General features: G+C 45.4%; 6 protein-coding genes, 5 long non-coding RNA genes, 5 other non-coding genes and 2 pseudogenes across 33 annotated transcripts in view; 5 read left to right on the forward strand and 13 right to left on the reverse strand.

The window, feature by feature from the left end:
• Positions 1-10,919: 10,919 nt before the first annotated feature.
• Positions 10,920-129,504, reverse strand: Bmpr2 (bone morphogenetic protein receptor type 2). Its single transcript, XM_006975028.4, has 13 exons — positions 128,649-129,504; positions 76,857-77,027; positions 75,510-75,680; positions 49,187-49,297; positions 48,025-48,116; positions 45,612-45,842; positions 43,643-43,757; positions 39,857-40,017; positions 38,496-38,643; positions 32,977-33,113; positions 25,477-25,649; positions 19,843-21,122; positions 10,920-18,270 (listed from the first exon to the last, which is right to left on the reverse strand). Exons 1-13 carry the CDS (start codon positions 128,722-128,724, stop codon positions 18,023-18,025), a joined length of 3,114 nt encoding a protein of 1,037 aa, XP_006975090.1. The 5' UTR covers positions 128,725-129,504; the 3' UTR covers positions 10,920-18,022.
• LOC121822131 (poly(rC)-binding protein 1-like) lies at positions 62,245-73,977 on the reverse strand (annotated as a pseudogene).
• Positions 84,479-88,938, forward strand: LOC143268339 (RUN domain-containing protein 1 pseudogene; annotated as a pseudogene). Its single transcript, XR_013044196.1, has 2 exons — positions 84,479-84,572; positions 86,570-88,938. The product of XR_013044196.1 is annotated as an RUN domain-containing protein 1 pseudogene (transcript).
• Positions 111,456-258,784, forward strand: Sumo1 (small ubiquitin like modifier 1). 4 transcript variants are annotated; one of them, XM_076550340.1, is made up of 6 exons: positions 111,456-111,460; positions 236,391-236,502; positions 248,928-249,002; positions 254,250-254,327; positions 256,849-256,920; positions 257,938-258,784. In XM_076550340.1, the coding sequence occupies exons 2-6, from the start codon at positions 236,491-236,493 to the stop codon at positions 258,004-258,006; spliced, it is 306 nt and encodes a 101-aa protein (XP_076406455.1). In that variant the 5' UTR covers positions 111,456-111,460; positions 236,391-236,490; the 3' UTR covers positions 258,007-258,784. The 4 variants fall into 4 exon arrangements, with proteins under 4 accessions (XP_076406455.1, XP_006975093.1, XP_042116245.1 ...); XM_006975031.4 differs by lacking the exon at positions 111,456-111,460 and having other exon boundaries at positions 236,332-236,502; XM_042260310.2 differs by lacking the exons at positions 111,456-111,460; positions 236,391-236,502 and adding an exon at positions 245,308-246,947.
• LOC143268320 (uncharacterized) lies at positions 158,179-171,002 on the reverse strand. Of its 2 annotated transcripts, XR_013044139.1 has the most exons (3): positions 170,919-171,002; positions 159,081-160,209; positions 158,179-158,459 (listed from the first exon to the last, which is right to left on the reverse strand). It is a non-coding gene; the product is annotated as an uncharacterized LOC143268320 (long non-coding RNA). The 2 variants fall into 2 exon arrangements; XR_013044138.1 differs by having other exon boundaries at positions 158,179-160,209.
• Positions 186,833-213,516, reverse strand: Nop58 (NOP58 ribonucleoprotein). 5 transcript variants are annotated; one of them, XM_076550338.1, is made up of 16 exons: positions 213,246-213,482; positions 208,886-208,962; positions 206,948-207,000; positions 206,628-206,742; positions 203,683-203,804; positions 201,346-201,482; positions 198,309-198,373; positions 196,933-197,067; positions 195,504-195,649; positions 194,667-194,793; positions 193,273-193,436; positions 191,879-192,013; positions 191,529-191,590; positions 189,307-189,440; positions 187,535-187,704; positions 186,833-187,089 (listed from the first exon to the last, which is right to left on the reverse strand). In XM_076550338.1, exons 5-16 carry the CDS (start codon positions 203,788-203,790, stop codon positions 187,039-187,041), a joined length of 1,434 nt encoding a protein of 477 aa, XP_076406453.1. In that variant the 5' UTR covers positions 203,791-203,804; positions 206,628-206,742; positions 206,948-207,000; positions 208,886-208,962; positions 213,246-213,482; the 3' UTR covers positions 186,833-187,038. The 5 variants fall into 5 exon arrangements, with proteins under 5 accessions (XP_076406453.1, XP_076406454.1, XP_042116241.1 ...); XM_076550339.1 differs by having other exon boundaries at positions 206,628-206,815; positions 213,246-213,309; XM_042260307.2 differs by lacking the exon at positions 213,246-213,482 and adding an exon at positions 212,619-213,225 and having other exon boundaries at positions 206,628-206,815.
• Positions 194,522-194,602, reverse strand: LOC121822158 (small nucleolar RNA SNORD11). Its single transcript, XR_006063177.1, has one exon. It is a non-coding gene; the product is annotated as a small nucleolar RNA SNORD11 (small nucleolar RNA).
• Positions 195,365-195,446, reverse strand: LOC121822159 (small nucleolar RNA SNORD11B). The gene has a single exon (XR_006063178.1). It is a non-coding gene; the product is annotated as a small nucleolar RNA SNORD11B (small nucleolar RNA).
• Positions 206,762-206,846, reverse strand: LOC121822154 (small nucleolar RNA SNORD70). The gene has a single exon (XR_006063175.1). It is a non-coding gene; the product is annotated as a small nucleolar RNA SNORD70 (small nucleolar RNA).
• LOC121822156 (small nucleolar RNA SNORD70) lies at positions 207,768-207,852 on the reverse strand. The gene has a single exon (XR_006063176.1). It is a non-coding gene; the product is annotated as a small nucleolar RNA SNORD70 (small nucleolar RNA).
• A 1,041-nt stretch (positions 258,785-259,825) lies between the features above and the next one.
• Positions 259,826-377,718, reverse strand: Kiaa2012 (KIAA2012 ortholog). Its single transcript, XM_076550341.1, has 23 exons — positions 377,223-377,718; positions 375,767-376,033; positions 361,016-361,175; positions 357,881-358,042; positions 357,254-357,276; positions 353,311-353,430; positions 351,902-352,064; positions 350,726-350,868; positions 345,449-345,617; positions 342,391-342,639; positions 338,748-338,915; positions 335,109-335,219; positions 317,635-317,714; positions 293,604-293,676; positions 273,806-273,896; positions 271,745-271,913; positions 270,922-271,036; positions 267,926-268,248; positions 265,764-265,966; positions 264,659-264,831; positions 263,750-263,969; positions 261,247-261,405; positions 259,826-261,050 (listed from the first exon to the last, which is right to left on the reverse strand). The coding sequence occupies exons 1-22, from the start codon at positions 377,304-377,306 to the stop codon at positions 261,267-261,269; spliced, it is 3,405 nt and encodes a 1,134-aa protein (XP_076406456.1). The 5' UTR covers positions 377,307-377,718; the 3' UTR covers positions 259,826-261,050; positions 261,247-261,266.
• LOC121822091 (uncharacterized) lies at positions 310,331-314,652 on the forward strand. The gene is made up of 2 exons (XR_013044140.1): positions 310,331-312,712; positions 314,305-314,652. It is a non-coding gene; the product is annotated as an uncharacterized LOC121822091 (long non-coding RNA).
• Positions 333,301-339,661, forward strand: LOC143268321 (uncharacterized). Its single transcript, XR_013044141.1, has 2 exons — positions 333,301-335,226; positions 335,580-339,661. It is a non-coding gene; the product is annotated as an uncharacterized LOC143268321 (long non-coding RNA).
• On the reverse strand, positions 358,734-358,806 carry Trnaa-agc (transfer RNA alanine (anticodon AGC)). Its single transcript has one exon. It is a non-coding gene; the product is annotated as a tRNA-Ala (tRNA).
• Positions 377,719-395,260: 17,542 nt separating the features above from the next.
• LOC121822092 (uncharacterized) lies at positions 395,261-416,022 on the forward strand. Of its 8 annotated transcripts, none has more exons than XR_013044143.1 (6): positions 395,354-395,686; positions 395,819-395,914; positions 396,095-396,191; positions 399,180-399,255; positions 411,926-414,189; positions 414,871-416,022. It is a non-coding gene; the product is annotated as an uncharacterized LOC121822092 (long non-coding RNA). The 8 variants fall into 8 exon arrangements; XR_013044145.1 differs by lacking the exon at positions 414,871-416,022 and adding an exon at positions 405,146-405,182 and having other exon boundaries at positions 411,926-414,730; XR_013044146.1 differs by lacking the exon at positions 414,871-416,022 and having other exon boundaries at positions 411,926-413,267; positions 413,875-414,730.
• Positions 416,023-421,052: 5,030 nt separating this feature from the next.
• On the reverse strand, positions 421,053-423,631 carry Fzd7 (frizzled class receptor 7). Its single transcript, XM_042260312.2, has 2 exons — positions 423,149-423,631; positions 421,053-422,871 (listed from the first exon to the last, which is right to left on the reverse strand). Exon 2 carries the CDS (start codon positions 422,836-422,838, stop codon positions 421,120-421,122), a length of 1,719 nt encoding a protein of 572 aa, XP_042116246.1. The 5' UTR covers positions 422,839-422,871; positions 423,149-423,631; the 3' UTR covers positions 421,053-421,119.
• A 132,895-nt stretch (positions 423,632-556,526) lies between these two features.
• On the reverse strand, positions 556,527-561,127 carry LOC121821948 (uncharacterized). The gene is made up of 3 exons (XR_013044150.1): positions 561,027-561,127; positions 558,924-559,019; positions 556,527-558,282 (listed from the first exon to the last, which is right to left on the reverse strand). It is a non-coding gene; the product is annotated as an uncharacterized LOC121821948 (long non-coding RNA).
• An 11,928-nt stretch (positions 561,128-573,055) lies between these two features.
• Positions 573,056-576,716, reverse strand: part of Cdk15 (cyclin dependent kinase 15) — a 101,656-nt gene continuing 97,995 nt past the window's right edge. For both annotated transcript variants that reach the window (XM_006975033.4, XM_015993943.3), the window contains exon 14: positions 573,056-576,716. This exon is cut by the window's right edge and continues 2,073 nt beyond it. The gene's annotated coding sequence lies outside the window, so the exon portion shown is untranslated.

Genomic DNA, 576,716 nt, shown 5'->3' on the forward strand with positions numbered 1-576,716 from the left:
TCCAGTGTACTTAAAATGCCAAGCATTTCCTCTGGGCTTTGTAGTCATGTTATGTCTGGAATAAAGGTTCTTGGAGCAGGTACAAACTAAAAGCTTCCAAAGACTTGGACGTAACATAAATGACTAAATCTTGCAGAGTGTACCTCAAGAGTTGCTGGGTCTGGGGAAAGTCCTGCTCCCACACAGGAGGCATTCACATAAAAACACTTTTCAAATATTTTGTAGACCAAACAAAACCCAGCTGGCCGGGTCACCCCTGTGCTCACCACAGGGCTTTCTTCCTAGAGGACAGACTCTAGTGTAATCACCAGTAGTTGTCGCGTGTGTAAAGACACAGAAAATCAAAAGTCATCGAGAGGACAGTTCTAGAGCCAACACGATTTGCTGAGATTTTAAGAATTCTATCCCAGCTGAACTGAAGAGTCCAGCAGCCGGGCGGTGGTGGCGCATGCCTTTAATTCCAGCACTCGGGAGGCAGAGCCAGGCAGATCTCTGTGAGTTCGAGGCCAGCCTGGTCTACAGAGTGAGTTCTAGGACAGCCAAGGCTACACAGAGAAACCCTGTCTTGAAAAAAAATAAACAAACAAACAAAAAAAGAGTCCCAGTTTTGGTGGCCTGTCTGAATTCTTCAAATCCTCCTTGGATGGGGAAATAGCAAACATGTCCTTGTAAACCCCTTGGGAAGCCTTCTTTATAGGTCAGAGGTCACTACTTGCTGAGCCAGATACAAATGGAGAAGCTGACTCTGTCGTCGAAGGGGTCTTGTTTACCAGGAGCCATGTCTCTTTATGGAGTTACGGCCCCAAGCACTCTGTTGTTGAAATAGAAAGCTGACTAGTACACTGTCCAGTGGTTGTGTGTGTGGGCATGTGTGCACATCAGGGCGTGTGCAGGCTGACGTGTGTGTCTGGGTTCACACACACGGAGGCTGGAGGACAACCCTGAGCGCCATCTCTCATGAGCCACCACCCTGTGGGTGTGAGGGGACAGTGGTGCAAATTCGATATGGTGACTCTGCGGAGGAGTGGACAATCATTTGCAGTCTCTTCTTCTCCCGTGAGGATCCCAGGGATCCCGATCAGGTGGTCAGACTGGTGGTCAATCACCTGACCGCCCGAGTCATGCCCCGCCTGACTTAAGGGTGTCTCTCACTGCTGGTACGTTGTCAGGTAGGCTCGTTAGGCTGGCTGGCCCGCAGGACCAAAGGATGCCCTGCCTCTGCCTGCCCGGCCGGGTTACAAGTGTGTACCCACACACCCAGCTTTGTTATGTGGGCTCTGGGCACTCTGGCCTTCCCTCCTGCAAGGCTTGAGACACCTGGCCAGCCCTGTTCTTCCTTTTTTTCTTTTGGTTTCTCCAGACAGAGTTTCTCTGTGTAGCCCTGGCTGTCCCAGAACTCGATCTGTAGACCATGCTGGCCTCGAACTCACAGAGATCCACCTGCCTCTGCCTCCCGAGTGCTGGGATTAAAAGTGTGCGCTACCACTGCCCGGCTCCCAGCCTTGTTCTTAATGTTGGTGCATATGTTATTTTAAGGTAGAAAGAAAAAAAGGCTTTTGAGACAGGTTCTCCGTATGTAGTCCTGGCTGTCCTGGAACTTGTTCTGTAGATCAAGCTGGCCTGGAACTCACACAGATCTGTCTGTCTCTGCCTCTGCTGAGGCTGTGTGCACCACCATACAGTGCCCTTAAGGTAGAAATTTTAGCCATAAAAAATATACCACAGTAACCAAAAACTACTTTCTCAAAAAATTGAATATTGAGAAAGCCAAAGTCAATTAAAAACAAACAAACCTCTAAAACCTAACTTTGCTTTTATTCTCATAGAACTTGGCTAAACGTTGACAGAATTCTGCCAAATGCTGGAGTCCTATGAAAGCCACCTTTTCTGATGTCTCAGAAATTGTAAATGAAGGGCTGGGGAGATGGTTCTGCTGGTCAAGCCTGATGACCCGGGTTCTGTCCCCTGGAGCCCACAAAAAACCGGTCCACATCTGTATGTGATTCTTGTACGCCCAAGGCAAAAATGGGAGGCAGAGACAAAGGAAGCCTGTCCGCCAGCTTGTCTGGAGTACACAGTGCAGGTACAGGCAAGAGAGACCTTGTCTTGGCGTGGAAGTAAGAATTGACAGCCAAGGTACTCTGTCCTTCACTCATGTGCCATAGCTCACACACAGATGTACACACATCCACACACACAAAAATAAACTGTAATTTACATTTCATTGCAAAACTCAAGTGAAGTCTGAGAACATGTTAAAGTCTGGCTTTAGCCTATACTCTTCTGGAGAGGACCAATCTGTAGGCTTTCCACTGGGACCCACAGAGGTTTCCTAGTGAGCACTGAGCTTGCTTTACCCAGCAGGACTGCATAAGAGGATGATTGGACCACGGGCCTGGGGACCAGGTGCTTGGAAGGTTCTACACTTGGCTGTATCTAGCGGAGGAGGTCTTTTGTCTCGCCCCTTGGCATTGTTATAAAAAGCACTTTGGAATAAAGTTCTGGGCCATTGGGTGTTGACCCAGGTCCTCCCGAAGCTGTCCTGTGTTTCTGTCTTTTTTCTTCTTCTTGGCTAGGTCTATCATTCTATCTACAAGTTCCTTATTCCTCTCTCCTCCTCACAGGAACCCTGGAAAAGGTGGGGGCTGGCCCCCCACATTCCACCTAGTTCAAACCTCAGCCGGTGGAAAGCACTGGACCTCCATGTACACTGCGCACAGGGCCTGCCCTGCTAGCTGGATATTGATAATCAAAAGGAAAACATGGCAGTTCAGCGGGCAAAGGTACTTGCCTCCAACTCCGAGTTTCAGTCCTGGAACCCACCTGGTAGGAGGAGAGAACAAAGGCAAGTTGTCCTTTGCCCTCCATATGCAGACATGTCACCTGTGTGCTCGAGTGCACGTGCACACTCACAATAAAGAAATGTAATAAAAAAGAGAAGGCGGAGCCGGGCGGTGGTGGTGGCGGCGGCGGCGGCGGCGGCGGCGGCGGCGGCGGCGGCGGCGGCGGCGGCGGCGGCGGCGGCGGCGGCGCACGCCTTTAATCCCAGCACTCGGGAGGCAGAGCCAGGCGGATCTTTGTGAGTTCGAGGCCAGCCTGGTCTACAGAGCGAGTTCCTGGGCAGCCAGGTTCACACAAAGAAGCCCTGTTTCAACCCCTGCCCCCACAAAGAAAACATTACGAACAAAAGGAGAAAAACAAATGTTCCAGCAATCAGAACATGAGCTCGGAGCGCCGCCTAGTGGCCAGGTGGCACATGGACATCTCCTTTAGGGTAACTGCTGCTTGAATGAAAACATCTTGTAAAACTGTCTCAGGAACGGCGGCGTCTGGTCCTGGAGATCACGGCTGGATGTTGCCCCCTGATGATAAACTTGCGATTGACTTCTGTCATCAAGGCTGACAAAATTTCCTTGTCAACCTCCTTTTCCTACATCCACGGAGATTTGTAAAGGTTGAGGACTTTGCAGATTTCTCATTTTACCATAAAAATGGTAACAATAAAATGTAAAAAAAAAAAAAAAAGCACTTGAAATGCCTGAAAATCAAGGCTCCCTCTTCTGAAAGCCATGTGCTGGTTGGAGTCTGTGGGCAGTGTAGTCGTACGCACATCGCAGCCACACTTTCCCTCAGTGCTGATCATTCTGTCCACCTCGGCATACATGCCACACATCCTGCAGCCTAATTCACAGGTGACTCCTTGCAGTTAAGTTGCTTTCAAGAACCCAGAGTAACTCAGAAGGACTAAGACGGCTGATTTATATATGCAGGCATGCATGTATATAGTTAAGTGGTGCCAGGGACCGAACTTAGAAAAGCACTCCACCGCTGACCTCCATCTCCAGCTACGAGGCCATGTTTACAGAAGCTAAATAAGAAATATACCTTGAAAATGACAAAAATAAGTATTTTGGCATCAGCACAGCAGTTAATGAAACACTGTTATTTCAGAGACAAGGAAACTGATGGGACTCACCCTGTCCACAAAAGGCTGGTAGACCCACTGAGGAGACGGGACCAGCAGCTATAAGCTTCAGGGTGATGAAGGAAGGTGAAATTGAATGTGTGTGGCCACCACAGGTAGATAGTGGGAAACTCAGGTCGAAGATCATGAACCTGGTGGTCTGTTATGGTCACTGACACAGTGGACTGTTTGGAGGGAAGACCAATTGTCATAGTAGGGTTTTCTGGTCTTTTTTTTTTTTTTTTTTTTTTTTTGGTTTTTCAAGACAGGCACTTGTCTAGACCCACCTCATCGCCTCCATTACCCACCCCCTCAGTACTGGGGGGAACCCAGCACCTCACACATGCGAGGGAAGCAGTCTATCATCACATCTCAGCCGTTTAAAAATGTTATTTGTATATATGTTTGTATCTTTTTATTTTTGCTACTGCAGACATTGTAGCTTTTTGCTCAAGTAGCATACACTGTTGATATTATAGCCAATTCATCATTTCTGAAATGAATCTAGTTCCTTTGAGCTTTATTAGGTGTTATAAGAGCAAATCTCTGGAGAGTTTTAGACAAGGTCTTGCTAAGTTACCCAGATTATCCCAAACTTGCTCTATCTCCCTGCTTCAGTCTCCCAAGTGTTAGGGTTATAGGCCTGCAACCACCAAAGCCTCTCTTTTAAAATTACTTTTCTAGAAGTGAAAAGATACAACTTGAAAAAAAAGAAGACTTATTTTTATGTGTATGGCTGTTACGGCTGTTTTGCCTGCGTGTGTGTGTGTGTGTGTGTGTGTGTGTGTGTGTGTGTGTGTGTGTGTGTACCACATGCATGCAGTCCCCAGAAGAGTGTGTTAGATCCCCTGGAACTGGAGGTACAGATGGTTGTGAGCTGCCACGTGGGTGCGAGGAATCAATCCTGGATCCTCCAAAAGAGTAGCCAGTATTAACTGCTGAGCCATCTCTCCAGCCCCCCAAAGATAGGATCTTAAGGGGTATTTCAGTTTTCAATGTAGACTGTCCCCCAGAGGCCTAAGAGAAAGTGGGTCACTGGTGAGGGGCCTCATGGGTACAGTCCAGCTCCATCCTAACCTGTCTCTGTTTCCTGTTCACAAAGGCGTGAGCAAGCCCCGCCACAAAAAAAAATTGCCGGAGAAAGAAACAGGCCCTCCTTCACGCTGCTCTTCTCGGGTATTTGGCCACAGGATGAGAAAAATGATGGACACACAGGGCATCACCCACTGTCATGGGTGAGCCAGCTCAACAAACCCAGTTACTTGAAAAGAAAACGTTTAAAGACCAGGGTACTTCTGAAGTTCTGCATGACCCCCTTAAACATTCTCCCCCGTAGGGACTGAAGCATATTTCTCATGACATCATATATAGAAGATTGATGACTCAGCTGGGTGGTGGTGGCGCACACCTTTAATTCCAGCACTTGGAAGGCAGAGCCAGGCAGGTCTCTGTGAGTTCGAGGCCAGCCTGGACTACAGAGCAAGTTCCAGGAAAGGCGCAAAGCTACACAGAGAAACCCTGTCTGGGGGGGGGGGGGAGATTGATGACTTAAATGCTACTTGAAAAGTTGATAAGAAAGGAAAACTTCACTTTTTTCTGTTTATTTATCACAATAAAAAAATAAACAAACCCACAAGCATGCATACAAAGGCGGTTTGTTTCCTTAAACAGGGTTTCCCTTCCCAGGAGACAGGAGGAGGATGCAGGCTAGGAGGGGAAGGAAGCTGGATGGCACCGTCTAAACTCCATGACAACTTTGTCCTTGCCTGTTTCTCTGTGGCCTCGCGCACAGAAAGCACACATCTGCCACCCAGTCACCTCTGCCGAGCCTCGCCTTTCTTCCTGAGGTGCTCTGACCCATTCAAACTAAAGAGAAAAAAGGGGTAAGTGTGTGTAGTGGTGGTGGTGGGCGTGCCACAGCAAGCCTGGGGACGTGAGGGGACAACTCCAGGGACTCAGTTCTTCGGGGACCAAATGCAGGCACCAGGTTTGGATGGTCAGCTCACTTCTTTTTTTAGCTTCTGGAAACAGTTTTGCCATGTAGCCCTGGCTGCTGGCCTTGAAGTTTTGTTTGTTTGGTTTTTTTTTTTTAGTCAGGGATTCTCTGTGTAGCCCTGTCTGTCCTGGAACTCACTCTGCCCACCAGGCTGGCCTCGAAATCACAGAGATCTGCCTGTCTCTGCCTCCTGTGAGATTGGATTGAAGGCGTGCGCCGCCACCGCCGCCACCACCTGACTCTGACAATGTATTTCAGCATCCTGAGTGTTGGGGCTGTTGTCATGTGCCACCATTCCCAACGTAAGGCTGTTGCTTATTTATTTTAAAAGGGCAAGACTAGAGCCACCCTCACCCCCCGCCCCCCCAGATGCCTTAATGTACTATGTGAGACAAGCTAACCATCAAAGTATCCATCTAAAAATAATGGACCTTCTCAAAACAAATTGACTTTCCACGTCTCACTCAGGAAAGCCCTATTCTTGAGACATTTCTACAGAAATAATAGGTGAACAGGGACTGCATGGGAGTTTGGAGCCCAAAATTCAATTTTAATAACAGGATATAATATATCAGAACTTCTTTTTTTTTTTTTTTTTTTTTTTTTGGTTTTTCGAGACAGGGTTTCTCTGTGTAGCTTTGCGCCTTTCCTGGGACTCACTTGGTAGCCCAGGCTGGCCTCGAACTAACAGAGATCCACCTGGCTCTGCCTCCCGAGTGCTGGGATTAAAGGCGTGCGCCACCACCGCCCGGCTATATCAGAACTTCTAAAGGGAACCTCTGTCATCTGAACACTGAGATTTTTCTCGTCCCCACGAGAGACGATCATTTCCTGGCCTCACCAGACCCCAGACGCCGGGCCTTCTGATCTGGCCAACCCTGACCTGGCCTGCCGCTGCCTCCCTTCCAGCACTGACTCACCTCGTGCAGGTTCTCACTGTCTCCTGTCAGTGCTTGTCTTCATGACTTCATTCACAATCCCCTTCCTCTCAGCCCTTCCTTTACACTACCAATAGGGTCGGCTGCTTTGAAACCTGCTGAGTCAATTCTTTCACTGACTCCCAGGGTGAGCCCAGACTTGCATGCTCGCCTGTCTGGGAGAGCAGCGTCATCCCCCGCCCCCTCCCTCCCTCCCTCCCTCCTCTCTCCCTGTCCTCCCATTCAATATCCTCAACCCTGCTTTTTGCTGTGGTGTGTGTGTAAGCCAGGTTAATGTCAGCTGTCTTAATTTGCTTCTCCACCTCATTTTTGAGACAGCATCTCCCACGGAACCTGGAACGCGTTGGTTTGGCTCAAATGGTTAGTCAGCAGGCCCCAGGACCCTCCTGTCTCTATCTCCCCTGTCCTGGGGTTACCAGTGCGCCCCACAGCCAGCTGGGCGCTGGGTATCTGGACTCAGGTCTCCACACTTGTATGGCAAGCACTTTCCCCATCTGCCCAGCTCCATCATTTAATTTTTTGAGATGGGGTTTCACTATGTTGCACAGATTGGCATGCTGGGCTCAACAATTCTGCTGTGGCTTCCAGAGTGTTGGCAGTACAGACGTAAACCGCCATGCCTAACTTCTCAATCCAGCCTTAAGGTTTTCACCCTCCCTGCAAAAGCTCATTCTCCAGAACCCAGGGCTGTGCATGTTGTGGAATATTAGCTTAAGATGTATTACATTTGTTTATGCTGTGGAATATTTGCCGGGCGGTGGTGGCCAGCACTCAGGAGGCAGAGGCAAGTGGATCTCAGTGAGTTCGAGGCCAGCCTGGTCTACTGAGCTAGTCCAGGACAGGCTCCAAAGCTACAGAGAAACCCTGTTTCGAAAAACAAAAAAACAAAAAAACAAACAAAAAAAAAAGTATTTGTTTAATGATGTAAAGAAGTGTTCACACCTTTATGTTGCATTTGTTGAACTCTGTGAAGCTGTGTTACTGTGCCTGTCTAAAACACCTGATGGTCTAATAAAGAGCTGAATGACCAATAGCGAGGCAGAAGAAAGGACAGGCAGGGTTGGCAGAGGGAATAAATAGGAGAAGAATGTGAAGAGGGGAGCGAGAAAAAGGAGGAGAGGACGCCAGGGGCCAGCCAGAGTAAGAGGGAAAGAAACGTGTATAAAATAGGGAAAGGTAAAAGTAGACGGGATAAGTTAAGAAGAGCCGGCTAGAAATAAGCCAAGCTAAGGCTGGGCATTTGTAAGTGAGAATAAGTCTCTGTGTATTTATTTTGGAGCTGGGTGGTGGGATTCCAAAAGAGCAAAGAGTGAAAAACAAAAATAAAAACAAAAACCCAACCAGACAAAAACAATTATGTGTGTGGAAGTGGCAGTGTTCCTCTTAACTAATTCCTACCTATATCCAGGAGGACCAGTGCTCCTCTTAACTAATTCCTACCTATATCTAAGATCTGTCATTAATGGGAAACTGCCCCAATTCATTAAGACTGAAGTGGGCTTTTAAAAGAGATTATTTTATTATGTGTATGGGTGTTTGTCTGTCTGTATGTCTGTGTGCTGCCCCGGAGGCCAGAAGAGGCATCGGATCCCCTGGGACTGGAGTTGGCTGTGATCAGCAAGTGGGTGGTTGTGAGCTGTGACGTGGGTGCTGGAGATGGAGCCTGGGTCCTGTGGAAGACCAGCCAGTGTTTGCACTGAGGAGCTGTCTTTCTAGCCCTCGAAGGGTTGTTTTTAATCTCCAGTATCTGTCACACACTAGTGTTCAAAACCTTTTCTCTCCCTGAAGAAATAATTTTCTGGGGCTGGAGAGATGGCTCAGCAGTTAAGAGCACTGGCTGTTCTTCTAGAGGACCTGAGTTCAATTCCCAGCAACCTCATGGTGGTTTACAACTGTCTGTAACTTCAGGTCCAGGGGATCTAACACCTTCACACCAATGCACATGAAATAAATTAAAAAAAAATAATTTTCTTTGTATGACTGCTTTAACTACATGTATGTTTGTGCACCATATGCATGGCTGGTGCCCATGGAGATGAGAAGGTGTCAGGTTCCCTAGACTAGGAGTTATAGTTGAGACACCATGATGGAAACCAGGAAACCCAGGTCCTCTGAGAGAGCAGAGTGCTCTCAACCTCTAAGCCATCTCTCTCTAGCCCCCCTTTCTTCATAGTTCTAAAAACTTTGTTGGTTTGTTTGTTTTTGTTTTTGTTTTTTTGAGACAGGGTTTCTCTGTAGCTTTGGAGCCTGTCCTGGACTAGCTCTGTAGACCAGGCTGGCCTCGAACTCACAGAGATCCACCTGGCTCTGCCTCCTGAGTGCTGGGATTAGAGGCGTGCGCCTCCGCTCAGCTAAATATTGTATTTTTATGATCGGTTGTCCTTGGGGTCTTTCGCTGGAGAACCTGCTCAGGAAGCACTCCTGTTCCTGTGGGTCATCGGTGAGCTCACTGTGTGCTGAGCAGGATTCGGACACCGTCACTCCATTGGTCAGCTGGTGCCCTATCAGTGCCAACAGGCATCCCCTGTGCTTCCCTAGGACAATCACACACCACTGTGGAGACCTCTCTGCTTCTGGAGGAGTTATATCATACTTTTCGTTATCTCTCAGTTCATCTTTTCATTTCTGAAGAATAAATCATACCAATAAATGAATGAAGAGTTTGGCCTTTAAAAAGCACTACAGAACAAAGAGAAGATTAATCACTGGCCGAAGGTAGTTCCTTGCAGAGGAGTATAAACTGGGGAGACAGACCAGATAGGCACAAATGAGAATTAATTTTACTTTTGGTAAGTCATTAAAAGGTCCAATGGGTCACTATTACATGCTTATCCTAAGTTACCACATTTCCTCTACGGATATACAGCTATCATCTTACACGGCCCACAGCAGGGTCTATGGAGAACTCCAGCAGTGTCCCTGTAACAAAAGGAAAAAGACACCTCAAATCTATGACCCCTAAAGCATCACTGAAGAGGATACCAGGGTCTGTGGGAGCAGGCTGCATTTGTTCTCCCAGAAGAAATGCCCCTGGCACCTGGCAGGGTAAAAGCACACCCCTTGAACATGCTTGCCCCCTAGACTGGTACAGGACTCCACTGCAGGACAGGGAGCCAGCACACCGAATCCGTCCAGAGCCAGACACAACATGTGCTCTCCAAGCACAGGCTCCCTTTTAAGTCAGTGTTCTAGCTGGCAGGGCGGCAGAAGCTTGCAGTCCCGGCTACTCTGGAGACAGAAGCAGGACAACATAGAAAGACCCCAGAGGAGGAAGAAGAAACTCCCTAAAACACAAGGATCTAACCAAAAAGACTACTGCACAACCTGGGCACAAAACAGCATTAGGTGACTGAAGGAGTTGAGAACCCGAGGCTTTGGGCACCACCCTAACCACGGAGCAGACTTCATTTACGTTTATGAGTTTTCCTTGCCACAAGCCAAGTTCCAAGGCTGTAGTTCAAGCAAAGTACAAACTGTATCACTGGGATCCCATTCACCACTTACCAGCTCTGTGCTTGCAGAACGGCATTCAAATTTTCTGAACGTCCATTTCTTCACTTATAAAGAGAGAGAACATGTATTTGTAAGACAGCTGTGAAAACTGTCAGCTGTACACAGCGTAAGTAACACGGTGTTTGGCATATTGTAAGTAGCTAGGGAGCGGCAGCTATGATTCTAATTGCAGCTGATATTTCATACCACACTAAGTGATACAAGTCATGTGAGAGCACAGACTGACTCGACTGCAAGGTCTCTGCGATATCAGATCAGCAATAACGATTTCTGGAGACTTCATAAAATAAAATAAAAACATTTACGGGGCTGGAGAGATGGCCCGGCAGTTAAGAGCACTGGCTGCTCTCCCAGAGGACTCGGGTTCAATTCCCAGCAACCATATGGTAGCTCACAAACACCTGCACCTCCAGTTCCAGGGGATCCACCACACTCACACAGACACACATACAGGCAATACACCGATGCACACAAAATAAATAAATAAATAGGTCTTTTTAAAAATTAATGTTGTCATTAATATGATCTTTAATAAATGGAATAATGCACCATTTTACAGCAAGCCTTTTTAAACCTAAAGAACTGCCTTAAAACTTCCTTTGCCAATGTCTCTGTCTCAATACAATCTTTTTATTTAGGTTTATATATATCAAAGCATTTACTTACACTTATTCATAGAAAACTCTTTAGTGGCTTAATGTCAGCGTTCATAGTGGCATCCATAGATAATACAGAAGAAAGTGATCTGCTTTATTTCAGACTCACACTGCTCCATCAAACACAACTTACACAGCTTAGCAAGGTCTCAGATGGCTTATACAAAAGCAAAGTAAATCAAAGTAATTATTCATAAATTCACACACGATATTCTATCTGCAATGTAAGAACCAAATACACCAACGAAAGATACCCGTTAACAAGAAAGAGGGTTCTGAGGAAGGGCCAACACTGTCAGCCTTTCTTTTCCTAAAAGGCATCCTCAGAAATGAATACTCGGTAGCTAGTGTTTCTCCTGTCCATCAGGAAAAAACAAGGCAGCTACACATCTCCATGTTTCAGCTATCACACCCTAAGAGTTAGTGTATTTTACAGTTATCCATGTAAATTCACTTGAAAAATTAGCAACAGAAAATTCAGGATGATTCCAGCTTATACAAACACTTATACAATACAATCTCTATAGAAATGAAGACATAACATACAATATCGCTTAAATAAATAAATGTTACCAGGAAAGGAAAAAAAAAAAGCCACAGAAGTCAAGCAACTCAATAATATTAAGTTGAAACCTAATTGCTTTGAATTGCATTTTTTAGTCATTAGTTTTCTTACTCTTATACATCTTTACAAATGTTTCTTTTATATACTTAAGACTGATAACAAGGTAGGGAGCCTGAGACAAGAGACTGATTACAAATAACTCCACTGCTAAGATTTAAATATACAGCAGACCAATTAGAGCTTAAGTCTGTCTGACTTAAAGAGAAGTTGTTTGGCTCTGACAGTGTGAAAAACTGGTTACCATAGATCACCTTCTCAAGCCATCTCTAAAGCTAGTCATCAGCTCACTTTTAGAAGAAAGGTTTATAATGCTAATTATCTCTTCAGAAAATTCTATCTCAGAATTACTTTCCTAAGCTCTGTTATTAAAAACAAAACCAAATGAACATTTGTTCCGTCAGGTACAACCACAACCAAGAACAGAAGGTGTGTAAGCCGGCCCTGTAAGGCCAAGGCTTAAATCTGCTGGAACATGTGGCCAATGAGTTGAGTCATTCCTTCTAGTCAGTAATTACAGAACTGGGCAAGTTTTTATGACTAATGAAATCAAACATCATGTTGATGTGAATTAAGTCAAATAATATGATGACATGTCACTATGCAACAAACACTTTTCAGTATCCAACTAGATCTAATTGCTTGTTTGCTATCAACTGAACGTTTTTCAGTGTACAAACAGATAAAAGGCGCCCTGAGTTTTTAAGTAATACTATGTCTAAAAGTGATTATAAACCAGGAAGGTATTTCTGAAATTGAAAATACAAATAAAAAAAGGGGGAGGACCTTTTAAAAAGAAAAACAGTCAAGTTGTAATTTCAAGTACAGTCAATTATCGTGAAATTCAGTCACAAACTGGGCGTCCTAATGAAGCAATTTAGTTCTAAAGATTCTTCCTGCTCCAGATTTTAATGTGGGCTGCAAACTAAGTTTTACAAATGAGTGTGCATTTTTACAATGTTCATTAGAAACACCTCAAACATCATAGTACTAATAAAATTGGAGTTTTTAAAAAGATTCAATAGATTTATTTGGGGCATAATTTTAACATACAGTACAGCTTCTCAAATACTTACTTCCAAACCTCTATGCCACGAGATCAATCTTACAGATTTACCCTCTATGTAGACCCAGCTTTAACCACTTAAAAAGTTAAATGAAAATTGTTTTAGTCCACCCACTCTATGCTGCGAAAACAATGGTAAGCATCTCAAAAGTGGTCTACAAAAAGACAGAAATATCGATGGGTAATACCTGATTTTTGTAGGGTCTGCTTTTGAAAGTTAATTTTACATTTAGTGTTTAATACGATATTTGATATGGAGAAACATGTATAATATTAGTTGTGGCTCAGTCGTGAAACTCAAACTCCCCGCGACACAGGTGAAAGTGTAATGAAAATGATACACAATTACATATGCATGGCTTCTTAGTTATATCTGTGCAGACATGAAATCATAAAACACACTTCAATAGAAAATGTAGATAATACAGAAATTAAGTGCTGGTTTTGGGGTGGTCTGATGATTAAATCCAAATCAAATGGTAACATCTTTACTCTGAATTCTATCAAACTACTGTGCTATAAATTAACTGGAGCAACTAATTTGAATATAACATAGAATTTTATGTGCTCTTAAATATAAATAAAGTAATTAAAATAGATTTGAGGAGAAAAGGACCTATAGGAAGGGGACCGATTTTATCTGATGAACTGAGAAGCTGGAAGCCGACTAAAGAGCGCTGGAGAGGAGGACCATTTATTCTCTTTTCCCTCTCAGGGATGAGAGACACTTCAGATCAAACAAGAGAGCCGGAAGAGGCATGAAGGAAACTTTCCTGACACACAACTGCCAGTCAGTGGAGGGACAGTCGGCACAAACCATGAGGGGTCTATGGAGAGGAAGAGCAGGTGCTGCTGTGGACACCTGGGGAGACCCTCCTCTTGATAACAGCCTTTGTGTACAGTCATCGCTCAGGAGGTAACGGGCCAGACTCACATAACCGATGAGCACGGTTAGGAAGGGATCATGTAAGGTAGTTTTTGGACAAAGTTTGCATAGTTCATAATCTTAAAAAAAAGTTAAAATGCAACTTTATCTCCTGGAAAACAGAAGCACCACAGCCCACTGCTAGTTAAGGGTGTGAATACTGAAAATTATCATAGCCCAAAAGAGATTCCTGGGGTCCTGTGGGTGTGTTACACACTTCCCAGAACGGCGGTCTAAGGACCTCAACTAGCACGCGTTCAGAATCTGTCTTTTAAGGAGTTTGGGATATAAAGCAATCATATATTTTTAAAAAACCTTGTGGATAGTCATACACATGACCAGTACTAAGTCAACACAGGCTTATAAAATATGGTATAAAATATTATACAATATCAAATACTAGTGAGTGACTCCCAATGAAATATTCATGTCCATAAATATGAAAAAAGGAAACAAGCGTTTATTGATTTTTTTCCATTTTAAATGACTAGTTAATAGAGACTAGATGTGCAGTGTAACGGTTGCAGACTACCAGGTATTCCTTTGGGATTTAGAAGTCAAACTTGAAAATATCTTAAATAAAAATATCTGCCAAAATTTGTGATAATTCCCCCCCACCGACTGACTACTCCAGTGTACCTTCTCTGGTTTCTCATCCAGAACCAACATACAGTTTCTGGAACATACACACATGGAAGGAAGCTACACCAACCTGACTTATAAAAAGGGTATCATCTTGTATTTTCCCAACATCTTACTTGGTTCTCTGGCTTGACAGTTTTTCTAACATTGTTAAAGCAGAAATTTTAAAGATGGAGGCAAAGCGTTTAGAAGAGTGCAAATGTATATTTAACTCCTGTTTCCAAATCTAGTACGGAATCACTTTAGGAGTCTGCTCCCACGGCTTCCTCGCTTTTCTCTGAAAATTTCCTTTGCCTTTAGTTCTGCAATGTAAGAATATTAGAAGATAAGCGAAGTGATTTTAAGATGTAGGTTGAATTTTGTATTGAATTAGTAACTGTCTTTTAAGCAATAATGATTACAGACTTTGTTATGCTGACCTAACTTCTCAAATCATTAAGGTATCTGGAGTACAAAGTCTGCTGGAGTACAAAATGTCAGTTCGTTACACACCTGTCCATAAAGAATGTAACCATGTGTGTGGATGAAAGAGATGTACAGAAACAGACCTGGGATTTTACCCCAGGTAAACTTGGACAAATTAATTCTCTGAATTTTTGTTTCCTTGTCTGTAAAATATGAGTATGAATTAAAATATGGTTGCTCTGAAGATGAAAAAGACAGTGTATGTACATGCCAGTTTTCAGTATATGTCTTTTTACAAATTTCTACAGTAAAAGTGTTTTTCAAATTATACACTTAAATTCCTTTTTAGGTTTTAATTTAAATCATTTTATTCTATATATAATTCAAATCAAGTTCTTTCCATTACTTAGTTCTGGTATACAATTAGGATTTTAAGATTTTTTTTTTAATTATGTGTATGTTGTGTGTGTGTGTGGGGGGTGTTATGCGTATGTCAGTGGAGGTCAAGAGAGGGAACTGGATTCAGGGAAAGTCGTGAGCTGCCACGGAGCTGCTGTGAAGTGGACTTGGTCCTCTGTAAGAGCCACAAGCACTCTTCACCGCCTTGCCGTCCCCCAGCCCACAACTGGCATTAAGGGGACTGGCACTACACTCTGATGTCCTAATAAGATTATAACATTGTGCAGAGAAATATTTTTGAACTGAATGACTTTTATTCAAAAGGTCCCCAAATAATTTTTTTTTATGTGAAATGTGGTCAATTCAGTGCCAGCTTCAAGAATCAGATAAAGCTAACAAGTAATTGAAGTTATTAAAGGGATTTCTGCATACTGTGTATTATGGTTTTCAAAATTTATTAAAATGACCTATACTTTCTACCTTTCCTATTTTTCAAGCAGTTACGATATATCAGTGAAAGGAATTATTTGTTTTAAATATATTTGCATGAGATGGAAAACTATACTTGTTTCTTTTAATTTGGCATATTAATTTTTAAAGCATTTTATAATGTATTAATCATTAAAGACTGTTGGAGAATTCACAGTTGACTGCCCCCAATACAAACTATGTCTGCCTGTAGGACAGTGTTCTGACTGGAAGAGACAGTTGGACTCACAGGGTTGTTTGTTCTCAATGCTTCAGATTAGAGATGGAAGGGATATAAGTTATTCTGATTTAACGTCCCATAACTGAAAAACAAAAATCCTGAAATGCTTCTGAAAGCCATTTGGACAAGAGAAATAAGTGAAAGACACAAGTTATTTGTTACGTAGCTAGAAAATAGTGACTGTCTGAAAGAAACTGTATGCTAGAAGACAAAAATATATATTAAGAATCCGAGTTCAAAGCTAGCCTGGTCTGCAGAGCAAGTTCCAAGACAGCTAAGGCTACACAGAGAAGCCCTGTCACAAAAAAACAAAAACAAAAACAAAAACAACAATCTAAACCACCAGAAGGGCCAATAAAACACAAAAGGGAGAAGGGAATCCTGGGCACGAATGAGCTAATCTTAATCCTAAGAACTGAGAACTCCATAGTCAGCAATCCAGCTGAATAAATGTTCTAAATGCTGTCACATCCGGGCAGCAGAGCAGATGGCAGGTCAGAGGAGGCTCAGACAAGAAGTCACCAGCTCTGGGACATGGGGAAGTGGGCTGGCTTCAGTAAACTGTAAGGCTGGAGGATTACAGATGAGAAAATGGGGTTCAGGACATGAGAACTGACCGAAATTAGGAGTTTGGAGACTTCTACTTAACTTTTGTATCTCCCCCTGCAAAAATGTAAAACTTAATTAGATAATGGATATTAATGGATGAGAATGTGAAAACATGAGAACAATTTGTTTGCAAACTGGCGGGAAACAATGTTTAGGGGAAAGTCCCGTAATGACAGAAAGTGCTTTTCTGAAAGACACAGAGCCTGTTTCAGAGATCATTAGTGACATCATTAGAAGCAAAGGAGTGTGACAGTGACTTCCAGTGCCGTCACTAGAGGGCATGCTCGGCTACAACGTGAACACTAAACACTGCTCCAAGGTGGAGAGCGCGTGAAGCCAGTAAAAGGAGAAAACATGAAAACAGGATCAGCAAAGACAGTTAGCAGAGGGAAGAGGGTCAACCTTAGTCTGCCCGACAGTCTCCAGTCTGGCAGCAAGCCCTTCTTCCGAGGACTGGGCATGCTGGTTGACTTGAGCTTTCCACACAGTGTTTTAGGTCATGGGAAGAGGAACCGTTTTCACAGAAAGCTGCCAGGCTTTGCTGGGAAACAATAAGAGATACTATAAATTCAAAACTATGACTTTTTCTGAAGTTATTATAAATAGGAAATGAAATTTAATTTGTGATGGTCAGAAAATCAAAGTTCCTACACTCTATCACCTTGCCCATCTACTTACTTAAAAATTCCATATAAGTTTGGCTCTATAAATTTTCTGATAAAAAGCATTTCTTAAATAAATGAATATGGAACATGAACACACGTAGAAAAATAAAATGGAAAGGCTAATATCTGCTTCCTTCTGTTTTGTTCTATGCTCTCATGAACTTCCCAAATCAGAACCCACATGCTTATTGAACCGCCTGGAAGGAGACACTTTGTGTTTGGAGGATAAAGACAACGGCATCCCAGAAAGGGTTGGGAGTCCTTCCTGGAGCCTCTGCACGGTGCCTGTGCATTCTCTTCAAGGAGAAAGCAAGAGACCGGTCATCCTATCGAAGAACGGGGGAACGTCTCCACAGTGGAAGATGCGTGCCCTGCTAGGAAGAGAGCCGGTGAGGAACTTCTTTGTGGTCTAAAGACTATTGCACATTCAAATAAAATACAAGAGAGAAGAATGTCCAACAGACAACATGTTCAAAACACATCGACATATAAACTAGCTTGTGCCCAGAAATAAAACATGGGTACCAGACACCACTGCAGTCAAACCTGTCTTCATCTGCTTCTGTTTTAATGACCTCTAGAAAATGGTCCAAACTGATTATCAGCAATACACTGTTTTTGCTTTTTTCTTAAAAAAATATTTTGAGACCACTTTTGATATGCACACATATAATGTGGTCATAACAGACAAATATAACTTTCGCAAGACTAAACAAAAGTGCAAAACTTAAAAAACAAAATTAAAAAGTATGGAAGCATAAGCTAAAATGTCTGCATAGCTGAGCCCATTTCAAGCAAGTCCTGCTGCATGAGTGGGAGGGGGCTGACAGGGTGAAGCAGTTTGTTTTTAAATGTCTTCTGCACGCTTAAATGATGCAAAAAAATAATTTCACTCCGTGAGCTTGACAACGCCTCACAGACAATCCATCCCCATATCCTTAGACACCATGGTTGTGGCGGTCCCCCCCTCCGCGAGGTACACAGCCGTGCTCGATTTAGAGTGCACGGCCCTGTCGCTGCTGTTGTTGACCTCCCAGTCCAGGGGTTCAGTGGAGATGACCCAGGTGGAGGGGCGCCACCGCTTAAGAGAGTACGGCGTTTTCACGCGTTTCTTGATCTTCTCACCTGATCCTGATTTGCCGTCTTGCGTCGACTCACCTACTGAAAATCAAAGTACAAGAAATGAGCTCCAGGGAAGGACGGTATTCAGAAGTGGAGGGGCGGGCTGGGCATCTAAAGCAGTCGACAGAGTGCTTGTCTGGCGCGCACCAGGCCTGAGCTCACCCCCAGCACCACACAGACCCCGGCAGTGGCGATTATCTGTAACCCTAGCACTTTGGAAGTGGAAGCAGAGGTGTCAGAAGCTCAAGGCCATCGACTCCACAGCTACCACACGGGCCAGCCTGAGCTACATAAGACTCCAACCAAACCGAACCAAACTGGATGGGAAAATAAAGGGGCTGAATTTCACGAACAGGTCCAACCAGAGTCTGTAGAATTGAATGATAGACGTTTCCTGAAATATGTGATGCTCAGCAATGTTTTTCTAAGCAAAATTCAACCAACTCATTTTTGAGACTTAATTTAAAAAATAACTAAAACTCACAGGAACTGAGAAAATTCAAAATTCTTCTTCTTTTTTTTTTTTTCTTTTGGTTTTTTGAGACAGAGTTTCTCTGTGTAGCTTTGCACCTTTCCTGGATCTCACTCTGTAGACCAGGCTGGCCTCAAACTCACAGAGATCCGCCTGCCTCTGCCTCCTAAGTGCTGGGATTAAAGGTGTGCGCCACCACTGCCTGGCTTAGACTTTCTTTTCTTTGTGGTGCTGGAAATGAAAACCTGGGCCTTGTGAATAGTAGGCCAGTGTTCTACCTCTGATCTACATGTCCAGCAAAGGGGCTAGATTTACTGTTTTGAGACCTTCTTTCAGCCCATTCTGTAGTTTAAGAAAGCATAAGACATGACTCCTTTTCTTTCATAAATGCAAACAAAAGGAGAAATCCTTTTCTGTACTCATGACTGTGAGGAGATTCTGAAGGTGAGCTCTCCGGTCCTGGGCTGGGTCCCAGTGGGGCAGGGACCACGCAGCAGCTTATCTGTCTAGGTCCCCCACTGCACTGCTCTGTTGTATACGAGACTCAACACCAACATGACATGAAGGAACTGAAAACAACTTTAGTTTTCTGAAACTTCTCTTGACTTGTATGTATGACTTACTAAGAGCTGGGTATGGTGGCACATGCCTTTAATCCCAGCATGCTGTGAGTTTAAGACTAGCTTGGTCTATATAGCAAGTTCTAGGGTAGTCAGGGCTACATATACCTTGTCTGAAATAAACACACATAAAATACAAATAAAGACTTATTAAGTTAAAACTAAATGTAGATTAACATATTAATATGTATAGCAAATGTTTCAGAAGTAAAAGTGGTATAATGTTGCTACTTGATGCTCTGACACTAACTAATAAGTATTGTTTAATGTCATCTGTCATAACAAGCATGTGAACTACATCATAAAGAAGCAATCAAGCAAAACATAGATTAAGTTGGTAATTCTTCTGACTATCGTGATAGTAGCTTCTTAATTATCAATGACCAAAAGGAAAAGAAAGAAGAAAGAAGAGCAAAGCCCATTTTCCCTACTTTACAATAATCAATTACTGCCCAGGCCCAGTCACTCTGTCTCTGGGAGTGATAAAGGTTAAGGACACGCTACGACCCCTCCACTTACTCTGTATACTGCCACCATCCAGGATATTTGTGGCGGAAAGATCCAGAGAATTGGGCCTCTGTGCTCTTCTGGGCTTTGATGGCCCAGGATCTGGAGCTGTGCTTGTAACACCCTGTGTAAGTACATCTTGTTCTGAACACGGATTGCTGTTGTTGTTATTGGAATTAGTTCGGCCACCTTCTAGCGGCCGTTCCCTCCTGTCTACTAAGCGATCCAGAACCCCCTCGTCATGGCCAGCCTGCTGCTCCCGTCTCAGCAACGGTTCGTGCTCGTCAGGACTGGAGTTGATGTTCAGCCGGGTGTCCTCGCCGACGAACTGATTCTGCAGCATTTCTTGAGCCCTGTGCGCCGCTACGTTGGCTGCCTGGCCGGATGGCACTGCCCCGTTGGCATACTGGGTTGTGGCAGCATGGGAATTAACACTGTGGCTTCTACCTGCCACACCATTCATAGTGACTGTCACCACGTGAGGTTCCGCTGCATTGATTGTATTCATCTTGGCAACTCCAGTTTCTACTTGTTTCAAGTTTGATTTGTGCTTGTTGCCAAATTTTAGCCGGGGTTCTTTTGTTGAATTTTTGGTGTTCAAAGGTAAACTAGTAGGTCTCTTAGGAAGGTTCTGTTGCTTGGGGAGAGGATAGATCTGAGCAGGTGGGACATCGGGAATTAAACATGCTTGGCCATTAGCAGCCTGTGTGAAATCCTGCTGCCCAGTCACCTCCACGGCAAGCTTTATGAGCGGATAAAGCAGGCTAGAACTCGTACTGCTCAGTGGGTCTGGCCCACTGAACTGCTTAAGCGAATGCTCCATGAGGTTCTCGTCAGAGCTTTCCTTGAGGTTCTTATCAACTTCTTTTGGGTCCAGCTTATTGGTCTCCAAGTCTTCTTCTGTCAGCTGTAAGCAGACAGGGGTTGGCCCAAGGGACTGTGCGACATTTGTGGCGTGCAGACCAGTTTCGTCTGGGTACGGCATCTCAGATATGGTGGTCATGCCGGTACTTGGCGTGAGGCCAGCGGTGTTTGTGGTGGTGGTGTTTGTGGACAGGCTGGTGACGCTCGTCTCAGGGCTGGGGATTCGAGCTTGTGCTTGCTGCCGTTCGTAATTAATGGAGTTCCGGTTCTTTTCTCCTACGGCCAAAGGTGTGCTGGACATCGAGTGCTCAGAGGAAATATTCTTCACAATGCTGTCAGTGTGATGGATGGAGTCTTCAATGTATGAGGAAGAAGAATAATCTGGATAAGGCCCCATTTTTGGCACACGCCTATTGTGTGACAGGTTGCTTGAAGAGAGAAAAAAAGACATGACATAGAAGATAAATGATGACAAACTGTCTACCCCAAGTGAACACCACAGACTTCAAGGTCCCACCGCTTTTTATGTTACACTTTGTATTCTTTTATTGCACTTTTTTATTTAGTACATGTGGGTGCGTGTGGAGGTCAGAGGTCAACTTGTGGGAGCCACTTCTCTTCCAACATGCGGGCCTCAGGAACCAACCCAGTTGTCAGGCTTAGAAACAGGCTTTCACCACCAAGCCCTCTCACTGGCCCTATTTCACTCTTAACTCACATTTAAGAGGTTGTTTCAAAATCCCAGTAAGTGTTAATGGCTTGCTGAAGACAAATTTTATGAGATTTTCACATGAAATCTGTAAGAGTATGTGAAAAATCCATGTGGTTCCAGAGAGAATCTCTATGGATGCTCATTATTTTGGCTGACAAGAGTTAATTTAGGGGCTGGAGGGATGACTCCGTGGTTAAGAGGCTCAGCTGCTCTCTGATTCCCAGCACCTACACGACAGCTCACAAACGCCCGTCATCCCAGGCCCTGGAGAGCCAGTGCCATCTTCTGGCCTTGGCAGGCACTGCAAGAACATGGAGCACACATGTTCAGACACTCATATACATAAAATAAAAAGAAAATCTCAAACCAGGTGATGGTGGCACATGTCTTTAATCCTGGCACTCTGGAAGCAGAAGCAGGCAGATCTCTGTGAGTTTGAGGCCAGCCTGGTCTACAGAGTGAGATCCAAGACAGGCGCAAAGCTACACAGAGAAACCCTGTCTTAAACAAAAACCAACCAAACAAAAACCACCTCAAAAAATACATAAAAGAGTTAATTCTAAAAAATCTCTCCAGGCTGGAGAGATGGCTCAGAGGTTAAGAGCACTGACTATTCTTCCAGAGATCCTTAGTTCAGTTCCCAGCAACCACATGGTAGCTCACAACCATCTGTAATGAGATCTGACGCCCTCTTCTGGCCTGCAGCTATACATACAGAACATTGTATACATAATAAATAAATAAATCTTTAAAAAAAAACCTCTCCTATAATTTTATTATATCAACAAATACACTCTTTATAATACATATACTTACACAAGTAACATTGTTTTGTAACTATAGGAACCATGGGGTATATGTATTTTCATTCCTGTAACCCTAGGTCCAATAGTATATGCACAACAAATATGTTATAAACCAGGTTAAATAACCAAGTGATAAAAGAACAAGTTTGTTCATGTTTCCAAAGCATCCTCATTTAAGAGGCACAGACTAACCACAGAACACCTTCCTGGGGTGGCCACTACCAGTGTAAGCTGTAGAGCTAGGGTATGAGGCAGAGGACAACACCAGACAAAGGAACAAAGAGCTGAATGCCAATAGCTAGGCAGGAGAAAGACTAGGCGGGGCTGGCAGGAGAGAGAATAGGAAGAGAATCTAGGGAAGAGAATAAGGATTGGGAAAAGGAGAAGAGGAGGACACCAGGGTCCACTCAGCCACCCAGCCAGCCACAGACTAAGAAGGAAAGAAAGATAGATAGAAAAAAGAATGGTAAAAGCCCAGAGGCAAAACACAGTTGAAGAGAACAGGATAACTTAAGCTAAGAAAAGCTGGCTAGAAATAAGCCAAGCTAAGGCCGGGCATGCCTAAGTAAGAATAAGGCTCTATGTATTTATTTGGGAGCTGGGTAGCGGGCCCTCCAAGAGTGAAAAACCAACCACAATTCAGGACTGCTCTTCAGTCACTGAGGACAATGGGCACCATCACTCCCGGGAAGTGACAGCTCTGGACTTTTATATAATTATTTGAAATCTCATTACAGAAAACATTAGGGACAGCCTTCCTGAAGTGATCAAGGCACTGGGAACATTAACAGATGAAAGTATTCCAGCAGGGAGTCAGCTGAAGGAAAAGAGGGGTTATAAGGGAATGACAGAGGGAGTCTAAGGAGCTATGGGGAGGCTAAGGCACAGTCAGATGGAGCCTACAGAGACTATTGCGTGAACTATCTTTAAGAGGAGCTTGGGAGAGACTGGAGGGGAAAAGAGACATCCCAAGTAGAAATGAGTAACGTAAGGGGGAAAACCAAAGAGAGACACAGGGTTTCTTTTTATCAGCCAGGAAAAATCCAACAGTATTTAAAGTAGGAGCTTCAGCTGACTCTGTATGTGTGCACCATGTTCGTGTGTGGTGCCTGTAGAGGTTAGAAGAGGGAGTTACAGATGGGTGGGAACCCCCATGTGGGTGGGTGCTAGGAACTGAATCAGGGTCTTCTGAAGGAGCAACACGGCTCTAGCTGAGCCATCTCTCTAGTCCCTAAATCGGACTCCTGACAGATTTTTAAAGTGCATGTTTTACAGATTATGGGGTAGCAGAAGTACAGAATGAAGCTGGAAGCAGAAGACTTTTCTAATATTTGTCAAGTGAGATGTCTATTTAGAACAGCTAGTCTCTTTCTACTTTGCTTGATTTGTGATATGCAAGGTATACAGCTGAGGCTCATGCCACCTGTTTATAAATAGTGCAAACAGCACACGATACAAATTGTTCTTATAAAGGAGAACAGAAAATGGGGGAGGGGGTTAAGAATGAAGTACACTTTTATCTTTATGACTCCTGGTAATAGTTTTCCTGGATATCTTTCTGAAACTTTTAAATATGTATTAGATAAAATACTAAAGTTGTTATTTTTGCTCCCAAACACAGAACCAAGGAATATAGTTGACCTATTTACAAGTGCCAAGTTATAGGATGTTTTGGCTCTTCAGTTTTTGAGACAGGGTTTTAATCTGCAGCCCAGACTGGCCTGGGACTCATCATATAGTCTGAGTTGCCCTTGAACTTTTGGCAATTCTCCTGCCTCAGCCTCCAAGCTCTGAGATGACAGACCTAAACTACCATGCCTGGCTTAATTTCTTTTAAAAAAGTCTTTAAAATAAAAAAAATTGTATAACGTTCTGCCTGCAGGCCAGAAGAGGGCACCAGATCTCATTACCATGTGGGTGCTCAAATTTGAACTCGGGACCTCTGGAAGAATAGCCAGTGCTCTTAACCTCTGAGCCATCTCTCCAGCCCCATGAATAATAATAATAATAATAATAATTCTTCTTCTTCTTCTTCTTCTTCTTCTTCTTCTTCTTCTTCTTCTTCTTCTTCTTCTTCTTCTTCTTCTTCTTCTTCCTCCTCCTCCTCCTCCTCCTCCTCCTCCTCCTCCTCCTCCTCCTCCTCCTCCTTTTCTTTCTTCTTCTTCTTTTTTTGAATGCTTATTTTTATTTTATGTGTATGGGCATTTTATCTGCATACCACATATGTGCCTGCCAGAAGAGAGCATTAAAGCCCCTGGAACTGGGGTTTTAGATGGTTGTGAGCTATCACGTGGGTGCTGGGAATTGAACCTGGGTCCTCTGCAAGAACAGCCAGTGATTGAGCTGTCTCTTCAGCCCTGAAAGGCCTTTTTATTTAGGATCTAAAATTAGAGTTCTAACAAGGGAAATGTCTCGTGAGTCAGTATTCACAGTGGAGTAGGAAGAAGTATTATTACTGTACTCTTTAAGAAAGAGTATCAGAGAGGCAGTCTGGAAGTCTTGGTGCCCAGTGAAATGGAGTAGATATGCGGGCAAAGTCCCAGCTCTACGTGCTTTAAGAAATGAAAGAACACTAATAAAAACAAAAGACATACCGCATAACATATGTAGAAGTAGTTATAAACTTTTTACAACTATGAAACTGTTTTATCTTTAACATTAAAGGTAAGCCACATTCATTTCTACCCCTACGTCCCCTTTTGGATTTTTGAGACAGAATTTCTCTGCATAGCTCTGGCTGTCCTGGAACTTGCTCTGTAGCCCAGGCTGGCCTAAAACTCAAGAGATCTGAGTGCTAAAGGCGAGTGCCACCATGACCAGCTAATAGTCATTTAAAACTGTATCTTTAGATATAAAATTAGATTCTGTCTTGTATTCATACCAAATAAATATTTTCAGTACAAGAATGGAAACAGAGGGGCTAGAGAGAAGGCTTAGTGCTAAGAGTGCGCCTTCTTCTTGTAGAGGACCCGAATCAGTTCACAGCACTACAGCTCACAACCACCTAAAATCCTAGCTCCAGAGGGATCTCGTGCCCCCAGACACCTTAACTCATGTGCACATCACTGCTCTCACTCCATACACACATAACGAAAAATAACAAAAATAAGTATTTTTAAAAGACTTGGACTACTGACAGAAAAATGATACCCTTGTCCTATATGAGCTATCACACTATTAGGCTTATTTATGAGTGTTTTTTCCCGTCCTTTCCTTGGTCTCGGTTACCAACAACATGTGATGGCTGTAACCCCCAGGTCTTACCGCTCATTCTGCATGGCGGTGGACATCGGGTTGACCGTTGGGCTCACAGACTTGTTTCTCTCCCATATCATCATAAGTTCAGCCATTCTCTCCTCAGCACACTGCGCAGTGAGCCGAGCCTCTGCATCCTGGTCCCAACAGTCTTCAATCGTTTCCTTGAGTGATCTCACCGCCTAAAACACAAAAGAGACATCAGACAGCATGCTGTTCTTAACTGTATCTAGGATTTTAATTTAAAAGGTCAAAGAAAATCAGGATGTATGTATGTATGTATGTGTGTATATATATATGGTTTTCTTGTTTGTTTTTTTTTAAAGACAGGGTTTCTCTGTGTATCCCTGGCTGTCCTGGAACTCCCTATATAATCCAGGTTGGCCTCGAACTCAGAGATCCACCTGCTGGATTAAAGGCAGCCACCATGACAGGCTCCAAACTAATATTTTAAAAAATATACTAAAATATTCTTCTAAAAAAGTGAAAACAAGGGCCCTCAAAGCTCAGGAATAAGTAAACAAGGAAGCCTCAATTTAGCTCCTTGAAGAATTACTCAAAGGACTAAGCAACTACGAGAGCGGAGCACGTTTCTTCAAGGCCCGGGGTCCACGAGTGCGGATTCACAGCGCACTCCAAAAGTCAGTTTTCAGGGCCATTGCGAGCCAGCTCCGAGAGTGAAGTCACTTGCTGCACACGCTTGCTGATCTCAGCTTGGTCACCAGAGCCTGAGTAAAGGCGGAAGGGGAGCGCCGAGTCGTCCTCTATTCCTCCACAGGCACCACGGAGCTTGTGCACCCACATGCACACCATCCACACAAAATTAATGAAATTCAAAACGTACTAAAAATTTTGTCATATCTATCTTTTACACACACACACACACACACACACACACACACACACACACACACACACCAGGACTTTTTAAGCTTCAAGCTTTGCGTCTGGGTTGGACAGATGGGTCACAGGGCAAAGCACCCTCAGGTTGCAAACAAAGGCTGAGCGGGCAAGCCAGCCCACCTGCAATCCCAGCATATTGGAGGAAAAAACGGGGCTCCCTGGAGCAGGGGGCCAGCCGGACTAGCCAAAGCACCAATGCCATGTTAAACGACACAGCCTGCCCCAAATTAGGGTAAAGAGTGACAGAAGACGACACTCAATGTCAACCTCGGGCTTCTGCATACACCCACACCCATGCAAACACATTCACACCCAGGCACAGTGTGCTCCCCTCCCCAACACACATGAAAAAAAAAAGGGGTTTTGTTTGCTCTGATATTTACTTACTCTACCTCAAAAACATATATAGGTTAAGGGTGGCAAAAATGGGCGATGGAAATACAGAATACCAAGTTCAATTTGAACTTCAAGTGAATAAGAACATTTCAGTGTGTGTGTGTGTGTGTGTGTGTGTGTGTGTGTGTGTTTGTATGTATGTATTTACCATGCAATATTTACAATGAGTATTTTATCTGAGAAGCCTATTTTAGGCTAAAATTCTTGTTAGCACAATCTTTTTTTTTTTTTTTTCTGAGATAGGGTTTCTTGAAAACCCTGTGTAACTTTGGGTTTTTCTTTTTTTTGCAGAGCTGAGGACCGAACCCAGGGCCTTGTGCTTGCTGGGCAAGCGCTCTACCACTGAGCTAAATCCCCAACCCCGGGCTGGAACTCACTTTGTAGACCAAGTTGGCCTTGAACTCACAGAGATCCACCTGGCTCTGCCTCCTGGGATTAAAAAGGCGTGCGCCACCACCGCCTGGCTAATCTTGGTGACTTTTAAAAAGATTTATCTCTTTATTTTGTGTGCATTGGTGTTTTGTCTACAGGTATCTCTGTGTGAGGGTGCCAAATTCCCTGGACCTGGAGTTACAGGCAGTTGTGAGCTGCCATGTAGGTGCTGGGAATTGAACCAGGTGTATAAAATGTGTATAAAACACCCATTTATTATATTGTATTGTGTTACATGGTGTGTGTATATGTAATATTATACTTAAGATTTTTTTTTTTTGCCCTGCAACATTCAAAATACCTAACTTTATTTTATTTATCTATTTATTTAGTTTTGGCTTTTTGAGACAGGGTTTTCTCTGTGTAGCCCTGGCAGTCCTGGAATTCTTTCTGTAGTCCAGATTGGCCTCAAACTCAGAGATCCCCCTGCCTCTGACTCTGCTTCTCAAGTGCTGGGTTAAAGATGTGTGTCACTGTGCCCGGCTGCTTATTTTATTAGTTATTATAATATTTATTTCTTTATTTGGGTTTTATGGACTTAGTAAGCTAATCTACAGCCCCAAATGTTTCAAACAAAAAGAAATTACAAAGGAAGCCAAGTACAGTGCTATATTTGAAATTTTAGCACTTGGGAGGTAGAGGCAGGAGGATCAGGAGTTCAAGATATGCTTGATCCTAGAATAAGTTCTTCGAGACCAAACTGGGATACATGCGATCCTGCCTAAAAACAAACAAACAAATAAAAAGAATGCAAAGAAACCAAGACTGTATTGTCTATTTATACTTACAGGAAGCTAAAACCTTAAAAGAAATCAAGGAAGTACAGACATTAGAGGTATCAAAAAATTTCAAGTGAGCTACCTTAAACATGCTCAAAGAACTAAGAAAACAATGGGTGAAGAACTAAATGCACAAAATCTTTTTTTTCCCCAAGACAGGGTTTCTCTCTGTAGTCTAGGCTGTCTTTGAACTAAAGGTGTGTGTCACCACACCTGGCCTACGAAAACAATTCTTAAAGAATTTATTTATTGGGGCTAGAGAGATGAGATGGCGCAGTGGTTGAAAGCTCTGACTATTCTTCCAGAGGACCCGGGTTCAAATCCCAGCACCCACATGGCAGCTCACAACTGCCTGTAACTCCAGTTCCAGGGGATCTGACACCCTCACACCAACACACATGCAGACAAAACACCAATGATATAAAATAAATAAATAAATCATTAAAAAATACTGTATTTATTTATGTTGTGTATATGGTGTTTTGCCTGCATGGATGTGTGTACTGTGTGTGTCTGGGGCTTGCAGAACCCAGAAGGCACTAGACCTCCGGGAATCGATGCTCTGAACAGTTCTGATCTGCTATGTAGTGCTGGGAACTGAACCCAGATCCTCTGTAACAGCACAAGTACTGTTAACTACTGACCCTTCTCGTCAGCACCCCCGCCCTAAGATTAAAGTAATGTTTTAACAAACAGGAAATCAATAAAAGATAGACATTATTTTTTAAAATACTTAAAATGATACTTTAAAGCACAATATTTTGATATTTAAGTATTTATATGAAAGACTCAACAGCAGATAATAAGCAGACAGAACAAAGGACCTGTGAATTTGAGATGGAAAAACAAAGCTGTTCAGTCTGAGGACAGGAGTCAGAAGAATGAGAGAAAAGGAATAGAAACCAGAAGACTTCTGAGAAGTAATTCCCAGCACAGGAGCAAACATATTAGATACACAAAACAGGAATTCCTGAAGGGGAGGAGAAAAGGGCAGGAGGAATACTTGAACACACAATCTGAAACTCCTCAAATTTAGTAAGTGAATCCATAGACCCAAGAAACCTGATGAACTCCAAGCAGGATACACCCCATAGCTCCATGGTAAGACAAGTTAAAATCGAAGTGCCATCCAAAACTGCACAGAGATCCTGACAATAAGAAACTAAAACAGATTCCCCGACAAGATCAAAAGCCAGCATTCAATGGAAACCAGAAAGCACAGGTATGGCATATTTAAAGCATTGAAAGAGAAAACAACTGTTAAGAAGAATTACGTATCAAATATTGAATTATTGAAGTTATTCTTCAATAATGAAGAAATGAAGATAGTCCCAGATATATCAAATCTGAGGAAGTCACTGTTGTAGACTTGCCCTGTAAGAAAGTTAAATGGGGTTCTCACACTGAAATTTAAAAAGTAATTAGTAGATAACTATAAGAGTCAATAAGCTTTTTTTGTTTTGTTTTGGTTTGGTTTTATTTCAAGGCGGGGTCTCACTATGTAGCTCTGGCTGTCCTGGAACTCACTCTGTAGCCCAGGCTGGCCTCCAACTCACAGAGATCCGCCTGCCTCTCCCCAATGAGTGCTGGGATTAAAAGCGTGCTCCACTATGCCCACCTAAACTGCATTTTTTTTTTAAAAAAAGTTCTTCCTTTTTTAAAGAATTAGTAAACCTTTAGTCATTTTAATAAACTATATACTTCCTCCCTAACTCTTGTACTGTATTGCTATTGAAGAGAAACCAGGTTGTGTTTTTTGTTTGTTTGTTTTTTTTTTTCTGTACCATATCAAGTTTAAATGGACTTGTTGGAAGTAAACCAAGTATTAAAAATCCCTTACTTAGCAACTTCATCTAAATTAGAAGTAAAAAGTTTTCAGGTAAATTTGTGTATGTTATATATCTCACAATGGTAGGGTTGCCAACAAATACTTCAAAATTGTTGTAGTGAAATGAAACAATTTAAGGAAGATGAAAAGATGAAGTTGTAATTTATTATACCAAATTTTCAGATTTCATAGACATTTTTCATGAAGTTGGCAGCTCTGGGAAATCCTGGCAGAATATAATTCATCCTCTAACCCACTACCAGGGCCTCTTAAGGAACTGCCCAAGCTTGCAGAGCAAAAACTGCAATTTGGAGGCAATTGTGACTATGAACTTAACAAGCTCGTCAACAGCCAGATGCTTGAAGATTCCAGTATCATTTGAAACATAGGCCAGCTTGAGGTGATCTGTCAACAAAGATGACCAATAAGATAAAGTTCAAACCAGTTGAATGGAAATACACAGGGTCTCTCTAGTTCTTCTCTGATAGGACACAATGAAAATATTCTATTCTACTGAGGCGATCTGTAACTGGGATGGGAAAATACATAGTAAAATTATTTAAATTACAAAATTTCTTCGTTTGTTCTTTAATTATAGTTAAGAAAATTAATATGAACTAAGTATAAAGATGTACTAAATACCTTCAGAAGTAATCATCATTACTACCTTAAGAAGAGACCACTGAGGAAATGTAAAGCAATACAACCTTCTAGAAATAATAAAAATTTAATTTATTTATTGGGGAGAATGGCAAATGTCATGGTGTGCACATGGTGGTCGGAGGACAACTTTCAGAAATTAGTTCTCTCCTTCCACTCTGTGGGTTCCAGGGATCGGAAGCCATCATCAGGTCTTGGCAAGACCTTGACCTGAGGAGCCATCCTGCCATCCCAGGAAATTAAATATATAATGAACAAATGATTGATGTGACAGTGTTGTGAGAACTTAACGGCTAGCTCAAAAGGTGGGGGAGCAAATGCTGAGCATCGAGGACAGCGACGGAAGCCGGACAGAAGCTGGATACGGCTCGGCTGGTGGTGCTAGCGGACACGAGACCTCGAGTCAGGTCACAGCACCACGTAAGCTTGGCTGTGCACACACACTTCAGAGGTGACGACGGGAGTTCAAAGTTACCCTCAGCTATGCGGTCAGTATGGACTCGTGCAGCCCTGCTTCCCAAACAAAAGACAGATGGGAACTACAAGGAAGAATATCAGACTTGGACCATCAGGTGGTTCAAAATTCGTTTAGTGAGAATTCAAGGACAAAGAAATGTAAGGAAAGAAGTAATTTTAAAATAAACACTGGAGAAGTCCCGACTGAGGACAGTATTTGGATTTTCAAACTTAAAAATCTATCCAATATCCAGGAAAAAAAAATGTATGAAAAGATCCATGCTAACATATGCCCAAGTGAAATTTCAAAATTGCAATGGCAAAGTAAGTCTTAACAGCTTACAGAAAAACAAAAACAAAAACAAAGCACAGGGCTGGAGAGTTGGCTCAGAGGTTAAGAGCACTGGCTGCTCTTCCAGAGGTCCTGAGTTCAATTCCCAGCAACCACATGGTGGCTCACAACCATCTGCAGTGAGATCTGGTGCCCTCTTCTGGTGTGCAGGCGTACATGCAGGCAGAACACTATACGTAATAAATAAGTCTTTCAAAAAACAAAGCACAAAACCGGGTGTGGTGGTATATGCCTGTAATCCCAATGTGGTGGCTTGAATGAGAATAGCCTCCATGGGCTCATATGTTTGAATGCTTAGTCCTCCGTTAGTGGAACTGTTTGGGAAGGATTAGGAGGTGTGGCCTTGATGGAGGAAGCGTCTCATTAGGGGTGGGCTTTGAGGTTTCAAAAGCCCACAGCAGGCTCTGTCTCACTCTCTGCCTGCTGCCTATGGTTCTGATGTAAGTTTTCAGCTACTGCTCCGGTGCCATGCCTGTCTGTCTGCCACCATGCTTCCTGCCATGATGATCATGGACTCACCCTCTGGAACTTAAGCAAGCCAACAAATAATGTTTTATAATTTGCCTTGATCACGGCGTCTCTGCATACCAACAGAACAGTAAGACAGCCAACATGCGAGAGGTGGAGGCAGGAGGATGAGGCATTCAAAGTTGTTCTCAGCTATGTATGAAGTGTAGGGCAGTCTGGGCTTAATGAGATCCTGTCTCAAAAGAACAAAGAAAAGAAAATGATAAAACAAAACAAAAAGCAATGGAGGTCTGAGTGAGATGGGTTGGTGCGTAAAAGCACTATTCCTGCCAGCCTGACGACCTGAGTTCTGGGTTCAATCCTTGGAACCCATTTAAAAGCACTCGGTGTGATTAACACATGACCCCAGCCAGCACTTGTACTGGGAGACAGGACTGCCTAGAAGCGCATGGGCAGGTACTCCGGCGTAAGCAGTGTGGCAGAAAGAAAGAGGACCCTATCTCAACAAGGCAGGAGGTGAAAACAGACTGCCAGGTTGTCCTATGACCTTCAAATGTGCACCACAGCATACACTCACCTGCCCCAACAATGAGCGAGACTGGAGGCCGGAGAACAGCTTCAACCTTGAGACTATTACTCTGGCAATGTACCACTCATGTGTGATACTAAGATGGAAAGGTTTTAAACATGCAACGATTTGTAATGTCTAACACCTAACACACACAGTAATACACATTTCTTAAATGGAACATCATCAAAAGAAGAAAATTATAAGAGAAAGACAAAGATTAAAAGAAATGTTTCTTCTAGGTAGAACCTAGAAAGAATGAAAAAGAAAGATGACAAGGAGCCAGGGAACCCACTGGATGGTGCTTTAAAAACAAGCTTTCCCAAATGGCAAGAGCCTAGAGCAAAGAACAAAGTATGTGTGGTTCTTGTGAGTACAAGCTCGGTATTTTGTTGTATAGGAAACACTTATATAAACACAATTCTGATGTTTTTACTTTATTTAACTTTTTAGATCAAGTTGGTTATATAGCTACCTCTGTACCACCACCCCCAATCTGTCTTTGGCAATGTTTTACTGAAGCCCAGGCTGGCCTTGAACGTGTGATTCTTTTGCCTCACCCAGGGGTAGGGTACAGGCATGAATCACCACAGCTAGGCGGCTTCTATTCTTGCTTCAAGAACATTGAGACTTATCTAGTTCTAGTAAGAAGTCCTCATTTTCTTACCAGGCTGTTTTCTTTCCAGGCTTCTGGGAACTTGGGTCTCTGCTTTTCTCTCGACACAAGAACCTGCATATCCTCAAAAGTGGGGTGGTTGCCAACTTCCGTCTGAAAAGCCATCTGGTGTTCTGGGACAGATTCACCTGTGTATTTACAGAAAGGATGACAGAATTTCTAATTATCATAGAGGACAGACTAGCAGAGGTATTTCTAGTACAAGCACAGAAATCATATGTATTAAACCCTTTCAAGCATACATGTAAATGTCTTTATTGTTTTTAAATTCAGTGCAGTATTCTAAGAACTTGGGCTCTGTTGCATAAGTTTTAAAAATATACAATTAATTTTTGCAAATTTTAAAAGTACGGATAGAGGGTAAGAATGTATGGACTGTTTTGACTATTCAAGTAGAAACAAAATCTTGCCATGTTTTATGGAGGTTTTTTTCATCTGGGTCATTATAACTCTTTTATTGTGCCAGTGAGATAAGGAAGGCAGACGTCACTGTTCTGCTGACAGGAAGATTGAAACACACAAGAGTTAAGTGACTTTTCCAAGGAAGAGATGAAGCCAAGATTAGAACGGAAATGCGCTAACCCCATCCCTCCTAATCTACCTCGTTATTTTAATACATTAGAGTAGTGGTGAGGAGCCAGGAAGACTGCAGTTCTCCTGTCCTTGGCCAAGATTCCTCCGGGCCAGCGGTTCTCAACATGAGGGTCGTGACCCCTTTGGCAAACCTCTATTTCAAAAAATATTTATATTATGATTCCTAACAATAGCAAAATTATAGTTATGAAGTAGCAACAAAAATAATTTTACAGGGTCAGGCGTGGTGGCACACACCTTTAATACCAGCATTTGGGAGGCAGAGGCAGGCGGATCTCTGTGAGTTCGAGGCTAGCCTGGTCTACAGAGAGAGTTCCAGGACAGCCAGGACTGTTACACAGAGAAACTCTGTCTCAAAAAACCTAAATAAGTAAGTAAGTAAGTAGGTAAGTGATTTTATGGTTGGTGGTCACCACAGCGTGAGGAACTGTATTAAAGGGTCTCAGCATTAGGAAGGTTAAGAATCACTGCTGTAGGCCATTGGATTTTTATGTGTTAGTCTTATGGGATCTTCCGTATGGCTCAGTATGTTTGTTTATTTATTTATTTATTATTTATTTATTTTTTATTTTATTATATTTTTTTTTTTTGGAGAGTTTCTCTTTGTAGCCTTGGCTGTCCTTGAAATTGTAGACCAGGCTGGCTTTGAACTCACAGAGATCCACCTGCCTCTGCCTTCCAAGTGCTGGAATTAAATGTGTGTGCTGCCACTGCCTGCTGAATTTACTTTTTTTTTTTTTGCTTATTTGTTTTTCCAGACAGGGTTTCTCTGTGTAGCCCTGGCTGTCCTGGAACTCTCTCTGTAGACCAGGCTGGCCTCGAACTCAGAGCTCCGCCTGCGTCTGCCTCCCCAGTGCTGTAATTAAGGGCGTGCACCACCACCGCCTGGCCTGACTTCACTCTTTTTTTTAATTTGTATGCTGTGTGGATGGGTGTTTGCCTCCATGGATGCTGTGAACTAAGTGGACCTGGTGCCAGCAGGGGCCAGCAGAGGGCATTAGATCCCTGGACCCAGAGTCACCCGTGGTTGTGAGTCACCATGTGGGTTCTGGGACTAGAACCAGGGTTCTCTGGAAGACTAGTCAGTGCTCCTGACCAATGACCCACCTCTCCTGTCCCTGACTTTATTCTTAATGTGCTCTTCTTATCTACTTCTATGGCAAGATTATAGGTGTTATAATATTTAATTAATCTTGATCATCAACTTGATTGGATAAAGAAAAGCCTAGGAGAGTCAAACATTCTGGGGTGTCTGTGAGGGTATATCCAGACATACTTAGATCATGAGAGCTGACTCATATGTGACATTATTGGAAGGTGGTAAAATATGAGGGGTGGGATCAGTAGAAGGAAGTGGTTGTGGGAGGGTACCCCCGGGGTCGTATGTATTGCCTGGACTATTCCTGTTTCCCATCTCCCACGAAGAAGCTCCTTTGCCACATGCTCCTGATACTATGATCTGCCCAAACACACAAGGCAACTACGGACTGAGATCTCTAAAACTTGTCAAAATTTCTTCTTTTGTTTTTCTCAGGTATTTGTATAGCAATAGTAAAATTACTGTAAGCATCTCAATGTAATTTCCTTATTCTTATTTTTTATTGTTGCAAAACAACACAGAATACAAAAATCTATTATTTTGATAATTTTTGAGTGTACAGTTCTGTGGCATAAAATACAGTTCCCGTTGTACAACTATCACCATTATCCATCTCTAGAACTCTTCATAATGCTGAGACTCTAATCACGAAACAAAAATATTTACCTGAGTGTTAACCTTTTATAAACCTTTCTATTTTATTTACTAGTTTTTAAAGTTAATATACAAAGTTATGTGCTGCTGCTGCTTCCTCCTCCTCTTTTGTTTTTTCCAAAACAGGGTCCCACTATGTAGACCAGGCTGTCCTGGAACTCTCTCTGTAGACCAGGCTGGCCTCGAACTCAGCTATACACCTGCCTCTGCCTCCCAAGTGCTGGGATTAAAGGTGTGCGCCACCATCCTTGACAGGGATGGGTTTCATTTGGCATTTCCATACATACTTTGCTCTTCATATTTCCCCCCCTCTTCCCTCCTCCATCATTTCCTCTCCCTATCCCTACCCCTTGGTCTCCTCTATTCACATGTCACATGTACTATAATTACTCTCTCCTTTTCTCCCCTTCCCTCCCTTGAGATCTCTTCCTCTCCTCTCATAAACCCTTTTCTAGTTTCAGAATCTAAGTCCACACCTGCCCCCATGAATAAAAATTAGTATTTAGAATAAGCATATGAGAGAAAGCATGTGGTATATGTTTGAGGTGGCTTATTTTGTATGGCACAATCTTCTCCAGATTCATGAATTTTTTTAGTAGTATCATGATTTCATTTTTCTTCATGGATGAATAAAATTCCACTTCACACACACACACACACACACATTTTCTTTTATCCGTTGTCTGGTTCCAGTTCTTAGCTATTATGATTACTGCAGCAAATACAGAAATGGGTAAATATCTCAATCATGGGATTTAAAAATACACCAAAAGTGGTATTGCTGTGTTGTGGAATCATCTTTTTGTACACTGTAAAGATGTGTCACTCTGACTGGTTTAATAAAAAGCTGAATGGCCAATAACTAGGCAGGACTTCCAGGCACAGAGGATGCTGGGAAGAAGAAGGGAGGAGAGTAGGCAGCATGGGCATTACAAAGTAAAGGTAACCAAGTCACAAAAAAGAACATAGATTAAAAGATACCGGTTAATTTAAGTTACGAGAGCTAGTTAGAAACAAGCCTAAGCTATTGACCAAGCTTTCATAATTAATTAATAAGTCTCCATGTGGTTATTTGAGAGCAGGACAGAAAAACCCACCTCAATTGCTTGGTCATATAGCAGAGTTGTTTTTGTTGTTGTTACTAAGTTTTATTTATTTTGTGTGCATGTGTGTGTGCCCATGACAGACAAGTTTATAGAGTTACCACTTCCATCGCTACATGGGCTCTGGGGATCGAACTCAGGTCATTGGGTCTGTGCAGCAAGAGCCTTCAGCATCTAAACCATCTTGCCAGCCCATATGGTAGTCCCATTTTTACATTTCAAAGAAACCTCCATATTGAATTCTACAGTGTCTGTGCCAATTTACTCCTGCCAGTGGTAATAATCTATTTTATATTTATATTACACACACACACACACACACACACACACACACACACACACACACACACACACGTTTCTCCTGAAGTGGTGCGCATGACTGTAAAACCTGCACTCAGGCCAGGTGGCAGTGGCACACACCTTTAATCCCAGCACTTGGGAGGCAGAGGCAGGCAGATCTCTGTGAGTTCGAGGCCAGCCTGGTCTACAGAGCGAGATCCAGGACAGGCACCAAAGCTACACAGAGAAACCCTGTCTTGAAAAACCAAAAAACCAAACCCAAACCCCCTGCACTCAGGAGGAAGAGGCATGGGGAGTTCTGCAAGTTAGAAACCAGCCTGGGTTACACAGAGAGCACCAGTAAGTCAGTGCTATACAGTGAGCCCTGTACTAAACAAACAACAGACAAAACTAAAAAAATAAATAAGAAGAGGCTGCTGACTATATTATGCTAATATAATAAAGGAGTAAATTAGACATCCTTCTAAAACTAAAGCTATATTACAATGTTAAAAAAAACAAACAAACCAAAAAGGTGTGCAATTACTGCTGTTTCCAGAAAAATGTCTTGATTAACTCTCTGTTCTTCTAATTCATTAAATATATACTTTAAAAACATTTATTTTCTTTAATTATATGGATGTGTGCATCTGTGTGCAGATATGTGCATGTGGGTACAGGTGCCCAGAAGGACCAGTGGAGTTGGACCTCCTGGAGCTGGAGTTACAGGCAGTTGTGAGCCGCCTGAGAGGAATCCTGGGGCTTGAATTTGGGACCTCTGGAAGAACCCACTCTTAGCTCCTGAACCTTCTCTAAAGGTCCCAGAAAATATACTTCTAAGTATAAAGTGGCTGACTTTCCAATCCATGCAAACACCAATAACAAAACCCTGAATCAAACTAGGCTGGCCTCCCTCAACTTGCAGTGATCCCCCTGCCTCAGCCTTTCAGGTGCTGGCATTATAGGCATATGTACCATGTCCCTCTTTAAAATTCCTTTTATAAAATGATACAGTATTTGCATATAACCTATGCAAATGACCCCACATACTTTAAATCATCTCTGCATTCCTTACAATACCTAATAAAATGTAAATGCTATGTAAAAAAAAGAAAGTGGCTGGCTTTCTTACTAAGTTAAATAATCCTTGGTTCATTTAATCATATATTAGAATTATAACTAATTTTATGTGTGTTTGTGTGTCTGTATGCCACACGTATGTGGGTGTCTGGGGAAGCCAGAAGAAGGTGCTGGATCTCCCTGGAGTTGAAGTGAGGGTGGAAGACCTACGAATGGAATAAAACTACTTAGATGAAAACCTGGGGTCATTTTTAACTATAAAAAAAAAAAAAAAAAAAAATCTAATTTATTTCATTCTGTGAATGATGTTTCTATTCTGAATACTCCATATTCAGATGGCAATGAACTGAAGGTTTAAAGGAAAAAAAAAGATTATTACATCCAAATGAGTTGCTGACTGTAAGTGAGAAAGAAGATACAACTGTTATCACTTCACAGAAACTGATAAAGCACTGGGTGGTGGTGGTGCACTCCTTTAATCCCAGCACCTGGGAAGTAGAGGCAGACAGATCTCTGTGAGTTCTAGGCCAGCATGATCTACAGAGCAAGTTCTAGGACAGCCAGGGCTATGCAGAGAAAGCCTGTCTATAAAAAGCAAACAAACAAACAAACATATACATACATGCATACATACATACATACATACATACATACATACATACATACAAAAGAGCCCTGATAAATTTCACAGCAGTTCTTACCGGGGAAGAGGTCTGTACATCTCATAAACACCTCCCAGTAGATGAGGCCAAGTGCATACATGTCTACTTGCTTCAGAGCTGACTCACAGTCCCTCAGGTTCACAGCTCCTTCTAGCACTTCCGGTGCCATATAGCGAATTGTGCCAACCTGGTAAGTCAAGAGCGGTATTTTTAAAAAATAATGCAACATATCCTGAAGGGCAAACATCAGATGAAAAATCCTATGTAAAATTGACTCCTGTTAAGGAGACTACCCAGCCCTAAGCAGGCCACTGAGCCCTGTGTATCTGTTCTTTAAAATCTCTCTTCTTGCCTGGGCTACAGAGCGAGATCCAGGACAGGCATCAAGACTACACAGAGAAACCCTGTCTCGAGAAAACCAAAATCAAAAAACCAAAAAACAAAACAAAAACTCTCTTCTTAATAATTAAATTGTATTAAATTTGCCCTAGTAAAAACTACTCATTAATGAAAGAATAAAGTAAACATTCCTATGCCAACTTTAAAAAAATCTGGCTGGACTGTGGTGATGCACACCTTTAATCTCAGCACTTGGGAGGCAGAGGCAGGGGGATCTCTGTGAGTTCTAGGCCAGCCTGGTCTACAGAGTGAGTTCCAGGACAGCCAGGGCTACACAGAGAAACCCTGTCTCAAAAAACAAAACAAAACAAACAAACAAAAAAACCAAAACCAAGCAAGCAAGCAAACAAAACCCCATAAGGCTGCAGGCTGTTCTGTAGTTAACTATCTAATGCATTAACCACTTTCACAGTGTAGTCAATAAGGCAAAACGAAAACTATCAAATGTGGCGAGAAAATTGCGAAGCAATATTACATCATTGAATATTTTTAAAAACTGCAAATCTGCACATAAAACTATGTATGTGAAGGCAGAGAAAAGCGCCAGAAAGGATATGTTAACACTGTAACCACAGAGCAGACTTTCCTATCTCAAACTTGGTAACCTGACTCTTGCTCCAAAAATCAATTCCTGGCTGGGTCTGGAATCAGCACTTGCCTGAAATCTCAGCCCTCAGAGGACAATGGTAAACTCAAGGTCAAATTGGGCTATATAAAGAGAATCTGCCTCAAGAAACAAACAAATTAAAAAACAAAGCAACAAACAAAAAAGCCAATCTAATAAGTTCCCTTTTATAACAAAAAATAAAAAGTTAATTTCTAGATACTTTTCCCTAATGTCTGTTCAAATGAGCTGGAATTTTCAAAATGAACTGGTCACTTTTACATGTATTTGGCATTTCCTAGTTTTCTAACTGCTAACAGTCTGTGGCTACAGTACCCAGGGTAACTGCTGTGAGTTAGGATTTTGTACTATGGCAGTGTGACTCGTGCAGACTCACCTCACTTATAGCCGCATTCTCTTCTTCCCCTGGGCGCACCAGTCTATTTCCAGTCAGCCTCATGGACAGACCAAAGTCACTAATAACACATGTGCCATCATTTTTCACCAGCACATTTCTGCTGTTTAAATCTCGATGGGAAATTGCAGGTTTATAATGATCTGTTTGAATAATTTCAAATACTTATTAATGTTGGAGATGAAATTAACATGCAGGATAATGGGGGGTACACAAATACAAATAAAAGACGATGCTATTTTCCACCCATTAGTAACCTAAAAAATGGGGTGGGGAAAAGAAAGCTTGTTGTCAAGGCACGTGCCCGAATCCTAGCACGTGATCATGAGTGCAGGAAGATCGTAAGTTTGACACTGACATGGGTTACACAGCAAGGCTTGAACTCAACCCAAACCAGAACCCCACAACTTCAACGTGTTACCACTTTCTAATAACCCCACTTACATACAGGGTTAACCAATATTACTACTTTCTAATAATTCCTCTTACAGTTTTTTTATTCCTGGTTTTTTCGAGAAGGGGTTTCTCTGTGTAACAGTCCTGGTTGTCCTAGAACTCACTCTGTAGCCCAGGCTGGCCTCGAACTCACAGAGATCCACCTTGGGTCTGTCTCCCGAGTGCTCGGATTAAAGGCGTGCGCCACCACCGCCCGGCTTACATACAGAGTTAATCAAGCACTGAGCAGTCAACTGAATCTAATAGTAAGCACAGCTCTAACTATAGTAGAAACTTGTTTTTTCTCTTCATTTCTTTCTTTTTTGTTTTGTTTGCATTGTTGTGGTTGGTTGGCTGGTTGGTTTTTTCGGGCAGGGTTTTATGTAAATCCTGCTAGTCTCTGTGTAGCTATCACTCACCATCAAAGAAGCTTCTTTTTGCAGCAGATGGAGACCATTACAGAAAGCTACAACTGGTCAAAACGTGGAGACCTGACCATGAGGTGCCTGGGTGCAACTGATAAAAGCACAGCACAACTCCTACACCTAAGACTCAACATTACAAGAAGGGCGGATAGAGGACCAGGACACCTTGTAGGAGACTATCTTCTATACAGGACAGGTAAGCTGCACCATGAGACCCCAACAATATGGTAGCCTAAAGAAGACCTGAACATATGTACTCACTCATAAGTGGATTCTAGATATAAAGCAAAGAACAATCGACTGCAACCCATAGAACCAGGGAGGCTACATAGCAGGAGGGACCCTAGGATGACTTTGGCTTAGAATAAGTTTTGGGTTTACTCAATTACTGGGCAAGCCTCAATGAAACATTTCACTATTAGGATAAAAATTTATATTGTATCAAGCTGATAATAGAAAAATAAATAAATAAATAAATAAAAATGAGAAAAAAGAAGACCTGAACAATGACGACATCAGATGATATGCCATAAAAATGGGGGAACTCGAACACAACTTCATTCTAGATGAAGAGCTATAGGTAATTAATGACTGCTGAGACAGGGAGAAACAGTTCTCCCACAGAATGAGCCCCGATTGGTTATCTAATATCAAGTGGTCAGCCCTAAAAAACATATACATATGAGCAACACTAAATGGATTCAGCAGGATGTTTTATTTATTTATTTATTTGTTAATGCTTTTTCAAGATAGGGTCTCACTATGTAGCTCTAGCTGTCCTGGAACTTACTATGTGGGCTGGCCTCGAACTCACAGAGATTTGCCTACCTCTGTCTCCTGAGTGCTGGGGTTAAAGGCATGAGCCACTGTTTCAGAAAAATAGCTTTGTTTAAGTAAAAAAAAATTCAGCCAGTGTTTTACTTAAAAACTTGCTGAATCATGCAAATCTTGAAAAGGGAATTAGGATGATATTTTAAATTCTGCTTTAAGCCAGTTTCTAAGAGGAGTTATAATATTTAAGAGTAAAGAAATGAGGTCCAATGGCTGATATGCTAAAACACTGGAGCAGGAGTATCCAGTTGCTGATACAGGCAATAACAGGTCAATCTTGTACCCAGGGAAGGATGTCAAGTAAATGAGCCAATAAATTATTCAGAAGAAATTATTTATATATGAAGCATCAGCTAGAAAAGATGATCCATGCTATTATATAATGGAACAAAGATCTAAGAAACGGATACATTAAAGTCTCCTCCCTAAAGAGGTCAGGGAAACTACAGGAACAGTGACAGGTTATGGTATGACAAAGTGTGGTACAGGGAGTGAAAACCTGAGAAAGCACAAAGACAGGATTTTCACAGCCACACTAATTTAGGGGTGCCTGTGATCTGAGTATATATATATTGAAACAAAGTGAGAAAGCGAATTATTTAAAAGAGGTGCTTTGAACAACTAGTAAAAGAATGCATGAAAGCTGAAGACTTAAGTTATAACAGGAAATATAATGCAGTTTCAAAATACTGGCCAAGACTGTCTTCCATTCCTATTTATAACAGAGCCCTACATTGCCTGAACAGCAATTCACTCAACAAAAACAAAATACAACAACTATATTTTTGGTCTCCAGTGGGTAAGTGTGGATGAGTTCTAAGAAACAAAATGTGTGTGAGAGGAACGTCTGGAGTTAGAAAGGGACAACTCCTTTTCTCCTCTTTTTCCCCTTGCCACCTAGAATACAGCACAGTGGACAAGGAAATAACTATGAAAATGAAAGCCACATGCAAACGATGACAGAGAAAAAACACAGGAGCTTTGTGTCCAACATCATGCCGCCAAGCCAGTCCTCGATACTCGCGCTCGAGGTTCCGGTTTTGTTTGTTGCTGGGGACGGAACCCAAGGCCTCGTGCACACCAGTCAAGTGCTCTGGGCTCTCCCACGGGCCTGTAATCTCAACCTTCTCTTTGGTTGTTTCATCTTCCTCCTCCTCCTTTTATGAGACAGGGCTCACTATGTAGTCAAGAGCGGCTTAGAGCCACTAGGTACCCAGGTCGGCCTTCAACTCACAATCCTCCTGTTCCAACCTCCTAAGTACGAGGATTATAATTAGTATATGCTATCTTACTAGGCCTCTCTTTAGATTTTTTTAAAAAACGGGATCTCACTATATGACCCTGGTTGGCCTGGATCTTGTTATGGAGACTTAGGCTGGCCTCAAACTCAGATCTACCAGCCTCGGTCTCATGATTGTTGGGATTAAAGGCATGAGTCAACACACCTGGCTCTCTTGAGATTCTTCTATGTATATGAGAAAGAAAAAAATTTTCTTTATTAATAAAGCCACTATTATCTCTTCCCTCCCCTGGCTCTAGATAGCAGAATATTAATTTATAAAAAGATGTTTGAGTATTACAACTTAAGGAATAAAAATCCATGTAATATTAAAACTAATACACTGTAATTTATTCACATAAACAAAATAAACACAAGGAAAATATAGCCTAGTTAAGAGTATTAACCTGAGTTGGGTATAGTGGCTCACGCCTTTAATCCCAGCACTTGGGAGGCAGAGGTGGATCTCTGTCAGTTCGAGGTCAGCCTAGTCTACAAAGTGAGTTCTGAGACAGCCAGGGCTATTACACAGAGAAACCCTGTCTCAAAAAACCTAAAGAGTATTAACCTAAGGTTCACAAATAGACTTCAAGAGGTTTGAAAAAATCTCTAGGATTTTCCTTGTCTGGTCTTACGATATTAGGGATCTAATTTAGGGCCTTACGCATGCTAAGGAAGCATTCTATCACTGAGATACACTCCACCTCTATATAACTGAATATAGCTGGTTAATATTCACATTTTAACAATATAAATTATGGGTCTTCTAAAATATGATTAAAATTTCATTTATCTTACCTCCTCGTGGTAGTTCTGTGTGAAGATAAGCTAATCCTCTTGTCACAGAATGAGCCAGACGGCAAGAGCTTACCCAGTCACTTGTATGGAGACTCAAATATTTGCACAGAGATCCCTATATTAAAAAAAAAAGTATATCAAAAAATGAAATGTATGCGCTTCAACAAGAAGAGGTAAGTTAGGCAACCTTATGAAGGATTTGCATAGGCTAGGATTCCAGGAAGAGCAAATGGTAACGATAAGGTATTTCTGGAAAGAAAAGAGGAGAGGGTGTGCTGGCTAGTGTTACGTAAACTCAGACACAAGCTGTAGTCCTCTGGGAAGAGGGAACTTAACTAAGAAAATGCCTCCATATAATCAGGCTGCAGGCAGTCTATAGGGCATTGTCTTAATTAGTGATTGATGGGAGAGGACCCAGCCCATTGTGAGTATGGTCACCTCTGAGCTGGTGGTCTTGAGGTTTTATAAAAAAGCAGGATGACCACAAGACAAATAAATGAACAAGCCAACTACAATGGCCCACACCTTTAATCCCAGCACTTGGGAGGCAGAGGCAGGTGGATCTCTGTGAATTTAATGCCAGCCTGGTCTACAGAGTTGGTTCCAGGACAGCAGGGCTACATAGTAAGAACCTGTCTGGAAACATTAATAACAACAAAGGAGGATGAGCAAGCCAGCCTCCGTAGCCTCTGCATCAGCTCCTGCCTCCAGGTTCCTGCCCTGCTTGAGTTCCTGTCCTGACTTCCTTTGATGATGAACGATGATGTGGAAGTGTAAGCCAAACAAACCCTTTCCTCCCCAGCTTGCTTTTGGTCATGATGTTTCATCCCAGCAATATTAGTCCTAACTAGGACAGGGGAAAGGAGGAACTTAAATATCATTTTTTTTTAGGTTTCAAATATTAAAATTAAAGACAGTTATTTCCTTTTAAACATTTCTTTGGACTATCAGACTAACTTGGGAAAAAATTTTTAAACCAAAATTTTACAAACAATATTGTCATGGTTTGTAAGTAGAACACATATATCTCTTGTAAATCTACACAGTCAGTCCTCTATAACTGCAGGCTGCACATCCTAGGGTTCAATTAACTATATAAAAATATTTAGGGATGGGGATATGGCTTGGTGGAAGAGTACTTGCTTAATATACCTACACCCTGGTTTTATCTCCAGTAGAGTCAAGAAAACAAATAATAACCCAAAGAACCTTTGCATCTGTACACAGTTACTTTCTCTTGTCATTGTATGACAACTATTAACATGGCATTTACACTATATAATCAAGAAATGATATGAAAGAGTTACATGCAAATGCTACACTACATGGCATTTTATATAAGAGACTTGAACAGCTGTCAATTTTGGTGTGTGTGTGTGTGTGTGTGTGTGTGTGTGTGTGTTTGGAAGTTATCCTAGAAGCAGCTGCCTGAGGATACTAGGGATGACTGTATGTAGCTGTTCATCTTAAAGTATTCAACCACAAATTCCAATGAGCTTCTGATGAGGCAAGAAACTTACACCAGAGTGAATGTCAATCAAAGCACTGCTAGATCTGATGAAAAAGGTCTGGCAAAAGAAGCAGAAAGTTAAAGAGAAGGGAAGAGGGACGGGAAAGGAAGGGAGGGCATAGGGAGGAATAGGAAGAGTGAGGAAAAGAAGGGAAAGTGAGAAAAGAGAGATGAATAAAGAGAATTATTAGTGTTTTGCTGTTGTTTAAGATAGGGTCTTAGAATAACAGCCCAGGCTGGTCTTAATTCGCAATCCTCCTGCCTTAGCCTTCTTTCTGGGTGCCAGGATTACAGACATGTGCCATGATACCTGGCTGAGTGATATATTTGATTCAAATTCTGGCGTGAGATCCTTATTTCATTGCAGAACACTAATAACAAGTTTATAAACAAGCAACGTTTATAAAAATCTGGTGGAAAGTACAATAAATGACAGCATCTCTTTTATGAAGAACTTACGTTGGGATAGTACTCCATCACAAGCAAATACTCCATGCGTCCATCTGCAGTGAGTCTCTCATCTCCAACTATAAAGCGAGCAATGTTGTCATGCTCCATCAAAGGCACTCTGTAAATGTTCTTTTCATTTATAAAATTCTGACGGTTTGCAAAAGAAAATACTTTCACAGCAACTGGACGCTCATCCAAGGAACCTTTATATACTGCTCCGTAGCGACCCCGTCCAATTAGCTGTAAGTTTGTTTTTAAAAAGGCAAGTTATTAATTCATATTAAAACTGAACAATTAAATTGTAAAACACAAACAAACAAACTATAACTCCCACTATATGCAGCGGCTCTTCTGGTTTCAGTTCATTCCACTACCAAGAAGCAACTGACGTCCGCATATGGTATGACCGAGGAAGCTCCTACCTGACTATCTTCCAATAGATCAGAGCTAAACACTCTGGACAGAATGAAAAGAAAAACCTAAATACACTGAAAAAGAAGCAAAAGCAATTAAGAGTCTAAAAGGCATCAAGGCACAGAAAAAAGGAATGCATGCGGTGAGTTACCCGTTTCTATGGTTTTAGCTTGAAGGTAGACTAAAATCAGCTCTGAGTAGTGGAACTAAAAATGGTGGAAGAGGGTCTTTCGAAGCAGAGGATGTAATCTGCAGCAACGAGAGCTTCTACAGAGTGCGGGAAGAGCCTCCAAGGCAGAAAGCCGGGACAGGGGACTCAGCGAACACAGGACAGATAGACTCTGGTTAAATGGAGAACTGGACTGAGATGTGAGCTTCTGCTCAAGCGACATGCTTGTAACAAGTGTCCAACCAAGTTGATTGCTTACAAATACAAGTAACAAAAATCAACACACAGGGCTGGACCAACACTCAGTGGTTGACAGCATACACTAATCTTCCAGAAGACCTAAGTTCGGTTCCCAGCACCCACCTCAAGTGGCTCACAGCTGCCTACAATTCCAGTTCCAGGAGACTCAACACCCCTCTCTAGCACCCACAGGCACTGTACTGACATGCACACACACACACACACACACACACACACACACACACACACACACACACAAAATTAAAATAAATTAAAAAACCTCAGTAAACACTAGAAATTAGTAAGAGTCTGGGAGCTCCACAGTTTTACTGATACACAGTATCTAGGAGAGAATAAAAATCTACTCAGTGTACAAAAAAATAGCAAAACAAAATGTAAATGGTTCTCTTTATTTGGAGCTTCTGGGGAATTTTCATTAAAATAGGTTGGGGAATCTATTGTCATTTCTTTATACACATTTATTGTATTTTCTTTTTTTTTTTTTTTTTTTTTTTGAGACAAGGTCTTACTATGTAGCCCTGGCTGTCCTGAAACACTTACTGTGGACTAGGCTGGTCTCAAACTCATGGAGCTCTGTCTGCCTCTGCCTCCAAGGAAATGGAATTAAAGGCCTGGGCCACCACGCCTAACCTTGTTTGTATCCTTCCTTCAAGGCAAAGTTCACCATACAAAACAAACACAGCCCTTCAAGAAAAGTGGTAGCAAATATAGTTAAGCACATGCCTTTAGTGCCAGCACTCAGAAGGAAGAGGCAGGCCGGCCACAACCTCTGTTGTAAGTTTGACGGGCCACCCTGGTCTATATTGCAAGTTCCCGGACAGCCAGAGCTACAGAGACCCTATCTCAAAAATAATTTTTTTAAAAGATTTATTTATTTATTATGTATACAGTGATTTGTCTGCATGCATGCCTGCAGGCCAGAAGAGGGTGCCAGATCTCACTACAGATGGTTGTGAGCCACCATGTGGTTGCTGGGAATTGAACTCAGGTCCTCTGGAAGACCAGCCAGTGCTCTTAACCTCTGAGCCATCTCTCCAGCCCCCAAAATAAAATTTTATATATATATATAAACAAAATAAAATCCTGGGCAAAACTTCATGTTTTAATTGGTACTTCCCTCAATGGTAAACTGCACAACATTTAGACCTTAGATCTTCTCCTCTACTTATTTTTCCCCTTTTGGTTTTATGAGACAGGGTTTCTCTGTGTAACAGTTCTAAGCTGTCCTGAACTCACTCTGTAGCCCAGGCTGGCCTGGCACTCACAGAGATCCGCCTGCCTCTGCCTCCCAGTGCTGTGATTAAAGGCGTGAACCACAGCCTGGCTGTCCCTCCACTTTACTTTTAAAACGGTCTCAGTATGTTGCTCTGGCTGGCCTGGAACTTGCTACATAAACCAGGTTGGCCTGGGACCTGAGGAAATCCTCTTGCTTCTGTTTCCTGACTACTGGAATTAGAGGTGTGCACCACCAGGCCCCGAAAGTCTTCTCACCAGCTCCTGAGACACTGCCAGGAGAGACAGTACTAGTTAGGAAAGCAGGGGAGAAGGGTGCCAGCCAACTGTCTAACCACAACCCACCTCTAGCAGCTTCAGATTGTCCAAGTCCAGAGAAGGCTCCGACGCGGCTGCTTCCATCATGTTCATACTGTGAAGACCTTGTTTTCGGTCTCCTAGAAGAGCAAGATGGAAATGTCACCTTTAACACTGCAGTGAAGAAGAGCTGCACCAGGGGTCGAGACAACTAAACAATGTACTGCAAGAGGGCAGAACTGTGCGAACTAATTCCATGAGGACTCAGTACTAAAAGTGTAAAGCCCTAATACTGGATTTTCAAGAAAATGTTAATAGAATTATTCAAATGAATGAAGTGATGATTTTCTAGACAACTCATCATATATCTAAAATTGATTAGAACTGACCCAATACCAGATGAGAAATTACTGGCTTTTTCCTTAAAAAGTTTTTAAGTTGTTATATCACAGAGATGCTGCTAACGTGCTTACATCTATGGTAGCTGTGTTTTGATTAATAAAAGAATTCAGTGGTATAAAAGGAGTAGTGAGTGGGGATTTAGATTTAGGTCACATTGCCTGTAAGTTGGGTGACAGACATTTTGGGCAACTTCTTGTTGGGGCTGAAGAGATGGCTCAGCTGTTAGGAGAGCTTGCTGCTCTTTCAAAAGAGCTGAGTTCAGTTCCCGCTACTCACACTGGGTGGCTCACAACCACCTGTAACTCCAGCTCTAAGAGGTGCAATGCTATCTTCTGGCCCCTTCAAGGAACACACACTTCACGACATACAGACACACAGACACACACACACACACACACACACACACACACACACACACACACACACAGAGAAATGAAAGTGATATTTCACAAACTTCTTGTAAAACCCGGGGGACTGTTTGTTGAAGCTATGGTACACGGTTGTGTAGTTTGTAGAAACATTTTCCACGGAGATTTTTAAAAAGGAAACAGAAGGACTGACAAGATGGTTCATCTGGCAAAGGTACTGGCCACCAAGCCTGATGACCTGAGTTTGGTCCCTAGAATCCACATGGTTGAAGGAGAGAACCACCCCTGTATGTTCTTTGATCTCCATACATGGATGATTCCCCCCACACTCATTATACAATAAGTAAGGAAACAAATCAATGTAAAAGAAATTTTTAAAGAAAATAAATTCTGATTAAATGATATGTTTGCTAAATGAGACAAAAAGAATTTTCCTTTACCTGTCAACATTCTGTATCCAAAACATAAGGCGACTATCAAAACAGCTAATACGGAGACTGATGCCAAAGCAATGATTATTGTCTCATCTCGATTAAATGAATGAGGTGGACCTAAAAGAAAACAGAAAAGTATATTATTAATACTAACAAAATACTCTTTAGAAAGACTACATTGCTATATAATCAAATCAGTAATATTTTTGCATGAAAAGAAATTAGAGAAAAAAATCAATTTGCGATAGTTATAAGTGACATGTTTTTATCACATAGAGATTATCTTATCTAAACTTAAAATACTTGTCAGGTATGGTCCTAGTTACTAAAATATCGACTAGACAAATGGAAGGATGGCTCACCGATTAAGAGTATACACTGTTCTTTCAGAGTCCTAGCATCAACATCATGCAGTTCCCAACCACCTGTCCACCTGTACCTCCAGCTCTGTATGATCTGACACCTTCTCTGGCTTCTCAGGGTATCTGCATTCATACACACACATCCTGGCCCCAACATTCACACCTAATTAAATATATATAAAATATCAACCATGTCACAGAACAAGACAGTGTATTTAAGCACACAGAACTAGAACTTTGGATTATATTACTTTTTCTTTTTTTTTAAAGGAAGGGGATCTTTCCATGTAGTTGTGGTGGATTGAATGAGAATGGCCCTCATAGGCTCACACATTTGAATACTTGGTCCCCAGTTGAAGGAACTGTTTGGGAAGGATTAGGAGGTGTGGCCTTGTTGGAGGACGTGTGTCCCTGGGGGCAGTCTTTGAGGAGCTTTCCTATCTCAACAACAGAAAAACAACTGAGGCAGTAGCTGAAGCTGACCTTGAACTCATGGCAATCTTCCTCCTCTGCCTCCTGAATGCTGGGACTACAGGTGTACGCCTCAACTTACTACACTAAGGTTACAAGCATGACTATAACTCGTTTTGAAGATTAAACAGGAAGAAGAAAATTAAAAGTATAGAGAATCTAAAACTTACACGCTGCTGATGGGAATACGAAATGGTATAGATGTAGTAAGCAATTTAGTAGGTTCTCAAAAGGTTATCAGAATGTTCATAAAATTCAGTAGTTTATTCCCAGAAATATACACAGGGAACTGGAAAAATAGGCATTCAGACAATAACTTCTACAGAAACATCAACAGCATCCCTAGGTACCACAGCTATAAGCAGAAATGCAAATGTTCACACACTTGTGAATATAAACAAAATAATAATTGTTTGTGAATAAACAAAATGTGGGATACCTAAAAAATAATATATTAAAGGTCAGATATTGTATGATTCCAATCATATGAAATATCCAGAACAGGCAAATCCATAGAAACAAACAGCAGGTTAGAAGTTGTTAGGCACAGGAAAGGGGAAAGGAAGCTACTTCTTACTAGACAGAGGAGTTCCCTGGTGGGGGGATGAAAATGGTTTGGAACTACACAGAAATAATAGTTGTACAATATTGTAGAGTATTGAACAGTACATGTTGAACCTAGTTCTTCCTGTTACAAAACTCTACCCCAATAAAAAAAAAAAACTCATTTAAGAATTTGTTAAATTTGCCAGGTGGTGGTGGCATACACCTTTAATCCTAGCATTTGGGAGGCAGAGGCAGGCGGATCTTTGTGAGGTCGAGGCCAGCCTGGTCTAGAGAGCGAGATCCAGGAAAGGTGCAATGCTACACAGAGAAACCCTGTCTCAAAAAACCAAAAAAAAAAAGTGCCTATAGATTATCTTCTCTTATTAAGACTATCAAACATGGAGCTGGAGAGATGGCTCAGAGGTTAAGAGCACTGGCTCCTCTTCCAGAGGTCCTGAGTTCAATTCCTAGCACCCACATGGTGGCTCCCAACCATCTATAATGAGATCTGGTGCCATCCTCTGGTGTGCAGGCTTACATGCAAACAAAATTGTATACAGAATAAATTAATAAATCTTAAAAAAGAAAAGATTATCAAACACCAGGCTGGTAAGACGGCTCAGTGGGTAAGAGTGACGGCCATCAAGCTTGATGACCTGAGTTTGGTCCCCAGGACCCAAATGGTGGAAGGAGAGATCCAATTCCCCAAATATGTCCTCTGATCTCTACATATGTACCAAGGCACAGTACCCCCTTCCATATGCACACACACACACACACACACACACACACACACACACACACACACACACACTCACACACACACTAATACAGTACACCTCCCTGTCCATGGAGATAGAACATTACAGGAGGCTTAGTGGATGCTGCTGATAGCACTGAACCCTACAGAATTGCTTCTCCTAATTTGTGGGTTCCAGATTTGTATATACAACATGTGAACTAAAAATATTTGGGAGAAATACAGAAAATTTCAAAAAACATAACTTCAGTTTGCCACACACTAACTACTACCATGAATCCACATGAAGGAAGTGATGTTTAAGATGACCAGCTGCGGCTCCTGCCATTCCGCAGACCCTCAGTCTCTCCCCAGGTCTCATTTCTATAGTCCACAGATCTATGACGTTTTGTTCGTATTGCACATGTGAAGAGTTTTTTGTCTTTCTAAACAATATAACAACGAGAACTACTTACACAGCATTCACATTGTATTAGTTATCATTAAAAGTAATCTAAGGATGATTTTTAAAAATAGAGAAATTTAACGTATTTGGGAAGGTATGTATGGATTGCATGTAAATGTTTTGCAATTTCATAGTTTACACAGTCATGCTTCAGGGCATCCTCTAGGTGCTAAAGAATGTGTAGGTTTTTCCTTATATCACTGATAACTCACACGCCATAACACTTGTTCTCTTAGGGCACACAGTCCAGTGGTTTTTTAGTTGGTTTCCACAGTCATGCAGTTGTCACCAGTACCCAAGTTTAGAACATCTTCATTCCACCGAAAGAAGTCCTGCACTCTTTTAACCGTCAGTCCTTCCCTCGGTCCCTTGTAACTGAAAATTTCATGTTTCTGTCCATTTGCCTATTCTAAATATTTCATATTAATATGATTATACAAAGCATTTTTTATGACGGACTTGTCATAGAACATAAATTTTCATACCTATTATAGCATATACCAGTCCTTCATCCTCTTTTTAAAAAATTTGTGTAAACTCTATTACAAAAACAAACTTTGCAAATAAACATCATACATTAAAATTTAAAAAAAAAATTATAATTAGGCATAGCAAAAGGTGGACAATAAATAATAACAAAATAACCAACAAAGACAGAGAGTGAGACAACTGCCAGCATCACTCTGACTCGTTGGACCGTTACTAAATCAAGTGATGGGTGGACACAGGCACTCGTGACACACCAGTCTGACAACGGAAGCAGCTACTAAGCGACTACAGTGCAAGTCTTAGTCACTGTCCTGTTGAGACACTACGACCAAGGCAACTCTTAGAAAAGAACGCATTTAACTGGGGCTTGGTTACAGTTTTAGATCAGTCTGTGATCATTATGGTGGGAGGCAGACAGACATGGTGCTGGAGCAGTAACTGAGAACTTTATATCCTGACCCACAGGCAGCAGGCAGAGAGAGACGGGGCCAAGTGTGGGCTTTTGAAACCTCAAAGCCTCCTCCTACATGGCCACACCCCCAATCCTTTCCACTCACTAGGGATCAAGCATTCAAATATATGAGCTTGTGGAAGCCATTCTCTTTCAAACCACCACAGAATACATGCCACATGAATACACTGGAAAAACAGCTGGCTCTGCCTCCAGAGTGCTGGGATTAAAGGCGTGCCCCACTTGTGGAATGGTGTTTTACTTAACATTATTCTGAACTGTGCACAATTAAAAACTAATGAATTATTCATTTCTAGATTTTATCATTTAATATTTTTGAGCTAAGGTTAACCATAAACAACTGATACCTCAGAAAGTGAAACCTTGGGTAAAGTGGTCTTTAATGCCAGCATGGTCTCCAGAGCTAGTTCTAGAGCAGCCAGGGCTACATAGAGAAAGCATGTCATGAAAACCAAAGCCAAAACCAAAACATCTCAGCTGGACATGATGATATATACCATCTTACAGTTGGGAGGTGGAAGCAAAATAGTCAAGAGTTCAAGACCATGCTCATCAATATAGGAAGTTTGAGGTCAGCCTGGGCTACAGAATGAGACTTTTTCTCAGAAAAACAAAACAAAAATAAATAAAACCAAATTTTAAGAAAAAAAATCTAGGTTATTCTCAAATTAGAAAGAGAAGGCATATAATATTTTGTTTTAAATATCAATAAATAGGGGCTAGAAACGTGGTTTAATGGTTAAAAATCACTTGCTGCTCTTACAGAGGGTGCAAGTTTAGTTACCAGCACCCACATGGCTCACAGCTATAACTTCAGTTCTGGGGCATCCGATGGCCTCTTCTGGATTCTGAGGGCACCAGGCATGCATGTGGCACACACACATACATGCAGGCAAAACATTCCTACACATAATAAATGAGTATCATCAAATAATGCTCATTTTATTTTGTTATAGTCAAAACAAAAGAAAGGCAGAAGATTAAGGACAGGACAAAAAGAAGAAACGCCAAGGTAGCAAGAAGAGTGACATTTGAGACAGAGACGACGACGAGAGGAGAAAGGAACAGCAAAGGACCGAGGACCATGGTGAACACTGGCTTGAAATACTTTCTTCAGGTCAGGTCTGGCATTCTATTACGTAACAGGTACCAAAGAAACTATGAATTTTCTTGCTGCAGACCGCAGGAATATATCATAAGAACACAGCTGGGTATGGCAAAGTCACTACCTGGGGGAATCAGGGAATTCCTCCAGAGGAAGCCAAATTCCAAGGAGCTTTTGGTGTTACTTGGCTTGTTATATGTCAGCTGTCTTCTGTTATGAAAATCATGTGTGCCTTCATAGTTTTCCCAACTGACTTTTCCCTAAGAAGGACTAACAGTGTAAACTGATCACTCCCTGGACATACACATTCCAGGTATTTGGAGAACAGCCTCAGGAAAGGCTTCCTTCCCCCAAGCTCATCTGTTTCTCCCTTTCAGCACTGAAATCAGATCTCTCCCTTAACTACTTTCAAGGACTAACAGTAATAACAGCCCACATGCAAGTCTCCAGATTTAAGGGAAATTCCACAAGGAGACACCACCTAGGTCAGATGGGTGTTAAGTAATAGCTTTACACAATTTAGCTCAGACCCTCCTTTCTTACAGCCTTACTAACTTCATAGACCTTTAACTCCCTACCTAACCACTTCTAGGAATGTTTAGATAACCTTCTGAGCTGACAGCTATGCTCAGCCAGAACCCCAGTTCAAGCCTCCCTGTAATTATCGTCATTGGCAGCATCCGGCCAGATCCATCCCCAGATGGAGGAAAGTACCTTATCAGACATACCTCTGTACTCACTAAGAACAGACTTAAGCATCCAGACTACTTGTTTGAGAAGGCCTGGCGGATGTGCCGATTAAGCTTAACTTCCTCCTTTCCCAAACCTTACCTCTAGTTCCAGATTTCCCTTTAACTATCACCAGATGCATCTAGCTGTACAGGTTGCCTAGAGACGGAGCACACTTTCCCCCACCCTGCAGAAAAACAGCAGATAGCTTGGACAGATCTGAGCCATAAAAAAAAGAAGACAGTTTTATTTTCTCCCATTGACCTAGCAATGTACAGATTCTTAACATTTTTCTACCAATCACGTTTAAGACTATAGTTGAGCACATAAGATCCCTCTTCTTAGATAATTGCCCAAATTTAGCCTTTAGTTAATTCATTTATCCATTGGTCACTCCCCTTTGGGGTTGCAAATGATAATTAACAGTTATTGCCCCTCTATGTGATTCTTATCACCCCTCCGTTTGACCCTGGAAGCCTGGCTTTGCACTGCCAAGAGATTACTGCTTGTAAGTGTATATATACCGGGACTCCCAGGGCACGGGGGTGGGGGTGGGGTGTGTGGAGAAGAAGATTTGAAAGAATAAATAACTGTACTAAAAGCTCCGTGTGCTGAGATTCTATTTCCCAAAAATAGTCACAGTTTCTCTCCTGAGCCCCTGGGACGTATAATATTAAGGCTGGTCCCTCTAAAATTATACAGGATTTTCTGAAATTTAAATTAGGAATCTTTCGTCTTCCCTTTGTAGTTATTTTTAATATATTATTATTATTATTATTGTTACTATAATAATAATATTATGATTGTCTCACTATGTACCCCTGGCTTTTCTGGAACTCACTATGTAGACCAGGCTAGTCTCAGACTCACAGAGATCTACCTGCCTCTCTCTCCCTTGGGTGCTGGGATTAAGGTGTATACCACCACACCTGTCAGATTTAATTTGTTAGAGCAGTTTTAGGTTTCTAGAAAAGTTACCCAGAAGCTCTAAGTTTCCACATACCTACTCTTTACCTCCTCTGTAACTTTCTCCTGCTAGATCTCCCATGAGTGTGAGCCAGGGACTAAACTGTACCTTCCCCAATACTCACACCCCAGTGTAATGGGGTTCAGAGAGGCTCTGTGGTAGAACTTTCATGATGGATCAGTGCTTCAGAAGAAGAATTATTAGACGGGAGGTAGTGGTGGATACCATTAACCCCAGGACTTAGGACTTGGAAGCAACAGGATCAGGGGTTCAAGGCCAGTCCTGCCTCGAGTTTGAGGCCAACTGGGGCTACACCAGACCCTGCCTCAAAGCATATTTAGAAAGAAAAAGAGGTTTCAATTTCCTTTTTACGTCCAGTGTTTTACGATGCTAAGTAAACACTCTATCGTTGAGCTACAACCCCAGGACCCAGCATGACTTTTTCATAATTCATCTAGTTCTAAACTGTAGAGGTGATTTTTTCTCTACTTCATAATGTCTTTTGAATTATACAAAATTTAACCTCCAAGTACAATCTGTTTTCTTCTTTGGTTGCCTGTTATTTTGGTGTCGTATCTAGAACTGCTTACACAGGTACATTCAGTCACAAAGATTAATCCCACTCACACATCACACATGCAGACATGCGGAAAAACACACTATGACGAGGCTGGGGAAACAGCTAAGCAGGAGAGTACGGGGGTGAACATGCATGCCTAGCAAAACAGGAAGTATTTTATTCTCAAAGCACACCGACATCTCCAGGGACTGAGAATAGTTCAGTACAGCACTTGTCTAACACATGAGAGCTACTGCTCGTTACTTAGGGGCTGGGAGGATTCCTTTCCTGTGGCTGGTGGTTCTAAACACTTCGTAGTTTTCCCCACAGAATAAAAGGTATATAAATATACAACTTAAAATGGAAAAATAGGAGCATTAAATTCATTAACTCAAAATAGAGAGGGTGAAAAGGTGTTAAGGGACTTTTAAACATGTTAAATACCATACTAATGGTTAAATGTCTCAAATTAGGAACATTCCAGGTTATGTCATATGGTCTAAAACCTTGACATCACTGAAAAACTGCCAGGAAAAATACTTTAATATGTGTATCCGTGTGTGTGCAATAAAAGGAGCTTTTTACTGGAAAACTTCTCATTTTTAATTCTTTAAATAACTCTTTTTTAAAAGATTTTTGTTTATTATTATGGGTATGTATGCATGTCTGTCTGTGGGGATGTGCATATGAGTGTTGGATCCCTCAGGATTTGAGAATAGGTAGTTGTGCTACCTGATGTGGGAGCTGGGAACTAAACTTGAGTTCTCCACAAGAGTGGTATGAGCTTTTAAAAAAAATTAATTAAAATATAATCACACCCCCTGAGTGGGCTCTTAAGCATCTCTCTAGCCATTACAATAATTCCTTTTATGTAATACATGTTATACAGACCATACCTGAAACTTCTTACTCCTCGGCCCTATTAGACCCTCTTTTCCTCTTTAAGTTTCCTCGGGTAAATACTCAGCCAAACATAAACAATGCTGAGCATGCCTATGTGCAAAGCTGGGCTTTCACAAGCAAGTACTTCCTGAGTGCAGAACAGACAGGGACCCGCTGTCTGCCTCATTGGAGCCTGGGATGTTTCTGTTTACAGATCCTGGAGCCAGGCGGGGGCTCCTGCTGGAGGCGGGCTGTCTGCTTCCTCACTACACTCAGCTTTTGTGTGGGTCTGTGTCAAAGAAAGAACAACATTGTTCCATGTGCAGCAACCAGCAGGGAGAAGTTCAAATAAAACACACTAGTGGTTATGTCAGCGGCTTCATCTTCAACCACTCTGTGCAGAGAAGCAAGTCAGGGCTTAGATTTTTGTTTTCAAGGAATATATTTTTCATAAAAGCAAAGGAATACAGTTTCAACATTAAAAAAATTAATGTAAGAAGAGTTTAAATAATTTCTAAGATAATAATTAAGAATGCTAAAATACTTCCATACTATATCACATAGCTCAGTATTTAACAAATATTTTTATAAGGAAGAACAATGTTGACTTAGCTAATGTGCCTGGAATGGTACCTGTACAATGATCACAATCAGATTAATGTTCATGTTTATTATTTTTTTAAAAATTGAATAGGGGAAGACTTCACATTTCTTTTTACTTTTCAATCAATTTTTTAACACTGAATATTTAAGGCCAGTTTTAATTTAACTTGTCTGGTTAAACATTCTGACTAGCTCTTAGATTACACAAAACAAAAATAACAATAAACAAAAACGAGCTATGGCTTGCTAATTTTCAAGACACTATGTCCCACTTACAAAAAAACAGAAGAAGAATGAACACACACACACACACACACACACACACACACACACACACACACACACAAGATAAAGTTAAAACAAAAAAAGGAAAGAAAGAAAAAGGTCATAAGAGAGTAGAAAAAACAAAAACAGAAAGACATCTAATATTTGATCTCTTTACCTTTTAGCTTCATTATTTGTAGGTTTTTTTTTTTTTTTTCTAAAAAAAAAAAAATATGTGTTTTATGGGGTTGGGGATTTAGCTCAGTGGTGAGCGCTTGTCTGGCAAGCACAAGGTCCTAGGTTCGGTCCTCAGCTCTGGGGAAAAAAAAATGTGTTTTATGTACCAGCACGTACGCCTGACTGTTTTTAGAGTGTAGACATACTTACAAGCGCTAAGCTTTACACTTAAAAATGGTTGTTTGTGGGGCTGGAGGGATGGCTCAGCAGTCAGAGCTCACTTTTTTTTAGAAGAGAACTTACTTTTTAACTATTGATTATATGCATATAAATAAAAATAAAATTCAGTAGTACAAATTTAAATATTTATAAAGTACTGATAGTGTTAGCATTTCATAACATTGCAATTATCTAGTAAGTTAGATCCTGAAATGTTTTACACTCAAAATATTTCTTAAATTTATGTGTCTTAATTTTTGAATGAGCAATACACTGACATTGTCCGGGTATAAAAAGTACAGCAGAGGGAGTTTTAGAATGTGGTGGCTTCTTGGGCATGGCAATGTGATTTTTAAGGTGGTCAACTTTCTGCACCCATACATTAACTTTCTTGGTGGTCTGATTCTATGACGAGGCTTTGGAAGAAACTCCTGAAAGCTCTAGCTAAGTGTTGTTTCTCCATCCTAGTGGTCTGCCAAGTGTGGTCCCTGGAATACCATCACCACTGCCTAGGAGGTTGTTAGAGACACAAGGCAGAAAGCTGACGGTGGAGCCAGCGGTCTGTCTTTAAACTGCTCCTGAAGATTCTGAGGAGGTTAATGGTTGGGAATTGCTGGGGCCTGAGTGCGGTTTATCTCTTCCAAAATTCCTGTTAAAATTTAATCTCTACAACCAGACACAGTGCACATGTCTTTAATCCCAGCACTCAGGAGGCAGAGGCAGATAGATCTTTGTGAGTTTGAGGCCAGCCTGGTCTATGCAGAACGCTCCAGGCTAGCCAGCACTACATAGTAAGTGAAACCCTGTCTTAAACAAACCCAAACAGAAAAAACAAAACAATTTATTCTCCATTATGAGATATCATTAAGAGCTAGGACCAGATACAATCTTTCAGAGTTTTAAGTCTCTGCTTTCATGAATGGATAACTTCATAAATTAACTAATGGATCGGTGGGGTTAATGAGACACCTCAGGAGTGGGTCTGCTACATAAATCCAGCTCTTCCACGAGCTCTCTTGTCTCCTGCCCTGTGATGGCCTACTGAGCCCGAGGACTCTGCCAGCAAGAAGGCCACCTCAGGGTGGTTCTCTCTGAACTTGGATCAAAGCTGAGAGTCACAACAAACCCTTACAAGTCAGCCACTCTATCTACCATGCTTTGGAGAATGGAAAGGAGAGTGAGGTGAGGCTCATTATTCTTGTCCTAGTAACTATTCTGTTCCTTACTTAATAATTTGCTGTCACCTTTGACATTGAGTAGATAGGTTAGGACTCTCTTCTCCTCAACTGAAACTTGATCAGTTCAGGAAAGTATAGGAAATCCAACTTAATTACAGTTGAGTGGTGCACACCTTTAATCCCAGCAGCAGGAGGCAGAGACAGGAGGATCTGTGAGTTCAAGGCCAGCCTGGTCTACAGCGTGAGTTCCAAGATAGCCAGAGCTACATAGTGAGACCCTCTCTGGGGGGAATGGGGAGAGATGGCAAACAGGGACAACATGACTCTTTAGAAAACATGGCTTTACAGCAATATTTTATGTTTAATTGTGATAGTCAAACAACCTAAAAGATTATCCTTTAAGTTCACTTTATTATAGTCTTGAAGTATAACAATCATTATTTATTACCAAAACAAAACTGGTCTATTGACTCTCCCAAGGAAATTATGATGCATGTATTCTTGCTGGTATTTGTTCTGAAGTATGAATCAAGGTTCATATAGACTTCTCAGTTTTTGTCTACAAATTCACTCCTTAGGGGTTGTCTTTAGCCATTAAGTTTCTAAAATAAGTCATTTTTAATATTAGAATTTCATTTGAAAATTATGCTAACAAGGCTACATACAAATAAATGTCAGATATGTTTGCTTGATGAACTATTATTTACAGAATATAATTAAAATAATTGGTTCTCACGACAAAATACTCTAGTTAGGCAAGGATATCTCTCCTTTTTTTTTGGTTTTTTCGAGACAGGGTTTCTCTGTGTAGCTTTGCGCCTTTCCCGGATCTCACTCTGTAGACCAGGCTGGCCTCACCGAGTTCCGCCTGCCTCTGCCTCCTGAGTGCTGAGATTAAAGGCGTGGGCCACCACCACCGCTCTCTTTTTTTTTCTTTAAAGATTTATTTTGACTTTCTAGTTATGTGTGTGTGCACATGCACCCCATTGGTGTACAGTTGTCCAAAAAGGCCAGAGGAGGACATCTGAAGAGTTGTTTACGGGGGTTGTGAACTGCCTGATGTTGGTGCTGGGAATCAAGCTCATCCTCTGGAAGAGTAGGAAGTACTCTTAAGCCGTTGAGCTGTCTCTCCAGCTCAGGAATAGTTCTTATTTGTAAAAATATGGTAGGAAAACCAATCATGATAACTGTAATTTATAGAGTACACACACTCTCAAAAATTCTCAAACCACGGCATTATGATAATACATTTAAGAGGTCTTTGTTTTTTATTCTCACTATGGAGCTCAGGCTAGCCTCGAACTTGCAATCCTTTGGCCTCAGCTTCTCAAGTGCAACAGGTATATACTGCCATGTCTAAAAGTTCTCGATCCCAAACAGAATGAATGGTCTATTTAACTCATTCTGGAGATAAGTAAAAATTGGATTAAGACAGAGACTGTGAGCACTAGGTTTTTGATATAGATTTCATTACTTTGCATTTCAAAATAAACTGAGTAGTTCAGAATTTATATTGATAAATAAGACAATCTGAAAAGAGACACAAATTCTGTGTTTGCCTGCTTCCTTTGTGTATGTGTGTGCGAGATGCTCAATCTAGGTTGTCAATTTAACAGGATTTTGAATTACCATGGAAACAAATCTCTGAATTTATCCATTAGGAATTTTTTAGAGCAGTTAAGAAGAACAAACAAAAAATGTAGGTAGTGCAATTATGTAGTCTGCAGCTCATGCCTAAACAAAAGGAAAACACAAAGTGAGCACAAGCATTGATCACGCTGCCTCCTGACTGTGCATGTGACCAGCTGAATTGCTTCTGTGACTATAAATTCCCTGTTATGATGAACTGTATCCTCTGGATTTGTAAACCCAAATGAACCCTTCTTTTAGTTGCTTTGGTCAAGTATTTTGTTGGATAATGAGACAAATGACTAAGACATGTGTGTTCTATTACCATGGAGACGTGGGGGAATGAATACATTTATTTTCTTTTTCAAGACAAGCCTGTAACAGTCTTGTAACTGGTACAATCAGGGTCTTACTGTAACTTCCATTAGCAACTCTATTGAGAAATGCTCCGGCCCCTGACTTTGTCCTGGGACTAAGCCCTCATCTAGCAATTAGGAGTTTTGAGACATGGTCATCGCAGTAAGAGCTGATCTTAAATTGAGTGACAAATGTCTTTAAAAAAAAAAATGAGACTGGGTCTCATGTAATTTGTCTGGCCTGGAACTCAATATGTAGATCAGATTGGCCTTGATCTTGACCAGATTGGCAAAGATCGACTACTTCTGCCTCCCCAGGGCTGGGATTATAGGCATGTACCATTAACCATGTCAGACAGTAAGATCATTTTTTGTTTTTTGTCTGTGATTTCTTTGTTACGTTTGCAGTGCTATGGAGTGTATGTAGGGCTTCATGCATGTTAAGTAAAGTGCTCAACCACTGAGCGGTATTCCCCGCCCAACAGATGTCCTTGTAAGAAAAAAATAAAAGGAGATTTGAGGCACTGAAGTGAAGGCCATATGATGTGAGGAACAGAGGTTACAAGTATGCAGCTACCAACCCAAATATCAACTGCTACCAGTCAGAAACATTAAAAACAAGCCGGGTGGTGGTGGTAATCCCAGCACTGGGAGGCAGAGGCAGGCGGATTTATGTGAGTTCAAGGCCAGCCTGGTCTACAGAGAGAGTTCTAGGACAGGCTTCAAAGCTACACAGAGAAGCCTTGTCTTGAAAAACCAAAAAGAGAAAGGAAGGAAGGGAGGAATGGAGGGAGGGAAGGAGGGAGGGAGGGAGGGAGGGAGGGAGGGAGGGAGGGAGGGAGGAAGATGGATAGATAGATAGATAGATAGATAGATAGATAGATAGATAGATAGATAGATAGATAGATAGATTAGAAACTAGGAGAATAACACTGAATAAGTTCTCCCTCTCAATCCTAGAAGGAATCAACTCAATAAACACCCTGGCTTCAATCCTTTGGCCGCCAGAGTTGTTACTGGACCTTTTTATGTGGCTTTAGAGAAAACTCTAAAGGATATATATTTTTATTGACTTATTTTGATTTTATGTGAGTTGGTGTTTTGCCTGCATGTATGTTTGTATGAGGGGATCAGATCCCCACGAGCTGAAGCTACAGATGGTTGTGAGCCGCCATGTAGGTTCTGGGAATTGAACCCAGGTCATCTAGAAAAGCAACCAGTGCTCTAAGGGTTATATTATATTATAAGGGTCATATTATATCCTAAGGGATATAATAATATAATAATCTTATGCCTTCTACTAAACCATGACATTTGTATTTGGCAGGCAACTTAAATCTATCTCCTATGGACCTTTTATTAACTTCCTATTTATGATACAAGATATTCTCCAGTAAATGTTGTTCATCACTGAGTGTGATTCTTTTACATTAGTAGACATTAGCCTACTAATCACACAATGTACTGAACCCATATAGATAAATTGGGTGTAGGTCTTTTGCTTTTATTAAAGTGACAATTTCATATAGTATGATTTATTTCCAATGATATAAAACATGTTGAAAAAATGCAAAACTATGTGCAGATACATTTATACCATCAGCACTTGAATTTACTCACCTACGTTACAATTCACTGTGTGTTACCATGGTTTGAATGTGACCTATGTCCACACAGTGAAACATAACATTCAATGCAAAGGTGGAATCTTTAAAAGGTTGCTTAAGTCATGAGAATTTTACCCTTATGAATGGCTTAATGAAGTTATAGGCATTTGTTCCCTATAAAAAGGATGAGTATGGTTGCCTTCCTCTCTCATTCTTACGTCTCTTGCTTTTTTGCTTTCTACATTGGACAGACTTATTTTCCAACTTCCATATTGTGAGCCAAATACATTTCTCTTGGCTGTAATTATCCAGTCTCATGAACTTTCATACTGCAACACAAGACTGAGAGTAAAATGTGTGTATTTCACTACCCTTCCCTGTGCCTCAATGCCTCCATCACAGAGTAAAACAGGGATATATATATGGCTCAGAATCAGAACACATCGTGAGAACTTCAAAACAGCCTGTGTAACTACAAAAATCAATCGTTTTCTTATTATTTTCTAAAATAAGAGTATCAGTGAAGTGACAAATGACAAGGAAACATGAAGAAAGGACTACCAGTCTATAGAGAACACAGCTTTAGTGCTGAGCCATCTCCCTCTAAGTGGATTTTTGAGACTATGACTGCTTAAGTGGGGCTTAATGGGCCATCTTAGTAGGAACGTGGAAGACAGTGGTGTTGAGGGGATTTGAACTGTGGGAACCTGGCTCAAGAGGCTTCAGAAGAGAATAATATTAGTATGTGGCCTTCAGACTGATCTTGTGATATTTTGGCAAAGAATATAGCTGCTTTCTGCCCTTGTCCAAAAAAATCTGCCTGAGGCTAAAGTGAAGAGTTATGGATTACCAGTTTTGGCAGAGATTTCTAAACAGCCTAGTATTGACGGTTGCTTATTAGTGGCCACACTTATGCAGGTCTATAATGAAAAGGAGCAAGCTGAGCAAGGAAAAATGCAAAGGGTACAGACTGAGGAGAAAAGGGTCACCAGGGAGTACAAAGGAGCTGAGTCCTGGGTTCAAGGAGATAAATAGATTAAAGAAAAGCCTGATGCTAAATGGAACAGAGGGACTGGTGACCTCAGGGCAAGACCCCACCCAGCTAAGCTTCCAATCTGTGAAAAGGAATTAAAGAAAAATTTAGGGCCTGGTATGGTGGCACAGTGCCTTTAATCCCAGCACTCAGAAAGCAGAGGCAAGGGGACTTCAGAGTTCACAGTCAGCATGGTCTACAGAGCGGGTTCCAGGACGACAAGCTTAGGCCATGAAGGAAACCATCAAAACAAAAGGCTGGTGAAAATATATTTGAAAGAGGGGGCCACGTACTGGCCTCAGAAAGCAGCAGAATTTGACACCTTTGGCCACATGGTTTTGGCTTTAGAGTCAAGGATACAAGGGGCTCTGGAATCTCCCTCCATGACTAAGGAAAAGCCACTGAGGCCCAGCATGTGTCCTTGAATGGAGGCCCAGAGAGGCCACTGCATAAAGCTATGAAATTGAAGCCTGGATTGCCTTGGAGACCCCAAGATACTAGAGATGCCAGAGTCATGGGACAGCTGCATTGGGAAGCTGCTACATGGAGTGGAACCAGCCCAAGATAAAGAAATGGGTTGCAGTCAACAAAGCTGAATGGAGTTGGAGACCTGAAGAGCACTTTGACATCTGATATGGAAATGCAGAGTTTAGAGTTTGCCCAATGGTTTTGGTCTTGCTTTGGTCCAGTATTTCCTCACTATGCTCCATTTCCTCCCTTTTAGAATAGTAACGTACATCCTGTGTCATTATATGTTGGAAGTATGTGCTGGGATTTTTCATTTTGATTTTACAGGGGATTGCATTAAAAGATTACATGAGTCTCAGAAGAGACTTTGAACTTTTTTGTTGTTGTTGTTATTTTTTTCCAGACAGGACTTCTCTGTGTAGCTTTGGAGCCTGTCCTGGAACTCACTTTATAGAGCAGGCTGGCCTCGAACTCACAGAGATCTACCTGCCTCTGCCTCCTGAATGCTGGGGCTAAAGGCGTGCGCTACCACCACCTGGCGAGATTTTGAACTTTTAAACAGTGCTGATACTGTGATAGACTACGGGAATTTTGAAGTTGGAATAAATGCATTTTGTATTATAATATAGTTTCAAGCCTATGGGGGCCAGGGAGTGGAATGCCAAGGGATACCATTATAGGTGGCTGTGAGCAACCATGTGGTTGCTGGGAATTGAACCTGGGTCCTCTGGAAGAGCAGCCATTGCTGTTAACTGCTGAGCCATCTCTCCAGACCCATTCTTAATTAATTTTAAATAATCAATTGTTTTTCTAAAATATGCACTTTTTGTTCTTTCTACTTTGAATAAGTATAAAATGTAATTGTTATTTTTCACTAAACAAGCATCTTGAGTCATCCTTACTTCCCATTTTTCTGTTTAATTAACGCCCTTACAGAAGCAGCACTAGACACTGGAGCATTATAAAGTTACGGTAGCACACAGCCTACTTGTGGCCCCATGCCAGCACTGGCTTTTCTGATTGGAGGCTTTCTTTCCGAGCTTGGTGTGAGATGAAGACATCTGTTGCCAGATACCAGAAATTATAATTTCTAATCTTAACAACACAGAATAAATTATAATGTTATTTCCTAAACTTGGGTTTAGATGCAATTCAATCTTTGTTTCTCATTGTTTGGCCCAACCTCAAAGTAATGAATAATGTAAGTAAAGGAAAAATAAAAAATAATTCTACATTTATATTCTAGCATTCACACAAGAACTGCGAAGGTTCAATAAAATGAATTAGGTTTATTTAATTAAACATATATGTACAGTTTTTTGCCTGCTCTTCTACTAACTTAATTATCTTGTTTAAACAGTTAGGGAGGTTAACTATAGCAATTCCAGATATCATGAAAATGTTCTAATAAATTTCCAAAAATTATAATAATTATATATTTTCAAATTGTTAATTTACAAATACATAAAAAAATTCTTAAAGGTATAAAATGATAAATATTATAGCTTAACTGAATTTTAGGAAACATGATTGAGTATTTTCAAAACAAGAATCTAGCCCATAACAAAAAATAAACGGGCCCATTGTTTGTGGGCTGATCAAACATCCTGGAGTAAGAACAAGACTTCAATCTCGGCTCTATCACTTGTTAGCTATATGACATTAGCTGTATAACATTACATACCTGAGCTTAGTGTCTTCACTATAAAATAGGAAGGCAATAGTAACTATTTCATAATGCTTCTAAGAGGGTTAAGTTAAAAATTTAATGCATATAGAGTAATAAGAGAACAGTGTCTGCCGTATTAAGTGTTCAAAGATGTCCAGCTGCCTCAGAGTCCCTATGAAATCACTAAGCACCTTACAGGTATACTGAAGAGGCTGCTCAATCTATTAACTCTATAATCCTGGATAAAGTGAACTAGTTTAATCGCTGGGTTTATCCCATATGGAATAACATTCTTGACCATCTTAAAGTTTAATACAAGTATTTTATGAATAAAACCCCATTAAATAATTATCTATAATTACTGTCTTAAGACCAGTGGGAAACCATGCAAATAACAGGACTGTTAAAGAGTGAAGAAAGAAGCCGGGTGGTGGTGGCGCACGCCTTTAATCCCAGCACTCGGGAGGCAGAGCCAGGCGGATCTCTGTGAGTTCGAGGCCAGCCTGGGCTACCAAGTGAGTTCCAGGAAAGGCGCAAAGCTACACAGAGAAACCTTGTCTCGAAAAACCAAAAAAAAAAAAAAAGAGTGAAGAAAGAACAGTATCCAGAAAAAGTTAACAGATTCAGATGGGGACACTAGGCACAAGATCAACTGTACATTCCTTCTTCATAAAATAAGCTCTCAAAGGGAAGAAAAGAACTTCATTTTTCTTAATTTCATTATTTTGTTTGAAGACAAATCTCCTTTAAATTGTATATTAAATAGGTAAGAACTACTTAGTACATTTTTTAAAATTCAGATTTATTTTTATTTCATGTGTATGAGTACTTTGCCTGCAGGCCTGTATGTACACTACAGTGGTGTAGTGCCTGCAGAGGCCAGAAGGGGCGTATATCCAGTTGGAGTCATAGGCGGTTGTGAGCCACCATGTGAGTGGTGGATGTTGAACCTGGGTCCTCGGGTTAGCTCCCCAGCCTCAAGAACTACTTAGCATTTTTTAAGGTTCCCATATAATAATAGCAATCCAATATGTTCTAAAACTCTGAAATAGGCTAGCAACAGGAGAAAAATCTTTGAAAAATGAAAATTGAGGTATGAAAAACCTAAGGCAGTAGTTATGAACCTTTAAACCTTATTATCTACTAACATTCTCTTGATTAAACAGACTTTCAGTATCTGATTGTAACCTCAGATCTCAACTACTAGGAATTACAGAAAAATAATTACTTGGATTTCTAATTACAAAATAATTTTTCTTAATGATAGTAATTAATCTCCAAGGAAGATACAATAAGTAACTATGCTTCAACTGCCAAAACTGAAAAAAGCAATGTTTTTTTTTTATTTTTCTAATGGAAAATGAATGTCCTTATGAACTAGAAATAGTTGGTAGTCCATAGTAAGAGTAGAATCTACACTGTGAATAGAATATAACAGTGCTCACATAACTCTGTTCAACATTAATAACTGTCAGTATTTAATTACTTTAAAATACACTGCATTTATGTCTCCACAAAAGCACCAGTAGACTTTTTATCCTTCTAAATCTTTTGATAACAGCTCCCAAAGAAACAAGTGGGATGGAGAGTCTGTAGCAATTTTATTTATATGTGCTTATCTTATTGTTTCTAAAAAGCCATGCAATACAGTTGTATAAGAATTCACAAAAATCACTGGGCCTAGTGGCGCATGCCTTTAATCTCAGGACTTGGGAAGCAGAGGCAGGTGAATCTCTGTAAAACTGAGGTCAGCTTGGATTAGGTAGAGAGACCCTGTGTCAAAAATAAAAACAAAACCAAAAATAGACCAAAAAAAAAAAGAATTCACAAAATCTACATGTTTAAAGTACAAACTAAAGGTAAACAAAATAACCTTCCTCCATAATCCTAACTTTACATCAAAGTAATCTCTGAATGACTGTGTGGCTCTATGGCTCAGCCCAATTAAATACTCATTCATGAACATACCATTGGTCTGTCACATTTCCCAAGAAAAATCCCATCACATCTTAAAAATCCATTGGTGTACATGCTTTCGTTAATTAAATAGACATTCCAGGGTGTCTAATGAAGTCAGGAACTGTTTTCTTCTGAAGAGAGCTATTTTCTTTTTTAAATTCTTAAATTCTTTTTTTTTTTAAAGATTTATTTATTTATTATATATACAGTGTTCTGTCTGCATGTATCCCTGCAGGCCAGAAGAGGGCACCAGATCTCATTACAGGTGGTTGTGAGCCACCATGTGGTTGCTGGGAATTGAACTCGGGACCTTTGGAAGAGCAAGCAGTGCTCTTAACCTCTGAGCCATTTCTCCCTAATTCTTAAATTCTTGACATTACAGAACTAAACTGAAATTTATTAACATTCCACTCTTACATTTCTTACTGACAAACAGAAATAAATCCATATGCCAAAAAACCCAAACAAAACTAAAAACAGGGAAAAGCTTATAAAACTAAATATGGATCCCAGCATTAATAGCTGAACAGAGATTGTGATTTTCTTTTTAAATTCTTAGTGGATGATAAAGTGTAGAAACTGAACACTTACAAATTATTTAAAACCTGGAATCACTGACCAGAAATTACACAGTTGGATCATGGGAAAACAGCAGAAGGAGGTTACCAGTGAACCTACACTGTTCTAGCTGCACCCCATGCTCTTCTCAGAGGAAAGCCTGGCACTGATTAGATACTGGGCCAGGCTAAAACTGGCAGCCGAGTCAGTGATAGTGACCTGCCTTCTAGAAGAGCCTTCCACCGGGTTGGCAATTTTGATCTGAGCCCTGGACATCTGGCAGATCTCATTGATGTTGGCGCCTTGGTGCCCAATTATGCAGCCGATTAAGTCATTTAGAATGGTGAGTTCATGGGTGGTTTGAGTAGATGCATCCAAACTTGCCCAACAGCCTTTTACCTCTGGAGAGCTGGAGTCAATTCCGGCAAATGCCGCTGTGCATCATGGCAAAGTGAGACTGTTGTCACGCCACCAGGCAGATCTGCTTGACACACTTGGTGACCGACTGCGGCATGCGGGCGATCGTGATGGCCCACTCCGTCGAAAAGGGCAGCATATCACCCGCCACCTGAATCTGGGTCCCCCTGCTCTCGTGAATCTCCTTGATCTTGCTGCAGCCCTTGACGATCAGGGAGCCACACTGGGTGACGGGGGGCTGCTGGCCGCCATACTGTTGGTCACACAGCTGTTGACCTCCAGCTTGTCCAAGGTCTTTTGTTTGTTTGTTTTGTTTTGTTTTGTTTGAGACAGGGTTTCTCTGTAGCTTTGGAGTCTGTCCTGGAACTCACTTTGTAGACCAGGCTGGCCTCAAACTCAGAGATCCGCCTGCCTCTGCCTCCTGAGTGCTGGGATTAAAGGTGTGCGCCACCACCGCCTAGCTCTTGTTGATGGTCTTAAAGATGGCATTGGTAGGCCTGGTCAGTGTGATGATTTAGAGAGCTATTTTTTCTTTTTCTTTTTTTTAATCCTTTAGAAGATTTTTTTTTCTTTCATTTTTCTTTATTAAGAAATTTTCTACTCACTCCACATATTATCCACAGATCCCCCTTCCTCCCTCCTCCCACCCCGCTTTCCCAAGCCACCCCGCATCCCCACATCCCCCAAATCGAGGTCTCCCATGGGGAGTCAGCAGAGCCCAGCACACTGAGCCTAGGCAGGTCCAAGCCCCTTCCCACTGCACCAAGGCTGTGCAAGGTGTCACATCACAGGCACCGGATTCCAGAAGCCTGCCCATAGAACAAGGACAGATCCCTATCCCCTTGCCTGGGTACCCCCCAAACAGTTCAAGCCAAACAACTGTCTTCTGTATCCAGAGGGCCTAGTCCAGTCCCACGGGGGCTCCACAGCCACCAGTCCACAGTTCATGGGCTTCCACTAGTGTGGCTGGTCATCTCTGCACATCCTCCCATCATGATCTCGACGTCCCTCGCCTTCCGTATCTCTCCTCTCTCTCATCAATTGGATTCCTGGAACTCAGCCTAGTGCCTGGCCATGGATCTCTGTATCTGCCTCCTTCAGTCACTGGACAAAGGCTCTGTGATGACAGCTAGGTTATTTGCTAGGTTGGTCACCAGAGTAGACCGGTCCAGGCACCCTCTGGACCACTGCCAGCAGACCAAGGTGGGGTCAACCTTGTGGATTCCTGAGAGCCTCCCCAGTACCCTGCCTCTTCCTATTCCCATGATGTCCTCATCTATCATGGTATCTTCCTCCCTGCCCTCCCACTCTGTCCCTGTTCCAGCTTGACCCTCCCTTTTCCCTATGTTCTCATCCCCGACTCCTCGCCCTCTGCCACCCCCCCCATACCCAGTCCACTCATTTAGATCTCATCTACGTCTCCTTCACAGGGTCATGAGAGAGCTATTTTCTTATCCCCAGTGAACCATATATTCTTACTGTTGCTGGGTCAGTTAAGAGCACTTGCTGCTCTTCCAAAAGACCTGAATGCAGTTCCCATGACCCACATCAGGTGACTCATAACCCCCTTAACTCCAATTCTAAGGATCTGAAACCCTCTTCTTGCCTCTGTGGGCAACTACACACATGTGGCAGACACTCACACAGGAACACATATACACATAAATGAAAGTAAAGTATAGCTGGGTGGTGGTGGCCCACGCCTTTAATCCCAGCACTTGGGAAGCAGAGTCAGGCAGATCTCTGTGAGTTCGAGGCCAGCCTGGTCTACAGAGCAAGATCCAGGACAAGCACCAAAACTATACAGAGAAACCCTGTCTCAAAAACCAAAAAGTAAAGTATAGTTTTGGGGGGATAGAGAAATGGCTCAGCAATTAAGAGCACTCATGGCTCTTCCAGAGGACCCACATGGTGGATCACAACCATCCTGTAGCTCCAGTTCCGGGGGATATAACACCCTCTTCTGGCTTCTGCAGACACCAAGCATGGTGCACATACATAAGAGTATACACATAAAAATTTTTAAGTGTTTTTTTTTTTAAAGAAATAAGCTGTTCAGGTAAAAATATTTTCAAGGAAATGATCAGAATAAACAAAGAATACTAAGTACTCTCTGCTATTACCTAGAATGTAGCATTATTATGTAGTCATGAAGTGTTTTCTTTTTAAATTCTAAAAGAGACTACAAGTATATTTTTCAAGGATGTTTGTTTGAAAATGTGATCATATAATGGCATCTAGTGAGGTAAAGTTTTCTGGGTCCTACTATTACTTTAAGAATTAAAATTAAGTGCCTAAAATATTCTGATACTTTTTTTTTTCCTGAGACAGGGTTTCACTGTGTAGCCCTGGCTGTCCTAGAACACTTTGTAGACCAGGCTGGCCTCGATTTCAGATATCTATCTGTCTCTGCCTCCTGAGTGCTGGGATTAAAGGTGTGTGCCACCACTGCTTGGCATGATGCTTGATTTATGAGGTGGAGAGACAAGGAACTAAAAGTAGTGTGTTGTACCTAACAATGAATATAAATAAGGAGCCAATAATTTTTGTTTGGGTCTGCACTGTTCTTATAACGAGACAGTCTTTGTCTTTTTAGCAGAAAGCAGCAAGCAGCTTTCAATAGTCATAACTCTCTCCATTATATAGGGGTAAATTTTTAATTTTATTATTTTATGTGTATGGAAGTTTATAAATGTCTGTGTACCACGTGTACAAAAGAGGGGCATCAACTTAATTTCTTCAAATATGTTTTCAGATTAAAAACAAAATTCCTTTCAACCTTTTGACAATATTTCATATTTTACCCATTTATTTATTTATTTATTTATTTATTTATTTATTTATTTACTTACTTATTCAGCATTTACTACATTTTCACTATGTGCCCAACACTATAATGGTTAGTAGGAACAAAAAGGCAATTTTTAAATTTTTCTTTCTTTTTTTTTGGTTTTTCAAGACAGTTTCTCTGTGTAGCTTTGCGCCTTTCCTGGAACTCACTCGGTAGCCCAGGCTGGCCTTGAACTCACAGAAATCTGCCTGGCTCTGCCTCCTGAGTGCTGGTATTAAAGGCGTGCGTCACCACCACCTGGCAATTTTTTAATTTTTCAATTTTTTATTTTATGTGTATGGGTATTTTACGTGCATATGTCTGTGTACAATATACACGACTATGCCCTCAGAGGTCAGAAGACAGCATCAGTCCTTTGGGACTAGAATTACAGATGGTTTGAGCCACCATGTGGATGCTGGAACTCAAAACTGGAACCTCAGAAGAGCTGTCAGTGTTCTTACCCACTGAGCACAAAGAAACCAGTCTGTACAGTAGTCCATACCTGTAACTGCAAGGCTTGGGAGGTGAAAACAGGAAGATTTTGAGTTTAGCTAGCCTGGACTACATGGGGAGTTAGAGGCCAGTCTGGGTTAACACAGTGTTCCAAGAGAGACAGAGTGGGGAAACGACATAGGTTCTTTGTAGTCTCTCAAATCTTAGTAGGGTTAGGTCAGTTAGATGCAATTATTATACTCCTACATTTTTCCTTTCTCATTTTACTAGTCTAGGTGCTTTGTTTGAATATATGTTTGTGCACCACTTGTACAGCTGGTGTCTGTGGAGGCCAGAAAAAGGGAACAGAGCTCTGGAACTGGAGTGACAGACAGTTGTGAGCTACCACGTGGGTGCTGGGAATCAAGCTTAGGTCCTCTGCAAGGGCAGCCAGTGTTCTTAACCACTATGCCATCTCTCTAGCCCCCAGATTTTTTATTTAGAACAATAAGTATTTTCAAGATCGTTATGCATTTTTCCTAATATTTATTGATATTTACTTATTTACTCAGCTTTTTTGAAACAGGATCTCATCATGCCCAGAGTGGCCATGAATTTGCTAAATTAGCTGAGATGTGCCTTGAGCTTTGAATCCTCCGTCTCCACTCCTCCAAGTGCTGGGATTACAGGGGTGCAACACTTCACCTGAATTTACAGCTGTTTGCTTCAACAGTTACACAATCTCTCACATGAAACAGATATTTTCCTCCTCTACTCTTACCAACTATTTGACTACTATTAAACTACAACATTGTTACCCTGAAGTTCACACTGAGACAATGCTAAAGCGACCATTTATTCTCTTGACCCACATTGGCCTTCAGCACACGTGTGTATGTTGAGTGTGTGTGTATGTTGAGTGTGCTCACGCGCGCGTGTGTACACATGTAGGCACCTGTGTACATACAGCTGTGTGTGCACTTATGTGTATGGAGGCCAGAGCATAGCTTGGTGTGATTCTTTCTCGGGCACTGTCCAGTTTGTTTTCTGGACAAGGTCTCTCACTAGGACCTGGGGCTTTCTTATTTAGCTAGGCTGGCTGGACAGCGAGCCCCATTCTCTGCCTGTCTATCTCCCCAGAGCTGAGACTGCAACCTCATGCCAACATGCCCAGCTTTTATATGAGTACTGAGGATGGAACATTTTTGCCATTAATTAGAGGACAATCTTGTCATTACAGCAGTTCAGCTACTGCTTAGGTGAAAAGTCCTTTAGCACTTAAAAAAATGTCCTACAGGGCTAGAAAGACGGCTTGGGGGTTAGAGCGTCTAACGCTCTTGTAAGAATCCAAATCTTGGATCTCAGCACCCACATGGAGCACCTTACAACCAGCTGGAACTTTACCAATTCCTTCTTCTGGCCTCCTGTGGCACCTGCACTCATATTCTCACACAGATTCTTAGTACAAGGGCAAAAAGCAGCCACATTCTTATCACGAGGATGGACTCTAGGCCGGCTGCTAATCTTGTTCCCTGTGAAACCTCTCGAGCTGGGCTCTACAGTCCACATTGCTCTCAGCACCACTGTCTTCCACGCTCCTGCTAGCATGGCCATTCAACCACGCTCTTAATACAAAGTCTCATACACTCCTCCAAAAACACCACGGCAGGCCTGTCACAGCAGTGGGCCACTCCCCGGTACCAACTTCTGCCTTTACGACTTTTCTATTGCATGAAGAGACAATGACCAAGGTAACTTACAAAAGCAATCCTGGGTTGGGGACCACCATGGTGAGGAGCATGGGGGCACGCAGGAATGGTGCTACAGCAGTAGCTGAGCGCTTACATCTGATCACAAGCACAAGGCAAAGAGCTAACTGGGAATGGTGTGGACTTTTGAAACCTCAAAATCCACCCCCAGTGACACATTTCCTCCAACAAGGCCACACCTTCTAATCCTTCCCAAACAGTTCCACCAACAGGAGACCAAGCACTCAAACATGGAAACTTATAGGGCCATTCTCATTCAAACCACCACAGTATGTATGCTTAAATTTTTATACACATTAAAATATATGCTCATATATATTATATATGACTATATAAACATGCATGTAATGCATGTGATGCATGTACACATATTTAAAAATTCCTGTCTATATCAGTAAGTTGTATGGCAGGTTTCAATTACACAGTCTTATCTTCTTCCTCTATTCTACACTTACATGTCTATCCTCTATGAAGGACTTTGTTGCTAATTTTCATTTTGGTTGGTTGGTTTTCTGTTTCATTGTGGGTTTTGGTTTTTCATTTGAGACACGGTATCACCATGGAGCTCTGGCTGGTCTAGAGCTTGCTAGGTAGACCAGGCTGGCCTCAAGCTCACACAGACTGACCGGCCTCTGCCTCCAAGTGCTGGGATGAAAAGCATGTGCCCCCATGCTGGCTGTTGTCCGTTTCTTGAGTTAGGATTTCTCTGTATTTCCCACACTAGACTTGAACATGTGACCTCACGTGACCCACCTTCCTCGGCCTCCAGAATAAGTGGGACAACAGGAATGGGCCACTGAACTATAGCTATACTTTCCTTTTTATTTTTATTTATTTATTTGTTATTGTTTTATTTTTCAGACAGGGTTTCATTTGTAGCCCCAACTGGCCTAGAACTTGCTATGTAAAGCAGGTTGGCATCAAACTGACAGAGATCCACCTGCTCCTGCCTCCCAAGTGCTGGGATTAAGGGCAAGCACCACCATGCCTGACTTATAGTTTTCTTGATATCACTAATTCCCTTCCTTAAGAGGGTTTTGAGTTTTTGTTTGTTGAGACGTGATCCTGATATGTAGTCTAGACTGGCCAAGAAATTACCATGTAGCTCAAGCTAGCTTTGAACTTGCAATCCTTAAGTCTCTGGAATTCTGGGATACCACCATTTCCTGACAAAAGGAAAACTGTATCTTGATTCAGACTTAGTTGGTGATACACTGATGCTTTTCTGGTGCTGGTAAATCTCTTCTGGGATTTTAGAAAAAAGTTTACAACATTGGAATTCTCCTCACTTTTATTAACCTTGGTTATCTACTTTATATTTTCAAAACTTCTAAAGCAAGGAATTATAAAGAAGTTACTGTAAATACTTACTGAGTGGTGTTGTATCAGGAGGTGGAAAATTCTCAGTAAAGTTGACATTACATAAATCTGTGCTACAGCAGCAAAAACGGTATGTTCCATTCTGAATAGAGGGTGGGGTGGTAGTGACTACACATTCTTCATAGTGACACTCTTGGGGATCACCAATGTGAGACCAACATCCTACAAGTCAATATTAAAATGTTAGGAAAGAATACAATAAGTAAAAGAACAAACTATGAAATAATTGCAGTAATATAAAACTCCGTAATATATGTCATTAAACAACCTGGAAAATAATGGCAAAGTATACAACAGACATTTCATGAGGAAAAAGTGACCAGCATGGTTATGATTAACTGCAAAGTCAAACTGTTTAGATTTAAATTGTCCTAATTTTTAAAATAGCAATATGAAATCATAACAAAGTGTTAGTGACAGTTATTCTCATACAATTCTATAATAAATGTATTATGCATACTGGTAATTTTGGAAAAAACCACAGCAATTTTAATGTAAAACCTTTAAAATAATCATACATTTCATGATCTACTAATTCTACATCAAAGAATCTAATGTTTATGTTTATGTATGTATATGTTTAAAGTTTTTTACTGCAGGATAAAGCATTTCAGTGAAAACTTAAAACAGCATAGTATCCAAAGTGTGTAAGTAAACTGTGATGCATGTACATAGTGTAATGCGGTGCTGAGGTACATTTTCAGAAATTATTTACAATAGCATTGGGGAAAAGAGCATGGAATTATTATATAGCATTATCACAATTGTCAAAGAAGACGTACACATGTAAACATTAAAGTACATGGAAAATGTACTTAAAGGGAACAAATCAATATAAAAATAATGTTTTTTAACAGAATTGAGTTGTAGATCTTGGTTTTTTTAAGTAGTTTTTTCCAAACTTCATTTACATATATTAACTTATAAAGACAAAAATGTTATTAAAATAAGATGTTATTAAAAGGCCAGGCGTGGTGGAGCATGCCTTTAGTCTCCACACTTGGGAAGCAAAGGAAGGCAGATCTCTATGAGTTCTAGGCCGACCTGGTCTATACAGTCAGACCTTATCTCAGTCAGTCAACAAACAAACAAAAAGTAAAAGTTCTTTTACAAACTTGGAGCTTGTGGGTGAACAGATAGAGATATGTGTGTGTTTACATTCTTAGTTACCACTTTTCTGGATAGGGTCTTTTTCAGATTGAAAACAATGCTGAGGACAGGGCCCTGTGGCCGAGAGCTTGCTGCCTCCGTCATGACATTCTGTGTTTTTGACTCTCAGCACCCAAAAGCAAAGAAAACCACAGAGCAATGTTGAGTGAAGACAGAAGTATTACTCGCCTTGCTTCACGAGGTTGATGTCCCCTTTTGACTTCTCCCACAGACCATAGCACGTGCTCCCTTTGGAGCACAGTATTGTCCCGTTTTCATGAGAGATTCTGCTCTCACCTATCCCAAGGTCTTGTTGATACGGGTCTTTAAACGCACACAGCCTTTCTTGATTCTGGGAAGCTAAAAAAAAAAAGGAAATAACACAACCATAAATTGATGTTACTTTGATAATACTACTGATTATGAAAATCTTTGATTTCTTTATTAATATATAATACAATTTGAATAAAATTATAAATTCTCCTACTAAATTCTTCAAATTTAATTGTTGAATAAATCTTTAATTTTACAATTACCCAATAATTTCCTTTTTCAAGATTTATTTTTATTACTGTAAGTGTGTGTGAGTGTGTATGTGTACAGATATCCAGAGAGGCCAGAGGAGTTGGATGCTCCTGTAACTGGAGTTACAGGTGATTATGAACTGTCTGACACAGTTGCTAGGAATTGAACTTGGGTCGCCTGTAAGAGCAGTACACGTGCTTTTAAACACTGTATCATCTCTTTATACACACCCTCGGGCAATTTCCTTTTGCACAATTTCCTTACATCCAAGCAAAAAGAAATATTTTAAAATGTTTCCTGAAGACAGTCTTCTTTTTTTACTCATGTAACTCTTAACACTATTTCCACTATTGAGTATTTTTGCTGTTCAAAAAAAGAAATACCATGTTCAGTGAGGCATGGTATTGTACACATTTATTCCCAGCACTGGGGAGGCAGAGGCAGGCAGATCTCGTGAGAGTTCTAGACCAGCTTGGTCTACATAGTGACTTCCAGGCTAGCCAAGAGCTACAAAGTGAGACCTTACTTCAAAAAAAGAGAAAGAAATACCATGTTCTAAATCAACCTTTAAAACAAACAGATAGGCTGGGCGTGGTGGTGCACACCTCTAATGCCAACACTTGGCAAGCAGAGGCAAGGGGATCTCTGTGATATGAAAACCAGTATAGTCTATTAGTTCCAGGCCAGCCAGGGCTACATAGAGAGACCCTGCCTTAAAAACAAACAACCAACAAAAACAAACAAACCCTAAAAGTGTAAGAATGCTGGCAAACTCTACAGTATTCAATTCTATCATTTTACGGTCATTTGTATAAAGTTACTTTACTAGACATGATAGGCTGAGGTGTGAAAATAACTGTGGGAGGCCAGCTCCCACCTTTTAAAAGGGTTCCTATGAGGAGGAGAGAGGGATAAGAAACTTGGATAGAAAGATTGCGAAGAAGAGAAAGACAGAAACACAGGATAGCTTCGGGAGGACCTGGATTAAAACTTAATGGTCCTTTCTGACTCTTCAAAAGGTTTTTGGTTTTTTTTTTTTTTTTTTAAAAAGATTTATTTATTTATTATGTACACAGAAGAGGGCGCCAGATCTCATTGCAGATAGCTATGAGCCACCATGTGGGTGCTGGGAATTGAACTCAGGACCTCTGGAAGCTGGAAGAGTAGTCGGTGTTCCTAACCTCTGAGCCTCTCTCCACCCCCAAAAGGGTGTTTTATAACAAGGCCAAGGGGCAGAGCAAAAGCCCTCCCCCTTGCTAGATCAAAGCACACCGCACAGCCAAGTGCAGAGCCTTCCAAACACCTGGAAACCACGCCCATGGTCAAATTACCCTTATGCAGCCCTGCTGGGTAAAGCAAGCTCAGATTCTCGACTCTGAGTAAGGTCTCACTAGGAAACCTCTGTGAGTCTCTACAAATAACGAAAAATGTGTATGTAGTTTCTTTTCAGAGTGATATATATGTGTGTTCTAAAAGTACGCTGTGGTAACAGCTACTTAACTATCAAATTAACAGAAAGAAATCTTGGAATTCTTGACTTCAGATGAGTGAATTTCATGATATGCAGATCATGTCTGATTACATATGCATGTATATATGTATTTTTTTAAGGGTCACTCTTATTTTGTAGCTCTGACTGGCCTAGAACTTGATATGTAGAGCAGCTCTGGCCTCAAACTCAGAGATCCGCCAGTCTCTGCCTCACAAGTGCTGGGATTAAAGGTGTGCGCCACCACTCTCGCTAAATCTGCCTTTAAAACTAAGACCACCTCTGAGCAAAAGAACATGATTTTGCATTACTTGAAATAGCCAGATGAAGAAATTTTCAACAGCCCCTCACTTTTAAGGGGCAATCTAATGCAATTTAATGCCAATCCATCTTTCTTCATATATATATATCAAGAGATTTAACTGATACCAATAGTGCATTGCCATGAAACTCACTGATTAACAAACATAAGCCAGCATTGTGGAAAATACCAAAGTAAAAGGTTATCAAAAATCAACATCTGATCTTTAATTTCTTTTTTTGTTTGTTTTGGTTTTTCGAGACAGGGTTTCTCTGTGTAGCTTTGGAGCCTGTCCTGGAACTCACTCTGTAACCCAGGGTGGCCTCGAACTCACAGAGATCCTCCTGGCTCTGCCTCCCGAGATTAAAGATCTGGGATTAAAGGCGTGCGCCACCACTGCCCTGCAATCTTTAATTTCTTAAAACAGACTTTCCTAATGTTTGAGTATCAAGGATAATCACTAAGGATAACCAATAATTTCTTATGACCTTCTGAATCAGTTTTTGATTTGAGGTGTACAAAATTGGGACAGTATAATTCAGAAGCATTTTAGCAATGCATATTATTTATTAAAATAATGTTTCTAAACATAACAAAGAAGTCTAGAAAAGGAATGACAGGGCTTAGCAACTGTGTGTCCAGCCAATTCACATAACGGACCTGCTACATTTGTTACTATGACAATACTTTCCAAGTCCTGGCCAGGTGACAGAACAGTTACAAGTAGATACAGAGCTGCAGTTATCAGATCTTTGGTAATATGTTTTATTCAGACAAACCAAACCACAGACAGTAATCAGTGGGAAAGAAATGTAGCTTGATTTTTAAACTACTTTGCAATCTTCTGGAAGATATTTACCAATATCTAAAGAGCACAATATATATGTAGTGCTGCCAATCTAGAAAATGCGCCAGAAGCCAGCATTACTGGCACAGTGGCACAACTTTCCCTTCAGATGAACCTAACAGTTAAGAAGAAAGAACATCAGGAAGTAAGGGTTCAGTTTAAACCTACAGTAGCTGCTCAGAAAATGAGAATGCAGACTCCAAATCAGTCCTTCATAGCTCATGAAAGACCAGTACACTAAAGAAGGGAAGTAAGTCTACGTTATCAGAGATTGGTAAAAGCTGAAAAAGTAAAACAAATTTGCAGATCAAACAGGATTTCTAAGGCATCTGGGAGTCTGAAAGGGAACACAATGAGAGTTGAAACTGGGATAAATGAGAAATGATTGTTTACATGGACAGCATTCTGTTCGGGGGGGGGGGGGGGGGCGGCGGGGTAACTAGATGGAAGCTCAACCCCAGTTTAGCAGAGGAGAATGAGACCTCAACCTCAACAATCTAATCGCTTCTTGAACATTGCAAGCAGTTCCACTGAAAGAACAAGGATGATAAAAACAATGAAAAAATTCTAACCAATGACTTAACCCCAGATGTTCAAGTTCTAACACAAAAACACAAGAAACACGAAAAATACAAGTAACATGAGTCCTCCAAAAAGTACTAACTCCACAGCAATGGCTTCTAGAACTTCTCAAACTATTCCACAGAATAGAAATGTAAGGAATACTACAAAACTCTTCTTATAAAGACATAATAAATAAGGAAAAATTACTGACCAATTCCTCTGCTAAACACAAATGCAAGATTCCGCCCCCCCCCAAAAAAAAAATGCCTGCAAACCAAATTGAAGAACACAACAAAAAGACATTCACCACGACCAAGTTTGGCTTCACAGCAGAGAAACAGGGAGGATTCAACATACGTAAGCCAATATACATAAAACAATCCCATCAATGGCCTCAAGGAGAGAAATCACAGTTTCATCTCAACAGATGTAGAAAGAGTATTGACAAAAATCCAACATCAGCCCTGGAAAAACTAGGAATACAAAAATATATACTTAATCAAAGATATTTATGACAAACATATAGCCAACATTAATTATACTAAATAATAAAAACTCAAAGCATTTCCACTAAAATCAAGAACAAGACAAGGGCATTCACTTTTTTCTTTTTAAGTTGTTTGGAGGTGAGAAAACATCGTGAGAACATGTGGGTTGTGAGGATCAAACTCAGGTCGTAAGTCTTGGAGGCAAGTACCTACACTTGCTGAGCCATCCTGCAGGCCAGAGCGTCCACTTTCTCCACTTTTTCTTCCCCCCGAGACAGGATCTCACTATGCAGCCCTGGCCATCTGGGAACCCCACGGGTCCCCAGTGCTGGTATTAAAGGTGCGCGCGTGTGCCACACCTAGCTGGCTTTGTCCGTTCTTACTCAATAGACTGCTGGGTGCCTTAGCTAGATAATGAGCCAAGAGAAGGGACGGGGACACGAAAAGGAAAGGAAAAGGTCAAAATACCCTAGTGCAGATAATAAATATTCTACAGTTCTTAGACATATGAAAAAAAAAAAAAAAGCTAAACCTCTTAGGCATTAGAGAATGCAAATTAAAACCACACTGAGATTATATCTCACCAAAGTCAGAAAGGGTATAGTTTAGAAAACAACAGCTGATGAGAAATTAGACAAAGGGAACCCTTCTTTATACTGCTTCTAGAGGTGCAAAGTCATCTAGTAACCGTGGAAACCAGTGTGGATGCTTCTAACAATGGACCTACCTGACGGCCCCACTACACCACCACTGAGTTTTACACGAGGACTCCACGCACATCACAGGGATATTTGCATACCAATGCTTGTGAAGCATGCACACAAGAGCTAAGTTAGAGAACCAATATAGGTTGGTTCTGTGTATGTGACAGAGACAGAGAGAATTTTTTCAGCCATGAAGAATAAAGTTGTTCCTTGTAGGAAAATAGATATAACTGGAGATAATCAAATTAAGTGAATTAAGAGCCTGGTGATGGTTGCCAGGCATGGTGGTGCACTCAGGAGGCAGAGGCAGGTGGATCTCTGTGAGTTTGAGACCAGCCTGGTCTACAGAGGGAGATCCAGCACAGTCAGGGCTACGCAGAGAAACCCTGTCTCAAAAAAACCAAAGAAAGATTCTAAATGTTGTTCCATCTTTCATGATATATAGTCTTTTGTCATTTTTACTGAACAGACATAAATAACAATACACGTTTGCCACAGTTATATATTAAAATACAGATAAATTTGACAAATAACTAAAAGCAGACAAAAGAAGACGTACAAATGAGCTGCCTGGTGGTTACTGGCAAATGCTTAATGAGCAGGCATCGATTCACAAAACCATAAACTTAGAAAGTCAAAGAATAGAGTTTGCTCAATCAATGAGGAAGACTTAAAATAAGGAGGGAAAAGGAGGATTTCAACAGAGACAAATAAAAACAACCTTGGGCTTATCAACAGGATATCTTATTTAATCTGACATTTTGAGAAGAGCCTATATCTTTTCTGTCTACAAAATATGGCATTTATAAATCTAAAGTTCTAGAAAGTACACATAATTATAGAGAAACGGTTTTCAGATTAATTCTACAAAACTTTTTCAGAATCCAGAAATAGCCAATTTATATACTGAAAAGATTTAGGAGGCAAAAACATTGCAGTGATAAATAATAGTTTACTCACGGGTAGATAAAAATTGGGGGATAAAATGAACAAGATATTTGGTTTAGAGAATGCAAATAAAAATGAAGCTGTTTTAATAAGGCAAATGCGGAAATTAAAAAATGACTACTATTCTGAACATCTGTTAAACTGACTGCGAATGAATATAAATTTCTCTGAAAGACAGCATCCCATTGAAGCCAGACTGGCCTGGAACACACTGTGTAGCCCAGACTGGTCTTGAAATCACAGATCCTGCTCTAAGCCTAAGTGCAGGAAGTACTGGCGTGAGCCACACCCCCTAGTCCGCAGCCTCTTTCCAGCTTCCCTGCCATTTGGCGTCTCAACAACCCAGAAGTCCCACACCACTTACCCCTGGTAGCTGTGATGCACTTATCTGCACTGCAGAAGTCTAAGCGGCTTATCTCTGCCCTGGGAACAAAGTTCAGGGACGAATTCTGGGTATGCTTATGTGCTTGGCTTCTGTTTATCTAAGTGTCAAAATGAACTATCGAGAATAAACAGCACAGAAACCTTGCAGGCATGGGACAAATAACTGAATAACTGAAGCAACAATATCCTTTTCCCAGAACACCAACGCCTAAGGACACACTGAGCTATGATTTCAGAGCAGCACTAGAGTAGTTCTGTTAGAGAACAGATGAAGAGTATATCCCTATCGTCGGTGTGTGTGTGTGTGTGTGTGTGTGTGTGTGTGTGTGTGTGTGTGTGTACGTTGTAGGATATGTTCTTCAATCACTGCCCACCTTGTTCCATTTTTTTGAAAAAGGGTCCCAGAACGGAGAGCTCACCACAGACGAGGCTAGCTAGCCTGAATCCAGGAAGCCACCCGTCCTTGCCTCCTCAGCAGTAGAATATTACTATACTATGTGTTGTTGTTGTTGTTGTTTTTAATTTGAGTACTAGGGATCTCAACTCAGGCTCTCATGCTCATTTTATGAACACAGTCATCTCCTCAACCCCATATCTTCTTTTAAAGATTCGTTTATTTGTATTTTTTATGGCTGTGCATGTTTTTCCCCAATGCCTGGTACCCTTGGAGGCCAGAAGAGAGCATCACGTCCCCTGGAACTGGAGTTACAGGTGGTTGTGAACCATCATGTAGGTGCTGGGAATTGAACCTGGGGCTTCTGCAAGAGCATCAAGAGCTCTTAATCCTGAGCCATCTCTTCAGCCCCACAGATATATTATTTTAACAGAAATTTACTATGAACTTAAATTTTAATTCAATTACAATAAATCAAGCAAAGAAGACCCTTGTTTTCCAATGTTACAATGAATCATTTGTAAAGTAAATAATCTTTTTAAATGTATTAATTATGCCCTCCTTTTCTTTATGCAATACTAAAAAAACGGACCTAGGGCCTTGCAGGTACTAGGCAAGTACTCTACCAAGCTACATCTCAGCCCTTAGTTTATATATTTTATACCCAGGTTGCAACATATTTAAATGTTATCCTGCTGAGCACTGTCATAATTTCAAATCAAGAGCGCCTTGGGAGATTAAAGTCATCAGAAGACACCTCTTTAGCATTTTCTTGAGTTTAATGCTATGCTGAGGACTCCTGAGATTCACAGAACTCAGCACGTAGTCATATTCAAAGCTGTAATTTGTCACAGCAAAATAGCAAACCAAAACTAACAAGAGGAAAAGTTCTCAGAGCCAAAGTCTGGAGGAAACAAGGTCCAGACGTCCTTAAGTCTCCACAGCATCACACAGCACACACTTAGTACCCTGCTGCTGAATTCTGAAACACATGAAATACTGTCTAAGGACAAGTGTTCCAAGTTTTATTGAATAGCTTGGTCATGTAAGCATTTTTAGTCTGGCACCAAAATCCCAGGTTCACAGAAGAAAAGGAGAGGGTTAACATAAACCATTCTGTTTGCACACACAACGTAAGTATGGGAAACTCTCCTTGTTAGTCAGGAAATGGTGGAGTACTGGGAGCTGGAGATCCTCGCACCCACAGACATCCAGGGGAACCAGGAGTGTCAATCACGCAGGGTGTCTCCTCAATGGGAAGGTAAAATAAAACACCTGCATTCCATGCAGAAACTGGGGGTGGATTTGTTAACAATCTGTAGACCTTTTTGCTATCTGTGGAGGCAGACCTCACCCACCTTTTGCTATAGAGGCAGGCCTTACCCAAACTCCCCAGAATGATTATTCCCCAGATGATTATCCCAGACTCTCCCTCCCTAGACCCTTATCTTTAGCTCCCAAAGTTAAGAGAACTTAACCTTACTGGAGATGTCACATGTATTTTATAGCCTGCTAACATCTATGCTATTGGTCAGAGACCACCCTAGATTCTAGGCCTCTTAGCTATAGAATCCATGCTCATGGTCACATGTACTTTGTAAAGGTGTTTCTACGCAGTCCCACCTTAAGCTTTATTGTGCACCTGGAACTGAAATGATTGTTGCCTGGAAACCTGGAATGAAAATGATTGTTTCCTGGAAACTTTTCTCCAAATTGTACTGTTTTTAAATATGCTGACAATGAACCACCTGGCTTTCGACTCCCGAAGTCCCTCTGCAGGCTCCCTCCCTTCCCTGCCTGGACATCTGCAGGGTCCCCTCAGTGGGAGCACTCCCAAACACAATTTCCCATATGCCAACCAATGGCCAACTTAGAATGCAGGGCTTTCTAAGAACAGCAGTCTTAGGCCTGTTATTTTAACTCTTTCTCTGCACAGATTCTAAAAGCTAATTAACACACATGCACAAAACACATCTCAAGCAGAAAAAAACAAACAAAACATACTGTTCATAAGCCAGAGCACCAGTGAAACTACACAAAAGCAAGTGAGACTGTCCCAAGCCTCTAAGAGGCTTCCTATCCTGGGGCGGGCATAACAGCCATTAAAGAGTCCAATATTATTAAGTGCTTGTTATGTGGGAGCAGAATTCTAAACGTGGGGATACTGCACGAGTAAGACAGTGTTATTCCCTCAAAGTACTTGTATCCTACTGATATAAATAGATAAGTAATGAGTGCATAAATAAATATGCTTATGGGAAGACTTTGAGTAGCTCAGGGTTTCCACCCACATTGCAATGAGTGGTCATTCTGTGTCGGAGGGTGTGTGTATAGATCAGGTGTCTTCCACCCACAATGCAATGAGTGGTCATTCTGTGTTCAAATAGTGTTTCGAATGTCAAAAACTGTATCACGTTGGGCTCAGAACAGAAAAGAGAAATGAGAAGAGAAGACAATGAAAGATTATCATAGCCGGGTGGCGGCGGCACACACCTTTAATCCCAGCACTCGGGAGGCAGAGGCAGGCGGATCTCTGTGAGTTCGAGGCCAGTCTGGTCTACAGAGGAGATCCAGGACAGGCGCAAAGCTACACAGAGAAACCCTGTCTCGAAAAACCAAAAAAGAAAAAAAGAAAGAAAAGATGTTAACTCCTTCAATTCTACTGAGCACCGTGTTAGGAAAGTCTGCAAAAATTGAAGACAAAAAGCAGAAGATGAGGTAGGCAGTGGTGGCACACACCTTTAATCCCAGCACTCAAGGATCCCTGAGTTCGAGGCCAGCCTGGTCTACAGAGTGAATTCCAGGACAGCCAGGGCTACATAGTGAGACCCTGTCTTGGAAAAACAAACAAACAAAAAGCAGAAGACAGCAAATTTGGAAGGAAGAATCGAAGACGTTTGATCGCAGGTGACATGTTCTTGTACATAACAATTCATAAGGAACCCTCTTTTATTCTTAATTTTTTTTTTCATTTTATATGTTTGGATGTTTTGTCTGCATGTATATACAACATGTATATACAGTGCCTGAGAAGACAAGAAGAAACCAGATCCTCTGGGCCTCAAATTCCATGTTGTGAACCACTATATGGGTGCTGGGAATTGAAACCAGGACCTCTGGAATAGCAGTCAGTGCTCTTAGCTGCTGACCCATGTCTCCAGCCCCAGGAATCTCTTTTAAAAATAAATTAGAGCTAATAAACACACTCAGCAATGTTCCAGAACATAAGATCAATATATAAAAATCAACTGTATTGAGTGCGCTGGGCCCCCGTGGGGGCGGTGGCCGAGGCCGGGCCTGGGGCGGCGGCGTTCTCGGAGGAGGCGGCGGCGGCGGCAGCCGAGGAGCCGGGAGCGGCCCCGGGCTCCCCTCCGGACGCCACCGTCCGCACGCTGCGGCGACTGCAGGCCGAGCGGCGGCAGCTGGACTCGGCGCTGCTCGCGCTGTCCTCGCACTTCGCGCAGGTGCAGTTCCGCCTGCGCCAGGTAGTGCGCGGGGCGCCGGCGGAGCAGCAGCGGCTCCTGCGCGAGCTGGAAGACTTCGCCTTCCGCGGCTGCCCTCACGTCCTGGGTTACGAGGGGCTGGGAGACCCCTGCGGCGGCGGCGGCGGCGGCGAAGGCGGCGATGGGCTTCCGGAGGGCCGGCCCCGGGTGCGGGGCGAGGACCAGAGTGAACAGGAAAAACGAGAGCGTCTGGAAACCCAGAGGGAGAAGCAGAAAGAACTGATTCTGCAGCTCAAGACCCAGCTTGATGACCTGGAAACCTTCGCCTATCAGGAGGGCAGTTATGACTCCCTGCCGCAGTCCGTGGTCTTGGAAAGACAGCGGGTGATCATCGATGAGTTAATAAAGAAACTGGACATGAATCTGAATGAGGACATCAGTTCCCTGTCAACCGAGGAGCTTCGTCAGCGTGTGGATGCAGCAGTGGCTCAGATTGTCAACCCAGCTCGAGTGAAAGAACAGTTGGTTGAACAACTGAAAACCCAGATCCGAGATCTTGAGATGTTCATTAGCTTCATCCAAGATGAAGTGGGAAGCCCCTTGCAGACAAGTGGACACTGTGAGTGCAAGGTCAGCGGGAAGACAGGAACCGGCTCCACCAGAACTGGCAGCAGCACACTGCCCCCAGGAGCCAGCAAAACAGCAAAGGCAGAAGACGTGAAGAGAGTCCGGGAAACGGGGCTACACCTGATGCGTCGAGCGCTGGCTGTGCTCCAGATCTTCGCTGTTAGCCAGTTGGGCTGTGCCACAGGCCAGATCCCTCAAACCTTGTGGCAGCGGGGCCAGGCCGACAGAGACTACTCCCCCTTACTGAAAAGGCTGGAAGTGTCAGTAGACAGAGTGAAGCAGCTAGCCTTGAGACACCAGCCACATGACCATGTCATCACCTCAGCCAACCTCCAGGAACTCTCTCTAGGAGGCAAGGATGAGCTGACCATGGCTGTGCGGAAGGAGCTGACGGTGGCGGTGAGGGACCTGCTGGCGCATGGACTGTACGCCTCCTCCTCTGGGATGAGCCTGGTCATGGCCCCCATCGCTTGTTTGCTGCCAGCCTTCTCCTCAGCCCCTGAGACCATGCACCCCTGGGAGCTCTTTGTAAAGTACTATCATGCCAAGAATGGCCGTGCGTATGTGGAATCCCCAGCCCGGAAGCTCTCGCAGTCCTTCGCCCTTCCTGTAATGGGTGGCACCGCTGTGACTCCCAAACAAAGCCTTCTGACGGCCATCCACCTGGTGCTGACGGAGCATGACCCTTTCAAGCGCAGTGCTGACTCAGAGCTGAAGGCGTTGGTGTGCATGGCACTGAATGAGCAGCGCCTGGTGTCCTGGGTAAACCTCATCTGCAAGTCAGGGTCGCTCATCGAGCCCCATTACCAGCCCTGGAGCTACATGGCCCACACAGGTTTCGAGAGCGCCCTCAACTTGCTCAGCCGCCTCAGCAGCCTCAAGTTCAGTCTTCCTGTAGACTTGGCCGTGCGCCAGCTCAAGAACATCAAAGATGCCTTTTGATGAGAATGCCTGACCTTAGCACCCCCACACACACACCTTGCTCTGAAGAGATAGATGTCCTAGAGTTCTAGAGTACAAGCCGGGAGTTAGAGGAAGGAAGGGTTAGAGACATTTTCTCAAATGCTTTTCAGGTGGTCAGCCTGATGGAGGCAGAGTCTGTTTTTCTCTTAGTATATTAAAAAGATGTGCCAGAGACTCTCAGCAGAAATAGTGTCAGGGGCCTTGAGAGATGGTTCACCAGGTAAGGAGGTTTGCTATCACACCTGGCAATCTGAGTGATCCTGGGGACCCACCTGGGACAAGGAGAGAAGAGACCTCTCACAAATTGTCCTCTTACCTCCACACACGAACTGTGGCCCCTGTGCATGCCTCAGGTGCCCAAACACAAGTCAATTTAATAATATAATCTAAACCAGTGTCAGGACTAGAGGTGTCGCTCAGTGGCGTGGTGCGCAGAAAGCGTGCACACAGCCAGGGCTGAGGACGTTAAAAGCAAGCAGAAAGAGCCATGCCTGGCCCACCACAGTGTACCAGTCCCACTGGGTAGGAACCTTGTTAACAAAATGAGTTACCACACATAGCTAATGCCCTACTCACTATGGCATGTCTGATTTTTAGAAAATTCAGGTTGTGCCCACCATTCTCTTCATGGCAGCAAGTCACTGTATGAGGGAGTTCTGGAAGACACTGAACTTTAGGCTCCTGCTAGTTAAGTTGGGAGCAGTCTTCTTTATCAGAAGCATCTGTGAGAGCCCCCGAGGGCCAGAACTGTAATTCCAGGTAGGAATTCTGATTCCCCTTTTTTCTGAGGGAGTTTTAATGTGAGTCTAAGATGAGAACAGCAATCTCCCTGCTGAGGTAATCCTCACACAGAGACAGTGCTGTCCTGGTCTCGAAGAATGACAGCTGATGTTAGGTACCATCTCTAGAAAGTCACTTTCCTCTCTGAACCTCTCAGGGCTGACAGTCTTTGGAAGTGAAAGCATTCAAAAAAATCCTTGCACTCAAGAACACACAGTACCACAGTGCTGAGCGGTACAGCCTCTTGGCTTATGGCCCACGGGCACCACTTATCTGAAGAATGGCTGGCGGGGAAGGTTTGATCCTGCAGTGTGGTCAGCAGCAGGGCCAGGAATTACTACCGATCTCCATACAGACCAGGCCCTGCACATCTGTGAGAGTGATTCCCTTGTCTTTCAGCATGCAGTGAGCACATGCTACAGGACTCACCAAGGATGGGTGAACTAAACTGCTACTTGCATTTTGTTCCTGTGAAGTACACTTTAACTTATCTCAGTGACGTGTCACTTAAGATGCGTCATTGACATTTAATGGAAATACATGCAGTTTCCCTATGAAACACAGTAGTGTTCCGGGGCGTGGGATGCAGCTCAGTGATGGAGTGCTTGCCTGGCATGTCTGAGACCGTGTTTTTATCCTCAGCACCACCCCAGGGGAAAAAAAGATAATTGTAAAATATCATAATGATATATCTGTGATTGATAATAAAATTACAGTATTTTGTGTAGCTTCTCTGCAAAAAAAAAAAAAAAAAAAAAAAAAAAATCAACTGTATTTCTACCCATTAGTAGTGCACAATCCAAAAGTAATACTAGTAAGTGCAAGATTCATACACTGAAAACTAAAAACATTACTGAAAAAAAAAATTAAGGCCCTTAGCCAACATCTCATTTGCATAAAATGTCAGGAATATGCTGTGGGTGACAAAACTTCCCAAACTTATCTGCTTATTCAATGTAATTCCTATCAAACAGCAGTTTCCTTTCTTGCAAAAACTAGCAAGTGGCTTTTGAAATTTATACTGACATAAAAAGAGCCCAGAATAGCTAAAATAATCTGACCAAAAAATACAAAGTTGGATGACTTATATATACTGATTTCCAAACCTACTACAAGTCATTCAATGAAGACAGTGTGGTATTCTCATGAAATACGAATGTATATCTGTGGAACAGAAACTGGCCGTTCAGACATATACCCCTAACTTATGTGGTAAATTAATTAATAAATTTTCTTGTCTTGAGACACACACAAGTGCATGCACACAAACACGTGCACACACACAAACACAGACACACACACAAACAGACACACACACAAACACAGGCACACACACACACAAGTGCACACACACACACACACAAACACAGGCACACACAAGTGCACACACACACGAACACAGGCACACACAAGTGCACACACACACGAACACAGGCACACACACACAGGAAAAAAAGGAAGAGGGGGACACAGAATGAGCAGATAGCTATGACTTATGGACTCAGCTTTTTGTACATGAACCTTACACAATTCTTGGCTGTGGGGTGTTCCATGAACTGTTAAGAAGTTCGGCAGCGTCTATCGAGCTAATTAAGCAACTTGTAGTCACTACAATCAGTAACACCTCCACACACGGTCAATGTTTTACTCACAAAATCACCCCTGGTTAAAGCCACTGTGACAGTCTGGGCACAGTGCTGACTGGACTTTAATCCCAGCACTGCACCCCTAAGGCAGAGGCAGGCGTGTCTGTGAGTTCAAGGTCAGCCTTGTCCACACAGTAAGTTCCAAGCCATCCAGGGCTATAGAGAGGGGATCTATCTCCAAAAAGAAGAAAAAAAGAAATACCCACTACTGTAATGGAATGAAACAGTATGTTACAGAATAACCTCAAATCACCAATAATAAACCATTACCTCATGTTAGATATTAAGGATTTACTACTTACTTATAAACATAGTTAACCTTTGTGATTTAAAAATAATATTTTCAACTACAAAATAAAAACAATATTAAGGAACTTTCTAATTGCAAAAACCCTTCAGAAGTCATCTCTTTCTTCATTTGGGGGGGCACTAACAACTGTCATTTAAAATCCAACTTACTGTATTACATTATGCTAGTTCATATAACTCATTGTTTTTAATAATCCTCATACACAAACACATATGTAAACATGTAAGTACTGGTACTTACAAATAAATAAAATACTTTTGAAAGTATATAGAAACTAATAAAAATAGTTGCAAAAACTTCACTATATATTCTCATACTATTAGAATTTTTAAAAAAATGTATATTTTACATGTTCATTTAAAAGTCATTTCAATAAATCCAAACTGTAATATAAGTTATTCTCGTATAGACCAAAACTCGAAGAGGCTCATCATTTGCCAATTTTACTAGAAAGTGATACAAAATTCATATTTATGTTATTCTAAAGACTCAGTGCCAGCACCACCCTAGTTTTCTATGTACTGTATATATGCTGTTATACATAAATACACTTGTTTTAAGACAGGATCTCAGCCAGTCAGTGGTGGCTCACACCTTTTATCTCAGCACTCCAGGAGCAGAGGCAGGTGGATCTCTGTGAGTTCAAGGCCAGCCTGCTCTACAGAGTAAGTTCTAGGACAAACAGGACCACACAGAGAAATCCTGTCTCAAAAACAAAGAGTTAATACAACAGGCATTTAGCCTGAGCTGAGCTATGACAGACAGTTCATGACTCATGGCAGAAAAGGAAATCCTGAGCAAGAGAAATGCCATGAATGAAAGTTGGGTAACCTGTGCTAAGTTCCAATAACCATAAAGAGTTCAGTGTTGCTGGAATGCACACAGGGGAAGGACATTAGAAAACAGTGCTGCAGATTCAGCAGGAGCTACGTGACAGTCTGCCACAAGTAAATAATTACAGATCCAGATGAACCAGAGTAGGGTTTGACATCACACACACAAAATGAACATCTATCTTGCACAAATTCCTTAGCCTCTTCGAACAGCTCAACCACACAGCGGGGATGAGAACAATCTCCCCAGGGAAGGTTACTAATGTAATTTCTAGACATCACACACACTTCAGTTGTTTCTAGATAATGTTACTTAGAACTGACAGGATTGTCGAAGTGCCCAGTTGGACGTTCTGGGAAGAGTAAACATGTGGGAAAGAATGAGGGGAATAATCAAGAACCAAAGATCATTCTAGAAACCTAAGCAATCGTGAACAATACTATTAATAACTAAGTCAGAAAAAAAAGAATAGTTTGGAAGGGAAAGTGGCAGGATAGAAATAAACACAATGTTTTGGGCATATGAAAACATTTCTATGAGCACAAAAAAATGGAGTATTTACGATGGATCTGAAGAAAAAAACAAAAGATACCCAAAAAACTTAAAGGTGTTCAAGAACAGCATCACCAGAACCACAGGAATAAAAGCTGCAACTCTTCCATGTGTGAGTCCATGTAAACAGGAAGGGTTAGGGGTGGGTAAATTAGCAAGGCTGAATGTATGCAGCTCCTCTTTGAGGATGTAAGATGTACGACAGTTATGCTTGGGTAAGATCAGGCTGTTCGAAACCACAGCAGTAGTAGACAAGATGAGTGAAACAGTAAGAATTATTTCTTAAAGACAGTTATGGTGGTGCACACCTCTAATTCCAGCAATTTGTAGGCAAAGCCAGGAGTATCCAGAGTTCAAGTTCATCCATGACTACACAAAGTTCAAAGCTAGCCTGGGCTATAGGCGACTCCATCTCTAAATTAAATAAATAATTTCCTATAATGGTACATTATTAGTATAACACAATTTTTAAGTAGAGAAGTGCTGTAAAGATGGGGGAATATGTAAATGAAGAAAAGAAATGCCAGTATAAAGATTAAAAAAGGTTTAATGCTCAGCAGTAATGAAATCTTGCTGGTAGCCTACTCTTTTTTCTTAATAACTATTTGGAGCCTATAAAAAAATTGTGTGTTCACTGTAAAATTTACATTGCAGAAGCAAATAATATAGCTACTTAATCAATAAATCCAGTGGATCGTACCTTCTATTTATCTCCGGACTGAACCTATGTCTATTCAATATGCCATCCCAGTCTGGGCTGTCCTGCCTGCCCCACTTCGGCTGCTTCTTTACTGATTTATCACATTCTCCCTAAATCTAATGTTTATATGCTAGCCAGAGCATTATCACTATTTAAAATAGTAATACACGTCCACAGTAAGACAATTTAGTCACACCGGTGTGACAGGCTTCACGTCTTCCCTTTAAACCAGTTCTCAAACACTATACTTCAGTTTACATCAGGTACAGTAACAATCCCCAAATCCCACTGGCTTTAAACAGGGGTTTATTTCTGCTCAAGCTTCATATTCTACAGGTCAGCAAGCATCTCTGCTGTCCATGCTTCAAAATGAGTTCTTTTTGCTAAAAAGAACTGATCTGTCACTTGGGTCCACACAGTAACTAAAAGCAGGACGGAAGCCTGGCCTTCCTGTCTCCACTTCCGATCTATTTCTTTAGGTCTCCTTAGTTAGGCATCTTATTGTCACAACTTCTACAATGTCCTGGACCAGACCCCCAAAAGGCTCCCACCCATCTTCATCTAAATCCTAAATTGTGATTTCCTTGGATCCTAGAACAGGACTGACAAATCCTTTTATGATAAGGGGCCCAAACTACCCTGGAGCAACAGAGCAACTAAGAAATAAACAGAAACACACAATTCCTCCGTTTAAAGACAGCTACATAATTTTTTCCTCCTTAATTAGATCACTCATACACACACACACACACACACACACACACACCACAATGATTAAACACTGCCTTAAAAAACTCCAAGGCCAGCACGGTGGTACACAGCTTTAATCTTAGTACCTTCGAGGCAGAGACAGGCAACCTCTGTGAGTTCCGGACACCCAGGGTTATGTAGAGAGACCATGTCTCAAAAACAAACAAGCAAACAAAACAAAAAACAAAAAATCTTCATCTGAGGGTTTACAAAACACTCTTCCCTGGACTCCATACAACTAATGTAATCATAAACTCACATCAGCCCAGTCACTTGTACTGGGTCTATGCAAGACCAGCCTTATCAGTAATCAGCCAAGGAAGACAGAAGGGTCCATTGGGCCCTACCCTTTATTTCTGAATTATTGGCTTTCAATCAATGCTAGGAAAGAAGGGACTCAGTCTTTAACTGGGGTCCCTCTACTGAGACCACCAGACTCCAACGGATAACTCCAAACCCACAGTCACAGAGACGGCCCTGGCTATCTTGGTGGTTCACCAACAGACACGGATGTGAGAAATCTGTGGAGGTGGGGGGTCTGAGCAGGGAAGGCAGCGAGCGGCACTAGGAACCACACTCAGGTCACCTCAAAGAGCAACACGACACGGTGATCACTGGGCTGTTTCTCCAGCTCCCTTTTTGCATTTTGCATTTTTATATTTTGCAATGCTGGGGAATCAAACTCAGACCTTCGCATGCTAAGCAAGCACTCTACTACTGAGATACGCCCCAAGTCTTCTTTACTAGTTTTAATTAGTCTATTAAATTTTTGTTACATATACCTTAATTCCTCTATCATAAATAATAAGCAAAATAGGAAATTAACTATTCAATTCCCATTTTAAGAATGCAGGGGATAAACAAGCCTTCTTAAGGAGATCTAAATGCTTTTGGAACAACTGTGTATCAGGCCATTCCTCTTTTTATTTTTCCTTTCCTTTTTCTCTTCTAATTTAAAACTTCTGCAAGTGCTCTACTACTGACTGAGCAGTTGCTGACCTGTACCCTCTACCCACTTCCTTTTGTTTTTTGGGAGGAGGGCGTTTCGTTCTTTTATTTTTAAACAAGGTCTTACTATGAGGTCTAGACTCACCTCAGATCCCTAATCTTCCTGCCTCTGCCTGGGCTGCGCCAGGCCCAAAGTTTAATGTAAACCATGTTTTCCTCCTAACTCATTATATTGCTGGGGGGGGGGGGGCTGGAGAATCGGCAGGATACCATTTTCTTCTAGAGACAATTAGATATTCTAAACATACAAGATCTAATCTAGGAAAGTGAAACTCTGCTGCTTCCTATTTCCCAGTCAAAACTGCATTTAACAAAAACCAATCAAGAAGATTTTACTTTGTATACTAATTGGTACTTACCATTTACATATATATATATATATATATATATATATATATATATATATAGAGAGAGAGAGAGAGAGAGAGAGAGAGGTGGGGGGTTCTCTATGTAGCGTTGACTGTCCTAGAACTAGCTCTGTAGACCAAGCTGGCCTCAACTCAAAGAGATCCACCTGCCTCTGTCTCCCAAGTGCTAAGATTAAAGGTATATACCGTCACTGTCTGGCATTCTCCCTGAATTAAAAATAAAAAAATTCTTTTAAAATTGTGTGTATGTATGTGTATCTGTGTGGGGATATGTGTATCTTTAAGTGCAGGTATTTAACATGAGAAGCCATCTCTTCTCTCGTGTCTGTTTATGTTAGTATGGATTTGTCCTGGCTCTAGCCTACTTGAAGTACCTCTGAAAGCTGGCTCTGTACTTCTATATACCCACATAATGTTTTGAGTACTTCCTAACTTTGCAGTATCATTAAATGGTCCAGCTATATCTTGTTTTTCTCTTCCCTCATCTAGTAATAAACCATTTCTCCAGGGTTTTTTTTTTTTTTTTGGGGGGGGTGTTTCAATTGGAGAATGTTATGAGAATCAAGATCTGCGCAATACTATGGGTGCCCACTGGAGAGGGCTGGGAATCCTGATCTCATTACCCACACACTGTTACATTTCTTTGTTAATACAAGGACACATTTCAAGTCAAATGCTAGAACAACTCAGAATTGCTACCTCATGCCTCTCTGATAAGAAACTAACCCAGCACCTGTGTCTGTGTGCACTCCATACCGTCTTTAATCTTAGTTTTCTACACAACTCAGGGTAGTCTTTTCTTCCGCAACTTTTTCAGCATGGTTGTTATTCACTTACAATCAGCTTCATTTGTTACTGCTTATCTAACTTTTGTCTTCTCCCCACATCCTGGCTGATCTGCATGATTTATTTATTCTAGAGCTCACATACCTGTTTTAATGAACATTTAAGAAGAGAATTGCTCCTTTAGCTAATAATTTGGAAATAGGAAGAAAAGTTAGTATCTTTTTTTTCTTTTGAAAAGTCTATCTTTTTGACAAACATTCATTTAGTTCTTAACAATAATGGATCAACTTGAGACATTCCAGACATGTCCAGACATAAAAGATTCTGTCCCCAGTGTCCTAAAATGTTAATGCAATAAAAACAAGATAAAGACACAGATAAAAACACAAAAAAAAAATACTTAAACAACCATTGTTTTATGATTCCCTTGTGTTTCCAAGATAGTTCAAATGGAATGCGAAATAAAAACATGGGTAATCTTCCTGTTTCCTTGTAGATCCTACGCCCTATTTCCTGTTTCTTTAAAATCTCAAGATAGAACATTGATTAGAGTGTCTGGAAAGGCCTCACTCTTCCAAGAGTCTGAATTGTATTTAAAACACGTGTGTGTATCTTACACGCTAGGGCCAACGCCAACGGTTTCATGTGTACTTGTCCAACTGAGTGTTGGAAGAGACTCATTAACTCCGGTACACAGGACTCACACGGGCTTGTCCAATGCCTCACCCTATCTTTAGACCCCACTGTGTCAATATAGTCAACATCTGATGATAATAAAAAGCTAAAAACAAAAATTTTTAAGATGAGGGATGCATGACTGTAGTCTCAGCATTCAGGAAGCTGAGGCAGGAGGATTGCTATGACTCTGAGGCCATTTGGGGCTATACAGTAAGTCAAAGTCAGCCTGTAATACAGAACAAAAGTGTCTCAAAACAATAAACAAAAAACTGTCAAGACCAATCTTATATGGGAAGGAATTTAATCTACTTGTATGACTAAGTAGATATTTAACAGTGGGAACTAAGAAGCAGCCATAAATATATGCTTCCTGTAAAGAAGTAAGAATATGAAATTATTTTGCCACCTAAAAAGTGCAAAGGTAAAAATCACTCGAAAAAAGTTAAAGCTCTTCCAGTATTTTACTGATCATCCCAGGCTTGATTATAGCCAAGAATATATCATTATCTTCACACAATAGAGGGATTTTGGTTTTTCTCAATCAATCCTGTTTAAATACTGTTAAAAGAATCTTTGCACAATAAAATGTGAACACAGTATTACTAAGAAATACATTGAACAAGGGGACCTAAAAGCACATGCTGCTCTTTCAGAGGACCTGGGTTTGGTTCCAGCCACCCACATGACAGCTCACACCCTCCTGTAATTCCAGTTCCAAGGGTTCCAACACCTTCTGGCCTCTTCAGGTACCAGGAATGCATATGGTGCACATACATACATGCAGGCAACACACTCATACACATAAAGTAAAAGGAAACTTTAGATATCTTTAAAAGTAAAAGTATCTGAACAAGATAGATGGTACCAATAACTTCAATAACCAACAAGGTAACCACTCACTGGATAGAACAAAGTATCAGCTTTCAAAATAATATATGGATGCTGCTACTCGAGCAAAAGGGGAAAAAAAAAAAAAAGTAAACTGGGGAGCTGGAGAGATGGCTCAAGTGTTAAGAGCACTGACTATTCTTTCAGAGGACCTGGGTTCAATTCCCAGCACCCACATGGCAGGACCCAACTACCTGTAACTCCAGTTCCAGAGCTTCTGACACCCTCACACTGACATACATGCAGGCAAAACACCAATGAACATAAAATAATGATAAATAGATTCATTAAAAAGAAGAAGTGAACTGGGGCCAGTTAGTTGACTCTGACAAAGGTTCTTGCTAAACAAGCGGCAACCTACTTTGATCAGAACCCACAGACAGTGGGAGGGAGAGCTGACTTCAGAGAGTTGTTCTCTGACCTCACACATGCACCGTGGTCTAATGTAGCCCAGGCTGGCCTCAAATTCACTAGCAAAGGATGGCTCTAAATGACTACTCCTCCTGCCTCAGTTTCCTAAGTGCGAGGACTGCAGGTGTGTACCACCATATCCAGCTTATGGAACTTGTGGGTGTGAGGCGAGGACTCTACCAAATGATGAGCCACATCCCTAGCCCACGGCAAACATTTATGTATCTGGGGTCTGGGTGGCCTCTTCCAGAGGACACAGATGCAGCTCCCAGCACCCACATGGATGCTCACAGCCTTCTCTAGCTTCAGTTCCAGAGATCTGACACCCTCTTCTAATCAACTCTGACCTCTGTGTGCTCACGTATATACATGACACACATACATATACTCAGGCACATACACATAAAGTAAAAGAAGGATTTTTATGTCTGCATTTTCAATTATATTTACACTTCATAAATATAAAAAATGGCAAAATTCATGAAAATGATCTAAATTTTTAATTGCTCTACTGAATATTGTTTTCTATCTGCACTTTTAATGAGCACTGCACAAATCTATAGAATGTCAAAGTTCCTGTGAATGATGTACATGGTAAGTTCTAAGAAGTATGGTTTATCGAAAGAGAGAAAAGCTGGGTGCTCTAGGCTCTCGTTTCCTGCTCTTGAGTGAGGGGGCCACAGTTGTTTTGCCTTCGGCTACACAATGCCGTGGGCACCCTGCCAACACTCAACCTCTCCTTGTCTGGACTTCTAATGAGTGAGTAAAAAACACCACTCTGGGAAGCAGAAGGCTGAGGCAGAGAGACACTGCAGCTGTCGCCATGACCAGCAGCATGTGAAGATGCCGGTAAGCCACCAGCCACGTGGCAAGGTATAGATTTATGGAAATGGATTAATTTAAGCTGTAAGAACAGTTAGCAAGAAGCCTGCCACGGCCATACAGTTTGTAAGTAATATAAGTCTCTGTGTTTACTTGGTTGGGTCTGAGCGGCTGTGGGACTGGCGGGTGACAAAGATTTGTGCTGACTGTGGGCAAGGCAGGAAAACTCTAGCAACAAATGGCGCCCAACGAGTTGGCAAGAGTTTCTACCTAAAACCTGAGAAAAGATTCTAAAACGGAGCTAAAAAGAGCTTCCTAATTGTCTCTCTCAAATGAGCGGCAGCCTGCCGGTTTGAGCTACTGGTGGGTTCCTAGCGTGCACGCTCGACCTGCAGTATGGCAGGAATGAGGCCTCTGCAAGTGGCACATTAAGCTGCATGGTGGATTTAGCCTTTACTAGTACAAAACAAAAAAAGGAGGTTTCTGGGCTACATGCTGCTTGGATAAAAGCATAGACCCACGATGGATCCCAGAGCTGGCAGAAAACGTACCACCGCCATGTTGGGAAGCTGAAGTGGGCGGAGCCAGCAGCCACAGCGCCATTTCAGGCTTAGAAGGCTGCAGTTTAAAGCAATAGGCTCAAGGAAATATAAAACATAAGCCACATAAAGATGGCTACCACACAGAGAATATGGATTATGTTCTCTTTGATATTCGTAACTGAAGAAAAACATTTGATTGCAAAAGCTGTTGAGTTATGCCAAAATGTATATTTTAAAGGTACCTTAGCTTCAAAATTTGGATGTAAGGATATGTTGCTTTGGAAAGGAGGCTCTGCTTTTGTCTCCACAGAAAGCCAGAGGCTATGGATTTGTTCCAGATTAAGATACATCAGGTTTGACCAGCCAAGACCACCTGAAAGGTCTCCGATGACACCATGGCCCAGATGATCCAACATCCAGAATCGTTTCAAGGCAACTGGCTCAGACGATACGGTCTCACAGACTACTCCATGATCCTAAAATTTTCTTTGTGTCCCCATAAGATACAGTGCCCCCCTCCAGCAGGAAGTAGTAAGAGAAGCTACGCCCAAATTCCCAAATATACCAAGCTGACTTTGGAGATGTGTAAAAGTTAAAACCTTTCTTTTAAAAAAGAAAGAAAGGGGAAGTGCTGTGGGATGGTCTGTATGTCAAATCTGTTGCTCTGATTGGTCAATAAATAAAACACTGGTTGGCCAGTGGCCAGGCAGGAAGTAGGTGGGACAAGGAGAGAGGAGAATTCTGGGAAGCAGAAGGCTGAGGCAGAGAGACACTGCAGCTGTCGCCATGACCAGCAGCATGTGAAGACGCCGGTAAGCCACCAGCCACGTGGCAAGGTATAGATTTATGGAAATGGATTAATTTAAGCTGTAAGAACAGTTAGCAAGAAGCCTGCCACGGCCATACAGTTTGTAAGTAATATAAGTCTCTGTGTTTACTTGGTTGGGTCTGAGCGGCTGTGGGACTGGCGGGTGACAAAGATTTGTGCTGACTGTGGGCAAGGCAGGAAAACTCTAGCAACACACCACGGCTTAGGAAACAACCATTCAACAAGTTACTACTACATCTGATTTTCTTTTCAGGCTTTAGGACCACAGAACTTCATTAGCGTCCAACAATTGACAATAAAATAATAAAAAACTGGAGACCAATGTTCTAAATGAAGTCCAAAAAGTGCCCAGACAGTCTAGCAGTAAAAGTTAGCAAGGACAAGAAACAGCCTTTAAGACAACTTGAATCACAATAGCTTTTTTTTCTACTTTACTTATTGTTATTACAGTAAAAATATTAACTAGAAGTCCATACAAACAGTTCCGTGAAATATATGCAATAAAAAATAAAGTTGGGGGGTGGAGGGGTGGGAGGAGAGAAGAGGGGGATCTGTGATTGGTATGTAAAATGAACAATAAAATTTCTTAATATAAAAATAATAATAAATTTTGTTTTAAAAATATTAAAAAAAAATGGGGGCTGGAGAGATAGCTAAGTGTTTAAGAGCACTGGCTGCTCTTCCCAGGTCCTGAGTTCAATTCCCAGCACCCACACGGTGGCTCACGACCATCTATAGTGGGATCCGATGCCGCCTTCTGTCATGCAGGCATACACTCAAATAGAGCACTCATATGCATAAAATACCTGAATAAATCTTTTAAAAAATAAAATTTAAAAATAAAAGAAAGTTGCTTTTAAGAAAACCTAAGAGTACAGTCACTATAGAGATTTGTTTATGTGTTTGTATGTATGTTTTGTAAGTGTATGTGCTCATGTCTATGTGTGTAGATGTTTTGGTAATAGAAGAAAAGGAACATAGAATTCACTGTTAGAGGAAACAGGAGTAAATAAATGATAATGATAATAAAAATGGTGAAAAAGAGGTAAATAAATGATACATGTTTCAGGTAGTTAATGGTTAATGTGCCAATTACTTTGATCAATCATTCTAAGCTTTATACAATAGAGATCTTAAGGTCACTCTGTACCTCATAAGTATACAATTAAAATATATCAGCATCTAATGGTAATTTCTGGAAGAAAAAACTGAGGATCTAGTTAAGCTCTCTCTTAGCTTCTAGTTTGCTGGCAATCTCTGGTGTTCAGTGATTATTAACAGATGCCTAATGTCACCATCAAAATTGTCCATGTCCTTTTTCAAAAAATATTTTTTAGCTGGGTGGTGGTGGCGCACGCCTTTAATCCCAGCACTTGGGAGGCAAAGACAGGTGGATCTCTGAGTTCAAAGCCAGCCTGGTCTACAGAGTGAGTTCAGGACAGCCAGAGAAACGGGGGTGGGGGGTGGGGGGTGGGGGGGTGTTTGAGATTACATTTAGTGTGTGTGTGTGTGTGTGTGTGTGTGTGTGTGTGTGTGTGTATTACATATGTAGGCACACACATATGCCATAGTGTACATGTGGTAAGAGGACAACTTGCTGGAGTTGGTTCTCTCCTTTACCATGTAGGTCCCAGAGACTGAACTGAAGTGATCGAGTTTGCAGCCAAGGCCAAGGCTGACAGTATGAGTTGATGCTCAGAACCTTCGCAATAGAAAGAAGCTACTCCTGAAATTTGTCATCTGACCTCCATCTGTGCCATGGAATGTACACACACATCCCCAAACTAACACAAACAAACAAATGCAAAAAAACACTATTCCGTAGACGGAACTAGGGGTTTAGGTCAGGGGTAGAGTCCTTTCCTAGCATGTGCAAGACTCTGCATTTTATACCAGCATCAAAAAAAATTTTTTTTTAAATGTAGGGGCTGGAAAGATGGCTCAGTGGTTAAAAAGCACTGGTTGCTCTTTCAGAGGACCTGGGTTCAATTCCCAGCACCCATATGGCAGCTCACGACGATCTGTAACTCCAATTCCAGAAAATCCAGTTCTCCCTTCTGGCCTTCTTGGGTACCAGACATGCCTGTGGTACACAGACATACATACAGGCAAAGCACTCAGTGGCTGCCAACATGAAACACATATTCTGTGCTGGAGAGATAGCTCAATGGTTAAGAACACTGGCTGCTCTTCCAAAGGACCAGGGTTCAATTCCTAACACCTACATGAAAGTTATGAACCATCTGTAACTCCAATCCCAGGGGATCCAGTGCCCTATTCTGGTCTCCCCAGGCACTGTACCAGACATACATGCAAGCAAAACACCCATACACAAAATAAAAATAAATAAATCTAAAAAATAAAAAAACAAATCTATTTTATAAAAAATTACAAAACTGAATAAAAAATTATTAAGAAGAGTAGAACTGTTTAACATTTTGGCAAACTCAGTATCTGGCATAGCATAAGACTTGCTTGTTTGTTTTTTCAAGACAGGGTTACTCTGTGTAGCCGTGCAAGTGCTGAGATTAAAGGCATGAGCTACCATCTGGCTTTTTAAAAAACAGATATATTTATTTAATGTGTGTGGGTGTCATACCTAGGTGTGTGTCTGCACACTGTGCACATGCCTGATGCAGAAATCATACACGGGGATTGGATTTCCTAGAACTGTAGTTACAGATGGTTGTGAACCGCCCTGTGGGTGCTAGGAACTGAACCTGGATCAAGCATTCTCAACCACTGAGCTGTCTCTACAGCCCAGAAGTCTCTTTCAGTATTCTGCCAAAATTGGACACGTATCCATTCCTTACAAGTTACACAGCAGAATCAGAAAAGACGCTAGTAAGTGTTTCATACTGTCTAACGTGGTTGTAAGAACATCGGCAGAGGTCTGACTGAGAAAGGAGACCCACAGTTCAGATCACTGAACTCGGCCGGGCAGCACTATCCCTTGAGCTGGAGCCCTGGACTATTCCAGGGGAAAGGGAAAACGCCAGATCAGGGGTGGGGATTTAGCTCAGTGGTAGAGCGCTTGCCTAGCAAGTGCAAGGCCCTGGGTTCGGTCCTCAGCTAAAAAAAAAAAAAAAAAGCCAGCACTAACACCCCCCCTTTCCAGCTTTATGATCTACCTAGATCGGTGACTCTCAACTCCTGTGGGAGTCACCTATCACATGCTTGTAGTGGCAGAAATACTTGCATTCCCATTGTGCTGTACAAAATACTAAAAAGATAAAAAATGAAAGGACTGCTGGATTTAATAAAATTAAATTTTACTGTTTCTTCTAAGGCTATTCATTAGTGCAACTGTTTTTTTTTTGTTTTGTTTTGTTTCATTTTTCAAGACAAGGTTTCTCTGTGTAGCCCTGGCTGTCCTGGAACTCACTCTGTAGACCAGGAGAGCTTGAATTCAGAGATCCCCCTGCCTCTGCCTCCTGGGTGCTGGGATTAAAGGTGTGCGCCACTGCTACCACCCAGCTGGAACTGGCATTTTTTAAACTGCAGTTCTCAGAAACAAAGAACACAATGTAAATTCATAGTGTTACTGCCTTGATGCTAAGATGCCAGCTGTATCTTTAGTAAAAACTATCAACAGAGTAAAGGTAACAATGTTTAACTTTAACATCTTAGAACTGTTAGATATATGTTTGACCTCTCGCATTCCCCTAAAAAAGGCTCATATCATATTCACCCGACCCCAAGGACCCATGAAGTACATTTTGAGAGCCACTGAATATACTGCTCATTACTAATAGTGAAGATACTGTTGTTTATATAAAATCTACCCCATATTCATGCACACACTTCTGGTCTCATGTAGCCCAGGCTGGCCTTAAACTCACTACGTCGCCAGGGATGGCCTCAGACTCCTTATACCCTTCTGCCTTTAATTCTATGGTACTGGGCCTACAGATGTATGCCACCATGCCATTGATGTGGTGTGAAGGCTCAATCTCAGGCTTTGTACATATTAGGTAAGCACTGTACCAACGAAGCTGCATCCCCAGCCTCCAGTCTCTTTTTCAAGCGCCCATCTGTACACAAACACACATACACACAATTACCAGTCTACTGAAGAAACATTTTTGAGGTAACTTTACTATATGTGAAACACCATTTGGGCTGAGTGTGTAAGACAGTAGTAGACTGCTCTCATAACATGCGTGAGGAACTAGAGGGGTGTATTTATACAGAAGATCACCATTTGGGTAGTATCTAACCAAATTGTATCAAATTGTATTTAAAAGATATTTTTTAACCTTTCCTTTCAGGTTTTCTTTTCCTGTTGTTATTCAGATTTCTTTTACTTTATGCGAATGAATTTCTTGCTGGCAATGCATGTATATGCAGCACATGTGTGCCTGTTAGATCCCCTGGGATTGGGATTAAGGATGACTGGCCTTAAACTGCCAGAGATCCACCTGTCTCTGCCTTTGCCTCCTAAGTGCTGGGATCAAAGGCATGTGCCACCATGTCTGACCAAAGATTTTTAAGAATATTTTCTAATATAAACATTCAAGTAAAATAGTTTTACCGTATAAATAAAAATAAGTAAATAAAATCTCTGATCCTCTGAATCCTCATCATTGTGTTATCATTATCTGAGGGTCATTAACTGTTCCTTTATGAAATAAACAGTGGCCATCACTGTTGACACTAGCCTAGAAATCCAGGTATCTGGTGAAGGAAAAAAAATTAGCGCTGAGAAGGGCCAGCCTGGTCTACAGAGCGGAGATTCAGGACAGGCACCAAAACTACACAGAGAAACTCTGTCTCAAAAAAAAACAAAAAACAAAAAAATTTAAAACTACAGTTCTACTCACAATTACTATAATACCATTTCAGAGATGAGGATATAGCTCAAAGGTAGTATGCTTTTGTATATGTGTGAGACCTTGGGTTTAATACCTAATACCAAATATTTGTCAAAATGAAACTGAACTATCACATAAACATTAAACATAGTGCAATGGCTCATTTTGTCAACTTTGCTAGATTAAGAAATGCCTGGGGCACTGTTCTTGAAAATACTTCCAGAGAAGACTTCCTGCAGGAGAAGACTGGCCTTGAATGTGACCATTCATGGCCTGGGGTCCCTGATGGATTAAAAAGTTCAACCCTGGCATTCTCCTTTCTCTCTTCCTGTTCCCCTGAGATGTGCTTCCAGAGCCAAAGCTGAGAAGCTGAAGGCCACTCCCCGACACGTTCCTCACCATGATGGGTAGGAAGTGTCCGAGTTTCTTTTCCCGATGCTGTGACAGAAAGAAACTGAGAGAAGGGATGATTCACCTTTACAATTCTAGGTTACAGCCCACCCCTGCAGGAAGGCCAAGGCAGTACCTTAGAGCAGCCGGTCATATCCAGAGTCAAAAGCAGAGAGAAAAATAAAGACATGAATGCCCACTTGTACCTGGCCACCTCCCTTCACCTTTACTGGCCATGATCCTCTGCCTAAGGTATGTGCCACCCACAGTGGGCCAGGCTTTCCCATATCAATTAACACTGAGTAATCAAGACAATACCCCACAGACACACTCACAGGCCAACCGGATCTAGACACTGAGACTCTGTTCTCAGGCGACTCTACATTTTCTCAAGTCAACAACCAAAACTAGCCACCAGGGCTGGAAAAATGGCTCAGCAGTTAAGAGCACTGACTGCTCTTTCAGAGAATCCACGTTCAATTCCCAAGATCTACGTATCAGTTCACAATTCCTGTGCCAAGAGATCTAATACTGTTTTCTGACCTCTGAGGGCACCAGGCACGTAAGTGATATACAAACATCTGGGCAAAACACTACATACATAAAATAAAAATAAAAACAACAAACTATCTAGGCAACATATCTAACAGTCAATCCCACAGCAAGCTGCTTCCTGCAAGGTATCTGGTCACCCAAGGAGAAAAACAAGTAACACACATATTAGTAAAAGTATATCCTCACAAATACAAAATATTTCTTCCTTTCTTTTTGGAGGGTGATGATGGGGGGGGGGGCATGGTATTATTTTAGAGATGATTTCTCATATAGCCCTGACTGTCTTATAACTCGATATATTAGACCAGGCTGTATTAGAACTCACAGAGATCCACCTGCCTCTGGTTCCTGAGTATATGATTAAAGAACTGCACCACCAGACTGGCTTTTTTATTTCATTTTATTGACACAGGGTCTCACTGTCTCCTTGACTGGCCTGGATCTCACAACAATCCACCTGCCTCACACTTAGCCTTCTTACTTTGTTTTTGCTGTTGTATTTGTTTGTTTTTTGAGACAGGGTTTCTTTATGTAGCCCTGGCTGTCCTGGAACTCACTCTGCAGACCAGGCTGGCCTCGAACTCAGCGACCCACTTGCCTCTGCCTCCTGAGTGCTGGGATTAAAAGTGTGAGCCACCACCCCCAGGCAGGTTTCTATTTCTTTTTTTTTTTTTTTTTTAAAGTATTAGTCTGTTTAAAATTACACAAGAAAGTGCCACGAGGTGGTAGAGCATGGTTTTAGTCCCAGCCTTGTGGGGTTGGGGGGTGGGCAGAGGCAGGTGGATCTCTGAGTCAGAGGCCAGCCTGGTCTACAGAATGAGTTCTAGGACAGCCAGGGCTACACAGAGAAACCCTGTCTTGAAAAACTAAAAGGAGCCAGGCGGTGGTGGCGCAGGCCTTTAATCTCAGCACTCGGGAGGCAGAGGCAGGTGGATCTCTGTGAGTTTGAGGCCAGCCTGGGCTACAGAGTAAGTTCCAGGAAAGGCGCAAAGCTACACAGAGAAACCCTGTCTCAAGAAAACGGAAAAAAAAAAAAAAGAAAAGAAAAAGAAAAACAGGAAAAAAATTATACATGAAGAATAATCAAGTTTTGTTATCAATATTGTTTCTTGTTAACAAAAATAACAGAATGAAAGAGAGCTTAAGAGGCCTAAATTATTCTAAAAGTCTGCTAAACCTACTTGACACAATAAAAATCCATGTGACATGTAACCCCTATTCCAACCCCTATCCAGTGTTCCCATCCTTCACCCCACCTCTTCCTCCCTCTCTGCTGCTCCTCTTAGGTCTCAAGGAAGTGTGGGGTTTTGACCAACTGAATGTCTGGCTACAATCCAGTCTTAGCTTCATGAAGTCCTGGCAACAGGACCATTGGGCATTATAGACTTTCCCTAAAATAGGCAGAAGGCACAAGCAAGACTGTGCTAACAGCGGAGCTCTTTACAAAAGCTTCCCAACTCTCTTTTGCTACTTGTTCATTTAAAGAGTTTCCAGCATTTAAGATTTCCAACATTTTACTGCATCATAATCACAGAGCAATCTCAAAGAAACATGTGGACAGTCTGGAAATCTTTCAACAAAAAATAGACTATTAATTAAATGATATGCATTTGTTAAGAAGTGTAATTGAGGCCGGGCGGTGGTGGCGCACGCCTTTAATCCCAGCACTCGGGAGGCAGAGCCAGGCGGATCTCTGTGAGTTCGAGACCAGCCTGGACTACCAAGTGAGTTCCAGGAAAGGCGCAAAGCTACACAGAGAAACCCTGTCTCGAAAAACCAAAAAACAAAAAAAAAAAAAACAAACAAAAAAAAAAAGAAGTGTAATTGATACACTCAGACTCTGTTTGATATATGACTACTTTATCTGGAACTTCTCAATAAGCTTTTTCCAAAAATAGTTAAAGATTAACAGTTTTGTTCAGCCTTTTGCTTTAAAACTAACACTCTAAAAATACTTATTTATATCATGCTAGGATATTATATAACGAAAACATCTTACTGATTTGTACCAAATAAAAGACTAAATACATACAATACATAGTAAGGATTACCAATTTATACATCAGACAATCTTACTAAACACCTACAAATTCATCAACAAAGAAAACCACTTATATCTATTCTCATTTCTCAATCCCTTTCCCTCAAAGTGTTCCAGCAATATTCTCAACATCCTGTGACCATATCCGCTACCGGAAAAATTTGCATTCACTGGATTAAAAAGATCTGATAAAAGTCTTTAATTCACTATGCCATGCAAGTAAAGAGAGCTGCCATCTGAGGCACTCCTGGCACCCTTCCTCAGGGCTCCTTCACTCACTACCCCTGAATCGGTGGCATGCCAACAAAGACATTAGCATGCTGGATCCACTGAATGCATCTAACCGAAAGGAGACTGCCACCCCTCCTTGGTCTAGATAATAAGAACGCTGTTACAATGTTCAGTTCACTATATGCCCTTTTATGAAGATGTATTGATATATACATCTAGAACTAATTGTATTTTAAATGTTTTCAATCAGCATACAAAGCAGCGTGTTTCATTACGGCATTTTCACTCATACACGTCACCTTTTTTTACTCTGTTCTTATCATTTCCTCCTCCACTGCCTCCCCATCCCTCACCCTCTTTTGCCGGTCTCCATCTCCTCCCAAGTAATTACTCTCTTCTGCTTCTGTCACATCAATTTTCTCAGTCTCTTTTTCCTCTCTCCCATCTGTTAAGATTTCTTCCTCCTATTCTGTGAACCCCTTTCAATCCTTCTCTCTCTCTCTCTCTCTCTCTCTCTCTCTCTCTCACACACACACACACACACACACACACACACACACACACACACACACACGAGTCCACATGACAGAAAACATGGTGTTCTGAGTCTGAATTATTTCACTTAGCATCCATTTTCTTGGAAACGTCATGATTTATTTATCTTTATGATTGAATAAAACATACACAATTTTTCTTCTTTTTTTTTGAGATAGCACCATGTAGCCCTGGCTGTCCTGGACCTCCCTGGGAACTCACAGAGTTTAGCTCATGGGCAGAAGTAAGACCCCGGGTTTGGTTTTCAGCTGGGGGTGGAATGGAGACAATAAACACACACACACACACACACACACACACACACACAATTTTATTACAGTGAGTAACTCTAGAACCAACCCAGCCCACAAAGAAGAGATGGCCTCTTATTGCACCTCACAGAAACCCTGCTATGAATTCATTTGGGCTCATAAAATCTCCACTACAAGGACAGTGTTTTTGTGGAGAAGGGCTGATTTCCCAACCTAAGTTTCGTCTAATAGGAAGGACAAGTGTTTTAGGAAGAGTACTGCAGTGATACAAATAGCTTAAGCTCTGCAAACTCCTAAGGAGAAAGAATCAATGAGTTATGGGGAAGACATCAGCTCTCAGCCCCAGGCCTTTCGCCCACTCAAGCCCGGACTTCATCCCTCCCTCCAACACCCCTGAGCTTGGCTCCTCTGAAGCAAGGTGAGCGCAAGGCGGCCACTCTTGGCCTAGCTGTACCCACTCCACCCCAAATCTGGCTCTCCCTCAGCCCAATCTCCAGCCACTGCCCCAACATTTTCTTTTCCTTTTTGTGGTGGAGGGTGGGGGTGGGGGTGAGACATCAGAGGATTTGCAGTCACAACAGTCTGGAATAAGTCTATAAATCTAGTCCATTTATGAAAACTGACAACACCAAATAACTCCAAACGGTATTATTTTAGAATAACGAAGAATAAGAAAACGTTGTACTGACCAAACGAAACTATACAAGAACATTTCCTTATGATGGGGGGAGGGGCTCAAAATGATACACTGACTGTGTGCCTATGTCAGGAAAAAAAAGTTACATGTCCTTTCAATGAGAATACAAATGACACATGGCCCATGTCTTTGAATGCTGCAATAACAGTCTTTTAAGAACAGGACAAACAGGAAGGTCCTCATTTGCAAAGAGCCACAAGAGTAGAAATTAGTAGTCTCTGCATAATAAAGGTAGTCAGGAAGAGCGACTCTACCTCCATTCTTTCAATTACTCCAAGAAAAGTATTTTCCATGTTTATAGTTTCCCATAAATAAAAAAGGACACTTAGAACCAATACACATTTGTAATGTACACTGAAAATCTGGAGGAACAGAGACCTCTACAACAAACACTTCAGTGAAATGGGTTGGTTTTTTTTTTTTTTTTTTTTTTTTTGGTTTTTCGAGACAGGGTTTCTCTGTGTAGCTTTGCGCCTTTTCCTGGGACTCACTTGGTAGCCCAGGCTGGCCTCGAACTCACAGAGATCCGCCTGGCTCTGCCTCCCGAGTGCTGGGATTAAAGGCGTGCGCCACCACCGCCCGGCTTGGGTTGGTTTTTTTTAAACTAATTCAACTAAAGAGTCTAGATCTAAGAATTCTTACTATTCAAAAAACAGTTCATCACAAAAGCAGGTGGGCAATGACACATGAATCTAGGGACACTAGAGATTTGAAAAAACCACCTTACTGCTACCCTTCTCCATCCCGACGACGACTCAGTCTCCTGATTCTCCCACAGGTCCTCTCCAAGCATAAATTATCTTGCTTTAAAATTTTTCAGAAGGAAAAGTAGGGATGAAAATGATCAAAATATATTTATGGCCAGGAGATGGTGGCGCATGACTTTAATCCCAGCACTTGGATTAAGCAGAGGCAGGCAGATCTCTGAATTCGAGGCCAGCCTGGTCTACAGAGCTCCAGGACAGCCAGGGCTACACAGAGAAACTCTGTCTCAAAAAAACCAAAAATGTGTGTGTGTGTGTGTGTGTGTGTGTGTGTGTGTGTGTTTATGAAATTCTCAAAGAATATACATATTTTCAAAGACAGGATCTCAACATGTGGCCCTGCCTGGCCTAGAACTCTATGTAGACCATGTTGGATGCAAAGTCACAGAGATCCCTCCACTTATGCCTCCTGAGTGTTGGGATGAGTGTGCTGCCACATCCCAAAGTAAAAAATATTTGTAAAACATTTTTTTAAGTAAAATAATCTAATTGACAGTATTCTTTCTAAGTGCTTTTGGTTTGGTTTTGTTTCAATTTTTGAGACAGGGTCTCACTATGAAGCTTTAGCTGGCCTAGAACTCACTATGTAGACCAGGTTGGAACTCAGAGATCCACTTGCCTTGGCCTGCTGACTACTGGGATTAAAGGCATGCACCACTATGCCCAGGTTTTAGTGGTGACAGCTAGGTAGTGGTGGTGCCCGCCTTTAAATCCAGCACTGTGGAGACAGGTGGATCTCTGAGTTGGAGGCCAGCCTGGTCTACACAGAGAATGTCCCAGGATAGCCAGGGCTACACAAAGAAACCCTGTCTCAAAACAAACAAACAAACAAAAGTTTCTTCTTGAAGAAAAATATATGAATATGAATATACATAGTTCATATATATAAACTATATATATGTAGAAAGAGACAGAGAGAGTGAGAGGAAGAGGAAGAGAGGAGAGAGTGTGGGTTTGCTACTGTTTTAAGATGAGGATCTTGTTATGTTGCCCAGGATGTCATAGACTACCCGGCCTCACTTACTTTCCCACCTCGGCTTTCTGGGTTGTTAGCACTACATAAGCATATCACTACACCTAATTTCCAACAAGTTCAAGCATTAAAGCATCTTTGATACATGGAGGCTTATTATTAATTATGAATGCCCAGCCTAAGCTCAGCTTCTTTCTTGCCGGCTTTCCTTAATTTATCCTGTCTACCTTTTGCTTCTGGGCTTTTCCTGTTCTCTTACTTCTGTAATCTTACTCTTTTTTTTGTTTTTGTTTTTGTTTTTGTTTTTGTTTTTTTGTTTTTGTTTTTGGTTTTTTGAGACAGGGTTTCTCTGTGTAGTTTTGGTGCCTGTCCTGGATCTCGCTCTGCAGACCAGGCTGGCCTGAACTCACAGAGATCCGCCTGGGTCTGCCTCCCAAGTGCTGGGATCAAGGGCGTATGCCACCACCGCCCGGCTATAAATCTTACTCTTGCTCTGTGGCTTGCTGTATAGCTGGATGGCTGGCCCCTGGAGTCCACCTCTTTCTCTGGCTGCTAGATCTCCCCTCCCAGATTTATATATATATTCTCTTTGCCTGCCAGACCCGCCTATCCTTTCTCCTGCCTTGCTATTGACCAGTTCTTTATTAGGCCATCAGGTGTTTTACACAGGCTCAGTAACACGGATTCACAGAGTTAAACAAATGCAACATAAACAAAAGTAATACACCTTAAAATAATATTCCCCAGCACCCTTTTAGTACCTTGCTGAGGAATGTCATTCTGTATGCTGTGAATGTGTGTTGCCCTGATTTGTTGATAAATAAAACGCTGATTGGCCAGTAGCCAGACAGGAAGTACAGGTGGGACAAGCAGACGAGGAGAATTCTGGGAAGAGGAGGCTGAGTCAGGAGTCGCCAGCCAGACACAAAGGAAGCAAGATGTGAAGGCAGAACTGAGAAAAGGTACCAAGCCACATGGCTAAACATAAATAAGAATTATGGGTTAATTTAAGTGTAAGAGCTAGTCAGTAATTAGCCTAAGCTAATAGCCAAGCAGTTATAAATAATATTAAGCCTCTGTGTGATTATTTTATAAAAGGCTATGAGACTGTGGGTGAGAGATTTGTCCTGACTGTGGGCCAGGTGGGACACAGAAAATCTGACTACAGTACCTGTCCAGTCACAGTGGCTTGTACATTGTTTATACTGCTACTATCATTTTATTACTGCCTATAAGCATTCTGTATATCTTCTTCCATTTTATAATTTGGTTATTGTCCTAGTTAGAATTACTATTGCTGTGATGGAACACCACAACCAAAATCAACTTGTGGAGGAAAGGGTTTATTTGGCTTACATACCCAGAGTCACAATCCATTGATGGGAGCCAAGGCAGGAACTTAAACTAGGCAGGAATCTGGAAGCAGGAGCTGATACAGAGGCCATGGAGGGTGCTGATTAATAGCTTGCTCCTCACGGCTTACTCAGCCTGCTTTCCTAGAGAATCTAGGACCATCAGCTGAGGGATGACACCACCACAATGGGCTTGGCTCTTCCCCATCAATAATTAAGAAAATGCCCTACAGCCAGATCTTATGGAGGCATTTTCTCAATTGAGGTTCCTTCATTTCAGATAACTCTAGCTTGTGTCAAGCTGGCATAAAACTAACCAACACAGTTGCTCTCCACTTATTTACTTAGAGATGGAGGTCTAGCTGTGTTGCTTAGGTTGGTCTTAGCTCACCTAGCAGCTGGGACTATAGGCATATGCCACCACTTTTCTAGCCAAATCTGTGTATTTTAACCCACAATACAGCAGCTGAAGACATACCATCAAATACTGGAATCATAACTCACACTTCTGTACCTTAACACAACTGCACATGATAGATATTTAATGAATATACGATAAATGCAAAACAACTGATCAGATAGAAAACTATCTGCTAATAAACCAAATATTTCACAATTACTTTGAAGTGATTAATCAATTTATCCTAATTTGCTAAATTTACAGAGAAAACAATTCACAGAATGTAAATACTAAGGGTACCTCAATATGATCAATTCTCCCTTGTAACATGAAAATGTATTGATAGGAAATATAATTAACAATCGAAATTTGGAAGCTGGGCATGACGGCTAATAACTGTAATCACAGCACACAGACAGCTGAGCCAAGAATACTGCCTCAAGTTCAAGAACAGCCTTGGCTACACAGTTCGTTCCATGTTACCATGGGCTAAATAAGAGACCTTGTCTTCCTCCCAGCGCCCCCAAAAGAACAGAGTACTTGACATGTGAGCTAGAGCTACAATCTAGTGAAGGAGCATTTGCCTGACATGGGTAAGGCCCTGAAATCTATCCCAGAAACAGAGAAATAAACAAGGAGAACTTTTTGAGGTTTTTTGTTTTGTTTTGTTTACATTTGGTTTGGTTTGGTTTTTGAAACAGGGTTTCTCTGTGTAACAGCCCTGGCTGTCATGAAACTAGCTCTGTAGCTCAGGCTGGCCTCGAACTCAGAGATCCACCTGCTTCTGCCTCCAAAGTACTGGGAGAAAGTTTTAAAAGCCAAAATAATCTTGGGTTGAAATGAAGTTCTGCTACATTCCAGGAATTTCCTATGCCTAAATGTCGGTATATGTAGGGGGGAAAAATACTTGTAGAAAAGTTTGTAATAACTACAAGAAACAAAGTAAAGCATTTAGCACAATGCCTCTAACTAGAAGATTTGCAACAATAACTGTTAGGTCATTAGAAACTGTTGAGAGCATATGCCAGTCAGGCATGGCGATCTAAGTGTTATCTCTGCAGTCTATAAGGTGAAAGAAGAGGACCCCCACGTTGTCTTCTGACCTCCACACACACACACACATTCATGCACACACAAATGAACAAATGAAAATAACCAGCTGGCCGGTGGTGGCACACGCCTTTAATCACAGCCCCCTGGAGGCAGAGGCAGGCGGATCTGAGAGTTCCAGGCCAGCCTGGTCTACACAGAGAAACCCAGCATGGATAAATAGTAACTATCTCACTTGACTTGTTCCTCTCAGCAGTATATAATACACAAGTATTATTTTATAGGTGATAGGGTTGTTTTCTGGTAAATCCTTTACAAAACTAGCTCCTTTAAACAACAATGAAACATTCATTTGCTGTAGAAATTCACTGCTTCTACAACATAATTCTCATGACAATTGCTAAGGACATGACTCAGCTGAATCTCACAGGAATCTCTCTCAGCACCTTAACAAAAAGATGTCATGTTCTAAACAACAAATGCTATAATTAGTGGCCTAAATAAGTCAAATAGGCTGGGAAGATTTCAAGAATCAGCTCACCTAATTTACAAAACTAAGACTGCAGACCAAAAGGGCATCCTTTTGGTAATTTAGTACTAGTACTTATTAACTGCCTTTTGACATTGTTATTTATCTCATCATTCAGAGTTCTCCTTCAAATACAATTGTTCGCTTTAAGTAATATCCCCAAGCTAGATATGGTACTGCACATCTACAATCCAGTACCCGGGAAGCTAACCGAAGAGGGTGCACTTAGATATATTTCCTACACTCCAGATGTCCTATCTCCAGAATGCTGACAACACCACTCCTGCTCCTTTGCCTTCTCGGTGAGAACTCCGGGCTACTGTGAACTACCCAGCAGGGCTTTCTCTTAAAAATAAAACATTTAAAAAAGTAATAGTCGCAGGACTCTCCAATATCAAAGCTACATTTAAAATGTATAAATTCAGAAAGCTACAAAAAGGCTAGACAAACTAGGACTGTTTAGGTAGAGATCAAGAGATGGAGGAAGTCTACTAAATCCTTAAAGCTCAACTTACTACCGAAGGTGTTCTTGTTTACTAATGATAAGGATGGAACCAAGGGCCACGGGCCCTACTCTTTAGCAAAAGAAAAGAAGCAACCCAATATCTTTTATTTTTAATTTAATTTTGTGTTTGAGTGTTGTGGTAGTTTGAATATAATTGGCCCCCATAAGCTCATAAGGAGTGGCATTATCAGGAGGTGGGGCTTTATTGGAGTGGGTGTGGCCTTGTGGAGGAAGTGCATCACGGTGGGGGCGGGCTTTGAGGTCTCATATATGTTCAAGATATTGTCTAGTGAGACACACCATTTCCTGTTGTCTGCAAGATGTAGGACTCTCAACTACCTATACAGCACCATGTCTGTCTGCACACCACCGTGTCCCTCCATGATGATAATGGACTCTGAAACTGTAAGCTGCCACCTCAATTCAATGTTTTCCTTTACAAGAGTTGCTATGGTCATGGTGTCTCTTCACAGCAATGAAAAACCCCAACTAAGACAAATGTTTTGTCTCCACTTACGTTTGTGTATCATGTGCATGCCTGGTGCCTTTGGAGGCCAGAAGAGGGCACTGGATCCCCTGGAACTAGATTTGCAGATGGTTGTAAGGTCCATGTAAGTGCTGGGAATAGAACCTGGGTACTTTGTTAGAGCAGCCAATGCTCTTAACCACTAAAACATCTCTCCAGTCCCCAATATTTTGCTTTTAAAAGAATGACTTCGCCAGGAGTGGTAGATACATGCCTTTGCAAAGGCAGACGCAGGCGGATCTCTGTGAGTTCAAGGCCTGCCTGGTCTGCCCGGCTGGCCTGAGCTACGTAATAGAGAGAGACTGTCTTTAAAAAAAAAAAAAAAAGAAAGAAAAAGGACAGTGGTGGCTCACGCCTGTAATCCCAGCACTCGGGAGGCAGAGGCAGGTGGATCTCTGTGAGTTCAAGAGGTCTACAGAGCTAGTCCAGGACAGGCTCCAAAGCTACAGAGAAACCCTGTCTTGAAAAACCAAAAAAAAAAAAAAAAAAAAAATGGCTTGAAGGAAATGGAACTTCTCAGAACTCTAAGTATATGGACAAAACAATGATTCCTAGAGAGTAGCTGTATAAATGGGAAAAGGTTAGTGTTAAAAGATAAAATAAATTCAAAAATTAACATTCTTTATAGCAGTTCATCAAGCTAACACATGGGTTTTGGCCAAAGGACAAAAATAACTCAACAGCATATCCATGTAAAACATTCAAAAAGTTAAGGAATAATTTCATTTGACTGGCTTTAATCTTGCTTTCTTATCATTACACTATTGCTCTTGGTTCAGTCACTAAATATAAAGTTCCTCTTCATGCTACACTGGTCCCCAGGGATTCCAATCACTATGAAGACATGGAAACATTATAAACACATCCTCAACTAAATTATGTCATCATCACACTCCTGCTCTAATTGTTGTTTTCCACAACTGAAGCTTTGCATCTTCAAGGAAAGGTTTTATTACCAATCAACATTTGAACATTACAAATGAAAACAGAACCTCAAATATCTGCCATAATTTATAGCAAAATAAGAGACTATAACTGAGACACAACTGAGTTGATCAATTATTCTTGAATAATTAAATGTAAGATTTTTAGATATCTGAAATATTCTTGATTGTTGTTTTTTGGGTTGGTTGGTTGATTGTTTTAAATGCATGGGAGTTTTTGGTTTGGTTTGGTTTTGGTTTTTCAAGACAGGGTTTCTCTGTCTAGCCCTGGATGTCCTGGAACTCTGTAGACCAGGCTTGGATTAAAGGCATGGACTACCACTGCCCAGCTTAAATGCATGGTTCTTATGCAGTCCTGATTACTCCTGAATTTACTGTGCAGCCTGGGATGACACTGAACTTCGGATCCTCCTACCCTCCCTCCCCAAGCTCATGCACCACCACAGTTTATACAGCGTTAGGGAATAAGCCCCGGGTTCTCCTACACACCAAGGGAGCTACACTGACAGCATGTTCAAGTTTTTTGTTTATTTGATTGGGGGTAGAGGGTATTTTTTTTGAGACACAGTTTCATTTTGTTTCCCAGAGTGGCCTTGAATTCCCAAATGCTAAGCTTATAGGACACCACACATGGTTTCCAAGTCCTTTTATACCTTCAGGTTAACACTGTGTACTATATGAATGCTTTGTTGTAGAGCAATAGAGTCCTGAACTTAATCTCAAGTCCCCCACTTAGTCAGTATACTCACCTACAAAAAGAAAAACAGTAATAATAGTAATAGGGGGTTGAGAGCTCCGTAGTAAAGCTCTTACCTAGTATGCTTTAGACCTTGGGTTCAAAGCTAAGCCATACACACGCAGGAAAAGAAAACAGAAAAAATAATATTGCTCAGTCTGTCTAGGGGACAGTGAGATAACAGTAAATATAAAAGGAACTTAAATATACTAAATGCTCAAGAAATGCTGGGGGGCTGGAGAGATGGCTAACGGCACTTGCTGCTCTTGAAGGACCTTAGTTCAGTTCCCAGCACCCAGAAGGTGACTCCAGGTCCATGCATGGGTAACAGTGGAACTGGTAACAGCCGTCAGAATCCACACATACCATGAAGGCAACCAAGAGGGTTTCGACACTCAACAACTGGAAAGCAGCCTTCCGTCCAGTTCTGGACAAATTTAAGATACCCAGGGCTGGAGGTGCAGTCCAATGGGAGAGGGCTGACCTAGCATACACAAGTCAAGGATGCATGGACTCAGTCTTCAATGTTAAAAAAAAAGATGAGCTTAAGAAAGAAATATATTTGAAACGTAGCCTCTAGATGCCAACCAAAGTCCTAAGACTGGATGAAATTACCTAGTGTCAGTAGAGACAACCCAAAGAAAAAGTGGCACACACCAAAATCCCACCATTCAGGAGGCATGGGCTATACAGTGAAACCGTGTCTTAAACAAATTAATTAATTATAATTCAGGTTACAAATTAATTATAAAACCTAGGTTTAAAGGCTACACATGTACATACATCAACATGTCATAGCACAGCATAACTTAAAAATGGTTGCATGGAAAACATTTCAATCAAAATTAAGATATGTAAGGAGGGGTCTGGGGTAGTACTCTTGTGCAAGGCCCTGGGTTCAAGGCTCAGCTCTGGGGTGGAGCAGAGTATGATATTCAAAAAGTCTCATATCTAGGTAATGATTGTGATTTTTCCCTAGTATTCTTTCTGATCTTTCTGATATTTTCCAATATTTCTGAAATGAGCATGTATACTTCTTTCACAAATGTTTATTCTGGAGTAGTTTTTGTTTTAGAGCAAAGTTTAAGAGCAGTACAGAGATTGCAGGGCGACGGTGGAGCTTGCCCAGCATGTGTAAGGCCCTAGTTTTGAACCCACAATTGCAAAAAAATTAAGAGAAAATATAGACAAGATTAGGGAAATGATGCTTGCTGAGCAAGCCTGTAGACCTGAGTTTGATTCCTGTAACCCACAAACAGAAAGAAACGGTAACATTTCTAGGCTTATATTAAATACTAAGGAGTATTGTAGCCTTAAGCAGCTCCAAATTTCCATAGAAACCAAAGTACTTAGCACTAATTAAAACTCAATGACAAATTTTAAGAGTCTTAGACATGGCTCTGTGGATAAAGGCGCTTGCCTCCAAGCATAATCATCTGAGTTCAATCCCAAGGCCCTACATGGTGGAAGTAGAGAACTAACGGCCACAAGTTGTCCTCTGAACTCCATGCTTACACGCATATCACTTAGCAGAACTCACTGTGACTCTATTGTGATTCAGGTTCCATGATGTGTCAAAATGAAAGAACTATACAAGTACCACTCCAGAAAGGATACAGTAATCCACAAAGACCCTCCTCACTCTGATAGCTTCCACAAACGAAGAGACGGCCTCAGCTAACCCCACATATGACCAACTCCTTTACACACTTCACATTTCACCATACAGAAGTCTAACTACTCACGCTTGGTATAGTGCTAAACAGAACAGGATGCTAAACTGCACCTTTAAAGAGCAGTGCTAAGTAATCACATGTTTACCTTTCATCTTTCCAGACATTATTCTTCACTGTTAAAGATTCAGAATTCCTTGGCAACACCCTATACTTTAATGCAATTCCTTCTGTGCCTATTAGATGTACTACTCAAAGAATGTTCTATCCTGTGTGTGGGTTGTGTTGTTGTTGTTTTGTCTGTTTGGAGGTTTTTGTTGTTGTTTTTGAGACAGTTTCTCTGTACAGCTCTGGGTGTCCTGGAACCCACTCTGTAGACTCATAGATTCACCTGACTGCTGGGATTAAAGGCATGAACTCTTATACCGTGAAGATGTACATTTGAAAATCCTTAAAATGAGCCAGGTGGTGGTGGTGGTGGTGGTGGTGGTGGTGGTGGTGGTGGTGGTGGTGGTGGTGATGCACACCTTTAATCCCAGCATTCAGGAGGCAGAAGCAGGGAGATCTCTGAGATTGAGGCTGGCCTGGTCTACAGAGCGAGTTCCAGGGCTACACAGAAAAACCCTGTCTCAAAAAAAAAAAAAGCTTAAAATGGCAAGTCTTACATATTATAACAAAACCCACTAAATTATGTATTTTAAGTGGTTAAATTATACGGTACATGAATAAAAAAAAAATCAGTAAAGCCGAATTTAAATTTTTTTAAGGCCTGGAGAATAGCTCAGTGGTAAGTTCTTGCCTAGCATGTACAGAATGTCCTAGGTTCAATTTTCAGCACTGTTCAAACAAAAAAAAACAAAAACCATGTTAACCTAAGTTTAAATATCAAGCCATGTATGTATGTTGGCTCAGGCCTATAATCCCAGCACATGGGAGGTTGAAGCAGGAAAATTGCTAGGAGTTCAAGGCCAGGCTGTGCTACAAAGTGATATCCTGCTTCCAAAAAAAAAAAACCTTAAATAATTAACTAGATCTTATTGATTTAAAATATATGACACCTGGGTCAAAGACTGGCCTAAAACTAACCTTGGCATTATTTACTTTAAATTTAAAGACTGGGAAGAAAAATGGCAGACAAGATAGCAGACGAATCTTTTCTTTGTTTTGTTTATTTGAAATAGGGTTTCTCTACATAGCCCAGGCTGGCCTGGAACTCCACCCTCCACCTGCCTCTGCGTGTCCAGTGCTGAAATCAAAGGTGTCCACACCCAAGCCAGATGAACTAACTTTTTCCTGTTGTTTTTTGTTTGGTTGTTTTTTTTTTTTTTTTCAAGACAGGGTTTCTCTGTGTAGCTTTGGAGCCTGTCCTGGAACTCACTCTGTAGATCAGGCTGGCCTCGAACTCACAGAGATCCACCTGCCTCTGCCTCTGGAGTGTTGGGATTAAAGGTGTGTGCCACCACCGCCGCCGGCGTAGATGAATTAATCTTTACTAAACTTCTAATCATTTAAAGTACATTTTAAAGTCATTTCCAATCTTAAACTTTGAGGATACCAGGATACTCTTTCAGAGCACTCCTTACGTACCTGGTGTACACCACTCTTCTGTTTTTATTAGAGCAGAGCCCTACAGAGCCCTTCTCTACACTTTCATTAGGCTACTTCAAATATGCACTCAATATAAAACATGTTTAATTAAATTATGTTTTTCTCAATGCAGTTTGTTACAATTTTAGAATGCCTCAAAATCTCCCCAATCTAAGGTAAATTTGAAATACTGGGACTGCGGTGTATCTCAGTGGGATAGAGTTTGCCTAGAGTAGACAAGGACTTATAAAATTTGACCATCATCAGTGTGAGAGAAAGAAATAAATATTCTCATAACAAGCAAATATATCATTCAAAGTGCTTATATACCTACTAATAATTATGTGGATCCCTGGCACATTTTCTCTTTCAATATGCAAAAACACTGCCTAAGTACAGTGTCATCTAGGCCCCGCCCTCTATTCCCAAATGCCGAAAGAGCGAATCTGCACAAAGTAAACTCGCAGTAACATGAAGCAAGAACTCGGGACTTCCAATTCTAGTTGCACACTTCACTTAGGCATCTTTTACTTCAAAGATAATTAAAGCCTAGGAGAGGAACAGCAAAGAGGAAAATCAGCAGGGAGAGGGACAGCAGCAGAAAGAAGTTCAGGAGAAGTATGTCCAAAAGCTGAAAGCTGACCAGACTTGCCAATCAGAAAACTACAGCTAGCGGGGTGTGGTGGCTCACTCGGTGTTCCCGGCACTAAAAAGGCTGAGACAGGAAGACTGCCCCAAGTCAGAGGCTAGACTGGGCTACAGAGTGAGGAGTGTCGAGCTAGCTGGGTTACACACACAGCAAGACGCTCACTTTAAATCCAAGCTAAAGAAAGTAGTCCTGGCGGCATCGGACTGGGAAGCAGCAGAAAGAAAGACGCTTGGGATAGGGAAGCCAGCAAGTTTTGTTTTCACTGATCTTTTTACAGAGGGCTGGAAGGGGGAGGGATATTTAGAAGGGAATTAAGAAGAGCAAAAAGATACCCAGAGAAACCAAAATAGCTAGGTAGCAGAAAGAAACTTTAAAATCCTAACAGTCCACCAAGTGCCTGCCCTTGCTTCAATAGCATGCAATCTGCCCTGCATCTCCCCATCATGAGGTAACAGCCATCACCCTCCAAGATTCACAAAATAACTGCACACAACAGGATGCAAAGAGATATTTGCGGACTGGGTACTTCTTCAGTTCTCCCTCTAGACCTCACCTATCCTTACTCCTCTGCCTACCCTCCTGGCCACTCCAGTCACGCACATTGGAACAAACTGTAAAAGGTTAAACTCTTTTTGTCAAGCACTATATTAACAACAAAATCAAGAGTATATACAAGTGTGGTTAAGGCAATACATTCTAAAGTTTTTCTGTCCAAGTCTCAAAACAAATTCATATTTTCTAGAAGTCATTAAATCCACACAGCTTACATGATAAACAAGTGTTAACTAAAATGTGAAACAACTGAGATTTTGAAAATACACTGGTCATATTTTCTTCTCTGATCACTTTTCTTATTTAAAACAAAAGTCAAATTATTACCTAATGAATTTCTTTTCAGACTACACGGCACTCATTTCATAAAGATTAAATTCATACATTCTTTTTAATATACTTTATACTATAATTATATCAAGCAAATTCAAAATAAAATTATTTTATAATACTAATAAAATACCTGCTTAATTTAAAAATGAGTAAGATCCTTTTTGTCAGGGCTGAAGAGATGGCTCAGCAGTTAAAAGCACTGGCTGAGCCAGTCAGTAGTGGCTCATGCCTTTAATCCCAGCACTCGGAAGGCAGAGGCAGGCAGATCTCTGTGAGATCGAGGCCACCTGGGCTACAGAGTGAGTTCCAGAACAGGCACCAAAGCTACACAGAGAAACCCTGTCTCAAAAAAGAAACAAAACAAAACAAAAAACAAAAACAAACAAACAAACAAAGCATTGGCTGCTCTTCCTGGGGACCGAGTTTGATTCCCAGCACCTACATAGCAGGTGATTCACAGCCTCTGTAACTCCAATTCCAGGGTATCTACAAACTCTCTCCTTTAGACTCTGCAAGCACCAGGCACACACATGGTACACAGACATACATGCAAGCAAAAAACCTACACACATAAAATAATAAGTAATTTTTAAAATCCTGTCATTTATTAACAGCTTATTTCTAATTCCACAGAAGATATTCATGAATTATATGTATTCTTATCATATCCGTCTCACAGATCAAAAAAAGAAATGTTTTAAAACAAGTCTATCTTTTATTTGATCACTTGGGAGGGATGGTGGAAGGCAAATTCAGGGACAGCCTCAGCTCTACAAGTTAAAGCCAGCCAAGTTACAGGAGACCTTGTCTCAAGCAGATAAAGTCTGTCATACTCAGTCTTCTTCATTGCTTTTGAGAAGGGCTAAAGACTAAATTCATTCACACCCAGGTTTTAGGGACAAACATGGTATATGTCTATAATCTCAGAATTTGAAAGACCGAGGGAAGCTGTATGCCAGCCTGTGCTACATCATGAGACCTCGTCACAAAAACTAGAAAATTTAACAGGAAAGGAAACACAGTTTTGTAGTATGTAGTAAGTCCCTATGTGTGTTACAAAAAATATAATGAATGAATTTCTGGATATTCAGCCCCTGTGTTTTTCCAACAAGCATCAATGAAATTAGAATCCAGTTCTTATTCTGTGCATAGAAAGGTAATAAATATAATTGATTCACCTTGAGGGGAGCGCCATAGAATATTAGTTGATAACTAAAACCAAACCAACGTTATCTAATATAGGTTGGCACTAATCCTTTTATATTTCATCAACAATAATCACAGAAACGTATTAAAATTAAAACCACTTAAGGACCATCAAAATGGCTCAGTGGGTAAAAGCATTTGCTGTGTAACCCTGGTAACCTAAATTCCATCCCTAGAAACTCCATAAAAAGCCAGATGTGGTGGCTCTCATCTGTAATTCCAGCACTCTACTACAACAAGAGACAGACACAAGAGAACTAGCAGGAGGCTCACATACATCACAAAAACACCATCAGAAATAACAAGAGATTCGTCCTCAAAACACAGGGCGGACGGAGAGAACCAAACCCTGAGAAGATGCTCTCTGGTCTCTGCTTGTGCACCCACACTCACAAGCATAAACACACAAAATAAATAATCAAGTATTTAAAGAAAAAAGCCACTTTTATATAGTTATATGTAAGTCTGACAATGCCACAGTGAAGGTCATTGCTTTGTATGGAACTAAATTCGAAGTCATTTTTAAAAAACACAGGCGCTTCTTTCAACTAACAAGTTTTGGTTTGGTGAGAAGCAGGAAGAAAGTAAAATGCCCAAAATAAAATACAAGGCTGAGAACGCAGCCCAAAAGAGTGCTTCCCTGTCACACTCAAGAGCCTGGCTTGATCCCCAGCACCACAAAAATAAACAAACAAACAAACAAATAAAAATACAAATTAAACTAACATGTAAGACTGAGTGAGCAAAGCCTTTGTCGCTAAATAATTTATTATGTATACAGTGTTCTGCCTGCATGCCAGAAGAGGGCACCAGATCTCATTATAGATGGTTGTCAGCCACCATGTGGTTGCTGGGAATTGAACTCGGGACCTTTGGAAGAGCAGCCAGTGCTCTTAACCACTGAGCCATCTCTCTAGCCCCTGGTTTTTTTATTTGGTTTTGTTTTGTTTTGTTGTTTTGGTTTTTTTGAGACAGGGTTTCTCTTCATAGCCCTGGCTGTCCCAGAACTCAGAGATCTGCCTGCCTCTCTGCCTCCTGAGTGCCAGGATTAAAGGCATGCACCCCACTTGACTGGCTGAATTCTGTACTGTGTCTACACTTACCAGCTGGGAGAAGACAATTCACGAAACTGATACTCAACAGCAAAGCTGCATGAGTAGGTGCCAAAGTAAGTGGCATGGGCAGTAATAAAATTAACTCATTTACTTCATCTTCACTTAGTGCCTAGAACTTACCCATCAGAAACCAATATTCAAACTCTTCTCTTAAATGTTTAAAAAACAAAAACAAATTGGCCTTCAGCTAGTGTTGTGTCTCAGTGGCAGAGGGCTCCTGGATCTCCACAACCAAAAGTAAAGAAAACTATTGGCCTTTAAAGTAGGAAAGGGGTAGCCCTGTGAAGGAGACATCTCACACTGCACAAACACCAACACTCACATCACAGGAGATACTCCGGGATGTAGAACCAAAGCCTGTAGACTGTCAGCAAAAGCCCTTCACACGGTAAGAAAACATCCTCCCTCGGCCACCTTCCCAATTCTCTGAGGGGGACTGGAGTCTGAATTCTTCATTCCTCTGTGGTATACCATACATCCACACACTATACATACACACTATACATACACACTATACATCCACACACTATACATAGCCTCGGAATATGCATATTTCATACACTTTGTCTTTTCACATGGAGCTATGATTTGATAGGCCAATGGACGTTACAGAACAGTCTGGAAACGTGCAGTGGGAATGGGCTTGCCCTCTGGCCTTTCTGTCACCATGCTCCTTCAGATTTGGGCCCACGAGACACAGGTAAAATGGAATAAATGATTGTTACATGGTATGAAGACCATGTGGCTGCAAATTATCTTGTAACAGAAAATCACCATACTTGGAATCAATTAGCACTGATGATATAAAGCACTTGTTCTCAAACGCAAACTTTAAAACTCTTTGGGGTTAAAAAAACTCCCTCCCCTACAAAAAGTATGTTGTATAATTCAGTATAATTAGACTACAGAGAAAAAAAAATACCCATTTTATCAAGAACCTCAGGTAACTAACTAACTGTTGTAGTGTCCAAACTGGGAAACACAAATAAAGATAACTAAAATTGCAGTTACTTGAAAAAATTCACTAACCACTCAGTAACGCTAGAGACAATTCTCTCACTTTAGACAATTATATCTGAAGAGATGTAAAATCGAAATATAGAAAGAAAATTATTTCAATTGTATTACAAAGCTGACCCTTAAGCAAGCCTGAATTGCCTAATTAAAGCTAGCAGCACATTTAATTTTTATTAAAATAATTTACTTACTCTGATTAATTCTTGGACTCCTTAATTCTAAGAATAGTTGGTATGAACAAAATTGGAATTTTTTTTTTTTTAGAAAATTATCTAGTAAGCCAGACTTGGTGGCTCCAATCTGTAATCCCTGCACTTGGGAAGCTGAGGCAGGAGAGTATCAGTGTGGACAAAAGCTTGAATCCAACCTAGACCTCACAGAGTTGCAGGACACACTGCCACAAACACCGCCACCAACAAAGATGACAAAGATTCCGAAGAATGACACAGATCTTAGTCCGCACTATTTTTTTCCCACTCAAGTGCACTAATCGCACCTACCAGTCACATCAACTCATCCACAGACACCACATCTACCCAGACACTCCCTAGTCCCTTGATACCGGATGGAGCCGCACTACTAGTCAATCCACTCTCTGGCAAAGCTGTTGGCTTTTGGTTGGTTGATTGGTTTTTTGCTATGCTTTGTTTCTTTGTTTTGTTTTTGTTTTTGTTTTTCTGTGACAGGGTTTCTCTATGTAGCCCTGGCTAGATAGAACTCAATAGGTAGACCAGCCCATCTTGAACTCACAGAGATCCACCTGTTGGACAGTTTTTACACGTTCAGAACCATGGCAGTGCATGATCAGTACCTGAACCATCATTTTGTAAACGTCCAAATCTCAGGTTCCAGTCACAGGGAAAGGAAGTTGTTGCTGGTTCTACTGCTGTTAGCACTGAGGAGATGGGAAAGGATGCAGGCTATAATCCTGGCTCCAAGTTACTGTGATGAGTTACTTAAAATTCTGTACTTAATTCTCCTTCTCTCTCTCTCTCTCTCTCTCTCTCTCTCTCTCTCTCTCTCTCTCTCTCTCTCTGTGTGTGTGTGTGTGTGTGTGTGTGTGTGTGTGTGTGTGTAAGAGGGGAATAATAATAAAAACCTAGGATACAGAATTGTCAGGAGGATCAGAGAAGAAAATATATGTAAAGCTCTTTTAATAGTTGCTGGTGCATAGCAAATACTCTGTAAACAACAGTTTTTATAGATCTGAAATCCAGCTTCAAAAATGCCATCATCTGGGACTATAACATGGAAAAGAAAAAAAGAGAGAGACCAAAATCCCTTTTATACAAGGATTCTTTAAATATGACCCTTTTTAAAAGAGGACAAAATTCATTTACCACCAAATAGAAATTATTTTGAAATCAATGTTATTTTTCTCTGATTTTTTTTATCAGTTCTGGTCACAGAATGATGAGCACAACACTATGAGAATTTGCATTCTAAAAAGTCAAATAATTTAAAAAACAACAAAATGTCTTATATTTTTGCTTGCAGAATGGCTGCTTACGTGTCAAGGCCATTTTTACTCTCTTCATATTTTACAGGAACCACATGACTTGTGGCTAGAGATTTAAACAGCTAACAAAGAAATTTAGAGAAAAACTGTTCAGTTTTGCTTCAAAAAGAACTGAAATGATCAAAAATATTAAAACATCAAGTTTTAAGGTGTAATCAAGTCAGATCTTCCAATGATTTTTAACACTACATGGACTTACTATTTAAAAATACTAGATATAATGAGCTGGAGAGATGGCTCAGTCATTAAAAGCTAAGCTCACAATCAAAAATATAAAATACTAAATATTAATCTACAATAGACAAGAGTAACAGGAAATGTGAAGGAAACTTCACATTTGCTTTCAGTATTTCCCCAGGACAGACCTTTAAAATGAAAATTAAACAAGTAACTTGTGTGTCTATTACAACAATGAAAATTTTATTGAATGTGAAAATTACTTTTAAAAAATAGGAAAACTATTACTCTGTCTACTCATTTTTAAGTGCATACTTCATGTGACTAATTTAAGAATTCATTCCTGAATTTTTCTAAAAGCAAAGCACGAAAACTGTTGCCTGAAAATAACTGCAATGTGAAAAAACGAGTTGTTTTTTTCTCAAGGCGACTGACAATTAAAAGGGAAATGGCCAGAGGAAAGGGGAGTACCGGTTCCTTTCACACGTTAGTAATGTCAAAGAACTTTCAGGAGTCAAATCTCCTAGAAGTCTGATGCGAGGTCAAAGTTGTCTCAATGACAGGAAAGCCAACAGACGCCAGATGACTAATAGTAAAGTTATCAAAACACTTGTGTGCCCAGCAGTAATTCCGAAAGCATACAAAGTACAAATGTCCAGGAAGAAAAGACAGAGAATACTTAAGATTCTTGGGAGCAAAACAGTATTAATGACGACAGCAACAAACAGTATTTATACAATGTATCAAGATTCTCACACTCTGGCTTCCCCAACATGCATTCTATTCATCAGGTAACATTTTTAAATAACAAAAAGTAACGTGGATTCCCAAAGAGTGATCTAAACGTAAAAATAAGGTTCAATCAAGTGCGTGTTTAGTTCTTTTCATTGTAAACCAAATCTGCTTCTTTACATTTAAAAAAAAAACACAGCTCTGTCTCCAAAATCTTCTAATAGACACAGTTCACTAGCGATTAAAATATTATTTTTAATCCTTGCATTACCTCACAGCTAAAAATGTCAAGATACCACACCCAATATGTCTTTTTCCCCCCCTCCCGTGGGGGAGGGGTCAGGGAATAGGGAGTGGGGACGCGAAAACTACAGGAAAACACTGAAGGTGATTTCCCTGGCAGGTTCCTCCACGGGGATCCGAGCGCACACGTTGCGAAGGGCGAGCACAGGCCTCGGCCTCTGCAGGCTCCCTCCCTCGCCACCCGCTGGGGTAGGAGCCCGGACGCGCCACCCAGGGCTACTCACCAGCCGTAGTGCTGACCAGCAGGGCGGCCCACAGGAGCCAGGGCACCCGACAGGGTCTCTGCAGCGAGGAAGTCATCCCTGGGCCAGTCGAGAAGCAGGAGGGGCAAAGAAAAGAAATCTGGAAAGTATATTCGGGCGGAGAAATCCGGCCAGGAGGCTGCTCGTCCCTCCGTCTGATTTATCCTGCCCGGATTACAATGCAGTTTGAAAGGACAAATGGCAGATGCGAGGACCTAGACGGAGGGCTCTCACTCCGCTGCAGGATTTCCCTTCATCTCGCTCCCTCGTGGCTGGGGAGCTTCATTCGCCTAGGACGGGGTGCCTCGGCTCCCCCAACTGAAGGCATGTCCGTGGGGACGAAGCAGGGAGAGCCCCAGAAGAAATCCCCGCAAATTATTTCCCTCGTAGTTTCACGATATCAAAAAAATATCCAGATCGGGGAGAAAACATATCCAGGGTGCCGGGGGGTGGGGGGTGGCGGTAGGCATGGAGGGCGGGGGGGACTCGATGGGGGGCCACGGAGGCTTCAGAACAAGTTCCCCACCGCCGGGAAGGGCCAAGCGGGGCAGGAGGCAGCGGCGCCCGGCCGCCCGAGTCGCATCGCTCGGGACTGGCGGAGGACAGAAGCCGGGGTTCCGGGGGAAAAGTTTCGCTTCGTCGTCGTCGCGGCCGCCCTCCCTCGGATCTCCACGGCCCCAAATCCTCACCGCCGACCGGGGTCGGAGAGAGGTGCGCCCGCCTCCATGGCCGAGCCCACCAGCTTCCTGGCGACGATCGCGCTCCGAGGGTCGCGCAGGCCCGGGCCTCCGGGAGCGCGGGGGAAGGGAGGGGAGGGGAGGGTCGCGGCGGCCCCGGCTCGTCCCCGGCTCGGCCCCGGCGCACGCGGGGTGGTGCGGGGCTGGCCCCGGAGCCTCGCCCTCGGCTATCCCCGCCGCTCGCACTCGCCTGGAGGAGTCAGTTCCACCGTGGAAGCGCGGTCTCCTTCCCCGTCGATGGCTCGGGAGGCAGCGAACCCCCGCTCAACCCAAGCCGGAGGAAGAAGAAGAAGCCGCCGCCGCCGCCGCCGCTGCCGCTACCGCTGCTGCCGCCGCCGCCACCGCCGCCTCGTTCTCCGCAGCTCTGGGCTCCGGGCGGAGCTCGGGCGTCGCGGGGCCGAGGGCGGGGGGCGGCGGGAAGCAGACGGACGTAGGTGGCCGAGGAAGGGGGTGGGCAGCCGGGCTTGCGAAACCCCCCCCCTGCGCCCCTCCGTAGGGTGTGTGTGTGTTGGGGTGGGGAGGGGGGGAGAGGCCCCTCCAGCGGCTCCGCGCAGACCAGACACAAAGGGGGGAGTCGCCGCAGCTGCCAGTCTGAGGCGCTCCCGGTCACCGGAGTCGCCCCGCCTCCGCCTCCTCCTCCTCCTCCTCCTCCCAGTCTCTCCGGCTCGCTCGCTCGCTCGCTCGGCCCGACCCCTGTCTGTCTGTCTCGGGCCTGTGGTGCAGCGCGGGCGGCGGGCGGGCGGGCGGGCGGCGGCGGCGGCGGCGGCGGCTCCAGCGAGACGCACTGCGCCTGCGCGCCCGCGGCCCCGCCCGGCCCCGCCCCTCGCTCCCAGGCTCGCCCGGAGAGCCAGGCCCAGCCAGGCTCGGCGTCTGCTTCTCGCCGGCTCCAGCGGCCCCGGGTAGGGTGGGGCCGGCGGGACGGACGGATGGACGGACGGACGGACGGATGGCGTGGGGCGGGCAGCCTAGGGTCCCCCTGCTCGCACGCGCGGGCCTTCCGCACGTGGGTGGCGCGGCGATCCTCCGCGCCAGCGTGGAGGAGCGGGCGGCCCCCATCGTTTTTGGGCTTTCGCGTTGGCCCACCGCTGCCAACCTGGGATCGGGGGGTTTTAAAGCCTCGAGGACGGCGCTGCCTCCGAGGTTTCCCTGAGAACCCCCCGGCCCCAGCCGCCTTTCCCGGGTAGCCGACCTGGGTCGTCGGGTTCCCCTCCCCTGGCGGCGCGCAAACAAAAGCCTCCGCCTCAGGCGTCCAGACCGCGACCCGGTCGGCGAAACTCGGGTGTGCGCGCTCGCCCGGGTCGGCTTTGCCCCGAGCGGCCGTCCCCGCGGCCTCCTTCGATGGCAAAGGCTGCTGGCTGGCCGAGCGACGGCGAGGATGGGAAAACCGGCGAGGAAACTGAAAACCTCCTGCGCCGCCGCCCGCACCTCTCCCCGGGAGGGCCGTGGTCACAAAGGCTGCAGGGGCTTTGCAGGGCTTGGCAGGGCCCGTGCGAGGAAAACTGCAGAGCTGCTGGCTCCGGGGATGGAGTGGGATCCTGTCTCCCCCACTCAACCAATGCAGAAGGGCTCGCCGGCCCCGCAGTTTCCTAGGACCGCTTTAATTTTTAATTTTTTTTTCTTCTTTTTTATTAACCTCAATTTGGTTGGACTCAGGCAGCCAGGATAGGGGAGGGCACTATGACTCTCCCCTGCGGGGTCGGCCGACTTGGGTGGGATTTCGCTAGGGGAGAGGGGAGAAGGTGACGTGCTTGGCGCCATGATCGGAAGTCTGGGTTTAATTCTTTAACTGCGAGGTGGAAAAATTGCGTGGGAGGGCGATCCTAAGAGATGAAGTCTAGCCCTCCCTTCTCCCGGTAGGCAGAAATGTGGTTCTCCAGGCTGGTTTTGCCGGTCTTTCCTTGTGGCTAAAGGCTGTTCCAGGATACAGTCATAAATACACTCCTCAAGTCTTACTGTTCCCTTGCTTTATCCAAGTCTTTTATCTCTTTATCTGAACGTGATGTTAATAAATCACATTCCTTAAACTGGTTTCTGTTATCATAGTAAATATCTGCTATAATTAAGAGTTGTGGTAATACCTGCCCAGGGCTCTTTTTTTAGCTGAAATATTTTTATACTGTTTACCCTTCAGGCAGAGAGGATTTTTTTTTCTATATAATAAAATCCCTTTTGAAAAATAAGGAGCATATTCATTGACTCTTTAGCTTTACAACCTTCTTTTGCTTTGCCTGAAAGACCTAAAATAAGGAACTGGCATTGTTTTAACATTTTGCTTTCAAGACATGAGATCTAGTTCTTCTGAGAAACGACAGATGTTGGAGATGCAGGAAGTTTATTAGCTGTTGAAATACAATTTTTCTTCCTCGAATTGAGGTCAAATACTTTATTATTCAATTATTATTTGCATAAAATTTTCCTAAGAAATATTAAGTGCCCTTGTACATGTTATAAATGTGTAATAAATTATGTAGGAAAGAAGTCTTAGGGCATTCCTGTGGAAAAAGTTCATGCCACTGACTTGGCGGGAATAATTCATCAGTAGACCTCAATATGCAGCCCTTGTTCCTTTTCTGTTGGCCTTACAGTCAGTATCTGAGTCGAGAGGTGACTATTCACAGTGAGAAGGGACATGGAGAAGAATTAAAACTTAGCCATGACTTAATCTACTACAGAAGACCGGCAATACAAGTCTAACGGGTAAGAACAGAACTGATCGGTCAGTAAGGTCTGGTATCTCATGATCAGGATGGGCGAGGTGTAGCTAGAGTTTTCCTGATCCTGCCTGGCCCACGGTCAGCCAGTCCCGCAGCTGCTCAGACCCAACCAAGTAAATATTACTTATAAACTGTATGGCTGTGGCAGGCTTCTTGCTAACTCTTCTATCTTAAATCAACCCATTTCTATTAATCTATAAGTTGCCACGTGGCTCGTGGCTTACCCGTATCTTAACATCTGCTTCTCATCGTGGCAGCTCTGCCTCAGCCTTCCACTTCCCAGAATTCTCCTCCTCCTTGTCCCGCCTACACTATCCTTCCTGCCTGGCTACTGGGCAATCAGCGTTTTATTTATCAATCTCTAGCAACATATATTTACAGCCTACAGGACATCCCACAGCACCGAAGTTATAATAACATCCCACAGATCTTGTTAGCTTATCGAGACAAATATGTATTTACCCTGTTTTGTGTTTGGTAGACGCCTTAGTGGACCTGTCATGAGTGGGGTTTATATGCCACTTAAGAACATCTCTGTGGAACCAAGGATGGCAGGACTAGAGTATGGCCAGACTGAGCTGTAATATAGTTGCAAATGAAGCTTCAGCACTGAGCTATAACATAGTTACAAATGAAGCTTCAGCACTGAGCTGTAACAAAGTTGCAAATGAAGCTTCAGCCAATCTGCAGGGGCTCTGGAATTGGGGGGGGGTGGCTTTTCAGTGTTGTCCTAAAATGTGGCTGGACACCAATTCTCTATCAACCAATTATTGTATAGAGGCCGCACGGAGGGATGGAAGGTGACCTTAAGTAAAGAACAACCAACCCTCAAGGAAGGATCCACCTGAGAACTGTCAGTTACCAGGGCTTCTTCCAGTGTTTGGCAAAAGAGTATGTCATGTGATCTACGGAACTCAGCATAGAGTACTTTTCAGGGACTACTCATTGTAGTCACGGAGGTCCCTGGATTGCTGGATGCTTCCCTAAAATGTAGGCTTTCAAGATTGCCAGAGTAGGGGTCATAAAATTGCTAGGTGTTCAATGTCTTGCTCTGGCTGTTTAAAAAAAAAAATTAAAAAATCTTGCACCAGAAGCAATGCGCAATCACATGTTATTGGCCAGTGAAGTCCCGTGGCCAAGTCTAACATCAAAAGAATTGGAATTTAGAATCCCACTACATTACTAGAAGAAGACCCTGAGTACTATGAAAAGCTTTAGCATCATCCTCACATCCAAGGGCTAATCCCCAGTACTCCACTTACTAAAAGCCCAACAAGTAAGAACGCATCCTAATATACAGGAATGACTTGGAGGTAAGGAACCCAGGAATGAGGGGAAACAACGTAGAAATCCAGTAGCAAGACCAACACCATCTGAAAAACAGATTGTATATTATGTTCCTTCATGGAGTCTGTCTTTCCTTTGAACTAGAGAACAGAGAACAAAGCAAGACCCCAGAGTCAGGAGGGGACATTAGTTTTGAGGTTTTAGTTGAGATGGTCTCCATATATTGGCCTGGCTGCTTTGAACCTGCCACTGCCTCTTCAATGCTGTGATTACAGGTACAAGCCAACTGACCTGGCTTAAACAGATTATTAGGACTAGAACTTCAGTAAAGTCCACAAAGAGTTCATGTTTTACCAGTGAAGACACATAGGATTTGCCTGAGCTCAGAAATACTGAATTCTAAGAATCAACCTTATCAGTTTTTTTTTTTTTTTTTGAAAACTTAACTCTAGCAGAAAAACAAGGCAAATATCACATGGTTGCCACAGAGATAGCTATCCAGAATAACAGAATGTCAGATAACAGAAAATATAGGTGCTAGAGAGATGGCTCAGACCAGAGTCTGCATCTCAGCCTCCATGTCGGGTGTCTCCAAACTTCTGAAACTGCAGTGCCAAGAGATCAAACTCCCTCTTCTAACCTCCAAGGGGACATGCTCACACGTGTGTAGATGTAACCAATCGTATTATTAAAATAAGAAACACAGAGCCAAGGTAAAAGAGAAAAGCCGAGAGGTCAGAGCTCAGAGATAAAATCTTACCTCCTCCAGTGCTCCTAGCTTCCCCGAGAGAGGGAGGTACTTCCTGTGTCCCTGTTTAAATAATCTTTCTGTTCTGCCTTCTCATTGGTTGTAAACCCAACCACATGACTGCCTCATCACTGCCTGTAAGTACCGCCCTCCAGGTCTTAAAGGCGTATGTCTCCAATACTGGCTGTATCCCTGAACACACAGAAATCTACCTAGCTCTTCTAACCACCACGCTCTCACTATGGCTCTAATAGCTCTGACCCCAGGGCAACTTTATTTATTAACATAAAATTAAAATAACATTTCAGTACAAATAAAATATCACCACATTTCCCCTTTTCTATTTTAATAAAAAGAAAAAAGGCAAAAGGTTATAACTAACAAAAGAAAAACTATATACAAAAGTACAATAACTATATACAATATATACAAGTAACAAATACCTAAACGATGTCTAGTCCATTTGTATTTGACAAATCAGAGAAAATAATTCCCTTATCTATCCTATTTTAGTAAGTCCAAAATATATCTAATTCACTTTCTATCCTAATTAATCTTCAACTATAACTAACTAATCTTCAACTCCCTCAGAGACCCAAGAAGGAAATAATATTAGCTAACAAAAATAAAAACAAGAAGTGCACAAAAGCAACTTCCAAAAATTTTGTGAGTTGACAGAAACAGCCAGCTGCCTGGACAGTCACCTGAGGTTTCTCCACAGTGTTGGGGCATCATCTTCAGCCTATAGGCTTATGGTATCTGACAGACTCATTTGTGAAGTAGGTTGTACACAAGGTCAACAGTTCAACCTCACATTGGGTGAGAGCAGTCCATGTACCAGAAACACCTGAATTGCACTAGTGTCCTGTCATGATTCAGGATTTTAAATTCTGGAAATTGTTGATGGTTTTTGAATTCAGCTGTCCATTCTTCTTGGCTGTGTATATATGGCTTCATCTAAGCATGCCCTTCTCCACATCCCTCTATTAAATGCCAGTCTACTATTGAGAGGCGTGAGCTTTCAGTTGCTGTTCCATTGCACAACAGAAGCCATCGGCCCACTGCCTGTTCAGCTGCCTTCAAAGAAAAGGGTACTGTACCTTTTCCAGATTGTGAAGGCGACTTCAGGGATGGTGCCATATTGTCCTGGCCTCAGAAGATGCCTTTTGATAAAGCCATAACCACACTTGTTTTGGCAGGAATCGGTAGTCCTTTGTTTCGTGTTCTGTCTGTCCATTTTGTCCTGTTGATACGAGGATACTTTGTTGTCCAGTGGCTAACTTTTGCCACAATGAAAATTAACTCCATATGCAGTTTCTTCAATGCCCATATTTTCTCTGAAGTAGATTGGTACTGCCAGGAGCCGACATGTCTCAAAAAAGAAAAATTTCTAAGTTATTAAAACATTTTAAATGCCATATTCTGTAGATCTCTGAAGGGTTTGAAGATGACCTGTCTAAAATACATCTGCTCAATTTTTAAAACATAACTAATATGACTACAATTTCTATTGTAATGTCTAACTACTAACTTTCATTTCTTTATATCCTAATAGTTGGTAATAATGTAAAGTATTTAAAACTAGTAATTGTCTTTTTCTTTTCTTTTCTTTCTTTCTTTTTTTCTTTCTTTTTTTTTTAAAAAAAAACAAGAACCTTAAATCTAATCTCCTTTGCTTAGCCTTTTTCCTAACCCTTGACAACTTGTAACCAACCCCCCTAAACAATGAAAATTATCCCAGACCCAAAACCCATTAAAAGAACCAAAAAACCACCCGCCCCACACCACTTCTTTGGCAATGTGGGTGTCATATTCTTAAAATTGCTTCCTGCTGGGTATGGGCGAAGTTATCTTTATCCTGAAAGAAAAATTTAAGTTAATTGTCAAATTCTAGGAAAGGTAACTATATCCTTCATTATTATCCAGTCCATGTGTATTGCCAAAGTTCAGGGTTTATCTCAAGTCCTTATTTAAGTAGTCTTTGAGACTGGATCATCTCAGCTAGTCATCTCAAAATTGCTCTGAGCACCTTGTAGTTCAAAGCTGATCTGTAGATGATGTTTGTCAGTTCAGTGATATTATTATTGTCCACGTGGAATTGTTGTTGTTGTTGTTGTTGTGGGGCCCCATCTTCTTTCCGGAGACTTCAGTTGATGTTAGGCCTGGCCGTGATTTCCTGCAGAAAACTGATAAGAGACTCGAACACAAAGACATATATATGCAGCTAACTGAAGCCTTTTTTCTAGAATTAGTTAGTACTCTATATGACCATTCATATCTTAACAAAGTTTAAAATGTATATATATATTAATCTTGTAAATTTTGATATAAAATTTATACTTTAAGAAAAGTTTAAAGAATCAGAATAGAATCAAAGAGTTGAGATTAGTAATAGAATAGTCCCTTAATTAATTTTGCTTTTGTCCTGTCCCATAGCAGAAAATGGCTCTTTCTGGCATGATACAGGGAGTTTGCATTTTCCTTTTAACAACATGCTTGAGTTTGAAGAAGGAGAGAGCCATTCTCCAACTCCAAAGTCAGCTTTAAATTTTAATTGAACTGGGACTATTAGAAAACCAATAGTGTTAAATCTTTAGAGAAAAGCAGAAACAAACATTTAAGAAGACATAAAATTTTTTAGATAATATATACCCATATGCCATATACTCCCATATACTCTGTTTCCTGGGATAGATGATTTGTCCCTTTTCTTCAGTTGTCTCATTTGTCTTGTGTCCTTCAGATTCCTTAACCTTCATTCTCCTAAAAGACAAAAACAAAAACCTTTCCCCAAGACTAACTTTGGGGATGTTCCCTTTTGGCAAGTTATTATCTGATTAAATGAAAAGACATGTGTTACAGGTACAAGTTAGTTTAAATTGGATGTTCATGCTGATTGATGAACTATCACCTCCTCTATTTAAGAGGTTTTTCTTGTTCAAATCGAACCTTTATCAATTTTGATGGTATCCACAGCTTATCTTCTCCTGTAGAAACAAAAGCAAAACCTCGTCCCCAACGTAATACATACCCTGGCTTCCATTCTGAGGTCAGCACATCCTTAAAGTATATAGGCTGATTTAATTCTGTAGTTTTTTCTATTACCCAATGTCTCTCTGCAGCTGTTGTTCCTTTCTCATTGGCATTCAGAAAATTCAAAGTTAATAGAGCATTATGCAGTCTATTTCTGGGGGTTTTTGTTACTCCTTTCTGTTTATTTAGCATATCCTTTAGAGTTCTGTTTGACCTTTCTATAACTGCTTGACCTGTAGGATTATGTGGTATACCTGTAATATGCTTTATATTGTAATAAGCAAAAAACTGTTTCATTTTAACAGAGACATATGATGGAGCATTGTCAGTTTTGATTTGTGCAGGTATACCCATAATGGCCATAACTTCTAGCAAATGAGTGATTACAGAATCAGCTTTTTCAGAACTCAGAGCAGTTGCCCATTGAAATCCTGAATAAGTATCGATAGTGTGGTGTACATATTTCAGTTTTCCAAATTCTGCAAAGTGAAACACGTCCATCTGCCAGATTTCATTCCTCTGAGTACCCTTTGGGTTACATCCTGCTGGTAATGGTGTTTGATTATAGAAGGAACAAGTAGGACATTTCTTTACTATTTCTTTGGCTTGTTGCCAGGTTATGGGAAAATCCTTTTTTAAACCTTTACTATTGACATGATGTTTTTTATGAAATTCTGAGGCCTCCAGCACATTTCCTATCAATAATTTATCAATCTCATCATTGCCTTGTGCTAGAGGGCCTGGCAGACCAGTATGAGATCGAATGTGAGTTATGTATAAAGGATGACTCCTTTTCCTGATTGTATCTTGTAATTGAATAAATAGTGAAGTTAATTCTGAAGCATCAGGGATAAATTCTGCAGTCTCAATATGTAACACCACTCTTTCAGCATACTGAGAGTCAGTTACTATGTTGAGAGGTTCTGAAAAATCCATTAATACCAACAGAATAGCATACAATTCTGATTTTTGCACTGAATTATAAGGACTTTGTACCACTTTACTTAAATTTTCTGGCCGGGCGGTGGTGGCGCACGCCTTTAATCCCAGCACTCGGGAGGCAGAGCCAGGCGGATCTCTGTGAGTTCGAGGCCAGCCTGGGCTACCAAGTGAGCTCCAGGAAAGGCACAAAGCTACGCAGAGAAACCCTGTCTCGAAAAACCAAAAAAAAAAAAAAAAAAAAAAAAAAACAAAAAAAAAAAAAAAAAAAAAAAATTTTCTGATTTGTAACCTGCCTTTCCTTGTTTATTGGCATCTGTATAAAATGTACGAACTCCAGATATGGGTTTTTGCCGTACAATTCGAGGCAAGATCCAATCAGCTCTCTTTATAAAATCAATTCTGTTGCTTTTGGGATATTTGCTGTTAATTTCTCCCAAAAAATTACTGCAAGCTCTTTGCCAAGGTTCACTTTCTGTCCATAATTTTTCAATGTCCTCCTTAGTTAAAGGTACGACAATTTCTGCTGGGTCTATGCCTGCTAATTGACGAAGTCTCAGTTTTCCTTTGTAAATCAAGTCAGAGATTTTTTCCCCATAAGTTTTTAATTTTTTATTTGGTTTATTTGGTAAAAATATCCATTCCAATATAATATCTTCCCTCTGCATTAATATTCCAGTAGGGGAATGCCTAGAAGGTAAAATAACCAAAATGCAATCCAGCTTTGGATCAATACGATCCACGTGCCCTTCATGTACTTTCTTTTCTACCAAGGCCAATTCTTTCTCAGCTTCAGGTGATAATTCTCTTGGACTATTTAAGTCCTTGTCACCTTCTAAGGTTTTGAACAAATTAGTCAGTTCATCATTTTTTACCCCAACAATAGTTCGTAGATGAGAAATATCTCCAAATAATCTTTGAAAGTCATTAAGAGTCTGTAGTCTATCTCTCCGAATTTGCACCTTTTGGGGTCTAATTTTTTGTAGCTCTATTTTATATCCTAAATAATTAATAGAATCTCCTCTTTGTATTTTTTCAGGAGCAATTTGTAATCCCCAGCAAGGCAAAATTTTCTTTACTTCTTCAAACATTCTTTCTAAAGTATCTGCATTTGAGTCAGCTAGTAAAATATCATCCATATAATGATAAATTATAGATTTAGGAAATTTTTTACGTATCACTTCCAATGGCTGTTGTACAAAATATTGGCACAGAGTTGGGCTATTTAACATTCCCTGTGGGAGGACCCTCCATTGAAATCTTTTAACCGGTTGAGAATTATTATAAGTAGGCACTGTGAAAGCAAATCTTTCTTTGTCCTTTTCTTGTAAGGGTATTGAAAAGAAACAGTCTTTTAAATCAATAACTATGAGAGGCCATCCTTTTGGTAACAGAGTAGGCAAAGGAATTCCAGATTGTAGAGAGCCCATCGGCTGAATTACTTTGTTAATTGCTCTAAGGTCTGTTACCATTCTCCATTTACCAGATTTCTTTTTAATAACAAATACAGGAGAATTCCAAGGGCTGGTTGACTGTTCAATATGCTGAGCATTTAGCTGTTCTTCTACCAGCTCTTCTAAAGCCTGGAGTTTCTCTGTTGTTAAAGGCCATTGCTGAACCCATACAGGCTTGTCTGTTAACCATTTTAAAGGTAGAGCTGTTGGTATTTTTGGAAGATTATCAGTTGTTGTGCCCTGTTCTTGTATAATATGGATGGCTGGTGACCACTCAAAATAATGCCTTCTAATATTTCTCTCAGAAACATGTGCTAGTTTATGATTTGTTTCTGAGATTGGAGGGATTTTAATCTGAGTATTCCATTGTTGCAACAAGTCTCGACCCCACAGGTTCATAGCTATGTTAGCGACATATGGTTTTAATTTTCCTCTCTGTCCTTCTGGACCTATACATTCCAGCCATCTTGCACTCTGTTTCACTCCAGATAATGTCCCAATTCCTAACAGTTGAACGTTTACCTCTTGAAGAGGCCAAGCTGGATGCCAAAATTCTGGTGCAATTATGGTAATGTCCGCACCTGTGTCTACCAGACCAGACAACAAAACACCATTTATTTTTATCGTTAATTTTGGTCTCTGTTCATTAATAGAAGTTTGCCAAAAAATTTTCTTTATGTTTTCTCCTGAATTTTCTATTCTCTCTTTTTCATCATCCTGACCAGCATGATTTATTCCAATAGTCATTTGGTTATTTAATCGCTCAGAGCAGGGATTTCCTCTACAGCTGCAGGAAAGGTTTGAACTGGTTTTGCTATGGGGGCCTGCATGAGGCCCCTCCGGGAGTTTCCCGAAAACTGAGGCAAAGGATTACCCTGTCTGTCCTTTGTTGATCTACATTCGTTGGTCCAGTGTTTTCCCTTACCACACCTTCTGCATACTCCAGAAGGAAGGGGCATTCTGTTGCCATTGTTCCTTGAAGAAACATTGCTTCTAGGAATGACCTGTTTACAGTCCCTTTTAAAATGTCCTTGCTTTCCACACCCAAAACATCTAACACTCCTCAAACCTTTTGAAATTACTTCTCCTACCCACGTATCATGCTCATCAACCTCAACATTAATTGTTTCTCTAATCCAATCTTCCAAAGGTGCAGATCTTGCCCTTAACGGCCTGATTATTCTTTTGCATGCTGCATTCGCATTCTCAAATGCCAAAGCTTCAATTATTGCCTTACTAGCTTCTGATCCTGAGACCATTCTGTTTACTGCTGAAGCCAGTCTTTCTAAAAAATCTGTGAAAGATTCTTTTGGGCCTTGCATAACCTTTGTGAATGACTCATGTTTTTTTCCTGGTTCATCAACTCTGTCCCATGCATTCAAGGCTGCCATTCGACATAAAATTACGGTTTGAACATCATATAAACATTGTGTTTGTATTGAAGCATATTGGCCTTCTCCAATAAGCTGATCCTGACAAACTTGTATTCCTTTATCCCTCCATTGTGTTTCTACGTTTCTAGCTTCCTCCTTAAACCAAGTCAGAAATTGAATTCTCTGGCTGGGTTCCAGAACAGCTTGTGCAAGGTCCCGCCAGTCCTGTGGTATAATCCTATTATATGTTGACCAAGAGTTTAACATTTGCTTTACATATGGGGAATGCATGCCATAAGATACTATTGCCTCCTTAAACCTTTTAAAATCCATCAGTTCAATTGGAGCCCAGATATTTTGTGTAGCCATTTGATCAGGCATCTGCTGTACGGTTACAGGATAAATTAAGGATGACTGTGTGAAAACAGGCTTTCTTTCTGTAACCTTATGATCCAAACTTGAACCAACTTCACTGTTAAAATTAACAGGTTTTTCTAAAGCTGTTATCCGGGCACTTAAATCGACTATCTTTTTAAATAGTAAAATGAGAATAAGCATGGTGATTAACTGCATAATTCCCATAATACTAATCTTTTCATATAGTTGTTCCATTGTCAGACTGCCTAAAATTCCAAAAAAACCCAATTTTCTTCCAATGTACACAGGAAACCCATTTTTTTAAATGTGGAAAAAATTTGTCCTTTAAATAGTTTCCTTTATGACTTACCAAATCTGCGTAGAACAGTAGAAATCCGAGCGAATTTCAAAACAGCCACCTAGAGTCCTAGGTGTAAATCCAGAGAGAGAGAGAGAGAGAGAGAGAGAGAGAGAGAGAGAGAGAGAGAGAAACAGAGAGACAGAGAGAAAGCAAGAGAGAAAGCGAAAGCGAAAGCGAAAGTGAAAGTGAAAGTGAAGGGGTAGCCGGCTAAAGCTTAAAGCCAGCCACTTGTTCCCTCTTGAGCCGAGTCAAGGCTTGGCTTTACAGCCAGGGGCCCTGTTTAGCAGGGCAGGCCTGAGCTGTTTGTAGCACTGGCTTTAAGCAAGCAGCTCACAGTCCAGCCTGAGCCCAGACCTGGGCCGGGGCTAGGGAGCAGACTGCTCCGGCTAGGGAGCCGGCCCCAAGCAGTTTTTAATGGATTCTTGTCACGTTGGGTGCCAGATGTAGATGTAACCAATCGTATTATTAAAATAAGAAACACAGAGCCAAGGTAAAAGAGAAAAGCCGAGAGGTCAGAGCTCAGAGATAAAATCTTACCTCCTCCAGTGCTCCTAGCTTCCCCGAGAGAGGGAGGTACTTCCTGTGTCCCTGTTTAAATAATCTTTCTGTTCTGCCTTCTCATTGGTTGTAAACCCAACCACATGACTGCCTCATCACTGCCTGTAAGTACCGCCCTCCAGGTCTTAAAGGCGTATGTCTCCAATACTGGCTGTATCCCTGAACACACAGAAATCTACCTAGCTCTTCTAACCACCACGCTCTCACTATGGCTCTAATAGCTCTGACCCCAGGGCAACTTTATTTATTAACATAAAATTAAAATAACATTTCAGTACAAATAAAATATCACCACACACGTGTGCACATATCTTCACACAGATACATGCACACAAATCTTCAAATTAAAAAAAAAAAAAGGCTGCTTAGAAATTTTAGAATTTGAAGCTGGATGGTGGTGGCACACAACTTTAATCCCAGCACTGGGGAGGGCAGAGGCAGGTGGATCTCTGAGTTCGAGGCCAGCCTGGTCTACAGAGGAGATCCAGGACAGGCACAAAGCTACACAGAGAAACTGTCTCGAGAAACCAAAAATAAATAAATAGATACATACATAGATAGACAGACAGATGATAGATAGATAGATAGATAGATAGATAGATAGATAGATAGATAGATAGATAGATAAAATAGAAAGTGTATTCTTATTGGGGTGAGGGAAAGTTCCAGGACTCTAACTGGGACTGCACACCAAGCACCTTGACCCACTGAGCATCTCACTGGCCCCATATTTTCCACAATTTACTTCATGTACCCCGGACTTCTCTGCTGACATAAGAGATCTTCCTTCCTGATGCCAGAAACTGGCTCTGTTGCTCAAAGAGTGGATACATGACCTTTTGTTTCTTTTCTTTCCTGCTTTCTTTCTTTTTCCTTTTCCTTTTGTCCTTTTTCCTCCTCTTCCTCCTCCTCCTCCTCCTCCTCCTCCTCCTCCTCTTCTTTCTTCTTCTTCTTTCTTCTTCTTGTGACAGGGCTTCTCTGTGTACCTCAGGTTGTCCCAGAACTTGCTCTGTAGACCAGGCTGGCCTCGAACTTGGAGATCTGCCTTCCTCAGCCTCCTGAGCTCTGGGACTCTTGGTGTGTGCCACCACCATCCCATTGTTAAATCTTTTACTGAGGCTTTGTTAAAAGACAAAACACACAAATAAAGCAAGATGAAGGAAAACTTAAACCAGAATATTACTCTCTGAAGTCCTTTATCACAGATACGTCTGCTCAGTAGACCTTTGAAAGTATTATTGCTTAGCTTGAGACCACTAGCCATGTTCCTAGAATCCAGTCTCATCATCTATCCATCCACATCAAACAACAAACACGTTTGATATATATATATATATATATATATATATATATATATATATATATTTGCCAACAAGTGTGCTTGCTTGTCCTAAGTTCTAAAGATATGGTAAGGAACAAGGAAATATCCGTTTTCATACTTTTCTTTATGTTACCTATACATATATGTTCTCATCTTCCATGGCCAGGTCACATATTTAGCAGCTTGAAACAACATATATTGGTCATCTCCCAGTTCTGAGTCAGGGGTCTGGGCACAGTTTATTTAGATGGGCTCTCTACACAGGGTCTCACAAAGCTGGAATCGAGACTCCTCACCAGGTAGGCTCCCCTATAAGCATTCTCACAACATGACAGCTCATTTATTCAAAACCAACAAAGGTAACATGTCTTGTCCCAGTCTGCCATAGCCAAGTCCTAGCACCATTGCCATGTTCTATCAGTTGGAGGTAAGCCCCAGGCTCTATACACACTCAGAGGGAGGAAATCACACATTACTCAGGACGTGGATTTGGGGGTCACCATAGGGTATGTCCACTATGTTGTCTTTGAGCAAGAAGAGACAACATGAGAGGCACTTGTTCTGCCTTAGAAGGACTCAACAGGGGAGCTTCTTTGAGGAAGTGTTCCTTGACCTGAGACTTAGATGATGATGTGGAACTAATGGCTCGGCAGAAATCTAGTGAAAAAATGTTTTTGGCTTAAAAACTAGACAAAAAGTCAGAAGTTGGTGGCGCACACCTTTCAGCACTCAGGAGGCAGAGGCAGGTGGATCTCTGTGAGTTCAAGGCCAGCCTAGTCTACAGAGTGAGTTCTAAGGCAACTCTAGAAACCCTGTCTCAAAAGAAAAAAGACGGCTCAGCAGGTGAAAGCTTCAGCCACGCACGTCTGAAGGCTGAACTTGATCCCAAGATTCCATGAAAAGATGGAACAGGAGAACCAGCTCCACAGAGCTGTCTTCCGACCTCCACGTGCATGCCATGGCATGAGCAAGCAAGCACACACACACACACACACACACACACACACACACACACACACACACATTTAAACATAAGGCCAGGCAAAAGCAGCACACACTTTTAATCCCAGCACTTTGGAGGCAGAGGCAGGGAGATCTCTGAGTTCGAGGCCAGCCTGGTCTACAGAGCTAGATCCAGGACAGCCAGGGCTACACAGAGAAACCCTGTCTCGGGGAAAAGAAAGGAAGGAAGGAAGGAAGGAAGGAAGGAAGGAAGGAAGGAAGGAAGGAAGGAAGGAAGGAAGGAAGGGAAAAGAAAGAAAGAAAGAAAGAAAGAAAGAAAGAAAGAAAGAAAGAAAGAAAGAAAGAAAGAAAGAAAGAGGAAGGGAGGAAGGGAGGAAGAGAGGAAGGGAGGAAGGAAGAAAGAGAAAAAAGAAAGAAATGCACAGGGTCCTCTCTCATTTATCCTTGTATACCAGGCTCCGTACTAGGAAGTTCTGATACAAAGAAAACAGTCAAACTATCTGCTCCACAGAGCTCCATGTTACCAAATAATCCGCAGCTCCTTGAGCACTCAGGACCTTGAGCCTTTTCACACGGTTGTTTTGTCTGCCAAGAATATCCTATCCGTTACCCCCTGATGGTGTCATTAATTCTTGCCATTCTTCAGTCCAGTCGAACAGTCCTACCTGTGGGAGGATGACTCAGGGACTAGCAAGTTGCTCAGCAGGTAAGATGCCTCAAGCCTGGCGATCTGTGTCTGATCGCCTGGACCCCCAGGGTGGAAGGAGAGAACCAACTCCCGAAATCTGTCCTTTACCCTCCACACAGTGTCATGCTGCTCAAGTGCCCTTACTCATACACATGGGCATACAAATTAAAAAAATAAATGCAATGATTAAAAAAAATAGATTCCACTGACCCCAGATCTCAAAAAGAATAATTATTCCTTTTTGCATGATTTCTTTTTTTTCTTTTCTTTTCTTTTCTTTTCTTTCTTTCTTTTTTGGTTGTTGGTGTTTGTTTGTTTGTTTTGGAGACAAGGTTTCTTTGTATAGCCCTGATTGTCCTGGAACTCGCTCTGTAGACCAGGCTGGCCTTGAACTCACAGAGATCCGCCTGCCTCTGCCTCCTGAGGGCTGGGATTACAGGCACGCGCGCGCGCGCGCGCACACACACACACACACAGGCTCCTTTTGCAAATGTCTAATGTTGCATTGTCACACTGCACTTTGATCACTTGTTTTCATTACTAGATGGTAAAACAATTTAAAATGAGAGACCGTATCTGGGGGTGGGGAGCGCAGGGGTGGAGGGCAGATGCGAAGGCATGGGGACATGAATGAGATCAAGATACATAATGTAAAAGACACAAAGAATAAATAGAGAAAATAAAATGAGACACTGTGTAACTGTGTCTGATTAATTACTATCCCTAGCAAGCATCTTAGTAGCTGTCCTTTAAAACACTGTTGAAATAAATTGTTTAAAATGGTCCCTAAGACATGAGAAACAAGCTAGGCATGGTGGCTGGAGGCCTGTGATCCCAGCCCTCGGGAGGCAAAGGTAGGCAGATCTCTATGAGTTCGAGGTCCAGCCTGGTATACACAGTGAGTTCCGGACCAGCCAAGGCTACAAAGTGAGACTCTCTCTCTCCCAAAAAACAAAAAACAAAACAACAGCAAAAAATTAGGCATAAGAACGGTGCTGAGATCTTGTAATCAAGCGCGAGGCCAGCCAGGGCTCCATAGCAAGATCCTGCCTCAAAAAAAAAAAAAAAGAATGGTGCTGAGATCTTGAAGTTCCTGGAGTCTATCCATCTTCAATTTAACTGTAACGTGGTATAGTTAGAACAGTTAATGTTCATAGCCATCATCTTTTCATTTCTAGCTATATATTTTAAGGCTACTTTTATATTTCATTCCTACATTAAAATAGTGTTCTTCAGGTTATATTCACAATTACTGTGCTTTATTAAGGTATATGTTGTAGGTATGATGGGGGGTTGAGACAGTCTCCCTATATGGCTGGCCTCTAACTCAGAGACCCACCTGCTTTTGCCTTGTAGGTGCTGGGATCAAAGTCACACATCATCATACCTAGCTATATGTTATCCTTTTAAGTATTCTGTTTTCACCTGCTCATAAATGGAACACAAATTTTTGTACTTCACTCAAATGCTAGTATGTGAGAAGAACACATAATGTGCCTTTTATAGGCCCCTAAACCATCAGACTCCCCAGACTTCCATCTGTGCATTCATTTAGAAGCCAATGACTTATAGACGCTGCTAACCAATCAACAGCTCTTATCAACCCCTTCTGGAACCTTACGTCAAAAAAAAATGCTCTATCAGTTTTCATCTTTGAAAGCTTTGTGATTCTCGGTGATGAGCACAACAGTCATATAATGTTGTCACGCTAAAGCATAAGGTGTTTTCCTCTAGGTCTTTCTTTCTTTTTTTGTTTTGGTTTGTTTTTTGAGACAGAGTTTCACCATGTAGCCCTGGCTGTCCTGGAACTCACTCTGTAGACCAGGCTGGCCTCAAAACTCAGAGATCCATCTGCCTCTGCCTCCCAAGTGCTGGGACTAAAGGCATGCACTGCCAGCCACTGCCTGGCATCCTCTATTATTTCATACAGTTAATTAATATGTGAAAATCATATTTCCTTAGGAAGATTTGTGACCTCAGAGAGTAGTGACCAAAGCCTCTGCTGCTACAAACCCAGAAAGTGTCTAATAAATCATAACCCAAGCGAAAAGCCAGCTAAGGACATAAAGCAAGACAAATATTTGATCCTATATAAGCTTCTTTGTGCCTAGAGAGTTGGCAGGGGTGAGAAGGGGGATTCATAATGAATATCCTATTTATTGCACATTCTACAGATGTTTGATAATTTTCCAATATTTTCTCCGGTTATTAAGCAAGTCCACATTTTTCTCACCCAGAGGCTAAGGCTGCTGCATAAGCATTTGAAATGCACTCAAGTTTAAAAACAAGACCTTCTTATGGCCTTGCATTCTAGTTTTTTTCTGGCTTTTGATAAATATTTATCTGGCCCTTCATACTGACCTCCAAATAACTGTGCTGGACTATCTGCTTTCAGAAATTACAAAGATAATTTCAAGGGCACAATTTGTGCAATAATGAAGCTACTGTGATACCCACACTCCTGACCTTCACCCTGAACAAGATTAGTGCACATCCATCCTTTGTGGAGGCTTCCTAAAACAAAGAGAAACCCACATCCAAAATGAGTTTCTTCTTTCTCAAGCTAGAATTCCCCTAGTTAAAACCAATTAAATATTTAGACATGGCTTCCAAACAAAACTAATTATGCCTTCAAATGTGAACTTCTGCTTGAAATAGACCCTTTCTTCCTTAGCATTGAAGAGTAACTTTTTTTAATGTGTGTGTGTGTGTGTGTGTGTGTGTGTGTGCCTGTGTATGTGACATATACATCGGTGTCCTTGGAGGCCAGGAGAGAGTATTGGTCCCTCTCAGGGTGGGGTTACCTGCCCTGGTTGCTGGGAATCAAACTTGATCTTTGGAAGAGGAGAAAGTTTTTTTTAACTGCTGAGCCATCACTCAAGATTCAACTTTTGTTTTTTAATTCTTTGTTTGACACAAGATCTTGCCCTTTAGCCTAGGCTAGCATGGAATTTATGACATGGTTAAGGTTAGCCTAGGCTAGCCTCACAGCAATCCTCCTGCCTCAGCCTTTCAAATGCTAAGATCCTAGTTGTGTGAAACCATACTTGGCTAAAAGAACAATTTTCTAAATCTCTTATGTGATAGGAAATCAAATCATACAGCAAATTTTTATAATTTATTTTTATTTTATGTTCATTGGTGTTTTGCCTCCGTGTATGTCTGTATGAGGGTGTCAGAAGCCCTGGATTGGAGTTACAGACAAGTGTGAGCTGCCATGTGGGTGCTGGGAATTGAACCTGGGTCTTCTGGAAGAGCAGCCAGTGCTGTTAACTGCTAAGCCATCTCTCCAGCCCCAATCAAATTTAATATAAAATCTTGTTTAAATTTTAACCTCAAAATTTTTCAAAACATAGCCAGGTGTGGTGGTACAAACCTGAAATCCTTACATTCCAGGGATGGAACAGGAGAGTCATCAGTTCAAAACCACCCTTGGCTACATACTGAGTTTCAGGTCCGCTTATCTCAAAACCAACAAAACAAACAAAAAACCCTATAACAATAAAAATAGCATTCAAGGGGCTGGAGAGCTGGCTCAGCTGGCTGAAGATCATTGTCTGCTCTTCCAGAGGACCCAGGTTCAATTCCCAGCACCCACATGGTAGTTCACAGCTATCTGCAACTCAGTTCCAGGGAATCTGACACCCTCACACAGACATACATGCAGGCAAAACACCAATGCATATAAAATAAAAATAAATAAAATTTCAAAACATCAATTATAAAGACAACAGTTATGAAAATGCTGGCTATGACCCTTCTATGGGGCAGCCTAGGGTATGCCCCTACTTGCTCCAACACGACACAGTATCATTGGCATCTTTGAACCATTATTACAGAGGCTGGAGATGGTTCAGTGTTTAAGAGCACATATTGCTTTTGCAAAGGACCAAGTTTGGCTCTAAGCACCTATATCAGACAACTCAGAACCACCTGTGACACCCGATCCAAGGGATCTATCATCTCTGGCTTCCAAAAGCAGTGTATTCATGTGCACATACACACACATACATTAAAATAATACAAATAAATGCAAAAACCCATTATTGCCTTCTCCTAGCGGACTCATTCCTTTTTGAGATTATTTTGGGGATAGTTCTCATATTAATAATTTTCCCTTACATATCTGCTACCATCCAAAATGCTCTAAAAAGAATCCCCTAGCTGGGTGGTGGTGGCGGCGGCGCATGCCTTTCATCCCAGCACTCGGGAGGCAGAGGCAGGTGGATCTCTGAGTTCAAGGACTACCAAGTGAGTTCCAGGAAAGGCAGAAACCCTGTCTCGAAAGAAAGAAGAAAAAAAAAAAAAGAATCCCCTAAACTTCCAGGTGGTGATGGTGTACACCTTTAATCCTAGAACTTGGGAGACAGAAGCAGGTGGACTCTATGAATCTGAGGCTAGCCTGGTCTACAAAGGAAGTTCCAAGACAGCTGGCTTGCATAATGAGACCCTGTTCAAAACAAAACAAAACAAAACCTAAAAATGTGCTCAATACATTTATTCTTTTGAAAACATGGAATAAAAAGGTGAAACTATTAGACCTCTTGTTCTTTTCTTCCCTCCAATGCCACACAATAATTTTTCCAGACACTAAAAATAAGTATCTTTAGGAAAATGTAGCAATTCCAAAATATACAAAATGTCTTTGTAGCTAAGGATTACTCAGATGTCCTGTTTGCCAAGTTGTTATGCAAAATATTTGTAAGAAATCTCAGTTGCCATTATCTTACCTTCCTGTGTCTCCCTATAATAATTTTTTTCGTTCCTAGACACCAGACTTTAGTAATAAAAAAATATGGAAGCAGAGAGAACTTCAGTGAAGTGATTGTATCGCCAAACAGTTTTCTAGTTAGAAGATTAATGATCAATGTCACACTTTGATTACCCACTGTTTACCGCTTACCTGCTTAAGTGTAACGAAGGACAGGACGCAGCTTAACTCCTCAGCTTACCTTCCTTCACCACATTCCTGTCTTTATCCCTTGCTTTTACTCTCAACATTTAGACACATTGGGTCTCTCTTTTTTAATTTATTTAACTTTTATTTTATGTGCATTGGTGTCAGATCCCCTGGAACTGGAGCTACAGATAGATTCGAGCTGCCATGTGGGTGCTGGGAATTGAACCCAGGTCCTCTGGAAGAGCAGCCAGTGCTCTTAACTGCTGAGCCATCTCTCCAGCCTCCTTGAATCTCTTTTTTTTGTGTGTGTGTATAGTTCTGGGGGTTGAACCCAGGGCCTTGCACATGCCAGGCAAGTGATCTGCCACTGAACTACATTCTTAGTCCTCGAATCTCTTACAGTTCTACAAACATAGCAAATCCTTTGGCAAAGTCTGTTTTCTTTTTACACACACACACACACACACACACACACACACACACACACACACACTTTAAAAACAAAAAGCGAGGGTCTCTCTATGTTACCCAGTCTGTCCTTGACCTCAAATTGTGCTCTCTCTCTCTCTCTCTCTCTCTCTCTCTCTCTCTCTCTCTCTCTCTCTCTCTCTCTCTCTCTCTCTCTTCTGTGTGTGTGTGTGTGTGTGTTTCTCTGTGTGTGCTTTTTTGAGACAGGGTTTCTCTGTGTAGCCCTGTAACTCACTCTGTAGACCAGGCTAGCCTCTGCCTCCCAGAGTGCTGGGATTAAAGGCCTTCAACATCACCGCCCAGCTTTTGGTGTTGTGGGTTTTGTTTTTGAGACAAGTCTCACTTTGTAGCTCAGGCTGACCTCAGATTCACTACTCTGCTGCCTCCACCTCCTGAGGCATGCAGCACCTTGTCAGTTTCTCACCAGTTCTTAATCTCTTCCCCAGACAGCCCAGCAACTGGGAAAACTGATCCTCAGCAGAGGGCGGAAAACAGGAGTCAATATGCAACCAGAGGTCAAACTAACTTTTCCTTGAAGTAGTGTTTGCTCTTGAGGGCCCCTTTATCTTCACTCAAAACTACTTACGCTTCCTCTAAACGTCCTTACGCCCTCTGCTTCCTTCTCCCCAGTGGAGAGGATACACAAACTGCTACATTTCCTGGGGTTACTGGGTTTTCACTTACTGCCGATATACCTATTTGTGTCATAAACTTGCACGTTGTTCTTCTGTCAGTCTGTTGGTAGCTTATCTCAGCCGACTCCTTTATTGAACCTGAGAGGGAGGGAGAGGTTCTTTGACACCTACGGATTGCACGATGATTGCCTGGCGCTGGAAGGCAGTTGTAGGGAGTTGGTAGTAAAGGCAAGTGATTGCTACTGACTACAGAGCGGCTTGTTGCTATGGCAGCACGTGCTGTGGGAGCAGCATTTGGGAGGCTGAGACAGGAGGATGACAAGTCTGAGACGAGCCTGGACTATAGAGCGAGGCCCTCCCCCAACTCAAAAACTCATGCATAGTTATATGCAAGGCCCTGTATCTGATCCTCAGCACGGTATTTCATTTTGGGCCATGGAAATGCTCCAATCTTTCCTAAAACTGACTGCAGTGGTAACTCAGCAGCTCCAGGAGCACACTAAAAGCCCTTCTGTTGAACTGGGTTTGGTGATGATGCACACCTGGAATCCTAGCATTGTGAGTTCAAGGCCAGTCTGGTCTACGTAGTGAGTTCCAGGCCAGCCAGGACTATAGTGAGATCCTGTCTACAAACAAACAAACAAACAAACAAACAAACAAACAAACAGGATAAATGGGAGCCAGCAGGAAGGCTTAGAGGGTAAAAGCACTCACCACTAAACCTGATGCCCTGAGTGTGATCCCCGGGAACCATGGGGTAGAAGGAGAGAACTGGGGTGGGGGTCGGGGGAGGTGCACGTCTTTAATCCCAGCACTTGGGAGGCAGAGGCAGGCAGATCTCTGTGAGTTCAGAGGCCAACTTGGTCTACAAAGGGAGTTCCAGGGCAGCTAGAGCTACACAGAGAAACCCTGTCTCAAAAAAACTAAAAAAAAAAAAAAAAAAAATTACAAATAGTATTTAAAATGTAAGTGGATATGAGAAAGTAATTCCAAGTCTTGCTTATGGTATTTCAGAACCTGAGCAAAGAATTTTAAGACCTGGTAATGATCAAATGTACCTAGTCTAGCATTTTACAAAAAAAAAAAAAAAACAAAACAAAACAACCATAACTTCTGCCTATAAAAAAAGTTTAAAACTATGAAAACAATATCTCACTCAGATATTTAGGAGGCATTACATTATACATGTTTTCGGTTTGCTGGTGCTTTCTACGTTCTTTCCAGTGCTAGGAATTGAACCTAGAGCCTCATGTGCGTGAGACAAGCACACTACCACAGAGCGCCAGGTAGCTGACCATAGTGCAATGGCTCGTGCATGCCCAGCAGTCCACGAGCATCACAAATTAGAGTAAGTGGGTTATGAGAGGATATACAGAGAGAGAAGAGAGGACACAAAGTTGGGAGGGTGAAGGATGAGGATGCACCTAGGAGGAGTTGGGGGGAGGGGTGTGGGTGGGCATAGTCAAAATAAATTGTATTGTTCGCATGTATGCGATTCTCAAAAAAACAAAGTATTAGTTTAAACTACAAAAAATAAAATAAAAATAACATAAAATGTAAGTGGAGAGCATTTTATCATTAACTATAAAATTACTAAGAGTCGGGGCTAGAGAGATGGCTCAGAGGTTAAGAGCACTGACTGCTCTTCCAGAGGTCCTGAGTTCAATTCCCAGCAACCGCATGGTGGCTCACAGCCATCTGTAACTAGATCTGGTGCCCTCTTCTGGCCTGCCGTCATACATGCTGTATACATAATAAATAAATAAAATCTTTTTAAAAAAATTACTAAGAGTCATACTTAAAAGGGGTAGCTTAAAAGCAACATCAACAAAAACTCCTCTGACTCTGTCATTAACCTTAGAAGCAGTATGAAATCAAGATGATAAAACTGGCCACTTCTTTCCCATGGTACTTTGCCTGATATTATCAGCATATTTATAAACAATTTGGTTCATTGAGAACAATGTCCGAGATCTTAAGTTGTTTTGAGATATAGAACTGGAACACAAATACAAAAATTAACCAACAAAATCTTAACTTTGGATCTCAAAGTGGGTTCTGGACTTTTCAAACTTTGCTGAGATTCCCGGTGACCTTTCTACTTTCTTTTAAACCCTTTTAACAGTGAACTGAGCATGAGATGGAGCTGTGATATGAGAATTTCTTTTTTTTTTTTTTTTTTTTTTTTTTTTTTTTTTTTTTTTTTTGGTTTTTTTCGAGACAGGGTTTCTCTGTGTAGCTTTGCGCCTTTCCTGGAGCTCACTTGGTAGCCCAGGTTGGCCTCGAACTCACAGAGATCCGCCTGGCTCTGCCTCCCGAGTGCTGGGATTAAAGGCGTGCGCCACCACCGCCCGGCTGAGATGTAATCTTTTTGTTGGCAGACTTACTTTAATTTTTTCTCAAAGAATTCTCACCTAGCAATTCCAGCATTGAATCCCAGGTAACTGTTACAGCAGCCATCAGGAAACCGACCAGCAGTGGTAAGGAGTCACACTGGTCTCCCAGTACTAAGACTAGGGGAAGGGAAGTTAGCAAGACCAGAATGGAAAACAAATGACAAGAGAGTTATGAATGAAGTCATTGGTTCACTAAAGACAAGAGAGTTATGAATGAAGTCACTGGTTCACTTATGACAAGAGAGTTGTGAATGAAGTAATTGGTTCACTAATGACAAAAGAGTTATGAATGATGTCATCAGTTCATTAATGACAAGATAGTTATGAATGAAGTCATTGGTTCACTAATGACAAGAGAGTTGTGAATGAAGTCATTGGTTCACTAAATACAAGTGCGTTATGAATGATGTCATTGATTCACTAATGACAAGAGAGTTATGAATGATGTCATTGATTCACTAATGACAAGAGTTATGAATGATGTCATTGGTTCACTAATGACAAGAGAGTTATGAATGATGTCATCGGTTCACTAATGACAAGAGAGTTATGAATGAAGTCACTGGCTCACTAGGTGATACTTAGAAAATCAGCAAGCATTTTTGCAAATATCACTGCAGAATAGGAAGGTGCTTGCTTTCTAGAATTGGTCCAGGAAGGTAGATATCTAGGATTTGTTTGATTATCAATAAAGTGAAGTTTATTTAAGTTTTGCAGATTACAAACCATAGCCACATCTTTTTTATTTTTATTTTTGTACTTACTTATTGACAGATTCCTTTTTTTGGAGTCTCTGTGAGTGGTCTAAAGCATGCATCATCATCACTATCTTAAGAAATAGGGCTAGGGATGCACTCTAGTGGTAAAGTTCTTGTATAGTGTGTGCAGGGCCATGGGTTCAACCCCTGGCCAAAAAAAAAAAAAAAATATATATATATATATATATATATATATATATATATATATAAAATATAAAATGTGTAATTATTATATAATGATATAAAAATAATGACAACAATCTCAACATTCAGGATGCTGAAATAGGAGGATAGTCAAAAATTCAAAGTTGAAGCCGGGCGGTGGTGGCGCACGCCTTTAATCCCAGCACTCGGGAGGCAGAGCCAGGAGGATCTCTGTGAGTTTGAGGCCAGCCTGGGCTACCAAGTGAGTCCCAGGAAAGGCGCAAAGCTACACAGAGAAACCCTGTCTCGAAAAAACCAAAAAAAAAAAAAAAATTCAAAGTTGTGCATAGTGGTGAATACCTTTAATCTCAGAACTTGGGAGGCAGAGGCAGGTGGATGTCTGTGAGTTTGAGGATAGCCTGGTCTACAGAGCAAGTTCCAGTACAGTCAGGGCTACACAGAGAAATCCTGTCTTGAACACCCCCCAAAATAATAATAATATAATAATAATAATAATAATAATAATAATAATAATAATAATAATGTTCTCTCTCCCACCTCAAGGCCCAGTCATGAGCTATGGCCCTTTTATTCCAATAAACATCACTGAAAGGAGGGTAGAGGTAGGAAGAAATGAACGGAAAACAAAAAGTAAAAATAGTTGTGTTTTAAAAATATTCAACATATGAATAGTTATTTTAACTTGGCTTATTTGCCCAACAACTTTCTCTCTCTCTTTCTCTCTCTCTCTCTCTCTTTCTCTGTGTGTGTGTGTGTGTGTGCGTGCAGATGTGTGTGCTCATGTGTATGTGTTGATGTATGTCCATGTGTGTGCGTTCTGTGGTCAGTCGAGGGAGTGGTTCCTCAGGAGCCATCCACCTTGTTCTTTGAGACAGGGTCTCTCCCTGGGATCTGGCACTTGCTGATTAGGCTAGACTGGCTGTCAAGCCCCAAGGCTGTTAGCCGCAACGCTGACATGCTGGAATTACATGTATGAGCCAGCATGTCAGCTTTGGCATGTGTGTTGGGTCTTCATGCTTGTGTGGCAAGCATGTCACTGAGTTATTTCCCAGTCCACTTCGTCACTTTTCTTTTTTTTATTTTTATGTGGTTTGGATCCCCTGGAACTGGAGTTACAGACAGATGTGAGCTGACATGTGGGTGCTGGGAACTGAACCCGGGTCCTTTGGAAGATCAGCCAGTGATCTTAACCGCTGAGCCATCTCTCCAGCCCACACTTTGCCACTTTTCCTTTTTTTTTTTTTTTTTTTTTTTTGTTTTGTTTTTTGTTTTTTTTGTTTTTGTTTTTTCAAGACAGGGTTTCTCTGTGTAGTTTTGGTGCCTGTCCTGGATCTTACTCTGTAGACCAGGCTGGCCTTGAACTCACGGAGATCCGCCTGGCTCTGCCTCCCGAGGCTGGGATTAAAGGCATGTGCCACCACCACCTGGCCATCACTTTTCAAGAAAAGAAAATTGCTGATGGAGTGAGAGAATTCTGACTTTGACTAACAGTAATGGAGTGTAGAATGCTGGGAAATCACTCAGTGTCTGCCTCCTCGTGTGGAGAACAGGCATAATCAAACGCACCTGATCCTCATGATCAGTACGGACTGCTCACAGTTGTTATGAGAACTGATGAACAGCTGTAAACTGCTTTGAAATCCCGTATGAAGACACTCGATCTCTATCTGGGAGAGACAGAGGCAGGGCTGGGAGGTCACCCCCATCCAGAGCCGAGCTTGGGTCTCACTTGTTTAACTTGAACATCTACTTGGCAAACGTAATTCAGCAGTGGAGATGCTGTTACGCAATTTTTTTTTTTGGTTTTTCGAGACAGGGTTTCTCTGTGTAGCTTTGCGCCTTTTCCTGGAACTCACTTGGTAGCCCAGGCTGGCCTCGAACTCACAGAGATCCGCCTGCCTCTGCCTCCCGAGTGCTGGGGCAATTTTTTAAAATATGTGTTTCAAAAGCACATAATAGTTCCCCCCCAGGACTTCAGCCTCATATTATTTACAAGAATGAATACACGCCGGGCGGTGGTGGCGCACGCCTTTAATCCCAGCACTCGGGAGGCAGAGCCAGGCGGATCTCTGTGAGTTCGAGGCCAGCCTGGGCTACCAAGTGAGTCCCAGGAAAGGCGCAAAGCTACACAGAGAAACCCTGTCTCGAAAAACCAAAAAAAAAAAAAAAAAAAAAAAAAAAAAAAAAAAAAAAGAATGAATACACAAAGTGATTAACTTAGTCCTCAAACAAACGTAGCACATCCAGCTCTTTTGTGTGGTATTGAAATTTTTTTCTTTCCTTTTCTGTAGGCAAAAAATTGTTAATTGTTTATCGGTTTTTACTTTTTTTTTTTTTAACATTTTTTTGTGACTCTGTACTGGGGACATGTAAATGCCACAGCTTACATGTGTAGGTCAGAGATGTTTCTCTCTTTCCACCACATGAGTTCCTGGAGACAGATTTCAAGTTCTCAGGCTCAACCACAGGTTTCTCTGTGTAGCCTGGCTGTCCTGAAATTCACTCTGTAGACCAGGCTGGCCTTGATCTCAGAGATCTGCCCATCTTTGCCTCCCAAGTGCTGGAATTAAAAGCATGTACCAGCACCACCTGGCTGAATGAATTATATTTTCTCTTTCCAATTCCATCTCATTTAACTTTTTATATGTACTATGGCAATGTGATACTGTCAGGATTATTGTTACTTCGCAGTTAAGTTTTGAAGTCAGAAAACCTGAGTCCTTTGTTCCTTTTCAAGATTGTGTTAAAGCTGTGTGGTGGTACAGAGGCAGGCAGATCTCTGTGAGTTCTAGGCAAGCATGGTCTACAGAGTGAATTCCAGGACAGCCAGGGCTACACAGAGAGACCCTGTCTCAGACACACACACACACACACACACACACACACACACACACACACACTTAGGTCTCTTTCATTTCTATATTAATTTTTCAATTTTTATAAAAAATAAGTAGGGCCAGGCCTGGCTATAATCTCAATTCAATATTCAAGAAGCTGAGGGATTTCAAATTTAAGGCCAGCCTGGGCTACATAGCAAATACCAGGGAAATATGAGACACTGTCTCAAAAGAGCTGGGATGGGGGGCCAGAGAGATGGTTCAGCAGTTAAGAGCACTGACTGTTCTTCCAGAGGACCTGGGTTCAATTCCCAGAACCCACATGGCAGCTCACAGCTGTCTGTGACTCCAGTTCCGGGGGACCCAACACCCATGGCAAAACACCAATGCACATAAAATAAAAGTAAATAAAATTCAACTAGGCAGTGGGACCAAGTCCTGTGCTCATTGCATGAGCTGGCTGTTTGAAACCTAGAGCTTATGCAGGGACACTTGGCTCAGTCTGGGAGGAAGGGACTGGACCTGCCTGGACTGAGTCTACCAGGTTGATCACAGTCCTGGGGGAGGACTTGCCCTGGAGGAGGTGGGAATGGGGGTTAGACTGGGGGTAAGGGGAGGGAGTGGGAGGGGGGAGAATAGGGGAACCCGTGGCTGATATGTAGAACTGAATGGTATTGTAAAATAAAATAAAAAATAAATAAAATTAAATTAAATTTAAAAAAAGTAAATAAAATTAAAATAAAATAAAAAGAGAGAGAGAGCTGGTATGGGAGGTGGGGGGGGCTGAGAGGTCACAGTAAAACTCAGGTGGACTCGTTCCTACAGATTTCATTAATATTTATTCATGACTGTCACAGCGCCAGAATTATGAACAAATCTCTCTCAAGTCTACCTTACTGACTTTAGCTTTGTGATCTAGCAACAGGTCATTAAAAAATACAGATTTTGGACGTTTGTTGAATATTTGTCTCCAGTGTGCAACTTAACGGGGAAGCCAAGGGATTCCATTGAACTTCACTCTTCAGGAGAGCCGCGATAGCACTAGGAACAGCTCCGTGGAGAGCACTTTCCCGGCACACAGGAGGCCGTGGGCTCTCCAGCCTATAATAAAATAAAAAAAGCGAACGGCGATCAAGTAACCTAGCATTTAGAAATCTAGCGTCGGAAAACTCGTTTTCCCGATGAGTTATAATTTTAAAATTCAACTAAGCGTCCCTACTTACTTATTTGAAAGTTTCTTGAGAAAGAGCCACACGGGGCTTCTTTGCTCTCCCCAGCCCCCTTCCCAAGCGAAGCTCCTTTCTTGGCAAATAACAGACACGGGAGGAATTCTGGTCACCAAGCCCAAGTGGGGAGAAGACAGTCCTGGCGTGTGCAGGCTGCACACCCCAGCTGCACCATCAACTGCCTGGAGTGACTCGAGCCAAGCCATAAACAAAGGGCAAGCCTAGCCGCGCAGGACGCAACTTGATAGGAAACCAACAACCGTCCCCCAACATCACACCGTTTACACTTCTGCTTTTCAAAACACTCTCATTTTTCCCAGTCTTTGCCTTGGACTCTCTGTCGCTGGGTATATATGTCCCTTCCTGTGGATTCCTCAGGAAGCCTGTCCTAACGCCCTCAGGGTGGTAGATTCAATGCCAAAGCAAAGTGAAAAGTCGACCCCGCCACTTCAAATTGCCCGGACTCTAGCCCAGCTCTGGAAGCTACCAGACTGACCCTGTTTCTGGCTGTGCACGGTGACCCACGTCTTCAATCTCAGCTCATGGACAGCGGCAGGCAGATCTCTGGGTTTCCCCGCAAGCCGCGTTGACGTAGTGAGCTCCAGGCCAAGGCAGGGCTACATGATAAAACTGTCTCAAGAGCAGAACAAAACAAAAATCTTTTTTTTTTTTTTTCCTACCGGTGAGAGTGCTCCGTGAGCAGAGGCACTTGCCTCCCAGCCTGACGACCTGAGTTCAGTCCCCAGAACTCATGGCAGAAGTGGGAGAAAACCAGCTACAGGAAGTTATCCGTCAATGGGGCGCACATTGGATGCGCTTGTTCCTCGTTACTCCAGTATGGGGCAGGTTTACGGTTGCAGGAAGGCACTGGGTCTTGAGAAATGTAAAGGGAAACTACAGTTATTAGTTTTCCACCGCAGAGCCACCATTATTATGTCAGTCTCCACAGCTCGGCACCCTTTAATTTCCCTTAAGATTAAGATCGGTCTCGGTTTCACTACCATCATGTATTGAACAAGCACCAGAAATTTTCCAAGTCATAACTGGTATCTACCCAGAGATCAGCAGCTGTCTTTGACGCATCCGTCCCTCCGTCTCTACCTTTCTCTTCCCTTTTGCCAGGAACCCAAAATTCTTATACTGGACTACAACCTTTAGTCAACCTGTAAAGTGAGCCACCCGGTGTTCCTGGGAGTTGAGGGAGGAACAGAGCGGAAGTGGAAGCCGACGGAGTGTTACATACCAGATTAGGATGGGAGTTCGGAAACTCTGTCCTGGAGAACTGAGACAGGGCAAAGAGGTACTTCTGGGTGAGAAAACACGGCTAGTGCTCCTCCAGCTACATTGCTGAGTACAGTCCTTGCATAATGCCACCCTGCCTAGGATCCCCTGCCTTCTCTATGAAGAAAAAAAAATAGGATTTCAATCCTTACCTTTACATTAATATCTAGACATTCCTCTCCTTTCTCACGGTGGTGGTGGTGATCAAACCCCAAGTCCTTGTGTATGTTGTCTGCCTGAGACAAGGTCTCATTATGTAGTTCAGGCTGGCTTCAAACTCTGGAACTTCCTGCCACCCAGGTAGTGTGATTTCAAGCATGAGCCATCATGCCCGGATTCTCTTTCTTCTCGAAAAAGGAGTGTGGTTTCATTAAACAACACAAATACTTTTGTGTCCTTTTGAGTGCATTTTTAATTAACAAGAAATTAATTTCATGCTGCCATGACAAAATACCAGACCTAAAAGGTTTCGTGGGGCTGGAGAGCTGTCTCCCCAGTTAAGAGCACTGGCTGCTCTTTGCAGAGGACTGGGATTTGGTTCCCACCCCACACGCCCATGTGGTGATTCACAACCCCCTCAGCCACTCCAGTTCCAGAGGACTCAACACCTTCTTCTGACCTCCCCAAGTACCATGCACAATTATGATGCACATACATACATACATACATACATACATACAGGCAAAAACTCATATACAAGAAGTAAAAAATAAATATTTATAAATATTATTATCATTATTATTAACTTCACAGAGGAAAGAGATATTATGGCTCCCACTTCCAGATGTTTAGTAAGTCATGCTTGGCTTTATGTGAGGCACCACATGGTGGTGATGATGGTGATGGTGGTGATGGTGGTGGTGATTATAGTGATGGTGGTGGTGATGGTGGTGATGGTGGTGGTGATGGTAATGATGGTGATGGTGGTGGTGATGATGGTGATGATGGTGATGGTGGTGGTGGTGGTGGTGATGGTGGTGGTGGTGATGGTGATGATGGTGGTGGGGGCAGGTGATACAGGCTGCCCATCTCATGGCAGACAGGAAGTTGAGAAAACAAACACAGGAAAAAGCCAGGACAAGATATAGTCCCCAAGGAGCCGGGCAGTGGTGGTGCCTGCCTTTAATCCCAGTACTCGGGAGGCAGAGGCAGGCAGATCTCGGTGAGTTCGAGGCCAGCCTGGTCTCCAAAGCGAGTTCCAGGAAAGGCGCAAAGCTACACAGAGGAAACCCTGTCTCGAAAAACCAAAAAAAAAAAAAAATAGTCCCCAAGCACATGCCCCCAGTGACCTAGTTTTTGTTTGTTTGTTTGTTTTTTATTGTATACAGTGTTCTGCCTGCAGGCCAGAAGAGGGCACCAGATCTCACTACAGATGGTTGTGAGCCACCATGTGGGTGCTGGGAATTGAACTCAGGACCTCTGGAAGAGCAACCACTGCTCTTAAACTCTGAGTCATCTCTCCAACCCCTGACCTATTTTTTTGTTGTTGTTTTTATCAACTATTCTCTTTCCACTTTTAACTTCTCCACCTATATCATCGTATTTTGAATCTATCAAGTGGTAAAACTGTTGATCACATCGGAAAGATCTAATTCAGCCCCCAAAACCTCTCAGCGGGTAACCAGACTCCCAATACAGGAGTCTGTAAGGAGTATTTCATATTCAAAGTTTAGCAATGCTCATTTTTCACAGAAATCCAAATCTGACACAAATAGAACAAATAAATGTTGAAATGCAAATTTTCCAGCCGGGCAGTGGTGGTGGCAGTGGCGGCGGCGCACGCCATTAAGCCCAGCACACAGGAGGCAGAAGCAGGTGCCTGGTCTGCAGAGCAAGTTCCAGGACAGCCAGGGCTGTTATACAGAGAAACCCTACCTAGAAAAGGTAATATAATAATAATAACAATGATAATGACATAAAGAAAAGTTCCCCTAAATCCCAGCACCAGGGATGATGATACCAACAGCTGTACTTTGATGTTTATCTAGGACATTGCATTGATAAACTGAAAAAAGAGACTTGAGTGACCCTCAAACACAGGGGTCCCCAACCTGTGTGTCGTGGCCCCTGTGAGTGGTTGAACACCCCTTTCACAGGGGCCGCCTAGGATCATTGGAAAGCACGGATATTTACATTATGATTCATAACAGTAGCAAAATTACAGTTATGAAGCAGCAACGAAAGTAACTTTATGGTTGGGGGGTCACCACACCACGAGGAACTGTATTAAAGGGTCGCAGCGTTAGGAAGGCTGAGAACCACTGCTCTAGTAAATAATTTGGGGGAGAGGGTGTCGAGACAGAGGTTTGGCATATAACCCAAGCTGATCTCGCCCTCATGATCCACCTGCCTTAGCCGCCTCTGTGCTGAGGTGACAGCTGGGGCCACCACGTCTGGCTAAGGAGGTTGTTTTGACTGTGTCCCCAGCTGTGACTGTCAGAAGCGTACATAGAAAGACAGTCACAACATAAAACACGAATCCTAGCCGGGCAGCGGTGGCACACGCCTTTAATCCCAGCATTCAGGAGGCAGAGGCAGGCGGATCTCTGTGAGTTCGAGGCCAGCCTGGTCTACAGAGTGAGTTCCAGGACAGACCCCAAAGCTACACAGAGAAACCCTGTCTCAAAAAAAAAAAAAAAAAACAATAAATGAATAAATAAATAAGTAAATATAAAAATAAAAAGTCCTCCCACTACAGGGCCCAGGCAGATCACTGAATGGGCAGTCACAAGATTTGAGAATGGAGAAGGACGCTCAGTATTAGTCGGCAAAGGGACTGCAGACAGAGGGAGTTAAGCCCGGACTCTTCCGATGAGCCCGGATTTTCCCTCCCATCATGCAGTCCCCATGTGCACAGAGGTAGAACAAGTTATAGATGGACTAGGGCTGAGAAGAAAACCAGGTGTCTTCGTTCACGTGTGCTGTCATAACAAAATTTCTGGGACTGAGTAAGCTATACGCAACAGAAAATATTCCTCACAATTCTGGAGGCTGGGAAATCCAAGACCAGAGAACTGGCATATTCAGAGTCTGCCGAGGGTCCAGTTTCCATGTCCAAGATGGTGCCTAATGATGTATCCTCCCCAGGGAATGAACTCCGTGTCCTCTCGTGGACTGCAGAACGGGTGGAGGGCAATAAGGACTGGCAACTGCGTGTAGCCTTTGTGTTTGGTTTTGTTTTTTCGAGACAGGGTTTCTCTGTGTAGTCCTGCCTATCCTGGAACTTGCCTTGTAGACCAGGCTGGCCTTGAACTCAGAGATCCATCTGCCTCTGTCTTCCGAGTGTGGAATTAAAGGTGTGCTCCATCTGGTTATGTAGCCTCTTATATAAGGGCCTTGATTTAATTGACCAGGAGAAGTCTGAATCATCTAAATGTTTGAAGAGAGAAAGAGAGACTGAATCTTACTATATTACCTAGGCTGGCCTTGAACTCCTAGGATCAAGTGATTATCCCCCTACTCCCACTCCCAGTATATATGTGTGTGTGCATGTGCGTGTGCGTGCGTGCGTGCGTGCGTGCGTGCGTGTGTGTGTGTGTGTGTGTGTGTGTGTGTGTGTGTTTATATGTTTATGTGCTTGTACCCATGTGGGTACGAATGGACATGTGTGCATGTGGAGGACAGAGGTTGTCACTGGGTAAAAAGGAGCCTCTGGCTAATCCAGGAGCTCGTTGATTGGCTAGACTGGCTGACAGTCAGGCTTGCTCCTGGGGTCCTCCCGTCTGCACTTCCCAGTTCTGGAATCACAAGTGCATGCTATCCCACCCACCCCGGCTTTTTAACGGTTGCTGGGAAGCCAAACTCAGGTCCTCGTACTTTTGCGGCAGGCATTTTACTGATAGAGACATATACCGAGACATCTAATAAGTTCTGTTTCAATTTTTATTTTAAGTTTAATTGCGTCTGCGCTTGTGTGTGTGTATGTGGGCGCGCACGCACGCATGCATGAGTGCAAGTGCCCACGGGAGCTTGGGTATGGATACCCTGGAGTTACAAGTTGTTATAAGCCTCCTGGTGTGGACGCTAGAATCTAAAACTCATGTCCTCTGTAAGAGCAGTGCTCACACTATTGAGCCGTCCCCTCCAGCCCCTCTGTCATCATCTTTTTTTTTTTTTTTTTTTTTTTTTGGTTTTTCGAGACAGGGTTTCTCTGCGTAGCTTTGCGCCTTTCCTGGAGCTCACTTGGTAGCCCAGTGAGCTCCAGGAAAGCTGGCCTCGAACTCACAGAGATTCACCTGGCTCTGCCTCCCGAGTGCTGGGATTAAAGGCGTGCGCCACCACCGCCCGGCCATCTTTTTTTTTTTTTTTTTTTTAAGATTTATTTATTTATTTATTTATTATGTATACAATGTTCTGCCTGCATGTATCCCTGCAGGCCAGAAGAGGGCACCAAATCTCATTACAGATGACTGTGAGCCACCATGTGGTTGTGGGAATTGAACTCGGGACCTCTGGAAGAGCAGCCAGTGCTCTTAACCTCTGAGCCATCTCTCCAGTCCCTCTATCATCTTCTTAAAGGCCCTACTTTTGTATTCTACCATATTAGCTGTTAAGTTTCAACGTAAGAGTTCAGGAGGACATATTCAGGCCATAACAGCAGGCTCTTAATCTAAATACTTTGCTTTGTAATCTTGGGGAACTGCTTAATCTTGTAGACCTTGAAACCCTCATCCATGTAGAGGAGGTAAAGAGAGTTATGTCTATCCAACCTCTACAGCCCAAAAGTCCACTAATTTCCATTTTCTCCATTTCCAAGTTACCCATCCCCCCACACTGCGTCTCCTGGTTCCTGGTCATACTGCGGAGATCTTGAAGAGAAACACCTTTCTGTTAGGATTATACTAAATGAACAGTGTGGTTATTTTAGTAAAAAAAAAAATATGTAAATAAGTATGGAGCCAGAGGGCAGAGAGAAGAAATGTCATGTGGAGAGAAAGTCATACTTATGAAGCCAAAATCATCGAGAAGAGATCTTGGGACGTACTGATGGTTACATTTCTTCCTTGCGCTGCTCAACTCCAAGTTCAACGAGGACCTAAAAGGCCCTCACATCCCATCCATCCCCACGTCTCCATTTCGTGTAGCACTTCCTCTTTTTGTATGAAATCAAATACGTCCTCACCTCTTAGCCTTTGCAATCGCCAATCCCTCTGCCTGGAGTCCGTTTTCCCACATCGCCTGCCTTTCCTTTCTTCAGCCTCTGCTCAGGTAACACAGCATTGGAAGGCCTTTTCTGTTCACCCCATTTGTAAGGTCTTCATTATCTTATCCTGACTCTTTTTCTTCATATAATTCGACACAATAGAAAGTTATGTTGTGTTCCTTGGGGTTTGCCTCTCCCGTTAAAATGTACTCTCCAGAGGTTCTCAGTAAATACTATGGCATATCAAAAATGAAGAGCTTTGAAGCAATCAGCCTTAGCTTCCCAGCATTCCCCAGGGCAGTGGAGTTTATGGCAGCACTGAGAAGATTTAAGAGTGGAACAAATGCAAAAGAAGGCGTTGTTTTAAAAAAAAAATGGCCGGGCGTTGGTGGCGCACGCCTTTAATCCCAGCACTCGGGAGGCAGAGGCAGGCGGATCTCTGTGAGTTCGAGGCCAGCCTGGGCTACCAAGTGAGCTCCAGGAAAGGCGCAAAGCTACACAGAGAAACCCTGTCTCGAAAAACAAAAAAAAAAAAAAAAAAAAAAAAAAAAAAAAAAAAAAAAAAAAAAAATGATAAGCGGCGGCGCTGGTTACCGTGAGGAAAGGTCGCAAGCCAAAACAAAACCCAGTGTCAACTTTATTAAGAGAAGGGGAGGGGGCAAAAGAACCAGGCCTGGGAAGAAGCATGTGCAGGGGTGGGGTAGGGAGGAGAGAACAGAGGGGAGAGAGGAGGAGTCTGTGTCTGGTTTCTTAAGGATGCCAGTGCCCATGCACAGGGGAGCTTACGGAGTTGGTGCGCTGATGACGCAAGACAGACTTAGACTTGGCTACTGAGCTGCGCATGTGCGGTCATGCAGCTGGAGTGACGGCAGAATCCTAACAGAAGGCACAAGCACTATGAAGGCTACTTGCAAACCAATGTTTGCCCGTGTGGCTTCGTGGATGCTGGCAGGAGACATGAATCTCCGGTGTCAGGTGCCGAGGGCTTTTTTTTGCTTTGATCATAGAACATGGGATGCTCATCAGCACACTGAATAATTTTATTGTAGATATGACAGACAGGCTTGCTCCTGGGGTCCTCCCGTCTGCACCTCCCAATTCTGGAAGAGTCCAGCCTGAACACGGCCAGCAGAATAGACCAGGCCATGAGAGAAAAGAGGGGGAGAGCAAGGGAGGTCAAGAAGAGAGAGAGAGAGAAGAGGACCAAGAGAGCACACGGGAGCCAAGTGAGCCTGTAGCCAAAATGGCCGAGTTACAAGGACTAGGAAGCTGTACAGGTCTAGGGGAGGGGGCAGGGTGACAAGTGCTGGGAGGAGCCACAGGTACTGAACGAGACTTGTCCAGGGTTTCTTTGGGACCTGAAACATACTTGCTTTGGTTTCTTTTGATCTCAAGTTCCAGGGCTGAGGAGACAGCTCGGGGGTTAGGATCGTACCCTGCTCTTGCAGAGGCCCTAAGGTTGACTCCAGCACCCCCTAAGGTTGACTCCAGCACCCCCATCAGGCAGCTCACCACAGCCTGAAACTCCAGCTCCAGGGGATCCAACACCTCTGGTCTCATCCAGCAACTGCACTCACTTGCACGCACCCCTGTAGTTGGATTTTTCTTTGGGCCGCCAGCTCACAAATAACGACACAGAGACTTATTATTAATCATGAAAGCCCCTGGGTTCGGTCCTCAGCTCCGGTTAACCTCTACCTGCTTAGCTATTGGCCATTCAGCTCTTTATTAAACCAATCAGAAGGCGCCTTGGCAAAGACACATCTTCACAATATAAACAAATATCCCACAACATCTACCTATCTATTTATTTATTTATTTATTTATTTATTTATTGGTTTTTCAAGAAAGAATTTCTCTGTGTAGTTTCGGTGTCTGTCCTAGATCTTGTTCTGTAGACCAGGCTGGCCTCGAACTCACAGAGAAACTGCCTGGCTCTGCCTCCCGAGTGCTGGGATTAAAGGCGTGAGCCACTGTCACCCGGCAACATTTACCCCTTTTTGTCTAAATAAAAAGGAAAGGTTTTAACTCTAACAAACCCCTGCACACAGAGAAGTAAAAATAAAACAAATTTTTTTTAAAAAAAAGAATAAAGTGTCTCAGGAGATATGTGATTTTCTTTCATTTGTGTATTTAAACATTTTCCTTAAAATGAGAGGATGTCAGCAGGGCATGGTGTCACATGCCTTTAGTCCCAGCACTCGGGAGGCAGAGCCAGGTGGATTCTGTATAATATTTGGAGAACCAGCCTCAATATTATACATCCCAGGGGCTCAGGAGAGAGAACTACTAACGGCGAGGACTATTTTCAGGAAATAGAATCTCAGCACACTGAGCTCTATCATCCACTTGTTTTAATTCCTCTGGCATAACATCCTTTATACACAGCTTCAGTTCTGTTCTCATGTCTAGCTCCTTTCTTGCCTGATATCTCTATATTTCTCTACTGTCCCCTCTAGGTTCTATCTTAATTTCTTCATCTAGTTCTGTCCCTTCTAGGTTCTCATCCATCTAGTTCTTTCCCCTATCAGCTCCTCTCCCATCTCCTTCTCTAACCGTATCTCATTCTTCCTCATCTTGTTTTTCCCCCATCTGTCTCTTTCTCATCTTCCATCTCGTTCCTCTAGTCCTCTCTTCTAGCCCTTCAATCTAGTTCTTCCCCATCTCAGTTTGTTCCTCTCAAGTTCTTACCCATCTAGTTCTTCCATTCTCTTTTCTCTTCTCTGTCCTGTGCCCTGGAAGTCCCGGTATATAAAGGGAGGGTCTGAGCTAAATTGTGTAAAGCTATTAATTAACGTCCACCTCTCCTTGTAGAATTTACCGTAAATCAGGAGACTTGCATGTGGGCTGTTATCATTGTTAGTCCACCTGGGACTAACAATGGGCGCCCACCTGGGTGGTGTTTCCTGTAGTCCTTGAAAGTGGCTAAGGGAGATAATCTGATTCCAGAGAAAGCCTTTCCTGAGGCTCTTCTCCAAATACCTGGAATGTGTATGTCCAGAGAGTGATCAGTCCACACTGTTAGCCCTTCTTAGGGGAAAGTCAATTGGGAAAACTATGAAGGCACACATGATTTTCATAACAGAAGACAGCTGATATATAACAAGCCAAGTAACACCAAAAACTCCTTGGGATTTGGCTTCCTCTGGAGGAATTCCCTGATTCCTCCAGGTAGTGACTTTGCCATAACCAGCTGAGTTCTTACGATATTCCTGCGGCTCGCAGCAGTGGATCTCTGTGAGTTTGAGTCCAGCCTGGGCTACACAGTGCCAGCCAGATGGCTCAGTTGGTAAAGGCACTGGATGCCAGATGAGGCAAGTGTGACAGCCTGGGGTGGAAGGAGAGAGTCCACAAGGTCGTCCTCTGACGTCTGCGCGCACGGCGTGGGCACCCCTACACACGGAGAGAGGAGAAAGGAAGGAGAGAAGAGACCACTATCACTCCTTTATTCGTAATAACTGTGCCCATACCATAATATGTTAACCACGAGGAAACCCGATGAGAGAGGCCTATGGACCTGTATTACATTCATACATTTTCTGTAACTGTATTACTATTCCAAAATAAAAGATTAAAAAAAAAAAAAAAGAATCATAGAAAATGGGAGAAAGAATGAATCTTTCACCGCCGGCTGGAGCATTCACTTTAAAATATTAATCCTCCTTGAAAGTGTTCTAACTAGAGGTAAGGAGGCCAGGAGGGTGAGGAGCCCTCAGAAATGATCCCTTAACTCTATACAACTCCCTGGCTTAGGGCAGAACACATTAGCATTTGGTGAAAGGAACGGAACGTTCAGGAAGAAAACCTTAAACAGCTCCCATAGGCAACGTAAGGACCTGCCCGTCCTTGCCTGTGGCTTTATTCATCCGTCCCTGTTTTCTGATAGAAGCTGGGATCTGACATCTGAAAGAACATTTTCCCACTGATTTCCCATGCTAGCCTGGGGCCTCCCAGAACCAGGGGGGGAGCCTTCAAGCAGAGCTCTGAACTCAGGGAAGGCCCCCAAGAGCACGATTATGCTCAACAGCTTCCTGCCTGATTTCCCTTCCTCCGCTTGGCCGCACAAGCACAAAGTCCTAAAGATAAAAGGCTTCCATTAATACCAAACCAACGGAAGCCGAAGAGATTTTTTTACTGTGGTTAGGTCATAACTACAATTTCTCTTTTCTGTGTCTCTTTTTCCTACCTCCCTCCCTTCCTTTCTTCCCTCCTTCCTTCCTTTCTAACTTTTTTTTTTTTTATCCATTCCTCATCCTCTTCTTCAAATGTGCTTACAGTCAGGATTTGGGGCTATTTGACAGAATTTATATTCTAGAAGTGCAGCTTTAGACACAATTTTTAGTGTTTCCGAGATGAGTAGAAGAAAGTACCTTAAAGCCTGGCAGCTTCCTTTCCGAGGGAGGGAGGGCCAGAAGCAATAGAAACAGTCTTTTCTCCTATCCTCTCCTATTCAACATTACTGTTGTGCACTTCACTGGTCCCCGTGGTGGCAGTTACGGCTCCCTAGAGGAACACAACCGATAAAATGACCGTATATCAAAACAGTGATTGTTAGGCTGGCTTCCACAGCACGGTCTGGGTAATCCAACAAAGACGGTCTTCACACCGGAGAGGCCAGAACCGGTAGCTCCTCAGGCCTCCAGGCTGGACGCCTCAGCTAAGCAGGCACTCTGCCAACTGGGCTCCCTCGCCAGCCCTTCTCAGACTGATCTCGGGAAGCCTTCTCTTGGAGGTTTGCGACCTGCTGGAGGAGGCGGGCAGATGTGGCTGGGTAAATCAACAGCTGCATCCTTGAGCAGTTTCAGGTAGAGGGATGTGGTTGATGTTAGAGAGGCGGTCCGGAGGCCGGCCTGAGGAAGTGCTGCAGAAGGTGGACCCCGTGAGCTGGATAAAGAACAGCCAAGCATCCACTGACACAGAGGTTTCCTGAGAAAAGAGCCACTGTCTGATTTTGTCATTGTGGGAACGTCACAGAGTGTAGTTATAAGCCTAGATGGTGCGGCTCGGCACACACCCGGGGTACATGGGAAAGCCTATTGTCCCCAGGCAACAAACCTGTACGTCTGGTTTCTCTGCTCACAGCTTTAAGTATCTAAAGATCCAAGCATATCTAAACAAGACCGGCACAGCCAAATCCAGGCGTGGTCACACACACACACACACACACACACACACACACACACACACACACACGCCCGCACGCCCGCAGTCCCAGCACTGAGGCAGCGGAGGCAGGAGGAGAGTGAATTCAGGGTAAGTGTAGAGGACACAGCAACACCTTGTCTGAAAACAAGAAAGAAAAGCAGAGAAAAAGAAGGAAAGTTCAAGTGGAAGCAGGATGTGAAACCCGGGTGTGGCGGTTCGTGCCAGTAACCCCGATGGGAGGGAGAAGGATCAGGAGTTCAAAATCTCCACAAAAATCTAAACCAGACATTAGGCAACAGCTTCGCAACTCCATTCCCCCCACACACACATACACACACACACACACACACACACACACACACACACACACACACACACTGCTGAGCATCAAATCCAGGGCCTGCACAGGTCCACTCAACTGTGTTCCCACCACATTGTCCCTGTCTGGCAGGCCCCAAGCCTGGATGAATTTCACTCTGTTTTCCCGGTACCCACCACACTCAGGCTGTCAATAGAGATCCACCCCTGGGCAGGCAGTGCTTTTCTGGATTCAGGGGTACAGGCCCTCCACAGTGGTTACTTCCCATCTCCCTCTCACCCCCTGGCCTGCCTCAGCAGGTGACCTCAGGCTTTCTACAGAACACAGAATCAACTCCCAGGAACAGGGGGTAAATGCAGCCCATCCCCTAACTCCCACATCTGCTAACATGCGATTTCCTTTTCTGAGTCCAGTCTTTGCTTCTGGACCCTGGGTTTCCTTCTCACCTGTCTTCTCTGTGAGCTTGTACTGTGAGTAAGGCCAGGCCATGGAACAAGGTTCCCTCGTCTCACCTTCCAGAGGCTCTTTCCCTTGGCATGTCAACACACACACACACACACACACACACACACACACACGCACACGCACACGCACACGCACACGCACACGCACACACACCACTCCCTCCCAACTAAACCAGAACATCAGGGCTGGAGAGATGGCTCAGCGGTTAAGAGCACTGACTGTTCTTCCAGAGGTCCTGAGTTCAATTCCCAGCACCCACATGGTGGCTCACAGCCATCTGTAATGAGATCTGGCGCCCTCTTCTGGCTGGCAGTCATATATGCTGTATACATAATAAAAAAAAAAAAAAAAAAAAAACCAGAACATCAACAGCAGAGACCTCCTCCTCTCTCCCACTTTCTCCCCCCTTTCGCCACCCCAGCTGCAGACTAGCTGTCTTCCTCTTGGAGTTTTCCTCTCTCCTTTTTACAAGGCTTCCTTCCCTCCATCCAGAGCGTTCACTAAGCCAGCCATAGTGACGTTTGCCTATAATCCTAGCACCTGGGTGCCTGGGGCAGGAGGACTGCATGAGTTTAAGGTTAGCATGAGCTATCCAGCAAGACCTTATCTCAAAAAGGGAAAAAAGAAAAAGCCAGATGTGGCGGTACATGGCTGTGATCCTAGCCCTTCAGGGGCAGTAGCAGGAGAAGGCCTTTAAGTTTAAGGCTAGTCCCATCTACAGAGGGAATTCCAGGCCAAGAAGTCCTGTCTATACAGGGAGTTCCAGGCAGGCCACATCTCATAGCGAGACCCTGTTTCAAAACCAATGAAACCAGATAGAATGCTCATCTTTAATTACCTCCCTTCTCTTGTCAAATGTCCATTTACTCAGGTATCACTCATAAATCACTAGAAAAGCAAAAAGAAAAGGAGAATTATAGTGGCTCAATTTATTCCCTTGAGGAATTTCTTTTTTCTCCCCCCCCCCCCACGAGATAGGATTTCTCTGTGTAACTACCCTGGCTGTCCTGCAACCCACTCTGTAGACCAGGCGGGCCTTGAACTCACAGAGATCCATCTGCCTCTATCTCCTGAGTGCTGGGATTAAAGGTGCATACCATGATGTCGAGCCACAAACTTGTCTTTATGTCAAAAAAAAAAAAAAAGGCAGTAAAAATTTAAGGTCTTCTGTCATGTAACTATAGAATTAGAGATTCAAATTATGTAACATTGTCATTTGAATTTGGTTCAAAAATTGATTCCAGTTAAAAAAAAAAAAATCCCTGTAGGACTGGAGAGATGGCTCAGAGGTTAAGAGAACAGGCTGTTCTTCCAGAGATCCTGAATTCAATTCCCAGCAACTACATGGTGGCTCACGACCATCTCTAGTGGGATCTGATGCCCTCTTCTGGCATAAAGTTGTACATGCAGATAGAGCACTCATATAAAATAAATCTTAAAAAAAAAAATTTCTGTAGCTGGGCAGTGATGGCATACATCTTTAATCTCAGCACTTGGGAGGCAGAGACAGGCAGATCTCTGAGTTCAAGGCCAGCCTGGTCTACAGAGGGAGTCCAGACAGCTATGGCTACACAGAGAAACCCTGTCTGGAAAAACAAAAAATTAAAAAACACCAAAGTAAAACAAAACAAAAACATGGGAAGGAGTTCACCCTGACATTCTCTGACTTAGTTGATCCTCTTCTATGTGTTTCTATGGGTCTGACCCTTCCCAGGACATCATCACCTGTATCTTGTTAAAGCTACTCAAGAACCATTTGCTTTCTCCCCTTATACTCCACAGACTTTAGTTTTCTTTGTGGATACGTGTTTGTGTGTTTTTTGTTGTATGTGCATGTTCACTTGCAGGGGTTTGCATGCACACATGTGGAAGTGTGTGGAGACCAGAAGTTGATGCTGAGTGCCTTCCTCAATGGCTCGCCACCTTATCCTTTCTCCTCTTTCTTTCTTCTTCTTTCTTTCTTTCTTTCTTTCTTTCTTTCTTTCTTTCTTTCTTTCTTTCTTTCTTTCTTTCTTTCTTTCTTTCTTTCTTTCTCTCTCTCTCTCCCTTCCTTCATTCATTCATTCATTCCTCTCTCTTCTTTCTTTCTCTCTCTTTTCTTCCTTTCTTTTTTTCTTCCTTTCTTTAAGATTTTATTTTTTGGACTGGAGAGATGACTCAGCGGTTAAGAACACAGGGTTGTCCTTCCAGAGATTCTGAGTTCAATTCCCAGCACCCACATGGCGGCTCACAACCATCTGTAATGAGATCTGGTGCCCTCTTCTGACCTGCAGGTATACATGCAGGCAGAATACTGTATACATAAGAGAGAGGGAGGAAGCCGGGCGGTGGTGGCGCACGCCTTTAATCCCAGCACTCGGGAGGCAGAGCCAGGAGGATCTCTGTGAGTTCGAGGCCAGCCTGGGCTACCAAGTGAGTCCCAGGAAAGGCGCAAAGCTACGCAGAGAAACCCTGTCTCGAAAAAGCAAAAAAAAAAAAAAAAAAAAAAAAAAAAAGAGAGAGGGAGGATGCCGGGTGGTGGCGGCGGCGGCGGCGGCGGCGGCGGCGGCGGCGCACACCTTTAATCCCAGCACTTGGGAAGCAGAGGCAGGTGAATCTCTGTGAGTTCGAGGCCAGGCTGGTCTACAGAGGGAGTTGCAGGACAGCCGGGGCTACACAGAGAAACCCTGTCTCAGAAAACCAACAAACGGGCTGGAGAGACGACTCAGAGGTTAAGAGCACTGACTGCTCTCCCAGACGTCCTGAGTTCAATTCCCAGCAACCACATGGTGGCTCACAACCATCTGTAATGAGATCTGGTGCCCTCTTCTGGCCTGCAGGTCAACATGCTGTATACATAATAAATAAATAAATCTTTAAAAAAAAAAAAAAAGAAAACCAACAAACAAGAAGAAAGATTTTATTTTTACTTAATGTGCATGGGTACTTACCTGCATGCATGTTAGTGAACCACATATGTACAGAGCCCATGGGATCCAGAAGAGGGCCATATGCATGCTAGGCAAATGAACTGCATCTCTAGCTCCAGCCTCTAGTTCAGGTGAAAGAAAAAAATATTCCTAACAGGTTTTGTGCAATACTACTGATCCACAAACAACATTTTGGAAGGCATATAAATCAGCTGGGTTGTGGTTTGAAAGAGGTCCTGTTTGTATGGTAGAAAACTGACTGACCTTCCTCTAGATACCCATAAGTCCGTCCCTTCTAAGCCTGGATGCTGTGGTTTTACCCATGGGCTCCAGCCAGTCGCCTGCACATGGCTGAAAGGAAAAGAAGGCTGTGACTTGGCAAGATGTTAAAGTCTTGCCACACCCCCCACACCCCTCGAAGCTGAGATTCCTGGAAGTCAAAGAAAGGGTTTTCTCCAGAACACAATTACAGTAATGCTCTGGCCAGCCAGTCCCCGGGTTTCACGGGGTGGGAGGACATCTGTGATTTGGGATGTGGAAAGAAAACCCAGTTCCAAGAATTGATGAGAGATTAAGAAAAACTAAGGAGCAAGCAAAACAGATCTACCAGTGAAGGTTCTTGCTATGAAGCCTGGCAACCGAGTTGAGCCTCAGGACCCCAATAAAGGTAGAAGGTGAAAACAACTCCACAAAGTTCTCTTCTGACCACTGCACATCCACTGAGCCGGGTGCACCCCAACACGCAGCCACACAGTAGTGATGGGCATTCGAGTTAGGACAGGAAGATCATTTAAAGTCAAGTCATATTATCAAATATCTTTGAGCCAGGTGGTGGGGCACACCTTTAATCCCAGCCCCCTGGAGCCAGAGGCAGGCAGGCAGTTCTCCGAGAGCTCCAAGCCAGCCTGGCCTACAGAGTGAGTTCCAGGGCAGCCAGGACTACCAGAGAAACCCTGTCTCCAAAAAAGAAAGAAAGAACAATCAGGTCGTGTTATGTGCGGTCGGCATTTCACAGCCTACTGTTCGCAGTGTGTGAAAAGAGTGAGAGTTAGAGAGGCAGCTCTGTCTCGCGATTCTTCCGCTGTCAAGTGAGGATGAGGCCCAGTAACTTCAGATCCGCGGTGACTTCCGTTCTGGAGGATAAATGGTGGTTTCGGAGAACGCAGTCATGCTCCGGGAGGCAACTGGTCTAACAAACCATGCTTTTTCCTACTCTTTGCAATCCATTTTGTTTCTCACCAGAAGAATCTTGGTGATGATACTGTTGAAACCAAAATACACACTCACACACACATACACACACACTGCACACTCATACACACATTACACATACACACACATTACACACTCACACAATACACAATACACACATACACACACTACACACACATAGACTACACACTCACTCACACACATACATATTACACAAACACACACTACACACTCACACAATACACACTACACACACATACACACTACACACACTACATACTCACACACATACACACATTACACACTCACTCACACTCACACACATACACACACTCACACACTACATACACACACCACACACACATACACACACTACACACTCACTCACACACATATACACTACACACTCACACACACACACTGCACACACATACACATTACACAAACACACTATACACTCACACACTACACACTCACACACATACACACACTACACACTCACTCACACGCATACACACACACACTACATGCACACACTACACACACACACACACACACACACACACACACGCGTATTATCCTGGTGTGCACCTGACCTGCAGCTCCAGTTACTCAGGAGGCTAGAGGCAGCAGCATCACTTGGTTCCAGCAGTAGTTCGGAGACCACATTGCAAGATCCCATCTCAAAACAAAACAACAACATACAACAAAAAGCCCTTGAAGATTTCTACAGGGAAACCCACTAACAACAGAACAGTTACTAGGACTACAGTTTCTCATAAGGGAGAACAAGGCTGTAGCTCCATTTATTGTTTTTAAGTATTTACTTTATGTGTGAGTATATTATCTGCATGTATGTGTGCAACACATGTGTGCCTGGTGCCTGAGGAGGCCAGAAGATGAAATCAGTTCTCCTAGAATTGGCTACAGACAGGTGTAAGCTACCATGTGGAAATTGAACATGGGTCCTCTGCACGCTCTTAACTACCAGTCATCTCTCTAGCTATATGTATATATGTTCTTCAAGACAGGGTTTCTCTGTGTAGTGTTGGTGCCTGCCTCTCTCTGCAGACCAGGCTGGCCTCGAACTCACAGAGATCCACCCGCCTCTGCCTCCCAAGCGCTGGGATTAAAGGCGTGCATCACCACTGTTTGAATGTTTTTATTCCTTTTAAATATGTATAGGTGTGTGTGTGTGCCCACACGTGGCTATGTGCGTGTGACTTCAGGCCATAGGCTTAGGATCTCTTGGAGCTGGAGTTACAGATGGCTGTGAACCACCTGATGTAGGTGCTGAATCAAAGTCAGGTTTCCTGGGAGAGCAGCAGCAGCAGCAGAAGCAGCAAGTGCTCTTAACCCTTACCATCTCCCCAACCCTAATGAGAGAGAAAGAGAGAGAGAGAGAGAGAGAGAGAGAGAGAGAGAGAGAGAGAGAGAGAGAGAGAGAGGAGAGAGAGAGAGAGAGAGAGAGAGAGAGAGGCTTCCTACTTTTACATAAGTCCCAGGAGTCAAACAACTTAGGTCACTAGGTAAGCCCTTTACCTGCTGAGCTATGTGTTGGATTTTAAAGTTAAAATTTTTGTTTTGTTTTTTAAGACAGAGTTTCTCTGTGTAGCCTGTCCTGGAACTCGCTCTGTAGACCAGGCCGGCCTTGAACTCACAGAGATCCACCTGCCTCTGCCTCCCAGTGCTGGGATTAAAAGCGTGCACCATCACCGTCCAGCAAAATTTTTGTTTTGATTTGAGACAGGATCTCAGTGTGGATCCCTGCTTTATTATTATTGTTGTTATTTATGTTTGTTATTTTACCTGTGAGTCTGTGTGTGAGTGAATGCCATGCGTGTGGGTGCCCATGGAGGCAGAGAGGGCACCAGATCCCTTGTAGCTACCATTACAGGTACTGTGAGCTGCCTAGTGCGGGAGCTGGGAACTGAACTCCGTTCCTCCGGAAGAGCAGTGGGCACTCTGGACTGCTGAGCCACCCTCTAGCTGCTCCACTTTGTTTATGAGACAAGATCTGGGACTCATCAAGCAGGCTAGGATTGCTGGCCAGCAAGCCACAGGTGTCTACTCCTCTCTGCCTCTCCCAGTACGTAAGCACACCCACGTGCCAAATGGATTCTTTGGATCAAACCCAGGTCATCCAGCCTGTGCGGCAACTTCGCCAACACCTAGTTCCCCAGCCCTGCACCTTCCTGTTGTGGAGTATTAGTTTAAGATGTGTTACATAGCTGGGCGGTGGTGGCGCACGCCTTTAATCCCAGCACTCGGGAGGCAGAGGCAGGTGGATCTTTGTGAGTTCGAGGCCAGCCTGGTCTACAGAGCGAGATCCAGGAAAGGTGCAAAGCTACATAGAGAAACTCTGTCTCAAAAAGGAAAAAAAAAAAAAGATGTGTTACATAGCCGGGCGGTGGTGGCGCACACCTTTAATCCCAGCACTTGAGAGGCAGAGGCAGGCGGATCTCTGTGAGTTTGAGGCCAACCTGGTCTACAGAGGGAGTTCCAGGACAGCCAGGACTGTTTCACAGAGAAATCTCGTCTCAAAAAACCGAAAAGTGGGTTGGAGAGATGGCTCAGAGATTAAGAGCACTGACTGTGCTTCCAGAGGTCCTGAGTTCAATTCCCAGCAACCACATAGTGGCTCACAACCATCTGTAATCAGATCTGGCGCCCTCTTCTGTATACATGATAAATAAATAAATCTTTAAAACAAACAAACAAAAAAACGAAAAGCAAGCAAACAAACAAAAAGATGTGTTACATTTGTTCATGCTGTGCAACATTTGTTAAATGATTCAAAGATGTGTTGCATTCTTTTATTGTTGTATTTGTTTAACTCTGTGAAGCTGTGTTACTTTGCCTGTCTAAAACAGCTGATTGGTCTAATAAAGAGTTGAACAGCCAATGGTTTAGGCAGAAGAAAGGCTATGAGAGGCTGCCAGGCAGAGAGAATAAACAGAGGAGGAGACAAGAAGAGGGAGGAGCAAGAAAAGGAGGAGAGGAGGAAGCCAGGGGCCAGCCACCCAGCTACACAGCCATAGAGTAAGAAGTAAAGAAAGGCATATAGAATAAAGTAAAATGGAGCTGGAAAGACGGCTCAGAGGTTAAGAGCACTGGCTGCTCTTCCAGAGGTCCTGAGTTCAATTCCCAGCAACCACATGGTGGCTCACAGACATCTATAATGAGATCTGGTGCCCTCTTCTGGCATGTGGGCATACACACTGGCAGAACATTATATACATAATAAATAAATAAATCTTAAAAAAAATAAATAAAGTAAAAAGCCCAGAGACAAAAGCTAGATGGGATAATTTAAGAAAAGCTGGCTAGAAATAAGCTAAACTAAGGCTAGGCACGTATAAGCAAGAACAAGACTCCATGCATGCATAACAATACTTGACTGTCCAGTTTGCAAGGAAAAAACTTTTTTCTTTTATACAGTCCCACTGTGTAACCCTGGCTGGTCTGGAACTTGCTCTGTAGACTAGGCTAGTCTCAAACTCACAGAGATCCATCTACCTCTTGCCTCCTAAGTGCTAGGATCAAAGGTATGTACCACCACGTCTGGTTTGGAACAAATTTTGAGAAAGGGTCTGTTATGTAGTCTGGGCTGGCTTTGAACATAGTCTTCCTGCCTCGGCCTCCTTCCCAGTGCTGGGGTTATGGGCATTGACCACGGCACCTAAAGGAACTTTTGCATACATTATCTTGAGGGGCTAGAGCCATGGCTCAGGTGTTAAAAGCTGGTCTTGAAGGTTTGGTCCCCCACACCTACACGGTGTTTCACGACCGTCTGTAACTATTTGCATGTGATCTAATGGCCTCTTCTGGCCTCAGGGGTACCAAGCATGCAAGTGGGGCATATGCATTTAAGCAGACAAAGCATCCAGATATTTAAAAAGGCAAAAACAAAAAACAAACTTAAAATCAGATCTATTTTTTTATCTGACCACTAGTACAAGGGCCTTTCTGTCTTGACAGCTAGCTTGTGGCCTCTCCATTATGCCCTGTTGGGTATCAGCCTGTCGCTGACCAGCAGATTTTCGGATATAAATAGATGCACTGTTGTCTGGCTGATTCTTTTCCTACAGTCAAGAACATTTACTCCTGCTGTTGGGCCAAGGTTGAGAACACCGTTTCCTGAGTTCCCAAGACCGTACATGTTGTGTTTCCTATACTTCTATGCCACAGAAAGACTCACAGGTGAGCACCCAGCTGTCAGTGCTCAGAGAAAGGCACTTTGGGGTGTCAAGATGGATGTAGCTGAGCCAGGTGTGGTGGCGCACACTTTTAGTCCCTGCACTCGGGAGGCAAAGATAGGTGGATCTTTGTGAGCTCCAGGCCAGCCTGGTGTACATATCAAGTCCCAGGACAGCAAGGACTAAAGGGCTACATAGGGAGACATTGTCTCAAAAAATAAATAAATAAAAATGAAGTAACGGAAGGGGGGAGTTACCTACCAAGGAGTCAGTCTGCACGGCCACCTGTTTCCTCAAAGGCTCAGCATCTCTTGTCCCGCCCACCCCTCCCCATCCTCCCAGACAGGGGTTCTCTGTGTAGCTTTGCATCTTTCCTGGATCTCGCTCTGTAGCCCAGGCTGGCCTCGAACTCACAGAGATCCGCCTGCCTCTGCCTCCCGAGTGCTGGGATTAAAGGCGTGCGCCGCCGCCGCCGCCGCCGCCGCCGCCGCCGCCGCCGCCACCGCCCCGCCACCACCACCACCCAGCAGGCTCAGCATCTTATGACTAGAGGAAACTACAGGCATTAGCTTCTCAGCTCAACTTGTACTTCCTTTCTCCTTATGCCCTAATTCTGTCACCTGAGCTCGTCATCAGCTACCTCCCCGCACTCTCCCCCTCTCAAGAAGGGCCTCTAGCAGGGCATGCCTTGTCCATCAGGAGCCTCTGAGCTTCACGTTGTGAAAAGGCTGAGGGCAGAAGCTACTGCCTTCTATCTTCTCGGGCTGCCTTGCTATCTTGACCAGAGTCAGGCTAGTAATAGATGTCCCCAAAATAATCGTTGGCCAAGAATTTCCTAAAGATTTTAAAGTATTGAGGAATAAAGAAGTCAAATCAAAATAAGCAGCAATGTCCTGGGTCTTCAAAAATAAGATTTTTTTATTATGACTATCTAAAATCACAGGGAAAAGGGAAACACCATGATGAACAGCAAAGCAATATACCACACTTAACAATTATAACATCTTGCTCTACTGGCGCCATCTATTTATAGGCATGAATTTTGCTGAACTACTTGAAAATAAATTAGATGTCAGGACACTTCTCCCTACCCTTAAAAACTAAGGTTATCCTACATAACTACATATACCATTATCACATCTAAAAATCACACAATTCTCCCAAATCATTCACTATTTTCCTGTCTCCAAGATCTCCGATCTCTTTTCTCAGGGAACCATGGTAAATCAAGGCTCACACACTGCATTCGACTTTTTCCTGCATGGGTATCTGTGCACCACGTGTGCCTGGTCCCAGAGGCCAGAGAGTGGAATTGGAGATATGTGAGCGGCCATGTGGGTGCTGGGAATTGAACCCGGGTCCTCTGGAAGAGCAGCCAGTGCTCTTAACCACTAAGCCATCTCTCCCACTTGCATGTGACTCTTTCAAGTTCCTCTTAATCCAAACCGGAAGTCAGAAAGTCTTTCCAAAGGGCAGGTGGTAGGATTTTAAACTCTGTGGGCTGTTTGCAAACACTCAGTTCTGTTGGAGCCACACATAGCTACAGCTACACAGTCAAAGATGAAATCCTTCAGTGAATGAGCACAGCTGTTTACATAGTTTACTTAGAAAAGATGGCTATAAACTAAGCCTGGTGGCACAGACATGTGATTCCAAGTATTTAGGAAGCTAAGTCAGGCTAAGTTCATGGGCCTGCTTGAGCTAGACTGAGTTCAAGGCTAAGGTGGACAACTTAGGGAGGCCCTGTATAAAAATGGAAAGGGTAGGGTGGGCGGAGTACTGGTGGGGTTTAGCATTCGATGTAGAAACCACCACACAACGATTTGTTGTGAATGTGTTATACCAGTTGTTGTAGCACACACCCTTACAACCCCAGCATTCAGGGGCTAGAGAGATGGCGTAGAGGTGGAGAGTACCTGCTGTCCCTGCAAAGGACCTGAGTTCCGATTCTCAGCGCTCACATGGCAGCTCACAGCCACCTGTAACTCCACTTCTAGGGGATCCAGTGCCCTCTCTTCTGACCTCCAAGGCACAGGTATGCATGTGGTACAGACATACATGCAGCAAAACACACATTAAAATAATAATAATAATAATAATAATAATAATAATAATAATAATAATAATAATGGAAAAAAATCCCTTCAGGAAGTTTTGGGAATCCTAGGCTCACTGGAGATATTGTAAGATCTAGCCTCAAAACAAAAGAAAAACACATTTTTATAAAAAAGATTAAGTATGAGGCCAGCCTGGCCTACAGAGCAAGTTCCAGGACAGCCAGAGAAACCCTGTCTTGGGGGTAAGTAAGAGATTTATTTATGGGTATGTATGCCTGTTCACATGTGGGATCTGAGGAAGCCAGAAAATTCAAATCCCTTGAAGCTATAATTTTAGGCTTGCCAGACCAAACTCTTCCCTCTGGAATAGCAGTAAGCACTCTTTCTTTTCTTTTCTTTTTCTTTCTCTCTCTCTCTTCTTTTTGTTTTGTTTTTTTGTTTTTGTTTGTCAAGACAGGGTTTCTCTGTGTAACTTTGCTTTGCGCCTGTCCTGGAACTCACTCTGTAGACCAGGCTGGCCTCGAACTCACAGAGATCCGCCTGCCTCTGCCTCCCATGTGCGGGGGATTAAAAGCAGGCACCTCTGCACGGCACAGTAAGCATTCTTAACTGCTCAGCCATCTCTCCTGACCCAAGAATAATGGGAGGCAGAGGCAGGCAGATCTCTTAGTTCGAGGCCAGCCTGGCCTCCAGAGTGAGTTCCAGGACAGCCAGGGCTACACAGAGAAATCCTGTCTCAAACAAAAAGTTAGATTTGGGTTTCATCTAAAGAAGTTAAATGAGGGGCTGGAGAGATGGCTCAGTGGTTAAGAGCACCGGCTGCTCTTCCAGGGGTCCTGAGTTCAATTCCCAGCAACCACGTGGTGGCTCAAAACCATCTGTAATGAGATCTGGTGCCCTCTTCTGGCATGAAGGGATACATGCAGACAGAGCACTGTATACATAATAAATAAATGTTTAAAAAAAAAAAGTTAAATGAATCAGGCTGTTAAAAATGATAAAAAGGACGCCGGGAGGTGGTGGCGCACGCCTTTAATCCCAGCACTCGGGGGGCAGAGGCAGGTGTATCTCTGTGAGTTTGAGGCCAGCCTGGGCTACAGAGCGAGTTCCAGGACAGGTGCAAAGCTACACAAAGAAACCCTGTCTCAAAAAACAAAACAAAACAAACAATATAAATAAATAAATAAAAATCAAATCTGGGGCTGGAGAGATGGCTCAGAGGTTAGGAGCACCGACTGCTCTTCCAGAGTTCCTGAGTTCAATTCCCAGCACCCACACGGTGGCTCACAACCATCTGTAATGAGATCTGGCACACCCTTCTGTATAAATAATAAATAAATAAATCTTTTTTAAAAAATCAAATCTGTTTTGGCTTCCCCTGTCATGAAATTACAAGATCCTGTTTTCTGAGACTCCTCATGCTTTCAAAGCAAGAAAGAGCTGGTCTACTTTCCTTACTCCCCTTTTAAAGCATAACAAAGGTAGATTTAAGCAAATTTATGGGGAAAAGAAGTCCCTAGGTGCCCCCAAGTAATTTCTTTCTTTTTTTTTAAAGATTTTATTTATCATGTATAGTGTTCTGCCTGCATGTATCCCTGCAGGCCAGAAGAGGGCGCCAGATCTCATTATAGATGGTTGTGAGTCACCATGTGGTTGCTGGGAATTGAACTTAGGACCTCTGGAAGAGCAGTCAGTGCTCTTAACTGCTGAGCCATCTCTCCAACCCCCAACTTATTTTTTCAAATGAGATTTAATAAAGCAAAAAGGGTTCCTAATGTCTTCATGTGGAGAAAATGTTCAACAATACATATAAGAAATGGAGGGCTGGAGAGTTCAATTCCCAGCACCCACATGGTGGCTCACAGCCATCTATAATGAGATCTGGTGCCCTCTTCTGGTGTGCAGGCGTACATGCAGACAGAATACTGTGTACATAATAAATCTTAAAAAACAAAACAAAACAAAAAAAAAAAAAACAAAAAAACAAAGAAACAGAGCTGGATGGTTGTAATTTGTAGTGCATGCCTTCAATCCCAGCTCTGAGCAGGCAGAGGCAGGCAGATCTCTGCAAACTCAAAGTAGGCTTGGCCTACACAGCAAGTTCTAGGACAGCCTCTACACATAGAAACCCTGGTTTTCAAAAAACCAAGTTCACGGCTAGCCTGAAACCCATGATATTCATACCCATCCTCAAATCTGAAAACATTCAAAAAACCCAATCCCCTGAAGAAAAGACTGGGGGATAATTGGATATAAAAAACAAAAAAATGGTGAGTGTTGCACCAAGACCTGACACCATCACTAAGTTTATAGTCAGCTATACTCCAGCTTTGCAGTCAAGCTGAGGGAGAGCTTTGGTGGTCAGCTATCCTGAGCCTCATCTGTAGAGCAGCAGCAAGCAGGTTCGTGAACGAGACTCAAAAGGTGTTTTCTGTGGCTGAGGACAAAGGTAGCTGCCATAACACATCTCACTGGTGACTCTCTTAGAGGTCTTTGCATTGTATGTTTGGTATTATTTTGTGCAGCTCTGAATGCTCTCAAATTCAGTAAACACAACTAAGTTACTTGCCTCTCACACAAATTACATGGACTTCTTATAAAATTGGAATTTTGAATTGTCCCGAGCATAGTTGAGGTGTCTAAACCTGAAGGACTCACCCACCTACCACGCAACACTACAGCTGAGATCTTGTAGTGGAGATTTTTACCAAAATGCAGACCATTAAATTAGCTTCTAGCCCAGAGAACTCCAGGGCTAAGATAACATGAAATAATCTTCCTCATTTATTTGCCCAGATCCTATGTCCTAACTACCACCAGCAATGAATTTCTAATTTAAATTTCACTTCTGGGATCATGCCTTTTATAAAAACTCTCTAAAGCTTGTTCTACAGTAGAAACACATGCTTACCATGTAAATATTAGACTCTTGGTTCCATCCCTAGCACAAGGCTTCCAAATGTTTCTAACTCCTACTGGTTTTGAGAACCCACGTTCTAATATACTACTTGTAATTTTGCTTGACAACTAACTCAAACATCAAAACCCAGAATTTTGACATCTGTTCTAAGAAATTGTTTGAAGAAAATTACCAAAAACTCTAGGGAAAAAAAAAACAACCACACACACACTTGTACAAAGAAACTACTGAAAACAATGTCGAACTGTATTTTAAAACTGGTAAAAATGGGCTGTAAAGATGGCTTAGAGATGGTCTTCTGGAGAGCATTGGCAGTTCTTCCAGAGGACCAGGGCTTGATTCCCAGCAGCCACATGGAATCTGTACCTCCAGTTCCAGGGCATCTGACACCTTTTCCGGCTTCCTCAGGTACCAGCAGGTCTCTTGTATAGACATACAGTAGACAGAAGACCCACACAAGACATTAAAATAATAAAATGTAAATGAAAACTGGCCACTAGCTGGACAAGGTAGCTGAAATCTATAATCCTAACACTTGGGAGAGAGGCATGAGAATGTCAGAAGTTAATGCCAGCCGCAGTTAGTGATGCCAGAGCTAGTGCAATTCCATCTCAAACCCAAAGCAACCGTGAATAAAACACTGACTTCTAACAATGAATGGCCACAGGACAAAGCAGATAACCAAGGCGGCCTGTCTTTGATACCTAGAACCTACATAACAGAAGTTGTCTTGAAGCCTCCACACATGTACCAAGGCAGGCAGGAATTCACATACAAAATAATGTTCCCTTTTCCAAATGGAAAAAAGCCAATTCACCAAGTCCTTAAGGTTGATTTCTGAAAACATTTCTGGTATTTGTTTGGTGTCTTAATGTATAGAGACTGGCCTGATACTTGCTAAGATTAAGTAGCTTTCTTTAATTTTACTAGAACGTAATAGTTTTCCGTGGATTATACATTCACTACATACATATTATTATATGCCAAGATAGGGCAGGAGGAAGGGGAAAGACTAAGAAAATAAGAATACCTTTTCTTAAGCATCAAGACTCAGAACTCTGCCACCCTACTGGAGGCCTTCATCCAACATGACCTGACCCATGTGTGTCTATGTGGTACACTTGGGCTAGAAGATAAGCCTGAACCGAGCATTTAAAATAAAGATGGCCTTAGATAAGCAAGGCAACGGAAGAACCTTGTGACAGACAACTGGATAAAGCTAGGCTGCACTATTGGAAACCGAAGAGCCAGACAGCAAGGGGCAGATACAGTTTATTCCAAAGCACAAATTTACATTAAGAGTTGAAGGGGTAAATGGAGAATTTCCTGTTGGTAGTGGTATTATGGCTTCATGCATACTAGACAATACTCTACCTACTGAGCGTATCCTCAGCCAACAGTCAGATCGAGATTTTATAGGCAGGTGCTAGCACACCTCAACACTCTAGGCCAGCTTGAGGCACAACAGTTGACCGATATGAAACTAAAAAATTACACAGCTCAGTAAAGCCTAATCAAAGAAATAAATTCAAATATGGTATTTAAACATTTAGTGTGCTAGGTAGTTATGATCTCAATCCTTTAACTTGAAAACAGGGCACGTGGTGGCAGCATATACTTAGAACCCAGCACTCCAGAGTGGCAGCCACTCATAGAGGCAGGTGGATCTCTATGAGTTCAAGACCAGCCAGAGCTACATAGTGAGATCCTGCCTGAGAAAGAAACAAAAAACCAATGGCCAATAATTGTGACAGAACCCCCTTGAAACTGTGAGCCGAAGTTTTTTGTATGGCAGTTATGAATTATCTTGTCATTATACTTTACAGGAAGTATTTTAGCATAAAAATCAGCAGGATTCAAAGAGCTGGCTCAGCAGTCAAGCACACCCATTGCTCTTACAGTGGATCTTGGGTCACATACTGGTTTACAACCACCAACCATAAGTAGCTCCAGGGGATCCAATGGACTCTTGAACTTCAGCAGGACACACAGATACATACACACACACACCCAGCCAGCGACTGAAGCTGCAGTTCACAAGTGAGATTCTGGGTTCAATTCCCAACATAAACATGAGAGTTTAGACTAAGAACCATTTCATTTCACCCTTTAAGAATAGGGAACTAGAAACTGGGAATGTAGTTCAGTTGGTAAACCGCTTGGTAAGCATAGATGAAGCCGTCTGAAGATGGGCTCCCCAGCACCTCATTAAACCTATTGCGACACAGGTCTATAATCTTAGCACTTGGAAGGAAGAGACTCCTCAGAAGTTCAGTCATCCTTGGCTACACAGAGTCTAGGCATGAGACCTTGTCTCAAAAACCATACATCAAAAGTAGAATGATAAAATACAACTATTCTCTTACTTTCTGAAGCAGGTTTTAGAATCGAGAAGACAAGAAAAACACACAAAATCTTAAATTGGTGCATCTAATTACCATCTAATTAAAAAAAAGCTATATCCAATTTTGGAATTTCTAATTTTCAATCATTGACATTCACTTTTCAACAATAACAATCAAAATCTAATTAATGCTATGTCAAACAGAAAAGGCTAAAGATTCTTTACCTAAAATATAAAGAGATCACAGAACTACCTTATAATACAAAGAAAATATTTTTATTTGTGTATCAAAGACTAAGGTTAGTTAACAGCTGATGTCAAGACACAAAAAAGGTTTGAGAAGCTACAGATAATCACTGTTGGATTGACTCAACCTTCCTTGATTATTTTAAAGAGCATCTGATATGCTCATAATCTTAAGCATGATGTATCCAGGTGACAGAATGATAGTTTCTTTCCATTAATCCTCAGCTTCTTTCTTTTTTTTCTTTTTCTTCTTTTTCTCTGGACTCTGAAAATAACCAACAAGAATGCTTTTGAAATAGTGGCAATATATTAATCTTTCCTTATAAAGTGTAAAATCAGAAAAGAAATTTTGTACAAAAACTTGAAACTGCAATTCCAGGAAAGCAAGTTTCAACAAACGGTGAGCCTGGGGTGTGGTGGAGTAGTCACACCTTCAGTTCAATCCTTAGGACAGCAAACTAACAGAACCAACCATATTCCTTCCTCCCTATAGTAAATTCTTTTCATAGTAAAAAACTAAGAGAGAAAATGCCTCTATAACAAAAATACGATCAGGCAGTTTTATTTTTCTATTACTTTTTTAAAAAATAAAACACCTGGTTATTTCTGACCAAGAATACAATACTTATTATTAACATCTACGCTTAAGGTTTGTTTAAAAGCCCTGTAATAAACTTAAAAGATAAAAAGCAACAACCAAAATCACATACAGGAATTGCTGTGCTGGTGCATGGCTCTTCATCGGAAATCGGCTCTTCCTTAATGTGTTTCTTTTTATCCTTCTTCTTTTTCTTCTTTACTGATGGCTCCTCTTCTACTACTTGTTCTTCTTCCTCCTCTGCCTCCTCCACCACCACCTCCTCCTCCTCCTCTACTTCAGCTGGTTTAGGAAGAATTAGAATTGTATTAGGCTTACTTCCCCAAAACCCAAGAATATTTTTCTTTCTGTTATTATAGGCAATTCTCCAGTGTTGTTTTTTATGATCATTTTGTAATTGGAAGCTTCTAGTAGGATTCTTCCTCCTTGTCTAATACTGTTATTCCAAGCTCAGAGAAGTAATTTTTTAGTGATGAGCTATTACATAGTAGAAGTCAAGATTAAAGTGAGATCAATCAATTATGTAGCCTGATGATCTGAAGAGTCAATTCTATTAGGACAGGTCCAGAGGTGAGTTTCTGGAGCTCCACCTCCTCAAGAACGCCTGCCTGGACTGAACACTGGTCCTGAAGGCAGAGGAATGGCTCAGTAGGTGAAGTGCCCACTGCACAGGCAGAAGGACCTGAGCTTGGCTCTGCTCCCCAGCGCCCACGCAAGGTCAGGCACGGTGCTGCAGGCCTGCCACCCCACAGCTGGGGACAAGTAGACCTGGAACTTGCTGGTCAATCAATCTAGACAATCAAGAGCTAGAGAGCTCAGGTCTCAAAAACAATTAAAAACTGAGGCAGAAGACACGGATATTCACCTCCAATCTTTAGAAACATGTATACACCCACAGGGACCCTAGCCATAATTATGAATATGCATGAGAGATGGGTGAGACATGAAGTAAATAATAAAGGTAAGGATAAAAATAAAGCAGTTAGGGAGCTATCAGAAGGGGAGTTACACGCTGACATTTCAACACAAGGGTCAAAGATGGAGGAAAGTGGTACCACGCCAAGAGTATGCAACATTACAAATGAAGTATGTATTTGGGTAGATGACTGGCAGGTACATGAGAGTCAATGGACCAATATACAGCTGAAATTTTTAACTACTCTGGAACATGCTTTCAAATGCCAGAAATAAGACTTTAGTTTTGTTTTTTAAAATCGTTCAATTAGGAAAATAGAAACACAAATTAATAAACCTATTATTGTTTCTCTACCAATTCTCTACATCTATTAACAATACATTCTAACAAAGATATTTAGAAACAATCACTGGATCTCTTTTACTCTGACCATACTAGCAGACACTCAGTACCAGGTATATATGGGCCCTTTGCTTATTATCAACTTGACTGGTTTCTCTCAGATACTCTGACAGTGAACAGCAGGCTAAACTAATCCACATCTCTTAATCATGTGACTGAAACTCAGGTAATCAATTTAGAAGCCACCTAACTGTACAAATAGCTCACATGTAAAGACACTAAAATCTAATTTAATAACATCCTAACTTCCCAAAAAACAACGGCATCTGTTTTCATTGAATGCAATGCTAGGCATATTTGCAATACTTAAGTCTATAGTTTAAAAAGATCAAGATATTTGAGTGTATTATTGAAAAAATTAAATTTAAAATTCCAACGAGGACCAGCAAGATGGTTCAATGGGTAAAGGCATTTGTGGGGAAGACTATGGACCTAAGTCTGTTTACTTTCTGGACCCAGTCATACAAAGTGTCCTCTGACTTCCACATGTGTACTGTGCCATGCCCCCCCATCCCCAACAAAGTAAATAAAAATAGAGTGGTTTTTTTTTTTTAATTCAAACTAACCTTTAATTTTAATCTTGGCTTTTTTTGCTTTCTTTTCAGTAATTTCATCCTCTTTATCTACCTCTTCTATTTTGCGTTTTTTAGAACAAGTTGGAAGTGTGGAGTCACCAGAGGGATCATATGTCTTCACTTCACTGAAAAAACCAAATAAAGTGTGGAAAATCTTTACAAATACCTGTAATTGAAATAATTCAAGAAAAAAGCAAATACTGTTGGATAATACAAAGGACACAATGCTGTTTCATTTTAAGTGGGTTTAGGGTAGTTTAGGTTAGGTCAATCACACTCAAGAAGTGAGACAAATAAATTCTGATTTATTAATCTACGCACTTACTACTATATAGAAAAACAAGAGCATCAAAAGGAAAATGATCAAGTGAAATCACTTTCCAATTAACTGCATTTATTAAATTTTTAGATCACTGGCTAACACAACACAACACAAGATGTTATATACAATCCCATTTCAGACAAACCTTCACCACAAGCCCGTAAGTGGTATAAAACACACTGATCCCCTACAAAGTCAATTCATGTTTTCAGTGGATCCAAATACAGGAATCTGAAACAAAGTGAGTAATGTTCTGTCCATTGAATTGCTGTCGATGAATGGGTGCTAAACTTTATAAGCTATAAATATTTACCATTTAAAAGCAAAGAGGCAGCCAGGCGGTGGTGGCACACACCTTTAATCCCAGTACTCGGGAGGCAGAGGCAGGTGGATCTCTGAGTTCGAGGCCAGTCTGGGCTACAGAGCGGAGATCCAGGAAAGGCAGCAAAACTACAGAGAAACCCTTGTCTCGAGAGAAAAAAAAAAAAAAAAAAAGCAAAGACCCACACAAGTCAACCAAAGGATGGACTCTACATGTATATAATTAATGCTATTAAATATTACCCTATCTACTTAAAACCTATGATTTCATTAAAATTCACACATACCTAGAGATCATAGCATATGCTTATAACCACAAAAACTGGGATACTAAGGAAGAATAATAATTTTGAATTCCAGGCCAGGTAAGATATATATAGCAAGACCTCATAATTTTTTTGCTTTTTAAAAGACAGGGTCCTGTGTAGCTTAGATTGGCCTCCAACTTGCAATATAGGCAAAGTTGAACATTATTTTGAACCACGCTGCATTCACTTTCCAAGTGGTTTACTGGAGGACCTTGATACACAGTACCAGTTTATCATAAAAGATGCACAACTCCATTTCAATCCCTGTAACTTACAAACATCCCACTTAGCCTGAAATGATAAAGCATCCCTCTACATCCAAGTAAGGCCTCAATACTTCTTTATGACTATGGACTGTATTTTTAGGCCTGTCTGGGGTTTTTAGAAAAAGTTTCACTGTAGATAACTCTGAATGGTACACTACAGAGTAAGTGAAGTGACTGAATTAAATACATGTTTATCAAGGACCAGCAAGAGGGCTTTATTGGTAAAAAGCATTTGATACCAACCCCAGCCACCTCGTTTCAATCCCTGGACCCCACATGGTCGAAGTACAAACTCCTGAAAGTTGTCCTCTGACCTCTACATGAGTGCCGTGGCTTGCCTGTGTATACATACACAACCCAAACACACACAAATATATTAAAACAAACCAACAAAAACTAGAAGTCAAGCATGAAAAACTAAACGGCAAGAAAAAATTATAGATGTATATAAAAGATGTATATAGACAGCATGGTGATGACTGTAATTAACATGTTCCTGAAAACTGCTCAAGATAGACAAAAAAGATCGAGCCTGTCAACTTAGTGACTCTACAACTGCGCACATTTTTCAAAATACTGACACACTAAATGCGATTTTTAGTTGCCAGTAGACTCATTGTTTCCACATGTGCATGTTCTGACAGTTGAGAGCTGCCATGTGGGTGCTGAGAATCAAACCCAGGTCCTCTGCAAGAGCAGTCAGTGCTCTGAACTACTGAGCCATTCATTGCTCAAGCCCCATCAGTTGTAAAAATGATTCCTGTTGTGCATGAATGTTTTGCCTCAGGTATGTGTGTACAAGTGTGCCAGATTGTGAGCCACAAAGTGGGTACTGGGAACGAAACCTCGGTACTCTGCAAGATCTGAACTTAACACTTCATTGCTGATCCATCTCTCCAGCCCCTTTTTCAAAAGTGTTATTCTACACTGAGTTTACAATAAAAAAAAAGGTATTAAATATATTTAAATAACAAGGAACTCTACAATGTACTTTACCTTTTGTGTTCATACTTTTCTGCTTTTGCTAAGGCCTTTCCTGTTCCACTTATTTTTCTTATCTAAGAAGAAAAATGAAAATTACTAAGTCAAAATCTACAACACATCCTTTATTGGACAGCATGCATTTTCTTTGCTAATTTGAGTAAACATATCTCAACAGAAAGCATTGTTTAACAGAAATGTTCATGGCTAATGCAAAGATAAATTATTAGTAGAAAATATACTATTGAGCATATTAAGAAATATAAAAAAAGCCATGTTAACAGGTGATTTTGTGTTCATGAAACTATAATTCATTAACTTTTGACAGGTTAACATCTGCCAGACAGGGTGTGGTTCTTTCTTACCCCTCGGTCCTCCAAAATTCTCAATCTGGCCTCTAATTTGGCTCTGTTCTCAACTCCCATCGCAGAACTGGAATCTTCACCAAAAGCATCGTATCGGATAGCCAAAACCGTTTTGGCTGCCAACATTCGAGAAATCTATTAAGAAAATATGAACTCAGAGGCAGCAGTGTTCCTTTCCAAGGAGATATAGATCCTCTCCATCGTTTACTCTTGAGAATATTATAGTCAATCACCCCACGACCATTTATTCTGGACTAGGAAAGTCCTAGTCCAGTCTCTCTACCCTTTTCTTGCTTCCATGCAATAACAAGTCCGATGATCTGAATTCAATCCCCATGACCCACAGGATGGAACAAGAGAACTGATTCCTGCAAGTTGTCCTCTGACCTCTGTAAGTGCACACACATGCACCACACACATACTTAAAGAGAATCTCTTCAGGGCTGGCGATGTAGCTTGGTGGTATAGCTGGTACCCAGCATTACATAGGGTTTTAAACTCAACCTCAGACAGAGGGAGAGAAAGGATAAGCTTAACGAATGTCTGTTTGTGGATCCTTCCTCAAACTAATTTATAGTGTCTACTTACTCCTTTATTTCTATTAGTGTGCTCTGAATTTCACAAAATTCCAGTTTAGCCCTATTCCGTTAGGTATCTACAAAAACACAGAAATGTGTAAAAGACATCCAAACTTGATTTTTAGGAATTGTCTAGCACACTAAATATGCTCTACCTAATACATACTGGTTTTCTTGACAAACAGAGCAGATTACAATTTAGTACCATTTAATATATAAAAATGCCTTTTACTTAAATATAGTAAATTAAAAGAAACTGAAGTTTTAATAAACACTGTAAATAGAGTAGAAGAAAAATGAGTTAGGGGTAAAAAAAAAAGCTCAGGGGCTAGAAAGATGGCTCTTTATATACATATGGCTCTCTATATATATACACACATATATATGTGTGTGTGTATACATACACATACATATGTGTGTACACACACATATATATATATGTAAAATTAGTTTTTTGAGACAGGGTTTCTCTGCTTAGCTTTGGAGCCTTTCCTGGAACTCATTCTGTAGACCAGGCTGGCAGCGAACTCACAGAGATCCCAAGTGCTGGGATTAAAGCCATGCACTACCACGCCTGGAGATGGCTCAGATACTAACAGCATTTGCCAATCTTACTAAGAACCTGGGCACAATTCAACATAGACATGTCAGCTCACACCACCAAGAACTCAGGGATCTAATGCCCTCTAGTATCTGAGTACACATATGCACTTAGTACACATGTGCGCACACGAGTGTACACACACACAACACACACACACACACACACACACACAAATGTATCTTGAAAAAGAAAAGTGGAAAAACTGTACTTGCCTTTCCTTTGTGTTTGGGACTTGACTGGCCTACGAGAGAAGCATGATAAATGAGCCCATATTTAGGGGTGTCTCGTCTAGATTTGAGGGCCCTGAAAAGTGCTTTTTCTGCGCCAAGAATCTGAACCGTAGAAGCTGCATGCTTAGCCAAATTCAACAGAGACCCTATAAAAAAAAGGTAAAAAAATGTAATTTTAGGTATATGAAAGATTCTATACTAGTATACATAATTCCCTGAAAACCCTGAATGCTTCCTATTATTCCTAGAGCAAGTAAATCTATGAACTGGAGAACTGAAATTCTACATTCCTTAGCATGCTCACATGAGTGATATGAACATTGGCAATTTCATCTATCTTCTAAAATTCTGAAAATCAAGCACGCTGTTGCTCTAGATACATTAGGTCATATCAACGGTATAGAGCCATTATTTTTTTTTACCCTTGAGGTAGAAGTGAATTAAGAAACATTTATAGAGCCAGGCGGTGGTGGCGCAGGCCTTTAATCCCAGCACTCGGGAGGCAGAGCCAGGCAGATCTGTGAGTTCAAGGCCAGCCTGGTCTACAGAGTGAGATCCAGGACAGGCACCAAAACTGCACAGAGAAACCCTGTCTTGATAAACAAACAAACAAACAAACAAACAAACAAAGAAAAAAAGAAACATTTATAGGGCTTGAGGAATTGCCCAGTGTTTAAGAGCGTTGGCTGCTCTTCCAGAATACCGGGATTCAAACCCAGTCCCCACAGAACAGCTTACTACTGTCTGTACCTCCAGTTCCAGGGGATCTGATACCTTCACACCAATGCACATAATAATTTTTTTTTAAAGGGAAACATCTAGATGTATGCTAAGACACTTTGATGGATTTGCTGCATTTAACAGTGTTAGAAATACATAAAGCACTAATGGTACAAACATTAGAATTTCAGCTAGTCTCTATCTCTTACTGCTGTTAAGGTTACCTAACGACTGAAACGGTGAAGAAATTGAAAAGAGCCCACAGTTTTCTGACCTTACAGCAAAGGGTACTTTGAGTATTTGTCTGATACTGCTGAAAGAATTATTCCAGTTAAGCTGGAATAATAAGAGATCTTCTGTGATGAAGTATAGCAATGTGTCCAGTTAATACTGTAAATTAAAAACTTTATTCAAAACTTGGTCTGATGAATTTTCTTGATGCTGAAGACTGACTGAACTCATAGCTAAAATATGACAGTGAACTAATTTTAGCCTTCTAACCAAGACCACAGTGTCTCAGAAGAGGTAGTGACTGAAGATGCCCTCATTATTCAGAAAGTCAGGCAAAGCAACAGTAATCATCATCGAACTGTGGTCCTCACTCAGTCTGTACTAGGAGTTATACCCATTTTTACAAATCACATTAAAACTGTCACCTGCATGAGCAATGAGACGTGCTCCCACTAACTCCCCAACCATGACTGTAACATTAGGTGCGATGGCCATCATGCGATTTTGCAGATATTCATATAGCTGGGTTCTATATTCAGAAATTTCAATCACCTAAAATGAGGGATTAAATGAGGAAGTCACAAATGTTATGAGTAAAGAATATATAATTGATTTTGAAAATATTAGACTTCAATGGCTACAAAGAGAAATGGACAGGTAACTTACTGACAGTTCTCACTACTAGAATGGCTGGGGCAAGATTACATGAGCATGGAGTTTGAGGCCAATCATAGGGAGCTTGGAAATAGCCACCTCTAAAACTAAAATTAAAGCTAGGCATGCAAGCACATGCTTATAATCCCAGCACTCAGGAGTCTGAGGAAGAATCACCAAAATAAATAAATAAATAAAAAATAAAAAAAAATTAAGTAATCTAATGGTACAGCTTTGTAGTCTTAAAATAAGAACTGGGTTATATCACTATTCAAAATATAATGCTTGGGCCAAGTGTGGTGGTTCATTCCTTCAATCCAGCCTGGTCTACATAGTGAGTGTGAGGACAGTCAGGGCAACGTAGAGGCCTTGTCTCATAAAACCAAAACCCAAACAAACTAAAATTAATGCCCATAATATAAATTACTTTATCATCTATTGAATTGCCCACACCTAAGCACACACAAAAAGATGGCATCAGATGAGGTAGTGACTGAACACCTTCATATATTGTCAGGTGAACAATAAGTGCAAAATCATCACTGCCATCATCAAATCATTACAGACTTCGAAAGACCTCAACAATAGCCTCTGTGGGTATAATGTACCTGGGTACACAGATGTAGAATGTTGCAAATATCTTCTTCAGAAACCTCTGTTCCCATGGATATCTCTGCAGCTGCTTTCACTTCTGCCTCTACCTCCTCTGACAGCAATTCAGAAAGAGAGGTAGATGCATAGTTCTTCCTGTCACCTATGGAATGTGTAGAAGATGAAGCAGAATCATTCTCAGATATTATAAAAATAGCAAAAAAAAAAGGGGGGGGGAGGGCGGAAACCCAAAATGTGAACAAGTCTGACCTAGGCTTTTCTTATGTAAAAGTGATTTAGAAATCAATTTTCAGCTTAGCAATAGTGGCACATGCCTTTAACTTAAGCACTTGGGAGGCAGAGGCAGGTGGATCTCTGTGAGTTCAGGGATAGCCTGGTCTACAAAGCTAGTTAGTTACAAGCAAGCCAGGGCTGTCACACAGAGAAACTGTCTCAATACCCCCAGCCCACAATCTCCAAAAATTACTTTGGGAAAAAATAAAACAAAGCATCTTGCTGGCCTCTGTCTCATCACCATCGGGCCAAAACCACAGTATAAGAGACCCGAACTTTTGCTGCACCTTGAAGCCAGAGTTAATAATACACCTTGAAGTCACTTAAGACTTAACATTGCACCAGGCGGTGGTAGCACATGCCTTTAATACCAGCACTTGGGAGGCAGAGGCAGGTGGATCTCTGTGAGTTCAAGGCCAGCCTGGTCTACAGAGTGAGTTCCAGACTTCCAGCACTACACAGAGAAACCCTGTCTCCAAAAGAAAACAAACAAACAAATAAACAAAGACTTAACATTGTTATCGTACTGTGTATGTATCTTTTTTTTTTTTTGGTTTTTCAAGACAGGGTTTCTCTGTGTAGCTTTGCGCCTTTCCTGGGACTCACTTGGTAGCCCAGGCTGGCCTCGAACTCACAGAGATCCACCTGGCTCTGCCTCCCGAGTGCTGGGATTAAAGCCATGTGCCACCACCGCCTGCCTCATCCTATTTTTTTAACCTGCTTCTAAGAGAACTGGACCAATTAACCTCACTTGCCTTGGATTTCTCATGTAATCAATTTTTACATCCTAATTAATGCATAGCTGTTATCTTACAATCAGCCTCAAAAGTTGAAAACAACATTTATGGATACTGGTTGATAAACAATAATCTTTGTTATTTGGGTCAGTTGGGATCATTTGAAGCTAGTGACTTTGGTAAGTTAGATTGTTATTTGGTTAAGTTAGATATTTAAAAGAAGCCACTTTAAAAAAAAAATCAAAGTTAAAGCTCAGTTTTAAAATAACAGAAATGAAATAGCTTCATTTGAAATTTTAAAACTTTAGTAATCTTAAGTATGTACTACAATTCTACTGAGTTATATTAATTTATTATTATTACTGAGTTATAGTCACTTATTTTGAATTATTAAGGGTAAAAAAAATCAACTCACCAACTTTCTGTAAACACTTGCAGTATGTCAAATTATCTGAAATGATTTTCCCTAACTCAGGGAAGTGCCAGCCATACCATTCCCTACACCGCATAATGTAGTTGTTTAGTTCTTTATCCAAGTCATCTAATAAGGCTGCAAAATGAAATAAAAACAACAAATGAGGGACTGATGGTAGTTAACACACACAACAAATTGTCTCAAAGCATTTTCAAGCATTTTATGACATTACATACATTCATGCCATACAACCATTAACACATCTGTTTTCAGAACAGTTCCATTACGCTGAAAATCTTATACCCCTTGAAAAGCAACCTCTGGAGCCAAGTGTGCTGGCATCCACCTCCAATACCAGCATTCTAGAGGCAGAGGCAGGTGGATGTTGGAGCTCTAGGCCAACTAGGACTACATAATGAGACTCCATTTCCAAACAAATATCTGTAATGGCAAATGAGTGAAGTCACTTCCTGCCAAGCAGACACTAGAGTTCAACCCTCAAGATTCACATGGTGGAAGGAGAGAACACTTTCTAGGCATCTCTTTTTGTGTCTGTTCCCGATTCCCCTCAAGGAGGCATTCATTAAGTAGGATCCCTCTGGAACTGGATGGTTGTGAGCCACTATGTGGGTTCTGGAAATTAAATCCTGGTCCTTTTCAAGAGCTACCTTTCTGTTTGGCCTCCATTTTTTTTTAAGGTTTATTTATTTATTATGTATACAGCATGTATGCCTGCAGGCCAGAAGAGGGCACTAGATTTCATTACAGATGGTTGTGAGCTACCATGTGGGTGCTGGGAATTGAACTCAGGACCTCTGGAAGAGCAGTCATTGCTCTTAACCTCTGAGCCATCTCTCTAGCCCGTTTGGCTTCTTATACAGGCAAAATTTTCTTCATTGTGGCATATATTACAAATGGAATCTTATGTGTGTGTTTCTTTATCTACATTGTTTATTCATTGAATGATAAACATTTTCCTTCTCAGCTATTTAAGTAATACTGCTATGAAGAGGGGTGGTAACACAAAGGACCAAGTCCACGACTTTAACTCTTGATACAGTTAAGTAATAGAATTGTTGATCAAAGCAATTTTTATTACTTGCATGTTTCTTAAAATTTTTCAATTCATGAGAATCTAAAAAAGCCAGATGAAAAACAGAACACTTAATAACACAGACCCTTCCTGCAGTTTTAGCATTGATGGAAAATGAAATCAATCCATAGATATGATTAACAATGTGATTCCTTTTCCTACTCTGCTTTCCCAATCATCTACTCACTGAAGTTCTAGTTCCTCTTTCTTTCAACAGATAAAACAGTAACAACAGCTGGGAAATAACAGAACTACAACAGATCAGATTCTGCCATGTACTTACAAATTGCCTGAACAATCATTGTGTCTACTTTATCAGCACTGAATTTCAATCTGTATCGAGACAGGCTGGGGAGATGAAAAGAAAACCAGTCAGATAGCATTTTAAAAAGCACTTTTATGAACACATTCCAATCTACCTTCACGATTTTTGTGTGTTTATGTGAATGGGTACCTATCTCCAGTGCAGCTGGAGGCCCACCTTGTTTTTGAGGCAGGGTCTCTCACTGGACTGGAACTTGCAGAGTAGTTAGGCTGGCTAGCAAGTGAGCTCCAGTGACCTACCTACCTCTCTATCCTTGCCCCTGGGATTGAACTGCTGCCAAGCCCAGGATTTTTATGGGCGTTCTAGGGGGCGTGAATTCAAATCCTTATGATTGTGCGATAAATACCTTAGCAACCGAGCTAGACTTGAACTTGCTACTTAGCTGAAAAATTAACACATCTGTACTGCTGCAGCCTGTATTTCCATATGAATTTGTTATGGTGAGTAGAGTAAATTAGTAGGCTACAGCAAGTTACATTGATCTTGTAGAGTTTTGTTGTTGTCATACAGTAGAGCTTCAAAGCACTCCAGAGGGGAAAAAAACAGCATTTGTATAACATGTGAAAACAGAAAATTATAGGGAACTGTACATGTGAAGGTATCAAATCTCAGCACTAACGACATTTATAGCCTTACACCTGCATACTGTAGGGGTTTCCTTTACATTGCAGGACATTTTTATTATCTCTGACTTTTATCACAGAGAACTGTTATTTGTTTTTTGAAAGTATTCAACTATTTTTAAGTTATATATACTCACAACCTTTTCCCATTCCCCCCAAAACAGAATTCCCTGTATTGCCCTTCCTATTTGGAGCTTGTTCTCTAGACCAGGCTGTCCTGGAACTCACAGATCCACCTGCCTACACTTTGACAGTGCTAGTATTAAAGGCCTGTGCTATAACATGCAACTGCTGAAATACTACTTTCTTTGATTACAGCACAGCAACATTGCATATGCTAAGGATCTATGGCTAATAAAGGAGTCATGGCTCAGCAGGTTAGTGTACTTACTATACAATCATGACCAGTGGAGGTCAGATTCCAGCACCCATATACCAAGTCAGCAATCCATGCCTAAAACCCCATCTCCAAGACAGAAGGATTGATGGGGGTTTACTGATTTCTAGCCTAACCCAGGAAACCCGTATCCCAGGTTCCAAGAGAGCCTCTGTCTCAAAAGAATAGGGGAAATGTTCGTGGACAACTTCTTCTGGCCTTTAGACACACACCATGTATATACGCACACAGCAAATAAATAAAATGACCACAGCACAGAAAAGACATGAAATAATCCAACACTAACAGGGAGAAGAAATTCTACGATGAGGTTTTAAGAATACAGGCAATAAGCCAGGCGGTGGTGGTGGTGCACACCTTTAATCCCAGCACTCGTGAGGCAGAGCCAGGTGGATCTGTGAGTTCGAGGCCAGCCTGGTCTACAGAGTGAGATCCAGGACAGGCACCAAAACTACACAGAGAAACCCTGTCTCAAAAAAACAAACAATACAGGCAATAGTTGGGTTTGGTGGCACATACTTTTAATCCCATCACCAGGGAGGCAAAGGCTATCTGAGATCTCCAGGACAGTCTGGGATACATAGAGAAACCCTGTCTGAAGAAAAAAAAAAAAAAAGAACACAGGCAATAAAAGTCAGGTTCTGGGGCTGGAGAGATGGCTCAGAAGTTAAGAGCACTGGCTGGTCTTCCAAATGTCCTGAGTTCCATTCCCAGCACCCACATGGTGGCTCACAACCATCTATAATGAGATCTGGTGCCCTCTTCTGGCAGCAGGCATACATGTAGGCAGAACACTGTATATATAATAAATAAATCTTAAAAAAATAAAAATAAAAATAAAATAAAATTTTAAAAAAGGCAGAACAAAAGTAGCTACCACAGTTAATCTTTCATTCTATTGGGCATGATAAATTTAATTCAGTAGTTATATACATCTCGACTGGCTTTGAAAATTATAAACTCAAGCTCCAGTTGCTTTTGGGATACTATCTTACAAGGACTCCAACGTACAGTATGGCTCGTTAAGGAAGGGAATGGCTCAGTTGCCTTTAGTCTACTGGCTATGGGTGAGATGGGTCTTTTCTGTATCGAACACACAGATTGTAAGCCCAGTGCCACTTTGAGATCTTTGGCACCAATTAACTCTGCAGCTCACACACGATTGAGCCTGTATGATAATGAGTATTCAGAGACAGGTAATGCCTGGGGGGCGCTCACCAACCTAAGACAGAGCACCTGTGTGGCTTGGGCAGGCGTCTCCATGACGGGTAAAGTGACTTGCTGACGTTTCACACAACCCAAGTCAGAAGCTGATTTTTTTAATAAAAGGGGGACCTGCAGGGCCCTGGCCCCCGTTTTGGGTAACTGTTGCCTTGCTTGCGGATTGACCTTGATATCCTCCCAATGCTAATTCCCTGCCAGATTCCACCCTCCTGAATGCTTAAGGGAAGTTCCTTGTCTGTGTATCCTGAATAATGGGAGTTAACAGCTTAGATGCAAGATTGTAAAACATCAGTAGCGAACTTCTGCCCTCTGGGGTCCTCCCATTGTGCTCTAAGCCTGTATTTAACCTCCTACCCCCTTCAAGAAATGACATTCGCCATTTAAAATTAATATATATATATATAAATATATATATATATATAATTGAATGAATACTGCGATTGTAATCTATGAATACCACAAATGTGATTAATATCATGAGTGTAAGTAATGAATATCATGAGTGATGACTATAATTTAAAAAATAAAAAAAACTTAAGCCACACACACACACACACAAGATATAAAAACAGATAGCAAGAAGCCTGCCATGGCCATAAAAAAAAAAAAAAAAAAAAAAAAGCCAGGTTGTATGGGTTCATATCATCAACTATATGGAAGGGGAGCAACAGTGGCATCTTCCTCCTAGTAAATGAATACTTGTAACATTTTAAATATAGTACTCACATGTATGTAAGTATGTAAGTCTTACCTATGGGCCAATCCCAGACACATGGCTGCCATCTCACGTGGTTCTACCCCAGGAATCAAACCATCCATTTGCGATCGAATCCCTCTCATAAGCTCATTAACAACAGGACTATGGATACAGCTGAGATTCAGTTTTTCCTATAAGAACATTTACATTAGAAGAAACAAAGTTTTCCAGGAAATAAGTATTTGTTGGTTTTCAGAAAGTGACTTATAAGAAGAACTCACACTACTGTAGACCAGGTTGACCTGAAACTCAAGAGTAACAATCCTGCCTAAGCCTCCTGGAAGGACAAGCATGAGGTACCACACTGGATTCTGAAATAATAACACCTTTTCAAACAGTATTTATAGGGGCTAGAGAGATGGCTCAGTAGACAAGAGCACTGGCTGCTCTTGGAGAGGACCTGAGTTCAAGTCCCCACATACACACAGTGGCTCGGTTGCCTGAAATTCCTGTCCCAGAGGATCTGATGCTCTCTTCTGACCTCGATAGGCACCAGGCACATACATGGCAAACACACATACACAAGGCAAAATATTCATACAATAAAAATAAGATACCTAATTTTTAAAAGGGGGGGGAAAGACAACAAAAAAGTTGAGCTGGGAGGTGGTTGGCACTTCTTTAAGCCAGCACTCTGGGAGGCAGAGGCAGGGCAGCCAGGGTGACATAGAGAAACCCTGACTCTACCAAAAAAATGAGGAAAAAAAAATTGATGGAAACAAAATATGAAAAACTTCCAGGCACATTAAGAAACAATAACCACAAGAACAAAACACCAATTACCTTTCTAGCTAGGCTATGATTTCCAAGCTCTAAAACTTAATAAATCTGACAAGAATTTTTGTTTGTTGAACTGAGTGAACCATTGCTTTTTTATTTGAATTTTAAGATTTCAAAAAAATCTATGTGTATGTATCTACTTGAGTTTCTGTGCCCCAGTAAAGTGTAGGTGCCTTCAGAGGCCGTTGGTGTCAGATGCCTCGAACTAAACCTATGGACCTTTTGTGAGCTGCTGATGTCGGTGATGGGATCTGAAGCTGGGTCCACTAAGTGTTACTCACAACTGGACTGTGTCATCTCTGCAGCCTCTTTCTTAATTTTTTTTTTTTTTTTTTTTTTTTTTTTTTTTGGTTTTTCGAGACAGGGTTTCTCTGTGTAGCTTTGCGCCTTTCCTGGGACTCACTTGGTAGCCCAGGCTGGCCTCGAACTCACAGAGATCCGCCTGGCTCTGCCTCCCGAGTACTGGGATTAAAGGCGTGTGCCACCACCGCCCGGCTCTCTTTCTTAATTTTAAATTATCCCAAGTATTTATATATACACACATCATTTTAATCAAAAGTAGAGGTAAAAAGTTTCAACCCTCAGGTCTTTTCTCCAGGGATAAGTTTGTCCCTCAAATACCACTCCCATAGGGTATTAATGTGTACATATAAGAAGTATTTTATTGACTCTGGATTTTGTATTACACAAATTCGACTTTGGAAGCAAATGCCAGCCCCCCAAAACCAAAAATCTCTATTTAAAATCTTAACATTTTCCTGTACCATTACCTGTCCACTTCACATATATTTGGTAACTCCTTGAGAAAGACCGACTCATACATACATTGTTTTATACATTTTTTAAAGATTTTTTTGTTTTGTTTTGTTGTTCCTTTTTCGAGACAAGCTTTCTCTGTGTAGTTCTGGTGCCTGTCCTGGATCTCGCTCTGTAGACCAGGCTGGCCTTGAACTCACTGCCTGCCTCTGTCCCCCAAGTGCTGGGATTAAAGGCGTGCACCACCTTTAATTTATTATTTATTATGTATACAGTGTTCTGCTTGCATATGTCCATGCATGCCAGAAAAGGGCACCGGATCTCATTACAGATGGTTGTGAGCCACCATGTGGTTGCTGGGAATTGAACTCAGGACCTCTGGAAGAATAGTCAGTATTCATAACCTCTGAGCCATCTCTCCAGCCACCCAATATTTTTATATTATCTCATACAAGTCATTACAGACACACCACCATACTTCACTTAATGTTTTCCCCTCTTGTATTTTTATGCCAGCCACTAAAAACTTCCATTGAACATATCTTTATTGAATAGGAAAATGTTTAAAATATGTGAGGATTATCATAAAATGTTAACAGACTAAGTAAAAAGCTTATTTTATCCTCTTTGTGTTCATTTATTTTCTACGATGTATAGGGAATATTTGTTTCTGCAACTTTTACTGGAGCTTATTATGCTGCCGCCTAAAAGAAACAGAAGGATTATGAGAGCCCGTGGCACCTCCTACAAAGTCAGGCTCTGCAGCACTGACAGACAGGGGACAACCCTCCTTACCTTTATCACCCCTCCTAGTTTAGCGTCAGCCACAGCCAGAGGTTCATGGGCTTCTTTTACTATTTTCTTCAGAACTTTCTTCAGCTGCTTATTGATTTTGCCCTCCATTAGAGCTGTGAATGCTTTTCAGGAAAACAGAAAAATATGTATAACCAAGAGAGCTCTTCTGATGTAAATTTTAAAGCAAACACTTCCTTTTAAAAGACCCAAATGTATTTGTTTTTTGTTTGTTTGTTTTGTTTTTTTCCCGAGACAAGATATCTCTGTGTAACTAACAGCCCTGGCCTCAAACTCAGAGATCCGCCTGCCTCTGCCTCCCAACTGCTGGGATTAAAGGCATGCGCCACCACCGCCTGGCCCATGTATTTGTTTTATAAAAGCCATTCATAAATGCCAGGCATGGTGATGCATACCTTTGATCCCAGCACTTTGGAGGCAGAGAGGAGCAGGAGGATCAGTTAATGCCAGCCAGGGTGTAACACAGTGCGATTGTGCTCAAGAAGCAAACAAAAGGGTGTTAGAATTCACCCGTTCCTAGCTCACCCACAGCCTTGCCTGCCCTCATACTTGTGCTCCTCCTCTAGGCTTCCAAGTGCTGGGATCCAGGAGTGTCCTATTACACCCGGCTGTTCCATTCTACCTTCTAACACTGTGTACACTGGTTCATAGTATCTACCTTTTCGTAAAGAGACTTCTTCCTTGTATTCTCTCCTTACTTTAATTTTTTAGTCTTTTGGGCCAGGGATGGAGTATTTGCTTAGCATGTGAAAAGCCTTGGGCCTGATCCTCAGAAACACACACTTTAAAATTAAAAATTTAAAGTTGAACTTCTTATTTCTACTTTAGTAAGTTTTATTGTTTTACATATGTAGTTATTTTGCCTACACATATATCTGTGTCACTTGCATGTCTGGTACCTGTAGAGGCAAGAAGACAGCATCAAGATTCCCTGCACCTGGGATTACAAACACCTATAAGCTGCCAATTGCTGGGCACTGCACCCGGGTCCTCTGGAAGAGCTGGGTCCTCTGGAAAAGCATCCTCTCTCTAGCCCCTTGCTAGTTTGCAATTGTCTGTATCGCCCCATTTTAATTTTAACCTAGCACAATAACCCTTCCCTTAAATATATTTTTTCTAAGTAAAATCTCTAGAGTAGACTAACTTCTAGTGTCCGTTCTAGGTTATCACATGCAAATAGCTATCATTTCATCAAAAAACTGTCGTAAATATTTTAAGAAGTAACTTCAAAAGCTGGGGGTGGTGGTGGTGGTGGTGGTGGTGGTGGTGGTGGTGGTGGTGGTGGTGGTGGTGGTGATGCATGCCTTTAATCCCAGCACGAGGGAAGCAGAAGTGGCTAGATCTCTTTTGAGTAAAAAGCCAGCCTGGACAGTCAGAGCTGCTGAGAAACTCTGTCTTGGGGGGTGGGGCAGAGTGCTAGAGAGATGACTCTAATGATGGTTAAGAGCACTGGCTGCTCCTCCAGAAGCTGAGTTCAATTCCCAGCATCCACATGGCAGCTCACAACCCCCTCTGTAACTATAACCCCATGAGATCTGATGCCCTCTTCTGGCATGCAGACAAAACATCTATTTGCATACAATAAATAAATCTTTTTTAAAAAGAAAATATCCTGAAAACAAACAAACAAAAAACAGGGTGGAAAGAAGTAACTTCAAACAAATGCAGGGCCTGCAAGATGGCTCAGTGGGCCAAGGCTTTGTCACCAAGCTGAACAACTAAGTTTGAACCCTAGGACCTAATGTGAAGAGAACAAACTCTATTTGTCCAATGTTAGAGGTATTGAATACCTCTATTAGATGCCATACATGAACTTCTAATACATAATATAATATTAATATCAAATCCCACTAGACTCTAAAGCTACAATTTTTTTAAGATTTATTTATGATGTATACAGTGTTCTGCCTCCATGTATGCCTGCAGGCCGGAAGAGGGCACCAGATCTCATTACAGATGGTTGTGAGCCACCATGTGGGTGCTGGGAATTGAACTCAGGACCTCTAGAAGAGCAGCCAGACAGTGCTCTTAAGCGCTGAGTCATCTCTCCAGCCCAAAGCTACACAATTTAAATTGTATACTATGATCTACAGTTACTCAGCTTTGGGATTGTCAAGCCAAAACTGCTTTATTACAGGACCAGGGAGACGGTTCCGTAGGTAAAATGCTTGCCGTTCAACCCTGCGTAACCAAATTAAATCCCGGAATCCATGCTGAGGTGAAGGGAGAGAAGTGATGTCACAAAATGGCCCTCTCATTGTCACAGATGTGTCACGGCATGTGGACCTGCCCCTCCCCACCAACGGCCTCTAATTTCTTTCACTTCCAAAAATGTTTATTATGAACTTTCTGTGGGTTACCTTTTCTAACAGAGATAATGCCTCTCTCTCACAGGGCTCTTTCAAAGACTTTGATCAATTCATCAGTGATTAACAGTAAAGAAACTTGCGTTGTGTTTGGCCCTTCCTCTAATCCCAGTACTCAGGAGGCAGAGGCACGAGGATCTCTGTGAGTTCTAGGACAGCCGGGGCTACCCAGAGAAACCCCCCAAAACAAACAAAAATCGTGTCTAGTTTAAACCATTCTTATAGTCCTTTGTTCTCAAATTATATCAAATAATTGGCTGATTAGTAACACAGAACATGCCTGTTCATCCATCATGAAGCCAAGTTTGAAGGCTACAACCCACTCCTTCCTTTAAATTAAAACAAAACAAAAATCCTTTTCCCGTATGTAAACTCATGTCCCTTGGTGGTTTGCATGTGCACACTGTATGTATTTTAAATAGCTCTACCTTCCTTCAGTTTTTAATACTGATCTGCTTTTTGTATACTCTGGAGAGCTTTCTTACCACTTGTTATTTCGTGGCTATTAACGTTACCCTTGAATTAAGGAAAGTATTAGAGCTGGGTACATGACCACATTACCTTGGTCCCTTGTAGAACAGCTTTTACTGAACTGTGCTTCAGCATTAGGCTATTGGTTTCCACAGGGAGATCAACTTAACCACTTGTCATCTCTCATCACATGGGGGAAACCAGCCTATAGTGAAAAAAGCTAACTCAATGTTGTCTCAGTGGTAGTGACGAATGGGTTAGATCACTTAAATTCAGTTCTAATAAGGATACATCATTGACAACATTGAGTAAGATTAACTCAGGCAACTGAAGAAAACAACCTTTTAATAAGAAAAAAGTCAAATTTTTTAAATTAAAAAAAGAAAACAAATTCTCTAGCCTTACTTTACCTGCTAATGCTTCTGCTGTATCCTGAAATTTCTCAAAATGTTTTAGCTTTACTCTGGAATTGAAACAGAACAAATACATTATTGGAACAAACACAAGGATTCTGCAAAAGGACACAGCCAGGAAAAGAAGCTGGAGGTCTCTACAGCACATGCTACCCAGACAAACTCGCTAGATGTGGTGGCGTGTGTCTGCAATTCCAGCTACTCAAAGCCACAGAGGACCAAAGCCAGGCCCAGTGCAGGTAACTACTTAACCCTTGCTTCCACTTATCTAAAAAATATATAAAAATAAAAAAGCAGGGTAAGGTTGCATATGTCATTAATCCCAGCACTTGGGAGGCAGTGGCAGGAAGATCTCTGTGAGTTCAAAGCCAGCATAGTCTATATATTAAGCTCCAGGACAGCCAGGACTACAAAGAGCTCCTGTCTCAAAAGCAAACAAACAAAAAAGCTGGCAATTTAGTTCTGTGTTAGAGCATCTCCTAGTATATGTATCCAAGGACAGACCAGGGTTCTATCCCCAGTACCACCAGCCACCAACTAGACACACACCAAGCACAAGTGAACAATAGCCTGTTGCCCAACCGTGGGGGCCCACACCTTTGATCCCAGTGCTCAGGAGGCAGACGCAGGTGGATCTCTGAGTTTGAGGCCAGCCTGGTCTACAGAGCATTCCAGGACAGCCAGAGCTACATAGTGAGGCCCTGTCTCCCCCTATCCTTCCCCCCAAAATTAAAAAGACTATTGTCAGTTGCTTTCCATTATTGCCTACATAGCTTACATTCACGCTGTTTTCTGTACAAAGAAATGTATTAGTTAATTCATTGCTGTCTCAGTGGTAGTGACGAATTTGTTAAATCACTTAGACTCAGTTCCAAAAGGAATACATCATTGACAACAATGAATAAAAATTAACCCAGCAAAGCAGATACCTTAAAAATGGAAAAATTAGTCTTTTATATGCCTAAAACAGTATTAGCTGAAACAAAGTTTTCTTACCTGGAAAGGTAAAGGCTGGTATAGTCCATCAAAGGCACACTTAAAAGCACACAGACATTAAGAACAAAGTACTGATTTTACCCGTTTTGGTCCTATTCTGCCTGGTCTCTGCTTGTAGGAAGTGCCATCTGAGTCTCTCAGCACTTGTCTAAATGTTCAAGGACCCAGAAAGACATAAACTGGATTGCATTAAGCCAGTTACACTGAAGCTTGATTTTCTTCAGTGTACCATGAACATCTCTCAATCCATTAACAAAGCTATTACTGGAGCACCACACTGCTATGACTACTTCATTCTGCCCTTTCTCTGGGTTTATCACTCTCTATTCTTTTATATATTTATTAGCAGTAGTAGATGAATGACCAATACAGACATCCATAGATATGACCCCTCTTAATCCACAAGGATCACTGAGTTTCTTCTCAGGACCACATTCACCCACGAGCTTATTTTACAAGGTGATTCACAAATAATGAAATAGCAACCCTGAATCTACGTTGAAAAAAAGCCTGCCAGTCTCTCCCAACCCATTTAGTTACCACTGTTATTTTGTCAAAAGACCTTGAGGAAATACTGTACTTTTTAAGGATTTACCACCTAGTTAATTAATTATACTTTAGAGCTAGGAATAAAAGTCATGGAAGATGAATACACTATATAGAATAAGTTAGAAAGTGTTTGAATTATTAGCCCACAAAAACTAAAACTCTTCCATGCTTTGTATAATTTCTCCATTTATTTATTTATTTATTTATTTATTTATTTATTTATTTATTTATTTATCTATCTATCTTGGGGCACTGTCCACTGTGGTCTACAATACAAATTAGCTGTGATAGCTTATGTTCCAAAATCCAAAAAGCAGAAAATAACATCCAAAGGGAAGATACCCACAACTTAGTGTAAACACCTAAATCCTTAGCTTCAATATTACTTACATTTTATTTGCTTTTTCTGGAGTTTCAAATTCTTTCCATAAACTATCAACCTCTTGAAGTTTCTTCTCATTCAAAACCTGCAATAAACCAGTTTTCTTCAAGTGGCAGTTTAGACTTAATCAGGTACATTCCACAAGTATTCATGTCAAATACAGGGAGAGAAATACACTTCTCTTATTGAAATGAGCTAGTTTTCTTACACAGCATAAGTTTTGGTCAAATTAATAGTAAACCTAGTTACAGCCTTTGAGAACCCTTCCTGTATTTTTTCTGCTCCTATTTGATATTTAAGTTGATTCTACTTTTTCCCTAAGCTCCTAAACATCTTTTGTATTGATAAGTGTTAAGTGGTAGTTTGTATTACTCTTCCAGAACTCAAGTCAGGTTCCCAGCATCTACACATGGTGGATCCTAATAGCCCATGGCTCCAGCTTCAGGGGTATTGGGTGCCTGCCCTCCTCAGGCACCTGCATTCAAGGTGCACGTATACACAAACATATGCATAATTAAAAATAAACCCTTGCCTCACCTCTCCATTGCTGGATTACAGGTTATGTGCCACCATGCCCAGTTTATTTATGCTTTGAATGTGTCAGACAAGCATTCTTATCAACTAAGCTATATCCTCTGACCCACTTTTAGAGACTTTCTTTAGAGATTCACATAAAATCAAGAGTTAAGATTTTTGTTTCAACACCAATACTCTGTATGATAAAGCAATTCCAACAGAATAAGGCAGATCAATCCTCAAATCTATACTTCCCTTACCAAACACCCCTGAAATGGTTAATCTAATTGGCATTGTAAAAGAACACGCTAACCATGACACAAGACAATATATACAGCTATGCCTAATTTTATGGCAATACAGCTGGTAATTGTCAAACCAATAACATCATAGAACAGTTACACATGAACACTTATTCAGTTATAATTTCATATGCACTTTTCATGAAAAGAAAGCATTGCAATTATTATGGAACTTTGCAGTTAAGGATCTGCTGCTATTTTAACTTAGTCCCAGTCTCAGTTGGTAAGAGTGCTTACTTACCTAGCAAGCCCTTGGTTAGCTTCCCAGCACTACATAAAAACCAGATATGGGGAGCATGCCTGTAATCTCAGCACTGGTGAGGTGGAGGCAGGATTACAGAGTCAAGGTTTGCCGGGTAGTGGTGGCACATGCGCACGCCTTTAGTCCCAGCACTTGGGAGGCAGAGGCAGGTGGATCTCTGTGAGTTTGAGGCCAGCCTGGGCTAGAGTGAGTTCCAGGAAAGGCACAAAGCTACACAGAGAAGCCGTCTTGAAAAACAAAAACAAAAAAACAAAAACAAAAAAAAAGAAAGAAAAAAAAAAGTCAAGGTTGGGTTATCCAGACTACACTGCAAGTTTAAGGTCAGCCTCTCTCATACGTATATATGTGTAAAATATAACTAAATGTAATCTCTACCCCGGCAGTGGTAGCACGTGCCTTTAATCCCAACACCCAGGAAGCAGAAGGAGGTGGATTTCTGAGTCTGGTCTACAGAGTGAGCTTCAGGACAGCCCAGGCTACGTAGAGAAAACCCTGTCTCCAAAATAAAAACAAAACAAAAAAAGGAATTGCTATACATTTTTAATTTTTTAAAAATTATGTTTATTCTTTTTTCACAGAGTTTCGTTCTGTAGCCTTGGCTGTCCTAGAACTAGCTCTGTAGACCAGGTTGGCCTTGAACTCAGAAATCTACCTACCTCTGCCACTGAGATTAAAGGCATATGCCACCACCACCCAGCTCCATTGTTTAATTTTATGTATATGGGTATTTTGCCTGAACGTTTGTCTGGTACCACTTGTCAGGAGTTGGATTCCCTGGAACTGGAGTTACAGAGAATTGTGAGCTGCCATGTAGGTGTTGGGAATTAGCCCAGGTTCCCTGGAAAAACAGCCAGGGCTCCTTCCTAATGGCTGAGCCATCTTCTAGCGCCCAAGTTTGATTTCTTTACATTTTAACTACTTTGTAAGTGGTACAATTTTAAGCTACAACTTGTACTGAGTGGCACACACCAGTTAGATTACAGTTTATTTTGTGTACGATAAAACTTAAGAATCCAGAGACACCCCACTACATTCCACAAGTACAACAAAATAGATTATTTTTAATTAAAGCAGATTCCACACAATAGTCCCAATTTTAATACTGTTCAGAGACTGCAACTATACACAGTGTTCATGAACTGTCAGAAAATAGTAGAGCATAACTCTCGAAAAGTTTACATTTTCTTCTAGTTAAAAAGTATTGGATTGCGGGGAGGTGGTGGCGCACGCCTTTAATCCCAGCACTCGGTAGGTAGAGCCAGGCAGATCTCTGTGAGTTCGAGGCCAGCCTGGTCTCCAAAGTGATTCCAGGAAAGGCGCAAAGCTACATAGAGAAACCCTATCTCGAAAAACCAAAAAAGTATTGGATTAACAGAATGGTCATATCTGAGAGATTGTGTCACCATTCTCTTTTGAGATTTATTTATTTTATGTATGTGACTGTTCTGGGCGTGCGCACCACCTGCTGGAAGAGGTGAGAAGAGGCTCCCTAGAACTGGAGTTACAGATAGCTGTCCACCACCATGTGCTCTGGGAAGCTAGGCCCTCTGCAAGAACAAGTGCTCTCAGCCACTAAGCCATCTCTTCAGCCCGAACTGTCACATTGAAAACTAAAGGTAAAGCAACAAAGGAAATAAAATCATGGTGATTCACAGTTATCCAAATAAGTAAATGGAAAAACAGTAACCCAAGTTCCTTCAAACCAGCAGTGCCTATCAGTGGATCCTGTGTTCCTCCTGAACTGCAAACACACACACACACACACACACACACACACACACACACACACACACACACACAAGCCCCAGGTTTAACAGAAAACTAAATCTGAACTATACATGATTTTTTGTTTGTTTGTTTTGGTTTTGGAGACAGGGTTGATCTGTGTAGTTTTGGTGCCTGTCCTGGATCTCAATCTGTAGACCAGGCTGGCCTCAAACTCACAGAGATCCGCCTGTGTCTGCTGGGAATAAAGGTGTGCGCCACCACTGCCCGGCTGAACTATACGTGTTTTATCTAGCACTTTTGCCCCATATCAACACATAAATTTAGAAAATGAAATTTTTCTATTAGTAGAGTTCAAAAGACTCTACCTCATCGCTCCCCACATCTCAGCAGCATCCCACTGCAGGAACACACCAACGTTCGATCATTTCCATGCTATAAACTAATTCTTAAACTTTCCCTATTTAAACAACACTCAAATAGATAGCAGCCCTCTAGATTTCCCACCTAAGCTTCAAGTTTGAAATTTTGAACTCCCTGATTTACACAATTACATCACCACAGCTTACTGGCAAGCCTCACATTGGCCAAATCGGAAATCATGAGCACCGTGCCCCAACAACCTTCCTACATCTTAAACAAAAAAACATTCAAAATTTCTCCATCTCAATTTAATTCAAGCAACCTCACTGAATTAAAAGGAGGGGGGTGCATAACACTGGTAGGTATGGGTAGAGGAGGTCTATTGTAGATAGAGAGCATATCAGGAGGAACAGAAGGACAGAGGGACCAGAAACCGAGCGGCCACGAGTGAGCCAGGAGACCAAGAGCACCAGGAGACTGGCGTAGCCAAAAATGGATGGGTTATACAGGAATCCGGGGACCCTGTTCACAGGTGGACTGGCGGCCAGTGAGCTCGGACATGTTAATAGGCACCTTAGCCGTTTGTCCTGAGTTTGAGACCGAACCCTCAAGTTGCGTACACTAAAGCACAACATTTCTCTTCCTTTCGTCTTCCTGTATGGTCTCGCGGTAAAAATCACCTTTTAATACAAACTACACCAAGTCACTGCTCAAAAGTTTCATGCCCGAAAGGACGCCGATCTTGGGCTCGGGCTTTACACCTCATTAGTCTAAATAGTGTTCCGGATCAGCCAAGGCTGCATAGGCGGACCGTCCGTGCCTCGATGAATGAAGAATGAATGAATAACCGATCTTAGGTTGGGGATACAGCTCGGTCACAGGACGCTGGCTTAGCATGGACAAGGCCTTCGGTTCTCTCTACCGTGGATCATGTTCTCATTAAGTGAGCGCTTGATCATCACTTGCAAAGCGGGTCCTGTCCATTTTCCAAACCGAGCAAGCACACCCTCGAGGGCGCGGGTCACCGCAAGCCCGCCGAGCCACGTGTCCACCCCAACGCCGACCCGGCCCTGGCCCTCTTCTCCGGGGACTTCAAAGGCATTCAAAGGCGCTCAGCCGTCCCGGCCCCGCTTCAAGCCGCACCCCGCTCCGCCTCGGTCCCACACAGGCCTCCCGGTCCAGCACCTCCACGCGACGTACCTTAAAGATGGCGTAGCCAACGGACGTTTCGAACAGGACCAACATGGTGAGGCCGGGGTACGGCGCTGCGCGGCCGCCCGCGAGCTCCTCAGGCCACTGCCAACAAAAGAAAAACAAAACCCTGGCCTCTCGGCCACCGAAGGCCCGCGGGGCCGCAGACGCGAGCGCGCAGGCACGCCGGCCTGCCCCGGAGCCGCGAGACCGCGCCGCTCGGACGCCGCACACCTCTCTCCGCGTGGAGCGGCGAGTACGCGAGCCTCCTTCGCCGAGGAGTCTGGGGCGGCGGCGTCACTTCCGGCCGGTCGCCGCCGCAGAGCGTGCGGTCACTTCCGGGCTTTTCCCGCCGGCAGAGGGGTGGGGAGGGGGGGGTGGGACATCGAAATATCGCGAGATGTCTGAGGCCCTGAAATGGTTTTTTTTTTTTTTTTTTGGGGGGGCGCTGCAGGTTTACGCGGTTATGTGCAGAGCGAGTTCTTTGTAGATTATATATATATATTTATTTATATATTTACATTATATCGCATACATTGTTTTATATATGTTATATGTTATAAATAAATTTATATATTTTATATATTATATATAGTATATGATAAATATATATTTATTTATATATTATATTTATAAACATGATGTATACATATGTAAATAATGTGTATATATAATTTACACCGCATTATACCACGCTCCGCCATGTTGTAAATGACATTTTTTACCTTTAAAGAAATGCAGAGCTAAGTCGGGCGGCGGCGGCACACGCCTTTAATCCCAGCATTTTGGAGGCAGAGGCAGGTGGATCTCTGTCAGTTCGAGGCCAGCCTGGTCTTACAGATAGTTCCAGGACAGCCAGGGCTGTTACATGGAGAAGCCCTGTCTCGAAAAACCAAAAGAAAAAATTCCGAGTTGACTGAACGCTTGTCTGCTGTTGGCATCTGGAATTTAAAATGGTCCGTACTCGGCTGTGCATTTTTTTTTCCCCACGTCAGAGCAAACAATACTGAGCATATAAACGCAGTCCAAGGCTTCCAAAGAGCCTGGTGTGGTGGTGCACACCTTCAACCCCGGCATTCACAACCACAAAGCTGAGGCTGGAAAATCAATGAGTCTGAGGTCTGCCTGGTCTACCTAGTGAGTTCCAGGACGGCCAGGGATATGTGGGAAGAACTTGTCTCAAAAAGCCTAAAAACCAAAATCGACACCTGCTGTCTTTAGACTTTACTCCCCTTCAAGCCTTGCCTTGAAAAGAAAGCATCAGAATGAGACCATGGCTTTTTTTTTTCTTTAAATATTTTATTTAGCCGGGTATTGTGGCATAGGTCTTTAATCCCAGCACTCCAGAATATCAAGTTTCAGGACTACATAGAGAGACCCTGGTTGTTGTTTTTTTTTTTGGGGGGGGGTTGTTTGTTTTTTAAAGTTTTATTTAGGAGTTGGAGAGATGGCTCAAGGCTTAAGAGCATATTTTCTTGCAGAGCACTGGCATTCCTGTCCCATCATCCACATGGAGCCTCAGAACCATTAGTAACTCCAGGTTCAAGGGCTCCAACACCCTCTTGTGACCTCCGTGGGCAATAGGCATACGTGGGGTGTGCCAGCATACATGCAATCAAAACACTGATATTAAAAAAAAACTTTATTTTTATTTTATGTGTATGAGTTTTGCCTGTTTGTACGTGAGTGCACCGTGTAGTGTCTGGTGCCCACAGGAGTCTGGGAAGTGGACTTGTAGGTAGTTGTAAGCAGCCACCTCGTTGCTGGGGTCCTAATCTAGTCCTCTGCAAGGGCAGCAAGTGCTTTTAACCTCTGGGTCCTCTCTATGCCCAACACCAGGACCTTTTATAACCAGGACCATTCTTGGTTGTTCTTTTTCTCTGGTCAAACTGGCTCTGAGCACAGATTTTGTTTATAGCAACAGATTCAGATATCTTCTGTTTTTTTTTGTGTTTAAAATGATCCCAAGGTATGAACTTAAGCATGTCTCAGTGTGATTTCTTTTATGGGAACTTTCAGCCTCAGTGGCTGGGTTTATTTTGAGACAAGGTTTTACGTATCTCAGACTGGCCTCAAACTCACTATAAGCTGAGAATGACCTTGAATTTTTGTCTGTTTCTTTAAGACAGGGTCTCTCTATGGATCCCTATCTGTCCGTCCTGGGACTATGTAGGCCAGGGTGACAATGAACGCACAGAGACGCACCTACCTCTACCTCCAGAGTATTGAGATTACAGTCATATGCCACCACACCGAGGTTATTCTTGCTGTGTATGGAACCCAAGGCTAGTGTGTGGTAAGCAAACACGCTACTAAATGAGCCACATCCCCAGTCCTGTTTTGGTTTTTTGAAACAGGCTCTCCATCTCTAGCCCAGGTTGGCCTTGAATCATGGTCCTCCTGCCTTGGCCTCTAGAGGGCTAAGATTAGATGTCTGTGTGACCATGTGTGTTCAGTGACTGGATTTAAATCCCCAAGTTCTGAAAAGACTGACCTGTAGGAAATAGAAAGGATTGCTAGGGAAACCTAGGCAAGAGCACAGTTGATTAGGAACAACAGTTAAATTCATCATATTTAGGGAGACAAGGGAAACCAAAAATATAAGGGAGAGGAGAGGAAGGGGGCAGAGAGTAACACCAAAATAGCTTGATTCGGGCGAAGGCTGTACGGGTAGATGGATAGAAGCCTAGGTCTCTTTATAGTTCTAACTCCTACTATTTTTGCGTCGTGTTCTTAATACATGTCATTTCTTAGAGAGCTCTATCTGCAGCTTATGCTTACCTGTGTCCAAATAACTATGTGGTGTTATTCATCATATAAGATCTGATGAGGTAATTCTTAACATTTAAATAAAGAAATGCCATCAGGAAGTAAAATTCTTTTCCTTATATCTAAACATTTGTATCTGCCACTTACATAATTCCCTCAATGCTGTCCTTCAGAGCTGTCTCAGATTTGGATTTGGATATTGGCCAAATCAGTAATTGTCTGAAAACTCCCGGTAGTACGTTATTGAACAAAGTACTGGGTCAAGGAGAGGTAGTACAAAGAAATACTAAAGGGAAAATATAGGAGCTGGAAAGATGGCTCAGTCATTAAGTGCACTTGCTGCTCTTCCGGGGACCAGAATTCAGTTTTCAGGGCTCATATGAGGTGGCCCACAACTGCCTGTACCTCCAGCTCCAGGGCATCTGATTTGTTCTTTTAGCCTCCTTAGGCACACCTGCATATGTGTGGCTTACACACAGATACACATACATAAATAAAAATAATAAATATTGAAAAAGAGAAAATGATCGAGAATAGGTAATAAGGACTTACAGGTTTCTTTTTAAAGATTTATTTATTTATTATGAATACAGCATGTATGACTGCAGGCCAGAAGAGGGCACCAGATCTCATCACAGGTGGTTGTGAGCAGTCAGTGGTCTTAACCTCTGAGCCATCTCTCCAGCCCCCAGGACTTACAGTTTTAACATGGTAAGATGACAACAGGAAACATGTTTCCAGCCAGGCTGTAGTTGGTGGCGCACACCTTAAATCCCAGCACTCGGGAAGCAGGGGCAGACGGTTCTCTGTGAGTTTGAGGACAGCCTGGTCTACAAAGCCAGTTCCAAGATAGCCAGGGCTGTAACACAGAGAGAGCCTGTCTTGAAAAGAAAAGAAAACAAAACAAAAAACAAAGAAAGATGGTTCTGCTCAATGGTGGGTGGTACACATCTATAATCCCAGCACTCAGGAGGCAGAGGCAAGCAGTTCTCTGAGTTTGAGACCAACCTGGCGTACAGAGTAAGATCCAGGACAACCAGGGCTACATAGTGAGATCCTGTTTCAAAACGCTCCACACACACACAAAGAAAAGAAAGAAAGAAAAGAAAAAAAAAAACATTGTTCTTCCCACTACAAACCTCAGCTCCATCTCTGTTCCAGCTAGAATACAAGCTCCATTAAAGTTGGTCAGTGATAGAGCCGGACGGCCAGATAGCTCAGCAGGTAAAGGTACCCGCTGCCAAGCCTCACACCTGAGTTTGACATCCAGCGAACACAAGTTAGAAGAAGGGAACTGAGTCCTGTTGCAGACTGTCCTCTGGCCCCTGATCCCATAGCATGGCCTGATTATTATGGCTTTGATTTGCTCTTTCTATTTACTAAGATAAACCTTTTTCTTAACGAAGCATTGCAGGAGTGGCACTTTTTATTTATTTATTTATTTATTTTGGACACAGGTTGTTAGTGTATAACCTAAGTTCGTCTTGAATTCACAATCATCCTGCTTAGTTAGCCTCTTCTGTGCTACGACCACAACTGTGCGCCATGTCCAGCTATGAGGGGCAGTTTGCTTTTCTTTTTTTTCCTTAACAGTGTGGGTTGGGTGGATAATCATCATCGTTGCGATTACGGAGCAATAGTAGTGCTCACCCAAGTTCACTCACTCTCCATCTCTCTATCCCTTCCCCCTTTCTGCTGGACATAACACCCACAGTTTCCATATTCTTTTTTTTAAACCCATTTATTTATTATGTCTACAGTGTTCTGGCCACATGTCAGAAGAAGGCACCAAATTTCATTATAGATGGTTGCTGGGAATTGAACTCTGGAAAAGTCAGTGCTCTTAACCTCTGAGCCATCTCTCCAGCCCAGATTTCCATATTCTAATATTGAGCTACATCTCATTGACAATAAAGGGCCTTTTGGTTTTATGGATTTTTTTATTATTAAGAAGTTTTCTATTCATTTTTACATACTTTATGGAGATTTTATGTTAGATGACGGCCCTGTTAGTGAATACCTGTGATCCCATCACTTAGGATGTAAGGCAGGAGGATCGAGGCATTCAAAGCCAGCATAGGCAATATTTAATTTTGAAGAAGGATTTACATCCAGGATGAACTGATACTCTGTAATTATATCCAGACTGGCTTCCAACTGCTGATCCTGCCTCAATCTTCCGAGTGATGGGAGGTATATCCTGCTTTGTCTGTCAGGGGAGTCCGACTTACGGAAGTAGGGGGATATGTCATTGGACTTCTTCTGTTCTGACTAATGAGAAAAAGTGTGAGAAAAGGATAGAATGTATTTTAAAATGCACCTGAGAGTTATTAAGGCAATGATGATTTAGCAGGAAAAAGATCTCAGAGAAGAAAAACAACCAGTGTTGTAGTTCAAATACAGTTGTCTGCTTGTCCTGTAGGAGTCTAATTCTCAAGGTTTTATGCTGGTGGGATTAAAAAAGTATAGATGTTCTAGGCACAGTGGTGATGCACACCTTTAGTCCCAGCACTCTGGAAGCAGAGGCAGGCGGGTCTCTGAGTTCGAGACCAGCCTGGTCTACAGAGTGAGTTCCAGGACAGCCAGGGCTGTTTCACAGAGAAACCCTGTCTTGAAAAACCAAAATAAAAAGAAGGAGGAGGAGGAGAAAAGGAGGAGAAGGAGAAGAAAACACAAATGCAATTCTATCATCTCTATTTAGAGTAAGGCCTTTTTGGGAAGTGGTTAGATTAGATAAGGGGTAACCTCCAGATTGGATCCTGGTGACTTGCTAAGGAGAAGGTTAGAAATCTTCACAGAAGAGGCTGGAGAGATGGCTCAGTGGTTAAGAGCACTATCTGCTCTCCCAAAGGTCCTGAGTTCAAATCCCAGCAACCACAGGGTGGCTCACAACCACCCATAATGAGATCTGGTGCCCTCTTCTGGCCTACAAGGACACATGCAGGCGGAACACTGTATACATAATAAATAAGTGGTCCAGCCATGATGGTAACTTAGCAGAGAGAAGCTAAGTCTTATTTTATTAAGAAGCTAAGTCTTATTAAAATAAGACTCCCAGTCTTATTTTAAAAAATTTTTCTTTTTAAAGATTAATGGGGGCTGGAGAGATGGCTCAGAGGTTAAGAGCACTGACTACTCTTCCAGAGGTCCTGAGTTCAATTCCCAGCACCCGTGGCTCACAACCATCTGTAATGAGATCTGGCGCCGTCTTCTGTGTGTGTGTGTGTGTGTGTGTGTGTGTGTGTGTGTGTGTGTGTGTGTGTGTGTGTACATATATGTTGCCATGAGAACCACAGCATGCTTGTGGAGGACAGAGGACCACTTGCTGAAGTTGGGCCCTGGTTATCAAACTCAGGTTGTCTGCCTCGGTGACAAGTACCTTATCCACAGAGCCATCTCGTTGTCCCTTGTTTTTTATTTTTGGGTTTTTTTTTTTTTAATATTTATTTATTTATTATGTATATGTGACTGCAGGCCAGAAGAGGGCATCAGATCTCATTACAGATGGTTGTGAGCCATAATGTGAGCCACCATGTGGTTGCTGGGAATTGAACTCAGGACCTCTGGAAGAGCAGTCAGTGCTCTTAACCGCTGAGCCATCTCTCCAGCCCCTAGTTTTGGTTTTTTGAGACAGGGTTTCTTTGTGTAGTACTGGCTGTCCTGCTGTCCTAGAACTTGCTCTGTAGACCAGGCTGGCCTCAAAGAACTCACAGAGACCCACCTGCCTCTGCCTCCCGAGTGCTGGGATTAAAGCATTCACTGCCACTGTTCGGCTTTGCCCTACATTAAAAAAAAGGGGGGGGGGGGGTGTGGAGAAATGGCTCAGCGGTTAAGAGCACTGACTGCTATTCCGGAGGACCCTGGTTCAACTCCCAGCTCCCACATGGCGGCTCACAGCAGTCTGTGACTCCAGTTCCAGGGAAACCAACACTAACAGCAAAACACCAATGCACATAAAATAAAAAAATAAAAGATTTCTTTAAAAATTATGTGTGCCGGGTGGTGGTGGTGGCGGCGGCGGCGGCGGCGGCGGCAGCGGCGGCGGCAGCAGCAGCAGCAGCAGCGGCGGCGCACGCCTTTAATCCCAGCACTCGTGTAACAGAGGCAGGTGGATCTCTGTGAGTTCGAGGCCAGCCTGGTCTACAGAATGAGTTCCAGGAAAGGTGCAAAGCTACACAGAGAAACACTGTCTTGAAAAGCCAAAAGAAAAAAAAAAAAGAAGAAAAAGAAAATATTATAGCTGGGCCGTGGTGGCACACACCTTTAATCTCATATACATATTTATGCTTGTGTGTATGTATGTGTGTACATACAATACATGTACAAGACTCAAAATGAGGGTTCCTGAGGGCTGCAGGAATATATCATAAGAACTCAACTGGGTATGGCAAAGTCACTACCTGGGGATCAAAGATTTCCTCCAGAGGAAGCCAAATTCCAAGGAGCTTTTGGTGTTATTTGGCTTGTTATGTATCAGCTGTCGTCTGTTATGAAAATCATGTGTGCCTTCATAGTTTTCCCAATTGACTTTTCCCTAAGAAGGGCTAACAGTGTGGACTGATCACTCTCTGGACATACACATTCCAGGTATTTGGAGAACAGCCTCAGGAAAAGCTTCCTCTGGAATCAGATATCTCCCCTAGCCACTTTCAAGGACTAACAGTAATAACAGCCCACATGCAAGTCTCCCGATTTAAGGTAAATTCCCCAAGGAAACACCGCCTAGGTCAGGTGGATGTTAAGTAATAGCTTTACATAATTTAGCTCGGACCCTCCTTTCTTACAGCCTTACTAACTTTATAGACCTCTAACTCCTTACCTAACCACTTCTAGGACTATTTAGATAACCTTCTGCGCTAACAGCTATGCTTAGCCAGAACCCCAGTTCAAGCCTCCCTGTAATTATCATTAGCAGCATCCGGCCAGGTCCATCCCGATGGAGGAAAGTACCTTATCAGAGATACCTCTGTATTCTCTAAGAACAGACTTAAGAAGCATCCAGGCTACCTGTTTAAGAAGGTACACACCTGGTGGATGTGCCAATTAAGCTTAACTTCCTCCTTTCCCAAATCTTACCTCTAGTTCCAGATCTCCCTTTAACTATCACCAGAGGCATCTAGCTGTACACAGGTTGCCTAGAGACAAAGCATACTTTCCCCTACCCTGCAGAAAAACAGCAGATAGTTTGGACAGATAGGAGCCATAGGAAAAAAGAAGGCAGTTTTATTTTCTCCCATTGACCTAGCAACTTAGAGATTCTTAACATTTTCTACCAATCACGTTTAAGACTATAGTGGAGCACATAAGATCCCTCTTCTTAGATACTACCGGAATTTAGCCTTTAGTTAATTCATTTCCCCATTGGTCACTTCCCTTTGGGGTTGCAAATGATAATTAACAGTTATTGCCCCTCTATGTGATTCTTATCGCCCCTCCATTTGACCCTGGAAGCCTGGCTTTGCACTGCCAAGGGATTACTGCTTGTAAGTGTATATATACCGGGACTCCCAGGGCATGAGGGGATGGAGAAAAGAAAAGAGAATGGAAGAACTAGATGGATAAGAACTTGAGAGAAACAAACTGAGATGGGGAAGAACTAGATTGAAGGGCTAAAAGAGAGGACTAGAGGAACGAGATGGAAGATGAGGAAGAGCCAGATGGGGAAGAACAAGATGAGGAAGAACAAGATGAGGAAGAATGAGATGCGGATAGAGAAGGAGATGGGAGAGGAGATAACATGGGAAGGAACAAGATGGATGAGAACCTAGAAGGGACAGAACTAGATGAAGGAATTAAGATAGAACCTAGAGGGGACCACAGACAAGTGTAGAGAGAAATTGGGCGAGAAAGGAGCTAAAAATGAGAGCAGAATAGAAGCTGTGTAGAGAGAGAAGTATCACAGAATAATAAAGTGTGTGGACTAAGGAGTTTCATGTACATAGACTCATTTCTTTTCATCAAAGATTAATTATCAGCTGGTTGTATATTCTTCCCGGACCCTGGGAGGGGACTGTCAAGGGGCTGGACCCCCCACCCCATAGTCCCCGATATGGGGTGCTACTCATTAAATGTGTGAAGGTTGTAGTTTGGATTTTAAAAATACTCATCTTTTCTTTAAGTGTGTAGGTGTGAGGCTGAATGAGTTTATGTGCACCGTGGACGGGTAGGCGTCTGTAGAAGCCAAAGGCCATCCGATCCCTTGACCGTAAGCCCCCAGATGTGGGTGCTGGGAACTGCTCTTCCCTGCCAGAGTCCGAAGAGCTCTTAACCAGAGTCAACTCTTCATTGCTGCCCCACCCTCTTTCATTTGGAGACACAGCCTCATACTGTAGCTCTGGCTGTCCTGGGACCTGTTATGTGTAGACTGGGTGGGCCTTGAACTCACAGAGATCTTCTGCTTGCCTCTACCTCCGGAATGCCAAGATTAAAGGCACATGCCACCATGCTGGCCCTATAGTTTGGACATTAAATGTCCCTCAAAGGCATGTGTTAAAGGCTTAATCACTATAGCAGCAGCACTGGAAGGCAGTGGAAACTTGAAGGTTTGGTTTTAAGGAGAGGTCTTTAAATTACCGGGGATGGAGTTTTCAAGAGGAAATTGGGAACCAAGTCCCTTCTTTCGCTTCCACATTTTTTTTTTCCAGTCAAATGGTTGGTTCTACATGTGTCCACGATGCTGTATTACCTCAGCTCAGCCCAAAACCAAAAAGTGCAACTGATCACGGACTAAAATCTCTGGAATCATGGTCAAAATTAACCTGCTCAGTTTGGCCTGGTGAGCATGCCTTTACCCAGCACTTGGGTGGCAGAGGCAGGAGGATCTCTGTGAATTCAAGACCAGTCTGGTCTACAGAGTGAGTTCCAAGACAGCCAGAGCTACACAGAGAAACCCTGTCTCAAAACAAACAAACAAACAAACATTTTGGGGGAGGGGACAGGGTTTCAATCTCCAGCACCCACATGGCAGCTAACTTCCCTAACTCCAAAATCTAACATCTTCACACAAGCATATATGCAGGCAAAATACAAATGCAAATAAAATTAAAATAAATAAATGGTTTTAAAAAACAACCTCGGCTGGGTGGTGGTGGCACTTTTTTTTTTTTTTTTTTTTCGAGACAAGGTTTCTCTGTGTAGCTTTGCGCCTTTCCTGGAACTCACTTTGGAGACCAGGCTGGCCTCGAACTCACAGAGATCCGCCTGCCTCTGCCTCCCGAGTGCTGGGATTAAAGGCGTACACCACCACCGCCCGGCTAGCACATGTTTTTAATCCCAGCATTTGGGAGGCAGAGGCAGGTGGATCTCTGTGAGTTTGAGGCCAGCCTGGTGTACAAAGAGAGTTCCAGGACAGAGAAATCCTGTCTCGAAAGCAAACAAAACATAACAAGACAAAAAACAACCTCAAAGCAGACTCCAGGAATAGCACCAACTGTATGACCTTTCTGGCCAAAGCCAGCAACCAGAACTTCACTGTTTCCTTCAATGAAATTCTAGCGGCCACCGCTGGACACAAAAGCCGAGACTGTGTTGCTGTTCTTGATTAGCTGGACCCTGACATACTTTTGATGGCAGACCTGGGCTCTTTGGCTTCAACTCCTACTTTGTCCGGTACACTGTCCTTTGCTGGGAAGCACCAGGAGGGTTAGCCTTCAGGCCTCTGCCCAAACAGGCTTTCGGGATTGTCTGTCTCAACTTTCAGGTCCTGTCCATGACTATGGAGCTTTGGCAGGACAAAGACCCACCCTGCCAGAAGAACAAGGCCCAAATGTCTAATGTTGAGTCCAGATTTCTCTCGGTACTCAGCACCATAACCAATTGCTTCTCTGACAGCGTTCTTTAGATGATGATCTAGGGATCATGTTCAAAGAGTGATTTTTTTTTCCTTTGGAAATATATTAATTTCTAGCCAGGCATGGTGGCGCACACCTTTAATCCCAGCACTCGGGAGGCAGAGGCAGGCGAATCTCTGTGAGTTTTCTAGTCTATAAAGTGAGTTCCAGGACAGCTAGGGTTGTTATACAAAGAAACCCTGTCTCAGTGTACACACACACACACACACACACACACACACACACACACGTGGGCACCATGGGCCCTGGCCCCCGACTGTGAGTGGCTGCCGCCTTGCTTGCTGACCTTGACCAGATGTCCTCCCTATTCAGATTCCCTGCCGGTCTCCTTCTCACCTAAGGATCACCTGAGAGCTTACCGGAGGTTCTTTGTTCCTACATCCTGTATTTGGTGTAAACAACTTAGATGCAAGAATGTAGAACATTGGGTCTAGAATGTAGACCATTGGTATCGAACTTCTGCCCTCCGGGGATCCTCCATTTGTGTTGTAAGCCTGTATTTAAGGTTTCTTCCCTCTTTCAATAAACTGCATTCGGCATTTGGCATTCAGCATTCAGTCGTGGCGAATGACTCGCTGTCTCTTGTCTCTATTTTTAATCCACAGCCCTTCGCTCGGACATGGTGAACGGGTATCGGTAATGCGGGTGTTACCGCTACACACACACCCCTTACATTTTCTTTTCTTTTCTTTTTTTGGTTTTTTGAGACAGGGTTTCACTGTGTAGTTTTGGTGCTTGTCCTAGATCTAGCTCTATAGACCAGGCTGGTCTCGAACTCACAGAGATCCACTTGCCTCTGCCTCCTGAGTGCTGGGATTAAAGGCACGCACCATTGCTGCCCAGCTACTTTAGGTTTTCTATGAAAATTTTAAGTCACAACCTAACTAATTGACAAAATTTATTGTCCTATCATCCTCATTTCTATCTCTGTTATCAGTGACCCAATCTTCACCTTTTTGAAAAGATGTATGTATGTATGTATGTATGTATGTATGTATGTATGTATGTATACAGTGTTCTGCCTGCATGTATCCTTGCAGGCCAGAAGAGGGCACAAGATCTCATTGGGTGGCTGTGAGCCACCATATGGTTGCTAGGACTTGAACTCAGGACCTCTGGAAGAGCAGTCAGTGCTCTTAACCCCTGAACCATCTCTCCAGCCCGCCAACCCTTGCTTTTTAAAAAATAATTTTTAGTTATTTATTTGTTTTTATTTTGTGTGTATACATATTTGCCTCCATGTGTGGATGTCCACCATGAATATGTCTTGTGCTCATGAAAGTCAGAAGTAACTCCCGAACCGGAGTTACGGGAGGCTGTGAGCCACCATGTGTGTGCTGGGACCTGAACCTCGGTCCTCTGCAAGAGCAGCAGATGTTTTTAATCACTAAACTATCTCTTCAGCCTCTAATTTTTATTTTTATATTTTTTTTAGATGAGTATTTTTTAAGTATATGGTGTTTTGCTTTCATGTTTGTATGTGCACCACATGTGGGTTTGGAGCCTGCCGAGGTCAGAGAAGGACATCAGATCCTGTGGGACTGGAATTACAGATTGTTGTGAGTCACCTTGTGGGTGTTAGGAATGAAACTTGGGTCCTCTGCAAGAGCAACAAGTGTTAACCTGAGCCAACTATTCAGCCCTATTTTTATCTATCTGTCTATCTATCTATCTATCTATCTATCTATCTATCTATCTATCTATCCATCCATCATCTATCTATCTATCTATCTATCTATCTATCTATCTATCTATCTATCTATGTATTTATTTAATGCTTTTTCCAGACAAGGTTTCTCTGTGTAAATCATCTGTCTTGGAATTCACTTTGTAGAGCGGGCTGTCCTCGACCTCAGAGATCTGCCTGCCTCTGCCTCCTGAGTTCTGAGATTAGAGGTGTGTGCCACTACTGTCAGGCTGATTTTTTTTCTCCCATTTTTGAGACTGAGTCTTACTGTGTAGCCCTGGCTGGTCTGGGAGTTGTGGTGTAGACCAGGTTGGCCTCAAATTCAGAAATCTTCCTGCCTTAGCCACCAGAGTACTAGGACTAAGGGTATCCACCCCACCCCACCAGTTTACGCTTTCTCTCTCTCTCTCTCTCTCTCTCTCTCTCTCTCTCTCTCTCTCTCTCTCTTCTTCTTCTTCCTCCTCCTCCTTCCTTCCTTTCTTTTTGTTTTTGGACTACCAATGCAGCCACCTGACAGGATGCTTTCTTTCGCCTTATTTTATTTGACTTGCCCACACTGAGAGCTGACTTTACCTTCTCCCGGTCACCAAACTCACCCCCCTCCCAAGCACCTCTACCCCCAGCCCTCTTCCTTGCAGTGCTGATTCCAAAACCTTTAAGGCAGCTTCGTCGATTTTGCAGGCATGAACTCCAGCTCTCCCCATGGATGGTTTCACTTTAGTGTCCTCCTCCCAAACCATCCTCCCCCACAGAGCGCTGGTCCTACTTGTCCCTTCTTGAGCCATTTGTCTAGATCTGGGAAATCTCTCATGTTCCTTCTAGACAGCTGTTCTCAAAACACGGTCTGTGTGTTGAACGGACTTCAGCCTTGGGGGCATAGAAGCAAGTATTCCTAAGACTTTTGCTATCTTAGCATGGATCAAGAGATCAACATCAGTTGATCTGATGTTTATGATACGCTTCACTGCAACACACTTTTTTAAAAGCCCGGGGGGGGGGGGGCGGGGGGGGGGGGAGGGAAAAAGAGGCCCAGGGATAGAGCACTTATTTAGCATGTATAAAGTCCCAACACGGAAGAAAACAAAAACCATCTTCACCTAAGGTTATTCCTTTTTTTTTTCTTTCTTTCTTTTTTGAGACAGGGTTTCTCTGTGTAACAGCCTTGGCTGTCCTAGAACTTGCTCTGTAGACCAGGCTGGTCTCAAATTCACAGAGATCCACCTGCCTCTCCCTCCCGAGTGCTGGGATTAAAACCATGGGCTACCACACCTTGCTGAGACTATTCTTTTTAAAAATAGTAAAAGTTGGGGCTGGAGAGATGGCTCAGGTGTTAAGAGCACTGGCTGTTCTTCCAGAGGTCCTGAGTTCAATTCCCAGCAACTACATGGTGGCTCACAACAACCTGTAATGAGATCTGGTGCCCTTGTCTGGCCTGCAGGGGATACATGTAGGCAGAACATTGTACACATAATAAGTAAATAAATCTTAAAAAAAAATAAAATAAAATAGTAAAAATTAATTATCAGGCAGAGGCTGAAGGAGCTCTGTGAGTTTGAAACCAGCCTGGTCTATATAGTGAGCTCCAGGACAGCCAGGGCTACGTAAAGAGACCCTGCTCAAAAAATAAAAAACTAATGGCGGCGGCAGCGGCAGCGGCGGCCGCCGCCTTTAATCCCAGCACTCAGGAGGCAGAGCCAGGCAGATCATTGTGAGTTTGAAGCCAGGCTGGTCTACAGAGCGAGATCCAGGACAGCCAGGGCTACACAGAGAAACCCTGTCTTTAAAAAAAAAAAAAAAAAAGACTAAAAAAGAAAAACAAAATTTAAAATTTTCACATTTTCTTTAATTCTTTTCTTTTTTGTTATTTGAATTATTTTCTTGAATCTGTTTTTAGGCTTAAAAACATGTTTAGAAATAGATAATACATAGCATTCTGAAAGAAAGTAACTGGGAGAAAAAAAATCAGTACCATGCAATTTGGTAATCAGTGGGTAACAGAAGTGGCTTAGCCTTGTGCTCTCTCCAAGTGCAGGTAAGGCTGCTTATTTCATGGTCCCAAATGCAGACTACAGAGATTATTTGGCACTGTGGTGGTTTGAATGTCATTGGCCTTCATAATCTCAGAGAGAGTGGCAATATTGGGAGGTGTGGCTTTGTTGGAGTGGGTGTGGCCTTGTTGGAGGAAGTGCGTCACTGTAGATAGAGGCAGCTTTGAGGTTTCATGAAAGCTCAAGCCACGCCCAGAGTCTCAGACCACTTCCTGTTGCCTGCAAGTCAAGATATAGAACTCTCAGCTCCTTATCCAGCACCATGTCCGCCTGCATGCCGCCACATTGCGCCATGGTGATAATGGACTAAATCTCTGAAGCTGTAAACCACCCCAATTAGATGTTTGCTGTGGGATGTTCTGAATGCTGTGAGTATGTGTTGCTCTGATTGGTTGATAAATAAAAAGCTGATTGGCCAGTAGCCAGGCAGGAAGTATTGGTGCCTGGACAAGGAGAATTCTGGGGAGAGGAAGGCTGAATCAGCAGCATGTAATGGCACATAGGTAAAGCCACGGAACATGTGGTGACATATAGATTAACAGACATGGGCTGAGTTTAAATGTAAGAGCTAGTCAGTAGTTAGCCTGAGCTAATGGCTGGGCAGTTTTAATTAATATAAGCTTCTGAGTGGTTATTTTATAAGCAGCTGTGGGGTCCTTGGTGCTGGGCAAGCACAGGAAAACCTTCAACTATAAATGTTTTCCTTTATAAGAGTTGCTGTAGCCGGGCGGTGGTGGCACACGACTTTAATCCCAGCACTCAGGAGGCAAAGCCAGGCGGATCTCTGTGAATTTGAGGCCAGCCTGGTCTACAAAGCGAGGATCCGGGAAAGGCTCAAAGCTACACAGAGAAACCTTGTCTCAAAAAACCATTAAAAAAAAAAAAGAGAGAGAGAGAGTTGCTGTGGTCATTGTGTCTCTTCACAGCAACAGAAACCCTAAGACAGGCACAATGACTGGGGACTTAAAGGTAGGTCAGTTTGCCATTCTTGTCCTTGTTGGTCTGGAAAGAAGATGAGGTCCAGGAGTTGTTTTCATAAGACAGTGATTTGAACACCCTTGAGTGCATGAACCCATCACCACCCATGACAAGCTTGATGAAAGACATAGCTTTAAAAAATATTGGAGGGGTGTGTGTCATGGTGTACCTGTGGAGGTCACAGTTCTTTTCTTCTGTCTTCTGGGTCCTGGGAATCAAACTTAGATTGCCAGGCTTGGCTGCAAGCTCCTTAATTTACTTGAGCCCTCTCGCCAGCCCCAAGGACATGGGTGTAGATGTAACCAATCGTCTTATTAAAATAAGAAACACAGAGCCAATGTAAAAGAGAAAGCCGAGAGGTCAGAGCTCAGAGATAAAATCTTACCTCCTGCAGTGCTCCTAACTTCCCCCGAGAGAGCTACTTCCTGTTTGTCTGTGTTTAAATAGTCTTTCTGTTCTGCCTTCTCATTGGTTGTAAACCCAACCACATGACTGCCTCATCACTGCCTGTAAGTACCGCCCTCCAGGTCTTAAAGGCGTATGTCTCCAATACTGGCTGTATCCCTGAACACACAGAAATCTACCTAGCTCTTCTAACCACCATGCTCTTGCTATGGCTCTAATAGCTCTGACCCCAGGGCAACTTTATTTATTAACATAAAATTAAAATCACATTTCAGTACAAATAAAATATCACCATACATGGGCTTTAAAGATGGTGAGCTTCTTAGTTCCTCTCTCTGCATAGTGAAACTTCACCTGGCCAACTATCTCCTGGGTGGTCAGTTGGTGCTTCTGACATCATCTTAGCAGCAGCAGAAAGAACATGTCAGAGCAAAACAGGAGGATACCTGTGAGAGAGACCATATATCTTTCTCTATATGACAAAAAGGACTTTACAGATATAAAAGATGCAGTTAACACACACACACACACACACACACACACACACACACACGTGCTTATGAATTTTTTTCTTTTTCTTTCTTTCTTTCTTTTTTTTTTTTTTTTTTTTTTTGGTTTTTTGAGACATGGTTTCTCTGTGTAGATTTATGCCTTTCCTGGAACTCACTCTGTAGCCCAGGCTGGCCTGGAACTCACAGAGATCTGCCTGCCTCTGCCTCCCGAGTGCTGGGATTAAAGGCGTGTGCCACCACTGCCCGGCTGTGTTTATGAATTTATATATAGTGTTTTAATATGTAACACACAGACACACAGCCTTACTGTATACTTTACACTGACCTTGAAATCTGCTGCCTCGGCCTCTCCAGCAACACAAGTTACAGGCTTGTGTTACCAAACCTGGCTGAAGTCAAAAGTCATATTGAAATGAAAAGACTAACCTGGGTTTCTTGTTTAGGTTCAAAGTAATAACAAAAATCCTTGTAAGAGAAAGAGACTTACAGGTCAGAATCACTGGCTGGGGTGGGGGTGGGGGTGGGGGGGCGGGACACGACATGACCATGGACACAGAAATGAGAAAGAAAGAGGAAGGAGGAAGAAAAAGTAGAGTCAGGCGGTGGCGGCGCACGCCTTTGATCCCAGCACTTGGGAGGCAGAGCCAGGCGGATCTCTATGAGTTCAAGGCCAGCCTGGTCTATATAGCGAGATCCAGGACAGCCAGGGCTACACAAGAGAAACCCTGTCTCGAAACACAAACAAACAAAGAGGCCGTCTCTGTAGCCAGGTCTGTGGAGGTGTGGTGGTTCCTGCCTCCTTTCAATCTCCCTGCAGAATCCCAAATGGATTCTACTCTCCTATAGCGGATTAGCTGGAACCCAGGGGAGGAACTCTCTTCAGTACAAAGGGTTAGTGGAAGGCAGAAGAAGGCGAAGGAGAGGACAGGAAAGGCACAATTGTGAACAAATCTGTCATGTTACGACCCGTGGTTTACAACACACATGTGTTATGATACTGTCTTAGTCTGTTTTCTGTGGCTCTAAAAAGATGTCCCAGTCTGTATAATACATAAGGAACTCCGAGAGACCCAGGCCTCAGCAGAATTGCAGTCATAGCAAACAGGCCTGAGCAGGTTGCCCATCTCACTCCAGACTGCCTCTGACCTTGCCCTAGTTACAGGGGGAGCCATGAACTCCTCACCCCACAGGGAAGGGCCCATCAGGAGCCATGATCTCCTCACCCCACAGGGAAGGGCCCATCGGGAGCCATGATCTCCTCACCCCACAGGGAAGGGCCCATCAGGAGCCATGATCTCCTCACCCCACAGGGAAGGGCCCATCAGGAGCCACGAACTCCTAAATCCACAGGGAAGGGCCCATCAGGAGCAGAAAACCGACTCCAGGCGTCCCTCTGCTGAGACTACAATGTTGCAATTCTCTAGACCCAAGAGAGCCAATCAGCTCAGTCCAGGCACTCCTAACCAGAGCTTGAGCCAATCAACAGGTCTGTAACTGCGCAGTCTTGGAATTCCCGTGTCCATCACCCCGCCCCCCTTTTCAAGCCACTATAAAAGCTGTTGCTCCAGGTCTCTCCTGCTCTGCTGCTGGGTGGGTTGGATGGAAATGCTCGTGTTAAAGCCTCATCAGATTTGGTCTCTTGGTGATCTTTTGGGGGTCCAGACTTTGGGCATAGCAAACACTGGAAAGTTTTGGGTTTTATTTTTGGTTTCTGGTTTTGTTTTTCTTTTCTTTTTCTTTTTCTTCCTTCCTTTTTTTTTTTTTGTTTGTTTGTTTTTTGTTTTTTGAGAGAGGGTTTCTCTGTGTAGTTTTGGTGCCTGTCCTGGATCTCACTCCATAAGCCAGGGTGGCCTCGAACTCACAGAGATGCGCCTGGCTCTGCCTCCCGAGTGCTGGGTGAAAGGATGATAAACGGTGGCGCTGGTGGAGTCATGTAGTGTTGTACCCGTTTCGAGGAACCCCCCAGAGACCACCAAGCAGCCGGTTTCCGATGCAAGCACATAAGGGTTCTTTTATTCAGGTTCAACCTGGGCCACCACACAGCAGATGCAAGGAAATGTGGTAGCGGCCATGAGCCCAGGTGTAGAGGGTTTTTATAGGGAAAAACCACAAGCCGGGAATTGGCAGCTTGGGATTGGGTAAAAGGAATATGGAGCAAGGTGACTTTTTGGAACTATTGGTCTAGCTTTGGGCACGAAACCACATTTGAAACCATTGGGTTAGGCTTTTGGCGGGGAACCACAACCTGCTGAACAGGATTATCTGGACTGCTCAGCAAGGTTATCTAGATATCTTCAAGGTCCTAAACTACAGACAGGATGTCTGCAGGAGGATACTGCTCATTCCAGTTGTCATGGCACATTCCTGAGCCTGGAAAGTTAAGTCTAGACCTTCACAGTAGCTGGAGTGAGGGCAGAATCCTAACACTGGGATTAAAAGGCCTGCGGTTTTTCAAGACAGGGTTTCTCTGTGAAACAGTTCTTGCTCTCCTAGAACTCACTCTGTAGACCAGGCTGGCCTCGAACTCACAGAGATCATCCTGCCTCTGTGACACTGGTCCATTAGCCAATAGTAAGTAAGTACTGGCTTGGTCCAATGGACGTGGTCTTCTCCGAAGAGACATGCCTGGATAAGAAGCGGGGGGTGGGGGTGGGAGGGTGGGGTGGGGGGGGTGGGGTGGAGGGGGGGGGCACTTGCTCTCTTGGGCTCTGCAGAGCTGGCAGTTTGGTCCCCATCCCTCTTGGGAACGAAGAAGGCAGTTGGGTCAGTGGCGGCGTCACAGCTTCGTCGCGTATCATAAGTGTAGTGTACTAATTTTGTCTGTCAATCAACTCTGAATTGGCCCCAGACGTCCTTCCCTGTTTGCCTCTGCCTCTCTCCCCAGGGCTGGGATTAAAGGCATGTGCCACCACGCCCGGCCTGTTTGGAAACTTTAAGGGCAATGCACCAACATCGGACTGGCTCTGGTGAGGGCTTTCTGGCTACACCACTGCACGGCAAACGGCAGCACAATAGCAGGAACTCACAGAGGAGGCCAGAGGGGCTCAGGCGTCAGCCTCCGCTTTTTTTTTTTTTTGTTGTTGTTGTTTTGTTTTTTTGAGACAGGGTTTCTCTGTGTAGTTTTGGTGCCTGTCCTGGATCTTACTCTGTAGACCAGGCTGGCCTCGAACTCACAGAGATCTGCCTGGCTCTGCCTCCCGAGTGCTGGCATTAAAGGCGTGCGCCACCACCGCTACCTTGAGCTTTTTTTTAACGTCCCTTTGGCATGAGAACTAAAGCACTCATTGACACCAACATGAAGTCATTTTAATGGCAAAGCCCTCACAGCCTCATTCCTTCCACCAGTCCTGATTCTCTAAGGTTCTAGATAAGGTTTTGGTACTACCCATTAGGGGCCAGACCTCTAACACATGAATCCTTGGGGAGAAGAGACCATAGGAAAAACCATAGGAAGTCAGAAGTCCTAACATAAGGGTCAAGGGCACTTACTGATCTTCCAGAGGACCAGGGGTCCAGCTCCCAGCACCTACCTGCCAGCTCACATCTGACTGTAACTCCGTTTCAGGGGATCTGAAGGCCTTCTTCTAGGCCTTGAGGGCACCAGGCACACAAGTGGTAGACAGACATATATGCAAGCAAATCTCTCATGCACATAAAATAAAAAATAAGTTAATAGAAATGAAATCCTAAAATCAAGAAATATTCGGCTTTAGTTTCCTGGATATTCTAAGCAACGATTTGTGTTCTTACCTGTTATTCTGGCTTCCAGAGGGAATGTGAACTTTGTTTCCTGGACCCCTCTAGTGTCAAGGGCAGCAGCTAAGCACCTCTGTATCCTGATGTAAAAGCCTCTGTATTTTGAGCATACTTTGCAGATTCATTGTTCCCGACTGACCTCCGGAGAAATAGCAGATGCCATGGCTTCTATACCCTGATTTAGTGTGCCATTTCCCCCCAGGCTCCTGGAACACCACTGCTGCAGCCTGCCTCCTCAGCTCCCTCAAGGAACGTTCCTGAGATCTTCTGTGTGACTCCACGTTCCCCCTCCCCACTTCACCCCTTGTCAGCTTGAAGTAGCCTTGAGAATTCAGTGCCTTTGTCCCCCGACTTGCTCCCATAACTCACCTCTTTTTATAATAATAATCAAAACGGAGGAGTGTTAATATTCTGATCCGCCCCTTGAAATCCCATCTCTTGGCGCTACCCTGAGTAAAAGCATCTTTTAAGGAAAAACTCTGCCCCTTCCTCTCCCTCTCTCTTTTCTGCTTTTCCTCCCATGAGGTATGCTCTCTCTCTCTCTCTCTCTCTCTCTCCCTCTCTCCCTCTCCTTCTCTTTGTCTCTCTCTTTCCTATCTTTTTCTTCATCTCTCTATTATAATAACCTCTCCATGTGGAGGCAGTGTCTGGGTTGTGAATTACCGGCAGCCGCCACCGATGCCATGCCCGCATGTCGTGCATCTGCCCAGCATGTTTCCCTGCAATGTGGGATACCCTCGGGGTCCCCCCCTGCAAAGTAATTCATAATACCCAGAGATCTGCCTGCCTCTGCCTCCCAAGTGCGGAGATTAAATTGTGCCACCACTGCCTGCCTCAGAGCTGCCCCCCCCCACACACACAGGGTTTTATTAGGGTCTGAGGAACACCCCACAAAACAAAGACCACCACTCACATGTGCAATCTGCAAGAGTGTTGTTTATTCCAGCATGCAGGGGTCTGCCAGCCAGACAACAAAATGGCTGTTACACAGTGAAACCCTGTCTCAAAAAACAAACAAGAAAAAAAAAAATAGGGGGTTGGAGAGGTGGCTAAGCGGTTAAGAGCACTGGCTGCTCTTCCAGAGGACCAGGGTTCAAGTCCCAGCACCCACATGGCAGCTCACAACTGTCTGTAACTCCATTTCCAGGGGATCTGATGCTCTCACACCAATGCACATAAAATAAAGTTAAATAAATTATTTTTTTTAAAAAAAAGATCAGGTTGCAGACAAGCCTGTAGGACATTTTCTGAATTAGTAATTGATGTTGGAGAGCTCAGCCCATTATGGGTGTGGCTACCCCTGGGCTGGTGGTCCTGGGTTCTATAAGAAAGCAGGCTGAGCAAGCCATGGAGAGCTAGCCAGTAAGTAGCTCCCCGCCATGATCTCTGCATCAGCTCCTGCCTCGAGGTTCCTGCCCTGTTTGAGTTCATGTTCTGGCTTCCTTCAATGATGAACTACAATGTAGAAGTGTAAGACAAATCAACTCTTTCCTCCCCAATTTGATTTTTTGTTCATAGTGTTTCATTGCAGCAATGAAAACCCTAACTAAGACAGTCTTACAAATACACCTTTGAAACATTTTAATTTTGTATATGCAGTGAGATAGGGATTCAGATTCCTTCTTTTGCATGTGAACGTTCAGTAATCTCATTACTAATTATATTGTTAATAATTTTTAAATGTTTAATGTGTATGGGTGTTTTTGTCTACATGCGTGTCTATGCTGTATGTGCAGGCCTGGGCTTGTGCTGACAGAGGCCAGCAAAAGGCATCGGATCCTCTGAGACTCGAGTTACAGGTAGTCGTGAATGAGTGCGTGGGTGTTGGGAATCAAATCTGAGTTCTCTGGAAGAACAACCAATGCTCTTTGACCTGCCATCTCCAGTTGCCTCATTACTAACTATAGGAAAGATTCTTTTAGGCTCCCAGGCAGTGGGACCAGGACCTGTCCTTAGTGTATGAGCTGGCTTTCTGGAACCTAGGGCCTATGCTGAGACATTTTGCTCAGACTTGGTGTAGGGAGGGGACTGGACCTGCCTCATCTACCTAGCCCAGCTGAATCCCCAGGGGAGACCTTGCCTTGGAGGAGGTGGGAATGGGGGGAGGATTGGCGGGGAAGACTGGGGGGTGGGAGTAGGGAGGACAGGACATGGCTGACATGTAAAAATAAATTAATTATAAAATAAAAAAAGATTTTTTTTACTAATGTCTTGTAGTATGAAGGGTTATTGAGTTACTGATTTATCTTCAATTTTTCAATTTTATTCCCTTTGCTCATATATCCTTAATCCTCACCGAAAGCTTGTGCTAGAAGGTCATGGTAGTCAAAGGGAGAATTTTAGGTCTGTCTGCGAGGCAAGGCAACGCATTAACGGGTTGGAGGTGGCGAGCTCCTTCTGTCCCCTTCAAAAACTTTCAACAACATTCTAGATAGACATCGCTAGCCCTCAAAACTGTGTCCTAGAGCTGGGGGGGGGGCAGAAGCAGGGGGGATCTATCTCTGTGAGTTCGAGGCCAGCCCGATCTGCCTAGCCGAGTTCTAGAACAGCCAGGCCTACATAGTTGAGACCGAAAAAACCACCACCACCCACCACCAAAAAGAGAGCTGTGTCCTCAGGGGTCGTCTTTTCGCTGTGGTTCTTAATCAAGGTCACGACTGCAGCGCCGGCTGCCAGCCAGGGGAGGTGAATAACAATACTATACTGGCCATCCTCCAGTCTGTGTAGGGACGGCTGGCGAGGACGGGGAGGAAGGACAAAGAACGACCCCGGCTCAGCCCTCGGCAGCGCGCAAGGTGTCCGAGCGGGAGGGAGGGAGGGAGGGAGGGAGGAGTCTAGGGGGTCGGTGCGACCCCAACACTCAGCCTGCTGGCGGAGCCCTGCTCTGCCCAGGGGCTGGGGCAGACGGCCCAGTTCTCCCGCCGGCGGGACACCGGGCCGCCCTCCCGCTCCGGGGCAGGCCATTTGTACAGGCCGGACACACCACCCACCACCCACTCCTCCGCGGCGGCGGCGGCCTCCGCCAAGGCCTTTTCCCGCCTCCTTTTCCCGTCTTCCCAGGCCCTCCCCGGCGCGCGGCGGAAGTGACGCGAGACGCAGCGGAAGTCCCTGCCGCCGCGGTGTTGTGCTGCGGGGAGGGGAACGAGACAGGTTTGTAAACCTCAGAGTGTGCGGTTCTGCCTTGCCGGAGGCCGCTGTGGTGCGGAGATCTCCTCCCTCCCTCCCCCTCCGGGTGAAGCCACCGTCACCATGTCTGACCAGGTAACCGGGGTCTCGGGGCGTCGGGGCTCGCAGGCTGGGGGGGGGCCTGGGGGGAGGAGGAGGAGGAGGAGGACGGAGGCGCGGGGGAGGGGACGCGGCGGGGGGAGGGGGCCGCGAGGGGCGCCGAGCGAGCGCCGGGCCGAGCTGGGCCCAGCCGCTCCCCCCCCCCCCGGGGAGGTGGGGAGAGGGGTGGGGGTGGCCCGCGGGGCTCCGGGGCTCCGCCGCCCTCCGCCGCCTTGCTCCGCACCCTCCCCCGCTGCCGCTGCCCCGGTTGCCCGCGGCGGCTCTCCGGACGGGGCTCCCCGGGTTCTCGCGGGTCCGCCGGGGGTGGGGGGGAGCCCAGGCCCGCACCCCAGGCCCCGCTGGGAGCCACCCCAGGGGAAACGGCCGTTTCCCAGCGGGGATGGCAGCTGCAGGGCCCCCCCAGGGCCTGGTTATGTAACGGGAGAGAACCCCGGGCTGGGAGGGTTAGGGGGCCCCCCGAAAAGCGGCTCGACTCCACTTGGGCTTCCTGGTCTCGGGAATCGGGGCGGCGGCGAGGGGAGCCTTCCTCGCCCCGAGGTCACCGGGATCCCAGAAGACGCCGCGTCCCCGTTGTGTGTGTGCCGGGTGGGCCTCTCCGCCGCGCCTCCCTTCTGAGTCTTTTTTTTTTTTTCCATCTTGGGGGTGCGGAGCGGTCGGCTCTTTCTCTGTACTTTCCATTTCTTACTCGGGATTGGTCCATCCACTCTCTAGTTGTTGGAGCGCTCAGAATAACCGAGAAACAACGAAAGTGTTTTAAGAGTATCACCACCAGTAAGCCATTTCTTTCGTCTGGGCATTGGCCTGCAGATGAGTGATACTTTTTCAAAAATAGCACATCACATATTTTTTTTTTCCTATACAGTCAGTTTTATGCACATAAACGACGTATCTTGATTATATGCATCCCCATACTCCCTCTTCCAGGTGATATTTTTGAGGAAAAGAGAAAAAACGGTATGTGTATTGTACAGTTGCAGAATATTTACAGAAAGCTGCCAATCAATAGTAAAATGCTGTGTCTCGGTATTAGTGTCAAGAATTTGCATTCAAATAGGAGTACTGCCACCTAAATTTTTCTTCATCCTATTTTTGTTTACCACGTTTGTGGGTAGTTTTTTTTTTTTTTTTTTTTTTTTTTGGTTTATTTGAGATAGGGTTTCTCTGCGTAGCTTTGCGCCTTTCCTGGAGCTCACTTGGTAGCCCAGGCTGGCCTCGAACTCACAGAGATCCGCCTGGCTCTGCCTCCCGAGTGTTGGGATTCAAGGCGTGCGCCACCACCGCCCGGCCCCGTTTGTGGGTAGTTTTTAATACATAAGGTTTTTGTCTGGTCTTCCTTTTGTTTGCTTAAAGGACTTTGAATTTTCAAAGTATTTTTTGACATATCTATAGTGATAATTATTCGGTAAACTTATTCAATTCCACAGTGTAGTTGAAATGTTAATTTTTTTTTTTTTTTAACTTTTTGAGTTTTTTGAGACAGGGTTTCTCTGTGTAGCCCTGGCTGACCTGAAACTCACTCTGTAGACCAGGCTGGCCTTGAACTCAGAGATCCACCTGCCTCTGCCAAGGTGTTTTTATTTTTATAGCCTACCCATATGTAGATTGATTTACTTATTAATGATCTGGATGGAAATGACTTTATGAACATCTCCCCAGACAGTTGTTTCCTTAGTTACAAGTAAGGGAGGAAAGATAGCTGGGAAATGCTTAGTTTCATCAGCTTTTTATTTTGGAAGGAACTGGAAGGCATGTTAGCCCGATGAAAGGGCAACGTACAGAAAGAGTTATAAAATAAATTTTAGAGTTTTGCTCTGATTTGAACTCATGTCATTTAAGAATATGAAGAAAGGGAAAAAAAGGACCGGAGGACACAGGCTGTTTTCAGGGGGTCTGTGAAGCCACACTGGGCTGTAGTACTCACTCCACCGGGGTTACTGGGCATTGGACTTGGGACCTCACACATGTTCGTGCCAGGCAAGCACTATACCACTGAGCTCTATCCCCATCCCTCCTTTTAGTCTCACTGCATTGCCTAGGTTGGTCTTGAACTTCACTCTGTAGCACAAGGTGTCTTTGAACTTGGAATCCTCCTCCTCCACTCAGCCTTGCAGAGTGGCTAGGATTAGAGTTAAGCTGCCATACCTGGCTAGTCGGTGTGTGACTTATTATTCATGGGTATTCAATGAAGTTTTTTAGAAACATGACATGAAAATGGAAGCAAGTCTTTTTTCTTTTTCTTCTTTTTCTGTTTTTGAGATAGGGTCTTACTGTGTAGCCTTGGCTGGCCTGGAACTCAGTATGTAGACCAGGCTGGCCTGGAACTCATGGAGATCCTCCTGCTTCTGTCTCCCGCGTGCTGGGATGAAAGGCACCACTATACCTGCAAAACAAATCTTTTTAATTGAGCTGCGCATTAATGCAATAGGCAACAGTATGAAATAGTGCTACTTATAGGAATTTTGACTTGAAAGAAAACGTATGTTTTCCAAGGCAGGGTTTCTCTGTGTAGCCCTAGTTGTCGTGGGACTTGCTCTATAAATCAGGCTGGCCTCGAACTCGAGATCCTGCCACTGCCTCCTGAGTGCCGGGATTAAAGGTGTTGAACACCATTGCCCAGCTGAAATACTTTCTTGCAATCTTATTACCGTCTAGTATGTTTGTGGACAACTATTTGTTTGAGAAAGTACTATAGGTCTCATCATTGGTACATGATTATCCCAAAAGATGAGGATCATCCTATAACCATTAATAGAAGTTTGCTTAGTCTAATTTCACATTTCATCAAAACTAGAAGGATAATCTCAAAGGGATAAGAGTAATTTGAACCAGTATTTTCCCTTCTTCCTTTCTTAGAATCTAGTTAAAACTGTTTTTCATTTCCTCCCTCCCTCCCTCCCCCTCTCCCTTCGGTTTTTTCTGTGTAGCTTTGGAGCTTGTCCTGGAACTCACTGTATAGACCAGGCTGACCTCAAACTCACAGAGATCTGCCTGGCTCTGCCTCCCGAGTGCTGGGTTTAAAGGCATGGGCCACCACCGCCCTGCCTGTTTTTCATTATAACAAAAAGAAAACAAAATCAACCCAGTTGGAAATAAACTTCTATCACCTGACTTTGGAAGTGGGTCATGTATTATATCAGTCAGTCAAATCCCTAAGGTCAGCCCAGATTCATGGGAAAGATGGATCTCATTTCCCAGTAGGAGTAAGAAAGAACTCGGAGTCGGGCGGTGGTGGCGCACGCCTTTAATCCCAGCACTCGGGAGGCAGAGCCGGGCGGATCTCTGTGAGTTCGAGGCCAGCCTGGGCTACCAAGTGAGCTCCAGGAAAGGCGCAAAGCTACGTAGAGAAACCCTGTCTTGAAAAAACAAAACAAACAAAAAAAAAAAAGAAAGAAAGAAAGAACTCGGAGTTCTCTTTAGTCTACCACATGACTTGTATTCCTGCTGCTGTGATAGCATTTGTTTTTGCAGTGTCCTCTATAGGTTCTTGTTACTAATCTGCTGATCTTGGCAACAGCGTGAATTTGCAGGACAATAAGAAAATGGATGTGTATTAAAATGTTTAGTTTTGTATACCATTCATATCATAGAACATATTAAACTATAGCAGTTAACTTTAGCATCTAGTTAGTGGTGGATACCTTAGGCATTCCATGCCCTAGGAGAGGAGTGCTGTATAGTCTGTCATCTTTCTGACTGAGTGAGGTGGTGTTAGTAGATATTACAAACCGATTATAATGAAGCACTTCAATTAGACTATAACAACTATTTTATAGTATATTGAAATAATATAGTTATGATTAGAGTATTCACAATTGAGCAGTTGAAATTTCAAAACTGTAAAACTATGGTTTTTGTTTGTTTTGAGACAGGATCTCTATGTAGTCCTGGCTCCTGGGATTAAAGGTGTACACCAGCACACTCGGAAAGTAAAACATTTTTCAAGTAATTGTGATACTCCATAGTAGTTAGGTTAGCTCTGTTATAACACTTAGATGTAATAATCCTTACATGAGTAGCTTTCTAATGTGTTTTTTTAAAAAAAGATTTCATTTTGCTGGGCGGTGGTGGCGCATGCCTTTAATCCCAGCACTTGGGAGGCAGAGGCAGGCGGATCTCTGTGAGTTTGAGGCCAGCCTGGGCTACCAAGTGAGTTCCAGGAAAGGCGCAAAACTACATAGAGAAACCCTGTCTCGAAAAAAAAACAAAAAACAACAAAAAAAAAAAAGATTTCATTTTACGTGTTTGAGTATTCTGTTTGTATGTATGTATGTATGTGCACCGTGTACGTACCTGGTGCCTCTGGAGGTCATGATAGCATCAAATCTGAAACTAAAGAGTTAAGGATGATTGTGAGCCCACATGTGAGTGCTGGGAGCTGAACCTGGGTCTTCTGGAAGAACAGCTAGTGCTGTTAACCATTGAGCCGTCTCTCTAACCATACATTGGGATTGTTGTAGATAATAGTCTATTAAAACATCTTCAGCATTCCCTTCTGAAATTCCCTGAAATTGTGAATATTTTTATAGATAATGGTGATCTTTCAATTTTTAACAGAGATTGTATGCAAGGTCACACAGATACCGTTATTGATCACCTTAGTTTTGTAGTTCAAAATTTCGATACTCTAGCTGGGCAGTGGTGGTACATGCCTTTATTTAGTTCCAGTACTCTGGAGGCAGAGGCAGGCAGATCTCTGTGAGTTTGAGGCCAGGCTGGCCTACAAAGCGACAGGTCATTCAGAGCTATACAGAGAAACCCTGTCTCGAAAAACAAAAACAAGCAAACAAAAATTAGATGTTCTGGCTAGAAAAGAAGAACACATTAAGAATAACTTCAGCCGGGTGGTGGTGGTACATGCCTTTAATCCCAACGCTTGGAAGACAGAGAAAGTCTGGCCTCGTCTATAGAGTGAGTTCCGGAATGGCCAAGCTTACACAAAGAAACCTTGTCTCAAAAAACAAAACAAAATTTGGATATTCCTGCAATGTATCTGTAAAGCTACGCTGTGATTTCCTCCTCTTCCTTTCCTTGACTCTTCTCTTTGCATTTAGTTACCTTCTTGCAGTTCATAAGGATCTGAAGGAAGACAGGAAGGAAGGAGGAAGGGTGGGGTTATGTTCTCTTGCCTTATCTAGGGCCAGTTATTTAAAGGTTCATGGAAATGTACAGATGGAAGACTACACCAGATCAAGAGCTCATGTAGTTGTTTTATTTTACTGAGACAGACCAGGATGGCTTTGAACGCGAATTGATCCTCCTGCCTTTGCAAACTCTGCCACCACACCCTGCGTAGTACTGTACTGTATTTTAAAATACACAGACAAGCTGAATGTTGCCACAATCTATAATCCCACTGAGAACTTGTCTCAATCCCCCAGAAAGGAAAAAGCAAAAACAACAACAAGAAAAACAACACAGTAGTTCAAACTTTTTATTACATGTATTTATTTTTGGTGGTGGTGGTGGTGGTGGTGTGTGTGTGTGTTCGTGTTCATGTGTGTTCATGCACACATGCCATGAGCTCACTAAGAGCTTAGAGGACAGCTTTGTGGAGTTGGTTCTCTGTTTCCACTGTGGTTTTCAGGAATTGATCTTAGGATGTCAGGCTTGGCAGCAAATGCTTTATTTACTGATCCTCCTAGCCCACACACAGTAGTTCTTTGTTTTTTGTTTTATATTTTTATTTATTTGTCCCCATGTGTTTGGATGCCTAAGGAGGCCAGAGTCCCTGGAGCTGGAGTTACAATTAGTTGTTAGAGAATTGAACTCTGGTACTGTGCATAAACCCAGACTCGCTTAACTGCTAAGCTGTCTCTCTAGCCTCCTGTGTGTATATCACTGAATGTTATTGCTACATTACATTTCAGTCTGTTTTTACTACAAGACATTTGGATAGAGTGGTCTGCCTTTTGAAGTATATTAAAGTTGTCATGTAGGCCTTTTTTGTCTTGAGTCAGGTTCTTACATTGTAGCCCGTGCTGGCTCAAACCTGTGGCAATCTTCCTCTGTCAGCCTCCTCAGTGTTGAGATTACATCTGTGAGGACCCATTTAGTATACACCTGCTTTAAACATAATCCAAATGATACTTAATTCTAGTAATTTTTTTCCAGGATTGCTTTTGGATTGAATAACAGACTGTCTGATAGATCTTAGGTTGAATAAGTAAGTATGTTGCTAGTTTTCCTCATGAAACAAGTGTAGACACAGATTGCTTTGGTGTACTGGGTAGGAGAAAATGTAGAAAGTAAAGTTTATATTATTTCATGTCTCATGTTATAGAGCCATTTACAAATGAGGAAATAATGGTTCTGTTTTGTTTTGTTTTGAGACAGGGTTTCTCTGGGTAGCCTCACCTGTCCTGGCACTCACTCTGTTGACCAGGCTGGCCTCTTAGGAAATCCACCTGCCTTTACCTTCCAAGTGCTGGGATTAAAGGCTTGGGCCACCACTGTCTAGCTTTTGAAAAATGTTTATTATGGAAAACGTAAATATGTATACAGTGCACTTTTTTTTTTTTTTTTTTTCTTCGAGACAGGGTTTCTCTGCGTAGCTTTGTGCCTTTCCGGGAGCTCACTTGGTAGCCCAGGCTGGCCTTGAACTAACAGAGATCCGCCTGGCTCCGCCTCCCGAGTGCTGGGATTAAAGGCATGCGCCACCACCGCCGGCTTACAGTACACTTAATATGTTCCGATCTTATTTTTTAAATCTACAGCATCCTGCCCCATTCCATGTTACTGTTGAAGCCATTCTCAGGCATTCATGTTAAATAGGGCTTTTAAATTTGTTTTTAATTAATTACATCATTTTCCCTTTCCTTCCTCCAAGCCTTGCTGATAGCACCTCTTGCTCTTTCAAATGTATGGCCTCTTTTTCTTTAATTGTGTGCATTCCTAATTACATAAATTACAACCTGCAGTCTGTACACTGTTACTTGTATGTATGTTTTCAGGGCTGACCACTTGGAATTGACTATCCAGTTGGTGTGCTCTTTACTGGGGAAGACTGTTTTCCTCTTGACGTTCCTTAGTAGTTCTTAGTTCCTTTGAGCTCCCCCTCCCCCATCCACAGTAGCAGCCCTATTGATGATTCTTAATGGGTGTGTAGCTTCTGACATTTCTAGGAGAGACAGTCCACAATCTCAGAGCAAATTTCCTGTGAAGGACTTTTTATTTCTTTTAATAATAGCCACAATATTGTGTTCTGCTTTTCTCTTTTATTTTTCATTTCTCCCTAGTGTGCTTGCTTTCGCTCTCTCTCTCTCTTTTTTTTTTTCCGAGACAGGGTTTCTCATGTAGTTTTGGTGCCTGTCCTGGATCTCACTCTGTAGATCAAAACCAAAAATAAATAAATAAATAATAAATAAATAAATGCAAAATCTTGTGTTTTCCATATCTTCCAGTTTAAGTCACTTCTCGGAACCAGCCGCCTGTCTCCATGCTATTCCTTGGACAGCAGAGTTACAGTACTTAGTTCCCAGTAAATTCCTTTACCTTTCCAGTTAGGAGGGTTCAGTCTCTCAGTGATTTAGCCCTGAAAATTTGTCATGACTTTCTTCTCTGTGGGCTGTATATTCTTGCCATCCACGTCAGTCTGCTCCCTGGAACTGTCCTTTCTTTGATGACCTACTGTCCCAGACTTAAACTGAATGCCTTCATTGTTGTGTAACTAGTGTGCTGTATTCTGTATTGGCTGCCTTTTTTTTTTTTTTTTTAATTTTAATACAGGACAGAAGGAAAGAGAGCATGCAAGACACAAGATTATTGTAGACAGATTCTGTTTGTTTTTTTTTTTCTCTTGTCTATCTTTCTATTTTCTAGACTATCAGTAGAAAAAAAAAACAGTCAGTAGGCATAGTGATCTTAATACTTGGAGATAGAGACAGGTAAGAGCTCTTGAGTTTGAGGCCAGCCTGGTCTACATAGTGGGTTCCAGGACACCCAGAGATATATAGTGAGACCTTATTGCAAAAAAAATTTAAAGAAAGAAAAAAAGAGTCCATGAGAAGGTACATGACTGCGCTAAGGCCGTTGCACAAGTGTAGAGATGCCCATCCCACAGTGGTTCAGCGATTGTAGAGAATGAGGTGGGCTTCAGAGCCACTAAGAGTTGTCACAATGAAGAACATTAAGTAGGACACTTAGAAAGAGAACCCAAAGATAGTCTCAGTGTTGGTTGTGCTCAGATGAGTGTATGTAACTGTTGTAATTGGGAATCCAGGGAGAGGCTTTTGTTTGTTTGATTGCTGGCTTTAGTACTGTTGAACTCAGAACTTTCTGCACACCAAACATGTATTTTGCCCCTGAACTATGATCTCAGCCCTGTAATTTGTTTTTGATTTTGATTTTCAGAAAAAGGAATTAATATGACCAAGGGACATCAAGTGTAGATATTCAGGCCCTTGGATAAAAGTGTGTGAACTCTGAAATTGTCAGGTTGGAGAGGGTGATGTTAGTATTTGTGTCTCTCATTTTTCTTTCTGTTACTGTTACAAAACACTGACCAAACCAGAGACCCTCCTTAAATTTCCAAGTCACACACAGTTCAGTATTGAGGGAAGCCAGGCAGGAACTGAAGCAGGAACCTGAAGGCAGGAGCTGGGAAGCCGAGGTCTTGGAGAAATGGAGTGCTGCTCACCGGCTTCCTTTCCATGGCTTCCTCAGCCTGCTTTCTTCTTTTTTTGGAGATGAGGACCGAACCCAGCTCTACCACTGAGCTAAATCCCCAACCCTCAGCCTGCTTTCTTGTACGATCCAGGACTACCTGCCCAAGGATGTGGGATCTCCTGAATCAAGAAAATGCCCTACAATCTTGTCCACAGGCCGTTCTGATGGGGACAGTTCTTCCATTGAGGTTCCTCTTCGCTAAGCACTCTAGTTTGTGACAAGATGACAAAAACTAATCAGCATGCTATCTAAGAGGTAATCACCCAGGAGGCAAGGGAGAAAGCCAGGACTGAAGGCCAGAGTTGAAAGAAACAGCTGAGATGGAAGATGGAGTGTTGGAAGCCACAGATGCAGAAATGTGAGTGCCCTTTAGATTTAGCAGTAAGGAGTCCAGTTGAAACTCGCTGGTGAGGGCAGTGTTGAGTGGAATGTGATGCATACCCCAGATAACAGCTAGTAGAGTACAGTGCCCGTAGCAAATACTGACTTGTGGAAGTTGTGACGATATGGAACAGTGAGGACAGCAGTAGGGAGTCGGGTCAAGGAGGCCAGTGTAGGATGTGTAGGGACTGTACGTGGAAGCAGTAGCGGAAGGTAGTGGTTGGGAGAGTGCTGTGGCTCTGGGGCGCCATTGCAGGAGTGGACTTGAGTTGATCTGTAGGTAGAGAATGAGAATGGCCCCCATAGGCTCATTTTTGTAATAGTTGGTCTCCAGTTGGTGACTGTTGGGGAGGATTAGGAGGTCTGGCCCTGTTGAAGTTGTGTCACGGGGTGGATTTGAGGTTTCAAAAGCCCAGGCATTCCCAGTGCACACTCTGTCTCCTGCGTGTGGTTTGAGATGCTGGTCTTCCACCTGACCTTTGCTCCACCATCCTGGACTCTAATCTTACGGAACTGTAAACTCAGTTGAATGCTTGCTTTTATTATTTGCCTTGTTTGTGGTGTTTGTCACAGCAGTAGGAAAAGATGACAGACATTAGCAAATAGAGAACAGATTTCTTGGGTTACTAAAAGGAATGGAGAGGGAAAAATGAGAATGGGGTTAGTGATGGATGGATTGAAATGTTGTGGAGTTTGTTTTTAGACCTGAAGGGAGTGGAAGCCATTTATGCTTTTTGAGTATTAGAGGATCCAGGAAAGCTGTGCTCAGGAGAGTTCTGTGGGTGATTGAGTAGAGAGAGGTGGGGGATTCTTTTTGAGTATTGTAGGACCCAGGAAAGCTGTGCTTTAGCAGAGTTCTGTGGGTGATTGAGTAGAGAGAGGTGAGGGGATTCTTTTTGAGTATTCTAGAATCCAGGAAAGCTGTGCTCAGGAGAGTTCTGTGGGTGACTGAGTAGAGAGAGGTGGGGGATTCTTTTTGTTTCTGAGTATCTTCTATAGCTATCCTAACGTAGAGAATGCTGGAATATCTTCTTTTGTGCTAACCTAAACAAAACTTCTCACTCCTCTCCTCCCCTTAAAGGTCTCAGGGTTTGGTTTCCTTTTATTGCCCTTCACCACGGAATAAGATTTTTGCTTTCTAGATACTTGCAGGAAGAAGCAACTCTGTTCTATGACTATAAATTCATAGGAATATGGCAAGACAGTGTTTGAAGATAGTCTTCTAGTTTCCAGGTGAAATACTGTGACTAAAGACGTTAATGTTGCCTGCTGCCATGATACTCAGTCGACCAGCATTGAAAGCAGATGAGAACCAGGCACCCTGTCCCTACTGCCTCTTCTGTCATCTAAGCACCCCAGACTCTGCACTGACCTTGGTAATGCTTACTTTCCCTCCCCACACGTAATAACATGTGAGTGTTATTTTATACACACAGATCTGTGCATTTGCCCCTGCCCAGACCCACTGCTCTTTGTCTCCCCTCTATTCCTATCGGGTCCTTTTCCTCCTGCTTTCATAATACACACACTGTCACCCTCTCGTTATTCCCCACCTTAGATCCATCTCTTCCACCCTTCTCAGAGTCCCTTTAGGCATAAAAACTTGAATTTCAGTCTTTGAGAGAAAACACGACCCATTGACTAATTGGGTGGGTTTTTGTTGTTATATTTAATTTTTGGAGTTTTTCTTTTTATAGATTGTAGATAGTGATCCCCTTTTGGATATGGAGTTGAAAAAGGCTTCTCCCACTCTATAGGCTCTTTTTATTCTATTGATTGTTTTCTTTTGCTGTGCAGAAACTTTAATTTCATGCAATACCATTTGTCAGTTCTTGAATAATTTCCTTTGCTGTTGGAATTGTGTTCTGTTCATTTCTGAATGTCAAAGAATTTTGTAGTTTTAACTGTACTGGCATGTACTGTATAGATAGTTTCTCTGCTTTACTTATAAAAATCAGTTTGTTAATCCCCCCCCCCCCACTGGGTTTCTCTGTGTAACAGTGTGACTATCCTGGAACTTATTCTGTAGCCCAGGCTGGCCTCTCACAGAATTTGCCTGCTTCTACCTCCTGAGTGCTGGGATTAAAGATGTGTGCCATCACACCTGGCTCAGTGTGCTGATTCTTAGTGAAGGGTGGATTAACTTCTTTTGAGACAGGGTCTCACTGTGTATCCCTGAACTCTAAGCCAAGCTAGCCGCAAACTCACAGATTCGCTACCTGGCTGGAGTAGCTGTTTGAATTAGTACAAATAGCAAGAATATTGTATTTTTTTTTTTTTTTTTCGAGACAGGATTTCTCTGTGTAGTTTTGGTGCCTGTCCTGGAACTTGCTCTGTAGACCAGGCTGGCCTCGAACTCACAGAGATCTGCCTGCCTCTGCCTCCGAGTGCTGTGATTAAAGGCGTGTGCCACCACCGCCCGGGGCAAGAATATTAAGTGTGATGGTTGAACTAAAGTGGGGGGGGGGCTACTTTTACCCACTGTTGGTGGCATTTTCCAGGACACTGTTTGACTAAGGATGACTTAACAGAGGTGCTTTGTGCTGAGATGTTCTCATCCAATTTAGTCTGTTAATTTCACTTGCTGTGCAGTACTCCTTTATTTAAATGAGTTTGTAAATCTTTTTTTTTTTTTAAATCTTTGTGTGTGTGTGTGTGTGTGTGTGTGTGTGTGTGTGTGTGTGTGTGTCTCGTCGTCGTCGTCCCCGTCCCCGTCCCCAGCTGAGGACCGAACCCAGGGCCTTGTGCTTGCTATGCCAGCGCTCTACCACTGAGCTAAATCCCCAACCCCGAGTTTGCTCTCCTCCTCGATTCCCGTCCAGTCTGCTCCGCCCCTTTTTGTTGTCTCCGCTTTCATCAGGCTTATTATCTTTTAGCCTTGGGTGGAAGTGCTTCAGACGATATGAAACTGATTCATTGTGACTCAGTATTTAGACCAGGACTTTCCTGTTTGATTGTCCTGTCTAAATAGCCTTAGCTTGTGCTGTAGTTACTTATCTCGGCATAGCAGATTGCCTCAGGACAGGCTGTGAGAACACACTCTCGGAGTTAGTGCACGAGTTTCCGTTATCACCTGCTGAGTGTTAGAAGCGTGCTTTCTCATAGGTTGTCCTAAGTCCTTATGTGGGGTGGGGGGGAGTACAGGGCTAAGTGTGAACTTCTTACTGTGGGATATGATGATTGAGAAAACCTGTTGATCTTTAGTGAACGGTGGCGGGAAGTTTGAAGAGTAATTGCGTGTGGAGGAAATAAATGGTCTCTGTAATCTCAGGTGCAGAGTCTGTTACCTGGGGAAAGTAATGGGTGCTCATAAGAACAGAGTACTTAGGAATTCTTAATCTGGAAATTTCTTTCAGGAGGCAAAACCTTCAACTGAGGACTTAGGGGATAAGAAGGAAGGAGAATACATTAAACTCAAAGTTATTGGACAGGTGAGTTTCACTATTTTTCTCATTTAACGTTTTGTTTTGTTTTGTTTTTCGAGACAGGGTTTCTCTGTGTAGCTTTGTGCCTTTCCTCGAACTTGTTCTGTAGCCCAGGCTGACCTCGAACTCACAGAGATCTGCCTGCCTCTGCCTCCCGAGTGCTGGGATTAAAGGCGTGCGCTCGGCTCATTTAACATTCTTTGGGTGTATAAAAACATAGGAAAAATATTAGGTAAGACACGTTATTTAAAAATTGCATTTTCCCTTATTGTACATGTGTCTGTGGGGGTAAAAGAGACCTGCTTGGTTTTGAACTTGCTACGTAGACGAGGCCTCAGACTTGAGATGCTCCTGCTTCTTCAAGTGCTGGAATTGAAACGTGCCACCACACCTGGCATGTTGTTGTTTATTTATTTATTAGATCAGAATTAGTGAAATGGTACACTCTTGCCATCAAAATAGGATAGTTTTCCACATTCTTCCAAGTGTGAGAACAGTGCCACTGTGACAGATTTGGGGGGGGGGGGTTCTGCTTATTCCGTGTCTATGTAGGTGTGTAATGGTGGTGGGGACTGAACCTAGGGCCCGGCACATGACCAGGTCAGTGCTCGACCACTGACCCATATATATCCCCAGCAGTCTTCTTACTCTTTTCATTACTGCTTTGAGTGTGGTATGTGTGCATGCAGTCATCACACTCAGTTGTTTATGCTCATATAGTGGAAGGCAGAGAAGGATGTTAGTGTCTGCTCTGTTACTCTTCATCTTACTCCCCTGAGATAGGAGTTCTCATTGTTCCTGGAGCTGGCTGGTGACCAGATAGTTTCAGGGCTCCTCCTGACTCTTTCCTATAGCACTGGAGTTCAGCCTGGCCTTTATTTTTTTAGTGTTCATATTGGGATCTGAACTTGGATCCTCAGGCTTGTGCTATCTTACCCTCTGAACCTTTCTTTACCCTCTACCCTTCTTTGTTTTAAAATTAGTTTATTTTTTAAATTTTATGTGTGTGGACGTTTGGCTGCATATGTTTGCACTGCCTGCGTGGAACTGGAGTTACAGTGTGAGCTGCTGTGTGGGTGCTGGGAAGTCAAACCCAGATTCTCTGAAGAGAAGCCAGTGCTCTTAGCCACTGAGCTGTCTCTCCAGCCACTGACACCATCGCCACCATCATTTTGAGATAAGCACTCACTGTACAGCCCTGGCTGGTGTGGAACTCACTGGTAGACCAGGCTGACCTTGACCTCTCAGAGATGTGCCTGCCTCTGCTTCCTGAGTGCTGGGATTAAAGGCGTCTGTCATCGCCTGGCCCTTTCCTTGGCCTGCAGTTGGGAATGAATGAGGAAATCTGTCATGAGAGAGCACACATGGCGGCAGGAGTGACTTGTGTGTGGTGCCAGCCGGGAAGCAGAGTCACAGTACAGCTGGCTTTCTCTTTTCTCCCTTTTTACTCAGTCTAGAACCCTGGCCCACCAGGGAGGTGCCACCCCCACTTCAGGGTAGGTCTTCCTTCCTTAGTTAGACTTCTCTTGTGTCTTCTGGGTGATTCCAAGTTGAGTCAAGTTAATGATGAGCCAACCACCAGGGGAGCGTCTGAGTATGTTTAGATGTCTGTTTAGAGCTGTGACCTATTTTAAAAGCTGGATTTTTACTTTTAAGTTGTAATTTTTAAAAATATGTTGGGTAGTAAACTTTTTACTAAATACATGGTTAGCAAAAAACTTCCTCTTAGTTTTGGGTTATGTCTTCACTTTTTTTGGTTACTTTACAGCATATTTTGTTTCTTTGAGACAGGGTTTCTCTGTGCTGCCCTAGAACTAGCTCTGTAGACCAGAATGGTCTCAGACTCCCAGAGATCCTTCTCCTGAGTGCTAGGATCAAGGGCATGTGCTGCCATAGCCCGTTTTGTGTATTTCTTTTGCTTCTAATTAAGAAACTGTAGTCTACCTGGGCAGTGGTGGTGCGCTTTAATCCCAGCAGTGGGGAGGCAGAGGCAGGCAAAGTTTGTGAGTTTGAGGCCAGCCTGGGCTACAAAGTGACAAGCAAAGGCTACATAGAAACCCTATCTTGAAAAAAACAAAAACAAACCAAAAAAAAAAAACAAAAACAAACAAAAAACCCTAACACCACCCCCCCCCCAAAAAAAAAAGAAAAAGAAAAGAAACTGTGTCTAATCCAGGGTTGCAAAGACTTAACATCTGTGATTTCTTCTAAGTATTTAATAGTTTAGCTCTTAGGTTTACATCTTTTATTATCAAGTTATTTTTGTATGAGTATTTCCTAGGCCATTAGTTAAAAAGACCATCTTTGGGGCTGGAGAGATGGCTCAGAGGTTAAGAGCACTGACTGCTCTTCCAGAGGTCCTGAGTTTAATTCCCAGCAACCACATGGTGGCTCACAACCATCTGTAACAAGATCTGATGCCCTCTTCTGGCCTGCAGTCATACATGCTGTATATATAATAAATAAATAAATCTTTAAAAAAAAAAAAAAAAGACCATCTTTACTGAGCCTCATAATCTGTAATTTCAGCTACTTAAGGTTAAGTTAGAAGGCTCTCAGTTTCAAACCGTGCCTGGGTGAAATCAGTATCAGTCTTGGGACTTAGACCCTATCTTAATATAAAGAAAAGAGGCTGGAAGAGGCAGAGGAACAGGATGTCTGCTGTGAGATTGAGATCATGTTGCATCTTCTAGATATATTAGGGAAACTACATCCATGAAATCTGAACATGGCTACCTAAAAAAGGTCTGAATAAGGACAGCAACAAACATTTTAACATGGAAAGGGGAATTATGTGTGTGTGTGTGGGGGGGGGTGCATTTAATTCCAGCACTTGGGAGGGGGAGGCAGAGGCAGGTGACTCTGTGAGTTCAAGGCCAGCCTGGTTTATGGAGTGAGTTCAGCACAGCCAGGACTACACAGAGAAACCTTGTCTTGGAAAAAAAAAAAATTATTAGTTTGCAAGGTTCTTTTTGTTTGTATTTCATTCAGGCTTGCCTGGAACCTCTTATATAACCCAGGTTGGCCCCAAATTTACACCAATCCTCTGCTTCAACTTCCTGAGTGCAGAGATTATAGCCATGGACGGCTGTACCGGGCTGGTTTAGAGGTTTTTTACTTCTAAGTGGTGACTATTTTCACCAATGTGTTGCAATTTTTGTTTGTGTCTTACTGTATGTGGTTAAGTTTTATTACGTAGGAGCTCGGTGTGTGTGTGTGTGTGTGTGTGTGTGTGTGTGTGTGTGTGTGTGTGTGTGTGTGTGTTTCCCAGTGAAAATTTACTTTACAGTACAGATTTCCTAACTGCAAAATTAGGGAAGAATACTTTTTATAAAGAAGAGAATACAGTATACCTGAAATCCTAGCACTCTGAAAGCTGAGGCAAGAGGATGGAGAGCTTGAGGCCAGTTGAGATTATAGAGGGAGACCTTGTCTTTAAAGAGAAAGGGCAAGTAGCTCATGTTAGAGTGCTTGGCTAGTATTTGCAAGGTCCTGGGTTTAGTCTTCAGCATGGCAAAACATAAGTAAGTATAAAGAGAAAACATCTTAATGATAGTTCATTAATTCATCTGGAAGTAATGTGGTTTGTTTGTTTGTTGTTTTCCAAGGTAAGGCTTTCCTTTGTAACAGCCCTGGCTGTCCTGGAACAGCCCAAGCTGCTCACTTTGTAGAGCAGGTTGGCCTCAAACTCAGTGATCCACCTTCCTCTGCCTCCCACCGAGTGCTAGGATTAAAGGCGTGTGCCACCACTGCCTGGCTTTCTTTTTAAAAAAAAAAAAAAATAGAATCTCATTGTATAGCCATCGTATAGCCCAGGCTATCCTGGAACTCACAGTATAATCTAGGTTGGTCTTTTTAAATTTTATTATTTATTTAAAAAAGTTTATTATTTATAAGTGCTCCTAACTGCTCCTAACTCCAGCCCTTTAGGTTGGTCTTGTCCTCCTAAATGCTGGTATTATAGACATGAACCACCGTATCTGGCTAGGAATTATATTGTATTAGGTATGCTGTAGATATTTTAATCTTTTTATGAAATTATAATCACAGATATATTAAGTATCTTGTGACTATGATGTGTATTCATAAGGGTTGGATTTGAAATTTTATGATAGTGCAAATGCTAGTATTTTTTTTTTTCTGATTATTTGCTTGACAATCTGGGTGGAAGAAAAGTATCTGTAGTTAAACAAATTATTTCAATAGGAGGCACACCAGGGATTGAATCCAAAGGCCATATGTATGCCGGGCAAGTGCACCACTGGGTGACATGCTTAGCCCCAAACCCTCACTTTGACTTGACTGAAGTTGTCGTGTCCTGTCGTCGTCCCCTCCCCCCCAGACAGGGTTTCTCTGTGCAGTTTTGGTGCCTGTCCTGGATCTCTCTCTGTAGACCAGGCTGGCCTGAAACTCACAGAGATCCTGGCTCTGCCTCCCGAGTGCTGGGATTAAAGGCGTGCGTCACCCCCCCCCCCCCCCCAGCTCCTTACTGAAGTTTTTATTCATGTTAGAGAAACTGGCTTCTATGAGTTTTCTATGTTATTTTAAAGTTTATATTTTTTGCCGGGCAGTGGTGGCAATGCATGTCTTTAATCCCAGCGCTTGCGAGGCAGAGCCAGCCGAATCTTTGTGAGTTTGAATCCAGCCTGGTTTATATTTTTCTCCTAGGCTTGACCCCCTTCAGGGACACTTTTTAGTTGGTATGAATGGGATAGTATGTTTTATAGCTTGTGAGAATTTGTGGCAGTTCATTTTATTTATTTATTTTTAGTTCATTTTATTTTTCAGTATTTATTTTGATGGATATTCTATAATGAAGGAATGTATTCTTTGACATACAAATTCATATTAATAATTTCAACATTTAAAGTATATTTCTTTTACTAATTTTTTATAATAGGTTGCTAAAAAGTAACTTGGAATTTGATTAGATTTTTTTTTTTTTTTTTTTTTTTTTTTTTGGTTTTTTGAGACAGGGTTTCTCTGTGTAGCTTTGCGCCTTTCCTGGGACTCACTTGGTAGCCCAGGCTGGCCTCGAACTCACAGAGATCCACCTGGCTCTGCCTCCCGAGTGCTGGGATTAAAGGCGTGCGCCACCACCGCCCGGCTTGATTAGATTTTTTAATGAAACTAGGAATGCTAAAAATATTTTGGTGGAAAACTGTAACTGACAAGGCGCAGTTAAGTAATTTGGTTGAAGTTCACTAAGTAGTCTAGACAAAGAAGGAATAATGTTTCCCTTTATCTCCTTAGGATAGCAGTGAGATACATTTCAAAGTGAAAATGACAACACATCTCAAGAAACTCAAAGAGTCATACTGTCAGAGACAGGTGAGTACTGGGACTCCGCTCCGACAGTGCTGGGCCGGAGCTGCTGGCTGAAGGTGGTTAGGAGACGTCTGTCTCACCATTAGAATGTTATCTGTCATTAACCATACACTGTCCTTTTCCTCGTTACACCATTTCAAAGTTTAATTAATAAGATAGAGAAAAGTAACTCACTTTTACTGACTGCTCGACTGAATATTTTTGCCTTGATGGTTTGTATCTGTATATAACAATAAAAGCAAGTCTTTTTTGTGATTATTGTGAAATTTCCCTGTGTTTCTAACCATGAGTTTTAGGCCTTATATCAAATTTAAATCTATAATTAATATATTTTCTTGGGGCTAGGAACATGACTCAGCAGTTAAGAGCACTGACTGCTCCTCCAAAGGACTTGGGTTGGAGTCTCAGTGCCCACTTGGTGCCTCACAGCCGTCTGCAGCTGCAGTACTGTGGGCCTGATGTCCTCCTGTGAGCACTGCACACGTGGTGCACAGACGTGGAGGCAGGCAAAACATCCACATACATAAAAAAATACTTAGAAATATTTTCCTTTACACACAATATAGACTGCTGCTAAGTACGTACCATATTTTCAAGCATATTTCAAGGAATTATCTCCTTTAAAAAAAAATGTGTATGAGGGCTGGAGAGATGCTCGGGGGTTCTAGAGGACCTGGATTCAATTCCCAAAACCTGCATGGCAGCTCATACCTGTCTATAACTCCAGTTTCAGGGCTTCTGACACCCTCACATAGATATACATGCAGGCAAAACACCAATGAACACAAAATTTAAAATGTGTGTGTGTGTGTGTGTGTAGTTGTCTACATTAACACATAACATCTTATACTCACAAATAATAAAAATTTGGGGGAAAGTTCATGAATAAATAAAATCTTCAGCTAAAAATGTTCCAGGATAGCCAGGCCTACATAGTGAGACCCTGCCTCAAATACACACATACACACATACATATAATAAAAACGAATGTAAGAATGTACTTTATGCTGTGCATGAGGTGCACCTGTAATCCTAACACTGATGAGGTGATGTATGTAGGAAGAGGTTAAGAGTTCAAGGTTATCATAAGAAATTTGAGACCAGCCTGAGCTGTATGAAACTATCTCATAAAGCTAAAAACAAAACATCAGAGATAACCAAGGTTGAATTTTTTGTTTGTTTTGAGTCAGGGTCTCTTACACAGCCTTTGCTGACCTGTAACTCACTATGTAGATCAGGCTCTCCTGGAACTCAGAGATCCTTCTACCTCTGCCTCCTAGTATTTTTTTTTTCCTCCCCCACACAGCCTTGGCTGATCTGGAACTCAGTCTATAGACCAGGCTGACCTCGAACTCACAGAGACCCGCCAGCCTCTGCGTCTCAAGTGCTGGGATTAAAGGCATGTGCCACCACCACCCGGCACCTAGTATGTTTTAATTTCTTTGTAATTTTTTTTTTCAGGGACAGTGTTCAAACACCCACAGATATAAGTGTTTAAGTTCAATAGTTGTTTGGGCTTTTTTTAAAAGTTAAATTCTATTTGTTCGTGTATGGTGTTTTGCCTCATGTGTGTCTGTGTACTATATACATGCAGTGCCCTCAGATACTAGAGAGGGCATTGGATCCCCCAGGAATGGAATTACAGTTAGCTGCCAAGTGGATGCTGGGAATTGAAACTGAGTCCTCTGGAAGAGCAGCCATTTCTCTAGTCCTTAAATAGGTGATTCTTTTTTTTTGTTTTGTTTTTTGTTTTTGAGACAGGGTTTCTCTGTGTAGCTTTGTGCCTCTCCTGGATCTCACTTGGTAGTCGAGGCTGGCCTCAAACTCAGAGATCCGCCTGGCTCTTCCTCCTGAGTGCTGGGATTAAAGGCGTGTGCCACCACTGCCCGGCTAAATAGGTGGTTTTTGATTCGCACTTCTAGTGAAGTTATTTTCCTCTAAGTGAATCATCTCCGCTTTAGCTATCATGTTGAAATGGTTAGAAAATACAAACATGTTTTGTGGCATTTAGATCTGTTCTGTTATATATATTACTGTGCCTTAGCTAGCTACCATTTGCATTACCAAATTCTTGGGATTTGATGTTTAAAACCAGTTTTGCTTATATAGTTAGAAGCTAGTAAAGGCAGTTCCTTGTTTTCCCTTACGCTAGCTCAGACTTAAGGGGGAGGTGAATGTAGCAGTGGTTGGGAGGGTAGGCTTATCAATCGTTTTGGGCTAAAATTCTTAGCTAGCTTCTTTTATCTATAGGCCGTAAGTTCCCTAGTTGTAACATGAAGATGAGGTGGTAATACCTTATTGAGTCTATGCAAAGAGCATTGTGACTGCATATAAAGCACTTGGTAGGATAGCCTTCCTAACAAATAATTAGTTCTCGTTATATGGTAATTAGGGTTGAATTGGTGGTCAAAGTTTATGACCTTTGTAGCTTGTTAAGCCATTTTATGTTTGTTTGTTTGTTTTTGGTATATCATAGTTATTTATACCTAAGATATTTACACACACTTTCTCTTTCTTTTTTAAGGGAGTTCCAATGAATTCACTCAGGTTTCTCTTTGAAGGTCAGAGAATTGCTGATAATCATACTCCAAAAGAAGTAAGTATGATTTCTTTTCTGAGTCAAACTTGAAATAAGTAAGATTTTGGATTGAAAGGGTTAGGATTATAGCTCAGAGATGGAGCATGTACTTAGTATGCAAGTGTCCCAGAATTTGATCCCTGGCGCCAAAATAAAAGGAAAAAAGGAACAGTTTTTAGAATTTATATTTATTGCGTGTATGTTCACATGTTCATAAGGGTCATGATGCATATGTGGGAGTCATTTCTCTACCATGGGTTGTAGGTCCAAAGCCTATTGCAACAACCTGGGGACAAAAAAAATTTTTTTCCTTGGGTCTCAGAGGTTAAGAATACTTGTTCATACAGAGGACCTGGTTTCAGTTCCCAGCACCACATAATGTATCATTTGTAACTCCAGTTCCAAGGGATATATCTTTGGTTTGGTTTTTTGAGACAGGATTTCTCTGTGTAATAGCCTTAGCTGTCCTGGAACTTGATCTGTACACCAGGGTAGCCTCAAACTCACAGAGATCCTCCGGCCTCTGCCTCCCCCTCCTGAGTGCTGGGATTAAAGGTGTGGGCTACCACCACCCAGCTGAAAACAAATCTTTTTTTTTTTTTTTTTTTTTTTTTCAAGGCAGGCGTGGGGACAGGGAGATATTTGCTGTGTAGCTTTGGTGCCTGTCCTGGCTGGATCTCGCTCTGTAAACCAGGCTGGCCTGGGAACTGACAGATCCGCCTGGTGTGCGCCACCACTGCCTGGCCTTGTTTTTGTTTTGAGACAGGGTCTCTCTACATAGCTCTGGCTGTCCTGGAATTCACTATGTAGAGCAGGCTTGCTTCAAACTCAATCTCATAGCCCAGGCTGGCTTGGAACTTACTGATGGCCTTGAACTCCTTACCCTCTTCCTTCCATTTCCAAGCCTTAGAGGGTTATTAATTACAGATGATCCTTGTATCTTCTTGTACTTTAAAATAGTGACCATGTAATTGCAGCCAATGTAAAAATGTTGCTTTTATAGTTTAGTGTTAACATATTTCTCTTTTCTTTCAGCTTGGAATGGAGGAAGAAGATGTGATTGAAGTTTATCAGGAACAAACGGGGGGTCATTCGAGGGTTTAGATAATTCTTTTTATTTTTTTCCTTTTCCCTCAATCCTTTTTTATTTTTGAAAATAGTTCTTTTGTAATGTGGTGTTCAAAATGAAAATTGAATACTGGCACTCCATCTCTTTAGAACATCTGGTAATCTGAATTCTAGTGTTCAATATTCATTATTGGTTGTTTTTGTTGTGCTGATTTTTGGTGATCAGACCTCAGCTCCCTTAATATTGCCCTTCTTATTTTAAAAGAATTCATGTGTGCACAGAGAGGCCACTCTTTTCAGGACTGTGCATTTTCAGGTTTGTGACGATAAAAAGAACGACCAGTGGGAGCTTTTCTGTGACCTCCAATTGGCCCTGAAGTTCTAGCATGCAGTTGCTTCACTCCTGGACTGTGATTTTCAGTGGGAGATGGAAGTCTTTCAGAGAACTGAACTGTGGGAAAATGACCTTTCCTCGGCTTGAAGCTACTTTTAAAATCTGAGGGTCTGGACCAAAAGAAGAATATCACGTTTGTAGTCAAGATAACAGATACAGTGAGAGGAACAACTCACTCCAAAGATGGCTTCACTGGAGAGAAAGCAAGCATCCTAAGAGTCGAACAGGCATCTGAAGAGCCCGGGAAAGCTGTCATTTTCATCAGCAGTTAGTGATAAAGTTCCTCATGCAGAGTGTATGCAACAGACACTGCTCCTTTTGATTCTGTTTGTACTTTGTGGCCTGGGACATGGGTTTTCAAGGGACATCGTCTGTACCAGCTTCATTAAAATAAACAATATTTGTAAAAACCGTACTAAAGCTCCTTTTATTTTAGTTTTGTAGGGAGAAATGCCCCAGATAGGATTTTCTTGCTTGAGTGTATTTCTTTAGTACTGTACAGTAATGACCTTAATGACTTTGAAGCAGTGGGAGTTACTGGGCTGCCTTCTGAATCAAGCGTTTAGTTAGGCCTTTTTAATGTCTTTTTAGATTGTGCTATTCTTAGAGGGTGCGCATGATACCATTACTGTTGTTTTTTCCTCTTTAAATCCCAATGAATCACAGAATTATATATATGTACACATCCAGTTTCATGTTGTTCTAAATACAGTGCCGTCTGGCTACTTTAGCAAATAAACCTATCTCAGGTGCATTTTATAAAGTGTTAACAGCTTATTACCTTTCTCAGGTAACTTGCTTAAAAAGTAGATTGCCTGAAACTTATATTTGACCCTAACTTTAAAATTATTTGTATTGTACAAATTGGAGCTTTTAGACTGTTCCCTGGCGGTTCCTTAAATTGTTACGTTCCTTAAATAGTAACTGGAAATTAGGTTCAGTTGTAGAAAATCTTTGAGTTGCAGCATTTGTCAAGATCAAATAACATATTTGATTGGTTATTTGAACTGTTCAAAATTCATGAATATGTAATTCATCTTAATTTTTGAATCTCTAAATGAAGATTCAACTTTTAGTGGTGGAGCGTAATTATAGAAGTAGTTTTTGTTTTAGGGGTTTGGGGGAAGGTCTTCTAAAGTAACTGCACTCCACTGTTGGCCTAAAAGATGCTCAACTGCTATAGTAGTGTTGTTCACACAGACACTTGGAAGTAAAAGTTCAATAGATGTTTGGAAAGACCCCAAGCAGTATTTAGTAGCCACTCTGTCTGGAGTGCAGCAGCCTACATTTGCAAAAGGGAGAAAAAAATGAGCAGTAATGGTTTCCTTGCATCTTTATTCATGAGTGTATGTTGATTAGTTAAGTACTGTTGAATTTGCAAGTAGGGTTGACCAGCATCGGAAAAACAGTGACATTTAAATTTACTATGATCGTAACCATAGTGTTTGGCCATTTTATTTCTGTTTTACATGAAACAAGGAGTTACTCAATTCCTGCAGTATAGAATAGAAAAATTAGCTAAATTTCTAGACTGGAGAAATGTAATCCCTGTACAAAGCAAAATCCTTGTGAGTGTTAGTGGGGAGTCACCTCTAAATACTGTTCTTTACTTGTGGACAGTGTGATGATTAAAACGTCATTGTCAATTTGCCTGGGTTTAAAGTCACTCTGGAAAGACCTTTGGGTGTGTGTCCAGAAAGTTTTGAAGTGGGAATTCCTACCCTAGGTGGGGGTACTGCCATTCTGTGGGTCCAGGACTGAATAAAAAGGATAAAATGAGATAAGTGCCAGCATTCAGCATTACACACAGGGTTTCTATGTGTAACAAGCTGGTCTGAAACTCACAGAGATCCACCTGCCTCTGCCTCACCAGTGCTGGGATTAAAGATATGTGCCAACCCCTCTCAGTGAGATGATGGGGGTTGTATAGCCCTGGCTGGCATGGAACTAGCTCTGTAGACCAGGCTGGCCTTGAACTCAGGGATCCACTTGCCTCTGTGGCTCTCCTGTGCTAGTGCTGGGATTAAAGACAGCTGCCACCACTGCTTGTGATGTTTTGTTAAAAGGCACATTTATTTATAGACATTAAAGGAGTCATTGAATGACTTAAGACTTCTGATACCAATCTTAGAGTTTTATGAGTAGTTTCAAGGCAGAGTTGGGAATAAAACCTCAAGATTTGTTCGTTCTCAAGAGTCAAAAATAGTGAAATTCTGAGGTGATAGTTCTATTTCTTTGCTGATACAGCCTCCAGGAACTACCTGTGGCCATTGAGCATTTGACTGTGGCTAGTATGGGGGACGAATGTTCTAGCTTTAACAGCTACATGCTCACTCAAACATGCTGCTCTAGATCTGTCCTTTGAGGATTGGGAGAATTTCCTCCTGAAAGAGCTTATTTTGCTCAAGTAAACCTGTATTAAGTGATTCCAAACATGCCTTCTAAGATGTTTGTTTTAGATTCCAAGGATGAAATTGTGGTTTGGTCTTCTAGAAGGACTTCTTAATATATGATTAGCTCTTCTTAGCTAATCCAGAGTTACTGCATGACAGAATTTCCATTCACCATCAACTCTTGAACACATTGAAGTACATAGGGCATCCTATGTTGGAGACTAGTGTTAGTGTCTCCAACTGGAACTGTGGATTGTAGTTTAGGCATCAAGGCTCTTGAACTTAAGGTGGTCCTAAAAAAACACAACAGGATTTAAGTAAGTGAAAAGTTAACTGGGTGTGTGGAGTGTGCGGGAATGCTGGGAATAGGTTCCAGGGTAAAGGAAGTGGGAGGTATGGGTTGAGGTAAGTCAGGTAAAGTGGAGCTAAGTGAGCTCAGGCTGGAGCTTTGTTATAGAAGTATACTTCTGTCACCATTTCTTAACTTACTGTCTTGCTTTCTTCTAGCCTTACGGCTTGGGGATTCGTAGGAACCGGAAGTATGAGTAGACCCACGGTCTGGAGATGCTCTGTGTCCACTGCAGACCACTGGCTTCCTTTAAGAGTTCTTGTTGAAAATGAAGGTGTTTCTCCAAAGCAGCTTTTTGCCTAAGGAGACAACCCCACCCCCAATCCCAAAAATGATTAAGCATTCAGTAGAGTTTTGGATTTGGGTTGTATGATGACCAGATTTGGGCTATTGGTTGCAGGTTTTAGTGGAGATCATACTCTTCATTTAGTGCCTTTACAAGAGAGGCATCATGGGATTCCTACCAGAAAAGTAAGAAGGAAGGAGGTAAATCCCAGGTCTTAAACTTGGGTTGCTGGAAGGGATTGCTTTCCTTGTTGCTTGCTTTATTTGGTTGTTTTTGTTTTGTTTTGTTTTAGATAGGGTTTCCCTGTGTAGCCCTGGCTGTCCTGGAACTTGAAATTTAGACTGGGTTGGCCTGGAAACTCACAGATCTGCTTGCCTCTGCTTCCTGAATGCTGGAATTAAAGTGGATTCCCTTGCTCTAGAGTTGAGGGAACAGGACAGTGAAAGTACAAGAGTAGCTGTCACAGATGAGGTAAAGCCAGTCGGCACTGAGTTCTAGTCCTTGGAGGAGGGAGATTACCCATTACTTCTTTGGTTTCCTGTCTCAGCTACTTGTGTTGGTTTTACATAATCGCTCTAGTACCTCGATGATGACCGTCAGTTCCTCTTGGAAAGTTGGGCTTCTAATAGTGTGCTTTTGTCTCTTTACTATTACTACGGCACATGATGTCTGGACTGTTGAGGCTGAATTAGGACTTTCCTAATAACCTACTTTGTGATTCCCCTAACAGCTGAGCAGAGTCCAGGGAGGGAACAACTCGAGGTTAATGAAGTCTTGAGAGTTCTGGTGCCTTCTCTTTCTGGACCTCTTAAAGAGGATTATAGGCTCAATTTAATTTGTGGAACATTATAACTCCGGGGGGGGGGGGGAGTGTTTAGGTTTAATGTCGGGAACCTGACTTTCCAGGTTGTACCCCTGCCATCAGTTTTAAGACAATCTGACTGCAGCTCTCCAAGTAGCCTTCCAAGATCCCCCCTTCTGCTGTTGCCTCCCAGTGCTGGATTCTAGGCCTGGGCCACCACACCCAGCTCACCTTTCAGCTTTTATGGTTGTGAAGGATCAAAAATGCTCTTGGCCCTAGGTAACCTACTTTGTAGTTCCTTGCGGTCTTGGTCCTACCTCCCTGACTTCACCCAAAGCACGATTTTTCACCCTCATCCAGCAATGCTGAGCTTTTATTTATTCAACATGTCAGTCTCATTTCTTCCCTCACACACTGTTCACTGTTGTTTCCTGAAATACAGGTTCACATTCTCATGTTTAAAATCTCACCCTTTATGACATCCCTTATGAGAGGTCCTGCTGGGTCACCAATCTAAACTACGCTTCCTGTTACATCTTTAAAGTTGTTCTGCATAGCATTTGTAGCTAGGTTAAAAAACAAAAACATGGCCAGTCATGGTGGTGCATGTGTTTAGTCTCAGCATTCGGGAAGTAGAGGTAGGTAGATCTCTGAGTTGGAGGCCAGCCTAGTCTACAGAGTGAGTTCCAGGACAGCCAGGCCTGTTAAACAGAGAAACCTAAAAAAAAAGTCTCAAAAAACCAAACCAAGGGGCTGGAGAGATGGCTTAGCGTTTAAGAGCATTGATTGCTCTTCCAGAGGTCCTGAATTCAATTCCCAGCAACCACATGGTGGCTTACAACCATCTGTAATGGGATCAGATTCCTTATTCTGGTATATATATAAAATATATGAATAAATAAATCTTTAAAAAAATAACCAAAAACATTGTCTTTTTCAATATCTCTCTATACTTCTGAATTCCTAGAGTCTACAATTTGCATAATGTATCTTGGTATTGGCCATAACTCACAATTGGTCCCGATGGAGATCTTGCTCCTCTTTTACTGAGGAGTTGAACTCAGGGCATAATTTGAACATTCTACCAAACTGCTGCACCCTAGCCCTGGGATTCACCCCCCCCCCGCCCCCGGTTTTTCGAGGCAGGGTTTCTCTGTGTAGTTTTGGAGCCTTTCCTGGATCTCACTCTGTAGCCCAGGCTGGCCTCGAACTCACAGAGATCCGCCTGGCTCTGCCTCCTGAGTGCTGGGATTAAAAGCGTGCGCCACCCCCACCCCCGGCTCACTTTTTTTTTTTTTTTTTTTTAAATGGGATTCACTTATCTGTAAACCAGAAGATCAAGATAAACGATCTCTTAAATTCCCATCTAGCTTCAATACAAGTTCTGTGATAAGCCACGACAGAATCCTGCGATGTCGGAGCAGAATTTAGCCCTGCTGTAGGTAGGGCTGAGAGAACTGCTTGTTGAAGGCGGTGCAAGGTGAGCGCTGGCACCAGGCGGGCACGCCTCTGAACACCCCGGACCCCAGCTGGTGCCCAGCTCTCCAGTAAGTACCTGGCTTGCTCCTGGGCAAGCTTCACGGCTTCCTCCAGCGCCAGCCTCGCTGCCGCCTCTTCCTCTTGCCTCCGCGCCTCGGCCTCCCGCCTAGCCTTCTCTTCCGCTTCTTCCTTCTGCCTCTGGTACTCCAGCCGCTCTTCCTCGGCCATTGCCATCAGGCGTTTCTGTTCTTCTGCGAACTGCATTTCCAGTTCCTTCTGCCGTTGCTTCTCGGCCTCTGCAGAACAGAAGGAGGCGGGCTCAGCAGGGAACACCACCCGAGCAGTTTATATTGCCGCTCTACCCTTTTAATCTTTGAGAGCCTCTGGGGGGTTCCTAACCCAAGTCCTCTGGCCGAGCGCCTGTGGGTGGGGATTCAGAAGCCTTAGGGAAGACTTTCCCCATGGTTGAGTTCGTGGGGTAGCGTGCTGCTGGGGGAGCGGAGGGGGAGCGGCAGACCAGGGTCAGGAGAAACGTCCTACTTGGCTAGACTGACTAGTCTAAAGAGTACGGACCGGGAAAGGACCACAGCATCGTCTGCGGAGCTTTCCACCTCGTCCGGAAAGGTCTGCGGGGAGATTATCTGCTCCACACCGGGAGGAAGGTGTGGCCTGAGGCTCTCCAGACCTCTGCGACTGTCTCTGCCTGCCAGGGGGCAGCCCTTGAGCCATGCTGACCGGGGCAGTTACCGAACCAGAAGTCCGACCCTGCAATCACTCCACAAGAGTCTTCCGTTCATATCCCATCCTTTTACCAACCCTCTAGAGTCAGACATAATTACCATCTGGGGCAAAAACAACTAGCTTACACATGTGGAGGGCTCTGTGCACCCGGGCCTAGGACAGGAATAAAAGAGTGGCCGCGGCGGGTTGAAAATGTTTTTGGTCCAGGAGACCGGAGATACAGAAAGCTCGGGGATTCTCTCACCAGCCCTCTCCAACTCCTCCTGCTGCTTTTTCCTCTGCAGTTCTTGCATTTTCCTCCGGAGCTCCTCCTGCTGCTGCCGGGCTCTCTCCTGGGCCGCCTGCAGCTGGAGCCTCCGCTTCCTCTCCGCTTCCTCCTGCCGCTGCCGCTCTTCCTCCAGTCTCTGCTTTCTCAGGCTGGGGGCACAGAAGGTGTCAGAGGAAGGGCAGAAAACACAGCCCCAGCCAACTGCCTACAGGCTCTGTAAACTTCAGGAAGCGCCCCTCCAGGGAGCAGGTTTTTCTACAGCAGGGATCGAAGGGCAGAGGTAACAGACTGACAGGGGTCTAGAGGAAGAAACCTAGAAGTTTCAGCATATAGCTCAGTGCTGTTGCCCAGGATTTAAGTGCACTAAGTTCTCTGCACTTTTTCTTTCTTTCTTTCTTTCTTTCTTTCTTTCTTTCTTTCTTTCTTTCTTTCTTTCTTTCTTTCTTTCTTTCTTTCTTTCTTTCTTTCTTTCCTCCCTCCCTCCCTCCCTCCCTCCCTCCCTCCCTCCCTCCCTCCCTCCCTTCTTTCTTTCTTTCTTTCTTTCTTTCTTTCTTTCTTTCTTTCTTCTTCTTCTCTCTCTCTCTCTTTCTTTTTAAATTTATTTTATGTGCATGGGTATTTTGCCTGCATGCACATGCATATCCCCTGGAACTGGAGTTAGACAGTTGTGAGCTGCCATGTGGGTGATGGGAATTGAACCGGGGTCCTCAAGAGGAGCTGCCAGTTCTCTTAAGCACCGGGCCATCTCTTCAGCCCCCTTATTTTCTATTCTTAAAGTACGGATCTTGAAATTCTTGCCTCTTAGGGTTGAGGAGGCTAAGTTCGATCGAAGACCCATGGAAGAGCCTACCTAGTAGAGTACCGAGAACGGCGGGAGCTTGATAAACGTGGGACTGAATTTCAACGCCTTCCCACGAATTCCCCCTGAGCATCTATCTTGGGTAACCCATATGGTCAAGACAGGATCTTATCTCTGGTCCAGGTTGTTCCTGTGATTTCGTGTCAGGGCATGAGCCTCAGCACTGAGCTATGCCCCTGGGGAAGGTTTGCCCCGCCTTGGGTCTCGGGGCTGCTGGCCCACCGGATCTCCTCAATGCGCCTCTGCTGCTCCCGTTCCAGCTCCTCCTTCATCTTCTCCGCTCTCTCCAGCTGCTCCTTATGGAGCCGGGTCAGCTCTTCCTGCTCCCTTCTGCTCCGCTCCACCTCCAGCCACCTCATCTCGGCCCTCTGTATGCGAATTCTGTCTCGAGAAGCCTTCTCCTGCTGCCTCTTATCCAGGAGGGCCTAAGAAACCAGAGTGTTAGCTGTGCAAGGGACCGAGCCAGCGGCAGCCCAGATAGGGTTTTCTCTAATCAGGGACAGACTCCTAAAGCTGACTCCACACGACCACACAGTGGCATAAACTGCCTGTGCCTGGCTGGCTGTGGGGCTGGAATGACCTACATTCAAGTCTTTCACTTGCTTTGGGATTGCGGTGCACGGCTTTCCTGATACGGTCTTCCTCATGGACTATGTCCAGTACTCACTGTGATAACAAAAGTGCCATCATACCACCTTACACCTGTCAGAATGGCTACGATCAAAAACACCAATGACAGCCAATGTTGGAGAGGATGTGGAGCAAAGGGAACACTCCTCCACTGTTGGTGGGAATGTAAACTTGAACAACCACTGTGGAAATCAGTATGGCAGTTTCTCAGAAAATTAGGAATCAAACTACCTCAAGACCCAGCCATCCCATTCTTGGGCATATACCCAAGGAATGCTGATTCATACCATAAAGATACATGCTCAGCTATGTTCATAGCAGCACTATTTGTAATAGCCAGAACCTGGAAACAACCTAGATGCCCATCAGCGGAAGAATGGATGGAAAAAATGTGGTACATATACACAATGGAGTACTACTCAGCAGAGAAAAACAATGAAAGCATGAAATTTGCAGGCAAATGGATGGAACAAGAAAAAATCATTCTGAGTGAGGTAACCCAAACCCAGAAAGACAGTGATGGTATGTACTCACTCATAAGTGGATTCTAGATATAAAATAAAGAACAATCAGACCACAACCCATAGAACCATAGAGGCTATATATATATAGCATGGAGGTCCCTAGGACGACTGTGGCTTATAATAAATTTCGGTTTTACTCAATTATTGAAAAAAAATAGCCAAATGAATGGAAACACATGAACTATGAACCAAAGGCTGAGGGGCCCCCAACTGGATCAGGCCCTCTGAATAGGTGAGACAGTTGATTGGCTTGATCAGTTTGGGAGGCAACTAGGCAGTGTGACCAAGTCCTGTGCTCATTGCATGAGTTGGCTGTTTGAAACCTGGAGCTTATGCAGGGACACTTGGCTCAGTCGGGGAGGAAGGGACTGGACCTGCCTGGACTGAGTCTACCAGGTCGATCTCAGTCCTTGGGGGAGGATTTGCCCTGGAGGAGGTGGGAATGGGGGATAAGCTGGGGGTAAGGGGAGGGGGTAGGAGGGGGGAGAATAGGGGAACCCGTGGCTGATATGTAGAACTGAATGGTATTGTAAAATAAAATAAAATTAGCCGGGCGGTGGTGGCGCACGCCTTTAATCCCAGCACTCGGGAGGCAGAGCCAGGCGGATCTTTGTGAGTTCGAGGCCAGCCTGGGCTACCAAGTGAGTTCCAGGAAAGGCGCAAAGCTACACAAAGAAACCCTGTCTCGAAAAAAAAAAAAAAAGAAAAAAATAAAATAAAATTAAATTAAATTTTAAAAAAAAGTGCCATCATTCTGTCTGGTGTGTCGGAAGGTCTAGCCTTTACAGCTCTAGCTGCACTTCAGAACTGCCCAAGGATCTTTAAAATACAACAGGGCCCCACTTGGTCCAACAAATGACCATCTCGGGGGTGGGGCTCCTGGAATTTTTAAAAACTTGGAACTTGAAGCTGGGGCTGGAGGGCATGGTTCTGGTAAGAGGTTGTTTTAGAAGGCCGGTGGTGGTGCACGCCTTTAATCCCAGCACTTGGGAGGCAGAGGCAGGTGGATCTCTGTGAGTTCGAGGCCAGCCTGGTCTACAGAGTGAGTTCCAGGACAGCCAGAGCTATACAGAGAAACCCTGTCTCAAGAAGAAGAAAAAAAATATATCACCACGTAATAGAGCTGTTTCAGAAAGTGCAGCTTATTTAGGATCATTTCCCTCACATCTGCATTCTGCCCCATGAGGACAGAGCTTCCTCTGGCCAAGAGGAGAGAACACCTGCCCATACCTTGGAAGGGTCCTCGGGGCTTCTCTCTTCCTCAGATTCCATGTTGGTAGTGACACCCATGGCCTGTGTGGGTGATGATCTTCCATCTATAGACACCTGGCTCTCCAGAGCATCATATTCAGGAGAAAGCCAAGGGTCCTCAGCGGCAGAGTGTGAGCGGAGGGGCCCTCCCTCTGAGGTGCCACCTGTGTCCTCGGGCTCGCTCCGCTCTGCTGCCGTCTCCACGTCCCTTTCTCTGTGTGCCCTCTTCATTTTGGTGCCTGGTTTCTTTTCTTTTGGAATTAGCCCTGATTTCTTTTCAGTTTTTGAATCCTTTGACTTCCCTGGGGGAAACAATGGGGGAGAGAGGTAGCTGAGTTGAAGAAATGCGACCTCAACTCCTTCTCTTTAGTAACCTTTTTTTTTTTAAAGACAGTTTCACCGCATCGCTCTGGCTGTCTTGGATCTCACTCTGTAGACCAGACTGGCGTCAAACTCACAGAGATCCTTATCCCTCTGCCTCCAGGGTGCTGGAATTAGAGGCGTATGCTGCCACATCTGGCTCTTTAGTAGCTTTTACGATTAAGCATTTGGTGGGGTAAAGTGGTGTGCATATTCCTGAATTTATCCCCAGAATCTGGGTGAATAAAACCTGCATTGTAATTTCCAAAAGCTGTCCTCAAGTCAGCAGACACCAAAAACATTCAAGACACGGCGTAAAATCTGTCTCTTGTTCCCCAGACCCTTCCCCTCTCCCATAGGACTAAAACTTAAGCATCTGGAGAGCAAGGCTCCTGACCCCACAGGAGAAAGTCTCACCTGTGGCATTTAAGGTGTGCCAGGGGAGAGAGATAAAAAGCCTGAGAACAAAATTGCCAATCCAGGAGGGATGGAGGGCTCCAGGGCAGCAGGACTGCCCATCAACCCAGAACCTTTGTTTACCTCAGAAGGCCCCCTTCCTTACCCGGCCCCCCAAGAGCTACCCGACGCCCACTAAGTCAGCTGGAAGCAGTTTTTCCAGGAGAAACGACACCCCTATTCCTATTCACTTGCTTTTTTATTTTTTAGGTTGGTTTTTTTTTTTTTTTGGTTTTTCGAGACAGGGTTTCTCTGTGTAGCTTTGCGCCTTTCCTGGGACTCACTTGGTAGCCCAGGCTGGCCTCGAACTCACAGAGATCTGCCTGGCTCTGCCTCCCGAGTGCTGGGATTAAAGGCGTGCGCCACCACCGCCCAGCAATGCTTTTTTATAATAAGCAAAAAGTCTGGAATGTTAGGATTCTGTACATGCACAGCTGGTGGGGGGAGGTCCTGTGTCTTACGTCTTACATCATCAGCGGGTACTGGTAACTATGTACCCGCCATGTGGTCATGCAATCCCTCCCTGCCTTAAAAAGCTAGACACGGACCCCCACTCTTTCTTTCTTTCTTTCTTTCTTTCTTTCTTTCTTTCTTTCTTTCTTTCTTTCTTTCTTTCTCTCTCTCTCTCTCTCTCTCTCTCTCTCTCTCTCTCTCTCTCTCTCTCTCTCTCTCTAATAAAGCTCTTTATAACTCTGGTAGTTGTGGCTCTGGCCTGTGACTTTTCCGCCGGTAACCAGCGCCACCAACCAGCACCATTTTACCATCAGTAATAATGACTTGAGGAGAGCAGTCCTGCATTATATTTAGATCAATAAAGATGTAACCGTACAGCAGTGTCACTACAGAAAGGTTGCGTTTCTGGCTGCGGATACAGCTAAGTGGGAGAGCCTGTGCTTAGTGTGTAGGGCCCTAGGTTCAATCCCCAGGGCCGGAAGCAAAGGAAGGTTCCTTCTCATCCTGATGACCGTGGGGCAAGATTCCTGGGGAGAATCTCGGCACATCTGACAAGTCCTGCCCAAGGTCACAGCTCTAATGCGCTGAAAGTTTAACACTTCAAGGGTCAAGGGCATTTGTTTTTTCCTGTTCCTGGCAATGCCAAGGGCTAGACAAATGTACATGCAGAAAGAGTTTAAAAAGCAAACTTCAAAACCAGATCTGTCTCCAGGGGTGTATCCGGTGTTGTCCTTGCAACAAAATGCCATTTGTTTAAAAGGTCTTCAAATCTTGGGAGCGAAAGAGGGTAGGTGTGAATTTTAGGCTAAAGGGAGTTTGGGAGCATCTGAGGTCTTTTGAGGCAAAGAAAGACACTGGGAAGTATGATGGTAGGAGAGGCACTCAGACCCTAATTCATCCTCCTCTCCCTACATGCTCTCGGGATGCCTAGGCTGGGCATCCCTTTCCTGAGATGTTTAGGACCAGAAGCATTTCAGATTGGGGATACTTTCTGCTTTTAGAATATTTACACTTAGTGTGTATAATATAAAGTCCTGGCCATGGGATCCTAGCCTAAGTCTGTAAGTTGTTAATGCTTCATATACACTTTTGACCCTCAGCTTGAAGGTGGTTTTATGTTTCTCTTAAAGTAGCAAGGGATTTTTTATTCAGAATCAAAATAAAACCATGGGCCAAAAACACTACAAGCCCTGAGCAGAGTGCTCATGAGCCTTACACAGTATTTTCAGTGAGGTCAGGTGCAGAACCTACCTGTGGCATCTTGTTGACGTTCAGAAGGTTTCAGACTTGGGGACATTTTGCATTTCAGCTTTTCGGATTACAGACCTCAGCCTGTAGTTATTAGCTCCTAGCAGCAGCAGCAGTAATGTGCATTGGGGCTCGCTCAAGCAGGAAAGGACAAACAGACCCTGGGTCCGCTTGTCCTCTGGTGCCACCCACCCAGACTCTCTCAGCCTCGGGTACACAAACAGCATGGTGACACTCATTTCAACATCCTCTCTCACCATCATCACAGGTTTCTACTACTCGGCCGTGGTTTCCTCTGCCCATGCGCACTGAGACACTGTTACAAAATCAGACTGCAAAGCCAGCGTGGCCAGGTAGTCAAACAAAGCTCGCCCTACAGGAGCCAAGTCCATTGTGCGCATCACCTCCTTGCCTGTTGGAAGTCTTCTGAGCTGTTCCTCACAGACATACGTCCTTACCTCCAGCAGCCTCGGCTCGCCCCAGGGCCTGCCCTTCTCTCTCTGTTCTGGGGGCTCTGGCCTTGTCTGTCTTGGTTTTTTTCTTCCTCTCAGGCTTGTCAACCAAATCCCTTCCCTAAAGGAAGAAATGTAGGAAGAGGACCGTGAACATAGAGGAAACAGAAGAGTTCGTCAAATGAAGATTACTCCGAGAGAACAAGGGGACTGGGGCTGAGGATGAACGCATCTGAGTTCCGGATGAAGCAGACGGCCAGCGTCAGAGCATGGAGTGGGGAAAAGGGCACCTTTTATTTCAAATAATTAGGAAGAATTTCAGAGGAGGAAGAGGAAGAAAAGCCCTTTATGGCCTGCCTTCTTTTTCCATGTTATGTCAGGGTCTGCAGAGCTCGAAGCAAAGGAAACAATTTTCTTGTTTGTTAGTGCGGCCACTGTTGGCCAAGCGATTGAATGCAGAGCCGTCTTTATATTCATAGCTACATCATATGCTGCCTTTGAGAAGACCCCAGGCAGGTAGCAAGAGCCTTGCCAGCCTTTCCCTTTCCCCATGGATGGTGACAACATGGAGGTTCCCTCTAAAAGAGGATGGCAGAGTCGGGCCATGGTCATCTACTTTGTAGGGTTTGGTAATGGGGCCCTTGTCCTTCGGGACGATGCAGCCTAGTGCAGGGTGCAGGGCCTGGTGGGCAGACATCACTGAACCTCGGCCCCTACTGCCCCTTTAGTGAGGTGCTGTATCTATGAAGCAACCTTCGGAAGTCTACACGGAGCCTTGGAGGGGTTCCAGGCAGGGTTTCCAGACCAGATTCTTCATTCCCACACTCACATGACTGATGGCAGCTGAGTTCTGCTGGTCGGACAGTTTTGGATCCAGTTTCTTCTTCTTTTTTCTTCTTGGAGGAAGAGATGCAGCCTCAGAACCCAGCCTCTCTGGGGATGCCAGCTCGCGTTCTAGCAGTCCTCTGTGCAGGCGGTACACATCGTCATCTCCGTCCCTTTGGAAAGAGCAAGCCAGTAGACCAATTTAAGGGCCGGAAATTTCAATGGGAGGGAAGAGAGGAAGTGAACAGATGTCACAAAACAACTGTGATCGGCTGTGGGGATATCTGACACACTCAGGCAACTTTCTCCTCACGTTCCTGTTTAAGCCAGATTAGGAAGGGTGCTCTTCACTTTCGGGGGTTGGGGGTTCCCTTCAGGTAACCCCTAAAACATGGACAACTGGAGAAACAGTTGGCGGCTTCTCATTGCATGTTTACACCTTTAAATGAGAGCTGGTCTGGAGGGTCTGTCAGGAAATCACAACTAAGAGGGGACCCTGGACCAAAGAAAGACGGGCCCGCCTCTGGGGAAGGGTGTCCTCTTCAGGGGGGCCAGCAGCTTTGGGAGGGACACGTGTGGAGCAGTGAGGGAGGAAGGAGACACACACCCAGCCAGTCAGATTGGCTGGGTCAACCCTGGCGATCCAGCAGTGGGGTGACAGGTAGCAGTCGGATCGCCCTCACGGACAGAATTATGCAACTGTAATGTCTTCTCGCAAAGGCTTAGCTGGGAGAGGAAAGTGGCCTTTAAGAAAGATGACCTCAAAGACACACAATTGTCCCCTTCATTCCTTTGCTTCTCTGAGTTTTATTCTTAACCAGATTCAGCCACGACGAGGTCGTGTGTGTTCAGTCTCGAGTGTTCTGGAGTGGTTGGCGTCACAGACTTATGCCCGTGGGTGGCAAGGACAGCAGCCCCGGGGCCGTGTGCCGGCTGGGTGCTGGGTCTCGTCTGGGTCTTTTTTCTTTTTAGTTAAATCGATATATTTACTTTGGTGTGCTAGCCCAGGGCCTTGCTGTGGAAACCTGAGAAATATTTGTTGAGTGAGGTAAATGGAATTTCCTGTAAATACACGAGTCTTTAAGTCCTCCAGTGACACTCTATAAAAACTCACAGAAGTCTGCTTTAGGACGGTGCTAGGAAAACCTCGGTTTCCCCAAGGAGCAAGCCAGCTGCACATGAGCGCCTCAGGCCTGACTGGGTGGCTGTTTTTTTTCTTCCACATTTAGGAATCTGTGCTAAATCCGAATTTTGGTCACAGTAACTGTAATGGATTTTGTGGAGTGTTTCATGCTTTTTTAAAACTGTCCTCTTGATGAAAAAAATAATTCTCTTTGATTATTTCATTGGCTTTGGCTAGGGGAGGGGAGCTGTAATAACCTGTTTAAAATATGTTGTGGGAAAAGGGATAAAAACAAAACAAAACAAAAAGTCTTTACTGACTCCCTCATCATAGAGGCTTCTTTCTGTTGCTTCTGGTTCGTCACACAACTTTTTTGACCTGAGAGTTTATACTGCTGATCTCTAATCACCCCAGGCTCATGGAACCCACAATCAGGTTGGTTCCAGCTGGTAGCAGAGAAGTCTACAGCAGAGCCCACAACCTAAGGAGACTGAGGCAAAGGTCTGGACCAGGCTGCTGGCCAGTGAGCTCATAGTAAGCACACAGGAAGGTGTTCCTGTGTTGGCAGGGATGAGAAGAAGCCATGAAGGTGGCCGGCCATCTTTATTTTGTCCAGAGTTAATGAACCTGAAGGAACCAGGATGAACTGATTGTCCCCAGCCTTCCAGGGGTCCCTGTAAACGTCAGGTGCACGGACACACCAGAAGGCTGCTTGGAGGTGGCTCAAGTTCATTCTTCTCCACCTCACCTGGAATACTTGGATTAAGAAGCTCACTCATCAATGTGTAACCCACCCAGGGGCTGCCGCTTTTAATCCCAGCTGCCAGCATGTTATGGCATGAATCTCAGAAACAAACAAACAAAAAAGCAGAAAGTAAATCAATGAAAACAAACCCCTGATGGATGCAGAGAAGCCGCCGTGGCTACAAGCTGCACACTTACGTGCTTTTCACGGTGTCAGCCTCGGAGGTCCGATTGAGCTTAGCTGCAGGAGTACTGAGGGGGTCAAGGGTCATGCTCCCTGGCTCTGGGTCTGTGAAAATAGAGTATCCTCCATCAGCAAACGACCCAGGCAGTTTTCCCAGGAGGAAATCGGGCAAGTGGAATGTCTACTGGTGCGTCTTGAGCAATGTTGATGAGAGCAATAAGCCTATAGAGGGACCAGTGATGGTGTGTGGCAAGTGACATTAAAATGACTAAAATGTCCTTCAGGAAAGTGTTAGGACAGTCCGTGTCTAGAACCAGAAAACTGTTTCAGCCTTAATCAGGACTCTCACCTGGGTATTTATCACAAGGTTATAATTCAAAAGAACAAATAAGCTTTTGTAACAACTTGTTTGTTTTATTTGTTGGTAATGAAGATTAGAGAGAATTCAACAAAGAAGACTTGGGAAGTGATGTATCCGTGACTGTGGTACTTAAACCCACAGGGAAGGTTTATGTAGCTCAGAGAGAGAGCTTGTTTCTTATGTGCAAGCCTCAGGACCACTAAAAAAGGTTAATGAGTAGGAAAGAAAAGAAAGAAAGAAAATTCTGGCTAAAAAGAGAAATATTGAAAATATGGAAAGGATTTATGGTATAACGACAAGAAGAGCCAGAGACCATAAAAAAGTGGTACGATTAAAGTCTGCAGGAGGCAGAAGGATCACCTCACGTTCCAGGCTAGCTGAGGGTTAATATTCAGACCCCTGTCTCAAAAATCAAACAACAGTCACAAAAATCTAGATGGCTAAGGATTAGAAGAGAAAATAGACAAGGAATATTATGTTAGAGTAGAATATTTATGCATGTTTAAATTTTCTTCTTAAAACCCTAGTGTGGGGGGCTGGAGAGTTGGCTCAGAGGTTAAGAGCACTAGCTGCTTTTCTAGAGGACCTAGGTTTGATTCCCAAGCACCCACATGGTGGCTCACAACTATCTTTAGCTCCAATCCCCGGGGATCTGACACCTTCTAACTTCCTAGAGCACCGGGCACATGCATGGTGCACATATGCACATGCAGGCGAAACATTGGTACACATAAAACAAATATAAAAACATGAGTGAAGCTCCTCTTTGCTGGGCTGTGGTGGTGCACACCTTCGATCCCAGCATTAGGGAGGTAGAGGCAGGCTCTGTGAGTTCAAGGCCTGCCTGGTCTACAAAGCTAGTTCCAGGACAGACAAGGATTTGCAGAGAAACCCTGTCTTGAAAAACAAAATAACAAAACAAAACAAAACAAAACAAAACAAAAGCACCAGTGTGCTTATAACAGTAGAAAGCAAATTGTTTTAAACAGTGCCATCTTTATGAGGGAGGTTTATGCACATTCCCCTGACAACCTGCAAATACCATGGTCAGGCATTACCCACTGTTCAGTTGGTCATGCTCCCCTACATCCAGGGCTCCTTGGTAACTCTGGTTCCCCTTTTCCTTTCTCATACATTCACGTGATAATGACTCTCACACATGGAGCACCCTCTGGGTTTTGGAGTGGGAAAAAGACTGTTAGTGTACAGCGTGGCTGAGGAACGTACCTGAGAATTTCTTTTACTTTGTATAAGTGACATTAGCGGGTAGTAGGAGATGATTACAGTATCTATGGCATCTCCATGACAAGAGGACCCCTGTGAAGATTTATTTCTTCAACATGGTGGCTCGGGGTGGGGGTGTGGAGATTGGGGGAAACTCATTGAAAGCATGTTCGGCTCTGAACAATTTTTTTTTTCCAACTCGGGTGCAGGGATTGAGATGACCACCAGAGGGCGAAATTGTACTGTCCAGAAGCGGAGGCTTAAACTGGTAGTTAACCCCACCATTTGAGATCTGGGGATGTGAGCCAAGGAAGGAGGATTTCTATCACTTAGTAAAATCACCTGAGAGCATAACTCTGCAGAGCGTAGAATAAGATCTTGTGTACTCATTACCCACGGACTTCCCAGTTAGCCTTGTGAGATCTGAATAGTGTCACATATTAGATTCACATTTTCCCAATAAAGAAATGAAGTATTTGGTCATGTGAGAATCACGGCTTCATGGAAGAAAAGAAGTAGGGACACGTGGAAGAGCCAGCAGTATCATGCATCAAGAGAGCAAGCCAGGGAAGCCTAATTTGGCCGATAACAACCTGCTCTCACTACAATTAGCCCACTCTTGAGGGAACACTGAGCCTTTCATGAGAGTGAGGTCCTGGGCATAGAATCAATTTCGGGTTGGTTTCAGAGACAGGTCTCACTATGTAGCCCAGGCTTGCCCAGAACTTAGTCTCCCTGCCTCAACTTTCCCAGTGTAGGGTTGCAGGCATGTGTTAGCACATCAGATGGACTTTCACAATTGCCTTGAATGGATAGATTAATTTAGGGGCGATTGCCTTCTCTTTTCCTTTTTTTCCAGAAAGAATCTTGCTAGGTCACCCAGGCTGGTCCCAAGTGTCACACACCCTGTTTGGGATTGTCATCTTTATGATAATGGTTTCTCCTATCTGTGAACACTATACGCAGGTTATAGAGATTATATCTATTCATGTCTATTTTTCTTTAATTGAAATCATATATTATCCTTTTTTTAAGATTTATTTTATTTATTATACATACCGTGTTCTGTCTACATGTGTCCTTGTAGGCCAGAAGAGGGCACCAGATCCATTACAGGTGGTTGTGAGCCACCATGTGGTTGCTGGGAATTGAACTCAGGACCTCTGGAAGAGCAGCCAGTGCTCTTAACCACTGAGCCATCTCTCCAGGCCCCCATATATTATCTTAAAATTATACTTTCCCATATTTAAGTCTACAAGTTAATAATTAGTAATGAGACTTTAAAAATTAGAGTGAGTTCCAGGACAGCCAGAGCTACACACAGAAACTCTGTCTCGAAACAGAACAAAGATCAGATTATGAGCAGAAGCATCCCTCTTCCCTTTTTGCTCTGTACAGGCTGCTTGCTGTCGAAGCAGGCAAGTTCATGAAACCAGGGCAAATGGCGCTGGTCCTGGCTGGACGCTACTCCGGACACAAAGCCATCATTGTGAAGAACACTGTTGATGATGGCACCTCTCCCTTGTCGTCATGTTCTGGTGGCTGGAATTGACCGCTATCCCCCCCCCCCCAAATGACAGCTGCCATGGGCAAGGAGAAAAATGCCAACAGGACTTCCTTTGTGAAAGTTTACAACCGCAGTCACCTCGTGCCCACAGAGTGCTCTGTGGCTGTCCCTTTGGACAAAACTGTTGTCAACAAGGACATCTTTAGAGACCCAGCTCTGAAGTGCAAGGCCCGGAGGGAGGGCCAAGGTCAAGTTTGAGGGACTATACAAGACAGGGAAGAACAACTGTTTTTTTTCCAGAAGCTTCGATTTTAGGTATATTTTTGTTTCCATAATTAAAAATTTAAAAAGAAAGAAAAAAAGAAAGAAAGAAAGAAATTAGATCGCTGTAGGGGACTGCTGGGAAACCAACTCGTTGAAAACTGATGCATAAAGGGAATGATTGACCAATTATCCTGCCTTCCTATGTAAACTACAATTGGATAATTAAAAGTAGCACACAGGGAATAGTCCTCTTTGTTGGAGTTTCCCAACTAGTAATTGAGGAAGCTGGGTGGTGGCGCACGCCTCTGATCCCAGCACTAGGGAGGCAAAGACATGCAGATCTCTGTGAGTTCAAGGCCAGCCTGGTCTACAGATTGAGTTCCAGGGCACCTAGGGCTACACAGAGAAACCCTGTCTTGAAAAACCAAAACAACAACAGCAAAACTAGTAATTGAGGAAGGATTGCTAGAATTCCATACAGTATCGTGATTTTGCCAGCTCCACTCCTGATGGATCTGTAGCCACCGACATGGACAAGAGACAAGAACACTCTGTGTCCTGAGAGACACAGAACTGGCCTTGCCAAAAGGAAGGATGAAACCTGAGCCTGATTAAGTCCCTAGACCCAAGGGCCGAGTGACAGGAAACAGGAAAGCCGGGACACAAGAAACCACAACAGGAAGACATGGTTAGCAAAATTAACATCACCGGAGACTCGGCAGGACACAGAGACCCACTTTTCTGAGTGTAGACTACAAGAGGGGAAAGAAAGAAATAGAATAGAACCTATCATTTAAACGGCACTTGAAGGCCATATCAACTAATTACAGTCAACTCAAACAAGTACAACCGTGAAACAACAAGAACTTGAAAACTATGAAAGCATGGTCAACCATATTAAAGAATTCTTTGGATTCTTAGGTGTGAAAAGGTCTTAGATACTTTTCTACAGCTGGGATGAAATGTCATGGCCAAAAGCAACTTGGGGAGAAAGGGGTTTATTGGGCCAGTAAGCAGCACCCCTCCACGGCCTCTGCATCAGCTCCTGCCTCCAGGATCCTGCCCTGCTTGAGTTCCTGTCCTGACTGTCTTCAGGGATGAATAGCAACATGGAAGTGTAAACTGAATAAACTCTTTCCTCCCCCATTTGCTTTTTGGTCACAGTGTTTGCTTGCAGTGATAGAAACCCTAAGACGCCCGTCCTGGCGACACACACCAGTAATCCCAGATCTTGGGAAGTAGAGGCAGGAGACAAGGCTATCCTCTACTATATAGTGAGTTCCAAGCTGGCCTGGGCAACATGAGACCCTGTCTCAAAGAACAAAGCAAAACAAAAACAATAATAAATAAAAATAATTTCATTTGCCTTTTGTGCCTTGAAAGACTATGTAACTGATCTGTAAAATCTGTATTTAGTAATCAGTCCTTTTGTTTGTTTTTAGTGGCTTGTCTGTTGTGGTGTGGATCGTAAATGCCTCTCCTGGGTTACGTGCTAAAGGCTCGGCCACCAACCTGGGCTGACATTAGGAGGCAGTGGTACCTTTAGGGGATGGGCCTCGAGGAAGAAAGGTTATCTGGGGTGTGCCTTTGGAGTAGATATTGGGACCCCAGTTCCTTCTTTTCTCTCTTCGCTTCCTGACCACACCAGGCGGTCTGCTCTGCTTCACGCTCTCTGCCATGACGTTCTGCCTTCTGCAGCCCCAAAGCAACAGGAGACAGGTGACCAGGGACCGACCCCTCTGTGACCCTGAACCAAACCAAAGCTTCTACATTGTCTCAGTGACGAAAAGCTGACCAAGAAATCAGCACAGTCTTTCTGTGTGAATAACATCATCTGGGAGTAATGACAGAGTCACCTCCTCCTTCCGGTCCGCTTACCCCTCTTTTCCTTGTAGCGCCCGTGAGGGGGGCTAGCATGCTGGCAGAGGCAGTGATGGAGGGCGTCTGTGTCCCAGTCCCCTCTAGAGGGATGCTGCTGAAGTTTCACTCAGGTGTGATGCTTGACAGCCATGGTAGGACTTCTGTCTATGTCCTAATGGGGACCAGGAAGTCTTTTCCAGTCTTCTGTTCCTACCTTGATTTTTATTTTAGATAGGTTCTCACTATCTTGCCCAGGTTGGCCTTGGATTCTTGGGCTAAAGTGATCCTCCAGTCTCACTTCCTAAGTAACCATTGAAGCTACCCAATAATTTTAAATCATCAAACAGACAAACAAACAAACTTCTCCCCTTGTACAGATATTGAAATTACTTAAAAACTTTTATTTATCCTTATTTTTTAAAAGATTATGTATGAATGTATGTATATATGTATGTATGTATGTATGTATATATGTACACAGTATTCTGCCTGCATGTATGCCTGTATGCCAGAGATGGCACCAGATCTCACTACAGATGGTTGTGAGCCACCATGTGGGTGTGAGAATTGAACCCAGGACCTTTGGAAGAGCAGCCAATGCTCTTAACCTCTGAGCCATCTCTCCAGCCCTATTTATCATTATTATTTTATGTACATATTTGTTTGTTTTTGTGGAGCTGCACATGAGTTGGACAAGCACCCCACCACTGAGCTACACTCCCAGCCTGGCTTTCCCCTTTACTGTGGATAAGAACCACATAAACAGACTTTCAGACGTTGGCCATTTTGAATTTCTGTGATAAACTGAGTTCAGTCACTGAGTATTGTTATTGTTATTTATTTGTTTATTTACAATTTAAGTGTAAGGATTCAGTTAGCTACTGTCTTGGGAATTTCACATTGAGGGGGGTTTCGAGACAGGGTTTCTCTGTGTAGCTTTGCGCCTTTCCTGGAATTTGCTTTGTAGACCAGGCTAGCCTCGAACTCACAGAGATCCACCTGCCTCTGCCTCCCGAGTGCTGGGATTAAAGGCGTGTGCCACCACCGCCACCGCCACCACCACCTCCTCCCGGCGCAATTTCACATTTCTGATCATTAAGACTTGCCGGCCTTCCATCCCCTCCTGGTTTTGAGATAGTGTTTTGCTATATAGCCCAGGCTAGCCCTGAACTTGGTGATCCTCCTGCCTCAGTCTCTCACGTGGTGAGATTATACACACACCATCATGTCCCGTGGTTTTCTTTTCTTATGCTATCTTTATCTCCAGTTTCAGCTGCTCTCTGTTTTGACAAATTTAGGTTCTATGTGAGAAACGAGTGCTCTTTTCTAGAGGGCGAAGGAGTTTTCCCACTCAAAGGCAACATCTGTGTTCTGGGGACACTTTTGGTTTCCACATGGGGCTGAGTGGGAGTGTGCAGGAAGCAGCCTAAGGCGGCTATAGAGAATGAGGAACCTTTTCCAGAAGGAAAGGGAAAGCTGTAGAGCGTGTGTCGTTCATCTAGGTGCTAAAGCTAGACTCTTCTGAGCCCAGGTGGCAGGACCTAGCTGCGTGTGTCTGTGAAGGTCCCACAGGGAACAACTGGGACCCAGGAGCCCGGTGACCTTCATGAGGCTGCTCTTGCAGGGTGCCACCTTCCAGCTCTCAAGTCAGCTCCCAAGTTCACACTTCCCACCTTCACAGAGATTCCTTCTCCCCACAGCCTCTCCCGCCATGGCAGGGCTGGCCATCATGACTTCACCCTCACCCCGTCTGCCAGCTTCTCCCACCATGGCAGGGCTGGCCACCACGGCTGGCTCTTGTCCCTTCTCAGCTATTTGCTTCTGGAGTCCAGAGCCGTGCCCAGGAAATCCCTGGAACTACACTCGATGCCACAAGCTCCGGAGACCTTGGTTTTACTAGTCAGTAAGGACCATACCAACTCTCTTGCCTTGATGGCCTCAGCTCCCTTAACCTGAAATGGAAAAGAATTGCCAAGGATTCTGAACAGTCTCCAAGATTCATGCTAGGTTTAAAACAAAGCAAAAAAAATGCTGCAGTGTGTGTGTGTGTGTGTGTGTGTGTGTGTGCGCGCGCGCGCGCGCGCGCATGTGCGTATGTGTGCCTGTGTGAACGTGTCTGTGCACGTGTGTGTTTCCCTGCCTGTCACTCTTTCCTATTCAGAACACGTTAAGAGTCAAGAGCCTTGTGGAAACCCCGCCTGTCAGTGTCTGTGTGCCAACAATAAAACAACCCCTAAAGAAACCTAGCTTTGCATCTCAGCTCTTTCCCTGTCCAGCTTGAGAGTGCCCAAACCGTCTCATTTTTCTCACCTGTGAAGCGGCCATAACACGATTTGAGATATTATACTTAGGGCGAGGCTAAAACAGGATGAATATCCGCAAAACCTCCAACACGCCCCAAATTACTTCTCTTTCCTCAACTCTTCCAGTGAAGGGTGCCAAAGAAACCGTGGGTGAATTTAAAGGTCTGAATTGTCCCCGTGGTGCCCGTTCGGGGGCTTATCTGCTCCTCACATTTGCCCCCGGCTCCGTGGCCCACCCGCATGGAATCCGTGGGCAGTCCCAGCGTGGGGCCGCCTCACATGCTACTCGGAGAGGAAAAGAAAGGAGTCGGTGATGGAACCCGGCAAAGAGCCAGCCTGCAGGGAGACCCCTGCCTGGGGCCTTGAAGTCCCCACAGGGAGCTCTTCTTTTTATCAGGAGCTCTTCTTTTTGTCAGGAGCTGTGGCCCTGCCCTCGGGGGGGGGGGGCAGCTGCTCCCCCGGGGTGCTGGGTCCGTTTGTCTTCTGGCCTCTCTCCTGCCAACCCATGCGGTTTTGTTTCTTAAAGGAAAAAAAAAAATCCTGCAGGGGTGGGGGAGGGGGGCTCTGAGCACGGGGGTGGGGGGTGGGGAAGGGGTGGGGCTTGAGATTTAGTTCATGGGTAGAGCACTTGCAAGTTCAAGACCTTGGGTTCCGTCCCCAGCACCCAAACAGACAACCACCCCAAGAATCTCATCATTCAAATGTGTGTGTGTGTGTCTGTCTGTCTGTCTTTACATCCCTGTTTCCTCTTTCCTTTCTGCTCTCTCCCCTTCTACCCAAGAGCACTTGACTCACAAAGCCTCCTTCGATAACTTATCAACCAGAATCAGTCCACAGACTGAGGTTAGGGGGGGCAGTCAGGCCTTGGGCCTCTCCATTGCCCAGTCGTGAGGAAGGTCATGTTGCCCCTACCTCTCTGCCTTCATGTTCTTATCTGACAAACAGGGATGGGCAAGAGAGCAAGGCGCGCTGGAGAAGACGTTCTTCCTGGTGCTGCACGCAGTGAACGGGAACTGCCCCGCGTCTGCCTTCTGAGGGCATCACAGGGTCAGTCACGTCCTTCCTTCATGGCAGGTGTCACCTCCTCCAGGAAGCCCGCAGTGATGATTTGCATCTAAAATGTCCTCCTTGGCTGCCAGCCGGTAGGGCTGCTGGGAGGAAGTAGGAGGCTGGGGAAGTTAGGCTGCTGGTGGCCTGGGGGCATTCTGGGACACTGGCTCCTTTCTCTCTCCCTTGGCTTTCCGGCTACTGGCTGTGAGCAGCTCTGCCCTGCTGCGTCCTCTCTGCCACAGTGCTCTGCCCTGTACGGCTCCAAAGCAGCAGAGCCACGGGAGCCACAGGGCCATGGGGGGCCACGGGGCCACGGGGCCACGGGGGCCACAGGGCAGGGCCACAGGGGCCACAGGGCAGGGCCACGGGAGCCACAGGGCCACGGGGGGGGGCACAGGGCCACGGGGGCCACGGGGGCCACAGGGGCCACAGGGGCCACAGGGCAGGGCCACGGGAGCGTGGACAGACCCCAAAGGCAATCACCCTCTTGCTAAGTCGCCCTCTCTCTTCCGTTTGGTTGTAGTGATGGAGAGCCGACTCCCGCCTTTCCTGACCTGGGTCTTTGCTCCTCCAGTCCCTGGCGATCGCTGTGCTCTCCCAGGTCCTGTTGGGACCATCGCCTTACCCGGCATTCTCCTCCAACCAAAACTAGAGCTGCCATAGGGGAAATGGCTTCCCCAACCAGAGAATGCAGAACTTAGCCAGGGATTAGAAAAGCGCTCCGGGCGGTGGTGGCGCACGCCTTTAATCCCAGCACTCGGGAGGCAGAGCCAGGCGGATCTCTGTGAGTTCGAGGCTAGCCTGGTCTACAGAGTGAGTTCCAGGAAAGGCGCAAAGCTACACAGAGAAACCCTGTGTGTGTGGGGGGGACACAAACAAAGAAAGAAAGAAAGAAAGAAAGAAAAGCGCTCCTTAAGTGACCAAAAGATCCATTCCCCCGCCCCCCATTCATGTCGTTGGTGGTTAAGGATGTGGAAAGGCCTGGCTGGTGGCTGAACCAGAGATGCTCTCATTGGTACCTCTAAAGATTTTACTGTTCTAAGACCATTAAGTCACCAAAACCGAGGCTGAGTGATTAGCAAACCAACTCTGTTATTTCAGTGAGGGGGCTGAGGGGTCACCTGTGTCTTGTAGAATAATCTTTTAAGGGGTGTTACTTTTGTTTATGTTGCATTTGTTTAACTCTGTGAAGCTGTGTTACTGTGCCTGTGTAAAACACCTGATGGTCTAATAAAGAGCTGAACGGCCACTAGCGAGGCAGGAGAAAGGACAGGCGGGGCTGGCAGGAGGAGAGAATATATAGAGAGGGAGAAATCTAGGAGGAAGAAGAGCCAGAGAAGGAGGAGGACTCCAGGGTCAGTCACATAGCCACACAGCAAGTCCCGGAGTAAGAGTAAGATTTGCAGAAGTAAGAGAACAGGAAAAGCCCAGAGGCAAAAGGTAGACGGGATAAGTTAAGGAAAGCTGGCAAGAAACAAGCCAAGCTAAGGCCAGGCATTCATAATTAAGAATAAGCCTCTGTGCGTGATTTATTTGGAAGCTGGGTGGCGGAACCCCCCAAAAGAGCAAAAGAGTAAAAACAAAATCGGAGGCCTTCTGTCGATGGAAGAGGCCCTGGGCTCACAGGATTGCTTACTGCCTCTTGCGCCCGTGGCGATCACCTACCCACAGAGGCCTGGGGGGAGCAGAGCCTTAGGTGGGACACGGTGCAGCTGGCAGGCTGGCTTTCCCTGTGAGCAGCTGCAGTGGAAGAAGCCTGGTCCTGGCTCAGCTGCTGCTCCTAACTGCTGGAGCAACAGTGTGAGGGATACAGCTCTCAGTATTACACGGGCCAGCCGTCTTGGTTTGTGGGACGGGACGGAAGCCCAGAGAGGTGATGCACCCTGCCTTCAATATTGGCCTTAAATTTATTCTTTGTGTCTTTCAAATCATGCATCCTGCTCCCAACCATCTTCCATCCCTTCGCACCCGCCCTCTGCCTCTGCAAACCGCACACCCCAATAAAACAAAAAATTTAAAAAAAAAGGGGAAAAAAAGAAAGAAAGGGAAAAATCTCATCAGGAAGCTGCAGTGTGACGCATTGAGTCCCGCAGTAAACCCCTTTATTTAAATATTTTTACATGCGAGTGTTCATCGCAAAGAATCGTTGGTTTGGTTCAAGGCCCCTGGTCCCTGCTACACTATCGACCCTGGGCCCTCACTGGGACGACTCCTGGACACCCCATTGCTGCCCGGTGTCGTGGAGATCCGGCAGCCCTGAGTCCGCAGGACTGATCCTCCACACCTGTGCTCCGGCAGATCTGGTTCTGGACCTGGGGAGTTGTGGGGTTGGTCAGCCAGGCAGCTCTGCCCTGTCCTTACCACCAGGGGGAGCTCTCCAGCGTTACCCTTTGCAGCCATGAGTAAGGAGAGGGAACCCCACCTTTTGAATTTGAAACTCGGTGTCCTCAGGGAGTCGATGCCAATGTTTATCAGACACGAGTGTGCACATGAAACAGCTGAGGGTCGTGTGTGTGTGTGTGTGTGTGTGTGTGTGTCCATGTTTGTGTATGTTCAAGAGCATATGCACCTATGTGTATGTGTGAGCACTGAGGATTGAGCCTACGTCCTCGTGTTCGGCAAGCATCCTGTCACGTTACATCCCAATCCTCTGCTCACCTTTTCTTGAGGTGATAGGTGCGTCTATTAGCTTAACTGTGTTTCTTTCTTTTCTTCCTTTCTTTTTTGTTTTTTCGAGACAGGTTTTCTCTGTAGTTTTGGTGCCTGTCCTGGAACTCACTCTGTAGACCAGGCTGGCCTCGAACTCACAAAGATCTGCCTGTCTCTACCTTCCGAGTGCTGGGATTAAAGGCGTGCGCCACCCACCGCCGCCCGGCCTGTGTTTCACTTTTTATTCTGAGCCAAGGTCTTATTAAGTTACCCAGGTAGAACTCGTATTTGCAATCTTCCTTCCTTATTCTCTCCCAAGTAGCTGGGATGACAGGCCTGTACCACTAGCCTTGGCCACCCAGAGTCGTGTTAAAACACAGGTTGGTTTCAGGTGAGAGCTCAGAATCTGCATCTCTAACAAGCTCTCAAGTTCTACCTAGAAAAGGCCTAGGCAGGTGGTGCTCAGAAATGTGTGGTCTAGACCTTGTGGATGCCCATGACGTCCTGAGGGCGGTCACCTCAGGTTAAGGGAGCCAGTCTGTTGTGGGGACCCACAGAGGTTTCCTAGTGAGACCTTATTCAAAGTCAGAGACTCTGAGCTTGCTTTACCTAGCCGGGCTGCATAATGGGATGATTGGGCCAAGGGCGTGGTTTCTGGGTGTTTGGAAGGGTCTACACTTGGTTGTGCGGTGTGCTTTGATCTTGAAAGGGGGACGTCTTTTGCCTCTCCCCTTGGCAGTGTATAAAAAGCCCTTTGGACTAAACCTCAAAGTGACCGGGTATTGACCCAGGGCCCTCCCAAAGCTATCCTGTGTCTCTGTCTTTCTTTTCTTTCTTTCTTCCTTTCTTTTTTTTAAAGATTTATTTGTTTATTATATATACAGAAGAGGGCACCAGATCTCATTACAGATGGTTGTGAGTCACCATGTGGGTGCTGGGAATTGAACTCAGGACCTCTGGAAGAGCAGCTGGTGCTCTTAACCTCTGAGCCATCTCTCCAGCCCGCCTCTGTCTCTCTTATCTCCTCCCATCTTTCTATCTAATACTTCCTTATTTCCTCTCTCCTCCCCACAAGAACCCTTAGATAGGTCAGAGCCGGACTCCGACAGACTCTCACGGTCTATCTAGAAGCTGACAGGCCAGTATCACCCATCCCTGGGGGCTACAGTGCTCCCCACCTTGCTGGCTGCTGCTTTGACTATGATGATGTGTGTGCTGGCTGGTGGCCATGGCTTCTTTGAGTCCCCAGGTTGTAGGTTTACGGCATCCATTATTCCTGCAGGCACCGTTTCTTTGCAGGGAAGTTCGTGGAGCTCAAAGCTGAACTCTGCTGTAAGCTCCCGAGGGCATCCTGAAAACTCAACATGTTCATCCGTTCATCTGACCCATTTATTCACTCACTTGTGGGGTGTCCACCAGGTCTGGACAACAGCCTTGTCTTCAAGCACACACACAAGACATGGGGCCATGAAGTGGCACCTAGTGGTTGGCTATCCAACACGCTGTGTGTGAAACTGAGTCAGACTTGGGGTCTCCCAAGGAGGCGGAGGCATCAGGTGACTTGGAGTGTAAGGAGAAACAGCCAGCCTGGGATGCTTCCTAAGAAAGGGCCTGTCTTCAAAGTAGAGAGCTCAGCTCCCCCAGGCAGCTGGCTAGGGTCAGAGTGGAAATCACGCCGCCAGATCCTCACAATTCACAAATGCATTCAGCATTTCTTTCTCGTCCTTTGCCGCCACAAAGACCAGTGGAGGAAGCAGGGGTATCGGAGCCCCTCTTAGGCCAGCCGCAGAGTGGGCAGCTAGGGCCTGCTGTGTGTGGTGGAGAGAGAAAACGGACTGAGCTCAAGAGCTGGCATCAGAGGAAGTGAGTCTATGAGGCAGGACCGCGGCGGCATCCCCAGGTCAGAAACGAACTCATCTGGGTCTGTCTGCCTGTTTCTGCTTGTGGGGAGCAGCGCCCCCTTGTGTTTAGCTTGGTTCAGCCCGCAAGACCCTGGCTTTCCCAGCTTTCCTAGGAGCTGCGTGGATCCGGGAGCGTCCAGGGGCCCGGGGGTCCGGAGGATGGGTCTTGGTGTTTATTACAAGAGAAACCCTGACTCAGACAGGGGACTTGCCGCAGAGCCTGACAGCTTGAGCTGGATCCCTGGACCCCACGTGGTGGAAGGAACGAACCGACTCCTGCCGCTTGTCCTCTGACCCGGACATGTGCCGTGCCTCCCCCCAGCAAATAAACAAATAGAAAGCCAAAGTTTGAAAAGGCAGCGGTGCACTCAACACTGACCCTTCCTCTCCTGTCCTGCGGAGCGAGGGGAGCGCCGGGTCAGCACTGTGTGCATAAGGGTAACCTCACAGAGGACCAGTTTCTGTCCTGCACCGAGAGGGACCGGGGCTCTGGACAGCCTGGTGTGGTGGAGCCCCTTGCCTGCCCGCCACCTGCCGCGTTGGCTGTGTTTTCACGGCAGAGATGAGTGAGCTTTCCTTTGTTAGAACAGCAGGGCAATGATCACACTGATCACACACCCCTCGTTTTCTGTTATTATTTGATGTGTATGGGTGTTTTGCCTGCATGTGCGCCTGTGCACCCGGTGTGTCCCTGGAACTGGAGTTACAGATGGCTGTGAGCCACCATGTGGGTGCTGGGAATTGAACCCAGACACTCTGGAAGAGCAGCCAGTGCTCTTAACCACTGAGCCATGTCTTCAGTCCGGCACAGTCCTTTTGATAAGGTGGCGGGCTGTCTTGCTGAATGGAATAGTGGAAATAGCTTGTTTTCTTTCTTTCTTTCTTTTGTAAAAGATTTATTTATTGATTGATTGATTGATTGTACAGTATATAATCTGGCTGCATATACTCCTGCAGGCCAGAAGAGGACACCAGATCTCATTACAGATGGTTATGAGCCACCATGTGGTTGCTGGGAATTGAACTCAGGACCTCTGGAAGAGCTGCCAGTGCGCTTAACCGCTGAGCCATCTCTCCAGCCCCAAATAGCTTGTTTTCTGAGGTTCCCCGCCCCCTTCACTACTGTTCTAGCCTTCTCCTTCATGACTTCACGTACTTCATGTGGCGTTACAGAGTTCTGTCAGTCTGTCTTCAGGCAAGGTTAGGGAGGTGATAGAGGCTTTGCCTAGTGTGTGTGTGTGACAGCAGCCTGAGTTTGCTGTGCAGCATAAATCTTAAAGCATTCTGCCACATTTCAAGGGATGTTTTGTTCCTTCAGATGGAGTCTCTTACTATGTAGACCAGGCTAGCCATGTGGCCATATGCCTGTGTGCTGGGATTATAGGCGGTCACAACCACACTAGCCCTCAGGGAGTGATGTTGTGCTGTCTGTACAGAAGGCAGAGGCTGCCTCATTCATCTCCGGATCACCGCCCTTGTCGGGTCTTCAGCTAAAGGACTAAGGCAGAGATGAATCGAGTCTCCGAGACCAAGTGTCCTGACATGGAGACTGGCTTGGAAAGTAGTTATGTTAGAAGGGCTCTCTTGATAAGATATTAATACAAATTATGACTATATAATTAAAGGTTTTCTTTTCTGTTTGTTCTTAAATAGGTTCCTGGGCATGGTGGCACAGGCTGGTAGTCTCAGCGTTTGGGAGGTAGAAGCTGTAGCAACAGGAGTTCAAAGTCATCCTTAGCTGCATGAGTTTGAAGCCAGCCTAGGTCTAGGTCTCAAAAACAACTAATATATATATATATATATATATATATATATATATATATATATATATATATATATATGTGTGTGTGTGTGTGTGTGTGTGTGTGTGTGTGTGTGTATGTGTATGTGTATGTATATATATTGCTAATAACACACATTGAGGACTGTCTGGGATAGGTACTCCTCTAAGCCTATCTACTCAACTCTCTTTTTTATCACAACCACCCCAGGGGATAAACACCATTCCTTTCCCCACTTTCTAGACGAAGGAAGAAGATGTCCAGAGACATTCAGCAATATTCTCAAGGCCACACAGCTAGTAAGTGGTAGAGCTAGGATTTGAACCCAGGAAAGAAGACTCCATAATCAGTTCTTCATCGCAGTGATGTCGGGACTTTAAGAAGGATTTTGGCGGAGAACTACATGTGCCCATCAAAGAGCAAGTGCCCCCAGTGGTTGAGAGTAATGAAATACTCATGTGGGCTCCTGACAGGATGCAAATTATGGCTATATAATCAAGGTTTTGACAAAACAGGGTGGGGCCTGGAGAGAGAACTCAGCGGTTAAAAGCGTTTGCTGTTTTGTGGGGGATCTGAATTTGATTCCCATCTCAAACAGCTCAGACCTGCTCGAAATTCCAAATCTAGGGAGAATCTGATGCCTCTTGGCTTTCCATGGGTACCTGCACTCACACGCAAATATCTAACAGATGTACACACGAATATACAGAGTTAAAATAAGACTTAAAAAGTGGACTGACAGATGACTGTCCTCAAGTGCTTAGTCCGAGGTAGGCATTCCTTTTTATTGTGTCTTGGAGACTTGGAGATAGGATCTTTTTTTTTTTCTTTTCTTTTTTTTTTTTTTTTTTTTTTTTTTTTTTGGTTTTTCGAGACAGGGTTTCTCTGTGTAGCTTTGCGCCTTTCCTGGAACTCACTTGGTAGCCCAGGCTGGCCTCGAACTCAGAGAGATCCGCTTGCCTCTGCCTCCGCCTCCCGAGTGCTGGGATTAAAAGTGTGCACCACCACCGCCCAGCGGCTTTAAACTCTTTATATAGCCAGCATGACCTTGAACTTCCAGTCTCTCTGGTGAGATTACAGATATGTGTCACCACACTCAGTTTATGAGGTGCTAGGTACTGAATCTTCTGCTGGAGGGGTACTGACTGTGTCCCCACTGAGCCTTGGTCCCAGCCCCCTGAGACAGGTATTCCAAGCATATTCTAAATAGTGCCTGCTCACCAATTCCTTCCCTAACCCCTATTACTTTAAATACAAAAACAAAAAACAGATTAAGTAGATCCTGGCAAATTCAGAGGAACAAATGTGAGAAACAGGTCTCAAGACTGTGGTTTGAGAGTGTGGTCCCTGAACCTCCAGCATCAAGGGGGGAAACTCACTAAAAATGCACACTGCTGGGCCTCAACCCAGATCTAAACCAGACTGAAAATGTTTCAGAGAAGGACAGAAATCTTTTGCTTTTCACCATTGTTGGTTTTGTTCATATTGTCTCCTTTAATCAAATTTTTAAGATTTATTTTTATTTATGTGTCTGTGTGAGTATATGCCTCGTGTGAGTACCTTCGGTGGCCAGAAGAGAGGGCGACAGATATACGGGAGCTGGAGCTACAGGCCGCTGTTCTTCACCTTTGTGGGTACTGGAACTTGAACTTGGGTTTTCTGAATGGGCAGAGAGCTCTCCCAAGGACGGAGCCATCTCTCCAGTCCTGTTCATTTAGTTTTGGATACAGGTCTGTCTCCATAGCCTAGGCTGGACTTGGTTTGCAATTCTTACACCTTAGCCTTCCAATTGCTGGAATTCCAGGGGAGTGCCACTCCAGCCTTTTGTAGACCTTCCAGGCGAAGCCAGGCAGTAGTGGTGGCTCACGCCTTTAATCCCAGCACTCGGGAGGCAGAGGCAGGCGGATCTCGGAGTGTGAGGCCAACCTGGTCTACAGAGCGAGTTCCAGGACAGCCAGGGCTATGTGGGGGCTACACGTTACCCTGTCTTGAAAACCAAAACAAAAAACAAAACTTCCAGGTAATTCTGAAGTGCACTAATGTTTAAGGACCATTGATCTAGGAAGTAGCTAGAATTGAAGTTTTATTCTTTCCTTGGACTTTTGGGACGAGAGCCATTTCCCTAGTCTGCTTGGATTTGGAGGTCATTGGATGGCCTTGCCTTGTGGAAACATGAAAGCAGACTCTAAGTCCTCTGACTAGCTCATTCATTTTTTTAAATTTTATGTATGAACATGCGTATAATGTATGTAGTACTGGTGAGTGAACCCAGGGCCTTGCGAACACTCAACACTGGTCTCTGGCTTAGTCCTTATAACAAACTGTGAAGATCACTACTGAACTTAAAGTAGGGAAAAACAAAAACCAAACTAAAACAAAACAAACCAAAACAAAAACCCCAACTTGACCATTAAGACCAAAGGGGAGAATTGGTCTTTAAGCAACTCAAAGCATTTCCTTAGTACTTCCTCCTCCTTGCCTTTCAAGATCCGAAATCCTTTCTAAAAAAACGAACATTTGTCATTGGGGGCAGGCAAATGCCTTCTGTGACTTTCTGCAGTGGCGTTTCACTGCGTTAGAGACTGTCTGGCCAGCCTCTGAGGACCTCGGCCGGAGCGGGCCCTGATGTCATGGGACAGGAAATCTGGTTTGCCTGACTCAGTCATCGCTCAGTTTGGGCCACGGTCTGGGGTGCCTGAAGCCCCCGCTGCACTTGGCCGAGACCTCGGGGCCCTGTCAGTGTTCACATTCTGAATGTGTGATTTAGAATCTGGAGGATCTGAAGGTCAGATTTTTTTTTTTTTGTTTTGTTTTTTTTCTGGCTCATGCCACTCGGCTCTGAATATGGAGGCGATAGGGCCTCGGGTTAAAAGAATCCTTGCTTCGAACCTTGACCGACCCAGGGCTCACACTACCCTAATGTGTTATTGTCTGATACCCACAAAGAGTGACATCTTTAAATGTCAGGATAGGGCTGGAGATATGTCTCAGTGGTTAAGAGTGGTTTTGGCCAGCAGCTGATCTTTCGGAGGACCTGGGTCTATTCCTAGCACCCACATGTTGGCTCTCACTGTCTATAATTCCAGTTCCATGCACATGGTGACTGGACATACATGCAGGTAAAACACCCAGACATATAAAACAACAACAACAACAACAACAACAACAACAACAAACCCCAAAACATCTTTAGAAAAAAAAATAAAATCAGTATAAAAATGATTCTTTTTTACCAGGATGTCAATGGAAAATAAATAGTGAAAGAAACAGGAAAAGATCAAAACCTTCAACTTAATGGAGACAGAGAGTCAGTGTCGTTTCGTAGACTGGTAAGTCGTGACCACAAGAGGGTAGGTATTCATTTGCTGTAACGTCCGAGATCCGCCTGCCTCTGCCTCCCAGGGACTAAAAGGCGTGCACTGCCTGAAGAGAGGAGCGCTTATGCCGCCAGCCTGGGCAGACGAGGATGCCAGGCATGGAGTGGTGAAGGTTGAGTGTAGCCCACTCCCCACCCCAAGCTCAATTCAGTAGCACGGACCTGAAGTCACCAGCCTGGGTTGCGCACTGTGACTCGCCTGTGACTTTTAAAATGGGGCCAAGTAAGAAAACAAGCGTCCCTGGGTGCTTCCCATGGTTTAGCTTTCGGAGCCCAGGCTGGCGTTCAGCCCACGGGCTCCCTCTGCTGGACACTTTTGCATAGCAGCAAGAAGCACGTTGCTTCTGTGTGGTCTGGAACCCACCCTTAGAAATGTGAGCCGTGCCTCCACAGGCACGATGCCACTTCTGCAAGAAGCCATGAGGATTCCGGCGTGATGGCAACCACCTTTAACGCCAGCACTCCAGAGGCAGAGACAGGAGGATTTCTGTGAGTTCCAGGACAGCCAGAGTCACACAGTGAGACTGTCTCAAAACACACAAGCAAAAACCAAAGTAACGCCAGGTGGTGGTGGCGGCGGCGCACGCTTTTAATCCCAGCACTCAGGAGGCAGAGCCAGGCGGATCCCTGTGAGTTCGAGGCCAGCCTGGTCTACAGAGTGAGATCCAGGACAGGCTCCAAAGCTACACAGAGAAACCCTGTCTCGAAAAACCAAAAACCAAAAACCAAGAACAAAACTAGAAGCAATATGGACAGAGACCAATTCCAGTTGACTGCAGCATCAAGTAATGTGCCCAGCTGCCCTGCAAAAGATCCTGGAGTTGAATTCAGTCTCTGTGCTACGAACTATGTGTGCCTCCAAAGCCCATGGTCCCTGGCTCCATATTCCACAGAGCCACTACTACCTAATCAAACGTAGACTTGTTTTTAAGGAAGCCACCATCAAGGCATTCATTTTTGTTTGCTTGAGAAAGGATCTCAGTGTAGCCCTGATTGTCCTGGAACTCAGCAGTAGACCAGGCTGGCCTTGAACTCACCACGATCTACCTGCCTGTCTCCAGAGGGCTGGGTTTAAAGGCATGCGCCACTGTGGCGGGTGTATCAAGGCATTCTTGCCTCCCAGCTAGAGGCAGCAGCTAGGTCTCCACAGACCATGGGTCCTGCTTCCTTGGGCTCACCTCTCTCTAGGCATGGAACCCCGGGCCCCTCACCAGCATATCCACATCTCCACGAAAGCAGGAGGACAGAGGAGTGGAGGTGCTGGGGGGGAGTGGGGAGCGGGTGGCTTTGTACTTCCTCAAGTCTCTACTCTTGCGTCGCTCTGCATCTCTCGCAGGAAGGGAAGCTTTAAATAATCCAAGAAGAGAAAGCATGTCTCCTGCATTTGCTTGTGACGGTAAGAGCGTTCTAAGTTCCGGCGCACAGTCTGAGGGGAAGTGCAAAGACCGTTCTCTGTTAACGGGTCTGAGCAGCACCAGAGTGCATTCTGGGTAATCACAGCGACAGGATTGTACACCCAGCACCAGCTGGCTCTACCTTGGCCGTCTTCATCATTCCCTCTATGGGGTCCTCCCGGTTCTTCATGAGAGTCAGGTTCATCTCCACGTTCCTGTTGGGTTTACATACCACAAAGAATAATGAGACAAGATAAATGCAAACATCCCTCGGTCCATGCCCTTCGGGGGAAATGGACTAAAGTTTCTTTAGCTGAACCCTGATTGCCTTTTTTTTCTTAGTGGTGCTGGGGATGATAATAATGATGATGATGATTATCTTTTTTTTTTTTTTGAGACAGGGTTTCTCTGTATAGTTTTGGTGCCTATCCTGGAACTCGCTCTGTAGACCAGACTGACCTCGAACTCACAGAGATCCGCCTGCCTCTGCCTCCCGAGTGCGGCTAAGGGTGTGCGCCACCACCACCTGGTGGGGATTATAACCAGGATGTCGGCCTGGGCCTGGCAAGGGCTCTGCTGTGGAGCTCCACTCCCAGCCCATGTCCTTTGTCAGCTTCTTTCAGTTTAAGTGTCAACTTTAAAGAGCCGAGCGGGCCAGGCAGAGCCTAACCCCGGGGAGCTTCAGTCCCCCCCCCCCCATCTTGGTGTTTGCTTTTCACAGTGTGCAATGCATGGTACAGGTGTGGACCTTTGCTGAGGGAAGGGAGGAGGGATGTCACAGGCCAAGGTCACCTGGTGGAGGGCACAGAGCACCCCCGGGGGTGGGACAGAGGCTGAGATGGAGCAAAGGCAGAAAGAAGGGGGAAGGTTGGGGCGGAGTCAGAGCCCGCAAGGCAGGGCAAGGATTTCATTCTTCATCTTGAGAACAGATGCCACTTAGGAAAAGCCGGGAAGCCAGTGGGTCAGCCTGGCCTTGGTGGAGTTCCCCGGATTACCACAGGTTGGGGTTCCTCTCATCTGACACCCTCTTCTCTCTTTCCCGAGTCACACGAGCGATTTCACTGTCCAGAAATCCCCCTCCCAGCGCCTTTAATCTCAGCTGCTGTTCACTGGAATTATTTGAAGTGTTAAAAACAAAAACAGGACTGGAGAGATGGCTCAGCTGTGAAGAGCACTGGCTGCTCTTCCAGAGGACCCGAGTTCAATTCCCAGCAGCCACATGGTGGCTCACAAACCATCTATCATGGGATCTGATGCCACCTTCTGGCATAAGGTGTACATGCCCATAGAAGAGCACTCACATATATAAACAAACAAACAAAAAAACAAAAAAAAAACATGCCTAGGATCTAACACCAAACAAAATCAGACTCTGGGGGTAGTGTGTTTTTAAGGTGTCTCCTTCCAGTGTGCATTTGCGTCAAGAACCTCTGTCTTTCTTCAGCAGTTTCCTGAACAACCGAAAAGCCACAGCAGGCAGAGCTGGTGACCGCAGGGGAGCCCCTGAGCTGTTGATGCGGCTGCTCCCAACCTTTGCCCCAGCCTGCACCCGGGCCGGTACCCACGCTGCCATGTCAGTGGTACCGCTGGGCTGAGACATCGCCCGTTGGCGGGCCCAGGGAGTCCCTCCTCACGGTCTCACCCTTGAGTGACAGTCACGTTCCCACCGGCCCTCAAACTGCCCACTTTGGGAAGAGAAAACTCATCATCTGCTGAGGCAGATCCTCAGCACCCGCTCCATGTTTCTTCCCTTGGTGGCTTTGTCCCGTGTGTTGGGCTAGCGCTTAGAGGTGATGGGACCTGTTGTCATGAAATGCTAGAGGGGTGAATAAACTGTCCGTCTTTTGGGTTTCTCATTTTGGAGACAAAGCAGACGTGCCCAGTACAGTAAAATAAACAAATTAACTAAAAGTAAAAATAAAAATTCATCCCCGAGTAAAAGAAAAGATGCCAGGTGATGGTGGCACACGCCTTTAATCCTAGCATGTGCAAGGCAGAGACAGGCTGATCTGTGAGTTCGAAGCCAGCTTGGTCTACAGAGCAAGTTCCAGGACAGCCAGGGCTACACAGAGGAACCCTGTCTTGGAAAACAAAACAAAAAACATCGCAGGAAAAACCTTCCTCGATCATAGTAAACTGCTGAGTTAGAAGACTACAAAATATGGCAATTTCTACATCCTTATTTAGAAAGCCTTTCAATCTAACAGAAAATGGATGGAAAGAGAGAAACAAGCTCCCTATATAGGAAGAATTTCAAATGCAGAAAAATGACCGCTCTCAACTGCATGCATCCCTGAATCTGCGGGGGCAAGGGTTGCTCTTCCCATTTCCCAGATGAGAAGACAGAGGCAGGGAGAGTCAGTGAAACTGGAAACTCTTCAAGTGAATCCTTATTAGAGACATCAACTTACTTTTAAATTCAATTCATTCAGATGAATGAATGAAGCGCGGAGCCACTGCCTGCCATTTTTGCTGTTGTTTACACATACGAGCACACATGTGAAATAATGTACCTCAGGTCATTCATTCACTGTAACAGCATGAAAATAGCCCACATGGCTTGTCAACTGGAGACCAGTTACGTTAATTATGGCAATAAGGGCCGGGCGGTGGTGGCGCACGCCTTTAATCCCAGCACTCGGGAGGCAGAGGCCGGCGGATCTCTGTGAGTTCGAGGCCAGCCTGGGCTACAGAGCGAGTTCCAGGAAAGGCGCAAAGCTACACAGAAAAACCCTGTCTCGAAAAACAAACAAAACAAAAAAACAAATTATGGCAATGAGGAAGAACAAGGTAACTCTCTGAGTTGACATAGAAGCCATGAACTCTACGGATAAGACCCTGGAGAGTGTGCAATAAGAGGCCGGTTTCTGTGAAGATCCCCTGGTTACGTTTGCATGTATTGCATTCTATGCTTCAGTGAGGGCACACAGGGCCAGGCTGGCTGGTGCATGCCTGTAATCCAAGCGCTGCGGAGGTGGAGCTAACACGCGACATCAGAAGGTCAGTGTCGTCCCAGCTGCATAGTGAGTGCAAGGCCACGAGCCCCCCACCCCCCACCCCCAATAAATAAGAATAAGACTTCTATGTGCGTTTCAGATTCAAACTTGAACTGAAAACTGAGTACTCATCCCGGTACTCCGGAGGTAAACGGAGAAAGCCAGGCTCCCTGTGTTAAATGCCGTTGCTATGACCACACCTGGGCGACACGGTTTAAAGAGAGGAAAGATCTGGTTTCATAGTTTCCACGAGTCAGTCCTCTGCGGCATGGGAAGGCATGGAGTGCAACAGCTCACACCGTGTTGGCCAGGAAGCAGGCAGACAGCGTTCCGACACTCGCTCTCTCCTTTCCCGTTTTCGTTGCGTCCTGGCCTACACCTCATGGGATGAGGCCACCATGGCCAGGCCTCCCCGACATCCTCCCTGGGAATGTCATCACAGACATGCCCTGAGGTGGCTTTTTCTCATCTCCTAGAGGTATCACCTTTACACCTTCACGTGAGACCCTGCCTGAAAAAAATCCAAACCAAGAGCTGGGGGCATAGCTCAGTGGTAGAGCACTTACCCAGCATGCAAGGTCCTGGGTTCAAATCCCGGACACTACAAAACCCAAACAGACAACAACAACACACTAAAATGAAGTCAGTAAAGTAATCAAAACACAAGCGTCTGAAATGCTTGGAATTAGTAGTGTTTCAGAGTTTACACACATACACACACAGAGACATACAAACACACAGACACACACGTTTCAGATTTTGGAATTATTTGCATACAAATAATGAGATATCGGAATGAGACTCAAATGTGCAAAAAAAATTCACTTATGTTTCAAATAGGTTTTATGCACACAGCCTGAGGATAATTTCACACAACATTTCTAAAGTGCATTTACACTGTGACCCATCATATGAGCTCAGACACAGACTTCTCCATCTGTGGTCCTTCTTTCACTATTCAGAGATTTTCTGATTTGGGAGCATTTCAGATTTCACATTTTGGGGTTATGTAGATGCTCTTTTTTGTTGAGTGAGCAAATTCAAATCCCAGCTCTGTAACTCTGGCTAAGTCATTTGTTTGTTCATGTTCCTTCAGCAAATGATGTTGATCTGCCACATGCCAAGTACCGTGCTAGGCACCGGGGACACAGAGTTGAAAGATCTATTTGCAGGAAGCTCGCTTTCATGTAGAAGGGTGACAAGAAGCCCCACAGTTCTAAGCTGGAGTGTAAATGTTATGATAGGTCCAGGTTCCCCCAGGACCTCAAGGGAGGTGAAGCTGATTTAGGCCCCTAGGTTTGTTTACCAGTAGGCATGGTGTGAGTCTTGCAGGAGCAGGAAGGCAGGGCAATTCCCCCCAAACAGGGGGAGCAGCATGTGGGGGAGCCTGGTGGCCGCTGTGGCGGACAGTGTAATTTGGACGCAGGCCACATCTTGCACGGTACAGCCTGGAGTTTTAGAAAAACTGAATCTGTTCTAGTTTTCTACTTGTAAAAGAGATGCATCTTTGAAGACGGGCACTCAACTGCAGTCAGTGTGGACATGGAAAGGGTTTTTTAAGCGAACTGGTGATGGTGCTGTGTTTAGAAAGAGCAATGACCGAGGTGTGGAATTAGAGGCCTGGGTGGGACGTCATCAGAGTAACGAACACTGTAAACTCCCAGGCAGTTCTGGGACACTGTGTGAAGCAGTGTCCAGTGGCGGAAGGGTGGTGGAGTCTAAAGCTTGCTCTCAAGTCCTACACTTGTCACTTACAGACCAGGAACTTCTTCACTCCTGAGCCTCAGTTTCCACAAGTGTCTGTGAGCTAGGCTCTGGTCCCATGACCTGAAAGCTCTTATTTGCCCTTGGGAAACCTCCAGCAGTCTTGACTCCTCCCTCAATCCCGGCCCTCCATCTGGGGTGCTCCCTCCATCTGGGCATGGTGCTTTTAGGCCCACAGTGGGCTTCTCCAGGGCACTGTTGAGAGGGGGTATGGGGTACAGAAGGAAGAAGGGGACTTCTGTCTGTCTCCAGCTGCCGACCTGCCTTGCCACTGAACCTCCAACAGCGGCTTGAGACCAATAATAAGTAATACACAGAGAGCTGGGCAGGGTGGCGCACACTTTAAGTCCTGGAGCTTGAGAGGTGGAGGGGGGGGTGGATCAGAAATTCAATGGAACTATCAGCTCCATAGTTCAAGGGTAACTTGTACTACAAAAGACCTTGTTGAGAAATAGATAATACATGTGACATAGAGTTCCCCCAACGTTCAGCTTGGAAGATACATTTGGAAATTCTTTTTGTTTTTGTTTTTCGAGACAGGGTTTCTCCGAATAGTTTTAGTGCCTGTCCTGCATCTCGCTCTGTAGACCAGGCTGGTCTCAAACTCACAGGGATCTGTCTGGCTCTGCCTCCCAAGTGCCGGGATTAAAGGTGTGCACCACCACCACCACCACCACCACCACCACCACCACCACCACCACCACCACCACCACCCAACCTTGGAATTCTGTTACATAACATTTGCATTTGATACCCAAAAGTAACAAATCTTTAATTTTTTTTTTTTTTTTTTGGTTTTCCGAGGCAGGGTTTCTCTGTGTAGCTTTGCGCCTTTCCTGGAACTCACTCTGTAGACCAGGCTGGCCTCGAACTCACAGAGATCCGCCTGGCTCTGCCTCCTGAGTGCTCAGATTAAAGACGTGCACCACCACTCCTGGCTCTTTCAGCACTGTCTTGATGATGGAAAAAAATGCAGCTCCCCAACCCCCTTAAAAAAATGTGAGTCTGGAGACTGAAACCTGGATCCCTGTGTTTGCCCAGCAAGTGTTTTACCCAACGACTCTCCAAAATCAGAATCTTACTTAAAAATTCCAACTCTAAAGTAGTCCAGCTTTTCTGGCACTTTAGAAAGATTCTGGGGCCAGGGATGCAGCTCAGATATAGAACACTTGTCCAACATGGACACGGCCCTGACTCTGGTTTCCAGGATTGCAAAACAACAACAACAACACACACACAGAGTCTCACACACACAGTCACACACACACACAGTCACACACACACAGAGTCACACACACACACAGTCACACACACACAGAGTCACACACACACAGTCACACACACACACAGTCACACAGTCACACACACACAGAGTCACATACACACAGTCACACACACACAGAGTCACACACACACAGTCACACACACAGAGTCTCACACACACACAGAGTCACACACACACAGTCACACACACACAGTCACACACAGTCACACACACACAGTCACACACACACAGTCACACACAGTCACACACACACAGTCACACACAGTCACACACACACAGTCACACACACACAGTCACACACAGTCACACACACACAGTCACACACACACAGAGTCACACATACACACAGTCACACACACAGTCACACACAGAGTCACACACACAGAGTCTCACACACACACAGAGTCACACACACACAGAGTCACACACACAGAGTCACACACACAGAGTCACACACACAGAGTCACACACACAGAGTCACACACACACACACACACACACACACACACACACACACACACACACACACACAAATATCTCTAGGGACAATCCTGGTGGTGCAGTCCTTCTATCCCAGGCAGATCTCTCCGGTTCGAGACCAGGCAGGGGTCTGTAAAACTAACTAAATAAGGAAACAAACAAATAAATAGAAGAGGCAGTAAGAAGGAGAAGAAAGAGAAGGAGGAGGAGGAGAAGAGGGGCTGCAGAGATGGCTTACAAGCTGAGAGCACTGGCAGCTCCTTCAGAGGACCTGGGTTCGATTCCCAGCTTCCACATGTCAGCTCACGGCTGTCTGTTACCTCAGCTCCAGGGGACCTGACACCCTCACACAGACATACACCCAGGCCAAAAAAAAATGTACATAAAATAAAAATTAAAAAAGAAGAGAAAGAAATGAAAGCATACTGGGCGGAGGTGGCACATCCCTTTAATCCTAGCACTCTGGAGTTCCAGGCTAGCCTGGTCTACAGAGTGAGACCCAGAACATCCAGGGCTACACAGGGAAAACCTGTCTCAAAACAAAACAAAACAAAACAAAACAACAAAACCCCCAAAACAAACAGATCCCTGCTCCTTCTCAGGCTCTGAGGCCAGAACAAAGATGTGAAATCAAACTCTTCACAGAAGCAGCATAGAGGGGGACCTCACTCAACATCATGTAGCTTTTCATTCTTGCTCCCTGCGAATTGTCAACTGTCAACTGTGAACCTCGGTTTCTCAAGAGTGCAGGGAGATTTGAATACTTGCTGGAAAGGCGGCAGGAAGTTTAAGCACGCTTCAGTGTGTGAGGGGCTCAGCCTGCACAGGGACCCATGAGCAAGCGTTTGCTCCTCCCTCCCCTGGGCTGAGTCTGCGAAAGACGTGAACGTGTTTTCAAAACTGTTGTTTTATGTAATTCTCACCTCACCGTTGGGAAGCAGGTGTGGGGACTATTTTTAATCATCTCTATTTTGCAGAGAGGAAATGGTGTTCCGGAGGGCGGGAAGGTCACCCGGAGTCAGAGACGACCCGGGACTTGCCAACTACGACTGGCCTGACACCTTCATATTGCCGGTGTCTCACTTCATCTTGGTCTTGCCTTTCTCTCTCGGGGAGGCAACACTTGACATCCTAAATATTGATCCTGGCAGTATTATCCAAACCTCATGCATTCACTGAATCTTGAACCTGGCTGGCGGTCCCTCTGCTCTATCCCTGCCAGGTTAACAAAGCACGTTGAAATGACTCGGGACTAGACCTTCCCTCACAGGGCAGTGGACTTCATCTTTGGACAGTGTCTTAAGCCAGGCCTTATCTCCCTGTTACCTGGCTTCAATGCACAGAAACCCTCACTGATACGACCCCAGCAGGCCCTGGCAGCCATCCTCTGGGTGGCGGGGTTTACCTGCCTCTGTGAACAAAACCTGGGACAGATGGCGGCTGCTCTAACTGCAGGTGTGGTTGGCTCTTGGCCTGCATTCGGTCAGGTCTCTCTCTCCTTTTAGCTTGAGAGTTCCATTAGCTAACGTCTGCAGCAGCTGTGGAGTTGAAGCTTATTATCTGTGTTTTTTTTTTTTTTTCCTGTCTTCTGGAGACAGGCATATATAACCTTCTGGGTCAGCGTGCAGTATAGGGACATTCTGCAGGCGTTTAGATCCGGCTTTCAAAATCCCCGCTTTGAATTCTCTGCTGCTCGGTCGCTCCAAAAGCAGCATTTTGTGTTCCTAACAATGGTCACCTTAGACACACTACATCTTTGCTTATTTGTGATGCTTAGTGTTTTCCCCTGCACTGTCCTGGACTAGGGCAGGGATCTTGGTCTATTTGTTTGTTTGTTTTTTTCCCCCTCATGCTGGAAGCGGAATCTAGAACTTTTGTGAGAGAGGCAAGTACTTCTCCCACTGAGCTACATCCCCAGCCCATCTCAGTCTATTTTTTTTTTGTTCACAGATGTACCCCAGATACTCAGAAGGTGCCAAGCACATAGTAGGCACTCAAAATATTAGTTAAAGAAACAAATAAGCAGTGATAATGATGATTCAACCACTGTTTGGGAAGGCACCAGCCACAATTCTTTAAGCCCTAAGGCAAAAACAACACTGTTTCTTAGAATAAAAGGAATCATCCCACTAACATAAGCTAGCAGCCTGGCAATCCTTTTTTGATTCTTATAGCGAACATCTTTTGTTCTGCTGTTCAGAAATCATCATTCCATCTTCTAATTTTTTTTTGTTTTGTTTTTTGACACAGGGTTTCTCTGTGTAGCTTTGGAGCCTGTCCTGGAGCTCACTTGGTAGCCCAGGCTGGCCTCGAACTCACAGCGATCCGCCTGGCTCTGCCTCCCGAGTGCTGGGATTAAAGGTGTGCACCACCACTGCCCGGCTTCCATCTTCTAATTTAAATGCCCTGGAAGACACGCTTCTTTTCTTTATAGTCACACACTCTGTGGACCCAGGCTGGACCAGTGGCTTTATCAGGACATGTGATCTAAGCTGGACTTTTCAGTTCTGCAATGACTCTAAGAGAAAAAGCCAGTAGCCATCTTGACTCCACTAGGAGAGCCTAGGAGGAAGCCTAGGGAAGTCACAGAGATAAATAGATTTTGGGTAAACTCATAGGTGGTTCTTTTGTTTTTGTTTTGTTTTTGTTTGTTTGGAAATGGGGTCTCATGTGGCCAAGGGTGGCCTCAAATTCCCTATAGCTGAAACTGATATTGAATTCCCGATCCTCCTGCTTCTGCTTCCCAGCTGTTAAATATGCGAGCATCATTAACTATCTGCATAACTCTTGGTCCACGTCCCACTTTGCAGAATGTGGAAGCCCCAGAAGCATGGCCTGAGAACTCTGCATTAGCTGAGGTTGGGAGAGCGGTGCTTATGATACCCACAGTTCCCGTCAGTCCTCACAACACCAGATAGCACATCATTGTGAGTTCTCAAGTGTTTGTCCTCTCCTGCGTCTGTCTTTCCTAGTCACTCCTTATCAAGGGTCTGGGATGGTGTCCTCTAGGATTGTATGAAGGGTCTGAAGTCCTTTCATGCCTCTCTTGGTTCTGCGCCTGGTCAGTTTCTTTGGCTTTGTGGCCATTTTTCAGTTCAGCCTACTCTGAAGAGGTAGGTCCAGAGAAGGGGTTGGGAAAAAGCCTTCAACCAAAGGGCTGTAGGATGAAAAGGGTGGGCCACTGATGGAGCACCCGCGGAGCACCATCCACCGGCCGGGGCTGTGGTACACGCTGGAGTGGGAGGGAGAGAGAGCAGAGGAGGACCAATGACATTCTCACCTCAGGAGGGCCCAGTGCCCTTCACCAGAAGCCAAGCTGAGCTTGGGAGATCAGTGAACAGTTAGAGAACAGAAAACAAGGGCTGACATCCAGGAGAGAATCCACATCTAACCCTGAAATAATTAACTCAAGAGTCAGTGTGTTTAGGGACATCGCTCTACCCAGTTACAGGGGCAAACCATAGCGATTATGTTAGCTACTGTCGAGAGGAAATGAATTATATTTACCTGTTTTACGAGGCAGTTCAAAGTGACTCTTTTTCTCTCTGTTCCGCTGTCCCCCCACTACCTAAACCAGACACCCAACTGGCTTGTCCCCGATGGCTGGCTGAGATTACTGCCCTAATTTGTCCTTCCTTCATCTGTGACAACCTGCCTATTTTCTGTCCCTTCTGATAAAGTGAGAGCGCGGAGGGACTTCTGAGCTGGTTTTGTAGCGTGCAGAAGTGTATTAACTGGCATCCCTGTGTCTGTGTCTATAAACCCCTTGTCTTCCCAGTGTGAGATCACCTTCAGGAACGGCGTCATGTCGATGCGCAGCTTGCGTGTGTAAAATTCTTTGCCGTTTGAACATATCAGCCCTTTATTTATACAACTTTGAGGCTCTCCCATCTTCTGAGCGGCTGCCTCCAAGGACCGTGGGGCTCCCTGGGAGAGAGGCAGAAAGACCGACTTTCATAGGAACCGTACACAGGGCAGCAGGAGCCGATCCAACCCCCTAATATTTATAAAAAGCATTTTTTTTTCATCATGGCAACACTAATAGCAACACCTATTTTTACCGTTGAAGACACAGGGGATGTATACATGTAGAGAACAATTGGACTAGTTAACAGTATCCAGAGGAGTGGGAAAAGGGACCTTCCTGGGGTGATAATTTCTTTTACTGCTCACAGCAACCCTGGGAGGCAGGTCTGGTGGCCTCCACTTCACAGATCAGGAAACCAACTTGCCCAGAGCCATTTAGATGGCATTTGGAAGAGGTAGACCATGGCCCAAGACAAGACTCTTTTTTGTGTGTGTGATACTCTCTCACTGTGTAACCCAGGCAGACCTCAAACTCATGATTCTTTTGCCTTATCCTCCAAAAGTGTTGGGGTCATAGGCTAGTGTCACCATATCTGGACTATTTTTAAAAATGTGATTTAAAACAGTATCCCTATAACTTCCATGAGTGGTTATCAAGTCTGTCTTGCGGTGCCTATGATTATAGCAAGAGTCCGGCTTATTTGCAAGCTGAGATGTGTTTGATGTGTTGGGAGGAGTGATTTGAACAAATGTGACAGAGAGAGAAGGAAGAATGGGCAAGGACAGGAGTCTGGGAGGCCCCAGGGGCTCTATGATCTCTTGGGGGCACACTCTCTGTGGTCACCAAAATGAGCAAATGGTGTTACATTTCAGGGCGCCGAAAGTTGGACCTGAAGTTGCCTTCCAGCCTGGGAGATCTAAGGAGTGAAATGTCCCTCCTCTGCTTCTCAGCCTCAAAGGCCTTTGGATTGAAGGACAGCTAGCCATCTTAAAATGTTTATGGGGCCCATCTTGCCTGATCCTGGTCTTTTGGGCCTCTTTGAGTTTTTCAACAAATACTTATTGGGTGTCTTCCTTCCTTCCTTCCTTCCTTCCTTCCTTCCTTCCTTCCTTCCTTCCTTCCTTCCTCCCTCCCTCCCTCCCTTTCTCTCTCTCTCTCTCTCTCTCTCTCTCTCTCTCTCTCTCTCTCTCTCTCTCTCTCTCTCTTTTTTTTTTTTATGGTTTTTCGAGACAGGGTTTCTCTGTGTAGCTTTGGAGCCTGTCCTGGATCTCGTTCTGTAGACCAGGCTGGCCTCGAACTCACAGGTATCCACCTGCCTCTGCCTCCTGAGCGCTGGGATTGAAGGCGTGTGGTACCACGGCCTGGCAGGGTGTCTTTTTCAAGCCCAGCAGAGTAGGCAGAAATGGCGCACAAGGAGGACAAGGAGGGCGATGTCTGTCTGCACCTTCATGAAGAGGGCGCTGAACCCTGCTGAGAGGGGAGAGAGAGCAAAGAAGGAAGCCACGCTTGGATGTGATTCACCCTTCATCTGGAGAAAAAGCAGCAGCAGGACACTGAGGAGAGACTGAGGACTATCATCAACTCTGTGTGCTCCTGGAGCGGGGGCCCTCACTGGCCGGCCACTCTCCTGGGGACACTCATTCCTCTCCTCATTCCTCTTCGGCCTCTGTGTCCCCTCAGGCTCCCCTCCCGGAGGATCGAGGATCGGGCCCTGCGGTGATGGTGCGGTCTTGTCTGCACGAGCTGACAGTGCGCTCCTTCAGGACAGGAGCCACGGCTGCCTCGTTCCGAGTCCCAGCAGTGCCTGACTCAGAGATGGCGCAGGTATGCACACTTGATCAGACTCATGGAGCTGGGGAGTAAGAGATGGCTGAGTGAAGAACAGCAGAGGCAGCTGCGAGGGTCGCTGAAATTGCTCCAGATGGGGAGGGGACAAGAAGCCCCCTTCACAGGAAGCATGCCTTGACCTCCCCAGGCCCGACCTCCGCGCGGCACGGGTCCCTCGTTGGCAAAGAGGAAAGTTATTTGTTTTGCGGGTGCCGCGTTGCTGGGGTCACGTACATGAATGTGCTGTGAGATCACCCTGGGTGGGAATTTGATCAGTTCCATATTTTCTAGGAGACTAACTCTCAGATGTCCGCCTCTCTGGGCAGCCATAAACCATCCCTCCCATAACGTTTATATTATTTGTAAGCATTCATGAGGAATTAGCAGTTGGTGGGTCCCCACAAGTGGCCATCATCATTCCAACCAACAACCACATCCATTTCCTTTGTTTTGAAACGTGCCTAAAGATAAAGGTTTTCCTGGGAAAATATCTTTTTTTTTGGTCATCCAGCCATATACTTGCTTAGCCTCTCAGGCAGAGAGTTCCCTTTTTCTTCTAGTTCCAATGAAAGCTTTTGGTTCAAACCAGAACCTGACAGGATTCGAGACCTGACGGGATTCAAGCTGTCCAGCTTCAGGCCTTCAGGAACCGCTGGACAGATGATGGAAATCAGGAGACATGAGTTGAGCGAAATTTCTTCATTATCTACCAAGATTTTGTGTTGGGCCAGAGGACAAGGGCATGGCCGAGACCAGGTCAGATGGCTGGAATGACTTCAAACTCCTACGAGGAGTTCACCTTGACTTGTTTAATTCCATACCTCTTGACTTGCCTTTTCTTCTAAGAGTTCTCTTGACCATTCTGCTCAAATGCTCCCTACCATTTCAGAGTGGGACATCAGCTGTAGCTTGATGGAACGCTTTCAGAGACCCCCTTACGGCTCAGTACTGTGATGATGATGATGATGTTCAAGTGTTTCTGCCAATGGATGACAATAAAAGACGGCCTGGGAGGTGGAATTAAAGATGAGCAAACATATAGAGAGGATTCTGAGAGACGGCAAGAGGAGAAAGACGTTAGAAGAGTTAGAAGCAGAAAAACCGGCCTTGCGATGAGGTAGTTCGTGCCTGTTCATTAAATAGGTATTTATTGTGGCTAAATGATGTGCCAGCCAAGCCAGCATGGGTCAGCAGGTGGTTTTATATGGTGACTCATCTGCGAAGATGTTGTCATACCGATAGACAGGCAACTGATGGGGGACATTTGGTGATATGCCTTGGGGCAGTCAGGGGGAACCTCTCTGAGGTTAAGGTAACCGCGGAGCCCAGACTGAGTGACAGGAAAGAGTCACACGGACCACAGCTGTCTTTAGAAGTCAGTGAAGCCTGTGTCTCTGGGGTCTGATTATTTTGGAGGTCCAGCTCAGGCAGGGGCGGCGCTTTGAAAGGGAAGTCGAGTTCTTGGTTTCGAGGCCCGCTCTGCTCCGGCTGTCTAGGCCCCATCCTGACCCTGTGAGCTCTCCTTTGTGTCTGCAGGGAAGAGCAATCAAAACTGACCCTTGCAGCCCTGGGGTGCATCCAGAGCTAAGAGAGCAGCATCAAGGTCAAGGTCTTGAAAAGGAGGAGAACACCCAGGGCTAACTGGACGGAAAGGAAAGGGGTGGGGGTGAGGTTGGAAGGAAATGGAGGACTGAGGCTGTGTTTGTTTTCTCGTGGGCACACTTGGGGGGGAATGATTTAGAACTGATGGGAAGAAAGGTGGCCTGTTTCAGAGAATACCGAAATGCACCCGGTCCCCCTTCCCCACGTCGCCCTGTAAATATTTTACTATTTTTAGGCGCTGCTGAAAACACCTGCCAGCCTCTCTCTCTAGTGAATGAGAGACTCGAGACGAACGAGTTAATCTGGTGAAGCCGATGTGAGTTGCACAGACGGCCTTGCGTAAGTGCTTGGCATTTAAACAGTTATCTGACATTTAAAAGGAGAGGGACTGCTAATGAATTCAAGAGCTAATCTTATACTCTGACAGAGCGAGCCATGGAAAATCCGGGATTATTATCTTGCTGTAAACATAATGCGATTCCGGGGAGCTATCAGCAGAAGGGAGCCGTTGGCTGCATACAAATATCCATGGGAACACCCACCCATGAGCCAAGCTGAGAGGGGATGCCCATTAACATCAGGTAAATAGCTTATCATTGCCTTTGGTGCTCTTGGATTGTAGCATCTGAACCATAGACTCAAGAACGGCCCCTTAGTCATTTCTCCTCCTCCCTTGAGATGTCACGAGCTGCTCTACACACAGAGCTTGGGACATCTCACTTTAAAATGAGACTCCCAACCCAAACAGCTCCGTCTCCACCCACGAGTCCCACAGAGGCACCCCAGACAAGGATCTGTCCCGTAGGCGTCCCGCGGGGCCTCCTCCTGGTGTCTCCCACTCCTTTCTAATTGGGGTTCCCCACCTCTGGAGCTGCCGCTTAATGGCTCCGGCAGGAGCTCCTTGTCCCTCATTAAGTAGGGCTGCAACACTCCGGCCGCCTCGCCTCCCACACAGCTCACAGCCTCACTCAGCCTGAGAGCCAGCTGCCAAAAGTCCCTGGGAACCTGTGGGCAAGCTGAGCTGCGGGGAAGGGAACCGGAGGAGGGAGAGAGAGCCCGGGTAGCCAAGATTTGAACACACCCCTCCATTATCTTAATGAAAGGGGGGGGGGAGCAGCTCAGTGAGGATGCCTTTGTTGAAACCTCTGTGAAGGCCTTTAAGGGGTCGCCTCAAACCTCTGTGCACACAGGGCATCCGTCCCCTCCTGTGAGCAAACAAAAGAAAGAGCCCTGACCACCAGACCCCCCTCCATGGGCTTTCTCTCCTACTCCTGGGAGCTTTGAACCCTGCTGGGGAAGGGAGATATGAGAAACTTAGTCTCTAGGTGTAGAGGAGGAGGAGGGCTGGGATTTGAACCCCCGCCGCTGCCCCCCCCCCCCCCAAATCCTGGAAATGGGAGCTTCCGGATGAGGGCCTAGCCCGTTCCCTGAGTTTTGCCATCTAGGGCCTTGTTACTTCTTGTCTGGGACACTAAAATACAGTAGAATTTTACTACTGGGAACGGGGGGTGGGGGGTGGGGTTGGGTTGCACATGGAACTCTACTGGCCTCTGGTGACCTGGCTCCTCCAAAAGGGAGATCTGTGAGGGCCAGGGACCTGCCTCCCACCCAGCCACCCCTGAACTCCTCTCAGGCCTTTTATCCGTTCAGGTCTCCCCTGCCTGGGGGAGAAGGCGCATTCTAGGGCATAGAAGGCCACAAAGGCCTGGGAACAGTGGTTCTCAACTTTCCTAATGCTGCGACCCTTTAATACAGTTCCTCGTGGTGTGGTGACCAACCCCCCAACCATAAAACTATTTTCGTTGTTACTTCATAACTGTAATATTGCTACTGTTATGAATCGTAATGTAAACATCTGTGTTTCCCGATGGCCTTAGGTGACCCCTGTGAAAAGGTTGTTTGACCCCAAAGGGGTCATGACCCACAGGTTGATAGCAGCTGACCTGGACGCTCTTAACCACCCAGCCTCCCAGGGGGCAAAGGGTCTGCAACTGCATGTCGCCAAGTGGATCATTTCAGGAGTCTACCAGTAGGCATGGTGGGGACAGCGTGACTTTAGGCCTCAAAGGGGTTCCTTATTCTCCTCCTGTTACGACTTCTGGTCTCCCTCACTCTCCCTCCACCCTCCCTTTTTTCGAGATGGGGGTCTCACGTATCTCAGGCTGTCTTTGACTTCCCTTCATAGCAGAGGATGACCTTGGACTGATCCTCTGTTTCCGGAGCCAGGATTACAGGTGTGTGCCACGGTGCGGGTTCCGGCAGCGGTAAGGATCGAACCCAGGCTTTCATGCACACTCTACCAACTGAGCTATACCTCAAGACCTTCACCGACTTTTCCTTTTTCCTATCTGTAAGTCTGTAAGAACTGTTGGCATGCTCCTTGGTGTTTATCAATTAGCCCTCTAGCCCCCAAGCCCTGGTCTAAGAGAAGAAACTCAGCTGTTCTAGTCTTCCTCCTTGTGAGGGCTAATTTGGTGATTTTTGCCAAGTCACCGGGCTTTCTGTACCTCAGTTTCTCCACCTACAAAAAAGCGCTCACTTCTTTGTTCACATGGAGATTTTTGATTAATGAAACACAGGGCACAAGTTAGCTTCGGGGCTCCTATTATCTGGAAGTAAATCTTATCCAGGAGTCCTAATTGATATTGTCCTCAATCTAATTAAGAGCTTTGTTGACACAACACAATCCTTGTTTATCTAGCTTAGCTGGGGCTAGAGGAGAAAACTTTTGAGCCAAAAGAGAAATCTGCTCTGCCCCTAGGGAGGTCGGAGCCCAGTGTTTTCCATGAGGGGGTGTCTAGCTGGGCTTAAGGTGGACTCTTCCCTGGGCTTGGGTGAGGGCACACCTGCCTTGGACAGGGGGTGGGAAGATGGGGGTGGGGTGGGGGATGAAAACAGCTCCCTCCCCGCCCCCCCCCCCCCTTGCAAAGCTCCTCCTAATTCAGGGCTCCTCCTAATTCCCCCAACTCTGTTTTGTTGATGTGACTTCTCCAGCCTGATAATCAACAGCCAGGGAACCTCAACTGGATTCTACTGTGAAAGGGTCATTTTAAATCAGTCACTAGAGAAGACAAGTTACTTGCGGTGCTTGGATTCCTAGATGGGGCCATAAAAAAAAGCTTATCAGCCCCATCATTCAGAAAGACGGTGAAGTTGAACCCGCCCCAGCAATGGGGGCCAGAAGAGCGTTGGAGGAAGACAACCAAAAATGTCCTTCCTCTTTGCTCTCCTGCCTCCTCTCCTCTAAAAGAATTAGCGGCTCCTTACACACACACACACACACACACACACACACACACACACACACACACACACCCGCCAACCTCTGCGTTTTCTCTTGCAGCATTTGCTGTGGGGTGGGGAGCCTCTTGTGTTCCTTGTCCCCCAACCCTCTGCTTCCCTCTTCCCCATGTCAGCTCCAGGCCCTGTCTGATAACGCCTTTCAAGGCAGACAAGAGGGGAATAAAGAAAACAGCAGTGGTTGCAGCCCTTCGAGAACCTTCCTGGGCCTGGCATCGTGCGAGCTCCTGGCCGGGACCCCCCGGGGGAAATACCTTCCCTTACTCACACAGGAGGAAACTGAGTCTCAGGCTAAGTAGCTTGCCTCAAGCCACAGAGCCAGGAAGCAAGAAGGTGGCATCTAAATGTGGGTTTATAGGATCCCCAGTCTTCCGCTAGGCCTCTTTGGAGGTGCAGGTCACGTGTGAACGGGGCCCTGGTGGTCCTGACATCCATTTCCTCCTGTGTAAAATGGAGACCATAACTGTACCCACAACAGAGCTGTTATGGATTGAGGGAGACAATCCTGAGTCCTTCACATGCACCCCCAAACAACCAGCTGCTATTACCTGCTATTCAGAAAGACCCTGTACGGATAACAGGGAGATGATCGTTCAGATTTGTGGGTAGGAACATGAAGGTTTGCTGCATTATTCCCTTTACTCTTACCTAAGGTTGAAACTGTCCATCACGAAAAGAAAACAGGCCAGGCGGTGGCGCACACCTTTAACCCCAGCATTGGGAGGCAGAGCCAGGCGGATCTCTGTGAGTTCGAGGCCAGCCTGGGCTACAGAGTGAGTTCCAGGAAAGCCTCCAAAGCTACACAGAGAAACCCTGTCTCAAAAAACCAAAAAAAAAAAAAACCAAAAAAAAAGAGCGAGACCTTAACTAGGCAGATGTTATGTGTCACCAGCAGCCAAGAGATCAGTACATGCGGACTTATTGAAATAATGATAGCCACATAAATCCAACTTGTAAAACTCTGGTTTTGAAATAAAAAGTAAATTCCTCTAGGAAATAGTCCTGAATTGTCTAGGGAGTTTAGAAGTGGACAGATTTGGGCCAGAAGGGAAGTTTGCCTTAAGTCTTCCAAAATCCTTTGAATCAAGTTCCACAACCAGAGAGATATTTATAAAAATGAGAGAGGACGAGGGGGAGAGGGCAGAGGGAGGGGGGAAGGGAGAGAGTATTTGCAGGAAAGGGAGCATAGAGCAGTTCCCTTCCCCTTTGAGGGAAGCACAGAAAGTTCGTCGTTGGCGTCAGTGCTGGAACTCAGCTCACGTCCTCACAAGGACCTCGAAGAAGAATGCCAAGTGACATCTCCGAATGTGCACGTGACCCAGAGCTCTTCCGGAGAGCAGAAACACCAGGTCCAAAATGGCCACCAGGAGGTGAGGGAGAATGTCAGCTCAGCTTGGTTACTGTTATCACGGAGGTAAAACACAGAGTCACCCTCCTAGGCCTGTGGGCTTTTCCTATGCGTTATGTATTTCTACGGATGGAGTTTTCTGTAACACAAACATTTTCATGCCAGTGAAGTATTTTGTTTGTCGGTTTCTTCCAGTTAGCTTTGATGTGTCGGGAGTTATGTTCGACACCAGAATTCTAAGATAAATTAGGTGACATAAGAAAGATAAGTCTGCCTTTAAAGCTTGGAAGCTTAGCTAAAGAGTTAACTGGAAGAAGGTATGGTAATGCTTAGCTGGACCCCAGTAAAAAGTTTATTTTTAAACCTTTGTACTGTTGTGGAATAACCTTTTTGCAAACCGTGAAGATGTGTCTTTGCCAAGGCGCCTTCTGGTTGGTTTAATAAAGAGCTGAATGTCCAATAGCTAGGCAGGAGAGGATAGGCGGGACTTCCGGGCAGAGAGAGAGGAGAGGAGATGAATCCAGGCATGAGAGATGCCGAGGACACCAAGAAGAAACAGGAGGTACAAGATGGAAGAGAGGTAAAAAGCCGTGAGGTAAAACATAGATTAATAGAAATGGGTTAATTTAAGTTATAAGAGCTGGTGGGACAAGTTTAAGCTATAGGCCAAGCTTTCATAATTAATAAGTCTCTGTATCTTTTTTTTTGTGTGTGAGCTGGTGGCCCAAAGAAAAATCCGTCTACATAGTACAAAACAGAGTGTGTCTACAGGTGCACGTATGGGTTTATTTTCTGGAAGGAGGAAGGCTGACAGGAACTTCAGACATCACTTGTGAAACAGGTAAGGTCTACACACAGGCTTATTCACCCCAAATCCTCTCATAATCAGAATCACAGGCTACCCTTTGAAATCCAAAAATGATGAACTTAAGCCACGTAAGATTAAATGCAAATTTATATTATAGTAAGATCACCTGAACGTACACTAGTTAGGGTAGGTGGAAATAGGAATGAGCTAAGGAAAAGGGACATCTTTCAAGTTTAACAGAACTTTTTTTGGTTTTTCAAGACAGAGTTCCTCTGTGTAGTTTTGGTGCCTGTCCTGGATCTCTCTCTGTAGACCAGGCTGGCCTTGAACTCACAGAGATTCGCCTGCCTCTGCCCTCGAGTGCTGGGATTCAAGGCATGCGCCACCACCGCCCGGCTTGATTTGCACTTTCAAAATATTCAGTTAAAGTGGGTGTGATGTTTTGAAAGGAAATGGCCCCCAAAGGGATTGGCAATATTAGGAGGTGTGGCCTTGTTGGAGTAGGTGTGGTCTTGTTGGAGGAAGTGTGTCACTGTGGGCGTGGGCTTTGAGATCTCCTATGCTCAAGCTACTTCCTGTTGCCTGCAAGATGTAGGGCTCTTAGTTACTTCTCCAGTACCATGTCTGCCTGCCTGCCGCCATGTCTCACCAAGATGACAATGGACGGAACCTCTGAACTGTAAATCAGCCATCCCAATGAAATGTCTCACTTTATGAGAGTTGTATGGTCATGGTGTCTCTTCATAGCAACAGAAACCCTAACTAAGACAGCAGGTGTGATGGCATATGCCCATAATCTCAGTGAGGCAGGAGGATGGCCAGCCTGGGGTACATAGTAAGCCCTTGTCTCAAAAATAAACAATAATAACAACAGAAAAGAAAAGAGAAAGGAATAAAAAAGAGAGGAAGAAAAAGCTGGGTTCAGTTGCTCCCCAGGGAACATTCAGTAACGCGTGTGGAAACGTTTCGACCGTCACAATAGTGGATCTAGTGAGTGGAAGCCAGGGGTGTGGCCGGCATTGCCCAGGCTGGCCCCACCTGGCCAAGTGTCTGCTCCAACCTCACTATTGCCTCGTGTGAAATCACAGATTCTAGGAAAGTCACATGTCTCGGCCTGGCTCAGACTCGCTATGTCCTGGGTGATCTTGACTTTCTGAACCCTCTCACTCCCAAAGCGCTGGTATTGCAGGCATGTGCTCCTATGCCTGGTTTTATGTGGTCCCAGGATCAAACAGAGGGCTATGTGCATTCTAGGCTAGCCCTCAATCAGCATCTCCTACCCCTAGCCACCTGTGTGCCTGTGTGTGGGGCGGGGGCTTCGGGATCAGACCCAGGGCCTTGCCCCTGGTAGGCAAACACTACCACTAGGTTATAGCCCACATACTTGCCTGTTACTATTATTTTTATATGAATTACGTCTTTTGCACATGTTTCTAACTCTCAGTGTTTCTAACTTTTAAAAATGAAATGCAACCCTCACCGAGGACAGACAGCACTATCTATCAACGTTAATGAAATGATGGAATTTTTTTTTTCTTTTTAGTTTTACTTTTCTTCTCTCACTACACAGATGTATGAACACCTCCTTCCGGAACTTTAATTTACAATTTTAACATTCTTTTTAGGCGCCGGTCACCTCACCCAACCTCAAGCCTCTCCACAGAGGCCCCGGGGACAGAAAAGGCACTCCAGCAATTGATGTCAGCGACCCACGGAGGGAAGAGCAGTACCCGGTCTCCGGAGACAACCCAGGAACTAATTTCTCTTAATCAGTTGTAGGGCCTCAGGAGAAGCCACCAGGCAAGAAGGGGAAATAAATCTGAAGGAGAAAACCAAATTCTGCGAGGCGCTGGGAAGACCTGTATTAAAAAGGGGGCACCATACCTTTAGGACTGAAGAGCTGGCAGGGCCCCATCCCTACGCAGCTATTAATATGCAAAAAATGCCTTCATAAATACTTGATTCTGCTCACAGTGGGGAGGCCGTTCATTTGAAAGGGGGAAATGGGAGCTTGGAGTTGAAACACGTCTGCGCGTCTCCCTTCTCTCTTTTCATGGCTCTTTTTATCTTCACACTCCCCTTGTAGTTTTTCTCTGACTTAACCCCCTCCTCGAACTCCAAGGAAGTTGCTGATGGCAGCTGCGGCGGCGCTCACTGAACCGATGCACCTGGCGCTGTGGCCCTGGACCTCAGGCTAGGTGAGGAAGGGGCGCCTTGGGGCCTCTTCCTGGAGATGGTGCGGGGAGGCGGGCACCTCTCCCTGGAGATGGTGCGGGGAGGCGGGCACCTCTCCCTGGAGATGGTGTAGGGAGGCAGGCATCCGCTCGCCCTTTCTGCCCTGGCCCTAGCGAGGCCGCGGCTGAAGACTCAGAGCGGAGGTTTTCAATGTTGCCGGGAGGGGGCGCCCGAGGCAGCCTCCAGACCCAGGGGACTCAGACTCAGGAATTGCCTTCCCGGTCTAGACCTGTGACTTCTCAAGGGTCACAGAAGAAGAATCCACCTTTGGGGTTCTCAGCTAGCACCATGTCTTAAAAACAAACACACACACACACACACACACACACACACACACACACACACACACACACACACACACACACACACACATATGGTGTGTGTGTGTGATATGGTGTGAGTGTGTGTGTGTGAGATATGGTGTGTGTGTGTGATATGGTGTGAGTGTGTGTGTGTGAGATATGGTGTGTGTGTGTGTGTGTGTGTGTGTGATCTTATGGTATGGATGGAGGAGGAGGAAGAAGAGCTCTGTCGCTGTCACCGCCGCTGCTCTTGCCAGCCAACTTTGTGCCTCAGAGCAAGAAAGGCCCTGGTAGAGGCAGGGAAGCCACGGCTTGGGCCCGTGACCCTTCAAGGTAGGACACTGAACTCTGCCGGGTAGAAATTTGTTTCTAAATCCTTCCCAGATGCTTTATAGTAAACATGAAATTAGTCATTTATGTGGAGTGGGTTGAGGAAGTAGTTAAAATCCGAGGCAGTGATTAACCTAATAAAGGGGCCGCTAGCCTCAAGAAGTCGGGGTGGGGGGGGGAGAGGCTGGAGGAAGCCCCTCTGCACCATTCACCCCATTTTTCTTGGTTTGGGCACTGGTGGGGCTCCCTAGACTTTTCCTCATGGCTTCTCTTCTGGGGCTCCTTCTTAAGGAAGGAGGTCTAGGGTGACGCCAACAAACGGCGTAGCTCAGAAGCGAACCCCTCCCACATTTTGCAAAGCAGGCCCAGGACATTCTCAAGAGTGGGTGAACTTGCCAAGACCTTGCAGATGAGCCAGGGTTGGAGCTTAAGACCCGAAGTCTGTGTTCAGTCTGACTGCACAGTTCCGGAATTTGGTCTAGTTGTTAATTAGACTCGGCTGGGCCACTCTTTGCAGGTGATAGCAGCCTCCTCCAGGACAGCCAGCCACAGGGCAGCCTGAGCTGGGACCATGCTGGGAGTACTGGAGGTGTTTGCATGGCCTTGGAGCTGTGGGATTACCAAAATATATGGTATTTTCCTAGTCACAGTTCTATTATTGCAACTGTTATTACTTAAGGTCTTCGGATCCCCTGTGAAGAGTGTCTTCAATGGAGGCATTAAACACACACACACACACACACACACACACACACACACACACACACACACTTTTTTTTTCTGTGGTTCCTCAGTAGCAGAGAGGTGACTTACCTGTGCTTTACTTCCATGGAGGCCTGACTCAAGCCTGGCGTTTCTAACCGTGAGCGCTCAGCTCAGACACACTTGCACACAGACCCACTCCAGCCCTGACTGCTACCAAGTGCCTGGGAAGAGAGGAAAGGCCGGTGGCCCCTCAGGAAGTTGAAGATAAGAGAGGGATGGAGAACCTGCCCCTCAGGCTGTAGGAGAGGCCTGAGTCCCCTGGAGCAGTGACAGCCGGGGCAGCCTCAGGTCTCCCAGTCCCTGAATTCAGCTCTAGGAATTCTTTCTCTTGAGAGACACTGAAGAGAGCATCGCCCTCAGAGCTTCCGATGGAGGCCTACTTATCACTATTTCTGCGCACGTCTCCTTGAAACATTAGATATTCCTAGGCCACCCAAATCGGCGCCTTCCTTCTTCACAATAACCCTAGCTGTGAGTGTATGTATGGGTGTGTGTGCATGGGTATGTGTATATGTGTGTACATGGGTGTGTGTATGTATGGGTGTGTGTGTGTGTGTGTGTGTGTGTGTGTGTGCATGACTGTGTGTGTGTGCGCGTGACTGTGTGTGTGTGCATGACTGTGTGTGTGTGTGTGTGTGTGCATGGCTGCGTGTGTATGGGTGTGTGCATGTAAGTGTTGGCATGTGGATGGAGGCCAGGGGTCTCCTTTATCGTTCTCTGTGTTATTTGTTGAAAGGGTCTCTCACTGAACCTGGAGCTCGTCATTCAGCTAGGCTGGCTGCCCAGTGAGCTCCAGGGATCTGCAGTCTCCGCCTCATCTCCCACAGCGCTGCAATTACAGATGTAGACACTGTGCCTGCCAGGCTCTTTACGTGGGGTCTGGAGATCTGAACTCAGACCCTCATGCTCACGCGGCAGGTGCTTTACCGACAGAGATCTCTTTACCGACGGAGATCTCCCCAGATCCTATCCTCGGTGCTTTAAAAACAACAACAGACGTGATCGCCATTTTCTCTCCTCGCTTGGGAGGAAAATGTGAACCTTCCCCGGGTTGCGTTCATGTTCCCTTTCTGACTTTGCAGAAGTCTGGGAAAAGTCTGCTTTGCCTCTTCACACATACAAAGAACCACACAATAGACTCCAAATCCCAAGCTTGAGAGTAAAGGAACGCGGTGATGTAACAGTTTACCTGCTCATTTTACTGATGAGACAAATGAGCCCCAAGAGATAAGAGTCTCACTCAGGGTCACACAGCAAGTTAGGACAAGAGCCCCGGACAAGTCTCGACTCCAGGGCTGTGCTCATTCAGAGGCGATACTGTACCTGAGTCTCTGTTGCTTGAGTCAAAGGTGAGAAGGCTTCATAATGATCTCGATGAAGACTGGTTCTGGATTCAGTGTTTGCTACCGTGAAAGAGAGAAGGGGTCAAGGGTCAGATCCGAGTCTCATGAACTTTCATACGAACCTTATCCGTACATGCTTAGCTCATGTGCATTTGGAGATGATAAGCACAGGCGTGTGGCAGTACCAAGTACAACCCATAGTCTCTGTAGACATGTCTAAACACCTTGTACAGTGGGGCTAAGCTTTATATTCAGATTTTGATTTTCTTCTTTTCATTGGTCTTTAAAAGAACAAAAGTAGATACTTTGCGCTATTGGAATTCAGATAAAAGCTGAAATTAAAAAGGAAATATTGATGTAAATGAAACTGCTGATGCTGTTGGATATAAATTTTGTATGATCGCGCTTGGCTGAAATGGGAAATTGCTTCTGAAAGCTTTCGGGAAGAGAGCAGAGATTTTTCTCCTGCCCCTCAATGTGGAGGGTAGCAGGAGAGTGAGCCAGTGCAGGAAGAGAGGCAGAAGCCAGTGTGGCTGTGGGCATGAGGGCACACTCCACATGAGCCAAAGTGGCAGTAGCTTGCAATCTCTTCTTTCTTTTTGAGACAGCGTTTCTCTGTGCAGTCCTGGCTATCCTGGAACTCACTCTGTAGACCAGGCTGGCCTCGAACTCACAGAGATCTGCTTGCCTCTGCCTCCTGAGTGCTGGGATTAAAGGTGTGCGCCACCACCGCCTAGCCAGTATCTCTTTCTTCTAGGCTCATCATTTTCTGTGGTTCCTTAGCTTTTTTTTTTCTTTTCTTCTTCTTCCTAATGTAAGGATGGCTTCTGTATAAACTTTCTTTTTTTTCTTTTCTTTTCTTTTTTTTTTTCAAGACAGGATTTCTCTGTGTAGTTTTGGTGCCTGTCCCGAATCTTGCTCTGTAGCCCAGGCTAGCCTCGAACTCACAGAGATCCACCTGGCTCTGTCTCCTGAGGCTGGGATTGAAGGCGTGTGCCACCACCGCCCAGGCCAGGAACCAGAGCCCAGGTGTCCTGAGCTTCGTCCTGTGCCTTCCTTCCACCCCCACCCCCCATTGGCTTCACTTGGGCTTGCCACATCCCAGCTGCCTGGCCGGGATCCACCCCCAGGACAGAGCCACCCAGCTGCCTTGTGTTGCGATGAGGTTCACGTCTCAGTGACTTGGGAAAAAAAAAAAACCCTGGGCCTTTCAGAGAAGAAATGTATAAATCCTAACGCATAAGGGGAGTTCTTGCAACAGCAGGGGAATGAGTCAGTCAGCCAGAGTTCAAGAAATGTAAACACATCTTTAGATAGGAGACTGAAAAATCACTTAGGACTTCTCATCTCTTGGGTCAAGACCTTGGTAATTTACTGAGGTCTGTACTGTCGAGGAGGAGCTCAGACCCCAGCTGCATTCCTGTGAGATAAAGCCAATGGGGGTGGTAAAACTTCCTTCTGGAGCAACCCGGGGAGATCCGCCTCTTGTGCAACCCAGGCCACTGGCTGTCAACCTAGGGTGGGGCCTCTTTCCTGTCTGAGGAGCTGGTGTGCACCACCAAAGACCTCACACTGCTTCAGCCCTGCTTCCCGGCTGCTGGAAGCCGCTCACGGCCTGTCTAGGACGAACATGTCTGCCACTATTGAGATAAACAGAAAACACATTCCCTGGCTGCCCACCAGCCAGACTGATCAGATTCTCAAATGCTCCCATTAATCGAGCCGCGCGGGCTTTTAGAGAGGAGATAGCGTTCCCACTAGATAACCAGGCTATTCCGGGGTGACCCCGCCTAGAGGGGTTTTAGCCTCAGCCCCTTCTGCCTGCCTTAAATCATGGCATTCTTCACCAAACACTCAAACCTTGGAAGGTGGAGAGCGCCACTGATTCTAGCCTGGAGTTCTGCTCCTTTAAATTTCCTTCTATTTACATCTGCGTTAACAATGTTTAATTCCCAAATTGCAGTTTTAAATAAAAATGAAATACAATTATATCTACCCCCGCTGTTTCAGAGTGGGGGGAAACTCTGCTGGGACCCATCTGGTAGCAGAAGAGAAACCTAACTCCAAGGAACTGCCTTATCAGGACAGGTGGGCCACCTGGCTCCTTCTGTGCATGTCAGGGCTTGGTAAACATTGGCCCTGCAGGCTCTGAAATGGCCAAATGTTCTGCGGTTACCACGGCAGGAGCTGTTGGAGGTGCTGGCAGGAGCCTCTTGAAATCTGTTCGGGGCCTTTTTCCACACACCATTTCTCAAGAGCGTACCCTTTGATCGCCGGGGTGCTGGAGTAGAATTTCCTTCCTACCCTTCAGCATCACCGTCAGGCAGGAGATACATCTGCTGCCACACAGCCCTCAAGGGCTGTGGCCTCCTCACAGCTTTGTTCAGAAGAGCCTCGCTGGCCCCAGCAGAAAGCAGGAAGACAAGGCCCCAGTGTCCGTCCTGGTACCTTCAAGGTTTTGTGGGTTTTGGTCATAAATGGAAAATGCAAATGCAAATTCCAGATTATTAAAAAAGAAATGCTTCCCAGGGTAAACTTAACTATAAAAGGAAGGAGACTGCCGTGCTGATGACCTTTCCTTAAAAATATCTAAAAATATTTTATGTGATGTGACTCAAGATGCTTGTGACCTATGGAGTGTTATAATAAATTTCAAGTCTGTTTGTTGAATGCAAGAGACCAAGACCGGGAAGGCCTGTTGGTGATGCCATTATCAGATTCTTAGGATAAGATTTAAGGTTTGTTTACGCTACACATTTTCCTTTTAAATCTTTCTGGCTGAGAAGGAGGGTGAGATAGAGATATTAAACAATTGCTAGGGACCTGAGAAGGCCTCCAGGCTAAAGACATACCCCTGGGAGGTCCAGCTAAGGAGCCTGTCTAGAAAATATGAGTCAGTCAGAATTTAAATATGGACATGCCTCGCGGAATGTGAGAGCAGTATTTTTCTTCCAATTTGGGATATCAGTCCTTTTATTTACGTACATTTCTTAGACCTAGCTCAGTCTCTAGGGTCTAGCTTTTGGTTTGGGGAATATACACTTCTTTCGAAAGTTCATAATATTTGTTTTTATGGAGAAGTCCAGAGGTTCATGGCAGTTTACCAAGCCTCAAATGGGAACCAAGCTGCTGCACTACGGAATTTAAATTTCAATTGTGTGGCAATAAATATCAATGACTTTAGAGACCCTCCAGTGAAGAGTTGTCATAAGACTCGTAAGCACATGCTGGGATACTGTCTTTGGCTGCCCTGGATGGCCTATTTCCCACCCTGCCTTCCCCTCCATGTGCCCTGCTATCCAGGCATTACAAGTTGCTCATACTACCATCCAGGCATTACAAGTTGCTCATATTTCTCCCATTCTGCTAAGTTCCCTAACTCTCCTGAGGTCTTTCCCCCTCCCATTTGACTAGTTCCTACACACAGACATAGGAACTCTGCTATGGGTGTTTTTCTGTCCTTCCAAAGCCAACAACCTCCATCCTTCATAATCTATATTCAGATCTCATTCTACAACTGTGGTCCTCTTTAAGGCCTGGCTCTGCCTCTCAGGCACTGTATTATTGTGCCTGGCATGGGATTTGTTGCTAGCAGATGGTCATCTGGTGTTGGCTGAATTAATGAATGAGCAATTTCCTTGTGCCTTGTAAAATAACCTGACTTACTCTCTCTGTTAACATGCTCCAGTGTTGGTGCTTACATTAATTTCCAAGTGAAGAATTGTGGGGCTTAACCGTGTGATGTCCTCAGGCCACAGGGCAGTGTGAAGGAAGCCGGGGAGGGGAAGCATCCTGAAGCAATCTCTCATGGTTCAGTCACACAGATTCCCAAATGAAATGGAAAGTGATACTGTGGATTACTGGCTAATGAAAGTGATAACTTTTCGTTACTGTGATAAAAGAAAAGCTAACTTTTTAATTTTTATTTATTTATTTATATTTATTTATTTATTTATTTATTTATTTATTTATTTATTTATTTTGACTTTTCGAGACAGGGTTTCTCTGTGTAGCTTTGCGCCTTTCCTGGAACTCGCTCTGCAGACCAGGCTGGCCTCGAACTCACAGAGATCCGCCTGCCTCTGCCTCCCAAGTGTTGGGGTTAAAGGTGTGCGCCACCACTGCCTGGCAGAACTTTTTCTTATGCTCAGTGGCAAATCAGGGGACCAAGCCAAGCTCTCCTCCTCCGAGAACCGGAAGAGGAACTGCATGAAACTGAGTGAAAGAACGGAAGGGCGGAGCCAGCACATCAGGAAACTGTAACAGTCATGGTAACCATGGCTACGACCGTGATCATCACCAGCACCCTTATCATCTCCATCATCCTCTCCGTCATCTCCGTCATCTTCCAGGCAGGGCTCCTCTTTAAGGGCTGCCGAACTGCTCAGTTGTACATAAATGTAAGCGGACACAGAAACTCCCCCCGGAGGACGCCCCTGGCGAAGGGGCGAAGGTGGGGCCAGCCTCCCACTGGGCTTCCTGCTTACACATCTTGTCGTCACGTCACGTCACGTCACGTCACGGGGACGTGATTGTGTCTTTTCTCCTGCTTTTGCAACCCCTGGGAAAAGCAGTCCCTCGCACGCACACCCCGCGTTGTAGTCCCAGCGTTAGGGCAACAAGTTCCTCATTGGTGCCTCCCAACCGAGCAACGAGGAAGACCACACACGGTTCTCCTCTCCATCAAAGACTGTTTTTAGGGGGAGAGTCTCTGTGTAATCACCCCTCTCCCCCGGGTCTGAAACAGGGGCAGCCATGCCTGTGGGTGGAGGCGGAGGGATGAAGGCTTGCATCCCTCTGTGGGGGAATGAAACATGAAAGGAGTCTGGGAAGAAGGAGGGATCGCCCTCAGACCTGCACTGAAGACGCAGGCCACAGAGATTGTTTGAGACAGCTTCCTAGTCCACCGTGGTGCGGGCTGAACTGTGCTCCACTGTGGGGGCCACCCGCCTCCTTCTCGGGATGGGAGTGGTGCAGCGTATATCCTGGACCACTCAGAGGTCGTCCCCGGGGACGACCCCTCCTGGGCCAAGCTGAGTGCAATCAATTTGGGAAAAGCCAACTTCTCTAAGATTTCTGCTCAATGCCAGCCAGTGGGCTTTCCAGGAATAACTAACTCATGAGGACTCCACATATCTCAGACATCCTAAGTACATCTCATTTCCTATTGACTGCTGTATTTGGGGGGTGGGGGTGGGTTTTGTATTTCTGGAAGTCTAGGTATGTCATAACATGCTCATATGCTGAATGATACTGAGAAGCCGGGGTGACTTTTAAAAAGAAAGCTGACTTTTCAGGGGTATTGGGCCCTTCCTCTTTATGAGGGAGACTAGGATGGACAGATCCTGTTTTTCACAGACTGAAAAACAATCAAGAATTTTAACTACGAGTTTGAAAAAAAGGTTCAGTTTCTTTGCCCTAAGACGGGGAGAAAATATAAAGTCAATGGATGCCTGGATTTAAGCCTGGCCATGAGTGGCATGGCTTTGAAACGCTGTGGGTGCCTGTGGAGAGGAGGCTGGTCTAGCATTCCAAAGCCATTGAGGAGAAGGCCGATTTTATCCAAGGTTTTTAGAGGTGAAGCCCGGCAGGGCCCACGGTGCTGAAACTGTGAGCAGAGAATCTTTGATCAGCAGGAGCACCGCTCAGCTGACATGGGAGCTGCAGGTGCGAGATGCCACTCAGGCCCCAGTTTCCAAATGAGTCGGGACCAGGGCAGGCAAGAGAGGCTCTGGTCCCAAAGACAGACCTTTTTGTTTGTTTGTTTGTTTGTTTGGTTGGTTGGTTTTCGAGACAGGGTTTCTCTGTGTAGCTTTGCGCCTTTCCTGGAACTCACTTGGTAGTCCAGGCTGGCCTTGAACTCACAGAGATCCGCCTGCCTCTGCCTCCCGAGTGCTGGGATTAAAGGTGTGTGCCACCACCGCCCCGCTTAAGACAGACCTTTTTTATTACTTTTATTTATTTTTCAATCTGATAGAGTCACCCAGGGTGAGAGTTATTGTAGCTGTCCTTGTTAGCCAGACTGAAAATGGGTTTAAACAGTGCTGTTTTTATGGCTGAAAAGAGATAAGGCTGAGAGACCCAAGAAAGACCGCAAGGGACAGTGGTGGGGGGAGGGGGAGGGGAGGAGGGAGGGAGAGAAAAGGTGGGAGTAATAAGGAAGGAAATAAAATCACAGAGCAGCTTAGAAAATTTAAGCTGGAAGAGACGTATCTTCCAGGTGAATTACCCACCCAAACACAAGTACTTCCCCTTTTAAAATTCATCTTGCTCCGTTAATCTGGTGCTGACACTAAGTATACTGGAGTTTGCCAAAGAAGGGGCAGCGTGGATCGGCACGGCTTGCGTGTGTGTGTGTGTGTGTGTGTGTGTGTGTGTGCTCACTCACTCGCGCACGCGCGCCTGTGCCCGCGGGTGTCTGCTTCGTGCACACACAAGCAGTCACAGGCCCGCCCAGAAGAACCCAGGCTGAGAAAGCAACCTGGAATCCAGAGAGCCAACCGTGAGGGAGGAAAAGCCATAATTAGTGTTAATTGTCGGCCCTCCAGTTCAAGAATGGATGCTCTGGAGAATGGAAAATGAGAACAAACATTAATTATTGAGTAGGGACTTTGGAGACAGACACTCTGGATTAAAAGGAGAGAGATAAATTGCATAATGAATGTTAATTTTCCCTCCTAGAATTGAGCGGTCCAGTGGTTGAAAGGGGGAAGGGGGCTGGATCAGTCCTGGAGGAGGACCCTCCCCGTGAGTGGGGGTGGGAGGGCGGAGGAGGGCTCCACGCGCTCTCCATCAGGTTCCCCAGCCGCTCCCTTTGTCTCCTGGCTCCTAAGAAATCTGCTCTCAGGCTTTTCCTTAGGACGCTTTATCACCACCCCAGCTGGCTGCTAGGAAGCCCAAGCATTTCTCTATAGCAAAAACCCCAGCCGCGCACTTGGCTGCTTTTCCTTAAACTGGCGGGAATGTGACTGGAAATGAGGGAGCCCCGGGAACCGTGGTCCTGTGGTGCTGCCGGGGGTGGGGGGGGTGGGGGGGGGTGGGGGGGGGTGGGGGTGGGGGACGCGGGCGCATGCGGGCTCCAGGGCCTTAGTGGTTGTTTTATCTTAATTACAATATAGCAGATAAACAGCACCCCCCCCACACACCCCACATTGGCAATTTCTTAACTGAAAGTAAAAACAGAACAGGGTAATTGTGGCCAGTTTTGTGGACACTCTACAAACAGGCTGCTCTGGTTTCATCCCCACTAGCAGGCTGTGGCCCTGAGGGGCCTGCACTTCCTGTACCTGCTGAGTCTCCGACATCATGGGCTGCCGTCTGAATGAGGGGTGGCTGGAGTCCTCTACCTCTTCTCCACTGTCCCCTCACGAAGGCTGGCACACACACACACACACACACACACACACACACACACACATGCACACACACACATTGGGTTGCATGGCATCCCTTCTCAAACTCCTTGGTGTCTAAAAGGGAGCATTTCAGCTCTGGCCTGGCACACAGGCTTTCCTTGGTCTGGCCCTGGCCTGCCTTTCAGCCCCAGCACCGTCTTTGGACCGGGTTCTGAGTCCATGCATACAGGGCCACGTGCTCTCTGCCTTCCCTGCGCTTGTCTCTGTTCATACCAGTCCCCAGCAGCCTGGTTTTTCCCCCCACTTCTCCGTTTCCTCACTTCTACTGATCTCAAAGGTCTGTGCAAACGGGAATCCCTCGGTGAAAGCCCTTCCGAGTATCCTAGGCTAGACCTAGTGACGCCTTTAGCAGCCCTGAGTTGGGTTGCTTGGGCCTCGATCACAGCTCTGCTTTGCCCGAGACCAGAAGGTGCTTGTGAATCTCTTTGCCACCTGGATTGTGAGGTCCCTATGCAGCAGCCCCAGTGCTGGGTCCAGAGCCCTGGGAGTGAGTGAGGAAAGCGAGGCAGGCAGACTGCGCAAGCGTGTCCCTGCGGAAGAAGGCGAGCATGTGACAAGGTGGCCTTCCAGACATACATACTCCTTTATTTCTCTTGCACATAGGAGTCCAGGGTGGCGTTGCTCCGATGGAGTTATCTGGGCACCTGGTTCTTTATAACTTATTGCTTTGTCATCCCATAGAACATGGTTTTTCTTTTTCATTTCTTTTCTTTCTTTTTTTTTTCTTATCTTTTTTTCTTTTAATCGAAGAGGGCACCAGATCCCATTACAGATGGTTGTGAGCTGTCATGTGGTTGCTGGGAATTGAACTCAGGACCCCTGGAAGAGCAGTCAGTGCTCTTAATCTCTGAGCCATCTCTCCAGCCCTTCTTTTCTTTCTTTTTTCTTTTTTCTTTTTTTTTTTTTTTTTGAGCTGAGGATCGAACCCAGGGCCTTGCACTTGCTAGGCAAGCGCTCTACCACTGAGCTAAATCCCCAACCCCAAACGTGGTTTTTCTTCCACGTGGTTGAAACTATTCCCCCACTGCAATCAAGTGCAACGGTAAAGAAAGACCAGTGAATAAAGAAATGTCTCACACCTGCACTCAGGCCCGTGGTCCAATCATCCTCTATGCGGACCTGCTGGGTAAAGCCACCAGGAAACCTGAAAATGGGCTCCAACAAAGAGTCACCTGTTTTCCAAGATGTTCAGAAGTAGATCAGAGGAACTTACGGACAGGAATTTTAAGTCCAAAAGAGGAAAGACAACAAGAGTGAGAAGAACTTTGACCTAACAGGGTATAGGAGTGTGTGGATTTACCACACAGAAGTTGTATGACTAGGGAAAAAAGAAATCACACATTTCTGGCCCCCCAGTTCTCTTAATCTATAAAATAAGAGGGCTTTCAAACTGTGGTTTTCTGGGCTCAGGAAGCTGAGTCTGGACACTCTGTAATCCAGACAACATCTTAGGAAAGGAGGAGTTATCTGGGCTGTAGATGCTCTAGGAGGGGCACAGACTAACTCTCCTTCATTCCGGCAACCTGTATCTGTTTTATCTGTCAGTGCCCTCAGCAAGTCTCATTAAGTGCTTCCTTTGCATAAGCATTGGTGATAATAATCTACAGATTTCCTCTTGATTTTAGGGACTCCTAAAACGGAAGGAAAGCAGGGGAGACAGAATTTGTGCCTTCACAGGCTCCATAAAAATGACGCAAATACTGTCATCTGCAATAATAATAACAACAACAAAAACACCAGGAAATTAAGTATGCTCAAGCACTTAGTGTGCTCTTTTCTTCCAAGAAGGAGTTTGTTTCTGAGACAGGTCTGGGGATGCACATGGGTAATCCGAGCCCATGGGAGGATGGCTGAGAGTTTGAGGCCGGTTTGGGCTACACACTGAGCCTCTACAACAACAGTAATAAAATTTCTAGCAGGTTCAGAGGAAAAAAGATTTAAAAAAAATTTTCTCTTTGGCTTTGGAGGGTGATTGTAGAGGGGTGATGATGCCAGCTTCCATGGGAACCTCAAGAGGTCTTTGCCAAAGGAAAGGAAAGAGCCAGGTGTGGTGGCTCAGGCCTATGACCCCAGCACTCGGGAAGTTGAGGTAGAAGGATGGAATGTTCAGGGCCTGCTTTGTAGTGAGATCCGGTCCAAAGAGAACAGATGAGAGGCAGAGGCAGGCAGATCTCAGTGAGTTCGAGGCCAGCCTGGTCTATAAAAAGAGTTCCAGGACAACCAAGACAGTTACTGAGACGGAAACCCTGTCTCAAAAAATAAAACAAACAAACAAACAAAAAAACCAGGAGAAAGAAAAAAAAAAGGTAAGAAAGTCCTTAGCATCTGGAGGGACTTTTGATGCTGGCCATCAAGGTGTGGTCAGTGCCCGTTGTGGAGGCCTTACTGGTTTCTTTTTTTTTTTTTTTTTTTTTTTTTTTGGTTTTTCAAGACAGGGTTTCTCTGTGTAGCTTTGCGCCTTTCCTGGGACTCACTTGGTAGTCCAGGCTGGCCTCGAACTCACAGAGATCCGCCTGCCTCTGCCTCCCGAGTGCTGGGATTAAAAGCGTGGGCCACCACCGCCCGGCCTTACTGGTTTCTTGATGGCGAGAGAAAAGAGCCTGGTTTCCTTCTGAAGACTGGGACAGACTGTTGTCAAACTGTCCCTCCTGAAGCACAAGACAGACCTGATTTAGTCCAACGCTGAGACTGATGGGAATTTCCTGCAGTCACTATAAGGTTTACTTATCAACTAGGGTTAAGTGTAGGGCAGAAACCGCCCAGGTAGTCAGGGAAGAAACAGGGCTGTAAACTGGTTGAAACTGCCTGTGGTGGTTTGAATGAAAATGCCCCCCCCCCCCCCCGTTGGGGTTTTAGCTCAGTGGTAGAGTGCTTGCCTAGCAAGCACAAGGCCCTGGGTTCGATCCTCAGCTCAAAAAAAAAAAGTCTTTAAAAAAACAAAAAACAAAAACAAACAAACAAAAAAGACCGGGCAGTGGTGATGCACACCTTTAATCCCAGCACTCAGGAGGCAGAGCCAGGTGGATCTCTGTGAGTTCGAGGCCAGCCTGGACTACCAAGTGAGTCCCAGGAAAAGGCGCAAAGCTACACGGAGAAACCCTGTCTCGAAAAATCAAAAAAAAAAAAGAAAAAGAAAAAAGAAAATGGCCCCCCCATAGTCTCAGAGGGAGTGACATTATTGGAAGTGTGGCCTTGTTGGAGGAGGTGTGGTCTTGTTGGAGTAGGTATGGTCTTGGAGTAGGTGTGGCCTTGTTGGAGTAGGTGTGGCCTTGTTGGAGTAGGTGTGGCCTTGTTGGAGTAGGTGTGGCCTTGTTGAAGGAGGTGTGGTCTTGTTGGAGTAGGTGTGGCCTTGTTGGAGGAGGTGTGGTCTTCTTGGAGGAGGTGTGGCCTTGTTGGAGGAAGTATGTCACTGTGGGGGCGGGCTTTGAGGTTTCAGAAGCTCAAGCCAGGCCCAGTGGCTGTCTCTCTTCCTGCTGCCTACAGTTCCAGATGCAGAACTCTCAGCTCCTTCTCCAGCACCATGTCTGCATATGCACACCACCATGTTTCCCACCATGATGATAATGGACTAAACCTCTGAAGTGAAAGCCAGCCCCAATTAAATGTTTTTCTTTATAAGAGTTGCCATGGCCATGGTGTCTCTTCACAGCAATAAGACCCTAACTAAGACATGGCCTTTTAGCATGTTGTCTTCATGAGCTTGGTGCCAACATAAATAGCCCCGAACTTATATGTCTCTGTCTCACTTCCCCCTTCCAACTCTCATGTAAGCAAGGCAGAGATGGGCGGAGCACGATTTTCACTCTGTCCCCTAGCTGCAAATGTTATGTGGGAAATGTAGTTTTTAGCTTTCTAACGTCTACAGTACAGGAAGGTGGATTGCCTAACAACTCTATCCAGCCATGTTTTCCTTTACTCAGACTTTTGATCTGAGATCAATAGAACTGATAACATCTGACAACATTATTTCTTGTGGGTTATTAGCCAACAGTAATTGGGCAGGAGCAACAATGTGAATTGTTACCACATGGGTCTCTTTCTTTTGGCCTTCCTCTCCTTCTTCCCACCCAGAGGTGGATGTACTGTGGACTGTATGATTCAGAACTGAGGTTTGGAGAAGGGAAGCAGGAACAGTCAGAACCTAGTGAATGCTGAGATCCTGATTCAAGCTGAGAGAACAGAATTGCCCCACTGAGGGAGCCTCCTGAGTAAGGGGCTGTTAGAGCTGAGAGGTACCCTAGAAACCATCAGATTAGCATTTTCCAAAGTATGCTCCCCCAAAAAGATTTAGAACTATGTGACACTTTGCTGAAAAACAAAAAGCTTTCAGTGATCAAGCAAGTTTGAGAAGCATTATGGCTCTGAATCCCTCGGAGGCATGATTCTACATCAAGAGTCTGCTTATGGCTAGCAAATGCATTCGACCTCAAAGCCCTTGCCTTCTTTGCATACTGTCCATAACTCCTCCAGGACTGGTGTACCATGGGATACGTGCTAGGAGGACCGGATGTCAAACCAACTTTCTTTTTTCCATATGAAGAGGCTGAGGTCCAAAGGAGTGAAGTTGTTTTATCCATGATCACCAAAGCCACAGGCAGTACATTGGGTCCTGGGACCCAAGACTGTGGGCATTTAGTTCAGGGCCCCTTCATTTTCCTCACACAGACTCACTGGAAGGCATTCCTTAAATTTCTAGGCATCGTCTTTACAACAACAGGTGGGAAGAGATAAACTCCTGAAGGGAAACCACACTGTCCCATGTCCACCAACATGGAAAGACGCTCCCTGACCCAGGACTCAACAGAGAAAATGAGTTATTCATTATTGCAACACGAATTATCCCCAACCTAGTGAACTGAAGCAATGGGATTTACTCATCTCTCACAAATTTGGGGTGGGAGTCTGGGAGCGACATAAATGTGGGATTCTGGTTCCGTCATCATAAGGTCACAGTCACAAGGTCAGGGAGGAGTTTGGTCATCTAAAGGCCTAGCCGGGAGCCAGCCTCGGGGAGGCTGAGGCAGAAAGACCTTTGCGTTCCAGACCAGCCGGGGTGACAGTGAGACCAAACCAAAATAACCACAAAAAAACTCCTCCTACAAGATGTCTTCCTGCTCATGTTGCAACTTGATCCCCGCCCTGTGCCCCAGAGCTGAGAGGTGGTGAGACCTTCAGTAGGTGTCTGGGCTTGGCCTTCACGAGTGACAGGGTATGATGCTCCTCCCCGCGGGGTGGGCTCATTTTTGAGGCAATGAGGGTGTTGTCATGCTGCTGAGTGTACGTCAGTTATTGTAGGAGTGAGTTCTTAGAACCCGAGTGTACTAACTGGCTACCCTTTGTACTTTTATTTTATCAGCACCCCCCACCCCCCCAAGCAGGTGCTGATGTAATGCTGCGCTCTGGGATTCCTCGGTCTCCAGAACAATGAGCCAGAACAAGTCTCTGTTCTTTACAGATCACCCAGGCTCACGTATTCTGCTATGGCAACTGTGGTGGTTTGAATGTAATTGGCCTGGTTTTCTGTGTTGCTTTGGTCCAGTATTTCCTCACTACTCTTCCTCCCCTGTGTTTTGCAATGGTAATGCATATCCTGTGACATTATATGTTGGAAGTATGCATTTTGCATTTTGATATTATTACAAGCTTCTGGGGCCAAGGAGTAGAATGTGGTAGTTTGAATATAATTGACCCACATAAGCTGGGCGGTGGTGGCGCACGCCTTTAGTCCCAGCACTCAGGAGGCAGAGCTAGGAGGATCTCTGTGAGTTCGAGGCCAGCCTGGTCTACAGAGCAAAATCCAGGACAGGCGCCAAAACTGCATGGAGAAACCCTGTCTTGAAACTCCCCCCCCCAAAAAAAAGACACCCCCCCCAAAAAAAAAAACCTCAAACAAAACAAAGCCCTGACCCATATAATCTCACAGGGCATGGTACAATTAGGAGGTATGGCTTTGTTGGAGTGGGTGTGGCTTTGTTGGAGGAAGTGTGTCACTGTGGGAGTGAGCTTTGAGGTTTCCTATGCTCAGGATACTGCCCAGTGTCTCAGTTGATTTCCTGTTGCCTGCAAGATGTGGGACTCTCAGCTACTCCTCCAGTGCCATGTCTGCCTGCCGCCACCATACTTCCTGTCATGATGATAATGGACCGATCCTCTAAAACTGTAAGTGAGCCACCTTAATGAAATATTTTCTTGATAAGAGTTGCTGTGGTCATGATGTCTCTTCACAGCAATAAACAAACAAACAAACAAACAAACCCTGAGACAACAACAGAGCCAGGCAGTGGTGGCGCACACCTTTAATCCCAGCACTCTGGAGGCAGAGGCAGGCAGATCTCTGTGAGTTCGAGGCCAGCCTGGTCTACAGAGAGTTCCAGGACATCCAGAGCTGTTACACAGAGAAACCCTGTCTCGAAAAACAAAACAAAACAAACAAAAAAGGATAGCCACAAAGAGTGGGCTAAGATAGACTGTTTCCAAAGCCGTGTACCTCACTTCAGTCCACATCAGTATTGGACATGAGCCAGCCACTGTAACCTTTTGAAGGGAGATATGTGAAGTGGACATGTACTAAACCACCAGATCAGGAAAAGCTGCATGGGTCAGGATGCTAATTATACGACAAAACAGAGTAGCAAGAGTAAAACAAACAAATAAGCAAACAGGAAACACACTTGGGGTTAAACATCCATTTAGGGCAAGGCTGAAGGTTGATTAAGAACTCTGAAAGAGGTTGGGAATTGAAGTCTACATGGAACCTGAGGTCCCAACTTGAATTCTTGGCTCCGACATCTTTGAATCTCTCTCAGTCTGAAACTAGTGAATAGAAGAACCCTTGAGAGGAAATGTGTGCGGCTGGCACTGTGATGAGAAGAATATTTGAGGATTTGTATCAGGGATAAGCAATTCAGAGAGCGTGTCCAATGCTTGACTTAGACCCTTCCAAGCCAACTTTTCTTTTTGTAAGCCTTTGAATTCTGGGAGTGTTGCAATAGCCCAACATGAGCTGGAGAGCCAAATTCCAATGCTTCACATCTTTTCTCTCCTCTCCTTCTTCTAAAGGTTATATTCATCTCTCTCTGCTGTTTGAAAGCGAACTATCATGATCTAATTGCCTAAGAATTTATCTCCAAATAGTTGTTGACAGAGCCTTACAGTTTCAGGAGGATCAGATAGATCATATTCCCTCTTTGACTTAAGATTTTTTTTCAGTATTAAAAAAAAAAAAAAAACTAACTATGCTCTCTCAAGAACTTTTGTGTGGCACCCGGGGTATTCAGTCAGTCAACACGCATTTCTTGGACATAGGATAAAGAGAGGAGGTTCCCTAGGACTCATATGTTAGAGAGCCAAACTGAAAACAGATGCAGATAAATCCAAAATCACAAAGGTGGGACTGAGAGAGAGGAAAGGGGTGAGATTACATCTAGGTAATTGTATGGAGGGAGGTAAAATTATTCAGGAAAATGTCTTGGAAAAGATGAACTTAGAGCTTGTCTAAATACTTGGGGGGATGACTCAGGAATAGGCCTGGAGAGAAAAGACTGGAAACTGAACATTTGGGCCATCAAGGGATGATGGAGAACTCACTGGAGGGCAGGCTGGAATGTGTGGGAGATGATGCTGGGAGGGGTGTGGAAATGGCAGCCGAGGTACATTGAGACTGGGGATGTAGCTCAGCCGCGGACCTCCTGCCTGGTGTGTGGGAGGCACTGGGTTCCACTCCTAGCGCCAAAATTAATGTAAGTAAAATAAAATGTAAAAGATGGATCTGAGTAAAATCGAACTTTCAGAGTCTCTGGTGGTAGAGAAAGTCTTCCACAAGGGGGAAAGAACTTTGAATATAACTCTCTGTCGGATCAAACCAAAGATCAAATGATCAGAACCTCCAAATCCACAAACAATTCAAGACAGAACAACAGAAATACTCCTTCAGGGGCTGGAGAGATGGCTCAGCAGCTAAGAGCACTGGCTGCTCTTCCAGAGGATCAGGGTTCAACTCTCAGCACCCACAGTTTGCTCACAACCATCTGAAACTCCAGTTCCAGAGAATAGGACGCCCTCCTCTGGCCTCTGAGGGCACTGCACACACATGGTGCACAGACGTGTGCAGGCAAAACACAGATACACATAAGCACAGTCTCCAAAAGTGTGCTTCAGTGAATGGAGTCTCTTAGAAAGGTCGACCTGGCCGGTGGTGGTGGTGCACGCCTTTAATCTCAGTACTCTGGAGGCAGAGACAGGTGGATCTCTGTGAGTTTGAGGCCAGCCTGGTCTACAGAGCGAGATCCAGGACAGATACCGAAACTACACGGAGAAACCCTGTCTCTAAAAACTAAAACAAACAAACAAACAAACCAAAAAGAAACTGTTCTTTGGATCATTGTAGAAAGATGTGAGTTTAAGATATTTCCTCACCTTCTGAAGCATCACCATCAAGACGGCCAACCACACTGAGGAAAAGCTGGAGGGAGAGAGACTACCTAGCTGATTCATTCAGCAAGAGCACAATGGATGCTTCTGAATTTCAGAAGCAAGTGGGAATGGGTATGTCGTCCTTCGGATGGGGAGAAGATGCAGACAAGTCTCCATTTATTTAGCCTAAGTTGTATTTCTCTTTCTCCCTCTGAAATTGGGGTGGTGGTGGTGTTTGCTGGGACTCCTACTCAGGACCCTGTGCATGCCAGGCAAACACCCTCTCCCAAGTCCATTCCAGTCCCTGAACTCCTCCTTTTCAGTGAACACTGGCTACGATCCAGCTTCATGCGTTAGGAACTGGGACGGGAGCTGGAGGTACTGACGTGTCTGAAGCATCCTATCTACATGGCAGCAACAGACATAATACTTAAACGTTTCTGTTTCTGCTAGTTGCCTTTGCATTGTCCAAAGAGAAGCTGTTTCTCCCAGAACCGCGTGGACAAATGTGCTGCGGCAGGTGACTGGCCCATTTGTTTCCCCGGCTGTCCCACCAGCTGTACCACGGAGAGTCCTTCCAACTGTCTCGCTCCTGCTCCAACAGATTCAGACCCAAGATATTTAAAAAGTCATCTTCTGGTATAACCAAATGGGGATGGGAGTTCTTGGATGCCGAATTCAGAAGCAAATGCATCGTACCTCCCGACTTCCCAGAAATCCCTATGATGGGTGGAACTTACAGCAATAGTCATAGCCTATAAAATGCAGCCAAGGGATCTCTCTCTCTCTCTCTCTCTCTCTCTCTCTCTCTCTCTCTCTCTCTCTCTCTCTCTCTCTCTCTCTGTGTGTGTGTGTGTGTGTATCTTGTCATTGTGGGTGAGCAACCATGGACACAGAAAACATCATCAGGCTACGTAGAGGACAAGCCAGGGCTATGGAAATCTGGCCCCGATTCCAGGCCCTTCTCATTAAGCCAGTTGTGACATAACCCACCAATGCGTGCAGCTTTTAATCTTCCTCATCAAGGGGGCTGCTGGCTGCACCAGCTCATGCAGGCCCAGCCCGATGGTTTCTGGGTGGTTGACACTCATCACCCTCTGACTTCATTTCTTTTTTTTTTTTTTTCCTTTGCAAAATGGCCATTGCCCAGAGCCAGCGTCTCTCTTCCAGAAAGCTGCCGTGCCAAAAGGGGTTTTGGAAACTGCCTCGCTGTCTGTCAGGAGCCAGGTGACTCACAGCAGTGAACCAACGCACATAACAAGGATGCCTGATTGGATTACCAATTAGCCACCTCCACCTCAGGAGCGTGGTTGGAAAGAAGAGAAGAAGGCCCTGTTTAGATTGGGCAAATACCAAAAGGGCTTTATCATCCCGATCAAGGCATCAGCATGGCACACCAGAGCTCTTCCAAGCCATTCCCCTGCACCGCCTGTCTCCAGATGTTCCGGCAAGAGGGAACTTGTTCCTCGAACATAGGGTTATTGTGTCTGGACCACAGAGGAACCTCTGTGTCAGGGAAGTGGGAGAAGCTGGCTGCTTCGCGTCTGCTGCTTTTAATGATGCCTCTGCGGCCGCTGGGAACCTTTGGAAACCGAAAACAAGGCTGCCCTGGAGTGTGCTCTCTTACCTTGTCCCGGTGGAAGCGCCTCCGTTCCCGTGAGCCCCTCGAGCGACAGACAGACGTTTTCACCATCTGGACTCCGCACGAAGTGTCCCAGTGTGGGGTCTCTGGAATTTTCTTGAAAGTAAGAATATGCATGGGCAGCGTTAGCCTCAGGGCAGGTGAGGGAGGCCGAGCCTGGCTGTACTTCCTGAGCCCAGGTGGGGTGTGAATGGAGATGCTGGTGTGTCCTCCGCTCACCAGCGTTCACTGAGGCACCTGGCAGAGTAGGCTTATTGCCTGGGCCCTTTCTTCTGGGGGTCACACAAGATAGAGGGGCTTCCACGAGCCACACCACACCCATGCAGAGTCTGGAGAAGGTAGCAGCTCTGGGCATTTTGAGGGCAGTTCTAGGCCAGTGTGGCCTCCTCCAGTTGAGTGTGGCCTAGTCTGTGGGCCCACAACTTGGTGATTCCTGCTTTTTGCTTTTCCTCCTAGTCGATGCCTTTGTGTGGTATTCCACGTGTGTGATCACAGACTGCGACCAAGTGCTGGGACTATACAGGAAGTCCAGCCCAGGCCGCACAAAGAAGCTGTCTGTCTCTTGGTTACTTGCAAAGACTCAAGGTGTGTTTGTAAACTTACCATGAAAGAAAAAAAGTATGTTCCTCCTCTGCTCCCAGTCCTGGCACAGAAAACACCTGTGACCAGGTGGGTGGAGGTTTCCCTCGCCAAACCATTCTCTAGAGACAACAGCAGTGGGGTTTCCTATACTTCTGCTCAATGCTGGCACCTCTACCTGGGGTAACGTCAGTTCCCCAGGTTAAAGGCTCAGATCTACAAGGCTGTCCCCATTTTAACTGTTGACTGCAAGTCCCCATGTTGTAGAATATTATTTTAAGTTACATTTGTTTGTGCTGTGGAACATTTGTTTAATGATGCAAAGATGTGTTGCAGTCTTTTATGTTGCATGTGTTTCACTCTGTGAAGCTGTGTTACTGTGCCTGTCTAAAACACCTGATGGTCTAATAAAGAGCTGAACAGCCAATAGCAAGGCAGGAAGAAGGATAGGCCCGGGCTGGTGGGCAGAGAAAATAAATAGAAAGAGAAAAAGAGCAAGGAGACCTAGAAGCCAGAGAAGGAGGAGGACTCCAGGGGACAACCACCCAGCAACACAGCCAGACACGGAGTAAGAATGAAAGTAAGATTACAGAAATAAGAAAAGGAAAAAGCCCAGAGGCAAAAGGCAGACAAGATAATTTTAAGTTAAGAAAAGCTGGCTAGCAACAAGCCAAGCTAAGGCCGGGCATTTATAATTAAGAATAAGACTCCGCATGTGATTTATTTGGAAGCTGGGTTGTGGCTCCCAAAAGAGCAAAAACAACCAACTCCACCCCCATTTGTGGCCTGTGCTTCTAACCCACCAGTTATAAACCAGGCTTCCATGACTGCCTCCTTGAATCTGATACTTTCTTAGGACACTCACAGAAGACACTCAGGGTTACTAATGTGTCCTCAGGAATGTAGCCCACAGCCAGTGAGATGCACAGGGTGGGGAATGGAGCTTGCGCACCCTCTCTGAGCATATGTGACCCCATTAGCATAATCTCTGTCATTATCCAAGAGGCTTCCCATGAGCAAGAAGAGACACTTCTGGAAATTCCATGGGTTTTTAGGTCTGTGACAGAAACCAGGGGCAAAAGCTAAATATAGTTCATATCATATTAATCTTCCTTTTCCTGTTTCCAAAAAGGGGCAGTAGAAAGGCAGGCCTCTAGCTGGAGTGGATGCTGAGGGGCACGTACGTAATTCACTTACAAACATATACATGTGTGTAAAGATACAAACACATGTGCATACATGTGCATTCTCTCAAAAGACAAACGTACATAATGCACAGCCACATGCATGCAGGCATGCAAGCTTATACACATGCCACATACAACAATGGCACAATACACTGAAACATGCACTCTGTCACAGGCTTGAATGCACCTTAGACGTGTGCTGTCACATGCTCAGACACATAGAGGTATGCATCAGGCACACAGCACACACGTGTACTCACATGGGCAGATGAGCATACATATACTACCAAGCACACCGAGATCCATGAGTATACACACACTCACACACACTCACACATGCACACACATCCAACATATACACTTGGGATTTCTTGTCTTAGTCATGACTGTACCATTCTAGTATAATCATATTTTCTGGTGTGCATGCATGCATGTGTATGCACGTGCTATGATTTATCTAGGGTTATTGACCTCCAGGATGGCCCCTGGTGAAGAAGGGACCCTCGTCAAGCTTGGGCCGTCTGTACCATGGATGAGGGGACGAAGCTGAGAAAAAGAGTCTCGAAGGCATTTGTGTGGAAAGAGGGGAGAGGGAAGGAAGGGTTTGATTGTGACTCCCTCAGCCCTAAACAGCGAAACTGCAAACACAGAACAGAGTTATTGACTTACATATTTAATTCATGCTTACAAGAATTCAACCCCACACTCTTCGGGGGACAGAATGAGAGACGGAAGGGGAGACAGACGGGGCAGGGGGAGAGTGGTTGATTTAAATAGAGCCCCCCTGTTTCTGAGCAGCATGAAAGGGTAGGCGTCTGTTGTCTCCCTGCGGCTCTCAGCTCCCCGGTTCTCTCAGAGGGAGCTGTGCTGTGAACAGAGAAGCCTCTTCCACACTTGCCAGCCCCTTCATCTGGTGCTCCCCAGAGGAGGACGTGGCCCAAAGCTCTGAGGGAGGAGGAACAGTGCATGGACTGCATTTAAAAAATATATTAAGATTTATTATTTATTGGTTTTATTTTATGTGTGTGAGTGTTTTGCCTACGTGTATGCACATATGCTATGTGCATGCCTGGTCCCCGAGGAGGCCAGGAGAGGGCTTCAGATCCCCTGGAACTGCAGTTACGATACTTGGGTGCTGGGAACAGGCCAGGAGCCCCCTGAAAGAGCAAATGCTCTTCACTGCGGAGCAGGCTCCTCAGTCCCTCCCCTGCATTGCTTTGACAGGTGCCTGTCAGTTTCCAGCATGGCACCTCTCTTGAGATTTTTAGGGGTAGTCCAGACTCTCAGCAACTTTGGCTTTCTGAACTGCCTACGGTTCAAAGCCCCATGTCAGCCGCTACCGCACTGATTTACGGCGTTGCTATTGATCTTGGTCGCTCCTTGGCTGCCAGCCTCTACGTGGGGCTCAGCCACAGAGGGCGAGGCTTGCCCTGTCTCATCCTAGGATAGGAAGGCAGCATCTTTTTCCTCCTGTGGTCAGGCCTCAGGTCTGCCCTGGGCTGGAGGATGATTTCCCTCTGGAAGTTTTTTTTAATCTACTGCAAGCTCTGCAGATTCCTGTGCCCAGGGGGGTTTCTGTCTTGGAGTAGTGTTAAGTGTGTCTACTGAACTCAGTGGTGTGCAAGCCAGGAGCGCAGGAAGCCGCGTCATCACGTGTGGTTGCCGGAAGGAGGAAACAGCTTGGTGTGTATGGGTGCAGCAAACTCTCCAAACTCTCCAGGCTCTTTAGGGATGGCTGAACATTAATTTCACTAATACAGTTGGGAATACCACCATTTCCCCCTTTTTAGTGGGGAACCTGGACAGGAGCCAAGGAAAGACAATGGGGTAAGGTTTACATGTACCCTAGAATGATTACCTGGTCTTGCTGGCAGTGCCCCCTCATTTGAGCGACCTGTGGGACTGTTGCAGGCTGATGTCCTGGAGCTGTCCATGTCCTTCCGGATCTCTGGACTTTTTTTCCCTTTATTCAGGGGCGGGAGGTGCAGTGGTTGGTCCTCACCCTTGGCCAGGCTATCACCATCTCCTAAAGCAAAATGGGAAAAATTCTAGGATCAGGAAGGTCAGTTGTGTCTTTTCTGGCTTGGTTGACAGCTGCTGGTGTTCGGAATAATGGCTCTGTTTGTTTTTGGCTTTGTTCCTCCTTTCCAGACCTGCTAAGGAGTAGGGAGCCGAAGAGTGAAATTGCTCTTGCCTAGAATAGGAGCCCTTCCTTTGAGGAATTTGCCAGAGTCGGGAGGCATGGAGAAGTGGTAGCTGGGACTGTCATCTCATAGAAGGGATCCAGAGATGGGGACAGACCTGAGAGGTTGCAGACTCCCCAGTCTGAAGACCCTGAGTATGAGGGCTCAGGAGATTTTGATTATAACATACCATCTTCTTTCCTATTGAGACAATAATATCTCACTGTGCAGCCCAGTCTGGCCTTAAAGTGTGCTTTCTCTGCCTCAGTTTCCCAAATGCTAGGATCACAGGCCTATGCTACCATACCCAGCTGGCTACAGATTTCTGATGACAAAGTACTTTTACAGTGGACAAATCTACACTGCCTTTGACCCAATACAGGTTAGCGTCACTTCCTATGGAATATACCGTCACTGATGTCATAAGAAACTAACTTGGAAACCTGATGTACCCATGAGCAACTGTTATTCTAGCACCTTGGAGACAGAAACGGAAGGATCAGGAGTTCAAGGTATCTTCAGATACATAGTGAGTTCAGAGTCGGCTTGGGCTATATTTTTATGTGAGATTCCATCTCAAAAAAACAAACCAAGTTGGAAGGGAGGTAGTGGTGCACGCCTTTAATCCCATCACTTGAGAGGCAGAGGCAGGCAGATATCTGAGTTCGAGGACATCCTAGTCTATAGAGCTGGTTCCAAGACAGGCAGGGCTACACAGAGAAACCCTGTCTTGAAAAACCCAACTAAACCAAACCAAAACCAAACTGATCAAACAAACAGAAGATTTCAAGCCAAATCAACCAACCAACCAACCAAACAAACAAACAACCAAACAACAACAACAACAACAACCCCTGCCCAACCCAAACCTAAACTACAGCAGCAACAACAACCCACAGGACAAACCATGCCTAGAGAATTCCTGCAGGTTAAAGTCTCTGCAGAGAGATGAGAACTACATGCTCTGCATGGTCCTGAACTGGATTTTTATTTGGGGAAACAAACAAATAAAAACCCATAGAGAACATTGCTGGTATAACTGGAAAATTTTGAATATATATTTTATACTAGAAACCATTTCTGCACCAATACTAACTTTTTTTTTTAACGTGATAACAGTATTGTGGCTGACAGAATCGTTTGCTGATAGCCTGTATAATGTCTGCAACTTACACCCACATAGTGCTACAGTAAAATAAAATATGTGTGTATGCAGATGCGTGAAACACATCAAAGCTGGCTTCACTTTTCTGGTATTAGAGGGGAAATCTCCTAGGGCTGAGCAAGAGAATGGGAATGTGCAGCCTTCGTGGGCATGGGACAATCCCACTTACCAGCTGCCAATACCCTGCGCCAGGTCTGTGGGGGACATAGTATGTGAAAAAGCTTTCCTCTTTGGCACCTCCTTTTTTTCTGAGTTGGGGTGTCACTGTTTGGGGGGGTGTCTGACCTTGAACTTATGACCCTCTGACTTATCAGAGACTTCATAGGCTAGCTTCTAGCTGGTATTGCTGCCAAAGATGGGCTGGCTCTTGACTCTCAGCCCCTGGTGGGTGAATTCAGTAGGTGAGAGGGGAGTGCCGGGCAGTACAGGCTGAGCAATGCTAAGGGTGAGATCCAGCACGCCGTCTCTATCTCCGTGGCTCTGGCTGGGCACCGGAAAGCGGCAGAAGGCAGTCCTTGCCGGTACTAGCTCTAAGGAAGCTGCAAAGCGGATGGCTGGCATTTACGTAGGAGGCGGTTAACTAAGCCCCCACTCTGACAATACCTCTTAAGAAGACCCTACCCTAGTTCCTCATTGTGTCTATTCTCACGGGCAACGCAGGGTAACGGGCAAGAACGGAGTTGAGCATGGGGAGGTGCTGACCTCCAGTCCCAGCAAGGCCCCTTGAGTTGTGGGGCCTCAGATAAGGCACTGGGTTCTTGGCATGTCTGTTTTCTGGTCTGTAAGACGAAGGCAGCGTTGTCGTGACAGGCACCTGAGAGAGTGCCTGTTAAAGACCGAGAGCAGAGCCTGGCACAGAGGGGAACTCAGCATAGATCGATGAGCGCCCCGCCTGCTTCCAGCTGCAGTGCCACTTGTGAACACCTTCCACTCGTGGTCACCTTCCACTCGTGGTCACCTGCCGCTCGTGGTCACCTGCCGCTCGTGGACACCTGCCACTCATGGTCATCTGCCACTCGTGGTCACCTGCCACTCGTGGACACCTGCCACTCGTGGTCACCTGCCACTCGTGGACACCTGCCACTCGTGGACACCTGCCGCTCGTGGACACCTGCCGCTCGTGGTCACCTGCCGCTTGTGGTCACCTGCCACCTGTGGTCACCTGCCGCTTGTGGATACCTGCCACTCGTGGTCACCTGCCACCTGTGGTCACCTGCCGATCGTGGTCACCTGCCACCTGTGGACACCTGTCGCTTATGGTCACCTGCCACCTGTGGACACCTGCCACTCATGAGCCTGTCATCTTGCATGTGAGGAAGGCTCAGGATTCTGAAGACGGAGAACTTTTCACATGTGGCTGACCACTTCCAACCTATTTACTACATTAAAATATACACTTTAACATACCCATAACTTCTTTCTTTATTATTATTTTTAACATTTTTTAGTTTTGTTTTTTGTCTTTTTTTTCAGACAAGGTCTCTCTGTGTAGCCCTAGCTGTTTTTGAACAAACTTTGTAGTGAGTGGTCTGGTCTCAGACTCACAGAGATCCACCTGCCTCTGCCTCCCAAGTGCTGGGAATAAAGGTGTGACCTACAATACCTGGCCCCGTGTGTATAACTTCTTCATTATTATTATTATTATTATTATTATTATTATTATTATTATTATTTTTCGAGACAGGGTTTCTTTGTGTAGCTTTTCACCTTTCCTGGAACTCGCTTTGTAGACCAGGCTGGCCTCGAACTCACAGAGATCCACCTTTCTCTGCCTCCCGAGTGCTGGGATTAAAGGTGTGCACCACCACCACCCGGCTCATGTGTATAACTTCTAATGACCATATATTTTGAAAAAATGTGAAGACTTTTTTTTTTTTATCAATATAACAAACTTTTAAATGAATAAGCACATATTTATAAAAGATTAGGAATGAAATTTCATTGCTTAAAAACAAGATTAGTAACAGGGCATGGCATGCAGCAAATTTTCAGTCACGTTAGTGCCGTTTTGCATCTGTAACCAGAAAATATTATGGAGGGCTGATTCAGTGAATAAGTCACTTGCAAGCCAGATACAGTTAGTTCGAAGCACATGGGTTAACCAGTTGCTGCCTGAACTACAGCCATCTTCAAGAGGCCGAGGATGGACTAACCTCCCTGGAAGCCTTTCTCTCCATGGAGGACCCTCCTGGGTCTTGCCTTGTTTCGGTTTAGAGTGAGGTTCCCTTGGGCTGCCGGCGGGAGAAAGGAACTACCTTGAGGTGAGGGTGTGTCCTGGCCACTGGCCACCGGGAGATGCACCGTGATGCCCCTTGGCCTTTCTAAGTACAGCCGCTTCAGGGCAGGCCGCCATAGAGGCGTGGCCTCTTCTGGTTCTGGATCTGATTCAGGGTGCTGAGCAGCTAGAAGGCAAAGAGAAAGCTACGTTGTTTTTTGCCACGTGTCACGTCTTTGTGGAGACCCATCTCTTCCTCACTTGCACAATGGGGTATGGGCAAATCTCTGTCCATTCTGTGACTGAGCTCGGATTATAAGAGGACCTCATTATCTTAGCCACAGTGACTGGTTCCAGGGCAGGGACATGGCCCAAGCCAGACTGTCCATCCACCCCTCCCTCCCTCCCAAGGAGGCTCCAAGGAAGTTGGGGAGGGAAGCATTCATCCTTGGACGAATTCCGAACAGCTTTGGAACAAAACAACCTCCTGTAAACTTTCCAGAAGTCAAAGCTATAAGAAATCAGAGGCAGTTAAAGTTTCTAGAAAGCTCTGACTCCCTTAAAAATGGGGGTCATCTTTTCTCCTAGACTGACCAGTGAAGTCCCAGGAGAGAGATTTCCTGTTAAGCAAGGGCACAGAAAAACAACTTAGGGAATTTCCCCTGTGCCTCTCAGAGGTCTTCCCTGCTCTCCTAGGTCATGCTCTCTCAGAGGTCTTCCCTGTTCTCCTAGCTCATGCTTTCTCAGAGGTCTTCCCTGTTCTCCTAGCTCATGCTCTCTCAGAGGTCTTCCCTGCTCTCCTAGGTCATGCTCTCTCAGAGGTCTTCCCTGTTCTCCTAGCTCATGCTCTCTCAGAGGTCTTCCCTGATCTCCTAGGTCATGCTCTCTCAGAGGTCTTCCCTGTTCTCCTAGCTCATGCTCTCTCAGAGGTCTTCCCTGTTCTAGGTCACACTTTCCCAGAGGTCTTCCCTGTTCTCCTAGGTCATGCTCTCTCAGAGGTCTTCCCTGTTCTCCTAGCTCATGCTCTCTCAGAGGTCTTCCCTGCTCTCCTAGCTCATGCTCTCTCAGAGGTCTTCCCTGTTCTAGGTCACACTTTCCCAGAGGTCTTCCCTGTTCTCCTAGGTCATGCTCTCTCAGAGGTCTTCCCTGTTCTCCTAGGTCATGCTCTCTCAGAGGTCTTCCCTGTTCTCCTAGGTCATGCTCTCTCAGAGGTCTTCCCTGCTCTCCTAGGTCATGCTCTCTCAGAGGTCTTCCCTGTTCTCCTAGCTCATGCTTTCTCAGAGGTCTTCCCTGTTCTCCTAGCTCATGCTCTCTCAGAGGTCTTCCCTGCTCTCCTAGGTCATGCTCTCTCAGAGGTCTTCCCTGTTCTCCTAGCTCATGCTCTCTCAGAGGTCTTCCCTGATCTCCTAGGTCATGCTCTCTCAGAGGTCTTCCCTGTTCTCCTAGCTCATGCTCTCTCAGAGGTCTTCCCTGTTCTAGGTCACACTTTCCCAGAGGTCTTCCCTGTTCTCCTAGCTCATGCTCTCTCAGAGGTCTTCCCTGTTCTCCTAGCTCATGCTCTCTCAGAGGTCTTCCCTGCTCTCCTAGCTCATGCTCTCTCAGAGGTCTTCCCTGTTCTAGGTCACACTTTCCCAGAGGTCTTCCCTGTTCTCCTAGGTCATGCTCTCTCAGAGGTCTTCCCTGTTCTAGGTCACACTTTCCCAGAGGTCTTCCCTGTTCTCCTAGGTCATGCTCTCTCAGAGGTCTTCCCTGCTCTCCTAGCTCATGCTCTCTCAGAGGTCTTTCCTGTTCTAGGTCACACTTTCCCAGAGGTCTTCCCTGTTCTCCTAGGTCATGCTCTCTCAGAGGTCTTCCCTGTTCTCCTAGGTCATGCTCTCTCAGAGGTCTTCCCTGTTCTCCTAGGTCATGCTCTCATAGAAGTCTTCTTAGAAAAAACAGGATCCTTTTCCTCACAAGAATTGTTGAAATCATCTTTTAGATAATAAAATAATTTTAAAAATAAATAAAGACTCTTTGGAGCATTTTTTTTTTCTTTTTATAAAACGAAGGTCCAAATAGCCAGTAATTGCTTTTAGCTTGGCTGCTAGGAAATCCAGTTACATAAATCTAATGTTTACCTAAAGCACTAACTTCATCCAAGTGGTCTGATAATATCAACTTCTCTGATCTTTTCAATCAAGGTTTATGTCCTTTTATGTCAAGTCAACTTGACACAAGCTAGAGTCATCTGAGAGGAGAGAGCCTCAGTTGAGAAAATGCCTCCGTAAGATCCAGCTGTAGGGCATTTTCTTAATTAGTGATTGATGGGAGAGGGCCCAGCCCATTGTGGGTGGTGCCATCCCTGGATTGGTGTGGTCCTGGGTTCTATAAGCAAGTAGGTTGAGCAAGTCATGGGGAACAAGCCAGTAAGCAGCTCCCTCCATGGCCTCTGCATCAGCTCCTGCCTCCAGGTACCTGTCTTGTTTGAGTTCCTGTCCTGACTTCCTTCGATGATGAACAGAGATGTGGAAGAGTAAGCCAAATAAACCCTTTCCTCCCCAAGTTGCTTTTGGTTGTGGTGTTTCATCACAGCAATAGTAATTCTAACTAGGACAATTTTTTTTTTCCATTTTCATTCTTAGTTGCTTTTTTTGGTATTATATAATTTTTTTTGGTAAGCTGCCGGAGCATTCTTGCACTTTTATACTATCTATGGCACACTGAGTTATTTATGTATTTGTCTGTTTTCTTTTCCTAGTTTCGTAACATGAGCTGCTCAGTGAAGGGCCCGGCAGATAGAATTGAACTGGGTATGATCAGAAGAGACCTACAGATTATTGTTGCCTTTCCTTTGTTTGGAAAAGACCCGCTTTTCCTGGGGGTGACCCTGGGGATGACCCTGGGGCCTGGTGACCTCAGCCATCACTTCTGGATGGGTTGGACTGGCAAGGATCCCAACTTTTAACCCTTTCTGGCTTGACCAAGTTCCACAGAAGTGCCATGAGCAGGGAACCTACCTCTTCTGCAGGCCTTTTCTTTGGGGGGCTGTGGGGCATGGAAATGAATCTCCATTGGGATAATGAAGAGCTCCATTGGGGGTTCATTGGCCTTAAATCGGCTCCTCAGGGGGTTGAGGACTCTGGGGGGTTCTTCTGAAACAGGAGGTAATTTCAGAGCCTTTGGTGCCTGGAGAGAGTATAAACACAAACCAACATGGCAGAAATGAAAACTCTGCTGCCTGCAGAGGGCAAATGATACCCTATCTTACTGCATTTCTTGTTCAAATAGCTGCTAGGAGAAGCAAAGGTCATCGCCTGGGAGCTGGTGCTGGTGGCTCTGGTGTGTGTGTGTGTGTGGGGGGGTGTTTTGCTTTGATATCTCCAGGGAGCTCCGAGTATGTCCTTCCTGCCTGAGTCTTCTGCGTTTTATCAACAGGATACATTTGAGAACCTTTGAGAGAGCCAGGCATGGCGGTCCACACCTGTAACCCCAGCGCTTGGGAAGTGGAGGCAGGAGGGTCAGGAGTTCATGGTCATCCACAGTGAAACAGCAAATTCCAAGTCAGCCTGGGCTACATGAGATCCTGCCCCAAAGTCCCCTCTCGCTACCTTCAAAGCCTTTGAGAGAATAGTAATCTCTGTTGTGACTGGGGAGAATGATAAGGATGGCAGTGACTGCCTGGGGTTTCTGTGTCCTGATAAATGAGGAATCTCCGAGTCCGTCGTTAAGAGAACAAGCAAAGGGAACAAGAGCGGAGGTTGTTCCACCTCAGGCGAGAAGTGAGACGGGCTGGTCATCTGTGCCTGTTTCCCATTGCCAACTTTTTTTGTGTTTTGTTTTGTTGTGTTTTGTTTTTCCGAGACAGGGTTTCTCTGTGTAGCCCTGGCTGTCCTGGAACTCACTCTGTAGACCAGGCTGGCCTCCAGTTCACAGAGATCTGCCTGCCTGAGTGCTGGGATTAAAGGTGTGCACCACCACTACCCGACTCCGTTTGGTAGTTTCTTTTTTTTTTTAAACATTAGGGGAAATTTTTTTGTTATTGTTTTTACATCCCAATCAAAGTTTCCCCTCCCCCCTCTCCTCCCAGCCCTTCCCAAGCCAACTCCACCCCCCACCCCGACTTCTCCTCCTCTGTTTCTCTTTGGAAAAGGCAGGCCACTCGTGGATCTCAGTCAGCCATGGTATATCAAGCTGCAGTGAGACTAGGCTCCTCCTCTTCTATGAAGGATGAGGCAATCCAGTAGGAGGAATGGGTCCCCAAAGCAGGCAACAGAGTCAGAGACAGCCCCTGCTCCCCACTGTTAGGAGTCTCAGGAGAGGACCAAGCTACACAGTTGTAACATATGTGCAGAGGATTTAGATCAGTCCCATGCAGGCCCCTGGTTCTCCGTTCAGTCTCTGTGAGCCCGCCCCTATGAGCCCGGGTTAGTCGGTTCTGTGGGTTTTCTGGTGGTGCCCTTGACCCCACTGGCTCCCACAATCCTTCCTCTCCCTCTTCCTCAGGATTCCCCAAGTTCCCTTTAGTAACTTCTAAGCCTCAATTTCTTCCTTAAAATAAGAGTGGTCATACTACCCATGCTGCAGAGTTGGGAGATAAAAATGAATTAATATATGTAGTCACAGTAGTGTTTCGAATATGGATTGTTTTTATGACTTGCATGGTGTGTGTGTGTGTGTACACACGCGTGCGTGCTTGCACGTGCTATGTCTGGATGTATGGTGTATCTTTAGTGTGTGGTGTGTGTGTTATGTATGAATGTATGATGTGTCTGAGGTGGGTGTGTATGTGTTTGTGTATGGTATATCTGCATGCATGGTGTGTCTGTATCTGTGGTAGTGTGTGTGTGTGTGTGTGTGTGTGTGTGTGTTTGTGTGTGGTGTGTGGTATGTATGTATGTATGTATGATGTTTCTGAGGTGTGTGGTATGTCTGCATGCATGGTGTGTGTGTCTGTGGTAGTGTGTGTGTGTTGTGTGTGTATGTGTGTGTGTGTATGTCTGTGGTAGTGTGTGTGTGTGTGTATGTCTGTGGTAGTGTGTGTGTCTGTGGTAGTATGTGTGTGTGTGTGTGTGTGTGTGTCTGTGTGTTGATGAGGGTGGATCTTGGGTGCACGTTAGACAAGCACTTTGCTATTGAGTTGCCTCCCCAGCCTCTATTTTTTGAGACAAGGTTTCACTGTGTAATCCAGGCTGGCTTTGAACTCATAACTCTCCCACCTTTGCCTCATGAGTGCTGAGATTACAGGCATGCCCCACTGCTCTTGGAATGTAAGATATTTGTTGGAGAATAGATTTCTTCCTGTAAGCATTTAATAGCCAGTTTGGCCCCTAGCAGAAAAATCTCAGCTCCTGACCACGTTGTCACATGAACACAACACACAACACTGTGTCAGCTTCAACAACTCATTTGGCCTGGTTTCTCCTTCCTATCATCACACACACACACACACACACACACACACACGCACACGCACACGCACACGCACACGCACACATGCACACATGCACACGTGCACACACACAGTAGTGTGTATATGTGTGTGTGTGTGTGTGTGTGTGTGTGTGTGTGTGTGAGATACTGTAGGGTAATACTTGGGGTCTCCAATTTTCAGTCATTCAGAAACTGCAGAGCACTTTACGTTTTGTTTGTGACATCTGGCATATGAATTTAGTGCCCTGAGAAGTGTAGGTATGAGCTTTCAGAGAGTTTGATTCAGAGGAAGAAAAATAAAAAAGATTTTCTGTTTTTTCCCCAGTGCTTAAAAGAAAAAAAAAATAATCAGGAATCAGAAACACACATAAGCATCCTACATGCTTGGGTCTGATTGAGGAAGGAAAAATGTACCCTACTTATGCAAAGTAATATTTATAATTTTGAAACATGAAGAAAATGATTAGCCAAACACACGCACATAAGATCTCTGTTCCTGGGGACCCGCCCTCTGCAGGTGTTGCCCACCAACGGCCCTGCTTTGAATACGGACCTTGTGGGTTCTCTTTGACAAGGGTCGCATTGAGAAAGCTGTGTGGGAACTCACTTCTTGCGTGAGGGGTGGCTGACAAGCCAAGCCTTAATTTCTTTATTCTAATTAGAAATTGACACAGGGTTTTAATAACACAGTGGAAAATATTGCTTTCCTGTGTTAAACGAATGCATGGGATTCAAAGAAGGCGTCCCTTTCCTCTGCGCCTGGCTCGGGTCGGGACTGCCTGGACGTGAGAGCTCAGGCCTGTGTTGATCCTGTGGGGATGCCGGAGTTCAGGTCTGCTCTGTAGTCCTGGCCCAAAGGAGCCTGGGAAGGCAGCTTGGACTCAGGACCACCCAGACAGTCCTGAAGAAAAATGAAAACAACATCGATTCCTGGTACCAGCGATGCCTGGTCGGTCTGTGGTCCTTCAGAGCCGTTTCAGATGGCAGAGGCTTGCCCATATTCACACAGCGGCTGTCGGGCGGAACGTTTTGGGGTTTCTTCTACATGCCTTGTCTATCATGGATGCTTCCCAAACGCCAAAGTGCCACATAGAATTGTGAGGCAGGGTCAGGCTAGAAATGGCCAGAGTCATTTTTTTAAATGATTTATTTATTTTTGTGCGCTGGTGTTTACCTTCATATATGTCTGTGTGAGGGTGTCAGATTTAAACTGGATTTAAAGATGGTTGTGAGCGAGCTGCCATGTGGATACTGGGGATTGAACCTTGGTCCTCTGGAAGAGCAGCCAGTGCTTTTTGTTTTTTGTTTTTTTTTTTTGAGACAGGGTTTCTCTGTGTAGCTTTGGAGCCTGTCCCAGATCTTGCTCTGTAGCCCAGGCTAGCCTCAAACTCACAGAGATCCGCCTGCCTCTGCCTCCCAAGTGCTGGGATTAAAGGCATGTGTCACCACCGCCACCCGGCTCAGGCAGTGCTCTTAACTGCTGAGCTACCATTCCAGCCCCTGGCCAGAGTCATCTTAAGGAAGAAGGTGTTCTTCACTTCTAAAATTTTATCACATTTATTTATTTATTTGTGTATTTATTTACTTAATGTAAGAACGGGTGCCTCCTACTGTGTGCATGTGGATGTCAGAGGACAATTAGTGGGAGTTAGCATTGTAATTCTACCACCTAAGCCCAGGAATTGAGTCAGGTCTTCAGGCTTGGTGCCAAGAACCTCTGAAGCTGCACCATCACGCTGGCCCTGTTTTTGACTTTTTTAAAAAAAAAAAAAAAAAGATTTATTTATTTCCGGGCTGTGGTGACACACACCTTTAATCCCAGCACTCAGGAGGCAGAGCCAGGCGGATCTCTGTGGGTTTGAGGCCAGCCTGGGCTACAGAGCGAGATCCAGGACAGCCAGAGCTACACACAGAAACCCTGTCTTGAAAAACAAACAAACAAACAAAAACACAAAAATGAAAAAAAAAAAAAAAAAACAGTGTTCTCTGTCTAGAGATCTGCTATCAGATCTCATTACAGATGGCTATGAGCCACCATGTGGCTGCTGGGAATTGAACTCAGGACCTCTGGAAGAGCAGTCAATGCTTTTAACCTCTGAGCCATCTCTCCACCCCTGTTCTGAGGTTCTGAAAGGAGTCCATAAACTTGCCGAACCACCCTACATTTGCAAAGCTGACGGAAGCTCAGCTGAGTGAACACTGCTAGAGTCGGTGTCCCCGGCGTTTTTAACTGGTAGGGACCCAGCTGCTCACAGGCCCACGATCTGCTCTTCCATCTGTAGAGCGGCCCCTGTCTCCTAACAGGACCAAGTGTTCTGCTCTGAGGAATGATGGGGGCTGCTGAAACTCCACGATTTCCAACAGCCAATTGCTCCAACACCTCATTCCAACTCCACCTCATGAGCTCAGAGACGTCCCTCTGAGTCACTTAGTTTCTAGAATGGGATTAAACACACATACAGACGCCACACACAGACACACAGATGCACACACACATATGCACACACACACATGCACATGCACAGACATATATATGCATACACACAGATGCCACACACAGACACATGCACACATATAGACCCACACAGACACCAAACACAGATATACACATATGCATACACACATGCACATACACTTGCACATGAACATGCACACAGACACACATATGCACATATATTTGCACATACAGACACATGCACACACATGCATACACAGACACACACATGCACATATATTTGCACATACAGACACACACACACAGACACACATATGCACATATATTTGCACATATAGACACACGCGCACACATGCGCATATATTTGCACATACAGACACACGCGCACACGTGCACACACACTCCCTACCTCCTTTTTCTTTGTTTCTCCAAACGTCCTTTGTTCTGAGCCCGTGGCAGATGCTATTGGAGGGAAAAGGCCTCTTTCAGCAGGAGGCTCCTGTGATAAGCAGCCGCCTCTGGCCTTGTGGGGTTTCGTGTTCCCTCGTTTATCTGTGGAAACAGGTAGGAATGAAAAGTTGTCAGTTGCAGGTATGGGGTGAACTGCTGAGTTTTAAGTCCTGTTACGTTTTTCTTTCTTTTCTTAGAAATTTGTGTGTGTGTGTGTGTGTGTGTGTGTGTGTGTGTGTGTGTGTGTGTGATGATACATGCTACATGCCTGCAGAGGCCAGAGGGTATCAGATCCCTTGGAGCTAATTTACAGGCAGTTGAGACAGCTGTGAACCATCCAACGTGGGTGCTGGGAACTGAACTGGGGTCCTCCGGAGGAACAGCAAGTGCTTTTAACCACTGAGCCACCTCCCTAGCCCTCTATTTTTTTTTTTTTGAACGGTGCCCCAGCTTCCTGAGTGCTGCGATTGCAAGTATATAGCACCACCCCCTAACCTGAGTGCCTCTCTGTGTGTGGAATGAATATATAATCAAATGCGTAGACGTGAATAGAAAATAGAAGTCTTATGCAAATCCGGCTGATGAGAAGAAAATCGGGGTGGGGGGTGGGGGGGTGGGTGGGGGCGTGTGGGAGACTGAGACGGCCAATGGCTCTGTCCCGGCAGACAGGGGAGCCTCAGTCTCCCAATCTGGTCTCCTGCTGGCTGAGTCGGGTGGTGGTGAGGATAACAGCAATAATAACACAAGTGTATTGAGAAGTAAACCCAGAAGGAAATATGCACCGTGTTTTACATGCGCTAACCCACGCGATCCCCGTGGCAGTCTCAGAGCTGTGTTGGCCTCACTCCACACGGTGGGAAACGGCCTCAGCAAAATTAAACAAGCCTGAGATCATAACTGGTAAGTGGGGGATAACTCGAACTCGGCCCTTGAATGACAGAATTCAGTGCGGTTAGGCACTAGGCAAAGAGGAGCTGGTCAGAGTCTCCTCCCCACGCCAACTGGCCTCTGCCTGCCACTTTCCACGGTCCGCGGCAGGAAGAGGGCAAGCCTGTGTTCTCAAGTGAACTCTGCAGGAGGTGCGCTCAGATCAGCAGAGACCTCAGGCTTCTTGCACTGAGACCTGCTTTTCTACCTGGGAAGGCACCGCCGGAGAACGTGTAGAGGGAGTTGTCACGAGGAAGCTGAAGGTGACCGAGGCGGGCACACCCAAGGGCCCGCCTGGAGGCTTGCTGAGGCTCTGCATTGTGACTCTCCTCTGAAGCGTGGGCACGGAGGTGGCTCTCTGCCGATGTGTCCTAGGGAACGACAGACACACAGTCTTGTGACCACGAGGGGACACATCTGCACGATGAAGACAAACAGGGTCCCAGCGGCATGACCTCCAACGCTGTTTATTGCCACGAAACATGGAACTATGGACCGAAGAGGGGATGCCATGCCGCTGTGGCTGGCACACAGCGCTTTACAGAAAGAAAACAACAAGTCAGGATGAAGGGCTTAAATCGTGGTCTTTGCACCATAAAATCTCTCCCCGCTTCTGTAGTGTGGCTCTTCTCCATGTTTCCGCTCTCCTTGACACGTGACCTCATAAAGTCAAACAAGACTATTCAAGATAGAAACAGATACTGTCTCTGTTGCTCTGTGCAACTAACACACACCACACACACATCTCTCTCTCACACACCCATGTCCCCACACTACAGACACACACACACCACACACACACACACCTCTCTCACACCCCTATAACCCCACTACAGATACACACTTACACCATATACTTCTCTCACACCCCCACTCCCACACACCACAGACACACACACACCACACACATCTCTCTCTCACACATCCATGTCTCCACATTACACACACACACACACACACACACACACACACAGTGCCTTAGGGTTTAGAAAGCACTTCTGCATTTTAACTCACAACTCCGTCCTGTAGAGGAGTTCACTCAGGAGGCTGGAGGTTAAGTTCTTAGTCTACTACAACTAGTAAGAAACACAGACCCGTGGTGGAGCACGCCTTAAATCCCAGCACTCGTGAGGCAGAGCCAGGCAGATCTCTGTGAGTTCGAGGCCAGCCTGGTCTACAGAGTGAGTTCCAGGACAGGCTCCAAAGCTACACAGGGAAACCCTGTCTTGGGGGAGGAAAAAAAAAAAAAAGAAACATAGACCAAGTCTATAATTCTTGCTAGACAGACCTAGATGGGTGGGGAGTCAGAGACTCTATTTCAGCAACATGGGAAGCCAGGATTTGGACAGAGTGAGACTGGCCACTTAACCCCAGGATCTCTAAAAGCACTCCCTGTCCAAAGTGTACTGTGACTTCCCAGGTGAGGGATGTGTGGGCAGCATCTCCCAGGGGTGTTTGCCTGCAGAAGACCCCTTTAAAAGGAGCATCTGGCAACGCCAGGGTTCCTTGGTGACAGTTTAGGAAATTGTATTCAGAATCAAAGTTCTCTGGAGAGTCTCAAGAAATGGTGAAGGGAGGGAGACGCCCCCCTGCAGTCAAGAGGAACAGAACCGGTACCTCGGCTGGGGTTTCGTCTTCCTGCCGCGGCTGCTTCCTGAGTGGCGTCATGTGAGTCCACCGATGGCTGTGGCTCTGGTCCACGTATGCACGAGTCCCATTTCCCCCTTCATCCAGGCCCTGTTGGTCTGCAAAGGTCACAGTGTGGGTCAGCTGGAAACCTCAGACCCATCACGGTGCCTCTGTGGAAATGGCGCCCTGTTGGTAGACACGGGGCTGCCCTGGGTGTCAGGAGAGCGTGAGTGGAAGCTTTGCTTCTCAGACACCGTTTCCTCATTTGTAAACCGGGGATCCTAATGTCTTGCCCTCGCTTCCTTATAGTGGCTGGGCCTCAAACCAGATAAGGACAGTGACCATTTCTGCGTGAAGTGCAAGGGATCCTGGGTGGTGGCGTGGCGGTGTGGCCTGACCTGCAGCCCTGACCTGTCACTGTGATGCTGAACTGGAAACCTGACCTTGGGGTTTGTGGGTGTGTCCCGGGGGTTTGCTTGGGCTTCCCTCTGTCCAATGCGGGGAGGCAGGGCTGCTGCCCTGCTCTGGATTCACCCTGTCGGCAGGGCGGGTCTGAGTCAACAGATGACTGAGGCAGAGTTAGCAAATCTTTCAGCGGTGGTTTAAAGGGTCCTCCAGCTATTTTCATCAGCTGCTCGAGGTAGATTTATTGCTGACAGAGTCTGGCAAGCCTTCCTTGTTTGGAGCCAAGCTGTACCAATACCTCTGCTCCCAGCACGCAGCTCCGTGGAACAATATGGGGCTTTCTTTCAACCATGGGCACTGGAAACCTTCGAGTGGCCCGTGTGAGATGGAGAACTGGGCGGCTGGCTGGGAGCTCCTGGGCTTCCTCACAGCCAGCCTCACCTGCCTTCATCATTCTCATCCTTGGGGTCACTGGCTCCAGCATCAAAAGCCTGGGGTTGGGGGACATCTCTCCCTGATCCGCTTCCTCTGCCTGAAGGGTACTCTGGTTTGAAGTGGTCTTGGGAATACTGATGGATAAGACACAAGCTCAGGTTTAAGTTCAGAAGTCTCCCTGGGTTTTATGGCTCAGGGAACTTAATGGAGAGCCCAGGGCCACGTTGGCTTGTTCACAAGAGGACCTTAACTCCATACCGAGTAGATAGCGCTAAAGACCTTTTGAGGAATTCTAGAATGATCTTTGGATGCTAAGCCAGAAATTGCAGATCCATCCTTCCTGGTCAGATTCATTTAGAGCTAGATATACTTCTGGGGGCAGAGGAAGTGAAACTCCAGCCAGACGGGCACTCACTCAGCAGCTGTGCACATCAAATGCGTGAGGTGGGTAGAGAGAGGGTATGCACAGGTCACTTCTCTTGGGCCGTATCACAATGAGATCGAATATGTGACTCACTCTACGTGAGAGCAACAGTTCTCAGTACATGGCATCAGTAGTTTATGCTCAAGAGAACCAGGCTTGCAAGAAGAGCACTGGACATCGTTGAAAGGAGACCAGAGCTATGTCCCTTTGTACATTAAACATGGGCTCCAACCATCCCAATCACGTGCTTCAGGCTAGCAATTTAGAATTGTTGGCAAGCTTTTACCCCACCCTCCCCTACGATTTTTCTTTTCTTTCCGTTCTACACACATTCTATCTTTCTCTCTCTCTCTCTCTCTCTCTCTCTCTCTCTCTCTCTCTCTCTCTCTCTGTATGTATGTGTATCTGTCTGGGCATAGAGAGGATACCAAGAATCTTCTTTTACTCCTTTCTTTCTCTCTCTCTCTCTCTCTCTCTCTCTCTCTCTCTCTCTCTCTCTCTCTCTCTCTCTCTCCTTTGAGATAGGATATCTCTACACAGCCCTGAATGCCCTAGAGCTAACTGGCTATGCAGACCAGGCTGACCTTGAACTCACAGAGATCCTCCTGCCTCTGCCTCCTCGGCACTGGGATCAAAGGCGCGCACTGTAATGCCTGGCCCCCTCTCTCTCACTCTTCATCTTGGTTTTTGAACGGGTCCCTCACTGACCCTGAAGCAGACCATCTTAGCTGGACTGACAGGTCAGCAAGCACTGGGGTTTTACTGGCCTCCACTCCTAAATACTGGAGTTCCAGGTGCTCATGGCCCTACGTAGCCTTTAGATGGGTCTGGGGATTTGAATTCAGGTCCTTTTGCTGACACAGCAAGTGGTCTCACTCGCTGAGCCATCTCCCCAGCCCTCCGGTAATTTTTTCACAGAAGCCCACAGGGGAAGGAATACAGACACCATTGCTCCCATTTTACAGATGAGCAAACTGAGGCACCAGGGGACATAGGTTGGCTTATTGTTGGGGCTCTGAGCTTTACAGCCAGGGCTTTTCCTACGTCTTCAGAAAAAGAGGAAAAAAAAAAGATAAACAGAGTGAAGCTAGGGAAAAATGAAGTTAAAACCAAGAAAACAGTGGGATCCAAGTTTCAGCCTCTGAACACCACATACTTCTTTAAAATTGACTTTTTTTGCCCCTGTGATCACAGGCAATTGGACATTGCAATTAGTAATTATGTTGGAAAAAAAATCTAGGGCGGTCTGTAATTAACATTTATTGAGCACTTACTATGTGCTGGGGACTGCACTTTCCCCTTGAACTCCTACATGCCGGCTGATGAAGTGTACTGGTGTGTGGCCACTCAGTTTTATAAATGAGGACACTGAGGCCCGCAGAGGTCGTATGGCTTAGAATCTTGTGCTATCACCACCGACTGCTTCTGCCTGGTGGCGACAGCTCCTTGGTAAACGGTGTCAGTGAAGTCACAGACCCACAGTTGTGAAGTCTTGATACCCGTCCCCAGGGAAAGCGCTGCAATTCACCGCCCACTTTATTGGGTCCCAGAGCATCCAAATCCCAGGCTATCAACTGGAGATGAGGGGGGCGGGGTCTGTGAAGAGAGACAGGGCACTGATGTGACAGCTGTCCATCCAGGGAAGGGCAGAAGGGCAGGAGTCCCGACGTGGAGACACATTACCTAGGTGGGCTCTAGTCCCCCAGGACATGGATTGTCCAGAAACGTGATTTCTTCAATGTTCCAAAATCAAGTGGTTTAAGGAATTTCAACCCACGTTGACAAAGCACATAGGACTTGCGGTATAAGTGGGTAATGAGAAAGACAATCACCGGACCAGTATGTTTTATAGAGACAAATCACACGTGGACCAGGTTCTGACCAGAGTCCCGTGGCACCAGGGTCAAGAAAACGGCACAGTTGGAGCACTGGATGGCATCAGCCTCTGAGGACCTGTCATGCTCCACACTTCCTCTACTCATCCGACGAGATTCTGTTCCCAAGGAGAGCTTGTTCTGACGTCACCATTGATTCTGGAAACTTTTGGATGTCAGGAAAATACCTGTACGTGATGCTGGGCTCCTGCGTTTTTCTCAAGAGTTCTGTTCCCATCCATCTTTTCCTATCTCTTACCAAAGGCAACTCACAGCTCTGAATGACACATGTTCCCAAGAAAAAACATCAGTTAAAGACGGATCATGGTAATTTTCTGTGTAGTACTGAGTAGTCCTAATGTGCCCATTGCACAGATGAGCAAATGGACCATCAGTGGCTAATCGACTTGCTCAAGATCTTCCATCTCATAAATCAAAGGAGAGCCGTGCAAAACAGATTCATGGCTCCAAAGTTTATATATTTGTCACAAAAATCACAGGATTAAAGAATGTTAGATGGAGGCCTATGTCTGTAACCCCAGCATTTAGAAGGCCGAGGCAGGGCAATTGTGAGTTTTAGGTTAGCCTGGGCTACATAGTGAGACCCTGTCTAAACCCGACTAACAAACCCAAAAGAACAAACTTCAGAAATCTGAACACTAAAGTCTAGACCTATGTTGTTCAGTACAGTAACCGCTAGCCACATACAGCTATTTGTAGGTCAATGAATCAAAATTAAATGAAACACTCAGTTTCATAGTCGCGATAGCTACATTTCATGTGCTCACTAGACATATGTGATTAATGGCCATTCTGCTGGGTAGCCCACGGGCCGCACTTTCCAGACTGACCCCTTCATCTTACAGACGAAGGCGATGGAACCAGAACCCCTAGGTCTTTTTCCGCAAAACTTTTTTAAACTGTCAAAACATCCAAACATCTGTGAACTGGTCACACCATCAACAGGTACAGGTCCGGGAGACAGCTCAGCAGTTCAAGTGTGAGCCTTGCATCAGGACCGGAGTTCGGATTCCCAGAACTCACTTACATGCTGGGTGGGCATGGCAGGCTGCTTAAAGTTCCAGCCTCAGGGGTCAGAGACAGGGGATCCCCAAGGCAAGCTGGTTAGCAAGACTATCCTATCAATGAGCTTTGGGTTTGATTGAGAAACCTGCCTCCATGGATAAGGTGGAAGAACATTGTAGAATGATTCTGGCATCACCCTCAGGCCTCAGCACGCATCCACACACGTGTAGACAAGCACACCCACCCACCCACGTGTGCCCACACACAATCAAATATACATATATACGTGCACATCTCCCAACACACACACACACACACACACACACACACACACACACACACACACACACACACACGCACGCGCGCATGAGAAATGGAAAAAAAAATAGTGAGCTGGTACCTTGTTCATAAGATGGTCTCTGTTGAATCCAAAAGGAAGGGAAGACAGGCAGGAGATGGTATTTGGGGGGAACACCCGAAAGATCCTGGTGTGGCCTGAGATTCTTGGGCACCCCAAGCTGACTGTCCTGGAGCAGCACAGAATCCTTGATGTGTCCTGAGGGGCAGGTCAGGAGTTACTGACGGGAAGTATAATAACCAATCCTGAGTTCTGGAGGAAACTACAGGTTCCCCACTTTGAACAGACATTAAAGAGGACAATTAGAAGATGAGCAGGATTGGAAACCTCAGATGGAATGCATGAAGCTTCCCTGTCAAGTGCCTTGGGTGCTTCTGGTTCTGGGCCACATGAGCACTCTGTACCACACTGACATTCCCAAGAACTAGGTCCTTGTTGGGAAAAAACCAAACCAAACCATGGCTGCTTCCTAGGTGTCGACTAGGAGGCTTACTCTGCTCCAGAGAGAGATTAATCACAGTGGGTATGTCTTACTCTGTTCTGTCTGCCCATGATCATCAGTCTAATGTAGCCATTCTGCAGTATTTCCTGAAGTTTCACCAAGCACCCACCGTCTGCTAGGCTGCAGGGCAGACACAGAGGAACTAGGCACACATTTCTCACAGCCAGTTGGAGAGATGGAGCTCTCTGGACTCAACTCTGTAGCTCTGAGTATCATCAGTGTGATGTGAGGCCAGATGCTGACTATTGGCTGGGATTGTTAGAAGAGCCTTTGTAGGAGATCGGGGCTTAGATATGCAGTCTAGATGAAAAGTATTTGTATATGCTTGTTTACATAAATGTGTGTGTGTGTGCACGTGCATGTAGGTTATGAAACTTTTTTTTTTTTTTTTGAGCTGAGGATTGAACCCAGGGCCTTGTGCTTGCTAGGCAAGCGCTCTACCACTGAGCTAAATCCCAAACCCCCCCTTTAAAATTTTTTTTTAATTTAATGTACATTGATGTTTTGTCTGCAGGTATGTCTGTGTGAGGGTGTCAGATCTTAGACTTACAGACAGTTGTTAGCTGCCATGTAGGTGCTGGGAATTGAACCCGGGTCCTCTGAAAGAGCAGTTAGTGCTCTTAACCACTGAGCCATCTCTCCAGCCCCTAGGTTATGAAACTTTAAAGGGCATCATGAGAGGGCAGGAAAAGAATCTTGAGGGAGGTGGAAGATACAGAGGGCAATGAAGTAAGGCAGAAGAGGCGCTAACCGTGAAGAAAGACGGCCGAGGAGCAGGCGGATGGGAGAAGGAAAGAGGACACACTCTAATGACCTGTGTGTGAGGGTGCCCTGATAAAACCTAGGACTTTGTATACTAACATAAACATTAATTTAAGCAACTTTTAAAGCTGGGCATGGTGGTTCGTGCCTTTAATCCCAGCACTCGAACTGAAGCAGGAGGATGTCTATGAGTTTGAGGCCAGACATCTGTACATCGATTTCCAGGCCAGCCAGGGATACATGGTAAGACCTTGTCTCAAAAGAAAAAGAAAACCAAAAACCAAAACCAAAACACCAAAACGTACATTTAGAAAGGACTCGAAAGAAAAGAAACAGTCTTGGAAGGTGGGGTCGATTCCTCACAGGGGCAGGCAGAAGACACTCAAGAATTCACTCACGTCACAAGGTGAGTGAGTTCCGAAAGGTGAGGGGGAAGAGAACGATGGAGCTGTGGGGACACTGGCCTCTCACTGAAGCCTCCCCATTTGCTCCCCCAGCTTGGGGACCTATTTTGAAGAGGCACTTTATCAGGGGGCTATGGTAAGGGCCCGGCAAATACAAGGTCCCTGCACCTTTTCTTAGACCATGCATGCTAGCTAGATGACGCCATGAACAGAGCTGAGATTTTTTTTTTTTTTTTTTTTTTTTGGTTTTTCAAGACAGGGTTTCTCTGTGTAGCTTTGCGCCTTTCCTGGAACTTGCTTTGGAGACCAGACTGGCCTCGAACTCACAGAGATCCGCCTACCTCTGCCTCCTGAGTGCTGGGATTAAAGCCGTGCGCCACCACCGCTCGGCTGATCTTTTGTTTTTTAAAAGCTGCCCGCTTTCTGGAGGACACTGAGCCCAGACTGTGGGACAGCAGCCTGCCCTGCCTTGGCCTCATCCAGTGACAACCGCTTTTTGGTTGAGAAGCTCTTTCTCACAAGTGGTAAAGTAAACAGACCTGCCTGTGACCATGGGCCTGCCTTGAAAGTAAAGTCAACTGCCAGACAAGGCCACATCTCTCATTTTGTTTCAAGCCACCACTTACTGGGGGCCCGGAACTGTTTTCTCTCCCTTCCCAGGTAAACCTATAAAACAAGAAGCGAGCCAGAATTTTCTGGTCCCGTGTGCTGGTGCCGGAGAAACGGCAAACAACTGAAGTGAGGTCTGGCACATCTTCCCACCCATCTCTCATCCCCCGCGGTCTGCCAAGTAAAATACAGGATGTCCAATTAAGTTTAAGTTTCAGACAAACAATGAACTCTTTTTAGTAGAAATATGTCCCAAATATTGTGAGTTTCACTGTTTGTGTGGGTGTAGTGAGCTGAATCTGGCAACTCGAATTCCCACTTCAGGCTTTCCTAAGTCTGCAGAGTGCATTTGGGGTTTCTGTCAGGCGGAGGGGTGTTCATCTCTCTCTCCTGAGGGGATTGTGCCGGAGAGTTGCCTTCTTGAGATGACCTGAGATGACCTCGGACAGGGAACTTGGGAATGCTGGGAAGAATGTGGAGCTGTGGGTGCAGGAAGTATCTGCCTTCTGGGTCCAGCTCTGCTTCTGGTTGGCTGACTATGGACAAATAAATAACTTTTCCGTCTTTAGACCTTCCTTTTTGTCTTGTCTTGTGGACAGTGGGGTGTAAGTTGGAAGATCTCTGAGGCCTCAGGTGTGGGATAGGTTGGGAAGCAAGTTCTGGGATGTGAGGGGCTGAGGTTGAGCAGTGGGCGCCGAGCCAAGAACTCAGGTGGCCCTTTTTTCTGCAAACGTCAGTGAAGATAAAAGCTGGGCTAGAGGAGGCTTGTGGACTACGAAGCTTAGTGCAGAACTGGACCTTAAATCCTGATGTTTCTGGCATTCAATGGGAAACACCCCTTCCCATCAGAGGTGGGGGAGACTGGCGTTCCCTCCCTCCCATCTTCCCACTGACCTGCACACTGGAGCCTGTACACTGTAGCAGGGGACCATGTCCACAAAAGGCCTCGGAGGTATCTCTTGGCCGAATACCCAGGCTGGATCTGCCGTTGGGTCTGGCTCTTTGACTTGCTTCGGAAGTAGAGGTAAGGTTGCCAGGCTCTGTCCTGCTCCCTCTGTGGGGACACCAATCAGGAAATAGCACAGCGGCTGAGCCCCGGGTCTCCTGTTGATACAGGCTGGTTAGCCCAATCCTCACCAGCAATCCAGAGACTCCCAGAAAGGGCCAGAAGGCACCAATAACAGATGGCCTGGCCTAATAAACACCATCCAAGAGCCCAGCAGGCAAAGCCCTGAAAGGCCCCCGAGGATGCCAGTCAGAGGGGAAGAAGAAATGACAGATGCCAGACCCCATCTTGGTATAAAGCACTAGGAAAGAGTAAAGCCTCAGGAGAATTACCTCAGCCGTGGAAATCATGTCAGTCCCTTCAAAACGGCCCCAATGCAGGGAAAAGCAGTGCACAGTGGCCTTAGTTAGCATTCAATGCTTTTCATGTAAAAACAGACAGACAGAGCCAGTCCGTGTTCTCAGGGAGCCTGGCATTTTGAAAATATTTGACGGTGCTGCGTTTCACTTCAGCTAGGGAGAATTTTTTTCTGGGACTTTCCTCCCAAATTCAGCCACTCTGTGCAAGGCACATGGGGAATAAATAGACATCCAATGCTTGACCAGGGATTTATATTGTATGGGAAGCCTTTACCTCATTGTAATCCTATAAGGTGGACAGAGTTCAAATGATGCGGAAATGCTGAGGATGATTCGTTAAGCCCGTGAATACCCAGGTGGTAGTGGCACACACCTTTAATTCTAGAGCTCGGGAGGCAGAGGCAAGCTGGCCTTTGTGAGTTCGAGACCAGCCCCATCTATAGAGCGAGTTCCAGGATAGGCTACACAGAGAATAAATTTCCCACACGAGAACTTTGGTTATATTTAAACCACAACAGAGTGTGGAAGGCTCAACCAGTTGCCCATGGAGTCAGACTCAGAACTCAGAGCTTGAAATTTCTCGTCAGCCCAAAGCCTCCTGTTCCCCCAAGAACGTTTAATCTCATCAGTGGAGCAGGACTTAGCTCCAGGCACCATCTCGCTAACTGGAGAACAAATGATGGTTTGAAGCAGGCGCTTCATCACATGTCCCGGAGAGTAAGAGCTGTGAGACTAGAGAGTCCCACACGCTCGCGCTTGTCAGAACTCAGTAAGACCCGACTCAATGGTCCACGCCACGAGGAGGAAAGTATGTTAGCGCACATATCAAAAGGACCAAAGTTTGGAGAGTAATGGGGCCGGTGAAATCAGAGGTTCCATGTCTCCCGAGTCCCACAGGCAGCAAGGCCCTTTGTACCTCTGAGAAGTCTTTCACTTCAGTCTTACAGACACGCTGAGCCCGGACAATGGACGTGGCAGACATGAAGAGGTCCAGAATGCCCAGCAGCATCGGATGGGAGCTTAAGAGAAAGCCTGGGACCGTCTGCACCTGGATTTCTGGTCAGGGTGTCAGCATCCAAGGCCCATTCTGCCTCAGGACTTTATGACCACGGGCAAGTCTTCGAGCCTCCTGAACCCCCAAAGTGCAGCTCACCTCATGTTAGGAGTGGGAAGTTCGGGATATTTTAGAGTCACACGGCCTAAGAGATTTAGATTTTACAAATCCAGAAAGACATCCTTTGGGAATTAGTAACTAAGTGAGCACACAATTCTACCCCATGCTCCACCGCTTCTCGGTCCCCTAAGTTACACAACCTCATCAACAAGATGCACGCACACCCTTCCTGTCTCTTAGGGCCCACGGTCCAGACTGCAGATGGAACCTGGTGCCTCCCACATGCTAGGCAAGTGCTCTACTACCAACCAGCATCCCTAGCGTCCCCCACGGCCCCTTTTCATCCTGGGAATTCATTAAGCTGCACAGGCAGGCTTTGAACTTGGGACCTTCTTGCCTCAAGCTTCTGAGTAAAGCGGGATTTCAGACCTATGCTACCAGGCTCATGTATGTATACATGTACACACACACACACACACACACACACACACACACACACACATACACATTTTTTTCCTGCCCCCACCAAGCAGGTTCTGGGGGACTGAACCCACTGGCTGAGTCCTTTTGGCAGCCCTCTCCAGGTACTGTAAAGGAAATCCTATGAGATGTGCCTTCCTGAGCCCGGTTCTGGCAAGGTGGGGGTTGGCTTCCTGTCGGGCCTCCTGGGCTCCTTCCAGCCTGCCCTGCACGCGTGAACACGCTCGGCTCTCCTAGCTCTGAGTGGGAATGAGGAGAGTGCGCGGAAGGAGACGGCAGAGCGGCTTGGCGAGCCTTTCCTGCTGAGCATGTGTCCTTAGGCAAATTAATTACTTCCCAACTAATTGTGTTCAGTGTCCTCAGCGGAGAGGGTAACGAGCTGAGGTGTATAATGTAGTCTAGACTTCTTTCTGGTAGGTGGACAACAATGTTAGCCTTTCTTTCTTCGCCTTGCCCGGGGTGTGGGGAACTACGGAAAATTGTGAAATGCTTCTTCCTCTTGTTGCTGCTTACTAACAGACTCCCAATCCATTTTGATTTTTTTTTTTTTTGTTAACTGAATCTCTTTCCCCAAATCCCTTGTATTTTGAAGTGACCGCATGACCCAGCTCTGGACAAAGAGACGGAACAGCAAGCTCTTGAGAGCTTCTGGGAAATCTTGTCTTCCTTAAAGAAGGGATAGATACATCGGACTGGTGTGCTGGCCACCTCCTTTTTGCTTTGAGCGGAGGGGTGATCTCTGGATTCGTGGGGGCCACCAGACAGGAGACCTCTTCTAGGAGATCTGGATTCTCACTTCCTCTCTGCAAACCTTTGCTTCAGCTGACTGCTCCCTGAGTGTCCACGTCTCGGCCTCTTCTGAGGCGCCGTAGCCTCTGTTAACACAGATGGGGTGACTGTGTGAGTCTGGACAAGGACCCCGTTGCCACCCTTGTTAGGGAGCATTTCTAATGCTTCAGTGGGAGCTCGGCTGGGCTGCTTGCTTAAGGTGCAAGGAGTTGCCAAGACAAGCCAGGGAAGGCCTTGCCTTGGAGTTTGGACTACTTGCATATTGTTTGGCTTAGCCTTTGAAAGCTGATCGTGGCCGCGGTATTAGTTTCCTATGGCTGCTATAACAACTCACACACAATTAGTGACTTAGCTAACACAAATGTATTATCTTACACTTCTAGCAGTTAGAAGTTTGAAAATGGGTCTCAGTGAACCAATAACATCAAGGTGTGGCCAGGCCTGTGGTTTCTGTTGGAGATCCCAGGAAAGAACTGTTTCCCTGAATCCTTTTCTCGCTTCTAAAGGGCCCAGCATTCCTTGGCTTGTGTCCCCTCCTCCAAGCCAGCAATGTTGGATGGGGTCCTTCTTATGGTATGGTCTCTCTGGTTCTCCCTTCTGAGTCCTTATATCTAAAAAAATCCTATCTGGGCGGATAGTGGTGGCACACACCTTTAATCCCAGCACTCAGGAGGCAGAGGTAGGTTGGCCTCTGTGAGTTCAAGGCCAGCCTGGTCTACAGAGCGAGTTCCAGGACAGCCAAGGCTACACAGAGAAACCCTGTCTCAGAAAAAAAAAAATCCTCATAATTCCATCAGGGGCCCTGCCACACACACACACACACACACACAAATCCAAAATAATTTCCCATTTTAAGCCTAGCAAACTGAGCACAGTACTGTAATCCTAGTGTGCAGAAGGCAGGGGCAGGAAGACTGTGGATTTCAGAGCAGCCTGAACTATATGATGGGACCCCGTCTCAAGACAAAACAAAAACAAAACAAACAAAACATGAGGGCCAGGGGTGTAACGCAGCGGTAGAGACTTGACGAACACGTACCAGACCCTGGGTTCAGTGGAACCAGAGCAAACCAAACTCCATCCAGTCAGCAGCCCCAACTCCACCTGCAACTTCCACCCCTCCCCCTTGTCTTCTAATGTAACCTATTAACAGGCTGTAGGGATTAGGAAAAAGACATCCTGGGTTGGGGTGAGTGTGTGTGTGTGTGTGTGTGTGTGTGTGTGTGTGTGTGTTCGTGTGTGCGTGCGTGCATGCTCACGTATAGTTTTTCTGCCAACTCCAGTTTCTTTAAGCTCTTACTTAGATTCTCTTGGTAGTCTCTTGAGTGACACCTGTGAAACTAGTTAACAAAGCCACCTCACTGGACGAACAGAGGCATTCAGGGAAGACCAGGATCACCGAGGAAGCCGGCTGGGGTGAGAGCTTTTCCAATATGCATAACATGAGCAGAAACAAGGCAAAATACAGAGGAATGAGTAATCACAACCTCTTTTTTTTTTCAAGACAGTGTTTCTCTCTGTAGTTTTAGTGCCTGTCCTGGATCTTACTCTGTAGCCCAGGCTGGCCTCGAACTCACAGAGATCCGCCTGCCTCTGCCTCCCGAGTGCTGGGATTAAAGGCGTGCGCCACTGCGGCCCGGCAATCACAACCTCTTAAAAGTGCATCTTACTAATGTATAATGATGGGGGAAAGGCTCAGAGAAAAATATTAAAATGCTAGAAATTGCAACATTAGGCTACTGAACACAAGAACACATGTCATTCTTCTTTATATAAAATCAAATGTCTAGCAATATGGTTAGATTATCTTTACAAAGAGGAAGAGTTAAGCTAACTAACGTTATTGAGCCTACTCTCTTCCATATTTTCCGAGCCTTCTTTCCCCAAGAGCATCCTACTCGTAACCACCCACTCAGAAATTACTTGAAAACAGAGAGGGAGACAGAAGGGAGCCTGGGAGGGAGTTTCTGGAAGAGGGAAATAAACATGACAGCGGGAGCCTGGCTGCGGTGGGTTCAGACTGCTCAGCTTTGCCAGTCTACCCTCTGCTGGCTTCTTTGGAGACAAGTAATTAGTATGCGCAGAGAGGCCTGTTAGCCACTCCACCTTTAATGAGAGGCTTGCTCTGACAGGCTGCCTTTTCCATGTCTACCAGGCCTATGAAGACAGGGCTGGAGGGGACTCCCGGGCCCCTGTGCCTAGCCTTGCATCTGTACTGCCGTCTACTTATGCCAGGAGAGAAGGAGGCTGTGGTTAGGGCTGGTATGCCTGCTCCGGGTGGCAGGGCACCAGGAAGACCAGAATGTCCAGGCCAGCCAGCTGCTGCCATCCTGCAGAGAGTGGCCCAGGTTCTGTGTGTAGAAGTCCACGGGGGATGAAGAGAGATGCCCAGAAATGCCAGGGCTGGCAGGCAGAGCCCTCCACAATTCAGCCTTGACCACATTCGCCAGGTATATTTTGCAGCCAAGAGTCCATCAGCCGGGCTGTTTCCCTCTGTTTGCTCTGGGCTCCTGCTCGCCTATGCCTGGGGCTCCACTTCTTTTTACCACGAGATTCCATTTAAACTCTTCCTCCTCCAAGAGGCCACTTTCCCAGTCAGAGGCAGTCACGGTGGAGGACACCAAAAGCACAGATAATAAAGGCACAATTAGACAAATGAGATTCCTCCAAAGTCACACGCTCTGGCACAGCAAATCAAGAGCGCAAAAGCCTGCAAAATCAAGTGCTTATATTATAAAGTATTTCTTCTGACAAAGGATTACTATTTGGAATATAGAAGGAACTCAAAAAAAGTTCATAAGAATTCAGTTTAAAAATGAGCAATTTAAGCCGGGCGGTGGTGGCGCACGCCTTTAATCCCAGCACTCGGGAGGCAGAGCCAGGCGGATCTCTGTGAGTTCGAGGCCAGCCTGGGCTACCAAGTGAGTTCCAGGAAAGGCGCAAAGCTACACAGAGAAACCCTGTCTCGAAAAACCAAAAAATAAAAAATAAAAAAATAAAAAAATAAAAAAAAAAAAAAAAAATGAGCAATTTAGCCGGGCGGTGGTGGTGCATGCCTTTAATTCCAGCACTTGGGAGGCAGAGGCAAATGGATCTCTGAGTTGGAGACCAGCCTGGTCTACAGAGTGAGTTCCAGGACAGCCAAGGCTACATAGGGAAACCCTGTCTTGGGGGCGAGGGCGGGGGCCGGGGGGACAGTTTATGCAGACACTTCTCAAAAGAAATTAAAATGGTCAAGAGACTTAAGAGAAAAGTGTTTAATGCCATTAGCAGCAGACATGCAAATCAAAACTTCAATGAGAGATCACCTCACCCCAATTAGAAAAGCTATTATTACAAAGAATGAAAAGGGCCCGGGAGATAGTTCATGCGGTAAAAGTGTTTGATGCTAAGCTTGATGAGCTGGGTTCCATCCTTGGGACCTATATGGTAGGAGGAGAGAACCCACTCCCAAAAGCTGTCTTCTGAACTACTCATACACACAAACGCACACACAAAATATTACACGTAATTTTAAAAAAGACAAAAAATGGGGGCTGGAGAGATGGCTCAGTGGTTAAGAGCACTGGCTGCTCTTCCAGAGGTCCTGAGTTCAATTCCCGGCACCCACAGGGTGGCTCACAACCATCTACAGTGGGATCTGATGCCCTCTTCCACCATAAAGGTGCACATGCAGATAGAGTACTCATGTACATAAAATAAATAAATAAAATCTTAAAAAAAAAAAAAGACAAAAATGTGGGGGCTGGGGATGTAGCTTCGTTGGGAGAGGGTTTGCTAGCATGCCTCGGCCTTAGGTTCTGTCTCCAGCTGCACAAGCCAGGTAGAGTGTGCTTACCTGCAAGCCTAGCACCCTAGAGGGTCAGCAGTTCCAGGTCATTCTCAGCTGAATGGTGAGTTTGAGAACAGACACAAGATCTGGTCTTTAAAAAGGACAAAAATGACTGAATACCAAACACCGGTGAGATATGGAGCAAAGGAAACTCTTACCGTTTTTGATGGGAGTGTAAATCAGTATAGCCACTAAGGAGGACAGAATGGAGGTTCGTTCCCCTCAGACACTGAAAACCGATCCACCACATAATCAAACCACTGCTCAGCAGTGTCTGAAGAAAGTCAAATCACCATCCCTGGACTCTGACATTTATTTTGGCATCAATAGCTAAGATACAGAATCATCCTAGATGCCCATCAACAGATGAGTGGGTAGGAGTCTTTCTCCCAAGTGTGTTGGGAGTCCAGCATGAAGGTCCTTCCATCCACAGATCTCCAGGAAAACCAGGAATGTTGAGCACACAGCACTGTCCTTCCAAAGGAATGGATGTAGAATCTGGTATTCACTTAGAAAGCTGGGGATTGGAGGTGATTAATAGCCTGGTGATCTGTGTTATCTGTTGGGCTAGGCCATACCAAGCTCTTACAACCAGGACTGGAGATACCAAATAATCTTAATGACCCTTACATTATCTGTATAGCCAAGGGCTCCCCGACCCTCCCACAACCAGGGACCAGAGGTGGCTAACAGCCCAAATGACCTCTACAACATCTTTATGACCAGGCCTGATCCTTCCTTAGGCCCTTCAGTTAACACAGGTAGCCTTTCTGTAGAGGGTACATGCTAGCACTAAATACACGTACCCTGAGTTGAATTTTGATGTAATTATGTTTCTTGTGCACTGGGGATTGGATTATACCAGGAAGATGATTTTTTTTTCCCTAAATTTTACTGAGTGTAAATGTGCTGGCACCAAACTGTCCGGCATTAGACTTCTCTGGAAGGTTTGATCCAGGTCCACCGAGTCAATTGGAACCGAGTTTTCATTCTCACCTATTCACAGTTCATTTCCCTGCCCGATGCCTGCAGAGAGTCCCCCACAGGTGGCTGCTGGAAGAAGTAGACCAGAATGAGGAATAGAACTGGAGGTGTGTGTGTGTGTTGGGAGGAAGTAGAAAGGATACAGAAAGAGAAAGTTCCGGTGTTCTGCAGTGGGGTGGCTCCAGCTCCCAAGAACCAACTATTTTATCAGTAACTAGAAGGGAGGCGCTCAAAGGCTTCCGATCAGGAGGTGATGCTGAGCCCGGTCAAATGTTTGCACACAGAGGTGTGTAAGCGGACATTGCACACGTGTACTGAAACACCACACCATACCTCACAAATCTGTACACATTTTTGTTGTTGTTGTTTCTGGTTTTGGATTTTGAGAGATTTACTGTGAGGCCCAGGCTGGTCTTGAACTTCTGGGTTTAAAGGATCTTCTTGCCTCAACCAACTGGGTAAGCGGGACTACAGATGCAGGGCACTGTCCTGGCTTAAAAAGAGGTTTAAGACAGGGACTGGAGAGATGCTCAGTGGTTAAGAGCACTGGCTGCTCTTCCAGAAGATTGCAGGTCAGTTCCCAGCACCCACATGGCAGCTCACAACTGTCTGTAACAGTTTCAGGGGATCTGACGCCCTCTTCCGAGTTCTGCATGCAAGTGATGCACAGACATGCATGCCAGCAAAACTAATCCAGACTAATAAAATAATTAAAAACTATATAGAAGAGAGGTTTAGGACAATGTTTAAGGGAAGCTGGATGAAATGGTAACTGTGAGATGTCACAGTTTGAGTGTTAGATGGAATGCTAACTCTCCTGGTTTGACCACGACACCTTTTCTGTGTGTATAGAAGTATCACTGTGTCCCATAAGTACACACAATCATAACGAAATAACAATACAACAGTCACAAAGCTCTCCCTCTCTAATTGCTCCAGAGCATATCACGGAGCTGTACTCCAGCTTGTCTCGAAGACTGCCTGTGTCAAGTGTCACTGAGACACAAGTTAGCTTTCTGCACCAGGCTGTGCACTCCCGCTGGGTGGAGGGTGTGGCTCCCGACGACAACACGGGCAATGAATATGCTCGCTCAACCGCGATCGGTTGGTTGCTTGGCTGCTCTGGGTTAGGCATTGTCCTGGCGGCTGGTCGGTTGGTTCTTAGCTCAGCTGAATGGGGGAGACCCAGAATCTTCACGGCTGACTCCCCGAGCTCCGGTTTTTGCGATTTTTAAGGTATGGAAATAGATGGCAGCAATGGTTGTACACTAAATGTGAGCGTATTTAGTGCTAGCATGTTGCACATAAAAAGAGTAAAATGTGTGTATGCTTTGACACAATAGAAAAAAAGAGTATACGCCTTATAAAGTCGTGAGAAATAAGGCCATAAGGCAGTTAGAGCGATGGCAGGTGCAGTTCTTGGTATTAGTCATTATTATAAATGTTCTCCAGAGCCAGAGAGATGGCTCAGCAGGCAAAGGTGTTAGCTGTGCAAGCCTGACAACCTGAGTTTGATCCCTGAAACCCATCTAAAAAAAATCTGGATGCCATGGCATGCATCTGTAATCCCGGCATTCCTATGGTGAGAGGGAGGGAGAGGCAGGAGCATTGTCTGGAAGCTCTGGGGCCAGCGAGGCTGGAGAATGATGCATGGTAGCAGAAGCAAGAAGGATGCAGGCTTACCGAGGTGGAAGAGGAGAACCGACTTGCATAAACGATCCTCTGATTTCTACATGTCTTCCACAATGTGCGTGTGCTCACACTCAAGCACATATGCACACACTCATAGTAAATGAGAAAGAAAAAAATGAAAAATGAATAAGCAGATGAATAGCCTCTATTAGCTCTACAAGGAAGAACCAATAGATGAAAAAATGTAAAGCCTGGAAAAGCGAGAGTCCCCTGGACCATATTCACATAGCAGGGCATGAAAATGGTATCTGTAATCCGGCTAGATTTTAATGAAAACCTGATTCATTTCCTTAGGACTGTAAATGGTTTGTGTAAGGAATGTGCTGGAAGACTCTTATATCTCCTCCCTTCCTCTCCTCTCCTCTCTCTCTGTCTGTCTCCTTGCCCCCCCCCCCCCCCGCCAGCGCTAGGGAGATTGAGGTACAAACACAGGATCTCACACATGCAGGAGAGGAAGAAAGGCCCGAGCTGGCATGCTTGGTTTGGCTCTCAGGACGTTTGATTACCTCTGACATGTCATGATGCAGCTAGAAGCCTGTCACCAGCTGTGGAGCAGATACTAATGCCAGGCATTTACACCAATAAGCTGGCACAACCCTATTCTGTGTAAATTACCCAGACTGCTGTATTCAGTGTCAACAACAGAAAATGGACTAAAGTGAGCATCCATCTATCTGTCTGTCTATCTATTATCTATCTATCTATCTATCTATCTATCTATCTATCTATCTATCTATCTATCTATCTATCTATTTTTTTTTTTTGAGACAGGGTTTCTCTGTGTAGCCCTGGCTGTCCTGAAACTCACTCTGTAGACCAGGCTGGCCTTGAACCCAGAGATCCACCTGCCTCTGCCTCCCAGAGTGCTGGGATTAAAGGCGTGTGCACCACCACCCTGCTATAGCAGGCATTTTTAAAAGTACCGACAGATTCACAAAATTTTGAAAACATAAGAGTGAGAAATAAGGAAACAATCTGAAAATGAGTATATCTGACAATTTAAGAAACTTGATAGACTTCTGTTGTACTTCAAGACCGTAGCCATGATTTTCATTTCAAAGCTGCCAAGTAGGGAATCCCATCTCCCTGTGCTATGCTCTTCCTAGATCTGTGTGGGCTCCTGGTTATTTCGTTCTAATTCTCGGCCCAGATTATGGTTATCTGGGTTTACAGTAAAGTGACTTCTAAATATGGAGATGTTGAATGAACAAAAGTCCTCAGGAATGGTTCTAACTTTGAGAGTGTATGTTGTGTGATATTTTGTTTGTGTTCTGACAAATAAAGCTGTCCTGGAGATCAGAGGGCGGAGCTAGCCACTAGTTAACCATAGAGGCTAGGCAGTGGTGATGCACACCTTTAATCCCAGCACTTGGGAGGAGGAAGCAGGAAGATCAGGAGTTCAAGGCCACCCTGGGCTACATGAGATTGAACCAGTCTAAAAGAGAAACAGAGCCAGGCAGTGATGGTGCAGGCCTTTAATCCCAGCACTAGGGAGGTGGAGGCAGGAATAGAAGACCAGTAGAGACAGGATCTTGGCCCATTCGTTTGAGGATTCATAGAGACGGGACTCCCCATCCCCCCCATTTGTTCTGAGGATTTGTAGAGATAAGAAGTCTCTAGTGGTGTGGCTGCTGCTCTGCTTCTCTGATCTTTCAGCTTTACTTTGATATCTGACTCCTGGTTTTTATTGTTAAAACTAATTAGGATTGCGCTTCAAGTATAAGACTTCCCTTGGTTTAAAACAAAAGAAAAACCAAAAGAAGGCTTAATATTCCTGTAGAGGCCTGAGAACTCTGAAGTCCAGTCATTTGACTTGACATTGATCTTTGCTCCTTAGGGAGCTGGATCATCAGGAAAACTGCCAAGGGGACCCAGAGATGTCACTCCGTGTGTGCCCTCAGCCTGGCACACAGCCGGAGGCTCTGTGCATTTAAACATGGAATCCCATCTTCCTGTGCTATGCTCTTTCTGGATCTGTGTGGGCCCTTGGTTATTTGGTTCTAATTCTTGGCCCAGTCAGTACATTCGGCAAGTGTCACTACCATCTGGTCAACCGTCAGCCCTGTTTTCCTCCACATTGGGCTCTGTCTGTAACCTTGAGTGTGGTCTTTTTTAACGATTGATCTCCTTTATTTAGATAAAGACTGACCCAGAGGAAGATAACATGGCTCATGGTGGGTTCAGTTTATAGCATAGTTTGCTAGCAGGGGTTCAACCACTGAGCTCTGCCTTCAGCACAGTTCTTAGCTCCACTCCACCTAAAGCAGATTCAAGATCATGGCATATACTCAAGAATGTTTCAACATTAGTATTTTTAATTTGTTTTGTTTTGTTTTTTTGAGACAGGGTTTCTGTAGCGCAAATTCTAATTGGTCTTAATAATAAAAATCCAGACTCAGATATCGGGGTAAATGCTGAAAGATCAGAGAAGTAAAGGAGAAGCCAAAGTCACCTCTTACCTCCACGACTCCTTAGATTGAAAAGGGGCCGGGCTCCTGTCTCTGCCCACCTTAGAGTCCTCTCTCTACCCAGCCATATCACTTCCTGTCTCCTGTCTATACAGACCTCCAAACCTTCATGGTTAATTAATGGCTAGCTCCACCCTCTGATATTCTTTACAACCTCTTTAGTGAATTTCTTTTCTGAATTTGTTAACAAAGAAAATTATAACTGTAACTATCTGGTCTTCAGTTCCATCAGAGACCCAAGAAAGAAATAATATTACATGAGATAACATTCCAATCCCTAAAAGCTGAACATTTACCTCTTGAAGAGGCCAATTTGGATGCCAAGATTCTGGTGCAATTATTATTACATCTACACCTGTGTCTACAAGACTTTCAATGACAATGTCATTTGTTCTTATTTTTAACTTTGGTCTTTGATCATTTATAGAGGTTTGCCAAAATATTTGCTTTATGGTTTCTCCTGAAATTTTTTTTCTCTCTTCTATAGGTGTTCTATCATCCAGAGCAGTATGGTTTTTTACAATAGTCATTAGGTTCTTTAATTGCTCTAGGAAGGAGTTTCCTCCATGATGACAGGAAACAACTGAACCAAATTTGACATGGAGGCCTGTGAGAGGCCCCTCAAGGCATTTCCCGATGACGAAGGGTTACCTTGACTGTCCCTTGTTGATCTACATCCATTAGTCCAATGTCTGCCTTTGCCACATTTGCCTCTCCTATCCAAGCAACATCATGGTTATGAGATTCAATATTGACTGTATCTTGGATTCATTCCTCCAAAGGTGCTGATCTTGCCTTTAATGACCTAATTACCCTTTTGCATTAGCATTTTCAAAAGCCAAATATTCAATTTATATTTGTCTAACTTCTGAATTTGGTATCATTCTATTTACTCCTGAAGTCAATATTTGTATGAAATCAGTGAAGATTTCTTTTGAGCCCTGTATAACTTTAGTAAATGGCACCAGGCGGTGGTGGCACATGCCTTTAATCCCAGCACTCGGGAGGCAGAGGCAGGTGGATCTCTGTGAGTTCGAGGCCAGCCTGGGCTACCAAGTGAGTTCCAGGAAAGGCGCAAAGCTACACAGAGAAACCCTGTCTCGAAAAACCAAAAAAAAAAAAAAAAAAAAAAAAAAAAAAAACAAACTTTAGTAAATGACTCAGTTTTCTTTCCTACTTCTTCAATTCTATCCCAAGCATTCAAGGCTGCTGTGAGGCATAAATTCAGGATGTGGTCATCATATAGAGATTGCCTTTCTACATTAGCAGAATCTCCTTCGCCAAGAAGTTGGTCTTGAGAGATTCCCTTACCTCTAGCCCTACTTCATTGTTCAATGGTCTTAACCTCATCTTTCTACCAGGTCCTCCACTGTAATTGAGGACCAGGCTCCAAGACTGCTGTAACCAAGTCTCTCTAGTCTTGAGGGATAATTCTATTATAAGTTGACCATGAGTTTAACATCTGCATCACAAAAGTGAATGCATGCCATATGAGAATAGTGCTTCCTTGAATCTCCTCAAATCTAACATTTCCACAGGAGTCCATTCAGCTCTTACACAGCCTTGGGGATATCTATCATTGGGCAGTTCCTATAAAGTTACTGGATAAATTAAAGTTGGTTGTTTGAAAACCTTAGGCTACTCCTCTTTAATGTTAGAATGCAATGCTGAGATTGGTTCTCCTTTAAATTCCTCTGTCTGGGTCTGAATATCTCTATGATCTGTTTTAATAAGTTTTTCTAAAACTTGTATCTTAGCACTCATATAGACCAACTTTCTTAGTGATAAAATGAAAATGATAGCCAGGTGGTGGTGGCGCATGCCTTTAACCCCAGCACTCCAGAGGCAGAGGCAGGCGGATCTCTGTGAGTTCGAGGCCAGCCTGGTCTACAGAGTGAGATGCAGGACAGGCACCAAAACTACACAGAGAAACCCTGTCTCAAAAAAAAAAAAAAAAAAAAAAAAAAAACCCAAAACAAAACAAAAAAGTACTGGTAAGCCATAGCCATGTGGCAGCTTATAGATTAACAGAAGCCTGCCATAGGCCATACAGTTTGTAAATAATATAAGCCTCTGTGTGTTTACTTGGGACCAAGTGGCTGTGGGTGAGAGAGATTTGTCCTGACCGCTACAGAGGTGACATGTTCTGTTTTGAAGGATGTGTAGGAGTTATCCAGAGGCAAGCACAAAAGTTTAGTTGTGACAGGAGTTGTGGGGGTGAGCTAGTCTGCATTAGGAAGGATTTTTGAGGGGTCCATCATTGAGGTATTGGGGTGAAGAAGTGGGCTTGACATGAAAGAGAGAGCCAGTGTGCCTGGTGTCAAGAGCTAAAGTTTTATTAGAACCGAGAGACTTTGAAACCAGGGAGTAACATGCCACCTCCAACCTAGACCTTCAGAGTGACACATCTTCACAGACTGATCAGGGCCTCAGCCAAAGGGCTGGTGCATCTGGTTATAGGAAGCAGGGCCATGCATGCATCTCAACACATCAGACAGTGTGGATCAGAAGACAGCAGAGATGCCCTAATGGTAAACGCAGAATGGAAGAAGTAGTTAGTGTCTGCTACAGCCCAAAGGCTCAAGGTAAATATTCACAGCATTCTCATCTCCACAAGATAGGAACATCAGAGGCTGAATGATGATGTCTATGAGGCAGGGTTTCATGGGTTCTGATTACAGTCTGGATGTGAAAAGGATTGTGTGTCCTGTAACTGTAGGAGAAATATAAAATGACAATCCCAGGGTCTTTTCGCTTTTGATGTTTTCCCCATATATGATCTGTGAGCCTCACGACAGTAGTTCTTGGCATATAGGGCAAGATGACGGAATTGGAGGTCTGAGTTTCGCGCCCTCGGGACCAAGAAGTCACATTCAAAGCTGCAATTGCCTTTATGAACACGTCACCTTTCCCAAACCCACCTGTCTCCTTCCATATGCCAAAATGGCTTCTTTGAGGTCTTGAAGCGTGTGCAGTTCAAGGTCTGGCTTCTTCCTGTGACCTCTTCTCCTCTCTTTGGGTGGCCACGCTGACACAGCTAGCCCCTCTGAGTAGAGGATCAGCGCTCCCTTTCTTGTGCTGAAGGTCTTAGGAAGTAAGAGGCTCCAGGAGTGCTGGCTGGCACTGTCCCCATCCCGGGGGTTACTGACCAGGACATAGTCTTCTGGGGACTTCCAGTTCAAATAGTCCTTTATGGAAAGGAAAAATGCCTTGATTGAGACACTGTGGAAAACCCTTCGGCAGCAAATACTGTCTGCGAAGTTTTTGGCTTTCTGAAACCGTGTGTTTATTTATGTACATTTAATTAAAAATAATAAAGAAAAAAACCTTAAAACACACACACACACACACACACACACACACAGAGAGAGAGAGAGAGAGAGAGAGAGAGAGAGAGAGAGAGAGAGACCCAACACAATAACAAAAGTTAGTAGAACCTAGTACAAAAATCCATTTTATTCCACACAGCTTTCAGAAGAACTGTGCCTGCCTACAGGCTAGTTACAACTCCTGGTATGCAAGCAGGGAGTCAGGAGCATCAGGGACAGTAGATGACTTGGCAATTGGACCTGGACTAGTAACCAGTTTAAATATGAGAAACTCTTCCAACCCACTCTGTTTCAGTTGTGTGTAGAGACACTATACATTCCAGACCGGGGAACACTGCCTAATTTGGCTCTATATCAGAGCCTATAAAGGAGCCATATTATTTTGTAAGTGTATGCCATTGGCCACTGAAGTCCTTTGAAACTTTATATATCTTTTAACACAGTGAAGGTCAAATGTCACGGCAAATACCACGATGATGGAGAACTCTGTTTGACGCACGCCTTTACAAAGTACCCCCAATGTGTTTATTGTTCCTGGCAGTCCTCAAGAAATAAAACGCCAGCACAAGAACAAGGGGATTTTTGCCACCTCTTTAAAAATCTTCTAAAATGAGATTTGTTTTTGGCCTCCATTAAATATGAATCCTGTGGGTTGAATTCCACAAAGTTCAAAAAAGCCACCGAACGGCACAAATACGGCATTCCAACCACCAAGCACGGCTCCTAAAAGCCAATAGCAGTCGGTTCTCCTAATTTCTTCTACAGACCAGGTAGGAATTCCGGTCTTGAACCCAATGCCCAGTCTCCAGACAATCTTGATTCTCCTTCAGGCTCAAGTAAAGGCGGTAGGGAGCGGGTGTCCGCAAGGCAGGCTGTTCCTTTGACGTCCATCCGTGGCAATTACGGACGGACGTCAAACAAAAAGAGGGAAGATCTACCAGTGACCAACAGCTTGGCTCCAACACTCACCAAAACACAGCTTGGAAAGACAGAGCATCCCTCCCCCATGCTCAAAATGTGCCCCCCTCCCCGCAACTCTAAGACTTACCTCTGGTTCAAAATAGACTTCCAGCTTCTGTTTATTCTGGACCAACTTCCCGTGTCCCCGGCTCAGGAGAGAGAGGGTGAGCATGATTCCTCCCCGACCGCTCCCTCTCAAAGGCAGTTCATCTCGGTTTTGAAGGCTGAAAGCTGGTCACACCTCAGGGTTTCCAAAGCTCAACAGCAAACCAAAAGAGACCATGAACATTGGGCCTTTTATGAAATCTGTTTCCCCTCGTAGAGACCCAGTAACAGGCAGGCACACAGTTTAGACAGAGTGCATCTTTGTGGAGAGAAGAACCAAACCGTAAGGCCCTCAGACAGCAGGCTGTGTGCGCTCTGCTCCTCTGAGCCCTTGTTGTCCCTGAGACCTGGTTGCTCTGCTACAGGCCTCGTGCATCTGCAAATCCGGGCCAAGGCACCATCCTTCCCATTGTGGAGGCAGGTTGTTTCCTGGTTGCTATGGCAGCACAGGGAAATGAAGTCCTTTTACCCAGGCAAAGGCACTGCTGGTTCACTGGCTGGGATGGGGGTGGGGAGCTGTCCACTGGACACTGAAGGGACCAGACTCACACACCAAGTCCTGAGGGTAAGAGGTGGGGTGGGAAGCCATGTTGGGGTCTTTTTTTCCGATGTGCGTCCATTTGCTTTGAATAAGTGTCTTCCCTTTCCCCTGACACGTTGAGTCTGTCACTGTCAACTATTAACAGACTCAGGGAGTCCTCTAGGTCATCCAAAGCCGGCTGTGATGTGCCTTGGCTGTGCCCAGGATCCCCTGAACTAGACAGGAGGCCTCATTTTACAAATGACTGCTTTGCATGAGTGACTGGGAGACACCGGGAAGTTCTGACTTCCTTGGCACACCTGGTTCTCAGCGGGGGGCATTTTGGTTGTCACATCACACATATACATACACACCACGCACATGCACACAAACACACACACACACCACACACTATGCACCACGCACATGTGCACACACACACACACACCACACCACGCACCACACACACACACCACGCACGCACGCACGCACGCACACACACACACACACCATGCACACACACATGCAGGCATGCACGCACGCACGCACGCACGCACGCAGACCACACCACTCTTGGGCCTAGGACGTTAAACGTCCTGCACGGTGTGACTGTCTTGTGTACTGGATATCACTTGGCACCCTGTTAGGATCTTAACCACTTGTTGCCCTTTGATGCTCGCACAGTGAGCTCAAAACAACTTGGTGAGGGCCAGGAAGTCAGAGGGTCCTGCTGCTGCTTAGGACCCAGTTTTGGCCAGGGTGGGGGTGGGGGAAAACAAACCGCTCATAGTATTCAGAAGTGGGCCGGCCCACCTACCAGTCCCTATCACTTCCCTCTCCATGGGGCCTTCCCAGGGCTCCGCCGCCGCTAAGCGCCCCCACCCCCCAAGACAGGCTCAGAACTCCTAGCGTTAGACCTCATGCTGTGAAATGAGATTGAGTTTAATGGGGAGGAATTAAGATCGTGAAGGTAGAGGTTCAAAACTGAGCTTAGTCAAATCAACAGTGAGGTCACACTTCACACCTGGGAAGCTGTAAACAGAAGAAAGCAACGAACAATAGCCAGTGTTGGTGAGGGACAGGACTCAAAAATCCTTGTACACCAATGTACATTTAAAATGGTGCATCCTTGCAGGGGTGGGGGTGGGAGTGGGGTGGTGGTAGTGGTAGCTGGCACCTTTAATCCTAGCATTTGGGAGGCAGAGGCAGGTGGATCTCTGAGATCGTCTACTGAGCCAGGACAGTCAAGGTTACACAGGGAAACTCTGTCTTAAAAAACAAAACAACATAAACAGGCAAACAATAATATTTAAAATAAAACGGTGCATGCTCCATGAAAAATGGTATAACAGGTCCAAAAAACCCAACAACCAAGCATATAATCAACACATTGTCTAGGAAGTCACTTTGGGGTGTATTCCCCAAAGGGGTTTCTGGAAGCAGACTCTCAGATTTGTCTTCCCTGTGTTCATAGCAACCAACTGAAACAGTTAAAATGTGGAATCAATCCAGTTACCCACTGACACACAGTTGATCGAACAAAATTCGACATACATATACAATAAAACATTATTCGGCTTTAAAAAGAGAAAGAAATTCAGATGTGTGCTACAACACTGATAAGCCTTGAAGATATCACGCTAAATGAAATAAGCTAGTGACAATATTGGTCACATGTCGGAGGGTGCTACTACTTACGTCCCACATCTAGAGTCGTCAGATTCCCAGAACCAGGAAGGGGGCGGTGGTGCCTGGGGGCCGGGGGAGGGGCAAGGAAACACAAAGTTAGTGTTCTGTGGAAACGGAAAGCCTTCTGGAGATAGATAGCCTAGCCTATCCCGTCCACAGGGTGGACGTTCCTAGTTCCAAGGAACTGTTGACTTAAAATGGTACACTTCTGTACCTTTTATCACAATTAAAAAAATTTTTTTTTCAAATGTGTAGCACAAACTTGAAAGCCAATTCACACACTTGCTAATCCAAGTGGTCAGCATAACCTGAAAGGAACCCCTCACAGCAGGTGGGGATAAAAGGCTTCAAAACCAGGGCTCTAAATAGTCCCCAGGGGTCTCGGGCTAACGTTGCCCCATCTCCCCTCTCAATACCTCTTCAAAACATAAAGAAGACCCCTGACGAAGGTTTCCGAAGTGGTAACTGTAGCCGAGATGAGGCCCTAGTCGAGAAGAGTACCCCAGCCCTGAAAGTCAGGACAGCTGTGTTCCCAGAGGTAGAGGACAGAAGGCGTGTGTGTGTGGGGGGGTGGTGTATGGTAGAGGGAGGGCATGGGTGGTGAGGGCTGTGGACGTCTGCAGACAGGAAGGGTGTTAGGGTGAGACATGAAAGGACAGTTCAGTGGGAAGATGTGAGGATGTGAGGGGACAGGATGAAAGAGGACATTACAGAAGACCGGCATGCACACCGCAAAGGGGTGACCTCTCTGGCGACCATGGCCATGAAGGTCATGTATACACTGGCTTTCATTCCTCAGCTCTTCCCTAACCCGGCGCTTCTTTTTAACGACAGGGTCTCATATATCCCAGGCTGACCTGGAAATTGCCGTGTAGTCATGGTGAGCTGGAATTCCTGTTTCTCCTGCCCACTCAGGCGGGGTTTTCAAAGCAGGGAGGTGATGTGCGTCCATCTGGGGCTTTTGAAAGGAAAATCTGAGAGACTTGTAAAAGGTGACGGTAAGGAGGGCGCTTATCTCGTGAACCTCTGGGTGAACCCTCAGGACTCGTAACCCAGGCCGGTCTCCCCTTGGACTTGAATGAACTTGTCAAACAGGTCAGGAATGACTAGTCAGTTGCAATAGGGAAATATAGAAAGGGAAACTCCATCAGCCTCAAGAAAATAGGAAGCGTACCGTTTTGGAAATGGCATTGCTCAGAAAAGCATGATGGAGTGACTGGGAGGAAGCTGAGAGTCACAGCTGCCAGCCGAGGGGTGACTCTGTTTCTCCGGTGGACATTCTCTGGGGGAGCCCCAGAGACTCTGACACACCGATTTGTCCACAGATAGCGAACGGGACACCAAGAAGTGATGACTGTTCCAGTCTAGTTTCTCAAGAATCTCACTTGAGAAAACCCCCCAGGTGTCCATGGGGCGCTCTCAAGGCCAGGGCAAGGCAGCTAGGCCTCTCTGGGGTTGTCGTCTGTGAGCAGACAGCCCACAACCCCCCGGCAGGCCTCTCCTAAATCATCGTGTTTACATCCATGCTGTTTAATATGGACAATGAGCAGATCCATGGATCAATTAATAGGCATTTAAAAGCGTTTACTCAGTCCTCGCAACAGTTTATAGAAAGTGCATTTAGAAAGCAGTCGAGGTTATTGCTATTCTAAAGTGCTCAGGGATCCCAGATGAAAGGCCCTTGTGACTGGGAAGTATTTATAACTCAAGAAGGAACCCTCCACACCCCTGTTATACAACACCCCCCTACCCCCCCTACCCCCCCGCATGCCTGACCTGCCAGCCCAGGCCGCCGCGTGCATGTTTAAATTACACTGTAAATTCTATAGGGTGGAGACCTTGTCTTTATGGTTTGTAAAGCATCATGAATAACCATGGTACTCAGCAAATAAATAAAAACCACATGAAACGATAGAGATAGATGCCCCATCCCCTGTGTGTTGGGGAATTTGTCCCTCGTTTCAAAGTCCTTGGGTTCAATGGCTGTCACTCCGCAAACGTGGTTACGTCAGGATTTTCGGGTCCCCCGCCCCCCTTGGTAGAAGAGTGAGGATGTGGTTTCTTTATCTCCAGCCTCCACCATCTGCTGGTGCTGTCTTGACCCTCCGAAGGGCACAGAGAGAACAGTTTCACAAAGCCACACCGCGACGCAGAGGTGGCGTGGGGCCTTCCCTGAATTTGGTCCTAATCTGTTGTTTATCCCGGAGTGCTGGTGACTCTCCCTAAGAAACTCCTTCCAGGCTAACACTCAGCAGTCAGGGAGGAGCCGTGACTGTGGCTACAGCTTCCCCCTCAGCCTCACGCGGTGCGGCTGTGGAGATGGAGGCAGGACTCCAAGCCCTCTGACCTGACTTCCGGGACTCCCTCCACGCTCCCCCTGGCTTCTCTTTGCTTTTACCTTACAAGTGGGTTTGCGGATTTGTCTGGGTCGGCTCTCAACTTCTTGAACTACAGGAAAGGTCAAATGAAGGCCAAGAGGGCCAACCGCAGTGACCTGCCACAAACTCCAAACACAGGTTACAGGAAAAAGTCAAAATGAAAGACCCTTGAAAAAGACAGCCTCTGCATCTGACGCGTAATGCTGCCGATGCCTTATACAATGAGGGCTCTTTCTCAGATGATCTCATTCTACACCACCACCACCACCACCCCAATACCACCCCTTGCACATAGTAGCTGCTCACTAAACATGTAGCGGTTTGCCTCTGTAACATGCTCAAAGAGATGAGCAATTATCTGTGAGCCATGAGGAGATATAAATGAAGAGCATTAAGAGCGTTAGGTCAAAGGCTGTCTTAGTAGTCTGGGAGTTTGCCTGGCCACAGTCCAAAGCTTAGCCTCCTCACAGGTTAAAAAGCGCCAGCCAACCCAAGACTCAGTAAACAAAGGCAGAAAGAGTGCTAACACCAGTGTGGGAGAGTCAACCCTCTTGACCTGTTGGAAGAAGCGCGCAGGCTTGCTGAGGATGAATATGTGGCTTGTTTAGATACTGGAGCTGATTTCTCATGCGGCTCGGGCCAGCGATGAAGGAAGATAATGCAGAAAGCAACACAGAATATTCTGGAACCATAGTAAGGGGGGAAGGTGGTTGTCCTGGCCCCTGAAGCCTCTCTATTCTTAGGTATTAATCAAGGCCACATACCCCAGCTGGTTCAGGACGGGGTACTGAGGACCTCCTTTCTCAGAGTCTGTTTGAGGGGTTTGCCTTGGTTCCTCTAAAAAACCCGTCATTTTCTTAGCAGGGACACTCATAACTGCAAACTCTTAAGTTTATGGTGGGGAGATGGCAAGTTCGTGGAAGAAATACAAATGGCGTGTTCTTGGTCCTTTCATAACCTGGGAGGAATCAGTCACTCTCCGGCTGGCAGCTCCATCCATGCGAACAAAAGTAGCAGTTTCTAGGAACCGATCAGCCAGGAGGAGGGGACAGCGATGAGCTCAGTCCAAACGGGAGACCCTGCAGATTCTGCCAGCCTAGAGCCGTTCAGCAGCAGAGACAGGAAAGAGGATGTCTTCTTATGGTGTCATTGGCGTACAGTCCTGTCTTTGTTGAGACTGGGTCTTACTGTGTATCCCTGGCTGGCCTAGAACTCACAGAGACCATGCTGATCTCAAACTCAAACCTGCCTCTGACTCTCAGATGCTGACATCTTTGTGAGTTTGAGGCCAGCCTGCTCTACATACCAAGTTCCAGAGAGATCCTGTCTCAAAAAAACAAACAAAAAATTGCATTGCCTGGTGTTAAAATGATGTTTATTTAAAGGATAAAACGCCCAACGCAAGGCACGGACTGCCGTCTAGTATGCAGTCAATTAATAGCGTTTAAGAAATAATTCTCTCTCGTAACACAGACTTCGCAGGGACAGCTCCTTACCATTAGGTCACAGAAGTAAGGTTTTGCTGTACAAACCGATGCTCTGAAGGCCATTGCCTCACAGAGGGGCTCTCACATGTAGAGACAGCAAGTGACGAGACAACACAATCAGATGCTCCTCTGTCAGCTGCCGTCCAGTTCCCTGGTTAACTCTGCGACAAGAATGATTTCTGTTTTCTTACTGTCAAGGAGTCCGTCTGTGAACTGTTCACCGATCATTTGAGAAATACTAACTTAATACAGAAAATTCATCTCTTTGTAAACACATCCGCATGAGTTAAGACACACACACACACACACACACACACACACACACACACACTCACTCACTCTCCTTCCGTTATTTGCTCACATTAGTAAGATTTTGTTTTTGAATGTTCAAATTCCACCCCCACCCATGGCCCCAACAGAGCTGGAACTGATAGTGTGAGGCAAAAGCAGTGGTCTCTGGAAGCCTGGGTGCTTTCAGAACAACATCCCTTTCAAAGTCCACCGGCAGCTAGACTTTGCCCTGTGAACCAAGAAGGCCCTAATCTCCCAGGGACCCTCACGGCAGCTTGCATGGATTCCCTTAGGGAAACACTCAGATTCTCTTGTGAACTAATTCTCAAGTTGGAGACAGCATGTGTCTCTGGGAGGGGGGGAGGCTAGGAGACCCATAGGATTTTGCCTGTTGCTCATTTCTCCGGAGGGCTAGCCTGTGCCTATGCCCCTCCAGGTAGCATTCTTAAAATGAGGACAGGCTGCCAGACTCCGGCTGCTCCAGGAAGCTCTGGGGATACAGGGAGGGAGCTGCGCCTCCCCACCACACAGAACACACATGTGGCAGCAGAGTCTGCCCTCCTGAGGCCAATGGCCAGAAGAAGCCAGGCCACCAGCTGGGAGGGATCACGAGGGCCAGTAACAGGAGCGGGTGCCCTCTGCGATCATGTGATCGCCAGCCCTCGCTCATCTCCTCTGGGGATGCCTACCCAGGGATGCGGGGTGGGGGCGGGGTGAGTTGTCAGTCAAGCAGGAAGGACAGCTTTGCCATAGTCATTTCAGTGGGAGGTGCCAGCAGCGCGGGTGACCTGGCTCTTTGGATTTTGACCATCCTGCTTCTCCTGACAGCCTGCTCCTGGCTAAGTGCACAAAGGGTTAACGGGCCTTGCAGGACTCAGCTGCCAAGGGCGCTTGATGCTCATTCCAGCACTCCGGGCTTGTGTGACTGTTGTGTTCTTAACGCTGCTGGAGTGGCCTGTTCGCAGCATCTGGTTCCCTGGCAACAGCTTTCATTGGCTCATTCAAAGAGCTCTCTTCTTCAGAAAGCTCCAGACCGACCGACCGACAGACAGACCGAGCCGCCGACCACCGCTGCTCATCACCGTCTCCACGCCTCAGGATGCTCGCTCAGGATGCAGCGGGTATGGAACCCAGCGTCTGCGGACGTGGGGCGGTACGGCCAGGACTACGCTCGCTGTGCACTGGTTTTTGTTTTTTGTTTTTCGCCCGGGCGAGGTGGAAGTGGTTTGCCTATCCACTGGGGCCCAGGGGAAGTTTCCCAGCGCTCGGGTTCTTTGTTCGGCAGAAATCCCCGAGTGCCTGTGATTCACTGGCTGCTCCCGGAGCTGGTCTGTGCGGCGACGCCGGCGGCGTCGGGGCTCCTCCGAGCTCGGACGAGGGGCGTGGCGGAGTTGAGAGAACCCAGACAAGAAATCCAGATTGTGGATGGCGTGTCCCCGGCCAGCAGCAAGCGGGGACAAAGTCTGTCTCCTTTAGAACCCGGGGAGCCTGACAGCTGCTGCACCCTCTCTCAAGATGTCAGCAGCTCCAGATTTGCAGAGAACAGGCAGCAAAAAAAGGAGCGCTTGATACAGCATTTTGCAGGGGAATTTTTTTTTTTTTTTTTTTGGCTAGTGTCTCTAATAAAGAAGAGAACTCTTTGGGGGATTCTTAGACTCACTGAGAATCACTTGGGGTTGTTTTGTCTGGAACGTGAATAAAATGAAAATTTGCAAGGCAGAGGTGAGGGAGAAGGCAAGTTATTTTTGTTCACCTGGGTCCATCTGCTTAATTCATTCTGGCTTAAAAAAAACAAACAAACAAACAAAAAAAACCAACAACCAAATTTCATCTAATTCACTTAGACTCACAGAAATCTAAGCCCCGAGCACGATCAGGAAATAAAAGTATTCCGAAGTTATAGTCACGGTGATTAAAGACATTGACGTCTGGCCTGGCCACCCACTCTAGGGTGGGCACCCTTGTCCGTGTGCAGATGCCGTGGGAGAGTCAAGAGAGCCGAGGATTCAAGCATACAGGACTTGCGTTGGCGTGGCCTGGAAGAGCTGGAATAGGGGGTCTTTCCTGCTGCTCGGGTCTGATCCTCGGGTCTGTGTGAGGGTGAATGGAGTAGGGCTGTCAAAATGTGTCACAGAGGACACAAAATGTGCACTCCACGATGTGCATTGGAGAGATAGTTTGGGATTCAAGTCAATTCTGTTCCCTACCTCAGGGCAATAGGGCGATCTGCACAGTCTGTCTCAGCTCCTTCATCCAGGAATGGGGAAAACAGGATTTAACCTTTTTTTTTTGTGTGTGTGTGTGTGTGTGTGTGTGTGTGTGTGTGTGTGTGTGTGTGTGTGTGGTAGGCCAGCTACAAAGACTGTTGGAGAGAAAGTGTCTGCTCCCACTCCTGGCCGGCCCTGACAAGCTTTGGGTGCTCCTCCGGTGATTCTAATGTTCAGCCAGTTTAAAGAACCATGGATGATGCCTTTAATCCCAGCACTCAGGAGGCAGAGGCAGGTGGATCTCTGTGAGTTCCAGGCCAGCCTGGTCTACAGAGTGAGTTCCAGGATGGCTAGGACTGTTACACAGAGAAACCTTGTCTAAAAAAACAAAAACAAAAAACCATGGATGAGGGCTGGGTCTATCGTCCAGTGATTGGGTGTCTGCCTATCATATGTGAGGCCCTAAGGTTAAATTGTCAGAATCTGAGGAAAAAACAGAACCGAGGAAGAAGGGTTGGGGTGTATTGTATCCATCATGCCTAAGACCCTGAATTCAGTCCCTAGCCCCAGTGAAGCAAATCAAAACAAACAAAAGTTGTCCATAGATGCATCATACAGAAGGCTCTTTGTAGTTGTTTATTGTTTTAGGTTGGAGAATCGAACCTAAGGATAGGCTAAGGAAGGCGTAGTTCACTGCCCTGCAGTGTGCTCTCTCTCCCTTGAGCAGGAAGTAACTGTTATCCATAACAGAGAACTTCATGTTCCAATTGAAGACCCAGAGAATAAAGATGTGGAACCTTTTATTTATTTATATTTATCAGGTCAGAGCATTAAATTTTGTAAAATGCCTCACATTTTCATTAGTTAGTAGACCAGACAGTATGAATTTGCAGAGCAAAATTTAAAACAATTTATTATTATATATTTTTTTTTAAATTACAGGGTCCTGGAGAGATGGCTCAGCAGTTAAGAGCACTGGCTGCTCTTCCAGAGGACTAGGGTTCGATTCCCAGTACCCACATGGCAACTCACCACTGTCTGTAACTCCAGTTTTCCTGGGATCCAAGGCCCTTTTCTGACCTCTGCAGGCACCAGGCACACACATGGTGCACATACATACATGCAGACAGAATAGTCATATGCATAAAATAAGAATAAATGAAAATAAAACATTTAAAAAAATTGTATTGCCCGTGTGTGTGTGTGTGTGTGTGTGTGTGTGTGTGTGTGTGTGTGCATATGTGCGTGCATGTGCCTGTGCTATGGTGCGAATGTGGACGTCAGAAGACAACTTTCAGGATTCAGTTCCCTCCTTTTGCAGTTTGAGTCCTAGGGATGGAGCGTAGAGTGCTGGCCTCGTGGCAAGGACCTTTACTTGCTAAACCATCTTCGCCAGCCCCTGCAGGCAAATTTTGAGGAAGAAAATAATTTTGATATGTAGATGTAACCAACCATCTTATTAAATAAGAAACACAAAACCAATGCAAAGAAGAAAGCCAAGAGATCAGAGCTAAGAGCCTTACCCGTCTGCTGCAGCTAGCCTCTTCAGCCAAGAGACCTCTCCGAAAGAGAGCTACTTCCTGTGTGTTTGTCTTTGTATAGACTTTCTATTCTGCCTTCTCATTGGTTATAAACCCAACCACATGACTGCCTCATCACTGCCTGTCTGTACAGACCTCCAGATCTTCTATGGTTGGTATTGAGATTAAAGGCGTATGTCTCCAATGCTGGCTATATCCTTGAACACACAGAGATCTACCTAGCTCTGCCTACCAAGTGCTGGGATTAAAGGCGTGCACCACCACCGCCCAGCTTTTGCTATGACTCTAATAGCTCTGACCCCTGGGGCAACCTTATTTATTAACATACAAATCGCATTATAGTACAAATAAAATATCACTATATTGATACATTAATGGGAAATGGTGACTCAGTGGCTCTAAGTGACTGTCACACTCCTCTTGTTGCTGTGACAGACTACCCAACAATAACCTAAGAAAGGAGTGTTCGGTCTCTGTGCCAGCTGCTCTCTGTCAACGTGACACAAGCTAGAGCCATCCGAGATGAGGGAGCCTCAACTGAGAAGATGCCTCCACGAGATCCAGCTGCAAGGCCTTTTCTTAATTAGTGATCGATGAGGGAGGGTCCAGCCTATGGTAGGTGGTGCCATCCCTGGGCTGGTGGTCCTGGTTCTATACGAAAGCAGGCTGAGCAAGCCATGGGGAGCAAGCCAGTAAGCAGCACCCCTCCACGGCCTCTGCATCAGCTCCTGCCTCCGGGATCCTGCCCTGTCTGAGTTTCTGACTTCCTTTGAAGATGAACTGGGATCTGGAGGGGTAAGCCAAATCAACTTCTTCCTCTGAGTTGCTTTGTGGTCACGGTGTTTTGATGCAGCAATAGAAACCCTAAGACAGAAATGGCCAGAAGCCAGCCTGGTGTACAGAGCGAAATTCAGGACAGGCACCAAAACTACACAGAGAAACCTTGTCTCAAAAAAGCAGAAAAAAAAGAAAAAGAAAATAGAAAAGAAACCCTAAGTCAGGCTCACAGTTGAAGGTTATGGTCAACCACGGTGGGGCAGTTACGGTGGCAGGAGTGTGAGACAGCTGATCACAACACAATCAGGAAGCCGGGAGCAATGGATGCTGGTGCTTAGCTCATTTTATCTTTTTATTCATTTCAGGACCCCTAGCCCATAGGGTGGTGCTGCTGGTGTGCAAAGTGAGGCTTCCCACCTTTCTGGAAATGCTTCACAGACACACTGTGTGTTTTCACAGTGATTCCAAATCCCATCAAATTAACAGTCAAGACATACACCCGATGGCTACACCAAACACAGGACGCTTTGTGGTTAGTAGCAGTATGGGGTGGGCCAAAGCGATGTGGGAGACTGGGTTAGAAATCCCAGGATCTGCATGATGATCCCGAGTCAACCCCAGACTGTTCTTTTTGCTATTCTGTTATGGGGTTCACTAATAATTTAGGGTAGAGCCAGAACAAACTGGTGTTAGAACCCCCTGTATTTTCTTTGGAGTTCAATTCCACAGAAGAACATAATATAGGAATTGCGTGCTGGCTCCCTCTGGCATATTGACTTAGGGTTTCTACTGCTGTGAAGAGACACCATGACCACAGCAACTCTTATAAAGGAAAACATTTAATGGGGTGACCTACAGTTTCAGAGGTTTAGTCCATTATCATCATGGTAGGACATGATGGCATGTAGGCACAATGTGGTGTTGGATCTGAGAGTCCTACATCTGGATCAGCAGGCAACAGGAAGTTGTCTGACATACTGGGTGTGGCTTGAGCAAATACGAGAACTCAAAGCCCGCCTCCACAGTGACACACTTCCTCCAAAAGGCCACACCCACTCCAACAAAGCCACATCTCCTAATAGTGCCACTCCCTATGGGGGCCATTTTCTTTCAAACCACCACACATACCAAAGTCAGTCTCTTGGTGGCAGCTGCCTAGAACACATGACTAGAAATAATTGAAGAATTCTATCCTAATTAAAAAAAAAAAAAAGAGAGCTCATGGATGATGAATGATGCCTCCCATAGGCAACGGAGGAGACTGAATTGTGTGTGTGTGCTACATATACAGACATTTGCCAACTCAATGTTGTTAACTCAATAGAACTCCCATTCTCATCCCAGGGTGTGGATTTAATCATTCTCATTAATTCCTTTCAGCATCAATCAATGTGGAAAGTTAATCCAACTTATTATGTTAACCATAGTTTCTCAGTCTCAAGATACCACTTAAGTACACGACTTGTTTAATGATGAAATTTAAGGGGGAATAAACATGATAATTTTGATGTTAAAAATATCCAGATAGTCTTTAGTTAGTGCCTCATTCAGGGTTTAAGAATACATTTTATTTTCATTTGTTTGTTTGTTTTTCAAGACAGAGTTTCTCAGACAGAGCCCTGACCATCCTAGAAGTCACTTTTTAGACCAGGTTGGCCTTGAACTCGAGATCTGTCTGGCCCTGCCTTACAAGTGCTGGGATTAAAGGGACATGCCACTATGCCCGGCCTTGGGAATGTGCCTCTTTCAAAGCCAGGCTATAGCTTGACACTTTGATCAATGGCAGTGATGCTCAGTAGCTGGGTAGGGGGATGCTCAGCACTGGGGGGTATTCAGAAATGTGGGTAGGGCTTAGCTTGCAGCCCCTTTAGCAAATGGAGGCCGGGTGCTCTGATTGGCAGTCATGTTGGTGAGATACTATTTGGCTAAACTCAGTGTTGTCCTTCCTTTAATTAGATGATCTGTTTCGAGAAGCTTCTTTTCTTGAGAGATACCTGGTGCCCAGGGTGACTTTGCAATAAATGAGTCGATTCCAGCAACCTTAACTTGAAATTCTGTTTTTCCTGAGACATCCATGGGTTTTTACTGTAGAATTCCAGTGCCCATTTGTGTGGACTGGCGTCTTCCCTTTGTGTCATGTGGAGCGTTTGACTTGCTCTGCTGGAAGACACAACAGTGTAGTCATGCCTTCAGCAAGGAATACTGAACCTTCACCTACCGTAAATACACTTTGCTGTATTTATCGCATTCTCCCATGGGGCAGACGTTGACAACTCAGAACTGACTCACTCTCCTGCCATCAGGCGGTCACTATTCAAAAATTATAAGCTGCATCTCCAATTTAGAAGCATCACCATGGGAACAGATGGGACCTTCAGGATAAAGTAGGTACCTAACGGCTGGTGTGTGCACACCTGGAACCCCAGCACTCAGGAGGCGGAGGCAGAAAGACAAGGACCTAGAGGCTGTGCTGAGATACATAACGAGAACTTGTCTCGGAGAGGAAAAGTGAGAGGAGGTGTCAGGGAGACGGAGAGGCAGGGAAAGGCAGGAGCTGTGCAAGCCTGAGGCTGCAAGTTCCAGCCCTGGAACCCAGGGAAAAAGTCGGATGCAGTGGTTTCGCACACTGAGTCGAGATGGTCCACCTCCACAGGGTGGAAGGTGAGGATAGACACCCAAAAGTTGTCCTTTGACCTTTACAAGTGCACCGTGGTACACACACACACACACACACACACACACACACACACACACACACACACACACACTGATTTATATAAGAGAGGGTGAAGACAATACCCAAAGAAGGGCAGAGGATCGGGTGCCCCGCAGATGGATGCTGAAGCAATAGGTTCTAAATGGGATGTGTAAAGAAAAGACACAACTTGCTGTAAAAACGTCCCTCAGTGTCACCAGCTCCCTGGGGCAGAGGTGACACTGACTATATCACCACACAGTGCCGGTTAGGCATCTACGGGCTGCTCCTAACCCAGGGGTGAGTGTGCCAGCAGAACCACGGCAGGCAGGTCAAGTCCTGGGAACGCGGCGGACCAGGCACACCTCCGCTGAGTGACCGGTTCAGGGATTCCCGATGACCTTGCAAAACTTCTTCTTTTTTTTTTTTTTTTCCAGCGGCACAGCAGTCAAAGGCACCCGGCCTGCCTTTCTTCTCGCTCTCCTTCGGACGGGTGGATCTGTGCCCGTCTGTTGCTTCTCCTGGCGCCTGCCCCATTTTCCCTCACAGGTGTTTTCCCTAATAAATCTCAGACACATCTAATCTTGTCTTGGTATCTGTTTCTCGGAGGACCCAGATGGACACACAATTCTTGGCATTTGCCAAGTCGGCATCCCCACGGCATTCCAAAGCTCCTGTTTCATTTGCTTGATTATTCCTTCCCAATTATCTCCCTAATTACCACCGCCTTTTAGAAGTTGGTGCTACTGGATATTCTCTAGGGAAAAGACATTTTAACTAGGAGGAAGTGTCCTTGGGAAATTCCCACCGAGGAAAAAAAAAAAAGCAGACCTAGAGAATAATTAGAGAAACACTCTAATTTTTCCTTATTTTAATTACTTTTAATAAGCTTTAAATGGAGGGGGGGCAGAGAGATGGCTCAGCAGTTAAGAGCACTTCTTGCTCTTGCAGAGGCCCTGGGTTTCATTCCCAGCACCACATGGTGGCTCACAACTATCCATAATTCTAGTTCTAGGAGCTTTGATGCCTTCTTCTGACTTCCAAGGGCACCAGACAAGTACCTGAGACAGATACACACATGCAGGCAATATACGCATACTCATAAAAAAGAAATCTTTAAAAATGTAAAGCGTATCTTTAACTTTTTAAGTTTTAATGAGACGAAGTTTTATTTTATAGCTCAGGGTAGCTTTAAACTCTTCATGCATCACAGGATGACCTACCTTGAGCTTGCAACGATTCTCCTGCTTCTGCCTCCTGAGCTGGGATGACAAGGGTGTGCTACCACATTAGGGTTGTGTGTTCTTATTTTCTTCCTTCCTTCCTTCCTTCCTTCCTTCCTTCCTTCCTTCCTTCCTTCCTTCCTTCCTTCCTTCCTTCCTTCCTTTTCTTCTTCTTTTAGATACATATATTGAACAACTGATATGCACCATACACGGTGCTATGATTTGCACATAAGACATGACGCACAGTCCCATATCTCAGAGAGAGCTTGGAGCCCAGGGGCTTGTAAGCATACCAGCAAATAATTAAAATCTTACATGATAATGCGTGGCCTCACACAGCAATGTTTATATGAGTAAATTGTTCTTTCTTGTGACAGTCATGAGCTGTGTGTGTGTGTTTTCTGTAATCACACATCAGCATTTCTGCAGGAAGTAGCATCCTCCAGTTCTTTTAGAAAGGACATACTGGAAGAATTCGTTTTGGTTGCTAAAGCTATTCTGTCAGGAAAAATTAAATGGCTGTTGTTGCTGGAGGGCTTCTCTCCAGGTTCCCCAAGCCCCGCAGTCCCACAATCCACATATAAAATAATCACTCAGACACTTATATCACTTATAAACTGTATGGCCATGGCAGGCTTCTTGCTAACTGTTCTTATATCTTAAATTAACCCATTTTTATAAATCTATACCTTGCCACGTGGAAGAAAAGGGGAAGTGCTGTGGATATTGCTCTAATATAAATAAAACACTGATGGCCAGTGACCAGGCAGGAAGTAGGTTGCCAGACAGGAAGTAGGTGGGACAAGGAGAGAGGAGAATTCTGGGAAGCGGAAGGCTGAGGAGAGAGACTGCAGCCACCGCCAGGACAAGTAGCATGTGAAGACGCTGGTAGGCCACCAGCCATGTGGCAAGGTATAGATTTATAAAAATGGGTTAATTTAAGATATAAGAACAGTTAGCAAGAAGCCTGCCACGGCCATACAGTTTATAAGTGATATAAGCATCTGAGTGATTATTTTATATGTGGATTGTGGGACTGCGGGGCTTGGGGAACCTGGAGAGAAGCCCTCCAGCAACAAATGGCGCCCAACGTGGGGCGCCACATATTGGAGAAATTATTTTGGCCACTCCACGTAGTTAAAAGGATATTTATTTAATGGCGTAACTCACAAATTAAGTAATTGGTAGGTCGCAGGGTCTGGGGAAGGTGTAACGCAGTCCAGCGGTGTTCTCCGGAGCTCTGCACAGTCAATCTGCACCGGTCAGCGTCCCGACACCGAGAGAGCACCCAGAGAGAGTGCTGACCCATCCAGCTCTCGGGTCCCCAGGCGCCTCCCCTTGCCCCGCCTCGTAGGCGTGACAGTTGCCAGAGTCTCAATGGGGGTTGGAACTTCCAGAACCAAGCTGGAATGGCTACCCACTACAGGCTGTAGCTGGAGAGACAGCTTAGTGGTTAAGAGAGTTTCCTACTCTTGCAGAGGACCCAGCATTGGCTCCCAGCATCCAACATGGCAGCTCACAGCTGTCTGTAACTCCAGTTCTAGGGAATTCAATGCCTCTTCTGACCTCCAAGGGCTTCTGCACACAAGCAGTGCACATACACCTGCTCAGGCACACGTACACACACATAAATTTTTTTTTTAAAAGAAAAAGAAAATGGTCTTTGGAGATAGTGTATTTAATAGATTGTTTCTGAATTTGTCAGTCTGTACCAGGCTTTGTCTAGGTACAGGGATCCCCCTGGCTCAGTCCCACCAGCGCTGAGATTATAAGCTTTGGCTACTATGCTCAGTTTTTAAAAACATGTTCTGGGGGGTGCTGGAGAGAAGGCTCAGCAGTTTAATGCACTGGCTGCTCTTCCAGAGGTCCTGAGTTCAATTCCCAGCAACCACATGGTGGCTCACAACCATCTGTAATGAGGTCTGGTGCCCTCCTCTGGCGAGCAGGCAGAACACTGGGTATAGAATAGCAAATCTTAAAAAACAAAACCAAACATGTTCTGGGGCTCAAAGTAAGGTTCTTGTGGTGGCTCTTTACTGATTGAGCCATTTCTCCAGGATTCAATCTTGCAGTTTTAAAGGTACGCAATCCAAACTGCAGGGTGCTGAGTCTGGCAAGGTCCTGTGGCAGGTGGCATCACTGGTGGGGACATGTGTCAGAAGGACAGATCACATGACAAGACAGGCAACCGGACAGCCACTGAGGAGGAGGTCAGGCCTGGCTCTTTATAATGAGAACTTCTTAGGATCTCTAGTCCCATCCAAGGCAGGACTCTGAGGGTTTGATGACCTCCCAGTAGGTTGTACTTCCCAAAGGTTCTAGTCCGCTTATCGCCACACTGGGGTTCATTTCTAACATGGGCCTTTGTGGGGTGAGGTTGGAGACAAATCACATCCAAGCCACAGTAGGATAAAGAGAGGCCAAAGTGGTCTTTTGTAAGTCACTGTAAGGGGAGAATGAGACTATATCGAAGGTTTTGGTGAACAGAATGACTTGATGGGATTTGGTATTTTTTTTTAAAGGTGTCTCTGGCAGGCTATGGTGTCACAGATCTATAATACCAGTATTCAGTAAGCTGAGGCAGGAGGGATTCTGAGTTCAAGGCCAGCCTGGGCTACATAGCAAATTCAAGATTAGCTTGAGCTATGAAGTATGACCCTATGTAAAACAAGCAAAGAGGGTGGGCAGTGCAATTGGTGGAGTTCTTACCTAGAGTACAAAAGGCCTGGGGGTACACACAGAGACACAGACACAGACAGACACACACACACAGAGACACACAGACAGACAGACATACACACACAGAGACACAGCACACACAGAAAGACACACACAGAGAAACACACACACAGACACACACACAGACATACACACACAGAGACACAGACACAGACACACATACACAGAGACACACAGACAGACAGACATACACACACAGAGACACAGCACACACAGAAAGACACACACAGAGAAACACACACACACACACACACACACACATAGACACAGACAGACAGACAGACATACACACAGTGTATCTGACCATGTGACATGTCCCATCTTTTTCTCATGGAAGTAGGGTCTTCCCATGAACTCACCAAGGGGTGTATTTTTGAGGGGTGTTTGTCAGGAGCTAGGAGAGAAAGGATGGGGGTGGGGGGGGAAAGTTCCTCAGGTGTCCTGGCCCAGTCTGGCCCCGCCCCACATGCCCTTTGCCTCCAGGAACCACGTGAGTCAGATGAGAAGGAGAAAAGGACTTTGTTTCTGACTCCGGCTGGCAGCTTTTCGTTTTGAAAGGTAAAAGCAAAATGGGGGGGGGGGGAGATAATAAAGGCCTGTTCCCTTCTAAAGAGAGAAATTGAGAAGAACTCAGAGAGCAAAACATCCTGTGACTTCACATCTGGAACAGCTGGCTGCCGCTGTAGTGCCCCCCTGGCCAATCCATGAGGATGGTGGACAATGTACCGCCAGGTCTGATGCTCGGGGAGAGCAAAGGACAGACTATGGATTTAGGGGTCTGAGGGAGTTAGGCTCAAACATTGGCTAAACTTCGCCACCCGATCCTGGCCAGTTCCTTAACGTCTCTGAACCTCATCTCCCATCTGCAAGACTGGGATGACACCATGAACCTGCAAGGTTAGCCCAGGCAAATGTGCCACAGGCGTGCAAATCAGATGGCAGCTGTCGTGGTTGGAGAACATGTTGGTCTTCCATTAGGCTTCCAGGGGCGACCCTGGCTTTAATATTTCTTCTTTTTCTTTTTTAAAGACAGGGCCTCATGTAGCCTAGGCTGGCTTCAAACTATGTGGCCAAGGATGTCCTTCGGATCTTCCTGTCTCTACCTCCAGAGTACTGGGATTACAGGTGAGCACAAACATGGCCAGTTAATCCAGTGCGGGGGGGGGGGGGGGGGGGGGGGGGGGGGGGGGCGCGGGGGGGGGGGGGGCGGTGAAGCTAAGGCCGGGTCCATTCTAGGGCTAGTACAATGGAGTTACAGCCTCAGCCCCAGGAACCACGCTTTGAAATTCCCATTGTCTCTTTCAGGATCCCCACCCTGTCTCTACCTTTCTGTTCACCCACACTTCTTAGAAAAGATATGCCAAGCTCTGGGAGGAATTTTGAAATGTGCCTCTGCTTTCAAGTGAGTTCGGATTGTTTTTATTTTGTGCCTTCTTAAACTCCCATGGTTTCTCATTTTCTTTTTTTTTTTTTTTTTTTTTTGGTTTTTCGAGACAGGGTTTCTCTGTGTAGCTTTGCGCCTTTCCTGGAGCTCACTTGGTAGCCCAGGCTGGCCTCGAACTCACAGAGATCCGCCTGCCTCTGCCTCCCGAGTGCTGGGATTAAAGGCGTGCGCCACCAACGCCCGGCTGGTTTCTCATTTTCATCCTGTTACTGGCAGTTATGCTTTGGGGGAATTTGGGAGCATTGGGAAGAGGACGTCAGCATCCCACACACCCCCTTCCCCATGGCTCTATTCCTTAGACCCAGACCTGGGATGAGAATGTTAATTCATTTCCCCAGTTGGCATCGCCAGGCTCCAGGAGCCACAGCCTCTGGTGCCCTCAGCACTTTAGACCCGGGGAAGGAAAGACTGGGGAAATGCCTTCCAGCGTCTTGACTGCTCAGTGCCATGCTCCCTACCCAGTCTCTAGAGCAGCTTCGGTCACTGCCGCCTGGGGAGCCTGCCTTTGAGGGCTGGTATTTTGTTGGTACAAAGTCAAGTCCCAACGGCAGGCTGACTTGGGCTGCAATGGAAAGTAGATTCCAAAGTTGCCCCTGGAATGTGAACTTTTCCTGGAAACTTTCCACGTTGCCGCTCAGAGAACAGCAGGCATCAACGTCTTCACACCAGGAGTCAATTAAAGAAACCCAAATGATTGCCATTCCAGTAAACAGTGATCTCTGCTCCTCTCCAAACAAACTTGTTGGGATGGCCTCAGAGCCAGGTCTAATTACACAGTCAGATAGCATAAATCTGGTTAGAAGCCTTTTGTCTGCTTTAATTAATTTTCTCCTGCAATCAAAGCTATTTTCAATAAATGTTAACTATGCATTTAAATAACTCCGGGGCTTCACATGGTTCCTCAAACCTGCTGGGGCTCTCTTTCATCCGTCCTTACTCCCTTCTGACAGATCATGCGCCTAGAACACTCTATTCTCAGGAAGAGACTAACAGAACAGCACATCTCTGAAATGTAGCCCGGGATAGAAATACCTGTATCCTGGGGACATGGATCAGGTTAGAATGGGGGTCATTAAGGTGGTTCTGCACAGTTACACGTTGGAGCCACGAGATGGAAAAGGAGAGGAGGGAAATAGGAAGACATTTAGCAGCTGAAGCCTTACTATGCTTTTCCAAGTTGTCTGAGACAGGACTTCCCAAATACAATCATTCTTTTTTATTATTATTAGATAATAAAGTGCTGAGTAGTTGGTTGTTTTTTCACTCTTTACTCTTTGCTCTTTGGGGGCTCACCACCCAGCTCCCAAATGCTCCCCCCCCAAAAAAAAAATCACATGGAGGTCTATTATTACTTATGAATGCCTGGCCTTAGCTTGGCTTGTTTCTAGCCAGCTTTCCTAACTTAAATTATCCCATCTACCTTTTGCCTCTGGGCCTTTATCTTTATCCTATATACCTTTCTTTAGTTCTTACTCTGAGGCTTGCTGTGGCTGGGTGGCTGGTCCCCGGAGTCCTCCTTCTCTCATGATACTAGATCCTCTTCCTTCTCCATCCCTCCTTTTCTCCTCTTTCTCCTCTCTGCCTGCCAGCCCTGCCCATCAGGTGTTTTAGACAGGTACAGTAACACAGCTTCACAGAGTTAAACAAATACAACATAAACAAAAGTCACACACCTTGGCCGGGCGGTGGTGGCGCACGCCTTTAATCCCAGCACTCGGGAGGCAGAGGCAGGCGGATCTCCGTGAGTTCGAGGCCAGCCTGGGCTACCAGGTTAGCTCCAGGAAAGGCGCAAAGCTACACAGAGAAACCCTGTCTCAAAAAAAAACCAAAAAAAAAAAAAAAAAAAAAGTCACACACCTTAAAATAATATTCTACGGGGGCTAGGGGAGACCAGGTTTCACTTTGCTTCCCTTCTGTTGATCTTGACCTTGAAATGGTGATTCCATTGGTTTCCAGAAATTCTGAGTCAAGACTAGGTTGGAATACGGGAGAAGGATAACCTGGGCGCATGGCCTAGCAGGAAAGGCCTTGCTCTCTCGTTTCTTTGGTTCCTTGTGATCTTGTGGGATGGCCCACTCATAGCCAGGACTCCCTGCAGCCAGCTGGTTGGAACTGTGCCTTTGGGGGCCCAGAAAGAACCTGGAGACAATTTCCTAGGCACTCCAGAGAAGAGGAATGAAGGGAGAGAGTTGCATTTTTAAAATGGTATGATTTTTATCTACCAATAAGAACACAAAATGACAGGCTCTGAGATCCAAGCTGCTGTCAAAACTTGGACCTGGGAACGTCTCCTCTTGCTTCACTGCCTCTGCCCCAGCTTCGGGCCTCATGTGACTCTTCCCCATTGAGGTTTCAGGGTGATAAGGTCACTGAGAAGAGGACAACGTGACAGTCCAGGGAAAACTAGAGATATTCCACACTCCCAAGTAGGAAAGTGAGGCTCGAGCATTGGCTGAACTTGTGGCTGACTTGTTTCTGCAGAGGAAGGAAATGGTTATAGTGTGTAAGATGGCTCCTGGCACGCAGCTTTCAAATTCTCTTTACTGGCTCTAGAGATGGCAGCCAGAACTGCCTGGTGGGCTGTAAAAAAGGAATACGGTGATGGGTGGGGGGAAGAGAACCCTGCCAGAAGTCCTCAAAGTTCAGAGATAGCGAAAGGAGTCACGGATGATATTTACATCAGTGCCAAATGGCCAGGATGGCACCAAACAGGGTTGATCTGATTCCATTCCCCCACAAAGGCGGAGCCCTCCTGGGGCACTCTCTGTTAAATGCCAAAAAAGGACTCATCTCTCAGCTCGGGGCCAGAATGGGGCCTGAAGAGCAGTGATCGCAGATCTTATTCTTACCTCCCATGAGGATGGCGAAGGGCCATCATGCCTGTCACTTACTTCCCTCCTGCTCCGCATCGCTCCGCTACACACCAAGGCAATTTCTTCTTCTCAGATGTGTCTGCGCAAACAGAGCATGAGAGCTGCGGTCCCAAAGATTGCAGAGACCATCTGACACTCACCAATACAAGGTACTCATCTTAGCACAGTCCTGGTCCACTCTAGGTGATTAATGCATGTTATATGGAAGAGAGGGAGGAAGGGAGAGAGATAGGGGAGGAGGGAAGGAGAAAGGAAGAAAGCAAGGGGAAGAGGAAGGCCTATGGTGGTATTTTATTTGTACTGAAATGTGATTTTCATTGTATGTTAATAAATGAAGTTGCCCGGGAGTCAGAGCTATTAGAGCCATAGACAGAGTGTGGTGGTGGTGGCGCATGCCTTTAATCCCATAGATCTCTGTGTGTTTAGGGATACAGCCAGCATTGGAGACATATGCCTTTAAGACCTGGATGGCTGTACTTACAGGCAGTGATGAGGCAGTCATGTGTTTGGGTTTACAACCAATGAGAAGGCAGAACAGAAAGACTATTTAAAGACAGACACACAGAAAGTAGCTCTCTTTCAGAGAGGTAGGACCACCGCAGGAGCAAGAGTAAGGTTTTAGCTCTGAGCTCTGACCTCTTGGCTTTCTCTTTTACATTGGTTCTGTGTTTCTTATTTAATAAGACGGTTGGTTACATCTACAAAGGCCCTACCTTACATGTTAGGATTCAGCAATCTCTTTGAAAGTTCATTAAGTTGGCCGGAAAGTATGATCAACTCAATTTGGTAAAACGTAGCTTGACCAAATACAGAGCGTTGGCTAATGCGCTCTTTGTGTGCAGGAGGAGCTGGGATACTCGTCAGCAAATTCTTTCTCCTTTGTCATAGAGTTCCTTAAGTGTTTGAGTTAAGGTTCTATGTCCCCTTCCTATCGACAACAATTGCTGCTGTCACCTTAGGTTCCTCAAAGCTCATTATGTCCCTGTTAATTCTGACAATGAAAAAAAAAAAAAACAAAACACCGAGATGTTTATTTATTTATTTATTTATTTACTTGCTTACTTACTTATGAGAATGGGTCTCATTTTATAACCCTGTTTGGCCTGGAACTCACTATGTAGACCAGGGTGGCCTCAAACTCACAGAGATCCACCTGTCTCTGCCTCCCAAGGGCTGGGATTAAAGGTATATGCCACCATACCCAGCCCTACCTGGAGATTTCTAAAAACAAAAACAAATTCCTGTAGAATTCAAATTATACTCAAGTAATTGATCCCCCTGCCCCCTTTCTGAGAGGTGGTTAAAAGTGTACTTTAAAACATTTTGGTTTGAGTGCAATGTACCAGTGGTAAAAATGTGTTTTTGTTTTTTTCTTTCGAGACAGGGTTTCTCTGAGTAGTTTTGGAGCCTGTCCTGGATCTCACTCTGTAGACCAGGCTGGCCTCGAACTCATAGAGATCCACTTGCCTCTGCCTCCCGAGTGCTGGGATTAAAGGTGTGTGCCACCACTGACCTACAAAAATGATTTTTTATATTTTGTTACTTTTAGAAATTCTGAAACCATGGTGGCACACGCCTTTAATCCCAGGCAGGGGCATGTGGATCTCAGTGAATTTGAGGTCAACCTGGTCTACAAGGCGAGTTCTAGGACAGCCAGGACTGTTACCCAGAGAAACTTGATCTTGAGAGACCATATAACACACACACACACACACACACACACACACACACACACACACACACACACAAATTCTGAAACCAATGACCCAGAAATTGGTGGATTTATGTTTTCTTCTTTTTTCAAAGTATCATAGTATAGCCAAAATGGGGAAAGTCTATGTAATCATTCTTCAGAGACAATAAAAACAAATCCAGAACTCCAAACATGAGTTGGGATTTATTGTCCGTGAATATATTTGAATAATTCATATTGAAGTTATACATCATAAAGCAAGACCCGCCCGCAGGGTGCCTGGTTCAATATGTGTCCACAATGAAACTGAGGATCGTTATCAAAGGTTGTTGCTCATCAAAAGTAGCCAAATGATCTGACTGTGTGGCTGGGGGTGGTGGTGTCAGGCCTGGGGGTGGGGGAGGTCGTTGGGGGGGGGAGGGAATGACAGAAACCTCTATCAAGTTCCCGGCACTAACTAGCCAGCAGGAGACCTCCGCACTCTCCCTTAGAGAAAGAACCCAATTGGTCTAAACCGTGAGAAGAAGGACCCGCCTCTACCGCTGGGCCTGCTGTTGGCCTGGGCCACACTGATCACGTCTAATATCACCTCATGTTTACCGTAGGAGCTTGTGCCCAGGGGGCAAAGTCCTCTGCTGCCACTATCTCACTGACCTGTCCTCTGGCCCCCAGAGCCACCACGTTTGGTGACCTGCAAGTGAGTAGAAGGGAAAGGGACTAAGGAATTAAATTGTGAGGCTAGGTTTAGAATTCAGACCGCTGGGTGTCTAGGCGAGCTGTCACTTGAGATGGACATCGGAGCAGGGTCTGTTCCAGATGAAGAGGCCCTGGTGACTTCGAGTGGCATCGTTTCTTTCTTTAAAAAAAAAAGATTTAAGTTTATTCTTTTCTTCCATTATTTTTATTTTTAATTATGTGTGTGTGTGTGTGTGTGTGTGTGTGTGTGTGTGTGTGTGTGTGTGTGTGTGTGTGGCTGCAGAGGCCAGAAGAGGAGCGGGTCCCCTGCAGCTGGGGTTATAAACAGTTATGAATCAACAGGGATGCTGGGAGCTGAACTCTGGTCCTCCGGAAGAGCAGGAAGTGCCTCTAACCCCTAGGTTGTCTCTCTAGCCCCTTGGAAACAATTCTGTTGCTTTTCGGGTGTGTCCAAAGGAAGGATGAAAGTCCCTTAGCCATCCACCTGCATCTTCCAATGAGTGTAGGAGGAGGGCGTTGTCTACAGACTTGCACACACACACACACATACACACACACACCACTTCACTGGCACTTTCTCCCTGGTGACGGAATTCACAGTTGCTGTTAGAGTTTCCTCCCTTCCTTCCTTCCTTCCTCCCTCCCTCCTCCTCTCCTCTCCTCTCCTCTCCTCTCCTCTCCTCTCCTCTCCTCTCCTCTCCTCTCCTCTTCCTCTCCTCCCCTTCCCCTCCCCTCCCCTCCCCCTCCCCTCCCCTCCCCTCCCCTCCCCCCCTTCCCCCCCCCTCCCCTCCCCTCCCCTCCCCTCCCCTCCCCTCCCCTCCCCTCCCCCTCCCCTCCCCTCCCCTCCCCTTCTCTCTCTCTCTCTCTCTCTCTCTCTCTCTCTCTCTCTCTCTCTCTCTCTCTCTCTCTCTCTGTAGTCCTGGCTGTCCTGGAATTCACTCCAGGCTGGCCTTGAACTCACAGAGATCCACCTGCCTCTGCCTCCGAGTGCTGGGATTAAAGGTGTGCACCATCACCGCCACCACACTGCCATCAAGTTTTCCGAAGCCGCTCTAATTCCTGGCAAGGAACCCTGAGGTTTTGTCTCTGTATATTTTCTCTTTAGCTCTGGCGGGGGGTCTGTGGCCAGGCAGCTTGTAGGTCACTCACGGTTCCCACAGTATCTGAATTAGGAGGGTCATGGAGTGGGCGAGAAGTTGATTTTGGTTGATAGTTTATACATCCTATTTCTAAGAGTTAATATTGATTTAGCTCGAAATAATCTCCCTCAGCTGATCATTATATGCCTTTATTTTTAAAGAAGTTTGTCTGAGTTCCCTGGGGCACTTACTGCTGTAGCAAATGCTCACAAATGTTCACGGATGGGGCACTGTGCCCTAGTGACAAGAGGCCACACATTAAGGCCTCAACGAGACCAAGTTCTCTTGGGAAGCCGACTCCATCCACCGTCTCTCTGCTGCGGGCAGTGCTCTGGTCCTCCCTCTGTCACCGTATGGCATCTCCTCTGCTTCTCTTCTCCACTTCTTGGAGGGATGACATTGGGTGGAGGTCCCTCCACCTCAGGATGACCTTGTCTTCACTAATTGCATCTGTTGTGATCCCTTCTCCAAAGGGCTCTAGGAAGTACACGGATTTGGGGGACCTTATTCAGTGCCACACACTGAGCATCTGTTTGTATACCGGATCCTGTGCTGAGTACTGGACGTTAAGTGGGACAGTCTCTGTTTCCGGGGGGCTCCAAAGGTGCTTACCACCATGTCTGATGTTTTAAACCCAGGCCCTTCTTTTGGGGCTTCATTAGTTGTTCTAGGGTGTTGTGAGATGAACTTTTTTGTAAACTGTGAAGATGTGTCTTTGCCAAGGTGCCTTATGATTGGTTTAGTAAAGAGCTGAATGGCCAATAGCTAGGCAGGAGAGGACAGGCGGGATTTCCGGGGAGAGAGAGGAGAAGGAGATGAATCTAGGCTTCGATGCCAGGGAGACATGAACCAAGTCAGACATGTTGAACAGAGGAGAGGTTAAAAAAAAAGCCATGAGGTGGAACATAGATTAATAGAAGCCGGCTAATTTAAGTTATAAGAGCTAGCTGGGGACAAGCCTAAGCTAAAGGCCAAGCGTTCATAATAAGAAGTCTCCGTGTCATTATTTGGGGGCTGGTGATCTAAAGATTGTCCGACAAGAAAGCTTGCTACCCTACAATAATGCGGAAGAATGGAGGCCCAGGCTCCACTCTGATTTTCCTGCACATCCACATTCCTACCCACCTCTGGAATCGGCAAGGGAAGTGTGGTACATCCAGTTGCCTCTCTAAAAGATCGTAATAGCTAGAAAATGCTTCCACAGGAGCACTGCGTGTGAAAGATCAACCTGACTTGAGCCCCTGCTGCCTGGTGGGAATTGTGAGGCTGGAGAGCCCAGGCAAAGCCATGAAGAGCTATGCTAAGGGTTTTCAACATGGAAGAGACACATGTTCCCTTTGGCATACAGTGTCTGTAAGTTGGATTAGGTACCAAAATGAGGCAGGAAGAATCTCTTAGGGGCCATTATAGTGACCTAAGCAAGAATCGGTGGAGGGTGGGGGGAGGGGAGCCAGAGCTCAGAGTGATGAGCTAATCGAGAGAGGGTATATTCGAGGATAAATTGCAGTTTCTGGCAGGGTGAAATGTGTACCTCCAGCTGCTGGGTCCCGCCGATGCTGGCAGACGCCAGGAACCTGCAGGCCTGCGAGGAAGCAGCCGGCAAGCCGGTGTCTGAGAAGGTCCAGAGAAGCACGGGGTTTGGTTCTCCCTTGTTGCCTGTCTCTCCTGCAGGGTTTGTGGAGGGAGCTGAAGTTGGCCTCGCTGAGGGCCTGGCCGGCCTTACCCGACTTTCCCCAGCAGGAAATGGGGATAGGAAGGCGTTGAAACATCACCTTCTTCCCTAGGTTGCCCCTGGGAGGGAAAGGGGCATCTCAGGCTACGAGGTCAGAAAGCGAGTTGGACTGTGGGGTATCTCGTGGTCATATTTAGCACTTAGAAACTCAAAGACTGAGCTGAAGGTATTTCCCTATGCTCAAATCACACACGGTGACTTCTTTCACACTTGGATGAGCAGACAGACAGACAGACACACGTTTTCTACTCCCCACTCCCAGTCAACTTCCTCATTCTTTAGAATTCTGTCACTCTTTCTCAACGCTCTCATCTTCCAGGGAGATTCTGGAGCCTGAACAAGGGGGCAATGTTGCAGCTCCATGACTTGGAGCCACGATGCCTAGCCCTCCACTTACCCAGTGTCCCTGCGACCCTTTTGTTAGAGCACAAGGAGAGATGGACTAAATCCAAAACTACTTCAGCTCCACCAGCAGATCAGCCCCAACAGTGGCCATAATCCCCATGTGACACCCTCTCACATGGGATGAGGTCTGTAGACGCAGGTCTAATTCCCTGCTAAGAAGGAACATGTGATAGGGAATAATTGCGCTGGACTAAGGCTCCCCACTTCTAATGATGCTTCAAAGAAAAGAGCCATTCTTTGGAGACCAATCATTTGGTAGTCATGGCTATATTAAAAAATAATAATAATAAGGCAGGGAGGGGGCTGGTACAGTGCCGGAGTCAAGTGATCCTGGCAAGTTAACCTCATGGTGTCTCGGCCTTGTCTCTTCACAGTGGGAACAAGCGGCTGAGGCTGAGAGGCTGAGATAAGGTGTGTAGTCCTCACCCTCGGTGACGTCATCATTTCTTGTAACGTTGGGGTGCTGGGAATAACAGCGATGAGAAGTCAATGAACTGACAGCGTGTTGTCAACAGAATGATCGGGAAAGGGAGCCACGGGTCAGGAAAGGTGCGTTCAGAGCGTTCTCCTACCCTCCTGCGCTCTGGCACGCTTGTTTATGGACTTGCTCTCTTCCTTATGTGTTTTTACTTCTGAGATACTTGTCTCTTCACTCACGCTAGGCAAGTGCTCTACTTCTGAGCCCTCGTTCCACCCTCTGTCTAAACCCCTTTTGGAGACAGGATCTCACGAAGTTACCCAGAATGGTCCAAACCCATTCTGTAGCCCAGGCTGGCCTTGAATTTGTGCTCTGTCTCTTCAGTCTTCTGCGTAGTTGGAATTACAGGCCTGTGCCACCAGGTCCAACCTCTCTTCTTTGAACACCGGCCCCCAATTCCCTGCCTCTCCCCCTTCTCACCCCCTCCTCTTCTTCAGTAATTTCCTTCCCTTCCATTTTTCCTTTCCCTCCCTCCCTCCCTTCCCTTCCCTTTTTCCCTTCCTTCCTTCCTTCCTTCCTTCCTTCCTTCCTTCCTTCCTTCCTTCCTTCCTTCCTTCCTTCTTCTGAAATATACCATCACTACACAACCTTGAACTCACAGAGATCCAGTTGCCTTTGCTTTCTGAGTGCTGGCACTAAAGGTGTTTTCTTTTCCTTGGTTCAGAAAATATATAAAACATATCTCTAGATTAAAGAAGGAGATGAGGAAAATGAGGCTGACTCCATTCTGATTTTTTTTTGGGGGGGGAATCCTGATCCTATGCAAACGAATATATATTTGGGTAGATTTTGTTTCTCCATTTTAAAAATCAAATAGCCAGATTCAAAAGACTCAATGCTGCTCCTTTCTCCCTATGCAGTAACTGTCTAGAGGTAGAATTGCTTGAGTTTTTCTACTGTGAGTTATTCAAACCTGATGTTCTGACTAGCAGAAATCATGCTTTTTAATTTAAAAATAATAACAGGCCATCTAGGTAGTGTTCTGATTGGCTATCAGATATTGCATTTTGCTTTTTTTTTTTTCCCTCAAGAGTCACTCCTGCTGCGTAGACAGAATCCATTAATCCTGAGAGACAAGTAGAGAGCAGTTTTAATACCTAATAGGGCCATTTGCAGATGAAGGGACGCGATTATCTGGAGTCCACATTTTTACAACTTGTAGACCAAAACCTACTTGGTGAATGGAGGAATTGTGCCTTCCTCAGAGATGAAGGACCCGAATCAAATTTCCTCACTGTTTTGGCTCTCCCAGCAAAATAGGCTCCCCCTTCAAGTGAAAGAAGAACCCACTTCTGGTAAGGGGGGCTCTCTTAAGTAGATCTGGAATGCAGAACTGGAGGGTTTAGTTTTTAGCCTCCTTTTTTTTTTCCAGCCACTTGTCCAGACAGTGAAATGAAACTTCCTCGTGGGCTGAGAGGAGGGTTTGGTCGGAAAGGTTTGTTCTTGTTTTCTGGGGCTCTTAACTTTATCTAGCCCTTTAGCATTTGGAGAGTGCTGGTCAATGCATACCACACCGGAAGCTGGGGCACAGATAGTCATCTAGTACAGCATTCACTGACGGCCCAGGGAAGGATGCTACTCACTGGCTTGCTTGTTTGGAAGTCTGAAAAGCAGGTAAAGGTGAAAACAGCAACAAGCTCTCCTCACAGGGGATTATCTTCTGCTAACAGCTAGGTAGCTTCAGTCACATACCACCAACAAAAACGTTTGATCTGTCCAGTGAGGATCTGGACTGTCCAAGCAGTCTAGGCTCACTTAGACGTGAATGAACTAAAGACTGGATGGGAAGGGTCAGAGACATGGCCCAGTAGATCAAGGTACTTGCTGCCAAGCCTGACTCCTAAGTTTGGTCCCCAACACCCACATGCAAGAAAGAGGGATCCAATCCCAGCAAGTTGTCCTCTGACCTCCACCCATGGACTGTGGTGCATCTGTGTACGTACACACACAAAATAAATAAGTAAAATATAACAGCAATAAAAGAATAGATGTGAGTCCACCCCAGTCTTTAAGCAGCAGCGTTAACTTGTGTTTGGGAAAACCTTTTGGATTATTTGCTAGTCTCTTCTATGTCCTCTATGACTGGAACGTTCCTTCCGCTAGACACCTAGCGATCTTGCTGGGAAGCCCTGCAAGCCTGCCAAGGCACCAATGTAGGAGAGGGAGCGTGTGACTGCTTTTTCTCCTGACAGTCAGCTCCAGTAAAGAGGCCATGTCGGGCCGGGTGGTGGTGGCCGCGGCGGCGGCGGCGGCGGCGGCGGCGGCGGCGGCGGCGGCGCATGCCTTTAATCCCAGCCCTCGGGTGGCAGAGCCAGGCGGATCTTTGTGAGTTCCAGGCCAGCCTGGTCTACAGAGTGAGATCCAGGACAGGCTCCAAAGCTACACAGAGAAACCCTGTCGGGGGGGGGGGGGGGAGGAGGCCGTGTTGGGCAGGGCCTGTAGCTCAGCTGGAAGAGTGCCTGCCTAGCATGCATGAAGTCCCGGGTTCAACCTCACCATCACATAAACTGGGCATTGTGGCGCGTTCTTATAATCTCAGCACTCATGAGGTAGAGGCAGGACAAGCAGGAGTTCAAGTTCCTCAGCTACATGGCAAGCTGGAAGCCAGCCTGGGATGCTTGAGACCCTGCCCCTGTCCCCAAGAAAAAGAAAAAGAAAAGAAAAAATGGGGGGAAAAGTCAATGCCTAGTTCTTTTTCTGCAAATGCTTTGGATTTATTGCTGAAACTCATGTGCACTCGTATTTTTATTTTATTATTCTAGGCACGGTCTCACTTCGTAGCCTAGGCTGGCTTGGCGTTCACTATGTAGACCAGGCTGGTCTTGAACTCACTGGGATTAAAGGCATGTACCACATGCCGTGTGTGTGTGTGTGTGTGTGTGTGTGTGTGTGTGTGTGTGTGTGTGTTTATATAATATATACATATATTATATACATATAAACAACAAGAAGAATGTGGCCTCCAGAATCCATGCTTTGTGGAAGAATTTAACTATATACTCAGAGGTTGTTTTCCCTCCCCACAATGGTTTCCTGTTTATAAAAGAGCTCTTCACTGAGATGCACCTGAAACAGTCCCCTTTCTTGGTCCTTAAGGCCTAGCAGAGTTTCCTGTGCCTCAGTTGCCCTTTCTGTAGCTGGGATAATGCAGGGAATTTGGGGCGGGAAGTGTGCATGGCTCTCGCTTTAGTGCGTGCTTATTTTTAATGCTCAGAATGCTTCTGAAAGTTTACATGGAGAGCCTGTTAAATGAGAATAATAACAATTTCTATCTCCCAGTGTACAGACAAAAGGAGTCAATGTAAGTGAGTAGCACAAAATTGACACATTTTAAGATCTTCACGTCATTCTAACCTCAAGAAGTGAAAGCAGATCATCACATACTTCCTAGGCAGACCCTGTCTGGAAAAAAAAAACCCAGATAAAAAAAATTAATCATAAAAATCAGTTACAGTCACTAGATGATATCTGTCCATATTATAACCGTACCATGATACCACTGAAGTTACGTATGTGACAAACAGTGGGGACATTTCGGTGATTCCTGGCATTGGCCTCCAGGAAGGGGATTTCCACGGTGCTGGGTTCATTTCCCCCAAGTTCCCACTCCTTGCCTTGTCAGCGGGGAGATGGCCTGAGCTTCTCCACTGAGTCCCCGTCCCTTCGTTTGGAGCCCACCCTCTCCTTCAGGGCTGGAACGGGTAGGCAAGGAGCCATAGCAACAGGAGAGGCCTCCTAGGAAATATATGTCTCTATATGCGTATATATGTATATATAGACACATATATGTTTAATTATAATATAATTACATTATTTCCCCTTCTCTTTCTTCCTTCCAACCAATCCCAAGTGCCCTCTTTGCTCCCTCTTGAATTTATGGCCTTTAAAAATGTGTGTGTGTGTGTGTGTGTGTGTGTGTGTGTGTGTGTGTGTGTGTGTAATGGATATAAGGATAAATATTTAGAATGCAGTTAAAAATTATGCTGGTATAGTAAAGGAGCCGTCGTAGGGTCTCCTCTAAGATCCTCTCTAGCCTCTCTAGCCCTGGGTTGTTGGCTGGGCTTTCAGTACCAGGCATGATTTCCCTCCTGGTTGGTGGTGGTCCTTAAGTCCAATCACAGAGCAGTTGTTTACTGCCAAGATATCAGTGCCATTATTGCGCCCTTAAGGTCATTGTGCCATGGTGGTGATTGTTGTGGTTCAGAGCTGAGTAGGACTTTGGTTGCTTTCTTCCCTTGGCGGCTTGCATCCACTTTCCGGTACTACGGAAGCTTGTCCTCATGGGCAAGGCTTTCAGATCAGATCTAGCTCAGATCTTCTGGGTCCTGTGTCCAAAGTCCAGGACACAGGACTTACCTTCAACCTCTGGAAGCAACCAAGTACAACAGCTATAGCCTACACTGTTTGGGGGAATCTCTTAAGACTCCCCTGACCAAGAACTTGAAAAGGGGCTTCTCATGCCTGGCATTGGAGTTTTCGTTAGGTGGTCTGTGGCTTTTGGTGGGACATTCTAGGGATTCTTATACCAAGCTTGAGGGACTATTGGGAGTGCCATCCCTATGTTATTTATGTATTTATTTATTTTTAAGATAGGGCTGTAGAGATGGCTCAGCAGTTAAGAGCACTGGCTGCTTTTCCAGAGGACCTGAGTTCAATTCTCAGCAACCACATAATGAGATCTGGTGCTCTCTTCTGGCCTGTAGGCATACATGCAGGCAGAACACTGTATACATAAAAAGTCTTTAAAACTAAGAAAAGATAGGGTCTCATGTATCCTATGGAGTGGAGGATGACTTTGGGCTTCTGATCTTCAGGCCTCATGCAATTTTGTTTTGTTTTGTTTTTCTTTTGATGCTGGGGACTGAGCCTGGGACTTCACATATGCTAGTGTGCATCTCTCTAGCCACGCATGCCAACTTAATTCTCGCTTGCAGGTCCTTGGATCTGGGTGTAGACATTCATGTTGGGGAAGACAGATGAGCCTGTCAGGGTGTGGTGGTTCATGCCTGTAATCCTAGCATTCAGGAGGCAGAGGCAGGCAGACCACATGTGTCCAGGCCAGACTGAGCTCATAAGCCAGACTGTCTCCAAACACGGAAAAGAAAGAAAAAAAGCATTTAAATAGTATTTATGAGCCTTCTGCCTCTTTCTAAGAAAAAAAACCACACTCTCTGGGAACTAGCCCTGAAAATCCCCTCCCCAATTCTGCCCTGCCAGGATGTAAGTTATTTTCTTCCCTTTGGAACCGATCTGGATCAAATTAAGAGGAATAATAGAGAATGGAAGACATTAAGGACTCAGTAAATATTTGCGGCATGGTGATTAGGGGCACCAGCCAGAGCCAATGTGGCCACTTCTCTGGCTCACCTTGCAGGGTTAGGTTTTCCCACACGCCAACTGGGGGGTAATTATACCTACCTCCTAGGGTTGTTATAATGGGTAAGTGAGATCATTGTGTATTTATCATAAAGATGTTGGTATTCACCGAGTACTTATTAGGTACCAAATGCCACGGTTAGGGTTCTGGGTAAGTTGTCTTGTACCCTCTGCCATATTGTACCCAGGGCTTTGTGTACAGTTGGTGCTCAGGAGATGTCAACAACTGTAAAGATAGTGATCATTATTACCAAGGACACACAAGGAGTTAGTCAGCGCTGCCCTTGACAACGTGGTGATACCGTCACAACATGCTCCCTTTCACAAAGCATGTGCAAACCCAAGGCTCCTCTCCTGGCCTCTTTGCTCTCTCCTCTTTGGTCATGCTGCATATTTAAGTCCCTTTGTTCTAGGGGGAAGAGAACCAGACTCAGTTTTAGGGCGATCTGGGTGGATCCTTCTCTGTGGCTTGGCTTGGGAGTGCTGGGGACGCTGAATAAACTGCTTTTAGCCTCATGAACTGTGGCTTCCCCATCCTTGGAAAGCATTCAAGGTACCCCCACTGATTCGTTAGTTTAAGTCCACGGGGAGAGAAAGATGCTTTGAAGATACACAATGTAGTGTTTTCCGTGCACTTCCTCGGATCCCTGCCTGAGTGAGCAGGGCGCTGCTGTTTGCAGGGGGAGCAGGCTGCTGCTGTCTGCAGGGTGCCTCTCAGGCTGAGGCTGGGGAAAGTCCTCTCGTCACTGTGCTGAACACAGGGGCCCGCCTGGCACCCAGCACCCGGGCGACCAGTCCTTTGGAACTTCAGAGAATCATAGCTTTAGCTGGTTTCTCTCTACATCTGCTGCGAAAAGCAAATCAGGGACCAGGGGCAACCTAGCTTTCCTTCCAGCGACTCTTTAGACCCGGCAACAAGAACTAAATGCTCTATGCGTGCGCCCCAAAAGAAAACTAAGAACTAAATGCTATAGGCGTGCCAGTCCGTTCCCCCCAACTCCCACCCCCACCCCCGCATTTAAAAAAGTATGGTTGGTGGTAGGTTTCGCAGCACATGCCTTCTTTGTGGCCACTGTTTTCTACCCCACCCCCCACCATCCCACAATACCCTCCTAAACACTTTTCCATTTGATTCCATCGTACTCTAGAACCTTCTGGGCCAAGAAGTTTGGGGCTCCAGTTCCCCCTGAGTGGGTAGTGCTGGATCACTTGGACAGCTTGTCTATTTATTCACGGATATATGGTACCCATCTCATCTCTCCTCTCTTTGGTCTCTCGTAAATGCCCTTTCTTACCCCAGATACGCTTATCTCTGGAGACTTCGTGAACGCTGAGCTGAACCTGGTGCCAGAGCCGAGAAGGAAGGAGCTTCACAGGCGAGAGGCATTAATGGCAGCTCACCAGCCAAAGCGGCAGAACAGAGCTCCCCCAAAGCATCCTTGCAGTTAAGTGGACCCTTGGCTTAAGCACACTCGAACCCCTCACAAGAGCTTCTCGTTAGTTAAGCAGCTTTTGAAAGAGGCTTTAGGAGCCCAGAGAAACGTTTTAATTCCTGCCTGCGTGCAACGAACTGGTCAGAAGCAAAAATGTCTGTCCCTGTCATTTCAGGCATTTGAGTCTAGATTTGGTACTAAAATACCCAGCAGCAAAAAAATTCCAAGACACTGGCTAAACCTGGCTATGGTACGGTCACGTGCTTAGAGAGAAAACCAAGGGTCCACGGAATAAAACCTTTGTTTCGAGAGTCTCATTGTATAGGCCTGTCTCAAACGTATGGTTCACTTCAGCCTTTCCAGTGCGGGGATTACAGGTGTGTGGCACCCATCACTGCCCCACCCACCCCCAGTTAGACAGAGTGAGGAGATGAAACAGCCTGTTTCAGAGTTCCACAGCCCCCACAATGCGGCTTCTGCGGGTGCACGGTGCGCACTCACTTGGTTGATTGAAGGGCAGGACACACTGACCTACAGGAACCACCCAGGCACTTTAAGACACTGTACGATGATTGTGTTGGCTGCCACTGGAAGGCTTTCACCTCAGAGACCATCTTCTCAGATGAGGAGAGCAAGCCGCCAGAAAGGAAGCAATTTAAGGATACACAGGTTCCAGAGTGCCACATAATCTGGGTTCTCGGGAACAGATTCTTGCTGGACATCTTCTGGACATCAGGGTTGACCTGTAGAACACTGTACTAGAGGCCAGGCTACAGACTGCGGAGAGCACACCATGGTCAGCGTGAGGACAGCACTCACTACCTTCCACCTCATCTATACACCTCACTGATGCTTTTTAAAATCACTCTTCGTAGTGAACTCACCAACGAAAACATTACATGGCTAGATTAAGGCAGTCCGGTCCCAAACTCTATGCATTTCAATGAACTTTGCTGTACAATTAAAATAGTCCTTTCAAATAGTCATTCACCAACTCTTTCAATTTATCTTTTAATTAGTATTTGCTTTCCATTTCAGGGTTGAAATAAGAGAGAGGAGAAGTCAAATAATGAACCTTTAAGAAAAGGTCAAATGTCACTTGAGTCCCTCTCCTGACACTGGCCAGTTTTGTCTGCATCGTGACTTTGTACTTGCTCATTCTTCCTTGAGGGACATGCTCACTCTGCCCTGGGTCTAGACTTGTCTCAGGTGACCTTTGTCTGTCTGTCTTACCTGTTCTCCCTCTGGCACCTTTGAACTGGCTGCTGATCGGTGCTTTTGAAATGGAACATATAATAAACAACTGTTGTCAAATTTGCTTACCTCCAACTATGATATTGAGAAAATTCCAGAATGAATATATATGTGCATATTTTTTTAAAGATTTATTTATTTATTATGTATACAGCAAGAGGGCACCAGATCTCACTACAGATGGTTGTGAGCCGTCATGTGGTTGCTGGGAATTGAACTCAGGACCTGTGGTAGAGCAATCAATGCTCTTAACCTCTGAGCCATCTCTCCAGCCCAATGCACACACATCTGTGTATCTATGTATCTGCCGGGGACGACACATAAGATGGTTGATGTGCTGCCAGCTGGAGAAAAAGGGGCCCAAGATTGTGGACCATCAACCTTTTGTGCATTCCCCTCCAGATCTTCTGCTTAGCATGCCCCTAGAAGGCCAAGGCAGAAATGCCTACATGTCCCAAGGTCATGCTTTATGGTATGCACATGTCGTGTTCGCCTCCATATAATTACTTGTAATACTTGTCTTCTTCTTCTTCTATCTGATCTTCATGCTCTGTGTTCCTAGATCAATGGTGATTTATGCGATACAGGAAAGGAGTGAAGTAAATTTCACAGGAAATTATACAGAGATGATCACCCAGGCTGGGGTTGAGGCAGTTATGCAGGTCATGGGAAAGAACCTGCAGCCTGGGGAAGCTTCTCGGGCTTGGATAAACTGTACTGAATGTGTGGTCAGCTATAGCACATGGTATGAAGTGTATCAAGACACTGGACTCAAATTGGCCATGATGGATAACTCTGAGGATATTCCAAGGGCATTGTGTAAAACTTGAGACCCTAAGAGGTATTGGCTGAAGACTGTGGACGGAGTAACATACAGGTGGGATTATAAACTAAAAGGGTGGGAACCTAGAATAGGAGGAAAATAGGGGCCTCCACCAAGAAAGGGAGATGGCAGCTTTAATCCAGATACGTTTTATTCCTCCTGAAGGAGTGAGGAGACAATGTGGCAACTGATGGAATGATTGCTGCAAGCTTTATTGGGTCCCTAGATTAGAAAGAGCTGCCAGAAAAGGTGGGCTTCCTTTCACAGAAGCTCTATAAATTAGATTAGGTCTTCCTTGGAATTGTTGGGATATAGAAGGACAGAAGTTGCTGACTTGCAGAGACAGATTACTTGTCTGAGGTCATTGTGGCCCACCAGTCATGGGGCTTGGTGTCTGCAGAGGGCTGAGGAGGAACTTAGGCAGCTGCAGGGGTCTTGATGTCAGAGCAGGCTTGTGAGAAGGAAATGACTGTCTGGTACATTGACCACTGTTCTTATTTTTACCTTAGTTTTGCGAAATTGCATGTTGCTAGCCCCTGGGTCAAGTGCTCAAAAGATTGTATAATCATTAATAATAAAAATAGATTATGCTTGCTTTGGTGTTAAGTCTGGGATAGTTTCTGTGTTTAGCAAAAGATGATGAAGAATATATTGGTGATTTTCTAAGAATAACCTTTGGAATCATGAGGACATTTTGTATTGGGTGATTTCGCCTTTTCTTTCTGTTCCCCCTAGGTTATGACAATAAAGGACTGAGGTCACCAGGGCAAAAGCAGAAGCTAGGGAAGCTAAGGAAGCTGTAGCAGAGAAGCTACTCAGCAACTGCAGAAGCCCGAAGTGACCTGTCAGCTTGCACAAACACTGTCTCTGAGTCGTTACTGTGCCTTCCAGGTGTCCCATCCTTTGGACCCCCGAAACCGCTGAGGCTGGTCCCCAGCATCTATCTATCTATCTATCTATCTATCTATCTATCTATCTATCTATCTATCTATCTAATCTCTAATCTATTTTTTATCATTTATCTATATCATCTATCTATCCATCTATCTATCTAATCTCTCATCTCTCATCTAATCTCTCATCTATTATCTATCATCTATCCATCTGTCTAATCTCTCATCTATTATCTATCATCTATCTATATCATCTATCTATCCATCTATCTAATCTCTCATCTATTATCTATCATCTATCTATCTAATCTCTCATCTATCTCTCTATCTATCTCTCTGTCTGTCTGTCTGTCTGTCTATCTATCTATCTATCTATCTAATCTCCCCAAAGAGAGGGCTGGGGAGATGGCTTGCTTGCCCCACAAGTACAAGGACCTGAATTAGGATCGTCACACACATGTCCCCAACACACATGTGAAGGTTGTATATATGTTACTGTAACTCCAGGGCCGAAGGGGCAGAGACAGGAGGACCACTGGGGATTACTGCCTAGCCATCCCAATGGAATTGATGAGTTCCAAGTTTGGTGAGAAACTTGTCTCAACAAATAAGGTGGAGAGAAAGAAGAAGACAGCCAGCGTCAACCTCTGGCCTCCACTACACACACACATGTATACACACACCTGTGCACACATCCGTACTCACATACATACTTCACACACCCACATATCCCCCCCACATGCATATAAAAGATAACAAAACAGAATAAAAAATGTAATATGTTTACCAAAGAACTGGAATTGTTACGGTAACCTTTTAACTAGGTTCAATTTCCTAGGAAGTATGAGGAATACAGCTTTAGATTTTTTTTTAAAAAAAGGCTTATTAAGAAGAATTTAAGAATGAATTTTTTTGAAACCAGGTTAATTCACTGAGGAAAGGATAATGAGAAAAAAAAGAATATGTGTCTTAGTTAGGACATCTAGTGCTGTGATAAACCACCACAACCAAAAGCATCCTCAGGAGAAACGGTCTATTTCACCTTAGTTCATCATCCAGGGAAGTTAGGGCAGGAACCAAGGCAGGAACCTGGAGGTAGGAACCGATGCAGAGGCCATGGAAAAGGTTCTTCACTGGCTTTCTCCTCGTGGCTTGCTCAGCCTGTTTGCTTAACCACCCAGGACTACCCTCAGGGGGGGAACATTCCCATGGGCCACCCACATCAATCCTTAATCAAGAGAATGCCCTAGAAGCTTGCCCACAGGCTAATCTGGTGGGGACCTTTTCTCAGTTGAGGTTCCCTCTTCCCAAATGACTCTAGCCCGTGTCAAGTTGGCATAGAAACTGGCCAGCACATCATCTATGGACTATTTATTTAAGTGCACGCTGGAGTGTTTTCACTCTCTTCTAGGATTTCCTGGAGCCCCGTAGACTGTTATTCACCGTTCACATATGCATATACAAAAATATACCGTCTATAAATAGCCATCTGCCTTTTCAGTGAAATTAAAGATGGGAGAGTGAGAAGCGATTTTCTGACTGTAATTACAGGGCTCCAACCTACAGCTGCTATGTTACGATAGTCCTATCAAGAGAATTGCCAACATCACTATTTTAAGCACATTTTAAAAACTAATACTAAGACGTTAACAGGGCACATTTCCCCTCCCCCCCACCCCCCTTGCCAAGAGTTTTCACACACCCACTTACCAAGATTAGGTGTTGCAATGCACTGTTGTGTTTCGTTTTATAAAGTGCAGGCAAGTCTCAGTGTTTTTGTTCCTTATCAGGGGATTAGCATCCAACTCCCGCCAATGTTTTTCTTAAACTCTACATATGCCCTTTTGCAAAGGCTCTCCCTCACATAGTTTCTGCTAAAATGCAACTTTTCAGGAAAACTCATGGGGTTTCTGAAATGCTTCGGTATGACTTGACCTCCCAGGGCATCCTCATGGGAAAGGAACGGGAGTGTGAGTTTTCTGCGAACGAGAGCAGGTTAGTGATTTCTTCACATGCTGTTTTTGTTCCCTTACTAGAGACCAAGCCTCCTCCATCACTGGGAGCTCTGGAAGACAGTCACAGTACTTCCCTGGGAAGGGGCTAAGTGCCTCCATCAGCTGTTTACACTAAGAAAAAAGGAAAAGGGAAAAGGAAAAGGAGAAGAAAAAGCAAGCAGCGAGCTCCTTCCATTTGCCCTGGAAGCAGACATTCTTAACAGGCAGTACTGACTCCCCGTTGAAAGGCACGGTTTACCTAAAAGTTGTCATTTTACGACTGAAAAGTGGATAAAGCTTAAGACATTCAGAGTCACTAAATTTTCGCTCCTTGCTGCGCAAATCTCCACGGGTTAGAATGACCTCACACCCACTGTGATGCTGTGAGCCCAGGAGACTCGTAAAAAACAAAACAAAACAAACAAACAAACAATGCTGCTTTGAGCCGGTGTCTAGCTGGTCATCCTCCTCCTGGAGAGAACTGCCTGTCACTGGTTTTCATTCTTTCCGTCTGTAAAACACACCAGCCTCTGTGAGCCTGTTAATTAGAACAAAACCTGAACTGTTTGTTAGGCCTTAGAACTCCAGACACTTTCAGCCAGGTGTGGGATAGGAGAGACAGCAGCACACTGCCTACTTGGGGTATCATCTGCCTCCTTGGGGTAGAATCGGGGTATTGGCACCTGACTTAAAGCAGCAGCAAGTGAAAAAAACTACCCAGGCTTAGGGTTGGGAGTCTGAGACTGCCTGACCATTTCCCCAGGGGCTACCCAGCCTCATCTGCTTCCAAAGTTAGCCTCTCTTCAAGAGCAAATAACAGCAGAGCGGCTTCTGAGGCCACCTCAGGGTCAGTGGCTTCTGAGGCCACCTCAGGGTGAGGCAGTAGTCTATTCCTGCGAGCTGCTGAGTCACTGCCCCCCTCCGAGAGCTCTCAGGCTGCTTTAGTTAACCTAGGAGGCAGAGCGAAGCCTCCAGCTAAGTGTTCTCCACAGGTGACCCCTGCTCTCATCTGGAAACATCTGCAAACTTTCCCTACCACTTCAATTCAAAGCATTTAAATATTAATAATTTAGATAAGGCCTATTAGGACGGACGGACACACACACACACACACACACACACACACACACACACTTCCCAAGGCGGGGAAAATCAACGGAAAAGTAGAAATACCAAGAATACCTCTGGTCCTCTTCCAAACATGGGCTTAGTCTTGGCTAAGGTTGGTAAATTACAGATCAGAGAGACATGCATTCGGAACCCCTAGTGGGTCCCCAAAACTTCCCTGAAAAGGCTTAGTGCAGTGGTTCTCAGCCTTCCTAATGCTGTGACCCTTTAACACAGCTCCTCATGTTGTGGTGACCCCCAACCATAAAATTATTTCATAACTGTAACTTGACTACTGTTACGAATCGTCATGTGAATATCTAATATGCAGAACAACTGATATGTGACCCCACGGGGGCCCGACCCTCTTGTTGAGAACCACTGGCTTAGAGGTGATGTGGAGGAGGCCACGGAGGGGAGCAGGACACAGAAAACAAGAACAAAGCAAAACCAAAGGACAGTCAAAGCTTTCGGGAGCCTACGCCACCATCTTCTTCTCTGGGGGACACACCCCACGGCACGCCTTCTGTCCACAATAAAGTTTTGTTCTTTGGCTTACTATCTCAGGCAGAGTAAATAAACATTCGCTTTATATTTTTTAAAAAATTTATTTGTGATCTGTACATGTGATAAAGTGGGGCTTCGTTGTAGATCTTTAAAGGCAAAAAAAAAAAAAAAAACAAAACAAAAATCCAAAGTAAAAATGTATAAATACAATATATATTTTCTTACAAAAATGGGAGATTTACAAAATATACATACTGCACTGTCTCTATTTTACAAATTTCACATGCACTTAAGAGAGAAAACACAAAAGACACCAAACCTGTGTGGTGGCAGTTAAAAAAAAAAAAATCTGACAGGTGAGATCATTTTTTGAAAGTTTCAGAAATGCAAGATCACTGTGACGTAAAAGCAGCTCCCTTCAGCCAAATGTGACATATATAAAGTAATTTGTACTCCTGACAGCACCCCCCTGATTGGCATTTAACTGCTGAGAAGCCGTGCAGCATTGCAAGACTGGAGGACGGTCAGGGTCAAAGGTGGAGTCAAGGCTAGCTCCCATGATGCTCTGCTTAGCAATACACCATTATGCCAAAGAACCAGACCTCTATTACAAGGGGGGGGAAAGTATATGATTTAAGATTAATAAATTTAAGTCTTCTAGCACATTTCAAAGAACTCCAGAATCACTTTGAAGTTTACCTCCCTGTAATGACTTTCTAAACCTGGCACAAACTCCTATCACTCCTGCATGCCACCTCTTCAACCAGAGAAAGGGTCGGCACGTGTTTCTTACACACAGAGTTATGGAACGAAGAGGGAAGGTGGGCAAAAGGTTTTTAACCCCTTTAATTAATTTTCCCTTTATTTTGATTCTGTGAGCATTGTGCCTCTCCTTTAATCTTGAAGAATACAAACTGGATAGGGGAGCCAGGTCCAGCACTAGGGAGGCAGAAGCAGGGGGGGAATCTTAGAGTTCGAGGCCAGCCTGGTCTACAGAGTGATTTCCAGGACAGGGAGGGGATACACAGAGAAACCCTGTCTCGAAAAACTATTTAAAAAAAAAAATCAAACAGAAAAAGAAAAAAAAGAGAAAGGAAAAAACAAAACAAAACAAACACACAAACAAAACAGCCCAAAGAAACCCCAAACAAACAAAAAACCCCAAACACACACAGAAGAAAAAAAAAAAAAACCAAACACACACACAAATTGGACGGAAGGAGGTGGGGGGACAGAAACCCGAAATTTAGGCTTATGGGGGGTGTGGGACGGAGAGGCTTCATTAAGCTGTTTAACAGAGCCTGTTAGATCATGTGTTCTGAATTAAATCTGTTTAAAACAAATAACAAAACTCCTTCCACTTCCTTTACCCAAGGCAGAACCTTTGGCTGAATGGGTACGAAAGCAAGCACGCTTGCCCTTCGCTTTTCCTTAAAAAGGAATGTTTATCTCAACCAAATTAACAACCGAAGGGAGACCTCAGATTTCTGCTGCTTTGCCTATAAAAGCGGCTGCCTTCCCGGTGAAGCCTTTCCTCGGGGAGACACTTTTGTCTCCCCTTTGTCTCTTACAACAAAGACAAGGGGAAATGCATTCCTATTTCGAAAAGCAACAAGTCACCACTTCTTTTCAGGGCATGAAACCAAATCAAACATTCTTTTTCTTCTCGCCTTCCCGCCTGCCCAAGAAAATGAAAAAAAAAGAAAGAAAGAAAGAAAGTAGCAGAACTCTATCTATCTACCACTCTCTCCTTGGCCTTCCTCGCGGAAATGTCTTCTTTGGCATCTTCGCGTTAGGATTCTAGCAGGCAGGCCTCCCCGGCCTTCCAAAGGCTGATTTTACTAGTCTTGAAAGGAGCAGGGGAGGGAGGAAAAAAAAAAACGGGCGGGGGAGGAGGGCTGTAATGTCTGACCCTGGAAATTAACCCATCTGGGCTCCAGTTTGGCCCCAGTGAAAAGAGATTATGGTTTGACCACCGCTTGACAAGGGCACCACAGGGGGCCCCCATCTCCCCAACAAAGCCCAGGCAGCAGACGGAGCGCTATCTGCCCCCTCCCCCGGCCTCGCTGGAGTGAGGACAGCCTCTGGCCTTGCAGCAGGGACTGGACTCAGCCCTGGCTCAGCTCTGGCGCCGGGAAGGACTCTCCAGTCTCTGCTGACCTCAACCTTTTTCCCTGAAGGCCCTAGCCGGCTCCTACCTTTCACAGTTTAACATCATCCCGCAAGTCTTAACCAGAAGTCTTTTTCATCCACACTGCCTTCTGACGTTTCACTCAGGCCTCCTCTCAACACCGCCTCTCACCCCAAATCTCTTCTCACCTCCAAATAACTTCTCACTCCCATGTTAAAGCTCAGTGGAGGAGGGGGGTTGTCTACAGAAACAAGTCCCCGCCCAGCAGTTTTTGTCGTACCCCCCCCCCACCACCATGCCTCTCCTCCTCCAAGGGGGTAGGAAGTGGCAAGGGCCGGGGAAGGACCGGGGTTCATACCGCAGTCTCCCCCTTACTGCTGTGGCTGAGTCTGTGGTAGAAGCGACGCCACGACTGCAGGGTCTTGCCCGACCAGATCCAGAAGCCGGTCGTGATGCCCACGATCATGGTCATCAGGTACTTGATCATGAAGACTGTGAAGTCCGGGCTCATGGGCGGGAAGTGGCCCGGAGGGCAGGGCACCGCGTAGCTCTTGCAGGTCTGCAGGAGCCAGGTGCGCTCCCAGTGCTCGCGGAAGGCCTGCTCGTAGAAGTAGCAGGCCAGCACGATGGTGGCCGGCACGGTGTAGAGCACGCTGAAGACGCCGATGCGCACCATGAGCTTCTCCAGCTTCTCCGTCTTGGTGCCGTCGTGCTTCATGATGGTGCGGATGCGGAAGAGCGACACAAAGCCGGCCAGCAGGAAGGACGTGCCGATGAAGAGGTAGACGAACAGGGGCGCCAGCACGAAGCCCCGCAGCGCATCCACACTGGACAGGCCCACGTAGCACACGCCACTGAGCAGGTCCCCGTCCACCTGGCCCATGGCCAAGATGGTGATTGTCTTGACCGCCGGCACAGCCCACGCGGCCAGGTGAAAGTACTGCGAGTTGGCCTCGATGGCCTCGTGGCCCCACTTCATGCCAGCCGCCAGGAACCAAGTGAGGGACAGAATGACCCACCAGATGGAGCTGGCCATGCCGAAGAAGTACAGCACCATGAAGAGGATGGTGCAGCCCTCCTTCTTGGTGCCCTGCGCCACCGTGCGGTAGCCATCGTCCGAGAAGCGCTCCACGCACACGGCACGGTCCTCCAGCAGGAAGCCCGCCACGTGCGCGACAGCCACCATGAAGTAGCAGCCCGACAGGAAGATGATGGGTCGCTCTGGGTAGCTGAAGCGCCGCATGTCCACCAGGTAGGTGAGCACCGTGAAGAGCGTCGAGGCGCAGCACAGCACCGACCACACACCCACCCAGAGGCGGGCGAAACGCCTCTCCTCTTCTTTAAAGTACATGAGGCCGTTAGCACGGCCCGGCTCACACGGGGCACCGCAGTCGCGCTCACCTAGGAAGCGGTAGCCCAGGTAGGGGGGCACTTTGAGCTGGCGCGGGCACGAGAAGGGGAAAGACCACCGGCCCCTGCCATCTGAGGGGGCCATGGCCGTGAAAGGCGGGTCCGGCAGGTAGGGAGCCGTAGGGTAGGCGGTGGGGCTGCCGCCCGCGCCCCCGGAGCCGTCGGACGTGTTCTGGCCCACGCAGATCTCGCCGGCGCCGTGCACCGGGAAGTTCTCGCAGCGCAGTCGCTCAGGCCACTGGAAGCCGAACTTGTTCATGAGAGCCTCGCAGCCCTGGCGGGCGCGCTCGCACAGGGAGCGGCACGGGGGAATGGCTTGGTCGAGCACGGTGCACACGGGCGCGTACATGGAGCACAAAAAGAAGCGCAGCTCGGGAGAACACTGCACCTTCACCAGCGGGTAGAACTGGTGCACCTCGAGGCCCGCGTCCTCTTGGTTCGTGTGGCCCAGCAGGTTGGGCAGGATGGTCTGGTTGTAGGCGATATCCGTGCACAGCGGGATGGAGATGGGCTGGCAGAAGCCGTGGTCCGGGACCGAGATGCCCTTCTCGCCGTGGTACGGCTGAGCCCGGGTGCCCGCGGGCAGCGCGCCCAGAAGCGCCAGCACCAGGGCGCACAGGCCCAGGGGCGGGTGCGACGCCGCAGTGCCGGGGCCCCGCATCGCCGCGGGCCGCGCGTGCAGCGGCGTTCTCAGCTGGAGGAAAAAGACGAGGCGCTGGGGAGCGGCTGGGATGCAGGGAGGCGCCGCCGCGCCCGGCGCATGAGAGTCCTCCCGGCGCCGGGGCCGGGCCGTGGGCGGCGCGGAGCCGAGGGCGCTAGGGTGCTTGCACGGCGGGGGCGAGGCCGCCAGCCGAGGGGGCGCCGCAGCCGCCTCCGCGTGGCACTCACGCGGCCGCCGGGGGCTCACTCTCCTGGGCCTGGGCTGGGGGATCGGGGGTGGGGTTGGGTTGGGGGGGGGAGTATCGCCTTACCCTCCCCGCCGAGACGTAACGGTGCGGCTTTCTCTTCGGTGACGGGCTACAAGAGTCTCCGGTTACCTTCCAAAGTTTGCCCAAGTCTCTCGAGCCCCGGGCGCACGGCGATGCCTGCGTCCCCTACACCGAGTCGGGCCTCCGCCAGGCCAGAGCCCGGCGTCCCCTGCCTGCTCGCCCGGGTCGCCGCCTCGGCGGTGCAGCTCCGCCTTCTCGCCTTGAGGCCCGGCGGGCAGCCGCCACCGCCGCCTCCTCCTCCTCCTCCGAACCTCGAGCCTCCTTCAGCCCCGGGAAGGTCGGCTCCAAGTTTCAGTCAAACGTCTGGCTCTCGATTTTGAGTCCGATCCGTGCCCAGGAGCTACGGAGCTGGGCGAGTTCTCTTTGGAAACCCAGTGGCGCGGAATCCGAAGCGCCGAGGCTCCTGCACCGGCGGCCTGCCTGCACCCGGCCTCTCCTGCCCCGCGCAGTCCCCGCGCCCGCCGCCCGCCGCCCGCCGCCGCCGCCGCCGCCGCCGCCCGCCCGGGAAGGAGCGCAGAGTAACGCCTGGGAGCCGCGCTGGTGGCTAGAAGAAGCGTCGGGCTCGCAGGGATTCGGGCCGCCCCGCCCCCTCCCCTCCCCCCATTCACAAACCACTCCATGGGGGCGGGCCCCGAGCCCTCCGGAGGCCCAATAGCGCGCTTTGTTTTCTCTGTCGCCGCCTTCCGATTGGCTGGAAGTCGGAAGGGGCGGCCGAGGGAACGAGGGGGGGCGGGGCCTGGAGCGCTCTGGGCGGATTCCTGAGGGGAGGGGCGGGGGAACCGGGAGAGGAAAAAAAAAAAAAAAAAAAGTTAGGGAAAACTTTTACCCAGAATTTGCTCAGGGGAGAAGAACGCACACCAGAAAGGGATCTTTGCCTGAAAGATCAGTTCGTCTTCCGGGTACCCTAAAACACACATTCCTGAGCGGAAGGGCGCCTTCGCCAAAAGGCTTTGGCGAGAAGCTGAGAATAGCGCAGCGCTGGGGCGGAGAGACGTGACCGGGAGTCACGTTAGCCTTGCCTGGCTGGCTTGGGCGGGAGGCTTTTGGTTAGCATCAGTGTGGGTCCAGAAGGGGGTGCGACTGAGGATCGCTTTTTTTTTCCCTCTCTCTCTCTCCCCATACCCCAAACGGCCACATGAAGCCACAAATCCCCTCTCTCTCCCTCCCCCCCAGTTACAAAGAGGGGGGCCACCTGGAAGGAGAAACCCGACGCGGCCCGGGTGGGAGGGGAACTTGTGGCGGGAGGAAGTGCAGACCCTCGGAGGAGAGGGCCCAGAGCTGGGGGTGCGAGAGACTCGAGAGCCAGCCACCCCGCCCGCGCGCACGGGGAGCCCGAGAAGAGGTTCCGGGGGGTTTTGGAGAAGGCTAAGGCAGCGCTGGGGGAATGCTTACGAAAGTAACCTGAGACCGAGTGCCCCGGAACTCTCTGTACGATTTATACTGAGCGCCTTCGGTTGCCCTGTTTTTCCTCCGTTCTGCGGTGTGTGGCCTTCGGGGATCTCATCTTCGTTGCAGAAACAACCATTTGATCTTTCACTTGGAATCTACATAGAAAAAGTTTTTAATGCGCGTTAGAAACCAGGGCATTTGCTAATTAAAGGGCTTTCGAGACACAAAGAGGGGTTATTTTCCTTCTGGGGTAGCGTTTTCTGATTGGCAAGCGTTCTTTTGTTCTCGGTCAAATCTTCACCCTGCTCCAGGCACTGGGCGCTCGTGCGCGTTGTCTGGCTGCCCCGGACGGGTCGGAAGTTACTAAGGGGCCTCTGCCCTCTCAGAGGGGCCAGCAAGGAATATCATGAATATTATGAATTCCCATGCAGGGAAGTGACAAGCTGCATCGTTGAATGTCTCTGTCGCCTCGGCAGCCTCACTCTAAAAAGCGTTATTCCTGGCTGAGTCCTTCTCCCTGTCTCAGTGGGCTGTTGGTGCTTGAGAGATTTTTGATCAGTTTGAATGTTGAATGCTGGCAGAAGTCACTGCCTGCAGGATACAGTTTCTCCATCTAGGAAAAAGCTGATTCTTAAATTTAAGACAATTGGATTCCCTTTTCTTCCAGATGTGGGCTTCTTGTAACTTTCTTTTATTTACTTTATCTCAGAGGTTTGCTGAACTCTTTCCTTCCACGTTAGAGTTCTTTTGTGCCCCCATTAGTGGGTCTAAAGAGCAGAGGCCCTTGTCAGACGGTTGACACCCCCATCTGGCCTGCGATAGAAATCACTACTTTCCTTCTAAGCATCAGGTTACCCTTCATACCAGATTCCACCCACCCACCCCCCTTTGAGTATCTGCCTCAGAGCCATAAAGATGAATAGGCAACATTTTCCTTTTTTAAAAGTGTACCTTCTTCAGGACTCCATCTTCTGCTTTCTAAATCCTTTCTTATCCTCGACCATTGTGTGTGTTGCTGTTTGCTGGGAGATGTTGGAGGCATCCGAGCTGTTTTGCTTTGTCATTGAGAGTGTGGGTGGTGGGGCTTGGATTCCTTTCTTGTCCCCACGGGGTTCAGGATGTCCTCCTTTTTGGAATCAAATTTTCATGCTTATTCATTAGGCCACTGATCTAACTCCTCTCTGCGTGCTGGTCGTCAAGTCAAATGAAAACTGACAGGCAAGAACTCTGCCTCAAATGCAACCAAACCCAGTTCGTTGATGAGCCTACTCATCCTTATAGTCCCAGACAGCTTCTGATGTTAGGCAACAGGAATAATGATTTAGGAAGAGGGGGTGGGATGAGCCAATATAGAAGAAGCAAATGCAATATTTTTAAAGTGATCTGTGCACGAGGTGCAGGAAACCCATCCTAGATGGGAATGTCACAGCTGTTGCGTCCTTTTGCCCTGTCCCAGGCAGATAAATGCAGAAGTAGTAGAGAGGCAGGGGGAGAGTTGAGGAGCTGGGGTGTGGAGACTGTTTGTAAAGATGATTTAAAACAAGAACAGCAACACTCAGTCTGGGCTTGGGGCTGTAGCTCAGTATTGAGCAATCGCCTAGTGTGTGAGAGGGGCCCCAGATTCAATCCTTCATACTACAAAAAACCAAGCCAAACCAAAATAGACAAACAACAACAACAAAAAACCTCAATCCAAAATTACTCCAAGAAAATAAGAATTTACTGTTTGTGCCGATTGTAGCGTGGAATGCCTTTAATCTCAGCACTTGGGAAGGCAGAGGCAGGCATGTCTCCATGAGCTCGAGGCCAGCCTGGTCTACCTAGTGAATTCCAGAGAGCTACTTAGTGAGGTCCTAATCCAGATAATCCCCCACCCACGAGAGAGAGAGAGAGAGAGAGAGAGAGAGAGAGAGAGAGAGAGAGAGAGACTGACAGACAGACTACTGTTTGTGAGAGGTGATGCTCTAGCTTTCTGTGTTTGCCTGATGTCAAATGCTGTGATTAAAAACAAACAGAAACAAAAATGCTGTGGTTTTAAGGAGCCATGGTATAAAGCAGTAGGCCGGAAAAGGTAAGTTCACAGTGTCAGGGGCCGAGCCTGCCTGGGTTCTCTGGCAAGTGTGCAGATGCTGGTTTACCTTCTCCCCAGGATTAATTTTCTTTCCCAGCAACGCCTCCCACACCCAGCTCCCAGAGGCTCTTACTGGTATCTTCTTTGGAAAGCCAGGGCTGGAAAATTTTGTAACTGTCTGCTGCAGAACTTCCAATGTCCCTGCCCTTTAAAACAACAAAGCCTTTTATTTCTTCACACCATAGTCATATATGGCCCCAAAGAAAGTGGTGGTAGTCATTAGCTCCATCTTTTCAAGTACTACTTATCTTGGCCAAGTCCCAGGTTTATCTAGCTGAATGGCATTCTGATGTCAGGGCAGATTTGAAAATGGCCACGTGGTGCCACGGTCCTGTGGTTGGAATGAAACTCTGGCTGCAAGAATCGTTCATGAAAGACCAGAAAGGGCATCTTGGAACACACACTCCTGTCTCTGGCCTCTCTTTTGGCAGATAGTTTTGACATTATAACCCTGAAAATTTGAGATATCCAACTGCCAGCTTGCCATCAGCTTGTGTTCGTCTTAGTTTAGCGTGTTGGCTTGTTCTCCGTCCAAAAGGGAACGGTTTTATCTTTAAAGTACTTTCAAATGTGGTGGAAGTTAGAGATGTCCAGATTGAAGAAGAGGAAGGCCATACCGTAATGGTGCTCATGTGTGGTGCATGGGCCGAGATGATTTATACAGTAGATTCTTCGTTGGTTAAGAGTTTTATGAGTTATTTATTGTTGTATAACAAGTACCCCCCCTCAATTTGACAACTTAGAAATAACCAATATTTGGTATCTGACAGTTTCTGAGTGTCAGGAATCTGGGTACACTCAGCTTGCCGCAGCTTGGAGTCCATCTCCTCTTTGCAAGCAGAGTGTTAGTTATGACTTCATTGAAGGACTCACTTTCAGACTCGAATGGCATCTGGCCAGGCCTCAGGTGGTGGCCAAAGCCATCAATTTCTCCTCATTCAGACTTCTCCTAAGGGCCCTCAAAACATGAAACTTCCTTCAGAGCAAAAGCCCAGAAGGAAAGAGAGCTTGGAGTGCAGGTGAGAGAAACTGAGAGGAAGAATGACCCAGACTACGAGAGGGAAGCCACGGTCTTTGTAGCCTAATCCTGAAGTGACAACCTGTGGCTTTTGCCATATTGCGTGCACTAGAGAAAAGTCCCTAGCCTGGCCTCACTTAAGAGGCAATGGGGATTACACCAAAGTGTGGGAGACTCATCGGAGTGGAAGGATGCTGGCCGTGCTTGGCCAGGTCCTTCCTGGGAAGGTCATTTCTTCTTGGCTGGAAGGCGGTCAAGGTGAAGACACAGAGAAACAGCTCTTGGGCTGCTGACCCACAGTCTCGGATAGGAACACAGTGGTGACTAGCGACAGCGTCACTTGCACCAGGTACAGTCAGCACGGAACCCTGGACGACTTTTCAAACACACATCTACGGGCCAAGGGAAAAAGAATGTTGAGAAAGCTGCCTCATGAGAGACCATCCATCAGCAATTCTGGGGAACCCTCTGGGTGCAAGAGAGTAAGGGCATTACTCCAGGGGATCATGTCTGCTTTCAAGGATTTTGAGCACAGTCTGAGAGAGACTTGGGCCATCTGGGTTATGAGGTGATAGCATTGTGGGTAATTGCTGCCTGCAGCTCAGTGCCGCTCTGTGTGGCGCTAAGGTGTGGGAAAAGCACAGAGGTGGCCAGTGCAGACGGCTTGGTGCTGCTTTTCATGACTGATTTCCTGTCCTGCCTCAGGCAGTCACCTCGCCTCCTCCGTGGCTCCCTCCAGTGTATAGAGGGGATTTGAGGTATAAGAAGAGCTAAAAGACTGGTGACCCAGGCACAAGAAAATCATCAGGACAGCACTCTGGTTTCGTTATGGGATGCATGAGATGAAATAAAAAGACCGTTTAGCAGCATATTTGTGGCTCTGACCCTTTGCTGAAGTATATATATATATATATATATATATATATATATATATATATAAATTTATAGCAGTATGCTGGTGCATGTTTATAACGACTGTCTAGGAGAAAAGCCTGGGTCTGTACCTTTCCCAATTTCCAGGGTATAAATACTGCTGCCATGGAGGGTGTCGAGCCAACATATCGTCGGTGAGCTCGGAAAAAAATATGCACACAGATAGCCCTAAGAGCTGTTCTAGGACACTAATGGGCTTCTAGAACTTCCTTTCCTGTTGTTTTGAGCATCCAAATAGTCACATTTAAAATATAGTGACCACTGTTTACGCAGTGCCAGATGCTATAGATACAGTATGTCTGACTTCATAACAGGCCTGGAGATTCCAGGTAGAGGTTCCTTTTGACAGCAGTCAGGCCTAGACTAAAGCTTAAATCTGTACGGTACTTTACACTGCACTCCATGGCGTAAATATCTCTGTTGTTGTTAGTGTAGAGAAGCCTTAGGATGTTGGCACTTGGGATATCAGGCCTAAGTTAGCGACGGCCCTTGAGTGTGCACTCACATCATTTCAGCCCGTGTGAGAGAGCCCGCCAACTTTCTCTCCTTTTCCAAGGAACAAATAGTTCCCGCTGCTAAGATTGCCCTAGTGGACATCTAAGTTCATTCTCGGCCACTCAGACAGGCAGGAAACTTGGTAATTTTTAAGGCTATCCCTCTAAGAGAATGCAGACCCTAGCAGCAGAGAGCCAGCAGAAGAACAGCAGGAAACAGACTCATAGTAGCAGTGGTGGAAGTCCCAGAGAATCTTCTAGAAAGTGAGGATGGGAGTTAAAACAGTGGCGCTCACACCTAGCTGGTCACCAGAATCACCTGAAGAAGGGGGAGGAAAGAGGGATGGAGGGAGAGAGTGGGAGAGAAGAGAGGGGGAGGGGAGGGGAGAGGAGAGGAGAATCGGAAGCTTGAGCCCACCTCAGACATGTTGGATCAGAATCTCTGGCATGGGACTTGGAGATTAAATTCTTTGAAAGCTTACTAGGTGATTCTTTTGAATTAGTCAGGCTTGGGAACCTCTGACCCAGACTTCTACTCCAGACCAGTGCGTGTGTGTCACTGATACCTTACAGAACGCCCTCGGTCCCCACAGTCCTCATTCTGCCTGATTACAGTTTGAAATGAAGGCTGGAAACATGAGAACTGTGAGGGAGTAGTGTGTGTGTGTGTGTGTGTGTGTGTGTGTGTGTGTGTGTGTGTGTCAGTGTGTGTGTGTCTGTGTGTGTGTGTGTCTGTGTGTGTGTGAGAGAGAGAGACAGAGAGAGAGACAGAGAGACATGGAAGGGAAAGAGACAGAGACAGGGAAAAGAGAGAGACAGAGACAGAGAGACAGGGACAGAGAGACATGGAAAGGAGAGAGACAGAGAGACAGGGACAGAGAAACATGGAAAGGAGAGAGACAGAGACAGAGAGACAGGGACAGAGAGACATGGAAAGGAGAGAGACAGAGACAGAGAGACAGGGAGGGGGAGAGAGACAGAGAGATGGGAAAGAGAGACAGAAACAGGGAAGAGGAGAGGGAGATGGAGAGAGAGACAGAGACAGGGGAGACACACACACACACACACACACACACACACACACACACACACACACGGGGGTGGGGTGGGGTGGGGGGTGGGTGGACAAGTGACTGGTTGTATGATGTGATGCTGGTTCCTGGGATATTATTTATGAGGCTCAAGCTCTCTGCTGCTATTCTGAAAGGGAACAGCTGCTCCTCCCACAGTTCACTTCCTCAGACTGACTTTGCCATCCTTGGACCACATGACCCCTGACCTCATGGACGTGAGTCATGAATAGATGATGCGACCCAGCCTCGGGAGGGAAGGTCTGTCATGAGATCATTGCCCAACAGGTGTCTGCGGGATACAGAGTGGCCCCCTAATTAGATTCTTCTTCGTTTGGGGAGTCTGAGTGTAAGTATACAGTGAAAAGTCGAGGAGCATTAGAAGCTTGGAGGAGGCGAGGGCTGCCGGGCGGGCGGGCAGCGGGGCAGGTGGAGGGCGATGAAATGGAAGCGGCAGGAACACTGGAAGGAGAGAGAGGAAGGCAAAGGAAGAAACGGGACCGAAGAAGGGAGTGAGAGGGAGCTTCGGAAGGGACAAGAAACACCTGTTTCAAGAAGGAAAGACCGGGCTGGAGGGATGGCTCAGTGGTCAAGAGCAACAGCTGTTCTTCCAGAGGACCTGGGTTCAAGTCCCAGCTCACAACTGTGTTAACTCCAGCTACAGGGAATCTGGGGATCAAATGCCTTCTTTTGCCCCCCTCCCCAGGTACCAGGCATACATGTGGTACCCAGACATAGATGCAGGCCAAACGCCCATACCCATATAAGAAAAATAAAATAATAAAGAATGAAAGAAAAAGAAGAGGAGGAGGAGGAAGAGAGAGAAAAAAAAAAAAACCCAAGTCACGGTGCGGGGGAGGGGCCGCTTCCTGGCTCTCTTCCCGCCCTCAAAACCCTACCATGCCCTAAACAACCAGGGGAAACCCTACCAACTGTATGCCAGGGCCTGGAAAACGCTGAGCACGTGTGTGTTCCTTCTGACTTTCCTGTCGGGGTGGGCCCACAGCTTCAGATAGCTGACCACGTCATCACCGGGAGCCCAGGAGAAGCATCCACTCCCAGCTGAGTAGCCAGTTTCAGTCCTGCAGAGACCTTCGTGTTGCTGGGCCCACCTGAGCTGAAGAGCTCAGGGCCGCCGGGGATGGGGCTGGTTGGCAAGGGCTTACCTGGCAGGCACGAAGGCCCAGGGTAGATTCCCTAGCACTGCCCAAGACCTGGCCTAGCAGCTTGCTCGGTCATCGGTCATCTGGGTACTCAGGAGACAGAGGCAGGAGGATTAGTACTTCAAGGTCATACCATGCCCTGCTGCATAGCAAGCTCAAGGCTAGCCTGGGGTACATGAGACCCTGCATAAAACAAGCAAGCAAGAAACAAAACAAAACAAGCCAGGAAAATGTAATAGGAGCGCAATCGATGTATTGACTGCGGATTATCTGTAAAAGCTCAGGAGGACCTCTTTCTCCTGGGTTGTGAGGAGGACTACATTCGCTAAGGCATCCTACCATCCTGAGCGGGATGTGGGGGCTGCTGCTGTCCTTGTCCTTCAACTCCCCTTCTTCCAAAGTGAGAGGGCCCCAAGTCTCTGACTGCACGTCTGATCTGCCAGGCTTCCTTTCTTGTCTCGCCTGAGGTAGCCCCTGAATCTGGCCCTGGGTGTGAGCCAGCAGTGGTCTGTTGTATGCGATATAAACACAAGCAGATACTGCTTCCTTCCCTTCTGTTGATGTCTAGGACTTGGAGAAAGAGTGAGAGACAGGAGTCAGTCGGGGTCTGTGACACTGTGCTGTATTGATGAACTCCCTTTCTTTCTTTCTTTTTTTTTTTTTTGGTTTTTCGAGACAGGGTTTCTCTGTGTAGCTTTGCGCCTTTCCTGGAACTCACTTGGTAGCCCAGGCTGGCCTCGAACTCACAGAGATCCGCCTGCCTCTGCCTCCCGAGTGCTGGGATTAAAGGCATGCGCCACCACCGCCCGGCTGAACTCCCTTTCAATATCCACAGCCAACCGGAGTCCTGTATGATCAGTGTGCCCGGCCGGTGGCATCACACTTTGGTTAAATGCTCCTGCTCCCTTCCTGCTTGGCGACCCCAGCAGGGATTCCATTTTATTTGTCTGCTCTGGCATCCACGAGGTGGACATTTGCTTTGTTGAATCAAATTGCCTAGTAGTTCATCCATCCTAGGAAGTTCAGTGTGTGGGGTTTGTGGGGGCTGGGCGGATTTCAAAGGGCACAGACAGGATACAGGTAGGGACAAAAGACCTCAGGATCCTGAGGACCCCGGTCTAAAGCATGGCTGTTTCTTCTAAATTGAACACAGACGTAGGAGACACAAACTAAATTAAGTGGTCGGAGGGAATCGGCTTCGAGTTGGAAGAAAGTTGATTCTCAAAGGGGTGGTAGCGAAGGCACTGAATTTTTAAAAACCTGCTTCCCTCGTTTTAACTTCTGTTAAAAGCGCCCCAAGAGGGTCTAATATGAAGCCAGGATTTTAAATAGTTGATGAGAAAACAGGAAGCAGGAGTTTGTTTCCTTATCTTGAGAACTGTATTAAGTCAGTGAACTGCCCACTCTGGTGTGTGCCAGTCGGGACCGGTGCTCTGCATTTCTTCCCTCTCTCAGTGGCCACGAAGACTCCTGGGGTCCTCCTGATGAACTCCACACCCTCGGCGAAGGTCCAGTCTGGTCAACCCAGAGCTTGTCCCCAGAGGAAGTTCTGCCTTGTGATATGGCTCTGTCTGGGGGTTTCTGGACTAAGAAGGACTCTCATCAGTGGGGTTCTTGTGGGTGTATAACATAGACATGAGTGGGGTCTCTTCCCTGCCCCTTCTGACTGACACCCCACCTGTGTGGTTTGTCTCAGAAAGTCCATGCTAGACACACTGAGTGTTCCCTTAAGGGCCACGTGCCCATGGCTTCTCTTCCCTTCCCATTTGCACCCCCTCCCCCGCCTCCTCCCTATTATTATAAATAGCACTTTAAACTCTAGAGCCCAGGCTCTTCAATTAAGGTGTAGACAAAGTGGTTTGACTCCACTTGATTAGAAAGTCTGTGAAAGGCAGAGAATGCGAACCTTGAAACATTTGCTCTTCAAAGCCCGGGGAGCTGGGGGAAGAGAGAAACTGTTGATCTCAAATTCGCCAGATGTCAGTTTGAAGGGGACTAAGGATTCCTAAGCCTTTGTTTACCAAATCCTTGCTCTGAAAACTCAGAGAACCCACGGTGTTGAGTACCTGGCAGAGAAGCACCCCTACCCCCACCCCCACCCCCCCCAAAGGCCAAGATGGGGTGGGAAGGAGTGGGGTGGTGCTGGACCAAGTGGGAAGACATCTGAATTTTGGTTTCTTTCCTCTTAATTATCTGGGGTCGCCCTTCAAGAAATCGGTTCTCCTTGCAGTGGGGAAATTAACCCTTAATCTCCACAAATGAGGGCAATCAACCCATTTACTAAATAAACACAGATCATTACAGCCTGGCTGCCCCTCATTGTGATCTAATTTGAGAATGGCTCTTCACCTGAGCAGGAGTAGGGGCATGACCTGGTGCTGTCCCCTCGGGGAGACGGCAGGTGAAGAGTGCCCGAGAGGCTGGAGAGAGCTTTTTGAGATTTCCTTTACGTGTGAAAACCTTGGTCTCCTCCCGGACTTGGTTTTTACCTTGTGAATTTAGCAGGAAGCGCTCTGTTGTGTGGTGTTAGCTTTGGCTTTGAAAGTGCAAGCCGGTTAAAGCGGCTTTTATTTGAATGTTGACTGCTGAAGCCCCTGTACGGAAACAGAGAAGCCCTTTATTTCTTAGTTTACTCTTACTAATATGTTGAGAAATCTGTCCTTGCGTTTTGAATTCCCTGCTCACCCACTGGTTATTCTGTTCACTGGTAGTCGCAAAAGTTTATTTAAATCCTGGGGACATTGACTGCAGTGGGATAATAAATGATTGCGGCAGTGAATTACCATGGCCCACTTCAACTGGAAAAGCTCATGTAGGAAAAGCTCGTGACTTCCTTCACCTTATTTGAAAATATGTAGTTAGGAGCCAGTGAGATGGTTCAGCAGGTAGGTATAAAAGGCACTTGACACCAAATTTGATGACCTGGATTCCCTCCCTGGAACCCGCTTAGTAGACAGAGAAAACTGATTTCCTCTACTTGTTCCACGGCTTCCACACATGGGCTGTGGCCTGCGCGGCCACGCAGGTACCACATACGTACACACAAAATAAGTTTGAGAAAAAAATGTTAAGAACAAGAGACATCACAACAGGGGGGCTGCACTGAGGAATGACTCAGGGGGTGGTTTTTCAGAAGGGTCACGAATTCTCAACGTTCTTCTACAGGTAAGACCGCTGAAGCTCGGGGTGTGGGATGAATTGGCTGAAAGAAAGCACCGACATATTAAAACCCACGTGTTTAGGTTCCTGCGCCCCTGTTTTTACCAGGGTGACTGCTGCGTAGGAGAAGTTGGTGAGGGTGGCCGATCTGCTGGCAGCCAGTCCCCGGAGGTGGACCTCATCTGGAAGGGCCCGGGAGAACCTCAGCTGAGGTCCAGCGTGACCTCAGCAGCAGAGGAAGGAGGGGTCGGTCGTCTCTGCTGGTGTCTGAGCTGGGAAAGCGGCTGCCCCCTGCTCCTGTGGCCTCCAGCAGACCCCGGGAAGAGCTTCTGCTGCGAGGAGGAGGGGCCAAGACAGCCCCGGAGGCCGAGGAAACATCTAGAGAGGAGGTAAACAAAAAGACCGCGACAGACTTCTCACTTCAGCAAAAGGCGCTTTGGTCTCCCCGTGAAACTTCACCCCTTCTCTTCCCCGGCCTTCCATTGACAAAGTTCGTCCGGGGGGGGGGGCGACCCCCAAGAGACGGCCCCCTGCTTTAAAGCCCTAGTTCTGAAGACCAGATTGGTCCTGCTTTGTTTTGGCACCCTGGGCTGGTGATGTCCTAACGTAAATCCCAGCTGAGCAGTTGGGAGCGAGCCAGCTGACCGCCTCGGGCGTCTGGGGCTAGCCGGATCCTTACTATTTTTATGAACTGCGAACGTTGAATGCTCACCACGCCGGAGACATCCTGCTAAGCCCTCACCCCCTCGCTCCCCGACCCTTCGTCCACAACAGCCCTGGCTACTGGCTGCTCTTTATCTGAGCCACTCTACAGACCAGGGTACCTAGTTAGAGAGAGAATCGAGTCCCAGGTCCTGCGGGACCCATTCTTTCCTTGAATAAGAAAGGGGGTGGGGTAGGGGAGGTGTGAGAGGAAAGAAAGGGGGTGAAATTTAGCCCGCCCTGAAGAGCCAGAGCCTGCCCTAAGTGTGTCTGGCCTGGAGAAAAGCCCCCACCGAGTGAGGAGAAACAGTCAACTCAGGTGTTCCCAGGGACGCTCCGGGAGGCTGGGGTTCGGTCTAGCGCCTCCAGCAGCCAGCTGTCCCAGAGGGCATCACAGGTCCAGGATGTTTGCCGGAGGAGACCGGATCATTATAAAGCATAGGGGCCACCTCCCCTGGTGACCAGCTCACATTTCTCACTCTGCTAGGGGGCAGGGGAGAATTTTCCCACCAACTATTTAGAAAGCTCTGTTTTACCATCCGAGAAGAGGGTAAGACAGTCCAGGAGGGATTAGTGTGGTCTGCTGCACACACACACACACACACACACACACACACACACACACACACACCCATACACTCTTTGTTTATGGGTATGTTTTGGGAGGTATGGTTGAAAGCCCAGGTTTTATGGATTTGAACCCTTATTTAGTAGCTGGTCAGCTTTGTGGCTTTGAGCGATTTCCTTGTGGCCTTCACTTCCCATCTGCAAAGTGGTGGGAATCTCACTAGCACCTGTCTCCTGGGGGGCGCGATAACTCAGAGAGATGATCCGATGAACCAGGAGGCTGTAAATGATCAATGAAAGGTCGTTACTTACCACTGGTAAAGGTTTAAAAGAGGCAATTTAGGAAGATGGGTGATGGAGGCTAGTGGGTCCCCAGAAGGCCACCAGCATGCTGCCGCTGTGAAAGGCAACATTGGGGGAGTGGCTGGCCAGAGCAAAGCCGGGCTTCCCTCCCTATGAATGTTTCTGATGATGAACCAATAGCCCGCAGAGATGGGTGTTTATGAGTTACCACAGCCTGCAAGAGCTGTTGAAGAGAAAGATTTCTTTTCCAAATCTGGATGCTTATACCCCCACAGAAAAGATATTTTGGGCCTTCCATGGTTATTTCCATCCATGTCCGTTTTAGGGTAGGTCTCTTGGAACCAAGAAAGGTGTTACATAAAAATAATAGGAGAAAGCAAAATCCTGGTTTCTCTCCTAGGCAAGACCAACATCTCTCCCCTCAGAGGCTGATCTAATGGGAAATGCAAAAAAATAAAATAAAAAAATTGTTTGTATATTCTTAGCGGTATATTCTCACAGTGTTCAACTCGCCCCTTTATTTTTGTCTGGCCCGTTTCGTTTAGAGTGCCCAACACAACGGTGAAGATGGACCCAGACTATGGAATGCTGTCCTGAGCTCAGGGCCTTGCGGGGACCTGGGTTGGGGGTGGCATCTGGGAGTCCTGGGGGACAGCTGGTGAAGGTGGCTGTTCTTGGTGTCCGTCACCTGAGGTGACATATTTGCAAAGGAAAGGCCAGAGCCCCGTTACTGGCTGCCCGGGGAGCCCTTGGCAACAGCACCTGCATCCAAACCATCTCGTACCCGGGAGACTTGGCACCAGTGGATGCTTCGCAAATATCTGTTGGCTTAATAATCTGCGGGTTTCTGCCCCCTTTCCCCCCCTACACTGTGCAGTTAGATGTGTTCGTTTAAAATACTTTTTCTCCTCACAGTTTCTGAAAGTTTCAGCATTGAAGTTTGTACTTATATATGTGTGCAGAATAAAGATTTATTATAGGGGTTGAGCCTAACCTGCCCCACGGCAAGGTCCTGGTCAGTGGTCCCTGTGCTGATCTGTATGGCCGCCCCTGTGTGTAAATTCTGGCTGACCATCCTTAAAACACAACCATCAGTTAATTACAGCTGAGCGAGGAGCTCACGGAGACAGCCTACATATTCAAGGCCCTGGGTTTTATTTCTGGCAAAGAAAACAAAAGCAAACCAATAAGTTACAAAAATGCTATTTCATGTTTTAGCAAGTGAAAAATGGCAACTATTCTTTTTTGACTTCTATAAGCCAGTAAGGGCTTTGAGCAGCTGAAGGTTAAAACACCATCCTACTATTTTAAAAAACACACTTTAAAATAGATGTTTAAAATAGATGTTTTATGTTTGTGTGTGCACCTGAATATATGTATGTGCACCACATGCATGCAGGAGCGCATGGCAGCCAGAAGAGGGCACCATACCCCCTACACTTGTAGTTACAGATGGTTGTGAGCCTCCACGTGGATGCTGGGGACTGAACTCTGGCCCTCTGCAAAAGCAGCCAGTGCTCTTAACTGCCGAACCCTCTCTCCACCCCATAGGTTGTCTTGATAAAGGTTAAAAAAAAAAAAAGAAAAGAAAAAGCCCTGGAAAAACAAATAAACTTAAGGGCAACGGTGAAGATTTTTTAATATGGTTTACTTTTTTTATTATTACATATTTATTCATTCATTTATTGTTTATTTTTGTGCACACCTGTGTGAATACCATGGCACTGGTGTGGAGGTCAGAGGACTACCACGTGGGTCATGGGTGGAAATCCAATTCAAGTGGTCAGGCTAGGTGGCAACTTTCTTGCTGATTCTAGTACACATACACACACACACACACACACACACACACACACACACACACACGCTGAGACAGGGTCTCACTTTGTAGGCCTCGCTAGCCTGGAACTCGCTTTGTAGCCAAGGCTGCCTTTGAACTCAGAGATCCACCTGCCTCTGCCTCCTAACTACGGGGATCAAAGACGTGGGCCACCACACCCAGTCCTAATGTTTTCAAAACATTCTTTAACATTTTATTTTATGCATGAGTGCTTTGCCTACATACGTGTATGTTTACCATGTGTGTGCCCAGTGCTCGTGGAGGCCAGGAAGGGGTTTGGATCCCCTGGAACTGGAGTTATGGGTGGCCAGGAGCCCCTGTGTGGGTTCTGAGGATCAAATCTGGGTTTTCTGCAAGAGCAACAAGTGCCCCCAACAGCTGAGCTAGGTCTCTGGCCTCCTAATATGTTTAAATTTAATTTTGTGTGTATGTCTGTTTTGGCCACTTACATGTCTGTGCACCGCTTGTGTGCCTGGATCCCCAAGGAAGAAAGAAGAGGGTATATGATCTCCTGCACCTGGAGTTACATACAGAAGGGGGTGAACAGCCCTGTGGGTGCTGAGAACAGAATCTGGGTCTTTTAGAAGAGTGTTCGTAACTGCTGAGCCCTCTTATCACCTTGTAAAAAAATGATACAAATTTGTATTTTGTGTTCTGGGGATCAAACCCAGGGGCCCTTGCACATCAATTTAAAATAATTCATCTCCTAATAAACTATACCCCATTTCTTATGTTTTTATCTCTATGTATGGGTATGTATGTACGTATGTATGTATGTATGTATGTATGTATTACATACACAGAAATGACATTTTAGAAAGGCTGAAAAATTTACCCAAGATTGCGAAGCTAGTGACATTTGGGCCTGGGATTTGAACCTGGGCAGTCTGACTCCAGAAGGACCCCTTTTATCTCATCGCCAAGTGTCAGGTGTATGTACTGCTGGCCAATGAGCCATACTGCCAGTGAGATCTCACCCTTGCCTGACCTCCATGAAGGGACGGGCTATCTCTAAGGCTCTCACTTCATTTAATTGTTAAAAAGTCCTTCATTACATCGAGCTGAAGTCTGCCTCCCCAAGGCTTCCATTGATCTAAATAGTACATATTTAATCCCTCCTCCACACAATCGACCTGCAGATACATGTGTGCTACCCCGCCCCCAGGCCTCCTCCTCTACATGGTTTGTGGGAACCCTGGAAATAGGCCCTCTCATGGTTCCAAGCTCCCAGTGCAGCTGCGGCCCAGAGGAGGCTGGAGAGCTCCAGCCGGAAGGGAATGTTAGATCAGGTAGTTCAAACAGCTCCCAGGCACTGTTTGGAAGGGTGGGTGAGGAGCTCCCTGGGAATCCGCTCAGCTTTCTTCACTATCCCTGAATCACGTGTCTGTAACACAGGCGTTGCCGTAAGATATAATTGGTTCTGAGAACGGTGTGTGTGTGTGTGTGTGTGTGTGTGTGTGTGTGCAGCGGAATGAGCAATGAATCCAGTCCATAGCTTCAGAGTGGGCTCTGTAGTCCAGCTAAATGGGATTCCATGGGTAAGGCACTGTACAAAAAATGAGTCTGAGACCCAAAAAGACTTAAAAAATGGGGAGGATGGAAGGCCGAAGGGGATGTAAAGAGGTTCTGCGTCAGGAATGATGGGGTGGCACCTAAGCTCCAGACCCTTGATGAGGTCATATATGGTCCAAGTATTAACGAGCTAGGAAGGCAGGTTTTTTAAAAAAATGGCTGTTCCACTCAAGACATTGAGGAAATCGGAATGCATGGGTGTGTGGTCTAGGGTGGGGCAGGGAGGACAGCGATTGGGACTAGCTCTCTTGGGACAGCTATCAAGAAATAAGCGACGATAGACACCCTTTCTGGCAGCCAATCTTATCTATCCTCTTTGCCCCTTGGTGTTCAGCTAACCTGTGGCACCTGGTATATGAATGGCCATCCTCCTCTCCTTCTGCAATCACAGGTCTGAATTTCTCCAAATGTTAACAATGATGGTAGCCACCAAAGCCTGAGAGAACTCAAATCCTGACCCAGAACAGGACTCTTAGAAAGGCGGCAGAAATAGCGAACAGGAAAAAAAAAAAAAACATCTCTTCATGGTGTTCAAATGCATGTACTCACGTACCATTCTTCAAAGCCATGTGGGCCAGGCCCTGTACTTGGCCTTGACAGCGTTAAACAAAATCAGCACAGCCTCGTGGAAAGCCAATCGAACTCACAAACTTACCTGGCTTCAGGCTGAGGATATAGCTCAGCTGACATTTACCGAGCATGCATAGGGTGCTAGGGTCCATCCCCAGCTCTGCAAGAGGATATGAAGTTCAGTGCCTTCCTTGGCTAGTGACTTCAAGGCCAGCATGGGCTACGTGAGACCTTACCTCCAAAACAAAAACCAAACAACGTACTGGATGCCTACTTGTATGCCCAGATCTGTACCCATCCTCCTTTTATGGTTTTTAAGAAAGGTATGGAGGGGGACATTTTCTGTTCTGCAGGAACTTGATGCTTTGGGCTGGGAATTGGGACTGCCCGAGCTGGCTGTCTTGTAGATGTGAGTGTGTAGCCACGGAGGCTCCTCTGAGGATACCCTACAGGACTCCCTCGCTCACCCCAGAGGACAGACTCCCCTTTGTGTAAACCTGGGTGTTGCTCTCCAGCAGTGCAGAGGGTAAATCTAGCAGTGTGAGCATCTCTCTGTATTTGAGGCCAAACCTTTGAGCAAATAGGCATTCCTCCTCCTCCTCCTCCTCCTCCTCCTCCGTCTCTGGGCGGCGGCTTCCAGCGATTAACATAACATGACAGCAGGCCCATCAAGATAAGGCTCCTAATGGCCACAATGGCTTCCCTTTTCTTCCCCAGACCCTCTTTATGGCTCTGCGCTTTCCACTCGCTTCCAGCGGGGAAGAGTTTCGAAGCATGGGGCCAGGCCAGCCACAGCTTCCCACAAGCTCCTGCAAGGGCTCCAGGGACGGGAGGCATTTCCCTTTAATAAGCTTCTCACACTACATTAAAGATAAAAGGGGAAGGGAAATATTTATATTCTGACAAAGCAGCTCTTCCCTTCAGGCTCTTGTTTTATTTATTAACTTGCTCTGTCCCTCTCTGTCTCCGCGTTTCACGGGCTGGGCATTTGTGGTCCTCTCCTTCAGTCATTAATTTTGTGGGTGAGTGACAGAGACGGGGGGCGGAGGGGGGGTGCTTTAGAATCGTTGTCAAAGCGATGGGGTTGTAGGAGGGTGCCATTCCCGGGTGACACAAAATAGATGTTTCCCCACCCTCCTGGGAGCTGTTCTCTGCTTCTGCCCTTATTATACAGAGCCTGGGTGAGGACTGGCTCACGCTGGTTACCTAGTGTGGCGTCTCCGATGAAGCTGTGTCAGCTGGGTGAACTGTTCACAGGTACTGTAACCCGGGTTCCTGTGTGCCTGGGGCCTCGGGGCCTCTTCTCTTGTGCGTGCTCCCTCCCCATGGGGACACTAAGGAGGCTTATTTCTTCCTGCTAATTTACACAGAGCCCATAAATGTCTCAGCCTTTTGCAATGCTGAGCACTGAGTTTTCAGCCTATCTCTTGCTCCAAAGCCTGGGCGGTTGTGAATGAGTTGCTCTGCCGACCCCCCCCTCACCTCCTCCAGGGAGCCTGCCGAGATTAGCGAGAGGAGAGGAACAAACATCACTTAGCTCTGCTCCGTGAGCTTGGGTGACATTCAGGAGTAGACAACTTTTTTTTTTTTTTTTAATAATGGACCTTTTAAACACAGGTTTTTTAATTATTTATTTAATAGTCTCTGTGTGCCTGCATGCATGCATGCATGCATGCATGTGTGTGGACACGGCACAGCGAGCCTTGGAGGTCAGAGGGCAGCTTGTTGACTATGTGGGTTCTGGGGGTGGAACTCAGGTTGTTGGGGTTTGGGGTACCTGCCATCATCTCACCAGCCTTGACCTTAAAAAGAAAAAGTCACACATCATCATCAACGAAAACTGCAAATACCTCAGAAACAACCAGTGACCTGCCTGTCCTGGAGACCGGTGCATAGCAACGATTAAATGCATAGACTCTAGAGCCCAAGCTGCTGGTCTTGACTCGCTGCCCAACCAACCACTCGCCAGCGCGTAAACCGCAGGAGGCATCACCACGCTCAGGTCCCTCACTTGTAAAAGGGGATGATGACTGTGTCCACTCCTTCCGAATCGAATGATTCATGTGAAGAGCTTGAAGACAGTGCCTGACTCAGTGAGACCATAATAAGAATGAGTTTTTGTTGTTGCCGTCCAAAAATAACCAGTGAGTAACAGCTGACACAGATATTCTAGACATGTACATAGTCCATGCGTCCATATACATGGAATTATTTTACATGACATTACACATGCCTAAAAATAATCATTTTAAGATTGCTTAGTGGCTAAAGGCACTTGCTACACAAGCCTGTGGACCTGAGTTCGATTCCGGAGTCGTGTCAAGGCAGAGGGAGAGGACTGATTTGTCCTCTGACTTTCGTGGCCTTCATGTGCACAAACATGTGCATGCACACACACACACACACACACACACCCCACATACACACACACACACACATCTCACATACACATATAATAATAAACAAAACAGTTAAAGAGCGTTGGGTTTACCTGAGCATGAGCAGAGGGAAGGAGAGAAGCTGGAATGAACGAACCCTAACGATTAATCTCCCAGCGTGAAGATGCATTCATTCTTTAACTATTCCAGTGATCTAGAGTGTGGAGGGCTCAGTGACTCAGAGCACACACTACGTTTGCAGGACCCATGGGAGGAAAGTAGGATGTGCTGATGTCCATCCGTCACCTCAGCGCTCAGGAGTCAAAGGCAGGAGGATTACGGCAAGTTCATGGCAGCCCGGTGTACACAGTACATAATGAGACCTTGCCTCAAAGAAGGAAAGAACTCAATGGGAAATCCAGGGGAGTGGTTTGGGGTTCGGATGAATCCCTGCGGGGCAGTGAGATGACTTGGTGCACCCCTGTCTCTTCCTGCCTCCCGATTTCGACGCTTCTGCGATTTTTAATTTGTTTGGGTTTAGAGCATCTTGGTTCTGATTTGCATTCACTTGCTCCAGAGGGCCTGTCCTCTCTGTATTTAATTGGATTCAATGTTTATTGCTTGTCCTGTTACTGTGCTTTTCACATCACTAATTCTCTAATTCGGGCAATTTCTTGAGTGGTTGTATTTAATCATCAAGTAGCTTTTCCCCTTCCCTTCCTCACCGAGAAGGCTCGCGGGTGCCTCATTGCCCTGATTCTCTGAGAATGTCGGCTGGCGGCTTCTCTGTACAAAATGTCTACCTGCAGACTGCATTACTCCCCCTGTTTTGTTTATTAATTAAACAGTATACATACAGATAACATGTTTTGATAGTTTCCACACACACAATCATTGTATTTCGCTTGTGGTTATCCCCGGTTGTCTTCTCTTGTTTCCCTGCCAATAGTTCCCTGCCCGTCCTCAGCGTATGCTAACATGGGCCTGCTTCTGCTGTCACACCAAGGGCGTGTGTGCATGTGTGTGTCTGTCTGTGCATGTGTGTGTGCCTGTGTGTTTCTGTGTGTCTGTGCGTGTGTGTGCATGTGTGTCTTTGTGTGTCTGTGCGTGTGTGTCTGTCTGTGCATGTGTGTTTTTGTGCGCCTGTGTGTGTTGCTGTGTGTCTGTGCGTGTGTGTCTGTGTGTGTGTGTCTGTCTGTCTGTGCATGTGTGTGTGTGTCTGTCTGTGCATGTGTGTTTTTGTGCGCCTGTGTGTGTTTCTGTGTGTCTGTGCGTGTGTGTCTGTCTGTCTGTGCATGTGTGTGTGTGCGCGTGTGTGTCTGTGTCTGTGTGCATGTGTGTATGTATGTGTGTCTGTGTATGTCTGTGTGTGTCTGTGTGCACGCGTGTTTGTGTCTGTGTGTGTGTATTTGTATGTGTGTGTCTGTCTGTCTGTGTGTCTGTCTGTCTGTGTGTCTGTGTATGTGTCTGTGTGTGTCTGTTTTTGTGTATGTGTCTGTGTGTCTGTGTTTGTGTGAGTGTATGTGTGTGTGTATGTCTCTGTGTATATGTCTCTGTGTGTGTGTGTGTCTGTGTGTGTGTCTGTGTATGTGTGTCTGTGTGTATGTGTATCTGTGTGTGTCTGTGTGTGTGTATGTGTCTCTGTGTATATGTTTCTGTGTGTGTGTATGTCTGTGTGTGTGTCTGTGTATGTGTGTCTGTGTGTGTGTCTGTGTGTGTGTATGTGTCTCTGTGTATATGTTTCTGTGTGTGTGTGTGTGTCTGTGTGTATGTCTGTGTGTGTGTCTATGTGATTTACTTTCCTCATATGAAGGAAGGAAAACATTGTATTTGTCCCTCACCATGACTTGCTATTTTTCCCTCTCCCTTTCTTCCACGTGTGAAAATTCCTCCTCTTCTTTAGACAAGGTCTCATATGTCCCAGGGTGGCTTGGAATTTGCTACATGGTCAAGGATGACCTTGAACCTCTAATCTCTCTGCCTCTACTCCGAATGCTCGGATCGTAGGTGTTCCTCGCCGTATCTGGCTTTGGGGCTTCTCCTTTCTGTGACTGTTTTTGTTAATTGTTGTTTTCTCATTATTCATAGGGGGTGACAGAGTTTTGATTCTGAACTGTATTGTATCTTTAGCTGCCTGCTCCCTCTTTTTATCTCCTTTGTTTTGCTAGTTGATTTTTTTCCAGCTTTGAGTTTACCGTGTTTGTCCCTGGGGATTACCGAGGAGACAGAGAAATATTTGTGTTTCCCCTACCGATGGGATAGCTCAGGGAGAAGCAAACAGAAGTTAACTGACGATCAAAACCCTCTGTTGGCTCCGGATGAGGAATCCAGGCATCGGGTGTGAGTTCAGGGGAGGACCATGAGGAGTTGGTGGCTGGTGCTCACAGACCTGGGTGAGCTGGGAAAGGAGGCAAGTGGCGGGCAGCTGACATCACAGTGTGGCTGGGAGCCACACCAGGGAAGGTTTACTTGATATGATTCTTGGGTCCCCAGGGTTCAGCTTGGGGTCTTAGTATAAAGTCTAGCTCTGTGACCTGGGGCCAAGGGCTTGCTCTTTCTGGGCATCACTTCCGTCCCTTGTACCATGAGAATGAGCCAGTGCACATCGTTGTTAATGAAGATGAAATTATGATTTCTCTAAAGGGCAAGGTACATCATAGGAAGTAATTAATACATGCTGGCTATTCCCCAAATGAGCTAACTTCCCTAAAATGAGCAGGAGATGTAGCTCAGTGGGGGAGTGCTTTCTGAGTATACGTGAATTCAATCGCCTGTACTGCAAAATTAAATAATTAATTAAAAATATAATTGTGGAAGTCCTGTGAGCCCCTGCTTAGACTGTGGAGCCACAGAGAGGAAGGACTGCATCTTACTCCTTGCTGTATGCCTCCCATATAGTAGTGAAAAAAAAAAAATGTATGGGTGAACGTTGAGCATGGTGGTACACGCCTGTAATCCCAGACCAGCGGAGTCTGAGGCAGGGGGACTGGAAGTTGGAGGTCAGGCTACCGCAGGCTCCTGTCTCACTTAAAAAAAAAAAAGGCTGTAGAACTTTAGTGAATCTGTCAGGTAACTTCATTGTATCTTTGCAAATAGCGGACTGTCTATCATGGCTTAACTGGGCTGCGTGGACTAGCCTGTAGATCAACTCCAGCTTGCTATTTTTAAAAGTCATTTATTTATTTATATTTATGTGTGTGAATGTTCGGCCTCTATGAATATGTGTACCACGTGCAGGCCTAGTGTCTCTGAAGGCCAGGAAAGGGTGTTGGATTCCTTGGAACTAGAGTTATGGATGGTTGTGAGTCACTGTGTGTACCCAGGTCCTCTGCAAGAGGAACAAGTACTCTTAACCACTGGGCTACCTCTCCAGCTCCCGGATCTGTTTTTGTACAGTCTACAAACTGAGAATGCCGTGTGCATCTTTCCACGTTTGGAATAAATCAAAAGACTAGCTGGGCTGTGGTGGCCCACACCTTTAATCCCAGCACTCGGGAGGCAGAGCCAGGCGGATCTCTGTGAGTTCGAGGCCAGCCTGGGCTACCAAGTGAGTCCCAGGAAAGGCGCAAAGCTACACAGAGAAACCCTGTCTCGAAAAACAAACAAACAAAAAAAAAGACTAATATTTTGAGGAACTTGAAACTTACATGAATTTCGTTGCCTGCGAATAAGTTTTCCCTGGAGCATGGCGGTGCCCAGCCACATAAGGAGTACGGCAGACCTTCTCTGTAAAAGGCCAGTCAGTAGTACCGGCTTGGTGCAAGGTCTTTAAGGCAGCTTTTCAATTCTTTCATGGTAGCAAAACGCAGCCACAGGCGGTAACCTTAGAAGACAATGCTGAACTCCTGAAACAGTAGAAAGCAGAAGGGTTCCTCTCCAGGGAGCCAGCTCACCCAGGGTCCAGGCCCAGACACCAACCAGTGTTAGGATTCTCATCATGCTACTTCACGCCTTCCGGTCTGCTTGTCTAGAGAATTTTTTAAAAGTTTGAGCTAGATTTTGTTTAATTTTTTTTTAACAACAACAAAAATACCCACAGTTATTTATTTATTGTGTGTGTGTGTGTGTGTGTGTGTGTGTGTGTGTGTGTGTGTTTGCACCACAGCAAGCATGGAGGTCAGAGGGCAACTCGGGGGAGCTGGTTTTCCCCTTCCACTCTGGGGGTTCCAGGGATCCAACTCAGGTTGTTGGTCTTGGCAGCAAGTGCCTTTACCTGCTGAACCAGCTTGCTGGCCCCGCTTTTTTTGTTTTGTTTTTTGTTTTTCTTTCTAGGCAGGGTGGCCTCAGACTCGGGATCGTCCCACAAAGCTTCCTGAGCACTACAAGTACAAGCGCCCACCATCACGCCCAGCTGGAAGACTTCTTTTAGTTCTAAGCTTTCTATTTTTTATTTCGGTATTCCAACAATAACCCATCTATTCTGAAGGTGTGCGTTAGAAGGGTGAGTAGTTTAGACGACTTCAGTTGCTGGCAACGGGCCTTAAGTCAAGCAAAGAGATGCTTACTCTAAAGACAGGCAGAAAGCCACAGAGAGGAAGGGTAAGCAGGAAATTCAGGTTTAGAGGACCTCTGGCCTCTGACTGTTCTCAAGACTGCCACGATTGCATGCCTGATGTTATATGTTTCTCAGCTTTCTTTAAAAGAACCACCGTGATTGTACCCAACAGAGAGCAATCCCTCCTCAAAGCCAGCTATGAGCTATGAAAGCTATGAGCAGAGAAAAAGGAAGTAGATGCTAAGTGGGAAAGATGGCGGACACCCAGGACAGAGAACCGCACAGTCGTTGAGATGCCAGACGATGAGGCATGAGGACCCAACTCGGGTTCGTGAGTCATTTGCTAATTCTCTCAACAAATCCCCAACTCGTGTGTGGCATTTGGAGGACGCCGAAGAAATAATTCTGACCTATAGGAAAGGGCATTTGGGTTTTACTTACGAAGACCTGGAGGTGGAGTGTATTCCTTTTTAATTTGAGTCATTAAACTATATCCGGGGAATATGCTCGTTAGAGGACAGATGTTAAGTAATTCTCTAATTATATGTATTACTCTGTGGGCAGAGGATCCGGGACAAGTGACTTCCCTCACATGTCAAGGCGCAGAGCTAAAAGCAGGACTTGACTTCCTGACTTGGGTAACCGTCCTGAATCCACTGCCTAGCAACCGTGGCTGCCACTCAGGAGCAACAACCCGGTGAGGAGCCTGGCCTCACAGTGGACTTCTCAAGGGTAGGAGCTGAGGCCTGCCTGTTCCCTCGGCTTCCCCTGGGCCTCCGGTGGTGGTGGTGGACCCAGCAGACACTCACCGAGGCGCTGTCTCCACTTTAGATGAAGATGAGCTGGGGGAGAGGGCAGCGGCCCACAGCTGTGGTCAGCAAAGCCTGGCCTGGGGAAACCGAAGACCTCGGAGTCTTTTTCTAACAGGAGACGGAGCTGAAAGCGCCCCGGTGCTCACGCTGGACGGTTTATCTGTCTCAGTGTGTACGTTCTTACTCCTGGCACATAATGAAACATTATGACCTCACAAAGCAAACGAGGGAGTGTAATTGTCTCCATTCATCTCTTCCCCCCTTTCTATGGCAGGGAAAAAAAAATGCTAGCCTGGGCCTTGACGTTTGCTCAGAAGGGAATGTTTATAGAAATTTGTCTTCAATCAAGTACTGCTGCATGTGTGTGTGCACTCTTTGTTTAGGAAAACCCACCAGCTCGCTTGACTTACCTCTGGGGGCTGGCGCCCGCCGGGGCCTTGACTCAGCTGTCTCCCATTCTGTGCTGGCCCTAGGGCTCAGGCCGGCTCAGTGCTTTGCAGGGTCAGAGCAGGCCCCAGTGTGCCTCGGTGTGTGTGTGTGTGTGTGTGTGTGTGTGTGTGTGTGTGTGTAGGACTTCAGAGACTGTGAGATGGCTTTTTTTTTTTTTTTTTTTTTTTTTAAGGAGAACGCCGCTGTTTTCCTTACTTAAGCTTACCTGAAGGGGACAGATGTTCTCATCCATCACTACTTTGCCCTCCCAAGGTGTTGGGTCAGCCCCAAGCGGCCAGGTTTTGTGCAAATATAGGGACTTCCGGCCTTTGTTTCGCATCCATGTGCGTCTCCAACTGTCTGAAGGCGCGTGGAGAAAGCCTCAGAACTGAATTAGGCTCAGTTCTCTTCAGCTTAATCCACATCCCTCTACACCGTAAGGAGCAAAGGAGAGGAAGCCGGGGAACCGAAGTCTCTCCAGAGACCGGCTCCTTTCGAGATCCTCTGGGGAGGAGGGTTCATCACTGCTTTTCTTATCTTTTTGTCAGGAATATGGTGTTGTTTTATTTAATTTTTTTTTCTTTTTCGAGACAGGGTTTCTCTGTGTAGCTTTGCGCCTTTCCTGAATCTCACTTTGTAGCCCAGGCTGGGCTCAAACTCAGAGATCCGCCTGCCTCTGCCTCCCAAATGCTAGGATTAAAGGCGTGCATCACCACCCAGCTTTATTTAAATAATTTTTTTCTCCTCCTTGCATCTTAATACAGGGCAGCCCTGCGGGCCATATTCCCGAGTCCTTAAGCAGTTCTTTACTACATCCGCGGGGCTGTTGTTCTGGCGCTATGGTGACCACACACCAGTTCCGCCCTCCTCCAGCTCTCCCACGTGTCATGGTGATTGCTCAGCCTCGTATATGATAGTGAGTCTGAGGTATTCAGTAATACAGCTCAGATGGGGTGATTTCCTCCATGCCAATTTCCTGGGCAATCCCAGCAGGCAGTAAAGACACACCCCGCTACCCTCCCACCCCGGTTTTTCGAGACAGGGTTTCTCTGTGTAGCACTGTCTGTCGTGGCTCTTGCTCTGTAGACCAGGCTGGCCTCGAACTCCTCCGAGATCTGCCTGACTCTGCATCCTGAGTGCTGGGATTAAAGGCGGCCGCCGCCGCCGCCGCCGCCGCCGCCGCCGCCGCCCAGCGGCAGTAGAGATCTTGCTGTTTAAGTGGAGGAACTTTCGGTGGGCTACGGCTTATTTACACTTCTCTCATAATCGGAGAGGTTTCGCAGAAGCCGGACTCTGATTTCAGCTGGGTCTCATTTTTCTCTGTGTAGCCACAAAGTTGTATAAATTGAGAGCAACACTGTTATTAGACATGCTCAGACAGAAGCGTGGGTGGCAGGAGTGTGAAGTCACCAAGGTCCCTGATGGGGTCACCCAGTCCCTCTTAGCGCATGCTCATCCTCCAGGAGTCGGCCATGTGGCTCACTCTGTGGGTTTCGGCAGAGATACTACCAGATCACCATCCTTTGATAGTGCCCATATTTTTCTCCACTTTCTTCCTTAAAATGGTTCCAAACACTTCTTTCATATGAAACTCATTTAGAGAGTGATTCAAACACCAGGAGCATCCAAAGAATGCTTAAAATTTCCACTTCACCAAGTGGCTTTACTCCACAAGCAAAAAGAAGTCCAGGCAGGACACACCCAAGGCTGCAGTCAGACCCTGGGATTCAACAGCTCTCCAGAAGAGCCTTGAGACAGACACTGGTGGATTCTCCAGGGTGAAGGATCTCCGCAGGAGCCAGTGTGGAGAGAGAGGAGAGCCAAAGAGCCAGGACTTATGTGCCGCTCACGGCAACTCTTCCCCTGAGGCTGAAGCCGCCGCCGATACTCTGGAAATGAACAATTCTCATAATGGGAGCTTTCAGTCAGGGCTTCTTCCTCTAGGAAGGTTCCGGGGAAGCTAAGAGAAAAGAAAATTTTCAGCAGAATGAATCTGCAGTAGAGCCGTAGAAAGCAGAGCAGCACGGGATTATTCTTTGCGCAGTGTTTTGTTGATCAAATAAATCCCTTGCCAGACTCTAATTCCAACATCTCTCTATTACATGGCAAAACAACCATCTCTTACATTATGAGAAAAGGAGGGGAGGGGGACGTCCCCCAACACCAAAATCTAAAGCCTTGCACCAAAGTTTATCAATGACTGGGATCCCTTAGTTCTTTTGTTCCACGGGAGTCGGCATTGCCCAGCATCCCTTGAAACTTTGGGTGTCCAGAGTCCTGCTTGCAGGGCTGCAGATGATGACACTAATGATGCTCAGCTCCCCGGACTGGCGTGGGGGAACTTGGATGGTGGTACTAAAGCAGCTAGGAGGATTCTGAAGCTCCCCAGTAAATCAGCTGCAATGAGGAAGCTCTTTGCATTTCTTGCCTCATTCTAAAATAGAGCTGCCAAGATTCAATGTAATCCCGACGGCCGCTCTGGCATCCCAGGCAGCTCGGCCCCGTTCAAAGCCACCTTCGCATCTTGTCACCTTGTTTCTCTAGATTGTCAGTGGGTTTGCATGCAACTTCCACGGTGTCCATTTGATCTTGGAAGGAGCAGGAGGAGGCTTAGCTCTGACTTGTGAGAAACTCGTTTGCTCTCTAGTTCTTTCCCCATGATCAGGGGGTGTTATAGTTTCCAACATCTTGGACTGTCCAATTGAATATCTAAAACTCATTCTGAATTTGAACCGAACGGGAGTTGAAGGACGGGGAGGAGAGACTCTGCTCGACGGACCACCTGTCGACACATTTGCAAAACTTAAAAGAGAGCTTGCAGAGATCTTCTTTTTAGGATAGCACTATTCCAGCAAGGGAACACTTAAGGAGTAAATGGCTGAATTAGAAGCAGGTGGACTCGCCTTTCCTGAACCTATCCTCTGTTTGAAAAGTTAAGGGAGCCATGCTTGTCGTGATGTACCTCAGATTCAGTGTGCCCCACACTATTTGGTGGAAGGGAGGCAATTCCCTGAACCCAGCATGTGTATACTAGCTAAGGTTTGCTATTCATGGCTCATGGCTATGCAAAACATACAGTATGCACAGCGTGTGTTGCACACATGTACACACCGTATGTGCTACAGACAAAGCCTCCTAATGGTTAATGTAGCGGAGTGGTCAGCAAATTCTGTATTTACAGTTCTGTTTTTACAACCACTGGACTGTTCTAAAAACTACTGTCAGCTGGTCGCGGTGGCACACACCTCTACTCCCAGCCCTGGAGGCAGAGACATCTGGATCTCCGTGAGTTCGAGGCCAGCCTGGTCTATATAATGAGTTCCAGGATAGGCTCCAAAGCTACAAAGAGAAACCCTGTCTTGAAAAACGAAACAAAACAAAAATTACCGTCACCACCACCTCCAACCGTGAACTCTCTAGTTCTAAAAATAAATTGGTTCCATATCTTCTCATTTAAATTTAGGTCACTAAATGATCAGCTAAACTTTCTCGAAGCTGAAACCACTAACATATCGAGGACATATCAAGATTTGCTCATGCTACAGACGTGTGGCTAACCCTATACTTCAGTGTATCTGTACATAATATAGCTCTCTATAGACTCGTGTTCTGTTGTCTCTAAAACACTCATTAAGTCTAGAATTTTCCGTGTAGTTTCAGCACAGAGCCTTGTATCCAGCAGATGTACCTAACTAAACATGTATTGAGTATCTTCCATGTGTGGTAGGGCAAATAAACCGTGGGGTCTAGATTATTCTTGAAAAATCCCTTCTGTGGCTTATAAAGTACCATCCTGAGACATCCTTCACTAAATTCCACACAGCTGAGTGTTCCTCTAACAGTGGGTCAGGCTGCTATGATGTTTTGCATTGTTTTGGCTGGGAACCAGATGAGTGAGTTGTATCTTAGTATTTCGAGGCCTGAATGTGCTATAAATATTTCTTTTTTAGACTCCAGCTTCAAGGTCACCTCATGTCTGAGAAACCCAGGGGCAGGAAAGCCAGCTGAGCCTCTGCGGGGTTTGTATTCCCCACTTCTGCTGGCTCTGGAGCCTCATTTGTTGGGTGGAGGGATGATTGAAAACATCTCTACTGTTTTCTGTTTCTGACTCCATTTCTGCTGGGGATAAACCATTATGAACCATTGTATATTAAAGCATTGTGCTGGGAAGGATTCTAACACTGAGCCATATCCCTAACCCAGAATAACCATTCTTGAAAGCCTTATTTTTTTCTTTCCCTTTCTTTTTGGTGGATGGCCACGTCACACAGTTGAATATGAACTGTATAATTTGTTACTGTATGATGCTATTTTTTGAATTAGCAGATGTTTGAGATGATATTATTTAGTTCAGCTACATTATTGACTCTGGCATGAATATAAGCATTTTCTCCATGAAGGCTGGGGAAAAAAAAATCAAAGGTTCTGATGTCTTAAGGCAATAGCAGAGCATGTGAAATAGTAAAAGAAGAAATTACTAGTCATTTTAAAAAGGAAAATAAAAAGAGAATGCAGACTGGTTAGTTGAAGGTCTGGTCATAAATATTATAAATTTCTTAGAGCCACAATATACAGCAATTCTGGTCATTTTAATACCATCACTAATCATTTGGAATACTCTGACATCCTTTCATTTCATTATTTGTGTATTTAGTGGAAACTCTTTAAAAAGTCATGTCACTAGCCAACACAAGTCATTTCATGGTTATGATGTAATTGTAAGGTAATATTTCAGGGCTGTCAACATCAAAGACTTGAAATATGACTTAAAAAAACTCAAGCGAGACCCCTCCGAACAACCTCTTACAGGGCCTAGCCAATGGCATTTCGTCTTCTGTTTTCCTTAAGCTTTTAAAAACAGAATCATACAAAAGATATATTCTCTAGAGGCATATGAATTAAAGAGTAAAAATAAATAATGCCAGGTGAAATTTCCCTTTTGATTTAAACAGTGGGAAATAGAAATATTGAATATGTCAAGAATAAAAAGAAACAGAAAAATTGTATTCAAATTGTGAATTAGGGGCCTGAGATGGGGGTGAGTGGTAGAACTCTGGCCTAGCAAGGTCCTAGGCTCAACACTAAGAAAAAAAAATTAAATTTGAGCGTTGGAAGAAATTTTTTCTTACTTTTGTTGTTGTTTGTTTGATTTGAGACAAGGTTTCTCTGTGTAGCCCTGGCTGTCCTAGAACTCATTCCGTAGACCAGGCTGGCCTCAAACTCAGAGATCGGCCTGCCTCTGCCTCCTAAGAGCTAGGATTAAAGGCGTGCGCCACCACACCTGGTTGAAGGAATATTTAAAAATTTATTGAGAGTATCTGTATAGTTTATTTTGCAGAGATTTCTAGAGTGTTAGCTGTGAAACTTAAAACTCTTTACATACAATAAAGACCTAAAATTCTTTCTATACAAAAAGGCCACATTACCATATACATTTTCTATGTGTTTTAAAAGTTAAAAAAATATTTTATGCATATGAGTGTTTTGACTGCATGTATGTCTGTGTATCACATCCATGCTGGTGCCCTTGGAGGTCAGAAAAGACACTGAATTCCCCAGGAATTGAACTTACAGACTATTGTGAACCACCATGTGGGTGCTGGGAATCAAACCTTGGTCCTCTGGAAGAGCAGCAAATACAGTTAATTGTTGAGCCATCTCTCCAAATCTCCCCTATTTTAAATTATTTTTATTTATTTTACATGTATGAGTATTTTGCCTACATACATGTCTATATACCGTGTGTATGATTCCCCAAGGAAGCCAGAAGATGGAGTCTGATCCCTTGGAACTGGAGTTACAGACTGCTGTAAACTGCCTGGTGGGTGGAAGGAACCCAATTCTGGTCCTCTGGAAGAGCAGCCAGTGTTCTTAACTGCAGAGCTGTTTCTCTAGCCCTGAAATGCTGCGGGGTGATTCCACAATATTATTTATCTTCTTCTGCTCATCTAAGGTGACGAAGAAAGGAGATGTCAAATTGTCATGTGCTCTTTAGCCTCATCTGACTTTTAAGAAGCTACAAAAAGAGAGAAGAGAGGCAGAGACGGATGGAGACATGAAGGAAGGTAGGAATGAAGCGAGCAGGTAAGTTGAGAAGAGGCTAGGAAGGAAATAATGAAAGTAGAAAGGAAGGTGGGGAGGGAGGGAGGAGGAAGGAGAGAAGGGAGGGAGAGAGGGGAGGAGGGAGACGTTTTTTTAGATGGTGATGATTTCTTTCAGTCATGAACTGCTAACCCTTGTGATGTTTCCCAGCTATGGTAATTCCGAGTGAGACTCCAGCATCCTTGACTTCCTGCCAGAGAACATAATTTTTTTAAAGAAGACCGATTCCTAGAAGCAGAAGAATCAGCTGAAAATCACACGTAAGCGAAAACAAAACAGACCCAACAGAAATTTTCTTTCAGAAAGACAGAACCGTGGCTTTTGCTACTGAAAAATGCCACCTCGAATGAGAATTTCAGATTGGTATGATGTGATAGCAACCCGCACCCCCACCCCCAGAGACTTCCTAGGACCAAATGTCCCCACTATGGTCTTCTTCCCCTTGGCCGCTCAGAGGTGACACCTTCCCTCACGGAGCACAGAGATGCTAACAGCGGCAGCAATAGCAGTAATAATAGAGCCTCGCGCCCCACACCGACCACTGGAGTCTCCACCATGTGCCAGACACAAACTGATGGCCCCTGCTGCTATTGTCTGTCCCCACGGTACTCCTTCAGACAATGGTTTAGTGTCACTGTGAGGGGAAACTGCTCAGAGACACCAAGCAGCTCCATGTCCTTCAACCTAACAAGGAAGCCTCTGAGCTGCACTTCGACCCTGTGTCTGCTTTTACCAATAACCTGGTGGGGAATGATATTTTAAGGTGCGTGACTTTTGTTTATGTTGCATTTGTTGAACTCTGTGAAGCTGTGTTACTGTGCCTGTCTAAAACACCTGATGGTCTAATAAAGAGCTGAACGGCCAATAGCAAGGCAGGAGAAAGGATAGGTGAGGCTGGCAGGCAGAGAGAATAAATAGGAGGAGAAATCTGGGAGGAGGAGGAAGAAATGAGATAGAGAAGGAAGGAAGAGGACTCCAGGGGCCAGCTACCCAGCCACCCAGCTACACGGCAAGCCACGGAGTAAGAAACAAAGAAAGATACAGGAATAGAAAAGGAAAAACTCAGAGGCCAAAGATAGACAGGGTAATTTAGGTTAAGGAAAGCTGGCAAGAAACAAGCCAAGCTAAGGCCAGGCATTTATAATTAAGAATAAGCCTCTGTGTGTGATTTATTTGGGAGCTGGGTGGTAGGGCCCCCAAAAGAACACAAACCAACCAACAACAACAGTCTCCTTTCCTAACACTCTGGCTGACTGAGCATGGCCATTCCTTCATAGCAGAGCCAAAGAGATGGAGAGGGAACACGTGAGAAACTTCCAGAAAGATTGGAGAATATATGGTCAGCACTGTCCTGGACATCCTTTGCCTCAGTCATAAAGGCCAGCCTAGTTTGCTGTTACATTCCTGATGTCTTATCACATAGGAAACCAACACATGTGAAGTGAAGGAAGACAATGGATTCTCAATAAGTTTGTCCTGGATTGATCTGAAACTTAAAACCACTGTTACACCCATTGGGGGGGGGGCTTTAAAGAATGTTGGTAGTTTGAAAGGGGGCTTAAATAGAATGGGTCAGAGCACATTTAAAAAAAAAAGGGGGTGACAGTGGTAACAAAATGTATGAGATACATTCATTGTGACAACCCAGGGCCCACTGAGGTCCTCACAACACGGATCCCATGTTGACTAAGAACCTGGTTGAGCTCATTGGTAGGTTGGTGGGTCTCGTGATGGTGAAGAACCTGTCAGCAAACTTCAGATACCACAAGGAGGCTGAGAAGGACAGAAGAGGGTGGCGGGGGGCCTTTCCCCACTGTGGGCATCACTGGGCTGCCAACACTGAGCTGCTCAGATCGTTTTCTGGAACATGGTGACGGGGTGATGAAGAACCTTTCTCTTGCAGCCACACAGACCCATGAAGCACCAGGATGCACACATCCGCATTCTCCCAGGTACTCCCCTGAAAACCCACCCACTTTGGTGGGGGGTTCATGAAGAGGGACTGAGGGGGTACCTTCCCTAGTGGAACATTATAGCACATTCATCCAAGGTAGAATAAAAGCAAACATTTCCCCTGGCACAAAGCCACCTGGATGGTTAAAATAGGGCTAGGCAGGGACTAGCTGCACTCCATGATGTAACTAAGAGGGGTGTGGAGGACGTATGTGGCAGCCAACGTTTCTCTGTCGGGGAAGAGATTTTGAAACTGACTTCAAAGACAAGAAAGGGGTGTCATTGTTAAAGCCTGACTTTCATGGGGAAGACCTCATTTCGTCGGAACACTTAATAAACCAACTCTGCAGAGTGGAAAGTCTAGGCTCTTTAATCAGCAGCACCTGGAGGCTCAGGGGTTACGGCTTAGCAGGACTTTGGGCATGTCTCTCACAGGTGAGCCCCAGATTCAGTCAAGGCTTCATCCACTCTCTGGAGAGTTCTTCTCTGCAACCTCCCTAGACAGTTTCCAAGCATTTTATATCCAGAGGCCATTTTCCTTCTCACTCGGCATCTGTCTGTTTCACTTGTGAGCATGTTAGTCCCCATGAGGATGCCTCTGTCCTTCTCAAATCCCAAGACTGTGCAGTCCTGAGAGCAGAGAGACGCCATGCTAGCCAGGAAGAATCCATTCCTGGCCCTTCTCTCCTCAGCAGCCTGCTTATCGTGTTTCTAGGGAGAAAAAAAAAAAAAAAAAAAAAAAGAATTATTTCCCAGAACAGCCCAGAGAAGAAAGTTAAATAAAACCCGGACTCCGGGTGCTTTGGACCAGTCTATTCGACTTTTGACCCTTCAAATACAGAAGAAAAAAAAAAATGTGCTTTCTCATTGACAGAGTATATCAAAGTGGGGACAATACGAAAAAAAAAATTAAGCTCGTAAATTTGACAATGCCATTTGCTTGTTCTTAGGAGCCGCCAAGAATTTATGCCCGAGTTTCTATTTTATCTGCAACTTTAAGTTTGTTTTCACTGGCAGTGAAGTTCCTTCGGCTGAGGGTAATTTAATTTTGTTAGTAACCAGACACATTCTGTTTAGATTTGGACTCCTTTTTAAAACCGGCGCTTTCTATCAATCACTCATCCCTAGCATGTTTGGATTATGCACCCTCCTAAAAAAAGGAAGGGGGGGGGCAGCTGTCTGCTTATTGATGATTTGGTGACCAGCAAGGGACAGACGCCCTATCTACAGCAGCTTCCCAGAGAGAAATATTATCAATACCCACAGGTTAATCAGCAGGAAATGGTCCGGCCACAGCTCTCCCGCCACGTGGCCTCCTGCCCCATGGGACCCAACTGCAGCCTTCCTTGTGAATGGCTGTTCTTGGACATTGCCGAAGGGAGAAAATTCCAGCAATAGTGAAAACATCGCTCTCCACTCCATCACTAGAAGCCAAACACAGGAACCATATTCAAAGAGTTCTTTGTCCACGAGATAGCGCGGAACCAGAAACTTGTTCAGCCAGATTCTCTTGTTACAATTTACTGCTTCATTAGGTGGGGGCAGGGACAGACACAGCCCTCCTTTCAATAATAGGATGATTCCCACAGGAAGCTTGGCATTTCCAAGTGTGTGTTTAAAAAAAATCCCTTCCTCTACCTGCCCCTCAGCCTCCAGTGTGGAAAACGTGCCTCTTGACTGTTGGAGGGCGCCCACTCGGAGTGGGGGGGATTGTGGACCGGTAACCACACCAGCGTGCCCGCAGTGACTTCCCAAGTGGACCCGGGGAGGTGCAAAGGGCGGCCCTATTGACAACACTTTCTCTCCTAGGGATTAAAGGCGGGAACCCAGGCAGGAAGGGATTGGGAGAGAGAGCGAGAGGGAGAAAGGATGGACTGACATCCACCTCCTGGCAGAACATTCCTAAGAGAACAATCGCCTTTGTTTCCAGCAGGCTGAGAGCCGCTTGGGAAGAGCTGCCGGATCTGGGTTTAGGGCAGGTTATAGCCTGTGTGTACACGTGAGGTCTCCTGGTGACCAAGGGCCCAGGTGGGTGGGCCTGGAATGTCGGTGCCCCAGCAGGGCTGAGGGGGTGTTTGGACGCATTGCTGTGCAGGCCTGCACCCAGCATTCTTGTTGTATTGGCTTCTGAAGCTCCGACCAGCAACCCTGTCCCAGGGAATTACTGCACGCAACCCCCCAGAGGAGAGCACGTGGGATGCTAAGTACTAACTCATGTTCTGTCTGTCCACTTTGGGGATGGAAGGGGCTTTGGAAGGGGCCACACCTACCTGGAGAATCAAAAAACAACACTCAACAGTTTCACAGACCCTCAAGTATCTTTGGGGAATCTGGCTTGAGGACTGGGTGGTGGGTTGGAAGAAAAGGGCCCCCAAAGGGTGTGGCACTATTAGGAGGTGTGGCTTTGTCGAAGTAGGTGTGGTCTTATTGAAGGAAGTGCATCAGTGTGGGGGTGGGCTTTGGGGGTCTCTTTTGCTCCAGCGTCTCTCAGTGTGACACTCAGTCCACTTCCTGTTGCCTTTTGATCAAGATGTAGCCAGCACCATGTCTGCCTGCACACCACCACGCTCCCCACCCTGATGAAAATGGACTGAACCTCTGAACTGTAAACTGCCGCCTCAATTAAATGTTTTCCTTATAAGAGTTACTGTGGTCATGGTGTCTTCACAGCAATAGAAACCGTAACTAAGACAGATTGTTTTTCCAAAGCTCCTCTTCAGGTAATTCTCATGTCAAGGTAGGGAAACTGTTGACTTGTAAGGAACTTCCCCACATGAACACAGTTCTGAAAGCTGTGCTTTAAAGCTGCTAATGCATGTTAACTAGTTGGGATTCCAGATCCACAAATAGGCCGAGCTTCTGTGGGCTTGAGCGTCTGTCTCTGGGGCAGATTCCTGGGACCAGTGTCTTTCCTAAGATGGGTCAGGAGGGCCTTCCACCTGGAGTCTTTCAGACTTTTGAGCTTCTAGGGCAGGGACTCTGTAGCCTTGGGCTTCCGTTTTCAAAATCTGACGCCTTAGAAAGGCTAGACATGGCTGATTGCAGGCCCAGGGCTGACACTGGGAGGCAAGAGAGGAAGCCACCTACCTACCCAAGCCCAGAACGTTCTACACAGCCTAGCAAGGCTGGTTCCTGCCTTATTCCCACACCCTCCCCTTATGAACCTAACCTCTTTCATTCCCACGTTCCCCTCAACACTCTTCTGCAGTCTTAGGATGTGTCTTCCTTCATCCCCTGCGTGCTTTGCACTGTCTGGGCAATCGCGCTCAATGTCTTTGAAGTGGATCTTTTGGCTCGTAGGTGTTCTTGCACAATGTATATTGTATCTTGGCCATCGATTCATTCAGCAAGTGCTGGCTGAGTTACCTGCTTTGTGCCAAACCTTTTTGGGTCACACAGGTGAAGAAACCCAACAAGGGCCCCTGCTCTCCCTGCCTGTGTATTCTAACAGGATGATAAACATAAGTATGAAAGTAAGGGGACAGGACGGCAGGGCCTGGGGGTGTAGCGCGGTTGGTAGATCTAGTCTAACATATGCAAAGCGCGGGGTTTATCCCCAGCACCACATAAAGGACGATGTTGGCACACACCTGTAACTCCAGCACTCGGGAAATGGAGGCAGAGGACCAGAAGTTCAAGTTCAAATCCAAAGCTGTTCTCTGTAGCTGGAGTTTTCCTGGTCCTGCCTGGCCCACGGTCAGGACAAATCTCTCTCACCTGCCAGTCCCGAAGCTGCTCAGACCCGACCAAGTAAACACAGAGACTTATATTGCTTACATACTGTATGGCCGTGGCAGGCTTCTTGTTATCTAGTTCTTATATCTTTTTTTTTTTTTTTTTTTTTTTTTTTTTTTTTTTTTTGGTTTTTCGAGACAGGGTTTCTCTGTGTAGCTTTGCGCCTTTCCTAGAACTCACTTGGTAGCCCAGGCTGGCCTCGAACTCACAGAGATCCGCCTGGCTCTGCCTCCCGAGTGCTGGGATTAAAGGCGTGCGCCACCACCGCCCGGCTTAGTTCTTATATCTTAAATTAACCCATTTCTATTAATCTAAAAGTTACCACATGGCTCATGGCTTACCGGTATCTTTTACATCTGCTTCTCATGACGGCGGCTGGCAGCATCTCTCTGCCTCAGCCTTCCACCTCCCGGAATTATTCTCCTCCTTGTCCCGCCTACCCTATCCTTCCTGCCTGGCTACTGGCTGATCAGCGTTTTATTTATCCATCAATCATCCCCAGCAGTTCTCAACAACATACTGGTTGAGGCCAGCTTGGGATGCCTTAGACTCTGCTAAGGAGCAGTAGAGAACGAGGTTGAAGTCTCAGGGGTGGTGTTTGCTCAGCATGCTCAAGGCTCTGGGTTCAATGCCCGGTACATGGAGAAAAAAATAAAAGAAAAGAAAGAAGATTATCAGCATGAATGCTGGGCGTGAAGGCACATACCTGTAGTCTCAGCACTCAGGAGGCAGAGGCAGGTGGGTCACTTGCAGGTTTGATGCCAGCTCGGTCCATATACAGGGTTGCAGATCAGCCAGAGCTACATAGTGAGCGACTCCCTGTCTATTCCCCTTACCTCCTTACGAAAGAAAATTATCAATAGATCGGAAGATGGCAAATGCTGTGGGAAAAATAATTTGGAAAAGGAAAGCGATGGATGCTGAGCCCAGTGGAGGAGGCTGGACCACTGGAAAGCTATGGGTGCTGAGCCCAGTGGAGGAAGCTGGACCACTGGAAAGCAATGGATGCTGACCCCAGTGGAGGAGGCTGGACCACTGGAAAGCGATGGATGCTGACCCCAGTGGAGGAGGCTGGACCACTGGAAAGCAATGGATGCTGACCCCAGTGGAGGAGGCTGGACCACTGGAAAGCGATGGATGCTGACCCCAGTGGAGGAGGCTGGACCACTGGCTATGCTAAAATTTCAGTGCCTGTATTTTTTATTTGCATAAATGCCATTGCAACTTATTTTGTTTGCCTTTTGCTTTTTTGTTATTTTTGCTTTAGCACCACATTTTGAAGATCCCTCCAAGCTGTTAGGAGTATATTTAATTTATTGCTTCTAGGTTTGTGCCCCGTTCGATGATGTGTGTTTATTGTGCTTACTTATTCATTCACCCAATGACCGGCTCTTGGGTGGCTTCCAACTTCCCATTCGATCAACATTGTCACCAGCTAGAAAACCGTGTTTTAGATTTACAGCCAAGAGTGGAATCGCTTGCTGTAAATTCTTCTTCTACTTAATTCCACTAAAGGTCACAGTTGTTCCCCAGAATTGCTGAAACGGTTCACAGCCCCATCAGCATGGACAAGGGTCCTTCTCTTTCCTACCCCTGCCAACACTTGGCATCACCCTGTTCCTAGTGTTTGCTGGAGCAGCCTGACTTCTGCCTTCCATGCTGCTGCTGAAATAACGTTCTGTTGTTGATTTCCAGGGGCCCCTATTTCCCTGACTTGACTTCACTTCCGACCAACTCTATTTCCTTCCAACCACCAACCCACCTCACAGGTACCACCAGACAGACAGTTTTTCTGCTTTCTACAGAATTCCACTGGGATTTCATATCCGCGGGTCAGAATTCCCATCCCTCGGTTGTCTAGACTGTGTGCTGACATTCTCTCTCCCTCCTCAACGTCACAGCTTGGTGTCTGTAGTGGGTGGTGGCTCACCATTATACATGGTGGCTCACAACCATCTGTAATGAGGTCTGATGCTCTATCCTGTCCTTCAGGCAAACACACAGACAGAACACTGTTTACATAACAAATAAAATCAATCTAAAAAAAAAAAAGCCCAATTATAACCTGTTTTTATGTTCAAAAAGAAAAAGAAATTGGTTTCTCAGGTTTCTCGAGCCAAATCCTATATTTTTAGGACACTACTTTATGTCCTAATCAGCTCTCACAGGCTCACCTCCTCCTCCTCCTACAATTACCATGGAAGTAAGGATATGAACATGTGAACATGGAGACAAGCATTCATATCGTAGCACTCCCCCAAACATTTCTCTGCTTTACCCTTTAAAAATTGACCCCTAACCCCAGCAACTCCATAATTTACCCATTTCTCTTACTATTTGTGGAAGTTTTAGAACATGAGCCAAGGCTATTTGGGGCCATGATTATTCATTATTTGGTATTTATATCTGATTGACAGTATTGAATAAACAAAGGGCAAAAGATTGTGTGGGGGGGAACCCTAAGGACTAGCAATAAAGATTAAAAACAAGCCCGACAGTGGTAGCACACACCTTTAATTCTAGCACTCGAGAGGCAGAGGCAGGCAGATCTCTGAGTTCAAGGCCAGCCTGGTCTACAGGATGAGTTCCAGGACAGCCAGAGCTACATAGAAAAAGAGAAACCCTGTCTTTAAAAGTAAAAAAAAAAAAAAAAAAAAAAAAAAAAAAAAAAAAAAAAAAAAAAAAAAAAAAAAAGAAAGAAAGAAAAAGAAAAACAAAGAAAAAAATCTCACTAATCATGGTCTCATTGATCATGGTCAGATTATTATATTCTTGGATGCCAAGATCCTTACCAGGGGAGTGAGCCGGACAAGCCCATGACTAGTATTGCGCCAGGATAAGTCAGCCTGTGCTTTCTGCCGCCTTCTGGGCTTGCCTGAATTTAACAGTTGTTAACTATCTTAGATCTGGGTATCTCAGTTTTCTTACATATCTTTCATATAATGGTTCCAAGCAGGGACAAATAAAGTCAGATCTCTTATAATCGCTGATATTTGGATTGTGTCACACCTGTAAAAAGTGTAAGATGCTGCACGCTGCACAAAAGGAAACAGGCAGAAGATCTGCACTCCTAGAAATTATTTCTACCCCACTCGGTTTCCCCTTGACTCACGTTGGCTCAATCGTGTCTGGCTTGGGGAGAGGAGAAGAAGGCGGTCTAGACCTCAGCCCGGAGGGTGACCTCAGGCATGTAATTTGTCTGTCATTACTCTGTGGGCGGAGATGACAAAGGGTAATTCATGGTGACTTAGGGAATCAAGTTGTGGAGTCTTTTATTTGTGTGTTTGTTGGCGTCTGCTTGTGCTGTCTAGATTCTGAGACTGTGGATTTCCCCTTCATGTGTTTAAACTTAACGTTAAAAGAGGCATTTCCTCATATTTTTTTTCCCTCATATTTTTGTTACTGGAAAAAGCACATACTCTTTGTCCCGCAATTTCCATTATTATTTTATCTTATCGTAGTTTTCACAGTTCCTGATACATTTCTCTAGACCGATTAAGTAATTCTAGCCAACTTGTCTCCTGGTGGCCAACAGAGGATGACGACAATCGGGAGTGGAGAAGCTAATGAGGAATTCCCAGGCCCTCGCATCTAAGGGACACACACTGTTGAAGGCAGTGTGATCTGAGGGGACAATTAAGCTCAAGTGGTCATACTATCTCCAAAAGTCCATGAGTGAGAAATGAGTAGAATTCAGTGAAAATAGAAAGAATTCCACAGATATTTCTTTCAGTTTAAATAAACATAGTTAACTAAAAAAAAAATTCTATTTTGTTTTGTCTTTAAAAAAAAACCCCACAAAAACAAACAAGTAAACACACACACACACACACACACACACACACACACACACACACACACACACAGAGGATTGTACAGATACCAGGCTGGCCTTGAACTTCTGATCCTCCCATCTTCACCTTCCTGTGGGCTGGGATTATAGGTGTGCTCCACCATGTCAGGCTGACCTGAAAATACAAGGAAACCCTTATTGTTAACATTAAATTTAAACACATTAAGATACTGGGCATCAACACTGGGTTTTTAATGTAGGTACATAATTTTAGATTATAAAAAGAAAAAAACTCTCCTAAAATACATTTATAGAGAGAGTTGCTACAAATTCATGAAATTAAAAATAAAATTAAAGAGCTAGGCAGGTTGTAGGTGGTCAAGCGGCATTATCTAATGGTTTAAGAGGTGGTTAATCATGTCTGGACCTATTAGTCTTAATTTAGGAAAATGCTACATGTTGCAGCCCAGTCAGTGATAGTCTTGATTTGGGGTTAGCTTTGTTTTTGCTGTACCCTCAGATCTGTGGGCTCACACTGACTACCTACCCGGGTCCAATTTGACTGTCGCTTCCTATGGAGATCACTAAGAATGTCCAGTACTGGCCATGGCCTTGAAAACCCTCCAATCAGCTGCTGTGTCTGAGGCTCATAAAGTCATATTAAGGGGAGGTGTGATTACAATAATGTGATAAGTAGGTGTTAGTCTCCGAGTTTGGTCTGTAAAGCTGCCTGGGCCCAGTGGTACAGGCCAGTAAATACAAACCATACTATTTTCCCCTCTCAGTTATAAAATAAAAACAGCTTTAAAAAAATCTCTGGGACCTAAATAAATTTAATAAAACACATTCCCCCCCCCCCCAAAGGGTGATACTAGGCTAGAGACATGGCTCATAAGTTAAGAGCACTGGCTGCTCTTGTAGAGGACCTGGGTTCAATTCCCAGCACCCATATGGTGGCTCACAACCACCTGTAACTCTGGTCTAGAGGACCCAGCCCCCTCTTCTGGTCTCCGTGGGCACCAGGCACAAACATGATCTACAGATAGTCATGTAGGCGAAACACCCCTACACATCAAAAAATGGTTGTTTTTTAAAGGGAGAGACAGCTGGCAGGGTGGCCCAGGAGGTGAAAGCATGTGTCACCATGCCCTGTGACCTGAGTTTGAGCTCTGAAACCCACACAGTGAAGAAAACCAACTTCCAAAAGTTGTTCTCTGACCTCCGTATACACACCAGGGCATGTGTGGCCTATCTCCATAAAAAAAGTAAGTGTAAACATAGTTAATTTAAAAAATACACATGAAGCCATCAGAGGGGTTTTGTCCTTATTGCCCAAAGGCAGCTTGAACCGTATCCCATGTCTCTCTGCCACTCTAAAGAGCTAAGAGGGCAGGGAAAAGTGAAGCATAGATAGACCACATTGTAACAAATTGCTAAACGGTCTTATTAAATAAAAACCCAGGAGCTAGATATCGGGGTTGAAACCTGAGAGATCAGAGTAATAGGAAAAGCCACAGCTAACCTCACCTCACCAACCTCCAAAGAGACCTCCTTCCTATACACCCATGCCTATATGCCTTTCTGTTCTGCTCACTCATTTGTGCTCTCGGTCCAGCTACATCACTTCCTTTTCCTGTGCAGCTCTGTCACTTCCTGTCTATCTGTTCAGACCTCCAGACCTCTATGGTTAGTGTTGGGATTAAAGGCATATGTCACCACGCTTGGCTCTGTTCCCAGTGTGGCTTTGAACTCACAGAGATCCAGACAGATCTCTGCCTCCTGCATGACAGGATTAAAGGCGTGTGCTATCATTGCCTGACTTCCATGTTTACTACAGTGGCTGGCTCCTTCCTCTGATCTTCAGATGAATTTTATTGGGGGACACAGTATATTGGGGGAACACAATGCATCACCACACCACATGATTCATGATTCAAAGCCATATGCATCAGCCCCATTACTGAATTCCAGCTGGCCTCAGGCCCATAAAACATTTTCAGGTAAATAGTACCCCTAAGTCCTGGCTTCTCCCTGGTCATTGACTTTCCCAGACTAGGGTTCAAGGAAAGGTAACAGCAAGATGTCATTGTGAAGAACTCGAAGACACACCCCAGGGTCCCTTTCTCTCTTGCCTTCAGAGAGGAGTTTCTGTATCATATATAAAGGAGGCCGGACTGCTGAGAGCTTGGAAGCTTGGAAGCAGCTGAGTAACTAGGTAGTCATTGCTTGGGCTGTGGGTGGAGACATGGCATTTCCCTTGGCACTTCATAATGCCCCCACCATCGATATTTCCCATGTGGTCTATTTGCCAGCTGCTGCAGGGAGCAGGTTCTGTGAGGGTTTTAAACAGGGGACCGGGAGCCTGGAGAGATGGCCCAGGGCTTGAGGGTGTTGTACTCTCTTCTAGAGGACCCACATTCCGCTCCCAACACCCATGTTGGACAGCTTACAACCTCTTCTAACTCCTGTTCCAAGGCATCTGACACTCTTCTGGCTTCTGACGGCATCACACTCACAGTCATAGACCCCCACACAGACATAACTTAAACCTTTTAAAAAGGACCAATCTCTCTAAGTTGGACCAGTAAACTGGTAACTAAGGACTGTGCCAGCTGCTCCCTGGACACAGGGTCATCATGAGGCATGACTAGGCAGATAGAAATGCATTTTATCTTATAGAAATTCAGGTCTGGGGATTCTGGTTTTAGGGGTTGAACTTACCAAGCCCCTCCCACAGTCAAGCTGGTCACACATTAGATTGGACCTTTGGAGGAAACTGAGGCACAGTTGGTGAAGCTTCCATGGGAGGTTGTGCCAAGAAGGCTACTCAGTGGCCAAGACCCTTCCTCTAGCCACAGTGTGCCTGCCTCTTTTTCTCCTGGTGTGTTTATGATAACTTCCGATGTAATCTCACATGTCAGTGGAGCTTTCTGGAATACCCACGTCTCATATTCTGGGAAAAGCTGGTGGTGGGATGAAGGTGAGATAGGAAATCTCTCTGGAGTCTCTGGGCCATTCTGGTTTGGGAGCATCCCCAGCAACTCCCAGCCTTTTAAATTGCCTTTTGGGGAGATCACTAGACAGACAGCTGTGTTGCCTCAGTCTGTTCTGACCCAGCTTCCGTTCTGTAGAGCCTGTGAGAGAAACAGAGCAGCATTCTGGGAAGATGCAGGGAGAATGAGCTGATTGAGGGATGTGGGCACAGGGCTGGCAGGATGCCATGGATGCTGCCCGCAAGCAGGCTGCAAGGTGGCTTTTCTTCTGGCTTTGCCCACAGAGCCAGAGAGTCTGGGCGTCTGGGAGAGTAATTCCTCTGCTTAGAAAAAGCCAGATCCCTCTGGCCTGTTCCATTGCCTGTAGCCTCTCATGTGATTCCTTCTACCGGATGTGGACTCTACAGGCCGAGTTCCTGCTGTGACCAATAGGAGACACTGGCCCTGGAAGGGGAAGCCGGTGAGGGCCTCGTGTGAGGGTATGAACTGCAGAAATGACGCAGCCATGGATTTGTTCACCCCACAACACACTAGTTGGCATCTGGTATGTAGGACATTGGCCTGTTAGAAGTGTCAAGGATGGTAGGTAGTCCAAGATTCTCTGGAGAATGAGGCATAAAGATCTGGACTATCTTGCCCAGGTTCACATAAGAAGGCTAGGTTCAAGGTGAGGGCCACCAGAGCTGTTTGGTGTGACCTTGAGCTGGTTGCTCACCTTCCCGGGTCCCCTCCTCACCTCTACAGGGAGACTGAAAGCACCCAATCCACAAGGCTAGTGTGAGAGAGAAGCAGGATGATAGCTCTCTGCTTTCGGAGAGACGTTGTGGAATATTCCTTTAACTACATACAGATGGGTTACATTTGTTTCTGCTGCAGAATATTACTTTAACTGTGTGAAGGTGTGTTACATTTGTTTCTGCTGCATTTGTTTAACTACATAAAGATGTGTTGCTGTTTCTCCTTGCCTGCCTAAGGCACCTGATTGGCCTAATAAAAAGCTGGATGGCCAATAGCTAGGCAGAGAAGGGATAGGGGGGGCTGGCGGGCAGAGACAATAAGTTGGAGGGGGAATCTAGGCAGGAGGGGAGGGGAGGGGAGGGGAGGGGAGGAGAGGGGAGGGGAGGGGAGGAGAGGAGAGGAGGGGAGAGGAGGGGAGAGGAGGGGAGAGGAGTAGGACATACACAGAATCAAAGAATGGAAAAAGCCCCAAGCAAAATGGAGATGAAGAAAATCAGGTTAATTTCAGCAAGCAAAAAAGCTAGCCAGAAACAAGCCTAAGCTAAGGCCGAGCATTGATAAGAAGAAGTCTTCCTGTCACGACTCGGGGGCTGGTGGGTGGGCCCAAAGAAAGAAGGTTACAGAGACAAGACGTTCAACACAGTGTGACTGTCTCCAGCTCGGTTTACCTCAGCTCTGCTTTATTATGCTGTACCCACAAGCCCCACAACTGCACAGAAATGTCACAGTCCAGGGCTGTGTAGTTCCGACACACTGCTGGACGGGCGTCCTCCATCCTCGCTCTCCTTGTCTGTCTGGATGACGATTCTTTTTTTCCATTTTACTAAGGCCGATGAGAGAAAAGATCTGTCAAAGATGGTCCTTAAAACCCTGCTCTCTTCTTCTGGTCTCTGCGCCCTTTAGGCTGCCTCCACCTGCTGCCAGTTCGAAAAGTCCAGCTCCGTTTGGACCGGCTATGGGAAAGAAGGCATACCTCCCCCGTGAACGAAACCATCTCCGATTCTTGGCCCTTTCTGTTGTGAGGTGGATCTGGAAGAGCAGACACAAGCCTTTCCCAGCCCCAGGGCTGTGGACAGCAGCCACTTGAACTGCATGCATAGACTTCCTATCAATTGTGTTCCCCGGGCGGAAGGGATTTATGGACATTCTGTGTGCCTCTGTGGCCACAGATCCATAGTCCCAACTGATCAGAGCCGGGGGAAACACAGTGGTCCTTGTTAAATGAAGAATGAGTTTAATGTATACAGGGCGAAGCTAAAGGCCGAAGCAGAAGGGGTTCACCCTGTTAAATATTTACAATTTGAGTCCTGGGCCCTGTATTTCCAAAGGTGGCGGCAGGAGGGTAATTTCTATAATATATTCCTCCTCTAAACCCACCTTGCATGAAAAACTGCATGGGGCACAAACCACTGCTCATGAATATTCATCAGCAAACTGCCCCCGCCATTCGGAACCTGGGTCTGGGGCTAAGACTTCCCCTGCCCAACCCCCAAAGGCAGCCCTCTCCAGGAAACCCTGAAGCGGAGGGAACAGAGTCTGCACCACAGTGGGGTCAGAGGGCATGGCCGAGGGGCGGGGTCAGCTTTGTTTCCACTCGGTGTTGGTGAAAGCTGAAACTTTATGGAACTTTTCTGGCTGCATTTTGGGCTGTTTGGCTTCAAAAACAAAAGATTTATTTTCCTCCTCTCCTCCTTTTGGGTTTTGTTTTCTGACAGCATTGACATGTGGGTCTGGAAGCTGGGAAGGCCAGACCGAACTCTCCTCCATCCCGAGGTGAAAAAAGGTCAGGCTGCCCTGCAAGCCTGGAGCCAGCATGAACATTCCCAGCACCCAGAATTGCTTTTCCTCCTTTTTTTACCAGAGAAAAGAGAGATCAGGGTGGTGTGGTGTGGAGGGCTGGGGTATCAGCCTTCCTGCCCGCTGCAGTACCCCAGGCCAGGCTTGCCTCGTCCTGTCAGTGTGTGTGTGTGTGTGGGGGGGGGGGGGGGTATGGTTCCCTCCCATAGACAAGGAAACGGAGTTCCAAGCTCCTGTCTCTAGTCACAGGACCTTCTCAACAGATGCACTCAATGATGTGATTTTAACTTCTGTGGTCTCCCTCTCCAAGTCTGTGGAAGAAGGACGGCCTCCAAGCTCTGTTCAGACACCGTTCTCTCATGTTGGCCCTTCTGAAGGAACAGTCAATCAAACAGTGTCAGACCATGACTGACGGTACTGTGGGAAGAACTCAAACTGGGTCTCTCAGGTCACAGGGTGGAGACAACGGCTGGGTTTGTTTCTGGAACGTCTCTTTGGAGCACTGGGGGGGGGGCGGGGGGAGGAAGGGGGCGGCTGCCACTAGCATTTCAGAGTATATGTGGTGATTTTGTTGGAAACTGTGAACCTGTTTCTGCCCCGGGCACTTTCCCTTTCTTCCTTCCTTTCTTCCTTTCTTCCTTTCTTCCTTTCTTCCTTTCTTCCTTCCTTCCTTCCTTCCTTCCTTCCTTCCTTCCTTCCTTCCTTCCTTCCTTCCTTCCTTCCTTCCTTCCTTCCTTCCTTCCTCTCTCTCTCTCTCTCTCTCTCTCTCTCTCTCTCTCTCTCTCTCTCTCCCCCCTCCCTCCCTCCCTCCCTCCCTCCCTTCCTTCCTTTCGAGACAGAGTTTCTTTGTGTAGCCTTGGCTGTCCTAGAACTCACTCTGTAGCCCAGGCTGGCCTCGAACTCAGAGATCCACCTGCCTCTGCCTCCCAAGTGCTGGGATCAAAGGCAGGCGTGCACCACCACCTCCCGGCTAGTAATACCAACTTTCAACTCATGTTTTAGTCCTTGGATAGAAAGTTGCATCTCAGTTCATGTAACCCAGATAAAAGTGTTCTGGTGACTTCTTATTCTGGCTAGTTTGGATGGGGTGGGGTCCCACGGCCCAAGTCTGAAAGTACGGAAGCCCTTTGGGTTGGGTGGCTAGGTGAGCCTTTTAAGATGAGGTCATGACCTGGTGCTGTCTTGTGCCATTGGCTCGTGTGCGGGAGAGACCAGAGGGCGTAGGGGAACCAACCCCACTGGCAATGGCTTCACTTCCCAGGTTCTGGTCTGTTGGCAGCGTGACATCCTCGGAGAGGCTGCCGGAGTGGAACACTGCGGGGAAGCTTTTCTCCTGCCATCGTTCACTCTTCCCATCACGGCCATGTGGAGGCAGATGGTCTCCGAGGTGTGCTGGTGGTGAAACCGGCAGGTTGGGCTCTGGCCTGGGACTGCCTGGGTTTGGACCTCTTTGCGTTAGTCCTTCTCCTCATCCCTGTGACCAGAGTACCTGACAACTTGAAAGGAAGGACAGTTTTTGTGTTGCTCATGTTTTCGGAGGGCACAGCCCATGGCCACTTGACCCTGTGCCGTTGGACAGGGCATCGCGATGGCAGGAGAACGTGGCAGAGGAACTCCAGGGCAGACAAGAAACAGACGGGCCTGCTGTCCCTTGGCTGGGTTTCTTCTATTATTCTGTCCCCCAGCCCACGGGGCACTATCACCCACATACAGATAGTGGGGGTCTTCCACACTCAGCTGATCTTTGGAAACGAAGAGGCGTGCTTCACCAGTCTCCTAGGTGGTTCTAAACCCGGTAAGGTGAAACAATGAAGGTTACTCATCACGGACCTCAGCTCTCTCGTATTGGCATCTTGGCTCTTGGTTTCCTCAGTGTGCCTGTTTATCATCAAGTGGATCTAGCATCGCTCCTTTCCCGTGCAGGAGAAACAAGGGACGGTCGGGGGATTGGCACGTCCAGTTCACAGCAGCTCTTCTTGCCCGGCATCCTCTGTGGCCGCAGCATGTGGGAGAATACTCCTCTCTAAAGTTTGGGTCAAGGCCACACACTCTCCCATGGTAGAATGTTGAGGAGTTGGCCGTGTCTTGTTTTCTGGGCTTTGTTTTTCCATTTTTCTTTAGAAATGTGGGAGTCAAGCCCATCTAAAAACGATGCAGAGAAAGGCAAACTGCAGCTCCTTCTGTGGCCTGACCCTCCCTGGGTTCATCAGCAGAGCATGGCGCTCTAACAAAGCCACGGACTGTATGTTTTTAACAAGCTGGCTTTGCACGGGCCGCCAGGTGTTAGAACTCTCCGAACTCCAATCGCCTCTGCAGGGTACAGCCAGGAAGGAGGCAGCTCTAATGTGTCTACACTGCCTGAAACCGATCTCAAGCACCCACCACCCTCAACAAGCCGGAGCTATGCGATTCGGTAAACTTGTACCTTTTGCCTGATTCTGGAAAAGTCCTGGTACCCCCCGTAGCAGGAAATCTTAAAAGTTCTTATTAATAAAATCAAACCCGAGGCCAGTTATTGGGGTCAATGCTGGTAGATCAGAGAGACAGAACAAGCCACAGCTAACCTCACCTGGCCAGATCCTCAGCTGGTCCTGTTTCCTCAGACTGGAAGCTTCTGTGTCCTCATCCAGAATGAATCTCAGCTGAATTACTGCTCAAAAGCCTGAATGCTTAACCAGCCACATGCTTAACCAGCCAAATGCCTCTAGTTTCTGGTCCTCAAGCCTTATATACCTTTCTGCTTTCTACCACCACTCCCTAGGATTAAAGGCTTGCTTCCTGGGATTAAAGGCGTGAGTCACCATGCCTGGCTGTTTCCAGTGTGGCCTTGAACTCACAGAGATCCAGAGGGATTTCTGTCTCTGGAATGCTAGGATTAAAGGCGTGTGCTATCGCTGCCTAACTAGTGGCTTTTCTGTTCTCTGACCCCAGATAAGTTTATTAAGGTACACAATATTTTGGGGAACACAATACCACCACAACCTCCGAATGGGAAAGCATCATGGCAGAGAGGAAGATGATCCAAGCCAGCCAAGACCAGGACAAAACCCGGTGAGTGTCCCAACAGGGAGTGATTCTAAGTGAGTGAACCAGGGTTCCACCCAGGACTCTGTCATGAGCTTTGGCTGTGTGAGAACACACATCTGAACATGAGTGAGTTGACCACACTGCTTTCTGGCCATGAAGACCAAGAACCAAGGATCCAGGTAAGTGATCTGGGTTGACACGACTCGAATACACTTGCTAGTGGAAGTTTCCTTTTTAAGGTCCCCAGTTGGAGATCGTGGCGGATGCATGTACTGCAGTTACTCAGAACTTTAACGAGAGGACACAGAGCACTATACTCACCGTTTTCTGGGGTAGGGGAGTTCCTTCACTGAGTTTTTTTTCCCGTCACTGCTCTTTTCTTTTTCCTCTGAAGTCTCAGCAACAGTAGGAACCGTGAACAACGGTGATCCAGTTGTCCAAAGGCAGTGGCTGCCGCACCCCGGGCATGGCACTGGCCACTCCCTACTCACTCTCCAATCCCAGCAGTGGGCCTGCATTGTGGTGAGGTGATTATTTCAGAGACAAGGAGTCCTAACTCTTGGCAAGTCCACAGCGGGGGGGGGGGGGGGGGGGGGGGGGGGGGGGGGCGAGTAGGGGGTGGGGGAGTGAGGAGGACACGACACATAGTGAGCCCAGACTCCCACACCCTCCCAACCGTGTATGCGGACTGTCTTGACACTTTGTTTAGCTTGGACCCTGCTGGAGAGAACTCTACTGGTCTGCTCTAGAGAGAGGAGAGATAGAAGTCAGGCCAGCATGGCCACGTGTGTGTGTGTGTGTGTGTGTGTGTGTGTGTGTGTGTGTGTATCTGTGTGTGTGTATGTGTCTGTGTCTGTGTGTATCTGTGTGTATGTGTGTCTATGTGTGTGTACACTCAGTATGCCGTGTGTGTAGTGTTGTATTGTCACAGTGCTGAGGTACTCTGGAGGGGTATGCAGTGTTGTGAGGGCACTTTGTCTTATTTTATTTCGGGCACTAGGAATTTTTTTTTTTTTTTTTTTTTTTTGGTTTTTGGTTTTTCGGTTTTTTGAGACAGCGTTTCTCTGTGTAGCTTTGCGCCTTTCCTGGAACTCACTCTGTAGCCCAGGCTGGCCTCCATCTGCCTGCCTCTGCCTCCCGAGTGCTGGGACTAAAGGCGTACTCCACCACCGCCCGGCAGGAATTTTTTTTTTTTAATTTATTTATTTATTTTTTTTTTAAAGATTTATTTATTATGTATACAGCATGTATGACTGCAGGCCAGAAGAGGGCGCCAGATCTCATTACAGATGGTTGTGAGCCACCATGTGGTTGCTGGGAATTAAACTCAGGACCTCTGGAAGAGCAGTCAGTGCTCTTAACCACTGAGCCATCTCTCCAGCCCCAGGAATTTTTTTTTAATAATTTATTTTTATTTTTATGTACCTTGATGTTTTGCCTGTATATATTTCTTTGTGAAGGTGTCAGATCTTGGAATTACAGACAATTGTGAGCTGCCATGTGGGTGCATAAATTTGAAAGATGTAAGATAGTTCTATTAGTAATATAAGTTAGGATAGAAAGTGAATCAGGTACATTTTGGACTTAACAAAATAGGATAGATAATGGAATTATTTTCTTTGAATTTGTCAAATGCAAATGGACTAGACATTGTTTAGGTATTTATTACTTGTATATATGGTATATAGTTATTGTACTTTTGTATATAGTTTTTCTTATATTAGTTATAACTTTTTTCCTTTTTTCTATTTATTAAAATAGAAAAGGGGAAATATGGTGATATTTTATTTATACTAAAATGATTTTATTTGTATGTTAATAAATAAAGTTGCCTGGGGGTCAGAGCAAATAGCAAGCCATAGCAGAAGCTGGGCAGTGGTGGTGCACGCCTTTAATCCCAGCACTTGGGAGGCAGAGCTAAGCGGATTTCTGTGTGTTCAAGGATATAGCCAGCATGGAGACACTGCCTTTAATCTCAATACCAACCATAGAAGACCTGGAGGTCTGTATAGACAGGCAGTGACAAGGACGTCATGTGATTGGATTTACAACCAATGAGAAGCCAGAACAGAAAGTCAATAAAAAGACAGACACACAGGAAGTAAGTCTCTTTCTGAGGGGAAGGATGACAGCGGCAGCGAAGGGTAAGAAAGGGTTTTAGTATCAGCTCTTAGCTACTGCTCTAACCTCTTGGGCTTTTAACTCTGCATTTGGCTCTGTGTTTCTTATTTAGTAAGACTTACATCTACTTAATTTGTTAATTGCTCTAAGGTCTGTTACCATTCTCCATTTACCGGATTTCTTTTTAATAACAAATAGAGGAGAATTCCAAGGGCTGGTTGATGCTTCAATATGCTGAGCATTTAACTGTTCTTCTACCAGCTTTTCTAAAGCTTGGGCTTTCTCTGTTGTTAAAGGCCATTGCTGAACCCATACAGGCTTGTCTGTTAACCATTTTAAAGGTAGAGCTGTTGGTATCTTTGGGAGATCATCAGTTGTTGTGCCCTGTTTTTGTATAATATGGATGGCTGGTGACCACTCATTAGAATAATATCTTCTAATATTTCTCTCAGAAACATGTGGTAGTTTATGATTTGTTTCTGAGGTTGGAGGGATGTTAATCTGAGTATTCCATTGTTGCAACAGGTCTTGAACCTACAGATTCATAGTTATGTTAGCCACATATGGTTTTAATTTTCCTCTCTGTCCTTCTGGACCTATACATTTGAGCCATCTTGCACTCTGTTTCACTTGAGATAATGTTCCAATTCCTAACGGTTGAATGTTTACCTCCTGAAGAGGCCAAGTCGGATGCCAAAATTCTGTTGCAATTATGGTAATGTCCGCACCTGTGTCTACCAGACCAAACAACAAAACACCATTTATTCTTATTGTTAATTTTGGTCTTTGTTCATTTATAGAAGTTTGCCAAAAATTTTTCTTTATGTTTTCTCCTGAATTTTCTGTTCTTTCTGTCTCAGCTGTTACATCATCCCAAGCAGCCTGATTTATTCCACTAGGCATTTGGTTATTTAATTGCTCTGAGTAGGGGTTTCCTCCACAACTGCAGGAAAAGTCTGAACTGGATTTGCTATGGGGGCCTACCTGAGGCCCCTCTGGGAGTTTCCAGAAGACCAAGGTGTTGCAGTAATGCCCGCGTTACTGATACCGGTTCACCATGTCCCAGCGAGGGGCTGCGGATTAAAAAATAGAGACAAGAGACAGCGAGTCATTCGCCATGGCTGAATGCCGAATGCCAAATGCCCTTTATTGAAAGAGGGAGGAAACCTTAAATACAGGCTTACAGCACAATGGAGGATCCCCGGAGGGCAGAAGTTCGCTAGGGAATGTTCTACATTCTTGCATCTAAGCTGTTTATACCAAATGCAGGATACAGGAACAAAGAATCTCCAATGATCTCTCTGGTGATCCTTAGATGAGAAGGAAACTGGCAGGCAGGGAATCTGAATAGGGAGGACATCTGGTCAAGGTCGGCAAGCAAGGTAGCAGCCACTCACATTGGGGGGCCGGGGCCCACAGGTCCCCCCTTTTTATTAAATGAGCTTCTGACTAAGGTTGCGTGGGACGTCAGCAGACCACCTTACCCGTCATAGAGACACCTGCCCAGGCCACACAAGTGCTCTGTCTTAGGTTGATGGCCGCCCCCCAAGCATTACCTGTCTCTGAATACTCATTATCATACAGACTCAACTATGTGAGCTGTAGAGTGACTGCTGCCAAAGATCTCAAAGTGGTGCTGGGCTTGCAATCTGTGCGACACAGAAAAGACCAACAGAAGTCCTAACCCACCCATATCCAAGAGGCTAAAGGCAATTGAACCATTCCCTTCCTTAACAAGCCTTCCTGTGAATTGGAGTCCTTGTAAGGTGGTATCCCATAAGCAAATGGAACTTGAGTTTTAATAATTTTTACAACTTTCAAAGCCAATTTAAATGTATAATAGTGGAATTAAATTTATCATGCCCAATAAGATGAAAGATTAACTAACTGTGGTAGCTACTTTTGCTGCCAGGGTCTCCACTGTGCTAGCTGTAGTAACCAATTATGAAATAGCAATCCCAGAAGCAATAGCAGCAGTGGTCACCACCACTATAACAGCAACAATGGCAACAGCGATGTCAGAGTCTCTTCTGGAGCATATGAACATCATCTGTGTCTAACTGCTACAGTCCACTGGCATGGACACAGCTCCAGGAACATGAACCACCAAGATCCATTTTTCTTGATCACAGCACTACTTAGGCTGGCAGGTCTGCAAAAGAACAACTGAGAACCATAAAGAAAACAAAAACAAAAACAGCAAACAAGGAGCAGAACTAATGGTCTCAATAATGGCTACATTCAGGCTCACAAATTTTAAGGTGTCTTCAAAAAGGCTAGATGAATTTCAGGAGGCCAATAAATGTTGCACAGAGCCATTCCTGAAAAGTATGTACTACACCAGCTTGAAGAGGGTTACAAAATATGATAAGGCTTAGCTGGCATGCTACTGTTAACAAATGAAGGTTATTGACCTTCAGAGTTATCCTTAATCTCCAAGGTGTGACACATTCTCAACATTTTGAAAAAGTTACCATACATTACCTTCTGAAGAATCCAACCACATGGCTACAGTTCCTAGACTTACAATAATGTTTGCCAAGGCTGACTGTATTGGGCTCTCAATCCCATTGGCATCAGAAGGGGAGAGTTTGGGGCTGGAGAGATGGCTCAGTGGTTAAGAGTACCTACCGAGTGCTCTTCCAGAGGTCCTGAGTTCAATTCCTAGCAACCACATGGTGGCTCACTACCATCTGTAATGAGATCTGGCACCCTCTTCTGTACACATAATAAATAAATAAATCTTAAAAAAAAAAAAAAAAGAAGGGGAGAGTTTTTTACGAAGGCCCAATAGGTCTCTGCCATGTTGGGATTCAGCAGCAGTCACAGGGCGCACATAGCGTTCAGGAACCCAAAGAGGAACTTCATTGTCCTGCGGAAAGACAAACAGACCCTTGGGCCCACACCAACACTGGATCGGGTCCCCTCCAAGTGCCAGTAGAAAGATCCTTCCATCGCACCAGAGGATGATTTGCAACAGGAGCCCTCCAGTGCTTATCTGCAGCGGGTACTCCAGCAGAATCCACCGATAAAAAATTTTAAATATATAAAAAAAGGGAAAGAATCGAATGTGGAGAGGAGAGATGAGCCCCTAGCTCCCCCCTTTGTACTTTAGCAATATATGTTTTTTTTTTTAAAGATTTATTCATTTATTATGTATACAGTATTCTGCCTGCACATATGACTATAGGCCAGAAGAGGGCACCAGATCTCATTACAGATGGTTGTGAGCCACCATGTGGTTGCTGGGAATTGAACTCAGGACCTCTGGAAGAACAGCCGGTGCTCTTAACCTCTGAGCCATCTCTCCAGCCCCAGCAATATATGTTTTTAAGGTATGATGGTAGCATTCTACTACAACCTGTCCTTGAGGATTATAAGGTATACCAGTCTTATTAACAATAGAAAAGTCTTAGCAGAATTTTGAAAATCCCGTACTGCTGTAGGTGGGACCATTATCAGTCTTTATGCATTTTGGTACTCCCATATAGGCAAAAGCATGAAGACAATGATTCTTTACATCCTTAACCTTTCCCCTGAATGGGCAGAAGCAAAAATTAGAGAAGAATATGTATCAATAGACACATGAGCATATTGTAATTTTTCAAAGGAAGGCACGTGTGTGACGTCCATCTGCCACACATGATTAGGTAAAAGTCCTCAGGGATTAACTCCCAAATGAAGAACAGGTAAAAATTCAACACAAATAGGACATGATTTAACTATCTGGATGGCTTGTTCCCAGGTTATGCCTGTATGATGATGAAGAGATCCAGCATTAAGATGATAATGTTGATGCAGCTGAGTAGCCTTATGAAAGGCAGAACAAACTAATGTGACAGCCATATGAGTAATGGCGCCAGCCCTCTGATTACCTTCACTTAGAGGTCCAGGCAATTGAGTATGAGCTCTAATATGGCCCACATAAAGGTTATATGAGCAGGACCATATAATTCCTTGCACTTGCAATAAATATTCATGAATGGGAGAAATGGATGGTTTGTAGGCTGCTGTCTCCAAAGGCATAACTGCATGTGCCACATATTGGCTATCAGTAAAAATGTTTAGAAGCTCATCAGAAAACATCTGTAAAGCAAGCAACAGTGCAGAAGTTTGCTAGGGAATGTTCTACATTCTTGCATCTAAGCTGTTTATACCAAATGCAGGATACAGGAACAAAGAACCTCTGGTGATCTCTCTGGTGATCCTTAGGTGAGAAGGAAACTGGCAGGCAGGGAATCTGAATAGGGAGGACATCTGGTCAAGGTCGACAAACAAGATGGCAGCCACTCACAGTGGGGGGCCGGGGCCCACACCAAGGCAAAGTATTACCTTGCCTGTCTCTTATTGATCTACATTCCTTGGTCCAGTGTTTTCCCTTACCACACCTTCTGCATACTCCAGAAGGAAGGGGCATTCTGTTGCCATTGTTCCTTGAAGAAACATTGTTTCTAGGAATGACCTGTCTACAGTCCCTTTTCAAATGTCCTTGCTTTCCACATCAAAAACATTTGACATTCCTCAAACCTCTTGAAACTGCTGTTCTCATGTCTTAGACTCTTTGAGTAGCTGAGTTTCAGGCCTGGCTTGGGTGGGTTATCTGTGACTGAAGGAAAGCAGGGCTTTCTCAAGGCCACTTCTTGCCTGGGGACTTGACTCCTCCTGCCAAAGCCCCAGCCCTTGCTGCTCCCTACCTGCTGGGGTCCTTCCCACCAGGAAGCGATGAGGGGTTCACAGCGAGGGCTTTGGGTACAAGCACCCCGGTGTAAGCTGATGAATTAAACAAAGGCCCTGCAACGGGACCCCCCCCCCCGCACATAAAATATGCAAAGAAACGACAGATCTGACCAAACTTTGCTAATTTAACATCAGATGCTGTTACAGTGATAACACAAAACAGTTAGCAGTTGCCTAGACTTAGTCACTATCAGGCACCGCTTTAGTTGCTTTATGTGAATTATTTAATACTCAGAACACCCTTCAAGAAGTGTTTTGGGTTTTTTTTTTTTTTGTCCCCCTTTTTTCCTTTCTTTCCAACCCAGAGTCTTGTTGCATGCTAGGTGAGCACTCTGTCACAGAGCTATTTTCCCGGCCTACTGTGTTTTTATTTACAGTCATTTGTCTTTCCCATCTTAGCATAGGTGAAGAGCCAGCAGCACAGTGAAGTAGCTCAGGTGAGAAGTGCAGGCACATGCCTTGTAAGCCCCGCCCCCATGCCAGTGGCCCCGCCCCCGCGTCTGTAGCCATGAGTTCTGTTCCCAGGTAATGCAACTGAATCTCCACTCACTTTGGTCCTGAGGTGGTTGAGGCTGGTGAGGCTTGTGGCTAAGCTCATTTAGACCTCAGCTGGGTTGTATTTAGACCACAGTTTCCGTGGCTGTTTTGAATAACCCAAGACTGGTTGGCTGGCAGGTGTTTGAAGCAAGAAACTTTTTTTTTTTTTTTTGCATTACTAGGGTTTGAATCTAGGGCCTTGCACATGCTAGGTAAGCACTACTCCACCACTGAGCCACATCTCCAGCTACTTCCTATTGAGATTAAGGGAGGATGGCCCAGGGGAGCTCTGGAGAGGAGGTAAAAGGCAACATCTTTTCCTGCTGCCCTAGACTCATTCTTCTCCCCAGGAACCTGTAGCAAGCTTTCCTGCCGGGCTATCTTGGGCTGCCAGCCCCCAAATAATGACACAGAGAGTCCTTATTAATTATGAAAGCTGGGCCTTTAGCTTAGGCTTGTCCCCAGCTAGATCTTATAACTTAAATTAACCTGCTTCTATTAATCTACGTTCTGTCACGTGGCTTTTTACCTCTCTTCCATTCTGTTTGTCCAACTTGTGCTGCATCTCGCTGGAGTGTCTCCACCTCCCTTCTTCCCAGAGTTCCTCTCTCTCCCCAGAAATCCTGCCTATTCTCTCCTGCCTAGCTATTGGCCATTCAGCTCTTTATTAAACCAATCACCTTTGGCAAAGACACATCTTCCACAGTGTAAATAAATATTCTGCAGCATTTCTCCTTTTTTGGCTAAATAAGAAGAAAAGGGTTTAATTCTAACACAGTAAAACTATATACAGTAAGAACAATTATTGGTTAGGAATTACAGTCACAATGTCCAGTTCATTTGTATTTGGCATATTCAGAGAAAATGCTATTATCTATCCTATTTTGATAATTCCAAAGTTTTATATCTAAACCACTTTCTATCATAACTTAAATTGCCAGCCTAAAAATAAGCTTTTAGACCTTAAAACATTTTCTTAGATAAACAACTTAAGCCTTTATGTTTCTCAACCTTATAAACTTTATATCTCTTATGCAAGTTTCTTTTCTGAATTTGGAAAATTGTATAACTATCTATTCTTCATCTTCATCAGAGACCCAAGAAGGATATATCATTTGAGTAAAGATGTGCATAGCAAGCAACTTCTAAAACTATAGAAATGACAGAAACATCTGGCTGCCTGGATAGTCACCCAAGGTTCATCTGGGATATTGGGGCATCCATCTTTGGCCTACAAGACTGGAATGTCTGACAGACTTTTCTGTGAAGCAAGAATTTTGAGGGACTATCCTACTTTGTCTTGGAGAAGTTCAGCAGTCAGCTTCTTTCGTGTCCTGTTTGTCCAATTTGGACAGCATATTGTCAGCAGCTGAGGCAAGGGCAGTCTTTTCCCCAATGGCTAGTTTTGTCACAATGAAAGCAAACTCTATATGGAAGCTTTTTTTTTTTTTTTTTTGATGCCCATTACCCTTTTTTGAAGTAGATTGGTGCTGCCAGGAGCAGATGTGTCTCATTGTCATGAAAAGCCTTATGTTATTAAAACATCTAAAGTGCCATATTCTGTAGATCTCTAAAGTGTTTGAAGACTGTCTATTTAAAATATATCTCTGTTTGACCTTGAAAACATACCTAACATGGCTATAAATCTGATTGTTAGATGACTAACTACTAACCTCAATTTTGTAATTATCCTAAATAGTTTGTAATAATAACTTCCAAGGACTAGAAATTTGCATTATATTATTAAATGGACTGCACAGGTACAATACCTTAACCAAGAGTAGAAACACATATATAGTATAATAAAAATAACCTTAAATTTGTATCAACATACAAAAATCCATACCAAGGTAAAATATTTAAGACTAGTAGTTGCTTTTTAGTTTAAAAGTAGATTCAACTAAACACCTATAAATAATGAAAAACATCTACCAAATGGCCAGAAACCATCCATTCCACCTCTTGGGAATGTGGGCATCATATTCTCTAGACTGCTTTCTGTTGTCTGGGAGCAACAGCATCTGTAGGAGACCCTGAGAAAATTGAGATAATGGTCAAGTCCTGGGAGAGCTATCTGGGTCATTTGTTGTCCAGTCTCTGTGTGATGGGAAAGTGTAGGACTTACCTGAAGTCCTGTCTGGAGTAGTCTGTGAGGTTGGGCCCTCGTAGACTTTAAAGTTGTTCTGGATGTAGATTTTTAAGGAAACTACAAGAGAGGCATTCTGAGAGGCTGGATCACCTGAGCTGCTTGTCTTCATTGATGTCTGATCCTTTTGTTCTGAAAACACACAAACTTTTAAAGGTAACATACATATCTGCATTAACACAAGTGTGGAATGTGTGGTGTGTACAAATCAGCTAAAGATGATTCTCTGTTCTGTTTGAGCAGGTGAAAGGTCAACTTTATAAGTCTGTTTGGACTGCATAAACAAACTGTAATGAAAACTCTGTAGCCAACAAGATGTATTATGTCTCATCCAGTTTCAGAGCTGTTCTCATGTAGAAGGATCAGCTTATATGTCACCTGTCTTGCAATTTTTCTTGGTTTCTTCCTTCATGTCTGTAGCCAAGACATGATCTCTCAGAATCAAATCTGATCTTTACTAATCTTGAAGGAATCCATAGCTTTTTGTTTCCTATGGAAACAAAAGCATAACCTCTCCCCCAATGCAACACATTTTCTGACTTCCCTTATAAAGTTAAGACATCCTTAAAATATGTAGGCTGGTTTAATTCAGCAGTTTTTTCTATAATCCAATGTCTCTCAGCAATGTTTACCCTTCCTTTGCTCATCAGCTTTCAAAGTCAACAAAGCGTCATACAGGATCCAGATGCCCTGTGTATTTCCCATCCTTATGTGGCTTATTCTTTTTCTATTACTTTACTCTTTCTTTCTTTCTTTCTTTCTTTCTTTCTTTCTTTCTTTCTTTCTTTCTTTCTTTCTTTTTTTTTTTAAAACATGTCCCTGCAGGCCAGAAGAGGGCACCAGATCTCATACGGGTGGTTATGAGCCACCATGTGAGTGCTGGGAATTGAACTCAGGACCTCTGGAAGAGCAGTCAGTGCTTTTAACCGCTGAGCCATGCTGTGGGATGTTCTGTATGTCCTGTGGGAGCCCTTCTTGGGTTCTTTGTGGCGTTACCCAGCAGGTCCACATAGAGGATGATTAGGACCATGGGCCTGAGTGCAGGTGTCTGAGATGGTCTGCACTTGGCTGTGCTGGGGGATGGTCTGTATGTCAAGTTGTTCTGATTGATCAATAAATAAAACCTGATCGGCTGTGGCTAGGCAGGAAGGATAGGCGGGACTAACAGGAGAAATAAAAGGACAGGAAGGCAGAAGGACTGACTGCAGCCGCCGCCATGACCAGCAGCATGTAAAGATGCTGGTAAGCCACCAGCCATGTGGCAAGGTATAGATTTATAAAAATGGATTAATTTAAGATATAAGAACAGTTAGCAAGAAGCCTGCCACGGCCATACAGTTTGTAAACAATATAAGTCTCTGTGTTTACTTGGTTGGGTCTGAGCGGCTGTGGGACTGGCGGGTGACAGAGATTTGTCCTGACTGTGGGCAAGGCGGAAAACTCTAGCTACAGAGCCATCTCTCCAGCCCACTTTACTCTTTCTTTAGGGACTTTATTATTTTTAAACTATTTATTTTCTATGACTGTCTACACCCATTTCCTTCTCTTTCTTCAGCATCTAAGCATATTTTTAAACATCTGTACCTGTTAGAGGTTTTTTTTTTCAGTCTGGACCTGGTCTTACTAAGCGCCTGCAGCATTTTCTGTGTGAACCAAAGCTCAAGCTGCTAGACCCTCCACCATACAGCTAGCTTAGCACATGGCTGGTGTCTGGCTCCGCCCCCTTCAGTTCCTCATGCCAGCATTTACCTGCCCCAACTCTGGGGATTTGTTGTGTCTGTCTATGACGGTTGTTTATACCCAGTGCCAGCTGCTCAAGTGCTCAGCTGCACAGCAGGGCCTCCTAAAAGAGCCACACCTCTGTGTGCTGCAGGCACAGGGCCTACTCAAGAGACTGCTGTTGCCAGGAAGCTGTGCCCGACTCTATGTTCAGAATTTTTTTTCCAGCTTTCTCAGGCCTTACCTTATATGGATATATATGGCCAGATGCTGTACACCATATGTAGTTAGACTTTCTTTGGATCACCAACCCCCAAATAATGACACAGAAACTTATTATTAATTATAGAAGCTTGGCCTTTAGCTTAGGCTTGTTCCCAACTAGCTCTTAGAACTTAAATTAACCTGCTTTTATTAATCTATGTTCTGCCATGTGGCTATTTACCTCTCTTCCATTCTGTATGTCCAACTTGCTCTGTTTCTCACAGGTGTCTCCCCACCTCTCTTCTTCCCAGAGTTCCTCTCTCTCCCTGGAAATCTTGCCTATTCTCTCCTGCCTAGCTATTGGCCTGTCATCTCTTTATTAAATTAATCAGAAGGCGCCTTAGGCAGAGACACATCTTCACACAGTGTAAGCAAATAGGAACCAATGCCTCTGCACCCTGAATGTTTGTTTATTTTTATTTTTTTAATTGTTTCGAACTTTTTATTTCATGAGCATGGTTGTGTTGCTGGCATGTGTGTCTGTGCATCACTTGTGTGCCCAGTGCCTGAGGAGGCCAGAAGAGGGCATCAGATCCATTGGAACTAGAGTTAGGAAGAGCTGCCATGTAGGTGCTGGGAACTGAGGCAGGTCCTCGGGAGGAGCAGCCAGTGCTTTGAACCAGTGAGCCACACCTCCAGCCATATCACGAATGTTTAAAGAAAAGAATTACATTATTTTAAAAAATGCATATATATATATATGTGTGTGTGTGTGTGTGTGTATGTATACACACACAGACACACACACACACACACACACACACACATATATATTTATATGATAAAAGCTATCTCTGATTTTTGTGCATGTCCATACTCCCTGGACATGTTTTTTGAAAACTTCAGTCCAATGAGAATACCCCAGTGTGCTAAGAGAGAAACGGAAGTGGGCAACTGGCTATTTGGTTATTTCACAGTTCTCTGAGGGCAAGTGATGGGAGGCGCCCCAAGCATTTGGCTCCAATAATTTTTCTTCTCTACAAAGAGGATGTCTTAGAAAAACTGGAGCCCGGTCACCTTCAGATTTGTTCGGGACAGCAGGAATTCCCTGGGGCTCCCACAAGCCTGTTTCTGTTGGATATCCAAGACAGGCTGGCTCTTTCTTCTGTTTGTCCCAAGACAAGTGCATGCAGACAATCACCTTTATGTTTGGTCTGTGTTTTTATCCCTCCACTCCTTCGTCCGGGAGATGGGAGATGGGAGGAGCCTGACCGAGGTTATTGGGAATCCTTCCAGTTTCTGTCACAGCCCTGTTGACAGTTGGGTGCCATTACTGATCTATTCAGAGCAGAAGTAAGTGTGTGTGTGTGTGTGTGTGGGGTGGGGAATTCAGAGATAGATGTAGAAGAACATGAAAAGAACAATGCATCTTCAAAACAAAATCCCTACAGGCCCGGAGACTGCAGGACCAGATTTGAGTATAACTATTGCAGAGTTTGGAAACTCCTCCTCTTGCCTCCTGCCAAGTGCTTCTTCTAACCCCTCACAATCAAGAACCAGAATGGGAGGGACCCTCGGGGCCTTTCTGCTGCAGCTCAGATCCTAGCCTGCCTCCAAGAGCATCCTTGCCACCCTACGAATGGCTAGAAGCAGACAGGTGTGGTGGTAATCTAATTGTATTGAAATATTATTTTGATTTGTACTGAAATATTAATTTGATTGTATGTTAATAAATAAAGTTGTCTGGGGGTCAGAGCTATTAGAGCCATAGCAAGAGTGTGGCGGTGGTGGCACACGCCTTTAATCCCATAGATATCTGTGTGTTCAGGGTCAGAGCTATTAGAGCCATAGCAAGAGTGTGGCGGTGGTGGCACACGCCTTTAATCCCATAAGATCTCTGTGTGTTCAGGGATACAGCCAGCATTGGAGACATATGCCTTTAAGACCTAGGGGGCTGTACATTCAGACAGTGACGAGGCAGTCATGTGTTTGGGTTTACAACCAATGAGAAGGCAGAACAACATACTTTAAAAATACGAACCGACAGGAAGTAGGTCTCTTTTCGCGAAGCTGGGACAGCAGGAGGAAGGGTGAGATTTTAGCTCTGAGCTCTGACTTCTCGGCTTTCTCTTTTACATTGTTTCTGTGTTTCTTATTTAATAAGACGGTTGGTTACATCAACATCTGGCGCCCAACGTGACAAGAATCCATTAAAAACTGCTTGGCTTGGCGGCAGGTCCGCTTTCCCGCAAGGGCGGCAGGCGGCCCGCGGCGGCGGCGGCGGCGGCGGCGGCACACGGCGGCCGGCGGCGATCGGCTTCTTAGTGTGAGCTGCTGGCGTCCTAGTCCGGGTAGCAACTTCTAGCCCGGGCCTAGGTCTGTGAGCAGCTTGCCTAAAGCCGGTGCTACAAACAACTCAGACCTGCCCTGCCAAACAGGGCCCTGCCTGTAAAGCCAACGCACGTGGTCGGAGCTTAAGGAAGCCAGACCCAAGCCTTGACTCGGCACAAGAGAGAACACGTGGCTGCATTTAAGCTTTAGCCGGCTACGCTTTCTTGTGCGTTCTCTCTTTTCTCTCTCTCTCTCTCTCTCTCTCTCTCTCTCTCTCTCTCTCTCTCTCTCTGGATTTACACCTGGGACACTAGGTGGCTGCTTTGAAAATCCCCTCGGATTTCTACTGTTCTACGCAGATTTGGTAAGTCATAATATATCAGATATTTTAAAGGAAACTATCTAAAAGAGAATTTTTTTCCACATTAAAAAACAAATGGGTTTTATGTGTACATTGGAAGAAAATTGGTTTTTGTTCGAAATTTTAGGCAGTCTGGCAATGGAACAACTATATAATATTAGTATTGGTGGAATTATGCACCTCATCACTATAATAATCCACATTTTAATATTTAAAAAGATAGTCAATTTAAGTGCCAGGATAACAGCGTTAGAAGAACTTGTTAAACCTGTAAAAATTCAGACAGAAGAAATTAACAGTGAAGTTGTTTCAAGTCGGGATCATAAGGTTGCAGAAAGAAAGCCTGTTTTCACACAGTCACCCTTAATTTATCCTGTAACAGTACAGCAGATGCCTGATCAAATGGCTACACAAAATACTTGGGCTCCAATTGAAATGTTGGATTTAAAAAGGTTTAAGGAGGCAATAGTATCTTATGGCATGCATTCCCCATATGTAAAGCAAATGTTAAACACTTGGTCAACATATAATAGGATAGTACCACAGGACTGGCGGGACCTCGCACAAGGTGTTCTGGAACCCAGCCAGAGACTTCAATTTCTGACTTGGTTTAAGGAGGAGGCTAAAAACATAGAAAAACAATGGAGGGATAAAGGAGTACAAGTTTGCCAGGATCAGCTTATGGGCGAAGGCCAATATGCTTCAGCACAAGCACAATGTTTATATGATGTCCAAACCCTAATTTTATGTCGAACGGCAGCCTTGAATGCATGGGACAAAGTTGAGGAACCAGGAAAAAAATCTGAGTCATTTACAAAGGTGAAGCAAGGCCCAAAAGAGTCTTTTACAGATTTTTTACAAAGACTGGCTTCAGCAGTAAAGAGAACGGTCTCGGATTCAGAAGCTGGTAAGGCAATAATTGAATCTTTGGCCTTTGAGAATGCGAATGCAGCATGCAAAAGAATAATCAGGCCATTAAGGGCAAGATCTGCACCTATGGAAGATTGGATTAGAGAAACAATTAATGTTGAAGCTGATGAGCATGATGATACATGGGTAGGAGAAGTAATTTCAAAAGGTTTGAGGAGTGTTAGATGTTTTGGATGTGGAAAGCAAGGACATTTGAAAAGGGACTGTAGACAGGTCATTTCCAGAAACAATGTTTCTTCAAGGAACAATGGCAACAGAATGCCCCTTCCTTCTGGAGTATGCAGAAGGTGTGGTAAGGGAAAACACTGGACCAACGAATGTAGATCAACAAAGGACAGACAGGGTAATCCTTTGCCTCAGTCTTCGGGAAACTCCCAGAGGGGCCTCAGGCAGGCCCCCAGTGCAAATCCAGTTCAAACCTTTCCGGCAGCCATAGAGGAAATGCCTGCTCTGGAGAGCGATTAAATAACCAAATGCCTATTGGAATAAATCATGCTGGTCAGAATGATGAAACAGAGAGAATAGAAAATTCAGGAGAAAACATAAAGAAAATTTTTTGGCAAACTTCTATTAATGAACAAAGACCAAAATTAACGATAAAAATAAATGGTGTTTTGTTGTCTGGTCTGGTAGACACAGGTGCGGACGTTACCATAATTGCACCAGAATTTTGGCATCCAACTTGGCCTCTTCAGGAGGTAAACGTTCAACTGTTAGGAATTGGGACATTATCTCAGGTGAAACAGAGTGCAAGATGGCTCGAATGTATAGGTCCAGAAGGACAGAGAGGAAAATTAAAACCATATGTGGCTAACATAACTATGAACCTGTGGGGTCGAGACTTGTTGCAACAATGGAATACTCAGATTAACATCCCTCCAATCTCAGAAACAAATCATAAACTAGCACATGTTACTGAGAGAAATATTAGAAGATATTGTTCTAATGAGTGGTCACCAGCCATCCATATTATACAAGAACAGGGCACAATAACTGATGATCTTCCAAAGACACCAACAGCTCTACCTTTAAAATGGTTAACAGACAAGCCTGTATGGGTCCAGCAATGGCCTTTAACAACATAGAAACTCCAGGCTTTAGAAGAGCTGGTAGAAGAACAGTTCAATGCTCAGCATATTGAAGAATCAACCAGCCCTTGGAATTCTCCTGTATTTGTTATTAAAAAGAAATCTGGTAAATGGAGAATGGTAACAGACCTTAGGGCAATTAACAAAGTAATTCAGCCAATGGGTTCTCTACAATCTGGGATGCCTTTGCCTACTCTGTTACCAAAAGGATGGCCTCTCATAGTTATTGATTTAAAAGACTGTTTCTTTTCAATACCCTTACAAGAAAAAGACAGAGAAAGATTTGCTTTTACAGTGCCTACTTATAATAATTCTCAACCGGTTAAAAGATTTCAATGGAGGGTCCTCCCACAGGGAATGTTGAATAGCCCAACTCTGTGCCAATATTTTGTACAACAGCCATTGGAAGTGATACGTAAAAAATTTCCTAAATCTATAATTTATCATTATATGGACGATATTTTACTAGCTGACTCAAATGCAGATACTTTAGAAATAATGTTTGAAGAAGTAAAGAAAATTTTGCCTCGCTGGGGATTACAAATTGCTCCTGAAAAGATACAAAGAGGAGATTCTATTAATTATTTAGGATATAAAATAGAGCTACAAAAAATTAGACCCCAAAAGGTGCAAATTCGGAGAGATAGACTACAGACTCTTAATGACTTTCAAAGATTATTTGGAGATATTTCTCATCTACGAACTATTGTTGGGGTAAAAAATGATGAACTGACTAATTTGTTCAAAACCTTAGAAGGTGACAAGGACTTAAATAGTCCAAGAGAATTATCACCTGAAGCTGAGAGAGAATTAGCCTTGGTAGAAAAGAAAGTGCATGAAGGACACGTGAATCGTATTGATCCAAAGCTGGATTGCATTTTGGTTATCTTACCTTCTAGGCGTTCTCCTACTGGAATATTAATGCAGAGGGAAGATATTATATTGGAATGGATATTTTTACCAAATAAACCAAATAAAAAATTAAAAACTTATGTGGAAAAAATCTCTGACTTGATTTACAAAGGAAAATTGAGACTTCGTCAATTAGCAGGCATAGACCCAGCAGAAATTGTCGTACCATTAACTAAGGAGGACATTGAAAAATTATGGACAGAAAGTGAACCTTGGCAAAGAGCTTGCAGTAATTTTTTGGGAGAAATTAACAGCAAATATCCCAAAAGCAATAGAATTGATCTTATAAAGAGAGCTGAATGGATCTTGCCTCGAATTGTACAGCAAAAACCCATATCTGGAGTTCGTACATTTTATACAGATGCCAACAAAGAAGGAAAGGCAGGTTACAAATCAGAAAATTTAAGTAAAGTGGTTCAAAGTCCGTATAATTCAGTGCAAAAATCAGAATTGTATGCTATTCTGTTGGTATTAATGGATTTTTCAGAACCTCTCAACATAGTAACTGACTCTCAGTATGCTGAAAGAGTGGTGTTACATATTGAGACTGCAGAATTTATCCCTGATGCTTCAGAATTAACTTCACTATTTATTCAATTACAAGATACAATCAGGAAAAGGAATCATCCTTTATATATAACTCACATTCGATCCCATACTGGTCTGCCAGGCCCTCTAGCACAAGGCAATGAAGAGATTGATAAATTATTGATAGGAAATGTGCTGGAGGCCTCAGAATTTCATAAAAAACATCACGTTAATAGTAAAGGTTTAAAAAAGGATTTTTCCATAACCTGGCAACAAGCCAAAGAAATAATAAAGAAATGTCCTACTTGTTCCTTCTACAATCAGACGCCATTACCAGCAGGATGTAACCCAAAGGGTACTCAGAGAAATGAAATCTGGCAGATGGACGTGTTTCACTTTGCAGAATTTGGAAAATTGAAATATGTACACCACACTATCGATACTTATTCAGGATTTCAATGGGCAACTGCTTTGAGTTCTGAAAAAGCTGATTCTGTAATCACTCATTTGCTAGAAGTTATGGCCATCATGGGTATACCTGCACAAATCAAAACTGACAATGCTCCATCATATGTCTCTGTTAAAATGAAACAGTTTTTTGCTTATTACAATATAAAGCATATTACAGGCATACCACATAATCCTACAGGTCAAGCAGTTATAGAAAGATCAAACAGAACTCTAAAGGATATGCTAAATAAACAGAAATGGGTAACAAAAACCCCCAGAAATAGACTGCATAATGCTCTTCTAACTTTGAATTTTCTGAATGCCAATGAGAAAGGAACAACAGCTGCAGAGAGACATTGGATAATAGAAAAAACTACAGAATTAAATCAGCCTATATACTTTAAGGATGTGCTGACCTCAGAATGGAAACCAGGGTATGTATTACATTGGGGACGTGGTTTTGCTTTTGTTTCTACAGGAGAAGATAAGCTGTGGGTACCATCAAAATTGATAAAGGTTCGATTTGAACAAGAGAGACCTCTTAATTAGAGGAGGTGATAGTTCATCAACCAGCATGAACATCCAATTTAAACTAACTTGTATCAATAAAACATGCCTTTTCATTTCATCAGATAATAACTTGCCAAAAAGGAACATCCCCAAAATTAGTCTTGGGGAAAGGTTTTTGTTTTTGTCTTTTAGGAGAATGAAGGTTAAGGAATCTGAAGAACACTGGACAAATGAGACAACTGAAGAAAAGGGACAAATCATCTATCCCAAGAAACAGAGTGAAACGGTGTATGGGTATATATTATCTAAAAAAAATTTTATGTCTTCCTAAATGTTTGTTTCTGCTTTTCTCTAAAGATTTAACACTATTGGTCTTCTAACAGTCCCAGTTCAATTAAAATTTAAAGCTGACTTTGGAGTTGGAGAATGGCTCTCTCCTTCTTTAAAATCAAGCATGTTGTTAAAAGGAAAATGCAAACTCCCTGTATCATGCCAGAATAAGAGCCATCTTCTGCTATGGTACAGGACAAAAGCAAAATTAATTAAGGGACTATTCTATTACTAATCTCAACTCTTTGATTCTATTCTGATTCTTTAAACTTTTCTCAAAGTATAAATTTTATATCAAAATTTACAAGATTAATATATATATATATACATTTTAAACTTTGTTAAGATATGAATGGTCACATAGAGTACTAACTAATTCTAGAAAAAAGGCTAGCTGCATATATATGTTTTTGTGTTCGAGTCTCTTATCAGTTTTCTGCAGGAAATCACGGCCTGGCCTAACATCAACTGAAGTCTCCAGAAAGAAGATGGGGCCCCACAACAACAACAATTCCACGTGGACAATAATAATATCATTAAGCTGACAAACATCATCCACAGATCAGCTTTGAACTACAAGGTGCTCAGAGCAAATTTGAGATGACTAGCTGAGATGATCCAGTCTCAAAGACTACTTGAATAAGGACTTGAGATAAACCCTCAACTTTGGCATTATACACAGACTGGATAATGAAGGATATAGTTACCTCTCCTAGAATTTGACAATTAACCTAAAATTTTTCTTTCAGGATAAAGAAAACTTCGCCCATACCCAGCAGGAAGCAATTTTAAGAATACGACGCCCACATTCCCAAAGAGGTGGTGTGGGGCGGGTGGTTTTTTGGTCTTTTTAATGGGTTTTGGGTCTGGGATAATTTTCAGTATTTAGGGGGGTTGGTTACAAGTTATTGTCAAGGGTTAGGAAAAAGGCTAAGCAAAGGAGATTAGATTTAAGGTTCTTGTTTAAAAAAAAAAAGAGAGAAAGAAAGAAAAGAAAAAGACAATTACTAGTTTTAAATACTTTACATTGGATTGAATTGTTTTATATTGTACACAAATTTGAAACTGATATTGTTAGAAAATGCTATAAGTATATTTCTAATTGTATTTATCCCATCCATTTAACAATGTAATGCAAATTTCTGATCCTTGAATGTTATTATTATCAACTATTAGGATATAAAGAAATGAAAGCTAGTAGTTAGACATTATCATAGAACTTGTAGTCATATTAGATATGTTTTAAAAATTGAGCAGAGATGTTTTAGACAGGTCATCTTCAAACCCTTCAGAGATCTACAGAATATGGCATTTAAAATGTTTTAATAACTTAGAAAATTTTTCTTTTTTGAGACATGTCGGCTCCTGGCAGTACCAATCTACTTTAGAGAAAATATGGGCATTGAAGAAACTGCATATGGAGTCAACTTTCATTCTGGCACAAGTTAGCCACTGGACAACAAAGTATCCTCGAATCAACAGGACAAAATGGACAGACAGATCACGAAACAAGGGACTACTGATTCTTGCCAAAACAAGTGTGGTTATGGCTTTATCAAAAGGCATCTTCTGAGGCCAGGACAATATGGCCCCATCCCTGAAGTGGCCTTCGCATCCGGAAAAGGTACGGTGCCCTTTTCTTCGAAGGCAGCTTAACAGGCAGAGGGCCGATGGATTCTGTTGTACAATGGAACAGCAGCTGAAAGCTCATGCCTCTCAAAAGTAGACTGGCATTTAATAGAGGGATGTGGAGAAGAAGGGGATGCTGAGATGAAGCCATATATACACAGCCAAGAAGAATGGACAGCTGAATTAAAAAACTGTCAACAATTTCCAGAATTTAAAATCCTGAATCATGACAGGACACTAGTGGAATTCAGGTGTTTCTGGTACGTGGACTGCTCTCACCCAATGTGAGGTTGAACTGTTGACCTTGTGTACATCCTACTTCACAAATGAGTCTGTCAGATACACTAAGCCTATAGGCTGAAGATGATGCCCCAACGCTGCGGAGAAACCTCAGGTGACTGCCCAGGCAGCTGGCTGTTTCTGTCAACTCACAAAATTTTTTGGAAGTTGCTTGCATGCACTTCCTGTTTTTATTTTTGTTAGCTAATATTATTCCCTTCTTGGGTCTCTGAGGGAGTTGAAGATTAGTTAGTTATGGTTGAAGATTAGTTAGTTATAGTTGAAAATTAATTAGGATAGAAAGTACATTAGATACATCTTGGAATTATCAAAATAGGATAGATAATGGAATTATTTTCTCTGATTCGTCAAATACCTGTTTAGGTATTTATTACTTGTATATATTGTATATAGTTATTGTACTTTTGTATATAGTTTTTCTTTTGTTAGTCATAACCTTTTGCTTTTTTTCTTTTTATTAAAATAGAAAAGGGGAAATGTGGTGGTAATCTAATTGTATTGAAATATTATTTTGATTTGTACTGAAATATTAATTTGATTGTATGTTAATAAATAAAGTTGTCTGGGGGTCAGAGCTATTAGAGCCATAGCAAGAGTGTGGCGGTGGTGGCACACGCCTTTAATCCCATAGATATCTGTGTGTTCAGGGTCAGAGCTATTAGAGCCATAGCAAGAGTGTGGCGGTGGTGGCACACGCCTTTAATCCCATAAGATCTCTGTGTGTTCAGGGATACAGCCAGCATTGGAGACATATGCCTTTAAGACCTAGGGGGCTGTACATTCAGACAGTGACGAGGCAGTCATGTGTTTGGGTTTACAACCAATGAGAAGGCAGAACAACATACTTTAAAAATACGAACCGACAGGAAGTAGGTCTCTTTTCGCGAAGCTGGGACAGCAGGAGGAAGGGTGAGATTTTAGCTCTGAGCTCTGACTTCTCGGCTTTCTCTTTTACATTGTTTCTGTGTTTCTTATTTAATAAGACGGTTGGTTACATCAACAGACAGGTGTTGCCAAAGGCCAAGATTTGGGGGCTCAGACTATAGCTCCAGTGCAGAACACTTTTCTAACCTGCTTGAAACCCCAGGTTGATCCCCAGAGCCAATCAATACAGAAAGCAAAAAGCCTTCATTGTTGATGCACCTCCTCCCTCCCGCCCCCCCCCCTCCACCCCGTCCCCATGGTCTTGTGGTACTGGGAATTAAACCCAGGGCCCACCCATGGTAGGCAGGTGCCCTACCACCAAGCTGTATTCTTAGCCCATTTTGTCTTTCTGGTTTTGACACAGGATCTCAATAAATTTCCCCAGACTATATATCATCAGGCCCAGGTCCAACATGTATTTTCTAAGGCAACCCATTTTTTGGACATCAGAGAGCTTCAGAGTTAAGGATATATATTCTTTAAGTCTGAGATCTCCCGAGGGGTCTCTCCTTGTCTTTTCCATTTCTCCCCCTGGTGTTGATGACTTCTTCCAAGGAACACTGGGTTGTTGACAGTGGCGGGCACAGGTGGTGGCCTGTCACAGGATCATAGAGCTATTGAGACAGGAGCCAGCTCTCTTCAGGAAGTAAGGGTAGGGTCTTTGGTAGAGCACATGTTAAACTGAGTTCAGAGTACCTCCGTCGACAGTCTATGAAATGAGTGAAGCAAGTCGGGATAGAGTGGATGAAGGTGACCATGGCAGGTGACTGTTCACCTGGTGGGAGGAGTCATTCATGATCGCTCAGTGGCTGGGCTGGGGGTGGCCGTGGGGGATTCAAAGGTGTGTGAGCCACTCAGGGTTCAGCCTGTGGTGGTGTCAGAGAAGGCCAGTCCTAATAAAGATCACCTCATTCTCCATCTAAGTCCTGCCGCGAGACTTTGAAAAGGCCACAGGGCAGGACAGCACACCACATTCTTCCACCAGAACCCTTCTCATGCTCCAGGGGTTTTTCTCTCTTCTTTAATAGGTCTGTATCCACTCTGCTGACTCTTTATTTCCTTCATTCTTCTGGGATGTGAGACAATGAACCTGGAAGCTACAGGTCCCATTTGCCTTTGGTGTCTGTTAATTGTCAGGCAGCCTGTTAAACCCACTGAGAGCTGAGAAAGGCTCCATCACAGGCAAAGAACCCACATAATTATGAGGGGGTATAGATATGGAATCAAGAGGCTTGAGCCTTGAGATTGTGAAGTTTAGAGGAAAATTGGTCTTTCTGATGTCCCTTAAGGCCTTACATGAGCCCGACATCTCCAAACTGCCTCTTGAACCTCATTTCCTGTCATTCTTCATCTGCTGCAGACATGTTGGCCTCTTAGTTGTTCCTTGAATACAGTGAATATCATTGTAGCCTCAGGGCCTTTGCATTGACTCTTCCTTTTGCCTGGAACTCTTTTCCAAAATCTACAGCTAATGTCATCATCTCCCTTGAGTCTGTGCCAACAGTACATTGTCAGTGCAGCTACCCCATCCTCACTAAAGCTCCTGCCCTCCAGGCTCCTCCCCATGAGTACAGGGACCTTTGTTTTGTCTACTATTCCAAGACCTATCAGGACTTAGGAAAATACTCAAGGCATGCTTCTTTCAGGCACAAATGCCCCTAGATATGCTTCTTAATGTAGGAGAGAAGGACTCATTATTAATGTGCAGGGTTTATGAGGTGAGGCCATAGCCAAGGTTACTTAATGCCAGCAGTAGGGCTTGAACTCAGAGCAGATAAAATATTGACTTCTTAGTCTGTGATCTTAGGAAACTTTACCAAACTGTGGAGGCCCATAAAGGTTTCCCAGTAAGATCTGAGCTTGCTTTACCCAGCAGGGCTGTATTAGAGGATTGCTTGACCATGTGTGTGGTTACCAGGTGATTGGAAGGGTCTACACTTGGCTGAGCTAGGGGGAGGTCTTTTGCTCCACCCCTTGGCATTCCTATAAAAGGCCCTTTAGAAGAGCCAGGAGGGGCTGGTGGATATTGATCCAGGCCCTCCCGAGGCTAACCTGTGTTTCTATCTGTTTCTCTTCCCTCTATATTTCTACTTAATATCTCTGATCCCTCTCTCCTCAAGAGTGCCCTGGGGGAAAAGTAGGGGCATATTCTCTCAGACCAAAGTCAATGTCCTCACGTGTGAATTGGGAATCAGATCATTTCCCCACAGATACTTGTAAGAATGGAAGGCCTGGGAACTGGAGAGACGACTCAGTGGTTAAGAGTTCACAGAACTCACAACTGCCTGTCGCTCCAGTTCTCTGGGGATCAGACACAGGCTCGTAGATGCACACACACCACGCACATACACACAATTAAAAATAATAAAAAAATAAATCTTAAAACGAGAAATCAATAGAAAGGGACTGGAAGGTCATGTAAGTTCAGGTCTTTCCTTGAAGGGTACCTCTCCAGAAAACCTTTCCTGGCTGCCTGAAGCAGTGTCTTAGACAGTCCTGATTTGAGCAAAAAGAGCTGAACTCAGAGGTCAGGTGGCACAAAGATCAAGAGAAGAGAACATAAGGAAAGCAAGAAAAGACTGGGAAGAAGGGAGACGTGGTGGGCGTGGAACCAAGTCTCCCCGTCTTGGCAATGAAGAAGCTTGGGTCCAAATGCCTCCAGCTCTACCAACAGCTACAGAAGTCCCACACAAGGCTCAGTGGTGTGTGGAGGTCTACTGTGTATGTAGCTAAGTCTTTCTTTGTGCCGGCAACTCCCAAATGATGACACGGAGACTCATTATTAATTACGAAAGCTCGGCCTTAGCTTAGGCTTGTCCCCAACTAGCTCTTAAGACTCAAACTAACCTATCTCTGTTAATCTGTATTCTGCCACTTGACTTGGTTTCCTCTGCTCCGTACCATATGTCTGTCCGACTTCTTCAGTCTTTTGGTGTCCCTGTCTCTCTTCTTCCCAGAGTTCTCCACCCTCCCTCTCCCCCCTGCCCCCAGAAGTCCTGCCTACCCTCCCCTGCCTAGCTATTGGCCATTCAGCTCTTTATCAACCCAGTCACAGGGACACCTCCTCTTCACACAGTGTAAACAAATATCCCGCACCACTCCTGCGGCCAGAACCTCACACTGATACACTGTTTGCGCTGCTGCAGTCTGCTGCGGACCACGGAGACGCCACCATGATGCAGCAATGGAGAGCGCGGAAGCAGCCGAGTGCAGGAGAAGTAGGAAGGAGGCTGGGAAACACCAAGCTCTTGGACTTTATCTAGACACCCACCCGCTGGGCTTGGAAGTCGGCAAGACAGCTGGACACAGCGCAGCTAAGGAGTGGTCTTGGCTAACCCCCTAAGGGACTGGAGCACAGCTAGCCACCCAGAGCAGCCGTCATCGTGGGGCTGACCTCTGTTGATGTCGATGACTTAACGACGGGCCCTATTGACTGTGGAATCTCTGTATGTATGCTGGACTCAGGGGAGTTTTCACTGTTCTGTAAATGCGTGAGTTAGAGCTGGCAGTGTTCTTTCGTGATTGCCTTGCCAACACAGAAAACAGAACAAAAACTGACGCACCCTCCAGAAATGATCACAAAGAAAATCTCAATGCAAAACCAAAAAAAACCAAAAAGTTGTTTTAACAAATGAGTGTTCCAATAAAAACCTTTCGTGCACACATAGGGTAAAGTCCAAATTTCTTTACAGGGCACATGAAGCTCCACCAAGATTCATCCTTTGGACACTTCCACGTCATCACTCAGCCTAGAAACCCTGGAGCTCAAGCCTGCCTCCTCCTCCATCCTTCTTCCAATCAGGGGGCAGGAGACCATTGCCTATGAATCCATTCTGATTTGGAGCTAAGAGTGGCTTTGGCCACTTTTAAAGTGTAAAGAACCAAAGAGATCATATTTCATGACAACTAAAGACGATGAGAATTTCGATGTCAATATCCATGGGTCAGATTTTCCTGGACCACAGCCTGCTCGTCTGTTTTCCTGTTGCTTATGACTGTCTGTGCTACACAAGGCAGAACCGACTAGTTAGAACTCAGCCCATGGAGCCTGAGACATTCCCAGTGAGTCAGCTGTATGGACTTCTCTTTTGGCTGGCAGTGTTGGAGGTTTCGATCCCTTGTCCGTGGGCTGGTCACTTTGGGACTGCAGTGAGGCCGTACATCATGGTGGGAATGTGTGGTAGCCTAGAAGCAAAGAAAAGAGAAAGGACATGCTTGGGTCCCCTGAGCTCCTTGAAGGTACACCCCTCTTTGACATGACACCTCTCACTAGGCCACACCCCTTAAAAGTGTCAACCTGATGACCAAGCCTTTAGCATGTAGGCATTTGGAAAGACACTCAGAGGATTGCATTTGCTACATAGTTATTTTTAATATTGTCTGGAGCTATAGGGGAGGATCTTTCTAGAAAAAATTTTTTTTTGTGAATATTTTCAAAGTACCCTTGGGTCAGTATCTGAAGGCTTTTGTTGGTAAGTGAATCTGGGGTGGGAGTCCTCTTGGATGTGCCCCACACTTTCTGTATACTCATCTATCTCTGGGAGGGCAGGATAACTCCACCTGCTCTTTCTTAGGCCCTCCACTTAGGTCCACACGCAGCGCATGATGGGTGAACGGTAACTATTGGTGCACAGATGGTGGTTCAGTCCCCTCTTCCCGTTGAAGAGATAAAGATGGGCTCGGGATTTAGTGGTACAGTGCTGGCATGGACCAGGCCATGGGTTTGATTCAATTCCCTCCCAGAACCACAAGAGGAAGAATCTCGCACATGTAGCCTGGAGGAAAGGTTTATGTAGGAGGTTTGAAGAATCCTGGAGTTACTGAGAAACGCCCGTGAGGACCAGAGCTGCTGCTGTCTGCAGCCGCAGGGTCTGGGGTTTGACCTGTAAGGTTTGTGTAGGGGATTTAGAAGTCTGATGGGTGAGGTTCAGAGTGGTGGTGAACAAGGTATAATAATGCCTTCCAAAGAGATGATACAACCGTTTAGTGGACAGCAGTTGGAAGCTTCGCCAACAGCTTGTTTACTCACATTCTTTTTTTTTTTTTTTTTTAAGGTTTATTTATTTATTATGTATACAGTGTTCTGCCTGCAGAAGAGGCACCAGATCAGGTCAGAAGAGGGCACCAGATCTCATTACGGATGGTTGTGAGCCACCATGTGGTTGCTGGGAATTGAACTCAGGACCTCTGGAAGAGCAGCCAGTGCTCTTAACCCCTGAGCCATCTCTCCAGCCCTTACTCACAGTCTTTACACCAGCGGTTCTCAACCTGTGGGTCACTATCCCTTTAGGGGTTGGACGACCCTTTCACGGGGGTCGCCTAAGACCGTAAGAAAACAGGTATTTACATTATGATTCTTAACAGTAGCAATATTACAGTTACAAAGTAGCAATGAAAATACTTCTATGGTTGGGGGTCACCACGACACGAGGAACTGTATTCAAGGGTCGCAGCGAGAACCCCACTGCTTTACACTGTGCTCAACAGAAAGGAGCGTTCCTGCAAAAATGGTTGAAAAGATGGCCATTTCAGTACCAATTCTGCTCACAGGCTTTTACCATGAAAACAAGCTCCTAAACACCTCCTGGTTTAGAGCAGGGCTCTCTGGCAGCTTGCAGCATGCGTTGATATAGACCAAATAAACCTTTTTTTTTTCTTTTAAACAAACATCACCCTTGACACCTAAAGATGGGTTTAACTACAACCAACTGAAGCTTCTTTTAAAAAATAACCCAGTTTGCTGGCTGTCCGCGGTGGTGGCGCACGCCTTTGATCCCAGCACTCGGGAGGCAGAGGCAGGCGGACCTCTGTGAGTTCGAGGCCAGCCTGGTCAGCAAATTGAGTTCCAGAACAGCTGCGGCTACAAAGAGAAACACTGTCCCTGAAAAACCAAAAACCAAAAGACAAACAAACAAACAAAAAAACCCAAAACAAAACAAAAACCAGTTCAATCTAATCCATTCAGTATTTGCAAGCATTTGATTTGAAGGTATTGGTTTGGTATTTTGGCAAGCGGTGCCAAGGAGCCAACAGTCTCTCTCCATGCAGAGAATCTATTCTTCGGGTTGAAAGAACAGCTTTTTAAAGAAGAAGCTTAGGAGACAGTGTCTCTAACATGGGGGCATGCCCAGACACAGCAGGGACAGCGCAGAGGACCTTGCTTCTGGCCAAGAGCGGACGACTTGCTTGACTCTTGGTGGGCCTGAGAGCTTGGCTTGCTTCTGCAGACTGCCCCAGATGTTCCTGGAAGGTGACTGCGCTGGTAACTGTTTAACAGCTGGCTGTGAGGGGCAGCGTGGGAGAGTGGGGGTGGGGGACAGGTAGGGGTTGAGAAGTTCGAAGCATTTTCCTCTTTGCATGGTATAGCCCTGCAGAGTCCATTTCAGACTTCCAGTGTAACTGACACTAACCAGTTCACAGCGTTTCTGAATGCATTAGCCCCAGATCCACACACTCTGTGAGGGTCAGGACTTGGGACCCCCCCAAAATAAGTGTTTACTGAGGACCCTCACCTCACCTTCCAACTGCAAAGGCTTAGTTTCCTGTCAAACCTCCCAGGGAAGTCAGTGAGCAGTCAGGCTTGGCAATCTCCAGCTCTGGCCTGAGTCTTCCAGTCCCCACAAGACCCAGGACATTCTAGAGGCCTCATGCGCCAGTGCTCTGGTGGGGGGGTGGGGGTGGGTGCACAGAGGTCCCTTCCCAGGTCTGGTGGGAACATCAGCACAGCCTTCTTTACGCCTGATCTTTAGCTCCATGTGCATGAGAATGGGCCATTGGCAGGTGGCCTCGGGGTGGGGATGAATAGCTGTAATTGTCCTTGTGTCAAAAGGATGAGCCAGAGAACAGGACTGGCCAGGGAGGAGGCGTGGGGGTGGGGTGCTGCTCTCCATGAATTAGGCCTTTTCTATGGATTCCATAAGGCTACATAATGAGCAGCTTTTGCTCAGCTACTTCTGACCTCTGGGGGCCAGAGGAGGGCCAACTCCTCCTCTGCTAAATATGTTCTGCCTTTGTTTACCCAGCGTTGCTCCGGGGGCCCGCTGAGGTGCAGGCTGTTCTGGGGCTGGAGGGTGCAGCCGGGCTTCTCCGTGCTCACTTTCCCTTTCTGCAGAGATCAAAAGTCTCTCAGCGCAGAAGACTCCTGCCTGGACCAAGGGAAACATGGCCGCGTCTGCCTGCCGCCATCTCTCAAGTGCTCTCAGTGGAGGGCAGCCGGGAGTGTTTTTCCATTTTTTCTACTCAGGTCCCCAGCTAGATCGACTACACCTAACCCCAGTAACTAAGTGTGGGAGCCTGGGCCAGCTCCTTCCTTCCCCCCACCCCACCCCCTCCTTTCCTTCTTTCCTCTTCTCCTGTGGGTCCTCCCTGCCTCCCAGGGATCCGAGGATTAATGAGATAATGCAGAAGTCGGCTGCTCTGGGGGAGAAAGGTGTTATGTACATGGAAGGTGTAATTATTATCCTGTAACTACACGAATGTTTATATTGTACCTAGCCTGGCAGTTTCAAAGTGTTTTGACAAGCAAGTCGTCTGAAGCTGGAAACCCATCCAAAGGGTGGGGACAGCGGAGAGCCCGCTGGGCAGCCCGGAGCCTCCAGATGATCCCATCCATGTCTTTGCTCTGGGCAGCAGCACTCCATGGGTATGAGGGGAGCTGGCGTCGCGGATGGATGGCTTCACCCAGGACCTGGGGAAGGTCCCCAGGGAGGCTTCCCAGAGCAGCTCAGTTGGGTTGGAAATCCAGGCATGAGCATAGCCATTCTGTGGCTGGCAAGGGGTTTGGTATAGGGTTTGGCGAATTATAATCTTACTTAGTGTGTTCTGCCTGTCCCTAATGCTCTGGTCTCTCACTGTCCTGTCTGTCATCAACACCAACACTATCTTTATCTTCTCTTAGGAAGTACCCAAGAGGGCACCCCCAACACACACACACACACTCACACACTCACACACTCACTTCCTCTTTTTTCTAGATGTTTCTCTCCAGAAGTAGTGTGCCGGAAGAGGGGGGGGGGGCTTGTAAAGAAATGGATGTAGTCACCTCCTTTAAAGTTTTGGAGACACGGTACGGGAAAATGGGATCCAATATGACAGGCACCCAATCAGAAACACAGGCAGAAACCGGGTTCAGACTCCAGACAGCATCCCAGGCCGAGAAGCTGCTGGTTTGTCCTATTTTGTACCACGGTCTCCTCATCCTTTGACTGGTTGATGTGAAGACCACATGAAATACTCTCCTCCTAGCACCCGGGACACCAGAGAACGAAGGGGACTGGTAATGAGCCGCGGCCTGTGGAGAGAGCCCTATGGGTGTTCTGTGGAGAGTCAAAATTCCCGCGGACTCAGCCTCCCCTTCCCAGAGCTGGGCACCCGTGCACACTTCTAGAACCCTCAGAATACTAGGGTGCCCTTAACGTTAAGGTTGTGCCCTCCTCCTTGTCTTAGTCAGTTGGGGAAATTAGACCAAAGTACATTGGACGGTGCAACACATGAGCGCCAGTAGCCTGTTGTTCGCCGGAGGCTGAGAAGTCCAAGATCCAGGCATCCAAAGGTTCCATGTCTGGTGAGGGATTTTGCTTTCATAACTTGCACTTTATGGCTGCGTCCCCATGGTTGTAAGCCAATGAGCTTCGTCTGGTCTCTTTTATAAGGGCACCAATCCCACTCGGGAGGACTGTACTCTCGTGACCTCCCAAATGCCTGCCTCCTACTGCTACCACATTGAAGTTAGCATATGAACTGGGGGGGAGGTGGTATGGAACACACACACATTCGGAACAGCACCCCTTCCCCAATAGCCAGGAGGGGTTTATAGAGGTTCTACATAGAAGGGAAGGACCATCTCCTAGAGAAGACCCTGAGCAAAGATACATCAGTGGACTGTGGAATCCAGTCCCTCAGATGATGGTGGATGGTGAAGACAGTAACTTTACAAACTTTCATGTTTCAAATTTTTCATAGCCTTCTCATTTGGGCAACAATGGAAATTCAAGGTCTCTTCCAACTTCCCACTTCTCTGTAGTTCTGTCTTAAAGTGCATAAGAGCTTTCAAACAGGGGCAGAGTGGATGTACATGCCACTGTCACTCTGTCCATCCCCTGTCACTCTGCCCATCCCCTGTCACTCTGTCCATCCCCTGTCATTCTGTCCATCCCCTGTCATTCTGTCCATCCCCTGTCACTCTGTCCATCCCCTGTCACTCTGTCCATCCCCTGTCATTCTGTCCATCCCCTGTCACTCTAATAATTGGGTCGTCTTGGAGCTGTGAACGTAGAACAGACTAGTATATAAAGCATTTATTTAAAAACACTCCGTGGAAACTCTCAAACCACATAAGAATATTCAGGTTCTGGGGAAATGTAAGTTGTTCAGCTTCCATGATTTGGTGGCAGTGAGGGAGGGAGGGAGGGAGGGAGGAGAGAGAGAGAGAGAGAGAGAGAGAGAGAGAGAGAGAGAGAGAGAGAGAGCTGTTGTACTATTTAATTTTTGCCAACTTTATACAAACTAACATCACCTGGGAGGAGGGAACCCCAGGTGAGGGATTTCTTCTGTCAGACTGGCCTATGGGCATGCCTGGGGGGACATTTTCTTGATTGATGTGGGAGGGCCCCGCCCACTGTGAGCAGTGCCTCCTCTGAGCCCCATAACTTGGCGGTTAAATCTTGGCTCCTTCACATCTTACCCATTCCATCTTAGGCCAGTCACTTAGCCTCAGTGAGCCTCAGTTTCTTCCCACATCCAATGGGAGTAATCCTCAAATAATGTTTATGAGGATTGAACGAGGCAAGGATGTAACTGCTCGGCCTGGGGCCTGGCACCGCGTTACGTTTTAGTATCTGAACTTGACTGTCATGCCCGAGCGGTCAGCGAGTGTTCTCGGGTAGGCACAAGCACCTGGACGTGACCTAGTGGAGAATCCACCGTTTATGATGAGTGCAGACTCTCACCCCTCTGCGGCAGTCACTGCTGATCATCGGGGACGACCTTGGAATCCGTCCCAACGAAGAGGCATCGCTTTGTGGTGACGGACAGTGTCGTGTCACGGGCTGGGAGGATGTGAGTATGCTCGCTTCACAGACGTAGCCAACTATTTTCAGGAGGGACCGAGTCCTTGGCCAAGTGGAGAGTCAGCATCGGTCAGGACGGACTCTGGTTCTAGGAGTCCGTCCGTGTACAGTGAACATATCACACTCAACTCCTGGGCTGGCACCCCGCTTCTGCATGGGTGGAAAGGCTGAAGGTAAGAATAAGTGGTGGCCTTATGGACAGCGAGTAGGGGGCCACAGGGTGGAGAGCCGGGGGGTGGGGGGGAGACGGGGGGATGGGGGGATGGGGAGTCTGGGACTCTGCTCCTAGGGTCAGTAACAAGAGCACCGGGTGGGTAACCTGGTGTTGGGGAAGGCTCATCCGGGACCTGTAGCTTGGGATAAAAAAGAGCAGGGAGAGTGGGCAGGAGCGGATGGCTCCTTAGCCTCGTGCTCAGCCCCCTTCACAGACAACTTTTGGAGTTCATGAAGGTCAGAGCTGGCTTGGAAAGCCCCAAACCAGAGTGAGTATCCTGGTGTGGTGTTCTCTCTGGCCCTGGACATGTGGAAGCCAAGCCCTGGCCGTCGTCTTTGGAAACCGGAGGTGAGATGGGCAGATATTTGGAGGCAATGTCAGGCACCGGGGCAATTCTGAAAGTAGCCCGGGGACTTTGCTAAACACACAGGAGAGAGAACCGTGACAGAGCCGGCTGCTTTTAAGTTACTGCTCAGGGACCAGGGGTTGTGGCAAGGGCTGGGCCCTGGTGCCTTTGTGTGAGCGCTGCCTGGGGTTGTTTCAGCCTCAGTCCCTTGGAGTCCTGTCACAGCACATAACTGTGATTAACAGGGAGACGTGGAGAGGGTCCTGAGCGAGTGTCCACCCAGTGCCCGCGGGAAGCAAGAGAGAAACAGGAGACTGGATGCTCAGGCGGGCATCAGCGGATAGGCTGTAGTCATGCTGGACTGGTTTGGCCAGTCAGTCAGAGGCCCCGGGAAAGGAAACCACGTTGGGGAACAGCCTTGAGAGTTGTGGGCTCTCTGTCTCCTTGGGGACCCATATTTGACAAGGGGGCTACCTGGGAACTGTCAGTTGTTCTGGGGAGTTGGGAAAGACGGGGTTGGGGGGGTTGGGGGGGTTGGGGGTGGGTGGGTGGGGGTTGGGGGGGTGTTTCCTTCAGCAGGAGTACCTGGCAAATTGTCTCCACCTCCCTCCCTCAGTGAGGACTCTGCGGTCAGCCTACTCCTTTCATTCATTTCATTCATTCTCTCCTCCTCAGGCCTCCCCATTCCGGCCTCCATCCCTGCCAGCAGAGGTGCCAAGCCCATGGAGGTCGCTCCTGTCAGAGGTGCTTGGGACGGAAGAGACCAAAGCAGAGCGTGGCTTTTCACACAGCAGAAGACAGTTCAACAGTGTAAAGGGAAAAAAGGGGGGGGGGAGTGGAGGGGGGACAGGAGGGGGGAGAACAAGGGAATCCGTGGCTGATATGTAGAACTGAATGGTATTGTAAAATAAAATAAAAGGGGAAAAAAAAAAAACAGTGTAAAGGTCTGAACCACTCTTCCATTTAGACGTGAGTTGAGAGGCATGGGGGGAAAAACACGGAGGAAAAGAAACCAAACTGTGATTGTGTTTATACAGGGGCCTAGAGCAGCCCGGCTAATTCACTTGGAAAGGGAGTGAGGGACTTCCTGGGCTGCTGTTGCTAATGCTTTACTGCTCGATTTGGCCGGCAGATGCTGCAGTAACGGAGTTCATCGCGATGTTAATCTAAGTGCTGTGCATAGTCTATCTCAACAAAAAGTAAAGCTTACAAAACAAACAGGCCACCGACAAGGACAGGGTCCCCAGGGACACTGCGTTACCTACGCCATCGAAATCTCCATCTTGATGGCTCCCAAGACTGTGCTTGAGTTTAGGGTACATTTCTGCAGCAATAAGGAATGTGTTGTTCCACAAGGGATACAGTTCGGGTACCTCCAGGATGAGTGTAACTGCAGACCATCCCCGACCCTGAATGCGCATGTTTTGTTCATATGTCCTGCTGCATGGTCATAGAGTGCCAGAGTCCGTCTGTCCTTTCAGGTTTAGACCCTGGTGCCTCCTTTATGTGAATACTCTTGTGCTTTGGGGCCACCCTTGAGTAAAATAAGGGTTACTTGAACCTAAGCTCTGTGTTACTAGGACGATCAGTCTGGTGACTGAGATGACTGCCCAGTGACTAACGGGTAGGTAGAAAATACAGTGTGGATGCACTCAGCTAAGGCTTGATTTAGTAACCCAGGAAGGCAGCGCGGATTTCATCGCGCTACTTGGAATAGTGTACACCTTTTTTTTTTTTTTTTTTCCCTAGAAATTCTTAAGTATTATTTTCAGGTTAGAGTTGACTATAGGCAATTCAAACTATGGGAAATCAACCTGCTGATGGAGAGGCTACCGTGTATTGAAGGTTATATTTATTAGCAGCCTCTTTAATTTCACTTTTCTTAAGAATTTTGACCCTCAGCATTCTGGGTAGTGTGTGGTTTCATACTCTTTGAAGAAGTCCTTTTGAACTTTTGAGGTGGACCTCTAGGAGTGAATCCCTCTGCTTTGCCCCCCTTTCTCTAGTCTGGGCATGAAATTGTGGTATCAGATGTCTTATTCTATTCCTTGAATCTCTTGGGAGGGAAGAAACTCTGGGCTCTTCATTGTAGGAAGCTTTTTCTTGGGAGGATCCTTGGGCGTCCCCCAGTACCTCCTCCACTGGGGGTTTACAGATTGTTTCTCCTTGACAATGAACAGGTGTATTAGTTCTGCACCCCACTTTCTCCTCCCTGCCCAGCCGCTGGTAGGAACAGGCGGGACATGGACAGGAAGCTATGGGGTGGGGATGGCTCCAGAGAAGCCACAGAAGGAGTCAAGGAATTTATTTCTGCCTCTTCCTTTCTAGCATGACATGAAGCCCTGTGCTTAGCAGGGACAAGGTGGACCCTCGGGGTAGCTTCCCAGGAACGGGCCTCTCGGGTATCTCCGGGGACCTGAGGAAGGCATCTGGGGTGCAGGTGAATCCCTGCCAGCTGCTCCCTTGGCTGGTCTGTGGGGCAGAAGGAGAGCCCCAGCCTTCCTTTTGAAATCAGAACTGAGCTAACTGTGCCTCTGAAAAGTGCTGACACACGGCCCCCATGCGATCAGACACATCTCTCCCATTTTTTTTTTTTTTATTCTCCTGCGGCTCTCCGTGAAAGCGACTGGTGTTTGATGCACAGAAACAAGCCGCCCTGCTGAGATTTTCCGCTGGAGCCAAGTGTTTCTGCCAAGAGTGCTGAGCGGCCGCCATGTTGAAGAGAGAGCTTTGTGCGGTCTGCTCCGAGAGAGGCCTTCCTCTGCATCGGCGGGTCCTGCATGGTTTCTCACCACTCCTGCTCCACACACTGGCCACGTTTATGTGTGTGTGTGTGTGTGTGTGTGTGTGTGTGTACATATACACACATCATGAGACCCAAGGTTAATATGGAGGATGGAGAGTCTGATACAGTCTATGTTGCCCTGAAGCTTTGCTTAGAAACACTCCACCTGTAACACACCTTTAAGGAAAATAGTTCCCTTTGGAACGGCCTATCTTTCGTCTACTTCCTGGGTTTGTTTCACTTATTTCTGGTCGAAGGAGATCCAGCGAGTCTGAATCTTATTCCTCTCCTGCAGTGTCGGTCTGTCTACTGCTTGTTATTCAGTGCCAGTCTCCGGGGGGGGGGTGGGGGGGGGGGTGGGTCAAGAGATGCTATTAGTTATTTTGTTGTTTTGGGGGCTCACTAAGGGGCCTTCTGTGCCGTCAGCAAACCAGACCCTGCAGCTTGGGAGCTGAGGGGCGCTGGGCACTTCCTCTCTTCCTGCCTCTGGTGGTGCAGCAATGGCTGGCGCAATTGCTCCCGCGATGATCCCGACAGCGGTCATTTCTCTGACACGCCCCAGCGAAGCCCGAGAGGACACACACAAGATGACATGCAAGCGGTCCCTTCTGGGGTCTCCAGGGTACTGTTTTGTTGTTGGTTTTGAGACAGGGTTTCTCTGTGTAGCCCTGCTGTCCCAGAACTTGCTCTGTAGTGTAGCCCAGGCTGGCCTCGAACTCAGAGATCCACCTGCCCCCGCCTCGAGAGTGTTGGGATTAAAAACGTGTGTCACCGCACCTACCCGGGGTCCTTTTTTTCTTTGAGAGCCTCCTGCCTGCCGCTCCTGGACGCAGGTCCTGCCTGAGCTCTAACTGCTCTGGCCTCACTGGTCCTTCCCTTTTTCTTTTGGATTAATTTCTCTAACAGTCACAAGGGGCTGTGTAGCCACAGCCAGGGGGAAGGAGACACTCTGCATGGCCTCTCTTCTCGCCGTGCAGGATAATTTTACCATGCCCAGAGGAGCAGAGAGACACAGAGGTATGACGGGGGTTTGCCCAGGTTTTCTGATGGAACTCAGGTTTTTCTTACCCTGGGATCTAAATGAAGAGGAGAGGACAAAGCCCCAGGCCACACAGCCCCAGCACCACTGCCAACCCCCCCAGGAGTTACCATGGCTAAAAACTGGAATCCCTATTGGCTTCTCTCTTCAAAACCCAACTTTTACTCAGTGTGGTTGGTTGCCCGCCATTAAGACAATGGGCCTGTCTGAGCATCTTGTTGAGGGATCGAGGGGAGAAAGACATCGTGGGGCCCGAGAACAGATGAATTGCTCCCAAGAATGGGAAACAAATGAGCCGAGGCATAAATAGACGGAAAAACAAAAGGAAGAGAGTCCTTGAACAATGTGGACCATTGAAGGGACGCTGCAGGGACAGAGACCCGGGTCGTGGGACCAGCTGGGGAGAGCGGTGGGACAGGGTGGTGGAGATGTCAGGGTGCGACTCAGGCGAAGGGTCTTCTCCCCCACACCCAGCGTTCCCATTTTCCTGTGACATCCTGCTGCATGTCGTGACTGTAAAAGGCGTGGGAGGTGAGACACACAGGAAGGCCCCGAACCACTTCCTCCCTCTCCCACACTGCCTTGTGTCCGATGTGCGCAGTCTACACCGAGAACAGCCGGCAGAGAGGCCCCCGGGCCAAGTTCAGTGAAACTCTCAGACTCTTGAGTCACTGGATCTCATTGTCACTGTAGATAATGGAGCCTCGGGGGACACAATAATGGACCTGGGGGAACGCCCTTACCCCAAAGTGGAATTGAGGTATCTCTTTCTTTCTAGAACACGTGATCACCTTGCCCCCAGGGTACATCCATGAAAGCCCTGTTAGGATCAGGAGGGATTGTGGCACCCGGAGGGGAGTTTCGTCCAGCTGGAGTTCCCAAGACTAATTTTTAGTTCTTTTTGACTTTTGATGGAGTTTTGCCTTGTAAATCCATCGTAAACTGAAGACATTTTCAGTTGAAAATGTACCGAACCTATCCAACCTGCGGGACATCGTGGTTTCGTAACACAGCATACTAGATTGACACGCATCTCCTTGTGGTCACATGGCCAAGAACCACACGTGTGTGTGCTTAGCACGGTGAGAGGGTTTCTTATTGCCTCTCACTGGCAGCGGGGCCGTGGGGAGGACCAGAGGCAAACTTCGAAGTCTGGTTTCTACGAGTGTATATGGATGGCTTGCCCACTATGGCAAAGCTGAACATCGGCAAGGCCAACCTCTGTGAGTCACAGACGGTGGTGGATCTAGGGACTGAAACTGCTGGCCGTACTTGGATGGGGAGGGGGCAGTTCTTACTCCCCACCCCCTCCAGGACCTGCTTTGCTACTCATCAGAGTTCTGGAGAGTCAGTCCAGTCTGTGGTGCCTTTCTCTTCTGGGCAGTGGCTTGGGAACACTCATTGTTCAGAACTGATAAGTTTTTGCACCCCGATAAGTCTTTTTGCCGACACAGCAATCCAAATCAGACCAAATCAGACTGAATTAGAAAAGCTCTGGTTTACTGGGTGAAGCATTCCTGGTGATGATCTGCCCCACCCCAGAGAGGAGCCGGGATGAGAGACCAGAAAACCATGTGTCTGTTTTCTGGGATGCGGCTTAAATACCCTGTGGTAGTGGTCTTGAGCATCTCTGGGGGAGGAGCTGTGTTTGATGGGCTTTGAAGGGGCGGGTTTGGGGAAAGATATGGGGGAGGGAAGTTGAGGTGGATCTTCCACCAGAACATTCCAGACTCTTTGGGTGTATGGATGTCAGGATGCCAGGGGCTGAGGTGGAGCGTCCACCAGAACAAGAACTAATCACAGTTAATTCTCAGACTCCTCAGGAAGATGGGGCCACGCCTACTACCGAGGATCAGCATCACTAGGATGGAAGAGACCAAGTGATCCTGGCCGATCACTTCACGTGAAGAAACAGGGCCCCGGGAGGAGGCAGATGACCAGTCTATGACCACACAGGCTACGTCAGAGAGTAGATTAGGACCAAGGCCTCCCTTACAGAACCCGTGCAACTGTTTGGAAACAGAACAGTTGTCAAGGTCACCGATTTCAACCTGGGCTCTGTAATGTGGACAGAAACAAACGGCTCCCTCTTGCTTAGATTCGTCTCTCTATTTCTTCCCTTCTCGTCTGGAGAGAAAGGGCACGGGGAGTCTTTGGAATTAGGTGAAAACTTTCCAAGAACAGAGCCAACGTGTCAGAGGAGAGGATTATGTCGTCTGGCTGTTACCGCCTCTGTAAGCAACAGCTAAAACCTATTACTAGAGAGCGCCTTTCTTGTCTCCCTAAGGGGACTGATTTTCTCGCTGGGGACAGAGTGAGCGTCTTATTTGGCTGCAGAGCCTTTCTTCACAGGCTCCCGGCATCGGGGCCGAGTCTCCAGCACGTGTTGCCCTGCGTTTATTCTCACTGATCCTCTTGGGCCTTGGCATTTCCTCTTTGCAGAGGCCACTGAGGCCCAGAGAGGGGACTTACCCAAGGTCACCTCCCCAGGAAGGAGCAGTGTCAGGTTCTAACTGCTGATTCTACAACCTGGGTGCTCTGGCACTCACTCTGCCTCAGATATGAAGAAACTGCAATGCCAGGCAGGGAGTGGGGGGTGGGGGGGGTGGGGGTGGGGGTCCCAGGTACCAGTGCCAGATGACACCCCAAGAGCACTCTGCTATATGACCCAGCTTCCCTTTACTCTGGGCTGCTCCCCAGCATGCCTCCCGGATCTCCTTGGGGTTATTTCTCACTTCCACTTGTTCCCTCTAATGTTGTCCCCCAGTCTGAACCTCAAAGTCATCCTCCGGAGCAAACAGTTTTTTGCTCCATGCAAATGGGTTAGGTTTGGGTCAGCATGCTTATTATCCCAGCTCATCCCCCAAGTAAGCATGCCAAGGTCTTTACAACGCGCACACATGCACCCCAAAATGCTTGTCGGGACTTAAGAAGAAAACGGAACAGCAGCTTTCAGAGTGAATTTTATGAATTCCTTCCCCACTTGAGAAGCAGCAACTCTTTCTTCCAAAGCTAGAGAAGGAGAAACTGCAGTTTTGGAAACCTGGGAGTTTAAAGAACCGGGGACCCAGAGCAGCATGGGTAAGAGAGCTGGTGTCCCAGAATGTCCCAGAAATTCAGGCAGTTGAAGGGAGAGGACTGAGAGAGATCGGCAAATGCTCACATCTCCCAAGGTCAAGTGAGCCCCGTGGCTGTGTGCATAGAGAAGATGCCACTTGGTGACAGAGGACACCTGTCTCAGAAGTGTCTCACAAGCCAGGACACCTAAGAGAATCCCACCAAGGGCAGGAACGCCTGCATCTCACTAGGTAGCCCTGGTTGGCTGGTACTTGCCACGCAGTCCAGGCTGGCCTTGAATTTACAGCAATCCTCAAGCCTCAGCCTCCCCAGGACGAGGATTACAGGCATGTGCCCCCAGACCTGGACAGAGTTTTCACTTAGTTTTGAAATTTAATATTTATATATCTTTATGAAATATAATAAAATTAAATATTTGCTCACAATGTGTAGCGATAAAATCCGGGTAAAATAAGGATTTTTGTCTTCTCAAATATTTCTATTTGCTGGGAAACTTTACTCTTACTTTTATTTCATTTTTTTAGATTTATTTATTTTCGTGTGTATGTTTGAGTGCCGTCTGTCCCATGGGTGCCAGAACTGGGCTAGAGTGATGGATAGTTTTGAGCCAGGGTGTTGGTTCTGGGAACTGAACCTGTGTCCTCTGGGGAAGCGAGTGCTCCTAACTGAGCCATCTCTCCAGCCCCTCACTCTTTTAGTTTGAAACACTGCTGTGGACTGTGCTCATCCAACTCCACTATGGAACGCCAGAACTAATTCTTTATTTCCAGGTATGTTTTGTTGGCTTTTACCTTAATCTCTTTCAATTCTCACGTGATTCTGGACCCTTCCCAGTTTTGTTGTTTTTTTTTTTTTTTTTTCCAGACAGAGTTGTCTCTGTGTTCTCTGGCTGTGCTGGAACTTGTTCTGTTCCTCCTCTGGTCCTCCTGCCTCTGCCTCCTGAGTGCTAGGATTCAAAGCGTGCGCTGCCACTGCCTGGGGCCTTCTCAGTTTTTAGTAACTACTATTCCACTGTGCTATTTAAGATCAGTGTTTTAATTTCTATGAATGAATAAGGACATTCAATAATTGTCTTTCTGTGCCTGACTAGTTTCACTTAGCATGATAACCTTCAGTTCCATCCTCTTTGATATCAATGACCGGACTTCATTTTTTTTTTTTAATGGCTCAATAATAGCCTATTAGGCACACGTGCCATACTTTCCTTATTCATTCACACTTTGATGGACAGCATGGTTGGTACCAGATCTTGGCTACTGTGAATGGTTCTGTAACCAGCATGAGAGTTCAGGTGTCTCCTTCATGTAAGAGTTCATTTCTTGTGGAGCGGTGATGGCGCACACCTTTAATTCCAGTACTCAGGAGGCTGAGGCAGGAGGATCTCTGTGAGTACCAGGTTGCCCTGGTCTCAGAGTGAGTTCTAGAACAGCTAGAAAAAAAGAAAAAAAAAAAAGAAAGAAAGAATAATTCACTTCTTGGCTAATACCCAGCAGTGAGAATACCGGTTCATATGTAGTTCTGTTTTTAGTATGTAAAGGAATCTCCACCATTGCCTTAGTTGGGGCTTCTATTGATGCAATAAAATGCCAGGGCCAAAAGCAACTTGGAGGAAAGGGCTTATTTCATCCTACACTTCCAGGAAACAGCCCATCACTGAGGGGAGTCAGGGCAGGAACCTGGAGTCATGAACGGAAGCAGAAGCCGTGAACATGAACGGACACGGCTTACTGGCTTGATCCTTGTGGCTTGTTCCTTCCCTCCCTCCCTCCTTTCCTTCCTTCCTTCCTTCCTTCCTTCCTTCCTTCCTTCCTTCCTTCCTTCCTTCCTTCCTTCCTTTTTCTTTTTTTTGACAGGGTTTCTCTGTGTAGCCCTGGCTGTCCTGGCACTCACTCTGTAGATCAGACTGGCCTTGAACTCAGAGATTTACCTGCCTCTTTCCCCAAGTGCTGGGATTAAAGGTGTGCACCATCACCGTCCAGCTCAGCCTGCTTTCTTTTACAGCCCATGATCACCTGCCCAGGGGTGGTACAACCCACAGTGAGCTGGGCTCCCTTCCATCAATCATTAATCAAGACAGTACCCCACAGACTTGCCTCCAGGCCAATCCTGCGGAGGCATTTTCTTAATTAAGACTCCCTCTTCCCAGATGTATCTAGGTTTGTGTGTTGATAGGAACCAACTAGCACTGTTTTCTTTTTTTTTCTTTTTGGTTTTTTTGAGACAGGGTTTCTCTGTGTAGCTTTGCGCCTTTCCTGGAACTCACTTGGTAGCTCAGGCTGGCCTCGAACTCACAGAGATCCGCCTGCCTCTGCCTCCCGAGTGCTGGGATTAAAGGCGTGCGCCACCACCACCCGGCCTAGCACTGTTTTCTACACTGTCCATGTATAAGACTTCCTCCCTCTGTGTCCTTACCTTTGAATGATGGCTGTTCTGGGTAAGTTGAGGCACTAGCTCATTGCACCTTGATTTGCAATTTTGCTTAGTGACATTGAGTTTTTTTTAAGAGTCTCTTTGTGTGTGGTGGCCCACAGAGGCTATCTAGTGAGACTTTATTCAAGGTCAGAGAATCTGAACTTGCTTTACCTAGCAGGGCTGCATAGTAGGATGGTTTGGCCAAGGGCATGGTTACCAGGTGTTTGGAAGGGTCTACACTTGGCACTACGGCATGCTTTGATCTCACAAGGAAGAGGTCTTTGGCCCCTTTCATTGGCATATTATAAAAAGCTCTTTTGAATAAAGCTCTGGGCCGCTGGGTATTGACCCAGCGCCCTCCTGAAGGTATCCTGTGTCTCTTTCTTTCTTATTCTCTCTCTCTCTCTCTCTCTCTCTCTCTCTCTCTCTCTTCCTTCCTTCCTTCCTTCCTTCCTTCCTTCCTTCCTTCCTTCCTTCCTTCCTTTCTACTTAATATTTCCTCATTCCTCTCTCCTCCACCTAAGAACCTTTTGAAAGGTGGGAGCAGGTCAGAGCTGGTCTCCCACAGACTCCCACATCTGTGTAACTTTTGATGTCCTGGAACTCGCTCTGTAGGCCAAGCTGGCCTCAAATTCACGATCCGCCTGCCCCTGCCTCCTGAGTGCTAGGATTAAAGCCATGGGCCACCGCCTGGCATCTGCCCACTTTTTGATTAGGTTGCTTTCATTGTGATGTTGTTGGAGTTCCTTATAACATCCAGATTGTAGCCTTTGCTGGTGGGCAGTTTGCGCACACCTTCTCTCATTGTGCTGGTTACCCCTGCACCCCGTTAACTGTTCCCCTTTGCTGTGGAGATGCCTCTCAGTTGGATATAATCCCATGAGTCAATTTTTACTTTTCTGTGTGTTTGGGGGAGTCTTATCCACAAACGTCCACTCTTATCCCATGTCTTAGAGCATTTCCCTATGTTTTCTTCTGGTAAGTTCAAAGTTTCAGGGCTTCGTTTTTGTCTTTGATCCTCTTGAGTTGATTTTTGTGTATCATGAGAGGTAGGGATTTAGTTTCATTCTGCATGCACTGACTGACTCTTGCCAAAAACGTTGTGGCAGCCACATTCCCTGGCGATGGGTGGGAAAGCCAGGCTCCCCACATCCTCTCCTGTTTTTCATTGTCCTCCGCTACAACCCTTCTGGGAAGCGTTTGTTGATTGCCAAGCAGACATGCTTATGGGGACGCGGCGATTTGTATCAGTTAATTACTTTCAGGCATGTGACACCCGTGAGACATCTGTTCTTAAGTGACAACTGAGACGTTGAGTTTTGTCAAAGCTGCGGCCACCAGAAGCTCTTGAGCTTGAGTTCTGACTCCACGATCTATGGCTTGAACGGTTCCCTCGCTTCTTGTCACTGATGCACCCACAGTGACAACCCTTGTTCTGTCTGCTCTGCCTGGTGTCACTTCTTACAACACCCCCCACATTTCTCAAGCTTGTCCCTAGAATATCCTGGAAGCTTCTCTTCCTTCCTTCTTTCCTCCTTCTGCCTTTCCACTGAGAGTAAAGTATGGTAGGTTCTGAGTTTGAATCCTGCTGTTAACTCTGTGACCTTGGGCAAAAGACTTTCCCCTCCTGTTCATTGGGTTTCTTCATATGTCAAAATGGGCTTAGAAATGCCTCCTGATTCTTGTGAGGCTTAGGGAAGGTGGAACAGACAAAGAGACCTTTGTGGGAACAAGAGATACAGGTTCTCACACCCTTGATCATCCACAAGCTACCCACCAGCAGTCTCTCTCTCCCCTGTCAACAGTGAATGAAATGTGCCCCTTATCTTATCAACAGACACAGAGAGAGAAACGACACCCCACTAGATACTGAAGAATGCCAAGATGTCTCCAAGGATGAGCTGGCCATTGATCTGTATCTTACATGAGAAAAATCCCCTTAAACTTCGAGGAAGAGATTTCTTTAAAAATACCGTCTTCATGACTAACAAAAATCACCCACCCCAGACCGCTCCGACAGTCTGATAAGATGCCTGCCTGCTCTCTGTCAGTGGCAGCCCCAGGCTCCCGAGATTAGCACAGTCTCCTCCCTCAACCCATTTTTTCCCCCTTCAATTAAAACTTTGGCCTGAGAGTTTTTGATTTAGATTTAGTTTTTATTTCCATAATAACTGGGACAAAGTTCCTTTATGTCTGGTATCAGAGGCAGCCCATACCAAGTACTGAGAAGTATGGAGCCTCCAGTGAGTGTGTAATAGATACATACAGCTATCGTCTTGGGAGAGAAGGTCACTTTCCAAATATTTCCTTCCTTCAGCTCCGCAGTTGGTACTTGTTGGGGGGAGGAATAAGACCCAGAAGAAAAGGCATGGTCGTGTGTGTGTGTGTGTGTGTGTGTGTGTGTGTGTGTGTGTGTGTGTAAAACAGGCTGGGTGTGGTGGCTCATGCCTGTAATATCATTTGAGAAACTGAGGCAGGAGAATTGCTGTGAGTTCAAGTCCAGCCTCAGCTATATAGTGAGACTTTTTTGAAAATACTCCCAATTAATTCGGTCAATCAATCAAATAAATATAGGCCAAAGATGGATATTTGTGTGTTAGAAAGTGTCAGAAAAAAAAAAAAAACAAAAAACGAGAGAAGCCAAGGAGGCCCAAGAGCTGGCTGAGGAGGGAGGCGTGGGGATGTGGCAGGTTAGGAGGTCAGGGCGGAAGAGTCAGCCCTGGCTCCAGGTCTTAAAGCAGAAGCAGAGCCGTGTAATGCGGTCCAGCTGTGGTTGCCGTTCTGCGGGCCAAAGGTCACCAGAGTGCAGGAGGGTACCGAAGGGGGCGGCTGGGGGACTGGTCAGGGCGCTGACGTGAGGATTGAGGTCACCAAGGAAGATAACAAGGCAAGGGGGAAAATCTGACGGGAACCAGCAGGGATGCAGAGGCAGGTCCTGGCCAGATGGTAAGGATTTGATTGGCGGACCAAGGGGGACCAAGGGAGACCAAGGGGCACCGGCTGGACACTCCTCTCTTCCTGCAGCTCTAGTAGGGAGGGCACTGAGAGGCGGGGTGTGGCCTGGCACCTGCAGGCTCGGGTGATGGGTGGGGAACAGAAAGGCCACACAATGGACCAACGCAGAATGAGCTTTGCTGGATTCTGGGGAAAGGCGGGGAATAAAGAGCCTCTAAGAAAGCAAGAGTGGAATTTTAGGCCCTGGGTAGGAATGAGAACCAGAGTGTGGAGGTGGAGTGATTATCCATCCATCCGTACACAGACACATACACACACTACACCCATACACAGGTGCACACACATATCACACACACACACACACACACACACACACACATACACAGGTGCATACACATCTCACACACACACCCATACACATGTGCACACACATCTCACACACACACATCACTTAGACACACACCCATACACAGGTGCATACACATCTGTCTCTCAACACACACCCATACACATGTGCACACACATCACACACACACATCACTTACACACACACCCATACACAGGTGCATACACATCACACACACACACACTACACCCATACACAGGTGCACACACATCACTTAAACACACACCCATACACAGGTGCATACACATCTCTCTCTCACACACACACCCATACACATGTGCACACACATCTCACACACACATCACTTACACACACACATACACAGGTGCATACACATCACACACACACACATACACATGTCACACACATCTCACACCCCCACACTCCACACACACACCACACCCATACATCACACACCCATACCACTCACACACACACACCACTCACATACACATGCACACACCCACTCACATACATCACACACACCACACCCACACACATGCACATACCCACACCCACACCTACTCACACACATCACCCACACCACTCACACACATCACACACCACACACACACACACACCCCACAGTTGCTGAGACCTATAAAAGGACCTATTGGTGAAGGAGCCCTCTGGGCTCATCCGCAGATCTGCCACAGTGAGCTCAGGAGTCAAAAGGAAGAGAAAATGTAATCTATTCCATTATTCTTCTCCAGAGAGGAGTGACCATTTGTTTCTTGGTGGTCTCAGCAGCAGGTCCCTGTCCCTGTCCCCCCTGCTTGTGTGGCCCTCAGCACTGGCAGCAAAGTCCCAGGCTGCCGAGGGAAGGAACCTTGTGTATGTGGTGCAGCCGTTCTGGGACCAGGAACTCATCCTTTGGCTGAGGGAGAAGAACAAACCAACGCAGGCTGCTTCCGGGTCGAGCAAACCGCCAGGTTCTCTTGGATGCCCACACGCTTCTCAGGAGCCGGGGGGGGGGGGGGGGGGGGGGGGAACGGGACACGGGGACAGGGGGGGGGGATGGGGGGGGGACTGACACCCGGCTCTGGAGCAGCCACCTGCCACTCTTTCTGGGCAGCATTTGTGGGTACCCCACACCCTCTCAAACTCTTCAAGGCATCTGAGGCCTTTTCTCTCAAGATAAAAATCCTTTTTCCTGGGCCTGTGAGGAGATTTAGCAGGGAAAGGCACTTGTCAGCGAGCCTGATGCCCTGAGTCCCATCTGTATGGTGGAAGCAGAGAGTCCGCTCCGGAGAGTTGACTTCCACACATGCCCCAAAATCAAATAAATAAAAATATAATTCTAAAACATCGTTCGCCTTGGTCTCGGCTTTCCACACATGCTCGCCCCCTGCTCTCCGCCTCTGCCTCGAGGTGATTGCTGTTCTCCAAGCATCTCACCAAGTAAGGTACCCTTGGAAAATACTCTGTGTTCTCTCATTTCTAAGTCACCTCCTCCTGTCCGGTCACTTGCTGAAATGTCATCGTCCTTCTCTCTCTGAAGGGACGCCTGAAGAGATGGCACCAGTCAGTCCCTAGCAGATCTGTTTCTGCCCCATTCTCCTGATCCCTTCGTCAGTCTCTCCAGAGACTCCCGCTCCTCACGTTGGTCCAGAGCCTCTGGGTGACCCGTACCTGCCAGCAGGGGTTACACCCTTCACACCGTGCTCACCCAGCCAGCCTAAGATACAAATCAACCATTTCACACTGCAATTCGCCCCTGGGCGTGTACAGCCTCCTGGCCTGCTATTTTCCTCTGAGTTACTGTAGGTATGGAAGGGCCTTTTAGAAGCACAACCCATCACCGGAGCAAAGAGGACATTGGCTGATGATTGGTCCCTGTGCTTGGCGGCAGGTTCAACACTAATATTTCATTAATTTCACACTGTACGTTATTGGGGTTCCCCCCAACTCTTTCATTCTATTCATTTTCCTCTTTATTTTTACTTATTTGGTGGTTGTCTTGTCTCCTCCATCAGAATGCATCCTCCACGAGAACAGCGTATCCTCCGCTGTGGCCTGCCCAGTGTCTCAGCCTTCCCAAACCCTCAGTGAGCGTCTACTGGGTAGGAAGAGGGATGAATACATCTAACCACACCCTCTCCCACGGCTGGCGAGCCAGGCAGCCACCTGCGTTAGTTTAGTGACTTGGGCTCCCTGGCTAGCCAACTGGGTTACAGACAGGAACACAAGCTCCAAGAGCGGCCTGTCCGAGACAAAAAACAGGCCAGCGTGAGTTCTGGGCAGCAGCTTCCTTGAGAAACAAGCCCAGTGTTGTTGGGGTGCCCTAGGCAAGGTTTTCAACGTAGGAAGAGCTATTGGACCTTCTCCAGAGGCCCCACTTGGTTCGTGTGCTCGATTTAATTTTAAATAACCTCTGGGATCTTGACTGTACCACGGTCCTGAAGTAAGTAAGTGGAGACAGCTTAGTTTAGCTCCCTCCGGTTTCTGCTGGTTCACCTGTAGGCGTAGCTGGGTAGCTTTGGGGATGTGGTTTCTCAGGAAATCCAGATGGTTTAGGCCTGAGCCCTGACAGAACCAGAGACCGGCAGTTCTGGCGGGGGCCAGGCAGGCAAGGGACGGGCTGAAAGTACAGGTTCATCCCAGAGTTGGGGTGGGAGGCAGGATGAGAAGGCGAGGGTGGGCCATGGGGTGAGAGCCGGCTGGAACTCCTTTAACCCAGGAATCAATGGAGCAAGCAATTGCCTGAAACAGACGAGGCCTGGCACAGCACCTTTGTGTGAATTAGGAAAAGATGCTCCTCTGGGCAGAGGATGGGAAAGGACATCTTCTCACAACTGTAGGCGAGGCCCTGATGAGAACAGAAGAAAGCCAGCCAAGGCCTGGGACAGGCCACAGTTCCTCTTGCTTGGGAGCCATTCTCTAAAGGGTCAGGGTTGGCTGGTTTGTTCCTCTGTTTGTTTTTTATTGGAATCATCCATATGATCCAGGCTGGCCCACTCTCTTTTTTAAATTGTGTATGGTGTGTGTGTGTGTGTGTGTGTGTGTGTGTGTGTGTGTTATGTGTGGTGTGTGGTACGTGTGCATGAGTGTGTGTGTATGTGTGTATGCTGTGTACATGTATGTATGGTGTGTGGTATGTGTATGTGTGTGTATATGGTGTGTGGTGTATATATGATGTGTGTATGTGTGTATGGTATGTGTGTGGTGTGTGTGTGTGTGTATGTGGTATGTGTGGTGTGTGGTATGTGTGCATGTGTGTGTATATGCTGTGTGTATGTATGTATGTATGGTGTGTGGTATGTGTATGTGTGTGTATATGGTGTGTGGTATATGTATGCTGTGTATATGTGTGTATGGTGTGTGTGAGTATGTGTGTGGTGTGTGGTATGTATGCTGTGTGTGTGTGTGTGTGTGTGTGTGTGTGGTGTGTATGCTGTGTGTATGGTATGTGTGAATATATGTGGTGTGTGTGTGTGTGTGTGTGTGTGTGTGTGTGTGTTAAGAGTCAGCTCTCTCCATCTACCGTGTGGATTGCAGGAATTAAACTCAGATTGGCAGCCTTCAAGACACACAGCTTTCTTTACCTGCTGAACTATCTGGATGGCCCTGCTCTTAACTCTGGATCCTCTATCCTCAGTTGCCCAAGTTCTGGATCCCAGGTGAGTGCCACCATGCTCAGCTCCTGAAGGACCAGATTTTGTGTCATTTACTCTCTGCCTCCCAGGGAGAGTCACACAGGGGTCCTTGGCCTGTCCCAGGCCTTGGCTGGCTTTCTTCTGTTCTCATCAGGGCCTCGCCTACAGTTGTGAGATGTCCTTTCCCATCCTCTGCCCAGAGGAGCATCTTTTCCTAATTCACACAAAGGTGCTGTGCCAGGCCTCGTCTGTTTCAGGCAATTGCTTGCTCTGTGACGACTGTCTTCTGCCAGAACACAGTTGAGCTACAGGTCCCATCACACCACAGAAATCTGTAAGAATGGATAAATCATGACCCACGTGTGTCCATCTCAAAAATGGCTCTAGCGTTTTGATGGACTCTCCATTCTCGCTGACACACAGATGACCCCCAGCATGAGGGCTACTGAAACCCCAGGCAGCCATTGCCCAGCCTCAGTGGCACAGGCACCAGATCTGTCTTAAAACAGATCCATCTGTGGGGTCTATTGTAGTTCCCCAAGTGTGGGCCTGGGGCTAGCCAACTCCTTTTCATCTTCGAACTTGTTAGCAATGCAGATTTGCAGACCAGCCCCAGAGATCCCGAGTTAGAAGAGGGTTGAGGGGAAGTCAGGACACGGGTCAGTTCTGTCTTTCCATAATGTAGATCCTGGGAACCAAACTCAGGTCTTCAGCCTTGGCAGCAAGCACCTTTACCTCCGTCTCGCCAGCCCAGAAACAGATATATTAACAAACGCTGGCCAATTCCGACCCACTGTATGAGAGCATTCTCGTAGCTGAAATGCCCACACGCCTGTCTTAGCCACTGCCTTGGTGTTGATGACAGAGGAACTCCCAGGCTTCCGTGAGACACTGGAGCAGATGTTTATGGGAAATCTCCATCCTTTATAGCCGAGACCCAGGTTCTCATAGAAGCCCAGGGCATCGATCTGCAGTCTCTAGTCCGTTACCTAGCATCAGGGGAGGCTTTTCTTTGACCTGATTCTAATCCTGAGGAATTGTCCTCATCACCCAGGAAGAAGATTATGAAGGGAATTATTGCCACTTCTGGAAGGCACGATCATAGTGTGGATGCAAAAAGAAAAGATCCATTTCGGGTAAGATGTATATTGAGGTCTAAGGGGTTGAAGTGACATTTCAATGTTCTTTAAATAACAAACTTCAGTCAGGATGGAAAAGGACAAGTGTGGCAATTCCCGACAGCCTCTGAATTAGCTGTTGGACAAGTGACTTTTCTCATCAAATACCTGAGAGAAACATCGTTAAGCAGGGTTTGCTTTGGCTAGTGGTCCCCATGGTTCCAAAAGGTTCAACCCATTCTCGCTTGGGTCGGTGTGGGACAGAACATCACGGTGGGGGCATATGGCGGAAGAGAGCTGTTCACTTCCTGGATGAACAGGAAGCAAAGAGTAGGGGCGTGCTGGGCTGGGGATCGGCTCTTCCTGGGCAAGCATGAGGACCTGAGTTTGGATTCCAACATCCATGTAGAAAGCTGTGCGTGGCAATCCGGGTCTGTCATTCCAGCACTGGAGAGGCAGAGATGGATAGATCCCTGGAGCTCTCTGACCAGCCTTGTTGAATTGGTAGGCTTCATTCAGGTCCAGTGAGGGGCTCTGTCTCAAATAATGAGGCGGAGAGTGGGTGAGGATTAACACCTGACTTCAGCCCTGGGGCTTCAACACGCATGTGCACCACACACAATGGCAAATGCCCAGCCAAAACCAATCTTATTTTGTGCAACTGGTTTCTGTCAAACCGGAAGGGGGTAACTCCTGGGTACAACAAGGTACATGCCCCTCACTCCCAACTGTTCCCCCAGCTCCTTTGACCCACAGAGGCCCACCCTGACCTCTTTAAATTTCCACCTGCAGCTTCTCAGCAGCCAGAGTGGCTCAAACCAGCACACACCTGTGGGAACCAGAAATTAACAGCCCATTGGATCTCGGCTTTGGGGGAAAGGGCAGTTCTACATCATTAAATAATATAGGCTTGTGGGGGCGGGGTATCAAATGTCGGGCAGAAAGGAAGGAAGGCATGATGACCTCCTGGCACCAGCTCAGCTCAGCTCAGCTCAGGAAATAGAAACAGTCATTAAAAGTCTCCCAACCAAAAAAAGCCCAGGACCAGATGGTTTCAGCGCAGAATTCTACCAGATCTTCAAAGAAGAGTTAATACCAATATCTCTAAATTGTTCCATATCGGGGACTATGGGGGTCCAGCCCCTCAAGAGTCCCCTCCCAGGGTCCGGGAAGAATCTACAACCAGCTGATAATTAATCTTTGATGAGAAGAAGTGAATCTATGTACGCGAAACTCCTTAGTACATATACTTTATTATTCTATGACAGTTATAAGCTTATATTCTGCTCTCATATTTAGGTCATCTTTAGCCTGATTTCTCTCTACACTTGTCTGCGATCCCCTCTAGGTTCTATCTTAATTCCTTCTTCTAGTTCTGCCCCTTCTAGGTTCTCATCCATCTTGTTCCTTCTCATATCATCTCCTCTCCTGTCTCCTCTCTCCTCTTCTCGTTCTACCTCATCTTGTTCTTTCTCATCTTCCATCTGGTTCCTCTAGTACTCTTTTCTAGCCCTTCAGTCTACTTCTTCCCCATCTCAATTTGTTCCTCTCAAGTTCTTCCATTCTCTTTTCTCTTCTCTGTCCTCTCGTGCCCTGGGAGTCCGGGGATATATACACTTACAAGCAGTATTCCCTTAGCAGTGCAAAGCCAGGCTTCCAGGGTCAAATGGAGGGGTGATAAGAATCACATAGAGGGGCAATAACCATTAATTATCACTTGCAACCCCAAAGGGAAGTGACCAATGGGGAAATGAATTAACCAAGGGCTAAATTCAGGTAATATCTAAGAAGAGGGCTCTTATGTGATCAACTATAATCTTAAACGTGGTTGGTAGAAAGTGTTAAGAATCTATAAGTTGCTAGGTCAATGGGAGAAAATAAAACTGTCTTCTTTTTTCCTGTGGTTCCTATCTGTCCAAGCTATCTGCCGTTTTTCTGCAGGGTGGGGGAAAGTGTGCTCAGTTGCTAGGCAACCTGTGTACAGCTGGATGCCTCTGGTGATAGTTAAAGGGAGATCTGGAACTGGTGGTAAGGTTTGGGAAAAGAGGAAGTAAGGCTTAATTGGCACATCTGCCAGGCCTTCTCAAACAGGTAGCCCGGATGCTTAAGTCTGTTCTTAGAGAGTACAGCGGTATCTCTGATAAAGTACTTTCCTCCATCTGGGGATGGACCTGGCCGGATGCTGCTAATGATAATTACAGGGAGGCTTGAACTGGGGTTCAGGCTGAGCATAGCTGTCAGCGCAGAAGGTTATCTAAATATTCGTAGAAGTGGTTAGGTAAAGAGTTAAAGGTCTATAAAGTTAGTAAGGCTGTAAGAAAGGAGGGTCCGAGCTGAATTGTGTAAAGCTATTACTAACATCCACCTGACCTAGGCGGTGTTTCCTTGTGGAATTTATCTTAAATTAGGAGACTTGCATGTGGACTGTTATTACTGTTAGTCCTTGAAAGTGGCTAAGGGAGATAATCTGATTCCAGAGAAAGCCTTTCCTGAGGCTGTTCTCCAAATACCTGGAATGTGTATGTCCAGAGAGTGATCAGTCCACACTGTTAGCCCTTCTTAGGGGAAAGTCAATTGGGAAAACTATGAAGGCACACATGATTTTCATAACAGAATACAGCTGATATATAACAAGCCAAGTAACACCAAAAACTCCTTGGAATTTGGCTTCCTCTGGAGGAATTCACTGATCCCTCCAGGTAGTGACTTTGCCATAACCAGCTGTGTTCTTATGATATATTCCTGTGGCCCGCAGCAGTTCCACACAATAGAAACAGAAGGAACATTACCAAACTCCTTCTATGAGGCTACAATTACCCTGATTCCTAAACCAAACAAGGATACAACAAAGAAAGAGAACTACAGAATGATCTCCCTCATGAATATTGATGCAAAAAGTACCCAATAAAATACTGGCAATCAGGCTCCAAGAATACATCAAAACAATTATCCACCATGATCAAGTGGGCTTCACCCCAAGGATGCAAGGGTGGTTCAACATATGAAAGTCCATCAATGTAATACACCATATAAAAAACTCAAAGAAAAAAACCACATATCATTTCACTAGATGCAGAAAAGGCATTTGACAAAATCCAACACCCCTTCATGATAAAAGTCTTGGAGCGATCAGGAATACAGGGAACATACCTAAACATAATAAAGGCAATTTACAGCAAGCCAACAGCAAACATCAAATTAAATGGAGAGAAACTCAAAGCAATTCCACTAAAATCAGGAACGAGGCAAGGCTGTCCACTCTCCCCATACTTATTCAATATAGTATTAAAGTTCTAGACAGAGCAATAAGACAACATAAGGAGATTAACGGGATACATTGTAAAGGAAGAAGTCAAGCTTGCCCTATTTGCAGATGACATGATAGTATACTTGAGTGACCCCAAAGATTCCACCAAGGAACTGATACAGTTTATAAACTTCAGCAACACAGCAGGATACAAGATCAACTCAAAAAAATAAGTAGCCCTCCTATATAAAATGGACAAATAGCTGAGAAGGAAATCAGAGATACACCACCCTTTACATTAGCCACAAATAACCTGGGTAACACTAACCAAGCAAGTGAAGGACCTATATGACAAGAACTTTAAGTCCGGACCAACATAGTAAAAATGGCAATTTTACCAAAAGCAATCTACAGATTCAATGCAATCCCCATCAAAATACCAGCACAAGTCTGCACAAACCTGGAAAGAATAATACTCACATTCATATGGAAAAACAAAAAACCCAGGATATGCAAAAGAGTCCTATAGCATGAATCTTAAGTTCTTGTTAATAAAGTCTAAGAGAAACAAAAGAAGCCACAGCTATCTCACTGGAAGCCTCTGAGTCCTCATCCAGAATGAATCGCAGCTGAACTGTGAGATTCACAGGTGAACTGTGTTCCTGTAGTTTCTGGTCCTCAAGCCTTAAAAGCTCAGCTCAGCTCAGCTCCAGCTCCAGCTCCAGCTCCAGCTCCAGCTCCAGCTCCAGCTCCAGCTCCAGCTCCAGCTCCAGCTCCAGCTCCAGCTCCAGCTCCAGCTCCAGCTCCAGCTCCAGCTCAGCTCAGCTCAGCTCAACTCAGCTCCAAAAAAGAAACTCTCTGACACAGGGAAACAAACAAAAACATCCTCAGTGAGGGAAGGGAATGCCCCCCCCATATGAAAAGTGTGTGTATACCCTGGGGGTGTCTGGGTCTTCTCCAGGTCATGTGACAGCCTGGGCGAAGTCAATTGCATGGAGTGGTTGGCCCTGGTGGTCCCCTACCCATGGGACCCATCTTGTAACAGGGAGTCTCAAGCACAGTCACTCCCTCTCTCCCTTTGCCCATGCAAAGGGTTTGCTGCAGGCCATTCTCGAGCTCCCACTCCAGTGTCCAATTCCCATTTCTTGTTCACAAGCAATCAGTTTCGTTACCACAGTGCCTTTTTCTGAGATGTTTAGATCCAAGAACAGGAGTGAAAGAAACAGTTTGTCCTCATTAAATGTATATGTTGATGCTATTAGAACATTAATAATATGTGTCAAAACAGCTGTCTCAATCCTTCATGAACCCTACTCAAGCCATGCAGAAACCTCACCTTTACAGTTATTTGCTGTGACTTGCATTGTGCTCAGTTGGCATTGTTTTCAGTTAGAAAGCTCCTGGGCTGGGCTTGGGCTGGGCTTGGGCTGGGCTTGGGCTGGGCTTGGGCTGGGCTTGGGCTGGGCTTGGGCTGGGCTTGGGCTGGGCTTGGGCTGGGCTTGGGCTGGGCTTGGGCTGGGCTTGGGGGGCTTGGGCCTAGTCACTCTTGAGGTTTAGTCCAAAGGGCTTTTTATACAAAAAAGACCTTGCCCTTTCAAGATCAAAGCACAACGCACAGCCAGTACGTTTGCTGCAGTAGACCCTTCAAAATGCCTGGTAACCACGCCTGTGGCCAAATCATCCTATTATGCAGCCCTGTTGGGTAAAGCAAGCTCAGATTCTCTGACCTTGAGTAAGGTCTCACTAGGGAGCCTCTGTGGGTCCCCACACTCCTCCTCCTCCTCCCTGACATCAATGTTGTTCTTGTCTTCCTTCTTCTTCCTCCTCCTTCTTGTCTTCCTTCTTCTTCTTATTCCTCCTCCTCCTCTTGTAGATGAAGGGTGACCATGTATTCTTCAATTGTGGAAGTCTCCCTTGGCACAGGATTAACTCTCCCAGGCTGCCATTGTGTAGATAATCTCGAGACACCTCTAGGCCTAGGTTCCTCTTCAGCTTTGACCTCCTGGGCCCTTTAGCACTTTTTTTTTTTTTTTTTTTTTTTTTTTTTTTTTTTTTGGTTTTTCGAGACAGGGTTTCTCTGCGTAGCTTTGCGCCTTTCCTGGAGCTCACTTGGTAGCCCAGGCTGGCCTCGAACTCACAGAGATCCGCCTGGCTCTGCCTCCCAAGTGCTGGGATTAAAGGCGTGCGCCACCACCGCCCGGCCCCTTTAGCACTTTTTAATGGGGTCTACCCTCCACGCTGATTTGAAAGCTAATTTTCTTACTGAAAATAAGCAAAGAAAGAAAGAGCCTCTTCATCTGTTACAGAGATCAAGGGGCTAATGGGACTCCTGGATGTCTTTTTATTCTCCAGGCACTTTAGTAATGGGTTACTAACTGTCCAGGATGTTTTGGTAAAATAGACAACAGGTTCACCCTCTTGTCACAGAAGAGGAAACAGGACATGATGTCAGTCAACAGGACTGATACAAGGAACTTTGGGTGTGGACAGCTGGCATTCTCTTCTCTTCATGTATTTAAGAACTTTTCATTGGATATCCACCTCTGCAGGGTCTGTACTTGCCACTCCGGGTACAGGCATAAGAAGATGTAAACTCTGCCTTCAAATCATTGCTGTCAGAGGGGATGCTGCTGTTAACAGTCTGGACACCACTGTGGGAGCACTGTGTGCACAGGAAGTAGAGGGGACCCTCCCTTTGACTTCTTGGAGGTAGCTAAGGAGTCACAACCATCTGGGTTTTCACCAGCTGGGGAGCCAGGGACTTCTTAGTTTTCATGCAAGTGGAGGATGAAATGGTCACAGTAGGTACAGGAGGTGACAGAGGTCTGTCACCATCTGTACCATCGTTTCAGATACTTGTCATGCACTACCTGATGTCACGCTCTGTGTGCGGGGCATAAGGCCCTGCTGGTGTCCAAGATCTCTGAGAACCACCGCTCCATCCAACTGCCCATTTCCATCATCCTCTAAAACAGACTTCTGGCTCTTCACTCCTTCTTCCTAGGCCTTATATTTGTTAACAATGACTAAGTAACTAGCTGAGTATCCACTGTTGTGCTTTGACTAATTAACTAGCTGAGTACCCACTGTGCTTTGATTAAGTAACTAGTTGAGTACCTTTGACTAGGTAACTTTGAGTGCTTTGACTAGGTAACTTGAGCATCTACTGGGCTTTCCTAAGCACTTTTCACGTATTTCCCCTCCTCTCTATTAGTAAAGTCTTAAATCCCCAAGTTACCTAACCTTCCTTCCACGGAAGATGGCTAGGAAAAAAATACCTAAGGAAGGTTTGAGGCCACCCTGCGGGCCCCCACCCTAAAGGACCGGTTCAGTTTCCGCTCCTCTGTCCATTTGAATGGCGGTTAATACTGGAAAGAATTCGGCCCCAGTGCCGCTTGCCCCCAGGCGGGCTCAGATAAGGGATTGTTGTGGAGCCACCCGGGTCCCAAGATGGAAACACAGATAATCCTTTGCTATTTAACATGGAGCTGGAGTCCTTGGGAGACAAATTAGAAAAAGAGGAGGGAGGTGGCAGGGGAGAAAGGAGGCCTGTTTAAATCTCTTTATTTCCAGGAAAACAGTCATTTTAATGATTCAACCTTTAATTAAGGAAACAAACACAGCTGCCACTTGCCGCCCTCATCTGATTTCAAAGGCCCCAGCCCTCCAGCGGGGTTCTGAGGGGATGGCCCCCAGGACTAGTGGGTGTAGCACAGGTTCCGACCTGCTGCAGAAATTGGGGAGCAGGGGCTGGGAAGTCCAGTGGCTACCAGCGCTGAGTTCTCTATAATGGAGAGAGACCCAGCGTGCACCAGATATGGGACATTCTGCTTGCAAATGTTCAGACACAGAGACAGACTCTTTCCAACAGACCGTCACAGCCTTGGAGCTCAGAGTGGACACGTCACCCCCCCCCCCCAGGGCACACCTCCATAACTCCCAAGTTACAGGGTAAGGAGAGGTGAGAAGATCCCAGAACTCTTGGGCAGTTCCTGGCCATTTCTGTAAATCTCCCAAATAAAATGTTTGCTATGAGGAAAGGTTTGAGGTTAGAAGAAAAAAAAAAAAAAAAACTACCTAGACATAGTGACTTACACCTGTACTTCTAGAACTTGGGAGGCTGAGGCACGAGGATTACTGCAAGTTGGAGGTTACATAACGGATTCCAGGGTCAGACTGGGTTACTCACTATACCATCCCAATAAAAAGAAAAAAGAAAAAGAAGTTATAGAGACATAGGAAGAAAGGAAACATGACGTAAAGGATGACACCGTTTCCATGAAGCCTTGTTAAAATCCGTATTTACTTATAAGAGAACCACAGTTTCTAAACTACTCCAAAATGGCTAGAATAAAAAATTCAACCCAAGTATAATAGCATTTTCTCTCTAAAATACATAATAAGATAGTACATATCTTCAGTCTTTTAAATGTTCATTTTTCATAAGTAACGATTCTGCCCCTACCATTTTAAGCAAACGTACGTTGGGAAAGTTTCCACGATTGTTTGAGGTGTTAGGTAATACTCTGGTTAACGTTTGTGTACCATGGACGTATGTACATCACTTGTGGCAATACTGAGTGTTGTCCATGTTCTGTGTTCCTAAAAAATCAGCAGCATTAAGAAGTCCTCACTCTCAGGGGAGGGCGAGACGGCTTGGCAGGAAAAGGTGTCTGCGGCCAAGCCTACACCTGAGTTTGGTGTCTGGGACCTACGTGGCAGAAGAGAACCAGCCCCACAAATCTGTCCACTGACCTTCACAGTTGCTGTGTAGCTCCTTTGCATGCGTACACACACACACACTCATGGGAGGAAAACATGCAGTTTTATTCACTACAGATTTTACAGTGCTTCGTGTGGTGATACATACCAGTACTTTTTCTGTAAAAGCAGGAGGAAGGTCAGGAGTTCAAGGACAGCTTGTCCTCTTAAGACCTCTCTCTCTCTCTCTCTCTTTTTCCCTTCTTTCTGTTCCTCTTCCTCCTCCTCCTCCTCCTTTTTGGTTTCTTGAGACAGGGTTTTTCCTTGTGTAGACCAGGCTGGCTTCAAACTTACAAAGATCCATTGCCTCTGCTGAGATAAAAGGCATGTGCCACCACCTGGCTAAGACTCTGTCTTAAAAAAAAAATTAAAAATCCAGGCATGGTGGAATGTGTGTGTGTGCGTGCGTGCGTGTGTGTGTGTGTGTGTGTGTGTGTGTGTGTGTGTGTGTGACTTCAGCACTTGGCAGGCAGAGGCAGATGGGCCATGGTGAGTTCAAGGCCAGTCTGGTCTACCGAGTAAGTAAATTCCAGACCAGGCAGGGCTTTCCGGCAGGTGTAACAGTGGTCCCTCTCCAGAGAGGGCCTGCTGGCTGCTCATAAGGAAAGCAGAGGTGACAATGACTGTCCCAGGCTTTATAATCTGCTGTTTTCTCAAAACGACAAGATGGCATATTTGGGGGGAGCATGTCCTAAACTGGCTAGAAGGGACAGAAAAGAAGACGGAGCCAAGGTTGCAGGAATAGGGGGTGGAGCAATGGCTTGGGTGGGTGGAAGCACCCGGCAGGTCCCCTCAAATTTGTCCTCTGACCCCCACATGAGTTCATTCTCTCTGCCTCTCTGTCTCTCTCTCACACACACTCACGAGAGAGAGAGAGAGAGAGAGAGAGAGAGAGAGAGAGAGAGAGAGAGAGGCAGACTAAATAAACTAAATAAATGAGAAGGCTTAGGCTTGATGGTGTGTTTTTAAAAATATTTTATTTATTTTTATTTTATGTGCACACTTGTCTGTGTGAGGGTGTCAGATCCCCTAGAACTGGAGTTACAGACAGTTGTAAGCTGCCATGTGGGTGCTGGGAATTGAACCCAGGTCATCTGGAAGAGCAGCCAGTGCTCTTAACCACTACACCATCTCACCAGCTCTTGGTGGTATATTCTTTTTTTTTTTTTTTTTTTTCCGAGACAGGGTTTCTCTGCGTAGCTTTGTGCCTTTCCTGGAGCTCACTTGGTAGCCCAGGCTGGCCTCGAACTCACAGCGATCTGCCTGGCTCTGCCTCCCGAGTGCTGGGATTAAAGGCGTGGGCTAATACTGTCTGGCCCAACTCTTAAAAAATAAAACAAAGAATACTCACACCTTTAATCTCAGCACTCGGGAGGCAGAGCCAGGCGGATCTCTGTGAGTTCGAGGCCAGCCTGTTCTACAGAGTGAGTTCCAGGACAGATACCAAAACAACACAAAGAAATCCTGTCTTGGAAAACCAAAAAAATAAATAAAAATAAAATAAAACAAAGAGTACAAGAGGCTTATGGGCAGGTGGATGGGGTCTATTGTCCATAAAAGAAAAAAATAGCGAAGAGACAGAGTTGGTTAGGAAGAGCCTCGGAACACAGTGGCAGTCCCAGATAACAGCATGGCTGCTCTCGAGTCAAGATTTCCCCGAGAGGGGTTTCTCACTGGCAGACCAACCAAATCCTAGAACTCTACCACACTCTGGCCTTGCTGGAGTTCTCCAGGAGGACTTGGTCTTGGAACCGGGGTTGATTTTAAGGGTGCTGCAGGCTGGGGGCTGTGCCCTTTCAGCTGATTGGCACACTGTTTCTTTTTCTTTTTTTTTTTTTTTTAACTTATAATATTTTTTAAAAAATTTTTTTATATGTATATATTTTATTTTACAATACCATTCAGTTCTACATATCAGCCATGGGTTCCCCTATTCTCCCCCCTCCCACCCCTTCCCTTACCCCAGCCTACCCCCCATTCCCACCTCCTCCAGGGCAAAGCCTCCCCCGAGGACTGCGATCAACCTGGTGGACTCAGTCCAGGCAGGTCCAGTCCCTTCCTCCCAGACTGAGCCAAGTGTCCCTGCATAAGCCCCAGGTTTCAAACAGCCAACTCATGCAATGAGCACAGGACTTGGTCCCACTGCCTAGTTGCCTCCCAAACTGATCAAGCCAATCAACTGTCTCACCTATTCAGAGGCCCTGATCCAGCTGGGGGCCCCTCAACCTTTGGTTCATAGTTCATGTGTTTCCATTCATTTGGCTATTTTTTTCAATAATTGAGTAAAACTGAAATTTATTATAAGCCACAGTCATCCTAGGGATCTCCATGCTATATATATAGCCTCTATGGTTCTATGGGTTGTGGTCTGATTGTTCTTTATTTTATATCTAGAATCCACCTATGAGTGAGTACATACCATGACTGTCTTTCTGGGTTTGGGTTACCTCACTCAGGATGATTTTTTCTAGTTCCATCCATTTGCCTGCAAATTTCATGCTTTCATTGTTTTTCTCTGCTGAGTAGTACTCCATTGTGTATATGTACCACATTTTTTTCATCCATTCTTCCGTTGATGAGCATCTAGGTTGTTTCCAGGTTCTGGCTATTACAAATAGGGTACACTGTTTCTTGTAGGTTAACCAAGCACCATGCCTCCCCAGCTGTCCCACAGGAGGGCAGAAGCAGCCCGATTGGCAGTTCCCACCAGACATGGAGATGGCATCAGCCCTTTCTGTCAGAACCCTTAACACCATTATTCCCCAGGTTCACATGATTCTGGATGCAGTATTTCAGGTATCTTTCTGATATCTGGAAGTGACTGAGGGGGCCCCGCCAGGCACCAGGCTAGTGATGGGAACACAGAGGAAAGAGAAGTTTCCGTATTGTCTGTGAGTCAGAAAGTGCAGCCCAGGCCAGCCCTGCTATTATCTCCTCCTTAGAAATGTGCCTCTGAGACTGAGCCTCAGGCCTGTTTCGAAATACTTCCTTCAGTCACTAAGGCCAGCCTGGTCCGTTTTGTTCTAAACCCAGGACCTCTACCTGCCAGCTGCCTCGGGCTACAGCAGCCACACAGACCACTTGTCTCCAACTTTCCTGTGCTGGAAATCCCTGAATCTTTGAGGCGACTATCCCCTTAACAAACAAAGGAGAGCCCGAGAGTCCCCTCACCGCTCACCCTCCCCTCATCCTTCCTTTCTCTCCCCCAGATCCAGACTGGTGAGAAACAACATCCACAATGGAGTCGGAGGTCACATTTAGTTCAGCACCATTGGCTGCTTAATTGGCTGGTTCTATTGCTCCTCTCCTCATCTGCCAGGGCAGCGGCTAACAAGCTGCTTGCAGGGCAATTAAGCCTCAGTTTCTGAGCGTGGCCGAGGCAAGCATCCGCTCCCCTCCTTCGTCTGGGAACCTGTTGGATTGCAGGGAATGGATTCTTCTCCAGAATCCCACGTGAAACTCTGGGGCTCAGTGAACACACCTTCTGAAGGAGGTGGCTCCAGAATCCAGGGAAGAGCCCGTGGCCTCTGGACCTAGAGAAGCTGTCTAGCCTGGGGCTGTAGCTCTCAGGTCTTCTGGGGTGCAGAGGCAGTGATGCTCAGTGGTTAGAGAGCACAGAGTCAGGTATGTTCTGCTTTGGAACGTGACCCTGTCCCTTTACTAGTGTTGTGACCCCGGAAAGTTACAGTCACCAGTCTTTTCTGGGCTTCAGTTTCTTCCTATGTAAATGTGACTAGAACAGTGACTTTGCCTCCAAGAAAAGCACTGTTGTTTCTAAGCAGAGAGGCAACATCTCTTTCACCTGCGTTTATGAATGTGAATGCAGCAGTGAGTTCCCTTACAGGAAACACACTGTGTTTTGAATAAAGAGGTGACTGACTTCTCTTTGAATTGCATTTACCAATGTGACCAGAACAGGGAGTTTGCTATTAATAATAAGAGCAGCCAAAACTTACCCTACCAATCAGGATGACTTCATGGTACAGAGATACATAGCATTTTGCATGGGCCCCGGGTGCCTGTATTAGGTCAACAGTGACATTGGAGAAGCAAATAAAATCACACAACCCAGAACAGATATTTCCAATCCCAAGTTGTCAGAAGGACCTACAAATGCCGATGGCCCTTGCATCAGCCAGACACTTGAGAGTTTTCTGGATCAAGCTGCCGTCATGAGGGATCTTACCTGTGGATACAACTGTAGTCTGCTCCTTCCGCCACTCAGTTTATTCATTGACTATTTGTGGCCATCAGAAGGGAGGTGCATGCTGTAGCATGGATCTGGAATGTCCCTCAGAGGCCACAGTGATAAGCTTGGGCCTCAGTGTGAAGCTATGGAGAGGTGGTGGAGATCGTAAGGGCCAGGCTTCTGTTAGAGACTTTTAGATCAGGGGGCCTGTGTCCTCAGAAAATGCTGGAATCCCAGTCCCTCTTCTCTTTCTCACCATGAGGTGAGCAGTTTTGTCCCACCGTGGATTTGCCACCGAAAGCCACAGTGACAACTAATCATGCACTAAAACCTCAAAAACTAGGAGCCAAAGAAGACTTTTATCACTCGTTATAAGTGGATCAGCACAGGGCTTTGCCATAGTGGTGGAGAGCTGACTAAAAAGAGGGAATTCAGTTGGGCGGTGGCGGCACACACCTTTAATCCCAGCACTCGGGAGGCAGAGCCAGGAGGATCTCAGTGAGTTTGAGGCCAGCCTGGTCTACAGATTGAGATCCAGGATAGGCTCCAAAGCTACACAGAGAAACCCTGTCTTAAAAAAAAAAAAAAAAAAAAAAAAAAGAGTGAATTCAGGAATCATCACCATTTATCAACATCACTATCCAAAAGTGGAGCATAGTTTATAAGCACAACTGAATATATTAGTTCTTCAGTCCCCAGAACAGCTCTGATGTTTGTGGGGGCTTGTGCTTCCAGGAGAGGTACCTGGAGCTGGGACACAATTCTTCTCTGTCCTCGTTGATCACACAGATACAAAGGTGCTCGGAGCTCATTTTTCGGTTGCAAGTCCAGGCTGCATTATGCAGGTCTGAGAACAGCTGTTGCTAATGTGGCTCAGGGGAACGTCGTGCCTACGACTCATCTGAGCATCGCCGGGAGAGAGTCATTGCTTCACTGTCCGCCGGGAACCATGCAGGCGACAAGGGCCAAGCCACATTGCTGGTAAAAGGAAGAAGCATCATGTCCCAACCCCCAAGACTGGCAGGTAGGATGTGGGGCTAGGGCCTGGATCTGAAAACAGTTCCATCCACTTCATAACTGAACCTGGAGCCTCTGGCTAATTCAGAGAATGGTGTGAAGGGGCTGGCCTTCACACCATACTCTTCACTGCTCCTGAGAGTAAGGTGTGCTCTTCCGCTCCAGCATGTGCGTGGGGGTAAATGAAACATCCAAGAAAATGGCTTCTTTGTCCCTAGATATTGGGGAAAATTTTGTTCTTAAAACCAACTAACTAGCTAACTAACTAACTAACAAGACTGGAGAGACGGCTCAATAAGTAAAAGAGTGTTTGATCTGAAAGCATACGGCCCCGAGTTCAAATCCCCAGCACCCATTTTTCCCCCCAGCCAGGCCTGACTGCAGTGCCCATAACCCCAACACTGTGGGGTGGGGGACAGGTGTGTCCTAAGAGCTTGCTGGCCAGCCAGTGTAGCCAAATGGAGAGCTTTCAGTTTGGTCGATAAGGTGGAGAGCTACAGAAGATGCCTGAAGACCTGCTCAGGCATCTGCATGCATGCTCCTAAGAATGCATGTGTGCTTACACACACCCTCCACATATAATTTAACACACACACACACACACACACACACACACACTCAAATGCATGTACCACACATATGACTTACCATACACACAACATAAAAATGTAAAAGTTAACCTTGTTTTTTTTTTTTTTTGTCTGAATTCATGACCAATTTTATAGAGTTAGGGTGGGTCCAGTGTGGGTGGTGAGGAGAGGTGGGGGGCAAATGCTGAAGAGTGACAGAGGCCAGTGACAGGAACAGTTCTGCTGTGGCCCTCATCTCACCCCGTTCCTGGCTTTGTCTACTTTTTAGCGATGACAGTGTCTACTTTCCCTTCGTGAGGAAACTGCAATTCTCCTTTCAGTAGATTTCAGAACGATTGTCCTAGTTTTCTAAAAAGTTTACTTTAAGAAGTAACTTGGGCATGGTGGCTCATGCCTATAATCACTCCACACTGAGGAGGCTGAGGCAGGAGGATCATGAGTTTGAGGCCAACCCTGGGACCAGTTAAAGCAACTAACAACGGTTCTCTCCTCTGGAAACACGAACCTCGGCAGACATCACGGAGCTCTTCTGGGGATGGAAGACACGGACCACACGAATGCGTTTGTCAGCATCACCTGGATTTTGAAGAGTAACACAGAGGATGATGAGGGTGATTCCTGAGCCTTGTTAGTTATTTGAGATAGATGGTAAGTGAAGAGCACAAAGGAATGAAGCCCCTGGAAACATCTGGAAACATCTGGTTGCCTAAGGAAACTTCCTGGATTCCTCAGCCTATGCTTTTCTGGGTTCAGCTGTCTGAGGATCTCGAAGGAAGACAGGGGAGGGATAGAGTTAGCACAGACTGTGGACATTCGAGATACCCCCAAGTCATAACTCCCTTTCACTTCCCTCCTTGAAATTTCCCAGGATTGGCTAAGAGCTAAGCTGGCTGATTCGGGCCTTCCTGCTTTCCTTCTCCCACCCCCTCTCTCCCCCTCCACGCCTCTCTCCCCTTCTTCTCTCCTCCTTCCATCCCTCCTTCCTGCTCCTTCTGGGCAAGAAGACTATTAACAGGCTACAAGAGGATGGCTACGGGGGGGGGGGGGGGGAGTAGTGATAAGAAAAAGGAGGAGTGATGATCCACAGCCTAGACAATCGGCCTGTGATTCATCAAGGGCAAGGCCGTGGCTCTGCTTCTTTCCAGGAACTACAGACAAGAAACACAGGCAAGAGCTGGCGTCTCAAACCCCCGGAGGCTTAACGAAGAGTTCCGTGCCCAGGAGTGCTCAGGAGTGGGAGCTATCATACGTATCCAATTAGGAAAGTAGCCCTTGTAGGCTGTTCACTCCAGGAAATGTTACGGAGGATAGAGAATTTGCTCAGTTCAGCTCAAAAAGCATCATCAAAGCATCACCAGTTTTGCAAACCTTCATTTGTTGGCTCCCTGTATCCAGCCCATGTCCATAATCCATATCCATTCTCCCCTCTTCTTCCCCATATCCCCAATTTCCTGTGAGGAATCACTCTCCCTCCCATTTTCTGTCACATTCTTCAAGGATCTAGAAGAATCTAGGTGATTCTGATTTCAGCACTAGGTGGGGACACACATGATTTACCTTAAACCAATCGACACTTGAATTTCTCCTGCCCTTCTCTGTTGGTTCTGGGTTGGGAGCATCGTCTACTCCAGTAGGCATCTTGGGGTCATTAGAAGAGGACCTGATATGGGTGGAGCCTGATGAGATAAAAAATGGAGAGAAAAGGAAACATGGGTTGCATTGCTTAGGTCATGAGAACAATCCTCCCCCAGAAGACAGAAGGCGCCCCCTCAAACCCTAGTTAAGCAAAGCTGATACCTGCCCCCTCTCCATTTACGTTTACCGTGGGTCATGGGACACGCGTAGAGGTCAGAAGACAACTTTCAGGAGTTCTCTCGTTCTACCATGTGGGTCCAGGGAATGGAACTCTGGCTTAGCAGCAATTACCTTCAGAAGCTGAGTCTTGGTTTTTATAAAATACCTTGATAAAATATCCCGAGCCCATTTGCATGGAATTTTCCATTATTTGTAACTAAAAGCACCTGGTCAGAAATGACTGGCAGCTGGGAATGTCGCTCAGTTGGTGGAATAGTTGCCTACTGTGCCTACATCCTGAGTTCAAGCCCCAGGACGGGAGGGAGGGAGGGGGAGAGAGAGAGAGAAGAGAGAGCTCATATCTGCCATACAAGGTCACAGTAAGGGCTGAATTGGAATACTTGGATTGTGAAACACAAAATTGTTCCATAAAGTCTCTCTCCTTCACCCATCCCAGCCCTAGGCGCTGTCAGGGCTGGCCAGTGACGCATAGTCTGTGGGAGTATCTGTCCAGAGGAGAAGGATGCTCTTCTTGTCTTCTAGGCTTGCCTCTGCCACAAAGGGAGGCTGGCAACTGAAGCATCTCTTGTCCTTGGACACTGTATGAGTTTTCCTAACAAATGACTGCACCATGGTGTTGGTGAGTTCTTGGCCAACGTGACCCAAGGTAGGATCATCTGGGAAGAGGAACCGCTAATGAGAAAATGCCTCCTTCTGGTTGGTGTAGGTAGGTCTATGGGGGTATTATCTTGATTAATGATTGATGTGAGAGGGTCCAGCCCATTGGAGGCAGGTGGTCCTGGGTGACATAAGAAATCATGGGGAGCAAGCCAGTAAGCAGCACTCCTCCATGGCTTCTGCTTCAGTCCCTGCCTGTGGGTTCCTTCCCTGAGTTCCTGCCCTCATGTCCCTTCATGATGGAGTGTGAGCTGTGAGCTGAAATAAACCCTTTCCTCCTCAAGTTGCTGTTGATCAGTGTTTTTTATCAACAACAGAACACAGACCGGGAGGAGCAGCAATCTGTGCATTAACAGTTTGACCGGGCTCAGACTGAGCTGTTAGGACCAACTTTCCTGGAGGCCACAGAGGAGCTCTGTCCTTGACTTGACGTGGCTGCCTATATTCTCTGCCTTATGGCCTCTCCGTTTTCAAAGCACACCATTCCAAACTCGGCTTGTCGCCAGCTCTTCTCTAGTTAGACCTCCTACTAGGGACACTTGTGTTATGATTGTGTGTGTAGCCTCCACAGATGGGTTTAGGAATAATCTACCCATCTGTGATGGGTAATATTGATTGTGAAGCTGGGGTGATGATGCACACTTGTCATCGGAACTCTTGAGAGCAAGAGCAGGAGGGTCAGCAGTTCAAGGCCAGCCATGGGTACTGGGATGGCTGTTCTTGGTTGTCAACTTGACTGTATCTGGAATGAACTGCAATAAAGGAATGCAGGGCACACTTGTGATCCGGATCTTGAGGCAGGAAGACAACATGCCTTTCATCTGGATCTTGAGGCGAGATGACATGTGCCCTTAATTCAGATCTTGAGGTGGGAAGACCCCTTTAATCTGGACCACACTCTCTGCTGGAAGCCCATATAAGGTCAGTGGAAGAAGGAAGGGATGGTGAGTTCTTTGCCTGCTTGCCCTCCGCCTTATCAGCACATCTAATCCTTTCCTGGCATCGGAGCCTACTGCTTCAGGATTCCAGCATATGCAGAAGACCAGCTGAGACACGCAGCCTCGTGCGACTGAGCAACTACTGAATCCTTGGACTCCATTCACAGCTAGCCAGTGTTGGACTGCCGCCTGTAAGTCATTCCAATAAATTCCCCCCCCCCACACACACACACAGAAATTCATTCTGTAAGTTCTGTAACTCTAGAGAAACCTGACTTATACTGTTATATAGTGAGTCTGAGACCAGTCTGGGCTGTATGCGGCACTGTTCTAAACCCTACCCTCTACTCTTTCTCCTTCTCTTGACAGGACCTAGAATCACTTAGCAGACAAAGCTCTAAACATGTCAGTGAGAGCATTTTTCTAGGTTGGGTAACTGAGGAAGGGAGGCCCACCCTGAATGTGGGTGGCACAATCTGTGGGCTGGAGTCCTGGACTGAATAAAAAGAAGTAGGCTGAGCAGAAATCTACATTCATCTCTGCTTCCTGGCTGAACTTGCCATGTGACCAGCTGCCTCACACTCCTGCCGATATAACTTCCCTGCTGTGATGGATTGTACTTCCACTTGTGGGCCGAAATAAATCCTTCCTTCCTTATGTGGCTTTTGTCACAGCAACAGGATAGTAACTCATACGTCATTCAAGATCCTGAACACAGTGATGTCTGCTCAAGTCCCCTTTGTCATTAGAGGTAGCATCCCAGCCTCCAGGGATTAGGACCTGAGTGTCGTTGGGGGCATTATAGAGCTTTCTCCATGACCACTGCAAGTCCTGGGGAAGCCTAGTTGGTTCAAGACATACTCAGGAGCCTATTTTTCTCTGCTTTGGTAACGACTATGCCACCAGAGATGACAAAATACACTCTTCTTCAAAGTGCTCCGTGACCACCCTGGGAGCTGTTTTTTGTTGTTAGTGGACTCATTCTGCTAACCTCTGTCCCTTGTCAAAAGCAGCAGGCAATAAAAAGTCCCGGCCACATTTATCTCTCCTTCACTAGGATCATGTTCATGCACAATACTGCTCCTGGCCCTGGAGTAGCCTTTGGTCACACGCACAAAGCTGGTGAGGACGTAGGGTTGTTAGACTCAGCTCTGTTCCATCTATTCCCGGGAAGGAGGAGGGAGCACTCTTCAAGTCTTCAAAATCATTTCCCTCCTCGCCAGGTGGGATGGGCAGTCATTTGAGCCTATGACAGGTATCCATACTCCGGGAAGGTCTTTCTCACACAGCCTGTGCGGGGCTCCACTGGAGAAGGGCATTATGTCAATAAAACCAGTAAAACCATGGTGTTCTGCAGGCTGGGGCTTTGTTCAGCCTGGTCCCGTGGAATACAGACCTGCCTGGGCTACTTCCTTGTGCCAGGGCAGTCTCCTGGGACTCTGCACAAGCCACACAGCTTTCTCTCTCAGAGGAGTGACAGATGGCTTCAGAAAATTCCCCCCCCACCCCCAGGGGACAGAGGAGAAGGAAGAGAAAATTCTGCTTAAACTGTGAAAGTGGAAGGTGGCTCTTGCTGGGATCAGGATTAAATTGAGATGTTGCTCTGGATGTTATTTTTGGGTGACTATGTGAGCTAGCATTAATTTTTAATAGCAAGAAAGATGTGCATGTTCTAACCATCTCTAAATAGAGCTAGGAAGAATAACCCGAGACACTGGAAAGTAGCATTTTAAAATGTATTTTTGATGGATGTGTATAAGTTTGCAGTGTTCATCTAATATCTTCATATGGGTAGAAGTGAGCAACACACTCTGGTGATTCACACTAATTAAGTGGGAGTCTTAAGTGAGATGCCTGAATTACTATTTATTTCAAAAGGATGGTTTTTATTATTTTTTAAGAGCTTTGAGTAACAAAGCTAACAAGGCGTTACCTAGGAGACATATTTATGGATTTATTCTTGAGGTAGCAGAAATAGCTCCAACTTAGAATTCTGCTATTGGGAGGGCAAGATCTGCAAATTGAAGGTGTGTTCTTACTGCAGGTGGGGGCATGTTGCAGGGTTTTGATTCACAGAAAACAGATAGCACTAACTTGTTTGGTGTTAATTGTCCTGAGCTTCTGTGTCGGGCATTCAGTTACCCCTTACACACACACACACACACACACACACACACACACACACACACACACACACAACACACACACATACACGAGGGAGAGAGAGAGAGAGAGAGAGAGAGAGAGAGAGAGAGAGAGAGAGCATAGTAGCTCACAGAATATACTTTAATACCACAGCAATCATGACATATTGGAGTAGAACACTTTTGCGGCCATCTGGTCAACCCAGGAAAATCTTAAAGGCCAGAGTAGTGAGGTGACTTATGGAGGAGTTCAATGTAGAATAGAACAAGGGGAACTGGGGTATGACTCTCTGGCTCCAAGACCGGTTCTCTTTTCCTGATACCTGTTAGACATTCATAGCCACATTGGGGAAGGGGAAAGGAAACAGGTGAGCAAGACAGAGGGGGTAGAGGGAGATTTGGATTTGGAGCGAGACACCATTGGTCCCCAGCTAACGCAGTAGTAACAGCGATTGTCACTTACCCGGTACTGCTCCATGCTGGTTTTTCTAAGCACTTGACATGGGTTGACTCATCTGATCTTCAGGATGGTTCCTTGAGGTAGGGACTGCGATTCAGCACCGTTACTCCATGTGAGGAGACTGAGGCAAGGAGTAAGAGTGACTGTGCCCGAACTCAAATCTACGTGTTTGGACTTCAGAGGCCCTCCCACCCAGCATCACTCTGCCATAGCCATTTTTTCTACGACAGAGCCTGCTAATAGGTGGTACAAGATATTGGTCCATCAGTCACTGGGTGTCCAGGCAAGGTGAAGAATGGCTGAAACCACTTGATTGGTTAAAAAAAATTGTGAGGTATTTACCCTGAGGGTATCTGTCATATTGTAGGTATTTACCCTGAGGGTATCTGTCATATTGTATTGTCATTTGTTCTAGGTGCCATGATACAAGAAAGGCTGGGAATTGAAGTCCTGTTCTGTGACCCAGTCTTGATATTGATGAAATCTGTTTCTGCACTATTTATACCATCTGGCCAGCTTAAGATGAAATATCTACAGAGCAATGATTTAGCCTGCCAGATCTACCTCTTTGTCTCATAAACATAGAGAAGGCCAGAGTGCACCCAGATACATGCAAACCCATCATCTACCAGAAAGGCCTCCAAAGTTTACATCTGAGAGTAAGTCAGTGGCTCCATGTGTATACACAAGGTAAGTGTACATCTGAGAGTAAGTCAGTGGCTCCATGTGTATACACAAGGTAAGTGTACATCTGAGAGTAAGTCAGCGGCTCCATGTGTATACAAAAGAGAGGACTTGGCCAGTGAGGTGGCTCAGCAGGAAAAATCACTTGCCATACCAGCCTGATGATCTGAGTCTGACTCCAGGAGCCTACTTTGGAAAGACAGAACCAATTCCTGCAATCTGTCCTCTGACCTCCCCACACAAGCCTGCCTACATGTACATCACACACACACACACACACACACACACACACACACACACACACACACACACTAATAGTTAAAATAACTAAAAAAAAAAAAAAAAAAAAAAAAGCAGCATCTAACCCAATAAGAGGGCTGGGAGTGGTGGTGCCCATCTGACATCCCAACTGTTCAGGAGGCTGAAGCAGGAGAATCCAGAGATCGAGGCCAGCTCAAACAACACAGACAGCACAGTGAGACCCTGTCTCTACAAAACAAAAACAAAAACCAACCGACCAAACAAAAATAAAGATGTTCTAAAGAAAGCATCAAGGCTTTGAGTCACAGAACCTGAAGTGGAGGGTCAGTTCCTTTCCAAATGGCTCTGCCTGTCATTCAGGGAAGCTGGTTTTGTGCTGAGAAGGCCACGATCTGTTTCTTGAATGAGAACTACCTGTTCTGAGATGTCAGGGTTAAAGGAGTCGGCAATTATGAGCTTACGAGATAATGACATGTGTGTTTAGGATGATTGGCAAATTATACCATAGAAAAATTTTTTTAAGATTCAGAGTGAACTATGTTCCCATATAAACTTACTGCCTCAGGAAAACTGTGGTTAAAATTATAAATTACCAGGAAACTTCAAATTTGCCCTAGAGAGCCAAAATAGAAATACAAGAAGCATTGTTGAAATCATCCCAAATTGTAAGCAATGGTTATTCAATTAAAAATAAGTTAGTTACACTTTGTGTTTATATGTTTTCCCGTAGCTGGAGGCTCGAAGAGAGTCCTAGTGATCCCAGTCTTCACTCTCATCTCCACAGGGCTCGGCGCTGACCTACTCAGCAGCTGATCACTTTGTCAGTTGTTTGTGAAACGGGGTCTCATCCTGTAGCCCAGGCTAGCCTCAATGATGATCCTCTTGCTTCAGAGTCTGAGTGCTGAGAATTTAGTCTGAGCCACCAGACTCAGTTCATAGCGGCTAATCTTTTTCTACCAGTCCCTGAAGAGACAGCCTTCTCTCATGTGAACCTACTTTAGTCTCTAGAAGCTTTCATGATCAGGAAGTCCCTTTTAATGTTTACACAGAACCTTCCTATGGTTTAAATTTATTTATCTACCTATATCTATCTATTTGTTGTGTATGTGTGTACCCATGCATGATACAAGGGTATGTAGAGGTCAGAGGGCAGCTTTGTGGATCAGATTCCCTCCTTCCCCCTTTACCTGGGTGCCAGGTATCTAACACAGGTGTCAGGCTTGCAAGACCTGATGAGCCATCTTGCCAAGCTCCATGCTGTGGTTGTTTAATCTACGATCTTTTGTTCTGTCCCAGGGAAATGGCAGGTACAGTTTGCTTCTTCACAGGCATAGAGAGGATAACCAGGTCAAACCCTGACCTCTTCCCTATAGAGACAGGCAATCTTACACCATATATCTGGGGAGGAAGTGGTCTATAGGCCTACACTAGAATGCAGAATTAACTTTTGTACCAGGCTTTTTCTTTTGGACCACCAACAGCTCCCCAATCATGACATGGAGGCTTATTATTAGTTATGAATACTTGGCCTTAGCTTAGGCTTGTTTCTTGCTAGCTCTTATAACTTAACCTGTTTTTCTTCATCTACATTTTGCCTAGGGAATTTTTGCCTTTTCTTTCTGTATATCTTACTTTCCTGCTGCCTCTGTGTCTGGTTGGTGGCTGCTTGGCTTCTGGCCCTGGGTGTCTCCCTTGTTCTCTTCTTCTCTTCTCTTCTCAAGCCTAGATTTCTCCTCCTATTTATTCTCTCTGCCTGCCAGCCCTGCCTAGCTATTAGCCATTCAGCTATTTATTAGACCAATCAGGTGCCTCAGGCAGACAAGGTGATACAAATGCAACACATCTTTCTTTTCATCATTAAACACACATTCTTACATGGTTAAACAAATGCAGCATAACCAAATGGAACATTCTTTTACACGTTAAAGTAATATTTAGCAGCATAGACAAATGTAACTCGTCTTTACATAGTTAAAGTGATTTTCACAACAATCCCTGGCATGTAGTATTGTCTCTGCCAATTCCACTAGTTGCCACAATTCACTGTTCCATCTGTAGTCATGTGTTGGCCAGTGTCTGGCCTTCGGGAATAGAAACTTGACTGTTTTCTTTATTATCCAGGAAGTTCAGGCCTGCAGGAAGAAGAGATGCCCTCCAGGAAGGTTGAGATAGGCTCACACATTGCATGCTGGCCGGACACCTTGGGCATCTCAGAGGACCCTCCTTTTCGTAAGGATAGCAAGTATCTTGCAGAGTGATGCTAAGATCAAACAAGGTGTAGGGCTGGGGCTGTAGCTTAGTGGTAGAACACTTAAACCTATCTGGCCTTTGATCCTCAGTGCACGCACGTGCGCATGTGTACACACACACACACACACACACACACACACACACACACACGGTTGGGGGTAAGGTTAAGTGGAACAAAATGGCTGACTCTAGCTGGACGAGAAGAGGGATTGAGACTAGGAGACAGCCTCCCATTGGTGGGCTACTTCCTACGGAGTTAAGGGGTACTATACTTCTTAACCTTGCCACCTGCCCTTTACACAAACGTCACCACAGCTTCAGTGCACATGGAAGAAAAAGATGACTCCCAACAAGCTAAGGCAAGACTTCGAAGCACTAAGTGCAATTGTCGGGAGGCCAATGTTCCAGGCTAAGCTCCTGTGTTCAACCCCGAAGACAGACCTGCACATCAGAACCATCACTCATGCCACAGTACTGTGCCACCAAGACGAAACTAAGCCATTTATTTCACCTTTGAGAAATCAGGATTAGGAGATAACAGCTCGATTTCCTAAGTGGAACCAGTTTCGACTGGCACGCCAACCAGGTTCCCTCTACCTTAATCCTGCAGCTAACCTCAAGTAACCTGCTTGAGGGAGCATCTGTTTCCTATTGTTCTGCCTGCCTGCCCTGCCTTCCAAGGCGAGTAACTTTGAAATGACCAATCTGTTCCCTGCTTCCAGCTGCTCCTTCCGCGGCCCTCTTCTGTCTGGAGAGCCAGCCTCCTCTGCTCAGCTCCAAGCTCGCTCTGTTTTATGAAAGGAAGTGTTGCTCAACCCTAGACTAAGAAATCAAGCCAGTTATCTTGAAAGCCGAATTATTGTAATTTGGTCCTTTGGCCGTCCATCCTGCAGTGATTCCTGTGGAGGAAAACCAGTCAACAGACGTCCATCAGCATGGCGATTTCTTTCTTCCTGGCCTGGGTAAATCCTTGAGGCTAGTTTCTGTAGTAGCGGAGCTACATTAGGGAATTCCCTCTCCAGATAGCTGGGCCCTGGGGAGAGAAATGGGGAGCGGTGTTGTAGGAGAACAATCCTTCCAACATCTTCATGTGCTGGGAGCAGGCCAGTGGGGACTTGAGAGTGATAGAACTTGAAACCTTGAGTTGCCGTTTGTAAACCATCTATCTGCCTTTGGACGCCTGGCCCATCACTACTGATGTGCCTCGTTTCTCTTCCTGAAAACACAAGGCACAAAGAGATGCCGTACTCGCAGCTGAATATGAGGATAAAGTAGCAGGCTGTTCCTCTTTACACACCAGGAAGAGGAGGCAGGAGGTGGCCATTGCTGTTACTCTGATCTCCGCCACGTGGCCCTGGACCCAGGGCGCCAGCAGAGAGATGTCAACCTAATTTAGTTTGCTGAGGACACCAGTATGTCCGGCGTGTCTCAGGGGCTGTGTGTGGATGGTTCCATTCATGCAGGATGTCACATAATGTTACAACATTGTTGATTCTGAATCCCTTACTGAGACCTGCCTGCCTTATCTCCAGCCTTCACATCAACCAGATAGTGCTATTATCCCCATTGTTATTATTATTATTTTTTTTATGAGGAAAGGATGCCAGAGAGGCCAAGTAAGTGTCCAAGATTACACAGCACCCACAGGCAGAGCTAAGACTCCATCTGGAGCTGGAAGACCCAGGGGCTCAAGTTCTTGGTCTTTGCTCCCACATAAGCTTTTCACATACAGCACCCTGAAATCTTCATCATGAAGTCCTGCTTTAAACGGGAGACAACCAGATCCCCAGCACTTCCAACTCCGTTTACAGAGACAGCTAGCAGACTGGGGTATGCAGGCTTTTCATTGGGAGGGCCTGTAGATCATAAATGAAAAGTGGCCCTTCTTGTGTGTGATGTTACCCCAAAGTACCAAGTACTCACTGGGTGCATTGGTGGTTGGAACAGAAATCAAACTATTTCTCTCTCTCTCTCTCTCTCTCTCTCTCTCTCTCTCTCTCTCTCTCTCTCTCTCTCTCTCTCTCTGGTTTCTCTGTGCAGCCCTGGCTGGCCTGGAACTCACTCTGTAGACCAGGCTGGTCTCAAACTCAGAGATCTACCTGCCTCTGCCTCCCAAGTGCTGGGACTAAAGGTGTGCGCCACCACCGCCTGGTTGAGAAGTCCTAATATTTCAGCAACAGTAATCAGGGACGGCTGAAGCCAGTGGCAGCTCATCTCCATGTCAAAAGGCCTCTGGTCCTTCCTGCCACTGGGCCACTCCCTCCCATGTCAATACTGTGTGCGTGCTTGCACACTGCAGGGCACCCGGTCAGCGGACTGTTGTGACACGAACCTCTTCAAACTCAAAGAGCTTTCAATCAGCTTGCACAGGAGAAGAGGGTTGAGAAAGACCATAGGAAGGCATGCAAGCCGGATGAGTGGGATGCAAGGACCCACTCAGGGAAGATTAACCCTTCAGCTCATCCCTCCCCACAAAGAGAAGGTAAGAGGGGAGTGGAGGCGGGACTGGAAGGAGACAAGAATTTGGAGGCCCAGACATCTATTTTTAAACTCACCCCCGCCTTGATTTGATGTCACACATTCATTGAGCGCTCAGCCATCCAGCAAGTGTGACTTCCTCCATCCCTGGGAAGCAGAGGGGACAGGGACTGCTGTTTTCCCCTTAAGGCCTCCAGAACCAGAAGGCCAACATTATGGGTGTGCAGTTTCACACCCTAGGCGTCTACCATAAGGGCACCGAGGGGCAGACAGGAAGGAAAACATCCCCTGATCTGCAGGGGTTGCCTCCTGCTCCGTGGGAGGGTTGGGAACCAGCCAGGGTGGAGGCCAGAGCCAGGGGAGGGATGGGTGTTACTGCGTGGCGGGCGGGAGCCAGGAACAGATGTGGGTGAGGTGGAAGGGGCCTAACGTGGGAAGAGAGGTGTCACGGTTGTCTCTTCAGCAACCATGAGGTGCAGGTTCTGGGCAAGATGACTGTCGCTGCACTCTTATTTCAAGGTCAGTACAGATCCCAATTAACAACCCACGCAGGCTCAGGCAAGGCTTGTGTGTTGTTTTGCCTCAGTGTGAAGAGTCTTGGTCTTTAAATCATTATTTGTGGTTAAAAAAAAAAATTCTGAAGCTACTCAGTCGAACATGAGATTAAAAATAACGTTCCGCCCATGTGATTTCTGACTCCTTTGACCACTCCGCCTAGTGGGATGGATAGTGCTGGTCCCCTTAGCGAGCTGGGAGATGGGGTTGTGTGCGCTGGATGGATTGAAGTGTTATCCCCAGGAAAAGGCAAAGTCAGAACTACAGCTTGGGTCTTTTGACTCCAAATTCAGGGTTCTGTACCTCCCTGCAGTGGTTAGCCACCAACCAAGACGGGGCTTTCAGAGGCAAAGCCCTGAGTTAAAGCACCTTCAAAATTCTTTCCGGCTCTCTCTGTAGTCCAGGCTAGCCTCAAACTTGTGATCTTCCTACCCCAGCCCCTCCAGTGCTAGGATTATGGGTGTGTGTCACCACACCTAGCTCTGACTTCTCTTTTCAAAATAAAAATGTGTGTTTGTGATATGTGTGTGTGTGATATGTATGTGTGTGTGATGTGTGATATGTATGTGTGATGTGTGTGTGTGATGTGAATGTGTTTGTGATGTGTCATGAGAATGTATAATGTGTATGTGTGATGTATGTATGTGTGACTTGAGTGTGTGTGTGTGTGTGTGTGTGTGTGTGTGTGTGTGTTGTGTGTGCACTCATGCCATGGCACATATATGGAGGTCTATGAGTAGGTTCTTTCTTCTACCTTCATGGGTGGTCCCAGTTTGTCAGGTCTTTATGGCCTGAGTCAGCTCACTGGCCCCATCCTTTCCTCTTTTAAGTCAAAAATAAAAAATAAAAATTGAGGCAAGGTCTCATTGTGTAGCCCTGGCTGGCCTAGAACTTGATATGTAGACCAGGTTGGCCTTGAACTCAGCGATCTGCCTGTTTCCCCTGTTTCTGCTGGGAATACTACCACACCTAAGCCAAAACTATTACAGTGATTCTCTTTCAAAGTCCTCTTGACCAGGCCTGCTTTTCTGTCTGGCTCTGGTTTCCTGCCACTCCTCGGCCTCAGATTGTTCACGAGGATCTGCTCTTCATCCCAGATGTAGCCTCTGGCACACTGAAGATCCCAGCTCAACCTGGAAGGACTTGCACATTTAGGGTGGATGGATAACCCAGTAGGAGGTTACTTTGGGGCCCTCGGTCTTTCTGGAAAAGGCGTGAGGCGGACACAGAGATAGCACAATTCAACCCTGGCATTTCTGTGAGGGAGAGCTTGGCATTAGTTAGAAACCTCCTCATTGCCAGGGGGCCTGCCCATCATCTTCTGCTCCCTCTTGCCAATAAAATGACCCATTTAGAACAGCTTTTTCTGATTAACAAGCTTCTTACTAAATGGCTTCAGCTGTCCTTGCTGATTTATAGGACTCAGGGAGTGTTGTTCCGCTGCGGTCCTCCTCATTTATCCAAGGTTCCCAGTGAATCACACAGGCACCCTCCCAGGGGCATCTCTGGAGGGGTTTCCATTTTCTTTTTAAAATTCTAATTGTGGAAATGTCCCCTCCCCCCAAAAAACCCCCAAAATTCAAAAATGATATGATAAAACCCTTTATAAGCCAGCCGTGGTGGTGCATACCTTTAATCCCAGCACTCAGGAGGCAGAGGCAGGTGGATCTCCGAATTTAAGGCCAGCCTGGTCTACAGAGTGAGTTCCAGGACAGCCAGGGCTACACAGAGAAACCCCATCTTGAAAAACAAACAACAACTCCTTTATAAACTGTCCCCTGTCAATTGTGTTATCTATACTTACCACTGTTTCCCCAACTGACATCCTACTGAGATGATGTGGAGTCTTCATTTAACCCATGGATGTTTTACAATGTGTTCTAAACAATGAAGACTCTCCGGGTGTTAACATAACCACACTACTATTATTACATCTAAAAATATCAACAATAATTCCTGAATGTTATCTGATATTTCCACCCAGTGTTCAAATTTTCCTGGTTGACTAATAAGTGCCTTCTTGCATTCAATTAATTTAAGTCAAAATCCAACACTCACATGGTTCTGTAAACCTTTAATCCCCATGCTAAGGAGGGAGAAAGCAGAAACATGGGTTTGAAGACCATCTGGCTACAAAGTCTTGTCTAAACAACAAAAAACGAGTCCAGTCATTTGCCAATTACATTTAATTAATATGATGACTTGTATGGTTTTCTAATATATATATATTAGAAAATTTATATATATATATATATATATATATATATATATATATATATATATATATATATATATATGTCTTTTCTCCTTTTTCTTTCTCCCTTGCTTCCAGGGTCCCGGAAAGACCTTATCAGCAGAAGACACCCCATAGGGGAGGGGGTTATTCCCATGGGCGTTGCCCTAGCCCACAGGCCTGTACCTGTTGGCCCTAGGGACTCTGTAAGAAGGCCAAATCATCTTCTCCCAATCTGGTTGTAACATTGGGGTCCCAGAGCATGAAGTAGTTACCTCATGTGTTTACCATCAGGTGGTGGGATCTGCCCTCTACACTCTTTATTTCAAAAATGAGGAAATGGGTGGATAGTTGTTACTCCTCATCCCAGTGAGTGGGGTTGGGTACCAGCTGTCTGAAGGCCACACCTAGTGCCTAACCTTGGTGGGCTCTTGCCTAGCCATGCAAGTTCTCACTTCCTGCCAGGGGCTTCCTGAAGCCTCCAGATTCCTCACAAGCAACCCTTCAAGGGAAGGGTCAGCAGGAGATGCCTTTAGTCCTGGGGAAAGGTTGTGACTAGGAGGAAGCTGAGGGGAGAGGCCTCCAGGGACCTGGTGATCTTCTGTGGAGCCCCTTTGTGCTGGCCTTGCTACTATCCAGAAGGAAGGCAGGGAACAGGCCTCCCCCCCTCTCCCCTGTTACAAGTCCACACAAACCTCGATCACCACATACTGTCAAGCCCACACAAATACCGTGTCCACATAGCCTCAGCTTCACGGCACACTAGTGAGCACTCCTACAAGCACACACTTGCACACACACACCCTTCCCTGTGTTGAATAAACTCAGACTCTGGACTCGAGAGCAGTGGTTCTCAGCCTTCCTAATGCTGCCATCCTTTAATACAGTTCCTCATGTTGTGGTGACCCCCAAGCAGAAAATTATTTCGTTGCTACTTCATAACTGTGATTTTGCTGCTGTTGTGAATCCTAATGTAAACATCTGTGTTTTCTGGGACCCCTTAGGTGACCCCTGTGAAAGGGTTGGGTCCCCAAAGAAGTAGTGACCCACAGGTTGAGAATAATTGCTGTGGACTCTAAATGTAGGGGAAGGGAGGGAAGAGGAAGGAAGGCCGGTGTTTGTCTTGGTGGCAGGCATTACAGACGGCTACCTGACTTCAAGTAGAAAGGCTGTCCATCTGTCCATGTGACCATCCACCCATCCATCCGGCCACCCAGATTTGACAGGTTTTCTTTTCTCCTTTTCATATTTTTAAGACAGGGTCTCACTGTGCATGTAGCCCTGGCTGTCCTGAAACTCACTCTGTAGACTAGGCCACCCTCAAACTCACAGAGATCCACCTGCCTCTGCCTCCCGAGTGCTGGGATTAAAGTCATGTGCCATTATGCCCAGCTATTGACAGGTTTTCTTAAATCCTGGAAAAGAGAAAAGCTTTGGAGTGCCTGGTGAAGACCTGGGGTGTCTGGCTGGGGCCGCTGCTTTAGTGAGCAAAGCCAGGGTGCGGGGTGCAGCAGGGACAGGCTAGTTAAGTAGCACCCAATCCAGTTCTCCCGGGAAGAGACTCTCATCTGTGGTCCTAAGCGACAGAAAACGCCAACTGCTAGCAAGCCAATCCAATTTCCTTCCTCCATGGCTGGAAGAGGACTGCCTTGCCCTCCTGCTCCAACTTCCTGCTGGGTCTCAGTCTGGCCAGACCTCTTTACCCTTCCAACAGAATTTATATCAAAGCCTCCACCCCCCAGGGGTCATTAGGAGGCATTTCTTTCTTTCTACACATTCTTGGAGGGCAGGAGGGAGGACAATCTGATTCGCAATGCAAATTGCTTGGCTGTAATTTCAACTCTCCCTCCCTTCTCCCGGGGAGATTTTGCAGGTCATTAAAAATATATGATTGCCTCCCAAATAGCCGCCACAGCTGCTCCGCTGTGCTGGGCCAGGTGTTGGTGTCGAAGGCCACTGAACGATGTAGGGTGGATGTAGGGGGAGATGGTGCCAAGCCCTCTCTGCCTCATGTGGCGACATCTGGGCTCCGGATCATGAAGCTGGTGGCCTGGCTCAGGCCAGTCTGGGACTCACCCTCATCTGTCTTCTGACTGTTCTGCCTTCTGTTGGTATGGGATGGAGGGGGAGTATTTTCATCTCCGAGCCCCTGGATGGGGATGAACCAGGGGCTGGACATAAAAGTGGCTGGCACAGAGTCGGTGGGTAGCTTGCTGTGTAGACCAGGCATTCCCTACCAGGCTTGCTACCATGGCTCAATAACACAGCATCTTTCTTTATCCACTGCCCCTCTTCAGTCTTGGATACTGGAATCCATCTAGGGAAGGAAGAACCGCTTAGGTCTTTTGGTCATGGTAAGTACCTCATGTGGTCTTTTCTTTCCCACGCTGCTGCAGGGAAGAAACTCCAGAACTGTCCAGGCCTTTGCCCTAAACTTGACTGATTCTGTAGATACCGGTGTACTAGGAAGAGGAGCAGGGCTTCTGTCTTAGTCACCGTTCTACTGCTGTGACAAAACACCATGACCAAGGCAATTTATAAAAGAAAGCATTTAATTTGGGGGGGCTCACAGATCCAGAATGTTAGTCCATGACAATCACGGCAGGAAACATGGCAGCAGCAGCCATCTGAGCATGGTTTGGGAGCTTACATTTGATCCACCAGCATGAGGTGGGGGAGAGAGAAGAGAGAGGGGGGGAGGGAGGGAGAGAGAGAGAGAGAGAGAGAGAGAGAGAGAGAGAGAGAGGGAGGGAGAGAATGAGTAGCACACTCACTGGGAATGGCATGGCCTTTTAAAACCTCAAAGACAGCCCCCAGTGACATACTGTTTTAAGCAAAGCCACACCTCCTAATCCTTCCCAAACATTTCCACCAACTGGGCACTAAGCATTCAAATATATGAGCCCATAGAGGCTCTCCTCGTTCAAACCACCTCAGGCCTCATGGATGACAGCACCGGTCAAAGCCAGTAGCAACAAGAAGGGATTCTAGAAAGGAAACGGCTCCTTCTTGAGTCTGAGGAGTGACCCTTGGATTCTCCTGGGAGGATGCTTTAAGCCTAGGTCAGCAGAGTCCCAGGATGCCACGGCCTGAGCATCAGGGATGGGGGGCTCTGCTTCTGTGATGAGCCCGCAACAGTGGCCAACCACAGATGCCCTGTGCAACTGGAGGGTGGAGGACATTTTGAAGGGTTAACATTAGCTTTTTATTTCATTTTGATTTTTGGTGTCTTAAGGTTAAACCCAGGCCTTATCCATGTTAAAGCAATCCATCTCCCAGGCCTAGTTCAGATTTTAAAGGTGTATCTGTGTGTGCTGGCTAGTTTTATGTCAACTTGACACAAACTAAAGTCATCTGAGAGGAGGGAGCCTCAATTCAGAAAATGCTTTCATAAGATGGGGCTGTAGGCAAACCTGTAGGGCATTTTCTCAATTAGCAAGTGATGGTGTCATCCTTGGGCTGGTGGTCCTGGGTTCCATAAGAAAGCAGGTTGAGCAAGCCATGATGAGTAAACCAGTAAGCAGCTCCCTCCATGGCCTCTGCATCAGCTCCTGCCTCCAGGTTCCTGTCCTGTTTGAGTTCCTGTCCTGACTTCCTTCAATAATGGTGTGGAAGTGTAAGCCAAATAAATCCTTTCTTCCAACTTGCTTTTTGGTCATGATATTTCAGCGCAGTATTAGAAACTAGGATAATGTGTATGGGGAAAAAAAGGTTGGTGGTTCTTAAAAAATGTCAAACATGGAACTTTCACTTATATATCTATACCAAGAGTTAGAAACAAGGCCTCATGAAGACTTGTTCATAAATGTCCATAGCAGATTATTCGGTAGCCACAAATTGAAAAATGGCATGCATGTACATCAAAGGATGAAGTATAGCATACTCATAAAATGGATATTGTTCAGCCACAAAATGAAATGAAAAACTAGAAGACAGACAGAAGAAAGTTTGAAAGCCTTATATGGCCTGTAAGGCACATAACAAGGACCACACATTACATACTTCTGTTTAGAAGCAAAGTCCAGAATAAGCAAAGCCCTCAGACAGGAAGATTAGTGATTGCCAAGGGCAAAGGAGTTGGGGAAGAAAGAGAGGCTACTGGTAATGGGTAGCCCTTTCTTTGGGGGCAATACATCGTAAAATGTGCTGCTCTGGTGCTACATATTGTATGGGAACTGTATGAACACATTAAAAACCACTGAACTGGGGGCTGGGCATGTAGCTCAGTTGGTAGAGTGTGTGTCCAGCGTGTACAGAGTCCTGGGTTCACTCTCCAGCATCACATAAACAGGCGAGGGGAGAGGTGTGTGTGTATGTAATCCCAGCATATGGAAGTGGAGGCAGGAGCATCTGAAGTTTAAGATAATCTTTGGCTCCATAGCAAGTCTGAAGCCAGCTTGGGCTCGTGACCCTTCTCGCAAAAACAAACGGACCCTAAAAGTCACGCGAATCGCATACTCTTCATCAGGCACCCTCTATGGCCTATCAGCTTTATCTTAAAACAGATGACAACCCCATGCTGTTTTCTCCCTAACACCTTGCTGAGTCTTGTCACTTTTCCGACGCGTGGGTTCCAGATCCTGACCACAGAGCCAGGGGCCACTCACTCACTGGCCTGAGGGGGAAGTGGGTTTGGAATAGGCAGAGGAGGACAGAATGGGGAAATCTACACCTTCCCTTGACATCCAAGAGATGTGCACTCTGAAAATATAATGATCACGTTCACAAAAGGTTTCAACAAGTTTCTGGCTGACAGAGACAGTCCTCACCTTTGAGGTGGATGTCATGAGCTTGTCAACTTAGACAAATGATATCTTGTGCAACCAGAGATCAGAAGGAACGGCGAGACAGGATTCCAGTCTTTAACAAATGCATTCATCACCAACTCCAGTGTCTCTCACACAACCCCACTTGCACTCAGTTTTGTTTGGACAGTTTCCTGAAGAGATCCAGGTGTTCTCCTCCACAGAAGGGGCACGGAAGCTTAGGAACCTGGGAAGAGAGGTCCTGTCTCACCATCTCCCTTACCTGCTCCTCCAGCCCCTCTTTCTACCCTATACTTCAGATCTTCAACTTTTTGTAGTTCTAGAACCTTCTATACTACTCATGGAAAGAGTTTTCCTGCTTCTCTGTCCCATGACCGCTTGTTTATCTTCCAGAAGAAACTCTCCTAGCCTAGTCTTTCCCCAGAGACATTTGTTCTCCGTCACCTTCTCCAGGCTGAGGAATAGCATGTGACTGTCCCTTGGGGAGTGAACCAGCACAGGCCACTTGGACTTTGAGCTCCCAGTGGGGGAACCAGAGTTTCCTTACTGGGTTCATAGGAGCACTCAAGTGACCATGGGAAGGAAGGAAGGAAGGAAAGAGAAACAGAAGGAAAAGAGCTTTTAAAAAAAATGTGCTATTTCTCTGTGATGTGTGTGTGTGTTGTACATGTATGTGTGTATGTATATGTGGTGTGTGTGTGATATGTGTGTGTGTTGTGTGTGTATGTGTGGATGGTGTGTGTGTGTGTTTGTATGTGTGTTGTGTGTGAATATGAGTGTATATATATGTGTGTGATGTGTGTGTGAATGTATATGTGTGTAGGGTCTCTGTGTGTGTGTGTGTGTGTGTGAACATGAGTCGGGGGTGCAGGGGTTGATGTTGGGTGTTTTCCTTTATTGTCCCCCACATTATTTTTTGAGGCTGGGGTCTCTCTCTGAACCCGAAGCTCATTGATTCTGCTAGCCTGGCTGGACGCAAGCTCCTAGGATTCACCTGTCATCCTCCAGCCCTGCTAGGGTCACAGTGAAGTATTGACAGCCTGGTTTTCTTTTTTCTTTCTTTCTTTCTTTTCTCCCTCCCCCCCCCCCCCCGAGACAGGGCTTCTCTGTGTAGCTTTGCACCTTTCCTGGAGCTCACTTGGTAGCCCAGGCTGGCCTCGAACTCACAGAGATCCGCCTGGCTCTGCCTCCCAAGTGCTGGGATTAAAGGCGTGCGCCACCACCGCCCGGCTGACAGCCGGGTTTTCATGTGCGTACTGGGGAGCCAACCCCAAGTCTTCCCACTTGTGCGGTTGTGTGGTAAGCACTTTCCCACTGAACCATCTCCCCACCCCCCAGCCCCTTGGGTACCATTTGTAGCAGGAAATCTTAGATGGTCTTATTAATAAAATCAAACCTGAGCCAGGTATTGGGGTGAACTGGGAGATCAGAGAACCAGAACAAGCCACAGCTACCTCCCCTCGCCGGATCCTCAGCTGGTCTTGTCTCCTCAGACTGGAGGCCTCTGAGTCCTCATCCAGAATGGATCTCAGCTGAACTATGTTGCTCAAAAGCCTGAAAGCTTAACCAGGCCAAATGTTTCTAGTTTCTGGTCCTCACGTCTTGTATATCTTTCTGCATTCTACCATCACTCCCTGGGATTAAAGGCGTGAGTCACCATGCTTAGCTGTATCCTTGAACACCTGGATTTCTGCCTAGCTCTGCCTCCCTCCCAAGTGCTGGGATTAAAGGCGTGTGATACCACTGCCTATCCTCTATGTTTAATATTGTGGCTGTTCTGTCTCTGACCCCAGATAAGTTTATTAGGGTACACAATATTTCGGGGAACATCATACCACCACAGCCATTTCTTACTTTTATACAATAACATTTAAAAAGAAATAAGAGGAATGGGTTACACGAGGCATCATTTCTGTGCTTCTGTTGTTGTTAGTGTGTAGGTTCGCTTGTTCCTAAGCCAGACAAGAAAAAGCTCAGGCACATTTTACATGCTAAATAGATTCAAAGAGATCAGAAGACATTGAAAAATGTAGCTGTAGACTAGACATGGTGGTCCTAGGGTCCTAGTTACTGAGAAGTCTGAGGTCAGACTAGGCAACACAGCAAGATTCTGATACATTTGCTATGGTAAAATACAATAACCAATCTTTACCATTTTTAGCACTTTCAGGTCATTGCTTTAAAATACACTGACAATATGTCTTTCAATGACTATCTCGTATAGGCAATATTCATTTCTTTCCTATAGAAAAGTCATTTTTCTCCACCTAGAATGAGTCCAGTTCTAACTGTTTCCAGAAAATGGGGTTTGACTGATCTACAGTCCAAGTCTGGATCTCTCTTTCTCTTTGCTCAGATGGAAAACACACACTCAAAGCCATTCCCTTCAGAGCAGGAAGGGCTACCACTACATTTCTCTTTGGTCCAAAACTATCCTGCTCAAGACTTACTGTGCCAATGAACAAAGTCTGTGGACCTCAAGTGGTGCGTCACATGGGTGCTGGAGATGTGGAGATACGGCAGGTGGGACTGGCCCTCTGTATTTGTGAGCGTTCACTAAACCTCTATAATCATTAACCAGTTACCCTGGTGGGGCAAGTCCCACAGGTGTAGATGAAAACTATTTGAACAAGGGAGGATGGAAATTGACCTTCTGACTAGGTTACTCTCTACTCTTCTCAGAACCGGTCAATACGACACAGAAGCAAAACCTCTGCATGGCGTCCCGTTCCATCTCTGTCACGAGGCAGCTGTGTGACCTTGGCTGCTAGGTCACCTGTTTCCCTGGCAGTTTTATGGCTGGCGTCAATCAGGGGCTCAAATAGGTATCAGATGTGCTACCACTGCGGCTCTCCCATCATCTCAGCAGACATTGCTAATCAATCCTAGTTCTTTCCCTAAGCCTATCTAGAGCCGTATGGTTGTAAGTACCCACATCTGAGCTGATGATCTTACGAACCTCTACCATTTCCTATGCCTAGATTATAAGGCTTTACTATTTCTTCCAGGGCTAACACAACAATTTCAAGTATTGTAGCCATTTATTTTGTTGTGGGAAACCACCATCAATAGACCTCATAAAACTGTGCTCTTCCATTCCAGGGATCCCAAAGAAGTCCTCTCTTTAAAACACTCCTACAAGACAGGAAAGTAAGTATTATATTCCAATACTCCAGAGGATGAATCTGCCTGAAACAAAAGGTTTTGCCTAGCTGCTCTAAGCGCCAATCAAGACTAACAGCTGTGGCCACTGCTGTGACCACTTCCTGGTTCTTTCCTCAGGAGGAAGAGGCAAGGCTTTATATGTCAAAGGGAATTAATATGGTGTGAACTTGGGATGAAAACTAATAGGATCCCTGCATACTCCCATGAGAATATAAAATGGTGCCATGGCTTGAAAAACAGACTGGCAGCTCCTCCTCAAAATGTTAGACATAGGTATTTTTATATGACCATTCTTAGGTATTTTCTACCAAAGAGAAATGAAGGCATACATCCGCCAAAGCACTTGTACAGTGTTCCTAAGAGTCTTATTCATATTAGCCCTGAAGCAGAAGGAACCTGGAAATTCAACAGTTGATCAACAGATAAAGATTGTAGCCAGGTGTGATGGCATATGCCTGTAATCTTAGCACTGGGAGGCTAAGGCAGGGTGATGGTCAACTCCAGACCAGCAGGTGCTACATAGCAGGACCCTGTCTCACAAATCAAATAAAAAGAGGTGCATCCACACGATAGAATAATATTCAGCCACAGAAAGGGATAAAATATTGTACCTTCTACAACATGGATCACCCTTGAAAATGCACTAAATCCAGACACAAAAGACCACACATTGTGATAGTTCACAACTATAAAACGTCCAGGCAAATCTGTGAAGACAGAAAGTTGAATCGTGGTTAGATCAGACTGAAAGGGATAGAAGAGGGGTGGTTGATAGAAATATTCTGAAATATGTGAGGTAAACCAGAGCAACTCTGTGTGTGTGTGTGTGTGTGTGTGTGTGTGTGGTGTGTGTGTGTATGGTGTGTGGTGTGTGTATGGTGTGTGTGTGTGTGTGTGGTGTGTGGTGTGTGTGTGCATGTGCGTGTGTGTGTATGGTGTGTGTGTGTAGTGTGGTGTGTGTGTGTGTGGTGTGTGTGTGGTGTGTGTGTGTAGTGTGGTGTGTGTGTGGTGTGTGTGTATAGTGTGGTGTGTGTGTATATGTGTGTGTGTGGTGTGTGTGTGTGTGTGTGTGTGTGTGTGTGTGTGTGGTATTGGAACTGAACCTAGAGCTATGTGTATACTGGATAAGGACTCTACCACCAAGCTAACTACGTCCCACTCCTCAGATGCTATTTAAAAAAAATATTTTCAATCTCAGATTAGTTGAATGCACTGATACTGAATCTGCAGACCAGGGGACTATTTAAGTATCTGTACATCTAAATAAGAACACATAGCCTTTGCATGATTTTAGATTGATGTATTTAAAAAAGCTTATGCTTATTAATACTGAGATAAAATCAGGTAAAACAGCAACATTCAAACTCTTTTCCCAGCAGCTTTAGAGGGTCCTTTTCTCTTTTTCTTCTTTTGAGATAGGGTCTGATATGCATCTGAGCGCAGCTCGGGCTGCTCTGGAACTCACAGTCCTCTGGCCTCAGCCTCTTGAGCGGCAGAATGACACGCTACTTCTTGTTGGGTCTTGGTCTGTGTTACTGTTCCTTTCTCACGCTAGCCCTTGTTGGAGGACCAGCCATGGAACTGAGCCCAGATCCCAGTAAGCACAGCTCAGTGTCTCTCAGGTAAGGCTGAAGACAATTAATATATTCAAGGGGTTCAAGGGAGAGCCCCAAGCTGCTCGGCCAATCAGTGCCAGACCTCCCCAGCTAGTCTCTGGATCATGTGGTCAGCAGAGGAGGTGACCAGAAACACCTGGAGGGTTGACCAAAGGGCGGCTCCACGTTGGCCACAGCTGACTTGATGCTTATGTCTGTTAGGGGCAAATAGAAACCACCCCTCGTCCCCTTTTGAGAATATTAGAACGTGCTAGAATAAGCGTTCTAGCAGAGCACCATTGCCTCCTTCTGTCCCTGGGCTTGAAACCTTGCACACAGCAGGCTGCGGGTTGCTGGCGGACCAGCCTCCTGTGTATACACAGAATAAGTGATGGCCCCATAAAACATGGATTTCTTTAATCTACTGAGGGAGCACCACCAACAAGACACCACGAGGGCACAGCTGTGTTTACTCCAGGTCACCCAGTGTTCTTTATAATAAATGCTTTTGCTTTTGCACTTTGGATATGAAGTATGTTCCCCCAGAACCAGACGCTGTTAATGGGCCCGCTCGGCTATGAACACACCAGCCGGTCCAAGGTTTTATAGCATCCATCACAGGACACCGGGATCCTTATTAAAGAGGAGAACTTTTACAGCATTTCCCAGAGCACTGCCTTTTTTTTTTGGAGTCAGCCCGCAGGGAGAAGGCTATGGTAAAAGATATTGCTCTGTAGGCAGTTAGTTGGGGTCTGAGGACATGACTGCAAGAGAAAAGTCATCAAACGATATTTATTATGTGCTGTCCCGGGTTGACACAGAGCTAGGAGCCATCCAAGGAAAGTTAGAACACTTGACACTTTCCCCCTTAGGAGCTCCTATTTGGAAAGAGAATACTGAGGCATAAGGAAAAATTATGACTCACTTCTCCATGTGCAATATGGAGTAAAAATGTAATTAACTTTGATTTACCGTACGCAGTGCAAGCCCTGATCTTCTCGAACACCTCCCCACCCCCACCCCGGGGCCACCAGAAAGTTCTCTTTCACTTCAACCCTCGTGTAACATCTTATCAACTCGTCTCGGGGCCCCTTTTCCTATTTAGGAAGTCGAGTTTACCAACTATAATCTTATCTCTCTTTCGGGGCTGCAAATCTTGCCGCGTCCAACTGATGTTTGAAGCTGGCCCGTGTGCTTGCTCTGTAGTGAACTGCAGAGTCAACCAACGGGCCGGCTTTGATGTTGAAACCTGCCCCTGCCTCTTCGCTAGCTGGGTGGCCCAGGACGAACTGCTCCACCCGTCAGAGCGGAGCTTCGTGAGAGCCCTAGTGAGCTCATCTGTGAAATGGAACCAGCAGCCGTTGCTCTCCTGGGACTTAGCGTCGTGTGTGTGTGTGTGTGTGTGTGTGTGTGTGCGTGTGTGTGTGTGTGTGTGTGTGTGTAGTAAAGTCCTTAGCGTCGTGTGTGCACTCCGCAGCAGTCATGGAGCAGACGACCGCTGTTACCTTCAGAGCATCACGTGCCAGGACATATCCTAGAAATATCAGTGGCTTGCAGCAAATGCTTGAGTTCCCATGCATCTCCCCTGCTCACGGCTGACCCATCCGTCCCCCTGCAGCTGGGTAGATAGCATGTGTGATCGCTCACAGCTGTGCTACCCCTGAGCGTTGCTCTCAGCCACCAGGACTGGCCTCATCGGAGGTTATGCCCTCCCCAACCTGGACAAGGAGGGGCAACCCTTTTTCTTGCTTTGGGGCAGCTAGGAGGAAACTATGCCAGCTCCAGCCTCAGATGGCACGGCTCTGCGGGCTGAGGTCCCCCTCTGTCGGGTCCAGCATTCCTTACCAGACATCTCTTTCCAGTCAGCCTGTGGCCTCAGCCTGCTGGGTCAGAGTCTGGTTTAGAATCCAGTTTAAGCTGTTACTTTAAAGTGCCGATTTAAGTTTTTCTTGACATTTGATCATTTCTCCAACAAGTGATAGGCATAAAAACTGTCAGTGAGGGGCAGGAGAGATGGCCCAGTGGTTCAGAGTGTACACGGCTTTTCTAGAAGATCCAGGTTCAGTTCCCAGCACCCATGTCAAGCAGCTCACAACCACCTGTAACTACAACTCAAGGGGACCCAATAACCAATTTCTGGCCTTTGGGCCACCTCCACACAGGTGACTTATACTCATTCTGACTCATAAGTGAAAAGAAAATACTTTAACAATGCTGGTGGATATCCTTTTCTGGTTGTTTAGAACCATTACTAATTTCTGCTTGCTGCTATAGCAATTTACCATAAATTTAATGGATCAAAACAATATATATATATATACATATATATATATACATATATATATACATATATATATACATATATATATATATATTTACCATATTACCATTCTGAAGTATGAGAGCAGGCCTCTCTGAGCTAAAATCGAGGACTCTTCCCTGTGTTCTGAGGGTTGGAAGGGAACCCGTTTCCTTACCTTCTCTGGTATCTAATGTACCCCACATCCCATGACTCTTGGCCACCCTCCTCCATCCTCACAGCCGGCAACAGCAGGGCCCATTTTCCCTGATGCCTGCCTCGTCCGCTCCCCGTGAACAGTTCAAAGGACAGTGATAACAGGCCCACGTGGGTAGCCTGAGACTCTCCCTCCTTTTCATGTCAGCTGATTCACAATCATAATTCTGTCTGTAACCTTCTTACAAATGGGGCGGTTTTTATTTTTGTACACAGATGTTTTTGCTTGCACGTATGCCTGTGTGAGGGTGTCGGATCCCCTGGAGCTGGAGTTACAGACAGTTGTGAGCTGCCGTGTGGGTGCTGGGAATTGAACCTGGGTCCTCTGGAAGAGCAGCCAGTGCTCTTAACTGCTGAGCCATCTCTCCAGCCCCCTCTGTCTGTAATCTCAACTAATTGCTCCTGGTCAAATAATGTAACATAGGCACAGATGTCTAGGGTGAGGATGTGGGCATCTTTGGGGCCCCATTACCTTTCACACTAAGGGGAATCTAAATATTTAATCAATAAGACACAGAACCAAGTGACAAGAGCCAAGGACACAAAAGTGACAGGAAGTGAAGTAAACGTAGAAAGCAGGAGCATGCTCTGGGTAAAAGATCAAGGAGGCCCTTGTAGAGGGCCTACACCCAGTGAAAATGTCAATAGGCTAGGCAGCCAACACTCCGCCTAACTCATTGTGGGTTAAGAGCTGAGATTTTGAAATAATGGTTATGTGTGTCTGACATTAAACATGTGAACATGGGGCTGGAGATGTATCTCTGTGGGCAGAATGCTCGCCTAGCACGCAGGAAATCCTGGGTTTGATACCTAGAACTTTATAAATCTCAATCAGGCGTGGTAGCACACGCTTGAAATCCCAGCACTCAGGAGATAGAGGCAGGAGGAACAGGAGATCAAGGCCAGTGTTGGCTGCAGTTCTAGGTCAGCCCGGGCGACATGAAGCCATTGTCTCAAAAATAGATGGTAGATAGATGGCTGTCTGGCCCCATTAGAAATACATGGAAAAGTTGACAACTTTTGTAAGAAGTTGTCCAGCATTGTCTGGGCTAGGATTCTGGCAAGTGAGAGGCATTTTATCAAGCTCAGAGTGGGTGCATGAAGGAGAGATGGATGAGTTCTTATGAGAAATGCTGCAGCTAATGCTTAATGCTCTTCTCTCAGAGCCCCGAAGAACTTTCATTTCCGGCTTGGGTTCAGCATCAGGGAACAGAGCTGGGACAGCGTGTATGCATGGAAGGCATCTCTGTTCAGGTGAACCCCTTCCCTCAGGGGAGCTTCTTGCTCTTGCTCGTGGTTGTTTCATTAATTGATTAATTTATTTTTGTGGCATTGGGGATTGAACCTAGAGTCTTGCTCACGGCTAGGCCAACATTCTACCACTGAGCTACATCTCTGGCCCTCTCATTTATGTTTATAGTACCGAATAAAAGTTCAAAAGTGCAGGCCAGACACACTTCCAAAGGACACGGTGACCTCATCAATCCCCTTGCCTCAGCAGAATGGAGTGTCGGAGGCACCAGGGAAGTTCCTCGGGAATCTATGAGGACACCGAAGGTATGTTTTAAATAAACATACCAGACGGCGTGCATCCCACATGAGCCTCCCTTCAAAGCAGTCTCCTCGGAAGACGAATCACTTAGGCCCGAGATGCTGTTAAAAAGCCCCTGGTTGCTCTCCTTCTAGACACTGCAGTGAATTCTTCGGCGTGTCTTGATGAGAGCACACATCTACCCTTTGAAGGTGGATTTGATTTTTAACAGCAGCCAAAATTCATTCAGATCAAAGCCTGGGAACTAAGATGTACAATCAGGTTGAGGAACTCCACTTTGGAGGAAAGGATGAAGATGGAAAAATTAGACTAGTTTTTTGTAGGTTTGCGCACGCTGTGGGTCTAAAGAGTGGGGACGGCGGAGGCTTTGCCAGGACGACTTGGCGGGCTTCGAAGCAATTTCTTTACAAGACAATATACGCGTGCAAGTATCAAGTTTTTAGACTCTATTTCTTTTTAAAAGCTGTTCTCTCAGAGGGGCCCTATGTCCTAGCGTTTGGAAACGTCAGCCTTGGAATCTGCATCTCCAAGCAAGTCACCCAGGCGGGTTGAGTGTCCCTGTCGCTCTCTGAAAAGGGGGATCTGGGCGTCAGCCACATCACAGGACAGCTGTCTGTAATACATACAGTCGCTCGTGTAAAGCAGAAGGCCACGTGTGTAAAGGACGTGACACGTAGAAAGTGCTCAGTAAATAGTGGTTCCTGTTGTCCCTCCTTGTCACACTGTGTACTCATAAGCACACACACACACACACACACACATACACACACACACACCTATCCAGAATATTGATTGTATTTGTGATCTGTGTCGTAGTCCTAATAACGATTGTTGACTGAATCCCCTCGGTGGGTCGGCTCCTCTCAAGTCTCACTGTAACCCTGTAGCAGGAGGTACTGTTATTGGGCCCATTTTACAGGTGAGGAAGTTTAGGACTAACCCCATCCAAAGGCATCTGGCCCAGAAGCTATTGAGTCATCTGTTGGTGTCTCAGTCCTTTCCACACAGTGGCTCTGGATGTCATGTTCGTACTCTTCTGCAAAATGAGGGCTTCCAGCGTAGACAGCGGAGTCCCACAGGCTTGATTTGTCCGTGACTCCTGCTCCTGTCTAAGGTGGCCCAGGGAGCCGAAGATGGCGAACCACATGTAGCACAGAACAGATCCTCGGGCCCAGCTGAAATCAAACGAGACTGAAAGCCTCCAGGAACACATGGAGCATGCCGCATGGTTTTGGTCACCTACCACCTACTCATGAGGCACACACACCGTACGGGTGCTGCGAGATAGCGTCCCGGGCTGTTCTGAAAGCCTTTGGTGATAACCTAAGTATGAAACACAGTCTGCCTGATAGTGGAGAGTTCTCCTGAAAGCAGGCAAAGTGTTTCCATCAGATTGGGGCTGAATTCCAGCGGGAGTGGAGGAGGTAACAGATAAGACCACTTTATGTTGTTCCTTAGCCTACAAGTTGACACTATGACCACGCACTTTTCCTGACACACGTTCCCGGAGAGTGCCTTGTTATCTGAGGCTGGGGGCTGCCTGCTGACCTCCATGCTAACCTGGGACCTTCTCCACCATAGTGCTTTCCCACATTGCCGTGCGGGAAAAGGGTCTGTAGTGTGGTGTCTGGCCGGTCTGGAGTCTTCCTTCACTCATTTTTCTTGTGTGCGTTCATTTCTTTTCTATCTGTTCCCAGGGTGACCTAGTGTTCCCAGGGTGACCTACTTCTGGGCTGCTCTGGAAGTAGCCTTCAGACCTCCTGGGAATGACTCAGCCCTCCGGGATCTATCTATTGAGGACATCGGTTTTTTGAAGAGATTTATTTACATGGGTGCATCAGCGGCATGCTTTCATTTGTCCTTTGCTAATGTTGCGATAACGCCTGTTGATGGCCACCTCTCTGCCTTCTGTCTGCCTCGGGAAGGGGCAGAGCTTCAGAAATGCCAACGCATCTTAGATGCAAGGTGCGTAAGGAATTACATAATCGGGAATTGATGGTATTCCCTGGTGTCTCCAGGATCTTTCCCCCTGAATTTGTCTCAGTCAACTTCCAACTTCCCATCCTGTGAAAATCCAGGTGCTCCCTGGTTGTGTCACCGCCCGTTACATCATTCCCAGGGCCACGTTTTACAGACCCAGGGTTGTGGCTTTGTGAGTACCAGTCTAACTAAGGAATAAATAGTAAGTTATGGCTACATATGCTGTCCAAGGCTAGCCCGTGCTACAAAAGACCTTTGCTCAAAACAAACAACAAACTAACAAAGCAGGGCTGGGGATGTTGCTGGATTGGTAGAATGTTTGCACAAAGCCCTGGGTTCAATCCCCGGCATGTATCAACCGAGCAGTAAATACCAGTTCCAGTTCGAGACCAGCCTGGGATATGTGAGACACTATCTCAAAGAACAAAATGAAAATCAAAAAAAAAATTTAAAATAGGGGCTGGAGAGACCCAGGCTGGATTCCCAGCCTCCACATGATGGCTCACAATCATTAGTCCAGTTCCAGGAGATCTGATGCCCTCTTCTGACCTTCCTGAGCACGCAGCACACAGTACACGTAGATATACATTCAGGCAAAACACTAATACACGTAAAATAAATTATCCAAAAATTTTAAATTCAGATAAGTCTGAATAATAACTCTGTCTACAGACACTGTTGTCCTTGAGACAGAGTCCACTGCATAGCACAGGTTGGCCTGAGACTTACTGTCCTCTTTCCTTTGATTCCTGAAGTGCTGGGGTGCACTACCACATTGGATCAGAAATTTTTTTCATTAACTGTTAAAAACAAGATAATCTTTCCTAGCTCACTTCCTCACCGGTAAGTGAGACTCTCTAAAGAATGTCTCTAAGGCTCTACCCAACTGCCAGTGGGTAGGATTCCTAAGAGTGCCAAATGCATGAGTCTTTTATTTATTTATGCATGAGTCTCTATCCTAACCCAAATTTCTTTCTTTCTTTCATTAACATAATAAATGCTTGTTGAATGAGTGACTGAATTCACTAATGAATGCCTACTGTGTCCCACCAGGGAGCTCCTTTGAGGAGTTGACAGTCTGGAAGAGGAGAAGGACACATCAACAGAAGCGCCATTCAGTTCAACCTTCTTCTCATTCACTTTTACTTATTATTATAATTAAAATTTGATTTGCTCAATGCTGGTCCATCTCCGGCAAGCTGCTGGTTGCTGTAGAAAGAGTCTGCACAGTTACCTTGTAGGGCAGCTATCACCCACCCAGCAATAAAGCTTAGAAAAAGGCGAGCAGAGACAGGACCTGTGTCAGTCACTTGTGCAGATAAGTCTCCTTAGATGGGACTTTCCCACTCTGGGCTACCCGACTCTAACCATAACTCAAAGTCCATTTGCTTAACTAGTCAGACCTTCAGGATTACTCTACTGCAAGCCAGGCATTGTCTGGCAGACTGGACTATAGTCTGGGATTGCAGAGTACCTTTTGTTAGGAACTTCATTATGATGTGTTAATCAGTAAAAGGCTATAATGATGTCTTTTTAGCCACTGTAATATATTACATATAAAAAACATACTGTGTGTTATTTATACCGACGTGCCCCGCCCCCACCATTGACTATTGCTGAGTTTGCTTAGGTCAGAATGTTTACACTGCCTCTTCCCCAGCTCTTCTATTGATCTTCACACACTGACTTTTACGGTTTTTTTTTTTTTAATTTATTTTTAAATTAAATCTTTGGGAATTTCACAGCATGCACTCCAATCCCACTCATTTCCCAGTTCCTCCATATCCACCCTCCACCCTTGTAGCCTCCCCCTGAAAGAAAATAAAAAATAAAAATAAAAATTAGAAAAGGAAAGGAAAGAAAGAAAGAAACCAACCAACCAACCAACCAACCAACCAACCACCAACTACCACCACCACCACCAAAACTGAAAGAACATCTGGTCAACAACCTGCTCACAGCCTTCTATGCATGAACCATTCCACTGCTGTGTCTTTCCGGTCTCTCCACCACATATTCGTTAGTGTTGTGTCCGTATACAGCATGTGTACGTATATATTGTCTTAGTCAGGGTTTCTATTGCTGTGAAGAGACACCACAACCACAGCAACTCTTATAAGGAAAACATTTAATTGTGGTGGCTCAATTATAGTTCAGAGGTTCAGTCCATTATCATCATGGTGGGACATGATTGTGTACAGGCAGACACGGTGCTGGAGAAGTAGCCGAGAGTTCTGCATCTTGCAGCCAACAGGAAGTGGCCTCAGTCACTGGGCGGTATCTTGAGCATGTATGAGTCCTCAAAGCCCACCTCCACAATGACCTCTACTTCAACAATGCCACACCTCCTAATAGTGTCACTCCCTGAGATTATGGGAGCCAATTACATCCAAACTACCACGGCAGTACACTCTCTTGCCCAAACAGCTTGACTTTAGAATGTTCAACGCAATGAGTCATTAGTCTAGTTCAAGGTCTCTGGCATCAGCTACACCATCAATACTAGACCTTCATAGGGACGCTTGGATGTCCTGCTGTAGCTCTCTGAGTCAGGGAGATCCTGCAGCTGTGGTTCCCTGGAACCAGGCCCTTCACACACTCCAGCAGCTCATAGATGGGGAAGATGTCGGGGCGGGCCAAATCAGAGCCCACGATCTGGGCCTGGACGGTAGCTGAGCTGGTCAGCCCGCCAGCTCTCCCATGCCCATGCCACCAGCCAGCTTCTCTGCTGGCCAGGCGAGGCACAGGACCAGCTTTCCCGCTTCCCTGTGCCCATGTCTCTGGTGCCAGCCCTCCTGCATCCACATCACCAGGGCCAGCTCTCTCTTGGTGCCCAGACAAGGGGCAGAGCCGGCTTTCCCAAGTGCAGCAGCTGGCTTCAGGGTACAGCACAGACCATGGACACCCGCATAGCCTTTGGTGGTAACCGAGCCGTGGTTATCAACGCCAACCCCGGCTGCGGTAAGACCACAGGCCCACACATGACCATGGCCTCAGAGGGCAGAGCAGGCCTCTCACATCAGGCTGTTCCATGCAGGACTTTTAAAAGAAGACAAATTTGTTTCTCTGTTGTATGAACCGCTATGTCTTCCTCTGACTGGTGAGAAGAGGTTAAGGCCTGTGCCCAAGCCTCGGTTTCCCCAAGGTAAAGCAGGCCATTGAGTGACTGTCAAGGACCCTCTGACAGCTGCATGCCGAGTGTTTACCCTGATTCTATGCCAGTTTTGCCACAAGAGTGCCAGAAGTTGGTAATACTGGGAAAGTTTTTTTTTTTTTTTTTTTTTTTTGACTTGGTTTAATTTAACTTTTTCAGAGTACATTTCTATCAGAAAGCAGTCAGGCCCTATTGTCGGAGATGTCTTAAAGGTATTTCCAAACTTGTTTCTTGCTCTTCGCTTGACAAGGGCTGTCACCGGGCCCCATCACTCCTCGGCTCACAGCTACCAATAAACAGAGAATTATTTCCCACCAGCCAACACACTGTTTACTTTCCAGAAAAAATTGCACTTTCCAATCTGACAGCTGATCAAGGGCATCCCGCCGCTGTCAGCAGGAGGAAATGTTTAAACACAGAGATGGGAGTTTAAACATTTTCTCATTATCACAGAATAAGAAGAAAAAACACAAATAAATAAATAAGTAAAAAAATGGCATCCAGCCTCTCTGGCCCCCTGCCGGGAGCGTAATGAAGCTGAGTCATGTGACCAGAAGGAGTGGGCTTTTATCTCTGGCCTCAGTATCTTACTCAAGTGACACCTGTCACATGACCCAACTTGGGTCTTTTATCTGCCTTCCCCAGGCACCCTTTTGGGGAATTGTCTTTTCCAGGGCCTTGTGGCCCTTAGCAGCCATTGTCGTGGGCACCGCTAGAATCTCTTAGGTTCCCCAAATGTGTTTAAACACACTAAACGATAAAGCTAAAAGAAAACCCAAAAGAGGTCTGCTGGAGGGAGGGGGGAAACCATGGCCGTTCTCATATTTCGTGGGAGTCTGCACGGATTGGAGCCTGTCTGTCGAAAGTAACAGAGCTCTGTGTTTTCAAACTCAGGTCATCAGTTTTGAATCTGTTTCTTAGCGCAGGAGTTCAGGCAGTGAGAGTCCAGGGTCTGCATCATGACCACATCTAGCCAGGCTGCTAGCGTGAACCCAGTCACAGCAGAGCACAGGGTGCTGCCCCCCCCAATCCCGCCCCGCAACAGCCTGGCTCTGGAGCCTGGGTTTCTTACCGTCTTCCTGCCTTCCTTCCGTGGTCTTTGGCATGTTTCACTCCTCTGTGTTCCTTCCCTTTCTCTTCCCTGGGTCCCGGAACCACCTGTACCACTATTAGCGCTCGTGGTTTTTAAAGCACCTACGATGCACCAGGCACCGTTTACAGTAACTCCGGGGTGGTAGCTCGTTCACTCATAGGCAGCTCTCTGAGAGATGCTGTCATTATTTGTGTTTTAAGGAAAAGGAAATGAGCCGACGTGGTGGCTCACGCCTGTAAGCTCAGGGAAGGTCTAGTCAGGCATATTACCACAAGCATGAGGCTAGCCTGTGCTATGCAGCGAGGGCTGTCTCAGAATACAAACAAACAAACAAACAACAAACAAGAGGAGGTGGAAACAAGAGAGCAAAAAGCCCTTTGCCCAAGTAGTAAGTGGCAGAGACAGGTCTGAACAAGAGGAATGGGATTCGGATTCTGCATCCAGCTTAGCCTACTGACGTCTTCTTACATTTTCTTTTATTGCATGCATTGGTATTCTGCCTGCAAGTGTGTCTGTGCATCACGCGCATGCCTGGTGCCTTCAGAGGTTAGAAGGGGGTGTCAGATTTCCCTGGGACTAGAGTTATAGATAGTGGTGAGCCGCCATATGACTGATGGGAATCGAGCCCGGGTCCTCTGGAAGAGCAGCCAGTGCTCTTAACTGCTGAACCATCTCTCTGGCTCCCATATTAATCTTTGTGTTTGTGTACTTTTTCCTTCGCTCACCTCATAAGTCACATTTCTTAAGCTTTTCTTGTTTCCTTTATCTTTTTGTTTGAGAAAGGAAAGCAAACAAAGAAACAAAGAAACAAACAAACAAACCTCCCCATGTAGCCCTGGCTGGCTTAGAACTCTGTGTAGACCAGGCTCCTTCAGACTCGAAGAGATATGATTGCGTCTGCTTCCTGAGTGCTGGGATTAAAGGTGTGTGTACCACCACTCCTGGTTCTCCCCAATGCTTCAAACTCTGAATCCTATTTATTTCTTGTACAATCATCTTATGAGCCTGACCATGTACCAGGGACAGTTCTGGGTATTTATTTGATTAGGGGTGAAGTTGGAAACTTAGTAGAGGCCTGGAGTGGTGGCATGGCACCTATAATCATAGCGCCTGGTTTCAGCTGAGGCAGGAGGATTATGAGTTTGAAGCCAGTCTGGGCTACAAAGGGAGACCATGTCAAAACAGACAAACAACAACAAAACCAGAAAACAGAACAAGACGTGGTAGCAGAATGCTTTCATTGAAGATATTAAGTAGCTGCCAGGAGAAAGAATAGTTTGTCTTTGAAAGTGTGGCCACTAGCAGGTTGTCCGGCTGCCGGTGGATGGCCTCACACCCATGCACCCATGCGCTTGAGGAGAGCACTGATTGGACTTCGTGGGTTAAAAAGAGGAAGACATGAAGTTGTGAGGGGGATGTGTTGGGAGGGACCTGGGAGGAGCTGGAAGGGAGACATAGGGAGTATGTAATTCATGACACACACATAAGAAATTCTGAAAGAATACCTTTATTTAAGGGCAAAATATTTTTTAAAAAAAAATCAAGATAAAAAACCAAGGCACTCTTCAAGGTATATTTGTCAGTCACTGCCATAAAGGTGCATGTGGAGTTTGCCTTCTAGAAGGGGAGAGAGGAACAGGAACTGTCACCCAAAGCAAATCGTAAATTACTGAGCATGAAATCAAGTGATGGATGACCTGTGCTAGGAACATGGAGCAGGTTTAGGGGATTAGTGTGCAGGAGGTTTGCCCGTCACAGAGGCGGCTTCGGGAAGCTGCCCTCAGAGGTGACATCGGCCCAAAGGCTTGAAACAGGCCAGGGAGTTGTCTGAGAGGGATATTGGGGTGAGGAGCCAGACAAAGCTGGGGTGGGAGAAGCCAGGTTGGTTTATGTTAGCCCCAGATGCTGCCAGCTTCCTTCAGCCTATGAAAGTGCATCATCTCTCCTGTGCTAAACAAAATAGGGAAACTCACGGCCCTTGCTCTCTCTCTGCTGCTAATCCACCTCCTCTGTCCCTTTGGGAGAGAATTTCCGAAGGGGTGTACTTCCGTTTTCTGGCCAACTCTCTTTAACCTGTCTTGCTTTTCTGTAAATGGAGGCAGCTCCCTATAAGTTACCAGGGATCAGCAGCCAACATATCATGGCCTTTCCTACTTCACTCTGGCTTTTCTCTTTCTTTTTCTTTTTCTTTTAAATATACACAATTCAGGCTGGAGAGATGGCTCAGAGGTTAAGAGCTCTGGCTGCTCTTCCAGAGGTCCTGAGTTCAATTCCCAGCCACCACATGGTGGCTCACAACCATCTGTAATGAGATCTGGTGCCCTCTTCTGGCCTGCAGGGATACATGTAGGCAGAACACTGGATGCATAATAAATAAATAAACCTTTTTTAAAAAATACACAATTGGGGAATACATATAAGCACACTCTTTTGTAGTTTTTACATTTTTAACCTTCATTTCATTCCACGTACATGGGTGTTTGGCCCATGTGTATGTCTGTGTACCACATGTGTACAGTGGCTATGGAGATCAGAGGAGGTGTCGGATCCCCCGGGACTGGAGCTTCAGACAGTTGTGGGCCGACATTTGGGTGCTGGGAATCAAATCTGTGTCTTCTGAAAGGGCAGCCAGTGCTCTTAGCACACACACACACAGCCATCCCCCAGTCCCGTTCACTCCGGCTTAACAGGTCACCGCATGCTTTTCCTGACTTCCATTGCACAGAAGGACTCTAGTCTTTGCCTTTCTTCCCACAATACCTTCTCTTGCTACCAATTTCTGTCAGCTAATGTTTTGACTGTGTTAGTCTATTTTATATTGCCATAATAAAACACCTGGGACAGAGTATGTTATGAAGTAAGAGATTTATTTGCCTCACAGTTATGATGGCTACAGGACTCAAACAACATGGAGCTACAGAAGATCTATGCCTTGTCTACCAACAATATTCCCATCTTTTCAGTTAAGAGTCACATGTGATGGAGTTTCCCAACCTTTGTCATGATTCTTCAGAATTTTTGCCCCTCAGGAAAGGCTGGCCCACCTCCGGTCAGAAGGAAACTCTGAACAGTCTGAAACTTCCAATCCCCCCTGCATTTCAGGAGAGGAGAGGCGGCAGTCTGGCCCATGGGCGGTAAAGAGCAGTATGCACGAAGCCCGGCATGGTAGCTAATGTTTGTAGTCCCAGCATTCAGGAGGCTGAGGCAGGAGGACTGTCATAAGTTCCAGGCTAGCCCAGGCTACAGAGTGAGACCCTTCCCCCCATTTAAAATCTCAAAAATTTTAAATGGAATGATATATGTAATTCCATTGGGGTTTCTTCCAATGGAAGAGATACCTTCTTGTCCCGCTGGGCACAGATGCTCCTGACGTAGCTTGGAAATGCAGGGGAATCTTAGGACAGAGATGGGAACCAGCCTGAGGTCCAAGGTGCTAAGGATACAGAGGAGAAGGAAGTGGTTTCCTGTGCTCTTGGCCCACTAATTAAATCCCACTTATGGACTTAAAAGTGTTGATTTATTCTATATGTGGGTGGGTAGCGCATGCATGCTGTGCATGGCATGTGTGTGGAGGTCAGAGGGCAAGCCACAGAAGCTGGTTCTCATAGGAGTCTTTGGGGTGGAACTCTGGTTGTCAGGCTTTCCAGCAAAGGCCTTCAGTCAATGAGTTCCCTTCCCGGCCCCATTCTGGACTTCCATGAGAAATGATACGCTGGTGGGCTAGACCGTTGAATTCCGGGTTTCACCTCCTCAGGCAGGAACATCCTGATCTGTGTGTCTCTTGTGCAGACCTCTTTTCTCCTCCCACCGCCCGCCTTGCAGATTCTCTCAGGATGAAGTTTATCATCGTCTCCTCTGAGCTCTGCTCTCACCGAATCTGACGTATACTCCACTAACTCTCATCAGACTATAGGATGCTCCGGGGAAACATGTATTTTGGAGAGAGACACAGAGAGAGAGAGAGACAGACAGACAGACAGACAGAGAGAGACAGACAGAGAGAGAGAGACAGACAGAGGGAGAGTCACACAGAGAGATTGTTGTACAGGGTCCTTCTTTCATAATCTTCTCTGTATTATTCCAATATTAACATATGTGCTGCCAAATCAAGTCCCCTTGAGGGGAATGTTAACTACTCTGTGTTTCTGGATCTCAGATGATTGTTGAATGAGTCAATAAGTAGATTTGGATGAATATTTTTACATCTGGTTCGTTTTGGACTCCCACAATACCTTCATGTAATAGCCACTGAAAATACTCACAATATTGATAATAAACCATTTATTCAACGATGCACACACATCAGGTCTTCTCAGGACACACTGTCCCTCCTAGAGACAGAGGAGAGTTAGGAATACAAAAATATGAGGCTTGTAGGCTCTGAGGAGATGGACGGAGATAACAATAGCTTGGGGGTTCATTTACGAAAGGTGTCAAGAGGAATGAAAAGATGTCAACGTCACCTTCGGGAAACGGCTTCTTGAGCTGTTCGGTTCTAGGGAACCTAATTGCTCGGGAGGATAGGTTTGCTTCTCGAAGGTAAGCGCCGTTCCTTTCTCCCAGAGAGCTCACTTTTAAAACGGTGAAAGTTTAAAGACTAACTCTAAGGTGTTGCTAGATGTGCGTACCCAAAACATTCAGACATGTTAGCGGGTGTCATTATCAGCTTTCATAAAAGCCCTAACCCAGCCAGCACCGTCCAACATAACTTCCGACATGAACGGAACTGCACTTTGTCCCTGAACGGGAGGCATCAGCCACACTTGGCTACATGCCGGGAGCTGTTGAGAGAGCCAAGGGCTGGTGGTGTAGACTTAATCACTTAGATCGAAGCATAAGGGCTAGGGATACAGCCTTGTGGCACGGTAGAGCACTTGCCTAGCATGTACAAGGCCCTGGAGTCAACCCCCAGAACCAACAACGACACAAAAGAAACAAAGTGACAGGTGGAAGTCTACAGCACTTTCATCACCAAAGGTGGACAGCGTAGGTCTGTGTTTCATGGGCCCAGTCCTGGTCAGGAAAGTTTCAGTTATACTTAGTAACAACTCCAAGATATTAGTGGCTTAAATAGCGTAAAGGTTTGTTTGTTTTATGTGTACGTGGGGGGCGGGGCAGGGGTATGTGCATGTGGGAGTGTCCTCAGAGGTCAAAGGGGAATCGGATCCCCTGGAGCTGGGGTTACAAGTGGTTGCAAGATGCCTGATGTGGGTGCTGGAAACTACTAGAAACCGAACGTGGGTCCTCTGCAAGAGCAGTCTGGGTGGGCTTCTACCCTCTGACCCATCTCTCCAGTCCAAGTAGAAATTTTTCCGCCTCTCTCCCACTGTGTGCGTCATTCGGGAACTCTGTCCTCTATCTCCTCATCCTTGGCTCATCTTGAGTGCTTCTGGCCCCTGGGACCTCAAACCACAAAACAAAGCAAATCCGGAGAGCCCTGCAGTGGTAATCCAGGGAATGCTTGGCCCAGAGATGACACTGACCACTCCCTCTCACAAACCAGTGGTAGAACAAATCATGTTGTCCTCCCCGCCCACTAAGGAGGCAGGAAGTACCATCTGATTACGGATGATCCAGAGACAGAACTCCCAAAGGAACAACAGTAATGGCTAAGTGTTGCTAATCAAATGGAGTACAAATAATTATGTGTTTGTTTGTTTCTTTGTTTTCCAAGACAGAGTTTCTCTGTGTAAAAACCCTGGCTGTCCTGGAACTCACTCTGTAGGCTAGGCTGGCCTACAAATAATTATGCTTTTAAAAGCCAAGTGTGTCTCTAGCAAAAGAATCAACAAAAACATGGGAAGAAAAAATGCACACACAGCAGGAATGCTCATTTTACAAAATCAAGGAATGATGGAAATTTGAATGTTTTAGAGCTGTATACATAATTTTTATTAATCTCATTAAAGGAGAGAGAAAACACAAACATAATTAATTTATCTTCCACTTAGAATTAAAGAGGATAATTTTTGTTTTTGTTTTTCAAAACAAGGTTTCTCTGTGTAGCCCTGGCTGTCCTGGAACTCGCTCTGTAGACCAGGCTGGCCTTGAACTCAGATGAGCCTGCCTCTTGCCTCCTGAGTGCTGGGATTAAAGGCATCCGCAACCACCACCTAACTAAAGAGGATGATTTTGTTAATTTAATTAAAAAAAAATGCTTTCATAGAAAATAAAACAAATTTACCTACTCTTGCAGCAGCAGGGTCTTACAGAAACCCCAGTGTGATCTGTCCCAGATGCTCAGAGGTCAAGCTAAGGATCCGAAGGACCAGCTGTTCTCACTTCCAACTAGGAATCTTGGTGATTGCTCTCTGTATCATCCAGGGGGCAGAGGAAGCCACCACTGCAGTGGGGACTCAGTCCCTGTTCATGGGCAGGTGGGCCAGCTCAGGGGACTCAGTCCCTGTTCATGGGCAGGGGGGCCAGCTCAGGGGACTCAGTCCCTGCTCGTGGGCAGGTGAGTCCTCCTGACTCTCCAAAGCAGCAGCAGCAGCCTGTACTGACCTGCAGTGGCC

The sequence above is a fragment of the Peromyscus maniculatus genome, chromosome 13 (assembly GCF_049852395.1).
Source record: "Peromyscus maniculatus bairdii isolate BWxNUB_F1_BW_parent chromosome 13, HU_Pman_BW_mat_3.1, whole genome shotgun sequence".
Taxonomy (NCBI): Eukaryota; Metazoa; Chordata; class Mammalia; order Rodentia; family Cricetidae; genus Peromyscus; species Peromyscus maniculatus.

Coding starts and splice junctions, on each gene's coding strand:
- Nop58 (XM_006975029.4), bottom strand. CDS start 213,290: ATGTTGGTCCTGTTCGAAACGTCCGTTGGCTACGCCATCTTTAAG. Junction 201,483..203,682: donor AACTAGGAGGGGTGATAAAG/GTAAGGAGGGTT, acceptor ATGTTCTTATAG/GAAAAACTGAATCTCAGCTG. Junction 193,437..194,666: donor ACGTCTCATTGCTCATGCAG/GTGACAGTTTTA, acceptor TTTTTTTTATAG/GGTCTCTGTTGAATTTGGCT.
- Kiaa2012 (XM_076550341.1), bottom strand. CDS start 377,306: ATGCTCACCCTCTCTCTCCTGAGCCGGGGACACGGGAAGTTGGTCCAG. Junction 338,916..342,390: donor AGAGAAAGGCTTCCAGGGAG/GTTAGTCCATCC, acceptor ATTTTGCTTTAG/GAGATGGTGATAGCCTGGCC. Junction 261,406..263,749: donor CTTGCCCAGGAGCAAGCCAG/GTACTTACTGGA, acceptor TTGTCTCCTTAG/GCAAAAAGCTGCTTTGGAGA.
- Bmpr2 (XM_006975028.4), bottom strand. CDS start 128,724: ATGACTTCCTCGCTGCAGAGACCCTGTCGGGTGCCCTGGCTCCTGTGG. Junction 77,028..128,648: donor GCTGGTCAGCACTACGGCTG/GTGAGTAGCCCT, acceptor TTTTTTTTTTAG/CTTCCCAGAATCAAGAAAGG. Junction 48,117..49,186: donor TGGATACAGAATGTTGACAG/GTAAAGGAAAAT, acceptor TTGCTCTTCTAG/GAGACCGAAAACAAGGTCTT.
- Fzd7 (XM_042260312.2), bottom strand. CDS start 422,838: ATGCGGGGCCCCGGCACTGCGGCGTCGCACCCGCCCCTGGGCCTGTGC.
- Sumo1 (XM_042260310.2), top strand. CDS start 246,831: ATGTTGCCTGCTGCCATGATACTCAGTCGACCAGCATTGAAAGCAGAT. Junction 254,328..256,848: donor AGTCATACTGTCAGAGACAG/GTGAGTACTGGG, acceptor TTCTTTTTTAAG/GGAGTTCCAATGAATTCACT. Junction 256,921..257,937: donor ATAATCATACTCCAAAAGAA/GTAAGTATGATT, acceptor CTTTTCTTTCAG/CTTGGAATGGAGGAAGAAGA.